The sequence below is a fragment of the Homo sapiens genome, chromosome 5 (assembly GCF_000001405.40).
Source record: "Homo sapiens chromosome 5, GRCh38.p14 Primary Assembly".
Lineage (NCBI taxonomy): Eukaryota > Metazoa > Chordata > Mammalia > Primates > Hominidae > Homo > Homo sapiens.
In genome coordinates, this window is record NC_000005.10 from 133,872,382 (window position 1) to 134,279,952 (window position 407,571).

The 407,571-nt window shown below is 47.0% G+C and overlaps 6 protein-coding genes, 4 long non-coding RNA genes, 1 other non-coding gene and 1 pseudogene across 60 annotated transcripts, besides 80 other annotated features; 6 read left to right on the forward strand and 6 right to left on the reverse strand.

Moving 5' to 3' along the window:
* Nucleotides 5,131-5,632: an enhancer, noted in NCBI's record as "NANOG-H3K4me1 hESC enhancer chr5:133213203-133213704 (GRCh37/hg19 assembly coordinates)". NCBI's record gives its function as "activates a minimal SCP1, AML or CMV promoter by ChIP-STARR-seq in naive H9 embryonic stem cells {active_cell/tissue: H9 hESC(naive)}" and the evidence as "EXISTENCE:reporter gene assay evidence [ECO:0000049][PMID:30033119]".
* Nucleotides 11,237-11,738: an enhancer, noted in NCBI's record as "H3K27ac hESC enhancer chr5:133219309-133219810 (GRCh37/hg19 assembly coordinates)". NCBI's record gives its function as "activates a minimal SCP1, AML or CMV promoter by ChIP-STARR-seq in primed H9 embryonic stem cells {active_cell/tissue: H9 hESC(primed)}" and the evidence as "EXISTENCE:reporter gene assay evidence [ECO:0000049][PMID:30033119]".
* Nucleotides 11,739-12,238: an enhancer, noted in NCBI's record as "H3K27ac hESC enhancer chr5:133219811-133220310 (GRCh37/hg19 assembly coordinates)". NCBI's record gives its function as "activates a minimal SCP1, AML or CMV promoter by ChIP-STARR-seq in primed H9 embryonic stem cells {active_cell/tissue: H9 hESC(primed)}" and the evidence as "EXISTENCE:reporter gene assay evidence [ECO:0000049][PMID:30033119]".
* Nucleotides 12,583-12,783: a silencer, noted in NCBI's record as "peak5470 fragment used in MPRA reporter construct". NCBI's record gives its function as "represses an SCP1 promoter by STARR-seq MPRAs in K562 erythroleukemia cells {active_cell/tissue: K562}" and the evidence as "EXISTENCE:reporter gene assay evidence [ECO:0000049][PMID:32103011]".
* Nucleotides 27,289-27,789: an enhancer, noted in NCBI's record as "H3K4me1 hESC enhancer chr5:133235361-133235861 (GRCh37/hg19 assembly coordinates)". NCBI's record gives its function as "activates a minimal SCP1, AML or CMV promoter by ChIP-STARR-seq in primed H9 embryonic stem cells {active_cell/tissue: H9 hESC(primed)}" and the evidence as "EXISTENCE:reporter gene assay evidence [ECO:0000049][PMID:30033119]".
* Nucleotides 28,703-29,202: an enhancer, noted in NCBI's record as "H3K4me1 hESC enhancer chr5:133236775-133237274 (GRCh37/hg19 assembly coordinates)". NCBI's record gives its function as "activates a minimal SCP1, AML or CMV promoter by ChIP-STARR-seq in naive H9 embryonic stem cells {active_cell/tissue: H9 hESC(naive)}" and the evidence as "EXISTENCE:reporter gene assay evidence [ECO:0000049][PMID:30033119]".
* Nucleotides 32,783-33,284: an enhancer, noted in NCBI's record as "H3K4me1 hESC enhancer chr5:133240855-133241356 (GRCh37/hg19 assembly coordinates)". NCBI's record gives its function as "activates a minimal SCP1, AML or CMV promoter by ChIP-STARR-seq in naive H9 embryonic stem cells {active_cell/tissue: H9 hESC(naive)}" and the evidence as "EXISTENCE:reporter gene assay evidence [ECO:0000049][PMID:30033119]".
* Nucleotides 34,398-34,898: an enhancer, noted in NCBI's record as "H3K4me1 hESC enhancer chr5:133242470-133242970 (GRCh37/hg19 assembly coordinates)". NCBI's record gives its function as "activates a minimal SCP1, AML or CMV promoter by ChIP-STARR-seq in naive H9 embryonic stem cells {active_cell/tissue: H9 hESC(naive)}" and the evidence as "EXISTENCE:reporter gene assay evidence [ECO:0000049][PMID:30033119]".
* Nucleotides 34,899-35,399: an enhancer, noted in NCBI's record as "H3K4me1 hESC enhancer chr5:133242971-133243471 (GRCh37/hg19 assembly coordinates)". NCBI's record gives its function as "activates a minimal SCP1, AML or CMV promoter by ChIP-STARR-seq in naive H9 embryonic stem cells {active_cell/tissue: H9 hESC(naive)}" and the evidence as "EXISTENCE:reporter gene assay evidence [ECO:0000049][PMID:30033119]".
* WSPAR (Wnt signaling pathway activating non-coding RNA) lies at nucleotides 41,296-44,888 on the forward strand. The gene is made up of 3 exons (NR_131252.1): nucleotides 41,296-41,615; nucleotides 42,394-42,541; nucleotides 44,674-44,888. It is a non-coding gene; the product is annotated as a Wnt signaling pathway activating non-coding RNA (long non-coding RNA).
* Nucleotides 44,889-53,240: 8,352 nt separating this feature from the next.
* Nucleotides 53,241-81,231, reverse strand: LOC105379182 (uncharacterized). Its single transcript, XR_948797.3, has 5 exons — nucleotides 80,790-81,231; nucleotides 78,506-78,664; nucleotides 74,528-74,575; nucleotides 56,419-56,556; nucleotides 53,241-55,628 (listed from the first exon to the last, which is right to left on the reverse strand). It is a non-coding gene; the product is annotated as an uncharacterized LOC105379182 (long non-coding RNA).
* Nucleotides 56,310-56,359: an enhancer, noted in NCBI's record as "active region_23106". NCBI's record gives its function as "activates an Ori minimal core promoter by ATAC-STARR-seq in GM12878 lymphoblastoid cells {active_cell/tissue: GM12878}" and the evidence as "EXISTENCE:reporter gene assay evidence [ECO:0000049][PMID:35858748]".
* Nucleotides 57,943-58,092: an enhancer, noted in NCBI's record as "active region_23107". NCBI's record gives its function as "activates an Ori minimal core promoter by ATAC-STARR-seq in GM12878 lymphoblastoid cells {active_cell/tissue: GM12878}" and the evidence as "EXISTENCE:reporter gene assay evidence [ECO:0000049][PMID:35858748]".
* Nucleotides 58,313-58,392: a silencer, noted in NCBI's record as "silent region_16348". NCBI's record gives its function as "represses an Ori minimal core promoter by ATAC-STARR-seq in GM12878 lymphoblastoid cells {active_cell/tissue: GM12878}" and the evidence as "EXISTENCE:reporter gene assay evidence [ECO:0000049][PMID:35858748]".
* Nucleotides 60,787-61,414: an enhancer, noted in NCBI's record as "H3K4me1 hESC enhancer chr5:133268859-133269486 (GRCh37/hg19 assembly coordinates)". NCBI's record gives its function as "activates a minimal SCP1, AML or CMV promoter by ChIP-STARR-seq in naive H9 embryonic stem cells {active_cell/tissue: H9 hESC(naive)}" and the evidence as "EXISTENCE:reporter gene assay evidence [ECO:0000049][PMID:30033119]".
* Nucleotides 60,877-60,936: an enhancer, noted in NCBI's record as "active region_23108". NCBI's record gives its function as "activates an Ori minimal core promoter by ATAC-STARR-seq in GM12878 lymphoblastoid cells {active_cell/tissue: GM12878}" and the evidence as "EXISTENCE:reporter gene assay evidence [ECO:0000049][PMID:35858748]".
* A 1,897-nt stretch (nucleotides 81,232-83,128) lies between the features above and the next one.
* On the reverse strand, nucleotides 83,129-96,244 carry C5orf15 (chromosome 5 open reading frame 15). The gene is made up of 3 exons (NM_020199.3): nucleotides 96,065-96,244; nucleotides 87,113-87,639; nucleotides 83,129-84,609 (listed from the first exon to the last, which is right to left on the reverse strand). The coding sequence occupies exons 1-3, from the start codon at nucleotides 96,201-96,203 to the stop codon at nucleotides 84,478-84,480; spliced, it is 798 nt and encodes a 265-aa protein (NP_064584.1). The 5' UTR covers nucleotides 96,204-96,244; the 3' UTR covers nucleotides 83,129-84,477.
* Nucleotides 85,080-85,129: an enhancer, noted in NCBI's record as "active region_23109". NCBI's record gives its function as "activates an Ori minimal core promoter by ATAC-STARR-seq in GM12878 lymphoblastoid cells {active_cell/tissue: GM12878}" and the evidence as "EXISTENCE:reporter gene assay evidence [ECO:0000049][PMID:35858748]".
* Nucleotides 85,140-85,189: an enhancer, noted in NCBI's record as "active region_23110". NCBI's record gives its function as "activates an Ori minimal core promoter by ATAC-STARR-seq in GM12878 lymphoblastoid cells {active_cell/tissue: GM12878}" and the evidence as "EXISTENCE:reporter gene assay evidence [ECO:0000049][PMID:35858748]".
* Nucleotides 95,438-95,537: an enhancer, noted in NCBI's record as "active region_23111". NCBI's record gives its function as "activates an Ori minimal core promoter by ATAC-STARR-seq in GM12878 lymphoblastoid cells {active_cell/tissue: GM12878}" and the evidence as "EXISTENCE:reporter gene assay evidence [ECO:0000049][PMID:35858748]".
* Nucleotides 96,168-96,387: an enhancer, noted in NCBI's record as "active region_23112". NCBI's record gives its function as "activates an Ori minimal core promoter by ATAC-STARR-seq in GM12878 lymphoblastoid cells {active_cell/tissue: GM12878}" and the evidence as "EXISTENCE:reporter gene assay evidence [ECO:0000049][PMID:35858748]".
* On the forward strand, nucleotides 96,308-97,842 carry LOC105379183 (uncharacterized). The gene is made up of 2 exons (NR_134247.1): nucleotides 96,308-96,411; nucleotides 97,370-97,842. It is a non-coding gene; the product is annotated as an uncharacterized LOC105379183 (long non-coding RNA).
* Nucleotides 99,490-242,159, reverse strand: VDAC1 (voltage dependent anion channel 1). Of its 20 annotated transcripts, NM_001401011.1 has the most exons (12): nucleotides 233,499-233,763; nucleotides 233,082-233,249; nucleotides 204,367-204,508; nucleotides 202,384-202,509; nucleotides 120,565-120,637; nucleotides 119,925-119,974; nucleotides 118,621-118,773; nucleotides 118,474-118,526; nucleotides 108,348-108,575; nucleotides 103,490-103,640; nucleotides 101,410-101,467; nucleotides 99,490-100,481 (listed from the first exon to the last, which is right to left on the reverse strand). In NM_001401011.1, exons 5-12 carry the CDS (start codon nucleotides 120,629-120,631, stop codon nucleotides 100,390-100,392), a joined length of 852 nt encoding a protein of 283 aa, NP_001387940.1. In that variant the 5' UTR covers nucleotides 120,632-120,637; nucleotides 202,384-202,509; nucleotides 204,367-204,508; nucleotides 233,082-233,249; nucleotides 233,499-233,763; the 3' UTR covers nucleotides 99,490-100,389. The 20 variants fall into 20 exon arrangements, with proteins under 20 accessions (NP_001387940.1, NP_001387939.1, NP_001387937.1 ...); NM_001401010.1 differs by lacking the exon at nucleotides 204,367-204,508 and having other exon boundaries at nucleotides 120,565-120,634; NM_001401008.1 differs by lacking the exons at nucleotides 202,384-202,509; nucleotides 204,367-204,508; nucleotides 233,499-233,763 and adding an exon at nucleotides 241,221-242,159.
* Nucleotides 101,783-101,983: a silencer, noted in NCBI's record as "peak5471 fragment used in MPRA reporter construct". NCBI's record gives its function as "represses an SCP1 promoter by STARR-seq MPRAs in K562 erythroleukemia cells {active_cell/tissue: K562}" and the evidence as "EXISTENCE:reporter gene assay evidence [ECO:0000049][PMID:32103011]".
* Nucleotides 131,318-131,367: an enhancer, noted in NCBI's record as "active region_23113". NCBI's record gives its function as "activates an Ori minimal core promoter by ATAC-STARR-seq in GM12878 lymphoblastoid cells {active_cell/tissue: GM12878}" and the evidence as "EXISTENCE:reporter gene assay evidence [ECO:0000049][PMID:35858748]".
* Nucleotides 131,378-131,427: an enhancer, noted in NCBI's record as "active region_23114". NCBI's record gives its function as "activates an Ori minimal core promoter by ATAC-STARR-seq in GM12878 lymphoblastoid cells {active_cell/tissue: GM12878}" and the evidence as "EXISTENCE:reporter gene assay evidence [ECO:0000049][PMID:35858748]".
* Nucleotides 131,658-132,697: a silencer, noted in NCBI's record as "silent region_16349". NCBI's record gives its function as "represses an Ori minimal core promoter by ATAC-STARR-seq in GM12878 lymphoblastoid cells {active_cell/tissue: GM12878}" and the evidence as "EXISTENCE:reporter gene assay evidence [ECO:0000049][PMID:35858748]".
* Nucleotides 132,758-132,817: a silencer, noted in NCBI's record as "silent region_16350". NCBI's record gives its function as "represses an Ori minimal core promoter by ATAC-STARR-seq in GM12878 lymphoblastoid cells {active_cell/tissue: GM12878}" and the evidence as "EXISTENCE:reporter gene assay evidence [ECO:0000049][PMID:35858748]".
* Nucleotides 132,858-132,907: a silencer, noted in NCBI's record as "silent region_16351". NCBI's record gives its function as "represses an Ori minimal core promoter by ATAC-STARR-seq in GM12878 lymphoblastoid cells {active_cell/tissue: GM12878}" and the evidence as "EXISTENCE:reporter gene assay evidence [ECO:0000049][PMID:35858748]".
* Nucleotides 133,078-133,197: an enhancer, noted in NCBI's record as "active region_23115". NCBI's record gives its function as "activates an Ori minimal core promoter by ATAC-STARR-seq in GM12878 lymphoblastoid cells {active_cell/tissue: GM12878}" and the evidence as "EXISTENCE:reporter gene assay evidence [ECO:0000049][PMID:35858748]".
* Nucleotides 133,268-133,327: an enhancer, noted in NCBI's record as "active region_23116". NCBI's record gives its function as "activates an Ori minimal core promoter by ATAC-STARR-seq in GM12878 lymphoblastoid cells {active_cell/tissue: GM12878}" and the evidence as "EXISTENCE:reporter gene assay evidence [ECO:0000049][PMID:35858748]".
* Nucleotides 133,368-133,437: an enhancer, noted in NCBI's record as "active region_23117". NCBI's record gives its function as "activates an Ori minimal core promoter by ATAC-STARR-seq in GM12878 lymphoblastoid cells {active_cell/tissue: GM12878}" and the evidence as "EXISTENCE:reporter gene assay evidence [ECO:0000049][PMID:35858748]".
* Nucleotides 158,280-158,379: an enhancer, noted in NCBI's record as "active region_23118". NCBI's record gives its function as "activates an Ori minimal core promoter by ATAC-STARR-seq in GM12878 lymphoblastoid cells {active_cell/tissue: GM12878}" and the evidence as "EXISTENCE:reporter gene assay evidence [ECO:0000049][PMID:35858748]".
* Nucleotides 169,850-169,969: an enhancer, noted in NCBI's record as "active region_23119". NCBI's record gives its function as "activates an Ori minimal core promoter by ATAC-STARR-seq in GM12878 lymphoblastoid cells {active_cell/tissue: GM12878}" and the evidence as "EXISTENCE:reporter gene assay evidence [ECO:0000049][PMID:35858748]".
* Nucleotides 169,990-170,119: an enhancer, noted in NCBI's record as "active region_23120". NCBI's record gives its function as "activates an Ori minimal core promoter by ATAC-STARR-seq in GM12878 lymphoblastoid cells {active_cell/tissue: GM12878}" and the evidence as "EXISTENCE:reporter gene assay evidence [ECO:0000049][PMID:35858748]".
* Nucleotides 174,446-175,086: an enhancer, noted in NCBI's record as "OCT4-NANOG-H3K27ac-H3K4me1 hESC enhancer chr5:133382518-133383158 (GRCh37/hg19 assembly coordinates)". NCBI's record gives its function as "activates a minimal SCP1, AML or CMV promoter by ChIP-STARR-seq in naive and primed H9 embryonic stem cells {active_cell/tissue: H9 hESC(naive and primed)}" and the evidence as "EXISTENCE:reporter gene assay evidence [ECO:0000049][PMID:30033119]".
* Nucleotides 175,087-175,726: an enhancer, noted in NCBI's record as "OCT4-NANOG-H3K27ac-H3K4me1 hESC enhancer chr5:133383159-133383798 (GRCh37/hg19 assembly coordinates)". NCBI's record gives its function as "activates a minimal SCP1, AML or CMV promoter by ChIP-STARR-seq in primed H9 embryonic stem cells {active_cell/tissue: H9 hESC(primed)}" and the evidence as "EXISTENCE:reporter gene assay evidence [ECO:0000049][PMID:30033119]".
* Nucleotides 177,131-177,706: an enhancer, noted in NCBI's record as "H3K4me1 hESC enhancer chr5:133385203-133385778 (GRCh37/hg19 assembly coordinates)". NCBI's record gives its function as "activates a minimal SCP1, AML or CMV promoter by ChIP-STARR-seq in primed H9 embryonic stem cells {active_cell/tissue: H9 hESC(primed)}" and the evidence as "EXISTENCE:reporter gene assay evidence [ECO:0000049][PMID:30033119]".
* Nucleotides 179,433-180,008: an enhancer, noted in NCBI's record as "NANOG-H3K27ac hESC enhancer chr5:133387505-133388080 (GRCh37/hg19 assembly coordinates)". NCBI's record gives its function as "activates a minimal SCP1, AML or CMV promoter by ChIP-STARR-seq in naive H9 embryonic stem cells {active_cell/tissue: H9 hESC(naive)}" and the evidence as "EXISTENCE:reporter gene assay evidence [ECO:0000049][PMID:30033119]".
* Nucleotides 186,100-186,698: an enhancer, noted in NCBI's record as "H3K27ac-H3K4me1 hESC enhancer chr5:133394172-133394770 (GRCh37/hg19 assembly coordinates)". NCBI's record gives its function as "activates a minimal SCP1, AML or CMV promoter by ChIP-STARR-seq in primed H9 embryonic stem cells {active_cell/tissue: H9 hESC(primed)}" and the evidence as "EXISTENCE:reporter gene assay evidence [ECO:0000049][PMID:30033119]".
* Nucleotides 186,699-187,295: an enhancer, noted in NCBI's record as "H3K27ac-H3K4me1 hESC enhancer chr5:133394771-133395367 (GRCh37/hg19 assembly coordinates)". NCBI's record gives its function as "activates a minimal SCP1, AML or CMV promoter by ChIP-STARR-seq in primed H9 embryonic stem cells {active_cell/tissue: H9 hESC(primed)}" and the evidence as "EXISTENCE:reporter gene assay evidence [ECO:0000049][PMID:30033119]".
* Nucleotides 198,797-198,856: a silencer, noted in NCBI's record as "silent region_16352". NCBI's record gives its function as "represses an Ori minimal core promoter by ATAC-STARR-seq in GM12878 lymphoblastoid cells {active_cell/tissue: GM12878}" and the evidence as "EXISTENCE:reporter gene assay evidence [ECO:0000049][PMID:35858748]".
* Nucleotides 198,937-199,056: a silencer, noted in NCBI's record as "silent region_16353". NCBI's record gives its function as "represses an Ori minimal core promoter by ATAC-STARR-seq in GM12878 lymphoblastoid cells {active_cell/tissue: GM12878}" and the evidence as "EXISTENCE:reporter gene assay evidence [ECO:0000049][PMID:35858748]".
* Nucleotides 199,527-199,626: an enhancer, noted in NCBI's record as "active region_23121". NCBI's record gives its function as "activates an Ori minimal core promoter by ATAC-STARR-seq in GM12878 lymphoblastoid cells {active_cell/tissue: GM12878}" and the evidence as "EXISTENCE:reporter gene assay evidence [ECO:0000049][PMID:35858748]".
* On the reverse strand, nucleotides 209,432-209,770 carry LOC124901069 (short transmembrane mitochondrial protein 1-like). The gene has a single exon (XM_047417988.1). It carries the CDS (start codon nucleotides 209,687-209,689, stop codon nucleotides 209,528-209,530), a length of 162 nt encoding a protein of 53 aa, XP_047273944.1. The 5' UTR covers nucleotides 209,690-209,770; the 3' UTR covers nucleotides 209,432-209,527.
* Nucleotides 214,316-214,816: an enhancer, noted in NCBI's record as "H3K4me1 hESC enhancer chr5:133422388-133422888 (GRCh37/hg19 assembly coordinates)". NCBI's record gives its function as "activates a minimal SCP1, AML or CMV promoter by ChIP-STARR-seq in naive H9 embryonic stem cells {active_cell/tissue: H9 hESC(naive)}" and the evidence as "EXISTENCE:reporter gene assay evidence [ECO:0000049][PMID:30033119]".
* Nucleotides 214,817-215,317: an enhancer, noted in NCBI's record as "H3K4me1 hESC enhancer chr5:133422889-133423389 (GRCh37/hg19 assembly coordinates)". NCBI's record gives its function as "activates a minimal SCP1, AML or CMV promoter by ChIP-STARR-seq in naive H9 embryonic stem cells {active_cell/tissue: H9 hESC(naive)}" and the evidence as "EXISTENCE:reporter gene assay evidence [ECO:0000049][PMID:30033119]".
* Nucleotides 218,097-218,391: a silencer, noted in NCBI's record as "tiled region #10905; K562 Repressive non-DNase unmatched - State 22:ReprW". NCBI's record gives its function as "represses a minimal TATA promoter and a strong SV40 promoter by Sharpr-MPRA in K562 cells {active_cell/tissue: K562}" and the evidence as "EXISTENCE:reporter gene assay evidence [ECO:0000049][PMID:27701403]".
* Nucleotides 226,977-227,271: a silencer, noted in NCBI's record as "tiled region #12956; HepG2 Repressive non-DNase unmatched - State 1:Tss, and K562 Repressive DNase matched - State 8:EnhW". NCBI's record gives its function as "represses a minimal TATA promoter and a strong SV40 promoter by Sharpr-MPRA in HepG2 and K562 cells {active_cell/tissue: HepG2 | K562}" and the evidence as "EXISTENCE:reporter gene assay evidence [ECO:0000049][PMID:27701403]".
* Nucleotides 227,926-228,045: an enhancer, noted in NCBI's record as "active region_23122". NCBI's record gives its function as "activates an Ori minimal core promoter by ATAC-STARR-seq in GM12878 lymphoblastoid cells {active_cell/tissue: GM12878}" and the evidence as "EXISTENCE:reporter gene assay evidence [ECO:0000049][PMID:35858748]".
* Nucleotides 228,056-228,305: an enhancer, noted in NCBI's record as "active region_23123". NCBI's record gives its function as "activates an Ori minimal core promoter by ATAC-STARR-seq in GM12878 lymphoblastoid cells {active_cell/tissue: GM12878}" and the evidence as "EXISTENCE:reporter gene assay evidence [ECO:0000049][PMID:35858748]".
* Nucleotides 229,109-230,076: an enhancer, noted in NCBI's record as "H3K4me1 hESC enhancer chr5:133437181-133438148 (GRCh37/hg19 assembly coordinates)". NCBI's record gives its function as "activates a minimal SCP1, AML or CMV promoter by ChIP-STARR-seq in primed H9 embryonic stem cells {active_cell/tissue: H9 hESC(primed)}" and the evidence as "EXISTENCE:reporter gene assay evidence [ECO:0000049][PMID:30033119]".
* Nucleotides 229,220-229,269: an enhancer, noted in NCBI's record as "active region_23124". NCBI's record gives its function as "activates an Ori minimal core promoter by ATAC-STARR-seq in GM12878 lymphoblastoid cells {active_cell/tissue: GM12878}" and the evidence as "EXISTENCE:reporter gene assay evidence [ECO:0000049][PMID:35858748]".
* Nucleotides 229,657-229,951: an enhancer, noted in NCBI's record as "tiled region #13334; K562 Activating DNase matched - State 12:CtcfO". NCBI's record gives its function as "activates a minimal TATA promoter and a strong SV40 promoter by Sharpr-MPRA in K562 cells {active_cell/tissue: K562}" and the evidence as "EXISTENCE:reporter gene assay evidence [ECO:0000049][PMID:27701403]".
* Nucleotides 230,438-231,308: an enhancer, noted in NCBI's record as "H3K4me1 hESC enhancer chr5:133438510-133439380 (GRCh37/hg19 assembly coordinates)". NCBI's record gives its function as "activates a minimal SCP1, AML or CMV promoter by ChIP-STARR-seq in naive H9 embryonic stem cells {active_cell/tissue: H9 hESC(naive)}" and the evidence as "EXISTENCE:reporter gene assay evidence [ECO:0000049][PMID:30033119]".
* Nucleotides 232,705-232,754: an enhancer, noted in NCBI's record as "active region_23125". NCBI's record gives its function as "activates an Ori minimal core promoter by ATAC-STARR-seq in GM12878 lymphoblastoid cells {active_cell/tissue: GM12878}" and the evidence as "EXISTENCE:reporter gene assay evidence [ECO:0000049][PMID:35858748]".
* Nucleotides 233,048-233,916: an enhancer, noted in NCBI's record as "H3K4me1 hESC enhancer chr5:133441120-133441988 (GRCh37/hg19 assembly coordinates)". NCBI's record gives its function as "activates a minimal SCP1, AML or CMV promoter by ChIP-STARR-seq in naive H9 embryonic stem cells {active_cell/tissue: H9 hESC(naive)}" and the evidence as "EXISTENCE:reporter gene assay evidence [ECO:0000049][PMID:30033119]".
* Nucleotides 234,901-235,448: an enhancer, noted in NCBI's record as "H3K4me1 hESC enhancer chr5:133442973-133443520 (GRCh37/hg19 assembly coordinates)". NCBI's record gives its function as "activates a minimal SCP1, AML or CMV promoter by ChIP-STARR-seq in primed H9 embryonic stem cells {active_cell/tissue: H9 hESC(primed)}" and the evidence as "EXISTENCE:reporter gene assay evidence [ECO:0000049][PMID:30033119]".
* On the forward strand, nucleotides 235,837-275,829 carry TCF7 (transcription factor 7). Of its 28 annotated transcripts, none has more exons than XM_047417636.1 (12): nucleotides 235,837-241,972; nucleotides 242,940-243,006; nucleotides 243,528-243,652; nucleotides 265,678-265,783; nucleotides 266,570-266,657; nucleotides 268,415-268,507; nucleotides 269,804-269,923; nucleotides 270,340-270,502; nucleotides 270,612-270,719; nucleotides 271,211-271,259; nucleotides 272,416-272,488; nucleotides 273,820-275,829. In XM_047417636.1, the coding sequence occupies exons 1-12, from the start codon at nucleotides 241,730-241,732 to the stop codon at nucleotides 273,821-273,823; spliced, it is 1,239 nt and encodes a 412-aa protein (XP_047273592.1). In that variant the 5' UTR covers nucleotides 235,837-241,729; the 3' UTR covers nucleotides 273,824-275,829. The 28 variants fall into 28 exon arrangements, 27 of the variants coding, with proteins under 27 accessions (XP_047273592.1, XP_047273596.1, XP_047273590.1 ...); XM_047417633.1 differs by lacking the exon at nucleotides 235,837-241,972 and adding an exon at nucleotides 242,300-242,774; XM_011543604.3 differs by lacking the exon at nucleotides 235,837-241,972 and adding an exon at nucleotides 242,300-242,774 and having other exon boundaries at nucleotides 273,430-273,863.
* Nucleotides 238,072-238,171: a silencer, noted in NCBI's record as "silent region_16354". NCBI's record gives its function as "represses an Ori minimal core promoter by ATAC-STARR-seq in GM12878 lymphoblastoid cells {active_cell/tissue: GM12878}" and the evidence as "EXISTENCE:reporter gene assay evidence [ECO:0000049][PMID:35858748]".
* Nucleotides 238,292-238,341: an enhancer, noted in NCBI's record as "active region_23126". NCBI's record gives its function as "activates an Ori minimal core promoter by ATAC-STARR-seq in GM12878 lymphoblastoid cells {active_cell/tissue: GM12878}" and the evidence as "EXISTENCE:reporter gene assay evidence [ECO:0000049][PMID:35858748]".
* Nucleotides 241,937-242,166: an enhancer, noted in NCBI's record as "active region_23127". NCBI's record gives its function as "activates an Ori minimal core promoter by ATAC-STARR-seq in GM12878 lymphoblastoid cells {active_cell/tissue: GM12878}" and the evidence as "EXISTENCE:reporter gene assay evidence [ECO:0000049][PMID:35858748]".
* Nucleotides 242,257-242,376: a silencer, noted in NCBI's record as "silent region_16355". NCBI's record gives its function as "represses an Ori minimal core promoter by ATAC-STARR-seq in GM12878 lymphoblastoid cells {active_cell/tissue: GM12878}" and the evidence as "EXISTENCE:reporter gene assay evidence [ECO:0000049][PMID:35858748]".
* Nucleotides 249,629-250,130: an enhancer, noted in NCBI's record as "H3K4me1 hESC enhancer chr5:133457701-133458202 (GRCh37/hg19 assembly coordinates)". NCBI's record gives its function as "activates a minimal SCP1, AML or CMV promoter by ChIP-STARR-seq in primed H9 embryonic stem cells {active_cell/tissue: H9 hESC(primed)}" and the evidence as "EXISTENCE:reporter gene assay evidence [ECO:0000049][PMID:30033119]".
* Nucleotides 255,096-255,445: an enhancer, noted in NCBI's record as "active region_23128". NCBI's record gives its function as "activates an Ori minimal core promoter by ATAC-STARR-seq in GM12878 lymphoblastoid cells {active_cell/tissue: GM12878}" and the evidence as "EXISTENCE:reporter gene assay evidence [ECO:0000049][PMID:35858748]".
* Nucleotides 256,742-257,564: an enhancer, noted in NCBI's record as "H3K4me1 hESC enhancer chr5:133464814-133465636 (GRCh37/hg19 assembly coordinates)". NCBI's record gives its function as "activates a minimal SCP1, AML or CMV promoter by ChIP-STARR-seq in naive and primed H9 embryonic stem cells {active_cell/tissue: H9 hESC(naive and primed)}" and the evidence as "EXISTENCE:reporter gene assay evidence [ECO:0000049][PMID:30033119]".
* Nucleotides 257,565-258,386: an enhancer, noted in NCBI's record as "H3K4me1 hESC enhancer chr5:133465637-133466458 (GRCh37/hg19 assembly coordinates)". NCBI's record gives its function as "activates a minimal SCP1, AML or CMV promoter by ChIP-STARR-seq in naive and primed H9 embryonic stem cells {active_cell/tissue: H9 hESC(naive and primed)}" and the evidence as "EXISTENCE:reporter gene assay evidence [ECO:0000049][PMID:30033119]".
* Nucleotides 259,953-260,262: an enhancer, noted in NCBI's record as "active region_23129". NCBI's record gives its function as "activates an Ori minimal core promoter by ATAC-STARR-seq in GM12878 lymphoblastoid cells {active_cell/tissue: GM12878}" and the evidence as "EXISTENCE:reporter gene assay evidence [ECO:0000049][PMID:35858748]".
* Nucleotides 265,860-265,929: an enhancer, noted in NCBI's record as "active region_23130". NCBI's record gives its function as "activates an Ori minimal core promoter by ATAC-STARR-seq in GM12878 lymphoblastoid cells {active_cell/tissue: GM12878}" and the evidence as "EXISTENCE:reporter gene assay evidence [ECO:0000049][PMID:35858748]".
* Nucleotides 265,940-266,109: an enhancer, noted in NCBI's record as "active region_23131". NCBI's record gives its function as "activates an Ori minimal core promoter by ATAC-STARR-seq in GM12878 lymphoblastoid cells {active_cell/tissue: GM12878}" and the evidence as "EXISTENCE:reporter gene assay evidence [ECO:0000049][PMID:35858748]".
* Nucleotides 266,280-266,389: an enhancer, noted in NCBI's record as "active region_23132". NCBI's record gives its function as "activates an Ori minimal core promoter by ATAC-STARR-seq in GM12878 lymphoblastoid cells {active_cell/tissue: GM12878}" and the evidence as "EXISTENCE:reporter gene assay evidence [ECO:0000049][PMID:35858748]".
* Nucleotides 266,981-267,958: an enhancer, noted in NCBI's record as "H3K27ac-H3K4me1 hESC enhancer chr5:133475053-133476030 (GRCh37/hg19 assembly coordinates)". NCBI's record gives its function as "activates a minimal SCP1, AML or CMV promoter by ChIP-STARR-seq in naive H9 embryonic stem cells {active_cell/tissue: H9 hESC(naive)}" and the evidence as "EXISTENCE:reporter gene assay evidence [ECO:0000049][PMID:30033119]".
* Nucleotides 273,355-273,434: an enhancer, noted in NCBI's record as "active region_23133". NCBI's record gives its function as "activates an Ori minimal core promoter by ATAC-STARR-seq in GM12878 lymphoblastoid cells {active_cell/tissue: GM12878}" and the evidence as "EXISTENCE:reporter gene assay evidence [ECO:0000049][PMID:35858748]".
* Nucleotides 273,545-273,594: an enhancer, noted in NCBI's record as "active region_23134". NCBI's record gives its function as "activates an Ori minimal core promoter by ATAC-STARR-seq in GM12878 lymphoblastoid cells {active_cell/tissue: GM12878}" and the evidence as "EXISTENCE:reporter gene assay evidence [ECO:0000049][PMID:35858748]".
* On the reverse strand, nucleotides 276,554-304,569 carry SKP1 (S-phase kinase associated protein 1). 2 transcript variants are annotated; one of them, NM_170679.3, is made up of 6 exons: nucleotides 304,474-304,569; nucleotides 301,545-301,641; nucleotides 294,789-294,862; nucleotides 288,606-288,749; nucleotides 286,074-286,214; nucleotides 276,554-285,387 (listed from the first exon to the last, which is right to left on the reverse strand). In NM_170679.3, exons 2-6 carry the CDS (start codon nucleotides 301,639-301,641, stop codon nucleotides 285,352-285,354), a joined length of 492 nt encoding a protein of 163 aa, NP_733779.1. In that variant the 5' UTR covers nucleotides 304,474-304,569; the 3' UTR covers nucleotides 276,554-285,351. The 2 variants fall into 2 exon arrangements, with proteins under 2 accessions (NP_733779.1, NP_008861.2); NM_006930.4 differs by having other exon boundaries at nucleotides 284,010-286,214.
* Nucleotides 303,950-304,229: an enhancer, noted in NCBI's record as "active region_23135". NCBI's record gives its function as "activates an Ori minimal core promoter by ATAC-STARR-seq in GM12878 lymphoblastoid cells {active_cell/tissue: GM12878}" and the evidence as "EXISTENCE:reporter gene assay evidence [ECO:0000049][PMID:35858748]".
* Nucleotides 304,320-304,569: an enhancer, noted in NCBI's record as "active region_23136". NCBI's record gives its function as "activates an Ori minimal core promoter by ATAC-STARR-seq in GM12878 lymphoblastoid cells {active_cell/tissue: GM12878}" and the evidence as "EXISTENCE:reporter gene assay evidence [ECO:0000049][PMID:35858748]".
* Nucleotides 304,720-304,799: a silencer, noted in NCBI's record as "silent region_16356". NCBI's record gives its function as "represses an Ori minimal core promoter by ATAC-STARR-seq in GM12878 lymphoblastoid cells {active_cell/tissue: GM12878}" and the evidence as "EXISTENCE:reporter gene assay evidence [ECO:0000049][PMID:35858748]".
* Nucleotides 305,473-305,987: an enhancer, noted in NCBI's record as "H3K4me1 hESC enhancer chr5:133513545-133514059 (GRCh37/hg19 assembly coordinates)". NCBI's record gives its function as "activates a minimal SCP1, AML or CMV promoter by ChIP-STARR-seq in primed H9 embryonic stem cells {active_cell/tissue: H9 hESC(primed)}" and the evidence as "EXISTENCE:reporter gene assay evidence [ECO:0000049][PMID:30033119]".
* PPP2CA (protein phosphatase 2 catalytic subunit alpha) lies at nucleotides 321,951-353,692 on the reverse strand. Of its 3 annotated transcripts, none has more exons than NR_149151.2 (7): nucleotides 352,828-353,173; nucleotides 333,541-333,750; nucleotides 329,467-329,640; nucleotides 328,604-328,693; nucleotides 327,954-328,126; nucleotides 326,705-326,823; nucleotides 321,951-325,463 (listed from the first exon to the last, which is right to left on the reverse strand). NR_149151.2 is itself a non-coding variant. In NM_002715.4 (7 exons), exons 1-7 carry the CDS (start codon nucleotides 353,478-353,480, stop codon nucleotides 325,391-325,393), a joined length of 930 nt encoding a protein of 309 aa, NP_002706.1. In that variant the 5' UTR covers nucleotides 353,481-353,692; the 3' UTR covers nucleotides 321,951-325,390. The 3 variants fall into 3 exon arrangements, 2 of the variants coding, with proteins under 2 accessions (NP_002706.1, NP_001341948.1); NM_002715.4 differs by lacking the exon at nucleotides 352,828-353,173 and adding an exon at nucleotides 353,379-353,692 and having other exon boundaries at nucleotides 327,954-328,115; NM_001355019.2 differs by having other exon boundaries at nucleotides 327,954-328,115.
* Nucleotides 347,012-347,071: an enhancer, noted in NCBI's record as "active region_23137". NCBI's record gives its function as "activates an Ori minimal core promoter by ATAC-STARR-seq in GM12878 lymphoblastoid cells {active_cell/tissue: GM12878}" and the evidence as "EXISTENCE:reporter gene assay evidence [ECO:0000049][PMID:35858748]".
* Nucleotides 347,122-347,181: an enhancer, noted in NCBI's record as "active region_23138". NCBI's record gives its function as "activates an Ori minimal core promoter by ATAC-STARR-seq in GM12878 lymphoblastoid cells {active_cell/tissue: GM12878}" and the evidence as "EXISTENCE:reporter gene assay evidence [ECO:0000049][PMID:35858748]".
* Nucleotides 352,982-353,091: an enhancer, noted in NCBI's record as "active region_23139". NCBI's record gives its function as "activates an Ori minimal core promoter by ATAC-STARR-seq in GM12878 lymphoblastoid cells {active_cell/tissue: GM12878}" and the evidence as "EXISTENCE:reporter gene assay evidence [ECO:0000049][PMID:35858748]".
* Nucleotides 353,376-353,471, forward strand: MIR3661 (microRNA 3661). Its single transcript, NR_037434.1, has one exon. It is a non-coding gene; the product is annotated as a microRNA 3661 (primary transcript).
* Nucleotides 353,431-353,950: an enhancer, noted in NCBI's record as "NANOG-H3K27ac-H3K4me1 hESC enhancer chr5:133561503-133562022 (GRCh37/hg19 assembly coordinates)". NCBI's record gives its function as "activates a minimal SCP1, AML or CMV promoter by ChIP-STARR-seq in primed H9 embryonic stem cells {active_cell/tissue: H9 hESC(primed)}" and the evidence as "EXISTENCE:reporter gene assay evidence [ECO:0000049][PMID:30033119]".
* Nucleotides 353,951-354,472: an enhancer, noted in NCBI's record as "H3K27ac hESC enhancer chr5:133562023-133562544 (GRCh37/hg19 assembly coordinates)". NCBI's record gives its function as "activates a minimal SCP1, AML or CMV promoter by ChIP-STARR-seq in primed H9 embryonic stem cells {active_cell/tissue: H9 hESC(primed)}" and the evidence as "EXISTENCE:reporter gene assay evidence [ECO:0000049][PMID:30033119]".
* PPP2CA-DT (PPP2CA divergent transcript) lies at nucleotides 354,029-356,569 on the forward strand. The gene has a single exon (NR_186539.1). It is a non-coding gene; the product is annotated as a PPP2CA divergent transcript (long non-coding RNA).
* Nucleotides 354,472-354,631: an enhancer, noted in NCBI's record as "active region_23140". NCBI's record gives its function as "activates an Ori minimal core promoter by ATAC-STARR-seq in GM12878 lymphoblastoid cells {active_cell/tissue: GM12878}" and the evidence as "EXISTENCE:reporter gene assay evidence [ECO:0000049][PMID:35858748]".
* Nucleotides 354,472-354,992: a biological region, named in NCBI's record as "H3K27ac hESC enhancer GRCh37_chr5:133562545-133563064".
* Nucleotides 354,473-354,992: an enhancer, noted in NCBI's record as "H3K27ac hESC enhancer chr5:133562545-133563064 (GRCh37/hg19 assembly coordinates)". NCBI's record gives its function as "activates a minimal SCP1, AML or CMV promoter by ChIP-STARR-seq in primed H9 embryonic stem cells {active_cell/tissue: H9 hESC(primed)}" and the evidence as "EXISTENCE:reporter gene assay evidence [ECO:0000049][PMID:30033119]".
* Nucleotides 368,328-368,377: an enhancer, noted in NCBI's record as "active region_23141". NCBI's record gives its function as "activates an Ori minimal core promoter by ATAC-STARR-seq in GM12878 lymphoblastoid cells {active_cell/tissue: GM12878}" and the evidence as "EXISTENCE:reporter gene assay evidence [ECO:0000049][PMID:35858748]".
* Nucleotides 395,005-395,519, forward strand: RPS13P6 (ribosomal protein S13 pseudogene 6; annotated as a pseudogene).

Genomic DNA, 407,571 nt, shown 5'->3' on the forward strand with positions numbered 1-407,571 from the left:
AGAAAACAAAAATATCCCAAGGAACATAATCATGAAATGCAGAACACAGAAATGGAGAAAAATCCTAAAAGCTTCCAAAGAAAATAAGCAGCTCAAATACAAACCTTGGAATCTGAAAGGCATCTGATGTCTCAACAACAATGGAAACTAGAAGACAATGGAACAATGCCTTCAAATTTCTGAGGGAAAATGATTTACAATCTAGAGTCGGCCATACTGTCAATCAAATATGAGGCTAGAATAAAGACATTTCAGATAAACAAGGTCTCAAACACACTTACCACCTTTTCACCCTTTCTCAGGAAGTTACCAGAAATATTTTCCCCCAAAGAAGAGAAAGATCCAAGAAAAAGCATGATCCGAAAAAAATGGAATCCAGGGTCCAGGGAATGCCCTGGTTGATGGTGACAAAATTCTAGATTGAAAACCTGCTAGAGAACAGCAGTCTAGACAGAGGTGGGGCTGGGAGGCTCTGCAGGGCTGTCTGAAAAATAAGAAAACAAATAAAACAAGTAGACTGCCTGAGGTGTTTGAAATATTCAGAGATTTTCAGTTCTGTCATGGAGTTTGGGAAATAATTTGTAATTGGTACCTATAAAACAAACAAATGAAAAGAAATGGGGCAATTATTAACTTCTGAGAAAATTAAAAGTTGTACAAGAAAGAAAAATATAATCACAGTACTACATATGGCTCGCTGTGAATAATGGCTACATAGTCATAATAATGTAAACATTGAATATTGACTTAGCCCAAAATGAAGATTTAACATTCTCAAGAGGCCAGGGGAAGGGGAAGATTGCGGGGGCCATGGGGGAGGCTGTGCAGGTAATACCAGTAAAAAAGCCTTCCCTTCCACAAAGGGAAGTCAATTGATCATCTCTAAAGTGGAAAATAAAAAAATAAAAACATAGCAGTTACATCAAGTTTCATAAAAATACAGAGAAAATACAAGAAAAACTCAAACACTGAAAACAGGTGAAACCCGGGAGATGGGAGCAGGGGGTGAGGGGACGGGGCACTACCATCTTTCATTACAAGCCCAGTAGTTCTATTTTGGTTTTGTTTGTTTGTTTGTTTGTTTTCAGTATTCTGTTTTGATACCTATATACACAGAACCTGGATAGAATATTAAAGAAGAAAAAACCAGAAAGTGTTTGCTGATCTCCTGGCATGCAGTCAGATCTGCATCCCCTTCGAGGCTGAGAAACAGCCAAGGACCCAGCTCCTGGCCTCTGGAACTTATTAGTCAGCTGACAGACAAGACCAAGAAAGAAAACAGGCTGTTTCAATGGTGCACTGTTACAGTGCTACGGCAAATATCATGCCTCTTTGCTCATGTATGCAGGTATTTCTCTAGGCCAGAGATCTTGAAAGCTGAGTGGTTGGGACAATGGTGTACTTGATTTAAATTTTAATAGATACTGCCAAATTGCCCCCTCAAAGGCTGTACCAGCATACACTGCCACCAGCAGGGATGCAGAGTTCTCCCTTATCCTTGCTGACACTTGACAATAGCAATCTTTTTAATGTTTGCCAAACTGCCAGGTGAAAAAATTGCATTTCTTCTTTTTAAATTTGCACCTTCATGATTACTGGCATACGTTCTATAGTAAATACACAGGGAATAGTGTGCAACAGTTAAAAAGGGTAAGGTGTTGGCAGGACAATATCTCCAAAATGTATTGTTGTTATAGGACCAACAGGTTCCTGTGTTTGCTGCTCAGTAACAGACCAATATACTGAGACAGTAGGGTTTGTGGCAGAGAAAGAATTTAATGATCACAGAGCACTGAGTGAGGAGATGGGAGGAGACCCTCAAATCCATCTCCCTGAGGAGTTCTGGGCTGGGGTTTTTAAGGGGTTTTTTATGGAGGGTGAGGGGCTGGAAAATTGTAGTCATTGATTTGTCAGGGTAAGGGGGATTGAATCATCCAGATGAGGAAATTGCATACTTTGATGAGTCAGCTCCTGTGGGGCTCTTCACACCAGCTGACATCAGTATTGAAAGAATATCTCATTGAAAGAATATCTCAAATGGAAAACAATGTTTTATAGTGTTCAAGTTGTTGTCTGCAGAACAGTTAAGAGGAACTACACTCTTGTAACAGGATCTACATCATTCTAAGTCAATTGGCACCAAACAACTATGAAGAAGCAGGAGGTCAGAGAACAAGCTGACCTCATGATCAATCCTGGGTGTGCTGCAAGCTTGGTTTATTGTCATTTCTCCCTCTCCCTTCTTTTTTTTTCCTTTGAGACAGAGTCTCACTCCATCACCCAGGCAGGAATAAAGTGGCATCATCTCAGCTTGCTGCAATCTCCACCTCCCGGTTCAAGCAATTCTTGTGCCTCAGCCTCCTGAGTATCTAGGATTACAGGCACACATCACCATGCCTGGCTAATTTTTTAATTTTTAGTAGAGACGGGGTTTCACCATGTTAGCCAGGCTGGTCTCGAACTCCTGGCCTCAAGTGATCTGCCCTTGAGATTACAGGTGTGAGCCCCTGCACCCGGCCCTCTCCCTTTTTTCTTAATTTTATAAGGTTTATAGGCACAATTTTATTGTTCAGTGAAGCAAACAAGTTGCAAACAATATGTAGCAAATGATACGACTTATGTTCAAAAACACGAAAACCTGTGTGTGTAAATTCTTACGAAGAGGTATGAAACAAGACAGAACAAAGCATAACTGTGGCCCTCTGTGAGAGGGAGAGAGAGAGTCAGACTGGTGGGTGAGAGGCAATGTTCTCAAGAGAGACTTTCACCTTCTCCATAAGGATAGATGGAAGCAATTATACGGAAGGAAAATAATTTTCCTTCTACTTTTGTGAGTTCTTAGCTAGGACTGCTGTAACAAAAGACAGATCAGCAAGAGAAAAACAAAAAAAAGCTTATCAATATGTATATTTCATATACACATGGGCAAAAAGTCAGGGAAAGAGTAACTCTCAAAGAGGTGGTTTCAACTCTGGGGTATATAGCATCCTAACAAAGAACAATAAATTTTTAGAGACATGACAAGACAAAAGAAAAAAAACCTTGAGTCTCTAAAGGAGGCAAATTGTGGGAAGGCAAATATATGGGAAACAAGTGGTAAAGACTAATTACTAAATTTGGGTACATAGATTCCTCTGGTGCAGTCTCCTGACTAATCAAGGTCTAAATTGTATTTTGTGATCAACCTTTGTCCTTCCTGGTAGAGAGGGGAGGAGGGACACCTTTGTAAATGTATGTCCTGTGTTAGGCAAAGATGAGGAGGGCAGAGAAACTGTTTGTGTAAATTCATGGGAAAAGGTATGAAACAAGACAGACCAAAGTGTAACTGTGGGCTTCTGTGAGACGGGGAGAGAGTAAGACTGGTGAGTGACAGGGAATATTCTCAAGGGAGACTTTCACTTTCTCCTTAAGGATAAATGGAAGCAATTGTAGGGGAGGAAAAATAATTTTCTTGTATCTGCTTCATCTCAATTGCCTTTAGCTCAAAATAATCCTTATGCCAAAGTGGCATTTTGGTGGCTGGCATATTCTGTGACCCTTTGCAACATAGCATAGGAATCAAATGCATAGGCTCTGGCCTGCCTGGGTTCTAGGTTCAGCTGTGTGTTCTCAGGCAAGGGTGTCCATGTTCTCGTGTATAAAAGAGAAATAATACCTACCTCGTGGGATTATATGGGGATTAAATGTAGTATACATACACATATTCAAACACACAAATGTCTAAAATTAGGACTATATGTTAGTTTTTATCATTCATACTCTGATTTCTTATCAAGAATTAATATACTTATCACGTAATCTTTTCATCTTAAAGAAGGAAAAGAAAAAAGTGAAACCAAGTTCAGACAAAATATAGCAAAGAGCTCAACCAAGCCAAAAGTTCACACCCACAGTACCAATCCAAAAAGAGCCTGTTCAGCATGGCCACCACCACCAGCTGCCAGAGAGGACCAAGGTGAAGGGCCCAGCACCCTAGGGTTGGGGTCCAGAGCTTGGCCCTACCCCTTACCAGTTGGGTGACCCTGGCCTACACATTCCCTCTCAGAACCACAGTCTCCTAACCTGTACAATGCGGGGTGGGGAGGCAGGGCAGAGTGAGAGTCTAAATGGTCTTAGGAGTGTGGCTGCCTGCCATGTCAGCACCTCCCCTTCTCAGCCTGCATCTCTTCCTGCACACCAGCTCCACACCCACCTGGGTAACGTGAGCCTTGGGGTTCCAAGTTCAGAGCCTGTGGCAAGAACAGGTCCTACTGTCAGAGGCATTTGAACAAGAGCAACTCCGTCTTGAATAGGGGCTGGGTAAAATGAGACTGAGACCTACTGGGCTGCATTCCCAAAAGGTTAGGCATTCTTAGTCACAGGATGAGACAGGAGGTCAGCACAAGATACAGGTCACAAAGACCCTGCTGATAAAACAGGTTGTGGTAAAGAAGCTGACCAAAACCAAGATGGCAATGAAAGTGACTTCTGGTCATCCTCACTGCTCATAAGCAGTTATACTGCATTAGCATGCTAAAAGACACTCTCACCAATGCCATGACAGTTTACAAATGCCATGGCAATGTCCAGAAGTTACTCTATATAGTCTAAAAGGGGAGAGACCCTCAGTTCCAGGAAATCCTGGTCCCTTTCCTGGAAAACTCATGAAAAATCTACCCCTTGTTTAGCATATGATCAAGATATAACTATAAGTATACTCAGTCGAGCAGCCCATGCCACTGTTCGGCCTATGGAGTAGCCATTCTTGTATTCCTTTATTTTCTTAACAAACTTGCTTTCCTGTTACTCTAGGGACTCACCCGAATTCTTTCTTACATGAGGTACAAGAACCCTCTCTTGGGGTCTGGATTGGGATCCGTTTCCGGTAACACTGCCAAACCAGGTCTTCCTGGAGCCCACAACTCTAGACGCTCTGTCCCCTCCTGCAACCATCTGGAGGCCCCAAGGTCTCTTACCTCCAGGCCCAGACACTGCCTCCCTTTCTGCTGCAAAAGCCAAGCTGTCTACCCCAAAGGTGGGAGGATGCAACTGTTTCAACAAGCCCCACATTCACAGCAATGCTCTGTCGATCCCAGCATGACCCTGGGCCCTCAAAACAACTACTTCTCTGCCCACATCACACATAGTCTCTGGTGTGGGCCAACTGGGCAGCTGCCACCCCTTGACCACATATCCCTGCCACCCCCACCCACCTCACTGAGAACCAGGCTCCCTGTCCTGGCTGCAGCCAGAGTGGCATTTCAGAGCCCACAGGTGCCCATTCAGTCTCCCTCTCCTTAAAACACTGATACAAAGGCACTTTTATCTTGCTTTGAAAGCTTTAAAAGTCTTTGCAGTGGTTTCCCATGTTCTGGTCTCTTTCAGATGATAATAGTTTTAATTATAACAATCATTATAGCATAATACCTTCAATTTAGGCAATCAGTTCCATTCGGAATATTCAAATGGGAGGAGGGTGAGCTTGTGTTTCAGAAAGAAGCGCCTAGCCTATTGGCAGGTGCCAGCTACGGCCCCGGGGGTGGGAAGCCAGCTCTGAAGGGAAATGCCTGGACCTCCCAGGAACAGACCTAGAGGGAACACCCCATTCCAGCCCAGGAATCCCCAGGCCTCCACAGGAATAGCCCTGCAACCCTCAGAGACCTGTCGCAGCTCCCCATTGCCCAGAGAAGAAGGTGCTAATTCTTCAGTCCTCTCGTATCAAGCTCCAGGCTCATTTGCATAGCATTGCTGCACACACCTACAGCAGGCCCAGCCGTCTAGTGTTTCCACACTTGAGACACAACTTCCCCAGCCTGGTGCTAGGCACCGTGCTGGCAGCGTGACCAGTTGTCTGTCTAAATTTTAGCTCTGAAAGTCCTGTTACAGTAAGTAGTCAGGCAGACATGGGCAGGGCAGGAGAGAGCCCCCAACACACCCCCACCCTCGCCTCTGTTCTGCAACCAGGAATGTCAGATGACCATCAAGTGGTGGGTCAGGCAGCTGTTACACTGTCTCTCTAAAACAGTAATTAGTCATAGCTGGCAACAGGGAAAGGCAGTCTCCCAATAGACAGAAAAAATCCTGAAACTGGTAATCAGCAGCTTCCCAGTAAGATCTCAGAAGTTGGGTGAGTGGGCTCAGCATGCACACTAAGAGGCAAAATGGCGGAGTTTAACTGGTCTATGACTTTCTAGGAACGTTCCACTGGTAAGGGAATAACGCCTCAAGTGAGCATGCGTACAACTCCAGTAAACACACTGTACACGCTCCCCTCCCAAGTACTGGCAGGCCGCTGCACATGCGGACAGCCTACCCCAAGGAAAGAATAAGGGGAGAAGGAACACAAGACCCTGGAAGCATGACAACATATAAAACCCCACGTCAGGTTAAACTACACACTTGATCTTGCAAGTCACCCCTTTCACCCTCTTCTAAGTGTACTTTCCTTCCTTTCATCCCTGCTCTAAAGCTTTTTAATAAACTTTCACTCCTGCTCTAAAACTTGCCTCACTGTCTCATTCTGACTTATACCTTTCTATCAAAGTCTTTCTTCTGAGGAGGCAAGAGTTGAGGTTGCTGCAGGAACTTACACATTCACCACCAGTCACAGTCCTACCTGCCAGGACATCCCTCAGTCCTCATGCAAACCCGGATGCTTGGTCACCCCACCTGCTAGGCACTGGGCATCCAGCAGTAAACCAGACTTGCTCCCTGATCTGACCAAGCTCTTGGTCTAGAAAGGAGTGAGAGCTTACAAAATATTAATAGGGATTGTTTTCGTGCCATGGGGCTGCCATAAAAAGTCACCACAAACTGGGTAACATAAAACTACGGACACTTATTATCTCACAGTTCAGGAGGCCAGAAGTCCAAAATCAAGGTGTTGGCAGGGTTGGCTGTTTCTGGAGACTCTGAGGGAGAATCTGCCCAGTGGCTCTCCCAGCCTCAGGTGGCAGCTGGCAATCCTTGGCATTCCTTGGCTTTTAGATGCATTGCTCCAATCTCTGCCTCCACCCTCACAGGCCCTTCTTCTGTATGTACTCTGTGTCTTCACCTCTTCATATAAGACTAGTCATTGGATTCAGGCCCACTCTAAACCAGGATGATTTCATCTCAAGATGGTAACTAATTACATCTGAAAAGACCCTATTTTAAATAAAGTCACGTTCTGAGTTTCTGCATGGACATGAATGTTGGGAGGATACTATTAAACCACTACAGGAATGAACTCAATAAATGCCAGCTGGGGTTTGTAAAAATCCCATGGGACCTCCAAGGCTGGAGGGAGAGGAAAGTCTCATTCATTCATTACCCAGATATTCCCTAGCACCTACTACACACCAGGCACTGTTCTACACTCTTGGGAAACATCAAGGAATGAAGTCAGGAACCCTTGCTCTTGTGGAGCTTCTAGGGAGTGCAAAAGGAAGGACTGGGAAAAAGTCCCAAAGGGTGGCTGGAATTTGGCAGACATAGAAGAATGAGGGGTTGTTCTGGGTCAAGAACAGCCCTTGGTGGGTTGCAAACTATGCGAGCCTGTGTTCTTAGACATAGACACAGGAGAGAGGGCTGCTGTTGGTAAGCCTCCCTCAGCCCAGCAACGGCTTCAGACCAGACCCTGAGAACGGTGGCAGAGATCATGAGTGGCTGGGGGTGTCTTTGGGGCCACAGCTCTATCAGTGCCCCCACTCTTGATAGGACAGTTGCCCATGTTTCCCTGCACATGTGAAGCGCCACACAAACATAGCTAGTCCTCTAGCTCCGTCCTTGCACAGACCCTTGCCCTGAGCCTCTCCTTCCCATGGAGGAACTCTAGAGCTACAGGTAGGGAACCACTGCCCCAAAGCTTGGCCAGCAAGAGGAGAAGCCTGGACTTGGTCTCGAGAGCTGTTATCTCAACCTCAGCTCATGGAACCTCGTGAGGATCTAACAGAAGTGGGACCTTTCCCTAAGGTTGGGCCATTCTGCTGAGGCATTCAAGGTTTTAATGATCACTGTCCTGAGAGTCACGGAATCCAGCTCAATGCCTGCCTCCTCCAGGAAGCCCTCCTGGACTTACCCCTCTTGTGAACACCTATCATACTTTCTTATAGCTGGTGTGTTCACATCCTCTCACCTCCTCAACTGTACCATGGAGGTATTTCTATTTTCTTTTTTTGTTTGTTTGTTTGTTTTTGAGATGGAGTCTCACTCTGTCACCCAGGCTGGAGTGCAGTGGTGCGATCTCGGCTCGCTGCAAGCTCCGCCTCCCAGGTTCACGCCATTCTCCTGCCTCAGCCTCCCAAATAGCTGGGACTACAGGCACCCGCCACCACGCCCGGCTGATTTTTTGTATTTTTAGTAGAGACGGGGTTTCACCATGTTAGCCAGGATGGTCTCAATCTCCTGACCTCGTGACCCTCCTGCCTAAGCCTCCCAAAGTGCTGGGATTACAGGTGTGAGCCACCATGCCCAGCTGGTATTTCTATTTTCTAGGAAAATGTGTGTTGTACATTCCCAGCTCTCGACCCACTCTGGTCACTGAGACCCTGGCCTTCTCCTGGAGCTTGACAAAATAACACACCAACCAAAATCTTCCCCCAGAGAATCCCACTGTAGGGCAGAATCAGACACTTCCTCAGTCCCCATCTCCTTCTGCTTTAAGTGTGTGACAGTCACCAAGTTATGCACTGTAGCCTTTTCCTTTTCAACACCAAGGGGCACTTCCTTCTGTACTACAAATAGTCGTTCCCCACTAAGAGTCAGTGGTCCTGGGACTCATAAACTTCAGGTCATTACTAACCAATGTGTGTCTTTCCTCGGGGCTATAATCTTTCCAATAAGCCATGGCTGGGCTGCAGTTCCCTCAAAGATTAATGTGCATGCCAATGCTAATGCATTCACCAATTGTCCTGTCTCAGAAGGCGTCACACATACACACACACACACACACACACACACACACACACACATACACACACAGCTCTAGGGCTGGCTGGTCTCTCATCCTTCCTGCACACCACACCACCTCGGAAGGTGATGTGGCCAGGCTCTTCCCTCCCTCTTCAAAGTCTGGAAACGGACTGTGCAAGCCAACAGATGCTTGTGCTGCACCCAGACTGCCCTTGACTTCAATGCCCTCCCCAAATACCAAATGTCAATTTCCCAAGCTGATGGGGGCACAGAAGTGGGGGCAGGGCTCATCCCCTCACTGAGGAATTTCCTCAGAAAGAATGATCACTCTTGCCATTTCCCTGCTCAGAAATCTGGCCCAGCCTCCTGTGGCTTTTAGGATAAGGACTCACAGCTCAACAGCCCCAGGGGCCTCCGTGAAGGTGAGCTGTACCCCACTGGCCTGGCCTCCCAGCCTCAGCCCCAAGGAAGCCGTTAGCTCCCTCAAGGCACCCAGCTCTTCCCTTCTTGTGGTTTCCCCCACTCCCAGCTCCCCTCCTGGAACTCCCCTCTCCCTGCCGCCTGCACATGGCCAACTACTTCCCAGGTCCAGTGTGAGCATGCCCTCCGCTGCCAAGGCTTCCCTGCTTCCTGAGTAATCCTAGTTTACTTTTCTTCTGTAAGAGGCAATAACACACAGTGCTGGACAGCAGGGGATCTGGAGTCAGACTTCCTGGTTCAAATCCCGGTCTGTTGCTCACCTGCTTGTGGACCGTGGATAAGCTGCTTAATCGCTCTCTACCTGTATCCTCGTCTTAAAGCAAAGCTAATCCATAGAGTTGCTATGAAGATAAAAGGACAATGTCGTCCCCTCTAAATGTTTTGAATTGTGTGGGGCACGCAGCGAATAACCAGTGTCAGCTGTTGTTATCATTACCATCACTTCTAATCTCGCATCACTCTCCTTCTTTTGCCTGCCCAGCCCTTCTCGCACGTGGTGGCTGCGCATCTACTTGGTGGTGATTTGTTGACTGCTGGGATGTCAGCTCCAAGATGAACAGAACCTGAAGCCTGGCATGGTGCCTGGCATGCACAGGTGCTCTGTAATTAACACCTGTTGATTAAAAATCATCATCACTGGCTCTTCTGACTTTAAGCGTCACTGTCCTGGTGGAAGAGGGCTGTAGAGGAGAGAAGTGGTCAGGATAGATGCCGAGTGATGCGCTGAAGCCCCCACCGGGGACACAGATGGACAGGGCACCCTGGGAGCCGCTCTGCGGGCAGCTGGTGAAGCCAGTGCCTAATCAGGCTGCCCAGGCCTGTGGCCCAGCTCTGCCTCTCCTTCCTGTGTGGCCCTGGACAGGTTTTCTAAACTTTCTGACCCTCTGTTTCTCCACTCATAAAACTCCAGTGGGAGGCCAAGGCAGGAGGACTGCTTGAGCCCAGGAGTTTAAGGACTGCTTGGGCAACATAACAAGACCCTGTCTCTTAAAAATAAAAATAAAACACACACACACAAACAAACTCCAGCAGAAAAGCTTTGGTATCTAGTTGAGGCAGCATCCTCTACAGGAAGGGCAGAGAAAGGCCGGCCCCTCTTTCTGCCTGCTTCTGGCATGGCTCCTGGCTGTCCCCAGCATCTGCATTGCCATCTGTAGAGTATGTAAATCCATACAATTAATACTCTTCATAATCTTACCGCAACCATTTTTCTTCACGAATGTGTTCAGTTTCAGGAAACGCGGCATGTCCTGGAGGCACATTTACATTTCATTATCTCTAAAAGCTTAACTACCGTGACTAATGCTGGATTAATAAGCAGCCCCTTCGAACGTCGAACTACTTTAAACACCACCACTTACGCAGTCTCACTGGTGGTGGAAGAGGGTGCTTTCAAACAGCCGCTGTGGCTGAGAAGGGGTCAGTCCAGGAAGCTAAGCAGGTCTAATTTCTGGATCTCCCTTGAGAGACTTTATATTATTCTATCCAAGCAATTAAATCTCAGCCAAAGCTATCAATTTCCCGATGAGCCTGGGACTGAAAGAAAGTCCAGGTGGAGTCCATGTGGGTCACCTGGAGTGTTCCCAATCCCCGCACCAAGGGAGAACCCTGACTGGCCTGGACTCCAAGCACAACACCTAGCTATGAGGCTGTGTGTGCTAAGCACCAGGACCAGACAATGCTCATTTGCAGCTGGAAACCTCATGTACAGCCTTTAAAAGAAGAAAACAAGCCACCAAGTTGAGAGACATCAAAGTCAGACTCCGGCTGAAAGCCCTGGGACTGCCTCCCTAAGGGACAGCACACGAACCACCCCACTGAGGCAGCCGCAGGGAGCACACTCCCTCTGGCCCTTTACCAGCAATCCTGGCACCCGGAAGTGCATGCTTTGTAAATTCCAAGCACAACCATTTTGGGCAGATATTCGTTATTATTGTATTTTTGTGACACAAGTGAGTGCCGTGTCACAGTCAACTATCAGTGCAGGTAGACAGTGGTGTCCAGAAATCTCTCCCTCCAGACTTTCATCCCACCTGACACCTCAGACCCCCAGCATTTTAGCTCATGCAACTGATTTGGGTTTGGCTGCTGCAATGTCTCTGGTTTGTTCAAGATGCTTCTCCCACAAGGATGTGTTCTGCTCTGAGAACTTGGTCACAGATGCTGGTTGATGCAGAGGCCTTCATCGAAGGGACTGGGCTGCCCCTGCCCTCCAGCCACCTCTGCCCACTCTATGCATCACTGGCTAGAGACCCCTTGCTCACCTCCCACAAATGCTCTGGGCCTACCCGTGGCCTTCAGCATAGCAGACCCAGCCCAACTTGTAGGGAGTGGGCCCACCCTCAGCTTCAGGACTGGCATCCAGGGAGGAGGCTTGCTCAAGGAAAGCCCATCCTCTGCTCCCTCTGCTCCAGGAGAAGGGGCCGAGGCCCTCAAAGTTCTGGCTCTCTGACTGTCATCCACCTCAAACTGCAAAGAGGCCCAGAAGCTAAGCCATCTACTGTTTACCAACTCTCCTCCCCAGGACCATCCTGGATCTCCCTGGGCTCCGGACAGCAGCGCTAGCACCCATTGTGACACAGGTTACTGCTTGCTCAGTGGTGCCTAGAGTCTGCATGCTCATCTCCCCGGCAAGTAGGGTGAAGCAGGGCAGGCCAGAGCACCTGTGGGATCTTGCCCCAGCTCCATGGGGTGACAACTCCACCTCTGTACCAGGAATTATTCTGATCCCTATTATCCTTCTTCCACGTATCCCACCAAAAACACCCATTTCTCAGGAAGGGCTAAGAGTCCTGGACGACACTTCATGGGGAGTCAGAATTCCCCATCATGCCAGGTGACTGACTAGCAGAACCTGCTGCTGAAGGTCACATGGACAGGGAGGCATGCACAGAACACAGGAGGTCTCATCTCCTCCTCCCCCACACCATGACCCTAGAAAAGCTCACGAGGGCAGGAGCCAGCCCTGCCGGCTAGACTCCCCCTGCAGCTCCTCAGCCAGAAACAGGGAGGTTAATAAAACACAGGACGAGGGTCTCCCGAGGGACAACTCTTGGCTGCCTCTGAAGTTTACAAAAGCAGCGCTTCTGATGCCTCAAAGGCTGCCTGCCACGGCTTCCTGTGAATTATTACACTGCAGGTTTTCAGAACATTCTGACTGCAATGCCTTGGGAATGAGAGTAATTGTATTTTATCTGTTTGCCAAGAGTTTTCAGTAAACTCCTTTAATGTACTGTAAAACTCACAGCCCCAAATAGCAATGTGTGCCTTCTAGCTTATGCACCAGGCACTGAATAAACACAGGGTGATATATGGGGCTGGAGAGGACACTATTCATATATTTACACCCTTTACCAAAACACACATTCATCTTAATGACATTACTTACTACATAGCCCAACAAATGGAGCCCTCTGAAGGTCACAGTCACAGGCGTTCCTCCAAGATGGCCTCCTCAGCTTGCAGAAGACTTGCCCCAAGGCAGTCCTTGTTCCAGGGATTCCCCACCATAGAAAATCAGATGTCCCCCCGCTTCCCTGTGAGTCAGAACCTGGGGCAGGAAAGCCACCCAAGGCCTCTCCTCCTCATCCCCCAACGACAGGGCCCAGACAGCTGGTGGACACCAATTACCACCCCGTACACCCAGACTTCAGCAACAGGCTACCCTCAAATTGGCCTCAACTCCTTCTTCAACCAGGACAAGGGGGAGGAGAAATAGGAGGAGGAAGATGAAGAAGAGGAGGCAGAGAAAGGAGGGAGGGAAAAGCGGGGGGAGCTGACGGGGGAGGAGGGTGCCTCATTGTGAGGAGGAGGAGCTGGGGGGAGGCGAGGGCAACAGAGTGGACTTGGTCTTCGGGCCACACCCCCTATCCTCCAAAGTGAGGGTCCAATCGAGACCAGGTGTGGAAGAAAAGCCACCCAAGGGAAAGGCCTTGGGCAATGGTGTGCGAGGCCAGAGGCCGGATCTGGGGTTCCATCCAGCCACCAGCCCCTAGGGAGAGCTTGACAAGGGTTTCCCCTTATGCCCCCTCAGTCAATTTCCCCATCTAAAACAGAGGAAGTCAGACCCAGTGATCTCTTGAGGCAGACTTCACCCTCACGGCCACCATGGTCGGTCCAAACCACCACTGTCTCTCTCCCTCTGTGTGCCTCTGCCTTCCCACAATGTATTCTCCACACAGGAGCCACAGCAGGCCTACTAAAATGAAAATCAGGTCATGTCACCCCTCTGTTTGGAACCCTCCAATGCCAACCTCTCAACCAAGACCTACCAAGGCCCTCCAGGATCTGGCCCCCAGCTCATACCCTCTTCCTCACTTCCCCCACTCCAGCCACACCAGCCTCCTCCCGGGCTGGACCTGGAAGCCACCGAAGCCCTGGGTCTTTGTATCTGCTGGTGCCTTGCCTGGAATGCCCTTCCCTGAGATATCTCCAAGGCCTCCTTCCTCTCTGCCTTCAAGTCTTTCCTCAAGAGGCCCCTTCTTTACAAAGCCTTCCCTGGCCAGTCACCCTGAGGCCCCACCTTCCCTTCCTGCCACTTCTTCTCTCCTAGCACTTATGATTTCCTGCTGTACCATACATTTTACTTACATTGTCCATTGTTTCTTCCTGTCTACTCTCTAAGAAGAATATAAGCTCTGTGAGGGCAGGGATTTCATCTGTTTCGTCCATTGCTGTACACCAGTGCCTAGAATACCTGGCACAGGGCAGGCACTCAATAAATATCTTCTGAATTTTTAAGGACCAAGTCCTTATCTAACCCATCCAGAAGCCTTGTTTTATATATACATACATACATGCATATATATACACACACATGCACACACACATATATATATTTACAGAACAAAGTTCCAATTTACCTTCAAACCTGAAATAGAATACAAATCCCACATCAATTAACTAGGACCTGGCCCGGCACAGTGGCTCACACCTGTAATCCCAGCACTTTGGGAGGCCAAGCCACGAGGATCACTTGAGCCCAGGACTTCAAGACAAGCCTGGGCAACATCGAAAGACCCCATCTCTACAAAAAAAAAAAAATTTAAATAAATGAGCTGGTCATGATGGCACATGCCTGTCAGTCAGTCCCAGCTACCTGGGAGACTGAGGTAGAAGGATCAGGATCACTTGAGCCCAGGTGTTCAAGACTGCAGTGAGCTATGATTGTACCACCACACTCCAGACTGGGCGGCAGAGTGAGACTCAAAAACAAACAAATTAACTAACACCTACTTCTTTTGAAGCAGGCACACTTGGAGGCTGCCCCCACCCTGCCCTCATCCTCTGTTTTCAATACCATCAGGCACTCTCTCCATGCCAGGGGTCAGTGTCTCCTTTGATCATCACGTGGGTTCCAGCATTTTGGCAAGAGAGCTGTTTCACTGTTCATGTCATACAAAAGAATGGTGGAGCTTAGCTCTCTGGTGCAGACACACCTCCTTCTTTTGGGGGTGAGGAGATCCTACAGAAATCCATCCTGGCTCCCAAGTTAGCCATATGCATCCAGAATAAGGTCACCAGGGCCAGGCATTCTGCCATGTTGGCTGCCCTAGCCTGTCCAGCAGCTTTAGGAAAGAATTCCAGACGTGAGAGAAGGTGGACATTGGACATGGGCGATCTTGGACATCGACATGAGAGGCCATGGCAATTATGCATGAGAGATCATAGACACAGACACAGGAGACCAAGGATATCGGACATGGGGCAACCTGAACACTGGACTGGGGAGGCCACAGACATCAACTGTGAGAGAGGGCAGCCATGGCTTCAGGATTGGGTGGGGAGCCTAGGACTCTTCCTTCACAAGCCTGTCTTGTGGGTAGACCTCAGCTTTTTTCCCCTGGGTCCCCACTGTTGTGCTAGACCCCTGTTCACTCCAATAGTGATGGCACCAGGTTTAAGAGGCTGAAGAAGAGACCCAAAGCCAGCAAAAGAGACATAGGGTTTTATTTAGGGGAACTTACATACAGGGACAGTCCAGTGACTGTGGGCTAGACAGAAGAACTACAATTGCTTGCAAAAAGCATGCAGCTTGGCCAGGCATGGTGGCTCACGCCTGTAATCCCAGCACTTTGGAAGGCCGAGGCGGGTGGATCACTTGAGGTCAGGAGTTCAAGACCAGCCTGGCCAATATGGTGAAACCCCATCTCTACTAAAGATACAAAAATTAGCCAGGCATGGTGGCATGTGCCTGCAGTCCCAGCTACTCAGGAGGCAGAGGTGAGAGAACCACTTGAACCCGGGAGGCAGAGGTTGCAGTGAGCCGAGATCACATCATTGCAGTCCAGCCTGGGTAACAGAGCGAGACTCTGTCTCAAAAAAAAAAAAAAAAAAAGCATGCAGCTTATATAGTACCTTCATTTGGCACCCTCCCCACAGAAACCTCTTTGTGCAACTCTCATTTCTCAAACCACGCCACTGCTGTCAGGTACATCTGCCATCCAGGGTCATTCTCAGGGTATGGTTAAGTTATTGTTGTCAGGTGCATCTACCATCTGCCAGGACCAGATAATGCTTATTTGCAGCTGGAAACCTCATGTACAGCCCTTAAAAAAAAAAAAAAAAAAGCAGCCAAGTTGAGAGACATCAAATATATCAAAGTCAGATCTACATGGCCCTGGAGTCAGACTCTACAAAGCCACTATCTTGCCCTGGAAGTTAGCGTGTCCTGCACTTGACTCTAGTCTCCTCAGTGAGAGCTGAGTCCCCAGTGGTGGTTAGCTCCTGCCGCAGCGTTAAGCTGATGAGGTGAGTGCTTCCACGCCACCTGGCAGGTAGGTGCTCATCAGATGAGCTGCAGCCACAGTGAGCACTCTCCCTGAGGCTTGCTGGCTGACCCCTTAATGGTGTTCTCCATCTTTCTTCCTCCCTAAGTTTACATCAGGATTCTGCAAGAGTCAGGATTTCTTAGAAATCCTGATTCCCATCCTGACCCTGTAAACATTAAGCCTGCTCTTCCCACAGCCTTCCATTTCAGAGAGGGCCCACGCCATCCTTCCAGTTGCTCAGGACAAAATCTAGGAGTCATGTTTCATTCCTTCCTTTCTCTCGAAGACCACATGCTTGTCCAATCTGTCAGCATGTCCTGCCGGGTCTACCTTCAAAACACATGCAGGATCTGATCACTTCACTCCACCTCTATCCTACAACCCTGGTCCAGGCCACCACCCTCTCTGGCCAGATTATTGCCTTGGCCTCCTTCTACTCACCACCACCTAGTCTGTTCTTATGATCAGCAGAATGATGCCCCCAAAGACGCCCACCTGTTCATCCCTGTAACCTATGACTATGATGCCTTACATGGCTAAAGGGCCTTTGCAGATGGGGTTGAGGTTCACGACCTTGAGCCAGGGACAGCAGTCTGTATTACCCAAGTGGGCCCAGTCTAATCACTGGTGTCCTTAAAATCAGAGAACCTTTTCCGGCTGTGGTCACAAACGTGACAATGGAAGGAGGAGGTCAGAGAGAAGACAGTGTGAGGATCCAACAGCATTGTTGGCTCTGAGAGGTAAGAGGCTCCATGCAAGGATCCCAGCAGGGCCTGTAGGAGGCAGGGGCAGCCCCAGCTGACAGCAAGGAAACAGGACCTCAGGCCTGCAGCCCATGGAACCAAACTCGGCCAATATCTGAAAGAGTGAGGAAAACCGACCCTCCTCTAGAGTCCCAAGAGGAACACACTCTGCTGACACCTTGATTTTAGCCAAAGTCAAGAGCTTTTCAGACTTCTGACTTAGCACTGTAAAGTAATAGATTTGTGGTTTTTTAAGCCACTAAATTTGTGGTAATTTGTTACAGCAGCAGCTGGAAAGTAATCCAATTCCCCATCCAGCAGCCTGGCAAAATGGAAGTCAGATCATGTCACTTCTCTGCTCAAAACACTCCATTGGCTTTTAATCTGACCCAGGGTAAAAACCAAAGTCCTTACAAAGCTGGAAAGGCCTGTGGCTTGGGCCCTCCGTTTCCTGCCGTTCTTTCTCTCGCTTCCCCGCTGGATCTCCCCAGCTCCTCCTGGCTTTCTCCTTGCTGCTGCTCCAATGCACCAAGTGCATCTCTGCTCCAGGACATCTGCATGGGTTACTCCCTCTGCCTGGGACCTCTTGCCCCAGATGTCTGTGAGCCTCCTTCCCTCCCTTCAGTGTCTGCTCAATGTCATCTTTCAGAGGGGCCTTCTCTGACTCCTCCACATGCAAGTGCAAACCTTCCCCTGCCCCAGGACACCCCATCTCCCTTCCTGATTTGTTTATCTTCTTAGCACCTCATATATACGTATATTCATTTACTGTCTTTTCCTCTGTCCCACCCCACCTCCAACTAGAAGGTAAGCCCCATGAAGGCAGGAATTTTGATCTATGTTTGTTACTTCGCTATGTATTTCCAGACCCTAAAGCAGTGCTTTGCGTGTACCCAGGGCCCTGGAATATTTGGTAAGGACTGCGTGACCTCGCCCCTGTCTCATGGAGAAACAGTATTGTAAGGGAAGTGGGAGGCTGTCTATTCACATGGCCCACATCCCCAGCAAGTTTGCTTCTGAACTCTTTCCACCCTGTGTGATGACCCACGAGGGCCCCAGAACCTGGCCCTCTACCCACCCCAAGCAGCGGCCATGTGGGCAGGAAATAGCATGCACAAAGGCCTGAGGACTGGCCCATCACTGCTTGCTGTCCCACATCCCCTAACAAAAGGTAACAATGGATGATATGTGATCTGCCCTTCCAGTTCCAGGGACTCTCCCCTCTCTACTGTGGGCCCTCCCACACACCCACCTAGAACAGCTGGAGCTGTGCTGCCCAATACAGTAGCCACCAGCCACATGTGGCTTTTGAGCCTTGAACTGTGACTAATATAAACTGACATGTGTGAGCATAAAATATACTCTGGATTTCAAAGACTTTGTACAAAACAAGAATGTAAATATAGACTCTCATTAACAGTTTTATGTATTGATTACACATTGAATGACGGTATTTTGGAGAAATCAGATTAAATAAAAAGCATGATTCGAATTAATGTTACCATTCCCTTTCACTTTTTTCACGTGGCTACTAGAAAATATAAAGTTGCATGTGTGGTTCACACTGTATTTTTGTAGGACAGTGCTGATCTGGAGGGAAAAAGCCATCTGGGAAGCAATGCTGAGCACAGGTGGGAGGCTTTCCTCTGTGGTCCCCATGCTCCCTCCCCGGAGAGTTGCTTCTGCCTGTTCATCACAACAAATGAGAAAACTGAATCCTCCTCTGAAGCCAGGAAGCACCAGCCTCAGTGGTTGCTGATGGGGTTCCAAGTCCCCTGCAGCCTGGGCCTCAGACAGTGGCTAGAAAGGTCAGCCATGTCTGCTCCATGGGAGGCTCCTTTGCCAGATGTGGCCTTTGTGCCCAGAGGGCCCCAAACATGGTCATTCCCTTGGGTGAGTCTCTTGTGGAATGCATTGAGGTCAAAGAAGTGGCTGAGATGGGAGCTCTGCCTCTGCAGACTGGCATCTCTGTCCAAGCTGGAATCATATAGATTTGGAGCCCAATGTGGGCACCCCATTTTGGTTTCTGGCTGTATCTCCAGCACTCTGAGCCAGGGTCTTGGCCCATGAACACCAGGGGCATGGTTGTTGGAGGACATGGCCTGAGGTGTGGGCCGCAGCATCTGGAGATGTGGCACTTTGTTTTTAAAAATAAGATGAGTCCCGGGTTTCTGGCACTAATGACTCTCAGATCCTATCACCCTTAAAAATATCCTCCAAAGGTGGCTGTTGTCACTGCATTTTTAGCACATACTATTTCCAAGGCTGCAAACATTCTGGGGCCCTGCTGGAGTGGAGACTGCAGATGTGTGAGTCTGTGAAGGCAGCAGCAGCTGCGGAGGTGGAACCAGTCCCCTCTGAGGCTGGCAGGCTTGGGGACTGTGTTTAGCTGCTGCGGAGGAGGGGCAGATAGCAAGGTGGGGAGCCTGGCTCGGAGGCAGGGTGACCTGCCCTGGGAGAGCCACCTTGACCACCCAGACACGGAGGCTCAGGAACCAGCCATCAGCCTCCCCCAAATCCACCTCTCACCTCACCCTACATGCCCAGGTAGCTTAGAAGTCTCTTAGAGACACACTGAGGCAGATACTCAGTGGATCTGCAAATTCCAAATCTCCCAGTTTCCCACCCAGGATAAAAAGGTTGATGACAGAAGCCCAAAAAACCAAGGTCCACATTTATGATGTTTTTTGCTCTTTGGGAGATTCAGAGACATCAAATTGGAATAATGAAGTTTTAGAAACTAACACAGGTGTCTCCGGATTAAATCACAGGACTCCCTTTTCATTCTCTATGAGGCTGCCCCTTTACAGAATTTTGCCAAAGTTTCAGAGCTGTCACAGGCAGCTTCTCTCCAAGTGTGAATTATCTGAGTGAACATGCAACTTTCATCTGGTTTCTGTGTCCTTGGGCCCTGATCACTGCCCAGCAATTCAGAGAAGAAAAACTGACACAGGTTTTTGCCATCTATAAAAAAAATAGAAATAGAGGCCCTGGGTGTATCCCAAAGCCACCTGTGGGTATCTGGGGTGGGGGGGTGGAGTGACAGTCACTGTTTTGGATAATCTTTGGAAAGAATCCCTGATCAGTGGGCTGAGATGGAGAGAAGGCTTGCAGAGGAGCCATGGAAGCCATCCACCCACCCCTGCCCCTGGAATCAACTGCATGAATGGCCCTCAGGGATCAGGATGGAGATGAGCGGAGCCCTTGCTCTGGCCTCTGGGACATCTCTTTGCTCTCTGAGGATGGCTGGGTCTGGGGTTCAAGTGCAGCTGGAATATGGGAGTCTTGCAGGTAAGCAGCTCTGATGGGGAGCATATCACTGAGCCAGCCCCCACCTCTGGCCTCAAACCCACCAAGCTATTGGCCTTGAGGGGCAGCTGAACTTGATAGACATCTTCTTTCCTCTGAGCAGATCTGGCTGGTATAGAGAAAGGACTCAAAGAACAGGACTCATCAGAAAGGATCAAAGACTTGGCCTCCCCTCCAGCCAACCCCTCCCAATTGAGCAGTGGAGGACAGTGGATGCTTAACAGCACAGACTCTAGAGTGAAAAATGCATGGGTACTAATTCCAGTTCTGCCACTTTGTGGCTTTGAGACCCTGGATGGGTGACCTGACTTGAAAAATGGGAATAATACCACCCAGTTTATTAGCTGGCTGTGAGTCTTCAGTGAGATGCTGCAAGGAAAGCTCTTAGCTTCTCCAGAGGGCACCACTGGGGGCAGACCCAGGGCAGGCATGAAGATGCTGCCTCCAGAGGTGCACAGGGTAAGCCTGTGTGCCCTGGAGCAAGAATCCTTCTTGCAATGGAAGCTGCTGTTTCGCCCATATAGCTAACACTTCATGGACCACTCACCCAGTGCTCCTTTCAGAACATGCCCCATGCAGGGTCGTCCTACCATCCTCTGCAATGAGCCAGCCGGATGAAGCTCCTAAGACTGGGAGAGGGAGCCACTCTGCATCCTTGGGCCTCAGAAACACAGCACAGAGCCCCCAGGATTGGTGACTTATTTCTGAGTTCCTCACCCCCTCCCCATGGTGCTTCGTTTATGGACTTTTAGGGTCTCCCTGTCATGGCCATGATGACCAGATAAATAAACTTGGCTAAGTTAGAAATTCTAGTCCAGAGAAGCTCGTAGAGGACTTGGACCCATGGCTTCCATTAATAGAGCATATTTCAGCAAAGGCCTCTTAAATCTTGAAGGCTCCGGGGCAGGAGCTGTGGCGTGATGGATGCACTCACTCTAATGGCTCGATGGGAGCTGGAAATCAAAGTGAGGGGTGAATGTGTGCTGGTTGGAAGAAGGCCTTCTGCAGCCAGGGCACTGGTTGCTTTCAGGCTTGGCTGTCCCTTTGGGTATTGAGAGTTGAGTGACCTCTGAGGGCCATACCAATGCCCACCCAGAGGGCCAAGGGAACCCTGGCCTGCGAGTCAGGCCACCCACCACCAGCTCACCATGGGAGCTCAGACTGGGTCTTCACCACACTATGCCTCAGTTCCTTCATCTGTCCTGTGAGCTGGCTGAGCTGGATGGTCTCTAACTGGAGGCCCTCTCTCTTATGTTAGAGGCATGTGGCATCAGCTCACAAGGCACCGCCTCCAAAGAGGAAAACTGGTTGTCTTGTCCCAGAGGAATGCAATTTTCCAGGGACTTCTCAGTCGTGATGAGAGCAGAGGGTTTGGGGATCCAGCTCACTCAGGAGTTTGAAAACAAAGAACTTTGAGAACAAAGAACTATCAGAGCTGCTTTTAGTCTCCCCAAGGGCAGAGACAGTGGTTCAGCCAAGAAGGGACTTGGGACTTGAGAATGCTGGAAAGAGAAAGGTAAGATTGCCTGTGGCGCTAACCCCACCTTGGTCCAAATTACTTCTGACCCGTGGAACAGGACCAGGGACACTGCCTCTGAACTTCTGATTGCAAGAAAACACTTCTCTAAACATTGTGCAGCAGCATCCTTCAGGACCGTAAGACAGTGGCTGTGCAGCACAAAGCCCTCGTGTTCTTTGCTCACCTCTTGCCTCTCTTCCTTTCTGCCTCCCTTGTGTGTTTTCCTGTGTCTGCTTTTCTCCAGTGTTCACCACCTCTTTATGGACACTGACAGAGTGTTCCCTCTCTGCATCAGTTCTGGCAGGAAATGCACGAGCTGACCTCTTTGCTAAAAAAAGATCCACCACTGACAGAATTTCCTCAGGCTCCAGGGTCTATGAGCGCAAAGCTAGGGTAGTACGTCCCCCTCAGGGTCCCCAGGGCTTACCCCTGTGCCTGTACCCAATACCTCCACAATAAATAATTCTTGAAAATTTTTAAGAATAAATTCTAAAACAAAATCAGCACGTATATCTGCCTAGGGAACTGCTAATAAAAACCCTAACAAACCCTAGCTCTAAGTAGTAAAAGCTAAAATATGACCCTGATATTGTCTATACCAAAAAAATTAAGCAAGAGTCACATTGCAACAGATAATGTTGATTTGGTAGCAAAGAGAATTGTGAGATACACAAAGTTACAGCAGAATATTTTCAAAAAATGAAACAATAATGACAGTCAACACAAATAGGCAGCTCAAACACCATGACCACAAAATAGATGCAAGAAAGATGGACATTTCTATGCACCTAACTGTACGTTCTCCTCTCTAAGTGACAGATCAAGCAGACCAAGAACAGAGAAATTATAAGCCTGAAGAATGTGGCAAATGTGTTCTAATAGCCAACATATGGAGGGAACCTATATTCATTCCCTATGGATGCCATGACAAAGTATCATAGTTAGGAGGCTTAAAACAACAGAAATTTATTCTGTTGAGTGTAAGAGAAAATTATTCTGTTGAGTATTCTGTACTCTCCAGAGAGTACAGCTCTGGAGGCCAGAAGTCTGAAAGCAAAGTGTCAGGAGGGCCATGTTTCCTCTGAGACCCTGGGTGGAATCCTCCCTCACTTCTCTTTGGCTTCTCATGGTTAATTCTTGCTGGCTTTTAACTGCATTACTTTAATGTCTGCCTCTGACATCACATGGCATTCCCCACATCTGTCTGTGCGCAGTTTCCATCTTCTTACTAGCACATCGGTCATATTGGATTAGGGTTCACCCTGATGGCCTCATCTTAACTTGATTATACTTGCAAAGGCCCCATTTTCAAATAAGGCCACATTCACAGATGCCCGGGGCTAGGACTTCAACATATATTTCTGGGGACATGATTCAACCCACAACAGAACCCAATGACAAAGCAAGAAGATGCATTTTCTTTGCAAATGTGCTAGTGGCACCAGGTACAATGACTTGGACTCTGCAGATATTCTTCCACATCCACGTATTTATTCATATAAATGAAATCAATATTCTCCACAAATCTTACAAATCTCTTTTATATTATTTGTTGCAGTTCATGTTTTATTTCGGGTTTTATTAGTTTATGTTTTTGTTCTTTGATCAGTTGGACTAATGGCTTTGTAGATTTTTTCAAAGGCCTAATTATTGGTTTTGTCCATCAATACTCATTTTTTCCATCCTGTTTATTCAGCTTTATTATTGCTTGCTTTCCTAATTTTCTTGACCTCTTTCTCACATCTCTAAGACCTTTAAGGTAGAGACTTAGTTTACTCTGTGTGAAGGTGTGTGTGTGTTTAATCTTTCCTATAGACATAGGGATTTAAAATAATGCAGTTTTTCTTTTGCCAATATTCCATATGTTTTGATATGTTACACTTTTAAAAAATTATGATTTTTGTTCTGGACTTTCTTCTTGGCTTAGGCATCTTTTAAGGCAATTCTTTTTAATGTCCGTTAGTGGGGCACCCCAAAAGTACTTTCTGTTTATTTCTAACCTTCTTGTGCTATGGTTGGGAATGTGGTAAGTGGAATTTTACCCACAGTCCAGCATGCTCTAGGGGAAGTGGCACTGTTTGGGGTTCCAGGTGTGATGGCTGACTCAACTGCTGTGATTGCTGACTCAACTCCTGATCTCTTCTGCCCCTCCTCCTTCTTACAACAGTTTTTCTGCTTCCAACCTGTGTTTCTCTGGCCTTCCCAGTGTACATCTGCCTGCTGAACTGACCCTACAAAGACTAAAGTCCTCTCAGCCAGGGATGAGCTCAGGGAGGAGGTGAGAGAGGAAAAGAATGTGGGTGCTTCCATCCTGGTCACACCTGTGACAAGGGCCCTGCTCTCCCTATGTGAAGCCAGTGGCTGGATGCAGATCTGTGAAGTCAACAGCAGAGTTCTGGGGGCCTTTGATGCCAGGCAGACAAGGATGTGGCCAGGCCTTGGCTCCTTCGCTATCTCCAGTGACATCCAGGAGGCAAAGTCACCCTCCTCGGAACATCCCCTCCAGCCCTCTGAAGTGGCACCCCCTACCGCCTGATCAGGCCTTTCCTTCCTGAGGTCTCCCTGGCTCAGCCCCAACCAGCTACCATCACTGCATTCACTTGAGTGAAAAGGCCATCACTGCGTTCACTCCAGAGACTGGCTCTGAGCTTGTCTCGCCTCCCTCGCCACCACCACCCACTCTCAGAGGCAGGAGAAGGCATGCACCTTCCCTGTGCCAGTCCAACTGCTTAGAATATTCTGGCTTTGTTTGGCTCTTTCTTACTCACTTTTCAGGTCTCAGCTTAATAGCTGAGATTTGAGCACATGCTAAGTGACAGGCACTATGCTGAGTAATTTACATATATTAATTCATTAAATCCTCATAATAACCATATGAGATAGGTATATGTTATCTCCAGTTCATAGATGAAGAGACTGAGGTTCAGAAAGGTTAGCTGCTCATCCACAGTCCCTCAATTTGCAGAACTGGGGCTTACATCTGGGGCCAACTTCCTCCAAAGTCCCCACTCTCGAGCACCCTTCACTGACTCTGGAAGGCCTTCTCTGACCCCTGCCCTCTGCTCCTTCCCTACCCCATGATGGCCTGTGCCTCCTCTGGTCCCACAGCCCTGTGGCTACGCTGATGGGTAATTGCTTGTTTGCCTTCCTGCCTTCACCTTTAAGACAAGGAGCTTTTTGAAGGCAGAAATGGAAGGCAGGTTGTCTGCTGCTCTATTACCTGCACTTAGGAAAGGGCTTAAAGTCATTAAGTGTTCACTAAGTGGATTAATGGATAAATGGGTGGATGGGTGAATGGATAGGTGGATGGGTGAATGGATGGGTGGATGGATGGATGCATGGGTGGATGCAGGGGTGGATGAGTGAATAGATGGATGGGTGGATAAATGGGTAGATAGATGGATGAATAGGTAGATGAATGGCAAATGCTGGGGACACGGACAGTGCTAAGACACTGTACCTGCCCTTGGGGAACACTCAGTGTAGAAAAGACAAGCCAAGGATAAGGAGGCAGGTGACTAGGTGTGGGTGGAACATGTGACAGGCCGGTAGTATCAGTCTGCCAGCAGCTGGTTCACGGGGCACATGCTCAGTGAAACCTCCTGAGACAAAAGCTCTCATAGATGGGGCATAAGGGCTGCCAAAAGTTATGAACTCAATGCTGCTATGAACACCCTTCCTCCATGCATGCCTTATAGGATTAGGTGCGGTCTCTAAGCTGGAATGCCATGTGTAGATTCTGCTCTAAACCTGAGAAATAAAAGTATTGACATTATTGAGAAATCTATTGAGATTACCTCCTTCCAGATTAGTATTCTAGTCTCTAAAACAGGATCACATTCACTTAAGGGGACATGGACCCTGATGAACTTCGATGCTGTGAGTGAAGCGAAAGCACTGCAGCTGCAGCCACAGCAAAGCAACAGCACGGAGTGGGAAATGGATTCATGCCCAGCAGCCATGGGGGCCTGGCAGAGAAGGGCAGAGGTTATAGTGTTGGAAAGCTAGTTTGGGGCCTGTTGAACATTTCCAGAAAAAGGAGCTCGAACTTGGTTCTGCAAGCAAGGAAGGAACACTGATGTCACCAGAGCAGGGCTTGGTGTGCTTGCAGCGGTGCCTTAGAAAGCCACCTTTCTAAGGCACTCAGGAGGGCGATGTGTGCAGAAGGGCACCTTAGGGGAGTGTGTCAGGACATGGCTTCTCACGGGCTCTGGCTGGACACAGGGAAGCTGTGGAGGGTCAGGTGCCCTTAGTTTGGCAAGACTCAGGAATTGAGTCCCAGGAGCCGCTGCCATTCCAGGACAAGTCTGTGGAAGCCCAGTTGTGAGAAGTAGGTGAGGTGCGGGGAGGGGAATGCAGTGGGAACGGTGGAATGGTCTGAAAATTACAAGCTATCAGAGAAGTTTTCTGCCTAGTTACACTTTAGCGATTTGGATCTCCAACACTAATTTGAATATTAATTATTTTGAAAAAAGCATACACATGCAAATATTTTTCCTTTTAAACACCTGTCACCACCATCCTGATAAATGGCTTGCTCAGCAGCCCTGCTTGCATCCAGAAGCTCAGCCCAGCCATCCCCCTTTCTGCACAGTCTCACCGACTCCTCCCTCCACCAGGGCCTCATGTAGCACTCTGACCCCTCTTCCCTGGGTGGGTCTGGTCTCCCAACTCTGTCCTCAAGCTCCCCCAAAAGAGAGGACCACTCTGCCCTTCCACTGCCTCCCCCAGGACATTCTCCACCCACTCGGCCAGCACCAGGTGCTTCGGTGGCTGATCTCTCAGCTAAGTTTGCCAAGTGTCTCTAAGGATGTCATCCGGCCACCTCCTCCAAGCATGCCTGGGGGCATAAAGGCTGGGCCTGAGGGTCCCACCCAGAGAAAAAGAGTGAGGGAAAACCTGAGACAACAAGGAGTTTCTGGACTCCCAGGCAGCGAGTAGTGGGCGGTACCAGACAAGATGCTCACTTGGGAGCCTCTGGGGAAGTCGGTTAGAGGGTAGGCAGTGTGCACACCTCCTATCTCCAGGTCTTATTGCCTGCCTGGCTAGGACTGCAGGGAAAGTTCTGCAATCAGGGGCAGCTGAGATGTTCCTGGAAACCAGTGAGGATCACAATAGGTGCAATGGTCATGATAACGGCAGTGGTGGGAGTTGATGTTGACTGAGCCCTCCCTGCATGCCAGGCACTGTGCCACCTACTTTCAGGGCCTCACTTCATGTAACCCATACGACAGTGCCAAGAGATGAGTGTTATCATCTTCACCTTGCCTTTGAGAAAACTGAAGTCTAGAAAGTTCATGCCACTTGCCCAGAGGTGGCACCAGGATTGACCCTCTTCTGAAAGAAGCGCCTGCCTTATTAACCTCCTGCGCTGTGGTGCTCTTGGCCACCCCCACACCCCGCCTCTCCCTGGCATCTCATCTTTGTCCCTGTACTCTGGCCTCTGCTCTTCTCTCCTGTCCTCGCTGCCCTCCCTGGTACTTTCTTTCTCCCCTCCCCTGAGCAGGACCCCAGATCTCATCCTGACCTCAGCCAATAGCCCCAGCTGTGGATCCCACATCCACCTCAGAGGCCCCGGCCTGGCTGCTCCCATCTGCAGCCTTAAGCTGTGCTCCAGCTGGAATCCACAGGTGGACAGGGCCTCCTTCCCCTGAGTAGGAATGTGTCACTGAGCCATGCCTTCTGCAGGCGTTTGGTGAGCATGTGCTGTGGCCAGCGTGATGCCAGGCACAGGTGGAAATCCCACCAGACCACAACCCTTTTCCTCTGGCCTGTGGTTCTCAGGCTGCTCTCTGATGGAGCCTATAGGCACCCTGACACTCTGTCTTCACCAGTGAACCTCCTCAGGCATATGGTTACACCAGAGTCAGCTCTATGCCAAGAGTCAGAAGTATTACTGCCACTGACACAGGTGACCTCTTGTCCCAGCCAGAGATCTCCTGCGGATGCAAGAGACGGAGGTCAAAGGCAGGTGCCGGGCCATGGTGAGTGACTGCTCCATAAATGAGGGACCACGTAAGTTCTCAAATGCAAGAATGAGTATCAGGGAGAGGGGCCAGAATTGCCTTTTCTCGGGTATTTATTGAGGAGGAATGCAGAGAAGTCCCTTTCTTGAAGGAGGCAGTCACAGAGTAAGCCTTTTATCTCTGCAGCACTCTGTGATTTGCAAAGTTTTGCACGTCCATTATTTCATTCTCATCTCTCACAAAAACCCAGTGGATGAGGCAGTCCTGGGAATATTGTGCTGAATTTACAGATGAAGAAACTGAGGCTGAGATGGGAAGCAAATTCCTTAATATAACACAATTAGCAAGGGACAGAGACAGTGCCTTCCCTTCCCCACCACTACCACCACCACCACAAAAAAAAAAAAAAAAAAAAAAAAAAAAAATCAGGTGAATTTCTTAGGCCCTGTCTTCCTGAAGAGAGTACATGGCTGTGGGGAGGGGGTCTTTCTATGTCTAACTGCCACATGGCAGAGCTGGCTGCTTCACATGCAGAGGAAGGACACTTGTCTGCATTTCTGAGCTGGAGGGGTCATTGCTTAGGGCTTGGCAAGCAACCACGTGTATCTCTAATCCAGATCTGGGAGGGGGAGACTAATTGCCATTTGTGACCAACCAACTCTCAGCAGTGACCAAGCTCCTCCGTGACAAATTACGGTGCCTATTACTCCCTTGGCCCCGAGGCCTCCTTGGTCTCAAAGTAAAGTTCTGAGTGCTGTGGTGGCCGGCGCTAGGGCCCCTGCTGCGTGGCCGGCACCGCCCCTCCATGCCCCATGGGATGGAGACGCTAATTTATTCAGATATGTGACAGCTAACAGGCTTATCTAACTACAGTAAAATCATTTTCTGAATTATTCATGTGATATTTGAAATCATGATTGTAGGAACAAATTAGCTACCCAAAAACTGGAAATGAAGGCTGCCTCATTAATAATGCATTGGGCAGGGCAGGCAGGATAGCAGGAGCTCGGAGGACTTGGCTCTGAGCATACTGATGGGGGGAGCTCCATTTCCAGCAGGCCCTTCCAGGACAGGCATCACACATGCGGCCTCCAGCAAGAGTGCGTGAGTCTGGGCCACTCCACGCATGTGTTTCCTCTTTGAGGATGGGTGTGTTTGGCCCTCCCGGGGTCCCTGCTTTTCTCCTGTGGTGTCCCCAAGGCTTACCTTCATCTGGCCAGGAGTGCTCCATCTGCCCCTCTGACCCTCTGCCTGCCCAGGTCATGAACGAGCTGACTTCACATCACAGAGGTGAGGGAGACTTGACACCGGCCTCTGAGGGCGTCTGGCTGGGAGACCTAGCACCTTCCCTGATGAGCAATTGGATATCCTTCTCTCGTCCTGGGGAAATCTGCCTGTGGATCGTGGAATACACAAGACCTCAGAAGTCACAGGCAACTCAGGCCAGTTCTCACAGTGGTTGTGGTGAAGCAAAGGCAGCACCAGCAGCCAGTCTCTGTGACTTTTTATAATTGGAGGGTGGGAGGCAAGAGTCCAAACTTCCTTATCTGTGTTAGATCTGGTTTCTCAGGCTGTGCACCTAAGGTCTTGGACAGGGGGCTGTGGCACGTCAGGGCCTCACAGCTCTGCCAGGCCTGATGGGAAAACCTGGGCAAGTCAACAGCCTCTCTGGGCCTCAATTTCCGCCTCTGGCAAATGAGATTAGCAGGACCTGATGTCATAGGATCATTTTAGAAGGAAATACATGAGAGCCCAGTTGAGAAAACTCTTCAGAAAGTATCAGTGTGTCACAATGTGTCATCAATGTGGTAAATCAGTGCTGCCAATTCATTTATCCACCTAATTACACTCTAATTGTTCCACAATAATTAGATGATTATAACAGTAATATCAGTCATAATCTCTTTAGCCACATCTCTAATGCCAAGTTCTGGCCCTTTGAGATCTGGAGACCCCTCTGGGCTCATGTCCTAGGTCTCCCAGGCAGTCCTGGACTGGCAGCATTTGAGAGGGCTTCTCCCTCCAGAGAGGCTGCCTACTGGAGGTTGGTTTAGCAGGTTGGATGTTTCCATAAACAGAGGTAAGTACAGCCTCAGAAATAATAGGGGAGGTGACAGGTCCAGCTGTAACATGAAGTTGCTAAGGGCCAGGCACGGTGGCTCACGCCTGTAATCCCAGAACTTTGGGAGGCCGAGACGGGTGGATAACTTGAGGTCAGGAGTTGGAGACCACCCTGGCTAACACGGTGAAACCCCATCTCTACTAAAAATACAAAAATTAGTTGAGTGTAGTGGCAGGTGCCTGTAATCCCAGCTACTCAGGAGGCTGAGGCAGGAGAATCGCTTGAACCCAGGAGGCAGAGGTTGCAGTGAGCCGAGATCACACCACTGCACTCCAGCCTGGGTGACAGAGGGAAACTCAGTCTCAAAAAAAGAAAAGAAAAGAAAAGAAAAGAAAAGAAAAAGAAGTTGCTAGGACCCCACTAGAACCCACACTCAAGAGTAAAGCTAGAGCCCTGGCAACCCCTCCCAGGATAACGTCAGAGCAAGCTGGCTCCACGCCCATGACAAGAGTGCAGGGGTTAAGATATGGAAGAAGAGGAGGCACCACATGCTGACGGAGGCATTCAGACTGGAGGAGGGCCTGCAGCCTCCAGGTCTGACAGTGGCCTTCCAGAGGGCCCCAGGGGACAGAGGCTTTTGTGCTGCCTGGAGCGACTTCATCTTATCACTGTCTCCCACCCGCCATGTTCAGCAGCATCCCCCAAGCCTTCTGCCAGATGGTAGCTCCTATGCGCCCAATGGCCACCTCCTGGAGCCTCGTCAGGCCAGACCCAGCCACAGTGAGCGCGTTAGACACCCACAGACCTGACAGCAGTGCCATCTGCCAACACACAAAAGGGTGAGAAGTCAAGATCCACCAGGAGGCCACAGGCAGAAAGGAGCGGTTTAAATGCTCAGGCCCAGCTTCTCAATACATCAAGTAGGATGGTGCCCCTGCTCCCAAAGCACGCAAACAATTTCCTCATTTTTTGTGCAGGCAAACAAATACATTCCTTAAAACATTAATGGCAAGAATGTATTTGATAAGCAGATTTTAGCTACTCTTGTCACCAATATAAGCAACTATGTGAGATTTGTTAATCCGCTTCACTATAGATTTGTTAATCTGCTTCACTATAGTAACCATTTTACTACCCGTATGTATCCCATGGCATCGTGTTGTAAACCTCATATATGTGCAATAAAATTTATTTTTTAAATATACATATTATTACCTTGGGAAAAAAAGCATATTTGAAATCCACAGGGATGGGCAGAGATAGTGTGGGCATTTGCCACCAAGGTGACTGAAAGACAGAATGTAGGCCAGGCGCGGTGGCTCACGCCTGTAATCCCAGCACTTTGGGAGGCCGAGGCGGGTGGATCATGAGGTCAGGAGATCGAGACCATCCTGGCTACCACAGTGAAACCCCATCTCTACTGAAAATACAAAAAAATTAGCTGGCTTGGTGGCGGGCGCCTGTAGTCCCAGCTACTCAGGAGGCTGAGGCAGATGACGTAAGTAAACCCGGGAGGTGGAGCTTGTAGTGAGCCAAATCGTGCCACTGCACTCCAGCCTGGGCGACAGAGTGAGACTCCGTCTCAAAAAAAAAAAAAAAAAGACAGAATGTAGTCACCTTGTCAGCTCTGCCAGCCTCGACCAGACAGGTGATGCTGAGCTGTACTGTGACCTCAAAGTAGCTACATAAACCTTGGGGGCTTAAGAAGGTTGCTAGAAAAACAAAGAACTGTTCTTGAATTCAACCCAGCAAAGGCTTGCTGCACACCCACTGTGCACCCAGGTTGCTGGAAGCAGAGATAGAAAGGGAGAGGGTCAGGAGGAGACAGCCCCTCTCCACAGCCCTTGCAGACTCCAGTAGAAGCCAGATGCAGCTACGGTCAGGTGGTCTCAAGAAGGCCTCCTCGGCTGACCTTCTCTGCTCCAGGGTCTCTTTCCTGATACTGCCCTCACTTCTCCCACCTAGCTTACTCCTCCTCATCTTCAGAGCTCAGCTCCCTCGCCACTTCCTCCGGGGAGCCTTTCCTGACTTCAATGACTGAGTCGACCTCCACGCTAGGCTCTCCCAGCACCTCGTGTGTGCCTCTGTCTTGGCATTTACCACCACTATAAATTCACATGTGCTCAGGTGATGAACAGAGGCTGAGCTCCATCAGAGGAGGCTTCACATTTGCCTCACAGAACATACTCAGGATACACTTGCTGAACAAATGAGTGAAGAGTGAGTGAATATCTCTTGGGTGCCTCTCTGGGGTCCAGAGCCCAAGTGAAAGATTTCCAAACTGACTACAGATAATAAGAACAAGGGCAGCTGGGTGTGCTGGCTCACGCCTGTAATCTCAGCACTTTAGGAGGCTGAGGTGGGCAGATCACTTGAGGTCAGGAGTTCCAGGCCAGCCTGGCCAACATGGTAAAACCCCACCTCTACTAAAAATACAAAATTAGCCGGGCGTGGTGGCACATGCCTGTAATCCCAGCTACTTGGGAGGTTGAGGCAGGAGAACTGTTTGAACCCAGGAGGCAGAAGTTGCAGTGAGCGGAGATGGCACCACTGCACTCCAGCCTGGGTGACAGAGCAAGACTGTCTCAAAAATAAAAACAGCAAGGGCAAACGGGCCACCTCCTATGGGGCCCTCAGTTCCAGGCACAGAGAAAAACACCCGGGAAAGCCTCGTGCCTCACTCCAGGGAACGGACCACGTGGGGGTGGAGACGGAGGCCAAGAGGTCTCCGGCTCAAGTGCCCAGTGAGCCTGTCCTGTAGAGAGTCCTGCCAGGTGGACCAGGAGCCAAGAAGGCTGCAGCATTCATCCCAGAAACACACTGGTAGGGGCTTCAGACTTTAGGAAGAGCAACCAGCCAAAATCCGTGAGCTGTCTTGAATTTAAAAACAGAATAAGGGCCTGGACCTTACCCCTGACAACTCAGTATCAGCCCATGAGGTATAAAGTAGGTCACTTCCTCCCTGGTGCAGAGGTGCTGTGTATTTTTATAACTAGGTTTGATCATCATCAAGTGATGAGCTTATAACATTGTTGTCCCTTAGGGCATGGCCTCAATTTATGAGCCTTATTTTTAACTGGAATGGAACAGGGCTGGATCAAACGCTACTAATGTGTTAAGATCCCCTGGGCGTCACGTACGGTGTGGAGTGATCGGTCCAGGTGGGTGGTCTGGCCATGCAAGGTAGGGCAGCGCCTAATGACTCATGCCTGCTGGGTACCTGGGCATCCTCAGGGCTTTTCTGTGGGGCATTCTCAGCTCCGAGTCTACCTCCTCCTGCTCCTCTTCCCTTCAGGACTTTATCATCTCTAGGGGCCTTCATTGGCTCGAGAAGCAAGCTGGGCTTATCAAGTATTAGAGGCCACAAAGGATAAGAGGCCTCGCCCATGGTCACCTGGTGCCTCGGTCAGAGCTGGAGTCCAGCCCTAACCCAGGGTCCACTACTCAGGGTTTCTGATCCTACAGAGGCACTGGGGCCTCCAGCAAAGGGAGCATGCAGCCTGAGAGACAACAGCGTTCTGAGGCTGAGCACTGCATAATGCAAGGGCGATAAGAACAAGGACAGCAGGGCCCCATCCTGCTGGGATCTCAGCACCAGACACAGGGGAGGGAGGAAACGCAAATGCCCAGAAGGCCTCATTTCACACGCCGGTGGACCATGTGCACCAGAACTTGTTTTGCTCTCCTCCTGGGCCCTCAGTTGCAAGGCATTTCCCAGCTGCCCTTGTGGCTAGAGGTGGCCATGTACCTGGGCTCTGACCAGCAGAATGTGGGCAGAAGTGATGGGCTTGCCAGCCTGGCCCATCCAAACCTTCCACGGGAGATTCACCCTGCTGCTTTCCACTCTGGCTGGAATGGAGATGACCCCTTAGTGATGGGGGGATCACTAAAGTCAGAGGGGTCATGACACAGAAGGGGGCCTGGGTCCCCAAATCACTGCCTGGAGGAGAGCTGCCTGACCAGGGTCACTCTTACTAGACTGGGTGTGAAAAGGAAAGATACTTTATAGTGTTATTGAGCTCAGCTACGAAGATGGCAAGGATTTTCCATCTCAGCAGCAAGTATTTGCCCTGATAGACCCCAGGCACTGCAAGGGACTGTGACCAGTAGCTCCTGGTCTCCTTTCCCAGCTCAGCTGGCTGCAGGCCCAGCACTTTAAGTCACGTTTCCTTCACAGAGTGATAGTTGAGGATCAGGGACCTGGCGAGGGTCAGACATCAGCCACACAGAAAAGGAACAGACGCCCTTGTGGGCTCTGTCCTGGCCAGAACCTTCCCATGGGTAGAGACACTTTGGCTCCAGGTTGGGCCTCCCAGGCCCATGCACATCTCATGGCAATGGGAGGTGGGCGGTCCTGGTGGAGACTACCTGCCCCTCTAGAAATCTGGCTCACCATGCAGCATACCCACTAAGGGACGCTCAGAGTCCTCACCTATCAAAAAACAAGCCAGCCCAGAGGGCTGCTGATAGCGTTACCGGGAGAACTGAGTGATATGACAAAGGAGGAGATGGTTTGAAAAGTCAAATAAGGAAGGGTCTTTTTCTCTGAGGGAATCTCTATCCTGGAGGAAGGGATCTTGCTGTGGCTTCTGTCTTGGTGATGATGTTGACTCACTGCAATCAGTGATCAGCCTGAAATGTGTCTAAAGCAGGTGTCCCCTTGCTCGGAGCAGCTCATGGCTTTTCTGTGAAGGAGAGTGTGAGCACTAGCTGTAGGACTTCAGCCTTGGCCTCTCTGACCTCAGCCACAAAGGGGGAAGCATATTGGTGAGGATTAAATGAGGTGCTGCACAGAAGGTGCTTTGCACACAACAAGCACTTACTAAATGTTAGCTGACATGCTTAGAAGGAAGTGGAGAAGAGGGCGGGACCAGAAGACCCTGGCTGAGGCTGTAGAAGCCCCTGGACCTCTGTACTCTTCCCTCTTCCAAGCCACAGGGGCAGACTGCCGAGATCGAGCCCGCAGGCCTGGGGCTCGAGAGCTAAATCTTGTCAGACAAAATGACTATCCAGCCCCTGAGTCGTAGCTCTGAGCAGCCACGTCCACAGTGGGGAGCCTGCCTGCGCAGGGCTCCATGTGACTCCAACCTGCAGAAAGGGCCTAGTGGGGTCCAGCCAGGCAGATGGACTAGAGACCCTGCTCTGTGGGAGGCAAGACCCAGCCACAGGAGGTTGGGCACCAGCCACAGGAGCGCCAGACTGCCTCACAGTCAAGAGCTGGCGAGAAGCCCACTGTGCTGAGGGGAAAGCATCTGGAAGACCGAGATGGCAGGCCCTGAGCTTGGAGCAGGTGCAGGCTGCGCTCACAGGGCACAGAGGAAAGCCCAGAGGCCTTCCACCTTCCCCCAGAGGCCACGGCCTCACATAATCTCTGCAAATGGGCCACGGGGCCCCTAGCAGCATGCTAAACAGATGAAGGCCAGGCCAACGAGAGAGGCACCAAGGGCATCTTCAGAGGCCACCCTGGGAGCTGCACCAGAGGGACCACCATCTCCCTTAACTCCGCTCTCACTGAGCCCCAGCGTGGGTCACCCAGGGCCAAGAGTTACTACTCTGAATTGTTATTCTAACTGCTCCTTTGTCCCTAGGCTTTCGTTATACCTGGAGAACATCTCCATTTTGTGCAAAGAGCCTGACCCTCCCTGCCCTCCCTTCCCATGGCTCACACTTGCTTCTCCCATTTTGGTTCAACTCAGGAAATATTTCATGGTGCCCACATTCAGAGGCCTGGGAATTAGCGCCCCCTTCTCCACCTGGAATCTAAACCAGTTGATGAATAAGACACTAAAGCAGGTAGGGGACCAAAAGGTCACCTTTATTTCTAAATAGCCTGAATTAGAGACCATGACTTGTGTCTAAGGGCAAATGGCTTTCTCCTCTTCTACCTCAAAATGAAGGAGACTGTCCCATCGAGTCAGGTGAGGACACGCCATAGGACTGAGAACAGTTAGGAGCACACACTGTCGAGAAGCAGCCCGGCTCCCAGGACCAGGAGGAAAGAGATGGGCAGGTGTACATGCCCCTTCCTGTCCCACACCTGTCAGCCAGGAACAGCCAGAGTGGGGCAAGAGGCCAGGAGCGACCGGGAAAGCAGAGGTGTGGGAAGTGCTATTCCCCTAACATCATGGCATAGACAAACACAAACAAGCCGGGGGGAGGAGGCACAGAGCAGGGGTGGCTAAGAACACAGGCTTTGGCCGAGTGCGGTGGCTCACACCTGTAATCCCAGCACTTTGGGAGGCTGAGGCGGGTCAATCATCTGAGGTCAGGAGTTCGAGACCAGCCTGGCCAACATGGTGAAACCCTGTCTCTACTAAAAACACAAAAAATTAGCCGGGTGTGGTGGTGGGCACCTATAATCCCAACTACTCAGGAGGCTGAGGCAGGAGAATTGCTCGAACCCAGGAGGTGGAGGTTGCAATGAGCCAAGATCATGCCACTGCCCTCCAGGCTGGGCAACAAGAGTGAAACTCAGTCTCAAAAAAAAAAAAAAAAAAAAAAAGAACACAGGCTTTCCGAGTAAGGCCTGTGTTCCACTCTTGGCTTCACTAGCTGTGTGACGCTAAGTTTCTTAGGCTTTCTGAGCCTCAGCTTCCTCCTCTGTAAAGTGAGGATAGCCACACACCTGCCTCACGGGGATTCTGAAAAATCAAAAAGATAATCCACACCAGGCCTTAACCCAATGTCCTGTACGTGATGGTGGTGGCTGTTATGGTGGTCATTGAAATTATCTGAGCCTCTCCTTCAAGGCCTCACAGTCCAGGAGGCAGGTGGTCACAGACAGGACATCACCACACAGGAGCAGAGCTGGGTGGCTGGACCCATGCTCAGCTGGGCCCATGTGGGAGGTGCCATGATGGAGGGTTGGGTCTGGAGGCAGCAGCGTGGGGCAGGCGTCTGGGAGAAGCCATTATTTCAACTGGGCCTTGAACAGTAGATGGGAGCCAGGGGTGTGGTTGGGGCAGTGAAGGAGGTTGCAGGAAGGAGAAGGATGAGGGAGAATTCCAGGCAGGAAACAGCATGGACGAAATGGGGACAGGTTGAAATTAAGGCTTATTAAGAGCCTAGGAAGCAGCTGCTGGCAAAGGATGGGTTCATGTTGGGTGGGATAGAGGAAGCTATGGGAGAAGCGGTAAGAAGGTGGTTCTGGCCCACCTTGAGATGGGCCCCTGCTGGGATTCTGAAGCCAGGGGGAGCCAGTGCTGGAGGGGAGACATTCACTCAGTACGTGCCAAGCTCTCACCACCCTAGCACTGATGCACAGTGAACAAAACAGATGAAAACCCTGCTTCGTGGCAACTACACTCCAGTGGGACAGACAACAATGAGCAAAGCTAAGAGGACAAAACACGGATCATGTCAGTTACCATCGGAAAGAGAAAGTAGGGAAGGGGAGTAGGTGGTGTCGAGTAAGGCTCACAGAGAGGGTGACAGCTGAGTAAAGACATGGTCAAAGCTGCATGCTCAGGAGTTTGCTTAGGTGATGATATAGTGAATGAATAGGAGACAGGGGAAGCTGGACAACTGGGGCCACACTGAGGGGCTAGGGCAATGGTCGGGTTTGGGGAGCCCTGTCCCCCTGCAGGCTGAGCCCAGTGGCTCCCCAAGCTCACAGTGGCAGGGTGGGTGGGTTCTATTCTTAGACACACTCCCGGAACTGAGCTGTGAGGGTTACTTCTAGCAGGCCTGGAATTCATCTGGGCTGTCTTACTAAAATAAGGGCTGTACCTACACAGTGCTGAGCCCTGGTCAGGTTGAGAAACTTATGGATTAACAGTGTTGTTTTCCGGCCATGGAGCTGCAGGGCAGTTTGTACCAGCTTGATGCATTGTTTATTGATAACAGCGAGATTGATGACTTGCACCTGGTCTCAATGAGGCCCCCAAAGGGCACTTCCATTGGTGTGGTACCCTGACAAGAAATAGGCATATGTGACCAGCAGGATATCAGAAGCCCCGGCCAAGACTGCATTTCGGGTTTCCCGGTTCTGGGGCATTCCGTTCTCATGTCAGTGGTTCTTGATTCAAGAAATTGCAGCCAGGATGCTCTTTCACAGGGAGGACAATCAGAGTTCACGCCCGGCCTCTTCAGACTGCAATGAGGCATTCTGGCAGTGATACAATTCCTGACTGTAATGCTATTGCTGTCTTATATCCTCTTCTTGCAATAAACCATAAATGTGTAAGCACTGTCATTTGGGTCCTGTGCATCTTCTTTATCCATCGAACCCTGTCTAATTGCCACCCTCAGTGCTTTCTCTAGCACTCTTCATGTTTCAACCGCTGGGCAGGGTTTCTCTGCCTTTCTAAATTAGATCTTAGAACCAGGCCACCATTGCAGCCTCTTTTAAATTTGTCTTTCACTTTGTACTCCAGAACCGGTCATTGTTGGTGAGATGGGGCTCACTCAAAATTTGGAAATGTTTCCAAATTCTGTGGGGGAGAAAGTTTTTCTGAATTAAAACTTGTGGTAGTGGAGACTTGAATTTCAAATCAGATTTTCTAACTGAATTGAAGGCTATGCAATCAAGCAAATGAATGACTAATGAAATGATTATAAAGCACTTTGCAGAAATGTTATGTAAATGCAGGCAGAGAATAACAAATGTGATGACAGTCACACTGCCATTGCTTCTGATTTGGGAGAGTGCAGTTCCGAGTCCTCCTGCAGGGACGCCAGGCGTTGGTATTCAAAAACACCTCATTGTCTTGACAGCTCTGAAGCTGGGCCCTTTGGGAAAAGTTGGGTATCCTAACCAGAGGGCTTGGGAGTTGCCTGTAAGCCCAGGTGTACACTGTGTCCTACTCGGCAGGCAATTGAGACGGCTTCAGGCGGGGCTGCTGGGAGAAGTTCTGCAGCATGTCAGGAAATGGTCCCTCCAAGACCCCCCTTCCCCAGCAAAAGTGACCTGCGGTGGCAGTTAGACAGGGCTCAATGGCTAAACAAGACACACAGGACCAAAATGACAGTGCTTACAAGTCTACGGTTTATTGCAAGAAGAGGATATAAGACAGCAATAGCATTACAGTCAGGAATTTTATCACTGCCAGAGTGCCTCACCACAGTCTGAAGGGGCCAGGCATGAACTCCAATTGTCCTCCCTGTGAAAGGGCACCCTGGGTGCAATTTCTTGAATCAAGAACCACCAACATGTGCACTCAATGCCTCGGAACTGGGAAACCCGAGATGCATAGATTTTCAACCTCTTATGAAGCTCAAGAATATCTGCTCACATACCTGCGCAGGGGGGAGCAAGGACTCTGCTACCCATGTCCTAGGTTGGTCCACGTTCATTACAGAAATGGCCGAGGCCCATGGACTACAGGGGCATACAACACTGGGGAACTAGAACTCACTGAGCAGCCAGACAGAAGAGTGGACCAGGCATAGTCGTCCCAGTGGTTTTAACCAGAAAAGGCTTCCAGGGGAGGTAGGGGTCAAGGAGGGCCGGTTAGAGCCCAAGCCAGCTAAGCTTCTTGGAGGGACACTTCTAGGGGATGAAGGAGTGAGAGTGGAAGGTTTCATAGAGAGGGTCAAGCATCGCCCTGCCCACACTGCTTGTTTCAAAGTGCAAAGATCCCATGGCTGGAGTTAAATGCTCCCCATGGTTGGGATGCTGCCTGTCCCTGTTCTTCACAGTTCCAGGCTGGGGATCCACCTCTGCCATGTAAGATGGAATGTGGATCCGCATGGCCAGGTCTGTACACCATCAATCAGATATGAAGCAACTCTGGGGGCTACCCCATCTTACTTCCTTCCACTCTGGAATTATTTGTGCTAGAGGGTACCTTGGAGCAGTAATTTCATATACCAACAATGTCCAATCAAGCACTGTAGAACTGCTGTTCCACAATTAAACTCTGTAGCCATAATTTGTTTATCAATAAAATGTAGGCCAGGTGCGGTGGCTCATGTCTGTAACCCCAGCACTTTGGGAGGCCAAGGCAGACAGGTCACCTGAGGTCAGGAGTTCGAGACCAGCCTGGCTAACATGGTAAAATGCTGTTCCTACTAAAAATACAAAAAATTAGCCAGGCATGGTGGTGCACGCCTGTAATCCCAGCTACTCAGGAGGCTGAGGCAGGAGAATCGCTTGAACCCGGGAGGCGGAGGTTGCAGTGAGCTGAGATTGCGCCACTGCACTCCAGCTTGGGCAACAAGAGTGAAACTCCGTCTCAAAAAAAATGTAAGGCCAGGCATGGTGGCTCATGTCTGTAACCCTAGAACTTTGGGAGGTCCAGGTGGGAGAATCTCTTGAGCCGAGGAGTTCGAAACCAGCCTGGGCAACATAGTGAAACCTTGTCTCCACAAAAAGTTTTTAAAAATTAAGCGAGTATGGTGGCATGTGCCTGTCATCCCAGCTACTCAGGTGGCTGACGTGGGAGGGTCGCTTAAGCCCAGGAGGTCGAGGGTGCAGTAAGCCATGGTGGTGCCACTGTACTCCAGCCTGGGCAACATAGAAAAACCTTGTCTCAAAAAATGAAAAATGAAAAATTTTTTTTTGAGAAGGAGTCCTGCTCTGTTGCCCAGGCTGGAATGCAGTGGCGCAAACTTGGCTCACTGTAAGCTCTGCCTCCCAGGTTCACACCATTCTCCTGCCTCAGCCTCCCGAGTAGCTGGGACTACAGGTGCCCACCACCATGCCCGGCTAATTTTTTGTATTTTTAGTAGAGACGGGGTTTCACCATGTTAGCCAGGATGGTCTCGATCTCCTGACCTTGTGATCTGCCTGCCTCGGCCTCCCAAAGTGCTGGGATTACAGGCGTGAGCCACCAGGCCCAGCCAAAACGTAATTGTAATTAAGTTTACTTTCCAAAGAAGAAAAAACACTCAGAATCCAAACAGGACAGGTGGAATCAAAGGCTTCTTCACAAAGATGCGTGGGGTAATGCGGAACCCCTTTTCTTAAGAAAAGTTTCTGCTCAGAGGGGATCCTGGCCTTGCTGTTGCAGCTGTTATAAATCGTCCATGGGCATGAAAATGGAGATGGTCTTTGGAGGCCCGGGGAGAGATAAGGAGAGTAACAGACGCCACAGAGGCCATGCTTGGCTGTGGGTTGCAGAGATCTCCATCCCGATTGGAATAGTAATTGCTTCATTGGATCATTGCTTCGAAAAATAATGCGGTGGGGGAGCAGAGGCAGCCCGCTGTGAATTCCAAGCAGGAACATACTGAACTGCTCCAGAGAGAGGGAACTCTGCAGCAGGGAGCGCCTGGAGCCAGGAGTCCACTCACCCCAGCAGGAGGACTCTCCAACAAGAATTCGCCACTCCTGACCTGGAATGTGGAGATGGGAATGGCCAGACGGGCCCTGGACCTGGTGAAGGATGTCAGGACACTACAGCGTCACTGCTCCTGGTGGCAGCCACCATCTCTTAACCCCTCAGGGAGAGTTAAGATTCAGGTCAGCACCTAGAGCAGCTACCTCAGAGTACTTAATGCCAATCCCTGGGCAAAGAACTTCTACACTAAATTCCATTCTGTCGTCACCACGCTGGGAGGTGGACATTACTATCCTCATCTGACAGACAAGGAAACTAACACTACAAGGAGATTAAATAGCATGACAAAGTCTCCATCCTGGCTGAACTTTGGATAAGATCTACGTTTGGGATTCTTCTTGGTGATGGATGATGCCTAGACCAGCCCCAGACACCCTCCCAAGCCTAAGCTCCCCTCTCCTGTTCTGACATCCCCATCCCACCAGGAACCCAAGCTTGTGGCCATCGTGCCAGGAGGACTTCTTCCAGGTTTTAGTATAGCCTGAGTGACCTCTAGGAGTCCTTGGACCTGAGCTAACTCCTGTACAATTTTGGCCGGTTGTCTGGTTAATAAATTAACAATTGGTAATGATAACAGCTAGCCAACATTGTTGGTTATATGCCAGCCACTAAGGTAAGCATTATCTTATATGGCCCTCATAATCTCTCTATAAGGTAGAGTTATATAATCCCCATTTTATAGAGGGGGAAACTGAGGATTAAGCACGTGAGTCACCTGTGGGAAGGCAGAGTCTGGAATCCAGGGGGTTCGATTCCAAGGTCCATGCTTTTAACTCCTGTGTTTTTTTGCTCAGTTTCAGAAAACCCAGTTCACAGAAATCTGATACTTTAGAGATAAATTATTCACATAACAAAAGGATCTTTTACCTTGGGGAAGGATTCAGCTGGACTTTGAGCATAACTTCCTTCGTGCATTTAAAATGTGACCTGACTTAGGATTTTTGGTGTCCTGCCCATGACCTGATGAGAAACTATATTTGTCCCCAGGCTTCTTCAGCTGATATCCTTCTTCCCCTACAGGGAAGGAGGTCAAATCTAATCCTAGGCCTGGAAATGCTTGGCCAGGGCCTGGTGGTGCCCAAGCCCCTCTCAGGCTGGGCTTTGGCTTCTTGGGGCCAGGCCTTGGGTATAGAGGCCACTGCCCACACTCAGGCCCAGACAAGCTTGGTGACCTTGCATGGGCCACTCCGTGTCTCTTGCTCTGCCGCATGTAACCCTGGTCATGCTGACTTGCTCTTGCTGGGGCTCCCGGGTGTATCTAATAAATGATGTAAAGCACTTAGAGACATAAGTGCTCAACTACTGGGGCCATAAATTACCAGGGATGGATTCCTGAATGTTATGATTATGTGCTTGTGCTTGTTCTCAGTAATGAATAATTATCCTTTTAGTCCTGCAGCCACATCCAAACATCTTCACCCCACAGGACTAGAGGAGTCACTGACCCTGACTGCTGGGCTCCTCCGATGGTCATGGGCAACAACCAAATGCAAAGCTTGGTCCCTGATGGACACCAGTCTGAAGAACCTTTTCTATAAGGCACGTTTGGGTAAATTTGAACACAGGCAAGGTATTAGATGGTGTCAGGAAACTGTTAACTTTGTTAGGTATAATCATGGCATTATGATTATACAGGAGTTTGGTTTTTTTTTGTTTTTTTTTTTGAGATGGAATCTCACTTTGTTGCCCAGGCCGGAGTGCAGTGGTGCAATCTCAGCTCACTGCAGCCTCCACCTCCTGGGATCAAGCAATTCTCATGCCTCATCCTCCCAAGTAGCTGACATTACAGGCATGCACCACCACACCCAACTAATTTTTGTATATTTAGTAAAGCTGGGGTTTCACCATGTTGGCCAGGCTGGTCTTGAACTCCTGACCTCAAGTAATCCACTCGCCTCGACCTTCCAAAATGCTGGGATTACAGGATACGCCTGGCCAGGAGTATCTTATTTTTTTAGAAGTGCATGTTGAAATAGGGGTAAAATACCTGTCATTTATTTTTAGATACTTTAGGAAAAAAAAGATGAAGCAAATACTGCAAGATATATACATTAGCTTAATCTAGGGATAGGCATATGAGTGCTCACTACATCATTTGCTCTGCTTTTCTATATATGTTTATATGTAATTAAGTTTAAAAACAAAACCAGCAAAGCATGATGATTTCAGAGACGTGCTCTGGCTAAGTTACAATTCCCTCACAAGTAACAGGCAGAGGGAGATGAGCCATTTTCAGAGAAAGTGTATCCCGGCAGGGGCCAGAAGCATGGGGCTCACCCTGGTGCCCAGATCCAGGAGAACAAGCTCCTGGGATCTGTTTCTAGAACTATCCTCCCTTGTCGCACCCCAGCCACCACAAAATTTAAAATCTAATCCAAGACTAGTCACGCTACTTCTGCTCACTTTTCTACTCTTGATATCATAGGACTGTAGTCCCTCCTTCTGGAGGCTATTAATGTAAGCCAGGAAGTAGCTACTAACCATGCATTCATTTATTCATTTGTCATGGTTTTGTTTAGTGTTCCCTATATTCCAGGCCAGGTGAGGAATGAGAAATGGCATTTTAGTTAAGGTCTATTTGTACTACTATAACAAAAACACCTCAATATGTATAAAGACTCAAACACTAATAAATGGTGGTTTATTTCTTGCTTATAAACGAGTTTAAAGCCAAGGTCCCAGGTGGGTGGACAGCTGTTCTCCACTCAGTGATTCCGGGACCCAGGATCTTTCCATCCTGTGACTCTGCCATCTCCTAGGACCTTGTGGTCATCAGCCAGCTGATAAAAGGGAAAGAACTTGGCCTGGAAGCAGCATGTATATCACCTTTGTTCATATTCTATTGTTAAAATCTGGTCTCACACCCATGCTGAGATGCATAGGGATGAGGGTGCAAGAATAGAGGCTGGCTGGAAAATGCAGTTCCTGGATAGACTTTCCATCTACAACTCTTTGCCATGGCCAGAGGAGAATGGATTTTGGTAGGGAGTCAGCCATCTCTGCCACACATGACTTAAGCCCTCTAGAAGTTTACAGACTAGTGACAGAGTCACTGCAGTTTAGAGCAAGGTAATTTGTCCACTAGGGCAGGTAGAAGCAAGTCTAGTAGGACCCCCAACTCTGTGTCTGGCCCTATGCTCAGATGTGCTGCAGGGGAGACCAAGGAACTTCTGGGAACCTGCAGACTTGCTGGGACTCTAATGCATAAAATCAACAGAGACAGCCCAAAGCAGGGGGGTAAACACTGAACAGTGCCTAGAGCAAAGATGAGAGTGTATATTTTTTTGAATAGAGGAACTGTATCTCTGTGTTAACCACTAAGTCCTTAGTGCTCAGCATGGGAACTAACATAGAGCCAAACCTTAAAAGTTCCCTGCCCACTCGAGCTGTCTGGGAAGATGGGACACAGAAGGGGAAAGTGGCAGCCCTGAGTGTTCTGTGGCCTTCCTTAGAAAGAGTATTAGGGGGTGGAGGGTTACTAGATTATAAGGGAACTAGCTTAAATAAAGGCCTGGGGATGGGGGTGAATACATCAAGCACTAGGAACAACAGTGATCTCCCTGGTCAGAAGGTAGCAGGGGTGTTTTGAGGACCAGGGAAGGGACCTGGTCCTTTTCCTTCATGACATATCACCGGTAATTTTATATTTATTTCCATGCCTACTTCTTTAGAATCTCCTCCTGCTCTAGACTGTGCGCATCCTAACGGCAGCAGCCTGCCTGTCCTGTGCGCCACTGTGTTCCCAGAGTCCTCAGCAGGCCCTGGCCCACCTAGGTGCTCACTGAATGAACACACAAGAGAATGAATGTAAGGCCAGCTGGTGGGACAGTGAGCGTCTGCCTGCACAATGAGGCTGCCCAGGGGAGGAAGGTACCCCCTACATGTGTATCTACTCTGCTTGGAGCTTGATTTCGTTTCCAGCCTGACCTTCTTTTGTTTGCTCATTAATTCAATATTTGCTATGTTCCACCAAGGGACCTCAAGAGGCATAAAGGTTTTCCTTCTCCAGTAAAAGCAGCTTGCATTTGTCTTAAATTACCTCAATTACCTCATGGTGAACCCCATCTTTCTGTCCCACACTCTCCCCCACCTCCAAGACCCTCTGAAAGCAGCAACACGCTATGGTTCCCCTCCATGTCTCCAGAGAAAATACGAGGACTTCCCTGACATTGACTGGGGGAAAAGGGTGAGCAAGAAAACCTGGGGTTCCTCCAGGGACTCTGCTGCTGCCAGGTCTCCTTTAGGAGACATTTAGGCCCAGCTGTGAGCTACTCATCTGCTTTCTCATCCCCCAGAAAGCAAATGTTGGAACTTTGATGTATTTGAGAATCATTTTTTTACCTTAATTAGAAAATACACATTTGAACGGCATCAAACATTAATGAGACTTGCAGGGGGGTCGCTTATAAACAAACTTATTACTATGTTTAAGAAAAGCATGACTGAGCCCTCTCCTCAACTGTCTGACTTTGTTGCTCCCAGTCCTTCTGGGCTGGTCAATGAGGAGCGCGCCTGGCAGCCACATTCTGTAAAGCCAGGCTCTGGACAAGCCCCTGCTGATGGCTTTGCTGCTGGGCCAGGGACTTACACGCCTCTTTCCACTCTGACAGTGGACCTTCTTTGTTGTCCATTTATCCTCATATTGATTTTGCTATAAAGCCACACGGCACTCCCTCCCCGGCCAGAAGGAGAAACCTCCATTGATTGTATTGGAATAAGGTTTGTTGTAAAGAAGCGAAACGCCTAAAACATTGAAATGAAGTAAGCTCTTTGAAGGTCCATAAATCACCCAGGATAATGCCGCAAATGAACAGGGTTCCTTAAACACCTGGAAAATACAACCCCATAAAGCAGTTCTGACAAGAAATCACAGCCCCTCTCTCTCTGTAGCTGCCATTTGAAAAACACCATCAATAATGGTTATTGCTGTTTGGTAAGCAAAAGAGGGAAGTTGTGTCAGTCTCCTTGAGAAAGTTCCCTCAAAGTCACTTTGCCCAAATGGCAGCGTGGCGTTTTTCGCGCAGTAAATACATCCCAATTATGAGCATGTCATGTTAGCTTTTACAGTTCACTAATCACGAATTTTTTGTATGTCATTGCCAACCAGCATCTTTCCCTAATCGGAATTTATGGCTCTGTTTGGCAGTGAGTGGAGATAAGGAGGGTCATAGCAGTTTCATTTTTCCAGAGCTGGAGGCCTCAGCCAGGTTTGGGGCCCAAGGTCATGCCCCCTGCCCTCCTCCGGTCTGAAGGTCAGGGTCCTGCGCGCCTCAGGGATGGAGGTTGGGGGCTTCTGTGGAAAGCTCTCCTCTAGATTCCCGGCATCCCTGTGGCCCAGGCCGCAAGGCCGGACTTAGGTCCCCTGTCCTGGCTCATCTCTGTGGACTCACCTTCCCAAAAGTGCTAAATCACTAAGCGAGCAAAAATACTCAGCCAAGCCTGGAGCCAGACCCATCTCCACAGGGGATTCCCCCTGGCTCCTCTGAGCATCTCTCCCCTCGGTCAGACCCGGGCAGCCACCAGGGTGGGTTTGCCTCAAGGCCGCATTCTCATCCCCTCAGGGCTCACCAATCACGCCCTCCAGCAGACGCCCTCACCAAATCAGGTGGTACTCTCTGGGCCGCTCAGCGTCATACTCAGCATTCAGACTCTCCTGGCCTTTCCAGCCACCACAGGCATCTCCCTGGCCTTGCAGTTCGGCCTACAGCCCTGCCCTATGGGGGGCTGCCCACAGCCAGGCAGTTTCAGAACTGGCAGGGGCGTGTGTAGCTGTGATGGCCCCCGCTCCACACCAGCTCCTCGGCATTGCCTTAGAGTTGTCCCCAGGCCCCTCCAGTTATGTGGCCCAGGGTGTGCAGACCAGGGAATAGCGGACACAGTCAAGCACAGGGTGCCCTTCCACCTGGGGCAGGGGGGCTGTCAGGCTGGAGCAGCAACCTCTTGTGGAAAGCAGTCTCACAGACTCCTGGGTGCAGGGCTCCAAGCAGGCCACCCCAAATCTGGGGGCTGTGCCAACTATTCTCTGACCCTGGTTAACACCACCGCACTACAGCACCAGCCAGCAGGACACAGGGCTGCACTGGATGAAGACCTTAGAGGATCCAATGGTAATTTCAAATAAAAACAACAGCAAACCAGTTGTGTCAGCAGTCAACACCATTCTGATTTCCCCCATGGCAATGGCTTTGATGCTTTTTCAGTCAATTTTTTTCTTGGAGCCTGTGTAGGTTTTCCGGGCCTGCCATAGCAAAGCGCAGTAGCTCCCCCTCATTCACAGTTTCACTTTCCAAGGTGTCAGTTACCCACGGTCAACCACAGCCTGAAAATGTTAAATGGAAAATTCCAGAAACAAAAAATTCATAAGTTTTCAGTTGCGCACCATTCTGAGCAGCATGACGAAATCTTACACCGTCCTGCTCCATCCCACCTGGGATGTGAATTATCCCTTTGTCCCAGGTGGGACAGAGCAGGGCAGTGTACATTACTCACCTTTTACTGCATAGGAAAAGGCAGTGGATATAGGATTTGGTACTATGCATGGTTTCAGGCCTCCACTAGGGGTCATGGAACATGCAAATAAGGGGGGACATGCAAATAAGTCCCTGCAAATAAGGGGGAACTACTACGAGCTAGATGGCTTGAAACAACAGAAATTTAGCTCTCACTGTTCTGGAGGCCAGAAGTCCAAAATCAAGGTGTCGCCAGGACGTGCCCCCTCTGAAGGCTCTACAGGCGAACGTTCCTCGTCTCTTCTAGCTCCTGGCAGCTCAGGAGTTCCTTGGCTTGTGGCTGCATCCCACAAATCTCTGCCTCCGTCTTCATCTGCCCTTCTCCTCAGTGTCTGCATCTTCTCCCCTTCTGTTTCTTATAAGGATAATTGTCATTGGCTGTAGGGCTCACCTGGGTAGCCCAGGAGGCTCTTATCAAGATCCTGACTGTAATTACATTCATAGGTTCCAGAAGATGGACATGTCTTCTGAGGGGACCTCGTTCCGCCACCACAAAGCCTGTGCTTTGCTGGTACCTACTCCATGCTTGGTTCAACCATTCAGGTTGATGATTTGTGACTGCCCAAAGGTCATCTCTATTTGTCATGACCACCATCACCAGAGACACTACCTTCAAACAGTGAACAATATGGTGCAGAAGATGTCTCCAAAAAACCCATTCTATAAGAACTAGGTAGGTACGTGCTCTATGCCCAGCCTTTGCAGAGACAAAAGAAAAAAGAAGTAGGGCTTCTTGGAAAAACAGCTGAGTCTGGTTGTACAGCAAGTGAAGTACAGGTGTACCTGGAGTATCCCAGGTCAGAAAGCAAGGGAAAAATCAAAGACCAGGGAGTCATGTCTAAAAGACACATGTGCCAACAGAAAGGGGGTCCCATGGGCCAAACTTGGGACAACTGCCACATCAAAAAGAATAATGATAAGCATGGAGAGTCTAACATATTTAATGAAAAAAATAAATCTCTGAAACCACAGCAATACTCCACAAAAGGAGACCAGGGAAGGAAGAAAGGAGAAAAAAAGAAAAATCTCTTTTTTATCAGAGAACAGCAACCAATAAATGTAGAAGAAATGATCAAATTAGAAAACTGAGTCCATTAGGAATCATGAATAGATGCTAAGCCTACTGGGAGAAAGGATGCTGGGGAACAGGATCTCAGTGCACCACCCACAGATGACTTAACATTTATGAAGAGGAAAATGTGACTTTAGAGTGAAGGGATGTGGTGGTCACCACGCCAGGGTAAGGGTAAGTGTGTGGGTGTCAGAGTTGGAGCCCGGTCTGGAGCTGGGATCCAGGCAGGACAGGTTAGGTGTGGGATGGGGGACTAGTCATGGATCAGAGCTGGGACTCAGATATATTCTGGAACAGAGCCAAGGCCACAGGACCCCGGCAGGGACAACACTCACAGCCTCAAGCCCTACACCACAGCACTGGGCCCCGGCTGGCAGAGCTCTGACTTGGCCACCACCTGGTTTGCTCCTAGTGCTTCTTGCAGGGCTGCAGCATTTCTTTAAAGAGTAACGGGGCTGGGCGAGGGGACTCATGCCCGTAATCCTAGCACTTTGGGAGGCCAAGGTGGGTGGATCACCTGAGGTCAGGAGTTTGAGACCAGCCTGACCAACATGCAGAAACCCCATCTCTACTAAAAAAAACACAAAAAAATTAGCCGGGCCTGGTGGCGCATGCCTGTAATCCCAGCTACTCGGGAGGCTGAGGCAGGAGAATCACTTGAACACAGGAGGCAGAGGCTGCAGTGAGCCGAGATCGCACCACTGCACTCCAGCCTGGGCAACAAGAACGAAATTCCGTCTCAAAAAAAAAAAAGAAAGAAAGAAAAAGAGTAAGGGGCATTTCCCACCAGGCCTAGATACTGGGGCAGCTCATTCAGGGACTAGGAGTATTCATCATCTCTGATCTGCAGGGCAGCGAAATGACTCTTTGCAGTGCAATTTTCCTTAAGAAGGCCCAGGGGCAAGTGTCCTGTTCTGAGCCGGGAGGGAAGCAACTGAGGCACGTGGGGCTGGGATATGTGTAACCCCCACTGCCCAGCCACTGACCATGCCCCCTTCCCTCTAGGGCCCGCAGCACGTCTTCTCCTGGCTCTCCTCCAGGGAAGACCTCACCTCGGCTCCTTCCCTGCTCCATCCTCCCGGTCACAGACTCTCCCCTGCTGGGCATGAAAGCAGCCATCTGTCCTTCTTTGGCCTCTGAAAAGCTCAGGTGCAGGCAGTGTGAGGTCTGTGTCAAGAGTGACACAGGAGGTACAAATGCAGGTAGTCGGCTGTAGTCAGGTACTGTTTTTTCTGCCTCTTTTAACATTGTCTCAGGGCTTGTGACCAGCTCTGCTTCTTTCAGCCCTGGGGGCATACAGAGCTCTAGCTTTTAATAATTATCCTGAATCCACCCAGCCTCAGACAAAGGGAGCCGCTGCTATGATAAATGGGTCTGGATGGTGATCATTTGTGACTTGTATTAATATTTACAACAATAACATTTTTCATGGGTAGAATTTTTTTGTCACTGCAGGAAATGAAATGCAAATTAACAACTGTAAAGATTATAACATAATGAAATAGGACATAAATGATAAAGAACTAATGAATTAAGTGGCTTCAAAGCATGGAGGGAAAATGTCCTTCAAAAGCAAACATGTATATACAGCAGGAGATTAATAATATGGGGAGAGGCCTCGGGAGCTCAGGTCTGGATTTTCCCCTTCCCAGGCGCTGACCTCTCCCACCTCCTTTTCTGACTCTGGCTTTACCACTGTCCACCCAGTTGCTTCAGCCAAAAAAACCTCAACACTCCATTCTCCCCGCAAGCCCCTCAGATCAATGTCTTCCCTCTTGAAGATTTCTGTTTCTCTTGAACCCATCATGCTGCCTATTCCTGAGTTCAGGAGCTCATTCTAATATCTGCCCTCCAGCCCACCTTTCAGGAGAGCCTCAGCCCCTTCAGTTCATCCCCATCACAGCTCTTGGGGTGGAAGGTACAGGCATGGTCCTGTCATTTCCACCCCCCACCTTTTTATTTATTTACTTATTTTTTGAGACAGGGTCTTGCTCTGTCACCCAGGCTGGAGTACAGTGGCACGATCTCAGCTCACTGCAACCTCTACCTCCCAGGCTCAAGTGATCCTCCCACCTCAGCCTCCTGAGTATCTGGGACTACAGGCGCACACTACCACGCTGGGCTAATTTTTGTATTTTTTGTAGAGACAGGGTTTCACTATGTTCCCCAGGCTGGTCTTGAACTCCTGGGCTTAAGTGATCCACCCACCTTAGCCTCCCAAAGTGCTGAGATTACAGGCGTGAACCACCACCCCTGGCCCCCACTCTTTTAAATAAATAAGGAAAATAACAAACCATCAAAAAAAAACAAAATGTTAAATTAAGTTTAGCCTAAAGTTGCCTCCTAACATATTTTAAGTTTGGTCTAAAGATTTCTCCATACATAGTAAACTATTCTCTAACTAAATATATAAACAGACTATAGCCTATCTTATAACAAGTAGCCAGGTGTGAGCCAATCACAACAGCCACATGTCAACCACTCACAAATGGCCAATTGGCAAACCATGTTCAAATAAGGCACATGCAGGGCCAGGTGTGGTGGCTCATGCCTGTAATCCCAGCACTTTGGGACGCCCAGGTGGTCAGATCACCTGAGATCAGGAGTTCAAGACCAGCCTGGGCAACATGGTGAAACACCATCTCTACTAAAAATACAAAAAGTAGCCGGGCATGTTGACAGGTGCCTGTAATCCCAGCTACTTGGGAGGCTGAGGAGAATCACTTGAACCTGGAAAGTGGAGGTTGCAGTGAGCCGAGATCGCGCCACTGCACTCCAGCTTGGGCAACAGAGGGAAACTCCATCTGAAAAAAAAAAAAAAAACAACAACAAAAAACACAAATAACAAATAAGGCACATGCAGAGCTGTAACCAATCCAGCTGTTTCTGTACCTCCCTTTTCCAGTCACCTCTGTTTTCTTTACCTCACTTTCCTTTTTCTGTCTGTAAATTCTCTCCAACTACAGGACAGCGCCAAAGTCTCTCTAAGCCTACTCTAGTGCCAGACGCTGCCTGAATCACAAATTATTATTTGCTCAATTAAACTCTGATACATTTATCTAAAATGTTTCTTTTAAAACAAAAAAAATCCTCACCAGGGATTCTCCATTGTTTTCTCCTCCATCCCTCTTTGCACAACCTCAGATAAAGGCGACTGTTGTATGATGTCCCTATGGAAAGAGGAGTCAGTGCCACAGAGAACAGGTGTTCAGCTGGAGGGCACAGCCTCAAAATGATGGTGGGGGAGGTTCTCCCCGTGTGGATGTGGGTACATTGATGCTTTGGTCAGAACTGTTTGAGTTGCAAATGACAGACACCCAGCTCAAGCTGATTTGAGCAAAACTAGGAAATTATTGGCTGATGAAACTAAAAGACAGGGACTTGGGGCATGGTTGAATGTGGAGCTGAAATGGCCTGGGACTCTGCCTCCCTCTGTGTCTTGCATCTGGCAATTCTGATCTGGTGCCAGCTGCTTACTTGGACTGGGAAAATGGCTACCAACAGCTCCAGACTCATTCCTCTCCCCAGCTAAGCACGGTAAGACAGAAGAGAGCTTGCTTCCTGTGCTCTGTGACTCTAAGTACCCTGGCTGTGCTCTGATCAGACCAACATGGGTCCTGTGCCTGCACCATGGGCAACACAGTGGCCAGGGGTGAGAAGAAGCCAGGAGGTTCAGCCGCCAGCATGAAAACCCTCCTGGCTTTCCTCCCACCTCCCTGGCGGCTTCTTTCCAGAATCTTTGTGGATTCCACCTGGCCTGTGCCACTGCTTATCACTGGATGTCTGAGGATGCAAGCTTCAGGCTTCCTCTGCGTTTCACCAGCAATCATCAGCTTGCAACACTGCAGCTTCCTGACTTCAAATGTCCTTCATGTGCTCCCCAATTTTGTATCACCAGCCCCAACCCACCCTGAGCTGGAGGCTCACTTGACAGCCTCGCTTGCATTTCTAAGGGACATGACAAACCTCACGTTTCCAAGGGGGAAATCCTGTCTTTAGCTGCAAGGCTGTTCTTCGTACATTCATCTGCCTCTCGATCAGTGGAAATGCATCCTCCCATTTGCTGATGCTGAAAGCCTCCTCACTGCCTCCCTCTCTCTCACTCCATATTCAAGTGGTCAGCAAACATTTCAAAATACATACCGTGTCGGACTCCTTCTGCCCCCTTTACCGTTTCTCACCTGGATTCTGCTGTACCAGCCTCCAACAGGGCCCCCTCCCCGCAGGCTGTTCATCACAACACAGAGTGCTCTTGTCAAAATGTGGGTGAGACGGTGGCATTTCTCTGCCCCATACCCCTCAATGGCCTCCCATCACCCTCTGAGCACCAGCCAAAGGCCCTACCTCAGCCCCCACCTCCAAATCCTCTCCTCTCTGCTCTAGTCACAGCAGCTTCTTGCTGCTCTTCAAACCCACCCACCAGTGCTTCTGCCTCAGGGACTCTGCCCTCTCCATTCCCTCTGCCGAGTTCCTCTCTCCCCTCCTTCAAGTACTTCCTCAGGTGCCACCTCCTCAGTTCTCCCCACTTCCATTCCGCCCACGTACACCCTGTCCCCTCCTCACTGTATTGTCCTCCCAACCATTCCAACTTTCTAATGCAGTGGATATTTGATTTTTATTGTCTTTCTTCCTCCACCAACATGTAAAGTCCACAGCATGGGATTTTTGCCTGTTTTATTCACTGCTATTTCCCAGGCACTTGGACAGCACCTGCCATGTAGAAGGTGCTCAATAGGCGTTTACTGGCTTGGCCAGGCCTAGGTCTAATGCACTCCCGAAGGTGGGTTGGTATAGGTAGAGGGCCCCCAAACCATACAGCCTGAAAGGGATGGAGGGGAGGGTCCCCAAGGCAGGGCCTGCTCTGAACCATGTGGCAGAGTAGGACTCCATCTCCAGGGTGGACTGCCCCCATCCCCACCCTCAGGGGCCCCTCCCCAGCCTGGCCTTCCTTGGAATTCTCCGACCCTGACCCACTGGTACTGAGCAAGGGGTTTGGAATTTGGAGCTGCAGGACCAGACTGTGTGACCTGGAGCCGATGAACCTCCGCTTCCTGCAAGCTGAACTCTCACATTGTCTTAGTCAGCTCAGGCTGCTGTAAAAAAACACCACAGCCTGGGGGCTTAAACAACAGACGCTTGTTTCTCCCAGCTGTGGAGGCTGGGACTCCGAGGAGGCTGCCAGCATGGCCAAGTTCTGAGGAGGCCCTCTTCCTGGTTTGCAGGCTGCTGCCTTCTTGCTGGGTCCTCACATGGCGGAGAGAGGAAGCTCTGGTGTCTCTTCCTCTCCTTACAAGGGCGCTAATCCCATCAGGAGGGCCCCACTCACATGCCCTCCCCTCAACCCTCATCACCTCCCACAGGCTCCACTTCCTAATGCCTTGGCATTGGCGGTTAGCCTCTAACAGATGACTCTGGTGAGGACACAGGCATTTACTCGGTAACTCCCGTCCTGAAGAAAAACTCTGAAGGGAGGTGAAAGTGCTCTGTAAACGCTGAGTCCACGCTCCTGTAGGGTGTATCTGGATGGAAAAAGGTGCACTCGTGCCTAACTCCTCTCTTGATGTGCCGCACATGGCTCCTCTGTGCCTCCGTTACAGTCTGTGGCCCCAGGCCTCCCCACCACTGTTCCTGGCACAGCAGGGTCCCACCCTCTGGCCAAGCGCTCCACAGCACAGCCCGCAGCCCGGCGAGGGACAGCCCCACTCTGGACATAGGCTAAGAGATGGAGAGACGTTGCTGCAGTGTTGAAGCAGATGCTCCTGTGGCCCAGGAAGGCTCACCCGGGTCATAAATCCCAGCCCAATGGTGTCCCCTACCCTCAGAGGCTAGAGAAGTCCTGCCTGAGGAGCCTCGGAGCCACGTGGGTGGGTGCTGGCTGGGCAGATTGTCCCCCAGTGCCTGCTCACAAGGCAGCCTGAGCAGATGAGCCCTTACAAACACTGATTCCATTTCCATACAAATGTCTGTGGTTGTAGCAAATACACGATGGGGAGACAGCAATGTGACATAACAGCCAAGTCAGTTCTGTAGAAGATGCTTCCTGGTGTTTGGGGGGCTTCAGAGAGCTGTGTTAGCCACCTGTCAGGAATAGTGAGGGAACCAGATGGAGCTCTTTGGAGAGGCATCAAACAAGTTTGAGATAAATCTGCCTGGAAGGGGTAATGTAATCAGGCTCAGGGAGCTGCGGGTCGGGGTAGGCAGCGCTGTTCAGGAGAAGCAAATAATTAACCACAGACTGTTCCACTCAGCTCCAGGAGGGCAGCTGCCAGCTATGGGAGTTGGCTCCTTCCCCCAGAACGCCCATCCTGCTAGCGACACCCCAGGCACCCACCCCTCTAGAGCCCAGCCATCCTTCCCAAGAGGACCAGCCAGCACAAGAGCCCAGGAGGGTTTTGTTGCCAGGCCTGAGTCTTTAGCAGTGAGGTTTCAGCCCTAGGCCCTTCTCCCCTCCATGCCATCGTCTGAAAATGGTGAATGAGGGTCTTCCTTGTAAGGAAGATACCAAGGAATTGGATGGCATCCAAATTTCCCACTGCAGGATGTTTACTACTAGAAAGGAAAGAAGGAGGGAGAAAGGGAGGGAAGGGGGCGGCCTCCTAAAGTTCAAAACCAGAGGAAAACACAGGACTCGATGAAGTTAAATGGGCCCCCTTCCTGTAGGACTTAGAGATCCTGATAGATGTGTGTGGATCTATCAGGATCCTGATAGATCCTTCCCCTACATCCTCTGTGGGAGGAACAAAAGTTTGCAGATTTTTCACAAAGGATCTTGAGGACCTAGAGTCTTAGGATACATTTTGGAAAATGCTGGATCAGCCGGTTTTCTTTTTCAATGCCATGATTCAAATATAAATTAATAAATACCACTTTTACAGTCCACACTGATCCAGGGCATGGGACATGGACTCCAGGCAGGACAGCAGGGTTCCTGGCCCAGTGCTGTGTCACTATGAGCAAGTTATTTCACTCCACGCAGGCTCCGTTTCCCATCAGTGACACGGTGATCATAACGCCGACTCCAGCACTTTATACCTGTAAAGGTATTCTGGAGAAATTACAGGCACAGGCACTGTGAATATGTGGTTTGGATTCTTCTTCACTTTCAAGGAAAAAAGTGTGTGCCCTCCCTCTCTGTCTCCTTCCACGTGGATTTGAGATTACAGTCAGCACGTGTCTCCGCAAAGCAGCAATCTTTTTCAGATTAATTGATTCGATAAATATTTTCTGAGCACCCACTATGCGCCAAGCACATTCTACGCACTGAGGACACAGCAGTGAACAAAAGGAACAAAATCCCTGTCCTCCTGGGGCTGTGAGCAGACATAATAAACAACCATTTGCATAAAAAATGGACATCGGGGGCCAGGCGTGGTGGCTCATGCTTGTAATCCCAGCACCTTGAGAGGCCGAGGTGGGTGGATCACCTGAGGTCAGGAGTTCAAGACCAGCCTGTCCAACATAGTGAAACCTCATCTCTACTAAAAATACAAAAAATTAGCTGGGCATGGTGGCACGTGCCTGTAATCCCAGCGACTCGGGAGGCTGAGGTGGGAAAAGCTTGAACCCAGGAGGCAGAGTTGCAGTGAGCTGAGATCATGCCACTGCACTCCAGCCTGGGTGACAGAGTGAGACCCTGTCTCAAAAAAAAAAAGGGGGAGGGGGCGGGAATCAACAGCAATAAGATCTGAGCCCTGAAGGGGACTGAAGGATTTTTAAATAATGACAAATAAGAGAAAGGAGGGGAGGATTCAGGCTTCCACTCTGAACCGGGTCACTCAGGTTGCTGTCTGGCTTTGGGGAAGGGGAAGTTCAGCTCCCCGCAAATAAGCTTTTACCCTTGCTCCGGCCTATGCTGGATGAGGCTTTGATGGTGGCAGCTGTGGGTCCCCATGGACCCAGCCGGGTTTCTTCTCCATCAATACAGATGCTGGGGCGCTCCTCCCTCAGCCAGCTGCTCCCTATCTCCAAATTCACTTTGTGAATGAGAGAAAAAGGAAAGAATGTGAGAATCAGGTACTTTCCCCATTCAACTCTGACTCTCTGATTAACTATTTTTATCTTCCAGTTAAAATAGAGAAATAGGGGGTGGTAGAGAGTGATATAGAGTCCCTTGTGCTGATAAACAGACTTAAAATTCTAGTCAGAAACTTTTTAAGATGATTTAAAGGAAATCACTTTCTACTTTCTGGCTTGGACGTACAAAGTCCAATCTCAGTTTTGATCCCATAACACACAGAAACTTCTCAGCCAGACCAGTCCTCACACAGAGGATATGCACTGTCGGGCCCACACAGGCCCCAGAGCCTGACCAAACTGGGGAGGCCCCAGGGACAGACCATTGAGAAGGCCAAGATCACAGACTTAAGGGCCAAGCTTCGAATATGTTTCCTTCTACTTGGACTTTTGGATTGAAAATCCTGTCCTAACCCTTCCTTCCTCTTTTGAGGACATCGTTCCAGCCTCTAGGAATGGAATCTAGTGCCTCCGGGTGGGCCAAGCCCTCCAATTCACCCCCTATATTAGTGTTCATAACCTGGGTGGCTTTAAACAAAAGAAAGGTATTCTCTCAGTTCTGGAGGCCAAGTCCAAAATCACAGTATCTGCAGAACCATGTTCCCTCTGAAGGCTCCAGGTAGAATCAATTCCCTGCGTCTCCTCGCTTCTGGATCTCACCAATCTCCACCTCCATTGTCACATGGCCTTCTTATAAGGACACCAGCCGTTGATTTAGGGCCCACCCTAATCCAGTGTTACCTTATTTTAACAAACCTCATCTGTAAAGACCCTATTTTCAAATAAAGTCACATTCTGAAATAATGGGGCTAAGACTGTAACATGTCTTTTGGATGGCACAGGTCAACCCACGACAGTCCCCATACTGCCTCCAGTATGGGTACACATTCTCCAGCATCATCACAGTCTTACTCTGCTTTTTCCTCATCAGCACCTTAGACTTTGGCTGGAAGAACATTCTGGAAAGACAGGCTCAGGAGCTTTGCAGGCTCCTGGAACTGGGAAGAGTCCAGCGTATGTGGCAACTGGGCATTTGCATGTGTCACCCACAGTCTGGATCTCTCTCCTCAGCACATCCGTGGGTCCCCACTCCGCTGAGAGACCGTGGGAGGCGTTCTGGAAGCACTACACGGTGCCTCCTCTCTTCTGAGGTAGCTCAGGCAGGGCCTTGGGCCTGTAAAGCTCTGCTGGCCACATTGGCCTCCTTACCAAGAGAAATGTTTCCAGTGGCTCTGAGCCCAGCAGTGAGTCACAGCAGGGTCCCCCACCAGCAAATGTGCTGTTCCAGCTCCAATGACATTTTGAAGCTCCCTTCTCAAAGTTTCAGATGTGGTGGATGGAGGTGGACAGGAGCTTTGAGCCAAGCGAATGCAGAGGAAGTGTCAGGCTCAACAGTCCTGAATTGGAAGTGTTCAGACACCCACCCGGAAGATGGGGTGTGGAAAACCCAAGCAGCAGAGAAAGTGAAAACGCGAACGGGCATGTGGGAGTCAGCTAGTGACGATATGATTTACGTTTGTGTCAGAGCCGCCGTCCCTGCACTGCGGTGGGTGGTTTGCTTTTGTTTGTTTTAAGTTCCAGCATTGCCACTGACTATGGGATCTTGGGCAAGTAGTTAGCCTCTATCTGTGCCTCAGTTCCCTTGTCTGTCAACCAGGGGCAGAAATACTGTCACCTTAAAGGGTTGTGGGGAAGACTTGAACCCTTCAGGCAGGTAATTCAGGCAGGTAAAGAGAAGGTTAGCTCTAATCTGGCGCACACTACACCCTCGCTAAAGGGACAAGAGCTCTGAAAATGGGTGTTTGTGTCTAACTTTGGAGCTCTGGGTTGGGACACCTCCTTATACCCAAGCTGGGTCTTTGCACAGTGACTCGTGACAAATCACGTTATCAGAGACATACATAAAGACCAATATGCAAGGACGTTTCCAGCAGCATTACTAATAATAGCAAAAAAAAAAAAAAAAAAAAAAAACTGGAAACAACCCAAATAGCCCAAAAAAGGGGAAATGTATGATAGCAGATCCATGCAGGAGAATATTGTGCAGCTATTAAACAAAAGGCAGCAAACAGAACTCTCTCTACAGTGGAACCCTCATCCTGTAAACTGCATATATTCATCACTAAACAGGCAAAATCATGACTGGAGGGAAAGAGACCCGAATGGCAATAGTGCTTCCTCCTGGGTGGTGGGGTTCTGGGTAAGTCTGGTCGTCTTTGCATTCTTCCATATTTTCTAAATTTTCTAAGACGAATTGCTTTTATAGTTAGGGGGAAAAATGAGTAGGTGGTGTTTCATGAGCCACTTTCCAAGGCTGATGAGAAAGCCAGCATTGGTCAGGTTTTAGTGAGGCCTCTTTCCCTCCCTAGGGTCATGCAATATTCTTGGGGGTCCTGTACACAGCAGAACATTCAGGGAAGAGTCTCACATCACCCCTGATGTGACAGCAAGGGTGGGCCTCTGCCAGATACCCCCCTGAGGTCCTGCCAGGTCTTAGCAAGTGCCTAGGCCAGGTGTACCATTCTCTATTGCTTGCGAAACCTGCACACTGAACCACCAGCCCCTTCCCAACTTTAGGAAAAGTGTCCCAAATCTTGCAGTGAGACCAAAACAGATTCATATCCAAATACACTGTCCCCTCACTGGGGTCAGAAAAGTGTGACAAGGACAATGGACCACTGACCACTGCAGGAAGAAGCTCCAGCACCTACAGAATCAGGAAGCGTTGTGGAAAGGCCGAGGGAACCACAGCGTGAGGGCCAGGAAAGCAAGGGTGGGGTCCTGTGCAGCCCCTGAGTCTGGCACTGGGCTCAGAGGAGTAGCGAAGCCCAAGTGGAAGGAGGATACAGAGACTGCTGCGGTTAAGGGCACACTGGAGGGTTTGACCTGTCAGTCTGCAAAGATGGAGACAATGACTCCAAAGGAAACCATGGAGATCTGGAATGTGTGGCCCTGGGCCACATCTCCATCTTTCTTTCTTTTTTTTTTTTTTTTTTTTTTTTTTGCAGAGTCTTGCTCTGTCACCCAGGCTGGAGTGCAGTGGCGCGATCTCGGCTCACTGCAGCCTCCGCCTCCCGGGTTCAAGTAGTTCTTCTGCCTCAGCTTCCTGAGTAGCTGGAATTACAGGCATGCGCCACCACACCCTGCTAATTTTTTGCACTTTTAGTAGAGATGGGGTTTCACCATGTTGGCCAGGCTGGTCTCAAACTCCTGACCTCAAGAGATCCGCCCACCTCCGCCTCCCAAAGTGCTGGGATTACAGGCATGAGCCACCGTGCCCAGCCTGTCTCCATCTTTCTGATGACTCCCCAAGTCCATCCATGAGCCCAGATCTAGGGTTTCGAGGGGAGAAGGGGGACGGAAGATACTCTAGGGCTTCCCACATCCCAGGACCCTGATCCTGCACCTGTCAAGGTCAGTTTGCCCTCTTGGTGGCTGGACCTTGAGACTACTGGCCTGAAGACATTCAGTGTATCTTCATTCAATTCAACGTATTTCTTCTCCATCAGATCAGAAAAATGGAATGGTCCTCTACCAGGAATAAGTTTGATTTGGTTTAAGCACAGCAGGGGCAAGAATGTGCCAGAGAGCTTTAACGTGTCTTCCTGGGCGACCTCCTGGGGCCCTCGCAGTCCCCAACAGCCTCTCCCGAGCTCTCACTGAGCCCTTGACCATGCCGCCATCTGCTCCAGCTCCAGCCTTCTTCCTCTGCCCTGCACTTGAAGCAGGAGCTCTAAGCCCATTAGCTCATTTGTGCTATAAGGCCTAAAATGAAGGCCTACTATGTGCCACCGTGACAACTGGTAAAATTGGGAGGGCCTCGGATGGTCTAACCACAAGTTCCCCCTCCACCTCTGTTCCTGTGGATAAGGTCCTCTGGCCAGACAACCTCCTTATCCGGGAGACCAGATGCAGTTCCTGCTTCTCTCTGAGTTTCAGTTCCCTGCCAGCCCTCAGAACTATTCAGCCAAGTCAACCACGTCCTCCCATGGGCAGCAGGGGCACCTCGCCCTCTTGGTACTACAAAGCCTGCTTCCACAGCCCCAGGTGGTTCACATTGCTCCTGAGTGTGACTCCCCTGTGGCTGGTGTGGAGTGCTGAGTCCTCCCTGGGGCTGTGAGCATATATGACTGATAAACTGCTGTCAACATATCTGTCCAGTGCTGGGTGTCAAGTGTTCACGCATCCCGTAACCATAGGGTGACATCCTCCCGCACTAATGGGGTGAAAAAGAATTGATTAAAGCACCTTAAGTTCTCCCAGTGGTGGGGAGGCTTGGTGGCTGGCCAGGGCTTGCAGAGCCAGTGAGGTAAGACATCCAGCAATGTGTACAAGTGGGAACTGGGCCTAGGGCTCCCTCAGCCTGAGGCTCTATTCCCGAGAAAGGCTTTCCCCATGGGGCTGCCCCAGGCCCAGAGGTCTGGACCACATCCACTTACTTTATCAGGCCTCTTATAGATTAAAAACCAAAGACATACCAAGATGCGGATATAAATCCTGTGGCAGGTTTTAAATGCTTACATTTAACAAATAACTGCTCCTAACATTAAAACCTCACTTGGAACCATCCCCAACATCTAAATATAAAGAGGCAATTGTGAATGTGAGGCTTAGGCCAGGAGGCTCCCTGCCCCCGGCCACCAGGCTGAGCCCCGTGTCTGGAGGGGCAGCATGTGGGCCACACTGCCTGCACCAGGCCTGCCCAACGACCATGCGGCCAGGGCTCCCCTCCCTCCTCACCCCTTCCTTCATTCCTCTTCTTTCCCTGCTCCTCCCTCCTCCTTCTCTATCCACTTCCCTTCCTCCTCCTCATCCCCACTTTCTCCTCCCACCCATCTTTCTCTCTCCCTGTACCCTCCTCCACTGCCTCTCCCCTCCGCTCCCACCCCCGCTCACACATCTGAGCCCTGAAAGCCTGTGGGGACCTTGTGGTCCCAGGTGGGCCCAACTGCTCACTGCTGCCTAACCCTCTCCCTCCCACCTGGGACCTGCTGGGTTGTGGCTTGTCCTAGGGGCGCCAACCTTCCAGATCTGCATGACCAGGTCTTCACTTTAACGCTGCTGGTGTGGTCAGCAAAGCCTGGACTCGTCAGGAAGGGCTTCATGATGCAGGAACTGCGGCGAGTCCTGTACCTTCGCTGTGGCCTCACCTCTGTGTCTCCTGACATCCTGACACAGCCTGGAGCTTTGCCTCCCCACCTGACACTCCCGACACCCTAACAGACCACACTGCCCAGTTGCCCTTGCCCACGAAGGCCTCACCTCTCCACAACCTGCCTTGTAGAGTGTAAGGTGGCCTCTCTGTCCCCTGTGGCCCACTCCGGGTGACTGACACGATGGCACCAACCAGGATCCTGCAGGGCAGGCACCGCCTCTCCTGCCATCCCACTCCTGCCTGGCTAAAGATCACAGCCCAGTGCTCCCAGCTGTATGTCCTCAGGACACCCTGGCGCAAGGTCTGGCTGGCCCTTCCACTTCCTTCAGCTGGACTGAGTTGTGGAGCTTGCCAGATGTTTCCAGAGAGGTGAAGGGAGGTCTCAGCTGTTGGAGTATGGGTGCTTCTAGTTTTAAAGAGGTGTGGGCTCTGCTAAAGTTTCCGTCTTTCATTCAGTCACACTCCCTGCACACCCACGGTGTGCCAGGCCCCATGCTAAGTGCTAGGGATACAGGGAGCAACAGCCAGACAGTGCCCTGTCCTCAGAGCTTTCAATGATGGCAGGCATTCAGCCAGCAATGACAATGATACTCAACAATGAGTATATAATAACTATTAGAATTTGAGGGACACAGGAGTGTACACCAGGGGCTCTGATTTCATCCAAGCCAGGGATGGAATGATAGGGGAAAGCCCATCTGCACAATTTTGGTTGGGATTTGAGGGGCAGATAGAAGAAGCTGGTCAAAAGAGTAAGAAAAGGAGGTCCTGTGGGGTCCTGGCAGGCAAGGGACCCCACAGGGAACCTGGGTTTCATGCATATGAAGTCATGGAAGAAGGCTCCTGTGGCCACAATGTGGTGAGTGGGGGCGGCCAGCAGGCTGAAGTCAGATCCCCCAGGCCTGGGATGCAGACCACTACTTAAGGCTGAATTGCTTCAGGTGGAATCCTGGTGCAGGGTCCCAGGCCTGACCCCAGAGGCTGGCTCCTCCCCAAACTGCCCCCAGCCATGTGCTCTGTTCTTTCATGGTCTCAGAGAAGAAGCTGGTCAGGACAGAGGACCCTGAGGAAGGGCTCTCTGTTTAGACAGCTCCTATCCCACTCCTTCAGGCCAGTCCTGGTCATGCTCAGGACATGGACCAGGAGCAAAGCGCCATGCTCTGCCCCTCCCTGCATGTGCCAGCCCCACTGGTCACACCCCGATGGCCCTTACATACTTACAGCTGTGCCACTGGGTAATTTAGCTCCCAGGGGTATTATATTTAAGGTTTTGTCAACAGGCTATTTATAAAATGCCTCTCAGGCGTGGAGAGGAAGCTCAGAGGGAGTAGGGGATGGGCACACTGCTCCTCCAGAATTATAGAGCTGCTAGAGAACCAGCTAGGACTGCAGAGGCAACAGGAATGTGTATGGTCATCAAGGTGGCTGTGGTCCGAGGACACATGCCCACCATCCTGGCAGCAGGGTGGCAGGTGTATGTGCTGAGACTGGCCTGCACTCAGGCTGTTCTCTGCACTGGCCACCTCAGGCCCCTCGCCCTCCCCATCTTCAGTTGTTCAGATCCCACCATTCTTCAACATTCAGCCAGGATGACCCCTCCTCCCCAAACCCCCACTGATTCTGTGGCTCCTCCTCCAGTACTGTGGCTCCTCCCCTGGTTCTGGGCTCCTCCCCCGGTTCTGTGGCTCCTCCTCTGGTTCTGTGGCTCCTCCTCTGGTTCTGTGGCTCCCCTCCCGGGTTCTGTGGCCCCTGCTCCGGTTCTGTGGCCCCCTCATCAGGTTCTGTGGCCCCTCGTCCAGTTCTGTGGCTCCTCCTCTGGTTCTGTGACTCCTCCTCTGGTTCTGTGGCTCCTCCTCTCGTTCTGTGGCTCCTCCCCTGGTTCTGTGGCTCCTCCTTCGGTTCAGTGTCTCTTCATCCGGTTCTGTGACTCCTCCTCTGGTTCTGTGGCTCCTCCTCCAGTTCTGTGGCTCCTCCTCTGGTTCTGTGACTCCTCCTCTGGTTCTGTGGCTCCTCCTCTTGTTCTGTGGCTCCTCCTCCAGTTCTGTGGCTCCTCCTCCAGTTCTGTGGCTCCTCCTTCAGTTCAGTGGCTCTTCATCCGGTTCTGTGTCTCCTCCTCTGGTTCTGTGGCTCCTCCTCCAGTTCTGTGCCTCCTCCTCTGGTTCTGTGGCTCCTCCCCTGGTTCTGTGGCTCCTCCTCTGGTTCTGTGGCTCCTCCCCTGGTTCTGTGGCTCCTCCTCTGGTTCTGTGGCTCCTCCCCTGGTTCTGTGGCTCCTCCTTCGGTTCAGTGGCTCTTTGTCCGGTTCTGTGTCTCCTCCTCCGGTTCTGTGGCTCCTCCTCCAGTTCTGTGACTCCTCCTCTGGTTCTGTGGCTCCTCCTCCAGTTCTGTGGCTCCTCTTCTGGTTCTGTGGCTCCTCCTCTGGTTCTGTGACTCCTCCTCTGGTTCTGTGGCTCCTCCTCTCGTTCTGTGGCTCCTCCCCTGGTTCTGTGGCTCCTCCTTCGGTTCAGTGGCTCTTCGTCCGGTTCTGTGGCCCCTCCTCTGGTTCTGTGGCCCCTCCTCTGGTTCTGTGGCCCCTCCTCCGGTTCTGTGGCCCCTCCTCTGGTTCTGTGTCTCCTCCTCCAGTTCTGTGGCCCCTCCTCCGGTTCTGTGGCTCCTCATGACCTTGCTGTTATCACAGCTCTACAGCTGGCTCCCACCATGGTTTAGAGAAAGGCCTCAGCTCCACGAGGCAAACAGGCAAGAGCTTTTTTTTGTTTTTTTCCTCTCCCTGAAAATCCCATAATTTGGGGTCACTTTTGGCTCTAAGGATGATGTTATCTTCAGGTATTAAAGAGTCTTATCTAGTCCAGCTAAAATCAAAACTTTATACAGCACTGTGAATATATTATCCTACTGAGCTATACACTTAAAAAAATGATCAGTAGGGTAAATTTTTATCTGTATTTTACCACAATTTAAATTTTTAAAAATCTAAAAACACTTTACTCTCACAAGCAATCTTAGCCTTTTGTCTCCCTCACTCAAGCCTGCACCTCAGCTCAGGGACTGGCAAGGGGGGCCAGTGGGGGTACATTGTTTAATGACATGAGATGAGTGGCTGTACTAGTCAGAGTCCTCCAGAGAAACAGAACCAATAGCAGCCATATATACACATAAAGAGTTTGTGAACATGGCTACTGAGAGATGGCAGACAGATTGAGAGAGAGAGAGACTTCTAAGGAATTGGCTCACATGATTATGGGGTCCGGCAAATCCAAAATCTGTAGAGCTGATGTCCTAGTTTAAGCCCAAAGGCCAGAAGTCGCTGTGGAACCAGGAAAAGCCTATGTTCCAGTTCACAGGCCATCAGGCAGAAGAATTCTTAATTGGGGGAGGGTCAGCGTTTTTGTTTTATTCAGGCCTTCAACTAATTGGATAAGGCCCAACCACGTTAAAAAAGATAACCTGCTTTACTCTGTCTACTACTTAAATGTTATTCTCAGCAAGGTGTGGTGGCACATGCCTGTAATCCCAGCATTTTGGGAGTCTGAGGCAGGTGGATCACTTGAGTCCAGGAGTTCAAGACCAGCTTGGGCAACATGATGAAACTTACATCTCTGCAAAAAATACAAAAATTAGCCAGGCATGGTGGCACGTACCTGTAGTCCCAGCTACTCAGAGGCTGAGGTGGGAGGATCACTTGAGCCTGGGAGGCAGAGGTTGCAGTCAGCTGAGATCGCACCACTGCACTCCAGCCTGGAGGCTGGGCAATGGAGCGAGATCCTATCTCAAAAAGAACAAGGCCAGTCTGGGTAACACAGCAAGACCTCATCTCTAGAAAAATAAAAATAAAAACTTTGTTTGATGTGGTGATGCACATCTGTAGTCCTAGCTGTTTGGGAAGCTGAGGAAGGAGGATCACCTGAGCCCAGGAGTTTCAGGCTGCAGTGAGCTGTGATCATGCCACTGCACTCCAACCTGGGTGACAAAGCAAGACTCTGACTCTTGAAAAAAATAGTAACAAAAAATAAGAAAAGTTATTCTCATCCAAAAACACCCTCACAGAAGCACTCGGAATAATGTCTAACCAAATATCTGGGTGGCATGTGGCCCAGTCAAGTCAACACATAAAATTAACCAACACAGAAGTACAGAGTAGAGACAGTGGGCCCTGCCCTGTTTCCAGCAGCCCTCACTACTGGCTGGTGTCCCTGGGCCTCAACTTCCGCATTTCTTCAGTGAGATAAGGTCTGTGAACCCCTCTGTAAGCTACAAATGTGTGCTGTTGGAGTTGGAGTGAGTTGGAGTTGTTGGAGTTGTTGTTGTTATGATTATTTTAGCGACCTTAGTAAATACCCTGAAGGTTGCTGAGGAACTTGGCAGGGTTCCCACGAGCAGCTGAGGTGGGGGTGGGGGTGGGGTTGAAATAATTGCCAAATACCTTCCTGGAATGTTGATTTCCAAAGGGAATTTATGGTCCCTGGTAGTCATTATTTCAGGGCGACTTATCAGAAAAACTGCCCGCAGCATCATCATAAGCACTTATTCCACAGGAAAGTTGTTTGCAAAACACAACAAACATCAATAATGATGTTCACAGAGCTGTAAATCTTCTAAGCCTGCCTTCCCTTCCTGGGACTAAGACACTTGATTTGGTTCTCCAGGAGCTCAGAAGTTTCCAAATAGATAACAGAATATCAAAGTCCATTAAGCAAGGTAATTTACAATAGTGGCAGGCCAAATTCAGGGAAATACATTAGGGCATTTTCCCATTTGGTTTGTAGAAAAGACATTATTCTAAGCACACAAACAATGAATGCTGTTAGGTGACAATGAGGAAATCTGTTCACTCTCCTAACGAGTTTATTCATCCCCCTCACCATGCAGCACATTAATTTTGAGTGAAAGTTGCACCACCAGATAAGATTCTCAAAGCTCTGACATAAACACCTGAGACCTCATTTCCGACCCATTAAGTAAGCATCACTGGGCATTGTAACAAAGAGAAGCGGGGGCACAAAGGTGACTTCCTTTAGAGCTCTGACTCTTACCTCAAGCTATCCCTGGAGTTATGAAACAAAGAAGCAATTTCAAATTGTGCACTGCAGAAACTTTCAGAGGCCCTGAGAGTGTTTGGGGAGAGGAATAAAATGTAAAGTGATACTAAACATGAAGTGAAATTGCTACATTTTTTTTCATGTTTTAAAAAACAACCAAAGTTTGTTTCCATTCTCTGCTGCTCTCTCCAGGTTGCACTCCCCTTTGCCCCCACCCCACCTCAGAGTGGACTCCATTTCCAGGTGTAGTCAGGAACCGGGTCAGAATGGACCCTCTCACCCATAGAAAAAAATGGGAATTATTCATGCTACTCTGTGGCCCATTCATGGAGCAACCTAAAGAGATGGAAGAGAAACTAACTCACAATTTAGTAGTTATTGAGCTCCTACTATATATCTTTGTTGCAAAGGACAGGAAACCAACTCAAACTAACTTAAGCAAAACAATGAATGTATTGATAATCAGGATCAATCATCCCACTAGTATGGTGATATGGTTTGGATCTGTGTCCCCACCCAAATCTCATGTTGAATTGTAATCCTCCCTGTTGGAGGTGGGGCCTGGTGAGAGGTAACAGGATCATGGGGGGTGAAGTTCCCATGAATGGGTTAGCGCCATTCCCCTTGGTACTGTTCTTGTGATAGTGAGTGAGTTATCGTGAGATCTGGTTGTTTAAGCGTGTGTAGCTCCTCCCCTCTCTCTCTCTGTCTCTCTCTCTCTTCCTCCTGCTCCAGCCACATAAGACATTCCTGCTTCCTCTTTGCCTTCCACTATGATTGTAAGTTTCATGAGGCCTCCCAAGAAGCATAAGCCACTATGCTTCCTGCATGGCCTGCAGAACTCTGAGCCAATTAAACCTCTTTTCTTTATAAGTTATCCAGTCTCAGGTATTTCTTTTCTTTTTTTTTTTTTGAGATGGAGTTTCGCCCTTGTTGCCCAGGCTGGAGTGCAAAGGTGTGATCTTGGCTCACTGCAACCTCCACCTCCCAGGTTCAAGTGATTCTCCTGCCTCAGCCTCCCAAGTAGGTGGGATTACAGGCATGCTCCACCACACCTGGCTAATTTTTGTATTTTTAGTAGAGACAGGATTTCACCATGTTGGTCAGGCTGGTCTCGAACTCCTGACCTCAGGTGATCCACCCACCTCAGCCTCCCAAAGTGCTGAGATTACAGGCGTAAGCCACTGCACCCGACCTCAGGTATTTCTATATAGCAATGCGAAAACTAATACAAATGGTAAACACCATCTGTGCCTGTTAGCAGCCTAACATTAGAGGCTAGGTAGCAGTCTAAACTTCCAATTCTGTGGTGTCATTGTTGTGTTTCCTGGTTTCTCCCTTGAAAACCAAGACTTCCAAACTAGCTGAGTCCAAAGTTGCAAAGTCAGGAAGCAAAAATTATGAGTGTGTTATTAGGTATAGTAGTGAAGGAAGCTTTGCTCACTTTTACCTTCTTGATTCCAGGATCCCTGTATTTTGATGCTATTCTCTAAAATCCTCCCCCCACCCCCTGCCAAGGATGCAATATTGTTTTTAGCTTACTATCCTTGCAGGAAGAGGAAAATTCATAATAGCTCTCAGTCTATAGGTCAGGGAGCTAATGTGATGATTCTGTCAATTGCAGAGTATGTCTATTCCAATTAGATACCTAGAGACTAAGGAAGTATCACAAGAGTGAGTCCATGGGCCCAGTGTGAGATGAAGTTTGGTCAAAACTCCATTTATCAGCTCACCACCATAAACCTTTCCTTTGACTAGTAGACCAAGGGGGTAGTTTGAGTTCCCAGGAATTAGCAAAAATTAAAATCTAGTGTCTAGCGGCCCCTAAAAGGACTGCCTGTTTCCTCATTCCTCAGATCCAGTGTCTGCAGATCCCAGTGGTCAAGGCTTAGGAGTAGTTTTGCAGTATATATATGGATGTATTTGTGGCATTTTGCAGATTTCTTTCTCAAGAAGGCCAAGAACCGTGTTGATCACGTGGTTCCAGGACGTGAACCGGCTTAGGTCTGGGAAAGTGAAGGGGGGACCATGACTGCATTGTGGGGGCCGAAGTTGGCTTCTGGCCACAGATCGTGCTTGTCAGGATGGTTCAGTGTGCTGTCCACCCACTTCAATCCTAGAGGCTCCAGATAAAGCAGCTACCACCAAAGTGCCCCTCCATCAAGACATTCTGATTCCCACACTGGGTATGTGTGCAGTGGGAAAAGGAGGAGGGCAGGAACGGTATTATTTGACTGTTACCGGTGTCACCCAGCATTGCCTTTTTTTGCTCACAACTAACATTTAAGGCGGGTTTTCTCTGGCCTGAACTCTCCCCTCATGGGTGCTTTGTGGATTCTTTGGGAACCCCAAATGGAACACTTGGCTGCAGGTTCCTCTGTGTGGCTGCTGCTTTCCTCCCTCAATCTCCAGGAATTTGGGGGTCCATCTGTCTTCAGGGTCACCTTTCCCTTCTGGGCAGGTTTATGAGGCCAGCCCTTTGCCCCACGTGGCCCATATCTGTAAGAAACACTTACTTATGCATCAGTGGTCTTACTACTGGTAGAAGCACAGTTGGCTCCAAATGTGCCTCACACCTCTCTCTCTCTCGCTCTGTGTGTGTGTGTGTGTGTGTGTGTGTGTGTGTCTCTGTACCCCCTACCCTGTCTCTTCCCTTCCTCTCCTCCCCTTTCTTCTCTTCCCATCTACCCCCTCTGTCTCATGTTTAGAGTCTTCAGGTGAATCTCGGAAAACACGGCCTGTAACCCTGACACTTTGGGAGGCTGAGGCGGGCAGATCGCTTGAGCTCAGGAGTTCAAGCCTAGCCTGGGCAACATAGCGAAACCTTATCTCTACTAAAGGGGGCTGAGGCAGGAGGATCACTTGAGCCCAGGAGGTCAAGGCTACAGTGAGCAGTTATCACACCACTACACTCCAGCCTGGGTGATAGAATGAGACAGTATCTCAAAAAAAAAAAAAAAAAAAGAAAGAAAGAAAGAAAAAGAAAAAAGAAAAGTGGCCAGGCGCAGTGGCTCACACCTGTAATCCCAGCACTTTGGGAGACCAAGGCAGGTGGATCACCTGAGGTCAGGAGTTTGAGACCAGCCTGACCAACATGGTGAAACCCCGTCTCTACAAAAAATACAAAATTAGCCAGTTATGCTGGTAATCCCAGCAACCTGGGAGGCTGAGGCAGGAGAACTGCTTGAACCCAGGAGGTGGAGGTTGCAGTGAGCCGAGATCATACCATTGCACTCCAACCTGAGCAACAAGAGCAAAACTCCATCTCAAAAAAAAAGTTATATTATTTTATATATACTATATTCTATATAGCATCTACCTCATAGGGCTCTTGTGATAATTAAATTGAACAACCCTGGTGAAGAACCTAGTTAAAGTGCTCAAGAAATGGCAGGTATTATTAGTATTCCTATTAATATTATAAACCAGAGCACACAATGGCCCCAGCTGATCTACCAGGTCAGGAATCAGGGAACATTTCCTCCTCAGCTGCATCTCAGGCAGTGAAAGGCAAATCTCTCCAGAGGAGAGGCCCACAGATGCATCTGTGCTTTCCCACCACCATCGCGTGCCCGCCTGCACACAGGCAAGCAGCTTTTTGAGCTTTGGAACTTTACAGGGAGGACTGGATTTGGGATGAGGCCTGGGGTCGGGGAGCAAGAGGCCTGGAGCAGGGGCATTGGCCTCCAGCACACAGACATTTTCCAGTTTGCAAAGTTTCCAGCCTAGCAGAAGGAGGGTGGTTGGGGTTGGGGTTGGGGTTGGGGGAGTTGGCAGTCTGAGATGGATTAACATTTTCCTTCCTCGGGGCCTAGAGTAGTGGAGGAATTTGGAGAAGCCGCGAAGATAACTCAGGGCTGCTTTGAACATTTGAACCAAGGGCACTTCTGAAGCCAAGGGGTTGGGCGGCAGCATTGATTTTTAAGTTCATCACAGCTACAGCCTCAGATGTGGACTGTGCTGAGGGACCCAGGATCTGAACTCCTCACGGAGGCTGGTAGAAGAAATCTCCCAGGCTGTCTTTGCTGGGGACCATAACCAAAACTCTCTCCCCAAGATTTAAAAAAAAAAAATTCAGCCCTCAGAGTCCCAAGCAGGCCCTGGGGCTGTCACGAATTTCTGTGTAGTCCTTTCTGTGAAGTTCTTGGCTCTTCCCCAAGCCATGAAACCACTCCCAGAACTGGGTCAACAGAAATCATCCAGAGCAGAGAGCCAGCCACTACCTTACCTACTCAGGAGGCTCTGCAGAGGGCCAGGGCAGTCGGAGCCCTGTCCCACCAACAGTCTTGCTGTGGGACAACCATGTCCCACCAGCAGTCTTGCTCCCTTCTCCTTCGGCATTATACCCAGGGTGTGACTGGCTCCCAGCCTATGGGAAAGATGGAACTTTTTCACGGGTTTCTGGCTGAGAAGCTGCAGACATCCGAGGGACGTGCCTTCTGAGCCAGCTGCCCCAAATGGCCAAGCAGTCTCTCAACAGCAGTGCCCATTAGCTAATGCATATAACACATCTGGGGATGGGTGCACCCCATCTGTACTTCCCACCAAATGGCTCTCAGGTTGAGGAACCGTCTGTGTATCTCTAAGGAGGCATGTTGCCAAGGACCCTACCGTGGTACCAGCATTGTCCACTGAGGCCGAAGCCATTTCTCCAAGTTCATGCCTGCCCTTTGCCCTTGGAGGAGTCAGTGGAGCTGGGGACTGAACAACAAAGGACTTCAGGTTGGGACTAATGGACCTGCAGGTGCCCTGAGATTGGGGGAGTTATGACAATCGTACTTTCTTTTCTTCTTAATTTATTTTTATTTTATTTATTTTTATTTATTTATTTATTTATTTATTTTTTGAGACGGAGTCTTGCACTGTCGCCCAGGCTAGAGTGCAGTGGTATGATCTCAGCTCACTGCAACCTCTGCCTCCCAGGTTCAACCAATTCTCCTGCCTTAGCCTCCCAAGTAGCTGGGATTACAGGCATGCTCCACCACACCTGGCTAATTTTTGTATTTTTAGTAGAGACAGGATTTCACCATGTTGGTCAGGCTGGTCTCGAACTCCTGACCTCAGGTGATCCACCCACCTCAGCCTCCCAAAGTGCTGAGATTACAGGCGTGAGCCACCGCGCCTGGCCGATAATCATGCTTTCTTTTGCCCTCACTGTCGGAGATTTGGACTTACTGCCAGAAGCATCCTTCCAGCATCCAGCAGAAACTCGAAGATGCTTTTTCCTGAGAACCCAGGTAAAGAAGGAGGTCCCCTTTATGGTGTAGTCACACTACCCCCTGCTGGACAGAAGGCAGCATGGCGATGAGGGCCTGCAGTGCCCAGCATCCATGGATATTTGCCAAGTGTCGTGGGCAAGGTATTAGACACACAGTAAGCACTCAGTAACAGTCACTTATTGTTATCGTTTAGTTGCTGTTGTTGTCATAGAGTGAGGACCACCACAGAAGATCAGAGAAAGAAGTTACTGTGAGGCAGAGGGTCGCTATCGCCTTCTGGGCTCTGCCTCTGGCTGTCTATCCCAGGGGAGATGTACGCAGAGCTCTTGAGGGGAAGAAGCTGCTTATGGGCCATCATCACCTACAAGGGCACCTCCCACTTCCACAGACGGGCTCCGATCACCTGGGCCCCAAACGCCCTTGAACTAGCCTCTGTGTTGCCAAGTTCTTTCTGCCCGTGTTCCCTGAGCAGACCCTCTGCAACCTCAGCTGGTCCCCGCACTGCAAACATTTGCTGATCTATTCAGCTCAATTTAAGCTGCAGCAGACCGAAACCTCAAGTGAGCTAACATGACCTTGCTGTTTTCATTTTCATCGAGATAAGAAAATGCCAAGATAAGTAATTGTCAGAGTTAATAATTTAAAAATGCAATAGACCTTGTAATTAAAAATAAGCTGAAGGAGGCCACAAAGTGATTGTAATAATGTTTCAAGGGCCAATCACACAAAACCCTCCTCTGGCTGTGCCAGGAGAGCTGGAAGGAAAGAATCAAACTCTTGGAGGCTCTGAGCAGTTTATGTACCAGGAAAATCCTTTTCTTAAAATCTGGTCCATCAGAAAGCTTTGGATACATTTATCCAATACTGGCCACACCTTCATGAATTTTCCCTACTTATTCATGTATCTTTTCGTTTGTTTGTTTGTTTGAGACAGAGTCACACTCCGTCACCCAGGCTGGAGTGCAGTGGCCCGATCTCTGCTCACTGCAACCTCCGCCTCCCGGGTTAAAGCGATTCTCCAGCCTCAGCTTCCCAAGTAGCTGGGATTATAGGCACCCACCACCGCACCTGACTAATTTTTTGTATTTTTAGTAGAGATGGGGTTTCACCATGTTGGCCAGGCTGGTCTTGAACTCCTGACCTCAGGCGATCCACCCGCCTCAGCTTCTCAAAGTGCTGGGGTAACAGGCGTGAGCCACAGTGCCCGGCTATTCATGTATCTTTTATCAGAAGTAATTATGGACTCCCTTTCTCCCTGGCCTAACTGGAATCTGTGGACTCTGTGGCATGCTATGTTTTCTGGTTGGAATGGGATTACTGAGTCAGGAAGCTATACCCTTCTGGTACATTCCCAAAGAATCTAACACATCACTTTGAAGCCTCAGTCCCCTCCCTCTCTGGTGAGCCTTGGCGTGTTATCAAATGGTTTCCTTGTTTCATGCAGAAGGGCTGATGAGGAAAACACTGTGCCCTTCATTGATTGGCATTCATACTTGCTCTACTGAGAGAGCAAAGAGGCCTTATACCATCACCCAGGAAGGTTGCAGCTCCCATTTCTGATGGCCACTCAGTTGGTAGCAGATCAGGCTTCCCTCTGCCTTCTTAGCTTCCAGGGCAGGATACAGCTTCCCAACTCAGTAATCCCTTTCCAACTGAAAACTTAGAATGCCACAGCATTCACAGATTTCCACTTAGAGAACCTCCTCTACAGTGTATTTTCCAGACCCAATTGTTTTATTTTTAAATCCACAAACTTTTATTATTTCATTGTAACTAATTCTGACCATCATATCATAGACTTTTCCTCCCTTAAAACACACACACACACACACACACACACACACACACACACACACACACCTGGGTTTCCTCAAAAATCTAAGCCTGTCCATGGAAGGAACATCATCATCCTGCCAGTGACAATGGATACAAGGCAGAAAAGGACTCTGCAAGCTGGTGGGAGGGCAGAGAGAGGGGATGGTGGAATCAGGACAAGATATGGTCAAGGGTGTGTCCAGGCACACCATCCTACCTGGCCTCAAGGTATTATCCACCAATGTGGTCAAGCGAACCCCAAAAAACCAGACCCAGTAACCAAGGTAGCTCTGCCTGCTTCCCTTGTTCATGACCTTAGGCCCCAAAGCCAGAGGGCTCACAAGAACATGACCAAGAAAGGAAGTCAGAGGTATATTTATAAAACTAACAAAAGGAAGCCCAGAAATCATCTTTGGAAACCTAGGAAGTCTCTGGAATCTTAGAACCTGCAGAGACCTCCCCTTCAACAGAAACGGAATTTTCAGAGAAAACATCAAGACTTTAGGGAGGTAGATTCACTTATCCAAAGAACATACAGACCCCATAAATGTTCACCCTGGCCAACAGTCTCCCTGCTCAGGGCACCTGAAACAGAACTACCACATTTCTACCCATCACAAACCCAACCACAGACTATGGGTGCCAGAAGGGCAAGAAGGGAGGGTCCAGCCCCTAGAGTAACCCAGTGATGGATCCCAAAGGGCCATACCTGATCCTATAATGTGAAATTGGTGTCCTCAAGCTCAGACATCTGTTTCTGGGAGAGAAGAGGAAAAGGAGAGGATCAGAAGGAGTCCTCAGGCTTCCAAAAAGGATAGAAGTGTGTTCTTATCTTCCACTATGGAAATACAATTGGGTCTGGGTTCTTGAGAGCCTGTGGATGGGTTAGGCAAGGCCAGGGGTCCCCCTCCAAGCAATGCTCCTGAGCTCCAAAATGAAATCTCTGGGTTCCTTTCCAAAATATGAACTTGATTTGTATGTTCTTTTCTTCAAACGTGGAAAAGATGAGCTCACTGCAATATTTTTTCTCAATTTTCTTTGGAACCAAGATTTGACCCCAGGAGCCAATCCAAGCATCATGTGTTTGGTGAACCTTTCCCTTGCCCTGTATCCCCAAAACTCAGCACAGGGCCTGGCTCAGTACAGGCAATCACTAGATGTCTATTGAATGAATGAGTTGCTTGTGGGCTCCTAGAGCAGAGTGAGACACCAAGCTTCACATTCTTTATAGGCATAGCATATCTCAGGGTAACTTTCCTGTGCTGGTGTTTCATTTGGCCATGCCTCCTTCCTAATGGGCTGAAAGACATGCCTTGTGTGTCTCCCGCTGTTGGAACAGTGTTTACTACATGGCTTTCTGCCTACAGGCCCAAGGCCAACAATCTAGCCCATGAGTTAATGACTTTCAGCAGCAAAGAAGCCCAGTAGACCTTTGAAACGGTCTACTACTCTCAACCAGGCAGCAGGGCAACCTTAACTTTTTCACTGTAAAAGGGCAGACTAATATAGGCAGAACTGGATTTGTAATAAGAAATGAACACACTCTATCTGGTGGTAACGGTAAGATGAATCATTTCCAGGATCCGAGAAAATCTTACGCCAGTGTTTATGTAGTAGAAGCTCCTTCATTTGGAGTCTGCTAAAGGCAGGGGGTTGCAAGACATTACAGCTATGCACTTACAGAGCCTAACAAGTAGTTGCCATACTGCTCATAGAGACCTGACAAAGGGTCAGAGAAAGTGGCTAGCTCTGCCTGGCGTCTGTCTCAACATCTTTGCCAACACATGCTTCACTTCATCAAGAAAGAAAGAGGGAAACTTCTGCTTCCAGCTATGATGGAGTAGTTGGTACCAGTCTAGCCCTCCCACCACGTGTTAGTTTGCTATTGCTATAAAGGAATACCTGAGGCTGGGTAATTTATAAAGAAAAGAGTTTTACTTTGGCTTATGGTTCTGCAGGCTGAACACGAAGCATGGTGCCAGCATCTGCTTCTGGTAAGGGCCTCCGGATGCTTATAATCATGGCAGAAAGCAAGTGGGGAGCAGGTGCATCACATGACAAGAGAGGGAACAAGGGTGGGAGGAGGTGCCAGGCTCCTTTAAACAACCAGCTCTTGCATGAACTAACAGAGCAAGAATGCGTTCATTACCATGGGGAGGGCATCAAGCCATTCATGAGGGACCTGCCTCCAAGACCCAAACATCTCCCACCAGGCCCCATCTCCAACACTGAGGATCACATTTCAACATTAGATTTGGAGAGTCAAACTATATCAGGCCAGGCACAGGGGCTCACGCCTGTAATCTCAGCACTTTGGGAGGCCAAGGTCGGGGGATCACTTGAGGTCAGGAGTTCAAGATCAGCCAAGGCAACATGGCGAAACGCTGTCTCTACTAAAAATACAAAAATTAGATGGGCAGTAGTGGTGTGCCCCTGTAATCCCAGCTACTCTGGAGGCTGAGGCAAGAGAATCACTTGAGCCTAGGAGGCAGAGATTGCGGTGAGCCGAGATCACGCCACTGCACTTCAGCCTGGGTGACAGAGGGAGACTCCATCTCAAAAAAAAAGAAAGAAGTTATCATTGATAGAACCTGGGTAAAGTGTACATAGGACCCCTGTATTATTTCTTCCAACTGCATGTGAATCTACAGTTTATCTCAAAGTAAAAAGGTTATATATACTCATAATATTTTATATGTTAATTATTAAATATTAAAATATATGATTAATATATTAAAATGTTTATAATATTAAATTCATATATAGCTAGATCAATATCTGGAAACACCACCAACATCCATTAACAGGAGAATGGATAAACAAATTTTGGTTTATTCACTCAATGAATACTACTCAGTGTTATTGATGAATCTCAGCAATAAAAAGGAATGACTATTGATAATTCAACAATATAGATGAATCTAAAAATTAAAAGCAAAAATATTATATAGACCAAAAGAAGCTAGACAGAAAAGAACATACACTTTTGATTCTATCTATCTGAAATTCTAGAACAGGCAGAACTAATCTATTGTGATAGAAATCAGAAAGTAGTTACCTCTGGAAGATGGGTGAAGAATTGCCTAGAAAATGGCACTAGGGAATTTTCTGGAGTGATGGAAATATCTTTTATCTTGTTTGGGGGTGGCAGTTACAAAGATATATACAGTTGTCAAAACTGATTAAATGTTTAAAATCTATGAATTTATGTATGTAAAGTATACCTCAATAAAACAGAGCTGTAATTTCCTCAAAAAAAAATAACTGTTCATGAAAAGATACCATTCTGAAAGTGACAAGGCAAGTCACAGCATACAAGTGGCTGTTTATCGCATATAGAACTAATGAGGGCTTATATCCGGAACAGAGAACTCACACAAATAAGAAAAAGACAAACACCCCAATGGAAAAATAAGCAAGTGACTTAAACAAGCACATCACAAAAGAAGATATGCAAATGTCCAATCAACACATGAAAAATTATCAATATGATTAGTCATCAGGGAAAGACAAAGTCAAACCACAAGGAGAGGCCACTGCATATCCACCAGAATAGCTGAAATTAAGAACACTAACAATGCCAAGTGTTAGCAAAGATGCAGAGAGCAACAGGAACTTGCACAGGCTGGAAGAAATATAAATCGGGCCAGGTGCAGTGGCTCATGCCTGTAATCCCAGCACTTTGGGATGCTGAGGCGGATGGATCACTTGGGCTCAGGAGTTTGAGACCAGCCTGGGCAACATGCTGAAACTCTGTCTCTAATAAAAATACAAAAATTAGCTGGGCATGGTGGCACACACCTGTAGCCCTAGCTACTCGGGAGGCTGAAGGAGGAGAATTGCTTGAACCCAGGAGGTGGAGGTTGCCGTGAGCTGATATCACACCACTGCACTCCAGCCTAGGCAATAGAGTGAGACTCCGTCTCAAAAAAAATTTTTTAAAGAAATATAAATTGGTCCAATCACCTTAGAAAATTGTACGACATTAGCTATTCAAGCTGGACATACACATCCAGCAATTCCACTCAAGTATATACCCACCAGAGATGGAAATACCCCTGCAAACAAGAAAAGACATGTGTAAGAATATTCCTAACAGTATCACCCATAATAGTATGAAACTAGAAACAACTCAAATGTCCATCAAATGTGGGTTAGATAAGCACAGTGAGTATATTTTTATAATAGAATACAATGTAGCTATGAAAATGACTGAACTGATGCTACACACTCAACTACCATGATGAAACCCACAATCTAATGTTGAGTGAAAACAGCCAGCACAAACATGTATAATGCATGCAGTGTGATGCAATTTATCTAAAATTCCAAAACCTACTAAACGATGGTTTTACACATATATGCTTAGATAGTAAATCTAAAAAGCAGAGTGAAAAAATAATTGCCATAAAGATCAAAATGATAATTCCTTGTGGGGGAGACTGAAGGTAATAATTAGGAAGTGAGGATTGGGGGTGCTGGCAAAATTCTATTTCTCTACCTGAGCAGTGGCTAAACAGTGTTTACTTTATAATAATTTGTTAAGCTGTACATTTGTTTGATGTATTTTTCTGTAGTGTGCTATGTCATAACATAATAAAAGAAAGTTTAAAAGAAAAAAAGGAGAATACACACAAATGTTGAGGGCCTAAGGGTAGAGAACCTTTGAATAATTTCTTTTTCTTACCTTCTGTAGCTGTTTCATTTTCTAGAGTTATGGGGAATTAGTGATAGAGAGCAGGGAGTATGGAAACAGACCATGCCTTAATTCAAATCCCAGCTCTCTCTCATCAGCTCCATGACCTTGCGCAACTTGCTTAAACTTTCCATGCTCCTGGCTCCTTATCTGTAAAATGAGGATAATAATAGTAACTGCCTTATTGGGTTGGTTGCACACACAGAAATGGCAAATACTCAATCCGTAGTAAGCCCTGTGTTAGCTGTTATCAGAATGTCTAAATTACCTTTATAAGGAAAAAAAAGTAAAATGCAGTTTTCAGCCTATAGCATTCATCACACTTCACTATGATTCTTTTTCTTCTCTACCTGACAGTGGGCACCACAAGGGCAGAGACAGCATTTGCCTTGAACCACTCTGTCTTCCCAGCACGCAGCACAGGGCCTGAGTAGAAGAAGTCCAGGTGTTTTCCTTTTAATGCAGTGCCATGGTCATAGTAGAGTGTGGACCCCTGAGAGTGACCCTCCACGGCCCAAGCCCTGCCTCCATCCATGCTCCCTGAGGCGAGGCTGAGGCATACATACCGTGTAGCCTAAAAGTAGCCACCTCTCTGGGGTCCTCGGTCCCCTTGCCTCTCTGCTGTCTATTCTTGGGAACAGTCCAGGGAATGATGGGAAGGGCCCCTTGGCCTCTTTATTGGGAAAGGATGAGGCTGGAGAACAGGGAATGGGGTTGAGAGGCTCCAAAGGAGACCCACCTATTCCCTAATAGGACCATGCATGCCTGGATGGTTCAGGAGAAACCCAGCTCTGACCAGCTGTGTGCCTCAAGGTAGTCCCAAGGGGACTAGGGAAGGCAGCCTCAGGACTGTGGGCTATCCCTCCTTGGTGGACTCGAGGCTCAAGCTGGCTCTTCTGTGGTCAGTGACATGGTGAAAACTCCTTCTTATGCACAAAATCCTTCCACAAACATCAATCCATTTACTCTTCCTAACAGACTAGCGAGCTAATCAATCACTCATTTTATAAGGTAGGAGACTGCAACAGGCACAGCATGCTCAGACTATGGTCATCCAGCCCTGGCCTCAACCCATACCCTTCTTTCCCTCCATTTCTCCCTAGGTCTGTCTTCCTAGAAGACCAGGTAGGTGCCACATGGGCCAGGATGACCTCAGTCCCAGCAAGGTGCAGGACATTCGAGTTAGCCCTCAAGACCCTTGACCCTTCCTCATTTCCAAGGAACAGTCAGGAAAAATGGCCTGGGGAGGACGCTCAGCCTAGGGGTTAGGCCCAGAGAGGGATTCCAACCCAGGCCTGTATGATTTCATGGCCCATCCTAGCTCTGGCAGGGCCCACTGCAAAGCATGGCCTCCTCAGGTGGGAGTGCTGTCCAATCCACATGCCAAGGGGAGAGAAGCACAAAGGGCCCTATGAGAAGAAAGGCATCCAGGAAGTCAAGGATCCCCAGAACATGGCATCTCTGGGTTTCCCAGCAGAGAAATGAGGCAGTTTTGAGGTTGTGAGAGAAAGAGGCATAGGGTTTCAGAGTGGAACTGTTAGGATAGGTGGAGAAAGGCTTCCTAAGTAAGGAGTAGGGTTTTTTTAATCTAGAGCCTCATTAGATTAAAAAACCCCTCGGCCAGACGCAGTGGCTCACGCCTGTAATCCCAGCACTTTGAGAGGCTGAGGCGGGCAGATCATCTGAGGTCGAGAGTTTGAGACCGGCCTGACCAACATGGAGAAACCCCATCTCTACTAAAAATACAAAATTAGCCAGGCATTGTGGTGCATGCCTATAATCTCAGCTACTTGGGAGGCTGAGGCAGAGGAATTACTTGAACCCGGGAGGCGGAGGTTGTGGTGAGCCGAGATCGTGCCACTGCATTCCAGCCTGGGCAACAAGAGCTAAACTCCATCTCAAAAAAAAAAAAAATCCCTCATGGCATAGGCACTGCATTAAAAGCAAAACACCTGGATTCCTTTTACTCAGGCCCTGTGCTGCGTGCTGGGATGACAGAGTGGTTCAAGCCAGATGCTGTTTCTGCCCCTATGGTGCCCACTGGTACCAGCTAGTACAGATGGGTCTGGGACTCTTTAGGATGGAGTTAGAAGAGAGGTGGGCTTAGACCTCATGGGGTAGAAGCTGCTGCTTACTGGTCCAAAATCAGGCTCCCTTGAGCCACTTAAACAGCCTAGACAGCAGGCCATTACCACAGACGGCTACTGAGATGTGAGTCAGAAACAGCTCCAGCTCTGAGCTCCAGTGGTGCAATTGGTTAGCATGTGGTACTTACACAGAAATAGCCCTGGCTCCATTTCCAGAATCTGTCCCAGCAACTTCCGCTCCTAACGTCGAAATGAAAACAGAATCCAGCTAATTGAAGAGAACCACCCCAAATATCCTGGCTCAAGCTGTGCTGAGTCAGGCCAGACTGACAACCTCAGGACAGCCTTCTTTTCTGTTCCCTTGGAAGACATTTGGTCCTCGAAAGACTTTTAACCTTTTGAACTTCAGCTGGGAAGGATGAACTGCTTCACACTGAACCCAGAAGGGAGGCAAACTGCTGCACCAGCAAACCAGGCTGAAAGAAGGCCAAAGGGCAAAGCCAGCCCTGCTCACCCCACCCCACACACAGGATGGGGGAGAACTGGAACATCGGCAGCAGTGCCGGCAGTGATCTCCTTCACCTTCAACAGGCAGCACCTGCTCTGATGAGAACCTGGGATTTGGAGGAAGGGGTGATATCTCATACAACTATTGTGGGCTTTAGCTTCCCGTAGAATTGTGGATGTGCACATAAGGACTGACACGCTGTACTCGGCTCTGATCCCGCATTCATCTGTGTACCCAGGACGTTAGTAGTATTGGACTCTATGCAGACTATGTGATCTTGTGCAGAGCCTGAGTTGTCTTGGTTTTCTCCTCATCTAATTTCTCAAATACTTCATTGAATAACAATTTAAAGGGGCCTAGCAGGTGCCAGGTAATGAGCTTGGGGCTGGAGAGCAGTAAGAGCCAGTTCCTGTTCTCAAGCAACTCACTCGGTGGGGCAAACCACACATTCCGCAAGAGCTTGCACTCACGCTCAGGAGATCACATTTAAAATCAAGAAAGCCCAGTCAAGGTATGTGGTATGGTTTAGACCTGTGTCCTGCCCAAACTTCACGTCGAATTGAAGTCCCCAGTGTTGGAGGTGGGGCCTGGTGGGAGATGACTGGATCATGGGGGTGGTTTTCTCATGGTTTAACACCATCTCCCTTGGTGCTGTTCTCATGATAATGAGTTCTCATGAGATCTGGTGATTTAAAAGTGTATAGTAAGGCCAGGCACAGTGGCTCATGCCTGTAATCCCAACACTTTGGGAGGCCGAGGCGGGTGGATCATTTGAGGTCATGAGTTCAAGACCAGCCTGGCCAACATGGTAAAACCCCACCTCTACTAAAAAATAAAATAAAATACAAAATACAAAAATTAGCTGGGAGTGGTGGCAGGTGCCTGTAGTCCCAGCTACTCAGGAGGATGAGTCAGGAGAATCACTTGAACTCAGGAGGTGGAGGCTGCAATGAGCCAAGACTGCACCACTGCACTACAGCCTTGGTGAAAGAGCGAGACTGTCTCAAAAAAAAAAAAAAAAAAAAAAAAAAAAGAAACTGTGTAGTACATTCCCCCTTACTCTCTCTTGCTCCTGTTCCTGTCATGTGAGACAACTGCTCCCCTTTCGTCTTTCACAATGATGGTAAGCTTCCTGAAACCTCCCCAGAAGCTGAGCAGATGCCAGCATCATGCTCCCTCCACAGCCTGCAAAACAGTGAGCCAATTAAACTTCTTTTCTTTATAAATTATCCAGTCTCGGGTATTTCTATAGCAATGTGAGAACAGACTAATATAACATGCCTGCCTGACTGCCCAAATTCTAAATGTCTGTTTCTGTCTGCCCCACAAGTTCCAACACATTCCTTTTCAGCTAAGACACAGAAACGGGAGCTAAAAGGTAATCTATTATACCATTAGTACCAAAATCGGGTGCAGAGCTTCAGGTCTGACCAGAAAGTGAGTCTAGTCTAGGAGAAAGGAGCAGATAACACCACACAGGAGGAGGTGGCATGAGGTTGTGAGGCTCAACTGTGGCCCCTGCGTGCCTAGTCCCTAGCACTAGTTCCTAGTGCTCAAGTGCCTCTGTGAGACTCCAGGGGCATTTTTAATCAATGTATGATCTGATGCTCCAAAAGTCTGAGGCTACTTAATTGCAGCACTGTGACCTAGGTGGCTGGACCACCAGGAAGTACCCAAGAATCCCCCAATCCACTAAGGGGGATGAGCCTCCACACTCGGGGAGCCTTCCATCCCAGATAGTGACCCCAGGATGCTAGAAAGAGCACACTGATTTAGCCACTTTGCTTTTCTTTGCCATCCTACTTTGCTACAGTTTTCAATAAACTTCAGTACCTCGCAGTAAGTTGGACCTAAAGAAGAATTTAGCAATGTAAGTGGAATTCATAGAGGCAGAGTTGCACTGCTGAGAGGGACACCTGCAAGTGAATCAGGTTAGATTGCTCCCAGACATACACTACTCCCCGTCACCACCTAAATGTCATCACTGAAATGAAACACAGAAACACACTCGTGAAATCATAGATTTATATCTTTGCCATTTATTTTTTAAAATCTTATTCAAAATATTAAATAATAGTTTCAGATATGAAAAAAATTACTGCAATAAAACGGTTCAGGGGTATTTCCATTGTGCTTCCCTTCCCTATTAGGAAAGTACACTGTCCGCCCAAGAGACAGGATGGACGGCCTTCTTCCAGCTCTACATAAAGCGCAAGCCCACTGGCTCACCCGGGTCCTGCTTAACATATATTAGGGCTATGTTTTCTAAAAAGCTGTAGTGACACTTGTAAGTCAACCATGGTTCAAATCACATATTTACATATTGATCAATTCTTTATGATAGAAAGACAGACATAAATGAATCCCATAGTAAATACTTTCCAGTTGCCATAAAAAACAAAAACAAAGAAAACAAGTGTGGGGGAAAAAAGGTAATTGTACACAAATATCCTTTATGTATACAAACAACTTCATTCAGGTATAATTTTAATTTGAAAGACCTAGGTACAGTATTATTTAAGTGATAATGACCCCTAAGATTTATTCAAATTTACTGTAAAATAATAAACGAAGTAAACGAATCTGATATAATTTTAAACTCTGCCCATTGCTTGAAACCTTGGAGGAACCCATGCTACAATCAATTGCTAACTAAAAGCAATTGTACATGTATTTAACATTTTACCAGTTTCTGCTTCTAAATTTAATATAGTAATTCCAACCAAAAAAATAGTATCTCTGTAACATTTTATCTATGTCCACTGCAAGCTGCAGAGTCTCTGTTGCCAAGATTTCTTGACACATTTAATGTTTTACCTAAAATTGTGGTCAGATTGAGCAATATCATTATCCTAAATTATGTTTAAATTATCTAAAAATATCCAAAGCAGTTTTCTTGGAAGAAAAAAAAATATTACTCAAATCCAAAGCATTATCACACATATCCTTGTACATTACAGTTTGGGAACAAAAAAAAATGTGGATAAAAAATAGTATTTGAATGGCGGAGAATGAATGTGAGTCAGCAGTAACAGATATGTCAGAATTTAGTTACAAGTTTGGGATCTTTTAAAAGTAGCATCACTAATACTTCCAGAAGAAGCATAATAAATCTAAAACAATAAAAACTAACAGTGTAAATATAAGGTAATGTTTAACTCACATTTTGGACACCTGATTAAACTCAGCTCTAAAAGTACAGATAAAAAATTATATACTCGTTTGTGACATTTAATTTCCAAAGCACCAAGGCAAAAGAGAGACTCACCTCTCATTTAAGTACCAATTGCCTATGGCAAACATTTGCACAATATCATATAAAAAGTCAAGCAAATAAAATTACATAAGCAAATTCAAATCACAGTGCTTTAAAAAATATAATCATTGGTAATCTTCAAAGAAGGCATTGCCTCATTAACATTCTGATCTAGGCGATGGTATTCCACTGTTTTGGAACAAAGGCCATCACGCCATTTCCTGCTTTGAACCAGAAGAAAAATCTGGAAAACAGAAGTCATTAAATAGGCAAAAGAGAAAACAGAGAATATGGTAAACATTTTTATAACAAGTAAAATATCTCTCTTCTAGGTTTCTAAATATAAAACACAAAATATCAACAACAAAAAAGCTATTTTAGGCCGAGGCAGGCAGATCACTTGAGCCCAGGAGTCCGAGACCAGCCTAAGCAACATGGTGAAACACCATCTCTACAAAAAATACAAAATTAGCCAGGCATGGAGGCGCTTGCCTGTAGTCCCAGCTACTCAGGAGGCTAAGGTGGAGGATCACTCGAGCCCAGGAGGCAGAGATCACAGTAAGCCATGACAGCACCACAACACTTCAGCCTGGGTGACAAAGCAAGACCCTGTCTCAAAAAAAAAAAAAAACAAAAGCTATTTTGCTTTCCATCTTGTAAAGAAGGCTAAACAGTGCTTCTCAAATTTCAATATATATAGGAATGTTTGTTAAAGACTCAGATTCCTAGGCTCTATCTTCAGAGACTGAGTTAGTACTTGAGGTAGAGCCCAGGAACCTACTTGTTTAACAAGTCCCTTTGATGTTCATAATAGAGATGGCCAAACACTAAACAGTGGGATATAATATCAGCAGCACTCAAGGTTCTGTCTACCCATAAACACTTACAAAGCTAGCAATATAGCACTAAATACAAATAACCAGAAGAGTTGGTTGGTTTGCTTTTTTTTGAACTATTATTAGAGTCACTGATTCTCAAAGCAGGAAGGCATTTTGAAATTATCAGGTCCAGTTTCACTATTTGTCAGGTAAGGAAATCAAGGCCCCGAAGGGGAAGGTGGCTTACAGTGTTACAAAGCAAGTTACAATAAAGTCAAGAACTGAGACTTCCTGACCAGTAAGTATTAAAAAGGAACTGTGTGTTTGATCTCCCTTTAAGGATTTTAAAAGGCTTAACTATTCAGCTTTGGGACTGTAGAGTGCCAACATGTACCCTCACACTAAATGTGATGTATCCTGTCCTACAGATGTCTCTTGTGCCTCATGTAATCCAGCAAACTGGTAACAGCACAGAAATGTTCATCACAATATTATTTCTGAACCAAAAATTGTAAACCATGAATCTAGTATGTTTTTAGCCAGGCACAGTGGCTCACGCCTATAATCTCAATTACTTGGGAGGCTGAAGTGGGAGGATTACTTGAGGCCAGGAGTTCACCAGCGTGGACAACATAGCAAGATCCTGTCTCAAAAAAAAATAATGTTTTTAAAGAATATTAAGGATATGGAAAATGCTCATGATTGGTCAGGACATAAAACTCTATGAGATAGCTGGGTGCAGTGGCTCATGCCTGTAATCCCAGCGTTTTGGGAGGCTGAAGTGGGTGGATCACTTGAGGCCAGGAGTTTGAGACCAGCCTGGCCAACATGGCAAAACCCCGTCTCTACTAAAAATACGAAAATTAGCCAGGCGTGGTGGCCTGCGCCTGTAGTCCCAGTTACTCAAGAGGCTGAGCCATGAAAATCGCTTGAACCTGGGAGGTGGAGGTTGCAGTGAGCCGAGATCGCACCACTGCTCTCCAGCCTGGGAGACAAAGTGAAGCTCTGTCTCAAAAAAAAAAAAAAAAAAAAAAAAAAAACTCTGTGAGATAAAATTCCTTAAAAATCATTACATACACCTATATGTATAAATTATATGCACATTTATAGACCAGAAATACACCAAAACGTTAATGCTGAGAAGTAGTTTAAATTTTCTTTTCTAAACTCTTCTGTTTTCTGAATTCCCTAAAATAAATGTGTAACACTTTATAACCAGAAAAAAAATCAAAAGATTAAGTTCAATGTTAATAAATTAAAAGACAAATATTAAATTAACATTTTCTCCACAAGTATTCCTACTGAAGTAATGATGCCAAATTAAGACATAAACTCTTAAAAAAAAAATCACTGGGCTTTGGTATTACTCATTAAGAAATAGGACTATTTCTTTTTTTAGAAGTACATACATTCAAGCATTCTGTCTGCAGTGTGTTAAAATACACAATAGATTTACATGCTGATTAGACATCTCAATATTTTACTATGAATTTAAACTTCACTGAAAAAAAGGAAAGAGGGCTGGGCATGGTGGCTCATGTCTGTAATCCCAACACTTTGGGAGGCCGAGGCGGGAGGACTGCTTGAGCCTGGGAGTTCAAGAACAGCCTGGGCAAAATAGCGACACCTCGTCTCTACAAACAATAATTTTTAAAATTTTAATTTAATAATTTTTAAAAATTAGCCAGGTGTGGTAGTGTGAATCTGTAGTCCCACCAACTCGACAGGCTGAGGCAAGAGAATCACTTAAGCCTAGGAGGTCGAGGCTCCAGTGAGCTGTGATTGTGCCACTGTACTCCAGCTTGGTTGACAGAGTGAAACCCACTACACTTTTTTTTGCAAAAAAAAAAAAAAAAAAAAAAAAGAACCATGAATCATCAAAAGCATTATGACTGAAATAATAAAGGGCTAAAAAAATCCCAAACCTACCTTCCTTTTGTTGTGATATGTAATGTAAACAACAGCAATGCAAAAAGCAAAAATAATAAGATGAAAAAAGAAATGGCTGTCTTCCTCTTCTATATTTGAGGATGGCATCTTAAAAGATTTCACTGACTGTTCAATTTCCATGTAACCCCTGTTTTCTTCCAAGGTGTCATCAGACTCGTCGTCGTCCCTGGGGCCCGTGGTCCAGTCATAGTCTGGTTCTCCATAATCGCCATTGTCTAGAGTGTCTTTGGCTGTGGATGGAGAACTGTTCAGCATGAGAAGATCCTCCTCCTCTATACTAGGATCTTCATTGTTATCAGCTTCCTCTTGAGACAGAGGAGTAGGCGAGGGATGAGGGACCACAGATGCTCCTCCACTTTTCTTGGTACTCGTCGTGGGAGGGAGGGTGGTGCTGATTTGGGAAATAGAAGGTTTGGTTTGGTTTTCATGTGTTAAAGCATTCACATTTGGGGTAGAAATATGTGAGTTGAGTACGGTTGGGCTCGGTGAATCAGTCCGTGATACAACTGAAACAAACAAAGAATATCAAACTGAAATCTCCAACTTTATCTCCACCAAGCTAAAAGCATATTTACCCAAATTTTACACTAAGCATTTCTCTCTGCTACATTCCTATAACTTTCTCGAAAACTAGTTATTAAGTCTCAATAGCCAGCATTCAGTTACATTTCTTCTTAGTCAGTTATTCTTCAGATAATAATTGCTTTGCTAGATACTAACAATTTAAGCAGCATAAAAGACCTACTGCATCATACAGCCTGCCACCAAAAGAAAAGAAAAAGGGCTGACTTTAAGTCACGATGGCAAAGTTCACATACAGCCCTCACCCATCCCCTCTGTTTTCATTTCATAAAGGGTGTGGATTTCAGTTACCTTGTCCAGACTTTACCTGATCCCTAGAACAGACCAAAAAGTGGCTGATTCTCACTCAAGTAGGTCCCAAAAAAGATATGGAGTTTGGACCTAAATACTTTCAACACAACATAACAAATTCAGGGGAAGCTATAGGCATGCTGTAGATAGTAATTCTAAGTGATACTTGAACTAGAGGACTCCCTCTCCTAAATTCAAAAAAAAAGAAGGATCCTTACAAAGAAGAAAAAACTTCTAAAGGAGAAGCATCCGAAACGGGAACCTGAGAGCTAAGTGACAACTAGACTATTTTGAAGATGAGGGAAGGCATCTAGGTATAGCAAATGACACCAAATACACACACATTCTTATTTCCCTGTGCTGCTACCTACTCAGCATAGTTTACTAAAGGTAAAATTCTTTACATAAGAATTCTTACTATTCTTTTACCAAGAAGAATGAATAGAGGAAGATTCCAGAGGAATCCCTGCCGAAATTTAACCATCTCTAATTTATAATCTAATGTAGTATCTGTTGAAGAACTTCAAGGACCTCTACTACACTAAAAAAATAAAAAAAAAAAACCTCTGTCATGTAGATCTAAACATATTCAGACAATATTTTAAAGTCTATCACATTAAAGTAAAATATTTTATAGGGGTAAGATTAAACCAAGTCATTCTAGTGCTTTCACAAACATGTGCATTCACACAAGTTAACAATCCAACAGACAACCCTTTCTTCATGTGAATACACTCTGGTTTGTGTACCACAGTTGACATCCATTTTGTGTAGAAAAAAAAAGAAATAGCTGGTGTCAATTAGAATGAACAGAGGATCTCAGAAAAATAATGTAGTCAGTTAGTAAAAAAAAAAAAAAAAAAAAAAAAAAAAAAAGGCCAGGCCCTGTGGCTCACGCCTGTAATCCCAGCACTTTGGGAGGCCGAGGCAGGCTGAACATGAGGTCAGGAGCTCGAGACCATCCTGGCTAACATGATGAAACCCGGTCTCTACTAAAAAATACAAAAAATTAGCCAGGCATGGTGGCAGGCACCTGTAGTCCCAGCTACTCGGGAGGCTGAGGCAGGACAATGGCGTGAACCTGGGAGGTGGAGGTTGCAGTGAGCCGAGATGGCGCCACTGCACTCTAGCCTGGCCGACAGAGCAAGACCACATCTCAAAAAAAAAAAAAAAAAACCAATAAATTAGTAAAACTCTCTTTTTCCCTTTTTTTTTTTTGACAGGGTCTCACTCTGTTGCCCAGGCTGAAATGCAGTAGCACAAACATAGCTCACTGTAGCCTCGACCTCCTGGTTTCAAGCCCCCCATGTAGCTGGGACCACAGGCACATGCTACCCTGCCTGGCTTTTTTTATTTTTCATATATTTGTCCAATGCCATATGCAATTTTTTTTTTTTTTTGAGACAGCATCTTGCCATGTTGCCCAGGCTGCTCTCATATTCCAGGGTTCAAGAAATCCTCCCACCTTGGCCTCCCAAAGTACTGGGATTACAGTAAAACTCTTAAAACATTTTCAATAATTGAGTTCCTTGAAATTTTTTACTGGAAGAAAAGAGAAATAAACAGGACCTACAACTCAGTACATTACTCAGAAAACTACTAACAGGAATTTCTGAAAATAATTTTTGCATTTATCACTTCAACTTAGTTATAATTCAAGAATTTAAAAATTATTATTTTCTGATACATTTAATTTTCCTGCCAAAGTACAAAAAACATGTTTTAAAATAAAATTTAAAATTGAAATAAGTGGGAGCCAACTAACTAAACTTAACTTTTAAAAGAACAATTTTTCCATGGGTAAGTACCTTTAAAGGACACAAGCTGATAGGGTGGGAATAATTATAAAGAAATTTCCACCACGCAGTATAGAATTCACAGTCATCAGCAAATCCCTTCTTTCACCCTTTGCTTTCTTGTTATTACTGAAACCTGACTCTCCCTTAAGGACACATTTTCCTTTCAGCCTGTTTAAGTAATAGCTGTTTTTTCTCCCACATCCTTGAACCACTGAATCTCAAGGAGGCACAGTTCTCCTCCTCATTGCCCTTTTCAGACCATTCTCCCGTTCTTCTCCCTAAATGCCTCTAGCTTTGATTCTCTTATCTTAAGCTATAATGCACTAACTTACTTTCATCCAACTCCAAAGTCATGCCCCCTAATTCTTAATGATCTTTAGCTCCTGGCTCTAGAGTTCACTCCATCTAAGACAAGTACTCCTGCCTTGATTTCAAAATCTTTGACCTCCTCTCTTCTCATGAGCTAGCCCTCCTCTTTACCTCAGCCACTCACTCCCAGAGTCATTATTTATTATCACAATTCTTCCATAATCTCAATTTCATGCATTCTACTTGCTGGCAAGACCTCCTATCCTTCCAGTTCATTCCCTGGTATTCTCAATCCATAAACACCTACAACCCTCTAATCCTTTTCATTCCCTTACGGTCACCATCAAAACTTGCCCAATACACTCTCTTCTCTCTTTATTCAGATTCAATTCTGTGTCAGCTATTATAATTGCTTATAATCACTCTCTTACATCCATCTTCAATTCCCTTCCCCCTTGTCCACTTTGACCCATTCACTTGGTGAGACTACACTCATCCCTAGTTATTAATAAATCAAGCTCTCTGACTACTCACATCTGCACCCAGCAGCTGAACATGGCTAGAAAAAATATACAACCATGCCACTGTTTTCATTTCATTTTAAATTCAATGCCAAAGATTCAGGTGTATGTTTAAAGCTGTTGGCAATTAAAATTGTTGGCAATCATATTTTCCTAGTCCATTTACCCTTCTACTCTCTTAGGACACCAATCACATTTTCCTCTAACCACAAACTTCAAATGTCTTCTCTGTTATCCTCATTTTCAACTGATGACATCACTTCCTAACTTTTCTGAGAAAAATTAAAAGAACTTCCAAGAACGACCAGAATTCTAGACTCATAAATCCAACCACCTACTTGACATCTCCTCTTAGATGTCTGACATTCACATTAATATGTTCAAAATGAATTCTGGCTGGCTTTCAGGAAGACAAACACACTCTTCCCTGTTTCTCCCACTAAAAACAACTAAAAGCTCTGAACATTATGTATAAAATAACACAAGAACACTCTGAAAGGTGGAAAGAACTGGGTAGAACAGTTAGAGACCTCAGGATATGTGAAACAACATGGTGGTGACTTCCTTAGGTTTTTCTTTTTACCTCATATATCCCAGGCTAAAGACAAAAAATAAAAATGGCAGACTTCAGCTCTAACATATCCATAGTGCAGTAAATGTAAATGACCTAAATACATCAATTAAAAAACAGAGACTGGCAGACTCAACTACATGATGTCCATAGAAAGCTCATTTTATTTTTTTCTTTTTGAGACAGGGTCTCGCTTTGTCACTTAGGCTGGAGTGCTGCACAAACACATTCATAGCAGCTTTATTCATAATAGCCAAAAACTGGAAACAATCAGGCATCCTTCAACAGATAAATAAAGTGTAGTCTACCTATACCATAGAATATTACTCAGCAATTTAAAGGAACAAACAACCAGGACTGGTGGCTCACACCTGTAATCTGGGCACTTTGGGAGGCCAAGGCAGGTGGATCACAAGGTCAGGAGTTCGAGACCAGCCTGGCCAAAATGGTGAAACCCCATCTCTACCAAAAATACAAAAATTAGCTGGGTGTGGTGGTGTGCACCTACAATCCCAGCTACTCTGGAGGCTGAGACAGGAGAACTGCTTGAACCTGGGAGGCGGAGGTTGCAGTGAGCCGAGATCGTGCCATTGCACTCCAGCCTGGAGTGCAAGACTTACTCTCGAAAAAATAAAAGTTAAAATTTAAAAAGGAACAAACTATTGACACATGTAACAACCTAGGTGAATCTTCAGAGAATTATGCTAAGTGAAAAAAAGTCAATCCCAAAAGTTACATACTGTATTATTCCATTTATGTAAGATTCTCAAAATTACCAACTTATACAAATGGATAATTTGTGGTTACCAGGAGTTCAGGAGGGGTGAGGTAGGAGGGAAGTGGGGTGGCTTTATAAGGGCAATATGAGATATCCTTGTGGTGATGGTAATGCCCCGTATTTTGACTGTACCAATGTTAATATCCTGGTCGTGATATTGCACTATTGTTTTGAAAGACGTTACTATTAGGAAAACTGGGTAGGGGATATGCAGGATCTCTATATTATTTCTTACAACTGCCAAGTGAATCTATAATTATCTCAAAATAAGTTTAAATAAATTCCTATGCCCCACTCAAAAAACAAAAAAACTTGTTCTACTTAGTCTCCATCTCAATTAATGGCAACTACATCTTTGTAGTTACTAAAACTAAAAACCTTGGAGTTGTCATTTTTTTTAACATCCCACATCCAATCTGTTATTCTGACATATGCAGCATTTGAGGGCTTTTCACCCTCCACTGCTCCTGCCTCATCCAAGTAACCATTATCTCACATGGATTATTACAATAGCCTCCTAATTAATCTGCCTGCTTCCACCCTAACTTCTACTGTCTATACTCAACACAGCAGCCAGAGTCATTCTGTCAAAACTTAAATCAAATGTTACTCCTCTACTTAAGACCCTCTAGGGCCATCCATTTCTCACAAAAGTGAAAATTTTTATAATAGCCTTCAAGATCCTACATGATCTGGCCCCCATTACCTCACTCTCATTATCTTACTAATCTCCCTAACAGCTCTATCCCCATTACCTACTTAATAGATAGCAGGCACTCAATAAATATTTATTGAATATGCTCTCGATTCAACTCTCACCACAAATCCCACACCACATCCCACATAGCATCTATGCACCTACTGCACTCCCTCAAGAGCCCATGCCATGGTTCTCAGCAAAACGCCACTCATTCTTCTAAGGATACCCCCAGTATCACCCTATTCATTGTTTAACTCCAATACCTAGCACCAAGTAGGAGCAGAATGTCTTAGTCAAGCAGTAAAATCTTGGAAGTAATACACAAATACAGCACAAGAAAAAACAAATAATTGACCTGAAACATGTAATACAAAGGCTATCAACTTACTCAAACTCCTTCAAATCAGAGAAGTTGATTAAGTCAGATATGAAGAGTATTCAGAACAAAGGTACAACTCTGACTTTACGGATTTAACTGTTGACCTTCTATGAGCATATAAATAAGACTTCTAAATCTTCCCTTTCCTAATTGATATTACCTCTCTACTTGAAGCTTAACATTTTAAAAATAAAGCTTAGGCCGGACACGGTGGCTCACGCCTGTAACCCTAGCACTTTGGGAGGCCAGGGCAAGTGGATCGCTTAAGCACAGGAATTCAAGACCAGCCTGGCCAACATGGCAAAACCCCATCTCTACAAAAATACAAAAATCAGCTGAGCACGGTGGCAGGCACCTGTGGTCCCAGCTATTCAGGGGGCTGAAGTGGGAGGACTGCTTGAGCCCAGGAGGCGGAAGTTGCAATGGGCCAAGTTTGTGCTACTGCACTCCAGCCTGGGCGACAGAGCAAAACCCTGTCTCAAACAAACAAACAAAAAAGGCTGGGCACAGTGGCTCAGGCCTGTAATCCCAGCACTTTGGGAGGCCAAGGCGGGCGGATCACGAGGTCAGGAGATTGAGACCATCCTGGATAACACGGTGAAACCCCGTCTCTACTAAAAATACAAAAACTAGCCAGGTGTGGTGCGCGCCTGTAGTCCCAGCATACTCGGGAGGCTGAGGCAGAAGAATCACTTGAAACCGGGAGGCGGAGGTTGCAATGAGCCGAGATCACGCCACTGCACTCCAGCCTCGCGACAGACTCAAAAAAAAAACAAAAAACAAAACTTTATAAATTTAATTCTCCCCTTCTACTGGTCCCTTTTTAAAAACTGCCCTAAAATAAAACTATATCAGCATTTCTTAAACTTAAGAATGCAGAGGACCCCGAGAACTCATTCACACACTGGTTTGAGAAACAATGCCTTAAAAATGAAATGCATTATACATTAAGTTTAGGTGATCATTTGGGGACAATATAATGGCAAATGTAGAGAACCAGGCATTTTTGAAATGGCATGACCAAGAATTAGTCACCCAGTGATCCAAACTGCTTATGTTAATTTTTTAGACTTGATCAAAACAAAAACATAAAACAAAAATTCTTACAGACTGACGAGCATATAACCAAGCATTGACAGTTTTTAAAACCTAATATGGAACAAATTTAAATAAATCTAATGTGGTAACCTTCTACCTTTGTAAACTCACTTGAAATTTGGAACTCAACACATTCTAGACTAATTTTCTTATTACAGGAGTGACTACTTTGAAATTATAAGGTATGCTTACAAAAAATACTTATATCCCAAGCTACACTGTAGTGCAGTGGAGCTGCTCGCCTATTAAAGACATGTATGTTCGTTTTCATTTAGCTTCTTTTCAGGACAGAATAATCTGAATTTATGACATTTTAAACTGGTGTATGTAAAGACTTAATTTAAAAGATAAAGATTCTCTAAAATGTCTCAGTATAGTTAGAAAAATATTTATAGGGCTCTAACAAATAAAAGCAGAGACTAAAGGACACTTAACAGTCCACATTCTGCCTCACTTCTTGCCCAATTTTCAACCATCTCTTAGGGGAAAAAAGCTGTTTCTGAAACTACAGTTGCCAGATATATATCCCTTAAGCATTCCAGCAGGAAATATAAATGTTTGTGTTTTATTTTTCTTAGATGATTAAATGGCCAAAACAATTAAGCTACTTAAGTACTTTAGGAACGGGAATATCTGCATCAACCAGGGAAATCCTCATTACATTTCACTAATGATAAAAGGGCCTTAGGAAATGGACAGCAGTCCTTCCTCAGGGACTGCAAAGACTTCTGGGAGGGCGTCCAGTTAGCAACACTGAAATGTTGCTGAGGAAACATAAGTATGTACCCACAGTACTGTCGCAGAGGAATGTAGGGCTGGACAGGCCCTGCTGGCAAGAAAGAAAACACTATACCAGGTCACACTGTTTTGCAGCTGAAAATTCAAATTTAGGGAGAAACGCAGGACTGTGTCTTGGCCTGAAAGAAAAATGGGACTACTAAACAAAATACCGTTTAATCCTTACAAGTTCTTAATAGTGGATTTTTCCCACCAAGTATCAGGCACTGGTTTACAGATTTCCTAATTTCTCAATAAAAGCCTTCAATCTCTTGATTTCACCATGCAACATTTGCAAGAAATGAAATATTTTATCAATCAAATCCTACAGATGCATTAAAACGAGGCAGGGTTATCCTGGTTAACTCGGAACACAGGGAAGAGGAATCATGATCTCCCTTGTCTCCAAACTCCTCTCTGCCTCCCAAGCCTTCAGGGGCCCAACGCCCCAGTACTCTGAATCTTTATCAAACACCAGAACCTCCCAGTCTTCAAATATGCACCAGTACCCTAAGACAGCTCTTTCCCTTTCACTTTCCCTCTCGGAAATATTCCATTGGTTCAGTCCAGTCACTGGATTACTGCCCCTGCCCGCCTCGGTCTTTACCACTGACCTCTCCCATTCTGGAAAACCCCCACCTTTCCTTGGTCCTGCAAGATTCCTGAGTCCCCCAAACTCAGGACCCTTTCCAGACACCACACCCCCAGCCCCGGCCACCTCCTCAGCCCCTGTCGCCACCCTCTCTTCCAGAGTCTCCTAACTTTCCGATCCAAGAAATTTTGGAGACCCCACCACCGCCATTCCTTGCGGCAGCCCATTCTTCAACGATCTCTAGGCGCTAACACCACTCCTCCCTCCCCGCCCATCTACACACCCTGCTGCCTGCTCCCTGGGTTCCTGCATCTCTCAGGGACCCCGCTTCTCAGGCCCCTTGGAGACCCTACCACCTTGGACCCCTTCAGACACCATACCCTCCGTCCTCAGGCCCGCGGAGACCCTGACCCAACCAGACACCGCCGTCTGCTCCTGACACTTGGAAGCGCCCTTTCCCTGGCCCGGCCTGTCTCCTGCCCTGCGCCCGAGCCCTCCTAGCCTTCCTAAGCCCACACTGCCGCCCCCCTTTACCACTGGATAGAGCGGCGGACACAAGCAGGAGCGCCAAGACCAGCGGCCGCGCCAACCCCACAAGGGCTTGGATGGCCGACCCGGGCAGCAGTTTCGCTTGTGCTGGCCCCCTCATCCTCTTCGGGACGGCAGCGGCCATAACGGACTCGGCTGGGAGCCTGCGCTGTTGCTAGGCTCTACGCCATGAGGTCAGACGCCGCGGCCCTCGGCACATACGTCCCAGCGTGGTGACGTCGAAGCCTGGAGACGTGCTCTGGAAACCGGAATAAGAAGGAAGGATTGCAGGGAGGAGGGAGTTGCCGCTAGGCGAAAGTGGGGACCGCCACACAGTTGGCTGCGGATTAAAGGTAGGGTGTGACGTGCTGAAGAGGGCCAAAGCGAGCCCCTCCCTGCCGCCTGCATGATTGGGTACTATACAGCCAAAAATAGCGTTTTTAGCCATTTTAAAAAGGAAGATCCAGCTGTAGAACAGACTGATCACGAAAGCGAAGTAACTGCTCTTCCTCTCTCAAAGGCGAAAGAAACACAAATGTTAAGTAGTCCTATTTCGGTGATGGGATTATAAGTAATTTTTAAAAATCTTTCCCGACAGTCATTTATTTTTTTTCAACAAAGATTTAGCACCTCTCCCTATTTAAGATACAGCAGTGAACAAAAAGAACCCCCCACCCCCCCGCCCGCCTTGGCAGTTTATTTTCTTGTGAGGGCGAATATGGTGTAAAATACACACTATACAAGATGATAAAGATATTATGGACCGGCCCTAGTGCAGTGGCTCCCAGCACTTTGGGAGGCCGAGGAGGGCAGATCACCTGAGGTCCGGAGTTGGAGACCAGCCTGGCCAACATGGAGAAACCCCGACTCTACTAAAAATACAAAAATTAGCCAGGCGTGGTGGCGCGTGCCTGTAATCGCAGCTACTCGGGAGGCTGAGGTAGGAGAATCGCTGTAACCCGGGAGGTGGAGGCTGCAGGGAGCCGAGATGCCACTGCACTCTAGCCTGGGCCACAGACTCCGTCTCAAAAAAAAAAAAAAAATTATGGAGGAAAAGAAAGGAAGGTAGCTAGGAAGTAGAGGTGAGGGGCTGCCATTGAAAATAACTTTCAGATTTCCTAAAATAAGCTTCTCTTTTTAAATTTTGTTACTTGAAATCCCCAGTGTATAAAAATGCAAACTTACAAACTTCCAAGAAGTTCACCTAGGGCCCTGGCGCCATACTTTGCTCTGTGTGTACGTTCTGTAAATGTCTCCTTAATAAACAGATACAGGCTTCAATTCATAAAAGTTCCATTTGATCAATTTCAGGAAAATCAATGTGACGTTAAGCAAGACATTTATTGTGCCCACAGCTTCACCATTCTGGTCTCTATGATTCCCTGCGAAGATTGCTGTTATCCCCCAGAGACACAGCTGAGCTGTCTCTCTAAAGGGCCTGTGTTCTACTCCTGAATCTGGTTTCCCCTAAGCTTTTATCTCACCCTGGTGACAGCTCAGAAACACACAAACTCTGTGTTAAGAAAACTAAGAAGTCATTCATCTGCACATTTCCCGAAATCCCCCAGAAGCCCGTATTAGACTGAATGGTGTCCTTATTGCAAACTCTCCACTTTAGCCAAGGTGCAAAGTCCTCCCAGTCCCCCAGGAGCTTCCCTTCTCTGAGCGGTACTTAAGTTTTCTGTAAAACCACTCAGTTCAACAAATGAGCTTCTCAATCTTAGTTTCTGCTTGTTGACTTTAAAGTTAATCTATAATAAACACACTGCAGTCCTCTTCCCTGACTCATTGTCCACTTTGTCCATTTGTGTCCTCATACCAGATTGTCTCAATTCTCTTAACTGGTGAGATATTATGAACTCAAAGCATTTTGCACAATGATATTCCAACATGCTGCATGCAACAAGCAGACAATAAGTAACTAGTGAGGGAAATATTCCCTCATACTCAAGAGAACCCTTTATACATTTTTAAATATTTTAGGGCCAGGCTTATGCCTGTAATCCCAAGTACTCGGGAGGCTGAGATGGGAGGATCACAGGAGCCCAGGAGTTCAAGGCTGCAGTGAGCTATGATGATGACAGTGCACTTCAGTCTGGGTGACAGAGTAAGACTGTCTCTAAAAGTAAAATATCTTAATACTGTACCTGACATCTGACTAGATGTACCCAGCAACCACTATGTGCCATAATCTCTGGATAAATTCTATGAACATTCACTTAGAAATAGCTGCAAGTCCCTGAAGACAGTATGACAAATACTGAGGCCCACAGTTTTTGGGTGATCAGTTGCATAAAATGCTAAAATAGATGGTTCCTGTTTTGAATGTCACTTTCAAACATAGAAAAAAAAGGAATTCTGCTGAAAAATCATGAATGGAAAAAAATGTTCATATTTGTTGAAGCTGGATCATGCATAGAGTTTATTACTATTTGTGTTTCCACAATAGGCTGGATGTGGTGGCTCACGCCTGTAATCCCAGCACTTTTGGAGGCCAAGGTGAGCAGATCACCTGAGGTCAGGAGTTTGAGACCAGCCTGACCAACATGGAGAAACCCCATCTCTACTAAAAATACAAAATTAGCCGGGTGTGGTGGCAAATGTTTGTAATCCTAGCTACTCGGGAGGCTGAGGCAGGAGAATTGCTTGAACCCAGGAGGCGGGGAGGCTGAGGCAGGAGAATTGCTTGAACCCAGGAGGCGGAGCTTGCAGTGAGCAGACATTGTGCGCCATTGCATTCCAGCCTGGGCAACAAGAATGAAACTCCGCCTCAAAAAAAAAAAAATCCACCATCAAGTTATTAAAAACATATAAATATATGGGAGAATTCCAAAATCACCCCTTCCCATGACCCATATGGAGGGACCTACAAACATGAAAGGATATTACCAGTGATTAGGTTACTTTACCTGGCAGTTAACTTGAAGGGAGATTACCCTCATTGGGCCTAACCTAATCAGGTGAGTCCTTAAAAGAGTTGGGGCTCTACCTGGAGGAGACTGGAAGTGTGAGAGGGATTTCACATGAGGGAGTTTTTCTGTTTCTGGCTTTGGCGATGGAGGGGACCCCATGGCAAGGAATGCTGGCATCCTCTGAGCACTGAGAGTGGCTCAGCCAACAAAGAAATAGGGACCTCTGTCCTACAACTGAAAATAACTGAATTCCACCACAACCCTGAAAGCCTGGAAGAGGACGCCAAGCCCCCAGATAAAATGAGAAGACAGCCTGGTCGACACCCTAATTCCAGCATTGTGAGAAGCTAAGCACAGTCCAGGTAGGCATGCACACCTGCCTCGCTTTGACCTGCAGAACTGTGAAATAAATGAGTGTTGTTTTAAGCTGCTAAACATATGGTAATCTGTTGTACAGTGAGTGAAAACGAATAATATATAATACACAGAGCATGAAGACAAAATAAATCTAAACAAATGCCCTGTTTATTTATATTTTATTAATAAAGACAACAGAAGAAGGATGAGGTTTCAATATTTTATTCAAGTTTTTTAAGTGTTGTTAATTACAGCATTTGAAGGGGAGGATCTAATTCCAACAAAATGGAAGACTCTAAAATGTACCCATTAAACTGCTAAAAAACAAATTGAGTGGTGAGAATACAACAGAAGTCCAATTTAGATTCTGAGTGTTGTCACCATGTGATTACAATCACACAGACACTTCCAAGCTTATAGCTGGAGCTCCTGGAAGCTATTTCATACTCTGGTGCAAGGGCCAAAAAAAAACACAACACAAGAAGGAATAAGTCCTGAATTATTGGCTTCATCACATCCACCTTCTCCACCCCAAAATGGCACAAAAGAAACAGTTACCACACCCTGCAGACCTTTTGGTGTAAAAGAGATGATGATGAACTGGGGTGGGAACAGGTCATGAAGATCTGTCTAAAAAAGTCCCATTCAGGTGAGTTTGTACACACCATCAAGCAGCGAGCCTCTCATCAATTAGGGTTAGGGAACCAAGGTTCGATTCTCAGGAAATCACAATTTCATTCATTTACTCAATATGAATTTACAAAGTGCCTACATATTATCCGCTTCCACTTGCAGCCATTTCTAGATAAAAAAGAAACCTGGCATCTCAAAGGGGCCACCAAGTTCTCCCCGAGTCTACCACTGAAAGGACCTTTTTTGGAAATAGGTTTCTTCTGTACCTCTGGAAGGGTAACATCTTAAAGCTGAATCAACTTTAACCTGGAGGGCTAACATATTTAGCAATACTTGCATCCCAGACATACAACATTAAAAGATACACTAAATTCTGAAGGTAGCTATGCTGCAAAATAGTTTAAAATTAAACAATTGTACAGTATTCATTTATGCTTGAAATTCCAGTCCTAGACCAAGCTTGTGGCCACCAGCATTGACGTTCTTGCCATCCAGAAGAGCTGACAGTGTCAGTTTAATACCTGCAGGGAGAAAAATGAGGGAGAGGAAAGGAGGAGGAATGGAGGAAAGAAATGACAAGAAAGATTAACACCAAATTCAGAACCTGTTCCAGGTATTATCAGCAGGGTCCAAACTACATGGCCCTTCAATCCTTGTTACTTAGCACTATCTGACCAACAGGCATACTACAGTGGGCTTATAAAACAACTATAATTATCCCACCGCCCAGAGAGCCTACCCAAATCTACTTCTGGAACCCCACTTTCCTTTTTCCTCTCACTGTTCCCCTGGTACAATTAGTCTATAGCACTGGTAGCATGCAGTAAGCTTCTTTGGCAATCATCCCTTTAAATGAAACCTCAATCCTGAATCCAACCTAAGGTCTTACATGTTCATGTTCATAGTGTACACACATGTGTAGTGTGCATGTACATCCACAGATGCACACAACAAACTGACATTCCCTGGAATAACCTGATTCAGGGAGTAGCTGGTAGTCTTAGATTTCCAGGGTTCAAAAGTGGTTATACACTAGAACTATAATACGCCGTGGACTGGCCTAGCCAACTGTGCAGAGGAAACCTGCAAACCACTTTTCCTATTTCTTTGTCTTTTTACAGTGGGGCTGATTTATAAGTTAGTTTTGAGAATCTGCCAGAAATAAGTATCAAGCATTATGTCCACACTGGAAAAAAGGATGGAAGAAAATAGCAAAGAATATGTGTTAGCCTCAGCCTTTTTCCTCCTGCTTGCTACATCTCATATTCTCCAAATGTTTTATAATGACCCCATACTCCTTTATAAACATTTAATTATACTTTACATATATCCATTTATATATACCCACTGTATTATATAAACATTTTATAAGCAATGACATAAATCAGCAAACCAGCACCACAATTTTTTTAAGATAAAGAACCGATTTCACACACAAGCAACACATACCTGGCTTTAGAGTCTGAGTGTATCCTAAACCTATCAGGCTGGAGTTGTTCACTTTAGCCTAATCAAGGAAATGACAAAACAGAGAAAACATTAAGTATAATACTTTGCACTTCCATCTCCAAAATTAGAGCTTTTTAGTCAACCAACCTTGGACTTTAGAATCAAAATTTTTCATGACCACCTTGTTCATGAGATTCATTAAATTCAATACAAAATACATCAATTTTAGGTGCATACCTTTCTGTTCAAAGGGTGTGCTGAGATCTGACACCCCTCATAAGAACAAAGCAGAGAGAAGGAAGGCCTCTTAGGGGCCAGTGTCCTTTTGCTCATATAAATAATGAGGCTCCTTTTCTCTTGTTTTTAAGTGCTTGCTGTTAAGGGAGCCAAATTCGGTTCTAGTTTAGGAGACTTAAAAAGGGCTGTCCATAAATTACACAAACCAGTACAGACACCATTCTGCAACATGAGATTCCCTCATTTCACCCCAAAGAGATACAGCCGCCAGTGCCCTGTGACAACAGAAATGAGCCCAATAGGATTTACTGCAAAAACTGTGTAGTAGTTCGAGGGCCTGTGAGCAATGCCAGAGACTCTGCAAGATGCCAACTGACTATTGATTTCTTAATATGCAATGCAGGAGCTGAAAAGGAGAATGAAAAGTGAGGCGGGGCGGGGGGAATTATCAATTAGAACCCTAGATTTCAGAGTGCCCCTTTTAACAGTCCGCATGATAGAACAGGAACTGGTATTAATGGAAGAGGCTTAACAGTAAGCCAGTCTGGTTCAAATCCAGCTCCCAGCACTTTCCTGCTGTGTACCTTTGAGCAAGTTACTCACCTAAGTTTCTAGTTCCTCATTTGTAAAAACAGAGATGATTGGCCAGGGGCCATGGCTCATGCCTGTAATTCCAGCATTTTGGGAGGCCGAGGCAGGCAGATCACCTGAGGTCAGGAGTTCGAGACCAGCCTGACCAACATGGTGAAACCCCGTCTATACTAAAAACACAAAAATTATCCAGGTGTGGTGGTGGGTGCCTGTGTTCCCAGCTACATGGGAGGGTGAGGCAGTAGAATCACTTGAACCTGGGGGACGGAGGTTGCGCAGTGAGCTGAGATCGTGCCATTGCACTCCAGCCTGGGCAACAAAGGGAGACTCCGTCTCAAAAAAAAAAACAAACAAACAGAGATGATTGGCCAGGCATGGTGGCTCATGCCTTGTAATCCCAACATTTGGGAGGTTGAGGTGGGAGGACAGCTTGAGCCCAGGAGTTTGAGACCAGCCCAGGCAACAGAGTGAGACATTGTCTCTACTAAAAATTTTTTTTTAATTAGCCAGGCATGCTGGTGTGCCTATAGTCCCAGCTACTTGGGAGGCTGAGGTGGCAGGATTACTTGAGCACAGGAGGATGAGGCTGCAGTGAGCTGCAATTACACCACTGCATCCAACCTGGGCCTTGTCTCAAAAAAACAAAAAATAAAAAAAACCCAGAGATGATTAAAAAACCAAAGCACCTATTTCAAATGGGATTAAACACAGTAATCTACACAAAAGGCTCTGCACAGTGCCTGGTACCCATAAGAAGTACTAGTAGTATGATCACTGTACTCATTTGGCACTCTTTTCAAAGTGAGAACATCTCTCACTTTGTTTTTGTTTTTTTGAGACGGAGTCTTTTTTTTTTTTTTGAGATAGAATCTCACTCTGTCACCCAGGCTGGAGTGCAGTGACACGATCTCAGCTCACTGCAACCTCCGCCTCCCCGGTTCAAGCAATTCTCCTGCCTCAGCCTCTCGAGTAGCTGGGATTACAGGCACACGCCACCATGCCCGGCTAATTTTTGTACTTTTAGTAGACAGGGTTTCACCGTGTTGGCGAGGCTGGTGTCAGACTCCTGACCTCAAGTGATCTGCCTGCCTTGGCCTCCCAAAGTGCAGGGATTACAGGCGTGAGTCACGGCGCCCAGCAGCATCTCTCACTTTGAGTAAGCTGAAGCACAGCACTCCAGCAAACCTGAAGGATTCCAACATAAAGAGCAGATGGGCCTGCCTGTGAGATGCGTGATTCCACAGATACCCACCGAGAAGCAGGCGTCAGGGTCAATCTGATACTTGGCTGCTATTCCGAAGCGCGTGTTACTGTTTCCTGCTGTCCAGGCAAGATTGACAGCGGTCTCCAACTTCTTGTTCACTTTCTGGTAAATGGAGCCGCCAAACTCTGTCCCGTCATTCCTGCAAACAAGCACAGGACAGATGCTGAGCTTCCCAGGGAGGTGAGCTGCAGCCCAGACAGATCCACCCAAGTCTCCCAGAAGACAGGGATGACAGAAATGGACTGAACCAATACTGGTATTAAGGGAAGTCAGAAGTTCACCAAATTTCACAAAACAGGTACTAAATTACAGGAAGTCTGATAAGTATGGAACAGGCACCTAGCCAGGCACAGTGGCTCACACCTGTAATCCCAGCACTTTGGGAGGCCGAGATGGGCAGATCACTTGAGGTCAGGGGTTTGAGACCAGCCTGGCCAACATGGTGAAACCCTGTTTCTACTAAAAATACAAAAATTGACCGGGCTGGTGCCATACGCCTGTAATCCCAGCTACTCAAGAGGCTGAGGCAGGAGAATCGCTTGAACCTGGGAGGCAGAGGTTGCAGTAAGCCGAGATCGCGCCACTGCACTCCAGCCTGGGCAACAGAGCAAGACATTGTCTCAAACAAAAAAAGAAAAAGCCAGGGGAGAGGGGGTACGTGGTGACTCACGCCTGTAATCCTAGCATTTTGGGAGGCCGAGGCAGCAGGACTGCTTGAGCCCAGGATATAGCTTGGGCAACAGAGCGAGATCCTGTCTCTATAAGGAAAAAAAAAAAAAAGAAGCAGCAAGTAGAGCACTGAGATTCTGAGTGATTTATTTTTACTGCTACTGATGTTATTACTTTTATAAACGATTCTACCAGAAAAATGGCATGGAAGTCCGGGTGCAGTGGTTCATGCCTATAATCCCAGCACTTTGGGAGGCCAAGGCGGGCAGATCATTTGAGGTCAGGAGTTTGAGACCAGCCTGGCTAACATGATGAAACCCTGTCTCTACTAAAAACATAAAAATTAGCTGGGCATGGTGGCAGGTGCCTGTAATCCCAGCAACCTGGGGGGGTGAGGCAGGAGAATCGTCTGAACCCAGGAGGCAGAGGTTGCAGTGAGCTGAGATCTCACCACTGCACTCCAGTCTGGGTGACAGAGTGAGACTCTGGCTCAAAAAATAAAAGTAAAAATAAAAAATGTTATGGAAAGAGAAGAAAATGAGAAGAGAACACAGCCAGAAATGGCAAGAAAGGTGGGGCTGCACATATGCCTCAGAAGGCAAGTTAGAGCCCTTGGCACAACCTGCTGCAGCCACTGCTGGGGAGATACAGTTGGCACTGACCCAGCCTCTTGGAGGAGCAGCACTTCAAAAGAGCTTAATCCACAATTCATCTCGTCCACCTGTGCATACTCCTCACCCATGCTGCAACATCTAAGCCTGGCAGGATTTGAAAGGGAGCTTTTTGCTACATCATAAAATGTCTCCCTCTTTCAAAAACATTCAGAATGAAACCCCAGCTGGCCAAGCTCCCTCCTCTCTTACAAACACACTGAATGACTCCAGTTGCTGGGAATATCCCTTTCCCTTCTTCAGTCATTCAAATTCTCCTCTTCCTCTTTTGGGGCCCTGCTTAAGCTCTCAGAATTTGAAAGTCTGCCCCACCCAGCTGAACAGCCTATACAAACTCTGCAGTCACTGCCACCCCTAAAAAGGCATACGAAGAGCTCAGAGTCTACACTTTGTCCTCTGTCGGGCTGGGGTCGGCACAGATCATAGACTGTCTCTCATTACTGCTTTCAGATTGTTGTTTATACACACAGTGCATACTGGTGCCTGGTCAGAAGCAACCTTCTCCATGGAGGGAACCACAGAAAACAAAAACAGTTAAAGTGGCTGCCACTGCGGAGCTGGGATGAGCAGGCTGAGGCAGGCTGGAATCACTGCTTTTCATAGGCCCATCTGTACTGTTTGATTTTACAACCATGGGTTCAGACTCCTTTGATTAAAAAAATTAAGAAAAATTTTAATGCTGCAATTTTTTAAAAAGGAATGACCATCCTCCTTGCATCAGATGGTCTTCAAGCCTGCCTAGACCCTCTCAAACATCTTTAACATAAAATCAGTGTCTGAGTTCTGCCTCATCATTGTGGGCATTTCCAGTGGAAATGGCATTGGTTAACTGTGAGTCAGAGCCCACGTACTTTGGAATCCAGCAAAGGGCTTCAGGACCTAAGAACAAAAACTCTAGTCTTCACAAGACACTCTCCCTAAATCAGAGAATACATTCTAAATTTTCTTTTTTTTTTTTCCCCAAGATGGGATCTTGCTCTGTTTCCCAGGCTGGAGAGCAGTGGCAAAATCATAGCTCACTGTAACCTCAAACTCCTGGGCTCAAGTGATCACAGGCATGTTGCCACCATGCCCAGCTAATTTTTAAAAAATTTCTTAGAGACAGAGTATTTCTATGTTCCCCAGGCTGGTCCCAAACTCCTGGCCTCAAGTGATCCTCCCGCCTCAGCCTCCCAAGTAGCTAGGATTACACGTATGAGCCACACATTGTAAATTTTCGTTTCCCCATGAAATTCAGCGAGACAGACATTATGCTTCTAGAAAGTACAGGGAGACCCAGGCACTGCCTGATTCACAGAGAATCCTGTCTTCTGTAGACAGCCCAAGTATGCTACAATAAAACAGCAGCCTGTCAAAAATAAGATTTTTGAATGACTTTAGTAATATATTCAAATGGGGAAGTTTCTTGGGCTTACATGTTTTTAAAAAAGGCCAGACTTTTCAGAATATCCTAAAACCAGGAACACAATACTGCCTTCCTGTACAGAGCTTTCAAAACCATAAACAGAAGGCAGATGCAGTGGCTCACACCTGTAATCCCAGCACTTTGGGAGGCCAAGGCGGGCAGATCGCTTGAGCTCACAAGTTCAAGAACAACCTGGGCAACATGGCGAAATCCTGCCTCCACAAAAAATACAAAAATTAGCCAGGTGTGGTGGCATGCACCTGTAGTCCCAGCTACTTGCAAGGCTGAGGTGGGAGTATCACTTAATCCCGGGAGGTGGAGGCTGCAGAGATCGTGCCACTGAACTCCAGCCTGGGTGAGAGAGTGAGACCCTGTCACCAAAAAATAATAATAATAAATAAATAAATACACAGGTGGAACTGTTCAAATTCATCTATATGAAGCACAAAGAATTTCTGTTATGCATTTGGGCCCCTGCAAGCACCAGGGCAACCCAGATGAGTTGTGTCAGCTGCCTTCACGCTGGTTCCAAAAATAAACCATACCCACTTGTTGCTTATTTAAAATGCTGAAGCTCAGATATGTGGGGGAAATGGCTAACAGCCATTGTTCCTCCTAGAATTGGTACTGAAGAATTGGTGCCAATGCCCAATTTCAAACCAAGGAAAACACTTCCCATGCCAATCAGAATTCTACGTTCAAAAACATTTCTATGCATGTGGTATGTTTCCTATAGCTTTTTAGTATGTTTCACCTCTTCTTAATTAAACATATAATAAAATTGATATTTTCTTTGCTTTTTTTTTTTTTTTTTTTTTTTGAGACGGAGTCTTGCTCTGTTGCTCAGGCTAGAGCGCAGTGGCGTGATCTCGGCTCATTGCAAACTCCACCTCCCAGGTTCAAGCGATTCTCCTGCTTCAGCCTCCCAAGTAGCTGGGATTACAGGCACCCGCCACCACGCCCAGCTAATTTTTGTATTTTTAGTAGAGATGGGGTTTCACCTTCTTGACCAGGCTGGTCTTGAACTTCTGACCTCGTGATCCACCCGCCTCGGCCTCCCAAAGTGCTGGGATTACAGGCGTGAGCCACGACGCCCGGCCAAAATGGATATTTTCTTGGTATACATTTTTACGAATTTTAACACACGTACACAGATTAATGTAACCATGACGACAGTCAGAATATAGAACAGTTCCCTCCCCGAAACTCCCTCAGTCACTGCTTTGTAGTCATACCCTCCCCGCCCCCTGCCAACCACTAGATTGTCCATCTCTATAGTTTTCCTGTGACTTTTTAGCTGTAACAGATTCCAAATTAATGATAAAAATTCCTCAAAAAATTTATTAATGGAAATATTAGTTTACACATTAATATCACTGATTTGCCTTAAGTTTAAGAAGTTACTTCTTTAGTGACCTCTAGTGGAAAGAAATAAACATGGTAACTCTGCACCCAGCTTGTGCCTGTCACAGGTTAATTCCTCATGAAACTAAATAAAACAAGGTTTATGGATAAAACAAGATTCATGAATGAAATGTGTTTCCCTTAACTTAAATCATCAATCTACTTCAATTCTCAAGGGGCTCTCTCCTAACCTATAATCACTGTTTCCCTTCACCATACTGTCCAATAGTTACTTTTACATGCTTCACTGTACAGAGAAGATAGTTTGTAACTGAGATAATCAGCTCCTAAATTTGTCTACCATGTCTACATGTCATCAAGCCCAGCAGGCTAATCCTCAGGCATTAGACAGAGAAAGAGAGCTGTTTTGTTAACTAAAACAAAAACTGCAGGGAATGGACACGCTCTGGACTGACACCATGTCCCTGCTGTAATTAATCAGCCACTTTGTGTACCTGTGGCAATATATACTGTTCACAGAGTGGAAAGGATCTAAGACACTCCAGGAAATGGGTAGGTGGGAAACAAAAGATAGCAGCAGGCCATGTGGCTCATCTAATGCCAACAAACTCACTTTACAGTGGTTAAAAACTGGGCTTTCTTAAAAAAAAAAAAAAAAAAACAGTGAAAAGCAATCCCCTTACCACACATGCTCCAACCCCACCCCTCCCACCCTGCTGCCCCCATGTACACTTACACATTAGTGTGAAGCTGGAATTCATCAGTCTTGTAGCCAACTGCAAAGTTGCTCTGGGTCACTCGGGATTTTGCAGTCTCAAAATTCATCTGGTAGCCGGCCAGCCAGCCCTCGTAACCTAGCACCAGAGCACCCCGGATGGAAGGCCCAGCAATGTCGAAATCCATGTCGCAGCCCAGGTTAATGTGCTCCCGCTTGTACCCTGTCTTGATTTTAGCATTTTTTTTCCTGAAGGAAAATAAGTTATATTAAGATCAGAAGCTAACTCACCTTGAAATGCAAGTTGTCTTTTTTTTTTTTTTAATCCCAGGTCAAATAAAGGGAGTGGGGTGGGGGTGAAGTCAGGGCTCCAGTTCTCCCTTAAGCCACTGCTGTACCACAATGAGCAGGACACAACCTCTCTTCCACAGGGACTCAGTCTGCAGAAACCCCACAATAACGAAGTGAGAACACAGACAGGAAAAGCCTGAAAAATAAATACGAAGTAACTTTCTTCTCCTATCCTCTTTGTATGCTTAACGTAGCAGCCTACACAGGCATTCATTAGGTAGAAAGCCACCATGTAATTATGAAACAGATGCATCTTTGATATTTTCCAAACCTGTGGAAAAGATTTATCTGCCATGAAGGCAGCTACCTAAATAGCAGCTTTTAAAGAGACGGTTTTCTTCTTACTCTGTGGCTCACATGGTTAAGTAAGGAAACAAAGGCTATGTTCCCTCTAAGTGAGTACAACAGTAAAATGGATTTCAATTCCATATTCATGAGACCCCAATGAGTACATATTTCAGAGAACCGGGTACTGATGTAGAACCTGGAACTCTGCAGTCATGGGGGCCAGGAAGTGTTAGTTAGCCAGACAGTATCCCAGGTCCAACCTGATGATACCAGATGTGAGTCTATAAGCAGTTCAGTGTCTCTACTGCCGGTTCCTCAAGACCCAGCATCCCTTAGGAAGAGCAGGTGAATAGTGTCACCTGCAGACCTATTATTACCATGTCTTTTACCAAAAGTACACACTGGAGAACAAGATCACATCCAACAAATACAACATGGATCATTTTTATCTGATTGTCTCTATCATTCAGTTACAAGATCGACATCTCCCACAGGAAGCTGCATTCTCAGCAGAGACCACAGGAGGAACCAGATCCACTCAGAGCCTCAAGGACTACACAGCACTGTTCACTTCTAGCTTTATTCACATTGAGATTAATGCTTCATCCTCAGCACCTAGACCATTTCCTCCTAAATGGAACCAGTGCTCCTTGGAGAAATGGCCAACTACAGATCTTAGGCAGGAAATGTACACAGTAACCTAAAACATCTATCAAAGCTATTGAAGACTACTGGGGTGGAGGCAAAAGGACTTACAAGGTAACCTGAAGAGGCTCCCAAGGGCTTCGACAATGGAGCAATGTGAGCCTCAATAAGAAAAATATTAGCAATAGGCTGAAACATATTAAACAGTATGTTTATTCTAGGCATTATAATGACACTCGGGGCCAGGCGCAGTGGCTCATGCCAGTAATTCCAGCACTTTGGGAGGCTGAGGCAGGTGGATCACAAGGTCAGAAGTTCGAGACCAGCCTGGCCAACATGGTGAAACACCGTCTCTACTAAAAACACAAAAATTAGCTGGGCGCGGTGGTGGGCGTGTGTAATCCCAGCTACTCAGGAGGCTGAGGCAGGAGAAACGCTTGAACCCGGGAGGCAGAGGTTGCAGTGAGCCGAGATCGCGCCACTGCACTCCAGCCTGGGCGACAGAGTAAGACTCCGTCTCAAAAAAAAAAAAAAAAGAATTATAATAACGCTCAAATCACATAGCTGTCATCTTTAAAGACTAAAGAACCAACCTGTTATTTTAAAAACAGCAAAAGGCCAGGTGCGGTGGCTTACGCCTATAATCCCAACACTTCGGGAGGCCGAGGTGGGTGGATCACCTGAGGTCAGGAGTTCAAGGCCAGCCTGGCCAACATGGCAAAACCCCATCTCTACTAAAAATGCAAAAATTAGCTGGGTGTGGTGGCACATGCCTGTAATCTCATCTACTTGGGAGGCTGAGGCAGGAGAATCACTTGAACCCAGGAGGTGGAGGTTGCAGTGAGCCAAGACCGCGCCACTGCACTCCAGCCTGGGTAGCAAGAATAAAACTCAGTCTCAAAAAAAAAAAAAAAAATCATGAAACAATCATGTAAATTTGAACAGACTAGAGATTTGACAATATTAAGAAATGATCCACTGGGCGCAGTGGCTCATGCCTGTAATCTCAGCACTTTGGGAGGCTGGGGCAGGCGGATCACCTGAGGTCGGGAGTTCGAGCCCAGCCTGACCAACACGGAGAAATCCCGTCTCTACTAAAAACACAAAATTAGCCGGGTGTGGTGGCCCATGCCTGTAATCCCAGCTACTCAGGAGGCTGAGGCAGGACAATCACTTGAACCCGGGAGGCGGAGGCTGCGTGAGCTGAGATCGCACCATTGCACTCCAGCCTGGGCAACAAGAGTGAAACTCCATCTTTAAAAAAAAAAAAAAAGAAAAAGAAATGATCAACTTTTTTCAATATAATAATAATATCATGGTTATGCTCCTTTAAAATGGATTATTGCCATTTAAAGATACATAATAAAATATTTACAGCTGAAATTAAGTGTTGTTATTTACTTAAAATAGTATGTGCGTGGAGGAGTGTTATATTTATGGCTGTATAAATAAAACATGATTGGCCACAGGTTGGTAACTATCAAAGCTGTGTGATAGGAATAGAATGAGGGTTAAACATATTTTTCTGTATATTTTTGTATGTTTCAGATTTCTCATTAAAAAAAAATAAAGGTTAAAAATTCCAAATTCTCAATGAGACAAGAATTTTAGAGGTCACAGCTGAAAATAAAGCCAGCACCCCTCCCAAGTGATGTAGGAAAATAGCCTGTTCCATGGCAAGAGTGACACCGTCTTGAAACAAAATCACCACTGATACAGTTTCGATGCTGTATCTTCTGAATCTCATGTTGAAATGCAGTCCCCAGTGTTGGACCTGCTGGGTGGTGGTTAGACCATGGGGGTGGATCCCTCATGGATTGGTGCTGTCCTCCCAATAATGAGTTATGAGATCTGGTTGTTTGCGTGTGGCACCTCCCCACCACTCTCTCTCTCTTGCTCCTGCTCTTGCCATGTGATGTGCCTGCTCCTGCTTCATCAATCACCATGACTAAAAGCTTCCTGACGCCTTCCCAGAAGCCGAGCAGATGCCTGTGCTCTGCTTGTACAGACTGCAGAACCATGAGCCAATTGAACCTCTTTTCTTCATAAATTAGCTATCCTCAGGTATTTTTTTCTTTTTTTCAGACAAGGTCTCACTCTGTTGTCCAGGCAGGAGTGCAGTGGTGCGATCATGGCTCACTACAGCCCCTACCTCCTGAGCTCAGGTGATCCTCCCACCTCAGCCTCCCAGGTAGCTAGAACTGACTATAGGTGCGCACCACCAGGCCCAGCTAGTGTGTGTGTGCATGTGGGTAGACGGGGTTTAACCATGTTGCCTAGGCTGGTCTCCAACTCCTGGGCTCAAGCAATCTGCCTGCCTTAGCCTCCCAAAATGCTGGGATTACAGGTGTGAGCCACCTCGCCTGGCCAGGTATTTCTTTAGAGCAATGCAAGGACAAGACTATAGGCGCTCACCACAATGACCAGCGTGTGTGTGTGTGTGTGTGTGTGTGTGTGTGTGTGTGTGTGTGTGTGTGTAGATGGGGTTTCACCATGTTACCTAGGCTGGTCTCCAACTCCTGGGCTCAAGCAATCTGCCTGCCTCAGCCTCCAAAAATGCTAGGATTACAGGCGTGAGCCACCTTGCCTGGCAAGAATAGCCTAATACAGCCATGACGACCAAGGAATGCATCATAGACAATCCCATAAAAGAAACAATGCCAGCCGGGCACAGTGCCTCACACCTGTAATTCCAACACTTTTAGAGGCCAAGGCAGGTAGATCACTTGAGCTTAGGAGTTCAAGACCAGCCTGGCCAACATGGCAAAATTCCATCTCTACTAAAAATACAAAAATTAGCTGGGTGTGGTGGTGCACACCTGTAGTCCCAGACACTCAGGAGGCTGAGGCAGAAGAATCGCTGGAACCCGGGAGGCAGAGGTTGCAATGAGCCAAGATCACGCCTCTGCAGTCCAGCCCGGGTGACAGAGTGAGACTGTCTCAAAAAAATAAATAAATAAAAATTTAAAAAGTAAAGATGCTTATCTAACCTCCCTTTGGTCACAAGTTTTGCAAGAGTTTTCTGCAAGATGGTCTAAGACATGCACATGTCTTTACTCTAAAAGCTTGCTATATAAAGAATACTTTCTGGAGGATGAATGCAGGGATCCACTGTCTCTTGGCTGCTTGAGACATCGCTTCTATTTGTAAGTCTCTATTAAATGTTTCTTTCTGAGAAACTGGATTTGTCAGTCTCTTTCTTTGGCTGCTCAGCTCCCTCAGCAGTTGGGAGTAGGTGTGCACAGACCTGCTCACCAACAGAACAAGTGACAATGAAACTTATGCCTTGGAACCTCAATTTTGTTCAAGTTACTTCTGTACATTTTGGCAAGGTTTGAAGGAAAGGAGTAACAACCAAATTATCTCTCAATAAGAAAAATCCAAAACTGGTCAGGCGTAGTGGCTCACACCTGTAATCCCAGCACTCCAAGGAGGGCAGATCACTTGAGGTCAGGAGTTGGAGACCAGCCTGGCCAACACGGAAAAACCCTGTCTCTACTAAAAATACAAAAATTAGCAGGACGTGGTGGCATGTGCCTGTAATCCCAGCTATTCAGGAGGCTGAGGCACGAGAATTGCTTGAACCTGGGAGGTGGAGGTTGCAGTGAGCTGAAATCACATCACTGCACTCCAGCCTGAGCGACAGAGCAAGATGTCTCAAGAAAAAAGAAAAAGAAACCTATCTTCATCTGCCTGCTCTTTGGGGAAAGAAGTCTGGGTTTCAGCCAAGTATGTGATTGGCACCAGGCTGGTTGAGATGACTGATGATTAGACAGCTGTTGAGAGGCTGACATTTACAAAGGGAAAAGGAAATATAAAATCAGGCATCTTCTAACCATCTCCTTTTTCAATTTTTAATAAAAAGCTGCTGATGATCACAAACTATGATGCCTATGGCAGGGCCTCTGACCAGTGGTGTGCACCACCTGCACCAGTTGACATGGCACCCCCACCCACTGTCTCACTGGATTCTGGCCAGGGCCCACAATCCCCAAGAGAAAGGGCAGTGCTGGGGAGTGGCTCAGGCTTCTCTCCAGGTCTCTTTCTAACACTGCACACCATGTCTGTGGAGTCTTCCTCTTTCAGATATTATTGGGATTTATTTTTAAGCTATTTCAACAGTAGTGCTAATTTGACAAGCACCCGAGAGAGGCCTGACTGATTTGTGGTTAACAAGCAAGCTTTATTTGTGATGGATACTCAGCGTGGGTGCTGGTCCTTATTGAGGTCTGTGGCCTCATCCAGATGTGGTCTACACTCCGCTCCTCCTGGGAGCCAGGTGTTTTCCCAGGCTGTACCCTCAGTCACTTTGGAAAGCCAGCTTTCGTTTCTAATCTCCATGATGCACCACCAGAACTTTCCTCAAATACCCAGTAGCATTATGTACATCTAGCACCCAGAATTTTAGTTTTGTTTTTTTTTTGAGATGGAGTCTTGCTCTGTCGCCCACATTGGAGTGCAGTGGTACCATCTCGGCTCGCTGCAACCTCCACCTCCTGGGTTCAAGCAATTCTCCTGCCTCAGCCTCCTGAGTAGCTGGGATTACAGGTGTGCGCCACCACACCCAGCTAATTTTTGTATTTTTAGTAAAGACAGGGTTTTGCCAGGCTGGTCTCAAACACCTGACCTCGTGATCCACCTGCCTCAGCATTCCAAAGTGCTGGGATTGCAGGCATGAGCCCCCGCGCCAGGCCTACAATCTTAGTTTCTAAATATCATTCTCCAACATAAAGAACCAAGGCTCCTTGGAGAAATGGCAGATAGCAGGACTGGGGAAAAACAAGTACTAGATGAGCGTGGTACACTTTCTAAAACCAGAAATAAAGACATGCTCTGAAAAACGACAGAGGTTTGTCAAAAAGCACACAGAGTGTATTCTCCCAAAGCCCATATCTGGGACAACTTGAGCGACAAAATAAATGACACTGTGCATTATAGCCCATAGAGTAAATGTCCATGCATCTATACTAATATAAATAAATAATTGATTAAATAAATACATGGGGAAGAAGGAATAGCTCTTCCTTACGGTAGAATACCAATTAACAAGTGAAGGAAGGATGGCAATAGAAAATTACCATTTGAGGCCAGGTGTGGTGGCTCACACCTGTAATCCCAGAATTTTGGGAGGCCAAGGTGGGAGGCAGATCACTTGAGTCAGGAGTTTGAGACCAGACTGAGCAACATGGTGAAACACTGTCTCTACCAAAAATATAAAAATCAACCAGGGGTGGCAGCAGGCACCTGTAGTCCCAGCTACTGGGGAGGCCGAGGAGGGAGGATCCCTTGAGCCAGGGAGGCAGAGGTTGCAATGAGCCGAGATCATACCACTGCACTCCAGCCTAGGTGACAGAGTGAGACCCCATCTCATAAAAACAAAAAAGAAAAGAAAATCACCATTTGTAGCCAGGCGTGGTGGCTCACACCTGTAATCCCAACAATTTGGGAGGCTGAGACGGGTGGATCGCTTGAGCTGAGAAGTTCTAGACCAGCCTGGCCAACCTGGTGAAACCTCATCTCTACTAAAAATACAAAAATTAGCTGGGCTTGGTGGCACACGCCTGTGGTCCCAGCTACTTGGGAGGCTGAGGAAGGAGGATTGCTGGATCCCAGGAGGCAGAGGTTGCAGTGAGCCAGGATCACACCACTGCACTCCAGTCACCATTTGCCAAGCGTAACTGTTGCAGGCAAGAATCACCAATGGATGTTACTATTTTTGAGCAAAAGTATGATGAGAAATAGAATATCTGCATAATCTCAAAGTGTCTACCCACAAGATACTTACTAATTACAAAGAGAAAAATAGTAGCTTTACAATGAAGAGAGTTGGCAGACACCACTTCAAAACTGATCACCAAAAATGAGGCCTACTGATATATTCTTCCTAACATCAGGTGCAGAGAAGAATATAACACAACAACTACAGTTGCCAAAAATGCATAACCTAAATTTAATCATAAGGAAGCATCAGACAAATCCAAACTGAGGGACATCTTAACAAAATAATTGGCCACTCTTTTTCAAAAGTGTCAGAGTCAGAAAATATTCCAGATTAGAGAAGACTTAACAATTAGATGCAATTTAGGAACCTGAACTGGATCACAGATCAGAAAAAAGACGTCATTGTGACAACAGATTAATTAACTATATGATATCAACATTAACTTGCTGATTCTGATCATTATAGTTACGTAAACCATTAACATTAGGAGCTGGGTGAAGAACACAGGAGAACTCTGCATACTATTTTTGCCACATTTTTTTCTAAGTATAAAATTATTTTGAAATAAAAAGTAAATTAAAAAAAAAAGGGGGGCAGGTGCAGTGGCTCACGCCTGTAAACCCGGCACTTTGGGAGGCTGAGGTGGGCAGATCACCCAAGGTCAGGAGTTCAAGACCAGCCTGACCAACATGGAGAGACCCTGTCTCTATTAAAAATACAAAATTAGCTGGGTGTGGTGGTGCATTCCTGTAATCCCGGCTACTCGGGAGGCTGAGGCAGGAGAAACACATGAATCTGCCCAGCACTTTGGGAGGCCGAGGCAGGTGGATCACGAGGTCAGAAGTTCAAGACCAGCCTGGCCAATACGGTGAAACCCCCGTCTCCACTAAAAATACAAAAATTAGCCAGGCATGGTGGCCCGTGTCTGTAGTCCCAGCTACTTGGGAGGCTGAGGCAAAAGGATCACTTGAACCCGGGAGGAGGAGGTTGCAGTGAGCTGAGATCACACCACTGCACTCCAGCCTGGGCGACAGAGCAAGACTCCGTCCCCCTCAACCCAAAAAAAAAAAAAACCAAAAAACTTTCCTTTGTGTTTTATACTGCATGGCCTGGAGACCTCTGCAAAGCTCCCTAAGGTCATGGGAAGGAAATCACCTACAAATTCCAAAGTGTGCTATCCCAGGGCAGCAGGCAAAGTCCCAGGCAGCAAATTCAAGCATGTGGGCACATCCTCCAGCCTCTCATCCTATCCCAGGATCTTTCCAGATAACCGCTCCCTGATACCATGGCAGAGTTCCTGGGGGGAGAGTGCACAGCACTGCAAAAAGGCAGTGCTCTTGCAGGAGAAACTACAGCAGCGAAGAGGAATGAGAGTAAATCAGCCCCGTAACAATGGTCTCTTCAGATCATCTATAGCCAAGCTATAAGACGACATCTCCAGAGGATAGGAACCATGTGTGCCCAGTCACTTGTGTGCACTGCACACCCAGCACAGGTCTGCACTTGGTAGATCCTCCCTCTAATAAATATCTGTTGGAAAGGAAAAAAGGAAGAAAGAAAAAAAATGAATGGCAAAACTGAAAAATTCATAGTGCCATTTAACTACACACTTAAAGATGTTAAGTTTTATATGTATATCTTACCACAATTTTTTTTTTTTTTTGGAGACAGAGTCTCTCTCTGTAGCCCAGGCTGGAGTGCAGTGGTGCGATCTCAGCTCACTGCAACCTCTGTCTCCTGGGTTCAAGCGATTCTCATGCCTCAGCATCCCAAGTATCTGGGACTACAGGCACGCACCATCATGCCTGGCTAATTTTTGTATTTTTATTAGAGATGGGGTTTTGCCATGTTGCCCAGGCTGGTCTCAAACTCCTGACCTCAAGCAATCCACCCACCTCAGCCTCCCAAAGTGCTGGGATCACAGGCATGAGTCACTGCATCCGACTCTTTTTTTTTTTTTTCTTTTGAGATGGAGTTTCGCTCTTCTTGCCCAGGGTGCAGTGCAATGGCACCACCTTGGCTCACCACAACCTCTGCCTCCCAGGTTCAAGCGATTCTCCTGCCTCAGCCTCCCAAGTAGCTGGGATTACAGGCATGCGCCCACCAGGCGCAGCTAATTTTTATGTTTAGTAGAGACAGGGTTTCTCCACGTTGGTCAGGCTGGTCTCAAACTTCCGACCTCAGGTGATTTGCCTGCCTCAGCCTCCCAAAGTGTTGGGATTACAGGCGTGAGCCACCACGCCCGGCCCACAATTTTTAAAAACTGAAATTCAGTACATGCCCTTGACCCTAACATCACTATATAAAACATCTTCCCCAGGTTTGGAAGACCCACCAATATGAGTGGAAAAAAACAAGGGTGTATTCTAAAAGGGAATAATTCCTTCTAGGCACTTTGAAAAGCACCCAGGAATTGAGGCAGACTACCATGCTATCATGCCAAGTGATGGTCAAGAACTAACAAGCCTATTACATCTGTGGCCAGAAGGCCTGGGGAAAGTGCAGCCTCAGGAGCCACCTTGCAGTTACACCCACAGGGTCTCAGTGTCCCTAAGCAGCAGGAAGCTGGGAGAAGGACTTCCATGCCTGAAGAAATGAGGCTGGCAACAGTGACCAGTTAGGCCCTGCTTCCAAATGTCACCCACTCCCGTTTGGTCATAGCCACTTACATCACCAGCAGCCTAACTCACATGAAATGGCTATTACTGAACAGAAATCCTGCAACCTCCATGGCAGAAACTAGGAGAACACTAACAAAATGCAGAATCTTATTACAAAACACGGCTAAACACTGGTCTGAATCCTCTATTAGAAAGTGAGCTCCTTGGCGGGTAACAATCATGGCCTGGGCACCCTTAGATCTCCAGATGGGCACAGGGCCAAGCACAGGTGGCACTTAGAAATCGTTTGTTGGGTAAACACCAGTCCTGAATTAGGAAGTGCTCATTATAGCATAGTCTGTTAGTGCATAGATGTGGATACGACCCCTGGGACCAAATCAAAACCAGAGGACTTAAATCGCCAGGTCTCGGAGACCATATTTTAGGTGCTGTCAGCCCCCAAAACATTTTGTCACAAAGGGCTTCCACCACCTGCAACATCAGAGAACATCCTTGTGGAGAAAACAGATGAAACTCTTACCCAGTGTTAGGTGAGAAGGATGAATCGAAGGTCAGCTTCAGTCCACGTGCAAGCTGAACAGAAAAGAAATTTGCCACTAGATTTAGTCACAAGGCAGGCTGGCAGATGCGAATTAATAAATCCACATCTTTTCACAGCAGCCATTACCTGATCTTCCACAGTAATCTCGGTGCCTAGTGTATTGTCGGTATTCCATTTCTCTGTAAACGTCAGGCCGTACTCAGTCCATCTGTACTTGGTTTCCAGACTGCCCGTCACTTTGGTGGTCTCAGTGTTGGCTGAGCCTGAGCTTGTAAATTCCTTCAAAGGAGAGAGAAGAGTCACAGCCTGCACCATAGCACTCACTTGGCTTCACTTCACTCCTAAACACTATACTTGCCTTTCTGCAAGAGGCAAGACCCTGAATGTGGGGGGGCCAAGGCTAACTCTACAATTCAAATAGATATTTAAAGTACAGATGGGAGTAAAGGAGCCTGCTATGTAAAGAAATCTTATGGGGAATTTGTTGTCAGCAGACAGCTTCCTTCCTCCCTGTAACTCTTCAGTCTGGACAGGAAAGCATCTCCCTTCCATCCTGGCTCCAGGGCAGTACAGAGAAAAAGCACTGAGCTAAAGCTGACACAGCGGTAATTCAAACCCAAAACTTCTTTCTTCCAACAATTACTGCACACATAATTTCAAAGGGACTACTAAGATTACTTTAAAAACACTTATGTGGTTGAATGCAGGTGAATTTGAAAATAAGAAGCACAAGGAAAACTAAAACTGAGACCTGACCCATTCTCCTCTATTACCCGCTGCTGAACTGGGGGCCTACTGGCATGGTTCCCCTGGACCACCCATCATGCAGAAAATGGAATGAATGTGAAAACCACAAAAACTGCCAGAATAAAAAAAAAAAAGTACCTTCTTTTGGCTTTGCGGGCCAGGTCACGACAGTTATTTGTTGATCTACAACAAATTCCCACGTTCCATACAATGGTCACTATTTGGGTAATGGGTACACTAGAAGCCCAAACCTCACCATTACACAATACATCCATGTAACAAACCTGCACATGTACACCCTGAATCTAAAATCTTTTTTAAAAATAAAAATAAGCCAGGCGCAGTGGCTCATGCCTATAATTCCAGCACTTTGGGAGGCCAAGGTGGGCGGATCACCTGAAGTCGGGAGTTCAAGACCAGCCTGACCAACATGGAAAAACCCCGTCTCTATTAAAAATACAAAATTAGCCGAGCATGGTGGCGGGTGCCTGTAATCCCAGCTACTCGGTAGGCTGAGGTAGGAGAATCGCTTGAACCCAAGAAGTGGAGGTTGTGGTGAGCTGAGATCACGCCATTGTACTCCAGCCTGGGCGACAAGAGCAAAACTCCATCTCAAAAATAAATAAATAAAATAAAATAAAAATAAATAAATACTCATGTTCCATGTGGGTTGGACAACTTACCAATCCATTCTCAGATTTTGTTTTCAAATCAAGCTTTATTAAGCCAAATCCTAAAGAAAGAAGAAGACAACTGTCAATAGGTTAAATAACTAGAGAACAGCACCTCTGCCTCCCTCATGGTTGCTTCAGGATGCTTTTTTAAAAAGAAGCACACTCCTGCCACAGGGGCTGAGGGCACCCAGTCTCTGCTGCTGCTCGTGGGGGGAGCTCTCAGCTGCCATGGAACAGCAGCAGACAGAATGGGCACCCCCACCTGGGTCCCACCTGCACTCCCAGCAGGGTCTGATAAGAAGACACCTGACAGCTGGCAAAGACACAGTTACTGGGCCTCGTGGGCATGTGCCTAAGCACAGGCTAAATATAGAAGCCGCGCTCCACTGCAGCAGCTTCCACAGGGCTGCTCCACACTTGGAAAAGAAAACAAGAATACCCACTTGACAGCACCAATGCAGGAGCCTGTCCAACTGGGTGCACAACCAAAGTTGCTACAATTGCCACACAAATGAAAGCTTCTTTTTTCCCTCACGTGAAAGTTCAGAACAGCTGACCTACCCAGGTCTCCTAAACAGTTATCGGTAAAGTCTCAAACATGCCAACTCAGTCTGTGAGCTGAAAGGCACCCCCTCTCTGCAACACTCACCATAGCCCTTGGTGAAGACATCCCTGGCAGATTTGCCAAGATCGGCATACGTGGGTGGCACAGCCATCTTCTGCTATGATAAAAGAATCACCAGAATAAATGCATTGATAATTAGGGAAATTAGCTTTCCATCAATAACAATTATTAGATGTAATTAGCAACCAATAAAAATCACCTAGCACTAAGACTACCAGGTAGCTTATCCTCCCAGATGGGCCAAGAAGCCCTTGCTGTCTTGTCCTTCATTTTGTGGCCAGAGCTTGAGACACTCAATGAGTCTTTGTTGACAGATGATCAACAATTTAGACCTCTCCTCCTCAGCATCCCCAGGACTGAGCCCAGGCCCAGAACAGAGTAGGAGTCAGGAAATATTTGCTTAATGAATAAACTGTCAAAGACACATTCCCATGAGCCAGTGACTTTACTGAATTGTAGGACTGTTGCCAATAAAACATATCATCTTACAAAATGTCAGCTACTAGGACATTAAATGTACCGAATAGAAATCAGAGCTTTTCATGGGAACATCATTTTCCATGTGGCTCTGATTTCATTCATTCAACAAATATTTATGGAGTACCTACTATATGCCAGGATGGGCCCAACTTTTCACAAAACTTTTGGACTTTATGGGAACCCACTTCATATTTCTCATAGAGAATACAGTAAAACCAAACCAGTTTGGCAGCTCTTCACATGGAAAAAACCCAAATACATCCTCCAAATACATTAAACAAATATTTATTGAGCTCCAGTGTAACTTTATTTTTAAAACCAACCATCAAAGGACTACTTGGGATTGCTGCATATCACTAAGTCAATCAACAAACATTTATTAAGCACCTCGGTGTTCAAGGAAGGAGAGTAACTCAAATAGTCTTTGCCCTAAGGACCACACTGCATTCCTGGAAGGCTTTGCTTTGGCATGCTGTATATGCTGTGTACACAGGATTAATATCCTAATCTGGGACTGTACATGGTGTGCTCTGCCCAGGAGGAGAGGGGGTCATGCATGAGAAAGCCTCATCTCCTGCACCTTCTCCATCCCCAGAATCATTAGTCTCAACCAGAAGGACCATTCCATTCGTTTTAAAATACAGTATACCTAAATTATCAAAATTCATCTGCATATATACCATCTGAAGTTACATGTATATATATTCACACAAATAAACACATATATGACATGCTCCTGGCATGTCATATGACATGATATGCTTCCATATCATCAATGGAAGTTGCATTCTTGGCCAAAGCTTTAACTTCAAAGGCATTGCAGGAGGCCACAGACTCACTGAGTATGTTGTAAAAGAAACAGTATAAACTTCTACAATTTTAAATTGTGAAGTTGTGATCCAGGTCCTACTTTACTTTTTCCAGATGCTTTGTTAATTTTATCCCAGCTCACTTTTGTGTCAGAGCACAGACAGAAGAGCAGCGAGCTGTTTACTCTGTCCTATTTTTGTCGCTGCTGTGTTATTTCTTGCACATGATCAGGCTGAAACCATGGACAGGTCAGCCCACATTAGTATCAGGGTAGAGAGATGAGGGGGGAAGATCCATTTTACACTGCCCGCCACTGGCTCTTTCCAGTCTGGGGGCTCCCCTCTCCCCACTTGTTCCTCCCTCCCAAACTAACCCTGTAGGTGCATCCCCCCGGGATAGACCAGGAAACCACCCACCAGAACCTCAAGAAATACCCTTTACCTGACACCTTCCTAGGAGAACAACTCTGGATTGAAAGCTGAGGCAATGTAACCCCAGGCAGACACAGAACATAACAGTAACGGGCCCAGAACATTCTCCACCCGACAGGGTTAACAAACCATCAGTGAACCAAGTACCCCTCTTCAGTGCTATGCCTCCCAGGGGGGCCACAAACTCAGCCGGGGTGGGGGCTGGGGAAGCAGAAGGAGAAGCAGTCCAGTGGTAATATCTGTGGGTCACCTAAGACCTCCCTGGACCTTAGGAGCCAGAGCCTTCCCCACGACTCTCCCCTGACCCCACAGAAGAGACGCCTCCCAGACACAGCAGCCTTCACATCTGGACTGGTCCCCGCTCAGGATAAAGGCAGAGCACTCATCCATTAAATGTTCCCCAAATGCCCTCTCTCATCGCTAATCCCCAAAATCCAACAAGCACAGCCACCTGTCAAAAAACACCCCACCCACAGCAAACATCAGCCTGAAGTACAAGGCCACTAAAGAGATTACCACCCAAGGACAAGGCACTCAGAGAGCAGAGCTCAGAAGAGCAGACCGGACCCCTCCTGGGGCCTCTAGGAGCTCCGACACGGCCAAGCTCTTTTGGGGCTGTGGGGTTCCACAACACAACCATGTAGTTGGTACCAGCAGCACGCAAGTGAACTTGCTGGTTCACTAAAACATATCCCTATCCAATGCCTCACTGTAAACATACTGGATGCTGGCTTTCTCATCTGTGTCTTGCTCTCTTCCCCATCTCCTTGAACACCGACAATGAAGCATAATCTCCCCCGTTCTGGGCCCCCAAGTAAGCATTCTCCCCAGCATAGCACCTGGCAAGGAAGACTCACAGAAACCACTGGCTGAATGGAGTCAAGTCCACTCCTGGGCCTGAAGTGACACCACCGAGGACAGCAAAAGGATGACTCACCCTTTCACTAAAGGCCCCCAACTGCCAGGTAGTGGTAGCTTCCCCTCCTTTTTGTGCACTTCGGCCCATCCCCTGCTGCACTGATCTGACGGAACTAAGGAAGGCCCGAGACAGCTCTGCCGCTCCGAGAAGTTCAGCTTTCTTACAGCTACAGACAGCACCCCCAAAATGCCCATTTTTACACAGCTCTCGAACCCATTTCAGAGACAATTTTATGATAGAAATAATAATCTGCATTAATTTTCTAAGGCGAGGACTGGAGGAAAGAAAAGTCGGCAACAAAGCCTGCTTTCACTTAACACCCTGCCAGGGTGCTGACTTGAAGGCTGAACCCTGGCCCCCACCCCTCCCAGTCACTCCTTCCACCCAGATCTGCTCCAAATCGGAGCCTGTACAGTTAGCTACTGATACACAGCTGTCTCTGCAGCATCCACCCCCCAGGGGCCTTCACAAGCTGAGCCTCTAGAGGCTGCGCATGAAGCAGGGCAGTCTGGCATCGGCAAAGCAGCTAGCCCTGGACAGACAGAAGTCAGAGGGCGTCCTGGGGGAGTCAGAACCACAGGCCTCTCTGCCTGAGTGATGGCTTCAGGGCAGAGCCTGGGGGCTTTGTTCCCACTGGTTGGTAGGAAACAGAGGGATGGGCAGGGCCAGGCTGAGCAGACCTGCCTGCAGTCACTGAAGACTTTGAGAAGGACCAGCAAGTCACACCAGGATACAGGAGTCCCTGGTTCCCCTCCACAGCCTGCCAGTCTACCTACCCAACCTTTCCTTGGCTGACCTTGAACAAATTATGCAAGCCCCATTCCAGCTGAGGAATGAAAATCCGGCCCATACTGGAAGCACAGAGGGGAAGGATAGTGTATCTATCACCCAGCACAGTCTGCATAATACTTACGTAACCTCTGTCTTGGGGGTACACATCCTTCTTGGCTCATCAGCTGAATGGCAATGACAGCTGCTGTGCTCACCGTGCCCCCACCCCACCCTACCCCATACACCTACCCCCAAAATCACCTCTTTGAATTCAAAGCACCCCAGAGCCTGTCATGCATAAATTTATCCAAAATATGGAAAAAGTTACGTATATAAAGATGCTAAGCCCTGGCACATAATAGGCATTCAATATAAATGTGTTTGATGAGTGAATGAGCAATGAGCATCAAAGTATTATTTAGCAATGGGGAAAAAAGTAGAAACTTGGAATCTGACAATAGGAACTCATTACAATGCAACCAGGAAGTAAGAGCTCCCTCTGCAGGCTCACTGTTGCAGCATCACCAAGAGTGGGGGAGTTGGGGAGACCCTCAACTAGCAATGACCTCCACTCCCTGCCTGCTCCCACCTCGGCCTAAGGAGAGCTGATCTCAGGCTGAGGAGACCAAGTGCCATCAGAAGCACTGGTTGCTTCTGACCTCAATACCATGCATGGATTTTATTCTAAGGGCCACCAAGAGCCACTGTTGAGTGACTACCACATCTGTGTTTCAGAAGCTCACTTAACCAGCAGTCTGGCAAAAACGTAAATAATATCCAGTGTCAGTGAGGGTGTGGAAAACAGTCACTCTTGTTCACGCCAAGGGGGAGTACTACAGGTACACTCTTTTTGGAGAGCAATTAACCCAGCATTAACCCTAGTGGCAATTCCACTTCTAGGAACCTGCCCCACTGTAGCAACCAAGGCACTACTCAAAGATGTGTATATGAGGATGCTCACTGCAGCAGTATTTGTAACACAAAACCCAGAAGCAACCTAAAAGTCCATCAAAAGGAAAATGAATGAATAAAAATTAAGGTACTATACTTGCAAACTAAGGAGTACCATATGGTAATCAAAAAGAATAAGGTGGGTGGCTCATGCCTGTAATCCCAGCACTTTGGGAGGCTGAGGTGGGCGGATCACTTCAGGCCAGGACTTCCAGATCAACCTGGCCAACATGGCAAAACCCCGTCTCTACTAAAAATAAAAAAAAAATAAAAAAAAAAAATCACCCAGGTGTGATGGTGCACGCCTGTAATGCCAGCTACTTGAGAGGCTGAGGCACAAGCTTAAACCAGGAGGCAGAGGTTGCAGTGAGCCAAGATCATGCCACTGCACTCCAGCCTGGATGACAGAGCGAGACTGTCTCACAAAAAAAAAAAAAAAAAAAAAAGAATAAGGTGGATGTATGTGGTGGCATAGAAAGCTAGCTATGAAGCTACGATAGCCGTGCGCAGTGGCTCATGCCTGTAATCCCAGCACTTTGGGAGGCCGAGGTGGGCGGGTCACCTGAGGTCAGGAGTTCGAGACCACCCTGACCAACATGGAGAAACCCTGTCTCTATTAAAAATACAAAATAAATTAGCCAGGCGTGGTGGCGCATGCCTGTAATCCCAGCTACTCGGGAGGCTGGGGCAGAAGAATTGCCTCAACCTGGGAGGTGGAGGTTGTGGTGAGCTGAGATCGCGCCATTGTAATCCAGCCTGGGCAACAAGAGTAAAACTCCGTCTCGAAACAAAAAAAAAAAAAAGAAAGAAAGCTAGCTAGCTATGATACAGTTAAATGAAAAAAGTCAGAAAATTTGTAATTCCATGTAATTGGAGGAAAACCTTTTTACACATCTTTCTATGTTCATGAATGGATGGGAAAGCATGTGGAAGGATACAAGCCAATCTGCAAATTGGGGCTGGCTTAGATACGCTTCTGGAGAAGGAGGTTTAGGGAAGGAATGCACTTCAAATCGAATTTTCATTTTTTGTTCTGCTTCATTATTTAAGCTGTTTGTGTATACTAATAATTTGTTTAAGGATAAAGAATTTCAATACAAAAATTAGCCGGGCGTGGTGGTAAGTGCCTGTAATCCCAGCTACTTGGGAGGCTGAGGCATGAGAATCACTTGAACCCAAAGGCAAAGGCTGCAGTGAGCCAAGATCGTGCCACTGCACTCCAGCCTGGGTGACAGAGCGAGAGACTCCCTCTCCAAAAAAACAGCACTTTAAAAGCCAACCACTGTGCCTGAAATTGAGCTGTGTTGTGTCCCAAATCACGTTCCAAGGCTGCTGCAGTAGCAATGCCAGAAGGCTACCTAGAGTGTCCATACAGATTGCAAGAACAGATTTAAACTACACTGAGATGGAAGAGTTATCAGGCAAGGTCCGTCGGGGCACATTTCACTCCCAGGTGACCACTAGTGGCTTGGCCACCCTGCCAGAAATCATGAGCAGGAAAGAGCTCCCTAACTTCAGGGTGCACAAGAATCACCGGAGGCGCTTGTTCAAGAAGAGCCTGCCAGAAGAGATGGAACTCCTCCTGCCCTACCTCTCAGCCTGTGCCTAACAGGCAGGGCTGCCCCCAGGTGCCACTGAGAAGCAGCAGCTCAGGGCGGTTCCTGCACTAAGCACCTACCAGGCCCCCGCCTGGTAGAAATATGCTCTCTTCTCTGCAGAGGCTCCCTCAAAAGGATTCAGGCATGTGCCAGGCATGGTGGCTCACGCCTCTAATCCCAGCACTTTGGGAGGCTGAGGCAGGAGGATCGCCTGAATGCAGGAGTTCGAGACCAGCCTGGGCAATACAGTGAGACCCTGTCTCTTTTAAATAAAAAATAAAAAGAAATAAATAGTAATAATAGAAGGATTCAGGCAGATGAGCTTTGCACCCCTAGAGAGCCAACAACTACTGCAATGGTTGATACAGGGAGCAGGGTGGCCATGGGTCTCCAAGACTCAGCTAAAAACAGCTGGGAGGAAAGGCCTTAGGCCTAAGGAAGTTGTTACAAGGAATGAGTGAAACAGGCAGAACAGCAGAAGTATCTGGCATGGAGTAAGTGTTCAACAAATGGCAGTAATAACCATAATCCACTACACTGGATACTCTGTCTGCCCCTCCAGATCCATTCTCCTCCCTTCCACCCTGCTCTGTGCCCCCAGAACTGATCATTATGGACTGCTGTCCATGGGCTTATGATTGGGCTTAGCCTTTCAACGTGAGGTACTTGCAGAAGACGGGAGTTTAGGGAAGAATGAAGTCGGGGTACTCACCCCGAGTCTCCCTCCCTGCTAGGCTTCAGATGGGCAATGACTACCTTCCTCTACCCAAGGCCACAGCTCCTGCCAAGAAGCTCCCTCTCTTGTAGGCCTCAGGGTGTTAACAGACCAGACCTGACACCCCATCCACAGCTTTGCAAATGATGTCTTCATTAAACTCTCCTGGATTACCAAGTGTAAGTGTGCACCAGATCCCTGCAAAGACGCTAACCAACAGAGCAATCACAACCATCATCATCATCATTGCCATCATCTTATGATTCTGCCAAGGAAGAGAGTACTATGGAAAAGTCTCTGGCCCCGCTGTTTCACCAACACCATTCTAGGTGGTTTGTCAGGGCAGAACTAGGCCAGCCTATAGGAGGGGTATCAGACCAGCCAGTGATCACAGAAACAGCACCTCTTCCTAGCCCTGAGGACCAGGAAAAGCAACTTCCCCAGCAGAAGGCAACCCTAGCTCTAAAAGCCAACATGGGGGCGAACACAATCAGCAGCTCGCTCACACACATGCACGCATGCACACACACACACTCCAGCACTTTCTCTTTCTTGCCAGGAAGAAACAACCCAGGGGAACAGTTCCTGGTTCAAGCTCCAGGATGCTGGCAAAGGCTGATGGCCCTGTGTTCTGGTAGCAGGTCTGCGTACCCAATGCAGCTGTTCTCTCCCTCCATTCTTCCACAACAGTCTCGCAGTGGGCAGTAGAGCTTTCCAGGGGTAGCTTCTATTTTGAAACACCCTGGCAGCTGGGCCACCACCAGCACAGCTGAGTTCCATGCTGAGCTCCTGGGCTCAAGAGGTTGCTGACTCAGGGCAGCCTGCCCACCCACCTATCAAGGGGAGATGGCCTGCGCTGGCAGCCAGTACACTATGGTCTGGATCCCAGGCATACCTGGGGCTCCTACCTGACCTAAGGCACCTCAAGTTCCCTGGAGCCTCACTGCTTGGCTTGACCAGGTAGGGTTGAGACAGACAGTGCTTGGGCAGGAAGCCTCGGGAATCAAATAGACCTGAGTTCTAACCCACCCCACCACTTTCTAGGTATGTGACTTTGGGCAAGTCGCAACCTCTCTACTCCTTTTTCTTCAGCTCTAATATGGAGAAAGAGAGCCTGGATGGCGTCACTGTGAGGACTGAATTAGCTCGTTAATATACAACACTTGGTACAGTGGCTGGCGCTTGGTAAGCAGGGAATACACACAGTATTTTATCACAAGTTTTCATTTTGTATATTTATTATAATAATGGCTGCTAAGCATGTTCAAAAGGTCACCCTGAACCACAGGGTCCAGAGTCCTTCATGTCCACAATGAGGCATTGTTTAGCTGAACAGGTCCTGAAAGAATGCCTCCCACCAGATCCCAGGGAAAACGGACCCTTATAATAGACACTCAGCACCACTGTCCTTGCAAGAAATAGAGGTGACTCCATTGTCCACTGCCAGTTGGCCCGCACACAGCCATGCACAAGTTCACTCTGACTGGTGTGGAAAAATAATGTCTCCCATCTGAACACCAATTTTGACTTTCCAAAAGGCATTCACATCTGTTAGCACCTTGCAAGGGTCCCTTGGAGTGCAACTGCAATGTGAGAGCACCACCATTCAGACCAGGCCTTGAATCCCAACTCCACTCCTGCCAGGCTGTGTTACCTCACCTCTCTGTGCTCGAGTCTGCTGACCTGTGAAATGGAAACACACTATCTCTCTCCCAGGGTATAGGGTGGTGAACTCAACATCACAGAACATTCGTTGAGCCCCCAGAAAGGTGCTGAGCAAGCCCTCAATCAGCAATCACTGTAATGACGACAATCATACTTTTATAGCAGACAAACTCGGCCGGGCTCAGTGGCTCACACCTGCAATCCCCGCACTTTAGGAGGCCGAGGCGGGTGGATCAGGAGGTCAGGAGTTCAAGACCAACCTGGCCAAGATGGTGAAACCCCATCTCTACTAAAAAATACAAAAAAATTAGCCAGGCATGGTGGCAGGCGCCTGTAATCCCGGCTACTCGAGAGGGTGAGGCAGAGACTTGCTTGAACCCGAGAGGTAGAGATTGCAGGGAGCCGAGATTGCACCACTGCACTCCAGCCTGGGCAACAGAGTGAGACTCCATCTAAAAAAAAAAAAAAAAAAAAGAGAGAGAGAAACTGAGGCACAAGACAGTGACTTGACCTGTATGAGACCGACCCTATGGCTCACCAGACCTGTGTTATGGGCCTAAGCTACTCTCCAGTGCTCTTTCCAGCACAGTTCTGAGTAAAGAACTTAAAGTCCCACTCATCCCAAACCCCCTGAGTACGTGGTAAAATGGAGAAATGCGCCCAGACCCAGCTGAGGAGCCCACTGGTCAACTTTTCTCAGTGGCTACCACAGGACTCCATGGAAAACCCAAAGCCGCAGACTACAGAATCTCTGAGCACCAGGAGGGGCTGCCTCCAAGCTTCGGCTGGTCCTCAACCACACATGCGCCTCTTCCAGTCACTACCACCGAAGACACTACACCACGGGAAATTCCATCAAAGGCGAAGTGGACTTCAGTGCTTCAGGAGCATCTTCCTGGTAAGGGTAGAGGTTGGATGCCCTTCACCTCCCCAGCATGGAGTTCACTGTCCACACCTGCCTAGTGTTCAGCAAGGCCAGGGGCCCACAGGCACCTCATCCCTGTATGGTCCCCCACTTTCTGAGCTACGAATAACCCCTGCCTATAGCCCCACTCTAGAATAGCAAAAATAAAACTAAATAATCAACAAGGAGTAGTCCCCACTACCCACAGGCAGGCACCCTACTCAGGACAACCCCAGCACAAGCTGTCCATCCACCCACCATGAGGGAAGGGGTAACAGGCCCAACACCTTCTGTAGAATCCCAGTCACCCATGTCACCCTCCCTGCAAGCCCAGAAACACCAGTTCAACAAGTTTCCCTCGGGACTTGGAAAACCAGAGAATGAAGACGATGTGTTTAAAGCACTTATTTCAAGAGACTATACATACTGTTACAGTTCTTTAAATATTTGTGACTCTCTGCTAGGTGAGGCTGTTTTCCACAAGTGAGATGTCTGTGTCCCTCAAAAGGATGTCCAGGACCGGGCATGGTGGCTCACGCGTGTAATCCCAGCACTTTGGGAGGCGGAGGCGGGTGGATTGCTTGAGGCCAGGAGTTTGAGATCAGCCTGGCAAACATGGTGAAACCCCGACTCTACTAAAAATACAAAAATTAGCCAGGCGTGGTGGTGTGTGCCTGGGATCCCAGATACTCTGTGAGGCTGAGGTGGGAGGATTGCCTGAACCCAGGAAACAGAAGCTGCCATGAGCCGTTATGGTGCCACCGCGCTCCAGACCTGGCAACAGAGCAAGACCCTGTCTCAAAAAAAAAAAAAGTCCAGGATCAAAGGACTATGGTCTGGGCCTGCAGCCCTTCATATGCCCATTCAATAATTCCACAAATACTCAATAAGCACCTACTATGGGCCATGTACTGGAATAGTAAAACTCTGTCAGTAAAGATGGGTGGATTCTGACACAAGAGTGCATTTACCCCCACAGACCCTTCTCAAGCACCTACTGTGTGCCAGGCAGCACCACCCCAGGCACTGAAGACAAAGTAGCACAGGGCCTCAGTGCCTCAGTCTGACCCTTAGGAGCTGAGTTGGTCCAGAGCTGGGGTGGGCAGAATGAAGGCTGGCCCTCGGTAGTCTGCTCTGGCCTTCTCCTGCCTCAGTGGAGAAGTTTAGGCAACAGAGGAGCCCTTTCCCCTATCTCCCCAGGAGAGGGGAGGCTAGTCAAGGGGACAGGGACCCCGGGCGGAACGGGCTCTAAACCAGGGTCTGCTCCTGCATTCAAGATCTCCACATGCAAACTTACTGCTCCAGCTTGACAATGTCCATTTGTAAACTTACAAGATTTTTCATAAATTAAGCTGAAAGTTACTCAATACCTGGTATACAAATGCTTGTCAATAATAGTGAAAGAATGTTTAAAAACAGGAGCTACATTTATTGAACCCCTTCCACAACGCCACGTGTAGCAAAATGGTCTGCGGGGGATGGGCTGGATTCACCCAAAAAGCCCCAAGGGTGTCAGGGTTTCTACTTAGCCCTTCTCCACACCGGCACTGTTCTAAAGGTTTCATGCTAATTAATTCATTTTATTATTCCCCAAAACTCATCGAAGGAGAGGTACAATTGCTCCCGTCCTATAGATGAGAAAACGAAGGTATGGGGACTTCCCAGCTGTGTGACCTTGTACAAACCACTAAGACTGCGGGCCTCTAATCCAAAGTCAGGCTCCGAAACAGTTTCCAGAATGCACCGCCGCATTTGGCGAATGAATGAACGACCGAACCAGTAATCACTCCTAAGACCAAGAAGGCCACATCCTTCCCCGTGGGGCCTCCTTTTCCGAGGCCAAACCTTCAGCCCAGGCCCGAGCTCCGGCCTCTACCGCCTAAGTCGACTCTCGGCCGGCGCGTTCCGCTCTAGAAGGCTCTGGCACAGGCGGGCGGTGCCGGGCGCCAGCTTCTGCGGGCGTGGGCCGGCCAGGGCGCGTGGGCCTGGGGACTCGGGGCCACGGTCGTCACGTGAGCTCATCCCCGAGGCGGCAGCGTGGCCGGCACCCGCCCGCTGGCCTGGTCCGGCGAGCGTGGGCGGCGAACGGGTCCCCGCCGGATGCACGCTGGTGGGATCCAGGGCCAGAGGGCGCCGCCGGGGAAGGTCACCTAGACGCGCGGCCCGCCGGGCCTCCACGCGGCCGCCCTTGCACTTCCGCCCGCAAGCCCGGGCCGCCTCTCGCCGCCAGCCGCAGGCGTCTCTGGACCCTCGGCCTCGCGCTCCCCAGCCCAGACCTGTTCGGCACCCGCCTGTGCGGCCTTCTCTGCCCGCCCGCTCACCAGCCAGGCCCGCGCCGGCCGCTCGCGATCCCTCCCCGCGGCCGGGCTGCCGGGGCCCCTCGCCCGCTCCTCCCTCAGCGCCTCCCTCTCAGCTCCCCAGGGGCCTGGCCCCCGCCGTCCAGGGCGCAAGGAAGCCGGGGTCCTTTTCCGCTGCGCCTACCTCAGAGGATGTGGCGGCGGGCTCGGAGGCGGCTACGGCGGGGGCTGCGACGCGGAGGCAGGGAGCCGAGCCAGGGAGCGGAGCCGAGCGAGCGGCTGGGCCAAGGGCGGGGCGGCGCGGACGGCGGCGGCGCGGACCCGCCTCCCCTCCTGCGCGCCCGGCCCGGCGCGCTCCGCCCCCAGGCCCCGCCCGGGACAGCGTCCAGGCCGGGCCAGGGTCCCCATCCCGCTAGCGAGCCGCGTTCTTACCCTTCCGGGCCCCGCTGCCCCGGCAGCAGACACAGGAGCCTGCGGGCGTGTTGCGGGCGCGCGGGAGGACCTGCGTGAGTCGGGGCACGGGGAGGCGCCGGACTGACGTGTGCACCGTGTGTGCGTGCGCAGGGACACGCGGGTTCTTGCTGGAAACCTCGGCCCCAGTGGCAGCGCTCGGGAAGGGGGAGGAGGCCTTCCGATTCTCTGAGCTGTGGCCCGGAGGTCCCTGCGCTAATGGAAGACGCGCGGGGCTCCTGGGCCTCCTGCTTGGCCTCCGCGCTGCTAGATCCCCCGGGAGTTGATGTGGCCGGCGCTGGACCCAAGCCTCGCCTGGGTGGACAAAGTGGCCCCCGGCCCCCCATCAAAGCCCGCGTGGGCCCCATCCCCCGAGGGCAGTCCCAGGCCCAGCGCGGACACTGGGCGCCTGGGGCGGCGCAGATACAGAGTAGAGGCGGCGACTGTTGCTCCCGAGCTCCGCGCTCCGGATACAATGTGTCTGGCGCCTCCGACCCGCCCGCGCGGCGTCTAGACAATCTCAGAGAAAACCCCTGTGCGCCGATTTTGCACTACAGATTAGCGATTTTCTCCTGTAGCAAAGCTACTAGCAGCCAATTTCCATGCATTTGAGAGGCAAAAAGACAAAATAAAACAAAACGTGGATTGGGTTTTGCGAGGTCCCTGCTGGGTCTCTCGGCGCGAGGAGATCACGCCGGTTATGGCCGGCCGGCCGACTGAGGGCACCCCGGGTAACCCCCGCGACCAGCCGGGGCGTGTCCTGCGGGACCCAGTTAGTGTGTGTTGAGTGAACGGTCACCTCGCTGCTAGGCCTAAGCGAGTGGTCTCGTTCACCACTGAGTGTCCCCTGTGTTACGCGCGAGGCCCACTCGAAGCAGGTTTCGAGAATTAATTCGTAGATGGACGAAGATTCTACACATCCTTCGCCTTTGATCAACAAACGTCCTGGAAGGCTTGAGGCGTCTAGGGCCCTGTGGAGGAGGTGCCGGGTTACAGAATCAGGACACTCCTCACAGCCAGCTGCGACACTATCTAAAGCAGTGGGCAACTGGGGCTACGGAGGAGGCAATCAGGACTGGCTGCTGGGAAAAGGCGGCAGATTAAAAGTGGCGACTGGAGTTGGAAAAGGTGCTCCAGTGGGATAGGGTGCTGAGGAAGAGGGCAGCTGATACAGAGTGGGAGTGGGGTGCAGACAGGTTACCTAGGCCCTGTGTAGGGGCTGGGGGAGGGGTGACTGGGAATGTAAGGAAGAGCCCCCTTCAAGATCCTGAGGAGTGTAGGACGGATTCTATGACCCTCCCAGGCGCACGAGTTGCCTGGGAACTCTGGGCTTCCCAGCCTGGTGGTCCCCACCCCGCACACTGAGACTGGTGGGCAGGGGGAGGACAAGAACTCAGGGAGGCCGGGCGGGACAAGGCGGGGCTCCAGGAACCCCACAGGGCTAGGAACAGATGCCGGTGCAACCCAGTTTTGAGGCTGGGAGCAAATGTCGAAGGGCTTCCTCCCCTCCAGCGCCACCTCTCAACTCCGCTTTAAAGAACCAATCTGGGCCGGGTGCAGTGGCTCAAGCCTGTAATCCTAGTACTTTGGGAGGCCGAGACAGGCAGATCACTTGAGGCCAGGACTTCGAGACCAGCCTGGGCAACATGGCAAAACCCTGTCTCTACTAAAAATACAAAAACTAGACGGGCGTGGTGGCGCGCGCCTGTAGTCCCAGCTACTCAGGAGGCTGAGGCACGAGAATCGCTTGAACTTGGAAGGAGGAGGCTGGAGTCAGCTGAGATTGAGCCGCTGTACTCCAGCCTGACTGACAGAGTGACATTGTCCCCCCCCCCCAAAAAAAAAAAACAAAAAAAAACAACAACTTGGAAAGAGTTCTTCATGGCCTCTGCTACCCTGGGCCCCTTCGCCAGCTCCCCTAGGTGCTAGTTTCAGATTAACCACTCACTTAGTGGCTGCGTGACCCAGGCAAGAAGGCTGGCCTCTAAGAGCCTCAGCTTCAGAGTGTTGGTGTAAGTTTAAAATGGGACACATAAAGAGTAGGCACTCGGCCCCGTGCAGTGGCTCACTCCTGTAATCCCAGCACTTTGGGAGGCTGAGGCGGCTGGATCACCTGAGGTCGGGAGTTCGAGACCAGCCTTACCAACATGGAGAAACCCCGTCTCTACTAAAAATACAAAAATTAGCCGGGCATGGTGGCACATGCCTATAATCCCAGCTACTCGTGAAGCTAAGGCAGGAGAATTGCTTGAACCCAGGAGGCGGAGGTTGCGGTGAGCTAAGATCTCACCATCACACTCCAGTCTGGGCAACAAGAGCGAAACTCTGCCAAAAAAAAAAAAAAAGAAAAAAGAGTAGGCACTCATCAGTAACTGGGCCAGGCTCAGAGGCACATGTGGGTAATCCCAACTGTTTGGGAGGCCAAGGAGGTAGGATGGCTTGAGGCCAGGAGTTCGAGGGTGCAGTGAGCTAGCATCCCACTACTGCACTCCAGCCTGGACCACAGAGCAAGTTCCCGTCTCAAGAAATAGTATTAGTAATTTTTTAAAAAACAAAATCAGCTGAGATCTGCAGGTGCCATAATCACTAGAATCCATTGACCCACCACAACCCTGAGGGAGAGGGGAAACCCCCTGAGCCCCACCTCCATTCCATCTGCCACAGCTGATTGGGTCAGGGTTGGGCCCCTGACCCAAGCCAGGTCAATCAGATCCTCTCTTGCAAACCTGAACTGAGAAACCCAGGGATGAGTATGGCAGAGGGGAAAATGCGGGAGCTTTCAAGGCCCTTGGGGAGACCTGGGTCTGGCATCCCTGTCGGTGTTGCGAAGTTAACGAGGGCTTTTCACAGAACAGAGAATGGAGCAGCCGCTGCAGAGGGTGGCTCTGGGCCCCTGTTCCTTGAGTGCCCCCCTGTTCTTGCCATGCGTGGGTTTCCCTGTTCCACTTCAATAACCCCACTTGAGCTTGACCCAGCTAGAGCAAGTCCCTGGCGAAGACAGTCAAATCTTGGTGGGTGGAGAAGGAGGTTTGTGGGGACAGGACAATCCTAACCTCAGTTTTTCTCTGGGCGAATGACCCTGTTTCCCTCTCCTTTTGGTCAGCAAGCTTTCATGGAGCTGACTCCATCCCTGACTCCAAAGCCTTCCTGGGAGTGGCCACATGGCCCAGTCTGACCAATTAGAGCCCTGTATACCTCTCCTGCCCCCGCCTCTCCGCCCCCACATCCTGGCCTCCCACCGCCCCCGATCCCCGCCCCGCAGGGATGGACCAATGAGACCAGATGAGAATTCCTGGGGCTACAGGAATAAAGACTCCCTGAAAATGAAGTAAGCCCATAAGAGAAAGGCAGAGATGAGGTCCTGAATCTAGCCATGCCGGAGACTACACCCTGTACTTACCAGCTGCCTGAGCCAACGGCCTCCTGTTTTGCCTAGTCCAGTTTGGATTGTTTTCTTCCAGATGCTAACTCAGTTCCTCTCCTCCATTCAAGAAGAACAATGTAAAACATCCAGGGAAAATGAGATTTTTCTTTCATTGTTAATATTGGAATGGGTTACCAATGTAAGACTATTTCATTTTAGGGAGTTTTTGGTTTTTGTCTTATCTCTAACTTACAGCCTTAGGGCTTCTACTGTAGATATTTATCAAAGTGGAAAGCAGCCAATTTATGATCAGAATCATAAACCTATTCCACCCCCCTTTCAAGAACATAGGATGAAACACTCCCAACTCTTCTCTTTTCAGAGCCAGATGTCCCTGGATTTCTATGTGGTTTCTTAGCATTGTCTGTGCTAAGTACCAGAGCTTGAAGATGAAGTTCATGAAGGCAGAAATGGTAGTCATTTATGTAAATTAATTTTTAAAGAGAAAGATATTCTGCTTGTAACCAGCATCAATTAATTGGATTATAAAGTTGCATTGTCATAAAACCTAACTTTCCAATCATTTTCCAGTGAACTCCTCAGACTAGAGTCTGGGTAGGAAGAATCAAGATGGCGTGTTTGTGGTCAAGGATCTCAGGCCACACTCCCCACACTGTGCCCTGACACTCAGCATCCAGGGAAGGACCCAGCTGGGCCTCCAGGTTCTGAGTGACAGCAGTAATCTCTTGGGGAAACAGGACAGAAAGCATCCCAAGGTAAACACAATTGATAATATTCTCCTGCATATCCCAAAACATGAGGTGTCCTAGATCTAATCTAAAACAATTCCAAGAAGCTCCAACATCATAGCTATGATTTTTAAGAATTTTGTATATATATACACAGAGAGACAAATATTGGAAAGAAATGTATTAAGTATTAATGAAGTATTTATGGGAATTTATCAATTCTTTTTTTTTTTTTTTTTTTTTTTTTTGAGATGGAGTCTCTCTCTGTAGCCCAGGCTGGAGTACGGTGGCATGATCTTGGCTCACTGCAACCTCCGCCTCCCAGGTCCTGGTTCAAGCAATTCTGCCTCAGCCTCCCAAGTAGCTGGGATTACAGGTACACGACACCATGCCCAGCTAATTTTTGTATTTTTAGTAGAGATGGGGTTTCACCATGTTGGCCAGGCTGGTCTCAAACTCCTGACCTTGTGATCTGCCGGCCTCCGCCTCCCAAAGTGCTGGGATTACAGGTGTGAGCCACTGCACCCAGCCAGAATTGATCAATTCTTATAAATTGAAACATAATTATTAAGTTGTGTTTCTATTTATGAGACTATGAGTGATTTTTTCCTTTGGCTCTTTTTACATTTCCCAAATATTCTTTTGTTTGTTTGTTTTGTTTTGTTTTGTTTTTTGAGACAGAGTCTCCCTCTGTCACCCAGGCTGGAGTTCAGTGGCACCATCTCGGGTCACTGCAACCTCCACCTCCCGAGTTAAGCTATTCTCATGCCTCAGCCTCCCAAGTAGCTGTGACTACAGGTGCGTGCCACCACGTCTGGCTAATTTTTGTATTTTTAGTAGAGATGTGGTTTTGCCACGTTGGCCAGGCTGGTCTCAAACTCCTAACCTGAAGTAATCAACCTGTCTTGGCCTCCCAAAGTGCTGGGATTACAGGCATGAGCCACCAGGCCCAGCCTCCAAATATGCTTTAATGAGGACATAATACCTTGATTATAAAAAGAGCGAACTTTTTTCAGCTTTAAGAAAGTCATATGAGGTTCATCAGGAGATGTGTAAAGTGATACAATCCTTCTGAAAAGCAATTAGGCTATATGCGATCAGAATCATAATCCTATTCCACCCCCCTTGATGCTGGGAACCCACGCTAAGACCATCATTGTAAGTATGGGGAATGCCTGCTGCAGGAAAATGGACAGCAGCCCAGGACGGAACACAACCTGGTTTCCAGCTTGGGCATATTGAATCACTCACAACCTTGAGGAAATATGGTTACAAAAACTTCCTGTGGGGGTCCGGGCGTGGTGGCTCACACCTGTAATCCCAGCACTTTGGGAGGCTGAGGCGGGCAGATCACCTGAGATCAGGAGTTTGAGACCAGCCTGGTCAACATGATGAAACCCTGCCTCTACTAAAAATACAAAAATTAGCCAGGCATAGTGGTAGGCGCCTGTAATCCCAGCTACTCGGGAGGCTGAAGCAGGAGAATGGCTTGAACCCGAGATGCAGAGGTTGCAGTGAGCCGAGATCACACCATTGCACTCCAGCCTGGGGGACAAGAGCGAGACTTTGTCTCAAAACAACAACAACAACAACAAATTTCCTGTGGGGAAATATTTCTGTTACAATGTTAATGGAAGGCAATCTATGTTCAGTATTACTTCAACCCCAACATTAAAAACTGTGGAGGCAAACTATGGTAAGTACAACAATGGCCCCCCAAGGATATCCACATCCTACTCACTGGAACCTGTGAATGTAAAAAACAAACAAAACAAAACAAAAACTACTTCATTGGGATAGGATTGCATACAAAAAGCTGTACATATTTAATATATATATGTTGATGAGTTTGGAGATAAGTATATTTCCATGAAACCATCACCACCGTAAAGCATATAAACATACCCAACACCTCCCAAAGTTTCCTCCCCTACCCCCATTCCCTTTTTTTTTTTTTGTAGGGGCACTTAAGATCTATCCTCTTGGCAAATCTAAGTATACAGTGCAGTATTGTTAGCTGTAGGCACTGTGATGTATAGTAGATGATGATTAGTGATGATGAACATTTTTTAATATGTTTCTTGGCCACTTGTATGTCTTCTTTTGAGAAGCACCTGTTCATGTCCTCTGCCCACATTTTTTTCTTTGTTTTTAGTAGAGATGGGATTTTGCCATGTTGCCCAGGCTGGTCTCAAACTTCTGAGCTCAGGCAGTCTGCCTGCCTCAGCCTCCCAAAGTGCTAGGATTACAGGTGTGAGCCACTGCGCCCAGCCCCCTCTGCCCTCTTTTTAATGGGGTTATTTGTTTTTTTGCTTGTTGAACTCTTTAAGTTCCTTATAGATTCTAGATATTATACCTTTTGTCAGATGCATAGATCTCCAGAATTTATTTATCTGGCGTAACTAAACCTTATACCCTTTGATCATCACCTCTCCATTTTCCCTTCCCTCCAGCCCTGAAGATTACCATTGTACTCTCTGCTTCTATGAGTGTGATTATTCTAGATTGTACATTTAAGTGAGATCATACAGATGTTACGGATCTTGACATGGGGGGATTGTCCTAGATCATCCAAGTGTGCCCAATGTAATCCCAAGAATGTCATCACAAGTTCTTTTTTTTTTTTTTTTTTTAGACAGAGTTTTACTCTGTCACCCTGGCTGGAGTGCAGTGGCGTGATCTCAGCTCACTGCAACCTCCGCCTCCTGGGTTCCAGCAATTCTTATGCATCAGCCTCCCAAGTAGCTGGGATTACAGGTGCCCACCACCAGGCCCGGCTAATTTCTGTATTTTTAGTAGAGACGAGGTTTCACCATGTTGGCCAGGCTGGTCTCAAACTCCTGACCTCAGATGATCCACCCACTTCAGCCTCCCAAAGTGCTGGGATTACAGGCATGAGCCACCATGCCCGGCCTACAGTTCTTATAAGAGGAAGACAAGAGGGTCAGAGTGAGAGAAGGTGATTTAATGACAGAAGCAGAGCAGGGCAGGGGTGGGGAGAGAGACAGAGAGAGAAAGAAAGAAAAAGAGAAAGAAAGAAAAAAAGAAGAAAGAAAGAGAGAGATTGGAGATGCTACACCGCTAGCTCTGAAGATGTAAGAAGGAGCCATGAGCCAAGGAATGCAGGCAACCTATAGAAGCTGAAAAAGACAAGGAAACAGATTCTCCTCCCAAGGCCTCCAGAAGGAGGGAGCCCTGATGCCCACTTAATTTTAGCCCAGAGAGACTGATTTCAGACTCCTGACCTCTAGAACTGTAAAATGATAAATCTGAGTTGTTTAAACCACTGAGTCTGTGGTTCACAGTTACAACACAATAGGAAGTGTTACAACAGCAATAGGAAACTAATATACAACCTCTAAAAGACAATTCTAGAAATGATTTATTAGAATGGGGCTATAGTATGAATGTTTACTCCCAAAATTGATATGTTGAAATCCTGAGTCCCAAGATGACGGTATTAGAAGGCAGAGGTTTTGAAATGTAATTATCATTAGGGCAGAGGCCTGAGAGCTTGTTCACCCTTTCCACCATGTAAAGACACAGTTAGAAAGCATCATCTATGTGACACAAGCAAATGGAAAAACACTCCATGCTCATGGATTGGAAGAATCAATATCATTAAAATGTCCATACTGCCAAAAGCAATCTGCAGATTTAATCCTGTTCCTATCAAACTAACAACATCATTTTTCACAGAATTAGAAAAAAAACTATTATAAAATTTATATTAAACAAAAAAAAGAGCCAGAATAACCAAAGGATCCTAAGCAAAAATAACAGAATTGGAGGCATCACATTACCTGACTTCCAACTATACTAAAAGGCTACAATAACCCAAACAGCATAGTACTGGTACAAAAACAGACACATAGACCAATGGAACAGAATAGAGAACACAGAAATAAAGCCACCCTCCTACAACCAACTAATCTTCAACAAGTTGGACAAAAATAAGCAATGGGGAAAGGACTCCCTATTTAATAAATGGTGCTGGAATAACTGGCTATCCATATGCAGAAGAATGAAACTGGACCCCTGCCTATCACCATATACAAAAATTAACTCAAGACGGATTAAAGACTTAAATGTAAGACTTCAAACAATTAAAATCCTAGAAGAAAACCTAGGAAATACCCTCCTGGGCATCAACCGCGGCAAAGAATTTATAAATAACTAAGTCCTCCAAAGCAGTTACAGCAAAACAAAAATCAGCCTGAACAACATGGCAAAAACCCGTCTGTACAAAGAATACAAAAATTAGCCTGGCATGGTGGTGCACACCTGTAGTCTCAGCTACTCAGGAAACTGAGGTGGGAGGATCACTTGAGTCCAGGAGGTCGAGGCTGCAGTGAGCTATGATCGCACCTCTGCACTCCAGCCTTGGTGACAGAGTAAGACTGTGTCTCAAAAACAAACAAACAAACAAACAAAATTGACAAGTGGGACCTAATTAAACTTAAGAGCTTCTGCACAGCAAAAGAAACTATCAACAGAGTAAACAGACAGCCTGCAGAATGGGAGAAAATATTTACAAACTACGCATCTAACAAAGCTCTAATATCCAGAATCTATAAGGAATGTAAACAATTCAACAAGCAAAAAACAAAGACCCCCATTAAAAAGTGGGCAGAGGGCTGGGCACGGTGGCTCACACCTGTAATCCCAGCACTTTAGGAGGCCAAGGCAGGCAGATCACCTGAGGTCAGGAGTTCAAGACCATCCTGGCCAACATGGTGAAACCCCATCTCTACTAAAATACAAAAATTAGCCAGGCATGGTTGCGGGCACCTGTAATCCCAGCTACTCGGGAGGCTGAGGCAGGAGAATCACTTGAATCCGGGAGGCGGAGGTTGCAGTGAGCTGAGATCGTGCCACTGCACTCCAGCCTGGGTGACAGAGTGAGACTCCGTCTCCCATCCCACCCCCCGAAAAAAAGTGGGCAGAGGACATGAACAGGCACTTCTCAAAAGAAGACATACAGCCAGGCATGGTGGCTCACGCCTGTAATCCCAGCACTTTGGGGGGCCAAGGTGGGCGGATCACCTGAGGTCAGGAGTTTGAGACAACCTGGCCAACATGGTGAAACCCCGAGTCTACTAAAAATACAAAAATTACCCAGGTGTGGTGGCACGCGCTTGTAATCCCAGCTACTCAGGAAGCTGAGGCAGGAGAATCACTTGAATCCGGGGCGGTGGAGGTTGCAGTGAGTCGAGATCGTGCCACCACACTCCAGCCTGGATGACAGAGTGAGACTCCGTCTCAAAAAAATAAAAATAAAAAGACATACAAGTGGTCAACAAACATGAAAAAATGCTCATCATCACTAATCATCAGATAAATGCAAATCAAAACCACAATGAGTGCCACCTCACGCCGGTCAGAATGGGTATTATTAAAAAGTTAAAAAATAGTTGTTGGAAAGGCTGCAGAGAAAAGAGGATGCTTATACACTGCTGGTGGGAATGTAAATTAGTTCAGCCAGTGTAGAGAGCAGTTTGGATATTTCTCAAAGAACTAAAAATAGAACTACCATTCCACCCAAAGGAAAATAAGTCATGGCTGAGTGCGGTGGCTCACACCTGTAATCCCAACACTTTGGGAGGCTGAGGCAGGCGGATCACAAGGTCAGGAGTTCAAGACCAGCCTAGCCAACATAGTGAAACCCCGTCTCTACTAAAAATACAAAAATTAGCCGGGCATGGTGGTACACGCCTGCAGTCTCAGCTGCTCAGGAGGCTGAGGCAGGAGAATCGCTTGAACCTGGGAGGTGGAGGTTTCAGCGAGCCAAGATCGTGCCACTGCACTCCAACTTGGGCAACAGAGTGAGACTTCATCTCAAAAAAAGAAAATAAATCATTCTACCAAAAAGACAAATGCACATGTAGGTTTGTCACAGCGTGATTCACAATAGCAGAGACATGGAGTCAACCTAGGTGCCCATCAGTGGTGGATGGAATAAAGAAAATATGGTACATATATATGGCGGAATACTACACAGTCATAAAAAATAATGAAATCATGTCCTTTGCAGCAACATGGATGCAGCTGGAGGCCATTATTCTGAGTGAATGAATGCAGGAATAGAAAACCAAATACTGCATGTTCTCACTTATAAGTGGGAGCTAAACATTGGATACACATGGACATAAATATGGGAACAATAGACACTGTGGACTACAAGAGAGGGGAGGGAGGGAGAGAGGGGGGCAAGGGTTGAAAAACTACCTGTTGGGTACTATGCTCAATACCTGGATGACAGGTTCAATCATACCCCAAACCTCAGCACCATGCAATATACCCTTGTAACAAATCTGCACACGTAACCCCTGAATCTAAAAGAAAAATTGAAAAAAGAAAAATAAAGTGCCATCTATGAACCAGAGAGCAAGCCCACAACACACATTGAATCTTCTGGAACATTGATCTTAAACTTCCAGCCTCCAGAACTGTGAGAAATAACTTTGTTATTTATAAGCCACCCAGTCTATGGCATTTTGTCATAGCAGTCTGGATGAACTAAGGCAAATGGCAAGGTTGTAAGGAGCACCTGTAATCCCAGCTATTCGGGGGGCTGAGGCAGGAGAATTGCTTGAACGATTTTTTTTTTCTTTTTTGAATCACTTTTTTATTTTTTGAGACGGAGTCTCGCTCTGTCACCCAGGCTGGAGTGCAATGGCACCATCTCAGCTCACTGCAACCTCCGCCTCCCGGGTTCAAGCGATTCTCCTGCCTCAGCCTCCCGAGTAGCTGGGACTACAGGCACACGCCACCACACCCAGCTAATTTTTGTATTTTTAGTAGAGACGGGGTTTCACCATATTGGCCAGGCTGGTCTTGAACTCCTGACCTTGTGATCTGCCTGCCTCGGCCTCCCAAAGTGCTGGGATTACAGGCATGAGCCACGGTGCCCCGTCTACACCCAGGCAATTTTTGTATTTTTTGTAGAGATGGGGGTTTGCCATGTTGCCCAGGCTGGTCTCAAACTTGTAAGCTCAAGCAATCTGCCCATCTCGGCTTTCCAAAGTGCTAAGATTACAGGCATGAGCCCCCACACCTGGCCTCCAACTTTTAAAGGAGGCCTCCAACTTTTAAAGGAGGCCGGGTGTGGTATTAAAATCAAACGATCAGGAAAGAGGCAGGGATTCTTGCTGCATAAGACAGATTGCAATTTGGGGTAAGTGCAGATCTCATTATTATTGTACAGCAAACTCGGGCCCAGTGCTGGTACCTGTGACGTTCTCTGAGAGGGACTGTGTGTGCCTGTGCACATGGCTGTGATGGGGAGTGGGTGTTGTAAGAAGAACTGGCCTGGGGCTGGAATCCTACCAGAAAATTCTGAGTTGAGAAGGCAAGGGCTTCCCCCTTTGCTCAGCACACTCTGGTCCCTGATAAAGGTTAAAGAAAAGCAGGAAAAAATTAGGCTGAGATCCCTTTGTATTGCAAGGGACATGGAACCCCTTCTCCATACCCCACCAGTGAGTGGACCCAAGCAGTTTTTCCTCGAGCCGAAAATGGAGCTGTCGCTTCCACTTGACTTGCATTTATGCCTAAGTGGCTGGGACTTGAAGAATGTCCCAGTTTCTGTCACCATGGCCTCTGCTAACGGGCACCACTTTGTTTTTTATTATTTAAAATGTGGACAAATGCAAGGACAGGGAGCATGAAAAATAGAAAAATAAAAATAAAATGTGGATGAGGCCAGATGCAATTAAAATGGCCTGGCATCTTGGTGCCAGCCTGGTAGAGCTGCACAGGGTGCTGGCTTTCAGGCACTGTCTGTCCAAACCTGCTGTGTAGGGTTGTGTGGCTTACACACTGCATCAGCACAGGGGATGTGTACGGCTGAGACCCTGGCCATGCACGACTTGCAAAGCTTGGATCCTGACCAGACTATGTCAGCCACAAGGAAAGGGCTGTGTTTCTACTTTCACAGTCTGTAGGGGGCATGGCAGCAAGGCCCATGTGCCCCTCTCCTGGGCATGTTCTTCCCAGATGGCTGGTGCCTTCTCATTCTCTGGCCTCTGCTTAAACGGGAACTTCTTCAATCTACCTTCCCTGCCACAAAATCTAACACAGATTCTTTTCTCCTCTCTTTCCTTATTCTGAGCTCAGCCCTCTGTTTCCTTCATAGCTTGTAGCAATTTATAAGTATTTCAAGCCGGGCGCGGTGGCTCATGCCTGTAATCCCACCACTTTGGGAGGCTGAGGCGGGTGGATCACCTGAGGTCAGGAGTTCGAGACCAGCCTGACCAACATGGAGAAACCCCATCTCTACTAAAAATACAAAATTAGCCGGGCGTAGTGGCACATGCCTGTAATCCCAGCTACTCGGGAGGCTGAGGCAGGAGAACCTGGAGGTGGAGGTTGCAGTGAGCTGAGATCACACCATCGCACTCCAGCCTGGGCAACAAGAGCGAAACTCCATCTCAAAAAAAAGCATTTCATCATTGGTTTGCTCTGGCTTCCTTGCTAGAGTGAGGACGTGAGGGCAGGGACCAGCTCTGCTTTGTCCATGCTTGTGTTCTTTCCATAGTGCCTGCCATATCTTAGGTATTACTAATACTTAATAAATAATAAATGGTGAGTAAACAAATAACTGAATAGGCTGGGCATGGTGGCTCACGCTTGTAATCCCAGCACTTTGGGAGGCCGAGGTGGGCGGATCACGAGGTCAGGAGATCAAGACCATCCTGGCTAACACGGTGAAACCCCGTCTCTACTAAAAATACAAAAAATTAGCCGGGCTTAGTGGCAGGCGACTGTAGTCCCAGCTACTCGAGAGGCTGAGGCAGGAGAATGGTGTGAACCCAGGAGGCGGAGCTTGCAGTGAGCCGAGATTGTGCCACTGCACTCCAGCCTGGGCAACAGAGCGAGACTCCGTCTCAAAAAAATAAATAAAAACAAATAACTGAATAGATGATGAATGACGTGTGGCATAAAGGCAGGTGACTGACGTAGATGGGCTTATCACCCCTCTATGCAGGTTGCACACTGTGTTAGTCCGTGTTTGTGTTGCCATGAAGAAATACCTGAGGCTGGGTAATTTATAAAGAAAAGAGGTTTAACTGGCTCATGGTTCTTCTGCAGGCTGCACAAAAAAGCATGGTGCGGGCATCTGCTCGGCTTCTGGTGAGGCCTGTGAGTGTCTCCTAACGAGGAAGCTTCCAATCATGGCAGAAGGCCAACAAGGAGCAGGTACATCATGTGGCAAGAGCAGGAGCAAGGGAGAGAAGGAGGAGGACCCAGATTCCTTCAAACAACCAGCTCTAGCATGAACTAACAGAGCATGAACTCACTCATTACCTTGCGGAGGGCACCAAGCCATTCACGAGGGATCTGCCCCCATGACTAAAACACCTCCCACCAGGCCCCACCTCCAACACTGGGGCTCATATTCCAACATGAGATTTGGAGGAGACACATATCCAAACCATATCACACACCTGGGGGACAGCTATAGGAATCGTGCCTCTTGGGTTGTCAATCTGCCAGAAACAATGGACTCACAGCCTTGGCGTGGGCTGGGGACTGTTTAGTCTGCCTGTGGAGTAAATAATTTAACCTTGCCCAGGGAGAGGCCTGGACTTTGCCCTCAGCTTCCAGAAGGTAATCTCTAAGCCCTTGCAATGTCATGCCAGATAGGAGGATATTTAGGGCAGAGGCTGGCCACACCAGATAAACGAACAATGTGATTTAGGGTGGGGTTGGCCACATTGGATAAACTAATATGTGATTCAGGGTGAGGACTTTGAGTCAAGCATGCTCAGCTGGATCTCTGGAGAATGGAGACGATGTCAGCCCTGTGGGCATTTGACCAGGGAGCCCCAGTAAAAACTCTAGGTCCCAAGTCTAGGGTGAATTTTCCTGGTTGGCAAGACTCCATGTTTACCCCTACGCATCATCACCGGGAGGACTGCACACTCTCCATATGCCTCCATCAGGAAAGGACAATGGAAGCTCTGTGTTTGGAACCCTCCTTGACTCTGCCCCATGCATCTCGCATCTCCCCGCTTGGCTGATTTTAATCTGTATCCTTCCCCTGTAATAAAATGTGACTGTTAGGATAAGATCGCACTGAGTCCCTCCAGTTACTTATAAAATGTGTGAAGGTGTTGGAATGAAAATGGAGTCATTCGTGTTAACAAAAAACAAGCAAACAAAAAAAAACCCTACAAGTAGACACAGGGAAGGCCGTGAAGGGAAGGTTCTCCTGCATGTACACCTAATTACAAGAATGATCACAAAAGACTGCAAAAACCACAACTTTGGCCAGCCACAGTAGCTCCCACCTATAAACCCAGCACTTTGGGAGTCTAAGGGAGGCGGATTGCTTGAGCCCAGGAGTTCAGGACCAGCCTGTGAAACATAGTGAGACTCTGTCTCTATGAAAAATTAAAAAATATTAGCCAGATATGGTGGTGAACACCTGTAGTCCCAGCTACTGAGGAGGCTGAAGTAGGTGGATTACTTAAGCCCAGGAGATTAAGGCTGCAGTGAGCCATGATCGTACCACTGTGATGCAGCCTGGGTGACAGAGCAAGACTCTGGCTCAAACAAACAAACAAACAAACAAAAAATAGAGTATTTATTTCCCCACCTCCTATCCTTCCAGGCAGCAACATAACAGAAGCCACATTTCTCTACCTAAGGCTACAACAACTCTAAGGTTGCACTATCCCACAGCTGCCCCAACCCCCATCACATACGCACATGCACCTGAATGAGGACTGACTTCTCCTGGCTGACTGAGGCCTGGTATCAGACCAAGCACCTGGCCTGTCTGAGACCACACTGCCTATGTGCTCTTATTTCTCTAGCCTCCTCCTGAATCTGGAGAGGACTTGCTTCCTCACTGGCCCCACACCAACACCTCCTCCTCTGTCCTGGTTGCCAGGAACGACTTTCTCTCTGACATGGGCAATGACAGGTAGATACACAATTAATAGCCAGGTTGGCTAATGAGCTCGCAAGCGTCCCTGCCTTTGTCCTCACCCCATCCTTTCATACCTGCCCCCTGTGACCTACTCTCTAGCCTTTCCTGCTTGAAGAGAGACTGTGTGGGGAGGGGTATGCTGACCATCAGGATTTTCTCTGGGAATATCATGGCTTTCCTAAAACTCATTCAGTCCCACCTTTTTCTAATGCCACTGTTTCGCCAAGCCACAGATAAAGCCTTTCCTGCCAGAGCCAGCATAGTCAGAGGCAGCAACAGCCTCAGATGCCTCTCAAAGTCCAAAAGTTTCAGGTTCAAATCTAAACCTAGCAGCCTGCCACCCAACCTGTTACAAAACAGGTTCTTCCACGACTCCCCCGCTCACCCCTCCCCAGCTCCTGTTTACCCCTGAGGAAATATTTGCTTCCCCTTAACTGTGCTAAAGGCTCCTCCCCATCACCACAGCCAAGGACCCCACCCCTTGTATCGCTAAACCCCAAACATAAACTTCCCAATTCCGCACACTTAAATCTGAAGAGGGAGAGAATCCAGCTTTGCTTCCTCCCTACTTGGTGTGGCTTCAGTGTCATCCTGCCCAGTCATAAGGCCCTGGGCCATATAACCTCTCCACAAGCCTCAAAAGGTATATAAACATGCTGCATTTTTCAGGGATTATGGAACAGGCTTCTTTTTTGTTTGTTTGTTTGTTTGTTTGTTTGTTTGTTTGTTTTTTGAGGTGGAGTCTCGCTCAGTCACCCAGGCTGGAGTGCAGTGGCGCGATCTCGGCTCACTGCAAGCTCCGCCTCCCGGGTTCACGCCATTCTCCTGCCTCAGCCTCCCAAGTAGCTGGGATTACAGGCGCCCACCACCATGCCCAGCTATGGAACAGGCATCTTTACAAAGCCTTCTGGGGAGGCCAGTCACAGGGGCTCACTCTTGTAATCCCAGAACTTTGGGAGGCCGAGGTGGGAGGATTGCTTGAGCCCAGGAGTTTGAGACCAGCCTGGGCAACATAAGGAGACCTTGTCTCTACAAAAAATACAAAAAAAAAAAAAAAATAGCCAGGCACAGTGGTGTGCAACTGTAGTCCCAGCTACTCGGGAAGCTGAAGTGGGAGGATCACCTGAGCCCTGGGAGGATCACCTGAACCCCGGGAGGTCAAGGCTACAGTGAGCTGTGATTGCACCACTGCACTCCAGCCTGCGTGACAGAATGAGACCTTGTCTTTTTTTTTTTATTATTATACTTTAAGTTTTACAGTACATGTGCACAATGTGCAGGTTTGTTACATAGGTATACATGTGCCATGTTGGTTTGCTGCACCCATCAACTCATCATTTACATTAGGTATTTCTCCTAATGCTATTCCTCCCCCAGCCCCCCACCCTCCGAAAGGCCCTGGTGTGTGATGTTCCCCACTCTGTGTCCAAGTGTTCTCATTGCTCCGTTTCCACCTCTGAGTGAGAACATGTGGTGTTTGGTTTTCTGTCCTCGTGATAGTTTGCTGAGAATGATGGTTTCCAGCTTCATCCATGTCCTTGCAAAGGACATGAACTCATTCTTTTTTGTGGCTGCATAGTATTGAGACCTTGTCTTAAAAAAAAAAAAAAGAAAAAAGAAGCCTTCTGGGGAAATAAAGCTACCAAGGTCTTAAGAGACACAGGATGTCTTAAAGGAAAAACCAGCCCAAGAAATTTCCAGCTTAGAGTGTAGAAATGGGAAGGCAATGATACCTTACCACAAAATGTGGTGCACATGAGAATCACCTGCATGGCTGCTGGGATGTGCAGGTGGGGGGGCCTAGCCCCTAGCCCCTGGAGGTTCTCCATTAATACTTCTGGTGTGGGGCTGGCACCTGTATTTTTCACAAGCACCCAAGTAATACTGGAGCAGTAGGCTCAGAGAAAGCCTGTGATTTTTTTTTTTTTTTTTTTGAGACGGAGTCTCACTCTGTTGCCCAGGCTGGAGTGCAATGGCATGATCTTGGCTCACTGCAACCTCTGCCTCCCGGCTTCTCCAAGCGATTCTCCTGCCTCAGCCTCCCAAGTAGCTGGGGTTACAGGCATGTGCCACCACGCCAGCTAGTTTTGTATTTTTAGTAGAGACGGGGTTTCTCCATGTTGGTCAGGCTGGTCTCAAACTCCTGACCTCAGGTGATCTGACTGTGTCAGCCTCCCAAAGTGCTGGGATTACAGGCGTGAGCCACTGTGCCCAGCTGAAAGGCTGTGATCTTACATAATATCGTGAAAAGAAGTTCAGGATGTGGCTGCTCTAAACACCAGCTCCCTGGGTTGTTGAAAAAAATCAATTCAGAAAATTATTATTTACATCCATGTCTTCATTCATTTTGTCCTGCTATAATAATACCACAGACTGGGTAATTTATAATAAACAGAAATTTATTGGCACACAGTTCTAGAGGTTGATATTAAGATGCTGCCATCTGGCGAGGGCCTTCTTGTGTATCATCCCATAGTGGAAGAGTATCACTTGGCAGAAGGGCAAAGAGAGGGAGAGAGAAAGAGGAGGCCAACCCATTTCCCAAAATAACAAGATAATGGCATTAATCCAATCATGAGGGCTCTGCCCTAATGACCTAATCGTCTCTTAAGAGTCCTACCTCCCCGCAATGGAAAATTCCATCCCCTAACACATGCTCAGTAAGTGGAACAAAGCAATATGGAGAAACTCAAGGGCCCACATGAGCACTACGAGGATGGGGGTGGAGGTACCAGAAATTTGTGCCTTATGCAAATGAGACATCCAGACTTCATCAGTTTCTTATAAAAGTCTTTGCATTCAACTGTAAAAATGACAAGCCCTTCACACCAGTTAGAATGATTATTAAAAAGTCAAGAAACAACAGATGCTGGTGAGGCTGTGGAGAAATAGGAACGCATTTACACTGTTGGTGGGAGTGTAAATTAGTTCAACCATTGTGGAAGACAGTGTGGCAATTCCTCAAGGATCTAGAACCAGAAATACCATTTGACCCTGCAATCTCGTTACTTGGTGTATACCCAAAGGATTATAAATCATTCTACTATAAAGACACAGGCACGCATATGTTTACTGCAGCACTATTTACAATAGCAAAGACTTGGAACCAACCCAAATGCCCATCAGTGATATACTGTATAAAGAAAACGTGGCACATATACACCATGGAGTAACTATGCAGCCATAAAAAAGAATGAGTTCATGTCCTTTGCAGGGACATGGATGAAGGTGGAAGCCATCATTCTCAGCAAACTAACACAGGAACAGAAAACCAAACACCGAATGTTCTCACTCATAAGTGGGAGTTGAACAATAGGAACACATGGACACAGGGAGGGGAACATCACACACTGGGGTCTGTCGGGGGGCAAGGGGAGGGAGAGCATTAGGACAAATACCTAATGCATACCGGGCTTAAAACCTGGATGACATGTTGATAGGTGCAGCAAACCACCATGGCACACGTATACCTATGTAACAAACCTACATGTTCTGCACATGTATCCCAGAACTTAAAGTAAAAAAAAAAAAAAAAGACAACCCTCTTCTGGGCCCCCTCTCCATGGCAGATAAATAAATATGTAATTATGGATTTTGATAAGTGCTTTGGAAGAAACGTTCTTCGGAACATTCATTCATTCAACAAATATTTATTGAGCTCCTACCATGGGCCAGGCCCTCTTCTAGGTGTTGGAGACTCAGGAATGCACAAAATAAATGTGGTTCCTCCCCTCTTGGCACTTACTGTCTAGGGGGCAAGACTGACAGCAAAAAGAGTATGATGGCAAGTGTTGATAAGGCAGAGTGGGCATAAGGGATGAGGGCTACTCAAGACTGTCACGGAAGGCCTCTCCAAAGAGGTGACTTATAAGCAGAAATTAATGAAGTGGGCTGGGCACAGTGGCTCATGCCTGTAATCCCAGCACTTTGGGAGGGCAAGGTAGGCAGATCACCTGAGGTCAGGAGTTTGAGACCAGCCTGGCCAACATGGCGAAACCCCATCTCCACTAAAAATACAAAAAAAAAAAAAAAATTAGCCAGGCATGGTGATGCACACCTGTAATCCCAGCTACTCAGCAGACTGAGGCAGGAGAATGGCTTGAACCAGGAGGCAGAGGTTGCAGTGAGCTGAGATCATGCCACTGCACTCCAGCCTAGGCAACAGAGGAAGACTCCATCTCCAGAGGAAAAAAAAAAAGAATGAAGTGAGCAAGTATTTCATGGAGAGCCCTGACCTGACTTGAAGAAGGTGGGCATGGTGGATTGCCTGCAAAACTGGTGGCCAGGCCGGGTGCGGTCACTCACACCTATAATCCCAGCATTTTGGGAGGCCGAGGAGGGCAGTCACTTGAGGTCAGGAGTTTGAGAGCAGCCTGGTCAACATGGTGAAACCCTGTCTCTACCAAAAAATACAAAAATTAGCCAGGTGTGGTGGTGGGCACCTGTAGTCCCAGCTACTTGGGAGGCCGAAGCAGGAGAATTGCTTGAACCTAGGAGGCAGAGGTTGCAGTGAGCCGAGCTTGCACCACTGCACTCCAGCCTGGGCGAGAGAGTGAGACCCTGTCTCAAAAAAAAAAAGAAAAAAAAAAAAACCTGGCTAATTCCTCCCAACCACTTCTCTCATCAAGAGATAGAAACTTAAAAAAAAAAAAAGAGTAAATAAATAAAATGACTGCAGCAAAATAAAAATTTTTTAAGAGCTGGAGTCTACTCACCTCACATTTCACTGGGCAGCTGTGCTGCCCTCAGAGCTTGCTCTAACCAGTGGAATGTGGTTGCAGGAACACTGTGCCAGTGCTAGGCCTGGACCTTAGAAGCCAGGTAGATTCTGTTCTCTGCTCTTATAGCCCAGACCCACACTGGTAGTAAGAAGTCCAATTATTCTGCTGGAGAGAGAGGCTCAGCTGCCTCTGCACCCACTCCCCTACCCCCTAGCCAGCTGAGCTACCATACACGTGAGTGAAGCCATCTAGAAGATTCCAGCCCTGGCCAAGCTCCCAGCTGAAGGCAGCCACATGCATGGCCCCAGCCAACACCACATGGAGCAGCATGGTGAAGCCAAGCCACTGCCCTGTCCCAGGCGTGGGATGAGGGAGGCTGTGTTAGTCCATTTTGGTGTTGCCATAAAGAAATACCTGAGGGTGGGCAATTTATAAAGAAAAGATCTTTAATTGGCTCACAGTCTGCAGGCAGTACAGGAAGCATGATGCCAGCATCTGCTTCTGGCATGGCCCTCAGGAAGCTTCCACTCATGGCAGAAGGTGAAGGGGGACCAGGCACGTCACATGGCGAAAGAGGGAGCATGGGGTTGGGAGGAGGTTGTGGTCTCTTTTAAGCAATCAGATCTCATGATAACTCTTTACCATAGGGAGGGCACCAAGCCATTCATCATTCATAAGAGGTTCACCCCCATGAGTCAAACACCTCCCACCAGGCCCCACCTCCAACACTGGGACTCGCACGTCAACATAAGATTCGGAAGGGACAAATATCTAGACCATATCAGAGGCTCAAATTGAGGTGAGGGCAGCAGTAGGGGTGGGGGAAATGGATGAATTGGACTTATTTAGGAAGTAGAGCCAGTAGGATTCAGTGATGGAGGTGATGTTTCCCTCTCTCCCTCTCTCTTATTTATTTATTTATTTTTATTTGAGTTCTCACTCTGTCACCCAGGCTGGAGTGCAGTGGCGCAATCTCTGCTCACTGCAACCTCAAACTCCTGGGCTCAAGCAATCCTCCCACCTCAGCCTCCCGACTAGCTGGGACTACAGGTGCACACCACCATGCCCAGCTAAGTTTCTTTTCATTTTTTTTCATAGAAATAGGGTCTCACTATTTTACCTAGGCTGGTCTTGAACTCCTGGCCTCAAGCGATCCTCCCACCTCAGCCTCCCAAATGGAGGTGATGTTTCTAGCTGTGGAACTCAGGGTCTGGCCCAGCCTCTACTGGGTTGGAGGAGGGGCAGGTTTAGGGAAAGATGTGAGTTTGGATTGCCATGGGCAGTGCCAACCTTCTGCCTTTTCCACCGAGCCTGGCCTGGGGGAGGGAGTTGCCTGGAATCACCACCAGTCTGGCCACGGGGAGTCATTGCCGGGCAAGCAGCTAGACATGATTCCAACCCTCACACTCCCTGCCCTCATGCAAATCCGAACATCCAAGCCCTGAATTAGAGAGATTCTAAGGGAGAGGGATCTCTGCATCTGCAGGAAAAGGGAGAGGGAAATAAACAAAGTTGGCCCAACTTTTTTTAAACATCACTAAATGGCTGGGTGTGGTGGCTCACGCCTGTAATCCCAGCACTTTGGGAGGCCGAGGTGGGCAGATCACGAGGTCAGAAGATCAAGACCATCCTGGCTAACCGTCTAACACGGTGAAACCCTGTCTCTACTGAAAATACAAAAAATTAGCCAGGCGTGGTGGCGGGCGCCTGTAGTCTCAGCTACTCGGGAGGCTGAGGCAGGAGAATGGCGTGAACCCGGGAGGTGGAGCTTGCAGTGAGCCAAGATCACGCCACTGCACTCCAGCCTGGGTGACAGAGCGAGACTCCGTCTCAGAAAAAAAAAAAAAAAAAAAAAAACACTAAACATTTGATCAAAATGATAGAAAAATGTCCCATCCCCACTGACTCCCCTGGCTGCCACACACCCTAGCTGGCCTTATTTGCGGCTTCCCTGGCCCAGTCTTAGAGCCAGGGCTTTACCAGCCAAGCCAGCTGCATTCCACCTGGCAGGCAAGTTGCCTCCCTGTGGACTGGAGCTTAATGAGCCATGGGTGCACTCCCACCTACTCACCAACAAGTGGCAGCACTCTCCAAGCCCGTCACCCCAAGCCTGCATGGATCTGCACAAAGGTAAATTCTCAAGACAGATTTTCCCCTGTGTGAAACTGGCATCAGATTCCCTCATTTACAGATGTGGAAACTGAGGCTGCTGAAGAAATGCTTCTAAGCCTGAGCTGCAAAGATTTCATTCCCACTAGAGCGTTAGGCTGGTTTTCTGACCCAGTTCCAAGGGCAACCTGGCCCTGGACTCCCAGGGGCATTTGACAATATCTGGAGATGTTTTTAACTTCACAGCTTTGGGGAAGAGGTGTTGCTACTGGCACCTGCCAGGTGGTGGCCAGGGGTGATGCTAAGCATCTTACACAGGACAGGCCCCAACCCCGCCCTATAAAGAAATGTCTAGCCCAGGATATCAACAGTGATGAGGTTGAGAAACACTGATTCAATCAGATTCTCAAGAGTCAATGGCCTGCAAAGTGCTGAGACGTCCCTGGATCAGGGGCCCCTGGATAGGATGATCCCAGCCCTCCTCCCTCTCCCGCCCCATCAGCAGCCATGAGAGGGGCTCCCGTTGCCTCCTTCACCTGCAGGTCTCCCTCAGACCCACTGCTTCATGACCAGTTCCCGAGCAGCAAGGTGTGCAGGCGCTGTGCCGGGCCCTGGAGAGAACATGGGGGACAAGAGAGCGACAGCCCCTCCCTGCCTTCCTTCCAGCAGCTCAGGCTGCAGGGAGAGACAAAGTATTTGCAAATGTGACAAGTGCCAGGGTGGGACAAAAAAGGGACTGAGACACAGAATAATACAGAGGGGACCAACTTAAACAAAGAAGATTGGAAAAGCCTCTGAAAAGGTGACTGCTGAGCTAAGGTCTGAAGAACGAGCCACCCACATTAATTGAAAAGACAACACAACCAACACTAACTTTCATTTGTTTCAATTACCCGTGATCTTCTCCCTGCCCACCTACCATGACTGCAACTCTGTTATTTTTGGTATAATAAATTCATTTCCAGATCTTGCCTACTTTTTTTTTTTTTTTTTTTTGAGATGGAGTCTCGCTCTTGTCACCCGGGCTGGAGTGCAGTGGTGTGATCTCGGCTCACTGCAACCTCCGCCTCTCAGGTTCAAGCGATTCTCCTGCCTCAGTCTCCCAAGTAGCTGGGATTACAGGCGCCCACCACCATACCCTGCTAATTTTTGTATTTTTAGTACAGACAGGGTTTCACCATGTTGACCAGGCTGCTCTCAAACTCCTGACCTCAGGTGATCTGCCTGCCTTGGCCTCCCAAAGTGCTGAGATTACAGGCATGAGCCACTGTGCCTGGCCATGTCCAGGTATTTCTATAGCATTTTAGCCATCCTTTGAGTGTGTGTATACATTTATATATTTATTTATTTATTTATTTAGAGACAGAGTCTCACTCTGTTGCCCAGGCTGGAGTGCAGTGGTGCCATCTCGGCTCACTGCAACCTCCACCTTCCAGGTTCAAGCAATTCTCCTGCCCCCACCTCCCAAGTAGCTGGGAGTACAGGGACCCGCCACCATGCCTGGCTAATTTTTGTCTTTTTAGTAGGGACAGGGTTTCACCATGTTGGCCAGGCTGGTCTCGAACTCCTGACCTCAGGTGATTCGCCTGCCTTGGCCTCCCAAAGTGCTGGGATTACAGGTGTGAGCCACTGCACCCTGCCCTGAGTGTGTATTTTGTATTGTGAGTTTTTTCTTCCATGTTGCTATGTAGGCTTGGTGATCATCATTTATAACAGTGTTCAATGTTTCATTGCACTGAGGATTTTCTAAATGGTTCTCTAACTGTTGTTCATTTCTTCTGTGGGAGGGAACATCCAGTCATCTAACAATGCTCAGCTCACTAATTCCTCTGGCCTGGCATTGCTCTTCCTCCTCCTTCCCTCCCGTGAATGCCTCCTGAGGTAGGTGGGATGACCGTCATTTCACAGTGGGAAGGGACCTTGCGGCCAGCCAAACCACTGGTAGGCAAATGTGACTGTACATCAGGGATCATTGATCCCTCAGCCAAGTACAGATTCCTAGGCCCTGTATCATCTGCCCAATCAGATGGGACAGTATGGAAGGTTTAAAATATGTCCACATATTCTTTGACAATCCTCCCTTCAGAAGGCAGTTGCTAATTCCCCTGTCCTTGAATGTGGACCACAGCACTCTCCTGGATCCCTCATCCTAGGAAAAGATGGCGGCCATGTCATAAGGACACTCAAGCAGCCCTGGAAGAGGCCCATGTTGGGTGGAACTGAGCCCTCCTAGCAGCAGTAGGGTGACCAATCGTTCTGGTTTGTCTAGGACAGTTCCAGTTTTCACACTGAAAGTCCCACATCCTAGGGAACCTCTTAGTCCTAGGCAAACAGAAGTGGGTGCCCATCTAACATCTAGCACCAACTGGCCAGCCATGTGAGTGAGCCACCTTGGAGGAGGCTCCTTCTGCCCCAGCGAAGCCTTCAGATGGCTGCCCCTGACCAACCTCTTGATTGCAGCTTCATGAGAGACTCTGTGCCTAACAGCACAGCTGAGTCACCCAAGAACTCCTGACCTACAGAAAATATGTGGGGTAATAAAGGTTGATCATTGTTTTAAGCCACTGCACTTTGGGGTAATTTATTATGCCACAATATATAAGTAATACACTCAGGAATCTGTATTTTGTCACACTGTTGGGTAATTGGGCTTATGAATCAGCATTTGTGAACCACAGATCTGGTCTTATTCCCTAAAGCAGCACTTTCCAATAGAACTTTCTGCAATGATAGAACAGCCGTGCATCTGTGCTGTGCAATTTGATGGTCACTAGGCAAACGTGGCTATTGAGCATTCAAAATGTGGCTGATATGACTGAGGAACTAACTTTTTAATTTGATTTAATTTTAATAAATTAAACTTGACATTTAAATAGCACATGTGTAGGATTCCATTTATGTAACATTCTTGAAATGACAAAAGTAGGGAGATAGAAAACAGATTAGTGGTTACCAAGGGTTAGGGATGGTGGGAAAAGGGCGGTGGGAGTGACTATAAAAGGATAGCCTGTGGGAGGTCTTTGAGATGCTGGGATAGTTCTGTATCACGATTAGGTGGTAGTTACATAAATCTACACATGTGAGAAAATGGCACAGAACTATACACACACATTGTACTAACATCAACTTCCTGGTTTTGATATTGCGCTACAGTAATGTAAAATGTAACCCCTTGGGAAAACTGGGTGACAGGTACGTGAGACCTCTCTCAACTACTTTTTGCAACTTCCTGGAAATCTATAATTATTTCAATAGAAAAAGGAAAAAGGCCGGGCACGGTGGCTCACACCTGTAATCCCAGCACTTTGGGAGGCTGAGGCTGGTGGATCACCTGAGGTCAGGACTTTGAGACCAGCCTGACCAACATGGAGAAACCCTATCTCTACTAAAAACACAAAATTAGCCGGGCGTGGTGGTGCTTGACTGTAATCCCAGCTACTTGGGAGGATGAGGCAGGAGAATCGCTTGAACCTGGGAGGTGGAGGTCCGCGGTGAGCAAGATCGTGCCATTATACTCCAGCCTGGGCAACAAGAGTGAAACTCCATCTCAAAAAAAAAAAGAGAAAAAAATGTTAATATGAAATAAGCATTACATAGCACATATGGCTAGTGCCCATCATGTTGGACAGGGAGGCCCCAGTAATGCATAGAGCCTTCTGCAAAATCTCCTAGTCATTCAGAACTTCCAGTGGCAGAGAGCTCACCTCCTCACAAGGTTCTGTTTGAAAGCTCTAATAATAAGAAAGCTCAGACCAGCAGGTTTCAGTAAGGGTAGAAAAGTTTTCCCCTCAGCATTCTTTCTTTCTTTCTTTCTTTTTTTTTTGAGATGGAGTCTCACTCTGTCGCCCAAGCTGGAAGCTGGAGTCCAGTGGTGACAGCGATCTCAGCTCACCGCAACCTCCATCTCCCAGGTTCAAGTGATTCTCCTGCCTCAGCCTCCTGAGAATCTGGGATTACAGGCCTCTGCCACCACATCTGGCTAATTTTGTATTTTTAGTAGGGGTTTTTTAGGGGTTTTACCATGATGGTCAGGCTGGTCTTGAACTCCTGACCTCAAGTGATCTGCCCACCTTGGCCTCCCAAAGTGCTGGGATTACAGCCGTGAGCCACTGCTCCCAGCCTCTCTGCAGCTTTCTGTTTGTGCTAGAATCATGAATTATGCCTAGATTTGCTGGAACAAGGCCCCTTCCCTAGGGATCCCAAGGGACCCAACAACAGTAATGTTACAGCTACCACTTCCATTACCATCACTTGCCACTCATGAGACAGACTACAGGGACCTCACACTTTTGCCCTCAGGTGGTCCTGGATGACCACCTGGTGTGGGGATCATTAACCTTGGAAGAAGCCATTTGCAGTCCATTCCAGCTGATCAAGAAAGAACTAAATCCAACATAGGATTTTAGACAGTAAGGAACATTGAAGACCTCCTGGTTTTATCCCTACCTTTCATATATGGGAAAATGAAGACTTAGAGTAAGTCTACAGGGATTAAATTTACTTAGTTAAAAAAAAAATGTGTTACCTGTGGTAGACTAAATACTGACCCCCAAAGATATACAGGTCCTAATCCTCAGAATCTGTGAATGCTGCCTTGTATGGCTTAAGGGACTTTGCTGACACAAAATAAGAATTTTGAAATAGGGAAATTATCCCAGGAGGCCCTAAATGCAATCACAAGTCTGTTTATAAGAGGGAGACAGGAGATTCTATACAGAATGCAATGTGACCAGGAAAGTAAGATGCTACTCTGGGCCGGGTACAGTGGCTCACACCTGTAATCCTAGCACTTTGGGAGGCCGAGGCAGGTGGATTGTCTGAGCTCAGGAGTTCAAGACCAGCCTCAAAACCCCATCTCTACTAAAATACAAAAAATTAGGCCAGGCGCAGTGGCTCATGCCATAATCCCAGCACTTTGGGAGGCTGAGGCAGGCGGATCACTTGAGGTCAGGAGTTTCAGACCAGCCTGGCCAACATGGCGAAACCCCATCTCTACTAAAAATACAAAAATTAGCTGGGAATGGTGGCAGGTGCCTGTAATCCCAGCTACTTGGGAGGCTGAGGCAGGAGAATCGCTTGAACCTGGGAGGTGGAGGTTGCATTGAGCCGAGATTACACCACTGCACTCCAGCCTCGGTGACAGAGCGAGACCCCATCTCAAAAAAAAAAAAAAAAAAGAACAAAAAAATTAGCTGGGTGTGGTGTCATGCACCTGTAGTCCCAGCTACTTGGGAGGCACGAGAATTGCCTGAACCCGGGAGGTGGAGGTTGCAGTGAGCCAAGATTGTGCCACTGCACTCCAGCCTGGGCCACAGAGCGAGACTCTGCCTCACAAAAAAAAAAAAAAAAAAAAGCTACTCTGCTGGCTTTGAAGACACAGGAAGAGACTAAGAGCCAAGGAATGCAAGGAGTACAGCTCTAGAAACTGGAAAAGGCAAGGAAACAGATTCTCTCCTAGAGGCTCAGACAAACCCTGACAAACCTTGGTTCTGGTCAAGTTAAACCATTTCAGACTTGTGGCCCAAGAACAGCAAGACAATGAATGTGTGTGGTTTTAAGCCAATAAATGTATGGTAATTTGTTACAGCAGCAATAGGAAACCAATATATTACCTAACAAATCCACATCTGCACTTACCTTTGACCCACCAACCCACTCCTAGGATTTCACTCTGAAGATACACCTCCAACATTACAAAGCATACATGTGCAAGATTATTCTGTGCAAAATTGTTTATAATTGCTGAATACTGGAAATTATCTAAATGTCCATGCATGGAAGAATGGTTGAATGAGCCACGGTATGACCCCACAATGGAGTAGTATGCAGCTATAAATAGAAAGAGGAAACGAATACAAATTGATTCCCAAGAGATATTAACTGGAAAGAGAAAAATACAAAAGAGTATGTATGGTATGCTCCTTTTCATGTAAGAAAGAAGAGGATATAAAGAAATAAAGCCAGGAGCAGTGGATCACACCTGTAATCTCAATGCTTTGGGCAGCCGAGGTAGGAGGATCACTTGAGGCCAGGAGCTCAAGTCCAGCCTGGGCAACAGAGTGAGACTCTTTCTCTACAAAATAAAACAAAATAATGCCAGGTGCAGTGGTACATGCCTGTAGTTCCAGCTACTCAGGAGGCTGGGACAGGAAGATTGCTTGAGCCCAGAAAGTCAAGGCTATGATTGTACCTCTGCACTCCAGCCTGGGGGCAGAGTGAGAGCCCCATCTCAAAAAAGGAGAGGGGAGGGGACGGGAAGGGAGGAGAGGAGAGGAGAGGAGAGGAAACGAGAGAGAGGAGAGGGAAAAAGAGAAAGAAAATATACATGTATATGCTCAAGGAAATCTAGGAAGTAGAAACTAATTTTTTTTTTTTTTTTTTTTTGAGACGGCGTCTGGCTCTGTCACCCAGGCTGGAGTGCAATGGCGTGATGTCGGCTCACTGCAATCTCCACCTCCCGGGTTCAAGCGGTTCTCTTGCCTCAGCCTCCCAAGTAGCTGGGGCTACAGGCGCCCACCAGCATGCCCGGCTAATTTTTATATTTTTAATAGAGACGGGGTTTCACCACGTTGGCCAGGATGGTCTCGATCTCCTAACCTCGTGATCCGCCCGCCTCGGCCTCCCAAAGTGCTGGGATTACAGGCATGAGCCACCGCACCCGGCCACGGAGAAGCTAAATATAAATAAGGTTTCTTGGCCTAGAGCGGCAGGCAGGTGCTTATAGAATAGCAAGAATGAGGAAATGTGAATGGATAGAAGTCATGCTGGGGGAGCTCCACTTTTGTATTTCCGGGTCTTAAAACTATGGCAGTATTTCACGTACCAATAATACTAATTAATTAATTAATTAAAATCAATCAGGAAGTGGGTGAGCCCAAAATGGAAAAAAAAAAAAAAGTAAAAAAAGAGTCGAAATATAGGCCGGGTGCGATGGCTCACGCCTGTAATCCCACCACTTTGGGAGGCCAAGGCGGGCGGATCACGAGGTCAGCAGATCGAGACCATCCTGGCTAACACGGTGAAACCCCGTCTCTACTAAAAATACAAAAAATTAGCCGGGAGTGGTGGCAGGCGCCTGTAGTCCCAGCTACTTGGGAGGCTGAGGCAGGAGAACGGCATGAACCCGGGAGGCGGAGCTTGCAGTGAGCCGAGATCGCACCACCGCACTCCAGCCTGGGCAACAGAGCGAGACTCCGTCTCAAAAAAAAAAGAAAAGAACCGAAATATATTAGAAATAAATAATAGAACCAGCCACGTGAAAAAGGTGGGGAAGAAAAAAGCTAATCTATGTAACTTTGGGAAGCATTATTTGATTATGCATTGGTAAGACTAAAGACAAAAAGATCAAGGCACATGTTCTCAGGATCTCCTGAGGGCTGTGTCACGCGCAAAAAAAAAAAATAAAAAGAACTCTACACATATATGTTAGTATATTTGTTTTTCAGAAGAATATCGGCTAGCAATTTGAAGCTACTTTCTGTGTGGAGCAGATTGTGTCCCCCAAAAGACAAGCCTAAGTCCTCACCCCTAGAGCCTGTGAATGTGACCTTCTTTGGAGACAGGATTTTCACAGATACTATCATTAAGTAAAGGATCTTGAAACGAGGGTGGGCCCCTAGCTCCAGTGACCAGTGTTCTCTGGAGAGAAAGGAGATGCGTGACACAGGCCCTGCCAAGGTGGAGGCAGAGATCCAAGCGACGCGTCCACTAGCCCGGGAAGCCCAGAATGCCACGCGCCGGACGCTAGGAAGAGGCCGGGATAGGGTTTTCTCCCAGAGCCCGCAGCAGGAAACAAACACGCCTTTTCGGGCACTTTGATTTTGTACTGCTAGTCTCGAGGGTTGTGAGAAAATAAAATTTTGTGTTTGACGCCACCCAGCTTGTGGTAACTTGTGCGGCCCTGGGACACTAATGCAAGGTGCATGCTGGGACCGAGCTGGTGAATAAACATGGCGGACAGTGAGAGCCAGGTTTCCACTATGGAGGAAAGGAGCTGCGAGTAAGGAAAGGAGCTGCGAGTAAGGAAAGGAGCAAGGTTAAAATGAACCCTGTGGTGTTGAATTGGAATCTCAGGTATCGGTATACATTCATGATGTTTTCCTCTGACAACTGATCGTAGGGAGAAAAATTCATGGTTTTTATGGTAGATGGAGAGAGGGGGGACATGTAGAAATGGATATAGATGTGCATGTATATGTCTGTCTGAACATACACTTCCTAGCTCTGTCCACCGAGAGGGCCTAGGAGCAACGACACTCCCAACAATGAGGACATCTAATGCCCAGATCTCGGTTTCCAAGCACTGTGCTGCAATAGCAAGGACCAGGCTCTTGGAGAAATGGCTGGTCGCTGGGCTGAGGCAGGAGAAGTACAAGATGAACCTGGCACATCTTGCGGTCCTGGGAATTAAGGATGTGCTAAACAAAGTAATAAGCCAAATCTGGGACAATTTTTGTTGTGTTTTGTTTTTGAGACAAGTTCTCTCTGTTACCCAGGCTGGAGTGCAGTGGTGCCATCATCTCTTACTGCAGCCTCAACCTCACCAGCTCAAGTGATCCTCCCACTTCAGCCTCGCAAGTAGCTGGGACTACACGTGTGCACAACAAAACCCTGCTAATTTTTTAAAATATACGTTTTGTAGAAAAGAGGTCTCATCATTTTGCCCAGACTGGTCTTGAACTCCTGAGCTCAAGCAATCTGCCCACCTTGGTCTCCCAAAGTGCTGCGATTACAGGCTTAAGCCAACACACCAGCGAACATTTGAGCAACAAAATAAATAATAAAGGATGATAACCCACTGAATAAATGTCCATAAGTCCATACTGATGGAAATAAAAATCAATTAGATAAATGGAGAAGGGACAGCTCTTCCTTTCAAATTCCAACTAATAAATGCAGAAGGAATAATGCAAATAGAAAATCATCATTTGCCAGGCCCGGCCTTGTGGCTCACGCCTGTAATCCCAGCACTTTGGGAGGCTGAAGCAGGTGGGTCATGAGGTCAGGAGTTCAAGACCAGCCTGGCCAAGATGGTGAAACCCCGTCTCTACTAAAAACTACAAAAATTAGCCGGGCGCAGTGGCAGGTGCCTGAAATCCGAGCTACTAGGGAGGCTGAGGCAGGAGAATCGCTTGGACCCTGGCGGCAGAGGTTGCAATGAGCCGAGATCGCACCACTGCACTCCAACCCGGACAACAGAGTGAGACTCCATCTCAAAAAAAAAAAAAAAAAAAAATTCCCATTTGCCAAACAGTACAGGAATTGTTGCAGGCAGGAATCATCAATGGATGCTGAAATTAGTAAGCCAAAATATGACAAGAAATATAATATTTGGATCATCTCCATCTATTTCCTCACAAGATATTTAATTGATTACAAACAGAAAAAATAGTAGCTTCACAGTGGAGAGACCAGGCAGGTACCACCTTAACCAAGTGATCAAAGTTAATAACACCTGAAAGGAGGCACATAAACATCATGTGCTTCCTGATACCGTCCTCTGAGAATAGCACGTCACTGCTGTGGTATTTCTGCTAAAATGCATAACTTCAGTCTAATCCTGAAAAAAATCAAACACAAATTGAGGGACATTCAAAATATAACTGGCCAACACTCTTCATAAGTGTCAAGGTCATGAAAGACTGGGGAACTGTCCCAGATTGGAAGACACTAAAGAGACATGACAACTAAACATAATGTCGGATCCTTGGACTAAAACACCAACCAGAAAAAAGGACATTAGTAGGTCAAGTGCACTTCTAGTAAGATCTGTAGGGATCCCTTGAGCCCAGGAGTATAAGGTTGCAGTGAGCTATAATCACACCACTGCACTCCAGCCTGGGTGACAGAGCAAGACACTGTCTTTTTTAAAAAAAAAAAAGGCCGGGTGTGGTGGCTCACGCCTGTAGTCCCAGCACTTTGGGAGGCTGAGGCAGGCGGATCACGAGGTCAGGAGATCGAGACCATCCTGGCTAACACAGTGAAACCTCATCTCTACTAAAAATACAAAGAATTAGCCAGGCATGATGGCGAGCACCTGTAGTCCCAGCTACTTGGGAGGCTGAGGCAGGAGAATGGTGTGAACCCAGGAGGTGGAGCTTGTAATGAGCCTAGATCACGCCACTGCACTCTAGCCTGGGCAACAGAGTGAGACTCCGTCTCAAAAAAAAAAACAAAAAAACAACAAACAAACAAAAAAACTGAAGCAAATGCACAAACAGTTAATATGACATTATTAGCAGTTCCTCAGGCTGATGAGGATGCAGAAGGTGCCCTTTAACGAGTAACCAAGTGCAGGAGAACAGAGGAACAACCACAGCACAAACAGGCAACCATCCAGAGACCAGGGTGGACACTGCAGGACAAGAAGTGAAAGTCAGATGGAAGAAACGAGGCCCAATAAAGCAACAATCCTAATAGATTTGTTTTTCAGAAACCTGGATGCCCACCAGATGGAAAATGCCCATTGCTGTCATGTGGACCTCAGATAAGAGGGAACTGAGGACTGAACTCTGATCACTGCCCTGTGTTCTAAATTTCTTCCCGAGGTGCTTGGAGAAAGTGACACCTGCAGGCCATCAATTTGCTAAACTGGTCACTCTGACCTAGTGCATTAGGGCTTGCTCTGGTGACCTGACTGGCATAGCACCCCTGATGATTAATGGGTTTCCTGATCTTAACTAGCCTATATTAAGGCCAAATCTTAACATTCTTTTCTGCTGACCCCAAGTTTTTTAGACAAAGTCTTCCTTCCTCAACCAACTGCAAATCAAAGAATCTCTGAATCTACCTATGACCTGTAAGCCCCTGCTTCAAGATATCCCACCTTTTTGGGCTAAACCAATGTATAGCTTCCATATGTTTGTTTACACATTGGCCTGTGACTTCTCCTTTCCTGAAATGTACCCCTGCCTTTAAAAACCCTTGCTTGTAAGCCATCAGGGAGGTTGGGTCTTAAGCGTGAGCTCCCCATCCTCCTTGCCTGATGATGTCCTGCAATAAATGCCTCTTTCTCTCACTGCAAAAAAAGCCCCCAAAAACAACAAAAAACCTGTAGATTAGTGAATCGTATTGTATCAATGTTAACTCCTTTTATAGATCATTGTACTACAGTTATATATGATATTGACATTAAGGCAATCAGAGTGAAAATATACCATAACTCTGTAATATCATTGCAACTAAAATTATTCCAAAATACAAGAATTTGTAAAAGAATGCTTATTAAATAATGTCAATGTGCCAAAGACTGGGGAAATTATGGTAAATGCTAGATATGGCCTCTACCCTCAAGGAGTTACAACACATGTGGGTTCCCAAGCAATAAACAAGGAAACAAGCACATAAACAATACAATTCAAGCAGTGAAAAGTACAATGGAGAATACAAAATGGGGAGAAGAATTAGGCAGGGGTCCTAATTTAATGAGGGTGATTAGGAAAGGCCTCTGACATTACAGCTAAGGCCTGAAAGAACTCAGAAAGCAAACCACATAAATATCTGGGGAAAGAGTGCCCCAGGCAAAGCAAACAGCAGGTTCAGAGGCCCCTGGGATGAGAACAAGGTGGCATGTTTGAGAGGCAGCAAAAAGCCCAGTGTGGCTGGAGGGAAGCCAGTAAGCATGGAGGGTAAGAGCGGGGATTGAAAGGAAGGCAGAGGCAGAGCATACAGGGTTTTGCCGGCTCTGGCCAGGAGTTGGGACTTTATTTCCTATCCACGACCCCCTCCCTCAATCCCACCCCCCACAAATATCATTCAGTGTAATATGTATGGGACAGCATGGGGCAGGTACTTGTGAGTTCAAAACAGCTACAGCATTGTTTTGTGAACATGAAAATATTTTGAAAAGATAACTCAATTCTGCCAAGTCTTTTGTCTTTGCCTGGCTCAAATACATTCCTCACCAAGTGAATCCTTTTACCCTTTGCTAATTACCCCGTGACAATTAAAGTAGTTCTGCTTTGCAGCAATAGGATAGTAAATTCCAAAGTTATTTTGGACACCAAAACCAGGAGAGAAAGTCAGTTAACAGCCTTCCAGGTAAGCCAAGGTGTGTTTATATGTTGACTTTTAAATGTTATCATTGAGATAGACACAAAATGAACCCATTTTGTGTCTATCATTGAGATAGACACAAAATGGGCCCATAGAGGGCCCATGGAAATGCCCACAGATGCTAATGTAAAGGCCCAGTAATAGACACTTTATTTGCAATAGGCGCCTTATTTACAACATTCTGTATTGTGGCATTCATTACTCGCTGACCTCCATGCTTTCCAGAGCACCAAGTAGGTCCATGCAAGCAAAGTGAAACCAATTCTCCAGAAAGCCCTTGTAATTTCTCCTCCCCACCTCAATCGTCCTCCCTTGCCTGTGGGCCAAGACCAAGGAACCAACCTATTGCTGTTACAGTGATTCGCAACCCTGGCTTCACATTGATGTCATCTGGAGAGCCCTAATAAATACTGATGCTAGGCCCCAACGAAACAGATGATTGTTTCACTGGTCTGGAATGGCCCCCGACATGCGTGGTTTTTTATTTTTTTTATTTTTTTTGAGACGGAGTCTCCCTCTGTCGCCCAGGCTGGAGTGCAGTGGCGCAATCTCGGCTCACTGTAAGCTCTGCCTCCTGGGTTCTGGCCATTCTCCCGCCTCAGCCTTCTGAGTAGCTGGGACTACAGGCTCCTGCCACCACGCCCGGCTAATTTTTTGTATTTTTAGTAGAGACGGGGGTTTCACCGTGTTAGCCAGGATGGTCTCGATCTGCTGACCTCGTGATCCGCCCGCCTTGGCCTCCCAAAGTGCTGGGATTACAGGCGTGAGCCACCGCGCCCGGCAGACGTGCGTAATTTTAAAGCTCCCTCTGGTGGTTCTACTGAGAACCCTCTGTGCCAGAATGAGACCTGGCTGCTATTAGAGAATTAGCCACGAGGTGGCGCCAGAAGCTGACCAAAGAAGCGAGATGGGCCATCTCCCGGCTCCCAAACCCTGCAGTCTCCAGGAGGAGGCACAGTTCCCTGTTCTCAAATTAGGGGAGCAAACACTAGGCTCTGGCCACTCAGGTTTCTTTCACCTTAGGAGGGTGGCATGTCTGCCCACAGCCAAGTTTCCAGACTGCTCCTGCAGTCTGGAACGCAGACACAGCACATTCCCAAGCACCTATGAGCTGTCAACTAAGAAAAACCACAGGGTGACAGCACCCCCTTAGGCGCAGGAGCTCCTGGAACCCCAAAATTGGGCCCTTCCAGGGACAAGGACGGAGGCTTCAGTTCCATGGGTCCACACAAAAGGCATCTCCTCTTTTGGCACCCGAGAGAGAGACCCCTGAGGTTAGCACTCCCATTCTAAAAGGAGCAATTGGCTGGCACGGTGGCTCACACCTCTAACCCCAACACTTTGGGAGGCCAAGACGGGTGGATCACTTGAGGTCGAGAGCTGGAGACCAGCCTGGCCAACATGGCGAAACCCGGTCTCCACTAAAAATATAAAAATTAGCTGGGCATAGGCCAGGAGCAGTGGCTCATGCCTGTAATCCCAGCACTTTGGGAAGCCGAGGTGGGCGGATCACGAGGTCAGGAGTTCGAAACCAGCCTGGCCAACATAGTGAAATCCCATCTCTACTAAAAATACAAAAATTAACTGGGTGTGGTGGCACGTGCCTGTAGTCCCAGCTACTCGGGAGGCTGAGGTGGGAGAATCGCTTGAACCCGGGAGGCAGAGGTTGCAGTGAGCCGAGACCACGCCATTGCACTCCAGCCTGGGTGACAGAGTGAGACTCCGTCTCAAAAAAAAAAAAAATTAGCTGGGCATGGTGCCACGTGCCTGTGGAGGCAGGCTGAGGCAGGAGAATCGCTTGAATCAAGGAGGTGGAGGTTGCGGTGAGCCAATATCGTACTGCTGCACTCCAGCCTGGGCGACAGAGCGAGATTCTGTCTCAAATATAAAATTAAAAAATAAAAAGAGCAGTTGATTCTGTGTCTCTCCAAAACATCCTTTGAAGAACAACCCAGGCTATCCAATAGTGTCTCCTCCCCAGTTGGGAAAGGGGTCACTCTAGGAAGTCAGTTCTCCCTGAATTACTTTAACTTCCCAGGAATTACACATGGAGGGCTGCAAACCTTTTTAAATGTGGTTCAAAATTTTGTGTGTGTGTTTTTCCCCCAAGAAGAGAATCTGTAGCTTTCACTAAAAGGATTAATAATGCAAAAGATGAAGAACTGTCGGAACAGATGGACTTTAATGAAGAAATTTAAAATATTGTCCTTGGGATCCAGTTCAGTTGTTCTGGAATAAATGCACTCACTTTGCTCAAACCCCTGCTACTGATCCTACTCAAGGGAAAACATTACCAGCTCCTTCTCTTGATGCTTCAAAGACTTGGCTGACCCGCAGGCTCCTTCCGAACATCTTTGGTCACCTGCAGGCTCTGGGAATGACAGAGCTCACCTTGCTCAGGGGACTTCTTTCTTTGGGGGATGTCAGAAAAGAGGTTGCTGCTGAAAATTCCTTGACCTAATCTTTACTGCTTCAGGTACCTACACCCACTCTGGGAGGGGCCACAGGCCCAGGAGGGGCACATCCATGGATCATGTAAACCAAGCAGTGTAGGGGCCTCTGCTGACCAGTGGGAAGGCGAAGGAATGGGTCTGGGGCTAGAGAAGGCCAGCCCTGATGGCCAACGTCCTAGCAGAATATAAGGTGCTTATCCAATGGTCCCAGGACCAGCTGCTCAGGGAGCCCTGGACATCAGCGCTGTGAGTGGCATGGGACTCTGTAATGCCCCCTCCCCACTCCAGTGGGGATGGGAAAGATGGTGGGACCGAGCTGGTGGGCCTCATTTCACCAGACTCAAACTCAGAGAAACGCAGGCCTTGCCTAACATCACACAGCAAGGGGCCTTGGAGCCATGCCTGGGACTTGGGCCTCCTGCCTTCCACACAGGGCGCTTTGCATGGCCCCATGAGGAGCCCCCAGCTCCAGGCATCCCTGTTGGTGAGTGGCTCCCTGGGAGCAGGGCCCACCCAGGGTGGGCTGGCCAGTCAGTCCTCCAGAGTAAGGCGCCATCCTGGCCACCACCCCACACTCCCTGGCTGGCCTGGCCACCCTCGAAGCTCCTGAGGTGACCCATTTCCCTCACTCTCCTCTGCAGCTTCAAAACAAATCAAAATGCAGACCAACATCCTTTGTTTGTTTTGGGGGATCAGAGAAAGGGGAAAGCAGCTCTGTGGGTTTGCACTTGAAAACAAAACTGCTCTGAGCTGCCCGAGCAGAAACCAAACCAAAGGTGAACTTGGAGGCCAGAACCCCTTGTGGCAATGCTCTCAGAATGAGTCAAGGGGCAGCGTGGGAAGGTCGGAAGCAGGGCTGTCTACTGACCAGGCACTGATGGCCTGGGGTCAACAGCTGCCATGGTGGGCTCAGGGTCATGGCCACGCTCACTCATCCTGGGCACTGTGGGCTTGGGGGGGACCAGGCCCTGATAGCGACAAGCTTTCCAGTCACTGGTCTGGACCTCCTTCCTCACCATGGAGGAGTGTGGGGACACCCTGGACCTCACGGCCCCCACCCATCCTGTCTTGCCATCCCTTGCCCACAGGCCCATGCTGGGTGCCCAGGCTAGGTGACCTGCCCCGTGGTAACTTCTAGCCAGTAGGTGAGACCACAAAGGCCCATTCAGTACTGGGCATTTTTTGGTTTTGTTTTTCTTTTTTTTTTCTTAGACAGAGTCTTGCTCTGTCTCTTAGCCTCTCCAGAGTGCAGTGGTGCAATCTCAGCTCACTGCAACCTCCGCCTCCCAGGTTCAAGCGATTCTCCTGCCTCGGCCTCCAGAGTAGCTGGAACTACAGGCATGCACTACTGTGCCTGGCTACTTTTTCTATTTTCGTAGAGATGGGGTTTCACCATTTTGGCCAACTTGAACTCCTGGCCTCAAGTGACCCGCCTGCTTCAGCCTCCCAAAGTGCTGGGGATTACAGGCGTGAGCCACCATGCCTGGCTTTGGGTCTTTTAATGGGAGTTCGGCCAGGCACCATCTTACCTGCCTGTTGAACTTCTGCTTCTTAATGAAACTGGGCTCCCCCAGGTCCCCCACCTCCAGAGGAAAGCACATAGTGGGACAGAAACCAGAGTGCTCTAGACTTCTGGGGTTCCCCATTGGCACTGAGTATGTGGGTCGTGGGAGACAGGCTGGTGGAAACCCTGCCTGGGCCTTTCTTTTCCTGAGCTTGGATGAAAGAATGGGAGCAGCAGGGGCAGATCCAGGGAGGTCCAACTGATGTCACTGGATCCTGCCAAGAGCCTCAGTGAACACTATGATCCTGGGGCAGGGGTGGCAGGAGAAGAGTGATCAAGGCTTCAGGGTGAATGGTGGGCCTGTCGGCCTGGCAAAGTGATATAATCAATTTTGACTGTCCAAGGGTGACCAGAGATGCTCTCCTCTGAGTGAGGATTTCTCACCTCTCCGAATAGTTTCAAATGCCCAGTCTCATGTGAGCTTCACAACTATCCAGGATATATAGAAAAGGAGCTGCTGAGGTTCAGAGAAGCAAAGCAACGTACTCCAGGTCACACAGAGGCAGGGCTAGGACAAGGGCAGCGCTGGGCCACACCCCTCCCAGGAATTAGCCCAACCAGAGCGAAATTCTAGACTGCGGGACTACCTAAGAGGTGGCTGGAAAGGACTCTCACCTCCTCCTCTCTGGTTATTCTGCCCTAGGATGGGCTGGGTAGACTTTTCTTTTTTCTTTTTTCTTTTTTTTTCCCAGACAAGGTTCACTCTGTTGCCCAGGCTGGAGTGTAGTGGTGCAATCACGGCTCACTGCAGCCTCAACCTCCAGGCTCAAGTTATCCTCCCACCTCAGCCTCCTGAGTAGCTGGTACTTACAGTTGTGCACCACCATGGCCAGCTAATTTTTGTATGTTTTGTAGAGATGGGGTCTCATTATGTTGCCCAAGCTCATCTTGAACTCCTGGGCTCAAGCGATCCACCCATCTTGGCCTCTCAAAGTGCTGGGACTACAGGTGTGAGCCACCGCGCCCAGCCTAGGTAGACTTTTATCCAGTGCCTGCATTTTTCTTAAGCTCCCATTTTTTTAGTTCTTTGGTGATAAATGGAGCACTTGACTTCCATTCTCTCACCTAATCCTCACTCCAGCCCTGACAGGTAGGTGCCCTCAGTCGCCCATTTCAGAGATGCTGAAGCTGACGCAAAGAGACGTTGATCAACCAGCCCAAGGTAACCCAGCTGATGAGCACAGACTGCGACTCAAACCAAGCCTTTCCAACTCCAGAGCAGGCGATGTTTTTGCTCAGTACCCTGCCTCCCATCCCCATCCCTTCACCAATGGAATGTTGAGTTTACACCCCCTCATTTCCGTATAGCTGTCCAAAAGCTGGGCCTCCTCCAAGATCCAAGGTAGGTTATGATTGGCAGCCTGAACTTCAGAGGCCCATCTTCCCTTGCTGGGGGCCAACTCAGACATCTGTGCTCCCAGCTCTTTCCGCCCTAGCTCCAGCTCCCATCATATGCAGGTGTCTGCACAACGGCCCCTCCAACAGCAGCCAACACCTGGGTCCCCTCCCCATCAATGGGAGATCCGCCCCATCCTTCCTGTCGGGGAACCTCCTCAGCTGCTGGGAGGCTCCCCAGACAGCTAAGGGATTTTTATGGATTAATAAAAACTTCCAAGGCCCTGCTAAGCTAGCTGGCATTTCAGTTCCCTCAGTGGACAGAAGTGTCCTCTCTTCCTTCAGAATAGGGCTCCATGGCACATTTGCATATCTGTATGTGTCTGTGTGCACATACCCATTGGTGCACGTGTGTGTGCACATAACTGTGTGTGTGTGTGCATATTGCTATCTGTGTGTGTGTGTGCGCGCGCGCACAGGTATGTAAGTGCTTATCTGGGTATGCATCTAGGTATAGAAAAGACCGTGTGATGTCCCAAGCTGTGTGTTGTCTGTGTATGTGTGCTACTGAATTATTTATTCATTCAGCAAATATTTCTTGAGCTCCTACCCCATGTGAGGTACTGCGCCAGAGCTAGGGGCACAGAAGAGACTGGCTGCCTAGAGCTCAGAGTCTTCAAGGAGCTCATCACCATGTGAAACCCCCTCAACTCTGGCCATCCTGGGGAAGGGAGGCCTAGGCAGGGGCTGTAATTAGGCCCGGGAGCCAGAGGGCAGTTTTGGCCTTTTGGGTAGCTGGTTCCAAGACAATGCCCAGAGCAGGGGCCCAGAAACTCCCAACAAGGTCGGCCCTGTGAAGTTCCATTCCTTGTGCTTCCCAATCACATCACGGGTCAAAACCCTCCAAAGCCACAGTGGACAAAGCTCCTTCCATGGGGGAGGAAGAACAGCCAGAGAACTAGATTCCCAAAGAAAGTCCACAAAATCAGAAAAATTTTAGGCCCTGCTGGCCTGGACTCATCAGCTTCAGTCAAGAAAGCATAGTGTGTGTGGCCCATCTGGCCAGCCACGCCAGTTATCTACAGAGAGGACAGCTGAAGTCCAGTGTATCAGCTTCCTACTGCTGCTGGAAAAAGTGCCACAAACTTAGTGGCTTAAAACAGCAAAATGTCTTCTATTACAGTTCAGGAGGTCAGAAGTCCTAAAACCAAGGTGCCTGCAGAGCTGCCTTCATTCTGGAGGCTTTAGGGAAGAATCATTTCCTTGCCTTTTCTAGCTTCCAGGAGCTACCTACGTTCCTTGGCTTAGGACATCATCCTCATCTTCAAAGCCAGCAGCATCTCCAAATCTGTCTCTGGCCTCTGTTTCCATTGTCTCATCTCTTCTAATATGGACTCTTCTGCCTCCCTCTTTGAAGGGCCCTTGGGGTGACATTGGGTCTGCCTGAATAATCCAGGATGGTATCCCCATCCCAAGATTTTTCTTTTTTTTTTTTGAGATGGGGTTTCACTCTTGTTGCCCAGGCTGAAGTGCAATGGTGCGATCCTGGCTCACTGCAACCTCTGCCTCCTCTGCTTCCCAGGTTCAAGTGATTCTCCTGCCTCAGCCTCCCGAGTAGCTGGGATTACAGAGGCACACCACCACGCCTGGCTAATTTTCATATTTTTAGTAGAGGCAGGGTTTCTCCGTGTTGGTCAGGCTGGTCTCGAACTCCCGACCTCAGGTGATCTGCCCACCTCAGCCTCCCAAAGTGCTGGGATTACAGGCATGAGCCACTGACCCCGGCAATTCTTCTTTTTTTTTTTTTCCATTTTTATTTATTCTATTTATTTATTTATTTATTTTTGAGATGGAGTCTCACTCTGTCACCCAAGCTGGAGTGCAGTGGCGCAATCTCGGCTCACTGCAAGCTCCGCCTCCCGGGTTCACGCCATTCTCCTGCCTCAGTCTCCCAAGCAGCTGGGACTACAGGCACCTGCCACCACGCCCAGCTCATTTTTTTTCTATTTTTTAGTAGAGACGGGGTTTCATCGTGTTAGCCAGGATTGTCTCGCTCTCCTGACCTCGTGATCCACCCACCTTGGCCTCCCATAGTGCTGGGATTACAAACATGAGCCACCATGCCCAGCCTTTTCATTTTAATTTTTTAAAAAAATAGAGACGGGGTCTCCTTATGTTGCCCAGGCTGGTCTTGAACTCCTGGGCTCGAGTGATCTGCCTGCCTCAGCCTCCCAAAGTGCTGGGTTTACAGGCATGAGCCACCATGCCTGGCCCTAAGATTCTTAATGTATTCACATCTGCAAACATCTGCAAAGTCCGTTTTGCCATATAAGGTAACAACATATTCACAGGTCTAGGCATTAGGATGTGGACATCTTGGGGCAGGTGGACAGTGTTCTGCCTACCACACCAGAAATGGAGGAAAATGCCCAAGGTTTAATGGGCTTGACCAAGGGCCAGAACTCAGGCGGTGGGTCCCCCAGTTCTGGGTTGTTTTGGGCAGCACCTCAGGGGAAAGGAAAAGGACTACCCCACAACACACATTTAAGCTTGTCTCCTAAAAAATGTTGTACACAGAGTGGTCAATAGCACCTGGTTTGAGCTTCATCTCCACTCTACACCTACCAGTGGGGTGACCTTGGCCATGTGGCTTAGTGCCTCCAGGCCTCGATCTTCTCATCTGTAAAGTGGAGACAATGATAAGGAGCCATTATGTGGCCTGTTTTGAGGATACAAGGAGCCTGTTTTGTGGCTGCACTGTTAGAGCTTTGGCAATGTTTTTGCCACCCTGCCCAGAGACACACCCTAATTCAGGTAGAAGTGGGAGAAGTGAGGGCAGGGAGAGGGAAGGAACTATACTCGGACTATCAGGGCTGGTAACTGAGATAATGCCCTTGACCTTTCTCCTGCCCCTCCCAAAGCAGTAGACCAGAGCCAGGGGGGTCACTTTCCTGGAAACTCCCCAGTGAATGAAGCCTTTGATACCTAAGTGGGTCATAGAAAGGGAACAAAGGGATGCTTTTTGCATGAAAAGCCGCCTGCTGGGGGAGGGCAGGAACCCTGGTTAATAAAAGGTTGGGTGTCAAGTGATTGCAGAGACTCAGGTAGGTGGTACATTGAGGGAAGGGGCACCCACAGAGAGGCCACAGAGAGGGGGCCACTTCAGAGGTGCTGCCCAGGCATCTCCACACAGGAGGTGGGGATGGTTCCCGAAGGACTGGAAAGGCTTCCAGAGCCCAAGCCGTGAGTGGGGCCTCAGAAAAGGACCATTCCTATGGGAGAGAGGACAAATGCTCTTGTGTCCAACTCCAGACCCCAGGGACTCCATTCATCCCGCACAGAAGGAAACTGGCAGCAGAGGCTGCAGGGCCTCCTGGGCCCCTCTTGGTGCTGCCTCCCCACTGCCATATGCTAAGCAGTATTTTATCAGCTCACAATGCTGCAGGCACCATCCATAAGCTGCAACCCATTGGGGTGTTTCTTGTTCTGTTTTTTCTGTTTTCCTTTTTGATTCAGTGTACCTGTTTGTGCAATGTAGAGATGGGCAAAACAAATCTGCACATGGCCCAGTGCTGTCACCACAGGGCAAGTGAGGCTGGCACAGTGAAGGGGATGTCGCGGGGCAGGTCCCAGAGGCACAGTTCACCACAGTGCCCTGCTTTTCACGACATCCACATGAACATGACGGCATGACATTGCATCATAAGAGGCTAGTCAACAAGCGCCATCATTTTTCTCTTTTTTTTTTTTTTGACAAGCTCCGCCTCCCGGGTTCTGCACCACTACACTCCAGCCTGGGCAACAGAGTGAACCTTGTCTGGGAAAAAAAAAGAAAAAAGCTAGTTCTGCAAGCTCCGCCTCCCGGGTTCACACCATTCTCCTGCCTCAGCCTCCCAAGTAGCTGGGACTACAGGTGCCCACCACCATGCCCTGCTAACTTTTTCTATTTTTTAGTAGAGACGGGGTTTCACCCTGTTAGCCAGGATGGTCTTGATCTCCTGACCTCGTGATCTGCCTGCCTCGGCCTCCCAAAGTGCTGGGATTACAGGCATGAGCCACCGCACCAGGCCTTTTTTTTTTCTCTCTTTTGAGACAGTCTCGCTCTGTCGCCCAGGCTGGAGGGCAGTGGTGCAATCTTGGCTCACTGCAGCCTCTGCCTCCCAGTTTCAAGTGATTCTCCTGCCTCAGCCTCCCGAGTACCTGGGACTACAGGTGTGCATTAGCACGCCTGGCTAACTTTTGTATTTTTAGTAGAGATAGGGTTTCGCCATGTTGCCCAGGCTGGTCTCGAACTCCTACTCCTGGGCTCAAGTAATCCACCCGCCTCAGCCTCCCAAAGTGCTGGGATTACAAGCATGAGCCACCGTGCTTGGCCTGACTTTTTAAATGTATAGAAACTTCATTACTACTCATAAGAGAAATACTTATTAAAGAAAACTGGGCCATAATGAAACACCACCCAATGCCCTCATTATTCAAAGACAATCCAGATCATATAGTATCTTGATCTATGTCCTCCTAGCTCTTATCCCCCGCTGGACATCTTTCCTCTAGTCCTTATCCCCCGCCGGGCATTTTTTTTTTAAACATATCTGTGCTCACACTGCATGCATACCTTCTGTGTTTTCATTTGGCATTAATTTATTTACTACTGCAGCTCCAGTATGTAGAGCAGTACTTGGCACAAATGGTACCTCAGTAAATATTTGCTGAGTGAATGAATGAATGAACCAACATGGATAATGTTTCTATGTTACACAAAAGTAATAATAATCATGATATGTGACAGGGCTTACTCTGTGCTAAGTAGTTTATATGCATTATCTCACATGATGCAGTAATCCTATGAGGTAGCCACTACTGTTATCCTCATTTTACAGATGTGTAAACTTAGGCTTAGAGAGAGATTAAGTCCCAAAGCACATGGGTAGCACTGGGTTTCTAACCCAGGTCTAGCTGATGTCAAGACTGTTTTCCTAATAGTATGTATCACTGACTCCCTGTGAATATTTTCAGAAACAGCATTTAAAATGATTTCATACTATCCTTTAATTTAATTTTTAACTTATTTAAATAAATAGAGATAAGGTCTGTCTATGTTGCCCAGGATGGTCTCCAACTCCTGGCCTCAAGCAATCGTCCTACCTCCGCTTCCTAAAGTGCTGGAATGACAGGTGTGAGCCACCATGCCCACCCCTTGCTATTCCTCAATCACTGCAAATTTAGATTACTTTCTGGTTTTATTTTTTATTGCCATAAATAATTCTGCAATAAACAACTTGATGCATAACCCAACTCCATATTTAAGGGTTACTCATTAGCAAAAATTCCCCAGAAAGTGAATTACTAGTTCAATTGGTACAAACATTTCTAAAGTTTATTTTTTTGTTTGTTTTGTTTTTTAATACAGAGTCTCACTCTGTTGCCCAGGAGGGAGCGTAGTGTGATCTCAGCTCACTGCAACCTCCATCTCTCAGGTTCACGCAATTCTCCTGTCTCAGCCTCCCAAGTAGCTGGGAATACAGGCGCCCACCACCACATCTGGATAATTTTTGTATTTTTAGTAGAGATGGGGGTTTAGCCATGTTGGCCAGGCTTGTCTCAAACTCCTGACTTCAAGTGATTGGCCCCACTTGGCCTCCCACGGTGCTGGGATTACAGGTGTGAGCCACCCTGTTCCTGGCCTAAAGCTTTTGAGGTGTGTTTTTCCACTCAACTTTGTTTAGTTTAGCTTTTACATATGGAAATTTAGATGTACTAAATCCACCACCGCCCAGGCGCGGTGGCTCACGCCTGTAACCCCAGCACTTTGGGAGGCTGAGGACGGCGGATCATGAGGTCAAGTGATTGAGACCATCCTGGCCAACATGGTGAAACTCCGTTTCTACTAAAAATACAAAAATTAGCCAGGCGTGATGGTAGGCGCCTGTAGTCCCAGCAACTCGGGAGGCTGAGGCAGGAGAATTGCTTGAACCTGGGAGGTGGAGGTTGCAGTGAGCCGAGATCACGCCATTGCACTCTAGCCTGGCAAAAGAGCAAGACTCCGTCTAAAAGAAAATAAATAAATAAATAAATAAATGTGCCACCTTCTCTTGTTCAATATTATTCACTGTTTCCTGATTTGAAGTACTTTACCCTTCTACAGAAGTTAATAATTCTATTTTCTAGTGGTTGTACAGTTTGCTTTTAAATTATTCAATGCGTTAGTTCTTCAGCACACCCTTTGGGGGATGCACTGAAGAGAAGCCCCATTTACACTTCCAAGCCCCCCCAGCAACTGTTTCCTCTGGGCAGGGGGAGAGATGAAAGAGAATGCAAAATACTGAGTGTGAAATAGGGAGGCCGATGTCTTCCTAAATTACAGGGGAATGATTGCCCGTTCTTCTCCACATTAATGACTTTCTCTCAAAGTCTTCCACTTCTTCTTAGAAGCTTCCACAATGTACTGGTTGACTTGAAGTTAAGGCAGAATTCTCCTAATGGGAATTAGCCTAAGAAACTTCTTGAAAAACTCAAAGGATGCAAAAATTCTCAAAGTGGAATATTAAAAACATGTCAAATTGGAGATGAGGGTGTCACTGGGCATATCTGTGTTTGCTGAGTTGGCTTTGGGCGAGTGTGGTGGCAGAGTCAAGGTGGGGATGGAAGCAGGGGCTCAGGTGGATAAAAACAATCCACCCCTTCCCAGCAAAAAAGCCATCAGGAGTTTCTGGGGATAAGGAAGGGCCTTGCAAGTGAAGAGGCCTCTGGCGGTTCTTGAGGGCATGTGTGAACTCCTGGCTGAGGGGAGAGTTGGCAGTGTATTAGGCCTTATACAGTTGTATGTGTTGTGCCCTGCACAAGGGCACCTGGCCCGGGGAACCAGTGAGGCTGAAATCCACCCCATGCCCTCCAGCTAGAGGAGGACAGAGCACCTTCTTCCAGTTTCCTTGAAGGCACCCTGTGGGCCAACAGCTGTCTGGACTGTACAGACAGTGAGATGGAGAAGGAGCACTGCCCAGGAGCCAGGGGGGCCAGGCCCTAACTCCAACTCTCCCACAGCCCTCCAGATTGCAATGGTCCCAACCCAGCTCTGATGCTGAGCCCGCTCTCAGAGTCCACAGCAGCTCTGGCAGCACCCACAGTGGGCTAGGCCTGGGCTACAGTGAAGAAGGCGCCTTGGGATGCTTCTGCAGGTTAGGGCAACCAGACTAACCAACGTTCTTCAAACAAAAGACTGCTACAGAGTCACTTGCATTTTGGTTTGGGGCCAGAGCTTCTTCCACTGCCTTTTCCTTTCAGGCAGTGCCCTTCTGTGAGCTTGATCATTTGTGAGAACCTTGTTGAGTGAGTCAGCCAGTCCCCTTGCTCAATACCTGGATGTGACACCATCTGTTCCATATCTCTCTTCTTACAGATATTAAATGATGTTAATCATCAATACCAATCAACAGGGTTAAGGACACACTACCCCTAGTGCCTGGGCAGTTTGTTTTTTTTTTTTTTGGCTTTGTTTTTGTTTTTGTTTTTTTGTTTTTTTGAGATGGAGTCTTGCTCTGTTGCTTCAGCTGGAGTGCAATAGCACGATCTCGGCTCACTGCAACCTCCACCTCCCAGGTTCAAGTGATTCTCCCACCTCAGCCTCCCGAGTATCTGGGATTACAGGCACCTGTCATCATGCCCAGCTAATTTTTGTATCTTTGTAGAGACGGGGTTTCACCATGTTGGCCAGGCTGGTCTTGAACTCCTGAGCTCAGGTGATCCGCCCACCTCAGCCTCCCAAAGTGCTGGGATTACAGGGGTGAGCCACTGCATAAGGCCGAATATTTTAAGCTGAAGGAATCTGAGCAACAGCGGGTACAAGCAAGAAGGACTCTCTGACCTTCCCCTGAAGCAGGTCATAACCCCTCATTTGAAAGGCGCCCTCCCTCCACCAGCGGGAAAGGAAGATGCATCTTCTTACCTCTGAAGACAAAGAGAAATCTGAAGGGTCAAGCTTTCCTGGTTTTGCCCAGTTTGCTACTCTGATTGACCTCATTCTCTTTTGTCCTGTCACCTTTTCCCACAACTCTCCACTCTTCATTAAACCTGGTACAAAACGCAGGTTTAACTGTCTTCAGGTCTTCATTTCTCTATGAAGCCTCTTGTGTTATGTAAAACTTTTTTTTTTGAGACAAGGTCTCACTCTGTCACCCAGGCTGGAATGCAGTAGCTTGATCTTGGCTCACTGCAGCCTCGACCTTGCAGGTTCAAGCAATCCTCCCATGCTACCACGCCTGGCTAATTTTTGTATTTTTTTGTAGAGGCAAAGGTCTCTCCATGTTGTCCAGGCTGGTCTCGAACTCCTGGGCTCAAGTGATCCTCCCAAAGTGCTGGGATCACAGGCATGAGTCACCGTGCTCAACCAAAACTTATATTAAATAAGTTTGCATGCTTTTCTCTTGTTAAGCTGTCTTTTGTTATGGGTCCCTGCTGAGAACCTAGAAGGTTAAAAGGAAAGATGCTTCTCCCTCCCCTATTCAGTCCACTTCCTGAGCACTGCCATGGGCCAGGCGCTGTGCTAGGTGCTCTACACACATGCTCATTTAGCCCCGACACCATGCTGTGGGGAGCTACTGTTGCTCCCCCAACTTTGCAAAGTTAAGAAGCAGAAGCCCTGGCCGGGTGCGGTGGCTCATGCCTGTAATCCCAGCACTTTGGGAGGCCGAGGTGGGCCATCACCTGAGGTCAGGAGTTCTAGACCAGCCTGACCAATATGGTGAAACCCTGTCTCTACTAAAAATACAAAATCAGCTGGGCGTGGTGGTGCACGCCTGTAATCCCAGCTACCCGGGAGGCTGAGGCAGGAGAATCCCTTGAACCCAGGAGGTGGAGGTTGCGGTGAGCTGAGATAGCGCCATTGCACTCCAGCCTGGGCAACAAGAGTGAAACTCCGTCTCAAAAAAAAAGAAGAAAGAAATAAAAGAAACAGAAGCCCCAAATACCACAGTGCATAACTGAGCAGGGTTTGAATTCAGATCAGACTGACTCCAAATCCAGGCCCTGCTAACACCACTTTCTTTTTAAATGAGGAAAATGAAGCATGGAGTGGCCATGCCACTCGCCTGGTCACCCAGCAAGTCAGCAAAAAGATGGCTTTCAGTTCCTTCTGAAAAGCCCTCCATTCTACAAACAACCCCCTTCCAACCCGCACCCACCATGCCTGGGGATACTCTGCATTTTGTCAGTTTGCTGTGGGTCAATGGACCCATTGCCCAACCCTCCATCATTGTCTAGGGCTCCTGTGAGCCGTGCCAGGGGCAGGCGCCAGGAAGGAGGATCCTGCAGGAGGAAGCACTGAGCGCAGCCTGCATGGAGTCAGACCCGGAGGACCTCACCCCAGGGCAGCTGCTCTGGGAGGAAGCCTGGGGGGAAACAGAACAGGTTATGGACACCCCATCCTGTCCCCCTCAGCCCCATTCCGGGCCATTCCACATTGCATGGGTGGGACTTTCTCTCCAGCCTCCACTTTGCTGGGCAACTTAGTTAGCATCTCTGTGCTACCCAGTCAGGGCAGCCCACCCATACGGCAGTCAACCAGCGCCTGCCTTCACCTAGGGAAGATGCCTTTTTCCCTAAACCACAAGTCAACAAGTCAGAAACAGGGCTTCTTTCCATTCTCTATCTTTATGGTGGATTCCTCCCAGAGCTGGCATTTACTCCTACTCATTAAAAATGCAAAGAACCAAGTACAGCAACAGAGAAGTCTTACGTTATGACTTCCTGTGGGTTACAGGCCAGAGGAGGGAACAATCAGCTCCTTTGTTGTGCAAGCTGCTGTTTGTCACTGACAATGGCATTCTTAAGGAATTATGATATTAAGGATTTAATAACCATTTGGTATAAGCAGTAAAACATTTCAATTATGGCGTTTCTGGAAAGTACTGTCCTCATCTGTTGCAGGAATTTACAAGGTGTCTTTTAATTAAGTCGGTTCTAAATGAGACACCTTCTCAGTGTGGTAATTTTTTGAATGAAACTGCCCTGAAGTACTAATTAGTTTGTTTTTAATGCTTGATTTACTCTGCCAGCATGGTGGCTAGGGCGGGGCTGCCCTGCTGGAACTGGATGAATCTCCAGCAGGCAGGAACAAGGTGCAGCGGCTCAGGGCTCTCCTGGCTGGAGAAATGGAGGTAGTTCATTTCACCCTGGCAAGCTTCTAGACTCTCCCTGTTGAGAACTGACCATAGTCTGTCTTTCTTTTCTTTTCTCTTTTATTTTCCTTTCTTTCTTCCTTCCTTCCTTTTTTTTTTTTTTTTTCTTTTGATGGAGTCTCGCTCTGTTGCCCAGGCTGGAGTGCAGTGGTGCCATCTTATGTCACTGCAACCTCTGCCTCCCAGGTTCAAGCAATTCTCCCCCTCAGCCTCCGGAGTAGCTGTAATTACAGGCGCCCATCGTCATGCCTAGCTAATTTTTTTGTATTTTTGTACAGACAGGATTTCACCATGTTGGCCAAGCTGGTCTTGAACTCCTGACCTCAGGTGATCCGCCCACCTTGGCCTCCCAATGTGCTGAGATTACAGGTGTGAGCCACCTCGCCCAACTGGACCACAGTCTTTCAGCCAAACTGGGAAGTGCCTCAGTTACTGGCCCTCCTCCTGATTAACCTGACGAACCACTTACCACAGGAAGCGGCGACTGAGCTGCCTGGGAATGTGGTTACTGCCCCATTGCTAGAGGTGGCGAGCAGAGGGCATTTGGGCATCAGGTAGGCAAGTGGGCTAGGTGACCTCAGAGGTCCGTCCCCACCCAGTGTAACTCTGGTCGTTCCTTTATTGTTCAGTCATATGTCGATCACCAGACATTGATTGAGTCCCCTCTCTGTGCACATAAACGGAAAGCAAAGAAGGCAGGATGGCTGCCCTGGTGGTGCCCACAGCTCAGCTGCATGGGGTGGGGATGCTGGATAGACAGAGTGGGAAGCAGCCACAAAGGAGACAGGCTGGCAGCTCTGGGAGATGGGGCAGGTGGCCCCCAGGAAGCCACAGGGGTGGGGTGTAGGGTGGATATGGGATGTCTGTTTCTTAGGAATGGCAGTTGGACCCCGCTGTGGTGGCTATGGGGTGATTTGATCTGAGGAAGGGGGGCATGGGAAGAGTTTTCAGCCTTGGAGGAGATTTCCCCGTGTCTCAGGCGTGCACAAATACATGTACATGCATTCTGGTCCTCGTGACATGTGAGGACAAGTGCTTATTTTGTTTGTTTGTTTGTTTGTTTGTTTTGAGATGGAGTCTCGCTCTGTCACCCAGGCTGGAGTGCAGTGGCGCGATCTCGGCTCACTGCAAGCTCCGCCACCCGGGTTCTTGTCATTCTCCTGCCTCAGTCTCCCAAGTAGCTGGGACCATAGGCGCCCGCCACCACGCCCCGCTAATGTTTTTTTTTTTTTTTTTTTTTTTTTTTTTTTAGTAGAGACAGGGTTTCACCGTGGTCTTGATCTCCTGACCTCAGGTGATCCGCCCGCCATGGCTTCCCAAAGTGCTGGGATTACAGGCGTGAGCCACCGCGCCCGGCTGCTTATTTTGTTTTTAATTGTCTTTTTTTCTTTAAAAGTAAATACATGCCTGTAAACTATATAGATTAAAAAGTGAAAGTCTCCCATTATCTCAATTGTTATCAGCCCCTTCCAGAGACAAGCACCATTAACATCCTTCCAGACCTTTCCTATGGGCGTGCAAGCACACATGCATTCACACACAGAGAGAACTTGCTTACCTAAATAGATCATATTAAATCCAGAGATTGGCCAGGCGCGGTGGCTCACGCCTGTAATCCCAGCACTTTGGGAGGCTGAGGCAGGTGAATCACCTGAGGTCAAGAGTTTGAGACCAGCCTGGCCAATATGGTGAAACCCCATCTCTACTAAAAAGATACAAAAAGTAGCTGGACGTGGTGGCATGCACCTGTAATCCCAGCTACTCGGGAGGCTGAGGCAGGTGAATTGCTTGAACCGGGGAGGCAGAGGTTGCAGTGAGCCGATATAGCACCATTGCACTCCAGCCTAGGCGACAACAGTGAAACTCCGTCTCAAAAAAAAAAAAAAAAAAAAAAAGATCTAGGGGTCTGTGATTTATTTTTACCTTACAAGATATGATTTTTGCATAAATCAGTACATAAAGATGTGCAGCTATGTGTAGCCTAGTGTGTACATCACTGTATTGATGAACATTAAGGCTGTTGCCTTTTTTACTTTTTTACAATTGCCAACAAAGCTGCACTGAATTTTTTTTTTTTTTTTTTTTTTTGAGACAGGGTTTATCTCTGTTGCCCAGGTTGGAGTACAGTGGTGCGATCATGGCTCACTGCAGCCTTCACCTCCTGGGCTCAAGTGATCCTCTAGCCTCGGCCTCCCGAAGTGCTGGGATTACAGGCATGAGCCACTGCACCAGCCCCAGTGAACATTCTTGAACATAACTTTTTGTGTTTTGTGTTATTCTTGGGATTGCAAAATGTTTTTGTATTATTGTGTAAGTTTTTCTTTTTCTTTTTTGAGACGGAGTTTCGCTCTTTTTGCCCAGGCTGGAGTGCAATGGCACGATCTTGGCTCACCGCAACCTCCGCCTCCCAGGTTCAAGCAATTCTCCTGCCTTAGCCTCCCGAGTAGCTGAGATTACAGGCATGCACCACCACGCCCGGCTAATTTTGTATTTTTAGTAGAGATGGGTTTCTCCATGTTGAGGCTGGTCTCGAACTCCTGAACTCAGGTGATCCGCTCCCCCCTCTCCACCAGCCTCCCAAAGTTCTGGGATTACAGGCGTGAGCCACCACGCCCGGCCCAAGATTTTCTATATGAAGTGTTCTCAGAAGTTTACTGCTGAGTCTAAAGTATATGTGTCTTTTGGCTGGGCACAGTGGCTCACACCTATAATTCCAGCACTTTAGGAGGCCGACGCAGGTGGATCACCTGACATCAGGAGTTCGAGACCAGCCTGACCAACATGGTAAAACCCTGTCTCTACTAAAAATATAAAATTAGCCAAGTGAAGGCTGGGCACGGTGGCTCATGCCTGTAATCCCAGCACTCTGAGAGGCCAAGATGGGCATACCACTTGAGGTCAGGAGTTGGAGACCAGCCTGGCCAATATGGTGAAACCCCATCTCTACTAAAAATACAAAAATTAGCTGGCTGTGGTGGCACACGCCTCTAATCTCAGCTACTTGGGAGGCTGAGCCCGGAGAATTGCTAGAACCTGGGAGGCGGAGGTTGCAGTGAGCCAAGATCACACCACTGCACTCCAGCCTGGGCGACAGAGTGAGGCTCCGTCTCAAAAAAAAAAAATTTATATCTATATCTATATCTATATCTATATCTATATCTATATCTATATAAGCCAAGTGTGGTGGCTCATGCCTGTAATCTCAGCTACTTGGGAGGCTGAGGCACAACAATTGCTTGAACCTGGGAGGCGGAGGTTACAGTGAGCAGAGATTGCACTATTGCACTCCAGCCTGGGAAACAAGAGCGAAACTCCATCTGAAAAAAAAAAAAAAGGATATGTGTCTTTTGAATTTTAACAGGTACTGCCAAATGGCCCTTCAGAACAGTCTTGACCCCCTTGCCCCTGCCACATTGCAGTACCCATTTCCCTACATTCGCTTCAACACTGGATATTTTTAGTCCTTTAAATTTTTTGCCAGTCTGATGGGCAGACAAAAATAAAAGGTACTTCTCACTGTTTTTTGTTTTGTTTTGTTTTGTTTTAGACCAAGTTCTTGCTCTGTCACCCAGGCTGGAGTGCAGTGGCATGATCTTGGCTCAATGCAATCTCCACCTCCTGGGCTCAAGCAATCCTCCCACCTCAGCCTCCCAAGTAGCTGGAATTACAGGCACCCGCCACATGCCCAGCTAATTTTTGTATTTTTAGTAGAGATGGGGCTTCACCATGTTGACCAGGCTGGTCCAGACCTTAAATAATCTGCCTGCTTCAGCCACCCAAAGTGTTGAGATTACAAGTGTGAGCCACCACGCCCAGTTGCTTCTCACTATTTTGACTTCTGTCCTTGTTTTGTAAGCTGATGATGATAAAAAGGCTGAGTGAGTGGCCAGCGGACCCAGGTCAGCAGCCGGGCTGTCCCTGGCCAGCCAGGGACTCTGACTTTTGTTTTTTGTTTTTTTTTTGAGACGGAGTCTCACTCTGTCGCCCAGGCTGGAGTGAAGTGGTGCAATCTCGGCTCACTGGAAGCTCCGCCTCCTGAGTTCACGCCATTCTTCTGCCTCAGCCTCCCAAGTAGCTGGGACTACAGGCACCCGCCACCACACCCGGCTAATTTTTTTTGTATTTTTAGTAGAGAAGGGGTTTCACCGTGTTAACCAGGACGGTCTCAATCTCCTGACCTCATGATCCACCTGCCTTGGCCTCCCAAAGTGCTGGGATTACAGACGTGAGCCACCGCACCCGGCCCAAGGACTCTGACTCTTAAGGCCACCTGAGAGACCTTAGGCAGACCATGCATTGCACCAGCCTTGATCATGCAAACTGCATTCTAATCAGGGCCAGATAGGGAACAGAGCAAAGATGGAGCCTATCATTCCCAGGGACTGAGGGGACCTGAGCAAGCAGGGCCTTCCTGAGGCAGAGGGTGTCTGAACCTGACACAGCAACGTGACCGGCACTCCAAGGCCTCTCCACAAGCCTCTCTGCAGGGAACTGCAGCCCCAGCAGACAGTCCCTGGCCCCACCTTGCCCTCTCCCCAGGAGCTGAGCCCAACTCCACCCAGCCATCAAGGGTGGGCTTTACAATAACCGCCTCCTCATGCCCGCGTGCCAATGCAGAGGCTATGCACCCTGCATGCCAGCAGAACAGGCAAGCCAGAGTGATTCAGCACTGCCTAGATTGTGGCTTGCCAACCCATGGTCGGCAACAGGCCATGAGTCACAAATTACAGGCCTTCTGTCCTAGCAGGCTTTGCCAGCCTATGGGGTGGCAACGCTGGCAAGGAGCTCCAGAGCTCCAGGCTGAGGGCTGTAAGGAAAGAAAGGCCCAGACAGGAGCAGCAGACTGGGCACTCTTACAGCTTCCCTCCCCACCAGCCAACGTGAGGCTCCCAGGCTCCCAGGACACAGAGCCAAGGTACAGTTTCAGTGATGTGATCCCAGGAGAGAGGCTTGGACATGCTCTGACCCAGGGCTTCCTTGGCTCTAGACCAAGAGGAAGCGGCTGGCATCAGAGCCTAGCACACTTTCATTCTGCATCTTTCAAGTGAAACTATGGGAGAGCCTCCCACGTGCTGTAGGCAGTGGCCCCAGGGAAGTGGTCCTCTGCCCTCTAAGACATCCCCACACCCAGGGAGGGCCTGGAGCAGCCTTGTTCATAGGGCCAGGAAGCTAGAAGCCCGTCGCGCTGTTTCATGAGCTCCTACCAAACAGGAGCTGACCCCACAGGCCTCTGAGCATCAGCACACCCCCGAGCCATTTGGGCATCCTTGTCCATGACAACAGGGTTTCCAGAATTTTCAAGAGAACTGGGTCATTATTTTGTGCTAGTATAATGAAGCCAACCACACCCTATACCCCCCACCTCAATCCTGCCCCCAACAAAATTCCTTTCAGTTCAAGAACTGATTCTCAGCAACAGCAAACTTAAATGCTACCCAAATTTGATGTCTTGTTTGGGTTTCTTTGTTATACATGTTTGATTGTGTGGCTGAAGGTGACGCAGAGAGGCACAAACAGCAAGGAATGAGAGCCAAAGCCAGGCTTGGGCAGAGGCCCAGGGAGACTGTGTGTCTCCTTCAGGAGCAATCACACCCACCCCCAGGACTCTGAGCATCTCTAAAATCCACAGGCCTTCTGCACCCTGCACGCCCTCCAGGGCTGTTCCACAGAGATCCTCTCCCACACCCCAGGGCCCCTGCTAGTGATGCTGGCCTCATCAAGTACATGGAACAAGCCAGATACAGACTCTAATGAGCACATGTTGGGCACAGTAAAGCCAAGAGTCAGAAACTGATCCTGATTTCAGCAGCTGGAAACTTTGTGCCATTTCTTAGGAACTAATAATAATAATACTGGTCACCACTGAGTGCAACTGTGCTCCAGCTACCACGTTGATGCGCTGCACGCACCTCATCCCAGCCAGGGATCGACCACCCGTCCAATGCAGGTGTCTGCATCCCCAGCACCTGGCACAGTGCCTGGCACCAGGAAGGTGCTCAGGAAATATGAATGAATGAATAGTAAGGTCAGTACACATTAGGAAACCAAAAAGCTTCCTAGTCATTTCCAAACATTTCTTTTCCAATAATCGTGTTTCTTATTAGAGATATATGATACACTTGTGAATAGACATATTTTGCCTTTTTTAAAATTTGGAAGCATTTCAAACACATTGAAAAGTACAGAAAATAATATGATAGCTCAAACCCTATTTTAAAATATCAAAGAATTTATAACTGCAACATTCAGAATAGAGCTTGCTTGTAGGCTGGAAGACAAAGGATGGGGAAGGAGGATACAATAGTAAAATGGTCTTGGTAAAATTCTAGTTTTTAAGTTAGTTGTAAGGGTCATGAGGCTTATTTTGAAATTATACCTATAAATCATATATATGTTGCACATATCATTCTATATGTATTATGTATATTACATGGAAACATTCAACAAATGAAAACGATATAGTAGACATACTTGTGCTTTATTTGTTGCAGATCTCCTCCTCTTCTTCTTCTTTTTTTTTTTTTTTGAGACAGGGTCTCACCCTGTCACCCAGGCTGGAGTGCAATGGTGCGATCAGCTCACTGCAACCTCCAGCCAGGTTCCAGCAATTCTCCCACCTCAGCTTCCCGAGTAGCTGGGATTGCAGGCACACACCACCACACCTGACTCATTTTTTGTATTTTTAGTAGAGACAGGGTTTCACCATATTGGTCTCGAACTCCTGACCTCAAGTGATCTGCCCACCTCGGCCTCCCAAAGTGCTGGGATTACAGACATGAGCCACCACATCTAGCCTCCTTTTTTTTTTTTTTTTTCTTTTTAAAGAAGCAAACTATACCTATGGCTAAAGCCCCATCCTCCATCCTGTTCTTCCTGTTCCTCATCTTCCCTCCTGGATATAATTGTTAAATATTTTTATTTCACATTTGTATACTGACTTTATATCCAGCCACCTAACTAAACTGTTCTTAGTTCAAACAGCTCACTTGTAAAGTCCCTGAATTTGTTGTTATTGTTGTTTGGAATAGGTCTCACTCTGTTGCCCAGGCTGGAATGCAATGGTAAGATCACAGTTCACTGCTGCCTCAACTTCCCAGACTCAAGCAATCCTCTCACCACCACCTCCCAAGTAGCTGGGACTACAGGCACACACCACCATACCCAGCTAATTTTAAAATTTTTTTGTAGAGATGGGGTCTCCCTATGTTGCACAGGCTGGTCTTGAACTCCTGGACTCAAGGGATCCTCCTGCCTCAGCCCCCAAGAATGCTGGGATTATAAGCGAGAGCCACTGCACACAGCCCCTGAATTTTTTATGAAGACAATCATGTCTTCTTACACATAAAGTTGCAATTTTTTCTTCCATTGTAATTTTTATTCTTTGAATTTCTTTTTCTCATCTTACTATGCTAGCTAAAACATCTAGCACAATGTTGAGTGGTATCAGTGGTAGCAGGTAGATTTTCCTCATGTCAGATTTTAACGGAAATGCTTAAAATATTTTGCCATCAAGGATATTGTTTGCTGTAGGTATTTAGTAGATACCCTTTCTCAGGTTTGGGAAGTTCCCTTCAATTCTGGATTGGTCAAGAATTGTTTTTTGGGTTTTTTTGGTTTTGTTTTTTTTGAGACAGAGTCTTGCTCTGTCGTCCAGGCTGGAGTGCAGTGGTATGATCTTGGCTCACTGCAGCCTCTGCCTCCCAGGTTCCTGGGTTCAAGCGATTCTCCTGCCTCAGCCTCCTGAGTAGCTGGGACTACAGCAGCCCACCACCATGCCCGGCTAATTTTGGTATTTTTAGTAGAGATGGGGTTTCACTATGTTGGCTAGGATGGTCTTGATCTCCTGACCTTGTGATCCACCTGCCTCAGCCTCCCAAAGTGCTGGGATTACAGGCTTGAGCCACTTTGCCTGGCTGGTCAAGAGTTTTTACAAGGAGTGATACGGAATTTTTATCAAATGCTTTTTCTACTTGCATCTGTTGAGATGATTATATGATTGTTCTTCTTTACTTCATTAATTTGGCAAATTACTTTAGGTTTTCTAATTTTAAACTGTCCTTGTATCCCTGGTGTGTGTATCTATATACAGTTTGCTAATACATTTAGGAAGTTTGCCTTTCTCTTCACAAATGAGATTGCCTATAATATTCTCATATTGCCCTTGACCAAACAAGATTATACTAACCTCATAAAGTTAATTAAGAAGCATTCTTTCTTTTCCAATTTTCTGAAACAGCTTTTGTTTGTTTTTTGTTTTGTTTTTGTTTCTTTGTTTGCGATGGAGTCTTGCTCTGTTGCCCAGGCTAGAGTGCAATGGCGCAATCTCGGCTCACTGCAACCTCTACCTCCCAGATTCAAGCGATTCTCCCGCCTCAGCCTCCTGAGTAGCTGGGAGTACAGGCGCCCACCACCATGCTCAGCTAATTTTTGTTTTTTTAGTAGAAATGGGGTTTCACCATGTTAGCCAGGCTGGTCTCGAAGCCCTGACCTCAAATGATCTGCCCTCCTCGGCCTCCCAAAGTGCTGGGATTACAGGCATGAGCCACTGCACCCGGCCTGAATTTTCTGAAACAGTTTAAATAAGAGAGGGATATCTGTTCCTTGAATAATTTGGCAAAAATCACCCATAAAATTACCTAGGCCTATAGTTTCCCAGTATGTTGGAAAGTTGTTGCTTTTTTAAAATAAACTTTTAGTTCTGGAATAATTTTAGACTTACAAAAAAGTTTCAAAGATGGTGAACAGAGTTTCCCTATATCTGTCATCTAGTTTCCCCTCAAGTTAATATATGAATATATAACCATGGTATATTTGTCTAAATAAGAAATTAACATTGATATATTACTATTAACTAAACTCCAGTCTTTGTTTGGATTTCACCACCACCATTAGTTTTCCCACTAATGTCCTTTCTCCGTTCCAACATCCAGTGTGGACTACCACAATGTATTTAGGGAGGGTTGATTTATATGTTTACTTAACAGTCTTGGTTGATTGTTATAGTAACAGCCTCCCTACCCCCATCCCTGTCTCTATCCCTGTATCCTTACCTATGTATAATCCCTCCCACATTGATTCAGTGATTTGCTTTGGCCAAGATTTGTTATAATTTGGCCAATGAGACATTAGCAAGTGTGATACAAGCAGAGGCTTGAAAAACACTTGTGCACTGGGGCTTGCTGTATTTTGCTGCTTGCTGGGAATCCTTCTGCTAACACAAGAAGTCTGGAATAACCTGACGGAGACATGTGACTCAGCTGACAGCCAGCACCAACTGCTAGACACGTGAGGGAGGGCATCCTGGATTGTCCAGAGCCAGAAGAGCTGCCAGATGGTGGTCACTGCCAGAGTGTCCCTAGGTAAGACCAGCAGAAGAACTGTCCAGATGTGCCTGGCCTGAACTGCTAACCACAGAATCATGAGCAAATAAAATGATTGTTGTCTAATTTTTATTTATTTACTTACTTATCTATTTATTTTTAGAGACATGGTCTTTCTCTGTCACCAGACTGAAGTGCAGTAGCACAATTAGAGCTCACTGCAGCCTCAAACCCCCAGACTCAAGCGATTCCCCCTCCTCAGCCTCCCCAGTAGCTGAGACTACAGGCGCATACCACCTGTACTAATTTTTTTTTTTTTTTTTTTTTTTTTAGAGACAGGTTCTCCCTATGTTGCCCAGGCTGGTCACAAACTCCTGGGCTCAAGTGATCCTCCTGCCTCAGCTTCTCAAAGTGCTGGGATTACAGGCAAGAGCCACTGTGTCCAGTCCATGAATTTTTCATATAGACAATCATGGCATCTTGAATATAAAATTGCAATTTTTTTCTTCCACTGTAATTTTGGGCAAGTGATTCTCCTGCCTCAACTTCCCAAAGTGCTGAGATTACAGGCGTGAGCCATCATACCCAGCTGACTGATTATTGTTTTTTTGTTTTTTGGGGTTTTTTTTTGAGAGAGAGAGAGTCTTATTCTGTCACCCAGGCTGGAGTGCAGTAGTGCAATCTTGGCTCACTGCAACCTCCGCCTCCTGGTGCAAGCAATTTTCATGTCTCAACCTCCCGAGTAGCTGGGATTACAGGCATTTGCCACTGCACCTGGCTAATTTTTGTATTTTAGTAGAGATGGGGTTTCACCATGTTGGCCAGGCTGGTCTCGAACTCCTGACCTCAGATGATCTGCCCACCTCGGCCTCCCAAAGTGCTGGGATTACAAGTGTGAGCCGCTGGGCCTGGTCTGATTATTGTTTTAAGATACTATGTTTTGGGGGTGATTTGTTACTAAGCAATAGATAACTGATACAAGGGATATAGAACTAACATAAAACTATTCAATTTTTCTGTAACTTCTTTTTTTTTTTTCCTTTTTTGAGCTAAGGTCTGGCTCTATCACCCAGGCTAGAGTACAATGGTGTGATCTCAGCTCACTGTGACCTCTGCTCCCTGGGCTCAAGTGATCCTCCCACCTCAGCCTCCCAAGTAGCTGGGACCCACAGGCGTGCACCACCATGCCCAGCTATTTTTTTGTATTTTTAGTAGAGATGGGGTCTTGCCATATTGCCCAGGTTGGTCTTGAACTTGTGAGCTCAAGCAATCTGCCTGACTCAGCCTTCCAAAGTGCTGGGATTATAGGCATGAGCCACCATGCCCGGCCTTAGTTTCCTTTTTTATTTCCTTTTTTACTACTTTCTTCAGGCTATCCTGTTACTCTTTTTCTAATTCTTGAACTGGATACTCACCTTATTAATTTTTAGTCTTTTTCTTTCTCTAATGTATTCTTTAAAGGATATAAATTTCTCTCTAATCATTGTTCTAGCTGATTCCAAAAAAAATTTATATGATGTTTTAATGATCTTCACTTCCAAATGTTTTGTAATTTTCTCTGTGGTTTCCTCTTTTCCCTATGAATTATTTAGACACACATCCAAATATAATGGGATTATTTTGGCTATCTCTTTGGTTTTAATTTTAATTTTTTTTTTTTTTTTTTTTTTGAGACAGAGTCTCACTCTACCATTCAGGCTGGAGTGCAGTGGCACATCTTGGCTCACTGCAACCTCTGCCTCCTGGGTTCAAGTAATTCTCCTGCTTCAGCCTCCCGAGTAGCTGGGACTACAAGCGTGCGCCACCACACCCAGCCAATTTTTGTATTTTTCGTAGAGACAGGGTTTTGCAATATTGGCCAGGCTGGTCTCAAACTCCTGGCCTCAAGTTATCCACCTGTCTCAGCCTCTCAAAATGCTGGAATTATAGACATGAGCCACTGTGCCCTGCCTCTTTGGTTTTAACTTCTAGTTTTATTTCATTAAGATGAGATAATATAGTCAGTATGATAGCTATTCTTTGATATTTGTTAAAATTTGCTTTATGAATTAGTTCAGGGGTCATCAAACTTACTTTTTCTGTAAAGGGCCAGATAGTAAATTTTTTTTTTTTTTTTTTTTTTGAGACGGGGTTTCACTCTTTTGCCCAGGCTGGAGTGCAGTGGTGCCATCTTGGCTCACTGCAACCTCTGCCTTCTGGTTTCAAGTGATTCTCCTGCTTCAGCCTCCCGAGTAGCTGGGATTACAGGCCCCCGCCACCACGCCTGGCTAATTTCATATTTTTAGTAGAGATGGGGGGTCTCACCATGTTGGGCAGGCTGGTCTCGAACTCCTGACCTCATGATCCACTTGCCTCAGCTTCCCAAAGTGCTGGGATTACAGGTGTGAGCCACCGCGCCTGGTCGATAGTAAATATTTTTATCTACTTATTTTTTTGAGACGGAGTCTCGCTCTGTTGCCCAGGCTGGAGAGTGCTGGCTAATTTTTGTATTTTTAGTAGAGATGGGGTTTCACCATACTGACCAGGCTGGTCTCAAACTCCTGACCTTGCGATCCACCCACCTCAGCCTCCCAAAGTGCTGAGATTACAGGCATGAGCCACCATGCCCGGCCGATAGTAAATATTTTTGACGTTTTACAGTCTCTGTTGTAACTATTCAACTCTGGTAGTAAGGTGTGAATGCAGCTATAGACAATATATAACAAATGAGCATGTCTGTGTTTATTTTGTTTTGTTTTTGTTTTATTCTAGCCTGAAAATCACTGTCTTTTAAATAGTCTACTCCATTTACTTTTACTGTAATTTCTAACATAATTTATACCTGCTACATGTGTTAGTATATTGGTTAGCTGCTTTTGCAGTGAAATCAAATTAAAAGTGGCTTAAACAAGATGAAATTTTTAACTCTTACATAAAAGTCCTGGCTAGTGTGATAGCTCTTCTCCACAAAATTATCGGGGGCCCAGTCTCTTCCTTTCTTATTGCTCTGTCATCTTCAATACACAGCTTCCATCTTTTGGTGTGAGATAGATGATGTAGCTCCTGTTATTACACCTGAATTCCAACCAATTAGAAGAGGAAAAGGAGAAAGAGAAGGGAATAGAAGAGAATTTCCCCGTTTAATGGCAACACAGAAATTGCAATGTCACTTCTGGTCACATACCACTGGCCAAATCTATCTGTAAGAGAGGCTGAGGGATGTATAATAGATTTTAAATCTGCTTGGCAAAAAATATCCATTCCCCTGCTAGAAAGGGAGAACAGATATCTAGGGTTAAGTAATAAATTTTGCCACATCTGCCATTCTAGTTTGTATTTTTTGTTTATAATGTGTTTTCTTTGCTTCTTTTTCCCCCTCTTTTCCTGCTTTTGATTGTTTTGATCAAAAGTTCTTTTTTTTTTTTTTTGAGACGGAGTTTGTTGTTACCCGGGCTGGAGTGCAATGGCACAATTTCAGCTCACTGCAACCTCTGCCTTCTGGGTTCAAGCGATTCTCCTACCTCAGCCTCCCGAGGAGCTGGGATTACAGGCATATGCCACCATGCCTGGCTAATTTTGTATTTTTAGTAGAGACAGGGTTTCTCCATGTTGGTCAGGCTGGTCTTGAACTCTTGACCTCAGGTGACATGCCCACCTCGGCCTCCCAAAGTGCTGGGATTACAGGTGTGAGCCACCGCTCCCAGTCAGATCAAATGTTCTTATCTTTATTTTCCCTAGCAGGTTAGAAGTTACATATTCTAAAAAAAAAAAAAAAAAAAAAAAGTTATATATTCTGTTTTTTATACTTTTAGTAGTTGTCTTTACATTTTTAACTTATAGAATTGTCTTAATAAAGTCCAAATATGAAATATTAATGCTACCTCAGAGGCAGATCCAGGTTTTATGGGATCTGAAGCTTATTCAATTTGGAAGCTCTCTTTTTTAAAAAAAGAAGAAGGAGGAGGAGAAGGAGAAGGGGAGGCGGTGAGGGGGAGGGGGAGGGCGAGGGAGGAGAGGGGGAGGGAGAGGGAGAGGGAGAAGGAGAGGGAGAAGGAGAAGGAGACAGAAATTACTCTTGCAGCTTATACTTCCCTAGCTTCATGATCAGTTCACTTTCTGTTACACTCTCTTCCAAAACAACAAAAGAACCTTAGAATGCTTCACTTCAGTTGGGCATGATACCTCAGGCCTGTAATCCCAGCACTTTGGGAGGCCAAGGAAGGCGGATCACTTGAGGTCAGGAGTTCAAGACCAGCCTGGCCAACATGGTGAAACCCTGTCTCTACTGAAAATAAAAAAATTAGCCGGTCATGGTGGTGTGAGCCTGTAATACCAGCTACGTGGGAGGCTGAGGCAGGAGAGTCACTTGGACCTGGGAGGTGGAGGTTGCAGTAAGCAGAGATCGCACCACTGCACACCAGCCTGGGCGACAGAGGGAGACTACATCTCAAAAAAAAATACAAAACAAAAACAGAATGCTTCACTTCAATTACTCTACTCCATCTTCTTAATTATTGTTACCTATCAGTTTATTTTTTTTTCTCATTTTAAACCCTCCCAATTAGTTGCTATCATTGTTGTTGTTTTATACACAAGGATTATGAGATTTACCCAACATATATTCTTTTTCCCCTTAGTATTGTGTCTTCCGTTCCACTCCTATCAGTTTTTTTTTTCTTTTTGAGGAATACTCTTCAGCAATTTTTTCAATGAGGGGATGTATGTGAAAATGTTTCTCAGTGCTTTTTTTTTTTTTGTCTGAAACGTCATTATTTTGCACTCATTCTTGAACAACACGTATTTTAGTTTAGAATTTGGGGAAAACAATTATTTTCCCTCAGCCCTTTGAAGATATTATTCAGATCTCTTTTGTTGCTAATGAGAAGGCTGTTTACTTATGATTTCTTTGTAGGTAATTTTTCTTTTTTCTGTGGTTTCTTTTAGGATTTTCTCATTGTCTTTGGTGTCAAGAAGTTTCACTACAACGTGGCTAGGTATAAAGTGATTTATATTTTCTCTGTTCGGAAACCACTGTGCCTCTTCAGCCTGAGGAGTCACAGACCCAACAGTTCTGGAAAATTATTAGCTGTCAGCTCTTTGCATATTGCTTCTTCCCCATTCTCTCCATTGTCTTCTGCCGAAATTAATAGTAGAGGTGTTTCTTCCACTTACTCTATCCTCTGTGCATCTTGGTCTTCTTTTCTCATTTCTTTTCAGTGTTTTAAAAATCTCTAAGCTGAATCAGTACACTTATCTAAAGTGAATTTAGAACAGAAAAAAACTTCTCTGGGAGGTGACTGTGTGTGTGTGTGTGTGTGTGTGTGTGTGTGTGTGTGTGTGTGTTCACGTGCGCCTTTTAGTAAAAGCAAAGTTTACTTAGTAGCAGTCCTCTCTGGGAGTCCCAGCAAGACTCCCACCCACACAGCCACCCCCCATGTTTTACTGTGCTTTCAGAAGAAAAAAAATGAATGTTAAAGAAATCAGAAGCACAAAATGAATTACAGTAATAATCTGCCAAATTAGAAACAAAAACTTCAAAGGATCACCAGAGCTGACTAGAGATAAGGGAAATTTTTTTAGTGTTCTCTAAACCTTATGGTGCAGGATGGAGGGGCCCATTTCAATGGGCTATAGTCCCAACCCTCTGAATAAATCCTGGGAGAACATAGTTCTCAATACTTCTCCACCAGCCATCACCTAATAATTCAGGAGTGTTCTTAATCAGAGGAACATATGAAGGTGGAGCAGGGCAGGAGGAAGGAATGATGATCCCCTCAGAGGTGAGGGGTCTCTCCCATAGCCAGCTGATCACCACCTATTAGGAAGGAAGCTGAATGTCTGACAAGTCCTGGAAGCTTCCTCTACCACCCAGGCCTCCTGAATGGCATCGAAGAAAGGTTGAATCATCAGACCCGGAGCCTCTAGGAGACCACACTATGGCCTTTGGGGAGTGAGGGGGTCTCACTCCTGCTTCTCAGCGTTTCTCTTTATTTCTCTACCTTTGAGGGTTCGGGTTGGGTTAGGGCTGGTTTGCATGCTGATGGATGTGTCAAAAGTGTTTGAACCAGAGCAACTCCATCTTGAGTAAAATGAGGCTGAGACCTACTGGGTTGCATTGCCAGATGATTAAGGCATTCTAAGTCACAGGATGAGATAGGAGGTCGGGACAAGATACAGGTCATTGAGACCTTGCTGATAAAACAGATTGCAGCAAAGAAGCTGGCCAAAACCCACCACAACCAAGATGGCGACAAGAGTGACCTATCTTCATCCTTACTGCTACACTCTCACCAGCACCCTGACAGTTTACAAATACCATGGCAACATCAGAAAGTTACCCTATACGGTCTAAAAAGGGGAGGCATGAATAATCCACCCCTTGTTTAGCATGTGATAAAAAAAAAACAGCCATACAAATGGGCAACCAGCAGCCCTCTGCTCTGTCTGTGAAGTAGCCATTCTTTTATTCCTTTACTTTCTTATTTTTTTTGGAGGTGGAGCCTCGCTCTGTTGCCCAGGCTGGAGTGCAATGGCGTGATCTCGGCTCACTGCAACCTTTGCTTCCCAGTTTCAAGCGATTCTCCTGCCTCAGCCTCCCGAGTAGCTGGGATTATAGGTGCCTCCCAGCATGCTCGGTTAATTTTTTTTATTTTTGGTAGAGATGGGGTTTCATCCTATCTAGTCACCCTAGTCCAAGAGCTAGGCTGCTGTCCGTGATCTGCCCATCTCGGCCTCCCAAAGCGCTGGGATTACAGGCTTGAGCCACCACGCCTGGCTGAACTAAGGTTTTATCTAAACAACATTTATTTTTAAATACATGATTATGGCGTAGAGTATTAAACATTTCAGAAACGCCTAAGATAATCACAGTCATCCTTTAATCCCAGCACCCAGAGAGAACCACTACTAAGAATGTGTTGTCTTATTTCCTTCCAGTCTTTTTTCCATACAGGCTTATATAGTTATTGGTTAACAATGTCAAGAGCAATTTTTTTTGTTCATAGTAAATATTCTATGTCATCATTACTCATGATTTGAAGTCTCGGATTTTCCCCAATGCTGTCTGGCCGGTGGTAAACTATTAGTTTATTAGTGAATATAATAATCTCTACTGCTGAATATTCCCACGGTTTCCCAGTTCTAAGCAATGCTCCAATGCGTCATAGCACATACCTTTTTGCACGTATCTGCGATTATTTTCTAGGCAGCAAGGAGGTGCTGGATCAGAGGTCTGCACAGTTTTAAAGAACTTGTACAAATTTATTGCCAAAATGGCTCGTAGGATTTTCACAGGAAACCGGTCCAAGCGTCACCATCCCCAGCCGCTTCCCAGGGGCGTAAACCCCGCCCAGCAGAGGAACCTAGGGGTGGGGGCTCTGACGTCCCACCCTGAGTCCCGAGGGGTGACCAATCTTTCAGGCAGTGTTAGGGGTTAACCCAACACACCTCGACCCCGCGACCCCGGAGGCGGATTCCCCCGAGGGGATCCTCGGCCCAGCCTTCCTGGGGGATGAATTTACAAAGAGTTCCCAGCGGGTGCCACCCTCCCCTTCCCTTGGAAGGCGCTCAGCCACTGCCAAGGTGCGGACGCAGCGGGGGCGGCGCCGTGCGGGAGGGGGCAGCCAGCGCGGCCACTTCAAAGCGCCGCGTGTAGGGCGGCAGGGGAAGGGCTGGACTTGGAGGCCCACAAAGGGACTCGCCCCTTCCCCCCAACCCTGGGCCCAGCCGCGCCAGCTGTGCAGGTGGCGACATCCTCCTCGCCCAGCCTCGGGGGAGCGCCCTTCTCCACGCCTCCAACCCACCCTGTCATTCCCACCTAGAGACCCTCAGCCTCAGGGCTCTCAGCCTCCGGCACTTTTGGCTGCGTGTGGTAAATGCAGATGACCAGCTTCACCCAGACCAAAAGTAACACCTTAAGCTTTTCCACCACGCAGAATTCCCCTTAGCCTTGACTTTCGTTTTTTGGGTGAGGGGTGAGTGTCTTGAAAGAAATGAGAAGTTAAGTTTTGAGTCTGAAAGAATTAAAATTCTCTGCCCCCACCCCCACCCAGTTCCAGTATTAGTGCGGAGTTGGAGGGTGGCTGTGGGTTGAGGGGTGGGGTGCTGGATCCTGGACACAGCATGGCCTTGCCCTTAGCCCTTGTGGGCGGACCTGGGGTCTGCGAAATGCTGACATAATGGTCACAGATCCACTCCACCCCTCCTGCTTGGGAAGGGAGAAGCCAGTCTCCCCTCTCTGTACATGCTCCTCTGTGGTGGGCCTGTCCCAGGGTAACCCCTGGATAGGAGGCTGGAGTTTACCCCCAGGGCTCCTTTGGCATCTGAGGTTGTGTGGAAGTTGTTTCTGGTAGTGGAATCCAGTCCCCCACAGCAGCAGCGATGCAAAGGGGTTCTCAAGTAGCTGAGCAGCTCGCCCTAGGGTCCAGCCCACCGATTCCAGGGAATGCAAAGGCTAGTCCATCTTGCAGACACCTTCTAAGAACTTCATCTCATTATTTACTCAACAGGGACTGTTAGGCACCTACTATATATTAGATGTTGGGCTTACAACCATGAACAATAACCAGTCAAGAGAGACAGGACTTTATACGTTACCCAACCAGAGAGAGAGGGTACCCCAAATATTACTGCCCAGGATTAAAACTGGAGCCAGACTCTGTCCCACTGAAGGGGCAGGACCTGCTGCAGCTCTCAGGAGCTCCAAAGGAGCTTCCATCCATCTCACAGGATTTGTGGTCACTTTGTGGTAGGTAACAGAGCCTCCTTCCCACCTCCCTTCGCTACCTGCAACAAACAGAGGAACCTGCAGTTGACGGGAATCCTCTTTCTCATGATCAAGGTGGCTGATGTTCATGGACAGCACACTGGGGGGAAAGGACCAGGAGTTCTGTGAACTGCAGGGTGACACAGCTCTGCTCTGGGCAGAAACACCGGACAAATGCCCATTGGGTCTGACCATCAGCCTGCAACTGGACCATCCTCAGGTGCAGAAGTGTCCAAGCCACCAAGTAAGCCCAGGAAGGGCAGTAAGTCTTTCTGGATGGTCTTTAGTTCCAAGGGTCCCAGCTCCAGGTTCCTCCTACCTCTGCCCCAGTGATGGTCTCCTCCAACCCCATTGTGACCTCCTGCAGTCCAGCTGGGAACAAAGAGAACATCAGGGTCTTGAAACCTCAAGACTTTTAGAAGACCTTCTCTGGGGATGTGGTCTCCCGTTGTTTCTGTTATGAAAACCCCAGAGCACTTCCCAATCATGTTGTGTAAACAGCTCGCTGCCAGCCTCAGAACCCTTCATTTAGCTCCAAAGGGAAGAATGGGGTGAGTCGCTCACTGCACGGGGGTGGGCGGTTGGATGCCAAGAAAAGGACAGTCCTGCAGGCTATGTCAAGAGTCAAGAGGTCCTAGGCTTTTAGGCCTAGCTGGAACATCTGACCCGGCAGCCCTGTTAGCCAGACCTCTGGACCCATCACCAGTGCCCTGAAGCCCCTGCCTCCCAAAGGGATGCCAGGTAGGGCACCTACCTCTTAGTAGAGGGAGGGGCCCAAGATTAATTCTCCTTGAATATTGTCTTCCTAGGATGATGTGACTCTTCAAGTAAGTAGAGGCTGAGCAGCTAACACCCTGAGGCAGCAATTCCCAAAGTCCTTAAACCAGGGGCATCGCATGGGAACTTGCTAGAAATGCAAATTCTCAGGCCTCATCCCAGTCCTCCTGAATCAGAAATTCCAGGGGTCTGGCCCGCCAATGTATAGCTTAAAAACCTCTCCAGGTAGTTTCCATACCCAACAAAGTTTGAGCATCACTGCTGTGGGTTGAGGAAGACATATTATTTTACCCTTTACTTGAATACCTCCTCTGATGCAGACCTCATCGCCAAACAAAACAGCCATCCTTGAGTTGAGCTAAGCTGAGTCACACACAAGGATGTTTGCTACAGTGTTGCTTGTCATGGTGACAATCTGGAAACAATGTGAATGTTCATCAGAGAGAGGATGGCAAATAACCCATGGAATACACACTGGAGAATACTAAGCAGTCATTTAAAAAGAAGGAAGTAGGTTTATATACATTGATGTGCAAAGATCTCCAACATGTACCAGTAGCTGAAAAAGGAAGCTGCTGAATAATACATATAACTCAGACTTGTGTGTGTGTGTGTGTGTATATCCCAAACAAAATTATTTTTGTATCTACATACTTAACAATGAAAATGCATTTAAAAAAGACTGGAAGAAGACACATCCAACCAATAACCCTAAGTGGGGGACAGAGATGGGAGAACTCTAGCTTTAAAAATGTTATGTTTTTTCCCATTATTTGTATTATATATGTCACTGAAAGTCAGCCTAAGAATGAATAAAAGCTGGCTGGGCGCAGTGGCTCACACCTGTAATCCCAGCACTTTGGGAGGCTGAGGCGGGCAGATCATGAGGTCAGGAGATTGAGACCAGCCTGGCTAACATGGTGAAACCCCATCGCTCCTAAAAATGCAAAAAATTACTTGGGCGTGGTGGCAGGCACCTGTAGTCCCAGCTACTCGAGAGGCTGAGGCAGGAGAATGGCATGAACCCGGGAGGCAGAGCTCGCAGTGAGCCAAGATCCTGCCATTACACTGGGCCACAGAGCCAGACTCCATCTCAAAATAAATAAATAAATAAATAAATAAATAAATAAATAAATAAATAAATAAAAGCTTTGAAATGACATCTACTTTGAAAAAGGACATTAAACTTGGGAGCAAACATGCTAGCATGGGGGTGTTCTGTGACCTCATGTCAGACACAGAGCCTGGGTGGGAGTTGGGCCCCAGGGAACTGACCCTGACTTACCAATGCGAGATCACCCCGAGAAGAGGGAAGAGGGGCTCACAGTGTAAGTCCAGGGCAGAGGTTTGGTTGCCAGGTAGCAGCTTACAGGCCACCAGTCAGGCCTGGTCAACCAACCTATGAGGTACCCGTGGCAGCCTCACCCTTCCCAGGCCTCTTCTCCTCCAGGTTTAGCCCACCCAGCCCCAGTCACTCAGTGGTGGGAGGACCACTGGCTTCCCTTTCCCAATAGCACTTAGAGTTTTAAAAAGAAACCTGAAGAACAATGCTTACCCTGCCCTATATGGGATCATGTACTGATGCAGGGAACTCCAAGCAGATGAAGGGAGATTTGGTATTGATGGTCCTCACATGTGCCATGAAGACATCCACCACCAAAGGCTCCTTTGCCAGGAAAACCTAGACAGAGCAAATGGCACAGTCATGGATGCCACACTGACTGCCCCAGACTCCAGACCTGGGTCCTAGCCCTCCTCTCTACTCATAACTTTGCTCAGTGGTACAGCTCGTCCAGCCATTTGGACTCTCAGCAGGCCACAGAGCTTTTTCATACACTATGCACACAGTCTGGATACACTATTCACACTATGATTTGCACACAATTCACATGCTATTCATACTACCATCGCTGCTACTATTCACAGTACTGGCCACATACTAGTTACACTCCTATGCACATGCTATTTATATACCATTTGCACACAGTTCACACTACCATTCACACTTCTATTTGCACTGTTTGCACACTATTCATGCTATTACTATTCATACGATTCACACTGCTATCTGCATGCTATTCACACTGCCATTCACACTATTCACACTGCAATTCACAGTGCTATCCACACTGCTTTTCCCACTACTTTCACACTGCTATTTACAATACTATCCACACACTAGTCACACTCCTGTTAGCACACTACTCACACTACTATTCAGACTACTATTCACACACTATTTACACTGCTATTCACATGGTTATTGACACTATGTTCACAATACTTTCATACTGTTATTCACACTACTATTCATACACTACTCACTACTATTCACACACTATACACGATACTGGTTTTTTGTTTGTTTGTTTGTTTTTTGTTTTTTGTTTTTGAGACAGAGTCTCGCTCTGTTGCCCAGGCTCGAGTGCAGTGGCGCAATCTCGGCTCACTGCAACCTCCACCTCCCGGGTTCAAGTGATTCTCCTGCCTCAGCCTCCCGAGTAGCTGGGGCTACAGGCGCGTGCCACCAGGCCCGGCTAATTTTTTGTATTATTTTAGTAGAGACGGGGTTTCACCATGTTAGCCAGGATGGTCTCGATCTCCTGACCTGGTGATTCGCCCGCCTCAGCCTCCCAAAGTGCTGGGATTACACGCGTGAGCCACCGTGCCCGGCCCTTGCTACCATTTTCATACTATTCACAATACTCTTCACAACACTACTTATGCACTACTGAGCTTGCAACACTCTCTCTCAAACCCTCTCATGGTTTTTTTGTTTTTTTGTTTTTGAGATGGAGTCTCCCTCTGTCACCCAGGCTGGAGTGCAATGGCATGATCTTGCTAACTGCAACCTCTGCCTCCCGGGTTCAAGCAATTCTCCTGCCTCAGCCTCCCAAGTATCTGGGATTATAGGCACATGCCACCATGTCTGGCTAATTTTGTATTTTTAGTAGAGACAGGATTGCACCACGTTGGTCAGGCTGGTCTTGAACTCCTGACCTTAGGTGATCCACCTGCCTCGGCCTCCCAAAGTGCTGGGATTACAGGCATGAGCCACCATGCCCAGCCCTCTCTCACCTTGATAACTCCTATGCACCCTTCAGATCTCTGCTGGATCCTCACATCGTGTGGAGGCCTTCCTGAGTCCCCCAGACTCACAGGTCACTTTCTGCAAGGTCAGCCTTCACTGTCACCTCAGACATTTCCTTTGTTGCCATATGTGTTTCGGTGTGTCTAAAGTTTGTGCATGTCTGTCTCCTGATCTGCCCTCCCAGACCCTGAGTCCTGTACTGGCAAGGCTAAGTCTGTTTAGCTCACTGCTCTCGCCCGAGCACCCAGCACAGCCCAGTACCCAGTGGATTCAGGTCCCAGGAAGATCTGTGGTGTGTGCAAGGGACTCCATACCCAGGCAGGCTCATCCTTGGCTGACAGTTCTTATACCATACAGCCTTCAAAGGGCTCAAGACACGGCCCTCCTCCCAGTGGCTGTGTGCATCTAGTTGTAAGGCAAGGGGCTGGATCAGATAGAATATCATACCATCCAAAGACTCCAGAGGCCTTAGGTACAGGAGGCTGAAGAGGCAGGAGAGACAACCATCTGGCTCTCTGGGAGCTGATCAGGTTATTTTAAACATGTACAGTTTGCCTGTTCTTCACCTGATGTGGGCCTCTGTGGGTACCTAACAGGAGATCCGGAGGCAGGTCTAATTTAATGATCAGATAATAATTATTACTAATTAGCACTATCCTTGTAAATAAGCAATTTAAGTATTTCTTCATTTAAGAAGTCCAAGCACGGTAGCTCACCGCTGTAATCTCAGCACTTTGGGAGGCCGAGGCGGCCAGATCACTTGAGGCCAGGAGTTCGAGACCAGTCTGACCAACATGGCGAAACCGTCTCTATTAAAAATACAAAAATTAGCCAGGCGTGGTGGCGTGCACCTGTAATCCCAGCTACTTGGGAGGCTGAGGCACAGGAATTGCTTGAACTCAGGAGGTGGAGGCTGCAGTGAGCTGAGATTGCATCGCTGCACTCCAGGCTGGGTAACAGAGCAAGACTCCATCTCAAAAAAAAAAAAAAAAAAAGGGATTAAACATTCACCCTTAAACCTCTTTACTCTCCCAATTGCCTACCAAAGCCTTTGTTCCCTGGCACAGGAAAAAAAACTTCAGCTCAGCCTGGTCTGAAAATCCATTCAGCAAACTCTTACTGAGCACCTACCATGTGCCAGATGCAGCCTCTACCCTCATGGAGCCTACTCCTCAGGAGAGAGGGATCTATGAACTGTTCTCATGTGCATGGGATCTGACCTTCCCAAACTGTGACTTGTACAATTCCCATCACGCTGGCATGCCCCATAAACCATCATGATCGGAACTAATGTGTGTCCAACTCTGTTTAAGAGCTTAATGCATACTCGCTCATTTAATCATCACCATAACCCTATGAGGCAGGTACTTTCCATTGTACAGAATGAGAAAACTGAGGCACAGAGAAGAGCTAGGCCTCCCTTTTGCCCCCCAAGCATCTACCCAGCCTGGGGCAGGGAAGGCATTTCTCTAGGAGTCCAATAATATGTTCTTCAGAGCTCCACAAAAATGGAATGTGGGTTGCCTGAGTGTTTCAGCCTTGGCCACAGGTCAGCTCTCCTACTAAAGCCAGAGAAGGATATGAAAGGTATTCCATGTTCAGAGCAATTCCCTGAAAAAAGACCCTTCCCTTTGGGCCTGCCCACTAATTATCAATGCCACAGGACTTTTTCCTTATTAAAGCAAGCCGCATCAGGGAGCCTGGGAGGCAGGGGAGAGGTGGAGTCTGTCACATGCTACAAACTGCTTCCAGGCCCAGTCTGATCCCTTGAGGTTATGAAAGGCACAGAGAGGTGGCCATCTAGCACACACTGCCCAACACCTGCTCTATGCCAGACCGTCCTTGACTGAGCAGGGCTGGGCTGGGCTGGCCTGCAGACACAGAGCCAAATTGGACCCCTGCCCTCAAAGAGGCTAGAGATGCCCGTGGGAGGTGCATGCAAAACTGAGCTGCACACACAGACAGAGGAGGGAGACCCACTCCAGCTGTGGTCAGGAAAGGTGAAGTGGGTGGGGCAGGACAGGGGGGAGGCGAGGGATTCGGCTGAAAGTTGAGAGTTGGTGCACTGTGCGGTCCAGGGGCAGGCAGCAGCTGGGAGCAGGTGCCTATTCAGAGCACTACACAAGGCCCAGGAGGACAGGAAGACTTGGGGCTTGTTTAGGGACCCGCCACCGCAAGGCACCTGGGTGTTCACAGAATGAGCAAAGAGAGCACACTGGGGAGCAAGGATGAGTTCTGACAGATGGAAGGCCACCCTGAGCCCAGTAGGGCCTTTACATTTGCCACATAGCAGGTGTGCAAGATAGTAAGTAAGAAGGTCCATTTGTGATGTCGTCCCTCAAGCATCTTTTTTTTTTTTTTTTTTTTGAGACAGAGTTTTGCTCTTGTCGCCCAGGCTGGAGTGCAATGGCACGATCTTGGCTCACTGAGACCTCCACCTCCTGGGTTCAAGCAATTCTCCTGCCTCAGCCTCCCAAGTAGCTGGGATTACAGGTGCCCACCACCACACCCAGTTAGTTTTTGTATTTTTAGTAGAGATGGGGTTTCACCATGTTGGCCAGGCTGCTCTCAAACTCCTGACCTCAGATGATTTGCCCACCTCAGCCTCCCAAAGTGCTGGGATTACAGGCGTGAGCCACTGTGCCCGGTCTATTTTTTTTGACCCCCCTCCTTTTTTTTTTTCTTTTTTTGAGATAGGGTTTCACTCTGTGGCCCAGGCTGGAGTGCAGTGGTGCCATCTTGGCTCACTGCAGCCTCTGCCTCCCAGGCTCAACTGATTCTCCTCCCTCAGCCTCCAGAGTAGCCAGGATTACAGACACACACATGCCACCATGCCCGGTTAATTTTGTTAATCTTTTTGTAGAGTCCAGGTCTCACTATGTTGCCCAGGCTGATCTCCAACTCCTGTGCTCAAGGGATCCTCCTGCCTCAGCCTCCCGCAGTGCTGGGATTACAGGTATGAGCCACCACGCCTGGCCCCCTCAAGCATCTAGGACAGATGCTCTGGCCACTGTGTGGCCCATACGTGGAATGGGACCAGGCGACACAGTGAGGAGAGAGTGGCATCACCGTCTGATGGGGACCAGGGGTCTGGACTAAAACCATCACAGAGAGCAGAGGGAGGAGCGGGAGGATTTGGGAAACACTGAGGGAGAAGCATAGATGGACTTAGTCTCCACTCGGGGTGGAGAATGAGGGAACAAAAAAGCCTGGGAGGTGCCTTCAGGGTGTCTGGCTCAAGGGAGCAGGTGGAGGTGATATTTGCTGAGCCAGGAATCTGGGAGAAGTGGCATTTGTTTTGGGACAAGTTGCATTTCAATCTAAATTAGTTGGAGACCTACCATGTGCCCAGCCAGATCCTCCCTTTGTTTGCAAAGCCTTAGATTGCTAGATCATTTCCAAGGCCTGGCAGCACAAAGCCCCAGGCCTTCCCAGGTGAGTTGCTGCCCCAGGCCTTCCCAGGTGAGTTGCTTTTGGCGGAGGCATCTGCTGGTGGGGCCTCAAGGGCCACTGATACCCTAACTTTCACCCCAAGAAACCCACTCCATGAGGGAGCTCAGAGGCCAGAACAGAGAATACAGGTTGTTGTTGACATAAGAGGAAAAACCAGGCTTCCTGTTTGAACTTATGCAGGTACTGGAAGCTCTGAGTAATGCTGAATCTTGTCTTGCCCCAAAGGCGGCCTGCGGTGGGGGCTTCTCACAATTGCTCTCAAGAGTGGCTTTCAAGCATTTGCTTACAGGGGACGTGAGGCCCGGCCAGTGGGTGCTGCATAGAAAAACACTGCATCCATGTAGAGAGGCCACAAGATGTGTGACATCAAAGCCGGCTGAGCATTGGCCTCTCTCAGGCCACTCACTGTGGTCATTTGCCCTCGATAAGAACCCATCGTCAGACACGAAGGATTTCTCACATGTCCGGTGGCCACTTTCACAGTCCCTGGTGGCCTTTACTCCCACAAAACAGACTATTTCTAGGCCCTTGGACACTGGGATTGTCTCCTTTTGCCCGGCCTGGGGTCGAGCCAGTGAGAGATGCCAGGGCCCAGGACTCACTCTGGGCCAGAAAAGCTGGCCTGCATTGCGTGAACTCCCTGTGGGACCTGGGGCAGAGCCCTTGGTCTCTCCCAGCCCCAGACCCCTGTCTGTAATGGGACCTTGCAGTGAAACAAAAACTGCAAGCCTCCACGGAGGTACAGTACCACGGGCAGGTTAAGTCACGGAGGTACAGTACCACGGGCAGGTTAAGTCACCGAGGTACCATACCGTGAGCAGGTTAAGTCGCGGAGGTACAGTATCATGGGCAGGTTAAGTGTTGGGGCACCAACAACATGAGTTGACATTTATTGTGCTCTTACCACCCACCAGACTGGGCTAGTGCTGTATCTCATTTAAGTCTCACAACAATATTCCTGGACATGGTTCTATTCTAAAACAAACATTTGTTCATATTTTTCAACTTTATTGAGGTATAATCGAAGTCTACTGAGCTATACATATTTAAAGTGTATAACTGACAAGAGGTTTTTTCTCTAGATATTAATTTTAATTATTTTAAGACTACATAAATTTTTTATTTTATTTATTTATTTATTTTGAGACAGAGTATTACTCTTGCCCAGGCTAGAGGGCAATGGCGCAATCTCGGTTCACTGCAACCTCCACCTCCCAGGCTCAAGCGATCCTCCCACCTTAGCTCCCAAGTAGCTTGGATTACAGGTGTGAGCCACTATGCCTAACTTTTTTTTTTTTTTTGAGACGGAGTTTTGCTCTTGTTGCCCAGGCTGGAGTGCAATGGCGCGATCTCAGCTTACTGCAACCTCTGCCTCCCAGGTTCAAGTGATTCTCCTGCCTCAGCCTCCCAAGTAGCTGGAATTACAGGCATGCGCCACCAAACACGGCTAATTTTTTGTATTTTTAGTAGAGATGGGGTTTCACCATGTTGGCCAGGCTGGTCTTGAACTCCTGACCAGGTGATCTGCCCGCCTCGGCCTCCCAAAGTGCTGGGATTACAGGCGTGAGCCACCGCACCCAGCCCTAGATAACTTTTTGTATTTTTGGTAGAGACAGGGTTTCACCATGTTGCCCAGGCTGGTCTCAAACTCCTGACCTCAGGCAATCTACCCACCTCAGCCTCCCAAAGTACTGGGATTACAAGTGTGAACTACTGTGTCCAGCCAAAACAACACAATTTAGTACCAAATGTTTAACAAGCACCTATTTTAATTGCTAAAAACTGTGAAATAAAAGTATTATTTGTATTTGACCTGCTATACAAAACTCATCAATTTTTCTTTTGACAAAAGGTAGTAGAAATCCCAAATAAATAAGAGACTACTCATTAAAGGTCATGTTTACTAATCAAGCACCATAATTCCAGTCTTAGAACCTCCCACTCAGCTGGAAGAAGGATATGGTAAGAGGAAACATAATGATAGTTCTCAACTTGGGGCCCCATTTTGCTTCCTCTAAGGCAAAAACACAGGGTCTAGCAAGGAAGAAAATCACTGAGGCTGGAGATAAAAACAAAAGGCTTTGGTTGAGATGGTAAAGGAGGCCCTCAAGAGTGGTGGAATCAGTGTATCCAGAAGGCAGTGCTGGAGTCGGCCTCATGAACTAGGGGGTTTCTTTCTTCCCGGCATCAAGTCCTTTTTTTTAGCCAGGTTTGGTGCATCATAGTTCTGAGCCAGATACATTCCAACCATGTTGGCCAAAGTGAATCCAAGTAGTAACTGGAGCATGATCGTCAGCAGGGAGGGTAGGGAGGGCATGAAGGGTGGCTGCAGCTCTGCAGGCTGGTCTGAGCCTCCAGTCGATAAGTTTGAACATGTTTACACCCGTGCAGCTATTACTACAATCGATATGATAGACATCTCCAGCACTCCCAAGAGTTTTCTTGTGCTTCTTTGTAATGCATTCCTCCTTCCTTCCACCCCAATCCTCAGGCAACCACTGATCTGCTTTCTGTCAATATAGATTCCTTTATGTTTTCTAGAGTCTTGTATAATTAAATTATACACTATGAACTCTCTTTTGCCTGGATTTTTTCATTCAACATAATTATTGTGAGATTTATCCATGTTGTTACACATACCAATAGTGAATTCCTTTTGATCACTGAATACTACTCCATTGCATGGATATGCCACAATATCTTTATCCACTCATTTATTGGTAGACATTATGGTTGTTTCTAGCTTTGGGCTATTATAAATAAAGTTGCTATAAACATTTGTGTAGAAATCTTTGGGTGGACATGTTTTAATTTCCATTGGGTGAATATCTAGGAGTAGAATGTCTGGATCATATAATAGATACATGTTTATCTTTTCAAGGAACTGCCAAACTGTTATCCAAATTGGTTTTATATTCATATCAGCAATATAACTGCTTCACCTCCTTGCCAACACCTGGTATGGTCAGTTCGGGTTTTCTTTTGTTTCATTTTGTTTTTCAGCTATTCTAATGGATGCAGTAGTGGTACCTCATTGTGGTTTTAATCTGCATTTCCCTGATGACTAATGACGTTGAGCATCTTTTCATGTGCTTGTCAGCCATTCCTATATATATGTCATCAGGGAAATGCAGATTAATATTACATCTATATATATAAAAACTTTTTTGGTGAAATGTCTGTATAAATCTTAGCATCTCTGAAACTGAGATGCATCTTACAATTGATGGCTTTTATAGCTAAACTGGCAAGTAATGCCTTTCCTTTTGTGGTATGACATAAAATATGGTAACCTTGCAATGGATGCAGATTTAGATTTATGAAATACATAAGATTTAGATTTATGAAATACATAAAGTCACTTGCCTTGGGTCACACAGTGATGGAAGACAGAGTGTCAAACCCTGAGCCTGTGCTTTTCTTTTTCTTTTTTTTTCTTTTTTTTTTTTTTTTGGGATGGGGTCTTGCTTTGTTGTCCAGGCTGGAGTGCAGTGGCACAATCTCAGCTCACTGCAACTTCCGCCTCCTGGGTTCAAGCGATTCTCGTGCCTCAGCCTCCCGAGTAGCTGGGACTACAGGCACCTGCCACCATGCCCGGCTAATTTTTGTATTTTTAGCAGAGATGGGGGTTTCACTATGTTGGCCAGGCTGGTCTCAGACTCCTGACCTCAAGTGATTCGCCAGCCTTGGCCTCCCAAAGTGCTGGGATTACAGGCATGAGCCACTGTGCCCAGCCAAGCCTATGCTTTTAAATGTCGCATTATCCTGCATGGTTAGAAGAATCATGACCAAGTTTGTGGTCAGTGGGGAAAACTGTACTTCTGTGCTCTAAGCGCTACGTCAAAGAGCTCTGGAATGTCCAGGCTCCAGACTTCCAGGCCTCAGCTGGCCGTGGTACCCCTCTGCACAGATGTCTCCACTATGAGCCTTCAACTGGCAAGGACTTACCAAAAGCAACTATGTGCCAGGCTAGGGTGTGGAGCAGACAGGATGCAGTCTCTGGCCTGTAGGACTCAGAGTCCAGAGAGGGAGACAAGAGAGACCCAGAGGACAGACACTTAGCAGAGGCTGGGAATGCTCCAGTGAGGGAAGAGTGGCCACGGGCCTGAGCAGTCCTCCAGTGCTTTGTGACCAGGATAAATAAGTCGAGGTGGAGTGGTGCAGAGGTCCCAGGCTTTTTAAGCCCTAAGGTTCAATCCTGGCTCCAGCCCTTATGAGCTGTGTGATCTCAGGCATGTGGCATGAGCCTCATTTTCCTCATCTGTAAAATAGGGGGCAAATTATGCTATCAGCGGTATTTTTATTCTCACTTTACAGATGAGAAAACAAACTTAGAGATGATTAAATAAGAAAATGCATGTAGAGCACTTGGCTCAAACACAGTGTCCTCTGGCTTTAAAGGATAGCTAGGGATCAGGTTGGCAGGGAGGAGGAATGAGAGGATCCCAAGAAAGGAAACCTGTTGATCTAAGGCAGGGAGTGTGGACACAGAGGGGAGGTGCCGAGGTAGGAAGAGTCTACTGGAGTATTGATTCCAGGGCCTCCTCCTCTGAAAGGCCTTGTAGGGGCCTCCGGGAGCAGCTCCTGAATCCTGCCCAGTGTTCTATGTTGGGCCGAGAGCTGAGCTACTGGAGCTGCATGGGGTAAGGAGTCTCAGAGGGCCAGACACTCCAAGCCAGACCCTGGAACTGGCCCGAACTTTGGTCTAAGCAGGTGTCATGGCCATTAGAATGCTTGGCCCTCCAGGGTGGCATGGTTGGGGGGTCCCTGCTGATGGGGCTGCCCACAAGACAGTGGTCCAGAGGTCCCCACATGCCTGCTCAGGTCCTGGCTACCTCCAGCCTGCTGTGGTTCCCATGGCTAGCCACTTCAACTCTCTGTGCCTCAGTTTCCCCATCTCTCAAATGGGAATGGGAAAACATGGCAGGCCTGCCTGCCTTCCCAACCCACAGAGCTGTGGTGGGGATTGAATGAGCTGCTGAAAGCATGTGAATGGGCTTCAAAACCTGCCAGGGGTTAGGCTGATGCAAATCCAAGGCAATCCAGGGAATAACAGAACTATGAACTGTCACGCCTGGCAGAGACCCTAAAGAGATTTTACTGTGACACTGGCATTTTCCTGATGAAGAAATTGAGTCCCAGAGATCTAAAGTAGCTGACCTAGTGTCACACAGCCAGTAGGCCAGGATTCAACCCACGGTTTGACTAATGTAAGCCAGCTCTCACCTCTCTACCTCACAGGCCTGGGATCTCTGGGGTCCTTGGGCACAAGACAAAGTGAAAAATAAAATCAAGAGCCAAGATGATCTCTTTTTTTCTTTTCTTTTTTTTTTGAGACAGAGTCTCACTCTGCTGCCCAGGCTGGAGTGCAGTGGCGCGATCTCAGCTCACTGCAAGCTCCGCCTCCCGGGTTCACGCCTTTCCCCTGCCTCAGCCTCCCGAGTAGCTGGGACTACAGGTGCCCACCACCACGCCCGGCTAGCTTTTTGTATTTTTAGTAGAGACAGGGTTTCACCATGTTAGCCAGGATGGTCTCGATCTCCTGACCTCATGATCCGCCTGCCTCGGCCTCCCAAAGTGCTGGGATTACAGGCGTGAGCCACCGCGTGTGGCCCGAGATGATCCCTCTTAAGAAACCTGGGAAGCCACTGATTTCAGTACAAAGCTTGGAGGTCTTTGAACATGCCTGGTCTCTTCAGACACAATTATGGGACCTCCTCCAGAAGCCCTCCTTTGGCCTCAGGGTTCTTTCTGCAGCTGCTGCTCAAATCGTTCTTACCTTATCTGTAAAATGGGCAGAGAACACCTCAGGGGTTTGCATGGGCTGCCATATTGGTCAACCATCCCCACAGGGCCAGGCGCAGTGGCTCACGCCTGTAATCCCAGCCCTCCGGAAGGCAAAGGTGGGAGGATCACTCGAGGTTAGGAGTTTGAGACCAGCCTGTGCAACATAGCAAGACCCCATTTCTAAAAAAAAAAAAAAAAAAAAAAAAAAAAAAATTTCATTAGCTGAGTATGGTGGCACATACCTATAGTCCCAATCACTCGAGAGGCTGAGATGGGAGGATCACTTAAGCTCAAGAATTTGAGGTTACTATGAGCTATGATCAGCCTGGGTGACAGAATAAGACCCTATCTCTGAAAAACAGAATAAAAAGGCTGGGTGCAGTGGCTCATGCCTGTAATCCCACCACTTTTAGAGTCCAAGGCGTGTGGATCACTTGAGGTCAGGAGTTCAAGACCACCCTGGACAATATGGTGAAACCCTGTGTCTACTAAAAATACAAAAAAATGTAGCCGGGTGTGATGGCGTGTGCCCGTAATCCCAGCCACTTGGGAGGCTGAGGCAGGAGAATCACTTGAACCCGGGAGGCAGAGGTTGCAGTGAGCCAAGATTGTTCCACTGCACTCCAGCCTGGGCAACAGAGCAAGACTCTGTCTCAAATAATAATAATAAAAAATACTTTCTCCATAGAATGGGAGATGATAGACATGAAACTGCTTTAGAAAGAAAAAACAATCATTGCTTACACAAAGCAACACAGGGCCTGTTCCTACTGTGATGTAATGGCTCCAAGGGTAGGCAGCCCTTGGGAGATTGCAAATATTTATGAGCAAAGGGAAGAACTTAAACACAACCACAGGAGATGCAGCAGCTGAGGAACCTGGAACCTGGGAGGCCTCCCCAAGGGTGCTCGGATATTCACAAGCTCTTAGAGACTCTGGGCCACTTAGCATCAGCTTCGCAGAGTCTTTTTAATTAAGGAAAACAGATGGGCATGAACGTGTAGATTCTTGACAGCTTTTGCCAAAGGAAAAACAGCTGTTTCTAGGACGTTTCCCACCATTTTCCTCCTGTCCCAGGACCTCCTTCTGATCAATGCCTGGTGCTTTTTTCTTCTCCTTCTTTTTCTTCCTTCTTCTTTCTTCCTTCTTCCTTCCCCTTCCCCTTCCCCTTCTCCTTCTTTTCTTGGGTGTTGGGGGATGCCAAATCTCCAGTACAGGCAGCACAGAGGAGAATTTCACAGACTCAGCACATTCCCATCCCACTACTCAAAAATTCGGGTACCCGATTTTCCCTTGTGACGTTCATCTTAATGGTGAGCACAAGGTACAGTGAGTGGTTTTGAAGGCAGATTCCTTATCATGGAGCGTTATCTGCACCATCAAAGTACACTTGAAGAAAAAAGCAGTTTCAACATCAAACCTGAAGGTTTGACTGTTGAAAGGAAGAGCCAGGACAAAGCAACCACAGCTTTTATCACAAATTCATGAGGGCGGCGTGCGGTGGGAATACTACATTTTGGGCCTGCTGCTGAGAATGCCTCCACTGCCTTTGAACAAAAAACAAACCATGCTGTGGAAATTGCCAGTAATTGTCTTTACCTACGGTTTCAGAGGGCGCACACCGGGCCTTGTGGTTGTGGGTGCCGTTTCATGCTGGGGTTCGCGTCCCTCCTCTGTTTGGCATAAAGAGAGTGGAACAGATCAGGCCCTCAGATCTGTGTGCACCTGCGGTCGCTGCAAGGAGGGGAGGCGGATTGCTGAGATAAGGCAACAATGGAAAGTTTCTCACCTGAAAGGTCCGGGGAAGAGCCAGGAGGCCTGGGTGCTGGGGAGACTCATCTACCCCAGAAAAATAGGGAGTGGAGAGGAAGCCAGCCCACAGCCCAACCCCCTCCACTGAGGAACCCCGACCCCACAAGCCTCACTTTCTCAAATGGTTTCTTCAACATCAACACCCAGGGATTCCTTGCACCCACTGAAAGGCAGTACTCGCCTTCATGTATCCATAGTTCTTCTTAAAAACAAAAAGAGCGGCCGGGCATGGTGGCTCACGCCTGTAATCCCAGCACTTTGGGAGGCTGAGGCGGGCAGATCACCTGAGGTCAGGAGTTCAAGACCAGCCTGACCAACATGGTGAAACCCCCGTCTCTACTAAAAATACAAAAATAAGCTGGGTGTGGTGGCACGTGCCTGTAATCCCAGCTACTCAGGAGGCTGAGGCAGGAGAATGACTTGAACCCGGGAGGCGGAGGTTGCAGTGAGCTGAGATCGCGCCACTGCACTCCAGTCTGGGAGATAGAGTGAGTGAGACCCTAAAAAACAAAACAAGCAGGGCACGTTGGTTCACGCCTGTAATCCCAGCACTTTAGGAGGCCAAGGCGGGCAGGTCACCTGAGGTCAGGAGTTTTGAGACCAGCCTGACCAACATGGTGAAACCCCATCTCTACTAAAAATACAAAAAAAAATTAGCCGGGCGTTGTAGCGCGTGCCTGTAATCCCAGCTACTCAGGAGGCTGAGGCAGGAGAATCGCTTGAACCCAGGAGGCAGAGGTTGCAGTGAGCTGAGATCACGCCACTGCACTCCAGCCTGGGTGACAAGAGCAAAACCCTGTCTCAAAAAACAAAACAAAACAAAACAAAACAAAAAAAACAAGCAGCTCTGACAACTACTTGATGAGGGAAAAAGCAGAAAATCTCTGAGCAAGGGAACCTGTCCCCAGAGCCCCCAACAAAACCCATCACAGGTCCCAGTGCTGGACTAGGCACAGGGTGGGCCAGGTGCTACTGAAAAGGGGGCCCCCAAGGCCTACTGAGCTTCCAAGCTCTCTGGGGGTCAGGAAGCCCCACTAGCCTGTGACTCCATCAGTCTTAGGGCAGGCCTAGGCCTGAGCCAGGCTGGGAGAGACAGCTGGAAGGGGGCTGACCACAGGCATGGAGGAGGCAAGGGAGAGCATTCCAGGGGTACCAGTGGCCAAAAATGAGACAGAGAAGGAGGCAAACTGGGGAAGGTGCCAGGCTCAATCATTCAATGCCTGTTTTTGTTTTCTTAACCCTTTTTATTGTGAAAAGAAAAACACTCAGGAAAAGCACATAAAGCATAAATGTATAACTTAATGAATTATGACAAAGTGAACACTTATGTAGCCACCTCCAGGATCAAGAAATAGAGCATGGCCTGTCCCCTGGAAATGTCCCACCTACATCTTTCCCCCTTGCTCCTCACTGAAGGTTACCACTATTACCACTATTCCAACTTAGGGTAATTGCTTGCAACATTCCAAGTTTTCCCCCAAGCTTACCTCTCCCCTAACACCATGGAATAGACTGTCCGGTTGTGAACTTCATACGAATGGACTCAATCACACACATCCATTCAGCTTTTGCACCACATATTATGCTGAAGGTTCATCCACGCTGTTGCATGCAGCCATGGTTCCTTCATCATCATGGCAGCTGGCCCCTTTGCCTACTTTGATGCCCTAATTCTCAGTTTGCAAGAAGCTAAGACTGTGGGAGCCCAGAGTCCTGCCTTGCCTGCACCAGCCAGGGGTGCCCAGCCTGCCACAGGCTCTAGGGCTTTGCCTGGACTTGCTTTTCTCCAGATGGCCACCTGCAGGGACAGGCAAGGACAAAGAGCAGAGTGCTCCCAACCGTCTCTGCAAAGCTTTGCATAGGGGCACACCCCAGGCTCTGAGCTGCTCGCCCCAGCCTCAGCGCAGATGACTGATGAGGACAGTAATCTATGGCTGCTCTGCCAGCTCCGAAACCAGCTGGGCACTGGGACCAAGCAATAAACCAGGCACATCCCAAATGAGAAGCAGGTGGCTTCTTAGGACCATATTTCTCAACATCCTGCCCTTATGGTTTGCCCCTTATCCAATGTGGTTCCCATTTGAAGGAGCCTATAACCCATATGAAAAATGATAGAAATTACAGCTCGCCATCCCAGCCTGGCTGTTTAGGATATTGGAAGAAACATTAAGGCAGGGCTGCCCTGATTAAAAGGTAGAGGCACTGAGGAGAGGTGGGGGGAGCCAGGCAACCCCCCATCATGCCTTTCCCTGCTCCCTTCTGCATGCAGAGTAGCCAGTTCACCTCTCCCAGGTACCTTTGAAAATGTGGCTCATGGCCGGGTGTGGTGGCTCATGGCCGGGTGCGGTGGCTCATGGCTGGGTGCAGTGGCTCATGCCTGTAATCCCAGCATTTTGGGAGGCCAAGGCGGGTGGATCACTTGAGGTCAGGAGTTCGAGACCAGCCTGGCCAACATGGTGAAACCCCGTCTCTACTAAAAATACAAAAAAATTAGCCAGGCATGGTGGCGCATGCCTGTAATCTAAGCTACTTGGGAGGCTGAGGCAGGAGAATGGCTTGAACCTGGCAGGCAGAGGTTGCAGTGAGCTGAGATCATGCCATTGCACTCCAGCCTGGGTGACAGAGAGAAACTCTGTCTCAAAAAAAAAGAAAGAAAGAAAATGTGGCTCAGTAGGAATTAATGAGGTGGGCGCCAAATTGTTCATTCTCAGGCCTCGTCCAGTCTGGGGAGGACCCAAATTTCTGCCCCAGTTCCTCCTTCCATCAGTCCCCACATTCAGGCCAAGCTAGGTCCCACCTCCGAGCACTATCCATGCTGCCTGAATGTCCTCTCACCTACCCAAGGTTTGCCCTTCCCAGGCCCCAGGAGCTACTCTAATTCTTCGTGGAATATTCCTGGGTGGTTGGTTCAGAGACCCACTGATGTTCTGCCCCCAAACGCCTGGCGTTTCTCCTCTTCTGAACCACACCAATTAGCCTTGATTACAGAATGGACGCATTGTTCTCTAACAGTTTCATATGTGCAAGCCCCAAATCCCCAGATGGGAAGGGTGCGTGGATGGTGAGGGTGGAGCTAAGCCAAGCCTCTGCTTCTCTCTGGGCCTCAGTTTTTCCATCTCTGAAAGAAGGAGATGGCACAGAGACTCCATAAGCCCCCTTCCCCACAACCATGAAATGCTTTGGCCTGGTTCTCTGGTCTTCAGGAAAGATAAGTGATGATTGGCTGTCCTCCCACCCTCAGCCTCCACCCTTGGGCCCCGTGCCAGCAAACCTGCTCCCACCAACCTCCGCTCAAGGTCGCAGCCCTTGGCCTCCACCCCCAGCCCCACCCCCTGCCACTGAAAGGCAGCACTGGGGCAAACATCCTAAACCACCGAATGCTTCTAAAAATATGGTGTTTTTGTCAGAGAGCAACCTTCTACTTCCTTCAGGCTTTGATCTCCATGCAACCCACGGAGGAGAAGACACACTTACAATAACAGTTTAAAGCCTTCATCTTCCTTTGGGGTCTACCTCTCAAGGATTTTGAATCCCCAGCTGGGTGGTGGTAACCTATGGTCCTTCTGAGCATGCTCAGATCCAACTGCAGTGGCTCAGAGACTTCATACAGCTGGTCCTACCCCTGATCTGTGGTCAGGAAGAAAAGTCCAGAACAGAGAGGCTTCCAGGGCACAAAGTGGCCACGGAACACTATGCAAGTTTATAAGGCCCTTTACTATCTGCACTCTAGGGAGAAAAATTAAGGCCATAGGGTAGGGCAGAATAAAATCAGTGCTCAAGCACAGAAATGGGCTGTGAAAAAGGAATGGAGGGTCTAACTCTAGCACAGTCCCTGGACAGCACAGACAATAAGTATTTGTTGAACTTTTCATGAAGATCAAGAAATAGAGCACGGCTTGTGCCCTGGAAATGCTCCCTGTCCCACCCACATCCTTCCCCCTTCCTCACTGAAGGTTACCACTATTCCAACGTAGGGTAACCACTTAGAACATTCCAGGTTTTCCCCCTAACTTGCCTATCCCCTAACACCACAGAATCATCATGCGTGGTCAGATTATATATGACTAGGCAGATGGGGAAAGTTCTTCACACAACATTGTGAACTGGACATTGGAAGGATGTCGATCGATGGGGACAGAGAAGTAAAGGGATTTCCTGGCAAAGGGAAGAGCATGGGCAAAGGCTGGGCCACAATGAGCAAGAAAAGCACAAATGCACACCATATTTGGCAGAAATAGAAGTATGGAAACTCTCCCACTAGGTCTGCAGACACATGAGCTCTTGCTGCCCTGCTGGAAACACAGGTACAAGCAGAAAAAACAGAGACAGTGATAAAAGGATCATCTATAAACAGACTGTGTACCAGGCGCCGTTCTAAGCACTGACCACGTGGGTCCTGACAACAGAACTGAGTTGTCATTGTCCACATTTTTCCTAGAGGGAAACAGAGCTTCAGAGAGGGGATGTTCTTTGGCCCCAGATTAGTGACAGAGCCAGATCTGAAATCATGCAATCCAGCTCCTGATGAATAAGCCCACGCAGGCTGCACTGAGCCTTCATGCAGGCTGGGTGTGTGCTTGGTAAGTCAGATCCTGGCCTTCCTGCTTCAGCAGGTGTCCAGGGAATAACCCCAGTGCCCATGTACTCAGGTCTCCTTTGCGCCACTCTCTGCTCGTTGCTTCCTTTAGTCTGCCAGCAACCCTTGAACTAAGTCCTGGTGTTTGTTATCAAAACCAGATGAGGAACCAAGGCTCATTGTGATTAACTCACATAGTTACTAAGTGGTAGAGTGGGGATCTGAACTCAGATCCCTTAATCCAAATCCTGTGCCCCTAACTTCTGTATTCTAAGGCCTCTCTAAATTTCACCCCCTGCCTGGGAATTCCAGACTGTGAGTAATTCAAACATGTCTGAAAAAGTCAAAATCACTATAATTTCCTAAAGACTTCAATAGAGGCAGAACATCTCACTTCAAAACAAAAAAATTATCAGCAAAACTGCCAAGGGGGCTCTGAGTCACTGTCTTGGGCTTCTCCCTATTTTGGAGAGGGAGGTGTGTGGAAGAGCTCCGGGGCACAGGCCAGCCTTGAAAGAATAAGGGTGGGGTCCTCGCTTTGTCCCTCATGTGCCGTTGAATCCTGGGGTAGTGTCTTGACATTTCTGGATCCATTAAATTAGCCAGGCATGGTGGTGGGTGCCTGTAATCCCAGCTACTCTGGAGGCTGAGGCAGGAGAATCGCTTGAACCCAGGAGGCAGAGGTTGCAGTGAGCTGTGATCGTGCCACTGCACTCCAGCCCAGGCAACAGTGCAAGATTCCGTCTCAAAAAAAAAAAAAAAAAGATGTGTTGGTTTCCTTGGGTGACCTCTGACACTGATTCTGGAACCACTGGTGTCAGATTACCCCAAAACCCCAGCGATGCCCCACACAGAAGGAACAAAGGTATTATACTTATAGGATTGACACACAGTTCAGTAAATGCTAGGGCTTAGGTTACTATAGATTTGCACGCAAGTCTTCCCTCTCCATTGCAACCCTTGCCACTTCTCAGAGACCAGCGGAGCTGCTAGAATTTCCTTGTCTGGTGGTTCACAGCTTTGACCAAGGTTTGCCAAAGACACCTGCAGCAAAGGCCTCTTTCAAGCTAATGCACAATCATCCTTCCATGGGGATAAAGGTGATTTGTGGATTCATGACCCTGAGTCATAAATCTACCAGCAATCTGCTGCAGTTGGAAACAGCAGCTTTCTGGCCCTTGGCAAGCCTGCATGTACTTGTGAGTCATCTGAGCACAGGTGCATTTCAATTGATAGAACTGGATATGGGTCCTGAAAGGTTAGATGTAAAGAGAACCTCATTTCAAATGCCCTGGGGGAAGCCCTTGGCTTCCTAGAATGGGTAATACCACTGCCTGGCTTTTGAGTGCAGTTATATACTGATGTATTGGGAGTGTGAGGTATGGTGAGGAAGGTGTGCACAGTGGCAAGACTGACACACACGCATATAAGTGTGTGTGTGTGTGTCCAGAATGGCCCAGGTTGTGTTCCTTTAGAGCGGTGTCCCAGAGCTGTGCAACATGGTAGCCATGCATATGTTTATAGCATGTCCACAGGAAAACAGACCAGGCCATGCACTCCAGGCCAGGGCAGGCTGTCCCCTCATGATGCAAAGCAGAGAATCCCATCTCTGGCCAAGCCCAACAGACCTGTAATTTCCTGGCTGGCTGGTGATGTCTTTCCACAGGGTCTGACCAGGCTTCCCAGATGTGACTTCAGATGTGCACTGGTGTCAAGAGCGTGAGCCGGCAGAGAGAAGCATTCCAGATCTTCCGTCCAGGTTCTTCGATCAGGCTCAAAGCAGTGGGCTGGGTACAGGTCAGCCCTGAGCATACATGGCTCCACCTGCACCCACAGAGTTCTAGGGGGAGTGGAGGCGAGGGTACCACTCTCTGCTGCCCAGAGGACTGAGCCCAGGAAGAAACAGGTTGCTGAGCTGATACTCCCCAGAGAGGGATGGAAAGTGGCCAAGGCAGCCCCTCTCTTGTGGGCCTTTCCCTATTCTGGGAAGCACTGTGAGATACCTTTGAATGTCCCCCAGCTGTGAGTCTCCTGTCTGCCTCATCTGAGAGTAATTGTTACTTTCCTGCAATCTGTAGCATCAACCCCACTGAAATACCCCAGAGACCAGAGCTGTGTGATCCTGGACTCCATGAGGCCAGTGAGCGGTGAAGTGGGGGGCGGTGGGTGGAAGGCAGGTGCCCTGCTTCTTGGCTTAATGCAAAGTCAACAGGCTTGAGCACTGCCTCATCCAAGCAAGCACGAAGCTATTCCTGCCAGAGCACTTGGATCCTTCCTGCAGGTGCAGGTCATTCGCGTTCCAGGCAGCTCTGGGCCCTGGCCTCCATACTGCATACCTGGGCAGTCAGAGGGAGTGCCTGATGGATATCTGCCCTGCCTTGTCTGTCTTCCCATCAGGGTCCAGCCCAGGTAGCGGAACGACGACAGAGTTTCTTCCATATCAAACTCTGGTCGGTTAGAGGAGCAACAGAATGAAAAGACATGAAATGGCCGGGCGCGGTGGCTCACACCTGTAATCTCAGCACTTGGGAGGCCGAGGCGGGCAGATCACGAGGTCAGGAGATCGAGACCATCCTGGCTAACACGATAAAACCCTGTCTCCACTAAAAATACAAAAAATTAGCCGAGCGTGGCGGCGGACGCCTGTAGTCCCAGCTAGTCGGGAGGCTGAGGTAGGAGAATGGCGTGAACCCGGGAGGCGGAGCTTGCAGTAAGCTGAGGTCGCGCCACTGCGCTCCAGCCTGGGTGAAGAGTGAGACTCCGTCTCAAAAAAAAAAAAAAAAAAAAAAAAAAGACATGAAATGGGGCAGCTGCCTTTGTGCTCCCCAGTGAGAGGCCCTAATGCCAACGAGCAGCCTGCAGAGTAGGGAGGAGCTGCCCTGGGCCCCACAGCTGCCATGTCCAGGGCAAAGTACACACTGATGGGGCTGCCAGGGCCACTGCTGGGCTCCTGCCCAGACTGCAAAGGCCTGGGGAAACCCAAGGAAATGTCTTCAATTTAACCAAGAACTCTGAGTTTCCCACGTACATGCTGCAGAACCCAAGAGTCACCCCATTTGGGAGCATCAGTTCCTCCACATGTCCAGTTTCCTTTTCTAGCATTTCCCAAGGGGAACTCCACAAAATGCCAATAGACGTGCCATGTAAAAAAAGGTGGTGTGGTCAAATACATTTGGAAAATTTGAGATTAAATAAAACGGTTGTTTTCTAAGCAGAATATCTCAGTGCCTTTATTTAACATGCAAATATACGTCTCAAAAATCCAAGAGGAGGCTGGGCACAATAACACACACCTATAATCCCAGCAGTTTGGGAGGCTGAGGCAGGAGGCTCATCTGATGCCAGGAGTTCGAGACCAGCCTGGGCACTACAGGGAGATCCCATCTCTACAAAAAATTTTTAAAATTAGCTGGGTATGGTGGCTCGTGCCTATAGTCCCTGCTACTCAGGAGGCTGAGGTGGGGTGATTGCTTGAGCCCAGGAGATTGAGCCTGCAGTGAGCTATGATTGCATCACTGCACCCCAGCCTAGGCAGCAGAGTGAGACTCTGTCTCAGTAAATAAATAAATAAATAAATAAATAAATAAATAAATAAATCCAAGAGGAAGACAGAGTGGACTGTTTGCCAGATGTAATCTAACTTTTTCTCATAGACTATCACAAGACTGGGGTTTATTGGAATCCTTGGGTGGCCTTCCTCTATACCTAACGTTGCCATCCCCTCCCACTGCCCAATGATCCTAGTGAGCTGGGAGAGGCGAGCTGAGGCGCAGGACTCTAGGACTGCACTGCCCAGTTTAGCAGCTACCAGCCACACGTGGCTATTTACATTTAAATTCACTGCAACTAAATCAAACGTAAAGTGCAGTTCCTCGGTCACACCAGCCCCACTGTAAATGCTCAATGGCCACATGTGGCTAGTGGCTACTGTACTGGACAACACAGAGAACAATTTCCATCACTGCAGAAAGTTCTGGAGGAATGGTGCTTGTCTAGCTTCTAGAGAGGCTGGGAGACAAGCCCAGAGCCATAGAGAAATTCTAGGAAAGAGCCAAACCAGCTTCACCCTCCCGCTCTCAGCTTCAGAATCTGAGAACCAAGCTCCCTTGAGACCGATAAGCCATGGGCGCCAGCCACCGAGTCAGACTCTATCCCGCGTGCCAGAGGAGTTTCACTGAAACTGCAAGGAAGTGCGTGTTTCCTTTCCCCAGGGCCCGGGATTGTGCGGGGCAGCCCCTGACTCCCCCGCCTTGGTTCCCTCCTAGGGGCTTCCTCCTCAGCCCTCCCCAGGCCCCACTGACACTGCCGAGGGCAATGAGTCCTGGAAGAGGGAAGGGAGGAGTTGCGCTCCTCTCTCCAGTGCTCCTTTGTGGAGTCCCAGTCCCAGAGTGCCCTCACCCTCCATGCCAGGTGACAAGGCATCTAAAAGATTGCCTCTGCCCCCAGCCAGGGACCGGGCCCACAGCTTGACTGAGCAGCCCCGGCTGCAGGATTTAGGGCAGCTTCTAGGAGCTGTCTCTGCCAGGGCTCTCAGCATTATCCAATCCCAGTCTTGGGGAAGGGGGTTGTGGGCCACACGATCTCTCCTTTATCTAGCCAACTAAGGATGATCTGCTCTCACACCCCTGCCTTCCCCCTTTCTATGCTTATCTATATTTTCTTTTCTTTTCTCTTCTTCTTTTTTTTATTTTTTTTGAGACAGGGTCTCACTCTGTCACCTAGGCTGGAGTGCAGTGGCGTGATCAACCTTCACCTCCTGAGCTCAAGTGATCCTCCCACCTCAGCCTCCCAAGTAGCTGGGATTACAGGTGTGTGCCACCACACCTGGCTAATTTTTGTATTTTATGTAGAGAGAGGGTTTTTCATGTTGCCCAGGCTGGTTTTGAACTCCTGAGTTCAATCTGCCTGCCTCCGCCTCCTAAAGTGCTGGAATTACAGGCATACGCCACCGCACCAGCCCCATCTTTAGATGGACAGTTATGGGCTCTCCAGCAGGCAAACGAAGGCCTAGCTAAGGGGCTTGCAGCCCCCTCTGGGGAAGCCGTGGATTTCCTGGGACTTAGCCTATTGCTAGAGACTCGTGGTCCCAGCGCACATCCCTACCAGCGTCTCCAGTGTTGCCTCTCTCAAAGCACATGCCTGTCTCATAAAAAGATATCAGCATTAGTGCTGTCAGGACCCTTCACATCACTGCAATTAATGAACCCCACAGTCTCAAACATCCTGTTTCCAACATTTTGATAATAGTACCCTGTTTTCTTTTGGAAGGAAACCCAGGTTGGATTGATTAACAAATACAATCATTATTTAACCTCAGAACTTGGTTTTGAAATTAATTTACAATAAAAGAAAAACTCCTCACTAAATAATCTGTCTAATTACATGTTAAGGACTCAGAATGGAAAACATTCAGGAACACAAAAGACCCAACCAAGCTCATTAGCTCTGTTTGCCTCTAACTTATCTCTATGGCAACTCACAGAGGGTCCAGGGAAAAAAAGGTTTTTAAAATTAGATCATCAAGAACTTCATCCAGAACAGCCACAACACAAAACTCTTTCAAAAAGCCTTTGGTTGTTGAAATGGTGAGGGCATGTTTCCTGATCACAGATGAGCACAGGCGTAGGGGAGCCTCTTCCTGGAAGCCCTCGGCCACCTCGGTTCACCCTGTAGAGGTCATTTCAATGGCTGGAAGGTGCTTGGTCCCGCAGCCCTCACCCACGGTGGAGGGGCTGCTGGTGAAGGTGGTGAAAATGCTCCTCTGGACGTGGCGGGGAGAATAGAAGAGTGTGTGTTTTCTCAAAATGAGGCCCACAGACATAGAAGGAGCCAGACGTCTAATTTTGCCTGCAACTGCAGCTCAAGGTTCTGAAGGTTTTTCCACTGGGACCCTCACAGTACAAGTCTTGCCAACACAAGGATTCCTTTCTTTTTCTTTTTCTTTCTTTCTTTTTTTTTTGAGATAGAGTTTCGCTCTAGTTGCCTAGCTGGAGTGCAACGGCAAGATCTCGGCTCACTGCAACCTCTGCCTCCCAGGTTTAAGCAATTCTCCAGCCGCAACTTCCCGAGTAGCTGGGATTACAGGCGCCTGCCAGCACGCCTGGCTAATTTTTGTATTTTTAGTAGAGAACGGGGTTTGACCATTTTGCCTAGGCTGGTCTCAAACTCCTGACCTCAGGGGATCCACTAGCCTCAGCCTCCCAAAATGCTGGGATTACAGGTGTGAGCTACCATGCCCTGCTTATTATTATTATTATTATTATTATTATTATTATTATTATTTTGAGACAGAGTCTTGCTCTGTCACCCAGGCCGCAGTGCAGTGGCACGATGTCAGCTCATTGCAACCTCCATTACCTCTCAGGTTCAAGCAATTCTCCTGCCTCAGCCTCCCAAATAGCTGGGATTACAGGCACCCACCACCATGCTGGGATTACAGGCACCCACCACCATGACCGGCTAATTTTTGTATTTTTGGTAGAGACAAGGTTTCACCATATTGGCCAGGCTTGTCTCAAACTCCTGACTTCGGGTGATCTGCCTGCCTCAGCCTCCCAAAGTGCTGGGATTACAGGCGTGAGCCACCACACCCGGCCAAGGATTCCTTTCTTTCAGACCAGTCCTCTGCTAACCTCTGACAATGCTCCCCTCTCAACCTCCTGGACAGGTGGTGGTGTCCTGGTGGCCCTGACCACCAGCTCCATCTTTATAACATGAAGACCCTTGGCCCCAGGCCTCTAGGCCTTCTGCATGAGCTGGGCCTGATCTTTTCCTTGGGGCTGTCTGCAGCCTGCACAAGTGAGGGGACTAAGGCCACGGTGACCAGGGCAAGTCCAGCTCCTACTCTTACCCTGAGGGGCCCTCCCAGAGGGTTGAGTCACCTGGGGAGGGAGCAAAGTGCAAAAGGTCCAAGTTCTAGTCCACAATGGGTAGGAAAACAAACCAGCTCAGCTGCACCAGATCCAAAGTCATGTTTGAAGGCCTGTAATTTTGAAGGCCGAACCTGTTCAGGAGCAGTGGGCAAGCCAGGCTGGACTCCAGGCTCTGATCCTGAAGGAGCAATGAGAAGGGAGACCAGGCGCCGCTGGGGCTGCACAAATACTGGGTAAAATTCTGACACAGAGGAGAAACGGAGACTCATAGAGAGACACTGTAGGAGAGAAGGAAGGCGGGCAGAGAGGTGGACAGGCAGGAAAGGCAGGACTCATTGAAACTTACCAGCTCACAGCCTGTGTGCTTCAGGTCGAGCACAGACTCTTAAAAGTAGGGCTTTGGGTGGACTGTGATTTAGGCCATCAAAAAAAGCCAGCATCTGGTTGGGTCTGGCTTGGGGAGGGTGGCTCCGGCTTACCCTCTGTCACTGCAGAACTGCTCTTCAATGGGACCAGCCTTTTACATTCCCAGAAAGCCCCTCTGCTTCTCAGGGCCCTAAAGGTGCCGTTTGGGGATGCTAGAGGAGGCTGGAGCCCATGGGGTCCCTCTCACCCGCTTCCTTTCCACTTCCTCCTCTGGCTCATGCTCCTTATCTGACCAGCCTGGCGCAGTCCGGCACAGCTGCAGAGGGTCAGAGCATCACGTCTGGGGAGTCATAATGAACATGCTGCACGGCCTCCTGGAGGCAGCCTTTCTCACCTTTCTCAACCACCTTCTTTTTTTAACTTTTACTTTTTGAGACAGGATCTTGCTCTGTCACCCAGGCTAGAGGGCAGTGGTGCAATCACAACACGCAGCAGCGTTGACCTCTTTGGCTTAAGCAATTCTCCCAGCTCAGCCTCCCAAGTAGCTGGACTACAGGCGCATGCCATCATCCCCAGCTAATTTTGTTTTTATTTTTTGTAGAGACAGGGTCTCCCTAAGTTGCCCAGGCCGGTCTCAAACTCCTGGACTCAAGTAATCCTCCAGTCTCGGCCTCTCAAAGTGCTGGGATTGTGGGTGAGAGCCACCATGCCTGGCCCCAACTACCTTCTTTATCTCCCCAGAACCTATCGTCCAGGCCCAGGGTTGAGACAGAGTGGGAAGGGGTCCATCCCACATTCCCCAGGCCTCGCTGGTACAGCCTGGCCCCTTGGTTGGTATGGGGTCAATCCAAACACGCCCTGTGAGCCCAGCCTTATGTGGCTGGCCCTGTGCATAGGCACAGGCAGAGAAAACAGAAGCAGCAGGATGCTTTTTATTTGTTAATCTAGCTTTGATGCCCCACCTCCTTCTCACAAGGAGTGGAGGCCCCTCAGGGAGTACTAAGTGCCAGGAGTATAGACCCTAGCAGTGGCCTGGGCTGGTCTCCAGGAGGAGGAGGCAGTCAGGGCTCTCCCTGAAAGCAAGCTGGGGTTAAATATTTTTAGGGCAGAGGAGGCACAAACCAGCCAGAGCTACCTTCCTTTCTAATCTTACCCAGGCATTAAGCTTTGAGAGTATCCCCCTCATTTACATACATTCACATTTGATTTGCATACGATGCAAAGAATGGAAAATTCCCCCAGTGCTTAGCCCCAAGATTACAGTCTCTAATACTTTATTCCCACAACCGCGGCACCCCGTGACAGACAGGGGGTCCTGCCTGTGATCTAGATCTGGGCTCCCTGCAGCCTGGGACCCAGCCTGCAGCCTCCTGCCTAGAGGTAGCAGCTCCTGTGAAGGGGGTGGCAGCAGCAGACGCAGGCCTAGCAAAACAAGGTACTTTCACATGTGACTCACACCAAGGACCAGAAGCAGAATTACAGTGTGAAAAACCAGAGCCGGCCGAGACTCCGTCGGGGAATCCCCTCCAGCTCCCTCTCTGTTTCACTCCTTTAAAAAGCCCTGGCCATGGCCCAGCACTCTAGAACCCTCCAAGAAAGTGCTGTGCCTCCCATCCAGGATGGGCAGGGGCCATGGCACTTCAGCCAGGCCCCTTGACTTTCTCTCTGGGTTCTTGGGCTCAGAAATTACATCTAAGCAGAGAAAGAGGCAGAAGTGGATTCATCCCAGGGGCAGAGCTGGAACTGGACCTGGGAGCAGTTGCTGCCTTGCAGGCCCCAGGGCTCCATGCTCATATTTTTCTTGGCCTGGCTTCCTCCTTCTGATCCATTCTCTGAGCTACCCATACACATGCAGCAAACTATTCTGCAAGACCACCAGAGCTGATTTCTGTTGCTTGCAAGGAGTAATCCCAACGGAAACCAGACATTCTCTGTGATGGCAGGATGCCCTGAAGTCCTTGACGAAGGCCACCTTCAGCTCCTGACACATGTCTGGATTTTCTGCCACCCTCAAGGGACCAGCATGGCTTCAAATCCTGCTCCTCTCAGTTTCCAGGGGCCTGACCTTGGGCACTTCCTTTCTCCGAGCCCCTAATTCTCTCACCTAGAAGATGATGCTGTTAATTAAGAAACACAGGATTGGCCAGGCGCGGTGGCTCACGCCTGTAATCCCAGCACTTTGGGAGGCCGAGGCAGGCAGATCACCCGAGGTCAGTAGTTCGAGACCAGCCCGGCCAACATGGTGAAACCCCATGTCTATTAAAAATACAAAAAAATTAGCCGGGCGTGGTGGTGCATGCCTGTAGTCCCAGCTACTCAGGAGGCTGACGTTGCAGTGAGCCGAGATCCACCACCACACTCCAGCCTGGGTGACCGAGCGAGACTCTGTCTCAAAAAAAAAAAAAAGAGTCCTGGCCTGTGAGCTGTTGTGAGCTTCACCGGCGTCGGCACAGGAGGTAATCCGTAAATGTGAGTTAACATTGTTCCTGTCACCATTGTTATTGCTATTATCCCACCAGCCTGAGTAGCTGTGTCAGGGTAGGGTCGGGACTCCTGACTGCTGGATCACTCTCAGGGACACCTTGTGCCATCCCTCACTGGGGTCCTCGTCAGCTGTGTGTCACAGCTGTCACCAACACTGATGTGGGGCTCCAGCAGGAGTTTCAGAACTGCTGAGCAGCTGCCAGGGCTCAGATGCAGCCTGACCCTCCCATTAGGCCCCGTGTTAGAGACTTCATTCCAAGAGACACCCTTCTAGGAGTCATGGGAACCAACATGCTGGCCAGTAGGCCAGCTTCGGAGTCCAGGCGAGAACGCTGTCGCAGCTCCCTGGTGACTGGAACGAGACTGCATGCCCATCCTCCACTATTCAGCGGCAGCAGCTGTGATGGGAGGCACAGGGGAGCGGTTTCCTTTTGAGGGTCCCGGGTCCAAACATCACCCTGGTTACTTCCCACTCCTGCAGTTGAGAGGCACGGCCCCTTCCAAATCCAGCCACCAGGGGGGGTCTGTGAGCAGCCCCCGCCGCTCTGGGGGGACTCTGGGCCTCGCCTGGGCTGAGAGGGGAGGAGGCTGAGGAACGGGCCACAGGGTCATCCGGGGCCAGTGCAGTGAGTGCACTCGTGGTCTGAATGGAGCAGACTCCCCAGCCCATCCCCCCACCCTCTACCCCCCCCACCCCAAAGCTTTTATTTCCACCTGCATTTTAAAAATAATATTAGGCCTGGCGCGGTGGCTCAAGCCTGTAATCCCAGCACTTTGGGAGGCTGAGGTGGGCGGATCACCTGAGGTCGGGAGTTCGAGACCAGCCTGACCAACATGGAGAAACCCCGTCTCTACTAAAAATACAAAATTAGCCAGGCGTGGTGGCGCAAACCTGTAATCCCAGCTACTCGGGAGGCTGAGGCAGGAGAATCGCTTGAACCCGGGAGGTGGAGGTTGTGGTGAGCCGAGATCATGCTATTGCACTCTAGCTTGGGCAACAAAAGTGAAACTCTGTCTCAAAAAAATAAAATAAAATAAAAACATTAAATAATATTTTTTTAATTACAAAAGCAACTCATGGTCAATTCATGACATGGGTGCTCTGGGTTTTCTGGTTTGTTTTACTTAGCTGCATGCTTCAAGATTTCCTGAGTTTGGGCTATAGGGCAGAGGAGGGTCCCTGCCTCTGGGCCTCAGTTTCCCCTGGGTGCATGTCTGGAGGTCCTAGTGTTCTCCTGAGTCTCCCTGAGTTCTCAGGGAGTTGTTAGAGTCTCTTTCTTTGGTGTTCAAAGGTGGTCCCAGAGAAGGTGGGACAGGGAGGACCAAACCTCAGCCTCTGCTCCCAAGACCTCTGCCCCTCCCGCAGGAGCCCTCACTGTCCTCCCTCCCCTCTGAGGGCCGGCTCAGCTCAGAGTCTCTGCTATTTGGGGCACGTCATGACCCCACGCCCTGTCCAGACGGTGTCATTCTTTTATTTATTTATTTATTTGAGACAGGGTCTGGCTCTGTCACCCAGGCTGGAGTGCAGTGGTGCAATCTCAGCTAACTGTAGCCTCCACCTCCCAGGCTCAAGCCATCCGCCCACCTCAGCCTCCCGAGTAGCTGGGACTACAGGCATGTACCATCACACCTGGCTAACTTTTGTATTTTTTCTAGAGATGGGGTTTTGCCATGTTGCCCAGGCTGGTCTCAAACTCCTGGGCTCCAAGTGATCCGGCCACCTCGGCCTCCCAAAGTGCTGGTATTACAAGCATGAGCCACTGTGCCAGGCTGGTGTCATTCTTTAACTTCACACCAACTGACACCGTTGTTTCTCTGGGTGCTCTGGCACCTCCCATGGCAGGAGAGATCGACTCCCCTCTGCAAGGGCCTCATAGTTTAGCTCTCCGCCAGCCTTCAAGCTGGTGCCCTGAGTACTTCGAGACTTTCTGTGGGCACAAAGGAAAGGCCCAGACAGCATTTCTCACGCTTGGAAATGCAGACACACTGTGAGCCTGTCTCAGGTATGAGTCCCAGCAGCCAAAGGGTTGTTTTTAAGTGCTTCCCCCCTGCAGATTTGAATCTCATCCTCAAACATAAAACGAAATGTTTACCAGCGCCGCCACACAAGCGTGAGTAGTTCAGGCACAGGCCAGAACACCACACTATCTTGTAGCAGGAGGAGCGGGGGCAAAAAGCCTTGGGACTTCTGTCCCTCCCCAGTTTGAGGTCCTAGGAGCAGGGCTGAGCAAGGGGCACTAGGAGCGCTGCTCGGCTCCTAGGTGGAAGTAGAAAGGCAGGCTCATCTCTGAGGACCTGGGGCTTCCTCAGCTCCTCAGTTCCCACCTTCTCAGAACCAGATGCCAGGCACCAGCCCCAGGGGCAGATTGGAGGGACCCACCCGGCCCACCCTGAGCCCTGGCCTGGGTCCCGAAATCCACCATGATGGGCAAGTTACGTCACTAGGGCCCAGCCTGCTGCAAATGAGGAAACCCCCGCCCCAACCAAGGGGCTGTGAATTTCAGAAGGGGAGTTTTTGGCCACAGAACCAGTCCTACAATGAATCAGGGATGAGCAGAGAGGCCCCATGAAAGCCCTTCCCCTCATCCCTCATCTGTCTCTGCCATGTACCCATTTTCCCAGGCCACTACAAGCCCCAAGAAGGGAGGTGACTTGCTCACACTCAGTGGGTGCAGGGGTGCTGGCGGCTGCCCACAGTGGGTGGGCATCCCTGAGCGGGTGAGAATCCCGGAGGGAGGGAGAGTGGCTGGATCACTGCACAAAGGGTCTTGTACGTGCAGGGCGAGAGGCACCAAAGCTCCGCTTAGAACAGGAACAAGAATCTCCAGTTTATAAGGGTGCCCTCTGCCCGAGATGCTGCCCTCTGAGCTAGGTCCACCCTGGGGGCCCCTCAGGCCTGCTGGGGGTAGGGAGAGGGAGGCAAGGGATGCAGGGTGGGGTTGCTTTTAACCTCCCTCCCCCACCTACCTCCTGCTTCAGCTTTTTCCAAAACCATGGGCCAGGAGGAGAAAGGGGAGAAAAGGAGAGAAATTCTAAAATTCTAAAAACAAAAGACCAACTTGACCACGATGGGGAAACCCTTTAAGATGTCGGTAATAACAGAGCAGTGAACAAAGACTAAAAACAGCAAAGCTGACAAGGAAAACCACAGGGGCCCACCAGTGACCCCAAAGCGAGGGGATATACTTTCACCACTCACAACGGATGCACTCGGAGGAGCTGCCCTGCCACGCCCAATCCCAGACAGCTCTGAAGGCTGCAGTCATGGGGGCAGGGGGTCCCAAGCGGTTCCTTGATACTGTCTCCCGTAAACAGCATGCTATTCCCTGCAAGTGAGGCGGCACTCTGACGCCCCCGCCTTGGGACAGTGACTTGGACCCATCTAGCCTACCTCCCGAGAGCTCCTGAGAGCATGGCCCTGTCTAGCCCTGGTACCCAGCAGAGGCTGGGAAAGAACTCGCTCCGTGAATGGATGACCATCAGCAACCCTGAGATGCCCCACCTCCACCAGAAGCTCTGCAGCCCCAGGCTCTGTCCCCCTGCTGGCTGATAACACCACCCCCATTGATATCCCAGGAGCTCCTCTGTGTTAAAGGAGGCCAGGGGAGGCCTCCAATAACTTGGGGTTCCTGCTGCCCCCCACTATCCTCACAAAAGGAACAGGGCGAGCTCTCTGTAGGCTGCAGAACTATAGTCAGTTTGGAGCCCCAAAACTTTGGAGCCCAAAAGTTTGAGTTTTATGACCTGGGCGAGTCACTTCCGCTCTCTGAGCCGCAGTTTCCACGTCTGTAAAATGGGGTTAAAAGACCTACCTCTCTGGGCTGCTGTGAGGATGAGATGAGATAACACACAGGAAGGTGTTCTCGCTACATGAGTGTTCCCAGTCATTCTTAGGGCCAAGAGGTATTTACTGGATATCTGCTCTCTGCCAGGACCTGGCTCTGCCCAGGGGACCCAGTCATGAGCAAGACGGAGGAGTCCTGTTGGGACAAAACAGAAAATGAGAGTGAGCAAAACACCCTAGGCTGCAGCCACCACCCACACCCAGGGAAGCTGCATGGGGACCCGGGTCTCCCAGCTCCTGTGCCTTGCTCCTGGAGGCCATCTGGGGTGGCCCTGCTCCCTTGGCAGTGCCCCTGCCCAGGCAAACACAGCCAACCCCTCATCTGACTTTGGGAGGTGCCCACACTAGAAACTCCCTCTTTCTAGGACCCCATGATGGAGCTTACTCAGCTGGAGGGAACAGGGCTGCAGTTTGCCATCGAAGTCACTCAGCAAATTAGTCAGAGGAATCTCTCCGGCCTGAGAGGGAAGGGGCCCTTCTTGGCCCACCCCTCCTTCCTCTGCCGGCTGATGTGTTGTTGGTCAAAAGTGATCCAGTAGACGCTTCACCTCTGTAGAGAGGCTGCCAGCCCTGGAATAGGCAGGCCCGAGTGGTGGAGAGCCCCGGTCCTGGAGACAGACCATCCTGAGTTTCAACCTTTGCTCTGCCTTTTACTAGCTGTGTGACCTCAGGCAAGGAACTTGACCTTCTTGGGTCCACTTTCCCTAATAATAGTCATTCCAAGCTCATGTGGCTGTGGTGAAGACCAAACAAGGTAATTGATGTGAAGCCCCTTGCATAATACTAGGCATGGGTGAGCTGGGAAGTTAATTTGTGTATATTTAACAAACACAGGACCACAAACTCTTCCAACTACGTTAAAAACAGTAACCATTTAATCCTTACAAGATTCCAGTGAGACAGGCAGTGTTGTCATCCTCTTTTTTTTTTTTAAATGGAGTCTCATCCTGTCACCCAGGCTGGAGTGTAGTGGCATGATCTCAGCTCACTGCAACCTCTGCCTCCTGAGTTCAAGCGATTCTCCTGCCTCAGCCTCCCGAGTATCTGGGATTACAGGTGCGCGCCTCCACACCCAGCTAATTTTTGTATTTTTAGTAGAGATGGAGTTTCACCATGTTGGCCAGGCTGGTCTCCAACTCCTGACCTCGTGATCCACCCGCCTCAGCCTCACAAAGTGCTGGGATTACAGGCGTGAGCCACCGCGCCTGGCCCGTCATCCTATCTTACAGATGATACCAAAGAGGGTAAGTGACAAAGAGGGTAAGTGACTTACGAACCAAAAAAGGGTAAGTGACCTGCCAAAGCCACAGAGCTACCAAGTGGCGGGAGCAAAATGGAAACCCAGGCTCTCTTCTCTCCTATTTCTTCCCATCTTTCTCCTTCCAGTTCCTGGTTTTAGAAAAAGTTGAAGCCTGTGAGGGGTGGCTGGCTTAAGAATAATCCCTCCCTCTGGTCTCTGTCCTCCCTGGCCCCAGAAGGCCTAAGGCTACCAGCCACTCCACTAGGCTGCCTCTCCAAAAAGAAGGTGATGTTGTTGGTATGAGGCCCCCTTGAGATCAGACTCTTACAGAGACCACCCCTGCTCTAGCCTCCAGCCCCACTTTGGAGCCAGAGGTGTCCAAACCTTTGCCCTCACACTCACCTCAGAGCCTGCAGCTGGTCAGATGCCTGCAGTAGGCTCAACCGGGCCAAGTGATGGGCAAAGCCGCACAGGAAGTAGAAGGGACTGCTCACAGCCTCAGAGGGGCCAGGAGGGCAGACAGCCCCTCCGTGGCTTCCCTCCCTAGAGAGCCCCCAGCCTCTGCTCATACACCTCTGGTGACAGGGAGCTCACTGCCTCTGCTGCAGCCCGGCCGGGCCATGGCTGGCCAGCTCTGACTGCTAGACGTGCTTCCTCAAGCCGAGATGAAATCTCTCTGTGTAATTTCCTCCCATTAGTCCTGTCTCTGCCCCCAGGCCCCTACATGGCCAGCCGGCTCCTCCAACCTGCAGACATCTGGAGATGGCCATCTCTTGGCAAGAGGAGTCACCACTCAGGCTGAACGTCCTGGCAGCCTCAGCCTGGCCTCAGAAAGCAGGATTCCTGGTGCCCTCCCCACCCTGGTCCCCACTCTCCACCCATGACCCCTGCAAGATTGCAGGATTGCAAAGGCAGCTGCTTGCTCAGGCAACAGATGCTACGCACCATGACAGGCCTGGTCCTGAGCTCAGCCCTGCTGCCTGGGAACAATAAGTGACAACAGTCACCACTCAGCAAGTATCTACTCTGCCCTAGACATTGGGCTAAGTACTCTACAAGCAGGAACTCATCCCATCTTCCCAGCTCTTTGAGACAAATATTACTCTTACCCCCACTTAACAGATGAGAAAAAGAAGGCTCCAGGAAGGAGGTGGCTTGCCCAAGGTCCCGCTCACACTGAGTAAGTGGAGAAGCTGATTTCACACCCAGGCTATGAGTTTCAAGCTCAGCTCTTGACCAACAGAAAACAAAGACACAGTAGCAGAGGGACAGGAGACTCACTCACAGGAAACAGAGGCCAACAGCTCAGGATATGATGGTGGCTTCAATTCTAAAGGCAATGGGACTCCTGAAAGGAGAAAGTATCTCTGCAGACCTGGGGAGGCGGGGAGGCTTCCTGGATTAGGAAGAGACCAGGAATGGGCCTTAAAAAGAAAAAGACGCCTCAGACTGCAGAATGCCCAGCTAACAAACGAACTGGAAACCCGTCCGTCCCCACTCCCAACCCCCACCCTGGGAGCCTGAAGAAACACATTGGACCATTATGCAACAGCCCCATCCCCTGGGCAGAAAGCATTTATTAAGTGCCACAGTATGCTTGGCCCATGTTAGTATCCAGCAGGGCCACAGATGAAGGTGCCATGATCCCAAGAAGTGAGAATCCATTTGGGCAGGCGGGAGGCCTGGTTAGAGCTGTGGTGAGCAGTGACTACAGGATCTGGTACAGGTCCTCTTCAAATTTACCCTGCCCACCACATCCCGTTGCTCCTTCCCCTACTACCCCTGTTGTCCTGGGCTGGAGAGGGGTGAATATGGAATAAGAGGGTGAGCTTTCCTCGGGGCACTGAGCCAGGAAAGTCTTGAAGCCCCATGCAAGGCAGTGGGTCATATACTGGGAGGTAGTCTATTCTAGGAGAGAGGGCAGACAGGGAGAGCCAGTGTCCTGGGGAGGGAATACTTGGAGGAATTGTCCTAGGTGGCAGGGGTTGGAGGACTGCAGGAACTGAGACATGAAAAGGTGCCATTCTAGGCAAGGTTCAATGGATGGCCAAACTCTCCCCCAGGGCCTAGTTCACCTAGGTCCCAGGGACCCTATGGGGTCAAAGTCCACCATCACCCAGAGTGTGGCTTACTGCCCCACCCGGAAAAGGCCACATCCTCTTTAATCCCTCTTCTCTCCTAGGCTGACCTAGGACCTCCTTCCTCCAGGAAGCCCTCCCTAACTGCCATGTTGTGTGCCATGACATGCATAAAACAGCCAGGAGGGTTTCTGAACCCCTGGCTCCCAGAGCCTCTTTAGCGCCTGATGTCTTCCACAAGATGGTGAGTTGCCTGACGGCAGGTACGGGGCCTGCTAACTACTTCCTGGATTCTAAGTGATCACTGCTATGGATGATCGATCCATCCTTCCATTCAGCCATCCATCCAAAAACTTCTGAGCACCGCAGGTTGCCAGTTCTGTGCCAGGCCCTAGGGATAAGCAACAAAGCCCTGTATAGCCCTGTCTTAAAAAGCGATATTGAATAGTTCTTTCTCAATAAGACATTCCTCTCTCAGTGTGTCTGAGGCTGTCTCCCCAGGCCACATAGGATTTAGTGCAGGCGTATTCCTCTGTGAAGCTGCAGGTGACCCCCACATGAACACCAGGCCTTGGTGTGCTCCACCTTCTGCTGCATTTGTGACGCCGCTTGTCTCTCACCTCTGGTCTCAAGGCCATAAGCTCTTCATGGCATCCTTAGAACTTAGAGACACCTGGCCAGGTGCGGTGGCTCACGCTTGTAATCCCAGCACTTTGGGAGGCCAAGGTGGTTGAATCAGCTGAGGTCAGGAGTTCGAGACCAGCATGGCCAACATGGTGAAACCCCATCTCTACTAAAAATACAAAAATTAGCCGAGCGTGGTGGCAGGTGCCTGTAATCCCAGCTACTGGGTAGGCTGAGGTAGGAGAATTGCTTGAACCTGGGAGGCAGAGGTTGCAGTGAGCCGAGATCGTGCCACTGCCCTCCAGCCTAGGCAATAAAAGCAAGGCTCCATCTCAAAAAAAAAAAAAAAAAAAAAAGAACTTAGAGGCATCTGCAGCTTCCAGGTGAATTTGGGCCCAAAGAAGGCAGAGGACTGACTTGACTTCACTCGGCAAGCCAGTGTTGGGTCAGGGACTAGGACACAGGCTGGCACTCCCGACCCCTTGGACAACTGGTACACCCGGCAGCCTAGGACCTGGCACACAGTGGCCACTCCACGTTTGCCTTCGCTGTCGCCACCTTGGTGTCTCTGACTCTAGACTCCTTCCTGGGGAAATTCAAGCCTAATGTTTCCTTCTGGTGAGGGAACCCCAAACCCATTCATCAGGAACAATGGCTGGCACAATGTGGGAAAAATAACCCATGGGAATAGTCCTAACAAGCCCTGTGAAGCTCTGGGGCAGCTCTTCTCATAATTTGCCCATCACCTCTCAAGCCAATTTGGCCAAGTTTCCTTAGGATTTCATCAGGAAATATGAACTGCCAATTTTGTTATTAAGTCTTTATTTTAATAACAATTCTTGGTTATTGTATGAAGTCCGAGGGATGGAGCAGGAGGGGAGAACCCACAGAAGAGTCCTTCCTTCCTTATGAAGAAAGAACTGACCCCAAAGCCCCCTTGCTTCATTTTAAGGGCAGCTGCCTGGTACCTGATGCAGAGTAGCAGCATCCCAGCAATTGTGTGTGCTTGCCTTTCTGTAGGTCACAACCACCTACATGCACACACATGGACACACACGCCCCAACAAACAGTGAAACTACACAGAGTTTCCAGAAAGCAAACCGTGTTTCTAGTAACAAACCACAGTCTACCTCTAGGACCTGTAACCGGGTTTTGCCCTGAGAGGATGCTCCATGGGAAGTGCTCCTGCCGAGAGCCAGCAGCCCAGCCTCCCGGCGGCTTTGGGCAAGCCCCAACAGGATGCCAGGCGGGCTGGTGAGCAGGAAGAGACGCCGCTCACAACCTCTCCTTGCTGTAATTTACTAAATCCATCTGGGGCTCCTTTGAGACGTTTTCTGGAAATGCCACATTTCAAGGGTCTCCCTGTCAGAAAAGGTCAGAGTTCACGTGGGCCTTTCATGTTAAAGGAGCTTGAAAGAAAAGGAAAGGAAATGTATATTTTCAGCTCTAGCCATGATTAAGTGGGCTCAGGCCATGAGAACATTCAGATGATTTACATGACGTTACATGAAGAGCCAATTAGCCTAACAACTTCCGAAAAATATCTCGTTCAAGAGCACCCATTAGACACTTGGAATGCACCAGGCTGCTGTTCTAAGCTCTTCACTAGGGTACAGTGGTTCATCTCGACTGCACTCCAACAGAGCAGGGCAGGCCTGCGTATGACATCCATTTAACCTATGGGGAGACTGAGGCTCAGAGAGGGTCAGCAATCTGCCTGGGGTCCCACAGCTAGTAAGTGGCACGGCAGAGATGGAAACTTAAGACTGCCCAAATCTAAAGCTGGAGCTCATCTGCTCCAACAACCCTCAAGCCTTGGGAGTCCTGACTTAGTCCTGTTTCCAGCATCTGACTAGTGCAAGCTCATTTGCGTGAAGATGAAGCCTTATTAAATCACCAGCCCTGGCCTGGTCTGGATGAATCCAGAAGACTCTGGGGCCTCCTTGCAGCTGGTCCTGGTCCTGAAACTCCCCGGTCACCTCCAGGGGGGCAACCACAGCAGATTGCACTCACTACCCTGTGGAAGAACCCCAGTGTCTATCATCTGTGTATGTGATCTGAGCCAATTCCCAGAACAGGTGGCCTCGGGTGGGCTCAGCAGAGAGATGGTACACACTGAGATCTGTCTGGTTCAAGGGAGAGATTCTAGGCCCTCTCTGCCAGCAAAGGTCTTGGGCCCCCTATACAGACCACCAAGATGATTCCCTAATCCTGTTGATGGCCCCCTTCATGCAACATGAGCCACCCAGAAAGTCAGGGCTCCATATTAGTGACAGCTTATTTGTCAGCATTTGTCTGCCAAGACCACAAGGCAAATAAGGACTCCCTCTGGAATTTTATAATGGAACACTAGAGTGTGATAGTTAGGATGTGGGCTCAGGAGTCAGACTGCCTGGGTTTCAAATTCTGACACCTTCATTTTCAAGCTGTGAGAACTTAGGTGACTTCATCTCTCTGAGCTTCAGTTTCCTCATTAGTCAAATGGGGATACGAGTCCCTATGTCACAGGGTTGGTGTGATGATTAAATGAGATAATGTGTGTGAAGCTCTTGACAGGATGCCTGGCACATAGTAATCACTCAGTATATGAGGTTGGTCGTTGTGTAGACGATGGTGAAGGAATCAGTGCTGACTAGACCAGGGACTCCTGTGGGGCCGCACCAACTTCTGGGGAACAAATCAGAGCTCTTGTTCCTTTCCAGCTTTCCAAACCCTCCTAAGCCATCCAGGCCCACATGAAATCTACCTCCTTCAGGAAGCCACCCTGACTACTCTAGTCCACATTGATCTCACCATATCTGAGCTCTTTCTGTCCATTACCTGTATAGACTACTCTAGCACCTAAATCGGCTCTAATAACTCTTCAGCTTCTCAAAGCAGCCAATGGCTCCTGGAAGGCAGACACCTCTAGCCCTTCCCTCTCCACAGCCCAAGCCAGGGCTAGGTACACAGTAGATGATCCCTTAGCAAGCCTTCAGACTGATTTCAGTGTGGCTGTGGATGCCTGTGACTCAGCCCTTCTCTCCCTCACGCCTCCTCACAGTCCCACTCTCCCTACTCACCCACCCTCTCCTCTGGTTCCAGCCAGCAGGGTGGGGAGTTGGAGCTATGACCCCATAGGACAGTTGTTCCCAGACTATAAAATGTCCAAAGAAACTTGAGGGTGGGGGAGTTAACAGATGGGGAAAAAAATGTTCCTTATGTTCTTTCACCAAATAAAGACATGAAAAAAAACACTTGTCCCACCACCATTTTAGTAAAGAAAGGATGTTTTCACACCAATAAAGCAGTAAGGGCATAATCCTTGATTAAAGGCTAATACGAAGCTGGAAAGTTTTAACCTTATTGAGAAAACAAAACAAAACAAAAAGAACCTCACTGTTGTTGTGACTTTTCTCCTTTCTCCAAGGACTGGAGAACACTTCAGCCTCCACTGATCTGTGTCGGTGGAACTCATGGGTCTGGGGACAGCTATTCTGGAGGACGTTCCTGCTGAACCAGGGTTCCCTACAAACACATGAGGACCCCTAAAGCCATTGGGTTGGGCAGATCCGGATTCCCTTTCAGCTGTCCCAGAGGAGGCTCACCCTATGCCAGACCCTACCTATAACCTCAGGAGTTGAGGTGGCGGAGGCTCTGAACTCCCGTCCCTGTACCTCTCCCCTCCGGGCAGGGCCGAGCCCCCCCTTCCCCGCCAATCCGGAGCAGATGAGGCGAGACTAAGCGGCAAGCCCACCCTGGGAAGAGGCTGGGGAGACCTAATGGGCAGGGTCCCCCTCATCTCCATCACCAAGCTGAGCACTCGTGCCCATGCCACCCCCCAGCCCCAGCCTGGGGAAAGGAGGAAAAGTGGGCACCCTAGCCCGGAGGTGGCGGGGGAGGGGGGTGTGGGGGCTGGTGTCCGAGACACCCGGCTGGGCGGGCACAGATAGGATCTGAACACAGGGAAGCATGGCCTAGCTCTTTGATCCACAGCCAGCCACGCTGGGCCTGGACCCGGAGGGAGGCACGGCTGTCTTCCGGCCCGGCTTTGCACCGCTGCCAGGGGTCCTGTGGGGCCCTCAGAGGGAGAGGCGTCCAATACCCGGCCCTCCCCCAAATACCCTCTATCCCAACTGCTCTCAGAAGAGGCGTGAGCGTCTACAGTGAACCCAGCACAGAAACCTGCTAGGGGAGCTGCTGTTGACTGCATCGCGATCCAAAGGACCGGCGTCTTTTGTAGATGCAGGGGCTGAGCCAGGCCAAGCGCGCCGTGGAGGCCCGCGTGGACGCAGACCCGGGTGCCATACAGATGCGCTGGAATCCAGGCACTTTCCCGCGCTCCGCAAATCTAGATGTTTCAGCCTGGATCGAGCGAGGGTTAGAGGGTTAGTCAGGCCAGGGTCAACTTCAGAGTCATGGGCTCCCTAAATGCGACTTCTAGGGTTGAGTTGCTGTGGACGAGCGACCCATGTCGGAATCCCGCGCCCACGTGGCTGCCCAAAGTTCCGAGTCTCCGGGCTGCAGGTTCTAGTCACGGAACCGAGTTGGGAGAGTCATAGGGGCTGGGACTTGGAGGATCGGCTGAGGTCCGGTGCTCTTGGCTGTGTTCGCGGCTCGGAGCCGTCGCCTGACTGAGGGGCCCGTCACAGATGTGTGATGTATAAGCTCTGCACGCAACAGGAGCTCAATAAATGTGCGAAGGGGGGTATACTTATGTTCGCACTGTATGCAGGCGGCCTAGAAGGAAGTCCCTGATTGGCACAGGGATGGAGGATGGGGCAAGAGCCGCAACAGCGCCGCGGAGTTCCAACGCTGCCGGTTCCCTGGGGTACGAGCACAGCCTCAAGCAGCCTCAAGCCCTAGGAAGCCCCCAGTTCAAAGCACAGGGCGCATTGGAGCCTGGGCACGATACAGTTCACACCACGGCTGCGATGGTAAGCCACGCCCAAGTCCCAAGGGCCTAGGGGACCCCCGCCCTCCACAGCCGGAGGAGAAACCTGGGCGCAGAAAGCAGGGGGAATATCTGGTTGTAGGTGAGTAAGCGGGGTCAGGAGTTCCCGTTAGAGTCTCTGCGTTTCGGGAGAAGGGTGATCATTCCCAGGCTTGTCCGACGTCTCTCTCAGGGTGCGCTCCGGAAGAGCGAGCCCTTTAAGGCTATGCCGAGTGGGCGCGTCCCGGCCTCTCCCGGGAGAGGAGAGGCGGGGCGGACCTGTGTCCCGCCCCCGGCCCGGCCCGCCCCCAGTGCCCGCCCCGCCCCCGGCACTCGGCCGGCGGCGCCTTTGATGTTCCGACCCGCCAGCTCGCGGAGCCGCTCTGCCCCGCGCCCTAGCCCGCGCCTGCAGCCCGCCCAGGCGGAGTCAGCCCGCGCTCCGCCCGCCGCGATCCGAGCTCGGAGGTTCGGACTCCGGGCTCGCCGCCCCCCGGGCCGGCTCCGCGCCCCGCACTCCCGGCGCCCAGCGCCCCGCGCCCCGGCGGGCGGAGCGCACCATGCCGCAGCTGGACTCCGGCGGGGGCGGCGCGGGCGGCGGCGACGACCTCGGCGCGCCGGACGAGCTGCTGGCCTTCCAGGATGAAGGCGAGGAGCAGGACGACAAGAGCCGCGACAGCGCCGCCGGTCCCGAGCGCGACCTGGCCGAGCTCAAGTCGTCGCTCGTGAACGAGTCCGAGGGCGCGGCCGGCGGCGCAGGGATCCCGGGGGTCCCGGGGGCCGGCGCCGGGGCCCGCGGCGAGGCCGAGGTGAGCCCCCGCCGGCGCCGGCTCCTCCCCCGCGGTCGCCGCGCCGCGCCGCCCCAGTTGCGCGCGGCCCTCGGGGTCTCCAGCGCGCAGAGCGTCCCTGCCCCGGCGTCGGCCCCGACCCCCGCGGTCCCACCGCCCCTCACTCCCCTCCGGTTCTCCCTCCAGGCTCTCGGGCGGGAACACGCTGCGCAGAGACTCTTCCCGGACAAACTTCCAGAGCCCCTGGAGGACGGTGAGTTTCTGCCCGGCCCGGCTTCCCTTCGTCGCGCTCAGGCCCTGGCCTCGGTGGGACGGGGACGCCAAGGACCGCGGGGAGCCGGGTGCCTCCCCCACCGCAGCTCAGGAGGCGGCAGAACCCAGGGGTGGAGAGTGGGGGGCGGGCTTCCCGGGCGCCGCCGGGTCGAGTCACTTCCGGTGCCCTGACCTTTATAGGAGTAAACAGACCCCCGCCATCCCCGCCTCCCCTCCTGCCCAGGTGACTGACTAATCCGCCGCCTTCAGGAGACAGAATTGGCCAAGGTTTCTTGGTTGGAGGGCGGGGGGTGGGAGGTCAAGTAGGGGCCACCTCGGGGAGGCCTGCCCTCCAGGTCCTTCCCCTAAAACTTGGCACTGCCGATACTCCCAGCCCGTTCCTTCCCAAGTCAGGAACTTGCAGGGGACCCCTTGGCAATTCTTTTTCTCTCAAGAGCAGACAGCCTTCAGTCCCAGCCGCTGCCAGGGCTGGTGTGTCTGACCCAGCTGTGGTTTTTCCAGGCCTGAAGGCCCCGGAGTGCACCAGCGGCATGTACAAAGAGACCGTCTACTCCGCCTTCAATCTGCTCATGCATTACCCACCCCCCTCGGGAGCAGGGCAGCACCCCCAGCCGCAGCCCCCGCTGGTAAGTGGACCCCGCAGCCAGTGCCGCCCTGTGCTTGCAGCCTCCTTGACCAGGTAGGTGAGGCACCGGCAAGAGACTTCTGCCTGGAACAAAATAGACGAGACTCCTGTGCTGGTCTTTTCTCCCATACACACCCGGTGGGATCTGAACCAAAAGGAGAACTTTGCTGAAGGAAGGAGGGGCCGCCCTGGGGCACCCCCCTGCCCTCTGCCTCTTGGCTTTTGTCTTCCCAGCTTGCTCATAAGCAGGTGCAGGCTCTGTCCTGGTGCTGGGTGATGCCAGGGTGGGGTCTTCTTAGAGAACTTTTGAGCCGAGACCACCCTTGCTCCTCGCTGCTCTGATCTGAGCTCAGAGCTTTGCAATTAACTTTCTAACTAGCCCAGGAAACCCTGAGCCTCCTTGGCGCTTGGAGGAATGGGCAGGAAAGCTGATCTGTTCAGGTCCCCTGGTTGTGCAGGAGAAACGTGCTGTGTTCGGTCGGCTGTGTCCTGACGGGCGTGAGTGTACCGTTGCCAAAGAAGGACCCTGAACACCATGTGTGGAAAGTGGGTTCTTAGGAAACTGGCTTGGTCTCAGACATACCAGGAAGGGTTGGCAAAGGTGCTACAAATCAGTGATGTTGAGAAGGGACCAGTTTAATTAATTCGTGAATTAAATATTTTTAAGTCCCAGTGCTTTGAAAAGATTTCATGATCTTTACAAACCATGCCCATTGGTACAGATGACCTAAAGTGTGAAGAGCCTATTCTGAGTGTTTTGGAGCAGTACAGCTGCGCTTTTAAAGAAATTCCTATTCGTGTTTCACACTCTCCTCAGTTGGTCCAAGTTGGGGTGAAGGTACGTGGAAGGTTTGGAGGACTGTGGTAAGTGAGTGTTGGGTGTGAATGTAAGCCCAGTGCAGGTGGGGCTGGCAGGCTGGAGGCTCGCATGGCTACAGTGGGGTCACCAGAGGGAGGAGAGTTAAGTGCTAGGCTATTTCAGACCAGGAGTGAAGAGGGTGGTTCTGAGAGCTGCTGCATGCCAAGCCAGTGGGAATGAGAAGACATATAGGCTTCTTTCCAGAAGCCTAGGCTGGAAAGCCTATTCTATGGCTAGCTCTAGAAATGAGCTCCTTGCCCTTTGGGCCCTTATCTGTAAAATGAGTATGTTTTTCGAGTAGTCTCTGTATCCGACTTTCTGCTCTGGGGTGGCTTGGTATATGAGGTGGTTCACTTCCTTCCAAGTCTGTGAGATGGGGGGTGTGCCCCCCAGCATTCCCCCGCTGATGTAGTGACTACATCCAGAGAACTCACCCTGTGTGAGCCCATGCTTAACAAAGATGCGTTTTGGATCCCTACAAGATGTAAATAAACCCTTAGATTTGGGACTAGGTTGACATAACCCACCAGTGCCAAACTTCCAACAGGTGTGCCACTTGCATAGGGGCTGGGGTCACCGTGGAACCATGATTAGACAAAAGGCCTAGGCCCAAGGCTCTACTCCAGCCTCCCGGGGCTCCACAGCAGCACAGGGAAAAGGCTTCCTTTCGGAGGTCATCTCATGGTGTGGGCAAGTGCTGGGAGAGTATCTGGAGCAGGGAGGGCTTCGTTCTGCTGTCAGGGTATGGGTGATGGGACCATTTGGTGTCCTTTGGGCCACATGGGTCAAGAGTAGGCTCTAACAGGACAGTGGAGGAGGCACACCACCACTGGCCTGGGTCATTTATTTTTCACCTTTCAGTCTTTCTCAAGCTACAGCAGATACATTTCTATGTATCGCACCTGCTCCTATAGGTACAAATCCCCTTGCCCTCCTCCCCGCGCAGCCACAGTCTCCACTGTCTGGCTTCTGGCCACACAGGAGGAGGAAAAGGACGGGCTGTGACACTGGCTCTCTGTGCCCTGGCCTCAGCTGCTCTGTGGGGCTGCAGAAAAGGACAGAGGCAGAGGTGTAAGTTGGAGTGACACTCAGTGAGGAAGCTGTATGTGAATGTAGGAGAACCTCTTTTAAGCAAACCTGCCAGTTATAAACACATAGCAAGTCAGAGCATTTGCTTGCATTACCTGAAGACGTGTGGGCATTGAAAATGTGGTTGGGTTTTACCAAGCAAAGTGAATCCACCCCCACATTTTAGAAGCATATTTATTATTGGATTCAAGGTTCATGTGTCTGGAACCAGGAATGATCTTCTTTTCTTGGGTCAGGAGCCCCTTGCAAGGGCCCTGAGGAAAAACTGCCTTTGGAAGATTTTTCCAAAGCTGGTCACTTTCCCAAGCCCATCTTTAAAGGACAGACAGCTTGCTGCTCAGGCCCTGCCACAGGCCTTAGATCCAGGCCCCCTTGCCCTTTGCCCGGCCCTCTCTGAGGGCACCTATGTGGTCAACACTTATGCTGAGAGGCTTGAGGCCAGTCATTGCACCTCCCTCAAGAGCAGGGAAAGCCTATACCAGGGACCTGCTCTGCCCATGTGTGGGTAGGATGCCCATGTGGCTACTGTGTTAGAGACCTCAAAACAGGCCAGCTCGAACCTTGCCCGGAGCAATAGGCTGAATGACCACCCCACAGCCAACTGCCACGGGACACATTTTTTTTTTTCTTCCAAAAAGGTTCCTTCTTTTTGGTAGTTGGCTTCTTTTAAGCTTGTTTGAGGAAGAAAAAATTAGGTCAAAGTTTATTCCATGAACACTGTCAGGCACCTGATTGATGTAGGCTTGCAGGCAGTTACTGGCCTAGACCAGTAACCAGGGTTTTTTTGTTTTGTTTTGTGTTTGTGTTTGTGTTTTTTTAGAGACAAGGTCTCACTCTGTTGCCCAGGCTGGAGTGCAGTGGTGTGATCTTGGCTCACTGCAGCCTCAAACTCCTGGGCTCAAGCCATCCTCCCACCTCAGCCTTCTGAGTAGCTGGGACTACAGGTATGCACTACAATGCCCGGCTAAGTTTGTTTTTGTTTCTGTAGCAATGGGTCTCACTGTGTTGCCTGGACTTTGGTTTGGTTTTCTCTGCTCTGCTCTGAGACCTGAAAGTAGGTGGAGGTGGTGAGTGGGGAGATAGTGAGCTGATCTTAGGCTGTACTTTGGGGGGATTCTGGGATGGGTAAGGCATCATTCCTTAGGCAAACTCAGGCTCAAACTCAGTGTAGTCAGTCTTGTCATATCCAAAATTGATATGAGGCTGCATTGAGCTGTGGCTTCTTCTATGAGCTCTACTTGGAGTCTGTAGCTTAGACAGATGCCGAGCCTTTTGCCATTTTGATGAAATATCCAGAATAGACACATCCATAGAGACAGAAAGAGGATTAGTGCTTGCCAGGGGCTGACGGAAGAGGGGCCCAGGGAGCGACTGCTAATGGGTATGGAGATACTTTCTGGGGTGATGAATAGGTTCTGGAATTAGATCGTGGTGGCAGCTGCACAATCTTATGAATATACTAAAAGCCACTGAATTACATAACCTTTAAAACAGTGTATTTTATGATATGTGAATTACATCTCAAATTAAATAAAAAGGCTGAGGCCTTTGGCTGTTGCAGACTTGGGGCCATGTGTCCCTGTCCCTGATCTCCACAGTTGTCCAGGTGCCTGGGGATGCCCCAAGCCAGGGGGTCAGGCATCAGGTGTCAGGTCCAGCAGAAGGAGCCTCACTGAGGCAGTGGACTCATGTTGGGGCTCCCGGCAGGTCCAGAGCGTGCCTGGGGGAGCAGGAGGTGAGGGTATGAGCAAGGCTCCAGCAGAGGAAGGAAGTGCTGCTGATGCACGGCCAGCCTGTCCGAGGAGCTTTGCAGAGATGCATAGGTGCAGGAGCACCCACCGGCCTCCACACGCCCCAGAGCGAGCTGTGGGCCTTGCTGGGAAGCGTCAGTTATTGGTGTTGAGCACCAGCCCTGGTTGCAGTGAAGCCTGTTAGGAGGGAATTTGGCACCAAGCTTGGTACCAGGTACTGGGCCCCCAGACTGGAACCAGGCTCTACCCCGGGAGTGCCCAGCTGAGCCGAGGAGACAGATAGAGACCTGAAGCAGAGCTGGCGAGAGGAGCGCTGTCACTGAGGTGTCCCGGGCAGAGCCGGCCCCAGCCCTGGCTGTGAAGGGGGGCCCACTGAGGAGCACTCTGAAGGCCACAGGGTGTCCAACAGATGAAGACAGAGGAGGGACTGGCAGGCCCCAGGCTTCCCTCTGAACACATCCCAAACCTCCCCACTACTCTGCAGTCAGCACCCAAAGCCCCAGTCATCGCCATCTCTCACCCAGACAGCAGCAACAGCGTCCAGGGGACCCCTCCCTCACCCCTAACCCCCATCCTAAATCACAGTCCAGGCTTCACGTAGCAGCCACAGGGGGCCTTTAAAAACAGAGTCAGATCACATCTCTCACCTGATGAGACCCCGCATCAGCTTCCCATTGCTCTTGCAGTGAAGTCGAAGCCACTCATCACAGCCGAGTGCCTGGGTGGCCCCCGCCAGCCGCCCCTCATCACCTGCACCAGCCTCTTGCTGTCTCCCTGACAGCAGTCCCCTCCCTGTCCTAGGGGGTCTTACAGCCAGCAACTTCTTTCCACCCCAGGACTCTTGCACTGCTTCCCTCCGCTCGGAAGTCTCTTCCCCAGCCCTGCACATAGCCGCCACCTTCTCGTTCCTCACTCAGGGCTCAATTCAGATGTCTCTGCCTCAGGGAGCCTCCTCTGACCATTCCCAGTAGGACCCTCCTCATCCCTTGGCTCCAGCTGCCTTGCCAGCCCTGGCAACTCTTCGGGCTCAAACGGTTGGCACTGCTTTACAATGCACTCACCATGCTTAACCCTAAGAAAGGCCGGCTGTTCGTTTCCTCCTCTGCACAATGGGAGTGGTGAGCCCTCCTCCCAGATTTGGAGTGAGGACCAGCAGCAGTGCCAGGGAGGGGCCCAGGGAGGTGCCAGTGCGGCCTGGCCAGGGGGAGTCAGCCATGACTGAACCCTTGTCCCTTGCTGGCCTGGCTCCCCTGGGGCCAGTGGTTGCTCAGTTGTGGGCCCCACGTGGACTTGGGCACGGAGGGGTCTGGAGGTCTGAACCCTGGGACTGGGGACTCAGGTGTACAGGCCGCCTACTTACTGCCCTGCCTGACCCAGGATTCTTAGGAGGGGAAAGTGCTATCCCTGGGGCCAGGCAGGGAGCCACAGCCACTCACTGCATTCTCAGAATTCTATCCTACCACCCCAAAGATTGACCTGAAAGAGACTCCCCTTCCTCAGTCATGTAGAAGTCCTTTACATGAGATGTTAGAAGCTTAAGCTGTTTTGTTTCAAAAAAAAAAAAAAGATTGGCTGGGTGCGGTGGCTCATGCCTGTAATCCCAGCGCTTTGGGAGGCCAAGGTGGGTGGATCATTTGAGGTTAGGAGTTCAAGACCAGCCTGGCCAACACGGTAAAACCGGGTCTCTACTAAAAATACAAAAATTAGCCGGGCATGGTGGCACACGCCTGTAATCCCAGCTACTCTACTCAGGAGGCTGAGGCAGGAGAATCGCTTGAACCCGGGAGGTGGAGGTTGCAGTGAACCAAGATTGCGCCACTGCACTCCAGCCTGGGCAACAGAACCAGACTCCTCAAAAAAAAAAAAAAAAATGCAAAAAACCCTCATGGCCATCAGCCTGGGAAGCCGTGGCCACCCTGTGCGTGCCCCTCATTCTTGCCACGATGCCACAGGTGTGGGCAGCCTCCTTGCTTGCAGCCTCCCCTGTGGCTCTGGCTTGCTCCCGGGCTGCCTTCTTTCCCAGTGTGAATGATGTTCTGTACACATCACTCTTTCGTTTCCACCTTGACTATTTTCCTGAAGCATAATACCCAAACAGAATTATGGGGTCAAGAGGCAGGAAGAGTCGAGGCGTTTTGCTTCCCTGGTGCCCCAGTGCGCTGTAGGTTCTGAGCTGTGAGTGTCCCATGCTTACAGTGGCTCAGCACAGCTGATATGGAGTTCTGCCTTTGTTGCTCTGCATTGAATAGGTTTGTGGTGGGCAGTGCGACTGTGAGCTATTTTGAATTACCTTTCTTTCCTTGGAAGGCTGCGTAGTATTGGCTATCACATTTGGAAAATCTGCAGCCTCTTTTCTGCTGCTTCCAAGGTGGGACTTTGAGGGTGGCTCCCTCAAAGCCTTGATGCCTTTCAAAACCAGGAGAGCACCATGAAGGGGGCCGATCCTGCAGACCCCTGGTTAGAGCCAGGCTTCCTGCCCCACCCTGTCCTGGGGTCAGGGAGGGATGGCCGGGAATTTAGGGCGGTTTGCCCCTCCTCTGGAAAGTCGGGGTGAGTACTAGCTCAGCAGGGTAGGAAAGACCTTCCCAAGGCCCAGGGCTGGCAAAGAGCCCTGGATTGGTTGCTGAGACCTGGGATCCTTCCCCCCAGGCTCTACCAGGTTCCACCAAGCCAGTTTCCACGGCAGCACACGGGAATATTCATACCAGCACTGCCACCTCCTCAGCTACTCTGAGACTCAAGTGAGTGGGGCTGAAGCAGATGAGGGTGGCCCCCTTTCTGGGTCTCTGGAGACCATACCCCATCCCCAGCCCCTCCAAGGAGGGAGGTTTAGCTGAGCTTAAGCAGGGCTCTGGGGGTGCTGGTTTAAAGTCGCATAACTGCTGAGGTCAGGCAGGTCAGGGGTGGGCCCAGAGCCTCCTGGAGGTGCAAGGCAAGCCGCAGCCCCCCTGAGCCTCTGCAGGCTGTTGTGGTCCCAAAGCCATACAGTCACACCCCTCACACCTTGTGACTGGTGCTTCCTGCTGCTGTGTACAAACAAGGCTCTGGTGGAGGAAACAGGTGTTTTATCAGGTCACAGGGGCCCCCACCCCCAATGGTACAGTGCACAGATCCTCCTGCTGCAGGTGGGGACAGGGAGGCCAGATCAGGGAAGGGACTTATCCAAGGCCCCTTAGAGGAGTGGTCAGAGGGAAGGCGTTGAGTCTGCACGATGCACCCTCTGACACTGTATCTGCCATTCTTTGGCTGGGTGGCCCTGGGTGAGTTACTTAGCCCTCTGGGCCTTAGTTTTCTTATCTAAAACTGAGGATAACGAGGGTTCTCACCTGTATGGGTCAGTGTGGAATGGAAAGAGACAGTGTGTGAAACACCCAGCACACAGTAGGTGCCTCCTGAGTGGCAGCGGTGGTAGAGGGAAGGCCTCTACCAGGAGTGTGAGTGCTCCAAAAGCTGAGGTGGGACTGGGGCCTTGGCTGCACTTTCCTTTCCCAGCTCCCCTGGGGCAGTGCCCTCTGGCCTACCCTACCCTTGGGCCCTCAGCCTGTCGATAGACTACACATTCTCTGCTGTAATCTTGGGTCCATACCCCGACTGAGCCCCTTCTCTATACTTCGCCTGGCTCAGCATGTGGCGGGCTCCCTCTGCCCTTCCAGAGCTCAGTCCTGGGAGACAAAGAGACTTTCACTGGGAGCCTCTAAGTCGGCTCTGAGATTCTGCTGGAGTTGGGAAAAGGGCACAGAGGAGGGAGAGGCCAGTGGGGGCAGCAGGGGAGGCTCCTGAGAGAGGGGCCTGCACAGGTGAGAGGGGGAGAACACTCTGGGTGGGGGCCCCACTGGAACAAAGGAGGAGAGAGGCAGAGGCTGGCATGCTCCATCAGCAGAGGGGCAGACAGAGGCCCAGGGTCTACGAAGGATGTGCGGTGAGACTGGAGAAGAAGGTCCCAGCCTGTGACCTTGGTGCTGGGGCAGCGCTGGTTCCAGAGCCTGGGAGAAGCTGATGGGCGCATGCAGCATGTTGGCATCATGGTAGGGCAAGGCGGTACCCACCCACAGATGGTGTGAATTGGACATGGCGGACAAAGGCGGGGAGAGCCAGCTGCTGGGGCAGGGTGGATGCTAGGAGGCATGGGGATCATGGGAGGAACTCGAACAGAGCCAAGGGAGAGGTAGGCTTTGGGTGGAGAAGACCCAAGGGTGTTGGGCAGTGCAAGGCAGGGGTACCTCAGAGGTGAGAACTTTCCATTTTCCCATCCTTCCATTTGACCCTCATGCTCTCTCGGGGTTCGGGATCCTAGGGTCTGGCCCCCTGATTACTGAGGGGAACTCTACCCCAGAGGTCAGTGGCTCGCTCAGGTCCCAAGGCCCATTGGTGACTCAGCCAGGGTGTGGAGAGCATCTCTGACCAGCTCTGTCTCTAGCAGAGCTCCAGGGTCCCAGGGGCTTTGGCAGGGGTGGAGGGTGGGCATCTCTGAGAAACCAGGACATTGTCAGCTTCTTGGTTCAGGCAGTTTGCTGTCCTGTTTCGCAGACCTGTCATGCTTGGGGTCTGGACCTGGGAAACCGCCTTCCTCCCTTAAAAATGTGTGGCCTGCTTCTGCTGCTGCACACAAGCTGTCTACAGCCTGGGTGGGCTTGTCCTCCTCAGAGGGTTCCCCCTTCCCCTGCTTTCTGCTGGAACATGGGGCTCCTCTTGCCCAGTTCCCCAGGGAGTAGAGGGTCTCTGTCCCTTGCTGGATAGGGACTCTGGCCTGGGGTGAGCCTGAGTCTGGCCTTCTCCTGGGAGGAGGTCACCTGCCTGGGCTCTGCTAGCAGACTACTCTAGAGCCGGAGCAAGCCTGGGGACACAAAGCCCTCACCCCGCAGCCCCAACTCCATAGCTAGAACTCCCTAGAGATCAGAGGAGCAGACACTCTGCCAAATAAGCTTCCTCCTAACCCCCCCGCCCTGCCCCCCATTAAAACCACTAGCTTGCTCTTCAAGGGCAGGAAAGCTGTCTGGGCCCCACACCATGTGCTTCCAAATGATGAGTGTGCGGCAGAGGCTCCAGGCATGGATGGGCAGGACGTGGCCCCAGGGAACAGTGGGTGTGGACTTTGGGGGTTTACACGGTTAGGCCTGCCCCCACTCCACCATGTCTGAGCTGGTTTGGGTGCCAGTGGTGGCAAATCACCTCCTCCCAGGAAACCCAGTTTTCCCATGAGGGCAGGGAGCTGTGATGGGAAGGAAGCCATCCCTCCCCCTGCTGTGTGACCTCACGCAAATCTGTGAACCTCTCTAGGTCTCAGTTTCTTAAATGGGGTAGGAATCCCTGGCCATGGAGAGGCCTGTGTGCTGGGTGGGCCTCAGCCGGGGTTTGCTGGGCAGCTCCTTGCAAGCATTGCTCCAGAGCCAGCCTCCCCACCAGGCAAGAAGGGGTCATGGGGAGGGAGGGACAGGTGATGGGAGTCTAGGCCGAGGGATTCTGACTAACTCTGACCTGGCTCTGGTGGCAGCGGGCCCAGCCTCCTGGCCTGCTGGGCCGCCATCTGAAACGCATTACTGATGCTTTGTAAACTCCACATCATTTGGCCACATGAAAGCCTGGGACTTAAAAATAGCTGCTCCCAGAGGACGCCCCGCATTGGTGGGGCTCAGCTGACCTCTGCACGCACACCCACCCACCACCAGGCCACCTCCCTTGCCAGGGAGCCCCGACTGGCAGGGCCCCACCCACTCACCCTCCCAGTGTGGGCAGCCACTGCCTGGAGCCAATTTATCTGGGCACAGGTCTCACTCAGCTGGTGAAAGCTTCAGGCCCTGTGGCTGTACCCAAGGCAGAATGTCTGGGAGAGCCAGGAGGAGGCTGCTGAGGGTGAGGTGGTGGTCTCAGGACCCTTCCCCAGGCTTGTCATGCCTGGAATGCTGGTAGGAACCTTATTGGAAAGCTAGTGGAACCATCTTACAGAAGAGGACACAGTGGCCCCAAGGAGGGGGAGCACTGGGAGGGTGCTAGTCTGGTGTTTACTTGGCCACTGTCCAATGCTGGACGAGAGTCACTGCCAACATGTTTGTGAGAGTAGGGCAGGGCCTGCCCGGGAGACCCCGGTGTCCGGTGGAAAACCCGCTAAGCAGGAGGCAGGGCAGCACAGGCCTCTGAGCTGCTAGGGTTGACTCTTTGCCCTGCTGTGTGGGTTCCCTCTCCTTATGGTCTCTATGACCAACTGCAAACCACTCTTTTCCCTAAAAATAAACATGCTTATGGGACTGGGGGAAGCTTTGTAGCTATCAAAAGAAATAATAGGGTGTTTTAGAAAATTACATTGTGTTTTAAATAACCAGCATGAAAGTCATTAAGTTTGAAGTTTCATTCAAATCAGATGGCTCTGTGGCTGGCGTGGTGGCCAGGCAGGCAGAGGTGGGTGGGCCCTCTGAGATGCTGAGAGGCAGCCTGTGGAGAGCCTTGCGGCAGTGGCAGCAGTGAGGTCTCTGCTGGCTGGGTACAGCCAAGGTCCAGGCGGGCTGGCCACCGAGTGCGTGCCTGGCTGCAGCAGCCACCCCAGAGCTCGCTGGCAGCCTTTGAGGCAGTGGGCATCCCCATGGGCGGGGGTGTGGGGACAGATGAACCTGGGAGAGCCAAGGCCACAGGGTCGATGGCCATGTTGCAGGGGGTGGTGTTAGGGATGGAGTTGGGACCAGAAAGGGCCGGAGAGGATCTGTGGGGCCCAGGCCACATCTGTTCATTTCACCACTGGGTTCTCAGTGCCCACCCTAGGGCCTGGCACACAGTAGGTGCTCAGTAAGCAGTTGTTGAAAGAATAACAACAACTACAGTAGTTCATGTGTCAAGCACTTCCCAAGTGCCAGGCCTATGCCAGGGGCTTTTACTCATATCAAGATTGTACAAGTCGGTAGGGCACAGTGCCTCACGCCTGTAATCCCAGCACTTTGGGAGGCCAAGGCAGGCGGATCACGAGGTCAGGAGTTTGAGACCAGCCTGACCAACATGGTGAAACCCCGTCTCTACTAAAAATACAAAAATTAGCCGGGTGCGGTGGCACACGCCTGTAATCCCAGCTGCTCAGGAGGCTGAGGCAGGAGAATCGCATGAACCTGGGAGGCGGAGGTCACAGTGAGCCAAGATTGCACCACTGCACTCCAGCCTGGGCGACAGAGCTAGACTCTATCTCAAAAAAAAAAAAAAAGATCGTACAAGCCAAGAAAGTAGGTATTATTGTGGCCTCCCTTTTTGCAGATGGGGAAACTGAGGCTCAGAGAGGATAAGGAATGCGCTGATACCTGGCAGAGTCAGGATTTGAACTTTGGTCTGTTTTACCCTGAAACCCATGCTCCTCCCTGCTCTATCCCATTTGCTGTACAATGTGTGGAGATGGGGGCACTGCGGGCCAAGAAGCTGGGTGGTACCCCCAGCACACTGTCAGGTTCATAAGCTGGACCCAGCTGGATTCCTCTGGCCCCAGAGAAAGGCCATAGTCCTCTCACTCCCTCTCCAGGGGCACCTCATAGCTCTGGGCCTGGGTCAGGGATGACCCCTTTCCTCCCCAGACACCTGGCAAGTTCAGGGCTCCCAGGGCCAAAAGGGCTGTCTTTCTTACTTGAAAGGCAGGTGCCCAGGGCTTCTAGAAGGAATGTTATATGGAAAAGTATCCGTAAATGACATTAGGATTGATTCCGATTTGGTGCCTGATGGAAGGACAGTTAAGACCTGTCTACAGGTGGATCACTTCCTCTTTCTAGTGTTGGTCCTGATGCAGCTCAGTGCCTGCTGTTGGACTCCTGGGCCAGGCACCCTCCTCTGTGTGATCCCGGGCTGGGCTAGGGGGTTTCCTAGGCTCTGAGTCATGGGAAATGGCTGGACTGAGGCAGCTGAGGGAGTCTCAGGGTATGGGTGCGCCCGCCCACCTTATTCCCCCGTGGGAAAGCCGCTTAGGAACCAGAGCCGCTGCCAGCCCCACTGGGGCACGTTGAGGGCAGTTTCTTCTTCTCTCGCTGCCCCGCCGCCTCCCATCCTCTCTGGTCATTGCGGGCCAGCCAGGAGCTCAGTGATCTGGCCTGACAGGAATCAGGCAGTGGTCCAGAGGAAATCAAGGGCTGGCGGCCCCAACCTGGCACAATGCTGGCGTTCCTGAAAAGCCTTTGTCTTGGGACATACTTGCTTTTGATTTTTCTCCTTTTGTTTCATTTTGTTCTTAAGTAAAAAAGGAATATTAAGAAAAAAACCACAAATATTAGTTCATCTAATCCTCACAGCAACCCCATGAGACCTGGATGTTTTACAATGGAGACCCCCAGGCATAGAGAGACTTGCGCCTAGTGGGTACTGGAGGAGGGATTTGAGCCCAGACATCTGACTCGGCGTTCGCTGTCCCTCCCCTTACACTCCGTTGCGTCTTTGGCCGCGCACGTGTGTTGCAGCCACAGCTGGGTGCCTGGCTCCCCCGTCCCATCCCTTCCCACTCCTCAACCCCAGTTTGGTATTTCACTCTCTGCCCTGTTTGCGTCATGCTACACCCAGGTGTGTTTCTGAGAGTTGTCTGGGGCAGTTTTGTGTGACCCTCCCTCACTCGCCTCATGAAGGGCTCTCCTGAGGCTCCCATGCAGTTGGCACTGCCCAGCCTCCTCCCTCTGCTCACACTGGGTGTGAGGGCTCGGGCAGCAGCACCCCAGGGCCTGGTGCCTCCAGGAGCTCCTTTCCACGCCTTGTTTCCCTTTGGATAAATGGCTAGACAGTCCAGACAGAGCCCCAGGGGTCTTGACTGGCTATAGCTGGGGGAGTGAGCGCTTCATGACCGTGGCGGCCTCAGGGCAGGACTGTCCTCCTAGGGCTGGTGCAGGCTGCGGGACAGAACACATGACAAGACCCCTGTCTTGTCTTTGCTTCTCAGAGGCTACTAGATTAAATTGGGGCAAGAATGCAGGGCCAAGGCTGGGGAGGTGATCTCCAAGGCTCTCTCCCTCTGCCCTTGAGCCCCTGCCTTTCTGGGCCTTGCCTGGGCTCTCAGCTCTCACTCTCGGGCTTGGAGCTGGACAAGCCGTGGCGAGAGCACCCCAGCCTCCGGTGGCTGTCCCACCCCTCCTCACACATGGGGCCAGGGAGCACCAGCCAGACCCGGTGGGAAGGATGACCTCTTGCTTTTCTTTTGGTCATTTATGACTGAGAATCAAAATCACCTCCTTCAAGGACAGAGTGCCCTCACCTAGGGCCAGGGGGAGGTTCAGAGCCACACTGCTAGCCAATTTGTTTCAAGAAAAATTCTTGGTAGGCTGCTGCCAGCAGAAGTGCTGCCTGTTGAGGCCTGTCACTGAATGGTAAAGATCTGTGGCCAAGAACCCCAAAGGGCCAGATTCTAATCCAGATCCATCACTGCTTGCTGTGAGACCTCGGGCAAGATTCTTAGCTTCTCTGTGCTTCACTTTCCTCGTCTGCGAAGTCTGTATGCACAGCACAAAGTGGTTGGGAAGACTGGTGGGATTCCGGCAGGGGTGGAGCTCTGCAGACTGAGACACTCAGTTGGCTGTTACTAGTGGGGGCTGCCATCTCTAAATCTGCACCTGGTATTTTCCTGCCTTTTCTGCAAAGCCCCCAGGGAAACAGCCTCAGAACTCCTCAAACACCTCCCTCCCCAGATCCCTGTTTTCCATTCCCTACTGCCAAAGACAGCGGAGCTATGAGGTTGTGCCTTGCCTCGGTCCACGGTGGGCTCCTGGATGGCTGGGCACTGATGGGGAGCTGCATGAATAACTGCCTGGGCTGGGGGTTGCCCAGTCTCAGGGCTGCTGTGTAGTCTCCAGGCTGTGTTGGTAGCATCAACTAGCAGCTCAGTTGCAGCAGCTCCCGGAAGCTTATATTTTCCTCTAAAAACATCCTGTCCTGAGGGGCGTTCACCTCAAAGTGGAGGAAGGAAAACGCAAGTAAACGAATGCATAGAAACCACTGGAGGCCATGGGCCACGCCACTCGGCTAAGTGGGGCTCAGTGAGTTCCGAGGGTGCCTCGGGCCGGGTTGGGCCTAGAGCAGGCCTGTGGTTTGCCAAGGCTGCATGCAGGGACTCCAGTCCCCACCTCCGCTGTGGCAGGCCCCTTTATCTGATGTCAAGGCCAGGCGGTGGGTGGACTGGCCACACGCACCTAGCAGAGCTCTGTGCAACTGTGGCAACAGCCTTGTGCCAGCAGGTGAGACTGAAGCCTCTTGGTCCAGGAGGGTGTGGCCTTGCCATCCCCCACCCCTTCCAGCTCAGGTGGCCACGCATCCACACTCTGTGCTTTTCTGTGCTTTGTGGTGGGCGTCTGGCACAGGGCATCCAGCACGCTGTGGGCAGGGAGCTTGCGGGCCGTCCTTTGGAGAGCACCGTGTCCTGGGCAGTGGTGCCTGGAGCGGGGGCTAGGGATAAAAGGGCATGAGCAGGGGCGCCTCCAGCCTGGCTGGCGCACTCAGCCCTACTGGAGTATATCTGCAGAGATGGGGTCTGCGAAAGCCCACAAATCGAGGCCTGGTCCATATTGCAGGCAAGCCCTGTCCCGCCCCCCAGGAAGTCGATTGTTGTAGTCTGAGGGCTTGAGGGGCATCCTGCTCAGCAACTGGGCAGACTCCTCGGCACAAAGCGCCATTGATGCTGGACAGTGGGGCCCTAGCTCTAGACACAGACGCCTAGGGAGCTGTGGGGCTGACTGGTGGGCCCTAGCAGTGCAAAGAAGGAAAGTGAGAACCGGAGGGGCTGTGCCAGGGGAGCTGGGCCAAGGGCTGAGACCAGCCTGCACTGTGCTTCCCAAGCCACTGCCCTGGCATGGCATGGCCCAGGTGTCTGTCCAGAAGAAGGGGTGCTTTTTCTAATTAGCACAAATGCCCCATGTGAATTAATGGCAGCCCTGATGTTGACTGGTCATTCTGACTCCCAAAGTATTGCAGGCAGGAGAGGACGGGGGTAGGAGGAGGCCAAAGGGTCTTAGGTACCAGGTAGGATGTCCTGAGTCCAAGTAGTGGCCCCAGCTCCTCCCACCTTCCTAACCTGTATGCTGCAGTGACCCTGTGCCCAGCCCCAGCCAGGGTGCCTTATTTAGTGCAGTCACATTTTCCCTAAACACTGGCTTACACACGCCTCCCACCCCACCTGCACTGGACTCAACTTCAAGGGCCCAGCTCTAATACATTCAATATAAATAACTCAGGGCAAAATCCCAGACCACAGGAAGGGCAGGACAGATAACAGTCAACTATAGCACAGTGGATCGGTGCTACAGAAGGAGTTGGGGATGTGAGCATGGCAAGGGACCCCTTCCTCCTCAGATGAGGAGGATAGCATAGACTTCTAGGAGGAAGTCTCATTTATGTGAGTCCTGAAAGATGGATAGGAGTTTGCCAAGCCAAGTGGTGGAAGAGTGCTCCAAGCGGAGGGAATCATGGCCCTCAGAGCCAGTGATGTGGCTGGAGCACAGAGTGAGAAGGGGAGGATGAGGCTGGCACCACTGAAGACCTGGAGAGCCCATAAAGGGCCCTGGCACTGACCTGGTGGAGGAAGGGCTGTGGGGCCACGACTGACTTTCTCACCTTACAGAGCCTTGCTTCCCACATGTGCGAAATGGGAAGAATGTATCATGCCCACCTCAAGTGGGTTGTCACACGTGGCATTTATGTTACTCAGTGTCACCTCTGTGTGCTTGGCAAACAGAACAGTAACCATAGCAATAGCCCACCTTTCTGTCTGGTCAGCCTCTGCTCTGGAGGTAGCACAAGGCTCAAGGTGGAGATCTGCCCTTCCTTCCATGGGCTTTTCCCCAAGGCCTCTCCCAGCTCCAGACCAGGCTTCAGGAGCAGCCCTCTGCTTGAGGGACCTGAGGGAAGAAGTCACAGCCCTGTGGCTGAGGAGGGAGGCATGCACAGGTTCTGGAGGCACCGGGATTCTAGAGGCCTTCATGCAACAAGCCTGCTGAGTGCAGAGCCCAGACAGAGATGACTAACCAGCAGACCCTGCCATCCAGGACCCCCAGGCCAACCTCTCTGCCAGCTAGGCTGGTGGCACCCCAAGCCAGGCCACAGGCCTTTCCACAAAGTGACCCTTAGACTGAGGTCAGGATGAGAGTGGGCCAGACTGGCCCAGAGCAGGAGGAAGTATGGAACATTGCAGAGGGAAGGCACCTGGGCCGGAGGAGCAGGCTGACATGGCTGTGCCGTGGTGAGCAGGGGACATGGCTGGGGCCTTGGGGTCATGCTCAACTACTGCCACCAGGCAGGCTGCCAGTGTAGCCAGAACCCCCATCCCAGGGGTCCTAAAACTTGGAGCATTTTTCAGGTTAGGGAAGCACTGGTTCAGGTCACCCTGACCAGCCAGGCTGGGAAAGGGAGAGACTGTGTTTAGAACTGGGACAGTGTCCTGTGCACAATAACCATAGGCCCTTTGCAGTGTCGTGGGTGTCATCCCAGCTCTGCCACTTACTAGCTGTGTGACCTTGTGCCTCAGCTTCCCCATCTGTCAGGTGGGCGTAGTAGTTGTACCTAATATCATAGGTCTATGTTAGGAGTATCTGAGTTCAACTCTGCACGGTGCTCAGAACTCTGCCTCACACATGGGAAATACTCCGCTCACATTAGCACATGCTTTTCTCTAGGCCTGAAGCATTTTTTTGCCTGGCACATAATAGGAGCTCATAAATACACCCTGACCAAATGGTACCAATAGCGACCAGCTGAGCATCCTGATCTCTTGGGGGGCTGTTTCTGCTGGCACAGTCCCCTGCCACTGGGAGGCGTTCTTGGGAGGGCCTGAACAGGCCTCACCTATCCCCTACCCCCCACAGGCTTGAGGCCAGAGGAAACAGCAACTTTCTTCGCTGGGAAAGTGTTGTGGGGCTCAAGCATTTGGGGGTTTTCAGAGTCAACCGTCAGAGGCGAGGGAGTTTCTCTGCTGGCGGTGGCAAGGGCTGTCAGCGTGCACACAGCCTGCGAGCAGACCGCTGCGGTCTACAGGGAAAATGCCGACTGTGTTTATTTTTCACCTGAGCCTGCAGGAAGTTGGGGGGTGCGGGTTGGGGGGGTGGTGAAGGGGGATGCCAAGCCAGGCCCAAGCTTGACTTCAGAACAGAGGAGAACTACCTCAGGAGTCTCCGTTTCCATCTCCTCCTGCTTGGCCCTGCCTGGCTGTCTTCTGGGCTCCTGTCTGGTAAACAAGAAGGCACGCAGGAGCACCCGAATGAGGAATTCCTAGCCATGGGCTAAGGAAATAGTCCAGAAGGGCGAGGAGCCCCTGTGGGACAGTGGACTGGAGTGGTCTGAGGAAGTCTTTGAGCAGTAAGAGCAATGCAGTGGCAGGAAGGACCACTTTTGCTGGGAGTGAGCCCTGTCACCAGGCATCCAGTAGAAGGCTGGACAGGCACTGGTGGGACAGAGATGACTCTCAGGGTAGCCCTGGGGTGTCTGGGATGGTGGGGGAGACAGAGGGGCAAAGGCAAAGAGCATGGGTCTGGGGTTTGCTGATCAAGCAGTTTGGACTGCTGGTGAGGCATCAATGCATTTAAACATCCCAGCATGCTTTGAGCACTTACTGTGCACCCAGCTCTAGGTTTGGTACTCTGCCCTCAGAGGATGAGGGCAAGAGAGATGAAGGTGTGCCATTGAAATGCTCGGGGCCTGGTGGGGACAATCACCCTAGGCCTGCCTCTTTCCATTGAGGGCTGGGCACAGTCACCATCAGGGAGAGCAGGGGAGGGGGGCTTCAGTCACCAGGCTCCCCATATACATGCCAGGCCCCAGGTGACCCCACCCTGTTGTCTAGGCAGCCTGGCCCTGAGACAGCCTTGTGCTGAGGCCCTGGAGTGGGACGTTCCACTGGGCGAGGGGGACATGGGTGCCAGGCCCTGTGCTAGACGGTTTCCCCTGGCTCCTACCACCGGGCGCAAAGCGGGCTGGGGATTGAGGCTAAGAGGCAGCCTGCATGAATGTGGGAGGGACTGGCCAGGCCCTTGATGCTCTGCCCTGGAGCCCTGGCCACCCCAGGACCTCCAGCTGCCAGTGAGTTCTCTGCCCCACCCCTGCCCATCCAGCACTTCTCCTGTGGTCTGACAGTAGACTCCTGTTTAGTGCGTTTTTTCCCAGTTCCCAAGGAAGGCTGATAGACAGAATGAGCCCACAGCCTGCCAGGCAACACCCCGCAGCACTGCCCATCACATGCATATGTACCAGGCCAGCAGCTGTAGACTGGGCTGGATTCTTTTGGAGGTTTCCTAGGCCCAGCCTGAGCTGTGCTGCAACCTGGGGCTCAGGTGGCAAAGCTGGACCTGGGCCAGGCCCAGCATGGCCAAGGAGGGTCAGCTCTGGCCTCCCCACTCCTGGCAGGAGGGCTCTCCATGGCTTCCTGGCCAAAACTCCTGTGGGTAGCTTCTCAGTAAACCACCTACTCCCAGGGGAAGGGTAGTTTACTGAGAACCTCACCATGGAGCCATGCTCTCACTACCTTGGGGCAGAGCCCCAACTCTGGGCAGAGCAGAGACTCTGGGACTGTCTTCCAAGAGCTGGCACCGTGGACCCCTGGCTCAGCTCCTTAGGCTTCCCTGCCTATTCTGCTAGCCAGGCGCTCGGTCCATCCCAAGGGTCAAAGAGCCAGAGCCAAGGCTGGATGGCAAGGCCTCCTCTGAAGCAGGAGCTTAGACTCGAAAGCCCCCCATGCTCCAGGCATTTGTGCCCTAAGGTGGTGAATGGTGGAATGCTTTCTGGCAGGATCCAATGTTCCTGAAGGAGTAGGCCCTGAGGCTCAGTCTCCGTGCCCTCAGCTGTCACGAGGCCTGGTCAGGGCTGATGTTGCCTGGCTGGCTGGTGTTATTCTAGGAACCTGTTAGGATAAAAACACCCCAGGGGTTTCCAGGAAACTTCCTACTTTAACAGGCCCTTGGCTCCTTCTCCCTGGAACTTTAGGACAGAGGAGAACTTTTGCATCTGTGACCAATGAGGTGAGTAGGACTGGTATTCTCATCTCCGTTTTACAAGGAGAGAAAATGCAGCCCCAGAGAAGGATGAGACTGGCCCAGGATCCTCCAATAAAAGGTCAGTGAAAAGGTCAGCAAGCCTAGAGCCAGGCTTCCCAACCTACCTCACATCATGGCACACTTTCAGCATTATCACTGGAGTAAATGAAGAAGGATGCTGGAGGCTAAAGCACCCATGGGAAGCCCCAGGCATTGTGAACAAGGAAGAGAGTAGAAGGTGCTGGGGTTACAGAGGGAGCAGGAGCCAGATCACGTAGAGCTTTACTTATTTGAGACAGCATCTCACTCTGTCACCCAGGCTGGAGTGCAGTGGCACAATCACGGCTCACTGCAGCCTCGATCTCCAGGGCTCCAATGATCCTCCTCCCTCAACCTTCTGAGTAGCTGAGGCTACAGGCATGCACCACCATGCCCAGCTAGTTATTTTTATTTTATTTTTAGTAGAGACAAGGTCTCGCTATGTTGCCCAGGCTGGTCTTGAACTCCTGACCTAAAGCAGTCCTCCTCCCTCAGCCTCCCAAAGTGCTGGGATTACAGGCATGAAGCCACTGCGCCCAGCCCACAGAGAATTTTGTAGGCCCCAGGTCAGGAGATACCGTGGGAAGCCACTGGAAGCTTTAGGCAGAAGTGACACGATCTGATTCCTGTTGCTGCTGGATTGAGGACTGGCGGAGGGGCAGGAGAGAAGCATGGGTCTAAGGAGGGAGCTGCTGCAGTCATCCAGGTGCAAAGTGATGGTGGCTTGGACTGGGTGCGGGCAAGGAGGAAGTGGTGGGATTCTAGACACATTTTGAAGGTAGAGCATTAGGATTTGCTGACAAATTGGATATGGAGTATCAGAGAAAAAGGAGTCAAGGATGACTCCAAGATCTTTAGTCTGAGCAGCTGAAAGGATGGAGTTACCATTAACTGGGTAAGAAGACAGGGAGGAGCGTTTGGGGCAGGAAGTCAGAGGTTCCGATCTGGATATGTTGAGTTTAGGGGGCATTTCAGACCACCAAGTAGAGTTGAGTAAGCATTTGGAAAGTAGAGTTCCTAGAAGTGGGGCTGGAGAAGAAATGTGGAGTCATCACATGAAGATGTTTAAAGCTGTAAACCCAGATGAGAGGAAGATGGGAGCCAGAAACAAGGTCAGGAAGGAGTGGCCCATGAAGCTGGAGGAATATCAGGCAGTGTGGCATTCTGCAAGCCAAGTGAAGAAACTCTTTCAAGGAAGTGGGAGAAACCAATTGTGTCTGATGCTGCAGAGAGGTTGGATAAAATGAAGACTGAGAATTGACCATTGAGTTCAGGATGGTGGAAGTCACTGGGACTTTGACAAGAGTCATCTAGTGGAGGGATGGGGCAAGAGACTGTCTGGCTGGGTTGAAGGGAGAATGAGGGCTGAGAACTAGGGGCAGTGAATGGGGACAGGTCTGCTGAGGTTTCTGTAAAAGGGAGTGAGACAGGAGGTGGTAGCTGGGGGAGGATTTAGAGATGGGAGAAATGGCAGCCTGTTTGTACCCTGATGGGAATGAGACAGGGTTTACAAAGTGCATGACACAGTCCCTGGCATGTGGCAGGTACCAGATACCTGAAGGAGTGCACATGTGTCCACATACCCTGCAGCTGCCCCAGCCTCTCTTCTTCCTTGCTAGCCACCTATAGGGACATCAGCCCCTGTCTGCCTGAGGAAAGGAGGAAGCCTGTGAAGCCCTGTTATGTAAGGCTCCTCCCGGTGGGCAGATGGATGAGCAGGGCCCTGACAGGTGGCAGTGTCAGCACCTTCCCCAAGACCTGAGGGGAAGGGTGAAGGCTGTAGCCCGGAGGCAGGAATGTGAGGAAAGATGCCAGCAACAGGGCTGTTGCTGGCAGGTGTGGGAGCCTGTGCCCAGCTGGGAGCTTCATGTCTTGGCTACAGCAGGGCTTATACCCAGCCTTCCATCTAGGCTTGCCCTGGGCTTCCAATAACCAAGTGCCGAGGGACTGTGCCAGGCCTCCTCACCATGAGCCACCCTTCTCCAGGCCTGGTAATAAAGGGGCCATGAACCCTATTCACTACTAGGAGAGATGCCTGAAGCTCTTAAGGAGTCTGGCTAAATTCACCCAGTCAGGAATTGCACTCACAGAGTGGGGACGAACCCAGGCCACAGCCCCTCATTACTGACTTGCTCCAAAGATGTCCCGTTTCCTCTGTGCCAGGAGTCAGAGATCACTCATCCATGCTCCCAGCCAACAGCATCCTTGCAAACGGGCTTTTCAAAGTGGGAAGTTGAACCTTGGTTGCAGATGATGTCTCCAGGGCCCTGACCCGTGCAGATGTGCACTGAGGATACTGTAGAGCTGGGCCTTGGCCCTGGCAGTGACTCCCTGCAGCCAGGTCTTCCTGGGGAGCCCCTCCTTCCAGCCTGCTGACTGAATCGTCTCTTGATAGAGCAATGCAACTAGTGTTAAGAGTCTTGGCTGGGCGCAGTTGGCTCACGCCTGTAATCCCAGCACTCTGGGAGGCCGAGGCAGGTGGATCACTTGAGGTCAGGAGTTTGAGACCAGCCTGGTCAACATGGCGAAACCCCATCTCTACTAAAAATACAAAAATTAGCCGGGTGTGGTGGCGGGTGCCTGTAATTCCAGCTACTCGGGAAGCTGAGTCAGGAGAATCGCTTAAACTGCCAGGAGGCGGAGGTTGCAGTGAGCCGAGATCGCGCCACTGTACTCCAGCCTGGGCCACAGAGTGAGACTCTGTCTCAAAAAAAAAAAAAAAAAAAAAACAGAGAAAAAAGAAAAGTAAGAGTCCTGCGGTGCTGAGGAAACAGGAAGTACGGGGGCTGGGCAAGGATGGCCCTGGAGGAAGCCAGGCCCCATCTCCCCTGATTTAGGGGATTGAGGAGGGCCCTTCCCTGTGTCAGAAAATCCTGTTAGGCCTGAGCTAAGACAAATGGTCAGACTCAGAATCCCCAGACTGGGGGCTAGAAGATGAGGAAAGATAGCTGTGCTTCTTCCAGGGTGTGCTGGGGTAGGCCTGGGTCCTCAGGCCATGCCCTGCTTTAGGGGGCTGGAGGCTATAAGCAACCTCCCAGACAAGCCAAACCTGAGATGAGGAGGCCAATAAGGGTTTTCTGGACAGGGGAGACGCACCTCCAGGAATTGAGTGCCCAGAAAGACCAAGAGGCTTTCTAGGGGGTGGGACTGCTTGGGCAAAGTCTTGGGGGCTAGTGGGCGGGGTACTGGACACTGTGACTTGAGTGGTACCCCCTTCGCTGAGGCCTGTGGTTTTGGCCACCACTTTTCTTTGACAGCTGGGCTTCCTGTATACCCTCATCCCAGTGTCTTCCTCCCTCAGGACTCGCCACACTCACCCACCCTCCTTCTCATTTTTCAGCACAAGGCCAATCAGCCCCCCCACGGTGTCCCCCAACTCTCTCTCTACGAACATTTCAACAGCCCACATCCCACCCCTGCACCTGCGGACATCAGCCAGAAGCAAGGTACAAGCCTGGGATGGGGAGGGGCCCAGTGAAACCAGAGCCTAAGGGCCAAGACCCCAGCTTCTGAGACCAGGTAGCTGGGTCCATTTTATAACTGGAGAACCTGGGGCTGTGCAAACTAAGGGCCCAAAGAAAATACCAGAAAGATGGACTGGGGGTATAAGGGCATCAGAAAACTGGAAAAGGTGGTGCTAGGTCAAAATGTGAAGGCTTCAGGTTGAAGCCTAAATCCCATGGGTGACCCCGCTGCCAGTATGGCAGCATTGCTGAGAACTGTAAAACTGTAGCCTTTCCTCCTCTCAGTGAGAAAATGGAAAGTGGTGGTTGTGATGGCTGATTCACCTCAGCCTCAGGCAAAGTCATTCTGAAATCCCTCATTGTCAGCTGTGGGAAACCTGCTGACTCAACCCTGGGGGGCAGGTGGAGCCTTGGCTCCCCAGGCTGGGCTCCCCTAGACCAGGGGCCTGCCTCCTGCCCAGAAAGCTAGGCTGGAGTCCCCCGAGCAGAGATGCCCCAATGCCTCCATGCCTGAGTGACTTCAGCTCTGCCTACTGGCCCCCTAATGTCTTAGGCAAGTCACCCCAGCCCTCTGCCCTGGGTTCCCTTGTCTGTCAAAGGGGCACTATTATCACACTGGGATCCTCCTGAATAAACTAGTTTATGTCTGGTCCTCTAGCAAAGCTGGTGGGATCTTAAGGCCCCTGTAGGAGGTTCTAGGATGCAGTAACTGCTGATATGGCCTGCCAGGTCAGGCTAGCCCACTCACTCAGCTTCTCTCCTCTGCAGTTCACAGGCCTCTGCAGACCCCTGACCTCTCTGGCTTCTACTCCCTGACCTCAGGCAGCATGGGGCAGCTCCCCCACACTGTGAGCTGGTGAGTGTGGGCCCAATGGGAAAGGGGTACCGTGTGCTGGTCAGACCAAGACCTGCCTGCCCTTCCATTTCCTCCTCCATCCCTCTTGGCTGGCCACCCTGCTGCCAGCTCTGTTTAGATGCCAGGGGCTGGCCAGCAACTCTGTCCTAACCTGGCTCTGAGCTAGGGGTCCTCATGTACCCCGGCCTGCATTCCCCAGGGAGCCTGACATACTCCCTTTGGAGAGGCAGGAGAGCTGGTCCCTGGTCCCAGCCCTGTCTCCCTCAGTGTCCAAGAGATCCCCTTAGATGGGAGAACTCTGGGCTGCTAAGGGACCTCCAGGGCCATATGAGTAACTGAGGAAGAAAGGTGGGCCCGAGCAGGGAGGGGACAGCATGAGTGGCTACCAGAGAGGCTGCTGCTTCTCAGCTCACTGGCCTCAGTGCCTACTGCTTTTGGTCCTTTCCTTGGCTGAGCTGCTTGAGGGGCAGTGTCCCTCCCTGCCCCTGTGGTGCCTGCTTAAGCCCAAGCCTCTGACCAGCCTGCTTGGAGATTCTTAAGGCTGGACCAGGAAAAGGAAGCCTGGCCCCCTAAGCCAGTAGGCCTGACTATGGGCCAAAGGGCCTGTCCTCAGCTGGAGTTGGGCCTTGGCAGGCTACTTGGCCCTTTACTCATCAACGATAGTTTGAGCTGCGCAGGTCTCTAGCCTATTTCAGAGAGCTGGGCTGTGGCAGTCACCCAACAGCAGGAAAACTTGGCTCCCCAAGGAGATCGGGCAGGCCAGAGGCCCAACCTGTGGCCCACTTGCCCTTTACCCATGGTCAGCACCCTCCTCCGTTCCAGCTTCTCCTTGGACAATCCATTCTGAATACAAATTAAGACTACTCCCATGAATACCCCTAGGATCAAAGCGTGGCAAGATGCTCAAGAGCCCAGCCTTACTGGACTAGACCAGGGTTCCGTGGATGCAAATCTGTAGGCCAGCCTTTCAAAAGCATCCCCTAGGCCAGCAGTGCTGAAGACCAAGAGAGTTGAGCCTACAGCAGATTTTACCCACCAAGGCTGTAAGGAGGGGACTTCAGGCAGCCCTGTGCTCTCGGCTTCCACCCGGTGGCACTTGGCTGTGAGGAAAGAAGTAGGGGTATTTAAGCCATCTCTCCACTGAGCCCTATTGTGTGCCGGGCAGGGTTCTGGGCACCAGGGAAGTCGGCACTGCTGAAGCCAACTGATCGTTAGGTCCCTGCCCTCTCAGAACTCAGTCTACCTCGTGGGCAACCCAGGCAAAAAACCAGACAGTTACAGGGCACTGTTGGTAGTGCTCTAGTTAGGGACTGTAGGAGCCCAGAGAGGTACCTCATCCAGCTTGGAATCTCAGGGATTTGAGGAGGAAGGGTCACTTAGCTAAGGAAGACCTGAAGGATGACCAGGAATTGAAGCAGGCAAAGTGGTGCAAAACAATCCAGTGTTAACAGTGGCTGCAATGGCCCCAGGACAGATATCAGCCCTATACCGTCAAAGAAACAGAAGCAGGCTGGAGGGGCCCAGGGGCCTGCTAAGCTGGGTCCCAGGAGAAGGATACCATTTCCATCCCTCAAGCACCCATACAAGTTTATAGAGGGAAACCGCACAAGCTGCCCTCTGGTGGCAGATGCTTGAAATTCCAGCAGAGGCCCATCTGTCTCACAGGATGGGTCAAGGCCTGCCTAGCAAGGTAGGGAAGTCTTTCCTCGTGTCTGGCCAGCAGCCAGACTGCTAACAGCTATCTCTCCCAACCACAGGCCCAGCCCTCCTCTCTACCCCCTGTCCCCTTCCTGCGGATATAGACAGCACTTCCCTGCCCCCACTGCAGCCCCTGGCGCCCCCTACCCCAGGTGAGTCCCCTACACTGCAGCTAGGCTCCTGCTTCCTGTTGCCCAGGCTTCAGAGCCCACACAAGGCCATGCCCAGGCCAGTGCTTGCCCTGTGTTAGTCGTTTGTCCATCTGTCCGTCTGTCATTTTGCAGCCCCCTGCTGTCCTGTGCCTGAGAATGAAGCTAGTGCAAGTGCCAAGAGGCCTCAGCCTGGGCCACACCGTGCAGCAGAGCACCACAGAGGCCAGGACAGTACAGGCATATGTGGCTCAGCCCGTGTGCAGATGTGTGTGCACTCACCTCTGTTCTTCATCCCTACTTAGAAGGACTCTCCTGGGCATCCCCTGAGCTTTGCCCAAGCTGAGACAGCACCTTTTACCTAAGTCCCCAACCTCTGACCCTTAGGGGCTGCTGGCTCAGGGATAATACCTGTGCAAGCAGTAAGGGGCAGAATGGTCTCCACAGAATAGCAAGAAAGTGAAGTGGGAGGTGTGTGTACATGGATCCCTTCACTTAGGTCACTCCTTCAGTGACAGACTCAGTGCAAATATGCAATGGCAGGGGATTCCACAGACATTTGCTGCCCACTGGAGCTCACAGCCCAGTATAGCAAGTGTAGACATGGCACCGGCAGCTTAATGGGCCAGCTGAGTGATGGGGAAGCCCCAAGGAGACCTCACCAGGCCTGATGGGTCAGGGAGAGCTTCGCGGAAAGAGTAATAGATCTTTTGCGAGAAGAAAACAAGGGAACAGCCATAACTGGGGCTGCCGGGGAACGGAGAGGGACAGGAAGCAGAGGAGAAGAGAAGGGGCTAGCAACAGCAGCAGGATGCTCATGCAGGGCTGTGCAGGCCCTTGGGAGCAGCCTGGGTTCTATTCTTTGGACGCTGGGGGAATTTCAGCCGAAGCAGGCCAGGAACATTCAGGTGTCTCTAATGGTTACTCTGGCTATTGTGTGGAGAGAGGCCTGGAAGGGTCAAGCAGGAGAGGGATGAGGCCTCACAGGGCAGCCACAGGCTCCTGAGGCTGGGTTGGTAGGGGAAGGACGTGAGAAGGGGACAGATTCAAAAGCTACTTGGGACCTATGTAGTAACCATCTGAATGGCAATCTATGTAGATTTTTGCAGTGTGTCTGTGTAGTGTGCTGGGAGCAGGTATTTGTATTTATCTCTGTGTACTTATGTCTAGGCCAGTAGGATAGAGTATCTATCTGTTCACCTGTGTCCTCAAGTTATGTATTATGCAGGGGCCTCTGTGTGTGTCCAAAGGTCTGGCCCATAATTCTTGGCTCAGTGTTAACTTTCTTCCTGCCTCCAGGTTCACCCACCCATCCTTGATGCTAGGTTCTGGTGTACCTGGTCACCCAGCAGCCATCCCCCACCCGGCCATTGTGCCCCCCTCAGGGAAGCAGGAGCTGCAGCCCTTCGACCGCAACCTGTGAGTGAAAAGACAATGATGGCAGGGGGTGTGTCAGTCAGGATACACATGCCTCCCCACCAGGCCTGAGGACTGCCACGAGGTCCCTGCCTAAGCTGTTTCGTGCCTCTGGCTATGTTTTTGATCCTCAGAAGTAGGAGGGGGTGGGTGGGATGGGGAACAAGGATTTTTCTGAGCCAACAGAGGAGGGGCTCAGAAGTCCTTAACACATGCTTTTCCCACTTGTCTGTAGTGTTCCTATAAGGAACAGTTACTTAGCTGTCTGCTCACCCATTTGGGGGCAGCTAGGAAAGATTCCACTTAGAAAACTCTGGTATCATACACTTAGGCACACTCTAGGCCCACGCTAGAGGAGGAGGCTGCAATTAGGTGGGCACTCGGGGGGCTCCTGAACAATCTGGATTTGTGCCCCTCAGGAAGACACAAGCAGAGTCCAAGGCAGAGAAGGAGGCCAAGAAGCCAACCATCAAGAAGCCCCTCAATGCCTTCATGCTGTACATGAAGGAGATGAGAGCCAAGGTCATTGCAGAGTGCACACTTAAGGAGAGCGCTGCCATCAACCAGATCCTGGGCCGCAGGGTGAGACCATGGGCAGGTGGGCTGGCAGGGATGCTCCCCGACCATCTTCAGCCTGGTGCAGCCTGCTGACTCCCTGATGCACCCCACCTGCCCCTCTTCCCTGTTGCAGTGGCACGCGCTGTCGCGAGAAGAGCAGGCCAAGTACTATGAGCTGGCCCGCAAGGAGAGGCAGCTGCACATGCAGCTATACCCAGGCTGGTCAGCGCGGGACAACTACGTGAGTGCCTAGTGACACACAGCAGGGGTGGGCAGGGGACCCTTTGAGATACCATGCCCCAGGCCACAATCTCAGTAAGGAACGCAGAACTACTGTCCTGAAGGCACCGATGAGGAAGGGCACGGAGGGTCCAAGGCCTCCCATGGCTGCCTCAGAAGAGGACAAGCCCACATCCTATTCTCCACTCCAGAATATGCTCACACATGAGCTGTTACCCAACATTTGATTGGGCCACATGGGCAGAAGGGGAGAAAGGGGTCTGGAAGTCACCTCCTTCCATTCAAACTGGAGACCAGATTGGGGTGAGGGAAGAGCTTCTAAATGCACTCCATAGCAGCCTAGCAAGACCAGCAATCAAGAAACACCAGCACCCCAAGGTAGGAGGGGCCTGTACGCCCAGAATCCCAGGGTTACCCAAGCTAGGCAGCAGGCTGTGGGTATCCCAATGTCTGCCTCCCAGATCTGAGCATCCCTCCTTTTGTTCCCTGCAGGGGAAGAAGAAGAGGCGGTCGAGGGAAAAGCACCAAGAATCCACCACAGGTGAGACCTTCTCTCAGCAGCAGTGGAGGCTCCTCTCCATGTCCCCATTTCAAGAGCAGCCCTCCTCTGACCCAAAGGGAGGAACGCGGTACCCAGCTAGGAGCCTTCAGGGCCTGGGGCCTATGAAAACAAGGCCTGCATCTCACAAGTCAAATTCCCATGCAAGAAACAGCTATATTATACTAAGTCCCAGGGAAACCCAGCAGAACTGGCTTCTGCTGGGTAGAATTGGAGTAGATGGTGCGTTCCTCTGCCTTGCACCCACTACCTTTGCTAGCTCCACTCACCAGAGAAACCAGCAAAGAACTGACTGTATGGTTTGATGCTTAGCCCAAACAATGTCCTGGCTAGTTCTGCTGAGACTGGGAGAGGCTGAGCTAGGCCCCATGACTAGGCCCAGTAGACACACAGCCTACTGGCTGGAGCCTGGCAATTTATCACCCCCACTTCAACATTTTTCATGGCAGTGCAAAGTGCTCTATGTAGAGAAGCCCACACCCTGCTGCAGGCCTCCTTCCTAAGGGTGAATTCCTGCCTCTCTGGTAACTGAGACTCCACATCCCTGACCACCTCAGCCGTGCTGTCCCCACACAGGGAAGCTGGAGGCTAGGACTGGGACAGAGCAGGGCAGAGTTCCTAGCCCTTTTTCCAAGGCAAAGAATAGGCCCTTCCTTCCATCTGCAAGTGTGTAGAACAGCATAAGGTATAGCCTTCAGCCTTATCCCTTGAAGGAATGTAGGTCAAGAATGAAGAAAAACTGGATAAAATGGGTAGGGAGTTGGGGAGGAGGTGGGTGGCCCTAGGGCATAAAAGGCTGGATCTCCATGGTCTTCCTTGGGCCCCTCTGCAGCCTCCATGCTGCAAGGGCCCCACAAGCCACAGAGATGAGCCAGATTGACAGGACTCCCTCCCTCCCATTCTTCCCACTGCCTCTACTGCGTACCTGGGTGCCCACCTTTCCTGATATCTTGGCTCTGGGCTCTTGGGCTCCCACTGGGGCTGGCTGTGCCATGGAGAGGCCCACTCTGCCTATGGGGGCTGTAGGGTGTCTATAACTGGCTAACACTGATGTTACCTCTTCTTTCTGGGCCCTGCTCTGCCCCGCTGCCTGCTCGCCCTCTGCCCTGCTCTACCCCTCTGGCATGGCTGTGAGCAGACCCTGGCTCGCCTAAGAAATGCCGTGCTCGCTTTGGCCTCAACCAGCAGACGGATTGGTGTGGTCCGTGCAGGTGGGTTTGTCCCCACCATCGTTCTCCCTTTGCTTTAAGCTGCTTCCCTGACTCTGCACATGTTCCACTGGGCCTGCAGCCCACTCCTTTGGCCCCTCAGCCCACTAGCATACTCAGCAGATTGGGAGCCCAGGCCTCCTGAGAATAGTAGTAAATACTGAACACAGCGCGTGGAGAAGACCACTTGGGTCTAAGTGCAGGAGGATTGGAGAGAAAGACACAGAATGTTCCAGAAAGGAAGGACAGACTCAAGAAGGCAGCTCTGATGCCAGTGGGCCTAGCAGGTCCTCAGCAAACAGACAGCTCAGCCACCACTAAGGGGGCCTGGAGCCCATTCTACCAGGCCTCAAAGTCATTATGGCCCATGGGCTCCCTCACTTCCTCTTCAAGATGGGATCCCTGCCTGTACCATCCTGAGCCCTTAATCTGAAAAAGCAAGGTGACAACAACACAGAACCATCTGGTTGCCAGGTAGCCTTATGACTTGCTATCTTGTACCTACTGATACCAAAGGGCTGGAGAGGCTGGGGGAGAGGACCCAGGGGGTACCCTGGGCTGTCTGAGGGAAAGGGCTCATGTGTTTCACCATACAACAGAGAAATACTTGTGGGTGTGACAAGGTTTACCCAACAAGTGGTTAAAGTTTCCTCAGTCAGTTTCAGGCCAGGCCTGGCAGGGCTAAGATAGAGGGTACTCCAGGCAGTAAGGCCACTGGCTCTAAGGAACACTTGTCCAGCCTCTCAGTGTACCCACCACACTCCCTGTCCAAGGGCAAGGAGGAGTTTGGGGTGTGTCTGTGTATCCACATACATATGCACGGTGGGAAACAACCCTGTCTTCAGGGGAAGTTCTATTCCATTCATTCCATCAGAGACAAACTGGCCCAGAGAACTCAAGGATGGTAATGGACAAGAGTCACTGTCCATGTCTTCTTCCTCTAGCCCAGCTTGAGGACTGGGATGGCTGGGCAAGGAAGCCATAGGCATTGCGGCCCCTTGCCTTGGTGCAGATGTGAGTCCCACAAACACATCTGGAGAAGCTCAAAGGCCGGGACTGGGAGATGACTCCCTTGGAAGACAGGAGAGATGACTCCCTTGGAAGACAGATGACAGCCCATAGGCCTAGTGACAAAAGGCCCCTTTGCCACCTTGTGGCTGTTCTGGGAACTGCACCTGTCCTAGGTCTGGGCCAGACCAAGCAGAATGGCAGTCTGAGGACACTGACTTACCACCCAAGTCCCAGGAAGAGAGGACAAGGAATCAGCCAGGCCTGTGCAAAGGCAGCATTTTTTGGTTGTGGTGTATGACTATGAATTCACCCTCTGTTTACAGATAACTCTCTTCACTATTCCTAGGAGGAAAAAGAAATGCATTCGGTACTTACCCGGAGAAGGCCGCTGCCCCAGCCCCGTTCCTTCCGATGACAGTGCTCTAGGCTGCCCCGGGTCCCCAGCTCCCCAGGACTCACCCTCATACCATCTGCTGCCCCGCTTCCCCACAGAACTGCTTACTAGCCCTGCGGAGCCGGCACCTACATCCCCAGGTCTCTCCACTGCTCTCAGCCTCCCAACCCCAGGGCCCCCACAGGCCCCCCGCAGCACCCTGCAGAGCACACAGGTACAGCAACAGGAATCTCAGAGACAGGTGGCCTAGCAGGCACAGGACACCTGGCCGCCTCCAGGAGCCTACCCCCTGAAAGTGACAGAGACCCAGATCTCATGGAAACTGGCCAGGGGTCCTGTTAACGTCATCTCAGGGTCCAGACCCTGAAGATTTCAGAGGCTGCAGGACTTCTGCCTGAACCTGGGGTCATCGATTCAAACTGCTCCAAGTGGTGGGAATCAGATCTGTCTTGATGTGTCATCTAATTAAGGGAATCCCTTGTACCTATGGCTGCCTGCATCTATTCTTTGTACCATCTGTCTTGCCAGCCAGAAGCCTCTGCCTCCCTAGCTTTTCTGCTATAGGTCAGAGATGGGCTGAACTGAGCCTAGCTACCTTCTCTACCCATCTCCCCCATCCCCCACTGCCACACCCTCCCCATTCAGACACTTCATGGACCAAGAATGAGCTGGTTTGTCAAACAACATGTGAGCATGGTCACAAGCACAAAGCTCAAGATGACAGCTCTTCTAAGGAAATGGAGAAGCTCTGTTTATAAAAACAAAAACAAAACCAGCTGCTACTCATAAGTTGGACCAGAGGAAGCCCCTTACTATGATCTCAGGAGCTTGCAAGAAGCAGGAAGGGGAATGGAATAGGTTAAGTTTAGGCCTATCAACCTAAGCAACAGAAATAATCTGACACTACCTTATCAGGCAAATTGGGGAGGGGAGGGTGTATCTAGCTCTAGTTCAAATTATTTGGAAGTGTTCCCTGAGAAACCCACCAGCCTAAGAAGCTCTGGCCCCAGGCTTGTCACTAGCAGCTGCAGTCAACAGTTCAAAGAAGTCATGGCCCAAATCCAGTGTGCACCCCTCCCCATTCACAGAGCCTTTTTCACAATTCCATTTCCAGTTCATCTATGGCAGTCCAGCCAGCTCCTGGGCAGCTTGAGAGGGCAAACCCAAAACCTCATGACAGCCAGAGCCTGTCTTTCAGCATTCAGTCCGCCTGGCCGGCTCCAGTTTCCCCATGGGGCTGCGGGACAGAGGACCATTACAACTAGATCAAGGAGCCCAGAAAACCTCCAGTAGTGGACAACAGGTTTTCACCATAGCCTACGTTAACCCATTTTTGAGCCAAGCTTCAACCCTCAGCCTTGAAAAACAAGTCTTTAATTTAATTTTTGTTTTTTGCCTAAATCCAAAGAAAAAGGGCTGCCGGGCCAGGCGCGGTGGCTCACGCCTGTAATCCCAGCACTTTGGCAGGCCGAGGCAGGTGGATCACCTGACGTCAGTAGTTTGAGACCAGCCTGGCCAACATGGTGAAACCCTGTATCTACTAAAAATACAAAAATTAGCCGGACGTGGTGGTGCGCGCATGTAATCCCAGCTACTCGGGAGGCTGAGGCGGAAGAATCACTTGAACCCGGGAGGCGGAGGTTCCAGTGAGCCGAGATGGCGCTATTGCACTCCAGTCTGGGTAACAGGGAGACTGCATCTCAAAAAAAAAAAAAAAAAAAAAAAAGGGCTGTCCATGTATTCACACACCCCTCAAAAAAAGCCTTTAGTTCCTACTTTAGCCACTGGTTTCTCAGAATCCAAAGATCACATATTCTAGTGTAACACTGCAAGAAGTCTTGAGAAAAAGATTATTGTAGTGTTCAAAATATTTTTGTATTGTTAATGCATCATCATAGAAAAACTTTTAAACATGAGAATAAAGATACTTTTTACTGGGTTTGTTTTTCAAAGCCTGACCCTGAGGAATAAGCTGTTTCAGTAACAGAGCATGATATTCTTTCCTTTCCTTCTCCACAGTCAGGAAACTTGGAGTTTGTTTCCTATGGTACATATGTTCCCAAACCTCCAGCCTGTAGAAACCAGGGATTACACTTGTCATCTCCCCTAAAGGGGTGTGGGCCCTGCCTGCCTCACCTGAGAGCTATGCCTATACTCCCATTCCAAGCTTTGCTCTTAACCCCACAATGATGCAGGCCAGCCTGCTCCCCAGTGCTCATATAAGAATAAATGAGTTGCCAACTGCCGTCCATAAAGGCTGACAAGACAATTCAACCTGAAATAGGTACACATGACCACTAGGCTCCATTTTCCTCTGAGGGCAGAGAGAAAAGAAAACATTCCACAAGTGCATATCCTATTTCAAGGAAAACAAGAGCAAACGAGTCTTTTATAACCTATTAGCACCACAAAATCCTAAAGGAGGATTTTTTAATAGCACCCCTTCCTCCCAAAGACTGCATCTTTTTTTTTAATTATTATTATTATACTTTACGTTTTAGGGTACATGTGCACAATGCGCAGGTTAGTTACATATGTATACATGTGCCGTGCTGGTGCGCTGCACCCAAAGACTGCATCTGTTAAGACGCAAAGTATTTTTCATATTTTCACACAAGCCTTCAAGTTTGATAAATCTATTACCCACTTTTTAAAAAGTTACATACGCTGTTGGTGGACACGACAGCCACCATATCCACTTTATTTTTAGATTATTTGTATACATTTAGGGGGTACAAATGCAGCTGTGTTACATGAATATATTGTGTAGCGGTGAGGTCCGGGCTATTTTTAGATTATTTGTATACATTTAGGGGGTACAAGTGCAGCTGTGTTACATGAACATACTGGGTAGCGGTGAGGTCCGGGCTTTTAGTGTGCCTCTCACCCAAACAGTGTACTGTGCACGTAAGTAGTGTACATTGTACTCAACAGGTAGGATTTCATACCTCATCCCCCTTTCATCTCCCACCTTTTGAAGTCTCCAATGTCTATTATTCCATTCCGTATCCATATACCATGTGTACTCACTGTTTAGCTCCCTACAACCCACTTTTTACATGAGTTTCCACCAAGTACACTGCTGTCTTCCTGAGACCTATCATGAATGTAAAAGGTGTCATGAAGGCACCTCAATAGGTCAGTCAACAAGTAGATGATACATGTCAGGCAAGAAGTATTTCACATGGGACAGCCACTGGGCCACCATCATGCATTGTCATTGTCACTCCACTGAGTTCTATTTTTTGGATTTTGTGTTTAAAGTATAAAGTCATTTTCCAGAACAGCGTCTATTTAAAGTAGGCCACTGGAAGTTGTAACCCCAGACTTGCTTTTGCTTCTGAGAGAGTGCTAGAGGACACTAGCCATTCTCTGGACATCTGTCCCATTTTAAAGAATTCTGTTCTGGCTACTGGCCTAGTTGTTTAAAAAACCTACATTCTAACCAGGGCTTATGCAAGACCAGGTTGCTGCATCTGATTTGGTGTCTCACTTAGAGTACACAGGGTACCTGAACAATGCAGTCTTTGTGTATTGGCGGGGAAGTCTTTGGCAACTCTGTTTAAATCAGATCAGCTTTTTTTTTTTTTAATCTGACTTCATAAAGGAAACTCAGATCCTCCCAAATCACCCTGGTGCATTCCTGCGAGGCCAGAGGGTGACTTGAGATTGCAACCTCAAGTTCAACTGCTAATACCACACCAGTCCCCCTTCACTGCCAGCTGAGAACCAACCCTGTTTCCTGAGACATCATAAGACAAGATACCTTAGCCTCCCTTGAACATTTCCAGACAACTAGCAGACTGGCAACTTGGGTGAAAGACGTTCATCCCTCCCCTGGTACAGCTGCTCCCCATTTTGTTCTCTGTGGATATGGTGAGGGTTCAGCCCAGCAAGCAGACAAAGCCTATGTCTCCCAACGTGAAGGTGTCTACTTTAACAGAACCCCATGGATGGACTCTCTTCTGACATGTAATTATCTTTTGAATGGCTCCTGTGGTCTCCCATTCCTTCTGGCTGTGGACCCCTAACAGCTAGCTCAGAAGCACTGCACCCTAGCTTTGTTCAGTATACATAAGCCTGGCCAGGAAGGCCACAAGTAAAGGGAAGCGGAAGGGTTCTTTATATCCTGTTCCAGAGAGGAAGAAAGGGAATCAGTTCCTGCATCCGTTTCTCAGAAAACAGCACAGAACAGAAGGGGTAAGGGTAACAAGGCCATGTTAAACTACCTCTTAGGCCTATATGTCAAAGTAGAATTTAAGACCCAAATCTAGTTAATTGTATAAAAAGGCTAAGTTGGCTTTTCTTTGAGGTTCTTTGAGAGTCCTTAACTGCGACTCTCAGATCTCTTCAGAGCATTTTTTAAGCTCTTCAGGGCTTTAAGAGTTCACCAAGGGTTTCTGAAACAGCTGCCCACCCAAGCAGACCCTGGTTGTGTCAACTCCCCCAATCCCAACTTATTGTGATAACCTTGTTCCAAATCTCAAATCACCCTATGGGCATCTTTCAAATTCTGACTCCTGAGCTCTTCTCTAATAGTTTGGAGCTACTAACAAACCATTACTGGCAGTGAGCATCTGAAAATACTCAAAACGGCACCGAGTTTGAAAACAGGAAACATAGATGGTGGGGATGTTCACATACACAGTCCCTTAGAATAAAAGCCTAGCTCAGGTCAGGAAGGATTTTCAAGCTCTTAAAGATAGCATGGGATTAGGCATGTTAACTGGAAAGGGAAAACTTATGTCCTGGGGGTGGGAACTATACTATCACAAGCAGTCCTCACAAGTTAGGTCACTATTGGTAAGGGATGTTTCACTTCTGAAGACAAGATAGCAGCTGTGAATTATGCGGGAGATAGTCCAGGCCAATACTTCTTTCATATTCACCAGGGGCTCTGGACCAAGTCTTCCTTTTTCATTCAAGTGTTCTCATTCTTTTATCTGAAGCCTAGTTCTTTCAGGCATGTGCAATGTCAGGAAGCGGGGTGGGGCTTGGGGAGGGAAGAGGAAAAGCCAGGTTCCACTCACCAAAAATAAATAAATAAATAAATAAAAATTTTTACAAAGCCACTCTGGAAACCCTGCTTGAGTACTTGAGGATAGAGTACAGCTTCTCTATTTTCCCACCCCTTTCCGTAAGCTTCCTGGAACAGAAAAATCTGCAAAGCAACTGAAGAAGGCAGTTAGAGGTTGTGAAATGGTACATTCAGGAAAGAAAGGACAAATAAGAATTTTCACCAGATAGGTGGGAGGTATTCAAAGTGAGAGCACTTTAAGGAAATAAGCTGATCCTCAGTGTGCAATAAGAGGCTGCTATATAGCAGGTTGAAAATTTGAAGTTAAGAGATATCAGAAGGTCTGAATATACTTAAATACTTCCAGAAAATTTAAAGTTGACAGATATCAGAAGGTCGCAAGAACTACAGATGTGGAAGCAGACACTGTTATGAGCAACTACATTCCTCCCATAGAATGCTGCTCAATACTGGCACACAGACCAGAGGTAGCCAGCAGTACACAAGACTGCAAGGCAACAAGTACATTATCAATGAATTAGCCATCTATCACTCAAACTATGTCCCGCATTGGAAGTGTGTCAAGCAAGAGCACCTTCGACAACACTTTTCGGCCACCACTAATGATCATCTCCACTGATGCCTCAGCAGAAAGGATAACATTCAGCCAATCCTGCTTAGGTGTCCAAATGGCTCAATCTTGGGCCAAAGGACATGCTCTGAAATATTTCTTACACCATACTTCATCTTGATATGCACAGCCAGTTCTCTTACTCATTCTCTGTGACCACTGGAGGTAGTGATTTTTAACAACAGTAAACAAGAAAAAGTCATCAGGACTCTAACTGTAAAACCCCCAACATTCAAAAGACTGGTTTAGTTGAACAGCCAAAAAATAAATAAATAAAAATTAAAATTAAAAAAATTAGAATTTAGCTCACTCAAAAATTGCCCTGCCTAATGTGGGTCTGATGAATAAATGCTGATAAAATACTACTGAGTGTCAGCAAAGTACTGTGACTAATCCTGCCCTAATTTCTCTTTAGTCTATATTCTCAGGGAAATGTACCAACACCCAACCTTCTGCTGTTAGTTCCTGACTGTGCACTGCTTTTTCCTCACTTTGGCATCTGTCCACCCCCAAACAAATCCAACTTGATTCTTGAAACCAAATTAGTTTCACTTTACAAAACCTTTCGTAGCACCTTTCAGCTCTGTAGCCCCCCATTGGCTCATTAATCTGTTCTGTCCAGAAACTTTTTTTTTTTGAAACGGAGTCTCGCTCTGTCGCCAGGCTGGACTGCAGTCAGTGGCGTGATGTCGGCTCACTGCAACTTCCGCCTCCCGGGTTCAAGCGGTTCTCCTGCCTCAGCCTCCCGAGTTGCTGGGACTACAGGCATGTGCCACCACGCCCAGCTAATTTTTGTATTTTTAGTAGAGATGAGGTTTCACCATGTTGGCCAGGATGGTCTCGATCTCTTGACCTCGTGATCTGCACACCTCAGCCTCTGAAAATGTTGGGATTACAGGCGTGAGCCACCGTGCCCAGCCCAGGAACATTTTTATTAGAGTTATCCACTCCCTCCCAGCAGTATTTATGCCTTCTCTCCTGAACTACACCAAAAGCTCCCAGCTCCCTAGAGGGAAACCATGTCTAATGCTTCCTACCAAGGAGAAGCCAGGAGCTACACTTTAAGGATTCAGCCATTTTGTAAGCTTTCCCTTTGCTTGCAATCTTCTTATTCTTGACTTCTTCCTAGCTTAAAAAGTTATAGACTGGTTTCAAATCCAGATAATTGAAGATTAACTTTTCAAATCCTCAAACAACTTTGTAGGGAGAACATTTACTTGGTTGATTCCTTCCTACCAGAATGTACACTGAGCTTTAGAAAAGGAAAAATTGGTGGGTGCTGTGGCTCACATCTGTAATACCAGCACTTTGGGAGGTTGAGGCAGGAGGATCTTGAGCCCAGGAATTCGAAAACAGCCTGGGCAACATGAGGAGACCTCATCTCTATAAAAATCAATTTAAAAAAACAAAAACTAGCAAGGCATGGTAGCACACACATGTAGTCCTAGCTATTCAGGAGGCTGAGGCAGGAGGACTGTTGGAGCCCAAGAGTTCGAGGCTGCAATGAGCTGTGATCACATCACTGCACTCCAGCCTGGGGGGCAGAGGTGAGACCTTGTCTCTTAAAAGAAGAATCAAAAAGCTCTTCGGGCTACTCTGGGCACACTGCCTATGGGGTAGTCCTGCTCTGCAAGGAGCAGTTAAAAAAAATCTTCAAAAGCTAATGGTGGCAAGCAAAAGTTAAGCTTGTAAAGGGTGCTGAGAGCAAGAGGTCTGCTGCTCTCTCAATTTTCTCTTTTCTGGTGGAAAATCACCTTATATTCCCAAACTGCCTTATTGAGAGCCTAGGCAAATTAACTTAAACAAAATTTATGTTGGGATCAGAACACAGCCCATAGGATTGGTCAATTTTTACGTAAACTGAAAAATCAATGTGATTTGGAATATCTGCCTGCCCTAAGTGAGATGCCCACAGTGACTCACTGTTACTATCCTCCCTCCCCAGCTAGTTTTAAGATAAGCTCAGCATTACTATGATGTCATGTTACAAGGCTGCAGTTACCTGTCCAACCAAGTCACAATATAGTTCTTGCTTAATTCCAGGAGCTGGTGTATTCTGACAGTTGTAGAGTAAAAAGTCACAGCTATAATCCCACACAGGGAGCTACAGGATGATTTTGTGAATCTCTGAGAAAATATAAGAACTGTAAAGCAGTATCTATTTTGTATACCAAGAATAGATTAAGGCAAGCTAACACATGGCACTTCAAAAGAGTAACTTGCTTCTACAACTTAAGAATTATTAGGGCCGTGTGCGGTGGGTCACACGTGTAACCTCAGCACTTTCGGAGGCTAAGGCGGGCGGATCACAAGGTCAGGAGTTCAAGACCAGCCTGGCCAATATGGTAAAACTCCATCTCTAATAAAAACACAAAAAAATTAGCCAGGCATGGTGGCATGTGCCTGTAATCCCAGCTACTCGGGAGGCTGAGGCAGGAGAATCACTTGAACCCAGGAGGCGGAGGTTGCAGTGAGCTGAGATCGCACCACTGCATTCCAGTCTGGGCGACAGAGTGAGACTCTGTCTCAAAAAAAAAAAAAAAAAAAAAAAAATTATTAGAATTTGAGGGGGCACATCTTTAGCCTATGACAATGTTAAGGAGAAAATAATAAGCTAACATTCAGGAAGGTTTTGGTTTACTTTTAGATCACAAGTGACATAATCAATGAAAAGGTGAGAAGCCAAAGGACTGCCATGGAGTCCTTGAAAGGACTTCATCATTAAAAGCAGCACACTGCAGAAAGCAGCATGTTGTTTACAGAGGAAACCGACAAACATCCTTCAATCACCCAAATCTGCCAAATACCTTCTTCCTCTCATTCTCTTTCCTGGTGAAATAAAAGGCATTTCCTAATTAATCCCTAAGTTTACTTTATCAACAAGGGTTTTCTTTCCTTTACTACTATAACAGTAATTAGAGAAAGTCTTCATAATTCATCAGTAACCACTCTCCAAACCAAGGCTATTATCAGCTATTATCAAGCTCTCCCCTCTCATGCATTAAAACTACTCTTCTTGTTTTCATTATGCCCTGTACCTGCATTTCACAAGGACTTTTCACTTCTGTTACTTATACTGAAATTCATGGAGTAGTGCTGCTAAATACAAGTTAAATCCTGCTGTCAAGTGACTTCCAATGAAGTTCTGGAACTAATATAAAGCAGACTGCACTAGATCTATAAAACCGTAGTACCTATTTCCAACTTGCCCAAGGCCATGAAGACACTAAAACTCCAGCCTCAAGGTATGACTTAATGCCACAATATTAGTTTAGAAGAATAGTTGGGAAGTAAGAGAGTAGCCAGAAATGAGTGGAGTTTTGAAGACTGAGGTTTGGCTACTGTGATAATGAGAAAGGACCACTCACTCCAGGTGAAAGCCTAGAAAAGTTCTAGTAGATATATTAAAGGAATAGTGGGCATACAGCAGGGAACAGGAAAAAGAAAGGTAGGAAAATAATACTGCAACCAGACTGAAAAGGGCTTCTTAATACCATGTCTATGATTTATTTGGGTCCACAATGGTGAAAAATGGCTTATTTTCTCTTGGATCTCTATTAATGTAAAAGTTTAAGATTACTAGGATTTTTTGTTGTTTGTTTAGGGACTACAGAAAGTCAGGAAACAAAAATTTAAATTACTACTATATTGTCTGTCCATCCAATCTTTCTGAAAGATCTCATTATCCTTTAAATACGGATAGTGACGTTATTTACTCATATAATTCTAACTACTGCTGAGTATTATACAGATCAAGTGGTAATAACAAGCTCCAGTTTCTTAGAAGGTGATACTTCCTTTACAAGTTAAACATGGCATATGGCAGTAATCCTGGACCTTCAGTGAAGATTTGTTTGTCATAATACTGCTAAGGATACTTCTGGTTTGTTTTTGAGACAAGGTCTCGCTCTATTGCCTAGACTGGAGTGCAGTGGTGCAATGCCAGCTCACTGCAGCCTCGACCTCTCAGGCTCAAGCCATCTTCCCACCTCAGCCTCTCAAGTAGTTGGGATTATAGGCATGCACCATATGACTGCTAATTTTTTTTTTTTTTTTTGGAGAGACAGGGACTTTCTGTGTTGCCCAGGCTGGTCTTGAACTCCTGGGCTCAAACGATCCTCCTGTCTTGTCCTCCCAAAATGTTGAGATTACAGGCATAAGCCACCATGCCCAGCTGCTAAGGATACTTGAGGTGGATAAGGTTTTTGCAGAAGTTGATCTTATAATAGCAGGAATTGGTAGATGAGACAATTCAGCTAGGACTATACACCGCTACCTTCCCCACTAAAACCAGGACAAACAGAAAACAAGCTTATCTCCTGAGAGAGAGAGAGAGAGAGAGAGAGAATTTTAAATAACTCTTTACAACGTAAAAACCATTTTTAGCTCAAAGACTACAAAAACAGGCTATGGGCCTGATTTGACCCACACATTATAGTTTCCTATCTCTGGTACAGACAACAAATTGGAATTAAGTGAGACAACATATGGGACTTTATTAAATAAGGTGAATTTGGGACAAATGAAAGGTGAGATGAAGGCAAACTACTGTCAAGGGATGATCTGAGCCTGAACAACTCAGTGAATGTGAAGAGAAAACAAGATTACATGTGAATATAGATGTTAACTGGAAAAGCAAGGAGAAAAAAAGGGAGCACAAGGAAGAAAAAAAAATCAAAATTTGTGAGCCATCTCAAGCCATCAAAAAAACTTCATTCTATTGTAGGAGGGAAGCTGGAAACAATGGCAGAGTAATTTTGTGTTAAGAATTAAAGTACTAGCTCCAGTTAGGCATATAAATGACAATTAGAAGGGACAGAAGTTATGGTTATGTCAGCAGCCTCCAGTGAGCTAGGATATAAACTAAGTCTTTTCAAGCTGAACAAATATATACACATTCAACCCATTTAAGTGAAGAGACACATTTAAGTCCACAAAAGCAAACTTAACTACCTACTATATAACTTACTTTTTATTGAAAGTATCTTGCATTCATGATGGATGCTTTCTGGGTTTTACCACATATTTTAATGTTAAAAGTTAAATTATTCTTTACATGCAAGTAGTGTGAATAATTTTCTCCACATGGGAACACTAATTATAAAAAGATGACATCCCACATGGGTTAAGTGTCTTTTTAATTGAAAAGCTAACTGTCCAGTTACATTTCTCCCAAAAAACCACAAACTGGGTAGTAACTGAGTCTCTAGGCAATATATTTAAAACTAAGAGGATTAAAAATAAAGAAAAAGAAAACAAGTCCTCAGATGCAATGAAGGGAGCCCTGCTACATACAGGCTAATCAATACAGTGGTACTCCTTGACTGCAGGAGGCTGGAAGACATCCTAGTAGCTCCACTCAGAACATTTACTTCAAGAAGCCTTTTTCCAGTTTCCAACTCATGAATAAAGATAATATTTTGTTAATTCTATTCCAGAAAACTTTTTTGCAAGTTGTTTTATTTACAATGCCAACTTTTAAAAGGTCACTAAAGTTAACTGGACAATAAACTAGGCAGACATTGCTTTACAAAAAAGAGGGAAAGCCCAAAATGCCACTTATAGAGAACCCACAGTTCAGTTTTATTCAGAGCAAAGAAAAAAGAAACTTTCCATCATACTAGAAGAAACTTGGCCGTAAGGTTTGGGATCTGTGCTCAAACTACACATGCAATGAGGACAATATTCTGCTAATACAATTGACTTGCTGCTGCATTTGTCTACTGTTTGTCTAATATTAACAATTATAAACAGAGCAGTGCAACTAGTATTTGGAACAATCCTTACAGTGTTACAGTGTCAGGCACAACATTTCACTTCTCTTCACACCACTGGTTCTCTTTGCGTACCTAAAAGAGATGGATATAGGGAAGTACCTTAACTTGAGTAGTCTTTCCTAAGACTTATAAATACTACCTACTGATTCATCGATAGCCAGTGAGTTGAGTCAGAAGAACAGATGGAAAATTAGAACAACACCAGGTTAAGACTATATTTCCGGATTTCCTTTCTTTGCCTCCCATGGTTTTTATTCTGCCCTGCTGAAATTATGAACAAAGCAAAGGCAATGGGCAATTTACTAAAGTTGACAGAGCAAATTCAGTTAATTCATTCACATTATTTCAGTCTGTAGTCATGTCAACAAAATCATTCTGATCTATTCTTTCATTTCCTCCCCTCATTAAGTTGCTCTAAAGTACCCTAGTATATACTTCTCTCTAGGGCCTGCTTTTCTGATGTCAGATATGTATGGTCTATACAGAAAGTTGCAGGTGCCAAAACTAGTAACTGTTAATACATTAACAAGAGCTCTTCTCATTGAAAACTAATTGTTCTTATGCTTAAAATGCAGTATCATCTAAGTGTTCAGATTCATAAAGACAGAACAGTAAGAGTATGTTTAAGACACATTAAGTACATATTATCCCTAAAGTATCAAGACTACTTGATACAGTCACCTCTTTTGCTGGCATGTTATAGGTGTTACTCCCTTTTTAAGAGCATGTGATCAAAGACAAAACTGTGTGCTACCTACCTGGGCTTCCTCCTCTTCAGTAAAGTCATTTTTGATATTGAAGGTCTTGCGAATCTCCTCAGGAGTTTTCCCCTTGATCATATTGGCAACAGTCTTGCATGTAACATCAAGCAAACCTTTGATGTCTAAGTAGTTTGCAGCCTGTAAAGAGACAGTTGTTTTCCTTAAAGTATACTTGATGTTTTAAACTAAATCCAAAGTTAATGATTGACACTCCGTATCTAATAAAGCTTAAAATGCTAATTTTAAGAAATTAAAGGGAGAAGAATAAATCACTCCTAAGTTCTTCTGTGAAAGACTTTTATGTGACCTTCTTTGTTATACCTCTATAATGTTGAATCCTTCTGCTTCCTTAACCAAACTATACTAGCTCAAATGTGAAATAACGGCCACTACTGTTGTGTATGTGTGTACACATGCACACAAATACCACATCAGGTCTTGGCAAAAATATTTGTCCACACTTAAAGAGTTCAAACGTAAGCAGTTATAGCACTATATTGATCTCATTTTAAAAAACAGGTTTTGGTTTCATTGACTTTATTGTTTACCTGTTTTCTATTTCATTGATTTCTGCCCTTTAATATTCTCATTCTTCTGTTTACTTTGTAGTTAATTTCATCTTTTACTAGTTTAAGGTGGAAGCTTAGATCACCGATTTGAAACTTTTCTTCTTTTCTAATAATATAGGTATTTCATTCCATCAATTTCCCTCTAAGTACTTCTTTAGCTGCATCTCACCGATTTTTCATGTGTTTTACTTCCACTCAGCTCAAAATACTTTCTATTTCTTCTCTGACCCATAGGTTACTTGCAAATGTGTTAGTTTAAAAGTAGTTGCAGATTTTTCCAGATACCTTTCTGTTTGTGATTTCTAATTCCATTGCAGTCAGAAGACATACTTTGTATGACCTGAATCCTTTTACAATGGAGACTTTTTTTTTAAGACACCGTCTCACTCTGTCACCCAGGCTGGAATTCAGTGGCGTGATCTCGGCTCACTGCAATCTCTACCTCCTAGGTTCAGCCAATTCTCTTGCTTCAGTCTCCCAAGTAGCTGGGATTACAGGTGGGTGCCATCTCACCCAGCTAATTTTTTTTTTTTTTTTTTGAGACGAAGTCTCGCTCTGTCACCCAGGCTGGAGGGCAGTGGTGCGATATCGGCTCACTGCAAGCTCCACCTCCCGGGTTCATGCCATTCTCCTGCCTCGGCCTCCCGAGTAGCTGAGACTACAGGTTCCTGCCACCCCACCCGGCTAATTTTCTATATTTTCAGTAGAGACGGGGTTTCACCATGTTAGCCAGGATGGTCTCGATTTCCTGACCTCGTGATCCGCCCACCTTGGCCTCCCAAAGTGCTGGGATTATAGGCGTGAGCCACCGCGCCCGGCCTAATTTTCGTATTTTTAGTAGAGATGGGGTTTCATCATGCTGGCCAGGCTGGTCTTGAACTCCTAGCCTCAAGTGATCCACCCGCCTCACCCTCCCAAAGTGTTGGGATCACAGGCGTGAGCCACCGCACCCAGCTGAGACTTGTTTTATGGCCCAGAACATGGTCTATTTGGTAATATACACTTGAAAAGAATATGTATTCTGCTATCATTACATATAATGTTTTAGGCCAGGCGCGGTGGCTCACACCTGTAATCCCAACACTTTGGGAGGCCTAGGTAGGTGGATCACCTGAGGTCAGGAGTTCAAGACCATCCTGGCCAACATGGTGAAACCCCATCTCTACTAAAAATACAAAAACTTAGCTGAGCATGGTGGCTCATGCCTGTAATCTCAGCTACTCAGGAGGCTGAGGCAGGAGAATTGCTTGAACCTGGGAGGTGGAGGTTGCAGTGAGCCAAAATCATGCCACTGCACCACAGCCTGTGTGACAAGAGTGAAACTCTGTCTCAAAAATATATATATATATAATATTTTATAAATATCCATTAAGACAATTTGGTCAATAGTGTTATATCAAGTTATCCTGATTTCTGTCTAGTTATATTAATTGAGAGAGGTGCTGAAATCTCTATGATTGTCACTTTGTGGACTTCTTTGAGTTCTATTGGGTTTTGTTTCACTTCTTGGAAGTTCTGCTTCTAGCCAGATAAAAATTTATAATTGTTATGTCTTTTTAAAAAACTGATCCCCTTATCAGTATGAAATAATCCTCTTTAACCCTGGTAATATTCTTTGCCTCCAAACCTATTTTAATATAGTCACTCCAGCTTTCTTTTGATTCGTGTTAGTGTACCGTATCTTCTTCCATTCTTTAAACCTAGTTCTGTCTATATATTTAAAGCGGGTTTCTTACAGACAGCACAGCTAAGCTTGCTTTTCTGATCTGGTAATTTCTGCCTTTTAACTGTGTTTAGACCATTTACATTTAGTGTGTTACTGATATGTGGATTTAAATATGGCGTTACATTTGAATTTAGAGAGTATTAAAATTCAGTGTCAATGAAGTTAGCAAATTTAAATCTATAAGAAGTGTTTAAAGGCTCTAGAGTAGAGCTATCTTACACATTAAAAACTTACCAGAATGAGTTCAAAAAGTGTTCCTTGGTCAACTTTCAGGAATTCTTGGTCCCAAACAGGGATATCATCTGTTCGCTTTTCTTTGTTCTCATCATCTTCAGGAGGAGGAGGGTCATCCTTGTGGTGGGTGCACCACTGAATGACCTACAACAACAAAAGTTCATTCCTCTGTGGCACTTTGTCACAAGGTACTCATTCCACTGCTGGGACAACTTATCCCTATATTGGAATAATAACTAGCTAGAGGTTGACTTGAGCCATTAACAGCCAAGCTTGAAAAACAAAAATGAAGCTTGAAGAATCATTATAACCCTAGAAGGGAGAAGATCTTATTAGATAAAAGCAAGCCATGCAGACAGAGTACTGTACTTGACTACATTAAAAAGCTTCTATGCAAAAAGAAAAGTTAGGACAATGACTGGAAGATACCTGCAATATGTACAACAATGATTAGCTGAGAGAATATAAAATCTTTCAAAAATCATTAAAGAGAAATGGGTTAATATGTACAGCCAATAAATGAAATCTGAATAGCCAAACATAAGGAACGCTCAACTTTACTAGAAGCAAAACTAACACTACAGATACTTCTCTAGATTGAAAAAAAATCAAGAAACTGATACTAATTGTTGGGCAATAGTGGAAAGGAAACACAAACTCTTCTAGAGAGTATAAATTGGTATAACCCCTTTGAAAGCTAATCCAGCACTCCTCAGAAAAGCTGAATATGTACATATATTGTAACCAGCAAATTCCAAATACCCTAGACACATGTGTGAGACTATTTGGTGTAGGAACAAAGCAGGAAAAGCCCCAAAATTTCCTTAATAGGAGAATAATTACTCCATAAAGTTTCAGGAAGCTGATTACTTAGACTATACATACCAGCATAAAGACCAAAATCAATACTGAAAGTGTTTTCAGTTGTAGAATCTAGGCAGTGGCTACATGGTTGTCTACTGTGTAATTCTTTCCATTTTTCTGTATGGCTAAAACTTTTTCATAGCAAAATGTTGGAGGAGTAAACAATGCTGAGAGAAAATGGCAGAGCCAAGAAACATTGCCAGGATCCAAAAAAAAAAAAAGAAAGAACAATTTCAATAAGGAAAAGCCAAGCAAAGGGTTGTTTGTTTGTTTTTGAGACAAGATCTCACTGTGTCACCCAGGCTGGAATGCAGTGCCGCGATCATGGCTCACTCGACCTCCTGTGCTTAAGCGATCCTCCCACCTCAGCCTCCCAAGTAGCTGCAACTACAGGTGCATGCCACCACACCTGGCTCATTTTTGTATTTTGTTTTTGTAGAGATAAGGTTTCATCATGTTGCAAACTCCTGAACTCAAGCAATTCACCCACCTTGCCCTCCCAAAGTGTTGGGATTACAGCTATGAGCCACTGTGCCTGGCCAGCGAAAGGTTTTTGTTTTCGTTTTAATTTTGAGACTGAGTTTCACTCTTGTTGCCCAGGCTGGAGTGCAATGGCGCTATCTTGGCTCACTGCAACCTCCACCTCCTGGGTTCAAGCGATTCTCCTGCCTCAGCCTCCTGAGTAGCTGGGATTATAGGTGCCTGCCACAACACCCAGCTAATTTTTTTTTATTTTTAGTTGGCCAGGCTGGTCTCGAACTCCTGACCTCAGATGATCCACCCCCCTTGGCTTCCCAAAGTGCTGGGATTACAGGCGTGAGCCACTGCACCCAGCTAAGGGTTTTTAATGAAATAAATAATAGCTTTTTAGGAAGTATTCCAACTATATAAGAAAATTTAAAAACGTCAATATTTGCTTATCCAGGCATTTTTTAAACTCTAAACCTGGGCACAGTGGTTCATACTTGTAATCTCAGCACTTTGGGAGGCTGAGGCAGGACTGCTTAAGGCCGGAAGTTCAAGAATAGCCTGGGCAATATAGAGACACCCCGTCTCTACAAAAAATGATGATAATAATAATAGGCTGGGCACTGTGGCTCACACCTGTAATCCTAGCACTTTGGGAGGCCAAGGTGGGTGACTTACTTGAGCCCAGAAGTTTGAGACCAGCCTGGGTAACATGGTGAAACCCTGTCTCTATGAAAAATACAAAAATGAGATGGGACTGGTGGTGCACACCTATGGTCCCAGCTACTCAGAAGGCTGAGGCAAGAGAATCACTTGAGCCCAGGAGGCTGAGGCTGTAGTGAGCCATGATCGTGCCACTGCACTCCAGCCTGAGCAAGAGAGTGCGATTCTGTCAAAAAAAAAAAAAAAAAATCACTATCACTACTAACAAAAAATAAAAATTTAAAAATAAAAAACTCTTAAAAGGATATATAAAGAAACTAATGCCTAGGTTCACAACGGGTGGTGCCAGTAAAAAAGAAAAACAAAAAAATGCCACATTACTTTGTGGGGGGAGCAGTTTCCAATCAGATAAGAGACAGGGAAAGGAGATTTTATTGTACTTCCATAGTTTTGGCATCATGTAATTATTCTTCAAAATATGATATATATTCAATACAAACAGGCTTAAAAAAAAAAAAAACTTCTCGGCTGGGTGTGGTGGCCCACACCTATAATCCCAGCACTCTGGGAGGCCAAAGGAGACAGATCGCTTGAGCCCAGGAGTTCCGGACTAGCCTCGGCAACATGGTGAAACTCCATCTCTACAAAAAATACAAAAATTTGCCAAGTGTGGTGGCATGTGCTTGTACTCCCAGCTACTCGGGAGGCTGAGGTGAGAAGATCACCTGAACCCGGGAGGTAGAAGGTGCAGTGACCCATGACTGCACCACTGCACTCCAGCCCAGGCAACACAGTGAGGCCCTATCTCAAACAAACAAACCAAACAAACAAAAAAACCCCAAAAACCAAGCACTTCTCATTCTCAGAAGTGGCCCTACATCACCCAACCCTTTAACTCTGACCTTATCTACTCACTTCTTGCTCTAGCTTCCACTAAACTCCTTGCCTTTCCTAAAAAGGCAGGGCATGCTCTTGTCTTAAGGTCACTGTACTTGCTCCCAAATCCCAGAATTCTTTTCCCCCAAATATTCACGTCTTTGTTTAAAAGATTATCTTCGGCCAGGGATGGTGACTCAAGCCTGTAATCCCAGCACTTTGAGAGACTGAGGCAGGCGGATCACCTGAGGTCCGGAGTTCGAGACCAGCCTGGCCAACATGGTGAAACCCCATCTCTACTCAAAATACAAAAAATTAGCCGGGCGTGGTGGCGCGCGCCTGTAATCCCAGCTACTGAGGCTGAAGCAGGAGAACTGCTTAAAGCCCGGAGGCAGAGGCTGCAGTGAGCCAAAGTTGTGCCACTGTACTCCAGCCTGGGCAACAAGAGCAAAACTCCATCTCAAGAAAAAAAAAAAAAAAAAAAAAAAAAAAAAGATTATCTTCTCAGTAAGACATCTCCTGACCATCTTTATTTTAAAAACAGCTAACTGTTCACCTACTCACCCCTTTAAATTCCCCATTCCCTTCTTTATTCTCCATAGTTTTTCCATTTGATGTATTTCTAATGTTGCATATTCCCCACCCCTTCAGACCATAAACTCCATAAGGGCAGAGATTTTGTCTCTTTGGTTCACTGCTATACCCCCAGCTTTTGGATGGCATTTGAATGTACCAGGCATTCGACTACAAGCAAAGATCCTTTTAGAAACATTTTTCATTAGTATAAAATAGAATACGTTAATTGCAAGACATATTCAGAAGTCATAAAGAATGAGATCTAACTAGATAAAATAAAGCCTCTAAATCGTAACATGAATTAACGTAAGACAAGCAAACTGGTAGAAACTTTTAAAGAGTTCTTATAAAAAGCCTATTAGATAATACCACTGAATTGTCACTTAAAAATGGTTAAGGTGGTAAATTTTGTTATGTGTATTTTACCACAATTTTTTAAGCTCATTAGACAACAACATGGATGAACCTTGAAAACATTATGCTAAGTGAAATAAGCCAGATACAAAAGGACTAATATTGTATGATTCCATATATTATGTATCCAGGATAGCTAAATTCAGATACAGAAAGTAGAATAGTGTTTACCTAGCGTAATTTTTTTTTTTGAGGGGGGAGGGTGTACCAATTTTTTTTTTGAGGGGGGAGGGTGTACCGAAATTGGAAGTTACAGTTTAATGGGTACAGAGTTTCAGTGTGGGATGATAAAGTTCTGAAAATGCTTAGTGGTGATAGCTGCACAACACTGTGAATGTAATTAATGTCACTGAATGGTGCACGTTCAAAAAGTGAAAATGATCAATGTTATGTATATTTTATCACTATTTTTCTAAGACCATTAGGAAAACAGAGAAATGAAAACAGACAATGCAGAAAATGTAAATGGCCAGTAACACATGTAAAAACATTCACACTTTGGGAGGCCAAAGCAGGCAGATCGCCTGAGGTGAGGAGTTCAAGACCAGCCTGGCCAACATGGTGAAACCCTCATCTCTACAAAAATAAAAAAATTAGCTGGGCATGGTAGCGGGTGTCTGTAATCCCAGCTACTCGAGAGGATGAGGCGGGAGAATCACTTGAACCCAAGAGGCAGAGGTTGCAGTGAGCTGAGATCGTGCCACTGCACTCCAGCCTGGGCGACAGAGTGTCTGTCTCAAAAAAAAAAAAAAAAAAATGCCAGGCTCGGTGGCTCATGCCTGTAATCCCAGCACTTTGGGAGGCCAAGGTGGGCAGATCACAAGGTCAGGAATTCAAGACCAGCCTGACCAACATGGTGAAACCCCATCTCTACTAAAAAATACAAAAATTAGCCAGGCGTGGTGGCGAGTGCCTGTAATCCCAGCTACTTGGGAGGCTGAGGCAGGAGAATTGCTTGAACCTGGAAAGTGGAGGCTGCAGTGAGCCGAGATTGTGCCACTGCTCTCCAGCCTGGGCAACAGAGTGAGATCAAAAAAACAAACAAACACAAAAAAATTCAGGTTAGCCAGGCATGGTGGCTCCACCTGTAATCCCAGCACTTTGGGAGGCCAAGGCAGGGAGATCGTCTGAGGTCAGGAGTTGGAGACCAGCCTGGCCAACATGGTGAAAACCTGTCTAATATAAAAATTAGCCAGTGTGGTGGTGGGCATCTGTAATCCTAGCTATTCGGGAGGCTGAGGCAGGGAAAATTACTTGAACCCGGAAGGCAGAGGCTGCAGTGAGCTGAGATCACACCACTGCACTCCAGCCTGGGCAACAGGGCGAGGCTCCATCTCAAAAAAAAAAAAGATGCTATATATTAACTAACATAGACATATCACCTTTCATTTTGTTATATGGAAAAAAAAAAACATAGAAATGTATAGTTTGCTACCTTAAGAATGGGGGAGAATGCTGGGCGCGGTGGCTCACACCTGTGATCCCAGCACTTTGCGAGGCTGAGGTGGGCAGATCATGAGGTCAAGAGATCAAAACCATCCTGGCCAACATGGTGAAACCCTGTCTCTACTAAAAATACAAAAATTAGCTGGGCATGGTGGCGTGTGCCTGTAGTCCCAGCTACTCAGGAGGCTGAGGCAGGAGAATCACCTGAACCCAGGAGGCAGAGGTTGCAGTGAGCCGAGATCATACCACTACCCTCCAACCTGGCGACAGAGCAAGACTCTGGTCTCAAAAAAAAAAAAAAAAAAAAAAAAAAGAATGTGGGAAAAAAATATACTTACTTGTTAATACCTGTATTACAAAATACTGAAAGGATAAATTGCTACCTGAAAGGGGACTGGAATAGATAAGGACAGAAATGGGAACAAAGTGTTACATATTCCTTTGACTTTAGCCGTTTCAAAATTATAAATCTAAGAAAGACAGTCACGATTCAATTCCACCATGCTCTAGAAGTGGTATCTTTACAGAAGACTATTTAACAGTATCTATCAAAATTTAGGTATATAAGCCAACCTGCGATCCAGATATTCTACATGTAGATCATCCTTCCTAGGGAAGTGTTTGCATAGGTAGACACAGTACAGATGCCCAATAAATGACAATAGTCAACTGTGGCAAGAAAGCAGACAGAACTTTTTTCTGTATATTTTAAGAACATACAAACATCACTCAAGTAAGTGTTTAAGAACATTCAAATTTAAATGTAATTTTAAGCAGTAAATTATAAAATTCTAACATAGATTGTTGAATTACTTGTATTAATCAATTGGTGTTATATATTAAGCAGAATAAACTTAAACTCTTTAAAGACCTTACCTTTTTTAATATTGCTGCATTCACATTTGGTAGAGGAACTGGGTCATCATCTCCTTCATCATCCATTCCCAAATCTAAGAAAACCAGAAGAAAGTTTCTATTTCCTAATTCCATTATAATACTTATACCAACCAGGCTATGTCTCAAAACATAAGAGTCAGCCCCCATATCCATGAGTTCTACATCTGTGGATTCAACCAACCACAGATTAAACATATTGGGAAAAAAAATGGATGGCTGTGTCTTGCACTAAACATGTAGACTTGTTTCCTGGTCATTACTCCCTAAACAATACAGTATAAAAACTATTTGCATAGCATTTACATTGTATCCGGCATTGTAAGTAATCTAGAGAGGGGTTTTTTTTTTTTGAGACAGATTCTTGCTCTGTCGCCCAGGCTAGAGTGTAGGGGCGCCATCTCGGCTCACTGCAAGCTCCGCCTCCCGGGTTCACACCATTCTCCTGCCTCAGCCTCCCCGAGTAGCTGGGACTATAGGCACCCGCCACCACGCCCGGCTAATTTTTTGTATTTTTTAGGAGAGACGGGGTTTCACCGTGTTAGCCAGGATGGTCTCGATCTCCTGACCTCGTGATCTACCCGCTTCAGCCTCCCAAAGTGCTGGGATTACAGGCGTGAGCCACCGCGTCCAGCCATCTAGAGAGGATTTTAAGTATACACAGTGATGTGCATATGTTATATGCCAATACTACACTGTTTTATTATAAGGGACTTGAGTATTGGTGGATTTTGGTATCCACAGGGGTGTCCTGAAACCAATCCCCCATGGATACCAAGGGACGACTATAACTTATAAGACATGTCTGAAAGAATATAAAAAGTACTTTACTTAGAACAGCTCTCTTAGGAGCATTTAAAAATTGGTGGCTCCTAACGATGGAGTCCATGACCACCCAAAACTATATAAACTTGTGTGAGTACACAAATAAAGGAATATTACATAAAATAAGTTCTTAATTGGTAGGAAAAGTGATTTAGTAAGTTGGGCTTGAATGACTGGGTAGCCATCTGAAAAAATTAAAGATGGACCCTTTCCTTACCCTTTATATCAAATTCTCCAGATGAACTGTATTTTAAAAAGTAAAATAATGAAAACTATTACAGGTAATAAAATCTCAATCTATTCAAATCTGAAACCTAGAGATGTGTATACATATACACACTAAAAATACTAAAAATGCGCACAAACACGCACAAAACAGATCATGCAGCCACTGACAAAAACAAGGCAGGGAGCTCCAAACATAATGGTATGATCCTAAGATTAAAGTTTTTAAAGTAGGTTAAAAAAGAAAATTATCCGAATAAAAACAGAAATACACTTTTTTCCAACAGGATATATGAGGAACAGTTAACAATATTATGGGTAAGGAAGTTAAAGAACATGGGTTAAGGGACACAATTACGGGGCTATCAATAATCCAGGCACAAGATGATAGCCTGGACAAGGTTTGTAGCTAAGGAGGTGGTAAGAAATGACCTAATTCTGTCTGCATTTTGAAGGTACAGACAGTAGAATTTGCCAACAGATGGCAAGTAGAATGTGAAAAGAGTCAGGGTACACTAAGGTTTATGGCATGAAAAGGATGAAGTTGCCACCAATTGGTAAGGGGAAGGCTGTCAGAGGAACTATTTTTAGGAAGAGAGGATCAAGAGCTCTAGTTTCATAAATGTAAAATACTAGATATCCAAGGGCAGTTGTATGTTCAAGTCCAGAAATCAAGAGAAGAAATCACAACTGCAGGTAAGTTTGGGAACTGGTGTATAGATGGTTTATAATGCTATGAGACTATCATCAAGCAAATGGCTGTGTAGAGATATAGCGAAGAGGTCCAAGGATGAAGCCCTGGGGAACTGCAGGCTTTAAAGACTGGAAGACAGAAGGGTGTGAGGTAAGCAGTAAGTGGAATTTTGGGAACCAAGTCAAGAGGGGAATAATCAAGCATCAAATGATGTCAACAGGTCTAGATAAGAACTGAAAACAGACAATGCACTTGATGACATGGGGTTCACTGAGCTTTATAAGCAGTTCCAGTGGAGCGGTAAAGATGAAAGTAGATTCAAAAATAATTCATGTTATCTTGCATGGATGGATTCACTCATCTCCCCTCTCTTCTCCCTCCCACCAATGCCTATCCCTGATCCTATCTCAGCTTAGAGTGAAACTGTAAAATGACAATGTCTCATGTAAAGCTCTATGTAGAACAAGTCACTTATGTCTTTCCTGAACAAGTATGAAATCTTTTTAATCAGGTGAGAGAAAGAAGTTATAAAATGTAAAATACTTTTATCTTGAGAACTAAGATATTAGAGGAAACATACAGAAGACCAGCTTGTTTAGATCCAAATGTAATTTGGAACGAGGCTTAACTCACATTAAAAATTAGGCTTTTGGCCGGGTGCAGTGGCTCACGCATGTAATCCTAGCACTTTGGGAGGCCGAGGCAGGCAGATCACCTGAGGTCAGGAGTTCAAGACCAGCCTGGCTAACATGGTGAAACCCCGTTTCTACTAAAAATACAAAAAAATTGGCCAGGCATGGCGGCTCACGCCTGTAATCCCAGCACTTTGGGAGGCAGAGGCAGACGTATCACAAGGTCAGGGGTTCGAGACCAGCCTGACCAACATGGTGAAAACCCGTCTCTAATAAAAATACAAAAAACTAGCCGGGTGTGGTGGCGCATGCCTGTAGTCCCAGCTACTCAGGAGGCTGAGGCAGAAGAATCGCTTGAACCCAGGAGGTGGAGGCTGCAGTGAGCCGAGATTGTGCCATTGCACTCCAGCCTGGGTGACAGAGTGAGACTCCATCTCAAAAAAAAAAAAAAAAAAATTAGCTGGGTGTGGTGGCGCATGCCTGTAATCCCAGCTACTTGGGAGGCTGAGGCAGGGGAATTGCTTGAACCCAGGAGGCAGAGATTGCAGTGAGCCCGAGATTGCGCCATTGCACTCCAGCCTGGGCAACAAGAGTGAAACTCCATCTCAAAAAAATAAAATAAAATAAAATAAAGGCTTTTATGACTGTAAAGGATTGTAAAGCTAATTTTTTATTTTTTGTAAAGACAGGGTCCTGCTATGTTGTCCAGGCTGGTTTTGAACTCTTGGGCTCAAGTAATCCTCTTTAAATCCTCTAGCATTTAAAGTAAGGATGTACGATATTTTTTGCTTTCAGACTAAATGCACAAGTAGCAACAGTCATTCCTTTAAGCTATTTAGTTTCAGGGACTTCTGAAAGACACTTGTATCCTGATACTGTACCCTGGACCTGAACTAATCATTCAATCCACATGTAAATGTGCCAAGAGTCTCACTTCTGATTGTCCTGTGGATTAAAAGGTTTTATTTTTGTTTTCTAAGTCACATAAAACCCATAACCAGAGATACTGCAGGTGGAAAACAAAAAAAGCAGAAAGTTGCCAAATTCAAAAGACTCCAGCCCTCAAGAGGCTAGAATCTTATGTAAGCCATTGGTACTTAAGATAAAACCATTCACTTCTGATTCCCAAAGGCAACAGAGTAAAAGAATAACTTAATTGTTGCTAACTGCCTATCCGTCCACTTACTTCAGTGATCAAAGCTGGCATGGTAAGTCTTCAAGATGCCCTATGTTCTTAAAATTGGCAAATGCTTCCTTGAAGCAGCACAGGACAGATTAGTGTGTCAGGCACCAAGATAAAATAAAGAACACTTTCAATGCCAAAGCAAGTATTTAGGCAGCAATTCGGGTATCAGTTTCTACATCTTCTGGATAAAACCTTACTCACCTGCCTTTTAGGGACACTTGGATTGCTTTCAGTTTTTTTTAGTGAGCACAACATACTCTTCATTCAATAGGTACTTGATGAACAGTGACTGTGGGATGTACCAAGGAGTTTACAACTTAATAGAAGTTATCTTAAGTTACCAGAATACAGGACTTTAAAGGCCACTATGATTGGTACCAATTACTAAAGAGAATTCTAAGCTTTTATCAGAAAACAGAAGTCACCCACTTAGAAAACAAAACAGAAGACACATCCTCTGCAATTCAGCTTCTGCCTCTACCACACCTAAGTATCTGCTGCTAGAAGTCCTCTAACTTATTAACTATGAAATCCTAAGGACCAGTCTACAGTATATAAATCTGGCAATCACTCTAGTCACCTAGAAATGTCCCCTTTTCCCTTGGCTTCCACAAATCATACTCTACTAATTCTCTACTACTGATTTCTATACTCTTAGCACCCCAGCCCCAACATCATCATCTTCCAGAGTTAAACTCCCATAACCCAATATATAAAACAAGTCTACTTATCTCTAGCAGTCTAACTCTGGGGCCAATATCCACAAACTCAATCACCTAGTAGACTGCTACTAGTAGATCTTCTGAAGGAATCTCAAACATGGTTTAAACTCAAAGTCATTTTCTTCTCCATTCCTCTCAAACCCATTTTCAGCTCTACCAACTACAGTATCACAATTCCATCCCACCCCAACTAAAAACCGTATTTTCACTTTCCCTAGCACACCCTGTCTACTTTACTTCAGAATGATCTCCCAAAACATTCTAATTTTACTAGATTTGAAATATCACCTCGGCTGGGCTTAGTGGCTCATGCCTGTAATTCCAGCACTTTGGGAGGCTGAGGTGGGCGGATCACCTGAGGTCAGGAGTTTGAGACCAGCCTGACCAACATGGAGAAACCTCGTCTCTACTAAAAATACAAAATTTGCCTCGCATGGTGGCACATGCCTGTAATCCCAGCTACTTGGGAGGCGGAGGCAGGAGAAGTGCTTGAAGCCGGGAGGCAGAGGTGGCAGTGAGCTGAGATTGTACCACTGCACACCAGGCTGGGCAACAAGAGCAAAACTCAGTCTCAAAAAAATAAATAAATAAAAGAAATATCCTCACCAGTATTACATACTGCAATCTCTTCAAGACTCAAGAATAACACTAGCCAAGATGTTCCCACAGCGCCACTTGGCGCGCAACTTTATTAATGCACTAATTACACCATGTGACAAGTTTGCCTTGTTTGTGTCTGACTTCCCTCCTAGTTTATAAATTCTTCAAGGGCAAAGGCCATGTCTCACTTACCTTCTTTTCACCAGCACCAAAGCTTGGCACATAACCCTTCTCTTCGTTCAAGTATTTATAATCTACTGATCTTTCCCTACATAAAAAACCTCTGACATTTAAGTACTAAAGAACACTCAATACTACTAAGTTTTTTTCATCAATTCCAGACACTGATTTGTATCACCCCACTGGTAACACTAAAAAGAGATCCACATTAACTAGCGAAAGTTTCAAGACCTGTTTTCTAAGTCACTTCCTTATGCTGCATATATACTTTGTAGTAGTTTCAGAGGAATGACAAAACAGACAAAAGAGAAAGCTTGTTTAAAAAAAAAAAAAAAAATTCTGCCTGGCAGAGTGGCTCATGCCTGTAATGTGGCTCTTCCCAGTACTTTGGGGTGCCGAGGTGGGAGGATGGCTTGAGTCCAAGAGTGCGAGAACAACCAGGGTAACATAGGGAGATCCTGTCTCTATAAAAACATTTAGGCTGGGCGTGGTGTCTCATGCCTGTAATCCCAGCACTTTGGGAGCCTCAGGCGGGTGGATCGCAAGGTCAGAAGATCGAGACCAGCCTGACAAACATGGTAAAACTCCATCTCTACTAAAAAATACAAAAATTAGCCAGGCATGGTGGCATGCACCTGTAATCCCAGCTACTCGGGAGGCTAAGGCAGGAGAATCACTTGAACCCGGGGGGCAGAGGTTGCAGTGAGCTGAGATCATGCCACTTGCACACCAGCCTGGGCAACAGAGCAAGACTCCGTCTCAAAAAAAAAAAAAAAAAGAAAATTAAAAAATCAGCTGGGGCAGGGCGCGGTGGCTCACACCTGTGATCCCAGCACTTTGGGAGGTCGAGGTGGGCGGATCACCTGAGGTCGGGAGTCCGAGACCAGCCTGACCAACATGGAGAAACCCCGTCTCTAACAAAAATACAAAATTAGCCGGGCTTGGTGGCACATGCCTCTAATTCCAGCTACTCGGGAGGCTGAGGCAGGAGAATCGCTTGAACCAGGGAGACGGAGGTTACAGTGAGCCAAGACTGCACCATCGCACTTCAGGTTGGGCAACAAGAGCAAAAAAATCCGTCTCAAAAAAATCAGCTGGATGTGGTGGCACGTGCCTGTAGTCCCAGTTATTCGGAAGGCTGAGGTGGGAAGACTGACTGAGCCCAGAAGGTTGAGGCTGCAGTGAGCCGTGACTGCATCACTGCACTCCAGCCTGGACAAGAGTGAGACTCTGTCTCAAATAAATCAATCAATAAATAAAATCTACACAGCAATCCACAGAGCTCACTCCCTCCACTGAAATAAGGTGTTCTATTCAGCCACCATTATAGGACGGTATCTCTTTTCCAAAGACCTTAATTTCTATCACTGGAACTTATGAATTCAAATTTACTTGAACAGAAATTAACCATTGCCTAAGGCTTGGCAATCACTTCAATGTTTATTTTACCTTATGATTTTATCCATTTAATGAGAGAACGACCCTCACTAATTCAGACAATGCAGAAAGGATGACCTGTATCAGAAAAATGTAAGTTATAAAGAAAAAAATGTAAACTTTACCTCTTCATACTCTCAAGCACCTTATGACAGGCTGCTGCTCATATAAATTTGATATTCACAAACTATCTCAAATTACACATTTCCTCCCACCCAGGTTTTCCAATGAACTTACCTTCCAACATGGTCTTAATAGTCACAGATTGTTTGGCAATTTCCACATCAACTTCAAATATCTCTCCATCAGAACTCTGCAACTTAATTGAAGGCATCTAAAAAAAAAGGACATTAAATATAAAATTTAAGAGAGAGAGTTCTACATGACATTTCATCAACTACAGTCCATCAGAAGGCTCTAACTTATTGACCACAAAGTTCTAAGAACCTACAATACATAACCCTGTAAAGCACTGTTGTAAGCAGTTATTCACAAGTTAGTCTCCGAGTATTTCTATTAAAATTTTTTCAAAGTATAACTACTAGGAACAGAAGCTTTTAAGGCCTGCCCTACTGAACTCACTATTGGTATAAATTTAATAAAACATACATATTTGTATTTGCTTTCTGCCTGCCTTTCGTCTCCCACTGAATACTGGACTCCATCTGAACAGTTAACTGCCACAATTAACTACATGCGAACCTGAGGAAGGTCAGTCCAAAACAAACAACGCTACTAAATAAGATAGAAATTTTCCCCACAGTGAGTCCTACCTGTGAAGATGAGTTCAGATCCAAAGAGTACATCAGAATATGCTCATTTATGTCTGAGGCAATGCAAGACCATATACAAGAGAATAAAATGATTTAAAGATAAGCAGATGTGAGTACAATTCCCTAAATCTACTTAAAAGCTTCATTTCAGAGCCCTTTTTATCTTTCAGTACTGACTGTCCAGGTGACCAACTTTGAGATCTCTTGGCAAGATCTCCATAATAATAACCTATTACTTGCTCTGAAAACGCATTTATTAATTCAGATTAATTATGAGTCGTTAGGAAAAAGATATAATCTTACATAAAAAGTTAAGCATTTAATTTCAAAGGACTTGAGTTCTGGCAAAAAAAAAAAAAAAGGCATTTAAAATTAAAAGTCCAACAATTTCTTACCATCTTCAAATTCTTTTTTTAAAAAAGAAAACATACAAACAAGGAAAACAACAACAACAAAAAGAATAGCAATACCTGGTACAGATTAATTCAAGGCCTCTTAAAACTCACATACAACTTTTAAAAGGCCCATGCTTCTCAAGTATTCATAATCCGGTGATGTCACTATTAACTTATGGCACCTCTGAAGTTTTCTAGGTGTGTTGTATTACAAATCGCATATATTTTCCCAAAAGTGTATCATTTGGCATTTAAAACATGCATCACACCCATTTTATGTTCAAAGACTTATGACCCATTACATCGGTTAAAATATTCATTCAGCTTCTCTGAGACAATTGTCGCCAACCCCAAAGCAAACAGGTTGTTAGGCAAAGGAAGCAAAAAAGTAAAGCATGTTTTAAAACCAGCCACTGAAATATCCTACTCTCACTCATCCATAGTTGGAGAGAATCAGATTTCACTTTGCGATTCACAAACATGTCTGCTTCTCCATGTTGCTTAGCGCTTGCCAATAATGCAGTTGTCCCTGCTTAATGGAGAAGGATGCAGAGTAGAGGACCCTTCCTGTGACAAGACCACAACAAAAGGTATCTCCAAAAGAAAATATTTTAACCTGAGCCCAATTTTTAATTATAAAACATTTAAACATGTAATTTTTATATTAGATAGTACTGAAATGAACAGTGCAGAATCACAAATCTAACAATGCAGTTGATTAAAATTACTCTAAAAGCAAGACGACCGTTTCATATTTCTTTCAAATAACTCAAGATAAGTGCTTAGTCATAGTCAAGTTTGTGGATTGGGTTACTCTTAAGGGAGTTGAGACCTTACTAAATAGCAGCTGGTCAATCGGTTAATCTGTAATTCGATGCACTTGGTAATACTAAACTCAAAGATAAGTTTTAGTGTTACAGTAGAATAAAGTGCAAAATTTTTAAGTAATAATGGATGAAATATTTATTTGAAATGCTTTCAAAACAATTCCATTCTAAAGAAAGAGGCCTAAAGGCTCCTGCACTTGTAAATAATTCTCCATGGCCAGCATAAAGCGGGTTCTATCACATCATATAGAAAAAAAAACCCCTGCGCTTTAAGTGACCCGAAATTCTGACACTGCTTTTTAGACTGCACAGTGGAGGAGACGGTATTGTTCTATGAAACGGATACATTCTACTGTCACGCTCTAAAGGAAAAATGCATGTCCCTAAAACCCAAACGTGAAGTTTCCATTAAAAGTGAATCAAAGCAGGTAGACGTCCTATTTCTTTAAAAGCCAGATACCTAGAGTTAAGTTATACACAGTTAAGGCTCCTACAAGTCACACCACTCTGACGATGGTATCTGCTCAACGACTCCAAGTCATGGCAAAACAACGCTAAGAAATATTCAGATGGAGCAGGCGGCTATGTGCAGAAAGCCGGCGCCCGCACACGGTTAGCCAGGACCGACCGGTAGCTAGTGACGCCAGACACGGTGGAGAAAGGATGGGAGCCAAGAACCGGGCGGCCTCAGACCACCACCGCAGCTCTCCCTCCCGACCACAACAAAAGCCAGACACCGACACACGCCCACGCTCACGACAGCCAAGGGACCCCCATTCACAACCCCGCCGCCACCCCCGCCCTGGTCCCCGGGACAGCAGGCTTAAGACCAAGAGAGGCCCCCGGCCGCAGCCTGGGCCTTGCAGCCGAGCTCCGCGCCGGCTGACGCTCGGCCGGTGCAGAGAAGGCCCAGCCCGGGGTTCGGCTCACTTATGGAGCGCCGTGAGGACGCCCGGCCAGAGGAGGCCTCGCTGAGTCGGGGGCGGGGCAGGTGAACGGAACCTGGTAGGGTCTCCCGAAGAACAGGGTCGACAACGCGATCCACCGGGCCCGAAAGAAGGCCAGGCCCAGTCACCGCCCGCCGCGGGCAGGCCCAAACCGCAGCGGTGAGGCCAGCCGGCACGCAATCCGGTAGCCACGACCCTTTCCAGTTCAGTGGGCGGCTACTCACGGTGTTCGGTGTTAAGGAGACGGCCGGCGGGAGGCTGACGAGAGCCGGGAGGCGTTAGCGAAGGAAGAGAAAAACCGAAGACGAAGCCACTACAGCGTCGCAGCGCGGCGCGGCGTCTGCTTTATAGGAGAGGGCGCAGGCGCCGAGGACCCCGGGGCGCGCGGCGTCACATCGCGGCTGGGCTGGCCGCCGAGATCGCCTGACGGCAGGCCGAGAACGGCTGGGCGGGCCCAGGCCGGGAGGCGGCAAGGAGCTGCCGGGGGCGGCTGGCCGGGGGATCGGGGGGCCGGAAGAGTTTTCGCCTCTCCCCAGCTCTGAAAGCGCCGCGCTGTCTCGTCAACTGGGTGCCGGACCCCGACTGGCCTAGAAAGGTCTTTCAGGCAGCGGTGCCCTAAGCCGAGTGAAAGACCCCAGTTAAAAAGCCTGGAAAAAACAAAACCGGGCGAGTGTGTGCGTCTCTGTGTGTGTTCCTGGGAACAACAGAACGGGGCGTGTGTGTGTGTGTTCACTCCTGGGGGGGGCTGCGTGTGTGTGTACGCGCGTGTGTTCATTCCTGAGGTGTATGTGCGCGCGCGGGTGTGTGTGTTCATTCCTGGGGTGGGGTGGGGTGGGGGTGGGGCGCTTGTGTGTGTGTGTTTTACTACTGAACTGATACAGCTTGTCCAGCTTCCATTCTCCACGGTAACCCTCCGAGGTGAAATAGTGTTAGCCTTTTCGCCTCTGCAGTGAGGGAACAGGTTCGGAACGGTTAAGTGGCAGAGCTAGGATTTGAACCTTACTCCACAATTAGGTGCTGTTAGCCCTTATTTCCTACTATTGACTTCTAAAGAGGCTTCCATGCCAAACATAGCCATCGTTATAGGGAAACCCCAAGTCTAGAGAGATGGCTCCATCTAGCAGTAGGTACCTACTCCTTCACTAAACATGCTTTGAGCCCGACGTGCGAGGCGTGGTGCTGGGGATTCCGCCGTGAACCAGGCAGCCAGGGCCCGGCCTGGACGTAACTCTTCTCTAGGGTGCTCCCAGGAAGGCTTTGATGAGGTCGATGGAATGAAGCCAGCTGTAAAGGAAAGGGAGTAGTCTGAAAGCCCCACCCTGTTCTGCTCGGGAACATTACTCTCCCCATCCTAGGAGACTGGGCGCCGGGCTCGCCTAGCCAACAGGCACGTGATGATATCCCTGACACCAGGAAGACAAAAGATACTTCCACACAGGGCCCCCTGAAGAAACCAGAGATGTACAGTGCCTCTGGGATGGGACTGGGCAGGAAGGCCAAGCAGCTCCTTGAGTTACCAGGTCTTTGTCTACAAGCCTATCCAGTGTCTGCCAGGTGCCACAGCTGATGACAGAAGATGAAACGCCTGCAGCTCTCAGACATTTTCTTTGCAGCACAGCCCTGCCCTCAGCAGCTCTAGCTTCAGGCCTCCTAGGCAGGGCCCACTGGAGCCCCTTTGCTCCCCGCCTATGGCATAGAAGGTGGTACCTTATTAACTCTCTTTAAGCATTCTAAGCAGGACTGTGCAGTGTCAGGTCACACAGCCCGGGGACCCAGCACAGGGTCTGGCATAAAAGTAGGGATATATTTTTCCAAATATGTCTGAGAACCCCCTTTATTAGAATCACCAAGAAATGTCTGCTTTTAAAACAGATTTTGGGGCCGGGCGTGGAGGCTCACGCCTGTAATCTCAGCACTTTGGGAGGCCGAGGTGGGCAGATCACTTGAACTCAGGAGTTTGAGACCAGCCTGGGCAACATGGTGAAACCCCGTCTCTACAAAAAAACAAAAATTAGGTGGGTGTGGTGGTGTGAGCGTGTAGTCCCAGCTACTCTGGAGGTTAAGGTGGGAGGATCACCTGAGCCCAGGAGGCAGAGGTTGCGGAGAGCCAAGATGGTGTCACTGCACTCCAGCCTGGGTGATAGAGTGAGACCCAGTCTCAAAAAAATAAATAAAACATATTTCATTTGCTTGTATATGGTGCTATATGTATAGATTATCTCAGGAAAGATACACAAGAAATTGGTCACCTCAGAGGAAGGGAACTAGGTCACTGAGGGATGGGTTAGAATAATTTTTCACCTTATACCCCTTTGTATCTTTTGGGTATCAATTCACATGAATGTATTACATATTCAAATTTTTTAACTTTAAAAATAAATTGGCTCAAGAAAAATGCAGATTCCTGGGTCCACTCTCAATCTAATAACTCCCTGGGGGCAGGTTTTTCTGCCCTTTAAACCAGTTCTCCAGGTGATCCTCAAGCCCAGAGTAAGTGCATAAACCTGTGTAGTAGGGTATCAGTGGTGAAGCACTGCCAGGAAGGAGCCAAGAGTGTTCGTCAGAGGTGACTAGTTTAGCGCCATACTTTCTGGATCAACCCTACCTTCTCTCAAACCTCCACTCGGGAGGGCCAAGGTAGCTGTAGCACTGTGGGACAGGCTGGGAGTGACTCCTCTCCATTCATTTATCCATAGTGATCACCCCAGGTCAGAAAGGACTGGCCCCCACAGAGTCCCCTTGGTACGTGTGGATACATGTGTGGGTGTGAGGAGCAGGGGTACCTATGTTTCCAGAGCTGGCCCTGAGGAAGCTGAGGCTCCACCCTTACTCCAATCACTCCACATGCTCCACACCAAGGGGTATTCAGAACCCCTTGTCCTACAGAGGAAGGAAACAAAACCAAAGAGACTTTCCCAGCCGTCACTCCAGCTCCAGCTACGTATCTGCCATCACAGCCCAGGCAGTCAATCTTAGCCCCATTCCTCAAATGCAGGAACATTTTCTAATTTACAACTGTTCCCAGCATACTACCTCCAGGGAAACTAAAGCCTTGGATTCAAATATTCCAGATGGGAAAATCCAGTTTTTATGATGAATTCAGTTCCAGAAATGATCTTCCTTTTTAAGTCTTCATTGGAGTCTTCATTGCTATAAAGCATTCACAGGAGGATTCCTATGAGGAGCAACCCTGTCAGTGCATCTAAAACGGGACCCTCGGCTGGGCGCAGTGGCTCACGCCTGTAATCTCAGCACTTGGGGAGGCCAAGGCAGGAGGATCACTTGAGGTCAGGAGTTTGAGACCAGCCTGGCCAACATGGTGAAACCCCGTCTCTACTAAAAATACAAAAAAAAAAAAAAAAAAATTAGCCAGGCATGGTGGTGGGCGCCTGTAATCCCAGCTACTTGGGAGGCTGAGGCAGAAGAATTGCTTGAACCCAGGAGGTGGAGGCTGCAGTGAGCGGAGATCACGCCACTACACTCCAGCCTGGGCGGCAGAGCAAGAGTCCATCTCAAAGTAAACAAACAAACAAGACTTTGCAGCCCAGAATTCAGTTCTCATTCCATTTCTTATGCACCCATCCATGGGACAGACTGTGGACTTAGACATGTGTTCCATCCCATAGGACAGCATGTAAGCTAGAAGTATTCAGTCCACATGGTGAAGGGTCCCCTGGCTGCATCCTGCTGTGTGTCAACTCTCTCAGTCTTGGTCCTCTAATACAGGGGTAAGCATAGCCACTCTGAAGTCAGACCACCTGCCTCTGTTATGTGATCTTGGGTAACTTACTTCACCTCTCTGGGCCTCACCTTCCTCTGTTGAAAGAGTTGGAAAGAAGGTATATGCCAGGCTTGGAGTGGGGAGGAGAACACTGCATGCTGTTAGCTTCTAGTGTGGGTCTCTGAGAAGGGACTCTCTCTCATTCTCCCATCCCCTCAACCCAGGGATAGGGAGGGATTAGGACCCCAGATAGGTTTGGAGGTTCTGAGAGAGGGGAGAATCTGTCTGTGGATAAGGTCTAAATAATCTTCCATGATGAGAAAGTATGGTAGCAGTCAAGTAGAAATGGCAGCTGGGTATGCCTAAGCAGGGGGCCCTGGGAGCATCTCAGGCCCATGCCTAATTTGTGAGAATCCCAGGAAGCATTAGCATGTGTTGTGAGGCCCTAGAACAGCATGAAGTTGCTGAGAGGGGGCAGATAACCAGGAAAGAACTTCTGTGATAATAAACCTAATAAAGGGAGCACTAAAGCCACAGTCCAAGCCAGAGACCATGGCACGAATGCAGACATCTGTGGGCACAGTAGAAACCAGAGACGACAACCCACAACTGGCAGGGGTGAAATCTGCCTGCCTCCCTGAGCAGTAGAGGAAGATGACGATGACCAAGGACCAGACAACCTTAACCCCCTCACTTCCCACTCCATGCCATGACCACATAACCTCCACAGAATGCAACCATGCCCCTGGATAGGAGTGGAGGGACAGAACACTCAACTGAGTATTCCCTGGAATGACTGGGTGATCATGCACTTACTTGACTGAATTTGCCAGGAAGTGGCCAGATTATATTTCTGCTGTCAAATGGAAATAAGCGCTGTAGAAAGTAATTATGAAAATAAGAGATTATTTGACACACTCAAATATTCTGACTTTAAAATTTCATGCAGGCTGGGCGCTGTGGCTCATGCCTGTAATCTCAGCACTTTGGGAGGCCAAGGCAGGCAGATCACTGGAGCCCAGGAGTTGAAGACCAGCCTGGGCAACATGGCGAAACCCCGTTTCTACAAAAAATACAAAAATTAGCCAGGCGTAGTAGTGTGCGCCTGTAGTCCCAGCTACTCAGGAGGCTGAGGTGGGAAGATCACCTGAGTCCAGGAGGTGGAGGTTGCAGTGAGCCGAGATAGAACCACTGCACCTCAGCCTGGGTGCCAGAGTGAAACTCTATCTCAAAAAAAAAAAGTAAAAAATTCATGCAGCCACAGAGGCAGAGGAATCACACAGACCTGCTGTTGCCCACTTGCTGCTAACATCCTGTGTGATCTGGGATAAGTGGCTTCTCCTTGCTGAGCCCCAGCCCCCTTGTCTGTAAAGTGGGGATTATAACAATACCAATACATCACAGGATTTTTGTGAAAATCAGTGATTTTAGTCACCAGAATGGCTAAACTTAAAAGAATGACAATACCAAGTATTAGCAAGGATGTGGAACAATCGGAGCTCTCATACATTTCTGGTGGGAGTACAAATTGGCACACTTCAGAAAACTGGCAGTATCTACTAAAACTAAACATACATGTACCCAGTGGCCCAGCAACTCCAATTCTGGATATATACTCAGCAGAAATAAGAACTTATGTCTACCAAAAATATGTTTAAGAATGTTCATAGCAGCTTTATTCATAAGAGTCAAGAAAGAACAAATCTATCAACTATAAAATGAAAAAAAAACTGTAGTATATTCACTTAATGGAATATTAAACAGCAATGAAAAAGAACCTACTGATATACACAATGTGGATGGATCTCATGAACAATGTTGAACAAAAGAAGCTAAACCCAAGAATATTGATTGTTTAAGTCCATTTCAATAAAGACCAAAAAAGCCCCAGGCAATAACGAATCTGCGGTGAGAGAAGAATAGTTACCTTTGGCAGGTGACAAGTATTGATGAGGGAAGTTTTTGGGATGCTAAATATTTTTTTTCTTTTTCTGTTTCTTTTCTTTTCTTTTTTTTTTTTTTTTTGAGACAGGGTTTTGCTCTATTGCCCAGCCTGGAGTGCAGTGGCGCAATCACTGTACTTGACCTCCTGGGCTCAAGCAATCCTCCCACCTCAGCCTCCTGAGTAGCTGGGACTACAGGTGCACACCACTGTAGTATATCTGGGCTATTTTTTTTTTTTTTTTGAGACGGAGTTTCACTCTTGTTGCCCAGGTTGGAGTGCAGTGGCATGATCTGAGCTCACCGCAACCTCTCCACCTCCTGGGTTCAAGTAATTATCCTGCCTCAGCCTCCTGAGTAGCTGAGATTACAGGTGCCTGCTACCATGCCCAGCTAATTTTTGTTATTTTTAGTAGAGACAGGGTTTCACCCTATTGGCCAGGCTGGTCTCAAACTCCAGACCTCAGGTGATCCACCCGCCTTGGTCTCCCAAAGTGTTGGGATTACAGGCATGAGCCACTGCACCCAGCCTATTTTTTTTTTTGTAGAGATGGAGTCTTGCCATGTTGCCCAGGTTGGTCTCAAACTTCTGGGCTGAAGCAATCTTCTTACCTTGGCCTCCCAACGCTGGGATTACAGATGTGAGCCACCATGCCCGGCCAACATTTTGTATCTTGGTCCAGATGGTGGTTTCATGAGTGTATGTACATACAAAAATTCACTGAACTACAATTATGTTTGTATACTTTACTGCATGTAAATCATAACTCAGCAGAAAAGAGGGAGAAAGTTCGGGCATGGTGGCTCATGCCTGTAATCCCAGCACCTTGGGAGGCCAAGGTGGGCAGATCATCTGAGGTCAGGAGTTCGAGACCAACCTGGCCAACATGGTGAAACTCCCGTCTCTACAAAAATACAAAAAAAAATTAGCTAGGTATGATGGCAGGTGCCTGTAATCCCAGCTACTCGGGAGGCTAAGGCAGGAGAATCGCTTGAACCTGGGAGGCGGAGGTTGCAGTGAGCTGACATTGTGCCATTGCACTCTAGCCTGGGCGACAGAGCAAGACTCTGTTTCAAAAAAAAAAAGCGAGGAGGGAGTGACAATGTGTGAATGCATGTAACATTCTTAACATGATGCCAGTGTCAATTCCTGAAGGAAGTCTGAGCCCCTGGAGCCTTTCCTTCACATGGCTTCCCAACCCTTCAGAGCCAAGGCTGGAGGAATACAGGAGATGTTGGGAGGGAAGGTGAGGAATTTCTGCAAGGCCACAGGGAGGACTTACCTGCCCATGGGCCAAGAGTTCAACTAAGACCTTGGACAAAGCTACAGAAAGTTACAGCTTCCTTTCCTCTATCTGAGCCAGCCAGTGCAATACCTTCCCTGGTGGACTATGAACCTGCCCTTGGGAAGCTGCTGTGGAATCTCTAGGCAGAAGTGACATCTACACCTAAGTGGTGGAGGAAAACATTTCTTGACCCACATCTGTACCCTGCACCATCAGATTTCAGGAACCCCAGACTGCCTTGGGTCTAGGGTAGGTTGGAGAGTCTTGGCAAGCCAAAGTGGGCCTACCCATGAAGGAGGGACTGAACAGTAATCCTGCCCAAATCAGCAAGCCCATAAGCATAGCCACTAACATTCCTGGAGCATGGGCCTGCCAGATTACCGAGCTAAGCTCTTTCTTTATAATGTTTTAATCTCACAGCAACCCTAGGAGGTGGTTACTATTATAATCTGCATTTTACAGGAGAGATGCCAAGGCTGAGATGGGTTAAGTAATCAGCCCCAGGCCATAGAGCAGGAAAATGGGGAGGTGGGATTTGAACCTAGGTCTGGCTAACTCACCACAGATGAGTCTGACTTCACGGAAGAGCATGAGCTACACCCACCTCTCTCCAAGGAGAGAAGACCATAGGAGTGCACAGTGCCCCCCATGTGCTCAGAGTTGCCATGCTGGGCCCAAGCTAAGGCAGTGACAGGGACGGGATTGCTCTAGAGTCCGTCTGGTCCAGGTCAACCCCCAAGAACTACCAGTACTGACTGGCTCTGACCAACAGATGGCACCAGAGAGCCAGGTGGCTGTCCCAAGGGTGCATCTTCACTGAGCCTGCCCTCTTCCAGGCTTGCCCTCTGGCCCCTCCAAAGGTTGCCCTCTCTCCCCTCCAGGACGCAGACTCCTGTCCAGAAACCCAGTCTGGCCACCAGAGGCTGAATGCCAGTGCAACTTAATCCCATGTCCACAGCGTGACCATGGAAGTAGCCCCCAGCCATCTGGGTCACAGTGTCCCTCTGTGAAATGTAGAGTTTGACAGAGACCTGTGAAATGCAGGACCTGGTAGCAGGGCCAGAAAGACTCAGTTAGGAGCAGAGCAGTGCAGTACAATGCAGCGAGGACTCCTTCACAGATGAGAAAACAATGACAGGCATCACCTATCATCACCGGCTAAGTCTCCCTACCCCTCTGCCCAGAGGACCCCAGCACCAATATGTCGTCTGGAGCCAGCACACTGGGGCAAAGACTACCAGAGAGAAATTGCAATTTAAAAACTCTGCAAAGCCCAGCCAGTCAGCCACCCATGGAGCTCCAGGCAGGCCGACTTGCTGAACATCCCAGGAGCTAGACTGGGATCATCAGTGAGGTAGTCAAGTATGACGTGGGTATGTCTTGCAAGCCAAGTGCCTGACTGTTAACTGCGCAGTCAGGAAGGCCTGTCTGCCAAGGGACTACTGAGTGGCAGGGATTTCTCCAGGAAAATCTCTGAGTCTAGGCCCAGCAAGCTGCTGATATAGACCATGCCAGTCAGTCATTCAGTGAATATTTGTTTACCACCCTCTCCCCATCATGTTGCAGACAGTGGTAAAGAAGAGAAGGATTTTTGCCTTCAGGGAGCTTACCATCTAGTGGGTTCAATGTGATAAGCACAAATAAGAGAATGTTAGGTGGATAAATACTGAGAAGAAAACAAAGTGGGGTTATAAAGGGAGAAGAGGGCAATACATTTAAGCAGAAACCTGCATAAGAAGGCCCCAGCCACAGAAAGAGATGGAAAAAGTGTCTCTAAAAATGAGTTTGGTATGTCCCAGGAACAGTATGGCTAATATGGTTAGAGATTAATGAATGGGGGGAGAGTGAAAACAGATGAGGGCAGAAGAGCAGGTAAGGACCAAATCATGAAAAGCTCTGTGAAGAAAGTGGAATTTCATCCCATTTTCTTTTCTTTTTTTTTTTTTTTTTTAAGATGGAGTCTCATTCTCTTGCCCAGGCTGGAGTGCAGTGGTGTCTCGGCTCACTGCAACCTCTGGCTCCGGGGTTCAAGCGATTCTTCTGCCTCAGCCTCCTGAGTAGCTGGGATTACAGGCGCCCACCACCATGCCCGGCTAATTTTTGTATTTTTAGTAGAGACGGGGTTTCACCATGTTGGCCAGGCTGGTCTCGAACTCCTGACCTCAAGTGATCCACCCACCTCAGCCTCCCAAAGTGCTAGGATTACAGGCGTGATTACAGCCGCTGGCCACTTCATCCCATTTTCATTAAGTAGCCTCAGGTGATGGAAGGTAAGCAGCATGTGGCAGGATCCGCTTTACAGTATAGAAAGAGCGCTCTTGTGATTGTGTGAGTGGATTGTAGTGGGTGGAAGAAGAGAAGCCGCAAGACCTTTCAGAAGGCTTGGACCAGGACAGGGTTATTAGAGATAAAAGAGAAAGATGTATTTGGAGGTGTAGCTAATGAACCACATGTGGAGGATGAGAGAAACAGGTGTCAAGGATAACTGCATGAATGGTGGTACTATTCATGGTGGTACTAAGATAGGAAACACCAGGATTTGGGGTGGAAGGTGTTTGGGAGATCAGGAATTGTTTGAGATGCACGTTAGACATCTGAGTCATGTCAAGTAGGCAGTTGAATACTTAACAGGAGTGCAGGGGAGAAGTTGGGCTAAGGATACAAACTGGGACTCTTCAGCATATAGACAGGGCTAGATGAGATCACCTGGAAGAGGAGAGAAAAAGTCGTGTGAGTACTAAGCCTTGGGTCATTTCCATATTTAGAGGATGGGAAGAACTGGCAAAGGAGTCTGGAAAGCAGCAGTCAAAAAGGCAGGAGGGGCTAGGCGCCGTGGCTCATGCCTACTTTGGGAGGCCGAGGCAGGAGGATCGCTTGAGCTCTAGAGTTCACGACCAGCCTGGGCAACATTGTGAGATCCAGTCTCTATAAAAAATTTAAAAATTAGCTGGGCATGGTCACACACGCCTATAGTCCCAGCTACTCTGGAGGCTGAAGTGGGAAGATCGCCCGAGTCTGGGAGGTTGAGGTTGCAGTGAGATAAAATCATGCCTCTACACTCCAGCCTGGAAGAATCCTTCTCAAAAAAAAAAAAAAAAAAAAAAGTAGGAGGAAAACAAGCAAATGTAGTGTAATGGTAGACAAGGAAAGAAACTATATCTGGGAAATTGTTTTGGTCAATCATTTCAAATGCTAAAAACAAAATTAAAGTCAGAAAAAACATCTACTATACTTGGCAATGGGAAAATCACCTTGATAAAGCTGTAATTTCAGTGGGGTGGTGTGTTGAGAAAAGTGTGATATGAGAAGGTGGACAGAGGACACAGTTCTTTCAAAGAGCTTTGCTAAGAGCAGTATAGAAAAAGGGCAGGCACTTAAAGGGACTGTGAAGTCAAAGGAGTCTGTTTTTAGGATTGAAGATACAGAGCCATGTTGTATGCTGATAGGAATAATCCAATTGAGGAGGCCAAGGATAGAGGTACAGCTGCAGAAAGATTGCTGGATGTTGGCTGGGAGGGGTGGCTCACACCTGTAATCCCAGCACTTTGGGAGATTGAGGCGGGCAGATCACCTGAGGTCAGGAGTTTGAGACCAGCCTGGCCAATATGGTGAAAACACGTCTCTACTAAAAATACAAAAAATTAGCCGGGCGTGGTGGCGCACGCCTGTAGTCCCAGCTATTCAGGAGGCTGAGGCAGGAGAATCACTCAAACCCAGGAGGCGGAGGTTGCAGTGAGCCAAGATCATGCCACTACACTCGAGCATGGCAACAAGTGTGAAACTCCGTCTCAAAAAAAAAAAAAGATTGCTGAATGTGATGGCAGGAAGAAGAGAGACACTATCGACTGTGCCCTGAAGTATTAATATTGGCGAGGTTATAAGTGTTATAGAGTACAGAGAGGAGGTGGCAATTTGAGAAGAGACCGTGTTAATCAGTCCTTTTGAAGCCCAAGAATCTAAGGAAGTGTAGAGGACTATCCAGCAGTAACTGGTCCATCTGACATTTGTGTGAGTCCCACCAGTACAGCTGTGTCCATTCCTCTAGCCACATCCTGCCACTCAGCTGTAGGCAGCAGGCTCTGGTCAGAACAGCACAGCCTGGACTACAGCAGTCTCTCAAACAGCAGCTTCCCCACCGCTGCCCCAGATGGCGGAAATTTCTAGGAATGTTATCAGGTCATGGTCAGTGCTTTTCTACAAACTACACTTCCGCATTCTCTTTCAAAACAAGTGATTTTTCACCTTGTGATAAACAGCATCTAATGCAGATTGGTGAGAAGGAATAGCTCCTTCTCATCCTTTAGGTCTCAGCTCAGTGTCACCTCCTCAGAGACCACCAGCCTAAATAGTACGTTAAATTTACATTAAAACTTATTTTAAAAATTTAACAGCCATCACATCAAGACATACGATTGCCATCAGCCAAAAAAATTGTCAAAATTCACAAACTTGAGTTGGGCAGTAAGCAATGTGCACAACAGTATGTGGAAGTTTTGGCTAGAAGGGTACCTCCTTTTACCCTCTGGCCTCCTGTCTTGCTTTTTCTTCATAGTACATTATTCCTATTGGAGTTTTATATTTGTCTCTCTTGGGTGTTCACTGCACAAGGGCACTTTGTCTTGTACACCGCTTGTGCCTAATGCCTGGCACATAACAGGTGCACAGTAAGTAGCTGCTGAATACCACTCAGCTCAGCTGGTGCCTGGTGGTGGCTTACTTACCCAGTGGAAGTTACTCAAATACCATGGCAACATCTCTTCTTGCCCACTTCACTTGCTGTGCTCTCCCAGATGGCAGCAGCCCCTTACTACATACACCCTGGCTAAGACCTAAGCCCTCTTGCTAGAACCTCTCACCCCTCAACACACACCCACCTTGCTTCACCCCTTTCTTCCTATTCTAATAAATTTAACCCTCTGTTCTCCTTCTTAGATCTTTGCCTTCCTGTCCTTTGCCTTGAGACTTAAGAAGCCTTGGAGTCCTCACAAACGAGAGCATGTAGCACAAACCTTGGAACCTTGGGAGCTGGGGGTCTCAGTTATAGACTTAATGCAAAGACTGGTTCCTGTGGATGCATGACTGCAAGCCAGGCAGCAGGTAGTCTTAGAGCTCAGGTCTGAGTAAATTCGCCCAGTTACCACTTCCCCACCCCCAAGATCCCAGCTGAGAGCCAAAGCAGAGCCTGGATTTTGTCTGGTTGATAAGGGTGGGAAAGGCACAGAACCCACATTGGGGGTGACCAACTGTTCTGGTTTCAAAGCTCTACTGGCTGGGGCAGTGGCTCACGCCTGTAATCCCAGCACTTTGGGAGGCATAGGCGGGTGGATCACCTGAGGTCAGGAGTTTGAGACCAGCCTGGCTAATATGGTGAAACCCCATTTCTTCTAAAAATACAAAAAATTAGCCAGGTGTGGTGGCGTACACTTGTAATCCCAGCTACTTGGGAGGCTGAGGCAGGAGAATCACTTGAACCTAGGAGGTAGAGGTTGCAGTGAGCCGAGATTGTGTCATTGCACTCCAGCTTGGGCAACAAGAATGAAACTCCATCTCAAAAAAAAAAAAAAAAAAAGAAGAAGAAGAAGAAGAAAGCAAGATCTGCTTCCTGGAAAACCTTCAAGTTCTAAGCAACCAGGTCAACTGGTCACCCTATATTGGAGCTGTGCCCAACCGTGGCCACACATTAACAAGCTGGTGAGTTTACTTAGTTTTGCCTCCATGTTTAACTACTTCAGGAACCCATCATACTTCCACCAACTCACTACTGTTACTTTAAAAATAAAAGCTCACACTGGTTAATACCAAAGATGCTAAATGAAAATATGCTATGTGCGGAATGGTGTCTGTTACCATTTGTTTTAAAAGGGCGAGGAGTATTGCTCCCAGAGAAACAATTTAATACACATCATCATGAAGGAAGACTAGAGCACAACCACCCTACACACAGCAGACTTGCTGATATGACTGTGAAAACATCCACAACCATTAGTAGTAACCACCTCAGACCAATAAGGCTGGAGGGGAAACTTTTTTTGTATTCATCTCTATTGCTTTACTACAAGCATGTATTTTATATTAATACGAGTAGAAAAGATCCATTTTTTAAAAAGAATGTGCACTCATACAGATTAGAGATGGGCATTGTTCATAGGGTCAAGTCCTCCGTATCAGAATTTGTTAACTGGCCATCAGGACACCAGACAAGAAAGTAAGTTGGTCTTGGCTTCTGGCTCCTCTCAGATTAGAAGGTAAGGGTCTTCAGAAGGAGGGGAAGATGGTCAGGTGATGACAGGCTAGCATGAGATTTCATTCATTACTACAACTGTCAGCCTAAAGAGCTGACTAGTTTCCAGTAGTCTTGTACAGAATCCCAGAAGTTTATAAAAGAGTCTAAAAAACTCAGGTCATTCAAGAAAACCCACAATTCAGTTGGGAATTCAGATAAAAAATGGAGGAATTATGCCACTTAGATGAATTTTTAAAAGTTAGGGATGGGGTGCTCCACTCCATATATACTTTCTGGTTTTCCTTTAGTATTTGTTAATGCGGGTCCACTGTGAAAATTCTTTTATCTTCAAGAGCAATTGTTAGGCTGTGGTGGTTCAGCTGAACCTCACCTAACTCCCCTTCAAACTCTGGCTCAAATAAATGCCCTTGAGACACAAAGGTTAGTCCATGAACTCTTTTTTTTTTTTTTTTTTTTGAGACGAGTCTCACTGTGTCACCCAGGCTGGAGTGCAGTGGTGCGATCTCAGCTCACTGCAACCTCCACCTCCCGGGTTCAAGCAATTCTCTGCCTCAGCCTCCCGAGTGGCTGGGATTACAGGTGCCCGCCACCACACCTGGCTAATTTTTTTTTTTTTTAATTTTTAGTAGAGGTGGGGTTTCACCATCTTGGCCAGGCTGGTCTTGAACTCCTGACCTTGTGATCCACCCGCCTCAGCCTCCCAAAGTGCTGGGATTACAGGCGTGAGCCACTGTGCCCGGCAGTCCATGAACTCTTGAGAATGCTGTAACCAGGCTACCTGACTTGGGCCAACACTCAAAAGGCCCAGCATGCAAGCCTTCCTCACCACACACTCCCCAAAGGGCCCATCACACACCTAGCTTCCTGAATGGGGCTAAGCGACACATCTAAACCCTAAAGCTGTGTAGGCTATTGCCCACCCTTCAAACACCACTAATAAGAATTTCAGCAAAGGCAAGAGAAACCTAATGCTTCCTGAAAATCAGGAACTCTGCGATCAGAATGCCTGAATAGCAGAACCTTCTCTGCTCTTCTCAACAGAGTTGAGAAAACTCAATAATTCATGTAACATGCTTGGCACATGGAAATGCTCAGTGCTAGACAATATTCACTATAAGCTAATTCTGTCATTTCAAAGATTGAACATTCAGTAGCTACTACTGTCCTAAGTCATTGTGAATTCAACTCAACCCTTCACAGCAATTATTTCAGCACTGAGTGCACTGGAAACCCAAGCTGGTTCAGGATATGTCAGCTATTGCCTTTTCAAGACTGCAACGTCAAATTGATGTATTTCAGAAGCCATGAATCACTTACTCTATACTCTTTTAACATACCAAATGCTGTAGGCCATCTGCCACTCAGGTAGATAGCAGAAATGTCCAACTGCTGCCAAAAGGTGGTTTAAGCAAATACATTTTGAAAATCCAAAAGATGTCTACTCATATTCCCAGCCCTACTTTAAAAATCCTGGCTTCTCATTTCTAGAGTATGGTTATTTTTCCTAGGATCTGTGGTGAAACTAGAAAAACCCAAAGACCAACAAAGCTATCACAATACCCTAAAGAAATCCAGAGCCAAGACTAAAATTAAGGGCAAAACCTGGTGCGGTGGCAACAGGCCAAGAGGCCATACCAGGTCGGACATCACCTGGATCCTTCCAGAGGCCATGAGAGCCATACTGCCATCCCAAAAATCTTGACTCATATTTAAATTGCCTACATCCCTTTACCCTACAACCAGTTTCAGTGCAGCTCTGAGGAGGAGCAGTGGGCTAAGCCTTGGGTTTGTCTTTGCATCCTAATTTTAGTCATAGATCAATGAAAAGATGAAACTTAAAATGGTAGTTTTATACATTTCAACCAAGGTAGAGATGAATGTGGTTTTGGAAAACAAAGGATGTTCAAGACCAAATACATTATACAGTTTCTCCTCCCGCTCCTCTGCCTGCTGCATGCAATACATACTCAAGACCTTCACTGCAAAGGGACTTACATTGCAAGTTGGACTCAACAGCAGGAGTACATTCTGCAGATTTTACATCTGGTATATTTCACCACACCATGTAACCTACTTTCTGATATGTTTGGATATACCTGACCTTAAAGCTCCCCTTTGACCAGGCCTGCCAAACCCAATTACTAGCTCTTGCTCCTATCCCCAGGTTCCAATGCCATACTCAGAGCAGTTCTAGAACTGCAAAAAGCCTAATGATTAGTCTCCTTGCAGATCAGAAGGTATGCTAAGCCTTGAGGTAGAGGCACTCAACAGCTTTGGGCATTTCTAATAGCTTTAATTAGACATTCCATTGTGGTCTTCCATAGTGTTCTATGGAGCAAGCACTCTTAACTTCCTATCACGATTCTGGCCTTTGACTTCCACCATCAGTAATCTTGCTTGCTGGTGGCTACAGCCTACCACTGCACTAAGGAAGAACAGCTAAATTATTTCTTGGAAGAAAGCTTTTAAAAATATATTTTTTCGAGACAAGAGTCTCGCAGTCTGGAGTGCAATGGCGCGATCTCAGCTCACTGCAACCTCTGCTTCCCGGTTTCAAGCGATTTAGTCTCACCCTCCCAACTAGCTGGTACTACAGGTAAGTGCCATCACACCCAGCTAGTTGTTTTTTTAGTGGAGACAGGATTTCACCATGTTGGCCAGGCTCATCTTCAACTCCAGGCTCAAGTGATCCACCCACCTCGGACTCCCAAAGTGATAGGATTACAGGCGGGAGCCACTGTGCCCAGCAGGAAGAACACATTAAAGTCCTTCCCACTAACAACACTGAATGGTTGAGAAGATTGTACACCATGGCTGAGGCTATCTCAAAATAGATTCCGAAGGGACCCAAGTAGTAAAATAAGAGCAGTGGTTTGCAGCATTAGCAGCATCGTACGCAGAGTAGACAAAATCCTGGCTACTTCTCACAAGCCTGTTGAGGATACAAACTAGTCATCCCTCAGTAATCTTGGGAGACTGGATCCAGGACACCTCCCTTGGATAGTCAAGTCTGGAAGTCAGTCCCCTTTACCAGTGGGTTCTGCATTCAAGAATACTGCATTTTTTGGCCAGGCGCGGTGGCTCATGCCTGTAATCCCAGCACTTTGGGAGGCTGAGGCAGGTGGATCGCCTGAGGTTGGGAGTTTCATACCACCCTGGCCAACATGGTGAAACCGTCTCTACTAAAAATACAAAATTAACTGGGCGTAGTGAGCCACGCCTGTAATCCCAGCTACTTGGGAAGCTGAGGCAGGAGACTTGCTTGAACTCGGGAGGCACAGGTTGCAGTGAGCCAAGATCGTGCCACTGCACCCCAACCCGGGTGACAGAGAGAGACTCCGTCTCAGGGGGAAAAAAAAAAGAACACTGCATTTTCAATCCCAGGTTGGTTGACTCCATTGACTCATTTGATGCAAACTCTGTGGATACTGATGGCTGGCTATACTTTAAATTATGGATTACTCATAATACCTAAACAATGAAATTGCTATGTATATAGTTATACTGTGTTTTTTTTTTTTAGACAGAGTCTTGCTCTGTTGCCCAGGCTGAAGTGCAGTGGCTCTATCTTGGCTCACTGCAACCTCCACCTCCCAGATTCAAGTGATTCTCCTGCCTCAGCCTCCTGAGTAGCTGGGATTACAGGCACACGCCACCATGCCCAGCTAATTCTTATAGTTTTAGTAGAGACGGGGTTTCACCATGTTGGCCAGGCTGGTCTTGAACTCCTGACCTCCGGTGATCCCCCCACCCCTGCCTCCGCCTCCTAAAGTGCCGGGATTATGGGCATGAGCCACTGCTCCTGGCCACTGTATTGGTTTTTATTGGTTCCTTTTCCCAAAAATATTTTCAGTCCATGGTTGGCTGAATTCTCAGATGTGGAACCCTTGACTATGGAGGGCCGACTGCACTTAATTAAATTCAACCTCAGACATGAGGGTTTGTGCTTTTCCTTAAAAAACAAAAAAGTGTGACTTTTTCCAGCATTCACTCATTAGCTATAATTATTTCCTCTTTCACTCTTGGGAATGAGGAATTCTGGTCCAGGCATGACAGCAAATACAAAACAAACTGGGGTCTGTTGCCTATATCACTTACTTGGTTACCACTGATCTTTGTATGTTCAACTTTTAAACAATTCAAACACAGTCCACATTTTTCTTTCCTCAAATTTATATACCAGCTGATAAAAATACATTTCAATCTATTTACAGGACAGCACTGCCTACAAGCCAACAATGCTGTGTTAGCAACATCCCATTTTTTTCTAGACAGTAGTACTTGTGCAATTAAATATATATAATAAAAAGTAGAAATAAAATGTACTTATATTCCTAAAACATAAAGCTTTAAATGTAATTGGAAAAAATATAGAAATCACCAGGCATGCCCAAAATAATACATCTACAACCTTCATAAGGCTATTTGCTAAAACAGATGTATACTTGTGAAGGGAAAAAAATCTAAATTAAAAAAGTTTATGAAGACTAGAAATATGTCAAAACAATGTGTGAGGACGAAGGCTTTAATGCAAAATAGCTTTAGCTCACAGAACCAAAATCCATCTGAAAACAAACAAGCCTATTACCAAACTATAGGTTACTAAACTATAGGCCCATTTCTAAGAACACATTTATGGTTGGAAGCAAAGGAATATTTATACTAAACAGGTAAAAGTCACCACTGAAACAGAGAGTCGCACGGTACATTTTAATTCCTTATCAACATCCATGAACCACCACCATGTATCCCAATTTTCTTAAGTATGTACTTAGGAAACAGCAGTGAGGTGTTTTTGTTTTTTGAGATGGAGTTTTGCTCTTTTTGCCCAGGCTGGAGTGCAATGGCACGATCTGGGCTCACTGTAACCTCCTCCTCCTGAGTTCAAGTGATTCTCCTGCCTCAGCCTCCCAAGTAGCTGGGATTACAGGCTCCTGCCACCACACCGGTCAGTTTTGTATTTTTAATAGAGATGGGGTTTCACCACGCTGGCCAGGCTGGTCTCGATCTCCTGACATCAGGTGATCCACCCACCCCGGCCTCCCCAAGTGCTGGGATTACAGGCATGAGCCACCGCGCCTGGCTGTTTTTAACCCTAGATGTAAATTAGAATCACTTGGGAAACTTAAAAAATGTATGCCTGGGCCCTCCTCCAGCAATTTAAATCAGAATCTCTGTAGGCATCAAAGCTGAGAACCACAGAAATAACTATCCTTTTCCTGAGCTAAGTCCTTCTTGAAACTAATCTAATATTGACAAACTTCTATTTAAGAAATACCGACTACAACCAACAAATGTTTAATATGCAGCAAATGAAAAAATCATGTCTAGGATACTCAACCCAAGACATGAGCACATCATGTACAAATTCATTGTAAACTTACAAAATAAGTTTCAAAATTTCTGCAAGCCCTCACTATACAAACTCAGAATCCTCTTTATTTTTGAGACAGGGTCTGGCTCTGTCACCCAGACTGGAGTACAGTGGCACAATCTCAGCCCACTGCAACCTCCATCTCCTGGGCTCAGGCGATCCTCTCACCTCAGCCTCCCAAGTAGCTGGGACTATGGTATGCCACCAAGCCCGGCTGATTTTCATATTTTTTGTAGAGATGGGGTTTTGCCATGTTGGCCAGGCTGCTCTTCAACTCCTGACCTCAAGGGATCCACCCACCCTGGTCTCCCAAAGTGCTGGGATTACAGGCATGAGCCACTGTGCCAGGCCTGTTCTTAGGGAAAGCTTTTTAGGTTTATTAATGAAAATCCTAATGTTACTAATTGAGACATCAGTTAACACCCAACTTAGTGATTCCCATCCAACCATAATTATGTATTTTTCAAGAAAATACATAATTTACTAACACATTTTCCTTACCATAGCCATTTTCAAAAGAAGGTAGGGTACTAACACTTTCCAGTTTAGATGGCCAAAGCCCGGTCAGTCTCTATAATTAAACAATTATTTTAAACCCTAGTTATGCTAAAACCAAGCTATTCTTATCACAAGTCCCATTCTGCTAACCACAAAATTTAGAGAATTTGTACCTGGAAGATACCACCACGTGTCAATTACAATATACGTATTCCTTGGTCAATTCTGATATCACAGGACCGGAAAAAATAGCTGCTTGGTGTCTAGATTGTTTGGGTATTAAAACCACTGCACATGGATAAGCTATTTGTTCAGTCGGAGAGAAAGGGCATAGAGTGACAGAGCAACAAAAAGACACACAGAGAATGTATTTCTTGTGAAAGAAAAGAATGAAATGAAATGAAATGTAGAAACCCTAATGGCCTTTTGCTTTGGAAAATTAACTCCACAAGCCACTAAAAATACTATCAATTAGATCAGAAAAGACATTCGGTATGTATGTGTTCCTCAAGCATTTTAGAAAGGGGATATGCTATAACTTCCCTGTTGGTTCCAGATTCAACACAGCACAAAGCAAGAAAACTTTTATTTACTACACTCACAAGTATGATTAAGTGTTCCTGTTTACTCTGGTAGGTTAAAATATCAAATATTAGTTCCCACAGAAGAACTTTTTTTTAAACATCTAATCCTATTCGAAGGATAAAAGGGGAAAAACTCATTAAATGTTGAACACTGCCACTTTAAGTACCATTTTTGTCTTCGGGTGAATGTACATAAGACTAAATCATGATCCAACAATAGTTTTCTATTTGGTTTCACTAGTATCACTCAAAGAACTTGACACAGGCTAATGCTTTAACACTTTCTTATCTGAGACAAATTTAACTCTAAGAACATATGACTCAACAATGTACAAAGATTTAAGAATTTGCCAATCTGTCAATCATTTTAAAGAGTCCATATAATATACACATAGCAATATAATATTCATAACCAGAAACTGCACTAAGTAAACACATCATTTAGTTTAAGCTCTACCTGAAAACATGCTGTTTTATTAAAACAAAACCCAAAGACTTAAATCTCAAGTTATATGGTTTTACAATTAAGTCTTACTGAAGCAGCACAGATTTCCTTTCTTACAAACAAGTTAATATGCAGGAAGAACCCACAAAGTGCACACCAACAATGTGACAAATTGTAATATGTGAAATACAAATAAATCCTGAAGTTAATCTGAAGAATGTCAAGGAGTTACCAGAGAGGTTATGTAGTGCCCTTGATTTTTATTTTACCTACAAGTCTACAAATTCTAAAATTTACTCAATTGATTTAACTTTTTTAATAAACAGCACCAGTCTTGCCCATTGATACAATTAAAATTTGACCTTCTCAGTTCTTAGTTCACAAGTTTATTATGAAAAACACTGCAGTGCTCTTGTGCAGTCACATCGTCTTACAGGAAGGGGAAAAAACAGTTCTGTTCAAAACAACTCACCAGGTTCTGACAATAACAAAGAACAACATGGGGCTGAGATTTGAGTAGGGAATAAACTGAGTGCAGACAAATCATATAATTAAATTAAACGGTATCCCTGAAAATAAAAAGAACAATTTCAAAACTCACAAGTAGAAGGGAGGCCTTGGTAATTATTTTTAAAAATGTTCATTAAGCTCCAATGATTGTTTGCTGCTATCCTTATCTACAGTCATGCTGAGTAAAGCTATAGCTAAATGGAAGTTAAATTGTATTCACGAGGTGTTAATGTTTACATCTTATTATCTGCAGTCTCTCAGAGAAAGCAAAAGTAACTACAAATAGCGCTATGCCAGAAACTGGTTTCTTGACCAACAATGTCGCTTCAGCATGCAATGAACTGGTTCATTCTAAAGTGGTCACGGCTGTTGATGACAAGAGGCTTTGTATTTTTATATGGCACATCTTTTGGTCCATGTGAAAACAAGTTTTTTGAATGTTAACTATTTTCTGACACTTTGGAGTTACTGTTGCTCTTCCCATTTCCATTAGGTCGATATATGGTTCATGGCAATACTGTACAAGTTTAAAATTTCATTACAGGAAGTAGTCTGGGGTACGACGAGTAACATGTGGCTCGCCTCTACGAGGTGCTGGGTCAAACTGCAAGCTGAAAAACAAGACCGATTCATGGTTTATGTTCCACGACCTCCATGTAGTGACAATCAAGATCAAGAACATGAGTCTTCCAAACTTTACACTTCCTATTCAATTTTGGCTTGTCTTAATGTAACAGAACCTTAATGATAATGGTCTGTTAACTGTACTCCCCTTGAAAGAGTCAAGGCAACTTCAGCCACAGAGACTATGCTTTTATAAAAACATGGTTTTTACCTTGACTGAAATTTCAAACAAAACAAAACAAAACATGGTTGGCCGGGCGCAGTGGCTCACGCCTGTAATCCCAGCACTTTGGGAGGCTGAGGCGGGCGGATCACGAGGTCAGGAGATCAAGACCATCCTGGCTACCACGGTGAAACCCCATATCTACTAAAAAAATACAAAAAAATTAGCCGGGCGTGGTGGCAGACGCCTGTAATCCCAGCTACTCGGGAGGCTGAGGCAGGAGAATGGTGTGAACCCGGGAGGCAGAGCTTGCAGTCAGCCAAGATCGCACCACTGCACTCCAGCCTGGGTGACAGAGTGAGACTCCGTCTCAAAAAACAAACAAACAACAAAAAAACACAAAACATGGTTTTAAAAGTGAAAAACCTAGTAATTCATACGAAGATCTATATATAATAAGTTCCTGTTGGTGTGTTTCAATGTAGATCCATTAAAAAAAAAACAAAACTTAAAAATAAAAGTTGGAATCTGACATAGCATAATCCCTTAATAAACACTTTTTTGAGACGAAGTCTCGCTCTGTTGCCCAGGCTGGAACGCAGTGGCGCGATCTTGGCTCACTGCAACCTCTGCCTCCCGGATTCATGCCATTCTCCTGCCTCAGCCTCCTGAGTAGCTGGGATTACAGGCAGGCGCCACCATGCTGGGCTAATTTTTGTATTTTTAGTAGAGAAGGGGTTTCACCATGTTGGTCAGGCTTGTCTCGAACTCCTGATCTCAGGTGATCCACCCGAGCCTTCCAAAGTACTGGGATTACAGGCATGAGCCACCGCGCCTGGCCCCCTTAAACTCTTAAACCTCACATTTAAACTATGTATTCAGGCTGGGCACTGTATCTTATACTTGTAACCCCAACACTCTAGGAGGCCAAGGTGAAAGGATCACTTCAGCCTAGGAGTTCGAGACAAGACTGGGCAATATAGTGACACCCTCTCTCTCAAAATAAATAAACCAAAACCCTACATATTCAGTAATGCAAGAAAATGTTCAGGTAGAATTACTTACAAAGAGTATTTTAGAGTATCGTCAAGTTCCATGATTGCAGCTTGGTTACCACAACGATAACAATAGTTTGGAGCACTGAAAATCGTTACTACATTCCGGTCATGGCACCAGTTATATCCCTGCAAGGAAAAGGAGACAAAAATCTTACTTTACTCCCTCAATTCAACTAAATGTTACTTCACTCAAGAGAGAAAAAAATCTCTACTCATTCCCACCCCTGCCAAAGGGGCTTAAGAAATGTTAATGCTTTTTTTCTGGATGACTTAATAATCTCCTGTACTTTATACAACCTGTAAGGTACACATGTATTTATTTTCCCCCTAATTACAAAACTTGTTTTTTTTTTAGTACTTTAAAAAAAAAAAGGCTTTAACAAACAGCAGCAACCACCAAAGAATGAAATACTTCTCATGTATCTGCCTTGCTGTAAATGACAATGTCTCATTAGCCTCTTCTCTTGCAGTGGCCTTAAAACATGATTTAAGAATAAGTATTTAAGTGGCCATTCCCTAGAGAAGTAGATACTTAATCCTGGAGACCAGAACCTTACCAATTTTGTCAGTCACAGGTAAAGGCCTGTTAAGTTGGTCACTGCCCAGGAACAAATGCAATATGCCTCTAGGATCTCCAGCCTCATTTCCTCAAAGTCCATCCACCTGAATGCATGAGCTACTTTTGTTACTTTTTGTTTAGTATTGTTCACAATTTCTTTACCTTTAGCAAAGTCAGATTTTATTGATAACCACAGAGTTGTACTAGTATTAATCTAATTAGGACCTTATTTTAAAAATATTCTAATCAGTGTGCCATGTCAAGAACCTTTGCCTCTTTCCCTTCTTTCAAATCACCTGTAATCCTAGCATCCAAAGGACCACTTAAAACATTTTCGTGTATTTCTTTCCAGTCTCTCCTACATACATACATTAAATATACGAAATAACATTGGGATCATAAAATATCATACATGCACACCAACTCCCTATATCTTACTTTCCCACTCTTAAATCTCAAGTACTTCCTAGTCATTCAGATTTCTCTGAAAACATGTTAATGGATTCATTGTAATCAAAAGCTTGAGCTTTTAATTCTAGTAGTGTGCATCTACTGAAAAGGCTCAGGCTATAATGATAAACTCATCAGAAGGAATAGATGGAATTTCTCACAAATGTCATTAATTTAAAACTCCCTAATATCTTCTTTCCTTAAGTTTACTAAAAAAACAAGTCATATTTCAGAGAACACAGCATACCTCCATCACTAGCTGGTGAGCTCTAGACACCAACGTGAGGCCATTGGCATGATTAAATGTCTCAGAAATATCTTGCCCAAAGGTGTAACCAGCTCCTCGAGGAGATATACCCCAACCACCACGGTCATCTGGATCTGACCACAGCAAGTCACACATTGGACCCTAAAAAATAACTTCAAGTTATAAAATGCCTTTTACAAACATGGTTAACACATTATTTGAGTAATTCATCAGAAGCAGCACCCTAAGCCACCCTTTTTGAGTGATGTTTGTGGACAATGCTAATAGACTGTGCAGTTGAAGTCAAACATCTGCATCAAATAAGATGTATTTTCCAGCAGACTTTATGAGACACAGCTGACATCCATGGGACCCAGCAGCAACATGCCCTAATTAATCTGCCTATATTATGCAAATTTCAGAGTCTAAGACAGACAACCCAGGTCCTAATAAGCCCAGCTTCACAGCTGTTGTGATCTTGGCAGGTTTCTTAATGTCAGCTTCTTTTGAACAACAGGGCAGACAAGAGTGCTCACACCTCAAGTTGTTTTTGAGAATTATATGAGAGAATACATCTAATGAACTTACAATTAAACTTCTCCACTCCCTAATAAGTTTTCTGAAAGAATTTTATCAAATAAAAGTCATACCTCATGGGGAACTTCTTGTAGGCGATCAAGTGCTCTGATATGATCCAGTGTATCTATAGATGGCGAGAGACCACCATGTAGACAGAAGATCTGAAAAGAGTGGTTTAAAAGGTTAACCTCACCTAAAAAATTTGTAAACATTCTTGGCTGGGCACAGTGGCTCATGCCTGTAACCCCAGCACTTTGGGAAGCTGAGGCAGGAGGGCTGCTTGAGGCCAGGAGTTTGAGACCAACCTGAGCAACACAGCAAGACCCTGTGTCTCTACAAAAATTTTAAAAAATGAGCTGGGCACCCCCATCACTTGGCCCCTCTGGTGTTTCTGTGCTCTGCCTGAATGAGACTTGACTTTGCAGGGTTCATCTTTGCTCCAGCCCACTCTGAACTATTGAGTACACTCCTGTTCTTCCTAATAGACCATCGCTGTCACAACCAGACTCCACTTCAAACAGCTCCTTTGAGAAAACTTCTTGGATATCACTCCTGCCCTTTGCCAGAGACTAGTATCTTCATACTCATAAAATTTTATTGTAAGTTCTTTTGTGTGCACATCTACCTAGGCCAATAATTAGCTCCTTACATCTCCCAGACTTGTCCAAAAACAGTCTGAGAGGGTAAATGGGCTACATCACCCACCCCTGTGATCCCACCATACAGTTCAGTGCCTGATATAAAGAATAATGCACTTAAAAAAGTTGGACACATTTGTCAAATTAAATTTTTTTTAAGTTTGAATGAATGCTATCAATATCTATTAAAAAATATCCCCAAAGGGGTGTTAAGAGTGGAAAGAGTCATAAGCACCTGAACACTAAAGAAAGCAGATTCTCTGAAATAATCAGCAATGAGTTTTAGATCCACATACCTGCCCATCCACCAAGGCAGTGAGAGGAAGATAGTCAAAAAGATCTGTAAAATATTTCCAAACATTTGCATTTCCATATTTTCTTAAACATTCATCATAGAAACCATAAACTTGTGTGATCTGTCTGCTCTCATGATTCCCTCGAAGAATGGTGATGCGTTCACGGTAACGAACCTAAAACAATAAAATGCAAAACATAAACAACTAGCTCTTTCAAAAACCAATGAAAATTCAAGAAACTTTCTATAGAAAAAAATGCAGTTACAATTTTGTTGAAAAAACAGCACACATCCTCATATCATAGTGAACCAAAACCACAGCTCTACAGAATTTTTAAATGCCCATGGGGTGTTTGCCCACCTCATCTCAACTAAAATCAAACTCCCTCTACCACCAACTTTATACCAAACATAAATCAATGGGCTATTAAAACCCCATAAATTACTTTACGGTTCAGTAATTTTTCACAAATTTATAGTTATGCAACAATCACCACAATCCAGTTTTAGAACCTTTCCATTATCCCAAAAAGATCCCTCCTGCAGTCACTCTCCACTCCCACTCCAGCTCCTGGCAACCACTGATTTACTGTCTTGAGTTTGTCTTTTCTAGAAATGTCATATAAATGGAATACAAAATGTAGTCTTTTGGCTAAATATCACTTAGAATATTTTTGAGGCTCACCCATGTTCTGGCATAGATCAGTGGTTTGTTCCTTTTCATAGTTGCACAGTCCTTCACTGTATGGCTATACCATTTTTTGTTTCTCTATTCACAGTTAAGATGAACTGGCAATTATGTTACTGAGGTTTTTGGCTACTATGAATAATGTTGCTATAATCATATACATGGAAGTTTTTCTGTGGACATATGCTTTCATTTCTTTTAGGAAGATTCCTAAGAATATAATTGTTGGATCACCTGGTAACGTTTAACTTTTTGAGAAACAGTCAAACTGTTTTTCAAAGTAGCTAGACCATGTTATATTCCCACCAGCAATGCATGAAGAGTTTAATCTCCGGTATTAACCAACACTTGGTATTATCAACCTTACTGATTACAGCCATTCTAATAGATGTGAAGTAGTAACTCAGTTACTTTAATTTGCATTTCCCTGATTACAATTGATATCAAGCATCTTTTCATGTGCTCACTGACCACTCATGTATCATCTTCTTGGGTAAAATATCTATTCAAATATTTTGCCCATTTTACAATTATCTGTCTTGTTATTGAGCTGTAAAAGTTTTTTTTTTTTAAATATCTGAATACAAGTACTTTTTTTCTGGTGTCATCTTTTGAAAAAACATAATCTTAATTTTGATAAAGTCCGATTTTTCAATTTTTTATGGACTGTGCTTTTGTTATATCTAAGAATCTTTAACTAACCTGACAAAGATTTTCTGATTTATTCTAGAAGTTTTGTAGCTTTAGCTCTTACATTTAGTTCTATGATACATTCTGATCCATTTGCTTCAGCACCATTTACTGAAAGAAACATCCTTTCCCCCGGTATTCTTTTGCTAAGGCTGCCACAACAAAGCATCAGAGAATAGGTGGCTTAAACAACAGAAATTTACTTCCTCACTGTTCCAGAGGCAGAAGTCCAAGATCAAGGTGTCAGCACAGTTGGTTTCTTCTGATGGCCTCTCTCCTTGATTTATGGATGCTCATCTTCTCCATCTGTCTTATCTTCTCCCCATCTGTGTCCTAATCTCTAATAAGGATACCACTTACACTGGATTAGGGTCCAACCATGTGACCCCACTTTACCTTAATTACCTGTCCAAATACAGTCACATTCTGAGGTGCTGTGGGTTAGGACTTAGACAAATGAATTTTGGGGGCTACAATTCAGCCCATTAACCTCCATGAGTAAGTTTTTTTCCCCCCAGATAGGATCTCACTCTGTCGCCCAGGCTCAAATGCAGTGGAGTAGCTCACCGCAGCCTGAAATTCCTAGGCTCAAGCAATCCTCCCACCTCAGCCTCCAGAGTGGCTAGGACTACAGCACATGTCACCATGTCTGGCTAAAATTGTTTTCTGAAGAGATGGGGTCTCACTAGGTTGCCCAGGCTGCTTGCATACTCTTAAAGGTAGCACATTCATTCCTCTGAGCACTGGGATTCATCCTGGGTTTTTAGCACAGGTTAGCTCTTTTCATAGTATTTGGAGTCACCGCAGAAACCTTCCACCATCTAGTCCAACTCCTTCATTTTACAGATGCAGAAAATAACGATCTCCAAAAATATTTCGTAGGACTTTACACAATTCAGATATTAATCAAGAAAATTCAGCTCACGCTAAAACCACATCTCACTGCTTCTCTAATATTAGGAAAGTCTGTGACAGCCATTTATCATTTTGAATATTCTTTAATAATAAAAATCAGTCTGTTGCCTAGGGGGGAAAAAATCTCCCCAAGATTTTTGGGTAAAGGTAAAGTCAAACAATTTATTTAAAGGGAAAGGCGGAAGCCTGCCACCCTAACAGCTCTTTACCATCTTTTGCTTCATGTTCAGATCATCATCAGTACACTTTGCAAAGCTACAATTGGCATGTAATGCATGTAATTTTGGAACTTGCTTTTTTCGGTTATCATTTCTACCATTCTAGATTTTTGTTTTTTAAAGACACAGGGGTCTTGCTCTGTCACACGGCTGGAGTGCAGTGGTGCATCATGGCTCACTGTAGCCTTGACCTCCCAGGTTCAAGTGATCCTCCCACCTCAGCTTCCTGAGTAGCTGAGACTACAAGCATGCACCACTGCACCTGGCTATTTTTTTTAACTTTTTGTAGAGATGGGGTTTATGTTGACTACGCTGTTCTTAAACTCCTGGACTCAAGTGATCCTTCCCGCCTTCCCCAGCCTCCCAAAGTGTTGAGATAACAGGCGTGAACCACTGCACCCAGCCTAGTCTAGATTATTACTGTCATGGTTAATGGCTGGAAACTATTCAACTGAGCTAAACCATATGTACATACATAATGTATGTAATGTACATAATATTCTCTGTTAAATATTTACAGCAAATGTTTTCTTGAATTTCTCAGAAAAATTCTTTTTTTTCTTGAACTTCTTCCTCGATATTTTTTTTTTTTTTTGAGACAGGGTCTCATTGTTCCCCAAGTTAGAGTGTAGGGTGGCAAGATCAAGTCTCATTGCAGCCACGACCTCCTGGGCTCAGGCAACTCTGCCCACCTCAGCCTGAGTAGCTGGGACTACAGGCCTGTGCCACCACACTCGGTTAATTATTATTATTTTTTTGTAGACAAGGTCTCACTATGTTGCCCAGGCTGGTCACAAACTCTTGGACTCAAGCAATATGCTCACTTTGTCCTGTCCTCCCAAAGTGCTGGGATTATAGCCACGAGCCACCGTGACCAGCTGATTTAAAACATTTTGACATTTGGTATGTTTATATATTTATAATACTTCAAAAGTATCTAAAAACACAAATCTAATTATATTACCTCTCCATACCCCAATTTACTGAACTAAAATATCTATTTGACCAGCCCTCTAACATTTTTCTTTTCCTTTTTTTTTTTTTGAGACAGTCTCGCTCTGTTGTCCAGGCTGGCGTGTAGTGGCGCAATCTCAGCTCACTGCAACCTCCGCCTCCCAGGTTCAAGCAATTCTCCTGCCTCAGGCTCCAGAGTAGCTGGGATTACAGGCACCCGCCACCACCCCCGGCTAGTTTTTTGTACTTTTAGTAGAGATGGGGCTTCACCATGTTCTCCAGGCTGGTCTCGAACTCCTGACCTCAGGTGATCTGCCTACCTCAGCGTCCCAAAGTGCTGGGATTACAGGCATAAGCCATCACGCCCAGCCTATTTTTTCAAACAATCTGACTGAGGCATTCATTCTCCTCCTTTTGTTTTGATTCTGTACCATCCCCTTACTCAGAACGCAGACGCCTATGATTTTTAAGTCCAAAACCTGAACATATGCATTCCTAAATGTGGAATTTTGTTTTAACATTCAGATAGAGAAAATAACTGGGGGAAAAAAAACTTTCAAGAGGACTGTCTTACCCATTTCAACATGCCCCAACATAAAATTGAAATTACCTTAAGAGCTACAAGCAGTGTAACTGTTTCAACTGAATAATATCCTCTGTCAACATAATCTCCCATAAACAAGTAATTTGTATCTGGTGATTTGCCACCAATTCTAAACAGTTCCATGAGATCATGAAATTGCCCATGCACATCTCCACAGACAGTAACTGGACATCGAACCTCTTGCACGTTGGATTCTTTTGTCAGGATTTCTTTAGCCTACAGATGGGAGACAAAAATAAGGCAATACATTTGGCATTAAACAATATTAACAAAGATTTGTTTACTTACACTTAATGTAGCTTAAGGGGCAGACTCAGTCTAAGATAAAATTGCAGGCATTTATGAACCCATTAAAATAAGTGAGATATGATTATAATCCATTAGCTATCTCACCCTGTTACCTAGGGAAAAAATATGCATTCCTATCATCAATACCAGGAGTTTTTTAAAAACCTATCAAATAGCCATCTAATTAAATACTAATTGTTAGCTGTCACATAAAACCAATGAAAATCGAACAGGACATTCAGGTATCTACTTCCTTACCTTCAGAGTTCTAACTACAATGCAGCACTCAAAGATTCTTTTTTTTTCTTTTTTTGAGACAGGGTCTCATTTTGTCACCCAGGCTGGAGTGCAGTAGTATGATCATAGCTCACTGTAGCCTGGATCTTCTTGGCTCAGGAATCTTCCCACCTCAGTAGTGGGGACCACAGGCACACGCCACCATGGCTGGCTAATTTTCACAAACTTTTTTGTAGAGACGGGGTCTCACGTGATCCTCCACCCTCATCCTCCCAAGGGCTGGGATTACATGCATAAGCCACCTCACCTCAGCCCTGTTTGACTTTTTAAAAACATGTTTTTGGCCAAGCACTGTGGCTCATACCTGTGAGAAAATCATTTGCTCAACCATCTGTACCAGCCCCATGCTAGCAACTGGACATATAGTGGTGAACAAGATGGCTCATTCCCACTACCGTAGAGGGGAGAAGGACCACAAACAAGTAACCAAGCCAAAAGTACACTGTGTTAAGTGTCACAAAGGAAAGGGAGAGGGAAACTGGGAGAGACCACTTTACATAAGATACCAAAACAAATTACCAGAGAATTGTTGCTAATGAGCCATGACAACCACAGATGACAAGGACTGGGTTCAAAGCATTGGTATGCAATCTTAGCTGCACATTAAAAATCCCAATGCCCAGCCAGGCGCGGTGGCTCGCACCTGTAATCCCAGCACTTTGGGAGGCCAAGGCGGGCCGATCACTTGAGGTCAGGAGTTTGAGGCCAGCCTGGCCATCATGGCGAAACCCCATCTCCACTAAAAATAAAAAAAACTAGCTAGGCATGGTGGTGCATGACTGTAGTACCAGCTACTTGGGAGGCTGAGGCAGGAGAATTGCTTAAACTTGGGAGGTGGAGGTTGCCGTGAGCCAAGATCGCATCACTGCACTCCAGCCTGGGTGACAGACCAAGACTCTGTCTCAAAACAAAAACAAAAACACCAATGCCCATTCCTTCCCCTAATAAAGTCAGAATTTTGGAGACTGGAATCAAGCCATCAATAATTTTTAAGCACCCCCACCCCTCCTTTTCCCAGTGTGCAACCAAGTTTAAGAACCACTGCACTTTGGGACGCTAAGGCGGGTGGATGGCTTGACCCCAGGAGTTCCAGACCAGCCTGGAGTACAGTGGCATGATCTCGGCTCACTATAACCTCCACCTCCCAGGTTCAAACGATCCTCCTGCCTCAGTCTCCATGAACAATTGCGACCACAGGTGTGCACCACTATGCCTATTTTGCACTTTTTGTAGAGGTGAGGTTTCACCATGTTGTCCAGGCTGGCCTCAAACTCCTGAGCTTAAATGATTTGCCCACCTCTGCCTCCCAAAGTGCTGAATTACAGGCGTTAGCCACTATACTGGCCTGAGATACCTATTAAGAAATATGTACAACCCATTATTATCAAATCCTACTTCATTCTGAAATTTTTCTCTGCAGGGTAATTCCAACTTCCCATTTACTATCACTAAAAAACACAAATTCACTAGGCTTATTCCATTACCAAGTCTGTCTGGCATTAATACCACATCTAGTGTTTTTTTAACACCTATCATATATTAATGAAAATAACTAAATGAAATAAGTCCTACACTGAGAAGAAACTTGCAAAAGTTATTCAGAAGTTTTAAAAGGGCATGACATAAGCAAACAGATGGTTATATACCATGTAAATCTTGCCATGATGTAATTTTCACATTTAAAGCTATCAGAAGTTAAATGTTAATATACTTCTGTGAATATCTGTTTATCTGCAAAGCTATTCTCTGTATTAATAATAAAAAGTTGACTTTCAGGACTGCCTGAAGTTCCTTACTACAACTGACTCAAATTTTCTATTCAAATCATGAAGGAAAATTAAGTCTAAATGCTATTTGTTGCTTTTATTTCAATTTAGGCAAATCACACCGATAAACAGTGTTATCTATTTTTTAAACTATACAAATTAGTAATACATTCTTGTAAAAAATTTCGGCACAGATAAAATGAAATGTTCCCTTTGAGCACCCTACACAATCCCACCCCCTTTGGGCAAAGTTACCAATAAAATTTTGATGTACAGATGCTCCTCAATTTGTAACACAGCTGCATCCAGATAATCCTATCGTAAATATAATCGAGTCAACAGTGTGTTTTCAGCTTACAATGTTTTCAAGTTATGATATATTTATCTGGATGTAGTCCCATCATAAACTGAGGGGTATATTGAATAGCTATCATTTTCACACCATCATTAAGTCGAAAAATTGGGGAGTGTCTGTATATCCTTTAAAACTTTGTTTACAAAGTTTACACACATACTGTATGTCTACAGAAACAATAGTTTTCCTTTGCATTTTTAAACTAGAAACAATATTGTTCAGCAGCCTGCTTTTCTAACAATATATAATAATACATAACATTTATTGAGACAGCTGGTTATTTTCTCATAGTGGAGGCAGAGTATTCCCCTGACCAATTACAATGGCAGAGGGGTGTGAAACTACAGCAATATATATCCTCGTATTTTCTCCTCTGTATACATATGCAGGCACATTTCCTGAGAGAAGATACTATGAAGTGAACTTAACTAGTGTATCTAGTAGTTTGGTTTTTAAATGTTGACATTATCAAATTGTCCTTTAAAATAAAAAGAACAGTTAACTCTTAAGTGAAATTTCTAACTTGTCAATCTAGAAAAGCCAACCAGAGCTCTTTCTTCCCTTCCTACCAAACTTCACAGACCAGAACAAATATAATTAAATACTGGCGATAACAGTGGTATACAGTAGAAGCAACCATCCCTCAGACCGGAGGGGGAAAAAAAAAAAATCATCCAATCAACTATTAAGTAGATCTTAACAAAAATGCAACCTTGGAAAGAACCAGTTTTAAGCATGATTTTGGTTGTTTTGTTGTTGTTGTTTTGGTCTCAACTTACCAGCTCTCAGATAGTTACAACAATAAAACAGACTACACCAGAACAGTAGAACAATAAAAGCTACAGATGTTCATATAAAAGATCATTTTGGGCTGGGTGCAGTGGCTCACGCCTGTAATCCCAAATCCCAATACTTTGCGAGGCTGAGGCGAGTGGATCACTTGAGGTCAGGAGCTCCAGACCAGCCTGGCCAACATGGTAAAACCCCGTCTCTACTAAAAACACAAAACAGCTGGGTGTTGTGGTGTAGGCCCGTAATCTCAGCTACTTGGGAAGCTGAGGCATGAGAATAGCTTGAACCTGGGAGGCGGAGGTTGCAGTGAGCCAAGATCGCTCCACTGCACTACAGCCAGAGTGACAGAGCAAGACTCTGTCCAAAAAAAAAAAGATCATTTTGGCGAGTGCAGCGGCTCATGCCTGTAATCCCAACACTTTGGAAGGTAAAAGCGGGAGGATGCTCAGGAGTTCAGAGACCAGCCTGGGCAACAACATATTGAGACCCCTCTCTATAGAAAATAAAATAAAAAATTAGCCATCTGTGGTGGCACACACCTGCAGTTTTAGGTACCCAAAAGGCTGAGCTAGGAGAATCGCTTGAGCCCAGAAGTTCAAGGATGCAGTCAGCCATGATCACTTGACCCCAGGACGGTCAAGGATGCAGTGAGCCGTGATCATACCACTGCACTCCAGCCTGGTAGACAGCCATCTCAAAAAAAAAAAACTAAAAACAAAATAAAGATAAGCTGTGCTATCACAAGGACTTAGGCCTTATAAATCCTGAAAGCACCTAATAAGAGCGGCTTTATGGATCACCTCCAGAGCCTCCAGACCTTTAGCAACCATCATTTTCAAAGATGGTTATACAATCTCAACTGTCTAGTTTAATACTCAAAGTAAATGGTAGAACCAGACTTTTAAGTAACTTAATTTTGACATTTGAGGTTTTTTATTTTTAATAACCACCTTTTTACTCTGGCATTTTGACTTCTGTAAAGTCTCATATCACCTGAATTAAGAACTGAAAGACAAGCAAAAGCAAAACACGCATACCAAACCTTTTGCTTCCCCTAAAACATTTTTCCAGGACCTCAAATTTCTTAGCTAATATGGTCAACATCTGGGAAAAAAATTAAGATAAAGTTTTTAAAAGAATGTAATTAGGGCCGAGCACAGTGGCTCATGCCTGTAATCCCAGCACTTTGGGAGGCCAAGGCAGGTGGATCATTTGAGGTCAAGAGCTTGAGACCAGCCTGACCAACATAGTGAAACCCCAGCTCTACTAAAAAGCCAGGAATGGTGGCACACACTTGTAATCCTAGCTACTCAGGAGGCTGAGGCAGGGGCATCACTTGAACCCAATGGGCCAAGATCATGTCACTGCACTACAGCCTAGGTGACAAAGCGAGACTCCATCCCAAAAAAGAAAAAAAAGAATGTAATTAGTACCACACTGGTTTTGATTTATCAGAACCCTTCTGAAATTCAGTCAAATGGTATAGACTGAAATGAATGAATTTCAAGCAAACAAAAATTTGGTATAAACTTCCAAGAACAAGGTTAAAACTAGAATGAGGCGATTCTCTTAGTAAGACCTTATCACAAGTAACTGTGGGAAGTTAACATCTCATACTGTCCTAGAATCCAAAAATTTGCAGATTAACTTGAAGAAAAGCAATCTTTGAGGATACTTTTTAAAATCTTTTTTTTTTTTGAGACAAGGTCTTGCTCTGTTGTCCAGGCTGCAGTGCGGCACCATCACGGCTCACTGCAGCCTTGATCTCCCAAGCTCAAGTAATCCTCCCACCTTAGTCTCCCGAGTAGCTGGGACTGCAGGCATGCACCACTGAGGACACTATCTTATTACCAATGTCCTCTCAGCATTCTGGTTTGGATTCAGAAATCCCACAACCTTATTTCCAACCCACTATAAAATAATCAGCTATAAGATAAATGACCCACAGACTCAACATTCTTGAATACAGGCCATCATAACCACTGTAGTAACATGAAATTACAAACAAAGCAGGCTTAAACTAAAGCTCATAAATCATCCATGCTGTTTTTCATGGAAGACAATTTTTTTTTTTTTTTTTGAGACAGAGTTTCGCTCTTGTTGCGCGGGCTGGAGTGCAATGGTGCGATCTCGGTTCGCTGCAACCTCCGCCTCCTAGGTTCAAGTGATTCTCCTGCCTCAGCCTCTTGAGTAGCTGGGATTACAGATGCAAACCACTCCCAGCTAATTTTTTTTTTTTTTTTAGTACAGACAGGATTTCACCATCTTGCCCAGGCTGGTCTCAAACTCCTGACCTCAGGTGATCCACCCGCCTTGGCCTCCCAAAGGCTGGGATTACAGGCATAAGCCACTGCGCCCAGTGGAAGACAATTTTTAAAAGTACATGAACCAACAACAGATTCACTAACCACTTATTATTTTTGGCTGAGTGCAGTGGCTCACGCCTGTAATCCTAGCACTATGGGATGCCAAGGCGGATGAATCACTTGAGGTCGGGAGTTCGAAACCAGCCTGGCCAACATGGTGAAACCCCATCTGTACTAAAAATACAAAAAAATTAGCCAGGCGTGGTGGCAGGCACCTGTAATCCCAGCTACTTGGGAGGCTGAGGTAGGAGAATCACTTGAACCTGGGAGGCGAGGTTGCAGTGAGCGGAGACCGCACCACTGCACTCCAGCCTGGGTGACAGTGAGACTCCATCTCAAAAATAGTAATTTCCTTAAGAGCACACAATAACTACAGGCATGCCTCATTTTACTGTGCTTCTCTTTATTGCACTTTGCATATGTTGCATTTTTTTAATCAATCAAAGCTTCATGGCAACCCTGTGTGGAGCAAGTTTATCAGCACCATTTTCCCACCAGCATGTGCTCACTTCTTGTCTTTGTCACATCTTGGTACTTCTAAAATTATTTCAAACTTTTTCATTACTATTGTATCTGTTATGGTGATATGTGATCAGTGATCTTTGATGTTACTATTGTAATTGCTGTGGGGCACTACCAACCGTGCCCATAAGACAATGAACTTAATAAATGTCGTATATATTCTTACTGCTGCTGACTGGCCATTCTGTCTCTCCCTCTCCTTGGGCCTCCCTATCCCCTGAGACACAATATTGAAATTAGGCCAATTAATAACCCTACAATGGCCTCCAAATGCTCAAGTGAAAGGAAGAGTTGCATATCTCTCACTTTAAATGAAAAGTTAGAAATTATTAAACTTAGGAGAGGGCATATGGAAACTCCAGACAGGCCTAAAGGTAGGCTTCTTGCACCAAACTGCTAAGGTATAAATGCAAAGGAAAAGTTCTTTAAGGAAATTAGAAATGCTACTTCAGTGAACACACAAATAGTAAGTAAGCCAAACAGTCTTATTGCAGATACGGACAAAGTTTTAGTGGTCTGGATAGATCAAATCAGCCACAACATTCGCTTAAAAGCCAAAGCCTAATTCAGAGGTAGGTCCTAATTCTTCAATTCTATAAAGGCTAATAGAGGTGAGGAAGCTGCAGAAGTTAAGCTTAAAGCTAGCAGACTGGTTCATGAGATTTAAGAACCCATTTCCATAACATAAAAGGGCAAGATAAGGCATCAAGTACCAATATAAAAACTACAACAAGTTTCCCAGACGATCTACCTAAGATAAGTGATGAAGGTGGTTGCACTAAACAACAGGTTTTCAATGTAGACGAAATAGCCTTCTAGTGGAAGAAGATGCCACTTAGGACTTTACTAGCTAGAGAAGTCAATGCCTGCCCTCAAACCCTCAACGGACAGGCTGACTCTTGTTAGAGGCTAATGTAGCTGGTGACTTTCAGTTGAAGCCAAGGCTCATTCAACATTCTGAAAGCATTTAAGCCATTCTTTAGCACTTAAGAATTATGCTAAATCTACTACGCCTGTGCTCTAGAAATGGAACAACAAAGCCTGGATGACAGCACATCTGCTTACAGCACGGTATACTGAATATTTTAAGTGCATTACTGAGACCTACTGCTCAGAAAAAAAAAAAAGATTCCTTTCAAAATATTACTGCTCAGCCTGGGCAACACACCAAAACCCCATCTCTACAAAAAAATTAAAATATTAGCTGGGCATAGTGGTACACACCTGTAGTACCAGCTACTTGGAAGGCTGTGGCAGGAGGATTGCTTGAGCTCAGGAGTTCAAGATCAGCCTGGGCAATGTGGCGAGACCCTGTCTCTACGAAAAATAAAAATTAGCTAGGCATGGTGGTGCACTCTGTGGTCCCAGCTGCTAAGGAGGCTAAGGCAGAAGAATCACTTGAGCCCAGGAGTTCAAGGTTCCAGTGAACTATGATGATGTCACTGTACTTCAGCCTGGGCAACAACACCATCTCAAAATAAATAAATAAAAGCACAAAATGATTACAACCATGTCACAATTCTTTGCATTAAAAAAAGGCTGAAAAGCCCAGGCACAGTGGCTCACGCCTGTAATTCTATCACTTTGGGAGCCAAAGCAGGTGGATGACTTTAGGTCAAGAGTTTGGGACCAGCCTGGCCAACACGGTAAAACCCCATCTCTACTAAAAATACAAAAATCAGCCAGGTAAGATGGCACAGGCCTGTAATCCCAGCTACTTGGGAGGCTGTGGCATGAGAATTATTGGAACCCAGGAGGCAGAGGTTGCAGTGAGCTGAGATCGTGCCACTGCACTCCAGCCTATGCAACACAGTAAGACTCTCTCTCAAAACTAACAAAAAAAGGCTAAAAAAAAAATTAAAAGGTTAAGATTTCACTGAAAGCTTTAAGATATATAACTATCTTATTCTTACCAACCAGAACTCTTCTCATTTCTATTACCTTTCAGTTTTTACCCACACAGACCTCTTACTTATAATTGACTGGCATCTCATTTTGTGTCCTAAAGTTTCATACTAACTCGTTTCTACATTATAGTGATTTTTTAAAACTACATAATGCCCTTCTAAATAGACCTATACGTGTACAGTATTATTGCTCATTTGAATTATTTCCTTTCAAAAAGCTTTAATTGTGGGATTACAGGGCAAAATAGCATTAACTTTTTTTGTTTCATATGTACTATAAAACTCAATTATGCCAATTTGTTATACAATAATAAATGAAAGAATATACTCATTCTCAGCTATTTCAGATATACAATGTGGTATCACTAATTTAATTGGCATTTTTCATTTCTGAGTACAAACTTTTTATTCCATGTTTATTTACCATCAGTTATTTCTCCTCTTATACAAGTTGTCCATGAATATTTTTGAACATCTGATCATTAAGAGCTAGATGATGTTCTGAAGTATTTGTATAAACTATTTTAAACTGTTATTTTAAGTAACTTTTTGGCATTTTGTTTCTCTTATTTTTTAAATATATAGCCAGAAATTTTCTATGCCCATTTTTGCTTTGTAATTTTTCTCCTACAATTATTAAGAAAAGTTATCACGTCTTGCCATTTTCTAAGAGTTTTTCATTTTAAAATCTATACTTTAATCCTAAGATTACACGACAACTACTCAAGCTTCTTTTTATATCAGCATCTTAAACTTGCATCGTTAACATTATGACATTAACTTTAAATGTTTAATAATGACCTTGAAGTATTTTGGAATCCTGCATCCAAGAAAAAAAAAATCAATCAATTGGGACCTAGGGCTTGAGAAGTGTCTAATATTTATTTACTTTTTTTTTTTTTTTTTGAGACAAGTTCTTGCTCTGTTCCCCAGGCTTCGAGTGCTGTAGCATGATCACAGCTCATTGCAGTCTAGATCTCCTGGACCCAAGCAATCCTCTTGCCTCAGCCTCACAGAGTAGCTAGAACCACAGGTGTGCCACCACACCCAACTAATTTATTTTTAAAAATTATTCGTAGGGCTGGGTGCAGTGGCTCACGCCTGTAATCCCAGCACTTCGGGAGGCCGAGGCAGGTGGATCACTTGAGGTCAGGAGTTCAAGACCAGCCTGGCCAAAGTGGTGAAACCCCATCTCTACCAAAAAAAAAATACAAAAATATTCTGGGCATGGTAGCCCTCGCCTGTGGTCCCAGCTACTCAGGAGGCTGAGGCAGGAGAATCGCTTGAACCCAGGAGGTGGAGGTTGCAGTGAGCCAAGATCATGCCACTGCACTCCAGCCTGGGTGACAGAGCAAAACTCCATCTCAAAAAATAAAAATAAAAATAAAAATAAAAAAGTAAAAATTTTGTTGTAGAGACAGGGTCTCACTATGCTGCCTAGGCTGGTCTTGAACTCCCGGGCTCAAGATATCCTCCTGCCCTGGCCTCCCAATCTGCTGGGATTATAGGTGTAAGTCACCAGGCCTAGCCTCTAATTCTTTAAAGTCCGGTCACCAATGTTTAATGTATACAGTAACTCCTAAGCAGACTCTCACTCCCTTCACCATTGAAAACAGATAACATTTCCTGAACAAATGCTATCTCAGAGAAAAGATGAGACTGAGATAATAACCCTTATTCTTCAAATCTTAGGACTTGGGTACTCCAACGAAATCAGATTATGCCATTCAACAGCAAGGCCAGCTGAGAGCAGCAAGTGGCTCTGATGGACAACAGAGTACTCTTGCCACTACACTCCAGGGAAAACACCCAAGCACTGTTTTTAAGATAATTTCATCAGATGTCCAGCAAAATATTTTCTTAGTCTCAAAAACAGTTAATCACATAACAGTACCAATTCTGGCACTAAAGTATACCAAGAAATAACTTGCTTCAAAATACGAGTTCCAATATTTGGGGTTAATATTCATTTTTGTTGTTAGCTACATGAAAGGGATCATGATGTAACTAAAAGCATTCTCCTAAAGGTATATTACAAGTGGTTTCGGGTGGGCACGGTGGATCATGCCTGTAATCCCAGCACTTCGGGAGGCCAGGGTGGGTGGATCGCTTGAGGTCAGGAGTTTGAGAACAGCCTGGGCAACATGGCGAAACACCCCCTCCCCTACTAAAAATACAAAAATTAGCTGGGCATGGTGGTGCATGCCTGTAATGCCAGCTACTCAGGAGGCTGAAGCTGGAGAATCACTTGAACCCATGAGGCGGAGGTTGCAGTGGGCTGAGATTGTGCCACTGCATTCCAGCCTGGGCAACAGAGTGAGACTGCCTCAAAAAAAAAAAAAAAAAAAAGTGGTTTCCTTCAAAAGAAGGTAGTCAAACACCGAAGAACCCCAAGGTCTATACTGAGGAAAAAGTGTTTGGATTAATCACAGATCAATGATTTATACTTAACTAAAGAAACCTGTTTTTTGTTTTGTAGAAACGGTGGTCTCACTACATTGCCCAAGCTGGTCTCAAACTCCTAGTCTCGAGTGAGCTTCCAGCCTCCGCCTCCCAAAGCACCAGGATTGTAGGTATGAGCCACCATGCCTAGACAGAAATCAAGTTTCTGTATCATCAATTCTGCCCTTGATGAAAAACGTCAATGCAGGCCTAACCTGTCTTCTCTGTAGCATCAAACTCAAAATCAGACACAAATAACCTCTTTACAATCTTAGTACTAATAATAGTACTATTTGACAAAGGAATCTCCATTTTTGAAAGTAATTTTACTACTAAAAGTCTGATTATTGGCCGGGCGAAGTGGCTCACGCCTGTAATCCCAGCACTTTGGGAGGCCAAGGCAGGCAGATCACCTGAGATCGGGAGTTTGAGGACCAGCCTGACCAACACAGAGAAACCTCATCTCTAATAATACAAAAATTAGCTGGGTGTGGTGGCGCATGCCTGTAATCCCAGCTACCCGGGAGGCTGGGGCAGGAGAATTGCTTGAATCTGGAAGGTGGAGGTGGCGGTGAGCCAAGACCGTGCCACTGCACTCCAGCCTGGGCAACAAGAGCGAAACTCCCTTCTCAAAAAAAGAAAAAAAAAAGAAGTCTGATTATTAATTCTAATGTTCATTGTAACTCTAGTTCAAGTAAATTTAACATTTCACATCCTTACCATATAGTTGGACAGTTCTACCAATATAAAGACATAGAAGAAACACTGGAAAAAATGCAATTAATTTTTGAATTTTATTTTTCAGTTTAAGAACTGAAATCATTTGAAAATTCTTAATAAGTAAAATTACTAAATTCACAGGCAAAAAAAATTTTTTCAATATCCCAAGAGAATTTCATTTTGTCTCATACTGTTTTTATGTCAAGATGTACGGTTGGTTTGATATGTCATTTTGATAATTGTGCAAAAAAATCCAAGGTTTGTGATAAGTTAGTGTACAGGGCTAGAGTTTGAGGCGTGGGGTGATACATGATGTAGAACATATTACTAGCCCTGGAAGCAAATGAGTTTTGAGTTAATTTCCTTCAACTATCAAACCATTCTTCATACTAATCATGTGTTGCTTAATCGCAGGGATACATCAAATTATTTAGTTGTTGTGTGAACATCACAGAGTGGTCTTACACAAATCTAGATAGTATAGACTACTACAAACCTAAGCTATTGGATAGCCTATTGCTCCTAGGCTACAAACTTGTACAGCATTTACTGTACTGAATGCTGTAGGCAACTGTTAACATAATGTTAAGTATTTGTATAACTAAACATAAACAATATAAAGTGTTACACTATGACATTACAAGGTCACCAGGTGATAGGAATTTTTCAGCTCCATTATAATTTCATAAGACCACCATCACATGCAGTCCACCACTGACCAAAATGTCATTATGTGGTGCATGACTACTTGTCTTTCATTAACTACACTGAACAGATACCACTAATATTTCACGAAACATTTCAATCTTCTTTGATTAAAATCAGTATGGTTATATTTTAAAAGTTTAACCCTCCAGGTAATATTCTAGTAACTAGTATTTTCTGTTTGGCTCTAAGGCTTAGGACCTAAATAAAAGAAAAATGTTGGGAATGAGGGATAATTCTAAAAGTGTAATAAAAGAAAATATAAAATTTGTGAGTTTTCCCATCTGTTTCTGCAATATCACCTTTGCCTCTGACCAAAAGGAAAGATCCTTAAAGCCCTATGTCTCATATGCACAATAGACTAAACTCAACCTTTACCAACTAACCTACATATGTGAATGAATTAAACACTCCCAATCATTCCTGCATAGAAAAAGAAGTTTTAATCTACTACACAACTGAGAAATGCTGCTATATATCTACTTATTAAAAAATTGTCACAATAATACATCATGAACAAGATTCAACCACTCTGGGTCTCAGTTTCCTCCCTCATCTGTGTAAGATGAATTAGTCTAGATGGTTGTTTCTTTCTTTTTTTTTTTTTTCTTTTAAGATGGAGTCTTGCTGTCGCTTAGGCTGGAGTGCAGGGGCACGATCTCGGCTCACTGCAACCTCTGCCTGCTGGGTTCAAGCAATTCTCCTGCCTCAGCCTCCCGAGCAGCTGGGACTACAGGCGCCCACCACCATGCCTGGCTAAATTTTTTGTATTTTTAGTAGAGACGGGGTTTCACCGTGCTAGCCAGGATGGGCTCCATCTCCTGACCTCGTGATCCACCCACCTCAGCCTCCCAAAGTGCTGGGATTCCAGGCGTGAGCCACTGTGCCCCGCCAGCCTAGATGGTCTTTAAGGTTGATTCCATTACTAGAATTCTACCCCATCCTAAAGCATGTCTTAAGCCTATTTTATTAAGTAAAGCCAGCCAAAAGAAATAGATAGTGGGCATTATTGCTCATTTACAGATTAGTGGCAGAAAAATAAGTTACTTGATCACCACCGGCACAAGCATTCTAAAACATTCCCTATCTAGAATTAACTATAAAGTCAATCTCCTGACTAATCCAAAACTGTGCTATTAATTAGAGCAAAACCAAACTAAGAAATCCTTATACACGAGAATAAGGTAGTGCTTTTTAGACAAAGCTCAATAGTGACAATAATGCATACAATGAAGGTTTATTAAATACTGGTTCCAAAATCAAATGTACACTGTCACACGATAGCATCAATGACACTCCATAACCTCTGTGAACTACATTTTGCAGGCCTTTGGCCAGGTAAACACATGCTACTGCTTGTCTCCCATTCTACTCCTCGTCCCCATCTAGGACAAAGGTTTGCAACCTTCCAGCCTCAACACCAGCAGGGTAAAAATCCCCATCTGTAGTAGCAACTAAATGACTAAACTAAGGCAGAAGTGGCAACACAGGGTGCAAGAGGGACTGGCCAACTGGTCACATTTAGTTTAAAAAATACCCAGATTCAGATATACACGCATCTGTGTCACTGCCTTGTTCATCCATTCTAAACCACAATCCACAACAGACCAATAAACAGGCAATAATACTGCAATGTGAAGAAGTTAAGCAGTTAGCTGGGCACAGTGGCTCACACCTGTAATCCCAGCACTTTGGGAGGCTGAGGCGGGCGGATCACTTGAGGTCAGCAGTTCAAGACCAGCCTGGCCAACATGATGAAACCCTGTCTCTACTAAAAATAAAAAAATTAGCTAGGCATGGTGGCACATGCCTGTAATCCCAGCTACTCAGGAGGCTGAGGCAGGAGAAACACTTGAACGTGGGAGACAAAGGTTGCAGTGAGCCGAGATCATGCAACTGTACTCTGGCCTGGGCAACAGAGCGAGGCTCCGTATCAAAAAAAAAAAAAAAAAAAAAGCAGTTAATCTCAGGTTGTTCTTTACCATTCTTTCAAACCCCACCTCTCAGCCATTTACTGACAATAGACACCTCTCCCTTCTTCAGCCTGGTCTACCACTTCTGCCCCAGAAGCCAAAAGAAAATCTATTTAAAACAAAAACAGGTCTGGTGCCAGTGGCTCATGCCTGTAATCCTAGCACTTTGGGAGGCTGAGATGGGTGGATCACTTGACGTAAGGAGTTCAAGACCAGCCTGGCCAACATGGTGAAACCCTGTCTCTACTAAAAATACAAAAATTAGCTGGGTGTGGTGGCACACACCTATAATCCCAACTATTTGGGAGGCTGAGGCAGGAGAACTGCTTGAACTTGGGAGGCAGAGGGTGCAGTGAGCCGAGATCACACCACTGCACTCCAGCCTGGGCGACTGTGAGACTCTATCTCAAAAAAAAAAAAAAAAAAAAAAGCCCACAAAAACAAAAATCTTCCTCCTTCATGGTTCTCATCCAATTCAGATCTGCCTGTGTATGAGTGGAGGTTGACAGCTTTCTCAGGCAAGGATGATAATGAAGTAAGAGAAATGGGTCAAAGCAGAAAGAATAAATAGTGTCTCCCTGTTACATATAGCTTTGCCTCTCTCCTCAGTACCCTGATAAAAGACCCCACCAAACCCAGTCTCTTAGTTTTCCTAACTTACCCCTTCCAAACTAAGCAAAGGCTATCTCACAGGTAACTCTGACAAACCTGACTTACCATGAGATAGGGAACATATTTGCTGCCATAAAACAGGGCCACACCAGACTGGTAATACAAATGTTATCCCACATACTCCTGAAGGGTCCTTCATTCTTTCTACAGTACATGAGCTTCAACTTAGCCTTACAGCCAATTTTCTGAAAACATACAATTCTGGTCCCAGTGGAGAACGTAGGGAGGGTTGGGGAACCTGTGTTTCTGAATAGTGGGAATGTTCACCTTTTCTGTTTCCTCATGAAGTCAACTCCAAACTAACTGCATTACAGCTTCCTGCCTAGGAGACCATGAAACAAATACACACATGCATGACATTTGACTGTGGAAGCCAAGAGGATGAAAAGAGGCTTTTTTGGGGCCGGGGGGAATGGGGTCTCCCTCTGTCGCCCAGGCTGGAGTGCAGTGGCACAATCTTGGTTCACTGCAACCTCCGCCTCCCAGGTTCAAGCAATTCTCCTGTCTCAGCCTCCCCAGTAGCTGAGACTACAGGTGTGTGCCACCACGCCCGGCTAATTTTTTGTATTTTTAAGTAGAGACGGGGCTTCACCGTGTTAGCCAGGATTGGTCTTGGTCTCCTGACCTCGTGATCCGCCTGCCGTGGCCTTCCAAAGTGCTAGGATTACAGGCGTGTGAGCCACCTTGCCCTGCTGAAAAGAGGCATTTTATAAGTTGCAATAAACAATATAAAAAGTCAGTTATACTTTATTAGAATACTTTAGAGCTCAGTCTCTGGATCATGATTTATACTAAGAATACAAGGGAAATTATCTAGGGTTTTCATCTCACCAATCTCATTTGAGGGGCAAATGTTGTCAGCTACATCCAAAACTGAATAATAATTACTCTTTCCAAGACAAAGAGGAACAACAGTATGTAACATGAATAGGAAGCTTTCAAGCAATGAAAATAAAAATAATGTCTTGGCCAGGCGCGCTGGCTCAAGCCTGTAATCCCAGCACTTTGGGAGGCTGAGGTGGGTGGATCACTGAAGGTCAGGAGTTCGAGACTAGCCTGGCCAACATGGTGAAATCCCATCTCTACTAAAAATACAAAACAGCTGGGCATGGTGGTGGGTACCTGTAATCCCAGCTACTAGGGAGACTGATGCAGGAGAACTGCTTGAACCTGGGAGGTGGAGGTTGCAGTGAGCCGAGATTGCGCCACTGCACTCCAGACTGGGCAAAAGAGTAAGACCTTATCTCAAAAAAAAAAAAAAAAAAAAGTTTTATTTTATGAAAGTGTTGACTTCCCAATTTAGCTTGGCCCCAATTTACCTACATCTTTCACTACTAACACTACCTCTGAAAACAGAAGGGGATCTGTGAAGCAATACCAGAACATTAGGCTTAGAATCCACAAGCCTTGGCAATCTCACTTTTAGCCCCTTTAGTCAAGTCACTTTACCTTTCTGAGTCTTTGAGTTGCATCTGTAACTGAGAACAATATCTTATAAAAGTATGATAAAAATAATGTTCTGTAACATGCTTCCCCCACCTGCTTGTCCTCAATATTCAAATCACTTCTAGAGAAATGAGCCAAACACCCTTTAAAATGAAACGTACACACATACTCACAGCAACATATTACCCAATTCATATAAGAATGTCATCTTGGTCAAATATTTTTCAGCTCATCTAATTAGAAGGAAGCAGTTTGTTTTTTCCATACTCACGTAACAAATGTTAAAACTAACATTTTAATGACTAATGACTGCACTTTATTTATAGTGCTTGCAAAGCAATGGAAAACAGCATACCTAGGTAAAGAACTTCTTTGAAAAAAAAAAATCTGGCTATCAAACAACGTTCTCCACATGTTTGGTAAGCACAAAGCCAAGAAATCATACCCAAGCTAAAACAAAGCTGAAGTCACATAATAAAAGATTGTTTACTGTAGTCAATGCAAAAGCAAGTTGATACTATTTACTCCTTTCAATCTGTAGATTGAAACATACCCGGCCAGTTATACTGATGTAATGCTGATTATAGAACTGAGCCTGAGGCAAAGCTGCACACCAAATTATTAAACTATCAACAAATTATGATTCTCAAGATGACAAAGTATACTATACACTAACAACCTTGGCTTTTGTATAAGTCTTAATCACATCTTAAAATTCTTTTTAGCTAGTCAGTAACATAAAAACCATGTTCACTCTTGTCTTTTATAAATGCATACTTAGATTCTCTCAGTTCTGAACATGTAACACTGTTAATTGTTGATGGGTTAACAAAATAATGGCCTCAGGATTTTTTAGTAACAATGACCTCTTATGGTATACATCTATTTTTACTATTTAAATATTTCCCCTTCAAATCAGGCATTTAGGTGGGTAGAAGGAAGGCTTTTACATTATCATTCCTTCTTATGATTGAAGAAATTATCAACTATTAACAAGTATCTTTTTTCTCAAAAAATACTATTATTATACACTAATGAAAAAAATTAGCCCTCAAATTTTCAAAATTACTCTTTAGAAGGCAATCACACCAAAAAGCACATATGTAGCTTTCACCCAGAGATGCCATTGGCACACAAATATTAACAGTGAAAGACAGCTTTTGTTTTACTAGAAAGACTTGTACAAAAAACATCAGTTCATGGATTCTACATACCCAAAAAACTGTCTTCAAATTAATTTAGTTTGGAAGTTTAATATCATCCTGAAAGTTGAAATACTTACTTACCAGTTATAAACAGTATGAAGGTTGTATAATGATATCCACCAAAACGGATCCATTCCACAGAAACTTTTATATAACACCTACTCTCAAATATTATTTCCATCTTTTTTGGCACTCAGAACTAAAATTTGCGTAAGCAGCGCAAGCAATGGAGATTTACCTCACTACATCTTAGTTTTACAAAGATGTGGAAAGCAATATTAGATGCATCAGCTTCACCCACCCCACTCTAGCATCCAGTATTATCTTATCTTCTACAACAGTTTCCAACACAAACCCTCTACTTCCATGCTCCATCTCCCACACCTTTTCATACCATGCTTTTCTTTCAAACTAGATTCATAGCTCCTCGACAATAAGCATACTTATTCTTCATTGCTTTTCATTTCCCTCAAAAGAGTATGCAATCTTAGATATTCAATAGATGTTCAATATTAAACACACTACTAATTTAAAACGGAATTGACTGTATAATCTCAGAACACATTTTAGTTTATAGACAGGAAAACAAGGACAAGTGAAGTGGCTGTCCCAAAGTCTGTCACAATTACTCAAGTAAGAGCAGAAGGACTCATGTCCAAATCTAACTCGCAGTCCAGTCTTCCAGTTACGTCATTACCTCCCTCCTTTCCACGTTTTCTTCAAAAGACTAGTCAACTGGCCAACTACTGACTTAAAAGTCTTTCATATAATGCACTGAATTCCAAAAATCGGTAAGATCATCATGTACAGTACCTAGAAATTAAGACCTGGCAATATACATTCATTTTTAAAGGCCAATTTTAAACCTTTAAAATAAATACCAACCTCATTTGACGTGAGAGGGTAAAGAAACAGGAGATTCAATACATCGCTACCATTAAAAGGCATCTCCAACAGATGATGTGCCACCTCATCCACTAGTAGTAGTTTTGTTCAGGCTTGGGAGAAACAAATCTAAATCTGACTTACTTAAATTCCAATTGTTCACAACATGGTTTCTAAAAAAGCCTGTCTTGGAAACATATACGTCAAACTCATGAACCTAATTTTCACATCAAACCAGAAACAAATCAGGATAATAGTTCTCCATTAATTCTTTTCACGGATACAAAATGCTAATATGATACTCCACTATTCTGTACTAAAGTGACGTGCTGCAAAGTTAATTTTGAAAAGGGAAGTTAAAATGTTCACAGCAGAGATCAGCATTTTGTGTACTTTAGAAAACTGAGTTACAAGAATTTAAAAATACAACACAAAGCTAATAGCTAAATTAACTACCTGTTTCCCCAACCCCCAGGGGAAAACAAAAGGGAATTAGCTAATATAAAGTTTAGTGTTACTAAGTGGACTACAACATTCTATTTTCAGTGTATGTGAGACATTATTTAAACACTAAGCACAATGTCTGGAATACAATCTCAGTCGACAGTTATTATCACTACTACTACTTGCAGCCACAAAATACTATCAAGTAATTTTTGCAACAAAGATACAAAATTTACCGCTCTTCCATTTTATGTTGTTCATTTTAAAAATAAACGGCAAAATGCCAAGTGTGTTAAGCTTAGAGAAGGCTTTGAGTCAGCATATAAATCATATTCAACCGACACTTGATTTCCAATCCAAAAGCTCCTTATGTAGTATGACTCACCAAATTCCCGATTTCTTCCAACTATGAAAAATAAGTTACACTCCTCCCTTATAGCTACCACCATGACCTTCGTAAAAATTAGGTTAAGAGAATAATTTAAAAATTCTTAAAGACACCCCTTACCTTGATTTCTGGAGAAGATCGCTTGGTGAGTTTAATACAAACCACCAAGGGGTACTAAAGCTGTGTGACCTTTAGGTATGTTCTGGGATACGGCCTAACAAGACTGCCTTTGGGGGATCCTCTGGGCAGCTCTGGACCTAACTAGGCCTGGGTACCAGCGGCAAGACTCTTACTCAGCCCACCGGAGAGGCCCAGGCTCCATTCCCAAGCCGCAGAATCCAAGCCAGCTCACCCTCAAAACCGTCCCTGACGATGACCCACAGGGTCTCCGCTCCCCCTGCCACCTCGTCTGGCGCCAAGGCCGGCTGACTCAAAAGCCCAGGAGTCGAGTGAACGGCGCCATTTTAGGCGGCGGCGGCAACCAATCCCTGCGCGGGAGGCAGGGGGCGCCGGGTCGTTAGGAAGCCGCCGCCGGCCAGGATGGGCGCCGGTCTCGGAGACTCGGGGGGCCCGGACCGGCGGCCTCCGCCATGTTGCACCCTCCTCACGGCCGCCTTTTCCTCGGCGGGCTCGGCCCCGCGGCGGCTGTCCGCAGCCGTACTACAGCTCACCTTCTCGCAGAGGCTCTTGACCTGGGACTCGGACAGCTGCTTGCACTCGTTCAGCTGCTCGATCCACTGGTCCAGCTCCTTGGTGAACACCTTCTCGTCCATGATGCCACCCGCCCCAGCCGGCTGCCGCTCCGCGCTGCTCCCGCGCCGCCGCCCGCACACGGGCCTACACGCACACGCCGCCGCCGGTTCCTCGTGTACTTCTGGCGGCTGTTGAGGCTGGCGCTGGCCCGCTGGCTCTCACCGCAGTACTCGGCCGTCGGCCGCTGCGCCTCCTCCTCCGCTCGCTGAGGCTCCAGAGCTCGGCTCTCTGTAATGGCGGCCGCCGGGCGTGGTGACGTCACGCCCGGCGTCAGGAGGCGGCGGGGAGCGGAGGGGAAAAGGGCCGGGGAGCAAGCTGCGCAACTGCAGAGCCCTCCCCGGGCGGCCGCACGACCGGAGTTGGGGCGCAAACTGGGGGTCAAAGCGCAGGCGCGACGTAGCCGGCTGGTAACTGAAGCGCCTTGACTTTTTGGGCGTGGCTCCCGGAGGGCGGGGTGGTGGGGGAAGGGAAGGATGGAGCTGGAGCATGCGCAGTGCGCACAGCGGCGAACCGGACTAATCCCTGAGCACTATTCCAGGAGAGGCGAGGGCTTGGGCCGCGCGCAGGCGCAGACCGGATGGAAGCCGGGGCCACTGGCAGCCTGTAACTGGTTCCCCTGGGAAGGCCGCTCTGGTGATGAACTCAGCTCCTCACCTGGGGCCTGGCAGTCCGATCACGGAAACGAGAATTGCGACCCCGTGGCTCATCTGGGGTGCTGCGGCTCTGTAATCGTGTGGGTTTCCGTCATCTTTGGGGGCAGGAACGGGCAGCGAGTGGCCGCTTGGATTAACCACCCCCACCTCTGGGCGCGGCTGGCACCTTGTAATTAGGTCACTCGTAGGTGGAGGAGCGTGTACCTACCGGGGGAGTGCTGCGCAGTGCACCTGACTTCCGCGGCACACACCCGTCCCCGGACCTAGGTGTCTCGTCGGGCGCGATGGCGGGGGCGAGGCTTGGGCTTTTCTTTGGGCCTCGGACCGCGGCTCGCTTCCACGCGCCCCGCTCCTCGCCGGTGGTTGCTTTCCTCCAAGTTTAATTCTCTCTGGGAATGAGAGACCCTCAACCCCTGCGCGCCCTGGCCTACTTTCAAGAGGGGAAGCCCAGAGAAGATGGATGCACCTGTCCTGACCGCGTCTCGGTGGCGTGAGAAGCAGCTGTGATACGTGCTTAAAAGAGAGAGCTCGTATACCCTAGGATTGGACCTCTGTCTGGTTATGAATCGCTTTGGAGTTTGCGAAACGTTTTCACATTCCATTGTCCCTGCTTTTACATAAATATCTGGTTCCATAGAGCGCCAGCTATATGCCAGATCCGGAGGGGTCATCCAGACGGACCAGGGACCATGCCCTGGAGCTTGTATTCTCCCAACAGTACTGGCTGAAGATGGTTTGGGATAGGCAGAAGAGAGATCATAATGCCCCCAGGATTTGAAAGATATAGAAGCTTTCCAAAGAACATTTAACCATAAAGGGCAAGGCAAGAGCTGAACCTGATCGCCTGTCTTCCAGGAACCCCACCCTCAGTATCAGGCAACCCTTCCACACCCAAGTGCTCAGCGATGCTTGGGAGGAGACTGCTCACTCTGCGGCTCTGAGGGCATCATCCCCACCAACAGGCTGAAGAAGGCACTGGAGGCCCCATCAGCCAATAGCAGGACTGAAAATCCTCCTTTATCCAAGACAACGTGTTTGGCAAGGCCGACTGGCTTGGCCTCCCTAGGCTGGAAATTGCAATTCTGCTTTCCCTTCACACCTCCCATTAGTGTGCACAAAAGAAAGTACCTTAAATCTACTCTTCTAGAAGTCTTATCACATACTTAATTTACCAGACTGGGAAAAAGACCCTTTAGCCCAAATTCTGTCCCTGTTTTGCAGTTAACATCCCCAAACAATAGAAGGGTAAGAGTTAAGACCAAGTGGAATGAATAAGGAAAAAATCATCACTTAGTGCCCGTGATTATAAAGCCATACCCAGTGTGCTGTCTAATCTTATTCTTTACCGTTGCCATGAACCTGTGTGAGAACTGTCTGATGGGGCAAGAAGCAGACAGGCACTCAGAAAAGAGAAGGGACTTGCCTAAGATAGTGGTCAGGATTTAAAACTGCACACTCCCAAGTACAAAGTCTCAGCCACAGTCATGCAGTTGACCTTCCAAGGTCTGACATATGGAACAGAATCAACATTATTTCTCTTTGCCTAGATTCTCTCTCTTTTTTTTTTTTTTTTTTTTTTTTTTTTGAGCCAGAGTCTCACTCTGTTGCACAGGCTGGAGTGCAGTGGTGCAATCTCGGTTCACTGCAAACTCTGCCTCCCAGGTTCAAGCAAATCTCCTGCCTCAGCCTCCCAAGTAGCTGGGATTACAGGCACCCGCCACCATGCCCGGGTAATTTTTATATTTTTAGTAGAGACGGATTTCGCCACGTTGGCCAGGCTGGTCTCAAACTCCTGACCTCAGGTGATCCGCCTGCTTCAGCCTCCCAAAGTGCTGGGATTACAGGTGTGAGCCACCGCACCCAGCCTGCCTAGATTCTCTTACCTGGAAAGGGTGTGGTGATGTTAGTTTGATAGATGATGAAGTATTGAACACCCACTGTGTGCTAAAATTATGAGTTTTTCCAAAGTACTGTGAGCCCCTTGTTGGTAGCATTAATGTAGGTGTTATTTATTTTCTCTTGATGCAGATTACTTGGCTCACCACCATCACAAAATGGAGGGAAGATATAATAATTATATGTACTTAAAACATCCTGCCAAATAATTAAATGCCATGACTTAACTTCTTAAGGAATGAATTCTAGGAAGCTCTTAGCATCAGACAGTGAAGTAAAGCATACATGATCATAAACAATACAGAAGTAAATTAATCAGGATATATTTTTCTTTAGAAGAAATTCAGATTGTGTATTCTGTAGAACAAAATATCTAATGGACATGAAAATGAAAATTCATTTTGACTTATCTGGTCTTGACTAATTTGACCTCACTGACTCAATTCTAGAGCTGAAGAATATTTGGAACAAAAAATTTAAAGCAAACCAAAAAGAATTGTCTTTTTAATTTATTGGGAAACACCAGAGAGTAAATAAAGCAAATATGCTTTGAGAAAGAATCTTTGCTCTGATGGCAAATTCAATATACAGCAAGTCTGAGTGTTGCCCATGATGTTTAAACATAGCTATAAATAAAAATCATCTGATGATGGGGGCGGGGTAGGAGGAGGATAACCTTGAGCAAATAGCTTTATAATAGGCACCCTACCCAAGATACAAAAATTGACATTAAACATGGAGTAGGAATGAGATATATCTTGTCAGCAATTCTCTTGGCATTAAGTTAGGTTTATTTTTTTGTTGTTGTTCCTTCCAGTTCCCTGACTTCTAAACTTACTGAGACAGAAAGTAGACCAGTGTCAGAAACGACTCTGGAGTCAGATGGAACTGGGTTTGAATTCTGGTTCTGCAACCGCCTAGATGTGTGAACTTTGGCAAGTTACCTAACTTTTCTGAGTCTTGGTTTTCTCATCTATAAAGTGGGAATAATTATAATAGAAAAATAATAAGGTTATTCTGAGAATTAAATGAAATTATAAATAAATAAAACCAGGCTGGGCGCAGTGGCTCACTTCTGTAATCCCAGCACTTTGGAAGGCTGAGGCAGGTGGATCACCTGAGGTCAGGAGTTCGAGACCAGCCTGGCCAACCTGGCAAACCACCATCTCTACTAAAACTACAAAAAAATTAGCCAGGTGTGGTGGTGTGTGCCTGTAATCCCAGTTACTCAGGAGACTGAGACAAGAGAATAGCTTGAACCCGGGAGGCAGAGGCTGCAGTGAGCCAAGATCGCGCCACTGCACTCCAGCCTGGGCAAAAGAGCAGGACTCTGTCTCAAAAATAAATAAATAAATAACACCAAAATAGTATTAATTAATGTATAATAAGTGCTAGATGTTGTTATTTATTATTATAATTTCTAAGTGGGCTTGGATTTTAAATACATAACCTCTAATGCCAGTTGGAGTCCTTCATATCTGCAGTGAAATACATAGTGGTGTTAGGAAACAGAAATAGAGGTATCAAAAATATGTAGGCCGGGCACAGTGGCCTGTAATCCCAGCACTTTGGGAGGCTGAGGCGGGTGGATTACTGAAGGTCAGGAGTTCGAGACTAGCCTGGCCAACATGGTGAAACCCCGTCTCTACTAAAAATACAAAAATTAGCCAGGCGTCCTGGTGGGTGCCTGTAATCCCAGCTACTCGGGAGGCTGAGGCAGGAGAATTGCTTGAACCTGGGAGGCAGAGGTTGCAGTGAGCTGAGATCACGTCACTGCACTTCAGCCTGGGTGACAGAGTGAGACTCTGTCTCAAAATAAATAAATAAATAAAATAAAAACATCATGTAAACACAAAGCCATTGGATGAAGTGGGGATGAAGGAGGAAATTCAAGGAGAGGTAGAGATGGAATAAACAGAACAACTCCTCTCTTGCCTTGCCATCCATTTAGACTTGTTATATAGAGAAAAAGTTACTTAGGACTAAATCCAAGAATTAATACAATCGGTCCCATGCTCCTGTCAGCTCAGAATCTTACATCTGAAAAGGGTGCCATAGTTGAAAAGGATAACATGCTCTTTGTACCAAGGCCTTTTATGCCCCAGAAGCCCCAAAATGAAGTCCTGAGCAGTCAAAATCTTAGTGGCTTTGGCCATGGAAAGCCTGCCATGCTCTGGCCAACGACGCCTGCCCAGCTACCAGACGATTTCTGCACTCAGCTTACACAATGATGCCTGCAGCTCATTGGTATCTGTCTCTGTTCTTTGTAGTTTTCAGAAAAATTAAGTTTATATTCCCCTTTCACCTGGAATTAGAATTTTATAAATGTAGCCAAAATTTTGTGGCCAGGAACTTTGCCACAGATATACTGCCTTTTCCTCCAGCTTCTACAGTCCGGCTAAAGAAAAAAGAGAGAAATGACCATGTCCCCTGGTGATGCCCCTGATGTCTGGATAGTATTCTCAGTTACAAAAGGAGACATTTTTCCATTACAGGAAAAAAAAACTCTGAAATGGAAGGCAAAGTTCATCACTCCAGAAGGCTGGGAAAACCTTAATACTGTCACCAACTCTGTAGCTATGAAAAATCCTATCATACAAGTATGTTTGATATAGAATATTATTCATAACATATTAAGTGTTAAAAATACCTTATAAAGGCCAGGCGCAGTGGCTCACGTCTGTAATCCCAGCACTTTGGGAGGCTGAGGCAGGAAGATCACGAGGTCAGGAGTTCGAGACCAGCCTGGCCAGCATGGTGAAACCCTGTCACTACCAAAAATACAAAAAATTAGCCAGGCATGGTGGCGCGTACCTGTGGTCCAAGCTACTCAGGAGGCTGAAGCAGGAGAATTGCTTGAACCCAGCAGGCAGAGGTTGCAGTGAGCCGAGATCACACCACTGCACTCCAGCCTGGGTGACAGAGTGACACTCCGTCTCAAAAAAAAAAAAGAAAAACAAAAACAAAACCTTATAAAACAGTATGCATGATATAACCCCAATTTCATTAACATATATTGTAAATATATGTTTATAAGAAACTTTAGAAAGCCACACAGTGAAGTATTAATAGTGGTTACTTCCAGTGAGTAGGATTATTTTTTAGTTTCTTCTTTTTGCTAACTTGATTTTTCTGTAGTGAATACATAATGCTTTTATAATTATGAAAGAAGATGGCTGGGCACGGTGGCTCACACTTGCAATCCCAACACTTTGGGAGGCCAAGGCAGGCAGATCACCTGAGGTCAGGAGTTTGAGATCAGCCTGGCCAACATGGTGAAATCTCATCTCTATTAAAAATACAAAAATTAGCTGGGCTTGGTGGTGGGCACCTGTAACCCCAGCTACTCAGGAGGCTGAGGCAGGAGAATTGCTTGAACCCAGGAGGCGGAGGTTGCAGTGAGCCGAAATCATGCCACCGCACTCCAGCCTGGGTGACGCAGCAAGACTCCATCTCAAAAAAAAAAAAAAAAAAAGCCGGGGGGAGGGACAGGCATCATGGTTCACACCTGTAATCCCAGCACTTTGGGAGGCCGAGGTGGGCAGATCACGAGGTCAGGAGTTCGAGACCAGCCTGGCTGATATGGTGAAACCCCATCTCAACTGAAAATACAAAAATTAGCTGGACACGGTGGCAAGCGCCTGTAATCCCAGCTACTCAGGAGGCTGAGGCAGGAAAATCACTTGAACCCGGGATGCAGAGGTTGCAGTGAGCCAAGATCGCGCCATTGTACTCCAGCCTAGGTGACAGAGTGAGACTCCAACTCAAAAATAAATAAATAAAAATCCCAGCACTTTGGGAGGCTAAGGCAGGCGGATCACGAGGTCAGGAGTTCAAGACCAGCCTGACCAACATGGTGAAACCTCGTCTGTACTAAAAATACAAAAATTAGTTGGGCGTGGTGGCGCATGCCTGTAATCCCAACTACTCAGGAGGCTGAGGCAGGAGAATTGCTTGGATCCAGGAGGCAGAGGTTGCAGTGAGCGGAGATTGCACCACTGCACTCCAGCCTGGGTGACAGAGCGAGACTCCGGCTCAAAAAAAAAAAAAAAAAAAAGAGAAAAAGAAAATGTTGGATATGTGAATAAACATGACAAAGCATCTCTTGGGAGAATCACAGGCCCTAAGAACCAAAGAACATGTAGCCAATATAGCCAGTAGTTCTGCCAAGCATTCCACTATACCCTGCAATGTTACTCAAGGGCCCTCACTTTCTTATGGAAAGAAGTCTGAGCTCTCCTATGCCCTCTCACATGGCCTTTTCTCCTGCCTTCTCTCTCACTATAAGCTCTCCTCCTCAGCTTAGCTGGCCACCTCCCCAAACCAATTCTGTACTCATCCAACTCCATTGCTTCTTTCACCCTTTGCTCATCCTGCCCTGAATCCCTGGATTCCCCACTGGTATCTATATTAACCTTACCTGCCATTTAAGGTCAGTTGAGGTCGCACTTTTCAGAGAAGACTCTGAAAAGTCTTCTCTGGTGATTCTACGTCTCTCTTGATCAAGAGTACTTAGTAGATTAGCAGGAGACTCTTAGAGGAGGACTTGTTGGTGAGCCCATACAAGATGTTCCCTAGAGACTTACAGAAACACTGTGGAGGAGAGAGATGTTTTGCAGGGAGCCAGAGGGGAAATCTGTTTATATTTTATTCTTTATTTTCCAGATTAAGCAGTTTACCAGTGTTCTACCTTGATACCTGACAAAATTTAAAAATTAGATTCACCAAAGCAGGCGAATTTCCAAGCACAGAGGTATCTAAACAGTGCTATGAAATTCATTTGCAAAGATAGAAACATAGGTCCATACTGCTCTCCTGTCTGATGGAAGAAAAAGAAACTCTCCTCTCATAGGAGTGTTTGTTCTCTGGCCAATAGAGGGAACACCAAACAGGAAGACCCCTCCATTACTAAGTACTTCTATGCTCATGTTTAAATTGTGATTCTGGAAGATGGTAATGGAGTTGAGTCCCCAGGCAAAAGAAGGAACAGATAGTATATGTGAAAAAGAGAAACTGATGGGTGATTTCGTGTCTACAAGTTGATGGTTGGTTCTTAGAGGAAGGATGGCTAATCAGTTGTCTCCATCTTTGCAGGAACAGGCAAGAGAAAATGAGCCTCTGTCAAGGAGTAACAGTAATAAGGGCCAGCATTTATTAAGCACGTACTACATGTTAAAACTCTTCTAAGTGTTTTCCATGTATTCTTCCTTTTTTTTTTTTAGACAGAGTCTCGCTCTTGTTGCCCAGGCTGGAGTGCAGTGGTGTGATCTCAGCTCACTGCAACCTCTGCCTTCTGGGTTCAAGCGATTCTCGTGCCTCAGCCTCCTGAGTAGCTGGGATTACAGGAATGCACCACCATGCCTGGCTAATTTTTGCATTTTTAGTAGAGACAGGGTTTCACCATCTTGGCCAGGCTGGTCTCGAACTCCTGACCTCAAGTGATCCGCCCACCTCGGCCTCCCAGTGTGCTGAGATTACAAGCGTGTGACCCCACCTGGTCATGTAACTCATGTCCTTACAGGTTCTGACTTGGTGAGCAGCCTGTGGGCCAGCCCCACCACATAAGCCTTCTACTCCCTAAATACACTCATTCTCTCTTCCACTCTCTTCTCCCCATACCATCCTCATTTGCCCTCTTCTGGTGTACCCCCTTTCTTTTTCCTCTCCTTCTTTCCCTCCTATTCCCCAACATGTCCAGCTTTCTGGGATAACTCATAGGCACTATTTGGTTCCTCTTTTGGTACTCAGAATCAAAAGGGCTGCTGGTCCCTGACCTACACCTTTCTAAGCCACCTTTTTGTGAATGAGATCATCCACAGTCCACCACAGGCTGAGCACAGACAGCTTAGGAAGAAATGAAAAAAAATCCTAAAAACAAATTGCCGGCCGGCGCAGTGGCTCATGTCTGTAATCCCAGCACTTTGGGAGGCTGAGGCAGGTAGATCACGAGGTCAGGAGTTCAAGACCAGCTTGGCCAACATAGTGAAACCCCCATCTCTACTAAAAATACAAAAAAATTAGCTGGGCATGGTGGTGCATGCCTGTAGTCCCAGCTACTTGGGAGGTGGAGGCAGGAGAATCGCTTGAACCTTGGAGGTGGAGGTTGCAGTGGGCCGAGATCGTGCCACTCCACTCCAGCTTGAACAACAGAGTGAGACTTCGTCTCCAAAACAAAAACAAAAAACCAAAAAAACCCAAATTGCCCTGTCTAGACTCAGTGTTCTCTGTGCACATCAGGGAATATCAGTTGCCCTGTTACACTGGTTTGTCTTGCCTTTTTAAATCAAGTAAACAACACAATGTGGACAGCACTCTCTTCCTTTTAGCAACCAGTTGTAGAATAAGGAGAGCTGGGTTCAATCTCCTTATTCACCATCAATCTGAATGACTTTGAACACATCCTCTCCCATCAGTTTCCCCATCCAACAACGCAAAAATTGGTCTATATTAGAGAGTTCTCAATTTAGGATTCATGGGTAGGTTCAGCAGGGGGGTCCATCAACTCTGAAAAAATAATGTATGGAAATTTTGTGTTTTTTAATGGAAATTCTTATTGAGATTATTTATTTGTTTATTTATTTATTTATTTTTGAGACAGAGTCTCGCTCTTGTTGCCCAGGCTGGAATGCATTGGTGTGATCTTGGCTCACTGCAAACTCCGGGTTGCAAACTCACGATGCAAACTCACGGGTTGAAGCGATTCTCCCACCTCAGCCTCCCAAGTAGCCTGGATTACAGGCACCCACCACCACACCCTGCTAATTTTTTAATTTTTAGTAGAGACAGGGTTTCACCATGTTGGCCAGGCTGGTCTTGAACTCCTGACCTCAGGTGATCCACCTGCCTTGGCCTCCCAAAGTGCTGGGATTATAGGCATGAGCCACCGGGCCTGGCCAAGATTATTTTTATTTATTTATTTATTTAAGACAGAGTTTTGCTCTTGTCACCCAGGGTGGAGTGCAGTTGCACAATCTTGGCTCACTGCAACCTCTGCCTCCTGGGTTCAAGCAATTCCTCCACCTCAGCCTCCTGAGTAGCTGGGATTACAGGTGCATACCACCATGCCTGGCTAATTTTTGTATTTTTAGTAGAGACAGGGTTTCACCATCTTGTCCAGGCTTGTCTCGAACTCCTGACCTCAGGTGATCTGCCCACCTCGGCCTCCCAAAGTACTGATATTACAGGCGTGAGCCACCACACCTGGCCTTATTGAGATAATTTTAGATTCACATGCATCTATAAGAAATAATACAGAGAGATCCCAGTTTCTCAGTGGTAACATCTTGCAGTATTATAGTACCATATCACAACTTGGAAATTGATATTGATTCAATTCACCTATCTTATTCAGATTTCCCCAGTTTTACATGCACATAATTGTGTGTGTGTTAGTATGGGTATTTAGTGCTATGCAATTGGGAATTTTCTTTTGCATGTGCTTTTTTTTTTTCTGGGGAAAGTTTCTTAGCTTTCATCAGATTCTCTCAAGCATCAGAGATCCAAAAAGGGGTTTGAGTCCCAGCTCTGGGAAATCTAGAAGACCATTCCTGAACCTCCATAGCTCTCTATTTCAGCAATCAACATTTAATTAGCAATTACCCCACAGCAGGCATAGGAATGCATATGAAGGAGAGGTGGTAGAGAGGGGTGCTGAGAAAGGAGGGCAAGCCCGAAGTTGCATACTACACTGTCTACCGAGCTTATGCTCAGGGGAGACACACAGTCCAACAGGCAAACAAATTATTTATTAAACATGCACAGAAGAGGGATGGCCCTGTTGCTTGGGGAAGCTGGGAAGTATTTCCACAGAAGCTGATGGTTTAGTTACATCTTGGAGGATAATCCAGAATTTTTCAGCTGAGGAGAGAAGAATTAATTGTTAAAATCATTCCCTCCAATCAGATCTATTCTAGATGTTTTGAAGAAAACATAGGAAACCATGCCTACATTTGTTTATTGTACAATGTTAAGGTGTCAGATTCAACTCCCATGTGCTGGTGCTGAGGCCAAGAGATTTTTTCCCCCTGAGTCTGTTTTCCACTATCTTGTCCAAATTGGATACCAGAGCCTGTCTGCTTAGCTTGAGAAAGGCATTTTATCTCTGGTGCCTTGATGACATTAGAGCTTATATTTAAAGCATGAGTGATGAGAAGAGACCAAAGCTGAGACCTTGGCTCTGTCCCATCCATAGAGCTCTCTCCTCCTCTGCATCGAAGGCTCTAGAAGCCAGTCCTGCATTGTCTGGTGGGAGCCCGAGCTGGTCAGAGCCATGAGTAAAACATCTCTGCCCTCCAGTTGACTCTCCAGTCACTGGGATCTCCTATTCTCTCAAGAGCTCATCAGAAATCCTCAGGGGGGCAAGAAATAAACATTTAAAAAAAGAAAAGAAAACCTTGTGGAGGGGCCAGGCGCAGTGGCTCATGCCTGTAACCTCAGCACTTTGGGAGGCCAAGGTGAGCAGATCGCTCAAGCTCAGGAGTTTGAGACAAGCCTGAGCAACATGGCAAAACCCCGTCTCTACTAAAAATCCAAAATTTAGGCAGGCGTGGTGGTGGGCAACTGTTGTCCCAGCTACTTGGGAGGTTGAGGTGTGAGGATTGCTTGAGTCCAGCAGGTGGAGGTTGCAGTGAGCAGAGATGGCGCCACTGCACTCCAGCCTGGGCAACAGAGCAAGACTCTGTCTCAAAAAAAAAGGAAAGAAAAAAAAAGAAACCCTCAGGGGCTTGGGCACTGGGGCTCCTCCATGTCTGTCCTCTCTATATTCGCTGGTTAGCTGCCTTGTGTCGGCTCTGGCTCAGACACCCCAAGGGGGCCTCTTTCTCTGTGTGAATTTCAGGTTCCTCATCAGGCCATTCAGTTCCCAGTACTGTTCTAGGAGAAATCATCTGAGTGTAGCCATTTCTGGGTTTGGGAGACCAAGACTCTACCATTGGGTACCCTTTGAAGAACCCTCTAGAAGCCCGATTCTAGAGGGTACCATTTCTGCACCATTTCTTATCATCCGTGTCCTCATGCAAGCTGTTTATCCCCTTAAATCTTAGTATCTTCATCTGTAACATGGGGATCATAATAGTACTATCCTCATAGGATTATTTTAAGCTTTAAATTAATTTCTGTAAAATTCTTAGCATATAAGTACTCTATCTACATTAGTTATTACTAACATCTATTTTTATAATATGATTATTTTTGGTTATTAAAAAAACCTTCACGGCTGGACGTGGTGGCTCATGCCTGTAATCCCAGCACTTTGGGAGGCCTAGGTTGGCGGATCACTTGAGGTCAGGAGTTCGAGACCAGCCTGGCCAACATGGTGAAACCCCGTCTCTACTAAAAAAAATATGAAAACAACAACAACAAAAAACCTTCAACAAGAAAAAAAAATTAATCTTCACTATAGCAAATTTGTGAACTACTGCAAGTTTAAGGAAGAAACAATCATAACATCCAGAGATAAGTGCTATTATCATTTTGATGTACAGTATTCCCAGCTTAATTTTTTCTTGCTTTTTTTTTTTTTCTCTTTTTTTTTTGAGATGGAGTCTTGCTCTGTCGCCCAGGCTGGAGTGCAGTGGCGCTATCTCAGCTCGCTGCAGCCTCTGCCTCTGGGTTTCAAGTGATTCTCCTGCCTCAGGCTCCCAAGTAGCTGAGATTACAGGCACAGGCCACCATGCCTGGCTAATTTTTTTATTTTTGGTAGAAATGGGGCTTCATCATGTTGGCCAGGCTGGTGTCAAACTCCTGACCTCTAGTGATCCACCCCCCTCAGCCTCCCAAAGTGCTGGGATTACAGGTGTGAGCTACCGCTCCTGGCTGTCTTTTTGTTTTTGTTTTTTGTTTGTTTGTTTGTTTTGAGACATCGTCTTGCTCTGTCACCCAGGCTGGAGTGCAATGGCATGTTCACAGCTCACTGTAGCCTTGACCTCCTGGGCTCAAGTGATCTTCCCACCTCTGCCTCCTGAGTAGCTGGGACCACAGGCGCTTGCCGCTGCACCTGGCTAATTTTTGTATTTTTTGTAGAGATGAGGTCTCACTATGTTATCCAGGCTGGTCTCAAACTCCTGGGCTCAAGTGATCCTCCACCTCAGCCTCCCAAAATGCTAGGATTACAGATGTGAGCCACTGTGCCCAGCCCTTCCTTCCCAGCTTTTTTGGTGCATATATATACTTAGGGAAAATTAAAAACTGGGTTCATATTGTGTACTGTGTTATTCAACTGACATATTATGAGCATTTTCTCATATACTTAGATACTATTAGAAAATAATATTTTTAGAGAGTACCTAGTTTTCTAGCACATTGATATAACCCAATTTATATAACTAATCTATTAGTTTGGTATTAGATTATTTAGATTATTTCCTATATTTATATTTATAAATACTGTGGTAAATGTTCTTGTTCATAAATTTTTGTATGCATCTCTGCTTATTTCCTTAAGATAAATGCTTAGAAGTGAATTGACTGACTACACAAAATGCTATACCCTGTTTTTGTTTTTTTAATGTCAGGTATACAGAATTAGATTAACCAGAATGCTTGGTTCATGGTTCACTCTCATAACTGGCATATGGATGGCCTGGTTTTGTTAATTTAGGTGGTAAATTCATTAATAACGTAATCAGTACCTGTGAATTTATAACCCCAAACAAAAGCTAGGACCTTGACAAAACTAATATCTAACCATAGTTCCTCCTGCCCCCACTGCCCCATCTCCTTGCTCCCCACCCCAGACAATCATCCTGAATCCTGTGCTCATTTCCTTGCTTTCCTTTTTATATAGTTTTATTATACCTGTATATATTCCTTTTTTTTTTGAGACAAAGTCTCACTTTATTGTCCAGGCTGGAGTGCAATGGCATGATCTCGGCTCACTGCAACCTCTGCCTCCTGGGTTCCTGCCTCAGCCTTCCCAGTAGCCGGGATTATAGCTGTGTCCCACCACACCTGGCTAACTTGTATTTTTATTTTTATTTATTTATTTTTTTGAGACGGAGTCTCGCTCTGTCACCCAGGCTGGAGTGCAGTGGCATGATCTCAGCTCACTGCAAACTCCACCTCCCAGTTCAAGCGATTCTCCCGCCCCAGCCTCCTGAGTAGCTGGGACTACAGGCGCGCACCAACACATCTGGCTAATTTTTGTATTTTCAGTAGAGACGGGATTTCACCATATTGGCCAGGCTGGTCTTGAACTCCTGACCTCGTCATCCGCCCACCTCGGCCACCCAAAGTGCTGGGATTACAGGCATGAGCCACTGCTCCTGACAACTTTTGTATTTTTAGTAGAGACAGGGTTTCACCGTATTGCCTAGGCTGGTCTCGAACTCCTGACCTCAAGTGATCCACCCCGCCTCGGCCTCCCAAAGTGCTGAGATTACAGGCGTGAGCCACCACGCCTGGCCAATATCTGTACATATTCCTAAAGAATAGTTTTTAAATTGTTCTGAGTTTCATAAAAAAGGATATTATGTTGTATGTAATCTTTCAGGATTTATTTTATTTTTCACTTGATATTTTGCTAAAATCCGTCTGTATCATTGCATTTCACTGTAGTTCATTCATTTTGACTGATGTAAAATAATCCAATACATAAATATACCGCAGTTTATAATCTACTCTCTTACTGATGGGCAACTGCATTGTTTCTAGGATTTAGTTCTTGCGCACGCTGCTATTATGAACATTATTGTCAATGTCTCCTGTTGTACCCGTGCAAGCATTTCTCTAGAAAATCAATTGACGCTTCCCCCAGCCATGGATGAGAGAGCCTCTGGATCCATATCCTCTGGTATTGATGTTTCCATGGTTTGGGATCTATGTTGTCAAGTTGCTTTCCAGGTGGTTAGATCAGTTTGCCTCTCCTCCAGCAATGCAGGAGAATGCCCATTGCCCCAAACTCCTTCCAACACTGGGAATCTTTAAAAGATTTTTGACCATTTCATAGGAGAAAGATAACATCTCCCTGCTGTTTAACTTTGTGGTAAGGTACTGACTGTTTCAGAAGCTGAGCGAGAAGGGATTTGGTTCAGAGAATCGTTCCCAGTCTGATAATTTCAGTGATATTTCTGGAACTGATTACCCAGTGGCTCAGATGCTTTCCCATGTCCTGAAAGAGGTGACACTGTTGGAAGGAGGGAGTGAGGGGGGCCAGGATGGGAAACAAGCCCAATCACCACAGTGCAAGCTTGTCTTCTGGTCCCAGCCCCTGCCAATGTCAGATCACTTTTTCTCCTAATGAAATAGGCATTATCTCCCCCTACTCCCCACCCGAGAAAAGCCAGTATAATTCTACCCTTTGTTATTTGAATTGATAAATTTAAACCTCCTTCCCTCTCTGCAGTAAAAGAACTTTCTATTTTGGGCTCGGTGACATAGCCAACACCAAGCAGAGAGCAGCAGGCTGCAGCATGAGTTAATAGTTTTTCTTCAAGGGAGAGCGAATCCATAAGCAAACAGAAGGCCCTTCCAAACTGTGTCGTCTGCATAGCAACATGCAGCCCATTCGCCTGTCTTTATGCTGACGAATATATTTCTGAAAGGCTGAAAATTGAATACTACCTAATCTTCAGAGGAAGCTGGTGCATTAATTCTGAATTAATCAGGTTTCTTAATTCCAATCAATTTCCCTCCTCCCCACCCTGTGTACCTAACACTGGAATAGGTACTGTCAGGGAAGGGAATTCTGTTTTCAAGTGGATTTCTAGTCACCAAAGATTTAAGGAGTGCCCAAAACATTTTTCCTAAGAATATGACTTTCTCTGCTAGTCTGTTTCCATGCATGAAATCCCCCATATTGGGGTAGAATCCTGGGTCTTACAAGCCCCCAGGCATGCATAGAGGCATGTTCAGTTTTTCTTATGGGAAGTTTTCAATACTCACAAAAGTAGAGATAATAATATAATAAACACCCATTACCTATTGCTTGGCCTCAACGATTAACAATATATGGCAGTCTTGTTTTATCTATACCCCACCCCTCCCTCACCATCATTTTAAAGCAAATTTTAAAGCAAATCATGGTTATCTTCATATTTAAATACTATAAATTCTATAACAAATAAGGACTTTTTTCAATAACCACTATGTCACATATAAAACAATTAAAAATAATTCCTAATATCAACTGGTATCCAGCCAGAAATCAATTTGCCCTGACTTTCCTAAATGTCATTCTGTAATAGTTTATTCTAATCAGAAGCAAAACAATGTCATTTGTATTTGTTATATCTCTTATGTCTTTTTTAGTTTATAACATACATATGTGTGTGTGTATATATATGTGGGCATGTATATATGTGTATGTGTATTATTTTTCTTGTTGTTTTGTTTTTGTTTTTTGAGACAGGATCTCTCCCTGTTGCCCAAGCTAAAGTATAGTGGCACAATTATAGCTCACTGTAGCCTCAAATTCCTGGGCTCAAGCGATCCTCCCACCTCGGCTTCTCTAGTAGCTGGGACTACAGGCACATACTCCCATGCCCAGGTATTTTTTATTTTATTTTTTTCTGGAGACAGGATCTTACTGTGTTGTCCAGGCTGGCCTTGAACTCTTGATTTCAAGTGATCCTCCCACCTTGGCCTCCCAAAGTTCTAGAGATTACAGGCCTGAACCACTGTGCCCAGCCTTAATTTATAACAATTCTTCCTTTTTTTTTTATAGCCCTACTTTTTGGTGTTGTTGAAGATAATGGGTCTTTTAGTTATTATTGCTGTGTAACAAGCCACCCCAAACTTAGTGGCATAAAATAACAACCCATTTATTGTGTTTACAGAGTCTATGGGTCAGGAATTCAGAAAGGACCCAGTTGGGGATGGCTTCTCTCAGCTCCAAGCTGTCTAGGGACTCAGCTGGGAAGATTCAGCCTGAGGATGACTTCACAACTGGGAGCTAGAAGCAGCTGAAGTCTTGTTTACTCACGTGTCAGTGGCTGGGCCTGACGCATTCAAAAACTAGGACTGCTGACCACAGCGCCTACACATGGCCTCTCTCTGTGCCTTGGCTTTCTCACAGAATGGCAAGTTAAACTTCTTACATAGCAGCTTAGGTCTACAAATGCAAGTGTTCCAGCCACAAGGTGGATGCTGTATCACTTTCCTTTTTGAGATGGAGTCTTACTCTGTCACTCGGGCTGGAGTGCAGTGGCACCATCTCGGCTCACTGCAACCTCCGCCTCCCAGGTTCAAGTGATTCTTCTGCCTCAGCCTCCCGAGTAGCTGGGATTATAGGCATGCACCACCACGCCCAGCTAATTTTTTGTATTTTTAGTAGAGACAGGGTTTCACCATGTTGGCCAGGCTGGTCTCGAACTCCTGACCTCAGGTGATCCACCCACCTCGACCTCCCAAAGTGCTGGGATTACAGGTGTGAGCCACCGTGCCTGGCTGCTGTATCACTTTTTATAACCTAACCTCAGAAATCACAGAGTGTTAGTTTTGCTGTCTTCTGTTGGGTACAAGTCACAAGCTTCCCCAGACTCAAAGAGAGTGGAATCAGACTCTACCTTTAGAGTAGCAAAGTTCCAAAAGAGCACGTAGGGTGGGCAATATTATTGCCCCCATTGGAGATTAGGACCATCAGTTGAGCCTGCCTTTCCTCCACCAGCCAGGAAAGATGTTGCAAACAATGGAAGCCTGGTGGAAGAGAGAAAGGGTGGAGTTTGTTTGCAGGGCCATATCCTACAGTTGTACATACTGTGCCATGAACAGCCAAGGAGACGAGCTGAGATGAATCCAGCTCTACTTGCCACACCTGTGCCTTACTGTGGGACTGCATCTCCAGGATGAAGAAGCACCTTTTCTAATATGCATAGATACCATATAGGCAAGAGGAGTCCTCACATGGATGGTAAAAGGTCATTTAACCTAACTTGAAATTATTGGGTATCTATGGAACACATGCTACTTTAGAGAATACTAGGGCTTGTTTCAGCTTAAGAGGCACACACAAGTAGGCCAAGAAATATCTTAGAGTATCTCAAAAATGATGCTGGGTTGACTCAAATGTTGTTTTAAAATTGTGTAACTTTTTTTTTTTTTTTTTTTTGAGACAGAGTCTTGCTCTGTTGCCCAGGCTGGAGTGCAGTGGCATGATCTTGGCTCACTGCAACCTCCGCCTCCCAGGTTCAAGCGATTCTCCTGTCTCAGCCTCCCAAGTAGCTGGGACTACAGGTGCCTGCCATCACACCCAGCTAATTTTTGTATTTTTAGTAGAGTTGGGGTTTCAACTTTTTGGTCAGACTGGTCTCCAACTCCTGACCTCAGGTGATCCACCTGCCTCGGCCTCCCAATGTGCTGGGATTACAGGCGTAAGCCACCACGCCTGGCCCTAAAATGGTGTAATTTTTAGCACCAGGTACTTTTTATTTATTTATTTTGTTTTAGAGTTAGGGTCTCACTCCGTCACCCAGGCTGGTGTGTAGTGGCACAATCATAGCTCACTGCAGCCTTGAACTCCTGGGCTCGACTGCTCCTCCCACCTCAGGCTCCCAAGTGGCGAGGACTACAGGTGTGTGCCACCATGCCAGGCTAATTTTAAAATTTTTGTAGTGACATTGTGTTACCCAGGCTGGTCTTGAACTCCTGGGCTCAAGCAATCCTCCTTCCTCAGCCTCCCAAAGTGCTGGGATTACAGGCTTGAGCCACCATGCCTGGCTCCACCAGGTACTTTTTGATTGCATTGGTCTAGAATGTTCTAGACCTATCTTTGAAGAAGCTGAGGCACTGTATCTCAATGCCTGAGGGACTAGCCCTATCCACATATTGCCAGCCTTGGCTCGATGCAAAAAGTGGGCACAGGATTTCTAGGAAACCAGCCCAAACAGAATTAGGGGTTTTCTTTTATTCTTTGTGGTGCTTATTCCTCATTAACATAGCTTTTGCATTTTAGTTAGATCCCCAAGAAAGTACATGGTTTCATTTCTGTTTATGGGCATCAGGAAACTTTAAAAAACTACAGATAAAACGAGGTAACTTTCAAATATTTTAAAGAGCTGGAAAAGCCAGCACAGTGGCGTTCAGCTAGTAGTGCTAGCTACTGAGGAGGCTGAAACGGGGGGATCACTTGAGCCCAGGAGTTTGAGACTGTAGTGTGCAATGATTGTGCCTGTGAATAGCCACTGCATTCGAGCTTGGGCAACATAGTGAGACCTGTGTCTCTTAAAAAAAAAAAAAAAGAGCAAGATAGCAAAAGAGCAAGACAGCATCATATATCCCTGAGTTTGATAAAGGTCAGCGTGTTATAAGACAGCTCACAGAATCCAGGTGTAAATTTCTGTCAATAAGATTATTAAAAAGCTATGATCATGCTGTTAAAGCCATGCTAGTGGTCAACAGCTGGGTCGAGGAAAACGTCAAATGGCAAGGCCCAGAGCACTTAAGAAAAAAAAGAAATTATTAGGGCTCAGGTATAGAGTATTAAGTTAATCGCACTTTTCAGTTCATGGCTCATTATACTATGATCAGTCCATCCAAAGCCCCTTACTTTTCTTTTATTTTTTTTTTTAGACGGAGTTTTGCTTTTGTCGCCAAGGCTGGAGTGCAATGGTGCAAATATATACATATATATATATATATATATATATATATATATATTTTTTTTTTTTTTGGTTTGTATGTATGCATTCATGTGAAGTGTTGTCATGCCCAGGGTCAGGTTCTGGTCCATGCTGAGGTCCGAAGGCAGTGGGTGGATGGGTGGCAGATAGCTGAAAGAACACTCAGAGGGCTGCAGGCAGATGAAGTATGGTTTTATTCAGCGGCTCTCTTACACCGTCTGTCTCTGTCTTGGCTGCTTGCTCTGGCTCTGCGGCTCCTGCCGCTCCCACACACAGCTGCACAGCCAGCTCTCCCTATGGGGTCAGCAGCTTAACTCTTTCTCTCTCTGGGCACAAGTCAAGCCGAGCCCTGGCTCCCCTCTGTCCATCTACTAGATGGAGAGCTTTGGCTCTCTCTCTTTCTCTGGGTGTGTGCTGTATGCACAGTGTCAGCAAGGCAGTTGTACCTTATACGAACAATAGTGGCTCCGAGCTAGGTGATGAGCCTTCCCATGTTATGGCTACATAACTGTGATTATATTACAAATGGAGTTATGCACCGGCATGCCAATCCCACTGAGTCATGCAGGATGTTTACCTTGGTCTATCCTTGACCAAAGCACATCCATGTACCTTACAAGTGTGTTGTTTGGTTTGCATGTATTTTAATTTACATTAGTATTATTGTGTTATATATCTCATTCTGTCTTCCTTTTTTTCACTTCTCACTTTGTTTTTAAGACCTATGTATGTTAGGCCAGGCATGGTGGCTCATGCCTGTAATCCCAGCACTTTGGGAGGCTAAGGCAGCAGGATCACTTGAGCTCAGGAGTTGAAGACCAGCCTGGGCAACATGGTGAGACCCTGTCTCTACAAAAAATATAAAAGTTTGCCAGGCATGTGGTGCTTGCCTGTAGTCCCAACTACTTGGGAGGCTGAAGTGGGAGGACCAGGAAGTCGAAGCTGCAGTGAGCTGAGATCATGTCACTGCACTCCAGCCTGGGCAACAGAGTGAGATCCTGTCTTAACAAAACAAAAACAAAAACAAAAACAAACCCTATACATCTTGCTATGTAAACATCTAGTCCATGATTCTGACTGCTGCAGAGTACTCCATAGTGTGCACCCGCCACATTTGTCCTCTCTGCTTCCCCAGTACTGGGCACCCCCAAGTGCCTCCAACTTCCCACCACCAAGACAATGCTACCATAAGCAGCCACATGTGTGATTCATTTTGGGCCCATGTGGGAATCTTTAGGCAGTCTCTTGCTTATATGGTGTATTTATGTGCCTCAGAAAAGGCACCTTTTCAGCCAGGCATGGTGGCTCACACCTATAATCCCAGCACTTTGGGAGGCCGAGGTGGGTGGATCACAAGGTCAGGAGTTCGAGACCAGCCTGGCCAACATAGCGAAACCCCATCTCTACTAAAAAAAAAAATAATACAAAAATTAGCCGGGCATGGTGGTGTGCGCCTGTAGTCCCAGCTACTAGGGAGGCTGAGGCAGGAGAATCACTTGAACCCAGGAGGCGGAGGTTGCAGTGAGCCAAGATCGTGCCACTGCACTCCAGCTTGGGCAACTGAGCGAGACTTCTTCTCAAAAAAAAAAAAAAAAAAGGCACCTTTTCCTCCTGAAGGATGCAGCCCCAACAGTAAAGCTGAAGGTTCAGCAATGTGGAGCTCAGGTTGGGTTTCAGCTCCTACTCACTCCCTCAGGTGGAGCCTAGTTGAGGATATAGTCTGTAAAACTGTGGGACGTGGCCCCGCAAACAAACATCCCCTCATTCTCACTTCCACCAGGTTTCTGTTTGCAACATCTGTCCTGGTTGGTATAGGAAAGGGGAGGGTGTCAATTGACACAGAAATCTCATCATAGAATATGCGTATACTTAATTTGACCGATCAGTGCCATATTGCAAGAGCACTTTATACATGGGCAGACAACACAGTTTATGTGCGTTCCACAGGAACTGGAAAGTCAGGTATGGCTGCAGCACACTGGTGGTAGAGCAGATGTGCCTGCCTGAGGCCAAGGTACTGCACTCGCCCACTTTGTCTTGGAGATGACAGAGAAACATCTTTTCCCTTAACACTACTGTCTTCTCATGTGTAGAACACAAGCAATGTGACTGGCCTCATATACCCAGGTCAGCAGCTCTGAGTGGCTCTGCCACAAGTGGTGGAGCTCTGGTCCTGAGCCATCCTGCGTTTGCCCTTTGGTGAGCAACCTGTGCCAGACACAAATAGAGACTGACAGTTCCCACTGAAGGACACCAGGACAGGCATAGATTCAGCCATCCAGGACAGTTCTATTAAACTGGTAAGGTTTAAAACTCATCAGAAATTCTTAGAATTCTTGAATTGATCTGAATTCCATTCAGATACATTTAAGCTCTCTTAAAACAACCATGTATGGAGGTAAATGAAGCACCTAAATTATAAAGAGAGCTGTTACTCATTTTCATGCTGATGTTTTCTCATGTCAAATGAGGATAATCACAATGATAACTTCTATAAGAAGACAGAAGACACAATTCATGATGTTTTCGGAAGGAATCAATGAATTTTTCAGGTGATTTCTGAAAGAGGATCCCAGAAATCAAACAATGACTATCTTTCTTGTGCTCATGAACTTAGAATTACACCTCAGGACTTACAATAAGCCTGGGTAACAGCCCATTACGCAAGGATGTGAATCACTCTGAATACCACAGCTATGACCATTATTATGGGCAATTATAAGTAAGCAAGGAGGTGGGCTTTGTAAAACAGTATGAAGGAACAGAGGGAGAAAGGTATACACCAGTATGTGCATAAACAAACAATCAGAATCCAGAAGATATTTACTACCAAGGGGACCTAAACATAAAAACCATAATATAAGCTCGGCATGCAGAAAGATGAGCACAGGTTAAAACCTGGAGACGGCTGCTATGTGACAGGACAGACACAGGGATTCACAAATGGCCTGGATGGTTCCCCTAAGACAAAGACATCCACCATCCAGTGGTGCCTGACCTATCCTTTTTGAAGGGCTCAGCATGGCTTTATTCCCTTCTATCCCTTGCCCCAGAAATGCATCACCCCCTCAGGGTCCTAGAGCCTACCTGTTCCTGCAGTGTCTCTTGGTTAGATCCCCGTCCCTATATCCTCAGAGTCATTAACTAACTCACATCTTTGGGCTCTTGATGTTCCATTTAAAAAGGTCAGCATTGGCTTCTACTCCATGTGAATCCAGAGTCAGCATCTTTCCCTGCTGTGTCAGCCCAGGCCCTGCTCTTTTATCTTGAAGAATCGGCTCCTGTAGCTCATTGCAAGGTCTCATTTTGAGTTTGGATTCTCAGGCTACCTTTACCATCCTCCCTTCGACTTGATTCAAAGTCTAAAGTGTGCCATGTTTGTTTATTTGTGTATTTATTTATTGGATTTAAAATATCTTTCTCCTGAGAGGCTCAAAGCTCATAAAAATTTTTCAAGGAGCAGCTACTTAATAATGATTAAGAAGTTATGCTACCATATGACTAATCCAGAAATAGGCCCAAATTAAGGCAAGGAAGATTTGAGTTGGCTCCTGAGGAAGTATTTGACAAAAGAGGAAACACAAGGTTGGACTAGGCTATGGGCACAGGACTTGATGGGAACTTCATCTCATCCTGGAGTTCTTCAAGGAGACAGAGCCGGGGATCTCACATAGGCTATACTCGAGGATTGCCTGCCTGCAAGCAGGGAAAAGCCAGGGCTCCTTTTATATCGGGGAAAACTTCAGAAGGGTGGCTAGGTGTTATACTTTCAAGCTATAATTCTGTATTCTTAATGATTGAAAAGCACCTATTTCTAGAGTAATAATTAGGACTGAGAGCCTGCCTAGGATTCCAAGAGCTCAAATGACGGGACATGTCTGTCCTTCTGGGCCCTGGAGTGTGGGCCTGTTCACTGCTCATCTTCTTTTTTCTTTTTTTTGAGATGGAGTCTCCCTGTGTCACTCAGGCTGGAACGCAGTGGTGCGATCTCGGCTCACTGCAACCTCTGCCTCCCGGGTTCAAGTGATTCTCCTGCCTCAGCCTCCTGAGTAGCTGGGACTACAGATGCGTGCCACCACACCTGGCGAATTTTTTGTATTTTTAGTAGAGATGAGGTTTCACCGTGTTAGCCAGGATGGTCTCAGTCTCCTGACCTCATGATCTGCCTGCCTCAGTCTCCCAAAGTTCTGGGATTACAAGCATGAGCCACTGCACCCAGCCTCTTAGCCACTTTTATAGGGCCAAGGGAAGTGGAATCTTAAGTGCTAATGTCCATTTAGTTGAAAAAAACTTCCAAATAATCAAATCTTACCTGTTATATCCAAGCCACACTTGCCAGTTATCCATTCCCAACTACTATACAAGGTTTCTACTAAAGAAAACTTTCCAGAAGTATTGAACAATGCAAACAGAGAAGATCTGACATTTCTTTTTTTTTTTTTTTGAGATGGAGTTTCGCTCTTGTTGCCCAGGCTGGAGTGCAATGGCGTGATCTCGGCTCACTGCAACCTCTGCCTCCCAGGTTCAAGCGATTCTCCTGCCTCAGCCTCCTGAGTAGCTGAGATTACAGGCATGCATCACCATGCCTGGCTAATTTTTGCATTATAGTAGAGACGGGGTTTCTCCATGTTGGTCAGGCTGGTCTCGAACTCCCGACCTCAGGTGATCCTCCCACCTCGGCCTCCCAAAGTGTTGGAATTATAGGCGTGAGCCACCACGCCCGGCCATGAAGATCTGACATCTCTAGAATTCCCACAAGCTGCTCAGACTGCGCAGGTGAATGGGCCAGCCCCAACAACCAGCAGTGCTCCATCCCTTCTCAGCTGGGGCCTGAGAACACGTGAGTGAGAAAGTTTCGCCCTGTTGCCTCAGCCGAAAGCTAGGGAATCCTAGCTCACATATCAGGTTCCTTAAGCAATGATGAATCTTCTTCACTTCCTCCTTTATTTCCTTACCAAGAGAGTAGTTCCCAGTTTCAGTGTGGAGGCCAGAAAGGACAAGATGACATCACCCTTCCCCCACAGCAATTGGCTCGGTCATTTTAGCAGGTTGCTTAAGAGATAAGTCACCCTCTCTACACTTCTTTTTGAAAGCCAAAACTAGAGATTATAGTTCTCAATATAGGGCAGCTGTTAACCTATCCCTTGATTCCTATCAGCCTAAGATCCTCAAAATAGGCCCCCAAGGAATGTCTCTAGGACTTGGGTGGAGGCAGAGAGTTGTCTCATATACTGAACTGTTGAGGAGACCTGGCTTCTAGTCTGAGCCTCGGTGCATAACTATGACCTTGAGCAAGTTCCTGCACACTCAGAGCCTTTGGATCACCTTTAAAATAATGCTATGATCTTTCTCAACAATAACATTTTCTTTCTTTTTTAATTTTACTTATGTATTTATTTATTTTTTTGATACAGAGTCTCACTCTGTCGTGCAGGCTGGAGTGCAGTGGTGCAATCTTGGCTCACTGCAACCTCCGCTTCCTGGGTTCAAGCGATTATCCTGCCTCAGCCTCCCGAGTAGCTCGGATTACAGGTGTGTGCCACCACACTCGGTTAATTTTTGTATTATTAGTAGAGACAGGGTTTCACCATGTTGATAATGCTGGTCTCGAGCTCCTGACCTCAAACGATCCACCCACCTCAGCCTCCCAAAGTGCTGAGATTACAGGTGTGAGCCACCACACCGAGCCTAAAATTTCTTATAGAGATGTGAGGGTGGTCTCACTATGTTGCCCAGGTTGATCCTGAACTCCTGGCCTCAAGCAATACTCCCACCTAGGCCTCCCAAAGCATTGGGATTACAGATGTGAGCCACCACACTCGGCCAACAATAAAATTTTCTACAACTCTATGCTAAAAGAGGAAAATGGGCTACAGCTGCTTCAGAAGACTTATGGTGGCAAGTTCACCTACTCAGAAGACGCACACCAATAAGAGACAGACCAACAATGGTGGACACAGCCACCTGAGGATAGGTCCATGGTCCCCACCACTTGGGAATAACTGGGTCACTGGAAAACATGGCTGCCATCCCCAACCCTGTTTCTCTCCTATTTCTCTCCTCTCACTTCTCTACCCTGAGACTAGATTATTTCTATTTTACAGGAAGAAAAAGTGTGATACATTCTCCCGAGCTTCAGAGGGAATCACTGTCGGTGACTGAATTGAACTCAGATGTTTCTGACACATAAACCAACATTTACATAATCACTATCCCTTTGCCAGCCTTTTGAAAAATGTTGACTTACACTGTTTGATCTCATATCTTGTCTTTAACAATTTATTTTCTCATACTTGAGACATCATAGTACTTACAGCCATAGGGTGAGGGGCCAGTTAAATAGAAAGTCCTGCCGCAATGAGGTTACTAATCTAATGAAAGGGAAGTCAGAGGTAAAAAAGCTCTAAGAACACAGATAAAAGGCACAGACAAATGCATCCACAACTAATCACAGCTGTACAGAGTTAGTGCAGGCTTGGAGACAGTAGGTGGATTGAATAGTGTACTATTTATTAAGAAGAGAAATTACTGGCCAGGTGCAGTGGCTCATGCCTGTAATTCCAGCACTTTGGGAGGCCAAGGCGGGCGGATCACCTGAGGTCAGGAGTTCAAGACCAACCTGGCCAACATGGTGAAACCCCGTCTCTAGTAAAAATACAAAAAAATTAGCTGGGTGTGGTGGCACGTGCCTGTAAACCCAGCTACTCGGGAGGCTGAAGCAGGAGAACAGCTTGAACCAGGGAGTCTGAAGTTGCAGTGAGCAGAGATTGCACCACTGCACTCCAGCCTGGCAACACAGCGAGACTCCGTCTCCAAAAAAAAAAAAAAAGAAAGAAAGAAGAGAAATTATTGGGCATGCACATATTTCAAGAAACAATTCATTAGTATTTCACCCCCAAATCTAAACATTGCTAATTCTGTTCTATACCTAAACAGTGATCATTTTTAAGTTATTTATAATTTCAAACATAGACAACAGCAGACCTTTTGTAAAGCCAATAATTATTCACTAATTTTTAAATTATTTATTCATTTATTTATTTTTTGAGATGGACTCTCACTCTGTCACCCAGGCTGGAGTGCAGTGGCACAATCTTGCCTCACTGCAATCTCCGCCTCCCGGGTTCAAGCGATTCTCCTGCCCCAGCCTCCCAAGTAGCTAGGATTACAGGTGCCTGCCACCACGCCTAGCTAATTTTTTGTACTTTTAGTAGAAATGGGGTTTCACCATGTTGGCCAGGCTGGTCTTTAACTCCTGACCTCGTGATCCACCTGCTTCGGCCTCCCAGTGTGTTGGGATTACAGGCGTGAGCCACTGCACCCAGCCATTCACTAATTTATATAGTGAATAGTATAGTAATCCCCCATGTACCCATTATCCAGCTTCAACAATCATCAACTCATGGCCATTATTATTTTGTCTGCACTCCAACTGACTTCCTCCATCCTGTGTTGTTTTGAAGCAAATCTCAGGCATCGTAATTTCAACTTTAAATCTTTAATATTTATCTCTAAAAGATAAAAACTCATTTTAATGAAATCACTCCAATACTTAAAATTAATAATCCTATAATATCCAGATGATGTTTTAGGCAGCAAATGAAAAACGTTGGCCACTGGAGAGATGTGAAGTACTGTCACTCTCACAGGCTCTGCAGTTAAATGGGACATGTTTCTAGCTTCGCTGAGAAGACCCCATAAAGTGGGTGATGAGATTTCACAGCAAACCTAATTTTTTATTCTTTGTTTATTCTGCAACCTCTGCCTCCCGCGTTCAAGTGGGAAATCATGAGAATGAACTCTCCATGAAAGGAAGATTAGAGAACCTGCTTCCTCACGAACGACTCAAAGGTTCCCCTCTGGAGAAGTAGAGATTCCATGTCATGAGCCAATGCCATGGTGTCACACGTTGTGTCAGAGCTACACACATAGCTCAGGAATGTGAGTGAGCACAGTGGACAAGGGAAGTACTTGTACATCCAGAGCACAGTCCAGAAGCAACAGTCTATGGGAGTTTCCCCAGGCCTGATGCTGCTGGTTTCTGTTTTGTTGGAAATATTTTAAGAATTTGACTTTTTTATTTATAGGTTTATTTCACCTATTTAGTGCCATTCACAAAGGTTAGAAGAAAACATGGAGTCATGTAAAAAAAGGTTTTTTGTTGTCGTTTTGTTTTTATAGATTTAGGGGTACAAGTGTTGTTATGTTACATGGATATAGTGCATAGCGGCGAAGTCTGGGTTATTTCATGTAACCATCACCTGAATAGTGCACATCAGGCTCATTAAGTAATTTTTCATCCCTTACTCCCCTCTCACCCTTCTAAGTTTCAAAAAACAGTTTTAGTTATAAGGGATATATGGAAATTTGCCATATTCCTTTGTAACAATTGATTGTCAATGTTCCTTTAAAGAATGTTATATAGGCTGGGCATGGTGGCTCACACCTGTAATCCCAGCACTCTGGGAGGCTGAGGCAGGAGGATCACCTGAGGCCAGGAGTTTGAGACCAGCCTAGCCAACGTGGCGAAACCCCGTCTCTACTAAAAAATGCAAAACTTAGCTGGGCGTGGTGGCATGTGCCTGTAATCCCAGCTACTTGGGAGGCTGAGGCTGAAGAATCACTTGAACCTGGGAGGCAGAGGTTGCAGTGAGCCGAGATCGCACCACTGGATTCCAGCCTGGATGACAGAGCAAGACTCCATCTCAAATAAATAAATAAATAGTAAAGAATGTTATATAAACAGAGGTCAATTTATGCAGTTCCTAAAGATTCATGGGCAAAAAATTTTATAAACCAAATCTTATTTTAAAAGCTTTAATATAGATCACATAAAAAAATAAGAATTATTCCCTAATTTATGTTGTTTGGAGTCTAGGTTTTTGAACATAGCTTTTTTTTTTTTTTCCTTAAAATGAAACAATCTCAACTAGGCTTGCAGGATTACATATTCCTGGGGCTATGCATGCCTTTTCACTCCTGCGCCACTACTGCAATAGCCACCCAACTGGTTTTTATGCTTCTCATCCCGCCCCTTCATACTGAGTTGTCTTCCTAAAGTACATATCTAGTCCTGCCACTTCACTAATAGGCATTTAATGTTTCCATCACCTTCCAAAAATCTCCCAGTTCCTTAGCATAGCATGCAAGGTTCTCTGTGACCTGTCCCTGACTTACCAAACAACTTTATTTCCCTCTGCTCTGCACCCTCCATATACTCCATCCTCCAGCCATATCACTAGTAAATGCTTTTAGAACATAGTCCATATTTTTCCAAACACTGAACCACTGAATTCATTTCTAGAACTAGGGCCAGTATAGCGCAGTGTTTAAGAGCTACCCTAGGCCAGGCGCGGTGGCTCACACCTGTAATCCCAACACTTTGGGAGCCGAGGCAGGTGGATCACCTGAGGTCGGGAGTTCGAGTCCAGCCTGACTATCATGAAGAAACCCCATCTCTACTAAAAATACAAAATTAGCCAGGCATGGTGGCGCATGCGTGTAATCCCAGCCACTCAGGAAGCTGAGGCAGGAGAATCGCTTGAACCCAGGAGGCAGAGGCTGCAGTGAGCAGAGATTGTGCCATTGCACTCCAGCCTGGGCAACACGAGCGAAACTATCTCAAAAAAAGAGAACTACCCTTTATTTCAGACTGGGTAGAATCCTGGCTCTGTCACTTACCAGCTGTGTGACTTTGAGAAAATCACTTAATTTGCCTGAGCCACAAGTTTCTTCAGCTCTAAAATAGGATGATGAGGCTGAGCACATTGGCTCATGCCTGTAATCCCAGCACTTTGGGAGGCCGAGGCAGGAAGACTGCTTGAGCCCTGGAGTTCAAGACCAGCCTGGGCAACATAGCAAGACCACCCATCTCTAATTTATTAAATTTTATGGAAAACTAAATAAATAAAATGGGATAAGGGTATATTTCTCATGGAGTTGCTGGGAGGATTCAGTTGGATTAGGCATGTCAAATGCTTAGCACAATGCCTGGCACAGTTCAATATATGATAACTCTTATCCTCTAAATTTCAATCTGTTAAGGTCCAGCTATTTGTCAAGACCTAGCTTAGCTGATACCACCCTGTGAAGCCTTTCCAGTTCCTCCAGCTGAAAGTCATCTCTTCTCCTCTGGGATCCCACAGCTCATGCACCGTCTCTTTCTCATCCCTAACTACTTTCTTGTACTCTAATTATTTATATGCACATCTTTTCTGCTCTGCTTTAATGAATCCCTGCTACGTGCTAAGTGCCATAAGTTCCATGGGGGAATAAAAGATGAAGAAAACTTGGTTCCTTGCTGTACAACTGTTCACATTCTAGTTAGCAAACAGGGCAATTCAAATACAATTCACCAATGTTTGTTGAATAAAGTTGAGGCTCATGATCATCCTTATAGGTTTCTGTTCCTCTGAGGTTCTCTTTTACAGAAGAATCTCAAAGTGTAAGCTAGATTTTAGGCCCAGGACCATTTCCCTACTATTAAGCAGAATTTATCTCTTGAGGGCAAATACAGTGAAATATAATTTAACATAGCTGAGTTTAGTGTACTATCAAGGGAAAAGTAATATTAGCGATGTCAGAGTCAAGTGATACCATTGTACTATGACTTCCTGTGCTCCCAAAGCTTTTGCCAAAATAAATACACAGTATTGGACCTAAAATATTGCATAGGGCTATGAATCACTTCTAGCCTCCTTTTTCTGAGAAGGTAGTTGTGATGAGCATTCTTGGTATACTTGCAATTCAAGGCAGAGCAGATGGTGAAGGCTGCATGCCCATACTGCATCCTCTGATCCTGTCTGCAGATGCTCAAGGCCATGAGGTAAACAGCCCCTTTGGGCTTCCAATCCTAACTGCTGAAGGAGTCCTCTCTCTTGTACTAAATGACACTTTAAGTCACTGCCAGGTTCTGAATGTCATCAAGACTTCAAATGAGGCTGTTCAGGCTCCTGCATCACCCAAATACCAAAAGATGACACCTGTAGCGCCTACCACATGAGGAAACAGAGCAGCTGGACAGCATATTTTGACCATGTGAATGGGGCACATGTCATCAGGTTGGCCTCTCATGAAATGACTGCCCTGGGCTGCCAGAGAAAAAGTGGCTTGTTCTCCTGGGCAAGATACCCACCCCCTTTCTTCTCTGCCCTTCTCTCCAGGCTGGCTGAGAATGACAACCTTGTGATAGGTCTAGGCTGGTTTCCTCACTCTATCTCCAGAGTTGTAACTCTGTGGGTAACTATGAGAGAGGAAGTTTTACTCACATATGGGCCCTTCCATGTTTCTGAACATAATGTGTTTCTGAAACATATCAAAAAGACAAATGTATGAAAGTCAAACAATAGGCTTAAATGTGTTAAGGGCAGTTCATTCCCAGAAAGCTAAAAATATTATGAAATGCCCAATTATATTTCACATTTTAATCACCGCATTGAACAATGTATTTTTAGAATTTGTAGATATTGTTTCTTTTTCTTTTTTGGAGACAGGGTCTTGCCTCTGTTGCCCAGGCTAGAGTGCAGGGGTGTCATCACAGCTCCATGCAGCCTCAGCCTCCTTGGGCTCAGGTCATCCTACCACCTCAGCCTCCCAGGTAGCTGGGACTACAGGTGCACACTGCCATGCCCAGCTAATTTGTTATATTTTCAGTAGAGATGGGGTTTTGCCATGTTGCCCAGCCTGGTCTTGAACTCCTGGGCTCAAGTGATCCACCCGCCTCAGCCCCCCAAAGTGCTGGGATTACAGGCATGAGCCACAGCACCCAGCCTCCTTTTATTCTTAACAACTGAATATATGTCAGCTGGCACGTGACTAAGAGTTCAGATGAGGCTAAAAATTCATTGCTCTCAGTGCCTCTGAGGAGCTTGTCTTTGTCTTCTTTCAGCACACTTATGAGAGCAATGCTTCCAATCACTAGCACCAGCAGCCTCATTTTTTTTCCCAATTCTACTCATTTTTATTCTTACAAAAAAGAGGAAAATAGGACAGGCGCGGTGGCTCATGCCTGTAATCCCAGCACTTTGGGAGGCCAAGGCAGACGGATCATGAGGTCAGGAGATCAAGACCATCCTGGCCAACATGGTGAAACCCCATCTCTATTAAAAATACAAACAAAATTAACTGGGTATGGTGGCGCGTGCCTGTAATCCCAGCTACTCGGGAGGCTGAGGCACGAGAATTGCTTGAATCCAAGAGGCAGAGGTTGCAGTGAGCTGAGATCATGCCACTGCACTCCAGGCTGGTGACAGAGCGAGACTCTGTCTCAAAAAAAAAAAGGAAAATAATGAAATTGTCATTGAAACACCACTGTGCCAACAACACAGAGCAATTGGCAAGACTGCATGCATTAGACATGCATTGTCTAATGCCACGCTGCAGCAGCCTAAATGTTGGATGAGAGCCTGAATGTAAGACTAGGCTAAGAAGCTGTCAGCACTGTACAGTACCATTCAGGTCACAGTCTACTTACCCGGACATTATCTCATTTGGTTATTTCCTCACTCTTTCATCTCACCCCACACTCTTCACTTTTAAGGAAGAGCAATGATGGTAAGATTATGGAAATCAGTATTTGCTTAGCATGAATTATTAGTAAACAAGTATTATTTATTTTACTCAATATGGTAAATCCTGAGTAACTGCATAACCATCTAATGAGATGTTAAGAAGAAAGACTTTAAAGGAGCTCTTTATATAAGGACCACAGGAAGCATAAAAAAACCAACAACATTAAAGAGTTAATAAATATCAGTGATGAGGCTGGGCGCAGTGGCTCACGCCTGTAATCCCAGCACTTTGGGAGGCTGAGATGGGAGGATCACCTGAGGTCAGGAGTTTGAGACCAGCCTGGCCAACATGGTGAAAGCCCATCTCTACTAAAAATACAAAAATTAGCTGGCCATGGTGGCAGGTGCCTGTAATCCCAGCTACTCAGGAGGCTGAGGGAGGAGAAGCGCTTGAATCCAGGAGGCAGAGGTTGCAGTGAGCCGAGATCGCGCCATTGCACTCTAGCCTAGGCGACAGGAGCGAAACTCCATCTCAAAAAAGAAAAAGAAATTCAGTGATGTACAGACCAGGCATTTGTGGAAAATGCTCTTGGGTCCTACAAGCCACCTGAAGAAGTCTATATTCTTAACCCATCAATGGAGTGAGAAAACTGCGCTTCACTAGAGTGAGATCTTCAGCATGGGGTAGCATATCAGCAAGTTAAAAATAAAATAAAAATAAATAAATAAAACAAAGACTTGGCCAGGCACGGTGGCTCACGCCTATAATCCCAGCACTTTGGGAGGCCGAGGTGGGCAGATTGTTGAGGTCAGGAGTTTGAGACCAGAACTTTAGACTTTAGTAGAGACCCATCTCTACTAAAATACAAAAAATTAGCCTGGCATGGTAGTGTGTGCCTGTAGTCCCATCTACTTGGGAGGCTGAGACACAAGAATCACTTAAACCCAGGAGGTGAAGGTTGCAGGGAGGCAAAGGTTGCAGTGAGCTGAGATTGTGCCACTGCACTCTAGCCTGGGTGACAGAACGAGACTCTGTCTCACAAAAAAAAAAACAAAAAAACAAAAAAACAAAAAAACACAACAATAGCAAAACAAAAATAAAGACTTGATTCAAACAGAATGTGAAAAATGACACATGAGAAATTTGGGAATTTGAACACTGGATATTTGATGATATTAAGAAACTGTTGGCCGGGTGCGGTGGCTCACGCCTGTAATCCCAGCACTTTGGGAGGCTGAGGCGGGCAGATCACTTGAGGTCAGGAGTTTGAGACCAGCCTGGCTAACATGGCGAAACCCCGTCTCTACTAAAACTACAAAAAATTAGCTGGGCATGGTGGCAGACGCCTGGAATCACAGCTACTCAAGAAGCTGAGGCAAGAGAATCTCTTGAACCCAGGAGGCAGAAGTTGCAGTGAGCCGAGATCAGGATACTGTACTCCAACCTGGGCCACAGAGCGAGACTTTGTCTCAAAAAAAGAAACTGTTAATTATTTGTGGTGTGATAAGTGATTATATCTTTATAAAAAGAACCCTAAGCTTTTAGAAACACATATTGAAATATTTAGGAAAGAATTATGTGATGTCTGGAATTTACTTCAAAATAATACAAGAGGGTGGGAAATGAATTGGGTAATAGATGAAACAAAACTGACCACGTGTTGATAACTGTTAAAGCTGGGTGATGAGTAACAGGAGGAATTATGAAAATCTTATTATGAGATTCTGTTTACTCGTGTATATGTTTGAAATTTCCCATAACAAAAAGTTTGTAAAATGTTGGGGGATTGGAAACATAAATTAAAACTGGATACAAAGAATCCTGCCACATCAACATGGACAAACATTAAGAAAAATATTGGGGGCCAGGCATGGTGGCTCACACCTATAATTCCAGCTCTTTGGGAAGCCCAGGCAAGAGGATGGCTTGAGCCCAGGAGTTTGAGACCAGGCTAGGCAACACAACAAGACCCTGTCTCTACAAAAAAAAAAAAAAAAAAAGAAAGAAAAGAAAAGAAAAAAAAAGAAAGTAAAGAAAAGAAAAATTATCCAACCATTATCTGGACATAGTAGCACGTGCCTGTAGTCCTAGCTGCTCTGGAGGAGGATCGTTTGTGCCTAGGAGTTACAGGCCGCAATGAGCTGTAAGCATGCCACTGCACTCCAGCCTGGGTGACAAAGTGAGACCCTGTCTCTAAATAAAAATTTAAAAATAACATTGGGAAAAAGAGTTGCAGAAGGATAGGACCAAATGATGCCATAATTCCATGTATATAAAATGCCAAACATGCCTAACAGTGCAATACGAACCTTTAAGGGTACATGCATATGTCAGTAAAAGTAGGAAGACCAGCATAGAAAGGAGTGGTACAAATTTCAGAAATGTGGTTACTGGGGATGCAGGAAAGGGAATACAATGAGGGAGGGTTACACAAAGGGCTTCCACTATTTTTGTAAAGTCTTAGACCTTTTTGTTGTTGTTTTGGGGCAGAGTCTCCATCTTATGGCTCAGGCTGGAGTGCAGGCTGTGATCGTAGCTTACTGTAACCTCCAACTCCTGGGATCAAGCATCCTCAGTCCCTGAAGTAGCTGGGTCACACAGTGCCCACCAAAACTGGCTAATTTTTGTATTTTTAGTAGTGACCGGGTTTCACCATGTTGCCCAGGCTGGTCTCGAACTCCTCACCTCAAGTGATCCTCCCATCTCAGGTTTCCCAAAGTGCTGGGATTTCAGGCGTAAGCCACTGCACTTGGCCAAGCCTTACACCTTAAATTGGGTTATGGACACATAGGTGATTATGATATTCTATACCTTTCTGTATTTATGAAATATTTCATAAGAAAAATACATAACTAAAATTTTAAATTAAAAAGTGAAACAGAAGGTTACTAATCACCTAGAGGAATGAGTTAGAAGATTCTTGCACTTCTTGTATTGACTACTAACTAAGCCCATCTCTTCCCACTGCCTGCCCCACAACCCCTGTAGCTTGTAAGATTTGTTTTTGTTAAGATACTATTGTGAAAAATAATATCGACAAAAATACAATTAACATATTTAAAGACTAATAATAAAACAAGTTCCCTTGCACTTTTTTTTTTTTTGAGATGGAGTCTCGCTGTGTCGCCCAGGCTGGAGTGCAATGGAACAATCTCAGCTCACTGCAACCTCTGCCTCCCGGGTTCAAGCGACTCTCGTGCCTCAGCCTCCTGAGTAGTGGGACTACGGGTGCGTGCCACCACGCCTAATTTTTGTATTTTTAGTAGAGACAGGGATTAGCCATGTTGGGCAGGATGGTCTGGAACTCCTGACCTCAAATGATGCACTTTCCTCAGGCTCACAAAGTGCTGGGATTACAGGCATGAGCCATTGTGCCCAGCCTTCCCTTGCACTCTTGACTCAAGAAACATGACATTACCAGTAACACTGAGGTTCCAGGTATGCTCTCTCTGATCACATTCCCAACAGACAGGGCTGCTATGCTGAATTTTGTATTTATTATTCCTTGGCTTTTTTTATAATCAAATCATATATTGTGTATTTTAAAATATATTTAGTTTTGTATGTATTTAACGTAAATATGTGGAACCATAATGTGACTTGCTCTTCTTATGAAAACTGTTTGTGATTTATTCATGTTGGTGTATATAATTCATTCATGTTTGTGTCTGTGTGTATATATATTAATAATACATGACAGTTTATTTATCCAGTCTGTTATTGATGGATTTTGGACTGTTTCCAGATTTTGCTGTAACAAACAACACTGCTGGGAGCATCCTTACATGTCACCTGAAGTCCATGTGCAAGACTTTCTCCAGAATAAAAACCAAGGAGAGGAATGGTTGGTCACAGGATGTGCCCATCTACAATTTACTAGATAATGCCAGGTAGTCTTCCCAATTTACACTCCCACCAGCAGAGTGTGAACATTTCCATTGCCCCATGTCCTCACCAACACTTGGTGTTGACAATAAGCTTTTGCCAACTGGGTGAGAATGAAAACTAGAATCTGTGGTTTTAATTTCCATTTCCCTGCTTACTAATAAAGCTGAGGCTTTTTTTTTTTTTCATATTTTTGGCCATTCACTTTCTTGCTTTTGTGACATATCTATCTTTTGCTCACTTTTCTTTGCGGTATGTTGTCTTTTTTCTTTGTGGATTTTTAGGAATTCACCATGTGTTTGAGGTATAATTATATAAGTTATGTAAATTCTCTAAGTTCCCAGTTGTGACTTGCTTTTTCACTTTTTTACTCTTCTGGTATGAAGAGTAGTCCTAAATTTTAATATAGTTAATTTTTTTTTCTTTTTGAGATAGAGTCTCCCTCTGTTCCCCAGTCTGGAGTGCTGTGGTGTGATCTCAGCTCACTACAGCCTTGACTTTCCTGAGCTCAAGCGATCTTCCCACCTCAGGTGCTGGAGGAGCTAGGACTATAGACATGCACCACCGGGCCCAAGTACAGTTAAATTTGGTCACTGGTTTTTCCTTTTTGCTTTTGCTTTTTGTGTCTTATTTAAGAAAGATGGGCTGGGCGCGGTGGCTCACACCTGTAATCCCAGCACTTTGGGAGGCCAAGGCAGGCAGATCACCTGAGGTTGGGAGTTTGAGACCAGCCTGACCAACGTGGAGAAACCCCGTGTCTACTAAAAATACAAAATTAGCCGAGTGTGGTGGCGCATGCCTGTAATCCCAGCTACTCGGGAGGCTGAGGCAGGAGAATCGCTTGAACCCAGGAGGCGGAGGCTGCAGTGAGCTGAGATCACACCACTGCACTCCAGCCTGGGTTACAGAGCTAGACTTTCTGTCTCAAAAAAAAGAAAAAGAAAAGAAAAGAGATAAGAGGCTGGGTGTGGTGGCTCACGCCTGTAATCTCAGCACTTTGGGAGGCCAAGGCAGGTGGATCACAAGGTCAGTATTGGGAGAACCAGCCCCCAATATTTCAAAGTAGGTTCTTTTCTATTTTCCCTAAGTGTTGGCTGGTCTGAGAAATAAAGAGAAAGAGTACAAAGAGAAATTTTACAGCTGGGCCTCCGGGGGTGCCATCACATATTGGTAGGACTGTGATGGCAACCCCAAGCCACAAAACCAGCAAGTTTTTATTAGGGATTTTAGAAGGGGAGGGAGTGTACGAATAGGGAGTGGGTCACAGAGATCACATGCTTCAAAAGGCAATAAAAGATCACAAGGCAAAGGGCAGAGCAAGATCACAAGGCCAGGGCAAAATTAGAATTACTGGTGAGGTTCCATGTCCCACTGGGCACGCATTGTCATTGATAAACATCTTAACAGGAAACAGCGTTCGAGAGCAGACAACTGGTCTGACTAGAATTCGCTAGGCTGGAATTTCCTAATCCTAGCAAGCCTGAGGGCACTGCAGGAGACCAGGGTGTACTTCCTCCCTTATCTTCAACTGCATAAGACAGACACTCCCAGAGTGGCCATTTTAGAGACCTCCCCCTGGGAATGCGTTCCTTTCCCAGGGTTATTCCTTGCTGGGAAAAGAATTCAGTGATATTTCTCCTATTTGCTTTCTGCAAGAAGAGAAATATGACTCTGTTCTGCCTGGCCCCACAGGCAGTCAGACCTTATGGTTATCTCCCTTGTTCCCTGAAAATCGCTGTTATCCTCTTCTTTTTTAGGATGCCCAGATTTCATATTGTTCAAACACACATGTTTTACAACAATTTGTGCAGTTAACGCAATCATCACAGGGTCCCGAGGTGACACACATCCTCAGTTTACAAAGATGATGGGATTAAGAGATTAAAGTAAAGACAAGCATATTAAATTATAAGAGCATTGATTGGGGAAGTGATAAATGTCCATGAAATCTTCACAATTTATGTCATTCTGCCGCGGCTTCAGCCGGCCCCTCCGTTCAGGGGTCCCTGACTTCCCATAACAAGTGAATCTACCATTCTGGGGTCTGGAGGATGGTGGCCCTCTTCTCACAGCTCCACTAGGCAGTTCAGAGTCCCTGACTTCCCGCAACAGGTCAGGAGTTCGAGATCAGCCTGACTAATATGGTGACACCCCATCTCTACTAAAAATACAAAAATTAGCTGGGCATGGTGGTGGGCACCTGTAGTCCCAGCTGCTCAGGAGGCTGAGGCAGGAGAATTGTTTGAACCTGTGAGGTGGATGTTGCAGTGAGCTGCGATTGTGCCACTGCACTCCAGCCTGGGTGACAGAACAACACTCTGTCTCAAAAAAAAAAAAAAAAAAGGAAGAACAAAGTAGAAGCATGTGTCTAACCAGACGTCAGGATTCATGTTAAAGTTGTAATTACAAAGTAGAAGCATGTGTCTAACCAGACATCAAGATTCACGTTAAAGATGTAATTAAGACACCATTGAATTGGTGTAAGGGTAAAAGACCAGTAGAACTGAATAAAGAGCATAAAAAACCCACACATGTACAGAAACTTAATATATGATGGTATTGTCAATAAATGGTATTGACAATAAGTGGGGAAAGGATAGACTCTTAAATAAATGAGACTGGGACAATTGGTAAGCCACACAGAAAAAGAGGAACTGAATTCTTGCCTCATACCAAGCACAACAAATAATTTTATATGTATTATGGACTTAAATGTAAATGGAAAACTTTAAGACTTTTAGAAGAATATCTTTGGCCGGGCACAGTGGCTCATGCCTGTAATCCCAGCACTTTGGAAGGCCGAGGCCGGCAGATTACCCGAGGTCAGGAGTTTGAAAGAGTCCAGAGGTTAGTTTTATTTGTATTTGAACTTTATCTAACTGGAAACATATAGTAAATATGTAAATGGGGCCAGGTGTGGTGGCTCACACCTGTAATCCCAGCACTTTGGGAAGCCGAGGTGAGCAGATCACCTGAGGTCAGAAGTTTGAGACCAGCCTGACCAACATGAAGAAACCCCATCTCTACTAAAAATACAAAATTAGCCAGGTGTGGTGGCACATGCCTACAATCCCAGCTACTGGGGAGGCTGAGGCAAGAGAATTGCTTGAACCCAGGAGGCAGAGGTTGCAGTGAGCCAAGATTGTGCCATTGCACTCTAGCCTGGGCAACAAGAGCGAAACTCTGTCTCAAAAAACAAACAAAACAAAACAAACAAACAACAACAAAAAAACCCTAACTTTTAGTGATAGATGTCAGATACTGGTTTCCTTTGATGGGAGGCATTGGCTGAAAGGAGGATAAGGGGAGATGTAATTATTTTATATCTTGCTTTGGGTGGTGGTTACATGGGTATATTTAATTGCCACAATTCATAAAGTTAAATAGTTAGGGCCCTTGCATTTTATTTTATATAAGTTTATGCCTTTAAAAGAAAAAATATTGTTAAGAAAATGAATAGACAGACATACCACGAATTGTGAGATAATATTTGCAGTGCGTATGTGTGACCAAAAACTTGTGTCCTGAATGTATCAGGAACCACTAACAATTAACAACAACAACAAAAATCCAATTTAAAATGTACAAAGTATTTGAACAAACAAAAAAGACATAAGAATGGCCAATAAGCATGTGAAAGGGTGCTCAACATCATTATTCATTAGGAAAATGCAAATTAAAACTTCGATTTAAAAAAAGCTTCAATGGGGTACCATTATACACCCACTAGATTGGATAAAGTGATAATATCAGATGTTTATAAAGCTATGGAGCAACTGGAACTCTCAGTCTTTGCTGGTGAGAGTGTAAACAATTATCTCATCTTAGAGAACTGTTTGGTAATTTCCCCTAAATTTAAACATACATTTTCCCTATGACCACACAATTCTACTTCTAAGTATTTTTCCAAGGATAACGAAGGCATAGATCCACAAAAATACTTGTGCAAGGAAGTTCATGGCAGCCTTAATCATAATAATTGAAACAACTCAAATGTGCATCAACTAGAGATTGGATAAAGAAATTGTATTATAGTCATGCACTAGAACATGACATAGCTATAAGAATGGCAGTAATCTCAGCACTTTTGTAAACTGAGGCAGGATGATCACTTGAGCCCAGGAGTTTGAGAACAGCATGGGTAACATGGCGAGACCCCATCTCTACAAAAAATAAAAAAGTTGGTCAGGCATGATGGGATGCACTTATGGTCCCAGCTACTTGACAGGCTGAGGTGGGAGGATTGCTTGAGCCCAGGAGGTGGAGGCTGCAGCAAGCTGTGTTCATGCCACTGCACTCCAGTCTGGGTGATGCAGCAAGACCCTGTCTCAAAAAAATTTAACAAAAAAAATTTTAAAGAGGAAATTAACAAGTAAGTGTTAACTGCAAACCATGGATGGATTTTGAAAACATTACACAAAACTATATGTATTATATTTCATTTATAGGATTCAAGGTACATGAAGTCCAAGAACAAGAAAAACTAATCTATGATGTCAGAAATCAGAAAATGGTTGCATTGTGGGTAAACAGAAAATTGACTGGCAACCAGCACTGGGGAAATGGAAGTGTTCTATACCTTATTTATGTGGTGTTACGTGGGTGAATACAATTGTCACGACTCATTCAACTGAACACTTAAGATCAATTTAAAAATTCTTTAAAATGAAGGTAAAATAAAGACAGGTACGGGAAAATACAAATGACTGGATTTGTCATCATATAGTCTGCATTAAAAGAAATACTAAAGAGTATTTTTTAGACAGAGAAAAATGACCCCAGTGTAAGCTTGGAAATGCAGGAAGGAATAAATAGTAACAAAAGAGTAAATGTTAACTGTCTAAAACAATAATAATGTATTGTAGGATTAATATATGTAAAATTTAAAAATGACATCATTAGCACATAAGTAGGGAGAGAAGCAAATAGAGTTGAAGTATTCTAAGGTATTTTCATTGTCTAGAAGGAATAAAATACTAATTTTATTAAACTCTGGTAAGTCACAGATGAATGTGACAAAAATCTGCTTATAATTGTCAAATATATATATCTCATAACACACTGATAAAGGGAAATATTGAATAATAAAAATACTCAATAATTTTTTTAAAAAAGCAGTAACAGAGAAAGAAAGGAAAACAGAATACATGGAACAAATAGAAAGTAAATAGCGAGGTGGTAGATATAAAACCAAACATATAAGTAACTATATTAAATAAAAAAGGTTCCAAATAAAATGCTCCAAAAAAAGAAATAGATGGTCATACTGGATAGAAAATTTAAAACCTAACCATATATTGCTTATAAAATAACCATTTATATGAAATATAAATATGTAGGAATATTCAAAGTAAAAGAAAACAAAAATAGTTACTATTCAAACTCTAAACAAAACAGGTAGCTATATGAATAACACATAAAGTAGACTGTAATGTGAGAAGCATTACTAGAAATGAGACATATTTCATAATGAAAAAAAGGTACGATTCACCAGAAAAATGCAACAAACCTAAACTGAATGCACCTAATAACATAGCCTTAAATGTATATTAAAAACTGATAGAATTAAATGAAGAAGTAGACAAATCCACAATGATGCTTGAAGAATTTTAACACATAACCCTCAATAACAAATAAACAGGACACATGCCAAAGAATCAGATATGGTATAAAGATTTAAACAACACAATTAACACTCTTGAACTGACACCTATAGAACATTGCACCCAATAATTACAGAATTATTTTTCAGTTCAAAAATTTACTATATGTTGGCACATAAAACAAATCAATAAATTTCAAAGGAATGAAATAATACAGAGGGATTCTCTGACCACACTCTAATTAAGCTAAATATTAATTTCAAAATTCCCCACGGGCTTGGAAACTGAGAATTACATTTCTAAATAACTCATGGAATAAAGTAGATGTCATATTGGAAACTGGAAGAAAAGCTTACTAAATAACACTAAATAATACTACATACAAAAACATGTGATACAGCTAAAGCTGTGCTTAGAAGTAAATTTATGCATTTAAATACTTTGCCTTTCGCTGCCTGACCGCAGCCATCATGGGTCACATGCATGCTCCTTGGAGGGGCTCTGCCCTATCGCTGCAGGATCCCCACTCAGCTGAAGTTGATACCTGATGACATGAAGGAGCAGATTTACAAACTGGCCAAAAAGGGCCTGACTCCCTCACAAGTCAGTGTGATCCTGAGAGATGCACATGTGTTGCACAAGTACGCTTTGTGACAGGCAATGAAATCTTAAGAATTCTTAAGTCCAAGGGACTTGCTCTTGATCTCCCTGATGATCTGTACCATTCAATCAAGAAAGCAGTTGCTATTTGAAAGCATCTCAAACAAAACAGAAAGGATAAGGATGCTAAACTATGCCTGATTCTGACAGAGAGCCGGATTCACCATTTGGCTAGATATTATAAGACCAAGTGAATCCTCCCTCCCAGTTGGAAATATGAGTCATCAACAAACAGCCTCTGCCCTGCTCGCATAAATTTGTCTATGTACTCAAGCAGTAAAATGATTGTTTAACTAAAAACAAATTAATAAGTAAAATGCTTCCGAGAAAAGAACAATGGCTGATAATCAATGATTTAAATTGGAAAATAAACAGAATCTAAGGACATTAGAAGAAAAAAAAGATAGGAACAGACATTAATACCATAGCAAACAAATATACACTAGAGAAAATCACTTCATTGAAAAGGCAATTTAATAAATTATTGGTATAAAAAATTAGAAAAAACACAAGTTACTAAGTTCAAGAATGAAAAAGGGCTAAGGATGCTGGCTGGTGCATGTAATCGCAGCTACTTGGGAGGCTCAGGCAGAAGGCTCAGACGGGATGATAGCTTGAGACTAGGAGCTTAAGACCAGCCTGGGCAACATAATGAAACCCGTATCTAAAAGAAATAAGAAAAAAAAATCTGGGCATGGTAACATGTGCCTGTAGTCCCAGCTACTTGGGAGGCTAAGGCAGGAGGATCACTTGATCCCAGGAGTTTGAGGCTGCAGTGAGCTATGATAGTGCCACTGCACTCTAGCCTGGGTGACAGAGCAGGAAGTGGGGGAAGAGCTTCACTAGAATCTTATCAACTTTTACAAAATAGTAAGAGGGTGTCAAAAACAACTATATACTGATAAATTTTCAATTTTAAGTGAAATGTCTGTAGATTACATAGTTACATCTCTCATTTATTCCTGATATTGTTAAACTGTGTTTCTCTATTTCTTGACCAGTTTAGTAAGTTTATCTTTTTTTTTTTTTTTCTTGTGACGGAGTTTCGCTCTGTCACCCAGGCTGGAGTGCGATCTTGGCTCACCACAACCTCCACCTCCCGGGTTCAAGCAATTCTCCTGCCTCAGCCTCCCGAGTAGCTGGGACTACAGGCATGTGCCACCATGCCTGGCTAATTTTGTATTTTTTTTAGTAGAGACGGGGTTTCTCCATGTTGGTCAGGCTGGTCTCAAACTCCCGACCTCAGGTGATCTGCCCGCCTCAGCCTCCCAAAGTGCTGGGATTACAGGCGTGAGCCACAGTGCCCGGCCCCTAAGTTTATCATTTTTTTTTTTATTCTTTTCAATCATCCTACTTTTGGTTGTGTTGATTTTTCTCTAGTTAGTGTTTCCTATTTCATTGAATTATTTCCTTTATTATTTCTTTCTTTCTACTTACTATAGGTTTCATTGGTTCTTTTCTAGCCTTTTTTTTTTTTAACATTTTAAAGTTAAAGCTTAGGTCATTAAATTTAGATCTTTCTTCTTTTCTTTTTCTTTTTTTTTTTTTAAGATGGTGTCTCCCTCTGTCACCCAGGCTGGAGTGCAATGGCGCGATCTCAGCTCACTGCAACCTCTGCCTCCTGGGTTCAAGCAATTCTCCTGCCTCAGTCTCCTGAGTAGCGGGGACTACAGGTGTGTACCACAACGCCCAGCTAATTTTTTTGTATTTTTAGTAGAGACAGGGTTTCACCGTGTTAGCCAGGATGGTCTCGAGCTTCTGACCTCGTGATCCACCCTCCTTGGCCTCCCAAAGTGCTGGGATTACAGGCGTAAGCCAGCTTGCCCGGCCCTGATCTTTCTTCTTTTCTAATATAAGCATTCAAAGCCATAAATTTCTCTCAAAGCACTGCTTTGGCTGCATTCTAAAAATTTTGATATCTTGTGTTTTCATTATCATTTAGTTCAAAATATTTGCCAATATTCCTGGGTTTTTTTTGTTTGTTTGTTCTTTGTTTTTATTTTTTGTTTTTTTTTGTTTTTTGAGATGTAGTTTCATTCTTGTTGCCCAGGCTGGAGTGCAACGGCATGATCTCAGCTCACTGTAACCTCCGCCTCCCAGGTTCAAGCGATTCTCCTGCCTCAGCCTCCCAAGTAGCTGGGATTACAGGCATGCGCCACCATGCCCAGCTAATTTTGTAGTTTTAGTAGACACGGGGTTTCTCCATGTTGGTCAGGCTGGTCTCGAACTCCCAACCTCAGGTGATCCGCCTGCCTCGGCCTCCCAAAGTGCTGGGATTACAGGCGTGAGCCACCATGCCCAGCCATTATTCCTGGTGTTTTTTCTGTAATGCATAGATTACTTAGAATTGATTGTTTAGTTTCCAAATATTTGGGGATTTTCTAAACATTGTATTGTTATTAATTCTAATTTGATGCCATTGTGGTCAGAGAACATATTCTGTATGATTTCAATCCTCGTAAATTTATTGAGACTTGTTTTATGGCTCAGAATATGGTCTATCTTAGTAAGTGTAACATTTGCACTTGGAAAAAAATGTGTATTGTGCCATTGTTGGATATCACGTTCTATAAATGCCAGTTAATCAAAGTTGGTGGAAAGTATTGTTCAGCTCATCTATGTTTTTTTATTTATTATTTATTTATTTATTTATTTTTTTTTTGAGACAGTCTCACTCTGTCCCAAAGACCGGAGTGTAGTGGTACAATCTCAGCTCACTGCAACCTCTGCCTCTGGGGTTCAAGTGATTCTTGTGCCTCAGCCTCCTGAGTAGCTGGGATTACAGGCGCATGCCACCATACCCTGCTAATTTTTTGTATTTACAGGGCTTCACCATGTTGGCCAGGCTGGTCTTGAACTCCTGGTCTCAAGGGATCCACCCATTTGGGCTCCCAAAGTGCTAGGATTAATAGGCATGAGCCACCGCACCCAGCCAGATAACCTATGTCTTTTTATTTTTTAGATGGAGTCTCACTCTGTCACCCAGGCTGGAGTGCAATGGCGCAATCTTGGCTCACTGCAACCTCTGCCTCCCAGGTTCAAGTGATTCTCCTGCCTCAGCCTCCCAAGTAGCTGGGACTACAGGCACATGCCACCACACCCGGCTAATTTTTGTATTTTTTAGTAGAGATGGGGTTTCACCATGTTGGCCAGGCTGGTCTTGAATTCTTGACCTCAGGTGATCTGCCTGCCTCGGCCACCCAAAGTGCTGGGATTACAGGCGTGAGCCACTGCACCCAGCCACCTATGTCTTTACTAATTTTCTGCTTACTTGTTCTATCAGTTATTGAGAGAAGAGTATTGAAATCTTAACTATATTTGTGGATTGTCTATCAGTAGTTGCTTTATGTATTTTAAAGCTCTGGTATTAAATGCATACACATTTAAAACTGTTATATTTTCTTAGTGCATTGACCCTTTTATCATTATGAAATTTCTCTTTATCCCTGGTATACCTTGTTTAGAAATCTACTTCATGTAAGAATGTAGCCACTCCAACTCTCTTACTATCACTGTTGGCATCTTTTTTCTATCCTTTTAACCTGTGTATTCATATTTATAGTGTGTTTCTTGTAGCATATAGTTGGATATTGCTTTTTTTTCCCAGTTAGACAATCTTTGCCCTTGTCATTGGAGTATTTGAATCATTTATATTTAATGTAATTATCTATGTAGTTGGGCTGCAGCATCTGTTTTCTCTTCCCTTTCATGTGCTGCTTCCCTATGGATAGAGTACCATTCTGTCTCTACTGTTGGTTCATTATTTATACCCCTTTTTGTCTTTTGTTTTGTTTTGTTTTTTTGACAGAGTCTTGCTCTGTTGCCCCGGCTGGAGTACAGTGGCATGATCTCTGCTCACTGCAACCTCCACCTCCTGGGTTCAAGTGATTCTTGTGTCTCAGCCTCCCAGGTAGCTGGGACACAGGTGTGTCCCACCATGCCCAGCTAACTTTTGTATTTTTAGTAGAGAAGGGGTTTTGCCATGTTGGCCAGGCTGGTCTCAAACTCCTGGACCCAAGCAATTCCCTGCCTCAACCTCCCAAAGTGCTGGGATTACAGGTGTGAGCCACCACACCTGGACCCATTTGGACTTTTTTTTAAATATTCCATTTCTTTCCTCATTATGTTAATGTTGTCCTTTAAATTCTTGTTCTAAAGTTGTTGTAAAGCCCTTGCCTGCTAATTCCATTATCATTTCTTTATCTCCTTCTATTGAATCATTTAAAATTGTCATTGTGGATCACATTTTTTCTGGGTAGTTTTATTTTAATTTAATTTAATTAATTTCTTTTGAGATAGAGTTTCACTGTGCTGCCCAGGCTGGAGTGCAGTGGAGCGATCTTGGCTTACTGCAACCTCTGCTCCCAGGCTTAATCCTCCCATATCAGCCTCTTGAGTAGCTGGTACTACAGGCGTGCGCCACATGCCCAGCTAATTTTTGTATTTCGTGTAGAGACAGGATTTCACCATATTGCCCAGGTTGGTCAAGCAATCCGCGTGCCTCAGCCTCCCAAATCACTGGGATTATAGGGGTAAGCCACTGCATCTGGCTGCTGGGTTGTTTTAAAGTCTAGTGATTTTTTTTTTTTGAGATGGAGTCTCGCTCTTGTTGCCCAGGATGGAGGCAATGGCGTGATCTTGGCTCACTGCAACCTCCACCTCTTGGGTTCACGCAATTCTCCTGCCTCAGCCTCCCAAGCAGCTGGGATTACAGGCGCCTGCCACCACGCCCAGCTAATTTTTGTATTTTTAGTAGAGATGGGGTTTCACTATGTTGGCCAGGTTGATCTTGAACTCCTGACCTCAGGTGATCCACCCACATCGACCTCCCAAAGTACTGGGATTACAGGCGTGAGCCACCGTGCCCGGCTGTTTTTTTGTTTGTTTGTTTTTTGATTTTTTTTGTTTGTTTGTTTTATATGGAGCCTTGCTCTGTTGCACAGGCTGGAGTGCAGTGGTGCAATCTTGGTTCACTGCAACCTCCGCCTCCTTGGTTCAAGCAATTCTCCTACCTCAGCCTCCCAAGTAGCTGGGATTACAGGTGCCTGCCACCACGCCTGCCTAATTTTTGTATTTCTAGTAGAGTCAGTGTTTCGCCATATTGGCCAGGCTGGTCTCAAACTGCTGACCTCAAGTGATCCACCTGCCTCCACCTCGCAAAGTGCTGGGATTACGGGCATGAGCCACCACACCCGGCCAAGTATAGTAATTCTTTCATTGGGTGGCAGGCTTATAACACTTACATGATTGTTAGAATTTTTTAAATTTCCTTTAAAGAAGTTAGAATTTGTTTTGACAAGCCATTGAGTTACTTGCAGATCACCTTGGTCCCTAAGTGTCTTTTTTTTTTTTTTTTTTTGAGACAGAGTCTCACTCTGTTGCCCAGGCTGGAGTGCAGTGCGGCGCAATCTCAGCTCACTGCAACCTCTGCCTCCCAGATTCAAGCAATTCTCCTGCCTCAGCCTCTCAAGTAGCTGGGACTACAGGCACGTGCCACCAAGCCCAGCTAATTTTTGTATTTTTAGTAGAGACTGGGTTTCACCATGTTGGCCAGGCTGGTCTTGAACTCCTGACCTCATGATCCACCTGCCTCGGCCTCCCAAAGTGCTGAGATTACAGGCGTGAGCCACCATGCCCAGCCAAGAGTCTTGTTTTTAAGCTGTGTAAGAGCATATCTAAAAGGCCTTTTATTGTAAGATAGTTTAGCCCTACTACAAGATATGATATGGGGTCTCTACTAAATGCCCTGGCTGTTCAAAAATATCTCTACACATTAGATGGCAGAAACTTGAGTCGCTCCTAGCCCTGTGGGATCTCTGACAATTATTTTACTTATAGATCCCTGGGAGATATTCTTTGACTGGCCTTGTAAATTTCATCCTATATATGGCTTATCAGTTTGAGTACTCCAAAAAACAAATACCAAGAAGAGGGTTCTAAGAGATTATAATGTTGTAAGGAAAAATGGGAAGGGAGCCAGGGGAAGCTAGGAGAATCATATAATTGCAATGCAGGTCTGACCCTTTTGAAAGAGAAAAGAAAGGAAAGTTGAGTGGAAGACATTTAGACTGCACTGCAGTTCTGAGGAAGTTTGGAAATCTGATGGGGAATCCTCAAGCCAAAGTCTCCCATCAGAGGCATTCTGCATTTCTCAGGAATAGGCCTGCCTTCATATGCCTGAGAAAGTCATTAGCTGGGAGTTAACACATGGGAAGCATGGCCTTACTGCAAATGTGGAGATGGATTTCAGAGTGCAGCAGCTGGGCCCATTAGTCAATTATGCTCTTCACAGTTAGACACGTTACAGACACATTTTTTAGGCCACCAAATATTCACCCCTTGCATCAAACAGATATACATCTCCTCAAAATTCAGAGACAGGCTCCTCCATGATGCCTATTATCCTTTCTTCCTGGGGGGAAACTAAGAATAGAGAGAATAATGAGACAAACTACAGTCCTCATCACTGCAGTTGATCTAAGCGCTGCACCTGGTCTTTATCCTCTCCCTCCTCCAGTGATTCATTCTGAATTTCCTCACTCACAGCCATCATTTCAGCAGGTCTTGGTGCCTTACCTAGTGGTGTGATCCAAACCTCCATTCCTGGGAAATCTGAACTCTTAGTAATCATACCCTTTTCAGTCTCAGGTTGCCACACGTGTTCATTCACAGTTCCAGTGGTTCAAGGCACTCAAATGGATAATGGGTTGGACACATTTGCCACCCTTCCCCCTTCATGTAACAGTAGTCCTACTTCCTCCTGCTGATCAAGGCCAATTACCCTTCCCAGTATGGTGACTTCTTTTCTTGCCTGCTAGACCCTGGACACAAAGAATTCAAAATGCCATTGTGGAAATTGCAACTTTACGTTAAATGGAACTCTTGCTGTGTGCGACCTCTAGCAAGATTATGCCCCTTTTTGAAACCAAGAACTCCAATTCTGTCAAAGCCCAGGATTGCAGGGACGAGAAGTACAAAATCTCCCAGTTGGGACATGAATCCCCATTTTGGGAGTAATAATAAGAGGAGCCACTCCTGCTTCCATGCCCTGACTCCCAGACCCATGTGTTTTTTCCCCCTGGGGATATAATATCCTAAAAAAGTCTGCATATATATCCTGCATCCGGAAGATTGGCACATTATCTTTTCAGAATATTTCCTCTGAGCTAGCACTTCATCTGTACTTACAAAGGCTGATCCAGTGTTCTATAAGGCTGGCTGCTTTAGGATGGTACATGTGATATTGCCAATGAATCCCATGGTCATGAAACTACTCCACACCCTCTTCACTGTAAAGTGGTTGGATGCTATGTTGTGTGGAATTCCATGCCTATGAATTATTCTGTAAGCCCCAGAGAAGCTGAGAATCTTTAGGCAGGAAGTATAAGACCATACTCAGAATAAGTATCTATACCTGGTGAAGATAAAACTCTTGCTCTTTTGGGTTGAAAGAAGTCTGATATACTTGACTTGGCACCAACTAGCTGGTTGGTCTCTTCAGAGAACAGTGCTGTGTTAGGGGTTCAACATTAGTCTCTGCTGCTGTAGTTTTCAGTGTCCAAATCTTCAACCTCATTTCACCAGGCCTGTGAATGATGGTGAATGATGTGTCCTCTGGGTCCTCCCATGATTCTCTGGTTAGATGTCTGGTCTTACATTACACATCTATTCCAGCATGCCTACTTTCCTAAGCCTCTTTAACCTTTCCTGTGCCATCTGTAAGGGCAACTCAGGCCTTTCCATTTCCCTGAGTGTTAGCCACAGCATTTTCCAAGCTTCTAAAAGCCACCTCAGCAGTGAATTTGCCTTATCCCCTAAGGTCCTTGCAAGGGTGTTAAATCCCATGTCCTGAGATAGTACTCCTGAGTAAATTAATTCTTGCTTATCTATGCTTACATTCTAGTCCCCTTGATCAAACACCCTAAAAATCTAATTCCAAGGATACATCCCTGGCTCCTGCTAGTATGCTAGCTAATTCCTGCAATTCTTTTGATATAAGTCTCTTTTCTTCCCTTATCAGGCCCAGCATGTTTTCAACAAAGTTACGCTAGGATTTAGCCTAAGTTATTGACTTGGCAGCCAAAAGTTGGGGCAGCTACTGAGATGAGCACCTGCAGCATCATACAGCAAAATATTAAGTGTTAGTTCTTACAAGGGCTTACAAGCCATCTCTGCAAGCCCAGGGAGTGCAAGGGCTGCAGTGCTAGCATTCTTAGGGGCATTCGATGAGATGTCCCCATTCCATGTTTCAGGGTCCCAGGTTATCCCCACTAGGTCCTGACCTTTGTATAATAGGGCTGCTGGGCATTCAAATGTCTCATGTCTCTGAAGTTCTGCAACTCTAACAATTAGATCTTCATCCTACTGCTCACGTGTGTCTGCTCTTCCACTGCAGTACATAAGGAGCTCTTTGTAAGATGATACCACGAAACCATCTGGCTTAGCCATTAACTGCTCAAGAGCTTTCAGTTTCTGATTATCCCACTGCAAGGCATCAATACAACTCAGCAGTAACCAATTCACCCATCTTTGGAGGTAATCTCCTTCCTCCTCCAAAATCTTTCTCTGCCTGCATCATCACACCTTACACAGAACTTCCCTCTACCACATCATTTTCCAGGTTGCCACCTGTGAAATCTTTAGTTGCTGAGCTCTGGTTTATGCTAGTGTCTATCCATGTCCCACGTACCAGTCAGAATGATGTTCTCTTTGCCTGTCAGGAGGTGAGTAAGCCAGTCCCAGATCCCATCTTACTGCCTATTTTCTTGGACCATTCACTGTTGGTACCACTTGTGTTAGCTCAAGTCCCCTAAGAAACAGATGGCAAGAGATTAGATATACAAGAGATTTACTGGGAGAAATACCTGTGAGAAAACTGGGAAAGGAGCCAGGGGAATCTAGGAAAGGCATCAGACTGTAATGTATGTCTGACCTTTGTGAAGGAAAGAAAAGAAAGGTTGAGTGGAAGCAACTTACACTGCAGTGCATTTCTAAGGAAGTTTGGCGATGCCAGTGAATAATCTTTGAACCAAAATTTTGAGTTTTCCATCTTCCAAGAATGGGCTTTCCTCAGTATCCCTGTGCCTAGTCACTGACTGTAAGCAGCAGCCATGGGAAGATTCCTTAGTATGAACATGGTGATGAACAGGGCCCATAGGTCAAAATTACATTCCCTGCAGTTGGAGGTCTGAGAGGTCTATTTTCATGGCTGCCACAATTGCACAGATTAGTATTCAACCAAAGACTGGAAGGTAACCCATGCAGACTTTTGAGCACCTTCTCTACATAGCATTTCTCTTCTCTAGTACTCTGCCTTGCAAATTCTGGTCACCTTGGCCTCCCCAAGCTTCTATCCCTACCTCATCAACTCAGCAAAGCTGCCAGGCTCTCCTTGGGTTATGCCATCCTGTGCTGTGGTCCAGAAATTGCCTCTAAGCAAAAAGCCTATGTAATCATAGTGCTCACCTCATTCATTTTCCATCTATAAGGGACTATGGTCCGGGTTGGCTGTTGCCCAATGTCTAATGCATTGTTTCAGATACTTTTTTCCATTATCCTAGCTTTTACAAAGGAAGAGTAAGTATCATGCCAGTTGCTCCATCATGGACAGAAGTAAAAGCTCCTCCGTTTTCTGTGGTGTGTGTTTGTTTTAAATTTCATTATTTTTTACTTTTGTCTTATTTATTTCTCTCTGGGTTTAATTTGCTGTTCTTTTACTCACTTCTTGAGATACAAGCTTGGATCACTGATATTAACCTTCCTTCTTTTCTAGCATATGCATTTTACACATTTCCATCCAACCACTGTTTTAACTACATCTCAGAAGTTTTGATATGTCATATTTTCATTATTAGTTTCACATACTTTCTAATTTCTAATGTGATCTCTTTTTTGATTAATGGATTACTTAGAAGTGTACTGCTTAATTTCCATTTTCTAATTAGTTTTTATAATTCATTTCTACCTTAAGACTATTGTGGTCAGAGAGTACATTCTGAGTGCTTCCAATCTTCTGAAACTTTGTTGAAGCTGGCTTTACTGTCAAATTTTATAAATTCACCTGTATACTTAAAAACAGTGTATATTCTAGCTGGGCATTATGCCTCATGCCTGTAATCCCAGCACTTTGAGAGGCTGTAACGAGAGGATCACTTGAGGTGAGGAGTTCAAGACCAGCCTGGGCAACATAATAAGACCCTGTCTCTACAGAAAAATTTTTAAAAAATAACTGGGCATTGGTGGTGTGTGCTTGTAGTCCTAACTACTTGGGAGGCTGAAGTGGAAGGATTGCTTGAGCCCAGGAATTCAAGGCTACAGTGAGATGTATGATGATGCCATTGCACTCCAGTCTGGGCATCAAAGTAAGACCCTGTCTCTATAAAAAATTTTTTAAGGCCGGGCGCAGTGGCTCATGCCTGTAATCCCAGCACTTTGGGAGGCCGAGGTGGGTGGATCACATGAGGTCAGGAGTTTGAGACCAGCCTGGCCAACATGGTGAAACCCTGTCTCTACTAAAAATATGAAAAATTATCCAGGCATAGTGGTGCATGCCTATAATCCCAGCTACTCAGGAGACTGAGGCAGGAGAATCACTTGAACCTGGGAGGTGGAGGTTGCAGTGAGCCGAGGTCACGCCATTGCACTCCACCCTGGGCAATAAGAATAAAACTCCATCTCAAAAAAAAAATTTTTTTTAATATATATTCTTATCCTCAGTGCAGTGTTCTATTATGTCAACAGAGTCAAGTTTACTGTGTTATTTTGATTTTTATGTCTTTACTGATTTATCATGTGCTTGTTTTATCAACTATTGAAAGGTTGTGTTAAATCTACCTTATTAATGTTGATTTGTCTATATTCTCCTTTTAGTTCTGTCCATTTTTGCCTTATATATTTTGAAACTATGTTATTCAGTGCATATATATTTAGAATTGTTATATCTTCTTGTGAACTGGACTCTATCATTAGAAAATGTCCCTTTCTATCTCTAGTTATTCTTCTTGCCTTAAGAGCTATTCTCTCTGATAATAAACAGCAACACCAGCTTGAGTGCAGTGGTGTGATCTCAGCTCACTGCAACCTCCGCCCCCGGGTTCAAGTGATTCTCTTGCCTCAGCCTCCCAAGTAGCTGGGATTACAGGCATGCGCCACCATACCCAGCTAATTTTTGTATTTTTAGTAGAGATGGGGTTTCACCATGTTGGCCAGGCTGGTCTCCAACTCCCTATCTCAGGTGATCTCCCCACCTTGGCCTCCCAAGATGCTGGGATTACAGGGGTGGGTCATCGCACCCAGCTCCAGCTTTCTTTCAATTATTGTTTGCACACTATACTTTTTCCAACTTTTACTTTGAGCATTTCAGTGTCTTATACTTAAGATATTTTTTATATGCAGCATATAGCTGGGGTTTTTTTAACTTTTCTTTTTAGATTGGAGTCTTACTATGTTGGCCAGGCTGGCCTTGATGCCTAGCCTCAAGCAATCCTCCTGCCTCAGCCTTCTGAGTAGCTGGAATTATAGGCACATGCCACCATACCCAGGTTATAGTTAGATAATTTTTAATCCAATCTGATAATATTCATCTTCTATTTGGAGTATTTATTCTATTTGTTTTAATGTAATTACTAATACAGTTGGAATTATACTTACCATCTTTGACTTGAGTTTAATACAAATTACTATTTTAATATTTCCCTGATAATGCTAAAATCTTAGAACACTTTATCTCTATTTGCCCTCTCCTTCTTGCTTTATTGGAGTCATGAGTTTTAATTCTACATATATTTTAAGCCCTCATATTACTATGATTAATCTTTACAGTCAATATTTATTTATATTTACTCACACATTTCCCCCTTTTGTTATTCTTCATTCCCTTCAAATTTCCTGTTTCCATTTGGGACTATTTTCCTTCTGCCTTAAGAACTCTCTTCAGGCCAGGCACAATAGCTCACACCTGTAATCCCAGCACTTTGGAAAGCTGAGGTGGGAGGGTCACTTGAGGTCAGGGGTTCGAGACTAGCCTGGTCAACATTGTAAAACCCTGTATGTACCAATAATAATAATAATAATAATAATAGCTGGGTGTGGTGGCAGGTGCCTGTAATTCCAGCTACTTCGGAGGCTGAGGCATGAGAATCACTTGACCCCAGTAGGCGGAGGTTGCAATGAGCCGAGATTGCACCACTGTAGCCTGGGCAACAGAGCGTCTCAAAAACAAAACAAAACAAAACAAAAAAAAACCTCTCTTCAGCTTTTATCTTAAGGCAGATCTTCTGGCAATAAATTCTTTCTGCTTATATGTTTGCTTAGGGGGAGGTTACAGTGAGCCGAGATCATGTCATTGCACTC

Excerpts from the sequence above, each read along its gene's own strand:
- C5orf15 (NM_020199.3), bottom strand. The coding sequence starts at position 96,203 with ATGGCCGCTGCCGTCCCGAAGAGGATGAGGGGGCCAGCACAAGCGAAA. Across the intron at positions 87,640-96,064 it reads GTCCGCCGCTCTATCCAGTG|TTGTATCACGGACTGATTCA; the intron begins GTAAAGGGGGGC and ends TGTTTGTTTCAG. Across the intron at positions 84,610-87,112 it reads CATATCACAACAAAAGGAAG|ATTTTTCTTCTGGTTCAAAG; the intron begins GTAGGTTTGGGA and ends TCTGTTTTCCAG.
- VDAC1 (NM_001401028.1), bottom strand. The coding sequence starts at position 120,631 with ATGGCTGTGCCACCCACGTATGCCGATCTTGGCAAATCTGCCAGGGAT. Across the intron at positions 119,975-120,564 it reads TGTCTTCACCAAGGGCTATG|GATTTGGCTTAATAAAGCTT; the intron begins GTGAGTGTTGCA and ends TTCTTTCTTTAG. Across the intron at positions 108,576-108,724 it reads GTTGTGTCCTGCTCATTGTG|GAAAAAAAATGCTAAAATCA; the intron begins GTACAGCAGTGG and ends ATTTTCCTTCAG.
- LOC124901069 (XM_047417988.1), bottom strand. The coding sequence starts at position 209,689 with ATGCCCTCCCTACCCTCCCTGCTGACGATCATGCTCCAGTTACTACTT.
- TCF7 (XM_006714678.4), top strand. The coding sequence starts at position 242,526 with ATGCCGCAGCTGGACTCCGGCGGGGGCGGCGCGGGCGGCGGCGACGAC. Across the intron at positions 270,503-270,611 it reads ACCAGATCCTGGGCCGCAGG|TGGCACGCGCTGTCGCGAGA; the intron begins GTGAGACCATGG and ends TCCCTGTTGCAG. Across the intron at positions 271,260-272,415 it reads GCACCAAGAATCCACCACAG|ACCCTGGCTCGCCTAAGAAA; the intron begins GTGAGACCTTCT and ends GGCTGTGAGCAG.
- SKP1 (NM_170679.3), bottom strand. The coding sequence starts at position 301,641 with ATGCCTTCAATTAAGTTGCAGAGTTCTGATGGAGAGATATTTGAAGTT. Across the intron at positions 286,215-288,605 it reads CACTTTTTGAACTCATTCTG|GCTGCAAACTACTTAGACAT; the intron begins GTAAGTTTTTAA and ends GTCTCTTTACAG. Across the intron at positions 285,388-286,073 it reads CTGAAGAGGAGGAAGCCCAG|GTACGCAAAGAGAACCAGTG; the intron begins GTAGGTAGCACA and ends CATCTCTTTTAG.
- PPP2CA (NM_002715.4), bottom strand. The coding sequence starts at position 353,480 with ATGGACGAGAAGGTGTTCACCAAGGAGCTGGACCAGTGGATCGAGCAG. Across the intron at positions 326,824-327,953 it reads CTCACCAGCTAGTGATGGAG|GGATATAACTGGTGCCATGA; the intron begins GTATGCTGTGTT and ends TTTTCCTTGCAG. Across the intron at positions 325,464-326,704 it reads GATACTCTAAAATACTCTTT|CTTGCAGTTTGACCCAGCAC; the intron begins GTAAGTAATTCT and ends CTTGTTTTTCAG.